The sequence below is a fragment of the Podarcis cretensis genome (assembly GCF_951804945.1).
Source record: "Podarcis cretensis genome assembly, chromosome: 6".
Classification (NCBI taxonomy): Eukaryota; Metazoa; Chordata; class Lepidosauria; order Squamata; family Lacertidae; genus Podarcis; species Podarcis cretensis.
The window spans coordinates 92,235,480-92,812,195 of record NC_137175.1 but is presented as its reverse complement, the minus strand read 5'-3'; the positions used below and the strand labels follow the sequence as shown (position 1 = coordinate 92,812,195).

Below are 576,716 nucleotides of genomic sequence, written 5' to 3'. Positions count from 1 at the left end.
CTTGCACAAGGCTAGGGCTTCCTCTTTTTGCCCATGCATTGGATTGCCCGTCCACCCCTCCCTAGAATAGGGTTGTTCGCTTTGACCTTCCTATGCCTGTCATGGGGTTGTCTGCTTTGGAGTGGGGGCCTGGTAGGAATTTTGTCCATCTGGCTGATTGGCTGGGGCCATTTGGTTTTTGCCTACTGCGTAGCAAATCGTCACAACTTGTAAGGTTCGCGGTTAGGCATTGGTTTATGGTTTGGTTGGTTGAGGGGCATGGATTGGCTGTGCCTGCCCCTCTAATGCTGCTGCTGCAAGGGATTCTGTTAAAGGAATTGGGAGCTAACTATTGCTTGTTCGCTCTGTCAAGGGGGCTCGGGCCATAGCAATGAGCTCCTGGTTGCGTTTGGGGTGAGGGCAGGTTCCCTGCTCCGCGTAACCCCCAAGTGTATTCCCCCATTCTGACTTTCGCATCGTGCGGAATGTCAGTCTGTCCCCCATGGTGGGGGCAGATAGTCGCAACCAATGCCTACGCAACCACTCACAAATTTGTATTTTAATAAAGTTGTGGCCAAAATTATGCCAAAAATCTTAAAAATTTCTGTGTGATGTGTGAGTTATTGGGGTGGACCTGGGGACCTCGACACACAACTCCTGGAGCCCACTGGTGCCAAGTGTATAGGCCTTCCTTCCTTTGGGCCACACATCAGTGAAGCTGAGAGGTGGGCTTTGTCATCTGGGCAGCCCACGATCTCCATACACACTGCCTAGGCTTGCACCTGGCACTTGAGTGCTGCTAAAGCAGTGGTTTGATTTTGTGGGAATGTTCAGGGATGCAGGAGAGGATATATTGTTTGATTATAGCCTTTCCAACTTGTGTTAACAAGTTCACAATTTTAGCAGAGTAACATTCCCCTTTTTAAACTCAGTGGATGCATTTGCTCAGGCTCGCTAAAGCCTTTATAATAGCTGTTCTGGTATTTTCCCCTTATTCCCTCATATAAAATAAGACACGACACAGTCTTCTATAAAAGTATAAATAAAGTTTACTCACATTCTGTTCACAATCGGATCCCAGAAGGCAGACTTAGCTTAGAAAAGTAACATCTACCTGGAAACTATCTCATAAGGAGACAGTCCCTTTGTCCTCTCTTGGCTTCCAGCATCTTTCGCTAAGCAGATGTTGCTTCTTCGATGCATGTAGTCAAAAAGAGAGAGATGGCTGCCCTGCCCTGTGCTTTTGGCATTACCTGCACAGGTGAGACCGCGCCCACCTCTAGTCACATGCAGAGAAAGTCTGTCCCAGCCCAGAAGGAAACAGGAAGTTTACCTTCTGGCTGGACAAACATTCCTCCCCATGTGTAAACATGTTCACTCTAGGAATGTTGTACTTGACTGCTCTTGTGTTTCACATCCCACAGACTTCAGCGCCAGAGGTGCACTCCATTGTCTCTCGAGACAGATGGATGCCACCAAAATAGATGAGAGATGTGAGGGATCCTTCTTTAGTTGGACTGAATGATCCTCAGAATGCTCCCAGCCTTTCTATTCTGCGGTCTGGATGTTCTCTGTGTCGGGTAGTGCTAATTACACACTAATGATTGCACTTGCACAGATGGAAAAAATGGAAAAATCAAAGCTTGGTATGTTAACAGAACTTTGGGACAGATCTGTGGCTTTTGCAGGGCTGAGGCTATTCAATCTGTCCCATACCAGTTAAGCAGCTCATTACTGTAGATTTATGTTCAGTTAATTGAGAAAATGACTGTAGCTACACAATCTGCTCCCTAATTCACATAAGCTTTAGTGCTTTAAATAACTTTTTAAAATATGATTTGTTTTATACCCTTTAACAAGTAGACTGCGAAATACAAAGAGGAGAACCAACAAGAATTACTCCAACGCCCCCCGCTAGGTGTATACGGTAAATAATGCCTCCCTTCTCTCTTTACAATCCCTCCCAAACTGTTTAGTTAGGGTGCTCTTGGGGAATAAATCAGAGGGGATATGCACTGAAAATCTGCAGCCAACTTGATGGAGTTAGAAGAACCCAATACTTAACAGTTCACTGAGGCACTTTAAAAGCCATTAGGCCAAGAAAGATGGCTACAAAATCCTTTCCTGGTTGGAGAGGCAGTGAGAAGGGTTGGGCAAGGCTCATAAACTTAGAAACTTCCTTAACATTATTTTTACTAAGTCAAGAGAAGAGTCCACATGGATCAGACCTTTTACCTAAAACTTGACAGTTGATGAAAGTCTGACCCAGCTGTTGTTCAGAATGAATTTTTTGATCACAGTTCATTTTTAGTTAAAGCTGTTCTCTGCGAAAGGGTGTGTGAGAATACGACAACAGAAAAGAGACACTGAGCAGAATGATTTTGCAAAGCAAACTCTTCTGTGGTTATTACTCAAAATAGGATTTGCAGTGAAATGTTTTCAGTTATTTTAAAGGGGGGGGGGGCTGCCAGCCCCAGTGGCTGAGGAGTCTGCACCTCTCTGCACAGTCTTTTCTGTCTTTTAATGGCCTAATTAAGCAGAAGGCCATAGCATGCTTAGCCAGTAGGAACTGTATCACCTAGCCTAGCTCCCCAAAAGCGAATAATGGAGAAGATTCCTATTTAAGTGCTAGGGCACATCGTTGCGTGGCGAGTTCCCGCCCCCCACCAGGATAAATAAAGACACGAGACACCATAATTAAGGTTAATTGGGCGAATTAGGCCACAACTTTATTGAATTCAGGAATGAGAGGCATTGGCGTAGGCATTGGTCCTATCGACTATCCGGCTCCAGCCCATTTGCTGGAGACACGGGGAAGGGTTAACACTTTATCGGGGGAGTCTCCTGCCGAGGCACGTCGACTAGGAGCTCCCCCGGGTCACCGCTCGGGGGCGTGCCTTGGGCCCACACCTCCATAGGCTTCGGACAGGGCCACGCCCCCCGGAGTCCTTTAACGGACCACCCTTCGCTCACTGGGGGGAGGTGATGGCGTTCCTCCCCCCCCCCCATCCTCTTAACCCCTTCTTACCAATGCCTACCGCCAATGCCGAAAAGTTGTGACGAGTTGCTACGAGGTAGGCGAAAAACCAAAAGGCTACAAATTGCCAATTGGGAAAAATTCCTACCATGCCCCTTGCGGCGACAGACCAAAGTCCATAGCAAAGTCAAAGAGCTACCTAAAGCATACCTAAAGGGAGGGAGGGTGGGAAAACGTGAAGGCTAGCCGGCGAAAAGAGGGCGAGCCCCCTCTGCGCCGGCCCTAAATAGGGCAGACCTGGCCGGGATTCCCCTGTTCTCGCGGGGGCTGAAAGCAGCCCCCGCTCACGTGGGGGTGGGCGTGAAGCCCGCAACCCCACCTCCTGGGCAGGCCGGAAGTGGCTTTCTCACACCAAAGGTACCAAACTCAATCCCCTGTTTGTCTAATGAAAACAAAAGCCCTCTGCTGACGCCCTTGGAGAGACCCCACTTGAGAGAATATACAATACTCTGCGATATAAACCAATGATCTAACTCAGCTATGTGGCAGCAGCATGTCTTCACAATTCACAGAATTCTCTCAGACACATTACATCAACGGTTGTGTAACACCATCACGAGTAAGTCAAGCAACACAGCCATTGGTAAAATAAATTAGCTGTAGCACCTTTTGCGATTAAGGGGATCATGAACCACACGGCGCTTGTTATATAACCTAACAGCTGTTAGGGACTCAAGTAAGTCAACTCACCCTTCCCATTTCAACCCATTTTATTTTCAAACACCAAAGCACCACAATTCAAGGAGGATATTGGCAAGCAGGAATGTGCAGAGGAGGGGGACCAAAATCATTAAGGGTCTGGAAACCAAGCCTTATGAGGAAAGGTTGAAGGAACTGGGTACGTTTAGCATGGAGAAGAGGAGACTCAGAGAAGATAGGGTAAAAAAGGTAAAGGTACCCCAACCGTTAGGTCCAGTCGTGGACGACTCTGGGGTTGTGGCGCTCATCTCGCTCTATAGGCCAAGGGAGCCAGCGTTTGTCCGCAGACAGCTTCTGGATCATGTGGCCAGCATGACTAAGCTGCTTCTGGCGAACCAGAGCAGTGCACAGAAACGCAGTTTACCTTCCCGCTGGAGCGGTACCTATTTATCTACTTTCACTGGCGTGCTTTCGAATTGCTAGGTGGGCAGTAAGATTGTCTTCTAAGAACACGGTTTTAACAGTGAGTCCATAAGTGACTGTGAGGGCCAATTCTGGATCCACATGTTCTTCCACAGTGGGAACATTGGTTTCCAAGTGGGAATTGATCACAGTGAGTGTTTGCCAAGCGTGCCTTCCTCCTAGCATGTTTCTCCCTTTCGTCCTGAGTTCGAGTATCTTCAAAGCCCACGACACCTTTGGTAAAGGCTGCTCTCCAATTGGAGCACTTGCAGGCCAGTGTTTCCCAGTCGTCGGTGTTCATACTACAGTTTTTTAGATTTGTCTTCAGACCTCTTTTGTTGACCACCAGCATTACGCTTTCCATTTTTAAGTTGGGAATAGAAGTAGTTGCTTTGGAAGACAATAACCAGGCATCCTCACAACATGACCAGTCCAACGAAGTCAGTGTTGAAGAATCATTGCTTTGACACTTTGCTTCTTCAAGTACACTGGCATTAGTTCACCTGTCTTCCCAAGTGATGTGTATAATTTTTCAGAGACACAGTTGATGGACCTAGAGATGATATCCCACCAAGGTTATCAGAGCAGAGCTACATATATGCTGTATTCTAAAGACTGATTTTTCATACGGTGACTACACTAGATATCCTACAGCACTTCTCACTGGGAAAACACATGTCTCAAGGTCTTTAAAGCCCCATACACTTCCCCCTACCAATAATTTTAGAACCTCCACCTCATTTATTAATTTATTTTCATCACTTGATTGTAAAACAAAACCGAACCTCAAAGCAGTTTGCAAAAAGATAAATCAAGAAAATCAAGAAGAAAATCACAAGCTTACGTTAAAACATACGCAGCACAGGGCAACTGAGCATAAGCAAACCGTCTTTGAGATATCAAAACCAGATTGATTTTGAGCATTTTTTAAAATAACTTTTTTATTCAAAATTAAAACAAAACATAGTATCCAGAAACATATCATCCTTATTCCCCCCCATTTTTCCTCCCTCCCCCCACAGAACCCACCCACCCCCATCCCCCGACTTCCATCAGTTCCAGTCTTTGCTTTCTCTAAAAATACTGTTTTCTGTATGTTACACAGTTGCATAGATCCTCAAACTATTTAGCTGATTATTATCAATAAAAAGTTTGTGAATGTTTATTCAAAGCCAGCCAAGGATTTTGAGCATTGATCCACTCTTTGAAACGGCCCATTCAAAAGCAATCACCTTTCCCATCTCAATACAGTGGTACCTCAGGTTACAGACGTTTCAGGTTACATACGCTTCAGGTTACAGACTCCGCTAACCCAGAAATAGTGCTTCAGGTTAAGAACTTTGCTTCAGGATGAGAACAGAAATCGTGCTCCGGCAGCGCAGCAGCAGCGGGAGGCCGCATTAGCTAAAGTGGTGCTTCAGGTTAAGAACAGTTTCAGGTTAAGTACGGACCTCCAGAACGAATTAAGTACGTTAACCCGAGGTAACACTGTAGAAGGATCTTCTGCCTTTTTTTCCTTTTTATAAATATTTATTGAGATTTTTTTTAAATACAAAATGCAAAAATGATAAACAATATAACATGTATCATAACACATTTTTCAAAACTTCTTTGGACTCCCTCACGTCTCCCACTCCCACTTACATCATTGTAAATTTTTTCCAGCAATTTATCATCTTATTTATATTCTTAAATCTTGTTCAATTAATTTAATCTAATCTCCAAAAGTTTTATGTTTTCCTCAATCTCACTTATCGTCAAATTCAAATCTAATTCAATGGTAGGCAATTATTTATGATCTAGCATCCTTCTTAGCATTCGACCAAATTACAATACTTTTGTAAATAAAGTAAATAAATCTTGAATTTCTTCCAGTCTTCTTCAACCCTCTCTTCTCCCAAGTCTCGAAGGATCTTCTGTAATATAGGGAATAGCGCTAGAAATAGGGAGCATCTGCACTAGACCAAGAAAGGAAAGGGGGGAAACCACTGGATTTTATTTATAAACAAACCCAATGCATTTCAGCCTCTGTGAATTTTAAGCCTTTATAAAGGTCTGTCAGCCCCCCGCCCCCGAGCTTAAAAACAACAATTTTATGTCCTTACATACTCAAAAAGCAAAGTTGAAACAAACAGGAGATATCTCTGATATCTCTGCGCTTTGTCCTCTCTCTCTTTTATATATATATATATATATATATATATATATATATATATATGTATATGTATATATATATATAATTGGTTTTCAATTTATGTAATAGCAACATATTGAGTTCTGTGAGTACAGTCCTCTTGTCACATAAAGTCAAGAAACGGCTGCCAAGTGTTGTAGAATTTAAATGGGTTTGATTTCCCTTTGGCTGCATGTATCTCGACACGTCAAGTTTTTCATTCAAGCCAATTGGCCATATTTGTGCCTACCGAGAGTCAATGTTCAACCCATCAGTCATGCGACAATGTGAGGCTTTCTCCAAATGCGCCACAGCTAAAGGGAAAGTCGGAAGCTCCTTGTGCGAAATCTGAGACACGGAAGCAGCAAAGATCAAGTTGAATTTAATGTTCGAGTGAACACGCAAACCTTTCTCTCCTTTTTATAGCCCATGAGGAAGGCCTAAAATGTACATAGGCTGAAATGTGTTTGGCTTTTAAGAAATAAAATCCTTTACAACCTTTTGACATTTTTATCTTTTCCCTCCCCCCGCCCCCCACTTATGCAATCATCAGACTCTGGAAGATGTTAAGAACACAGAAGTAGACCTGTCTGACTTGACTTGTACCGCTTTAAACTACAGGTGAGTAAATGCATGTATGAATAGTATTTCATACATAAGAATTCCTGGCTTGTAGAGATCCTTGCCTTCTCAGCATGCCTGTTTTTTTATCTTCAAGCAACTTCATTGTCTGGAAGAGCATTCATCCCTATGTGTCCCCACCTGTTGAAAATTTACTCGCTCAGTGAGGGCTCCGCCTAGGATATGCACTGTGTAATTGTGGGAAGACATTGATGTTATTAGCCAACAAGACTACCCAACATCATGTGCAAGCCCAAGTCTACCCACCAATATGTCATCGTGTGCCCTGCACTCATTTGATCTTTCCATCTGGAATAGCTTTGAAGGCATTGTTTTGGGTTCAGAGTGGGAACCAACCGCTCACGGAACGTAGAAGGCTGATATATGTCTTGCTTTACTGAAATATCCAAGTTGTACTACTATCCAATAGCTGAGCAGCGTGTAGAAGGCAGCGTATGTTTTAGAGCTGCAGTCTTTTAACTTTTATGCTTTTTAAAAAACAACATATTTTTATTAAAGATTTCTTAGTTTACAAAAGTTTGTGCGATGTCTCTTATTGCAAGTTACATTTTCTACCGATCAGTTTCATTTGTTGAGACATTAGTTTTACACAGTGGACGCTTGGGTTATGTTAACTTCTGGAGACGTAACTTTCGGGTCACGAACCTGGCAAACCCAGAAGTGTAATCTTTTGGGTTTCACCGCATACGCATGTGAAGAAACGCTCTATTGCGCCATGCGCATGTGCAGAAGCAGCACCTCTGCTTATGGAATTTTTGAGGTGCATACGGACCCCCCAGAATGAATTCCATTCATATCCAGAGGACTGTATTAGGAAGAAAAGGGGGGAAGAGGTGGAGGGGGGCATGGTGAGTGGGGTGGGGTCGGGTGGCAATGCTTCTATTCTGCTTAATGTATGTGTGGGGTTTTGTGTCAGCGTCGCTTGTGTTCCTTTCGTGGTGAGAGAGGTTGGGGTTGGCCTCAGGTGCAGTTGTTTGTTTGTGATTGGCTGTGGTGAACTTTGTTTTTGTGGGAATGTTCAGGGAAGCAGGAGAAGATATATTATTTATTAATATCCTTCCTAACTTGCCTTAGCAAGTCCCTTTACTTAGCAGAGTGCATTCCCCTTTTAACACACAGCGGCTAGCTGTTTGCAGGCTTGTTTAAGCCTCTCACTATCACTGTTGTTATTGTTTAGTCGTTTAGTCGTGTCCGACTCTTCGTGACCCCATGGACAAGAGCACACCAGGCACTCCTGTCTTCCACTGCCTCCCGCAGTTTGGTCAAACTCATGCTGGGAGCTTCGAGAACACTGTCCAACCATCTCGTCCTCTGTCATCCACTTATCCTTGTGCCCTCCATCTGACAGTTAAGTCCAATCGTGAATTACTCTGGGGTTGCAGCGCTCATCTCACTTTACTGGTCAAGGGAGCCGACATTTGTCCACAGACAGTTTCCCTGGGTCATGTGGCCAGCATGACTAAGCTACTTCTGGTGAAACCAGAGCAGCACACGGAAACGCCGTTTACCTTCCCACCGGAGTGGTACCTATTTATCTACTTGCACTTTGACATGCTTTTGAACTGCTAGGTTGGCAGGAGCTGGGACTGAGCAATGGGAGCTCACTCTGTCACGAGGATTTGAACTGCCGACCTTCCGATCGGCAAGCCCTAGGGTCAATGGTTTAGACCATAGCACCACCCGGGTCCCTATAGATTGTTTTAATCAGCTATAGATTGTTTAATCAGACAAATGCCTGGTTAAAAATGGACATTGTTGTGCAGTGCCTAAAGATATGTAATGAGGGCACCAGGCGAGCCTTCCTGGGGAGAGCATTACGCAAATGGGTAGCCACCACAAATGGCCCCATTCTCATGTTGCCCCCCCCCCCCTTCCGGAGAACGAAGCGCTGCTGCACTGTGCTTGTCCCAAAAGTTTTGCAGTGTGAAATGGATGCAGATCTCAAGCTGGCTTTGAACTTCAAATATGAGGATTATGCCATGTTATCATAAAAGCAGTTGCTGATCTGCGGCACAGGCTGGCAGGGATTACGAGACATTGGTGCACCAAGATGGCTGAAGTAGTTGACCCCTAGTTTCCCAGTTTGTAGCTTGCAGTCCCCTCATGGATTCAAAAGTACACACACAGCCAGTGAATCCCAGGACAGTGGGAAACTGGGAAGTCAAGGATGACCTGAAAAACAGTGCAAATCACTGCCACCACCAATATTAGATCATTTAAATACAGTGGTAGCCGTTCCGGAGCCCCGTTCGCATCCAGAAGCGAATGCAACCCACGTCTGTGGGTCGCGATTCGCCGCTTCTGCACATACATGTGACGTCATTTTGACCGTCTGCGCATGCGCGAGCGGTGAAACCCGGAAGTAACGCACTCAGTTACTTCCGGGTCGCCGCAGCGCGCAACCCGAAAATACTTATCCCAAAGCTACTTCACCCGAGGTATGACTATATAAAACAAATATTAAACTTCTCATTATGTTTAACTGAGGCTCACTAGAAAATAAAATAAAGACTGTAGAAAAGCCAAAGAGGTTGGTTTAAAACAGGGGTCAGCAAACTTTTTCAGCAGGGGGCCAGTCCACTGTCCCTCAGACCTTGTGGGGGGCCAGACTATATTTTGGGGAAAAAATATGAACAAATTCCTATGCCCCACAAATAGGAATCCCTGCGACGGGGTGAGCTCCCGTTGCTCAGTCTCAGCTCCTGCCAACCTAGCAGTTCGAAAGCACACCAGTACAAGTACATCAATAGGTACCTCTCCGGCGGGAAGGGCTTGCCGATCAGAAGGTCGGCGGTTCGAATCCCCGTGACAGGGTGAGCTCCCGTTGCTCGGTCCCAGCTCGTTCCAACCTAGCAGTTCGAAAGCACATCAAAGTGCAAGTAGATAAATAGGTACTGCTCCGGCGGAAAGGTAAACGGTGTTTCAGTGCGCTGCTCTGATTCGCCAGAAGCGGCTTAGTCATGCTGGCCACATGACCCGGAAGCTGTATGCCGGCTCCCTCGGCCAATAAAATGAGATATTATTATTATTATTATTATTATTATTATTATTAATACCCCACCCATCTGGCTGAGTTTCCCCAGCCACTCTGAGCGGCTTCCAATCAAGTGTTAAAAACAATACAGCATTAAATATTAAAAATTTCCCTAAAGGGCTGCCTTCAGATGTCTTTTAAAAAGAAGATAGCTGCTTATTTCCTTCACATCTGAAGGGAGGGCGTTCCACAGGGTGGGTGCCACCACCAAGAAGGTCCTTCTGGTTCCCTGTAAACTCACTTCTCGCAATGAGGGAACCGCCAGAAGGCCCTCAGCGCTGGATCTCAGTGTCCGGGCTGAACGATGGGGGTGGAGACGCTCCTTCAGGTATACAGGACCGAGGCCATTTAGGGCTTTAAAGCTCATGAGCGCCGCAACCCCAGAGTCGGCCACAACTGGACCTAAAGATCAGGGGTCCCTTTACCTTTAAAGGGTGGCATGCAAGATGTCGAAGGAACTGAGGCAGCTCTGAGACCATGTCAACAGCATCCTCTGCAGCCTCTGCGGAGGGGGGGAAACATGGAGTTTGCTCTGCAAGCTGAGCTTAGTTTCATTTTGGAAAACAAAAATGCCCAGATTTTGGCTCCACTGCTGGAAAGCTATTAGCAGGAAAGCGAGTGACAGCGGTTCAAGGTTAGAGAACTCCAGACGAGACCCTCAGGGCAGCGCAGCACCGAGGCGCCTCATAGACTTTTAACTGTTAATTTGCTGGACACTCACACAGCCCAGCCCTACAGCCTCCTTTAGATTGCAACTGAGTGGAACCCATTAGCATTTTAAAATACTTGCAGAAATCAGAAGGGGAAACCGGTATTTGTGGAGGCCCATTACTCAGTGTACTTTCATGTGTGCCAAAGTTTGCTGGCATGGCTCGGAGTTTGATAGGGAACATCTGGGCAGTTGCTACAACATGGAGATTGGCTCAGAGCAGCGAACAAAAGGAGCTTGTGCAGAGAATGTGTGATGGGGGAAATGAATCCAAAGAGGGAAAGATCCTTAGGAAGAGAGCCCAGTGCCATGCCTGTGCTTTTCCTCTCAAAGGAACACAACTAAAGCAGAGAGATTAGTCTCAAGGATATGCAGAAGTGTTCTCATTTATTTTGTGTTTTTTGTTTAGCGCTACGGCTTTGTAGGGGCGCGGGTGGCACTGTGAGTTAAACCACAGAGCCTAGGGCTTGCCGATCAGAAGGTCGGCGGTTCGAATCCCCGTGACGGGGTGAGCTCCCGTTGCTCGGTCCCAGCTCCTTCCAACCTAGCAGTTTGAAAGCACATCAAAGTGCAAGTAGATAAATACGGTAGGTACCACTCTGGCGGGAAGGTAAATGGTGTTTCCGTGCGCTGCTCTGGTTCACCAGAAGCGGCTTAGTCATGCTGGCCACATGACCCGGAAGCTGTACGCCGGCTCCCTCGGCCAATAAAGTGAGATGAGCGCCGCAACCCCAGAGTCGGTCATGACTGGACCTGATGGTCAGGGGTCCCTTTGCCTTTACCTTATAGCTTTGCAAAATGATTCAAAGGGTCTGTGCTAAGCAACAATTGCATATATTAAAGAAATAACCATTTCCCCAATGCAAGGAAAATGCTGGCAGAATTAATAATAATAATAATAATAATTTATTTGTACCCCACTCATCTGGCTCGGTCTCCCCAGCCACTCTGGGCGGCTTCCACAAAGACCAAAAATACACTAATATGTCATACATTAAAAACTTCCCTGAACAGGGCTACCTTAAGATGTCTTAAATTCAACAGTGTAAACAAGTTTTGATGGATGCAATAATGGAATATGGAATGGTATAGTTTTTGTAAAATATGCAGGGATTTATGATATGTAAAATGAACCATGGAAAGAGAAGAAGGGAAGCCACGGATATCTTAAGGATGTTTAAATGAGTATTTTAAATTGCAAAACAGAAAATTTAATAAAAATTATATATAAAAAAAACAAAAGAGGACAAGGCACCTGCCCCTCAGATGGTTGTGCAGAAGAGGGGATTTCAGCAGGTGTAGCTTGCAAGTCACTACTGAAACTTTGGGGTTCAGATACGGTTCACAGCGCCGTGGGGTGAGGAGGGAGTGACTATGCTGAAAGAGAGAGAGAGATTCCAGCTGTGCACACTCACTCTCCTCCTGTCGATGTGCAAATGGGCTTCCTGGACCATAGCCACTGGCCAAATAAAGATTAAGGAAGAGATTGAACGAAGGAAGAAATGAGTTTTGTTTTTGTTTTTTGTAAAAAAAGGAAAAGCTGTGAGGCCAAAAGAACAAGAAATGGGTTAGCAGGGGGGGATGTGATTTGGGGGTTGTGGCGAAATGGTCTCTTGGGAAGAGATGAGGCAACCTGAAGGACTAATTTAAAAGATGGCTATAAAGCTGAGGGAACACAACGAAAAGAACGGGTCGGGAGTGGGAAGACAAATAATGAGGAGTGTGTGCGGAGTGAGAAAGTCTGGGGGGAACGATAAAGGAAAGTCAGGAAAGGTAGGCTTGACGAGAACCAGTCCGTTCCATTCCAATCTGCCAAATGGTGGAGCGGATTCCACCATCTGCTCCAAACTTTGCACTGGTGAGTGTTTTTGTGCACTCTCTAAGACTTCTGCTGCACAAGGACCTGTGAAAGCAACGCAAAAGGTAGGAGGGATGCTCCTTAGTGCCAGTGTGGTGTAGTGGTTAAGAGCGGTGGACTCGTAATCTGGGGAACTGGGTTCACATCTCCGCTCCTCCACATGCAGCTGCTGGGTGACCTTGGGCTAGTCACACTTCTCTGAAGTCTCTCAGCCCCACTCACCTCACAGAGTGTTTGTGGGGGGGGGGGAGGGAAAGGAGAATGTTAGCCGCATTGAGACTCCTTCAGGTAGTGATAAAGCAGGATATCAAATCCAAACAACAACAACAACAACAACTCTTCTTCTTCTTCTTCCCAAACCAGCTCAACCTAAGAGGAGGTCTGCTGGGTCAGACCAAATGTCCGTCTTGTTCTGGGACAGGTCTACAATACCTCAAGGACCACCTCCTTCCATATGAACCTACCTGGACCCTGAGATCATCTTCGGCGGCCCTCCTTTGTGTTCCTCCTCCTCAAGAGGTCCAGAGGGTGGCAACATGAGAATGGGGCCTTCTCTGCAGTGGCTCCCCATCTGTGGAATGCTCTCACCTTTAGGCACCAGGCAAAAACATTCCTTTTAAACCAGGCCTTTGGTTGATCTGATTGACATCCTATACCCATATAAAATGTGGGTGGTTTTTTTTGGGGGGGGGGGTGTTACTGGGTTGTTGTTTTCATTTTGATTATATATATTGTGGTTTTTATGTTGATCTTGTTCTGTGAACTGCCTTGAGACCTCTGGGTATAGGGTAGTATATAAATTCAATAAAGAAATAATAATAATACTGTCAAACTAATGAAGCTTAAGCTTCACAGCCCCTAATCCTGAAGAGCCCCAGAAGTGATTTTAGTCCTCATTACTTATCAAAATGGGGACGCGGGTGGCGCTGTGGGTTAAACCACAGAGCCTAGGGCTTGCCGATCAGAAGGTCAGTGGTTCGAATCCCCGCGACGAGGTGAGCTCCCGTTGCTCAGCCCCAGCTCCTGCCAGCCTAGCAGTTTGAAAGCATGTGAAAGTGCAAGTAGTTAAATAGGTACCGCTCCGGCGGGAAGGTAAATGGCATTTCCGTGCACTGCTCTGGTTCGCCAGAAGCGGCTTAGTCATGCTGGCCACATGTCCTGGAAGCTGTACGCCAGCTCCCTCGGCCAATAAAGCAAGATGAGCGCCGCAATCCCAGAGTCGGCCACAACTGGACCTAATGGTCAGGGGTCCCTTTACCTTTACTTATCAAAATTGGGTCTAGTAGACCCAATTTGAGTCGCATGACTCAAACTGATTGTTGTTGTTGTCTATATTTCAACATTCCCAAAGTTTGAGAGTCAGTAGTACAGATGCTGTAAATTGGCTGTTCCGCTGAAGAGCGCTTAAATTCTTTATGCGTATTGTCTCTAGAAAATGAAATTGCAAGTGAGCTCTCATAGGATGAAACTGTACATGAAAGCTCTGAGTTTGATAAAATCCCTTCCAGGTCAGAATGGTTACAAAAATTAGTTGAATGTGCAAAGCTAGCCAGATTAACCGAAAAAAATGAAAGATAATTCAAAACAAGTATTTACTGCAAAATGGGAAGTTTTCAAAACATATCTTAAGAACATTTGTTGTAGCATGATCTCGGTCGCTGCCTTCAAATAACTTCTGTAGCTGTACTAAGTAGGAAACAAGGACACAGGAGAAATAATACTTTATTATAAAATGAATGGATAGGTTTTTGCAATAAGTTAGTAAATACTAAATGAAGTACAGTGGTGCCTCGCAAGATGAAAAGAATCCATTCCGCGATTCTCTTCGTCTAGCGGTTTTTTCATCTTGCGAAGCAAGCCCATTGACGGCTTAGCGGATTAGCGCTTTTAGCGGCTTTTAGCGGCTTTTAGCGGCTTATCAGCTTAGCGGATAAGCAGATAAGCGGCTTAGCGGCTTAGAAAAAGGGGGGGGGAGTCGGAAAAACTCACAAAACATTTTCGTCTTGCGAAGCAAGCCCATAGGAAATTCGTTTTGCGAAGCACCTCCAAAATGGAAAACCCTTTCGTCTAGCGGGTTTTTTGTCTTGCGAGGCATTCGTCTTGCGGGGCACCACTGTATAGAGACAGCGGGAAGTTAGATGTACTTTAAGAAGATTTATTGTCAGAACATATGAGTTTGTTTTTTTGCTAACTTCATATCTTTTGTAACAAATGATGTAAATGTATGGGGGTGCTTAAGCATAATAAAACATATTAAAAAATAAGTAGAAAAATAAAGCTCTGGGATTTCTAAATTGTTTTCTGTAGGCAGCAACCACTTTCCACCAGGGAAGACTAAAAGAAGAAGATTCAAAGTGAACCTTAGGCTACTCCATCAAATGTCAGTCACGCTTATGACTTCATTCACTAGCTAACAACACTGAAAGGTGGCAGTGGGCTTGTTTTTCACAAAACGATTGGGCAGAAAAGTGTTTGCACACTTGCCCTGTACAGTGACAGACCTGGCGGCATGGGCGTAGCCAGGGGGCAGGGAGGGGCAGCTGCCCCCCAATCAATAAAAATCAATAAAAACACATCGCTAACTGAGGTTCTGGTCCCCCTAACCAAAGGCTTGACCCCCCCCCAACAAAAATCCTGGCTACGCCCATGCCTGAGGGTCTCAAATTTCAGCGGCCCCCGTGCAGCGTGAAAAATCTGTGCCCCCCCCCATTTTTCGTGCTTCATTCTAAATCTAACATCCCCTGAGGTGCCCCCGAGGCTCAGCATCCATGGGACCAGAGCAGTTTCTTTTTAAAAAATAATAATTTTTTTTGCTTCACATTTCCACATAAATTATCAAACTATATAATCACCTACATAATTCCCCCCCCCCTTTTTATTCCCCCCTCCTCCCCACCAAGGACTTCCTCAGCTCCTCTCCCTGATTTCGCTGCACGTATTTTCTCTGCATATTATAAAATTGTGTATATCCTTGCATATCTGTCCATCATGTTATCAATCAATAAATTTGTGTATGTTTATTCAAAACCTGCCAAGGAGTCCAGTTCATTTTGTTGTGTTTTTAAATCATTTGTATAAAGTTCCCATTCCCCCTTGAAATCACAGTTGTTCTTGTCTCGCAGTTTGTATGTCAATTTAGCCAGTTCTGCATAGTTCATCAATTTCTCTTGCCCCTGTTCTTTTGTCGGGGTTTCCTCATTCTTCCATCCTCGTGCTATCAAGACTCTTGCCACTGTTGTAGCAAACATAAATAAGTTCCTTATTTTCCTTGGCCCCCTTCATGGATCACTGCCTTGCCGTGGCGAAGGGGCTTGAAGAACTCAGAGAAGCTATGAACTATGCCGAGCAGGGCACCCAAGATGAACAGGTCATAGTGGAGAGTTTTGACCAAACGTGATCCACCTGGAGGAGGAACCGGCAAGCCACTCCAGTATCCCTGCCAAGAAAACTCCATGGACAAAGACAACAGGCATATAAAAGTTATGACGCTGGAAGATGAGCCCCTCAGGTCGGAAGGCGTCCAACATGCTACTGGGGAAGAGCGGAGGGCAAGTACAAGTAGATCCAGAGCTGATGAAGCGGCTGGGCCAAAGCCGAAAGGACGCTCAGTTGCGGATATGCCTGGAAGCGAAAGGAAAGTCCAATGCTGTAAAGAAAAATATTGCATAGGAACCTGGAATGTAAGAACCATGAACATGGGTAAGTTGGAGGTGGTCAAAAATGAGATGGCAAGAATAAATATTGACATCCTGGGCATCAGTGAACTAAAATGGACGGGAATGGGTGAATTCAGTTCGGATGACCATCATATCTACTACTGTGGGCAAGAATCCCGTAAAAGAAATGGAGTGGCCCTCATAGTCAACAAAAGAGTGGCAAAAGCTGTACTGGGATGCAATCTCAAAAATGATAGAATGATCTTGATACGAATCCAAGGCAGACCTTTTAACATCACAGTAATCCAAGTTTATGCACCAACTACTGGTGCTGAAGAAACTGAAATTGACCAATTCTATGAAGACTTACAACACCTTATAGAAGTGACACCAAAGAAGGATGTTCTTCTCATTATAGGGGATTGGAATGCTAAAGTAGGGAGTCAAGAGATAAAAGGAACAACTGGCAAGTTTGGCCTTGGAGATCAAAACGAAGCAGGGCAAAGGCTAATAGAGTTCTGTCAAGAGAACAAGCTGGTCATCACAAACACGCTTTTCCAACAACACAAGAGACGACTCTACACATGGACATCACCAGATGGGCAGCATCGAAATCAGATTGATTATATTCTCTGCAGCCAAAGATGGAGAAGCTCTATACAGTCAGCAAAAACAAGACCTGGAGCTGACTGTGGCTCAGATCATCAGCTTCTTACAGCAAAATTCAAGCTTAAACTGAAGAAAGTAGGAAAAACCACTGGGCCGGTAAGATACAATCTAAGTCAAATCCCTTATGAATACACAGTGGAAGTGAGGAATAGGTTTAAGGATTTAGATTTGGTGGACAGAGTGCCTGAAGAACTATGGATGGAGGCTCGTAACATTATACAGGAGGCAGCAACGAAAACCATCCCAATGAAAAGGAAATGCAAGAAAGCAAAGTGGCTGTCCAATGAGGCCTTACAAATAGCGGGGGAGAGAAGGCAAGCAAAATGCAAGGGAGATCGTGAAACATACAGGAAATTGAATGCAGATTTCCAAAGAATAGCAAGGAGAGACAAGAAGACCTTCTTAAACAAGCAATGCAAAGAAATAGAGGAAAGCAATAGAATGGGAAGAACCAGAGATCTGTTCAAGAAAGTTGGAGATATGAAAGGAACATTTCGTACAAAGATTTCCATAATAAAGGACAAAAGTGGAAAGGACCTAACAGAAGCAGAAGACATCAAGAAGAGGTGGCAAGAATACACAGAGGAATTATACCAGAAAGAAACGGATGTCTCATATACCCCAGGTAGTGTGGTTGCTGACCTTGAGCCAGACATCCTGGAGAGTGAAGTCAAATGGGCCTTAGAAAGCACTGCAAATAACAAGGCCAGTGGAAGTGATGGTATTCCAGCTGAACTATTTAAAATTTTAAAAGATGATGCTGTTAAGGTGCTACACTCAATATGCCAGCAAGTTTGGAAAACTCAGCAGTGGCCAGAAGATTGGAGAAGATCAGTCTACATCCCAATCCCAAAGAAGGGCAGTGTCAAAGAATGCTCCAACTATCGCACAATTGCACTAATTTCTCACGCTAGCAAGGTTATGCTTAAAATTCTACAAGGAAGGATCAAGCAGTATGTGGACCGAGAACTCCCAGAAGTGCAAGCTGGATTTAGAAGAGGCAGAGGAACCAGAGACCAAATTGCAAACATGTGCTGGATTATGGAGAAAGCTAGAGAGTTCCAGAAAGACATTTACTTCTGCTTCATTGACTATGCAAAAGCCTTTGACTGTGTCGACCATGGCAAACTATGGCAAGTTCTTAAAGAAATGGGAGTGCCTGATCACCTCATCTGTCTCCTGAGAAATCTCTATGTGGGACAAGAAGCTACAGTTAGAACTGGATATGGAAGAACTGACTGGTTCAAAATTGGGAAAGGAGTACGACAAGGCTGCATTTTGTCTCCCTGCTTATTTAACTTATATGCAGAATTCATCATGCGAAAGGCTGGGCTGGATGAATCCCTAGCCGTAATTAAGATTGCCGGAAGAAATATCAACAACCTCAGATATGCAGATGACACAACCTTGATGTCAGAAAGTGAGGAGGAATTAAAGAACCTTTTATTGAGAGTGAAAGAGGAGAGTGCAAAATATGGTCTGAAGCTCAACATCAAAAAAACGAAGATCATGGCTACTGGTCCCATCACCTCCTGGCAAATAGAAGGGGAAGAAATGGAGGCAGTGAGAGATTTTACTTTCTTGGGCTCCATGATCACTGCAGATGGTGACAGCAGCCACGAAATTAAAAGACGCCTGCTTCTTGGGAGAACGGCAATGACAGGCCTAGACAGCATCTTGAGAAGTAGAGACATCACCTTGCCAACAAAGGTCCGTATAGTTAAAGCTATGGTTTTCCCAGTAGTGATGTATGGAAGTGAGAGCTGGACCATAAAGAAGGCTGATTGCCGAAGAATTGATGCTTTTGAATTATGGTGCTGGAGGAGACTCTTGAGAGTCCCATGGACTGCAAGAAGATCAAACCTCTCCATTCTGAAGGAAATCAGCCCTGAGTGCTCACTGGAAGGACAGATTGTGAAGCTGAGGCTCCAGTACTTTGGCCACCTCATGAGAAGAGAAGACTCCCTGGAGAAGACCCTGATATTGGGAAAGATGGAGGGCACAAGGAGAAGGAGGCGACAGAGGACGAGATGGTTGGATAGTGTTTTCGAGGTTACCAACATGAGTCTGACCAAGCTGCGGGGGGCAGTGGAGGACAGGAGTGCCTGGCGTTCTCTGGTCCATGGGGTCACGAAGAGTCGGACACGACTAAACGACTAAACAACAACAATTTTCCTTGGCAGGTCTTGTCCTACAATCCCTAGCAAAAATGCTTCTGTTTTTTTTTACAAATGTCATTTTAAACATTTTCTTCAATTCATTATATATCATTTCCCAAAAATTTATTTACATTCCCACAACATATGATAAAAAGTCCCTTCTTTTTCTTTACATTACCAACAAATGTTAGAGCCGGTTTTATACATTTTTGCTCTCTGTACTGGTGTTATATACATCATTTTCATATAATTTTTGGGACCAGAGCAGTTTCACTCCCCTAAATCTGCCTCTGCCTGTTACCTGTGTCCTATAAGGGCTACCTAAACCGTACTGAGGACGCGGGTGGCACTGTGGGTAAAAGCCTCAGCGCCTAGGGCTTGCCGATCGAAAGGTCGGCGGTTCGAATCCCTGCGGCGGGGTGCGCTCCCGCTGCTCGGTCCCAGCGCCTGCCAACCTAGCAGTTCGAAAGCACCTCCGGGTGCAAGTAGATAAATAGGGACCGCTTACCAGTGGGAAGGTAAACGGCGTTTCCGTGTGCGGCTCTGGCTCTGGCCAGAGCAGCGATGTCACGCTGGCCACGTGACCCGGAAGTGTCTCCGGACAGCGCTGGCCCCTGGCCTCTTAAGTGAGATGGGCGCACAACCCCAGAGTCTGTCAAGACTGGCCCGTACGGGCAGGGGTACCTTTACCTTTACCTTTTAAACCGTACTGACTCTCACATTGAATCCAGACCAGCTCATGGTTCCAAAGGACTACAATGTGGAAGGGAAGGAAAGGATCCAAATCACTTTGGATTCCTGCCCTATGTGGCCCTCAACCTATGACTTCCAAGAGAAAGAGGTTGTCTCTCAACAGAAACAGATTGCCCATCCCTGCCTCAGAATAATGGAGTCGAACTACAAGCCTTTCCCCCAAAAGACTGCAGCTGTGTCATGTTCCAAGCTGCAAGAGGCAGGAAATGTTCCTGTTACACTCAGAGTGCTTGAGGTTTTATGATATCATTATGCAAAAGTGTTTCTTTTTGTCCCTTTTACTTTCTCATAATTCAAAAGGGGGGCGAAAGTGGTCAAACTCCCCCCCCCTCCCCTGATGAACATTGGGCAGGGGCCAAGCATGCAAAGCAAATGTTTCAAAAAGTTATGGGCTTGTGAAAATGGCGGTTATAATGGAAACTGTTTTACAACATTCATTATATCAGCACGAAGCATGCACGTTGTAACACGTGACATCATCAAGAGCTTGTCATCTTTGAGCCGAGCTGTTAATTAACTACAGGGAACGCTGCAATCAATTCTTTGCAAGCAAGCTACACGCATGCTTTTAAAGAGCATTTCATAATAGCTGTTTCAAAGGGAGTTTTGAAGATGTTCTGGAATAAGATAAACACCAGGCAAAATAGTAATGCTTCCTGGCCTAGTTCACTGGCACAATCCACTTCTTGAAAAGAAGGAAAGGAATTTTGTGTAATCAGGCAACAGTGATAATATTTTATTTGGATCGAATCCAGCAAATTCGGAATCGGAGTTCATACCTTAAAAACTGAATGGGTGCATATAATCTGTGTACAGTATGTCATTCAGGCACAAAAAATAGAGAGAGCACAATTAACAGCGCTCTTCCTTTCCTAACTGTCCAGTCCAAACTCCTCTTGACACTACCAAGCACAACACTTTTCTGCAAAAGGTATATTTCATCTTTCTTTTCTTTTTAAAATAAAGCACATGCATCCTTGCACACCTGCCATCCAGCAAAACTCTACAAGTCATATGATTCTATGGTTCTTCGATTTGGGGTGAGGGGTGGATAGCAGTCAAGTACATAGATAGCAGTCAACTACAACATTCCTTGTTTTCCTAGAGTGGACATGCAAGGGGATGCTTGGTCCAGCCAGTTGGAACTTCCTGTTTCCTCCTGGGCTGGGACCATAGCTGTCAACTTTTTCCTTTTTTTAAAGGGACATTCACTTATTCCGAATAGGATTCCTTGCAAGAAAAGGGAAAAGTTGACAGCTATGGCTGGGACATACTTCCTTTTGCATGTGACTAAAGGTGGGCGTGACCTTATCTGTGCAGGTAACAAAAGCTCAAGGCATGCAGCCCTCCTCCCTCTCTCTTTGACTTCCTCCATTGTTGGACCAGCAACTTTTTAGCTAGAGAGGCTTTCAGCCAAAAGAGGACAAAGGGATTATCTCCATATGGGATAGACCCATATATATATACTTTGCAACTAAGTCTGCCTTTAGGGATCCAACTGTGAACTGATGATGTAAGTACAGTGGCACCTCAGGTTACATACGCTTCAGGTTACAGACTCCGCTAACCCAAAAATATTATCTCCCAAACTTGTACTTGATACAATGTATGTGGAGAGATGATTTCCAGAGCCCATGGGTAAAAAAATTACAGCTGAAAATTACGGCAATGGGAATCTCCCCATCCAAATTACTAGAGCAGGACATAGTCCCAGCTAAAAGAACAGTAACCTGTAAACTAGAGGAGATGGACTTGCAGCAGAAAATGGTCTTGGGCAATGGTACCTGCTCACCTCTAAATCTTGGTTTATTACCCCTCTTAAGGCTCCCAAACTATTTGAATTCCTTAACTTCTTCAGCTCATAGATATGCCTTTGTAAAGGCAAGATTCAACACCTTCCCATCGAACGTGCTGAGAAATAGATTCTCCAATGGACAGATATCACTCTTATGTGATTGTAATTGTGGGGCACCGGAATCATTGCATCACATAATTTTTGACTGTGCTTTTCACTTACCGGCCAGGAGCAAGTTTCTTGCTCAATATCTTAAGGGAATTGCCGATGATACGACTGAAGCCAAACTGAGATATCTACTAATTGATGATGACCCCCTAAGATCACTCATGGTTGCCAGATTCTTGATCAGCGTCCTATCCCTAAAGAAGAGAAATGGACTCCTGTGTGGCTCGGATAATCCCTTTAAACCATGATCTATGTTTTAGGATGTAATCAGGTGATATCACCATTGATATCCTTGATTAATTATGAGCAGAGGGCGATGTTTAGGTTACAAATTTATTGTAATGTATGATGGTGGTCCTTGTTTTTGTTTTGCTTTGGTTCCTGTTTGTCTTTTGTAAGTTTTGGCGATTCTAAATTTGGAGGTTTAAGTATATTATGTTGGTATGGGAAACTGTCGTGTGACGGGCCAATGGCCGTAATAAAGATCAATCCAATCCAATTACCTCGGGTTAAGTACTTTCCTTCAGGATGAGAACAGAAATCATGCTCTGGCGGCGCAGCAGCAGCAGCAGCAGGAGGCCCCATTAGCTAAAGTGGTGTTTCAGGTTAAGAATAGTTTCAGGTTAAGTACGGACCTCCGGAACAAATTAAGTACTTAACCTGAGGTACCACTGTAAACTTCTTTTATATACAGTGGTACCTTGGGATGCAAACGGGATCCGTTCTGGAAGCCCGTTCGCATCCTGAAGCGAACACAACCTGTGTCCGCGGATCATGTTTCTCCGCTTCAGTGTGTGCGCATGACGTCATTTTGATCGTCTGCGCATGCACGTGCGGCGAAACCCCGAAGTAACGCATTCCGTAACTTCCGGGTCACCACAGAGCGCAACCTGAAAATACTTAACTTGAAGCACATTTATCCCGAGGTATGACTGTACTTTGGTGGGGATGCAGGTGGCGCTGTGGGTTAAAGCCTCAGCGCCTAGGACTTGCCGATCGAAAGGTCGGCGGTTCGAATCCCTCGGTGGGGTGCGCTCCCGCTGCTCGGTCCCAGCGCCTGCCAACCTAGCAGTTCGAAAGCACCTCCGGGTGCAAGTAGATAAATAGGGACCGCTTACCAGCGGGAAGGTAAACGGCGTTTCCGTGTGCGGCTCTGGCTCGCCAGAGCAGCAATGTCACGCTGGCCACGTGACCCGGAAGTGTCTCCGGACAGCGCTGGCCCCTGGCCTCTTAAGTGAGATGGGCGCACAACCCCAGAGTCTGTCAAGACTGGCCCGTACGGGCAGGGGTACCTTTACCTTTACCTTTTATGACTGTACTTTAAACAAGATTGTGGCATGTTCATTCTTTTAAGAGGGATATAAGGGGACTTACCAGGAATCTAATAGTAAGAGGTTTAAACAAGCCTGCATCCAGCTTTCAGCTGTGCTTTTAAAAGGGGAATATAAAACTCCGCTAAGTTATAGAACTTGCTAGCACAAGTTAGGAAGGATATTAATAAACAATATATCTTCTCCTGCCTCCCTGAACATTCCAACAGGGGGTAGGGTAATCCTGATGTATATTTTGCTCTAGGAGTCTTAATTTGGTCAAAATTGAGTATACACTTGCAAAGTTAATGCTAAATACATTACTTCTGGTAAATGAGCCACCATAGCCGATAGAGGGCCATGAAAATTTGTGTCCTGGGCTTTTTAGACATGTCTACCCATGTGCTATCTGAAACCAAAATTGCACATTGGTTGCCAGATGTGAATTTTTTTTCAGCTCTCCCACCCCACTAATATGACTGAACAATCTCACGACTGGCACATTCCTACTAAAAAGGAGTTTATTTGGCAACATTCATGAAGATTTGGTAAAAATATGCACCTTATATTGCACGATGGAATATAATATATTTTACACCATTTGTTCTTCTTAAGCTTTCTATTATTGTGATTATAATTATTTTATTATCTTGTAATTTAATCAGGGCCGTCTTTAGCTGGGGGTGCAAGGGGTGCAGGGCACCCAGGTGCCAAATTCTAGGGGGCACCAAATATATTCTGGGGGGCATCTACTGTATACCGGCCCCTCTCGATCAGCGGCAGTGAAAAGCAATGGAGCGAAAGTCCCCACCCCCCCCCCCATCGCTCTGTTACTCCGTAGCGTCAAATATTCCTGACGAGTCAGTAAACAAAAGCAGCTATTTTCACTGCGTCGTTGTTACAGGTGAGCGATTCTCCTCCCCCAGAACTCAACAACCTTGAGTTCACCCCCCCTAAAAAAAATTGGGGCGGCTAAACTAAATTTGTTGGTGCTGGGCAGGTCTTTGTACCCAGGTGGCGCATATGCTAAAGACGGCCCTGAATTTAATTCTTTCTGTTTTATGGTCGTTTTTAAGTAAAGAGAGGGTGAACCTATGGAATCAGCAGCTTGCCACAATCAACCCCTTGGAACTTTATTCTCTATTAGGGCTGGTGCTGTGATATTTTTATTGCAACAATCAGTATGTAATCTTTTATATGTATCTCTTGTCTATGTATATGCATATATTAAAAGGGGGGAAATACAAACCCTTCATTACAATAAAATTATATGTGTGGGTGGATCTACACACAGGAAAAAACCGTTATAAATAAGTCAGAAATAAAATTGTTATAACAAAAGAAAAAAAGCCCTATTTAAAACTCAATAGAAAGGTTTTGATCTTTCTGGCGCCATCTGGTGTTGCATGTTTATAACACATTCAAATCACTCTTTTTTTTACTAATGTAGCTGAGTCCTGTGTGTCTGTAGGCAAGTAATGCCCTGTGGATTGTCCAGAAAATTGGCTGCCCAGATAAATTTGTGAACATCACTCGGCTCCTCCATGATAATATGACAGCAACAATCGCAAGTAACAATGGCTCTCACAGTGGGATCAGGTGTTAAACAGGGTTGCATTATCGCCCCAACTTTATTCATTATTTTCATCGCCATGATCCTACACTTTGTCAAAGGGAAACTTCCCTCCAGAGCAGATATCATATATCGAACAGATGGAAAGCTCTTTAATCTGAGCAGGCTGAAAGCAAAGAGTAAGGTTACCGTAACTTCCGTCTTAGAGCTTCAGTATGCTGGTGACAACGTAGTGTGTGCACGCTCAGAGGATGACCTCCAAACCATCCTAAATATCTTTGCAGAAGCTTATGGAAAGCTTGGCCTGTCACTCAACTTCCAAAAAACCAAACTGCTACACCAACAAGCACAAAACAAACCCTCTGCACTGCCACAAATCCAATTCAATGGTGTAACGCTGGAAAATGTTGGTCAGTTCTCCTTCCTGGGCAGTATATTTTCAACACTGGAAGAATGGCAGATGAAGATGATTGACTACATGGGATTGGCAGAAATGACCGGCAGAATCCGAGACCAGGAAAAAGAGTCGGCGGAAGAGGACTGGAGGAAATTTAAAGATTATTTCCAGAAATATTGCAAAATTAATGAATGCTAGAATGATGTTGGACTGAAATTAAATGGTTACCAGCTGTAATGTAAAGGTTGAGTAATAAGCTAAAATAATTTATATTAATATACAATAAGGATTTGCTGAAATAAGATCTGAACTGGAATACAAAAGGGGGAGGTGAGAGGAGGTCCGAGATATAAGGTAATGGAAATAAGTGATGGGAATTATATTTGTTTTGTTTTGTTTTGTTTTTAATTGTGTATTTTTGGTAATTTTTTGTGTGGTTTTTATGTCTGTATTAAACTGGAAACTTGAATAAATATTTATTTTAAAAAAAGGTATATTTTCAACAATGATGCCAAAATCCAACATCACCTTAGCTCTGCGAGTGCAGCTGTCTCCCGTTTGAAGTGCAGAGTGTTTGTGGACTGAGACATTCACAGGGAAACCAAAATGCTTGTTTACAAAGCTATTGTACTACCAACCTTACTGTATGGTTGTGAAATGTGGACCACTTATAAATGCCATCTCCAACTCCTCAAAAGATGCCATCAATGGTGTCTCCAAAAATTTCTACATATCACTTGGGAAGACAGGCGAACTCATGCCAGTGTACTGGGAGAAGCAAAGGTCACCAGTGATGAAACGATGATTCTTCAACATCAATTTCGTTGGACTGGTCACGTTGTTCGGATGCCTGATTATCATCTTCCAAAGCAACTACTCTATTCCAAACTTAAAAATGGAAAGCGTAATGATGATGGTCAACAAAAGAGGTTTGAAGACTCTCTCAAGGAAAAAAAAGTATAAACACCAACAACTGGGAAACACTGGCCTGTGAGCGCTCCAACTGGAGAACAGCCTTTACCAAAGGTATCATAGGCTTTGAAGACACTCGAACTCAGGACGCAAAGGACTAACGTGCTAAGGCACACTTGGCAAACCCTCACCGTGATCAACTCCTGCCCAGAAACCTATGTCCCCACTGTAGAAGGACATGTGGATCCAGAATTGGCCTCCACAGTCACTTACGGAAAAAGAAGAAGAAGAGTTTGGATTTGATATCCCACTTTATCACTACCCAAAGGAGTCTCAAAGCGGCTAACATTCTCCTTTTCCTTCCTCCCCCACAACAAACACTCTGTGAGGTGAGTGGGGCTGAGAGACTTCGAAGAAGTGTGACAAGCCCAAGGTCACCCAGCAGCTGCATGTGGAGGAGTGGAGACGCGAACCCAATTCACCAGATTACGAGTCTACCGCTCTTAACCACTACACCACACTGACTCACTGTTAAAATCATGTTCATGGAAGACAGTCTTACTTGGCTACGAGGGATCGCCAAAGAAGAAAAAGAACCAGTACAGACAGAACTTACTTGGAGGCACAAACCGTATTTTTCGTTCCATAAGACACACTTTTCCCCTCCTAAAAAGTAAGGGGAAATGTTTGTGCATCTTATGGAGAGAATGCAGGGGGGAGGCAGGCAGGAAAAGCTCCTGTGGGCTTTTGCAGGAGGTGGGGGAATTGCCATAGCTGTGTGCAGCTTCTTCCGGCCAGAGAGGCTGCACGCGACTAAAGAGGAAGCCAGGACAGCGAGCGGGATCCTGCTGGCTTTGCTCTTTGGGGCTGGCGGGGGGGTTAACCTGGGCTTCCCCCGGCAGCCCTGAGAAGCTTTGGGAGAAGCGGAAAGGCTAATATATTTTTTCTTGATTTCCCACTCTAAAAACTAGGTGCATGTTATGGTCAGGTGTGCCTTATGGAGCGAAAAATACGGTATATAGAAAAAGTGAAATACTTCCAGTGGGGTGGAAATCCAGTTACTCTTATCTTCCCCTCATTGCTTAGAGCTTGCGCTAGGATCCCACTTATCTGGAAGCAGACTCCGAGCCGATAGTTTAACGTTAAGCAACTTTTGTATATGACTTCAGGCGCTTGTTCTGCTGAATGCTCACTGTCCATGTTCACAGTCTTATTCAGCATTCTGAGCTAAATTTCCCTCTCTGGGAAATGACACTCTGTTTGAAATACAGCTGAGTAGCACAAGAGAATAGCTCTGCATTTGGAAGCTTCAGCTGAGATTCTTACCTTGTGAGGGGTTAAGTTAGATGGCCCTCAAGGATCCTTCCAACTCTAGATTTCTATAATTCGAGGTTTTGCATTCCCAACAAAGGAATTGTGAACTTTGATGAGGTCACTAATTTATGCAAGGTTACAGAATTTAGGTTCACTTCAGAATGTGGGTCCACTTAATTGTGTTTATATGCACCCAACCCTGGGGCATAGGTTTTTGGCTTACCTGGGGCATAGGTTTTTGGCTTACCACAGCCTCAGCTGTGACATAATCTGCTTTGACTCTCCCTTTATATTTGTATATTTGCTTCTGCAGTGTAAATTGCCTCTCAGCTGCCTTTTCTCTTCCTCTCTTCAGAGGTTAGTTTGTTTTCTTAGCACAATTATTGCCACGTGGCTTGCCTTTCTGCCTGGATCAAATCTGAAGAGAGAGAGGGAGATAAAGGACTGATAAAATCTAGCTGCGCTATGAAATAAAGAGCAGGCTCTCTTGGCTGCAGTGTAATCCCATCTGCTGCAAGAGAAGGTGGGTTGTACAGAATAATTTAGTATTTGAGCAAGCTTATTCGTTGCTTGGCTCTGCCTCTGAAAATATGTGCAGTTATCAATTAGAGCTTAAATTCTTACAAGGCAGAGAGACTGTGTCTCTGAACGTGTCCAGAGGAGGGCAACCAAAATGGTCAAAGGCCTGGAAACGATGCCTTATGAGGAACGGCTAAGGGAGCTGGGCATGTTTAGCCTGGAGAAGAGGAGGTTAAGGGGTGATATGATAGCCATGTTCAAATATATAAAAGGATGTCACATAGAGGAGGGAGAAAGGTTGTTTTCTGCTGCTCCAAAGAAGCGGACACGGAGCAATGGATCCAAACTACAAGAAAGAAGATTCCACCTAAACATTAGGAAGAACTTCCTGATAGTAAGAGCTGTTCGAGTGTGGTGGAGTCTCCTTCTTTGGAGGTCTTTAAGCAGAGGCTTGACAACCATATGTCAGGAGTGCTCTGATGGTGTTTCCTGCTTGGCAGGGGGTTGGACTCGATGGCCCTTGTGGTCTCTTCCAACTCTATGATTCTATGATTCTATGACTGCCAATCACTTAACAGGGTCTAGATTCCAAGCTCAAGTATAAAGCACGGCTCCAAACCCACATTTCCCAATATGAATGTATTAGGCAAATTAGGTGGGTTAGTCAAAATGTTGTGTTTGTTTTGGATTTCTGTGTTCCAGTTTGTCTGCTGCAGAGAAGGAAAGGTGGGACACAGAAGTGCTGGAGTACCTGTGGACCAAGGATTGGGACCAGAAAAGTATGGAGTGCAAATGTCCTGTTTCTTAAAAATGGTTTTTAAAAAAATGAATTTTGAAGAATTTTTAATGAATTTTTTTAAAAAAAACCAGAAACATTTTTACTTAGTATTATAGGTCAGGACATTAATAGGCAAGATGTTAATTTTTTTTTATATGCAACAACTGCGGCAAGAGTGTTGTTAGCCCAGAAATGGAAACAAGAAGAAATTCCGATGAAAGATGAATGGCAGACGAAATTAATGGACTATGCAGAACTGGACAAAATGACAGGAAGGATTTGAAACATGTGGGATCAGAGATTTACAGAAGACTGGAAGAAGTATATGAATTATTTGAAGAGCAACTGTAATCAACAAATTACGCTAGTAGAACGACAAGAAGTTTTGTATGGAGAAATGTACGAAGTGTTACAAAGTAGAAAAAGATAGAGATATTGGTTATGAGTTTGAAATGTAATAGGGAAGATAAGAAATGCATACTGAGAGATTAGACTGGAAAATTTTCAGACAGGATTGATGGAAGTCAAAAATTTGAATATGATGTAAAAGTATGTTTAATTACAGTTGAAAATGATATGTTAAAAAAACTAATAAAATGTTATATACAAGCAAATGTCCTGTTTCTTATTTTATGATCACTATTACTTAGATCACTTGTAGTTTTTCAAGCCATAGGTAGCAAATGCCCAGTTGCTTTCAAAGTTTCCACAAGACCATGAGGGCCAGAAACTTGCTTGGTTTTAAAAACAAAGTCTCAAATTGTCTGGACCAATTTTGTATTAGAACCATTATTCTTTACTTTCCAACAGGTTCACAGCCAGCCTTTCACTTTGGTACATGAGGTATTTACACTTTCTTCCAACATCTATAGTCCACAGCGGGTTTGAATTACAGGTAAGTTAGAATAATTCGGCTTTAATTGCATTATTTCTAGATTAATGTGCTCGGTGGGGTGTCAAGAAACATACTTGCTATCCAAAGGACTGCTTGTCACCAGGTGGAGTCCGGAATTCCTAGCTAAAGTGCACTTAACACTGTGAAGTAAAGTTATTTTTTAAAATGGGAATGAATTGTGCAAATGATTTTACACTCTACAAATTGAGTCAGGCACCCTCAAACTCGGCCCTCCAGATGTTTTGGGACTACAATTCCCATCATCCCTGACCACTGGTCCTGTTAGCTAGGGGTGATGGGAGTTGTAGTCCCAAAACATCTGGAAGGCCGAGTTTGGGGGTGCCTGAACTGAGTAGTTAACGAGAAGTAAGAAGCAAATTTTTCAGAATATGAATATCAAATTGTGCAGTGAATATCATGGAAATTAAAATATTATAGTAGAGAGAATCCTTCCCATGTTTTAAACTGCACATTAAAAAAACACCTCAGGATCAGTGTGGTTGAACACACTGAATGATTATTCTGATAAATAGTTCAGTGGCATTATAAACAAAATATGCATCCCAAAACCACAAATGTTTTGCTTAAGCATGACCTGACCTGTTTGCTACTTATCATATCATGAGATAGAACAAACAAACAAAAGTATCTGCTTTCTCGAGTACTAACCTGGATGAACTTCAAGATCAAGGCTAGAAAAGGCTGTTATCTCAGTTCCATCATTGGATGCTTAAGGTGAGATTCCTGCATTACAGGAGATTGGGCTTGATGACTTTCGCAGCTCCTCCCAACTCTACGATCTACGATTATAGGTCAGGTGGTTCCATGAGGCAGGGCCATCTCAGTCTCTTCTGGTTTGGGGGTTTCTTAAGAACCCCAGAAGAAGGGTTCTTAGAAGGGTTCTTAAGAAGGGACGTGAGTGGCGCTGTGGGTTAAACCACTGTGCTGTTTGGGCTTGCCGATCGCAAGGTCAGCAGTTCAAATCCCCGTTACCCACCCGGGAAGAATGGCAAATGAAAGTGATGGACTATATGGAACTGTCGGAAATGACTGGCAGAATCCGAGACCAAGGTGAAGAGTCGGTGGAAGAAGATTGGAAAAAATTTAAAGTTTATTTACAGAAACATTGCAAAATTAAGGAATGTTAGAAGGTTGTTGGAATGAAGTAATATGGTTTTAGCAGAAATGATATAAAGGATTAGGTTAAACTTGATTTATTAATTGGTGAAAGACGAGAATTACAGTATATTAAGATAAATTATTAGGATAAAAACAAACATGGAAAGGATTTGCTGAAACATCTAACTGAACTAGAATACAAAAAAGGGAGGTGTGAGGAGGTCAAGGAAATAAGTAAAGGAAAGAAAGCTATGTAAAGGTCTGATCTGGTTTTTTTTTAATTGTTTGTTTGTATTTCTTATGTCTTTTTTATTTTTATTTTTTATTGTTCCTTTTTGTAATCTCCAAAATTTGAATAAATATTATATTAAAAAAAAAAAGCAGTTCAAATCCCCGCGACAGGGTGAGCTCCCGTTGCTCGGTCCCATCTCCTGCCAGCCTAGCAGTTCGAAAGCACGCAGTGCAAGTAGATAAATAGGTACCGCTCCAGCGGGAAAGTAAATGGCGTTTCCATGCACTGCTCTGGTTCGCCAGAAGCGGCTTAGTCATGCTGGCCACATGACCCGGAAAAACTGTCTGTGGAAGCGGACAAATGCCGGCTCCCTCAGCCTATAAAGCGAGATGAGCGCCACAACCCCAGAGAACTTTTTATTTCAACAAGTTTTTAATGTTTATTTATCAGCCACTTTTAGCCAGTTTTGTGACTGGTACTTTTTTTAAAGTTCGTTTGTCTGTTTCGTCTTTTTTTTTACTTCTGCTACATTTAGCTTTTTCTCTATTTTGTTTTTATGTTGTGTCTTTCTTTAACGCACTTTGAATATTTCTAAGAAAAACAGGATATGAATAAATCAACAATAATGACAACAGGTACATGCATTTTGCAAAGGGCATTCCTCTTTCTGCAATGCAGAAAAACTTGCCCTTTTTCCAATGTAAAGTTGAGTACATCCAAAAGTAGTAAACCTCTAAATCTTGCTAAGAATCTTTTCCCAAACACCAATGTCATTTTACCACACCTGCGTTGGAATCTGAAAAGTTTGCCCTGGTTAGCCCAAAAATCTATCTTTCTTTCTTTTTTTTCCTGTGGGTGATTTGTGTGTATATATATATATATATATATATATATATATATATGAATGATAATATTTTATTAAGTTTTTGAAAAATTATATATATTTTAAAAAGCCATTTCAAACATTAAAATACAGAGTTATTTCAAACCTTTAGACCTCCTTCCCTCCCTCCATGGTTTTTTATCTTCTCTTGGAAAGTCTTCACCTGTTATACCTAGTAAAAGGGCTTCTGGTTTTTTGACAAATGTATTTTTAAATATTTTCTTTAACTCATTATATATCATTTCCCAGAAAGCCTTTACCAATGTGCATGTCCACCACATATGGTAGAAAGTGCCCTCTTTCTCTTTACATTTCCAACACATCTAAAAATTTGTTTTGTACATTTTAGCAATTTTGCTCGGTGTTACGTAGATACCAACGATACATCATTTTCATATAATTTTCTTTCAACAAACAGCATGCAGTATATTTTATTTCTTCTTTCCATAACTTTTCCCAAGACGAAAGTTGGATATTATACCCAAAATCTCTAGCCCAATGTTTTAACTTCTTCGTCTTTGGTATGCCATTCTATTTTTTTTTTTAAAGATTTTTATTAATTTTAACATGAAATGTACCACAAAACTTTTCACTTATACAATCTTTTTAGACTTCCATCAGCACCTCTGATGATCCACCGTTTTAACCACTTCTTATGCATTTCTTAACTTTATATTGCCTTTACATCTCTTAACAAATCATCCTCCCCCTTGTCCATTTTTACAATACTTCTAATAATACTCCTCACAAAACTTCTTGCAACCCTACAAACATCGTCTGTTCTTCACAATTACTTTTCAAATAGTCCGTAAATTTACTCCAGTCTTCCATGAATTTCTGGTCTTGCCGGTTTCAAATCCTTCCTGTTAGTTTATCTAATTCTGCATAGTCCATTAACTTCAGCCTCCATTCTTCAATCGACGGTAACTCTTCTTGCTTCCAGTTTGGGCCAATAATATTCTTGCAGCTGTTATTGCATATAAAAAGAGCTTACATTCCTTTCTATTTATGTCACTCCCCACAATGCCCAATAGAAATGCTTCTGGTTTCTCTATAAATGTATATTTCAACATTTTTTCCAACTCATTATATATCATCTCCCAGAAGCATTTCACCTTTTTACATTCCCACCACATGTGATAAAATGTTCCCTCTTTTTCTTTACATTTCCAACATTTATTACTGACTTTATACATTTTTGCTAACTTAACAGGTGTAATATACCATCTATACATCATTTTCATCACATTTTCTTTTAGGGCATTGCATGCAGTAAATTTTAAACCTTCCTTCCATAATTTCACCCAATCATTCAGCTGTATATTATACCCAAAATCTTTGGCCCAGTGAATCATAACCATTTGGTGTGCCATTCTAAAAGTAATTTTGTACATCTTTGATAACACTTTCACATTATTTTCCAGCAGATCTATTTCAAACCTCGATCTCATTGTATCAAACCCCTTCTTTTTGTCAACCTTAAAAACATCATTTAATTGGTGATACTGAAGCCCCTCTGTGCCCCCTGCCGCTACCGGACCAGCGCTGGTCTGCCAGGTGGGGATGGGATACACTGGCGGAGAAGGGTGTGCGATGGGGGCAGACCGCCCCAGATGTCATCCCTGAGGGGGGTGACATCACTGCACCACCCCCGGGATGCTTGCTGCAGGCGGCGCCCCCCTGGGACGCTCAACGCTTGATGCGGGCGGCGCCCCATGAGATGCTTGCCCCGCCCCCATGGGCAGCTAGCCCCGCCGCTGAGTGCACAGCATGTGTGCCAATCCGGGTGCCAGAGCAGCTAGCTCCACGTCTGGCAGGACAGGTCACATGACACCGGGTCCCCTCAATGAGGGTTTGTAGCACTGCCACTCAATGTTCTCCCGCCACAAGCCACCTAATTTCCCACACTTCAGCAGAGCCATTTCCCAAACTCCTGTCATGCCAGCTTTCAATCACTTTTCACAGGGCAAAGAGTGGGAATTCCATCTCGAAACAATTGGCATAGTCCCCAAACTAAGGCCCGCGGGCCGGATAAGACTTGAGGGACTCGTTTATCCGGCCTACGGGGACCCCCGCCACCCGCTGCCGCCGCCCGCTCTTACCGGCACTGTGCTGCGCAGCTTCCCGCTTCCAGGTTGGTGGAGCACCAGAAATAGCTTGCGCGCATGCGCAAGCGTTATTTGCACATGCGCAAGCATTATTTCCGGTGCACATCCGGGTCGGAGGAGGCCCATGCACATGCGCAAAAGCTATTTCTGGTGCTCCTCCGACCCGGAAGTGCTCCGGAAATAGTTTGTGCGCACGTGTATGTGCTCCCCTGCCCTCCGGCCCGCTGGAGACACCGGCCCGAGGCACGGTAAGTTTGCTGACCCCTGGCATAGAGGGACCCTCAGGAGGGCAACTGCTTTGCCTTTCAGATCCTTGCCAGCGTTCACCAAAACTGCTTCTCTCTTGTTCCGACTGTTCACAAAAGACCCCGTTTCCCCCAGCAAGAAACAGTCCCCACAAATCAGTCTGGGGGAAAGGGTTTGTGAGAACCTAGTTGTACAGACAGACAACAGCCGTCGCCAGATGTATCCCATAAAGCCGATGGTGCTTTGTTCTAATGCTAAGTTCTAGTGTATTAATAATTAAACCCCACCCCCCACCCCCTCAGTAATCTGGGATCTATTTCCTCTTTAATGGACGGGGCTGTGGGAATTTGGAAACTGCTGTGTTGCAGCTATTTAACTTTAATTTTACAAGAATCAAAAATAGACAACTGAAAAATACACAAGCTTGCTGTTTCCAATTAAGAAGGGATTTCTGTGAATTCTCTTGCCACTGGCAATCTTCGTTAGAGAAAGAGCAAATGGTGAGATGGACAAAAATCAGCTAGGAATAGGGGTAGTAAGCCCCCGCCCCTTTTTGTCCAAGATAGTGTATAGATATAGATGTATAGATAGTGTGTGTCTACACAATATAGTTAAATATATACACACACTCACACACACACACACATATATATAGTCTGCACAGTATAGTTAAAGCTATGGTTTTCCCAGTAGTGATGTATGGAAGTGAGAGCTAGACCATAAAGAAGGCTGATCACCGAAGAATTGATGCTTTGGAATTATGGTGTTGGAGGAGACTCTTGAGAGTCCCATGGACTGCAAGAAGATCAAACCTATCGATTCTGAAGGAAATCAGCCCTGAGTGCTCACTGGAAGGACAGATCCTGAAGCCGAGGCTCCAATACTTTGGCCACCTCATGAGAAGAGAAGACTCCCTGGAAAAGACCCTGATGTTGGGAAAGATGGAGGGCACAAGGAGAAGGGGATGACAGAGGACGAGATGGTTGGACAGTGCTCTCGAAGCTACCAGCATGAGTTTGACCAAATTGTGGGAGGCAGTGGAAGACAGGAGTGCCTGGCGTGCTCTGGTCCATGGGGTCATGAAGAGTCGGACATGACTAAACGGCTAGACAACAACACTTTTTGTACAGCAAAAAGGATATGTAGGTGAAAGGAACTGGGGGAAGAACCTACCTGCATCTTGGCTTCCCATGCTCTGAACTTTCGGCTCCTTTTTCCCCAATACATTTTCAGTGCTGAAAATGACCCAAGCCAGAGAGGAAAGTGCTTGTTAAAGTTTCTATGACACACTGGGCAATACAGTGGTACCTCGCAAGACGAATGCCTCGAAAGACGAAAAACTCGCAAAACGAAAGAGTTTTTCGTTTTTTGAGTTGCTTCGCAAGACGGATTTCCCTATGGGCTTGCTTCGCAAGACGAAAACGTCTTGCAAGTTTGTTTCCTTTGTCTTGCAAGTTTGTTTCCTTTTTCTTAAAACCGTGCATTCACTTCGAGGAGCAACTCATAGCACGCGGTGTGGTAGCCTTTTTTGAGGTTTTTGAAGACTTTGGTGATTTCTGAAGCTTTTCCAAAGTCCGTGCTTCGCAAGACGAAAAAATCGCAAGACGAAAAAACTCGTGGAACGAATTAATTTCGTCTTGCGAGGCACCACTGTAGATATAGGACATAATATAGATTTGGGCCTCTGTGGAAAACTTTGGAAGAGCTATCTGAAGTTCACAGCATGTTATTTTTTTGAAGGAGAACTATCTGAAAATGATTTATACGGTGGTACCTCTAGTTGTGGACACGATCCGTTCCGGGGTGCCGTTCGAACCCCGAAAAGTCTGCAACCAGAGCGGCGCTTCTGTGCCAGCGTGGAACACAATAGAGCACTTCTGTGCATGTGCAAAGCACGCAGAACACTTCTATGTGTGTGTGCATGGCGAAACTCGGAAGTATACACTTCCAGGTTTGCCGCGTTCGCAAGCCGAAAAGACGCAAAATGAACGTAACACAACCCGAGGTATGACTGTAGATGGTATTTAACTCCGAGGAGACTTGCTAAAATGTATAAGTCCGAATCAGATAAGTGCTGGAGATGTAATAAGGTTGAGGGTACGTTTTATCACATGTAGTGGACTTTTAAAAGGGTAAAAGAGTATTGGGAAATAATTTATAATGAATTGAAAAAAATGTTTAAAAGTACCTTTCAAAAAACAACAACCCCAGAGTCCTTTTTGTTGGGGATAATTCAGAGGGAAATTCCCAGGTGTCAAAAAAACTATTTATGTACGCGGACTGTGTTTTGTTAGCCCCAAAATGGAAAACAAAAGAGGTCCCAACCAAAGAAGAATGGCAACTTAAACTGATGGAATATGCGCAGCTTGCAGATTTAACATATAGAATAAGAGAACAAGAAGAGTGTACGTTGAAAGAAGACTGGAAAATGTTTACTGAATATATGGGTGAAAATTGTGTTCATTTAAAAACACTGGTAGCAAAAGGCGAAAGATTTACACGATCTGAGGTGAAAAACACTGGTAGCATTAAGATAAATTCAACAGTGTAAACAAGGTTTGACGGATGTAACAATGGATTAATGAATGGTTTCGTTCATGTAAAATACGCAGGGATGTATGCTGTGCAAAATGAACCATAGAAAGAGAAGAGGGAAGTCATTGATTTAAGGTTGTTTAAATGAACATTTTGGAAGGTGTCAGAGCTGCCTCCAGGTCCCAGCTCACAGAGGACCAACGCTAGGCTGTAGTTATGTACAAAAGTCTTTATTGAGATTCAGTTTCCATTTCAAAGCCGCAGCGTGCAGCTCTACGTCCCGACCTTAGACCGGCGAAGTCCTGTCTGAGTCTCCTCCCCCTCCACACCAGTTTAAGACTCTCGCTTTGCTCCACCTCTTCCTAAATTCCTTTCTCCTCTGGGCCCTCCTGCCCGCTAGGGTCTCATCCTTCCTCGACTCCTCTGACGCTGACCCTGACGATTCTTGCCCCTCCTTCCGGCGGGCTTTAGGACCTGGTTCCCTATCCGGGCTACCTTCTGTGCCGCTCGCCTGTACCTTTGAACTTGGCGCGCGCGCCCAGCCTGCAACTTTCCTCTTAACCGTTAACTCGCTCTCCGATGGAGGCGTGGTCCACCCTGACTCATCTTCTCTCGCTGGTGGTGCATATGTGGGCTCTGACACCTGGGACTCCTCCCCCCCACTACGCTCTGGTGGGGAAGCTGGTCCTGATTTGCAACTGGTGCTCTGGGAGTCCCCGCTGGCCCCTTGCTTCTGGGGTGTTCCCCTTGGGTCGCCCCTTGCCCTGCCCATCGGCGCCCCCTTCTGTGAATCTTCCGATTCGCTGGAGAGGCTCATGGAATCTATCGGGCTGCTGTCATATTCTCCTACGCTGCCCTCGGATTGCTCCCCCTCGCTTTCCATCTCCTCTCCTCCCTGCGCTCCCGCTGAGTCCCTGACATCCATCCCCCCCTCGAAGCCCCCCCTTCCCCCCTCCCCCTCCTCTGGCGTGGGTTCCGGGTGCTCCAATGCTGTGGGGGTGCATGCCGGATACCGGTCTTCCCCCCTGGCATGCTGCCAGTCCGTGACGGGTACATCGACGTCGCTCTCCTCCGCTTCCATCTCGTTGCCGGCGTGCTCGAAACCAGGATCCTCCCCCAACCCGTCCATGCCCCCTTGTTCCCCCATTTCCTCTGGGTAGTCTGCGTGCCAGGGCCCTCTGAGCAGTCTCCTGCGCCACTCCTCCTCGGGTTGAGTGTCCCACCAATAAGAGCGCTCCGCACCCAAGTCTGAGACCGACCCCTCCGGCGAGGTAGTCTCTGGAACCGTCTCCTCAACCGAGGAGAACCCCTGAAACGTACTGGCTGAGAGTGTGGGGGTGAAAAGATATTCGTCAAAATAATCCTCCGGCATGGGCCTGTGTGGGAAGAGTGCGTGGAACTCGTCTTTGAGGTAGTGCTCCTCCACCGCATAGTACGGCACCCAGCTGTTGGCGCTGGCCGGGGCACCTTCCCTTGCGATGAGATATTCGACTCCCTCTTCCCCCCATCTCGAGTCCAAAATCTCCGTCACCTCGTTGAGTGGCCCCGCCCTCGGCGACCCCCCTGTCATGGGTGCATCTCTAAGCGGACTGGGAGCTGTTCCTGGCTCCTGAAACCTGTGAGGTGCCTTGTAGGGCGTTAGCACCGATCTATGAAAGACCGGGTGCATTCTGGAACCCTCCGGTAGTGTCAAACGGAAGGCCACTGGGTTGATCTGTGCCTCGACTAGGTAAGGGCCCAACTGCTTGTGTCCTAGCTTCTTCTTAGCTAAGGACCTGGCCGGCACTGCCTGGGCCGCTAACCAGACCCAGTCCCCTACCCGTATGTCCTCCCCCACTCTTCTGTGTTTGTCTGCTTGCATCTTGTATACGTGTTTTGCTAGGTCTAACTGTCTACGGAGCTGTTCATGGACCTCCTGTAACTCCTCTGCCAATGCCTCTGCTCCCTGTGGCTCCCCCTCCCCCTCTTTCTCTAAGCCCGGGAAGGTCCTGGGATGTCGCCCGTGGTTGGCAAAAAACGGTGTCACCCCCGTGGACACGTGTTGTGTGTTGTTGTAGGCAAACTCGGCCAGGGGCAGATAGTCCACCCAGGTCGAGGGCTGCTGGTTGGCGTAACATCTCAGGTACTGCTGCATGACGGCGTTGACCCTCTCCGCTTGTCCGTTGGTCTGCGGGTGTCTTGCCGACGCTAGGTTGACCTTGACGTTTAGGATCCCCATCAGCTTCCGCCAGAAACTCGAGATGAACTGGCGCCCCCTGTCAGACAGGATAGACCGTGGCAGGCCGTGTACCTTGAACACGTGGTCTATGAACAGCTTGGCTGTCTGTTCCGCTGTGGCCACCTTCGCGCAAGGAATGAAGTGCGCCATCTTGGTGAACATGTCGACTACCACGAGTACTGCTGTTTTGCCCCTCGAGCTGGGCAGGTCAGTGACAAAGTCCAAGGCTACCCTCTCCCACGGTTCGGACGGGGTCTGTAGCGGTTCTAACAGTCCCGCCGGCGGTCTGTGTACTGGCTTGGCCCTTTGGCAGGTGTCGCACCTCGTGACGTATTCCGCGACTTCTCCCCGCATCTTGGGCCACCAAAAGTCTCTGGCTACTAATTCCACCGTCTTTTCCCTGCCGAAATGTCCGGCGCTGGGTGCGTCGTGTAGCTGTTGCAGTACTGTCGCGCGGAGTTCATCTCCCGGTACGTAGATGGCCCCCTTGCGGAGGAGCAGTCCGTCGCGTATCTGGAACTCGTCGTCCTTTGCCGTGCCGCTGCGCACCTCCTCCATCTTGGAGCGCGCGAAGGAATCTGTTCGCAGCTCGCGCCGTATCGCTTCCAGGTCTATTGTGGCAGAAGCGCATGCCCACGCCTTGGGAGCGAAAATGTGTTTGGCCGCTACCGGTGCTGCTTCCTCCAGATACTGCGGCTTCCTGGATAGCGCATCAGCCATGACGTTGTTGTCTCCGGGGATATATTCTATCCTGAAGTCGAAATCCGCAAAGAACTCCGCCCAGCGGATGTGTCTCTGGTTCAGGAACCGCGCCGTGCGCCAGTACTCCAGGTTCTTATGGTCCGTGCGAACTTGCACCGTGTGTTTGGCTCCGATGAGGAAGTGCCGCCACGCCTTGAATGCTGCATGAATGGCCAGCAACTCTCTGTCCCAGATGGTGTAGTTCTGCTCCGACTTGCTGAGCTTCCTGGAGTAGAAAGCACACGGCCTCCAATCCCCTTGCGGGTCTCTCTGCAACAGGACTGCCCCCACGGCTCTGTCGGAGGCATCCGTCTCCACCCTCATGGGCTTGCTGGGGTTCACATGCAGCAGTTGTTCCTCGGAAGCGAAAAGACGCTTGAGTTTCTGAAAGGACTGCTCCGCCTGGTCCGTCCAGATGAACTTCTTCTTCTTGGAGCTGAGGGTGTCCGTGATGGCCGCCGTCTGCATAGCGAAACCCTTGATGAACTTGCGATAAAAGTTAGCAAAGCCGACAAACCTCTGGACCTCCTTCCGATTGCGCGGGCTCTTCCAGTCCAGTACTGATCGTACCTTGGCGCTGTCCATGGCGATTCCCTTGTCGGACAGCTTGTAGCCCAGGAAATCCACCTCCGTCATGTCGAACTGGCATTTCTCCAGCTTGGCGTAAAGCCTGTGCTCCCGTAGTCTTTGCAGGACTTCCTTGACATCTCTCTCGTGAGTCTCTTGCGATTCCGAGAAGATCAGAATGTCGTCCAGGAAGCAGACGCACTTCTTGTATAGGAGCCCCGCTAACACGTGATGCATGAAGGCTTGGAAGCAGTGGGAGCCATTTTGTAAACCGAAAGGCATAACCCTATACTCATAGGTGCCCAAGGGCGTGAACATGGCCGTCTTCCACTCGTCGCCCTCCCGCATGCGTATAAGATTGTACGCCCCTCGTAGATCCAGCTTGGTGAAGATGCGTCCCTTTCTCACCGTCGCGAGCAAGTCATCGATCTTGGGCATCGGGAAAGCCGTGGGCTTGGTTTTCGAATTTAAAATTCTGAAATCAACTACAAGCCTCTTCTGGGGCGTGTCTTTTTTCTTCACAAAGAAAACAGGACTGCCCCCCACTGCTTTGGATTCTCGGATGAATCCCCGCTTCAAATTGTGATCTATGAACTCCCTGAGCTCTTGCAGTTCGTCTTCAGACATGGAGTACAGTTTTCCGGTCGGCAGCGTTGCCCCCGGCAGGAGGTCAATCTTGCAGTCGTAGGGTCTGTGGGGAGGCAGCTTGTCCGCTTCCTTCTCGCAGAAGACCTCCAAAAACGCCTTGTACTTGTCGGGTACAGCTTGCAGCATGCCCAGTTGTAGCTGTGGGTCATCCTCTTGCCCCTCGTCCTCCTGGTTAGTCATGATGCAATGTTCTGCGCAGTAGGAGGAGCAGAAGGTCAATTTACGCTGGTACCATGCCAATGCCGGGCTGTGCCTGTCCAACCAGCTCATGCCCAACACTATGGGCGTGTCTGACAGTTGGGTGACGTTGAAGCTGATGACTTCGCGGTGATTTCCAATGCGCATCACCATTGGCGGCGTTTGCTGTACCACCTGTCCCCCCAGCAATTCTCTTCCATCGACTGTCACTACTTTCAGGGGCATCGTGGCAGGCAGGAGCGCTATGCTATGTTGCTTGATGAAATCCACCCCCATAAAGTCTGCATTGCTACCAGAGTCAATGGTAATAGGCACTTCCATGGTGAGCCCATTGGGAAGCTGGAGTGTTGCGGTGAGCTGCACCACTGGTTTGGGCGGGAGGGGGTCTGTGGGCTGTAAGATTCCTGGGGACTGCTTCACTGATTCGTCTGGCTGGGCCCCAGCGGCTCTGCTTCCAGCCAGACTTCGTCGTTTCCCTGCTGCGGTTCCCTCTGCTGAGCTGCTTCTGTTACTTTTGCTGAGGCTGCATTGTGCTTGTGGAGCCTCTGGGGGCACTCTTTTGCCATATGCTGAGCACTTTCGCAGATGTAACACTTCCTGTTCCCTCTAGGAGGCTTCACCTTGGCTGCTCCTGGTGTGAGGGCTCTGGTCGCTGACTGAGCCTTGGCACCACCTATCTCCATCGGCTCCTCTCCCCCTCCCAGTGGAGGCGTGGATTGAGCGCGCGCTGAGTCTCTGGGGAAGAAAGGAGGTGCCCTTGCTGGCGTGCGTCCCCAACGCCCTTCATCTTTGCTCCAGGGACGTTCTTCCAGACGCACACCAATCGTCAGCGCTCTCTGGACCACTTCTTGAGTGCTCCGTGGCCTCTCCCCCCTTGCGATTTCGTCTTTCACAGCCCCGTTCAGCCCCTCCCAGAACAGGTCCCTGACGGACGCTGAGTCTTTTTCCCATCCCAGCGCGTTGACCAATGCAAAAAAGCGGGAATGATATTGCCTTACAGTGGCTCTGCCTTGTTTCAGACCGTGAATCTCTTTTCTAGCGACATCGACATCTATCTCCGATAAAAAACAATCGTCCATCGCCTTAATGAAGGCTTTTGCGTTTTGGAGGGCTGGATCATTATCTCTCCACAGATTGCGCAACCACGCTTTAGCTTCTCCATGGAGATGCGTTAGTATGAAGCCTACTTTCTCCTGCTCATCTCTAAAGTCCTTCTCCAGCAACTTTAGCGCAAAAACTACGTCTGCTCTGAAGTTAGGATATTGCTGCAGACTCCCATCGAAATGCGACACCAGGCTCCCCCCTCTCTTCCCGAGCCCGATCCCTTCTGATTTGGCTGCCGGTGGCCCCTGTTTAGTCAACATTTCCAACCTGTTTTGCAGATCCTTGCAGACAGCATCTGATTCCTCTTCTCTCCTCCTTGCCGCTCGTATTTCTGCGTTAAGTTGTACCACGGCTTCTTGCAAAGCTGCCAGTCGTTCTTCTGTAGTCATCTTGTGCTGCTTTTGTGAGCTCGCGAAGCACCAATCTTCGCCCCTCGCTGCGTCCTCTCACGTTGCGAGGTTCTTTGAAATCTGAGACAGGACTTACTGTCAGAGCTGCCTCCAGGTCCCAGCTCACAGAGGACCAACGCTAGGCTGTAGTTATGTACAAAAGTCTTTATTGAGATTCAGTTTCCATTTCAAAGCCGCAGCGTGCAGCTCTACGTCCCGACCTTAGACCGGCGAAGTCCTGTCTGAGTCTCCTCCCCCTCCACACCAGTTTAAGACTCTCGCTTTGCTCCACCTCTTCCTAAATTCCTTTCTCCTCTGGGCCCTCCTGCCCGCTAGGGTCTCATCCTTCCTCGACTCCTCTGACGCTGACCCTGACGATTCTTGCCCCTCCTTCCGGCGGGCTTTAGGACCTGGTTCCCTATCCGGGCTACCTTCTGTGCCGCTCGCCTGTACCTTTGAACTTGGCGCGCGCGCCCAGCCTGCAACTTTCCTCTTAACCGTTAACTCGCTCTCCGATGGAGGCGTGGTCCACCCTGACTCATCTTCTCTCGCTGGTGGTGCATATGTGGGCTCTGACACCTGGGACTCCTCCCCCCCACTACGCTCTGGTGGGGAAGCTGGTCCTGATTTGCAACTGGTGCTCTGGGAGTCCCCGCTGGCCCCTTGCTTCTGGGGTGTTCCCCTTGGGTCGCCTCTTGCCCTGCCCATCGGCGCCCCCTTCTGTGAATCTTCCGATTCGCTGGAGAGGCTCATGGAATCTATCGGGCTGCTGTCATATTCTCCTACGCTGCCCTCGGATTGCTCCCCCTCGCTTTCCATCTCCTCTCCTCCCTGCGCTCCCGCTGAGTCCCTGACAGAAGGTAAATTAGAAAATTTAATAAAAAATTATATATATACAGTGGTACCTTGGTTTGCATACGTCTTGGTTTGCATACATTTTGGATTACAAACATGTCAAACCTGGAAGTGCATGTCCCAGTTTGCAACATTTTTTGGATTACAATCCTTTTTTTTTTTTTTTTGGATTACAAACAAATTTTTTTGGAGGCCCCATTGGCGAAAGCATGACTTGGGTTACAACCTGTTTTGGTTTACAAACAGCCCTCCGGAACGGATTATGGTTGTAAACCAAGGTATCACTGTATATATAAAGGAAGTGCTTGAAGTAGTGGAGCATGGATAGGAAAGGGGCAGCAGAAGGCCTTCTCTGACTTTGCACATGCACACACACACACACACACACACACACACACACACACACCCTTTTTGGTGGACCTCCCTGCTTTACGCAAGAACAGGGCAGGTACAAGGATGTGACGTAGACAGGGTTAGCTGCAGCAGGGAGACCAGCTATGTGCTCTCTCAATCCCTGTCCATCTCAGCTGATAAAATCCAATAAGGGGGCGGACTGAGGGAGGTATGCATATCTCCTTGAAAGAGGCAGTGGTGTGGTTCCCTCTTGAAGAGGTGCTTCCTACATCCAGTAGTTTTAGGAAACTACCACCCAGATGTCAGCATCACCCTTGAGCCAGTGTCACCAACTGGACTCATGCACTTCAACCCCGACTGGGCTAGGCGAGCTGGGTAGCACTTCCAGAGACCACCTTCTAGACAGGAACAGGTCAAAGTGCTGTGGACTCACAGCTTAGAGTTGTGAGCACCGGATTCACTTCCACAAAAGACAGTCGTCGCACAGCAGAGTATAGCAGAGTCTAGCAATGTATACACGACTCGGAGAGCAGCTCTGTAGAATATCTTCTTTTATTCTATAACTACAACTATAATACAAAACTATATACAGAGCTAAATAGGTCTAAGCATAAATGAATGCTGCACTGAGTGTCTGCAGCTGCTCTTAGCAGCAACCTTATCTCTACACACGATCTCTAACACTCAGTCCCTCTCTCTCTCTCTCTGACACACTGACTGACTGACTGACTGACTGACTTGGTGCTGGAGCTGAATAAGTAGAAGGCAGAACACTGCTCCTCCTCTCTGGAGAATCAGCAGACTCGTCAGGAGATTCTTGGATATGGGAGGGGTAAAATCTCCTCAGTCTCTACTATTCCCTTCCAGGGCAACGTGATCAAGAAGGTGATCAGTCAGCCTCATGGTTTGGCAAGAAGAAGACCATCTAGATAGAACCACTGCGGTCTGGTTTCTAGCCCAGTTTTGGCACCGAAACAGCTTTGTTCACCCCAATTGATGACCTCCAATGGGAGGGGGGAGTGCAACCCTATTGCTTCATTATTACAGTACTTCTCAGTGGCTTTTGACACCACTGACTCCAGGATTCTTCTGTAGCTACCAGAAGGTGGTCAGTGGAGGTTCAGTATTACAGTGGTTGTGCTCCTACCTGTAGGGTCACTAAGAGATCATTGCTTGGGTCCATGGCCTTTTGGGTGTGGGATCCCACAAGTGTGCATTCTGTCTCCTACGCTACTGAACATCCATTATCCATCATATTTCCCAAGTTCTCTAGTAGTTGGGACATTGGAGGCAAGGCAAGTATAGCAATTTAGTTCACTGAAATTGTAAATGCTTGAATGTGTTACTATGTGTTTAAACTTGATTGGTTGGTAACTGAATTCTAGTAGTACTCATGTGATTGGCTAACATTGGTCACTTGGGAGGTATCGAGTGAAGGAAAGGCTCCATTTTAGGTAAAGCAAAATGCATTATGTAAAGCAATGACTGCATTTTGGAATCCACTGTGAACACTGCTAAGTCGAATAGAGTGTTGGAGTGTTTCTTCTCTACTTGAAAGAAAGAAAATCAAGTGGAAATCTCTCATAGGAGCTGCAAGGAATGGCCTAATTGAGATACAGAAGTCTCGAGTGCTGAGTTCTGGAGAGGGAGGAAAATATAGTTGTTTGAAAGTTAGACAAAGAGACCATAAGCCCATGCTTGGATAGGCATGTGACTGTAAATATTATGTTTTAATTCACCTATAAGTTTCTGCAAGTAAAGTTTTTGAATGTCAAAATCTGAACATTGGTTTAATTTCCAAAGAAGAGAGTCAGTCATATATATATATATGATTTGAGCTTCTAAACTTCAATTTCATTACTCTTAAACTATTGCTGCTGGCACCATCAACACCAGGTAAGTTGGAACAGGTGTGGAGTGACGCAGGTTCCGGGAGCGTGATGCTTTCTGAATTTCAGAATTAAGAGAAAATGTATATTTCGCAAGTTTGTGAAAAATACCTCAGTTTGCCAAGCTTAGCTCCATCTCTACACACCAACCCTGGTTCTGTTGTTTTTTAAAATGAAGGGGGGGTAGCAGAAAAGGGATGCACCGAGTAATGTATATAAGAGCAGTATATATAATGTATCTATGGTGTGGCATAGTGGTTAGAGTGGACCTGGGATACCAGGGTTTAAATCTGCACTCGGCCATGAAGCTCACTGGGTGACCTTGGACCAATCACTGACTCTCAGCCGAATCTGCCTCACAGGGCTGTCATCAAGGAGAGAGACAGAAAACCATATCTGCCCCCTTTGAGAAAAAGGAGGGCTATATAAATGGATTGGGGACGTGAAGGAGCTATACTGTTCATGTCCCATCGTGAAAAACACCTCTGATCTCTACATATCAGCTGCCCAGATGTGCTCAGAACCAGGAAGGCTATAGGAACTTGCTTTTTTTTTTTTTTAAGGAAACCTCAAATTCTCTGTACAGTGGTATCTCAGGTTACAGACGCTTCAGGTTACAGACTCCGCTAACCCGGACGTAGTACCTCAGGTTAAGAACTTTGCTTCTTGAGGAGAATAGAAATCGTGCTCCGGCGGCACGGCGGCAGCAGGAGGCCCCATTAGCTAAAGTAGTACCTCAGGTTAAGAAGAGTTTCAGGTTAAGAATGGACTTCTAGAACAAATTAAATTCTTAACCCGAGGTACTTTGCAGTAACCGTTAGTTTTGCTAAAATCAGTAGGATACCCAACACACCAGCAGGCTGCCTTTTGTATGCCCACCGATTCCAAAAGTTTTGCCAGGTTTTGCCTGATGTGAAGCCTCACACCAGGTCATGAAGCCTCACACCAGGTCATGAAGCCTCACACCAGGTCATATAAAATCTTTCAGGTCAGGACAAGAACTGGAGGAGGTAGGCTGAGATTTCTCTGGCTTGGCAGCTCTTCTGAAGATGCACCAGTCATGTCTATATCAACTTGAAGCCCATCACACTTGCACCGCCACATTTTGTGCAGCAATGACAGCACTAGCTGAGGGGATAACTCACCTTTTCTGCAGTTTTAAGTATTGCACTTAAATTATTAGAAAATGCAATGAATACCCCCCAGAAAGAAGTGAAGGATAGGTTGTGGGGGGTAACTATGAAAGCTGAGCCTAAGGCGATTTTGCAAATTTAAAGCGTGCAGTGCAAAACTGCGGATGATATCCAGGAACGTGAAAGGGATCCAACAGCAGAGGGAGCATGAGATTGAATGGGTATGGAAAGAATAACTAGCTCAGTGCTGGGTGACAGACAGAATAATTCTAACAACTAGGCAATGCCAGGACCATTTCAAACACATCAAGCTAAGCACTATCCTACCAGCTGCCAGACATAACTGGTGGCTTGCATTGGTTGGTTGGTTACTCACAAATTGTGTATCCCTGCCTTCAAGAGAAGAAGAGTTTGGATTTGATATCCCGCTTTATCACTACCCGAAGGAGTCTCAAAGCAGCTAACATTCTCCTTTTCCCTTCCTCCCTCACAACAAACACTCTGTGAGGTGAGTGAGGCTGAGAGACTTCAGAGAAGTGTGACTGGCCCAAGGACACCCAGCAGCTGCATGTGGAGGAGCGGAGATGCGAACCCGGTTCACCAGATTATGAGTCCACCGCTCTTAACCACTATACCACGTAGGTGAGATGATTCTATTGATGCCAAGGAGAACAGGTTTTAGCAAAAGTATCCTGAACTGACTCTGGAGATATGGCAGAAGACAATACCACTCAGAAAAGGGTTGTGGTAGCCAGGGCCATCTTAAACATATCTGGCGCCATGGTGCAAAGATGCCTCTTGCCCAGAGTTGACCTTTTTTTAGAGCTGGAGGAGGTGGCCAACGGCTGGAGGGCAGCTCCTCTGGCAGGGAAGAGGCGGAGGCTGGACGCGGAACCTCCTGGCTCAGCTGGCCGCTTCGTGCCGCGGCAGGCAGCACACCGAGCAAGCGGGCCTGCACCAAGCGAGCAAGGGCGCGTGCGCCGCTCCTGCCAAGTGTTGGCTTGGTTTTTTCCCTTTTAGCCTTCTGGCACCCCATCGCTCACTCAGCGCGCTCGTTCAGTGTTCCCCAGACTCTCGCCTGGCGCCCTCCAGAACTTGGCGCCCCGGCGCCCCATGCCACTAGCCTCAGTGGATAAGACGGGCTGGTGGTAGCCACAGTGGGAAATGACCGGTACATGGGTAAATATTTTAGAAGCAGCTGCAGAAGGCAAATGGGCTGGCAGTTCTCATCAGTCTCTGTCATATCTTTGTCACGGAAGAGACTTAGCATTAAATTGTGTGCATCACTCAAGAGGAGAGCTTCTGCTTTACGTTTACAGAAAACGGCAGAGGTCCCTGGTAGACTGAAAAAGACACCAAGGCAAGTGCATGGGAAGTACCGTGTTATGAGACTTTGGAGGAAAATTCAAAACACCTTATGCTTCTTGCTAATGCCCGAGACAGGGCTACTAGCTTTATGATTTGATGCCTCAGCCCAGGCTTTAAGGGGTGGTTATGCTGCATTAGTTCAGCATCCTTTCTTATTAGGGTTTGCTCAAAGCTGCCGACACCCTTATGTGTCACAAGTGAGTGTTAATTCTCCCAGTCACATCTGGATCCCATGTATGGCAACTTCGGCAAGCGGTGAGATTTATGTCCTGCTGAGGCATTCCGCAGCTTTTAGCCCAGAAATGTGATTGAACTGCAGATGTTAACAAGATGCAAGGGCTCCTTTCTACTATTAAAAATGTGATTTCTTGTTTTGCTCGTGACCAAAATGATCATACTAGAGCGTTAGGAATAGGACAGCAATTCTCCTTGTGGAAAGATGAGTCAGGGCTGTGTAACTGGGACACTGTGGGGATATCCTAATGACTAAAGACCCTCAGGATCCAGTTCTGAGCACTGACTAGAGGATCAAGGTAAAAGGGAAGAAAAGGTAATAAAAGACCCCTGGATGGTTATGTCCAGTCAAAGCTGACCATGGGGTTGCGGTGCTCATCTCACTTTCAGTCCAAGGGAGCCGGTGTTTGTCCACAGACAGCTTTCAAGGTCATGTGGGCAGCAGGACTAAACCGCTTCTGGAGCAACAGGACACCATGCCAGAAACCAGAGTGCACGGAAACACCGTTTACCTTCCCGCTGCAGCGATACCTATTTATCTACTTGCACTGGTGTGCTTTCAAACTGCTAGGTTGGCAGGAGCAGGGACCGAGCAACAGGAGCTCACCCCGTGGTGCAGATTTGAACTGCCAAGAAAAGAAGAAGAAGAGTTTGGATTTGATACCCCACTTTATCACTACCCTAAGGAGTCTCAAAGCGGCCAACAATCTCCTTTCCCTTCCTCCCCCACAAGAAGCACTCTGTGAGGTGAGTGAGGCTGAGAGACTTCAGAGAAGTGTGACTAGCCCAAGGTCACCCAGCAGCTGCATGTTCAGGAGCGGGGAATCAAACCCGGAACACCAGATTACGAGTCCACTGCTCTTAACCACTACACCAGACTGGCCAACCTTCTGATCGGCAAGCCCAAGAGTCTCAGTGGTTTAGACCAGTGTTTCCCAACCTTTGGTCTCTAGCTGTTTTCGGACTACATTTCCCACCATCCCTGACCACTGGTACTGCTAGCTAGGGATGATGGGAGTTGTAGTCCAAAAGCAGCTGGAGACCCAAGGTTGGGAAACACTGGTTTAGACCACAGTGCTACCTGCGTCCCATGCCTCAGTGGTTGCTGTGGTCAGTGGCCATAGTAATGAAATACACCAACCAACTTGCCATATGTTTAAGAAGGCCTCTGCCTGAAGCTGGCTGTGCAGACTTGCTGGCTGTCAGAGTAGAAAAGCCTTTCCCAGCTTGGTGCCCTCCATATGTTTAGGGCTCACAGCTCCCATCAGCCCCTGCACGAACTACGGTGCTGCTGTGAGACTGGAGATTGTTGTTGTTGATTAGTCATTTAGCCGTGTCCGACTCTTCGTAACCCCATGAACCAGAGCACGCCAGGCACTTCTGTCTTCCACTGCCTCCTACAATTTGGTCAAACTCATGATGGTTGCTTTGAGAACACTGTCCAACCATCTTGTCCTCTGCCGTCCCCTTCTCCTGGTGCCCTCCATCTTTCCCAACATCAGGGTCTTTTCTAGGGAGTCTTCTCTTCCCGTGAGGTGGCCAAAGTATTGGAGCCTCAGCTTCAAGATCTGTCCTTCCAGTGAGCACTCAAAGCTGATTTCCTTCAGAATGGATAGGTTTGATCTTCTTGCAGTCCATGGGACTCTCAAGAGTCTCCTCTAGCACCATAATTCAAAAGCATCAATTCTTCGGCGATCAGCCTTCTTCATGGTCCAGCTCTCACTTCCATACATCACACCCATACATCTGGAGATTAGGCTCCAGCAAATCTCAGAAGATAGGGACACGCTAGAAATATACATCCTGCCTCGTGATGTATAATTCAGCTTCAAATATATCCTTGTGGCAATAGGTTTACAGCTCAAAGTTTCTAGGAGCCCTGGTAAAGTTACCTGCTTCCAGCCAGTCTTAAGACCTGAGGGGATTCCCTACTAAGAAGCATCTGAATGCTGGAGACATATGTGTGGACTGGGGCCAATCACGTGAATTGCACTCATGCCTAATGCTATCTCTTGGGGAAACGAAATATTTTCCCACAGTCTATTGCAGCTGCAAGTGCTGTGAACGGAGAAGTCGTGGTAGAAATGAAGCCCGTGGTGCCACACCGCGGGTACAAAATGAAAGCTGTAATCCTGGAAATTGTAAACAGGCTGCAGGGGGACCGCCATGACTAGGGATATTGCCACTAGAAACTGGAGAGCTGGCTTTCATCTGTCATTTGCAGTGGCGTAGCGTGGGGGGCGCAGGGGGGGCCGGCCGCACCGGGCGCAATATCTGGGGGGGCGCGCTCGCACTCGCAGCTCTCTGCCCCCTGCTAAAATCCACGGGTTAGGGGGCGCAAATTACTTGCCTTGCCTCGGGTGCTGACAACCCACGCTACGCCTCTGGTCATTTGCCATTGATGTCAATGTTTTACTAGTGTGGTGTAGTGGTTAAGAGCATTGGACTCGTAATCTGGTGAACCGGGTTCGCTTCCCCGTTCCTCCACATGCAGCTGCTGGGTGACCTTGGGCCAGTCACACTTCTCTGAAGTCTCTCAGCCCCACTCACCTCACAGAGTGTTTGTTGTGGGGGAGGAAGTGAAAGGAGAATGTTAGCCGCTTTGAGACTCCTTCGGGTAGTGATAAAGCGGGATATCAAATCCAAACTCTTCTTCTTCTTCTTCTACGGTTCACTTCTACATGGAAAATGGTTGCTCTTCCATTAAATTGGGGCTGCCATCTGATCAAAGAAGTCCCAGTTGACTAATGGTATGAGTTTCCATCAGTTAAGTCATGCAGCTCTTGACTGAGGCCGAGATTTCCAACATTTTGTGCCCATTTCACAGAAGAAAAAGTGGTGGTGCTCAGATTCCTGCCCGCAAAAAAAAATTGGGCAAATCAGACCAATGAAGCAGGCCAGTATCCCCTCAAAAACCAGCTAAAAGATACTCTCCTTTAACCAAGCAACCGAAACATATATACCAGGCAAATCCTTCCACATGGAGCCCAGAGAGATTCTGCGCAAAATGGTCCAGCACCGAACATGGTTTTTCCCCTCAAACCTATGGCAATTGTCTGAGAGTAGTGTTACCCATAAGCAAAGCATTAACAACTCCAGGATTAAAGCTAAAAGCACTTTGCACTGATAACATGTTTCCATTTTCGATGATACCTGCATAGTATTAATACCAAGGCTTGCATTTTAGAAGTGGTATTCGTCCTATGAGAGAAAGGGGGAAATACCTATTTTAAGATGGATCTTGCTTTTTGCACTTCATATAAAGTAACAAACAAAAAATCCCATTGCCCAGTTTATCAGGGGACTCTTTTAGTCAATTAATTACAAAAAACTCTGACCAAGTAATAAGTTAAATGTTGCAGTCTAAGTTTAAGTGGTCCTTCCTTCCTTCCTTCCTTCCTTCCTTCCTTCCTTCTTTCTTTCTTTCTTTCTTTCTTTCTTTCTTTCTTTCTTTCTTTCTTTCTTTCTTTCTTTCTGACACCCCATGTTTCCAATAGAGTGCTCTCTGTGTTTGCCTTATCTTTAAAGAGGTTACGGAAGTATTTCATGCTCCCTCGTGTGCCACTGAGAGCGTGCTGCAAATTAATTTGCAGACATAATTTGCAGATACCATAGCGGGTGGTGCTGTGGTCTAAACCACAGAGCCTAAAAGAATATGCAAAAATGGATCTAAAAGGAAAAGAAAAATCGGAGACATAATGGGCTGAAATGTATGATATTGATTAAGAGTTGAAAGAGGGTAAGGAATTGCTGGATTTGATTGTGTAAAGGGGAACACAGAAAAGGGAGATGTGAGGAAGTCAGGAAAAAGGGTTATAAAGATAATAAGTAAAAAGTTAGATTTTCTTTGTTTTTTGTTCTTTTTTACTGTTTTCTTATGTTTTTTATTGTATTTTTTGGTTTACCGGATTGTGTTGTTGTATAAGGTTTCTTTCTATTGTTTTGTTGAATTGTTATTATATAAAATCTTAATAAATATCTTTAAAAAAAAAAAATAAACCACAGAGCCTAGCCCTTGCCGATCAGAAGGTTGGCAGTTCGAATCCCTGCGACGGGGTGAGCTCCCATTGCTCTGTCCCAGCTCCTGCCAACCTAGCAGTTCGAAAACACACCACTTTGTGCCATTCCCCCACATGTAAATCCCTCACACCCCTAAGCTGGCATGCGTCGTGAAAGCTGGAAGGGGTGCAGTGGCCAAGGGGGGACTGGTATAATATAGGTACCTCATGTTCCTCCCACCCAATAGCAGGCAGCTTCAGAGGCGATTTAAATCAGGAAAACAGCGCAAAGAGAAAACTTGATCCTCAACCAGGAACTAGGGTTGCCATATTCTCAAAACTAAAAATCAGGACAAATGTGCTGGTGATGATATCTTTATTTATATCCTACCTTTCCCATTATGGGCCTCAAGGAGGCTTGCATATAAACGTAAGAAGATAAAGGTAAAGGTAAAGGTACCCCTGCCCGTACGGGCCAGTCTTGACAGACTCTGGGGTTGTGCGCCCATCTCACTTAAGAGGCCAGGGGCCAGCGCTGTCCGGAGACACTTCCGGGTCACGTGGCCAGCGTGACATCGCTGCTCTGGCGAGCCAGAGCCGCACACGGAAACGCCGTTTACCTTCCCGCTGGTAAGCGGTCCCTATTTATCTACTTGCACCCGGAGGTGCTTTCGAACTGCTAGGTTGGCAGGCGCTGGGACCGAGCAGCGGGAGCGCACCCCGCCGCAGGGATTCGAACCGCCGACCTTTCGATCGGCAAGCCCTAGGCGCTGAGAAATAAACAATAATTTAAAAACTTTTACAGAATTAAAACTTAAAGGTTGATGTTGTTGTCACTATCACCTAGGCATATAGGGGATGTGGAGGTGTTGCATAGCAAAAAAAAAAAAAAAAAAGGTACAAGACCCCTGGATGGTTAGGTAAAGGTAAAGGGTAAAGGGACCCCTGACCATTAGGTCCAGTCACGGACGACTCTGGGGTTGCGGTGCTCATCTCACTTTATTGGCCGAGGGAGCCGGCGTACAGCTTCCGGGTCATGTGGCTAGCATGACTAAGCCGCTTCTGGCGAACCAGAGCAGCGCACGGAAACGCCGTTTACCTTCCCGCCGGAGCAGTACCTATTTATCTACTTGCACTTTGAGGTGCTTTCGAACTGCTAGGTTGGCAGAAGCAGGGACCGAGCAATGGGAGCTCACCCCTTTGCGGGGATTCGAACCGCCGACCCTCCGATTGGCAAGCCCTAGGCTCTGTGGTTAATTCCAATCAAAGGTGATTATAGGGTTGCGGCACTCATCTCACTTTCAGGCCAAGGGAGCCAGCATTTGTCCACAGACATCATGTGGCCAGCAAGGCTAAGCCACATCTGGCGCAACAGGACACTGTGACGGATACCACAGCGTACGAAAACGCCATTTACTTTCCCGCCACAGCGGAACCTGTTTATCTACTTGCACTGGCATGCTTTCAAACTGCTAGTTTAGCTGGAGCTGGGATTTCAAACTGCTAGGTTGGGCAGGAGCTTACCCTGTCACAGGGATTTGAACCACTGACCTTCCGATCGGCAAGCCCAAGAGGCTCAGTGGTTTAGACCACAGCGCCACCCACTGCATAGCAACCCATAAACATAGCATGATCTTTGCTGAGGTAGCACATGCTCTGATAGGCTGTGAGGGAGGTTTTGTGTGTGAATGTCTCTCTGCTCTCAACAAGGTACAAATGGCAAAGTCTCTCCCCCCCCCCCATTTCTTTCTGATGTAAAGTAAGCCCTCAACTTATACGAGGGTTATGTTCCATGGACTGCGCCTACAGTGGTACCTTGGGTTAAGTACTTAATTCATTCCGGAGGTCTGTATTTAACCTGAAACTGTTCTTAACCTGAAGCACCACTTTAGCTAATGGGGCCTCCTGCTGCTGCCGCGCCACCGGAGCACGATTTCCGTTCTCATCCTGAAGCAAAGTTCTTAACCTGAAGCACTATTTCTGGGTTAGCGGAGTCTGTAACCTGAAGCATATGTAACCTGAAGCGTATGTAACCTGAGGTACCACTGTATAGCCAAAATCGCATATAGTCAAAACACATTGGGAGCAATGGTCAAAGTTTTTTTTCCTGGACACACACCCCTTTAAAAAAAATTAAAGAAAAAATACAAAGCACATTAAGCTGAATGTGCACAAGTTAAATGTGTGTAACTTGGGTGATTATTGTATACTACTTAGTTCACCTTATTTGGAAAACATTTACCAGGATTTCCCTTCTGGATTCGATCTGCGTTATTCAGTCACAGCTCCAATAATAACTGGAGCTCCCCCAAAAAATGTCTAGAGATCCAGTCATAGATCTCCAATGATCCATTCTTGGGATCATGGGAAATCATGGGATCAAACATTGCAGGAGGCCGTTTGTCAGTGTTTAGCGTTCCTTTCAAGTGAATCGGACGACGTTGGGTTATTGGCGAAATCGTGACCCCGTGGGTTAGAGCGCTGAGGGCTCATTTTATGGCCTACTGTGAAACGTGGGGTCTGAACCACCAAATGTTGCAGGGGGCCATTTTCAAGTGTTTTGCACCGCTTTTAAGTGAATCAGACAATGGATTTTCTTTTATATATATATATATAAATTTTTATTGGGTTTTTACATTTTATAAAGACACACACACATAAAAAGACAAAGACAACACATATACATTTTCATACCCTTACTTTCTTTACCCTCTTTCCCGGACTTCCCCCCACCCCCTCTTCATACATCCCAATTCCAATAATTAGTTCAGCAAGTTCTTGTCTATCATCTTAAACATATTGTTATTATTTTTAAAACTTAGCTCTTTTTGGTTGTCCACATTTAACTTATCCAATTCTCTTATAAACATTAAATCCTTTTTCTAAGGTCGACCTAACTTCCCTTCCATGAATTTCTCCCATTCTTATACTAATTATAGATCACAATAGCCAAATACAAAAATCATAAAATTTTGAAATTCAATTCTCCCCTCCCTCCCTACCCCGGTCTCCGTCCCTTCCCAAGCAAATGTCCACAAAAACAGTTCCTAGCCCGGACTCCTCACATCCGAGGCCCTCAACTCTCTGTTAGTCTCTCTCTGCCGATTTTGTTGGTAATCCTTTTTGTTGGTCCTCAGGTCTCGAAGGAGTTCTGTCACAGTCACAACAAATTTTCTTCCACCCGAAATGTTTAGAAGCAGTTGCTGCAAAAGGTCAGCTGCTCTCCCATACTCAAAAAGGAAGTCCCAATCATGTTTCTTTATTCTTTTAAATTCCAGTGTTCCAAGTACTCCAGGGACTTCCTTCTTCATCTTTCTCATCTTTCGCAGATTTATAGTCCGAAGATCTTCTTCTTTCTTTTCTGACAATATAAATTTCTGGTTGGTATTTTCCGCCTGTACTTTCTCCGCTCCTTCTTTCCTCTCCATCGGTTCCAAAGATGTCATTTCTGGTTCAGCCGCAGATTCTTTATCAGTTAAATCCTTTATGCATTCAGCAGAGTTGTTTGTTTTAGAATTCAAGGTCAAAAGTTCTTTGTTCATAGCCGTGCTCTGCTCTTGCAAAATTCCCACGAGAAAAAACATTTTTTCTATCTCTGCCAGTAATTTTCCCTCTGCAGCCATTGTAATGTCTCTAGTTCCCCCTAGGGGGGTTCCAATTGCTTAATAGTCCTTTTCCAACAATCCGTCACTTTGTTGTTTATTACTACTTTGTTTCCAACCACCTCTATTCAAATGTAACACCTTTAGTTCAGAGAGTTATTAAGTAGCAAAGTTCTTAACTTTAACCACCCGTTTGACAGCTCCCTTGACAGCTGTCAAACTCCTTATTCTTTTTCCTCCGGCACCCGCTCAGGACGCTCCCGGGTTCGGGGGGGGGGGTTTACCCGAACACTTCCAAGAGTCCTCCCTTTCTCTCCAGCACAAAAACTTCTTCTGTCAAATTCATGGAAATATCTTTGTCTAACACCACAAAAACAATAATCTTTCCACCTTAGTTCTCCGGTTCTTGCTTTAAATCATTTGTAGGTAGGGGGGGTGCGGACTTCCCTTTAGCGCATCCCCCGGTCGTGCCAAATTCCAAGGTAAAAAAAATTTTTAAAGTCCAAATTCCATTTTACTCACGGGTTGTTTGTTTTCCAGTCCAAATTTTGGGAAAAAAGTCAGCGCTCTCCAGCCATGGCTCGCGGCTTCGCTCCACTGAAGTAGCGGTCAACTCCCAGCACCACGCCACTCTCCGTACCCTCTCCGTAGCCTTTAAAAAGGCTCTTCGTGGGTCGGGGAGGGCGCTTAAAGGTGCCCACCGAGTCACCAAGTCCGCAGGCTTCCGCGCCTGCGGTTTCTAAGGGTCCCCGCGTCGCCGGCGCGGTAAGACCCGTCTTCAGCAGAGCCGATTCCCTCCGGAGCTCGGAGGGAATCCGCCATTAACCGATCGCGCTAACCCGGAAGTCCAGACAATGGATTTTCTGCGGGTTAGAGCACCAAGGGCTCATTTTATGGCCTACCATGAAATGTGGGGTTTCTACCACCAAACGTTGCAGGGGGGCATTTGCAGATGTTTGGCACCACTTTCGAGTGAATCGGACGACATCAGGTTTTTGTTGAAACCATGACCCCACGACTTTGTAGTTTAGACTTGAGTGGACCTCACACTGACATAGCACCACAGCAAGGCTTCAACTGCACATCTCTATTGATGTGTGTGTGGATTTTAAACATGCATAGAAGTGCATAACTGCATAGCCTATCTATTTGCCAATAGTAAGATTTCATTGCATACCCCCAAAGCAGAAACTTAAAGACTTGGGGCTCTTGCTTCTGCAAAATTTGGGTTTGTAGAGGAAGATTTTGTTTGTTATTTTAGACTAATGAGTTTTTTTCAGAGAACCGAAGGCAATTGCCAAGAAGAATTATTGCACATGAAGGCTTAGCAAGTTATATTATTATTATTTCAAAAACCTACAAAACTTGTATGATTATAGGCAACAATTGGGGGGGGGGACATATGTACACCATGGGAAGAGATGTCTTTCTTGCAACAAATGACTTCTTAAAAACTATTTGTTCTGTCTTGGACAGAAGAACGTTCTGGTCTTGTGCTGTAAGACCATGAACTGACAACACCCAACTGATTGCCAAAGTTAAGCACTTTTAAATCCAGCTGATTTAAATAGGGAAGAGGGACTTGCTTAATTATCTCATTGACATAATGGGAACTAAACGGTGTTATAACTCTGAATGGGTGGCGCCCCATATTTTGGTATAGTTTCTGTTCTTTCTCTGAATCAATTAGGTGATTTTGGAATTCTTCTCTCTCTCTCTCTCTCTCCCGCCCCCTCTTTTAAATGGCAAATTCCTAGAACGGCAGATTGGTTTGCTAAAATATTAAATTCTTCAGTTTCACATCTCTTGGGGGAAAATGGTGCCAAACCCTTTCTGCTAAAAACAAAATTGCAATGCTGCATTGAAAACCCCGTCCAAATGATAGAACTCCAGCCAATCTAAATCATGAGTGTGGTCACGGCATTCCCTCTGAGAAATCTTTTCTGGGCATGCTCAACAACAGTGCGTGCCGGGATCTGGACCCCGGGGAAAGCACCAGAAAAACCAGTGGTCACTAGCAGTGCATGCTGGGATACGCATCTTCTGGGAAGAGCCAATGCTCTGCTTTGCTGACATTGTCCATTTCCCCCTCATTCTTGGCTGAGCTCAATTGCACACTTCAAAGAGGCCTCGGCACAGAAAGAATGTTTCAATTCTGTTAAATTTCCATCTGTTATTTCAGTATTGTGCGCTGTGGGACTTACTTCACAAACCCTTTGCTTTGATTCCATTTCAGTGAACAAATATTTGATTATGAAGCCCCACGGGAGCGTCTGCTAATCAAGTTGCTGTGCTGTGAGCATTCTGACCCTATAATTTTGTCTTATAGTGAGAAACCCACGCTGTGAAGAAAACTGATTTTTACTCAACACCTCCCACAACCCATCTGAGAAGGATATCAGAAATTTCCTAGCAGTGCTGACTATGCTGACCTCAACTGCAGAGGAACAAGAATTCATGGACGGTCCTATCACCCCAGAGGAAATGGAAACAGTCCTCAAAAACCTGAAACCACACAAAGCTCCAGGCCCGGATGGCTTTACAGCAGAATTCTACATGTAATTCAAAGAAATCTTGATACCCTACATGACCCGCCTATTTAATGACATCATAAAAACTTAGACCTCTTCTAAAATACAGTGGTGCCTCGCAAGACGAAAAGAATCCGTTCCGCAATTCTCTTCGTCTAGCGGTTTTTTCGTCTTGCGAAGCAAGCCCATTGATGGCTTAGCGGATTAGCGCTATTAGCGGCTTTTAGCGGCTTTTAGCGGCTTTTAGCGGCTTATCAGCTTAGCGGATCAGCTGATAAGCGGCTTAGCAGCTTAGAAAAAGGGGGGAGGGGGGAAAAGTCGGAAAAACTCGCAAGACATTTCGTCTTGCTGAGGCATCTAATCATAAGCCTGCATTTTTATCAAGCTTATATTTTGATCAGGGCCTGTATCTTAAAATGAGCTTAAAGATTTTCAAATGTTCATGCCAGGCAGAAGAGCAGCTGCCTAAGAACCTTGGCAAAATGTTTTTCCTCCTAGACAAGGGGGCCCCCTGATTTATAGCAGAAAACAATTCTCAAAGTCGTAAAAAGGGAATTACAGGCTGACAGCCAAGGTTACACTGACCCTACATATTACAGAAGATAAAAAAAGAGATAAACATAATTAAGAGTGGGTAAATAGTAAAATAAAACCATGTGCCTCCCATTAAACTTGAGCCATATTTTCCTAAGGTTGAAAGGTCAAGAGCAATGGAAAAGCATCTAGCTGGCAGAAAGGAAGAGAGTATTTTGGGAAGTCTTTTTCTAAAGTTGTTTCTTTCTTAAACTGAGATCCTTTTAAGATTTCTTTTCCTTTTAAAAGGTTATTTATGTTATGTATTAAATATATTGGCTTAAATGTAATTATGCAAAGGAATTAGAAGCTAAGAAATGTTAAATCCTTATGCTAGATTCTTATTTCATATAGTTGGAAGAGATCACAGGGGCCATCAGCCACCAGCCCAGCCCCCCTTGCCAAGCAGGAAACATCATTAGAGCATTTGTCAAGCTTTAGTTTAGAGACCTCCAAAGGAAGGAGATCTTTCAATGATGATCCTTGACATCTGTTTAAGATAAAAATTTAAGATTAACCATCTGTTTTGAAGGGCAATAGGGCGAGGTGAGCTGGTAATTAAGGTTCCTTGTTGAGACACATGTAAGATATATTACTACTTATTTGTCATTTATAGATAGAAGAATATATAGCTTTTTGATTCCCATAAAAGGACAGAAGGAAATGGGTGTATCTTTTGTGATTGGTTCTAGCAAACAGCCAATAGGAATTTCAACCAGGCTGATTGGACAGAGGCAGCCACAGGAGGAGCAAGGGGGCTGGATTAAGGAAATATAAGTGCTGGCCAGAATGGCAGGAGGCCAGGCCAGAGCTTGGTAACCATATACCACTGTGCCTCATATTTATTTGTCTGACAAATAAATTATTATTTTAATTTCTCTATTGCTGCGTTGAATATTTCATTCCAGCTAAGCGTTAACCACTAGCAGGGTGCTACATTGCAAAGCAAGCCCATAGGGAAATTCGTTTTGCGAAGCGCCTCCAAAACGGAAAACCCTATTGTCTAGCGGGTTTTCCGTCTTGCGAGGCGTTTGTCTTGCGGGGCACCACTGTAGTCTCTATCCCAAAACCACTCAAGGATAGTTTCAAAGTAGAATCATACCACCCAATTTCATTGATAAATCAAGACTTCAAAATAGTCACACAACCTTGGCCAACTGCCTAAATTTTTTCCTACGCCAATTAATAGCCCCAGACCAGACTGGCTTCATCCCTGGCCGCAATATAACAGATCCCGTTAAGAAATTACTGAATCTGATCAAACACAGCAAAACAACCAAACTCCCACTGACGATTATGTTGCTGGACATCCTCAAAGCCTTTGATTTTTTGGGAATGGAAATACCTAATAGCAGTGTTTACCAACATGTAATTTGACCCCAGCTTTCTCCAAATTAGGAAACAAATTTACCTCAGCAAAATGCAGAATTAATCGTATGGGCTCCAGCTCCAATACCATAGCAATCCAAAGAGGCACAAAACAAGGATGCCCACTGGCTCCCTTCCTATTCATCCTAGCCCTAGCAATCCGACTCCGAGCTGCCCCTGATATCAAGGGAATGGAAATGAAAGGTAAAACCTATAAACTAGGGCTCTTTGTCATGACACCAGATCTCATAAACACAGCAATCATCCTAATCAAAGAACTCAACATATTTGATATGGTGTGAGGCCTACAGGTGAGCTTTGCTAAATCCGAGGTTATGTGCTTCAACACACACACACACACACACACCACAGACCCAAAAGGAATTCACCAACATCCCAGATATGAAACTCTGCCACACCAAATTCAGATACCTAGGGGTGCAAATCAACAGAGACTTGAGGAAATGGAACGACATCAACTTCACCCTCTCAGACAAAATAACCATGGTCAAAATGATCACCCTCCCAAAATTAACCTACGCATTCCAAACCCTCCCAGTCTGGATTCTCTCAACCCAGCTCCATAAATGGCAGGGAAAAAATGACACTCATTTATTTTCTCACACAAAAAGCCAAGAATAAGCCCCAAATACCTACAACTCCCTGCCCCAGAAGGAAGATGGGGAATCTCCAACATAGAATTATAGTACCGTATTTTTCGCCCTATAGGATGCACCGGCCCATAGGACGCACCTAGTTTTTGGGGGGGAATAAAGGAAAAAAATTTATTCCCCCCCCCCAGCCGCGGCTTCAGCGCGCTCAGCGCTCCAGGCAGCAGGCTGCTATCCGCAGCCTAGGGAGCCCTGCAGGAACTCCCGCAGGGCTCCCTAGGCAGCGGGTGTCTGCCTGAAGTGTGGGGCGCTCTGCTTCAGCGCGCCCCGCGCTCCGGGCAGCAGGCTGCTATCCACAGCCTAGGGAGCCCTGTGGGAACTCCCACGGGCTCCCCAGGCTTGCTGATAGCTTCCTGAAGCCTGGAGAGCGAGAGGGGTCGGTGCGCACCGACCCCTCTCGCTCTCCAAGCTTCAGCGAAAGCCTGCATTCGCCCCATAGGACACACACAGATTTCCCCTTCGTTTTTGGAGGGGAAAAAGTGCGTCCTATAGGGCGAAAAATACGGTACATCACCAACCAAGTGCACCACGTAATCCCATGCATTCTAGAAGATGAGAAGACACAATGGGTACACTTGGAGAGAGTGACAATTGAAAACACTCCCACCGCAGCATGCTCATTCCTCCAAAACAAACAAAGGGAAATCTCCACAACATTAAACAGGTTCACACAATCCAAGAAAAAGTAGATAAACTGTCCCCAACCCCATCGCTTTGGCTCACCACCCACTATTCCATCGTGTGGCACAGAACTTCCAAATAAAGCCAAGCAGACTGTAGCAGACTTCTACAAAAATAACAAACCCATATCAACACAAGGAATACAATAATAATAATAATAATAATAATAATAATAATAATAATAATAATAAATTTTATTTATATCCCGCCCTCCCCAGCCGAAGCCGGGCTCAGGGCGGCTAACAACACTAAAACAGTACAACATTAAAAACATTATAAAAATTAATTAAAATCAAAATTGATGGTAACCATAAACTAAAGTTGTGTAAAGATTGCCAAAGGAGGGAGTCAGGCTGCGCCCTGACCAAAGGCCAGGTGGAACAGCTCTGTCTTGCAGGCCCTGCGGAAAGATGTTAAGTCCTGCAGGGCCCTAGTCTCTTGTGACAGAGCGTTCCACCAAGTCGGGGCCAGTACTACAAGACAAACTAGGGGACACACAAATACCCTGACTAACACACCACCAACTACACGCCTTCTTAAACAATCCAGCAGTAAAAGTAGCAGCCTCTAGGCCCTTGATCACCTTTGAAAACCTCCTCCTAACAGCAGAGGGACACAGTAAGGGAATGGTATCCACAATATATAAAATACTGCTCCAAAATCCCACAACCCCCCTCAACGCAATCAAAGAACAATGGGAGCACGACATAGGCTACAAAATAAACCCTACCCATCTCAGCCAAAAGAAAGGAACTCACCTTGAAATTTACCTACAGATGGTACCTAACACCACAGAAACTGGCACTGATACATCCCAGAACCTCACCAAAATGCTGGAGAGGCTGCACTTCCACAGGCACATACCTCCACATGTGGTGGGGATGCCCCCAAATCCAATCCTTCTGGACAGAAATCTTACAAGAAATATGCAAAATAACCAAACAGGTAATGGAACCCACCTCAGAACTGGCCCTACTGAATATTTTCCAAGAGAATAATGCACACTCACACTATAAGCAGCTCATATTTTTTAAAAAAATAATAATATTTATTCAAATTTTAAAGGTTACAAAAAGAAAAAGAAAAAAAAGAAAAAAGAAAGAAAAAATACAATCAGTTAAAAAAAAGAACAAATCGAACCTTTACATAGCTTTCTTTCCTTTACTTATTTCCTTGACCTCCTCACACCTCCCATTTTTGTATTCTAATTCAAATTATTGTTTCAGCAAATCCTTCCAACCTTGTTTTTATCTTAATAATTTGTCTTAATATACTATAATTTTACATTCTCTCTTTCACCAATTCATTTTTAGTTAATCCTTTATGTCATTTCTGCCAAAACCACATAATTTTCTTTTTCCAACATCTTTCTAACAATCCTTAATTTTACAATATTTTTGAAGGTAAACTTTAAATTTTCTCCAATCTTCTTCCACCGACTCTTCTCCTTGGTCCCGGATTCTGCCAGTCATCTCAGCCAGTTCCATGTATTCCATCACCTTCATCTGCCATTCTTCCCGGGTGGGTAGATCTTGTGTTTTCCAATACTTTGCAATGAGTATTCTTGCTGCTGTTGTGGCGTACATAAAAAAAGTTCTATCCTCCTTTCGCACCACTTGGCCGACCATGCCCAAGAGAAAGGCCTCTGGTTTCTTCTGGAAGGAATCTTTAAATACCTTTTTCATTTCATTATAGATCATCTCTCAGAAGGTCTTAATCTTTGGGCATGTCCACCAAAGGTGAAAGAATGTACCTTCAATCTCTTTACATTTCCAACATTTATTATCGGGCAAATGATAAATTTTTGCAAGCTTGACTGGTGTCAAGTACCACCTGTAAATCATTTTCATTATATTCTCTCTTAAGGCATTACATGCCGTAAACTTCATACCTGTGGTTCATAACTTTTCCCAGTCAGCCATCATAATATTATGTCCAACACTATAAGGAGCTCATAACCCACCTACTCTCAGCAGCCTGAAGCGTCATACTGGAGGGCATCATCCACTGAGAGACTTGTCAGGATTATTGGGATTACTGTAATAGCCTGCAGTTTTATAAGAGTATATATTTAAAGTAGATGAATAAATGAGCAAATTAAGTTAATTTGGATATGCAGAAAATATTAAAAATAAATTTAAGGAACCACAGAAAGAGGAGAAAGGAAGTCAAGTTTTGAAACGTTGAAATGATTATAAAATTATTGAAATGTATAAAATTGAAAATCATAAATTAAAAAAAAAACTAGACAGCCTAGAATCTTCCAGTAACCATGAATACTAATAAGAAAGTGCTTTTAAGGTATGCAGCCTTAGAACTGATCCTCTTCCTGTATGTATGTACATCACCTGATTTCTTATTCAAGACCATAGTTGTCAACTTACAGATTTGAAAATAAGGGACCAGCAGCCAAAATAAGGGATTTTGCTTAGCTTATGCACGTTGGGGCTGCCGTCGTCCTGGCGCGAGGAGTTCTATCGGCCCTTTCCCGCCCGAGAGAGAGGAAGGGAGGAAGAGAGACTCTGGCCCGCAAGCCCGGCATGCAGTGCCGCAGTGGCCGCAGTGGCCGCTGAAGCGCCGCCCTTCTGTGTCCCTCCCCATTCCCTCCTCTTCCTCCTCTCTCAGGCCGCCTCCTCAGCTGCCGCCACCACATCCGGCTTCCCCTGGCAGTGCGACGGAAGTCTCGCAAGAGAGGGGCTGCCTGCCCACCCACCACCACCCGTCTCCTCACGACGTGCCCCTGAGGGGGGAAAGGGAGAGACGGAGACGCGGCAGCTCATGCACGCTCTCTCTCGCGCGGCAGAGGACCCCAAGCCACTGCTTCCCTCCCGAGCCGGGCATGCATGAAACCTGGGAAATTTAAGGGACATCATGAATCCAGGACAGCAGCGGGACATGGCGCTGGGATAAGGGAGTTTCCCGTCAAATAAGGGACAGTTGACAGCTATGTTCAAGACTCGTAGCTGAAGCCTGGCCCACACATGTAATGGTTGAATCTCGAGGGGGACTGTGTCTGTTTTTTCTGCTGTTTCTCCTCTTCCTCCTCCAGCCTAACAGCAGTGCTAGTAGCAGTCCTGGCAGGGGGAAACTTGAAAAGCAGATTTTCCAGGTTTTCCTTTTAAACTTTCACAGAGGTGAAATGAAGGAACGTCTGTAAAGGGCGCACGTCAATACACACCATGTGATTACGTATTTAGTCCAGGTTGAATGGTAAATCTGAGCTATTTAGAGGGTGTGTCAAACTTTAAGAACATACCAATTGCCTTGCTGCATTTGACTAAAGAGCCATCTAGCCCCAGCTTTCTGTTTCCAGCAACGTCCGGCCAAATACCACTGAGAACAAGTTTATAGAAATACTTCATTACATCTGCCCTGAACCTATCACTGCCAGTCAAAGGCCAAATGGAATTTCCCATGCTGGCTTATGGAAGAGTGCAAAAGCACAGACATTGCAAAACTTCTCAACAACAGCAAAACAAGAATACAGTGCAGGATAAAATCCCAGCCAATGAATTCTTACAGGAGCTTAAAAAGAATTGTAATAGGGTTAACATATTTCAAAAAGTTAAAAAAAACCAGGATACCCCCAAAATTAGACAAACCCCAGAGTTGTTGACCTTTTTTTCCACATAAACACCAAACAAATGCGATGCCGCCTTCTGAAAATTCCCCCCTGGGCGTCACTTCCACCTTTGAAATCCCAGTAATGTCCAGGGAAATCCGGACATATGGTAGCCCTATGTTTGTTCCAATTCAGCGCTAAACCACAGGTTTTCCCCAATTGAAAGGAATCTGTTACTCTACCTGGCTCAAAATAAAATCATCTCACAGCCCACGCCTGCGCATGTTTATTGCATGTTCAACAGGGTTTGCTCCTAAGGACATGGGCACAGGATTGCAGCTTTCTCTTAACTTACACAGGGCCCAGGGCCTGTCCGTATTAGATGTGGGGCCTCATGCATGTTACAGAAACAAAATAAAGCTGCTGTGGAAAATAAATATGGCTTGCCACATAAAATCACCATTTAAGTAGAGTTGTTATAATAAAATGGAAATAGTATTCTGTGTGGTGAGTCAGCTAGAGCAGAGTTCGGCAGATTTTATCAATAACATTGTGCGACTCCTACAGCGCAGCTAAGTGGGTTGCCATGGGGATTATGACAGATTTATTATCACTGTTAACTTAAAGCACTATAGTAAGTTTCTGCACAGTTGTTATTGGTTTACAGTGATAACTGTAGTTCAGATTTATGACTAAATTTGTAATGTTACTGGGGTGTTTACATACAGCCAGAAAAAGCAAGGGAATTTTTTTAAATTAATTTGACTTGTTTCGGGATCCTTCATGTGGTGGGGAACCGAGCAAGTATTTTTGTCCCCTCCCAGGTCTAATATACAAAAGAAAGTTGCATATTATAAAATATGAAAGGGGACTGCATTCAGTTGCAGGTCATAAACTTGCAAGGGTTTGTAGCTTAATTTCCCATTATAACCACACAATTTACTAAAAAGGAATATAATGCACAACAGCTGTCTCATTATACAAAGATTTTCAAGGGGAGGGGCGGGACGGTGAACAGCACTGTAATCCTTTGCAAGTTAATGAAACATAAAAGATAGGCAGTCAATAAGGTATTAATGCGCACTTTCAGTGTGCCAGACCAGGAAAGGCTTGTCTGATCTCAGCGGCAGATTATGTCCCAGATGGAGTCCTGGCTCTTCAAAGTCAGAAGGGAGTGCTCTTGCCCAGGCCACAGATATTCCATGCGCCAATCACAAACCAAATACATCATAAGAAACTGTTACAAGAAAAACTGTTCCCTTTCCCTTATGGGGTATTCCGGAGCCTGTATAGAGTCCTTAAGTGGGTTTCCTATTGGTAGGAGAAAATAACAGAGGCCAACCAGAGTATATTGAGAAGCAAAGTGGCTAGTAAGAAGAAGAAGAAGAATTTGGATTTGATATCCCACTTTTTCACTACCCGAAGGAGTCTCAAAGCGGCTAACATTCTCCTTTCCCTTCCTCCCCCACAACAAACATTCTGTGAGGTGAGTGGGGCTGAGAGACTTCAAAGAAGTGTGACTGGCCCAAGGTCACCCAGCAGCTGCATGTGGAGGAGCGGGGAAGCGAACCCGGTTCACCAGATTACGAGTCCACCGCTCTTAACCACTACACCACACTGGCTCTCAGTAAGCCTGATCTTTATTCAAGGAGCTGTTGCAACAGGGTCCCCACTCCCCACACGCAGGAGGGAGGAGAGAACCCCAAACAATGATACACAAGCCTTTATATAGACCAGGGGTAGTCAAGCTTTTTATACCTACCGCCCACTAATGCATCTTTCTTGATGGTAAAATTTCCCTACTGCCCACCGGTGCTCAATGGAAGGAGGATTCAGCTTCTGCTGTAGAACCCCCTACTGCCCACCTAGAATCCTGAAACGCCCACTAGTGGGGACCAGGTTGACAACCCCTGATACGGACTCTTGAAATTGCCCACCCTGTAGTCCAAAATCACCACCCCACACAAAAAACACATCGTACATACATCACAGAAGGAGGCGGTCTACAGCAGAAATCCTGTCTGCCAGGATACCTGATAATGGTCACGGATTGCATTACCTGGGCAGCCTGGCCATTCTTTGGTGATGGTTAATACTTTAGTTGCTGAATCCAGGTCACAGGCTCACCCTATTCATACACAAATACGCCCTTAAGACAGGATTTGTAAGCAAAAAGACAATGGGAAGGCTTTCCCCATTTTCCTCCCTTACCGCAGAGGAATATCTGAGGTCATTGGGAGAGTCAAAATGGCTTCAGGATTGCTCTCCCATTCTATTTCAGACATGTGGTTCATATATTCAGATATGCGTGCATTTATGAAGACTTCTTCTATATTTGAGACCTAGAAATTCTTATAACGAAACACTGATGTTCTACAAGCATGCGCTCTTTGCATCTGATATGCCGCACTTGTACTTTGCACTTCACAAGTTTGAACCCACGTATTTGCAAGATGACTGCTTTGGTTGAGATTCATGCATTGCAGGGGGTTAGTCTACATGACCCTCAGGGCCCCTTCTAGCTATACAATTCTATGATTCCAGGTCTGTCTTGCTTGCCTGCCTCCTTCTGAACCATCTTAGAAAGAACAGAAAAGGTGCAATAATCTGCATGCTGAGAGAGAGGGTGACATGCTGCGTTTAGGGAACCTGCAACCTTTTACCTTGGAGCAAGCCTCCTAAATGTTCCTTTCCCCCTTAAGGTTTCTAGCTGTAATGCTTTAAGATAATATGAAAAAAGGGTTATAAACAGGTAAAAACTTAATGGTAAGGATTTGCTGAACCAACAATTTGAAGTGGAATACAAAAAAGGGAGGTATGAGGAGGTCCGGGAAATAAGCTAAAGGAAAATTAGCAATGGAAAATCTGTATGTTTTTAACTATTTTTATTTTGTATTTTTGTTATTTTCTTTTTTTATTTTCATTGTAATATTTTAAAAAACCTTAATAAATATTATATATATATATATATAATGTTCCTTTCCCCCTTAAATGGACCACATAAAGGATGCTATAGAAAAATAGGGGTGTTTGGCTTTTGCTTCCCAGCTCCCCAAGGGACTGAGTCCCTGAAGAAGGAGGAGGAGGAGGAGGAGGAGGAGGAGAGGAGGAGGAGTTTGGATTTGATATCCCGCTTTATCACTACCCTAAGGAGTCTCAAAGCGGCTAACAATCTCCTTTTCCCTTCCTCCCCCACAACAAACACTCTGTGAGGTGAGTGAGGCTGAGAGACTTCAGAGAAGTGTGACTGGCCCAAGGTCACCCAGCAGCTGCATGTGGAGGAGCGGGGAATCGAACCCGGTTCACTAGATCGCGAGTCCACCGCTCTTAACCACCACACCACACTCGGTCAGAGATGAATGGATGGAGACAGGATGCAGTGAAAGCAAGGCAGATCTTTGTTTTTCTGTTGCAGCAGAGTTCCCTCCCCTCCTTGCAAGGAGGCAAGAGAGACCCAGAACCAAGAAGAAACATCTCTTTGAAGGGTTTGCATCCCCTTTACAAACCGTCAGAAATTACATCACACATAAGGTGGGGTTACTGTGTCTCAGGCAGGCCGAGGTGTGATATTCCTGAGGATTTAGCAAGTTTCACTTAGTTCCAGACACAGTTTACACAGAACATTAGCATTTGATAGGACAATTAGGGTGCCCACCAGACATCCCTCAATGCAGAGCATTTGAGCAAACAATGATACCAAGGAGGTTCATAGATATAGGAGAGGAATCCCTTCAGGAACTCCTTCTGACTGCTATCTGACTGTTTTCTCAGGCGAGGGGGATTAAGGAGGCAGAGGAAATATTGAGAGTCTTTAGAAGAACCAAGACGTCTTTTGGGTTGCTCTCCTGTACTATTTTAGACATGTGGGTTATATACCTACGTATGTGTGTTTACCTTGTGCAGTTATCAACATTTATTCTAGATTTGAGACCAAAACAAGGGAAAGGACTTTATCTGCTTTAACTGTGCCATCCGTAGTCATTCCACCATGACCCATCCTCATCTCTGACAAAGTCTCTGAGACAAACGTGAGGACTAATGGGCTGACACCGTGGGATTATAATGTGACCCTTTTCCTTTGTGACATCAGTGGCCATGCAAACTTTCCTCTTCCTCTCCTTTCCCCTGCAGCCCTGCATTTGGTGAGCACCCCTGTGATTTTGAACACATCTCCGTTTCAGACCTACTCTCTGGCATTTGTTCTGCAAAGCCGGGTGAACATTCTTGTGGCTGCTCCAGCCGCCGTGAGTCACCAAGTCTCCAAGTGACTCATGGACAAAAGGATCCATAGCTCCGCTAAAGGCCAGAATCCCAGCGGGTGGGGAAATATTTTCGTCCTGTGAGGAAATGCCAATAATTTGGGCATTTGTTTCCCTCTGAGATTGGATGGAAATGCCGTGTTGCTCAAATACCACAGGAATAAAACATTGCAAAACACTTTTGATGTGAAAATGTGTAGTGGAAGCGTTTTCCCATTTCCATAGCAAAGCTTTCTCTTGGTGGTGTTGTGTCCAAGGACTTAAAGGTAAAGGTAAAGGTACCCCTGCCCGTACGGGCCAGTCTTGACAGACTCTGGGGTTGTGCACCCATCTCACTTAAGAGGCCAGGGGCCAGCGCTGTCCGGAGACACTTCCGGGTCACGTGGCCAGCGTGACATCGCTGCTCTGGCCAGAGCCAGAGCCGCACACGGAAACGCCGTTTACCTTCCCGCTGGTAAGCGGTCCCTATTTATCTACTTGCACCTGGAGGTGCTTTCGAACTGCTAGGTTGGCAGGCGCTGGGACCGAGCAGCGGGAGCGCACCCCGCCGCAGGGATTCGAACCGCCGACCTTTCGATCGGCAAGCCCTAGGCGCTGAGGCTTTAACCCACAGCGCCACCTGCGAATACAAACTGACTGTGCCCCTCTTGTCTGGAGCAGACGGTGGGCTTCCCTCGTATCCCCCCTTTGCCTATTTAAGCAGCTCGGCCTGTTTGTTCCTGTGTCAGGTTTCCCAGGCAACCCACCCTCAGTTTAAGCCAGGCTTCCTCAACCTCGGCCCTCCAGATGTTTTTGGCCTACAACTCCCATGATCCCTAGCTAGTAGGACCAGTGGTCAGGGATGATGGGAATTGTAGTCTCAAAACATCTGGAGGACTGAGGTTGAGGGAGTCTGGTTTAAGCTGATAGTCAATGACTTTGCTGTGGCTGCAGTGGTCACCGTCCTTCAAGCCCACTGGGCTTATTGGCACTGACCTGGTGGTTTTGCCTACCTCATAGCAATCGTCACAACTGGTTGGGCATTGGGGCAATCCTTTGTTTTGGATGGAGGGGAGGTTGTGGTCTCCACCTGCCCCTCCAAACTCTGGGGAATCCCATTAAAGGAATCCGAGGGGAGTGGCCATGTCCGCGTGACCTAGAGGGCCAGGACCGAAGGCACTCCCCCAGACGGTGGTCTCTGCGGGAGTCACCCTATTGGGTGTAAGTCTTAGGAACCCCCGCCTGGATTGGCCACACGTCACTTCCGGCGGTGGGCCAGAAGTATTTTGATTGCCCCATGCCCAAGCCAAACCTCTTTCATCTGTATTCAATAAAGTTGTGGCCTGTTTGGACCCAAAACCAGTCTCATTGGTATCTTCTTATTTGGGTTGGGGTAAGGGAGGTCCGATGCCTGGTCCTGCAAGAATAAAGTGTTGTAAACAAAAGTCTGCCCTTTCCCCCCTTATTGGGTATCCAAGAGCCCATATAGAGTCCTTACGTAAGTTCCCTATTTGTAGGAGAAAATAACAGAGGCCAACCAGAGAATATTGAGAAGCAAAGCAGCTAGTAAGCCTGATCTTTATTGCTCTGTTGCAACAGGGTGCTCCCCTCACACGAAGGAAAGGGGGAGGAACCCAGAACAAGGGTGTGCCTGCCCTTATATAGAAATTTTAAATCCCCTGCCCTGGAGCTCCAGACCACCCCTCCATACATCATACATACATCACAGAAAAGGCGGTCTACAGCAGAAATCTGAGTGTGTCTGACAGGTCACTTGATTGGATACCCTGGGGAGCCTTGCCAGTCTTTTGTAATGATAAATACTTAGTTCCTGAGCCAGGTCACAGGCTCAGCACAAAGGTGTGCCTGCCCTTATATAGAAATTTTAAATCCCCTGCCCTGGAACTCCAGACCACCCCTCCATACATCATACATACATCACAGTAAGGGTGTAAATCAAGACCCCCACCCCCAGATACATCATACCTACATCACAGAAAAGGCAGTCTACAGCCCAAATCTGAGTGCCTTGTTTATCTCGTCTGACAGGTTACCTGTTAATGCTCACTTGACTGGATACCCTGGGGAGCCTGGCCAGTCTTTTGTAATGATAAATACTTAGTTCCTGAGCCAGGTCACAGGCTCACCCTATTCAAACACAGACAGACATACCCTTAAGACAGGATTTGTGAAGGAAAAGACAATGGGGAGGCTTTTCCATTTTCCTTTGACCTTGCAGAGAAAACATTTGGTCAGTTTGGGAATCAAAAATGGTTTCAGGTCGGTCTTCCTGTGCTGATTTATGTACGTGCTTGGTTGGTACATTTATGATCATTTATTATATATCTAAGACTTTAAAATTCTTATCACAAAAGCAAATTCAAAATTGGAACTTTATGGATAGTGGATCTACAGTAGTCTTCAATTATTCATGCTGCTTCGTGTCTTTCACTTTCCTGGGAGAGACCTGGGCTCAGATTTGCCAGTTTCCCCCTTTTGGTGCTCGGATCCAAACTCACAGTTGCCTCATTGCTCTTTATGCTGAGTTCTCTAAAGCCCTCCTTGTCCAGACAGCCACTTCTCAACACGCTGTGCCTTGTGTCTTCTCAACACCCTGTGTTCATAAATGTACAAGGCAAACACATAAGGTAAAGGTAAAGGGACCCCTGACCATTAGGTCCAGTCGCGGACGACTCTGGGGTTGCGGCACTCATCTCGCTTTCTTGACCCAGGGAGCCAGCGTACAGCTTCCAGGTCATGTGGCCAGCATGACTAAGCCACTTCTGGTGAACCAGAGCAGCACACGGAAATGCCGTTTACCTTCCCGCCGGAGCGGTACCTATTTATCTACTTGCACTTTGTGCTTTCAAACTGCTAGGTTGGCAGGAGCTGGGACTGAGCAACAGGAGCTCGCCCTGTCACAGGGATTTGAACCGCCGACCTTCTGATCGGCAAGTCCTAGGCTCTGTGGTTTAACCCACAATGCCACATAGTTTAAATGTGGTGACTATCTCCTTATGAGAGAAAGCCCCCCTTTTCTTCTCTTGGCCTGGAGCCAAGTGTGAATCTTAGTAGTGCTGTTGTTAAGATGGCATTGCTAGAGGCAAGAGAGACAAGATGGTCACCAGCCTGTGGTTCTGGTCCTTTCTACTTCAGGAGAGGCCACACCCATCTCAAGTTACACATAGGAAGTTTCGTCTCAGTCCCGGAAAGCAGGAAGTTCTGGTGGGAGGACTGTGACAATCTCCGTGTCTACTCTTTTTATGTTGCGTTTGACTGCACCTGATTCTTCCATCGCACAGGCAGTAGCTGAGAAAGATGGACCTGATGCCACACACTGTGGCTTTTCTGAGACTAGTATTGCAATGGCCAGGAGTGCCTCATCATTGCGAAACAAGAGGGGGATCTCAGGAGGGCCAGGGATGCAGCCTTTTACACTGCAATATTTCCGGGCAAGCCTTGGGTATAAGACTATAAAGGCCTCTCCCCACATTTATTGGCCTTGATATGGGCCAGCATGTCAAACACCCAACCCTTCTTCCTTCAATGTCAGGTTTACCACAGGCATCTGCTGGCTGTACTTTTATAGAGCTGGGAAGGAATTTTTTTCATGTGCAGAATGTCTGGGGGTGGACATGGGTTGTTGTTGTTTTGCCTTCTTTGGTGTTTTTAAGGAGTTGGTATGGTTGTCACTTATTTATTGTTTCATTGCATGTTTATTATTTTAATCAGAACCAGTCAGGAGGGCAATAAAGTTTGCGTAAGTCCCCCAAACTGCAGATACACTCAGTGGCGTAGCGTGGGTTGTCAGCACCCGGGGCAAGGCAAGTAATTTGCGCCCCCTAACCCATGGATTTGCATCCCCTAACCCGTAGATTTGCGCCCCCTAACTCTAACCCCCAGAAGTTGCGCCCGGTGCGGCCGGCCCCCCCTGCACCCCCCACGCTATGCCACTGGATACACTCCTTTCTTAGTAATTGTAAGACAGTAATAGTTCCCTCAGGTATGGGGGAGAACATTTACCTGGCTTGTGGACATAGCAGCAGAGCAAGGGCCAGACAGCTGACCTTTCCAGATGTTGGCGAGGTGATGGTATCTGCTGCCAGTCTAACCATCACACAAGGCTTGAGGCACCTGCGGAACACATACAGCATGGGCAGACAGGCCAGTTCCTCAGGTCAGCGAGTATTCAAAGTGTGGTACCTCGGGTTACGAACTTAATTCGTTCTGGAAGTCTGTTCTTAACCTGAAATTGTGCTTACACTGAGGTACCACTTTAGCTAATGGGGCCTCCCACTGTGCCGCCACCACACGATTTCTGTTCTCATCCTGAAGCAAAGTTCGTAACCCAAGGTACTATTTCTGGGTTAGTGGAATCTGTAACCTGAAGCGCCTGTAAGTTGAAGCATCTGTAACCCGAGGTACCACTGTATAATGCATTTGCATGCATTATTTTCATGGATGTATTAATTTTTATACAAGCTTTCCCCAAATATATTTATTTTTGTAAACATTGGTTGGCTGGAAAATTGCGTTGGAAAATTCAGTTAAGTGCAAATTTTGAAGGATAGCTGGGTTTGCTTCTTCTTCTTCTGTGATCACTCATAGCCAAGTAAGATTGTCTTCCAAAAACACAGTTTTAACAATGAGTCTGTAAGTGACTGTGGAGGCCAATTCTGGATCCACACATCTTTCCACAGTGGGGACATTGGTTTCCAGGTGGGAGTTGATCATGGTGAGGGTTTGCCAAGCATGCCTTCCTCCTAGCACGTTTCTCCCTTTCGTCCTGAGTTCAAGCGTCTTCAGAGCCCATGACACCTTTGGTAAAGGCTGTTCTCCAATTGGGGCGCTCGCAGGCCAGTGTTTCCCAGTTGTCAGTGTTTATACTTCATTTTTTAAGATTTGCCTTGAGAGAGTCCTTAAAACCTCTTTTGTTGACCACCAGCATTACGTTTTCCATTTTTAAGTTCAGAATAGAGTAGTTGCTTTTGAAGACGATAATCAGGCATCCACACAAACATCCAGGGATCCAGGTACCTGCAACTAGGACTCAACGCTTTCTTTCACAGTTTTATTTTTTCATGCTGGTTTGGCTTTTAGTGTGAATTTGTATTCCTGTCATATCTTAAAAGTTGTCGTCATTAAACTTATCGCACATCATCTAGAGAATCTAAATTATGAGGTAGCTACTAAATACAATTAATTGATTGATTGACTTTACCAAAACCACGATATGTTCCACATGCCACTTAATGGGAGCATTTAAAAAAAAAACCTGCAATGGTAAATAGCATTACTCAACTGGCAACTGGTTTCCTTCAACAGGTCATTAAACGCTTCGTATAAATTGGTTTCTGCCTACAGTCCTCTGTTATTTTAAGAGCACATGTCTAGGATGTGAAGATACAAAAAGAAAAAGGTGACACCTAGCATAGCACCTTCTTTAACCTTAAAATTATTATTATTTATTATCCCTTCCAACACTAACATTGTTTTAAGAAACAGGTATAGAAGACACATTCTCTTTCCTTAACACCCTCAGTCTTGTGTATCAATCATCAGCAAAGACATGGCAGATGAATTTTTAATAAACAACAGCTACTATTTCTAGTACTGTGGCAGTTTATGATTCTTAGAGATGGGGCGGGAATTAAATTCATCCCAAAGTGAAGATTTTCCAACTTGAGGTCTGAATATAGCCTCTCGGGAGGAGCTTCTTATATTTTTTAAAGATTTATAAAACTGAATTAATTTTAAAATGTGCTCAGAGGTTGCACGTGGAGAAAACCACATTGTAGAATGAGGAATGATGGTTTGGGCCAACATAGTCTTTTAAGAAATGAAAAAGTTGTGCGCCCTGTATATACTCTTTGTACATTCTGTAGATATTGCCATTCAAAACACCTCTAACCGCATACCAGGAAACAGCTCTTACTGAGGCACCAGACCGGGATCTGGTTCACCAGGCAGCCAAACCGCCTGGTCACAAAGCCTTGACTGACGGCTACTGAGACACTTTGACGATGCTCTTTCAAATCACTCATGAGAACAGCCACAACAGCAACTGCAATGAAATTAGGGATCAGCATAAAAAGATAAAGGACCACTGACAGTTAAGTCCAGTCGCAAATGACTCTGCAGTTGCGGTGCTCATCTCATTTTACTGGCCGAGGGAACCAACGTTTGTCCACAGTTTTCCGGGTCATGTGGCCAGCATGACTAAACCGCTTCTGGAGAAACCAGAACCGCGCCCAGAAACGCCATTTGCCTTCCCGCCAGAGCGGTACCTATTTATCTACTTGCACTGATGTGCTTTCGAACTGCTAGGTTGGCAGGAGCAGGGACCGAGCAATGAGAACTCACCCTGTCCCGGGGATTCGAACTGCCGACCTTCCGATCGGCAAGCCCTAGGCTCTGTGGTTTAGACCACAGGACCACCCACGTCCCTAATTTGGCAATGTTATAATGAATCTATTATTGGACTGTGATTGAAAATGAATCAAAATATTATTTAAAAAAATTCCATATTTTCCTCTCACATGGACTGTATGCCTTTCAAAAGGTTCATGTTGGGCAGAAACTACTTGCATCTGGCGTTTCACAGCATCTTAAGAAGAGTTTGGATTTGATACCCCGCTTTATCACTACCCTAAGGAGTCTCAAAGCGACTAACAATCTCCTTTTCCCTTCCTCCCCCACAACAAACACTCTGTGAGGTGAGTGGGGCTGAGAGACTTCAATGAAGTGCGACTAGCCCAAGGTCACCCAGCAGCTGCATGTGGAGGAGCGGGGAAGCGAACCCGGTTCACCAGATTACGAGTTTACCAGTCTTAACCACTACACCATGCTGGCTCTCAATGCTAATAAACTGTACTTGTTGCATTTCTGCCTGTCATACAGCTGCTAAAGGAGCAGACACTTCCATGCCAAGCCATTCTCTATGACCATGGGAATTCCAGATAAAGCAAACTGTGGCCTCCCTGCCGCCTGCAAATGGGAATGGGCCCAGGCCAGTGACTCAGATGGCCTCAGGAATGCGTGTGCATCCGAGATGTTTTCCTTTGAACATCTGGAGAACATCCTCCTCCTGCCGTAACCATAGCTATACCTTCCCAGAGCATGTCAATTTTCACTGCGTGACGAAGAGGGGAGGCGAGGGAGACATGTGAACATCACACGTTTGAGATGAAAGAGGTCCTTTAGTGCAAGTATTTCTCTGGAAAATGCTGGTTATATAGAGCAGTTGGTTGGTGGAGCAATTCTGCCATAAACATGAGAGAAGATGGGCTTCTGATGCTTAAGGTCCACCTGAAGACCCTCCAAACAAAAGTTTCATCAGCAGTGGTCTACCACCAAGTTGCTGCTTCCAAGGAAGCAGTAGGTTCAGCAGAGGGTGAGTGGTCCATGGGAAGGGAGCCAGAATGAGCAACCACCTCCATAATACATTTCTACAAGTCTGAGCTGTTATCTCCATGAATGCCCACTTTCAAGGCCATTTACGATTGTTGTTGTTGTTTAGCTGTTTAGTTGTTTAGTTGTTTAGTCATGTCCGACTCTTCATAACCCCCTGGACCAGAGCATGCCAGGCACTCCTGTCTTCCACTGTCTCCCGCAGTTTGGCCAAACTCATGTTGGTAGCTTCGAGAACAGTGCCCAACCATCTCATCCTCTGTCGTCCCCTTCTCCTTGTGCCTTCAATCTTTCCCAACATCTGGGTCTTTTCCAGGGAGTCTTCTCTTCTCATGAGGTGGCCAAAGTATTGGAGCTTCAGCTTCACAATCTGTCCTTCCAGTGAGCACTCAGGGCTGAGTTCCTTCAGAATGGATAGGTTTGATCTTCTTGCAGTCCACGGGACTCTCAAGAGTCTCCTCCAGCACCATAATTCGAAACCATTAATTCTTCAGCGATCAGCCTTCTTTATGGTCCAGCTCTCACTTCCATACATCACTACTGGGAAAACCATAGCTTTAGCTTTATGGACCTTTGTTGGCAAGGTGATGTCTCTGCTTTTTAAGATGCTGTCTAGGTTTGTCATTGCTTTTCTTGGCCATTTAGGATTACATTTACCCAACTTTATCCAGACAGAATATAACCTATGGAGTAGAGAGCAGAGACAGTTGATTTTCCCTCCATCCCTTACTGCACTTCTTTCTTTTCAAGATCCCTTCTAGATACATTCGCAGATGGATATATTGTGATAATAGCATTTTCGCTTTAGTTCTGCTGGAAGGAACTGCTGTTGTTCTAGGCATCTCAAGGAAGCCGTTATTAAATGACATTTGTGTAAAGGAATTTTGTCACCCTTGGTGGAATGAATTGTCCTGTCCATTTGATTGTGGCCCAAACTGAAATAATCTCCTCATATGCACTGAAGAAAATTGAGCTGCTTTTTACCCAGAGGGTTTCTGATGCTTAAGATCCACCTGTCCGTAGATCAGATCCCAGTCTGGTAACTGTAAGCAAGGGGTTAGCTATAAAAATATGGGGAATACATGACTTTGTATTCCCTTAAGGTTATTGACTAATCCGAAAACAACAACAAAAATGGAAAAGATGCAAGTGGACAGGGTAGAGGAGGGTGGGCATTGGCTGGAGTTGAAGCAATTTCATAGAATCGTAAAATTGGAACGGAACCAAGGGTCATCCAGTCCAACCCCCTGCAGTAATTTCAGCTAAAGCATCTGTAATGGTTCTAGGGGTTGCTCGTGCATAAATCGGCGCCACGCTTGGCTGGGTTACCTGGGTGAACCCTTTCTGTCCGGACAGCCACTCACCCATGGCTGTCTCAATCGCTGGCGGAATCCGTCAGTGGGCGTTTCTTGAACTTCTTCCAGCAAAGAAGCTCTTTGACGCCAAGTCTCCGCCTACTCTCCCTGCGCGGAAGCCTTCTGCGCAGGGAGGGTGTGGGCAGCGGAGGACCCATGGTCTCCCCGCTGGTCTCCAGCGAGGAGTCATGGAGCCCCCTCGCCGATTCCCCCATCTGCCCCCCTTCTCCACTGGTGCTACGCTGATTTTCTTCCCCAGAAGATGGGCTGCCTCTCTCCCTCCTGGGACGCTCTCCGGAATCCCTCTGGAGCCCTCCCTCCTCCTCTGGCTCCGATGGCAGTTCCTTGACAGCATCCATGACAGATGGCCAATGTCTGCTGAAAAATCTCCAGGGGAGAATTTGTCCTTGAGGTCAAAGGGACTGGACAATGTGGTCCTTTGGGCAAATGCACTTAAAGACATGGCATAACTAAATAGTCGGTCTGTGAATCCTTAGAAAAGGATGCTGTTTTTATATGCAATAACAGTGGCAAAAGTATTGTTGGCCCAGAAATGGAAGCAAGAAGAATTACCGACAAAAGAAGAATGGCAGACAGAATTAATGGACTATGCAGAATTAGATAAGATGACAGGAAGGATTCAAAACCTGCAGGACCAGAGATTCACAGAAGATTGGAATAAATACATGAACTATTTGAAGAGCAGCTGTAATCAACAAGTTACGCTAGTAGGACTACAAGAAGTTTTGTAAGGAGGAATATATGAAATATTGCAAAGAAGATAAAGAAGAGAGACGTTAGTTATGATACTTAAAAGTAGTAGTGAAAGTAAGAAATGTAAACTAAGTGGAAAAGATTGGAAAATTTTCAGATGTGATTGACGGAAGTAAAATTGTATAAGATATAAAAGTATGTTTTATAATTGTTGAAAATTATATTTTTATATATATATATATATATATATATATATATATATATATATATATATGAATGAAAAGGATGCTGTGATTACTAAGACCTAGCATGGGTTTCTCAAAAACAAGCCATGCCACGTGAATCTCATTTCTTTTTTTGATAGAGTTACAAGTTAGGTGATCAGGGGAATGCTGTGGACGTAGTGTACCTTGATTTCAGTAAGGTTCCCCCATGATATTCTTGCAGAGAAGCTGGTAAAATATGGGCTGGAAGAGAAAATTGTTAGATGGATTTGTAGCTGGTTGACTGACAGAAACCAAGGAGTGCTCACTAACAGTTCCTTGTCATCCCGGAAAAAAGTGACAAGTGGTCTGCCGCAGGGGTCTGTCCTGGGCCCGTTGTTGTTCAACATCTTCCTAAATGACTTGGATAAAGGAATTGAGGGGATGCTCATCAAATTTGGAGATGACACCACACTGAAGACAGAATCGGGATTCAAAATGACCTTAACAGTTTGGAGAACTGGGCCTAAACTAACAGAATGAATTTCAATAAGGACAAGTGTAAGGTTCTACACTTAGGCAGAAAGAACAAACTGCACCCATCAGTGGAACCAACTCCAGGGGCCCCCGGGGGCCCAGGCACCCACATTTTTTTGCTGTTGGTGCCTGGGCTTTGCTCGTGACTGCTGCATACTGCCGCCACTGTCGGCCGCCTTATTTCTGGCGCTGAGGCGCTGTAGCGGCAACTGGCCTGGGCTGGCCTAGCCCAGTCGCTGCTGCAGCACAGGCCAGGCCTGCCACTGCAGGACCTCTGTTGGGGTTCGCTGCGGCCACAGACATGGACGAGTCAACCTGAACATGATAAAGTGGTTCTCTGACTGATAAACATGATAAAAGTGGTTCTCTACACAGGCACTGACTGTTTAGATATGTTCAAGCATACAAAGAATGAACAGTAACCATGCACAGTATTTACTTTCAATGCATTGGTTATGGAACACCTTACTGCAGGGGTAGGCAACCTAAGGCCCATGGGCCACAAGCAGCCCACGGGGGTCATTTAACTGGCCCACGAGCCACCCCTGAACTGAGCTGCCTGATCAGCAAGTCCCCACACACTGCACTAAACCAGCGCAGCACGGTGCGGAGACTCGCTTCCATGGTGCCGGAAATCGCGTCTGCGCATGCTCAGATGCCAAAAATCTTGTCTGCACAGACACAGACGCTGGAAATAGTGTCTGCGCAGATGCTGGAAATCGCGGCTATGCACGGAATCCAGCCCACGGAGAGATCTCCGCTGGAGTGAACTGGCCCAAGCGAGGTAAACCTTGCCGACTCCTGCTTTACTGTCTTGCAAACCAATTCAGTGGAAAACAGCTATGTGGATCTTGGGAAGGCAGGAGAAGTTTGGGATAGGTCAAAGAACAAGTTCCCAGCTGTGAATAGAGTTTTCTGAGAGTTCAGACCATCACATAGCTGTCAAGTGTCCCTTATTTGGAGGGACAGTCCCTTATTCCAGCGCCATGTCCCGCTGCTGTCTCTTATTGATGGATGTCCCTTAAATGTCACTTAAATGATGTCCCTTAAATTTCAAAGGAAGAAGCTCCTCTCCCTCCCTCCCTGCCGGCCAGGGAGGAGGGAGGCTCCAACTGTGTTGCTTGGCTGTGTTGCTCACCCAATAAGAAGTCTAAGAATGACTGGGGGTGGAGCTTGCATGCCTTGTGCTGATCAAATCGGCTGCGTTGCCTGGGGACTCGCCTTTGCTCAGCGCTTCCCAGCAGAGAGGTGACGGTGGTTTTCCTTGAGGCTTCGTTTGGCTGCTGGCTGGGCTTTCTGCCTTTGGCTCAGAGGGGCTCAGAAGTTGAACATACCTGTGCTGAGTGCTCGGATCGGAATCGGATGGATACGTCATCGATGGCCCACTCACCCTTGGCGGCGAAAAGGTCTGTCTGGAGCAGGGGCACATGGTGGGGGAAAAGGAAAGGAGATCTTGTGGAAGGGGGGCTTTTGAATTGGTTTTGGAGGCTCCTTTGATTGACTTATGGGGGAAAAGAAAGGAGCTGGTTGACTAAAATGGTGGGTGACTGACGATCTCATGGCGAGGGGGGGAGGCTCTGTGTGTGTGGCTAGTTAATGCAAGCTGAGGGGGTTTTTGAATGCTGGACGCCATTTTGTTGCACATGCTGCTGCAAACTTTGCAGTGCAAAGCCAGGCCGGGGAGCCATTTTAAGTTGAGGCTGCATAGGCCTTGTGGTGCATGTGATTCAGATTCTATTCAGTTGAACCTCTTGTTACAAAGTTGGTTAGACAGTGTTCTCGAAGCTACCAGCATGAGTTTGACCAGACTGCAGGAGGACAGGAAGACTGGAGTGCCTGGAACAGGTGAGGCTGCAGGTCCCTTATTTTGGCTGCTGGCCCCTTATTTTCAAATCTGTAAGTTGACAGCTATGGTCCATCACTACTAATTCTGAAGTAACTTCATTAACCCAACCCTGCAAATATACTGAGCTTTTCTCAACCCTAGAAGTACCTTTTGTTGCATTTCAGGAGAAGAGGTGGCTCTTCTGCAACCAGAGCAGACAAAAAGACGTGGTGAGGAATGTGTGGATGTGAACCATTTGAAAATACTTTTAGGGTATATTTGGGTCCCCTCTCTTTCACACAGTCTGTCCCTGAAAACAGTGTGAGGAACATGACTCACCCCTCCAAAATCAGTGCTCAGAAGTAATTCCAACTTTCTCAATATTAATCCAAAAATAAGAATTTTGCAAAGGCTCTCATCATACCCATTGCCTAGATCCTCCTTGTTCATTAAAAAAGTGCTCCATCACTCTGAAAACTAAACTGCTCTTGTGCAAATCCACCTACATGCTAACTAGCACAGCCCAGACAATCTCACAATTTTGGGAAGTCCATTAAGGTTTTCCTCCCCACTTTCTTCAACATCTCATCAAAATTACCAGTGCATTTGGTTGCTGAGAAGTTCAGTTGCAATTGGCACACATTTCAGCAACATATACACACACACACACACACACACCGGTATATTTAAATAAAAAGATCCTTCAGATACTGATGGAAGACTCTCGCCTCAAGGACGAAGACGGGACCATGGGGAGCAAACTGAAAGCAGGAGAAACGAGACAAGAGGAATTGAAGAAGATACTTTTGCTGTTTCCAAAACTGCCTGTGGAAGTCATCATTAGGTCCTTAACCCAGCAGGGCCTAGGACCAACACCCAAGCTGTTCTTGAGGTTTGAAGCAAACTCCAGTTGCACCCGAATGCATAGCAAAAGGCTTTTGCCAGCCTGTAGGAATCGCACAAAGGACCATTGAGAACCTGAATCCGACCTCTACCGCCCCTGCCCCTTCACTGCAGGTTCATTAAGGCTTTTTCCATAGAAAACAGGCTGCGTTTTGGGGGCCGCTGGAGCGTTTGATATTTTCCACTCCGAGAGTCAAGGGCATTTACAGTCGGCGTCAGAATGTTCTGTCAGTCTGAGGGAAGCACTTTGAAGTGTTTGTGGTCTGGGCCACATCTGCAGGCAACATGTGCCTCTCCAGCAGTTGCTCTCTGCTGCCCAAGGATCTTACTCAGCTCACATTCCCAGAGTCATGTGACAAGGAACAACACTGCTTAACCCTTTCCTACGGCCGCAGCCGGCTTCCTCCGAGAATGCTGGGACCGTTGATACATGCAAAGGAGACCCAGAAGCAAAGGAGCCTTCTTCTTATGCTGCTGTTTCCGTTCCTACCACTGTATTTCCAAAGCTATGGAAACCAAGACGACTTCATGGATGGATGGCGGCTAACAGATTGAGGTTGAATCCTGACAAGACAGAAGTACTGTTTTGGGGAAACAGGGGGCGGGCCGGTGTGGGGGATTCCCTGGTCCTGAATGGGGTAACTGTGCCCCTGAAGGACCAGGTGCGCGGCCTGGGAGTCATTTTGGACTCACAGCTGTCCATGGAGGTGCAGGTTAATTCTGTGTCCAGGGCAGCTGTTTATCAGCTCCATCTGGTACGCAGGCTGAGACCCTACCTGTCCACAGATTGTCTCACCAGAGTGGTGCATGCTCTAGTTATCTCCCACTTGGACTACTGCAACATGCTCTACGTGGGGCTACCTTTGAAGGTGACCCGGAAACTGCAATTAATCCAGAATGCGACAGCTAGACTGGTGACTGGGAGTGACCACCGGGACCACATCACACCGGTCCTGAGAGGTCTGCATTGGCTCCCAGTACGTTTCCGAGCACAATTCAAAGTGCTGGTGTTGACCTAAAGCCCTAAACGGCCTCGGTCCTGTATACCTGAAGGAGCGTCTCCACCCCCATCATTCAGCCCAGACACTGAGATCCAGCGCCGAGGGCCTTCTGGCAGTTCCCTCATTGCGAGAAGTAAGGGTACAGGGAACCAGACAGAGGGCCTTCTCGGTAGTGGCCCCCACCCTCTGGAACACCCTCCCTTCAGATGTGAAGGAAATAAGCAGCTATCCTATCTTTAAAAGACATCTGAAGGTAGCCCTGTTCAGGGAAGTTTTTAATATTTAACGCTGTATTGTTTTTAACACTTGATTGGGAGCCGCCCAGAGTGGCTGGGGAAACTCAGCCAGGTGGGCGGGGTATAAATAATTTATTATTATTATTATTATTATTATTATTATTATTCACAGATGGCCTTAGCTTAACTTTACTAGCCTGAACTGAAATTTATCCGGTTAGTCAGCAGCCAGAATTCAAGGGCAAATCCAGAGGAGATCCCTGCCCCAAACACAGCTTTGCAGTTACTGTGCATGTGTGTGCTATGCACATGGCCATTACATCACCACATGTTGTGGTGCATGACAGCATTTGTAGCTGAGTGCATGCATGTGAACTTAGAATGAAAATGCACCGATGCTGCTCTGCCACGTGAGGTCTGCCACGTCAAAGATGAGGCAGGCGCCTTTTAATGTTCCTTCCCCTTGCATGCTCAGAATTTCTGATGGGCTTTTGGCATGCGCTAACACATTTGGTGAAAGGGAACAGTCGCTAGGAAAATATATGGAGTTGGTGGAAGTACTTGTATGAGTAGTTGCTGCAGTAAAATGCTACTGTAAACACACCCAAATGGCCTCAGGTATAATAGTAGCAGTAGTAGTAGTAGTAATAATAATAATAATAATAATAATAATAATAATAATAATAATATAATATTCTTTATTCCTTATTCTTCATTCTTTATTATTTATACCCTGCCCATCTGGCTGGGTTTCCCCAGCCACTCTGGGCGGCTCCCAACCTTGGGTTAAGTACTTAATTTGTTCCGGAGGTCCGTTCTTCACCTGAAACTGTTCTTAACCTGAAGCACCACTTTAGCTAATGTGGCCTCCAAGCTGCTGCTGCGCCGCCACACAATTTCTGTTCTCATCCTGAAGCAAAGTTCTTAACCCGAGGTACTATTTCTGGGTTAGCAGAGTCTGTAACCTGAAGCGTATGTAACCCAAGGTACCACTGTAGTTGTTTATTTCCTTGACATCTGATGGGAGGGCGTTCCACAGGGCGGGCGCCACTACCGAGAAGGCCCTCTGCCTGGTTCCCTGTAACTTGGCTTCTTGCAGGGAGGGAACCACCAGAAGACCCTTGGAGCTGGACCTCAGTGTCCGGGCTGAACAGGTATGTTCACATCATCACTTTCTCTGCATCCACTGCAATATTACTGCTAGTTTAATGCATATTTCATTTCCTAAAACCAGTTCCAATTTGACTAGAAAGACACATTCTCTTTGTACTTGAAAATGGGCATGCGCAGACAACAGCTTCATGATAGTTGCTCAGAAGGGGGAGTCGCAGGCGCAGGAAAACCCAAAAGCTCTTGTGACCAGGTGATGACATCACCACCACCCCTGAGATACAAACAGCACCGTGCAAATGCAGCTTGAACCCCAGTGAAGCGGGGCAGGGGGACAGCCTCACTGCATTTTAAGCCACCAGTGTGAACATACCCTTTGACTGGAGGCAGCCCATTGTTTTCCAATACGTCTACAACAAAAGCATTGCTGCCTTTTAACGTGCACACTCATTTCTTCTTTTGCAACCCTCTAATCTTGGGAAGTTTACGAAGCTCTGTGAAAACATGTGAAGGGTGTTGCTTGTAGGATGGGCATTGTTATGTACTGAGTTGAATAGGATCCAAACTGCAGCAGTCTGATTGGTCCTAGAACAATAGGATCTAAAATGCAGCAGTCTGATTGGTCCTAGAACAATAGGATTCAGAGTGCAGCAGTCTGATTGGTCCTAGAACAATAGGATTCAGAATGCAGCAGTCTGATTGGTCCTAGAACAATGCAGCAGTATGATTGGTTGGCAGGAACCACCCAATCATGCTCCAGATAGAAGTGAATCCACAACCTGATTGGCTTACAGTAGAATTCCGGAATTAGCCAATCATGTGCAGCCCATTGTGTAAATAATGTATATAAAGCAGATACTTTGAGGGGACTTTCATTCATTCCTCCTCACCACTTGAGCTGAATTAAGAGCATGAAATCACTTTGCGACTCTGAGTATATTTCAGGCATCCACAGCACAGGCAAGAATACCATAAAGAAAAACCTGTTGTGTAGCTCTGGCTCTGGCTCTTGATAACCAGAAACACTCTTAGAGACACAGGAAAAGAAGCAGCCTCTTGCCCTCTGCGACACTGAGGCAGGTCATCTGGAGAGCAAATACCAGCAATTCTTCATTCTAGATGCCAGAGGGAAGGGAGAGCTCTGAAATTTACTTCTCTGTGGGGCACAACCCGCTAGGAACTGTGCCTTTCAGAGCACAGCTGGAGAGCCAAACAACGTGCAATGAAGTAACTTCATATCTCTATGTTACTGTATTTTAATATTTTGTTGGAAGCCACCCAGAGTGGCTGGGGAAGCCCAGCCAGATGGGCGGGGTTTAAATAATAATAATAATAATAATAATAATAATAATAATAATAATAATAATAATAATAATATATTTATACCCTGCCCATCTGGCTGAGTTTCCCCAAATGTTAAAAACAGTACAGCATTAAATATTAAAAACTTCCCTAAACAGGGCTGCCTTCAGATGTCTTCTAAAAGTAGGATAGCTGCTTATTTCATTCACATCTGGTAGGAGAGTGTTCCACAGGGTGGACAACACTACCGAGAAGGCCTTCTGTCTGGTTCCCTGTAACCTCACTTCTCGCAATGAGGGAACCGCCAGAAGGCCCTCGGTGCTGGATCTCAGCTGAACGATGGAGGTGGAGACGCTCCTTCAAGCATACAGGACCGAGGCCATTAAGGGCTTTAAAGGTCAGCACCAAGACCTCTTCTTCTTATTATTGTTATTGTTATTGTTATTGTTATTGTTATTGTTATTATGTTATAGTGGATACGGGGAATGGCAGTAGAACCATCACGCTCAGGACTGTGAAGAAGGAGGAGAACAATAGTCTGATCCTGCCTTAAACAACAACAAAAACAATTCAACATTATTAACAACAACAAAGGGGACGCAGGTGGCACTGTGGGTTAAACCACAGAGCCTAGGACTTGCTGATCAGAAGATCAGCGGTTCGAATCCCCGTGACGGGGTGAGCTCTCGTTGCTCGGTCCCTGCTCCTGCCAACCTAGCAGTTTGAAAGCACGCTCGGGCAGGAAGGTAAACAGTGTTTCCGTGCGCTGCTCTGGTTCGCCAGAAGCGGCTTAGTCATGCTGGCCACATGACCCTGAAGCTGTACGCCGGCTCCCTCGGCCAATAAAGCGAGATGAGCGCTGCAACCCCAGAATCGGTCACGACTGGGCCTAACGGTCAGGGGTCCCTTTACCCTTACCTTTTTAACAACAACAACAACAACAACTTTATTATTTATACCCCGCCCACCTGGCTGAGTTACCCAAGCCACTCTGGGTGGGGGCCCTAAGATGCACTGTGGTCTCATCCCATTACACTTTGACACCCCCTCCCCTTATTTTTATTGTTATTAACACAGCTGCCTGGCAACCCAGCAGCCTGGCCCCTGTCTCCCAGCTGATGTCACAATAGGCAGGTTTGCAAGCAAGCATCATATTGCCCTGAGAGAGGGATGTCTGTCAGACTGATGGTGATAAAATTGCCAAGCCCCGTGGTGCAGGATCTGTGAAGGTAAGAGGAGTTCAGATGCCAGATTATTGAGCTGGGGGTGGGACCCCATGCAATGGAAATGGAAAACCAGGAGGGTGCTGTGTGTCACAGGATTGTGCCTTGACTTCAAGGGGAACGCTGGGGAGATGGTTTTTGCTCATGCTCAAGTGCTAAGAGATTGCCACACTGCTTTTTTCACATACTGGAGGACAGGAAGGCTGTGCTGGTCCTGGGGGGGGGGAGGTACCGTGCGGCGTGGTCCGTGTCCGGTCCGAAGTTGAAGCAGGGAGTCAGGCGTGGTCAGGAACTCTGGCAGAAAGCAGGACAGGGTGCCGGCAGGAACAGGTTACCAACAATGTTGCTCCCGCAACCTGGGACTGGGCGGGCGGGCCTTTATCTCCTCTGAGGCATAGGGCGTCCCCGGTCCACAGGTGACTCACCTCTCCTGGCCTGGAGGTGAGCACTCCTCCTGCGGGAACTTACTTCTCTCCACCTCTCTGCCCTGAGCCTCTGCAGCTCAGGAGAGGCTGGAGGGTTACCGGACCCAGAGGCAACCTCAGCTTCCTCTAATGGGGCTGAGAGTGGAGCACCTGCAGGCAATGGGTCCTCCATCACCTCAGGGGCCAGAGCAGACTCAGCTGGAGCCTGCACCTGAGGACCCAGCACAGGTGAGGGCCCTTCAGGCTCAAGCCCCAGCCCCAGGCTCAGCTGGTTCTGGAGACGGGGACTCCTGTGCAGGCTGGGATTCCTCAGGTTCAGCCTCTGAATCAGATTCCCAGGCCATCACAAAGGCCTTGGGAAATGCATAAATGAATCCTGCTATTTCCTACCAACCAATCCCATTTTAACGAATATTAAACAAATCTCACACCCAACCATTTAATTAAGCCAGTGTTTTTCAGTGGAAATTTTAGGGCCAGATTCAACTGAATAGTCAGGCGAGTAGGAACCTGCACAATGATTCCTACTAGGATTCTCCTCTCCTTCCCACACCCAACTGCCATTTGCTCCAGTTGAGTGCTAAAGAGCAGCTTTCCCGGCAGATGGGGAGCAGCCAGCCAGGTGAAGTGGAAGTGCAGATAAGCTCCCCGCTACCTCATCCCCATTTTGAAGTGGGTGAAAAGAGCTCAGAAACGGTCCTTGCTAAGACACAAGAATTACCCACCCGAGAAGAATGGCAGATGAAAGTGATAGACTATATGGAAATGGCTGAGATGACCGGCAGAATCTGGGACCAGGGAGAAGAGTCAGTGGAAGAAGATTGGAAAAAATGTAAAGTATATCTTCAAAAATATTGTAAAATTAAGGACTGTTAGAAAGATGTTGGAAAAAGAAAACTAGATGGTTTTGGTTGAAATGACATAAAGGACTAAGTAAAGACGAGTTGATGAAATTGACGAAAAGAGAGGTTGTTAAATTGTAATAAGTTATGTTAAACTACTTAAATGAAAATAAGGTTGGAAGGATTTGCTGAAATAACGATCTGAACTAGAATACAAAATTGGGAGGTGAGAGGAGGTCAAGAAAATAAGTAAAGGAAGAAAGTTATGCAAAGGATTAATTAGTTTTTTCTATTTTTATTTTTCTCTTTTGGTGTTGTTATGTCTTTTTGTATTTTGTATTTTGTATTTTGTAATTTTCTTTTCTTCTCTTTGTTATTTCTAAATTTTGAATAAATATTATATTTATATATATATATATATATATATATATATAGGGGACGCAGGTGGCGCTGTGGGTTAAAGCCTCAGCGCCTAGGACTTGCCGATCGAAAGGTCGGCGGTTCGAATCCCTGCGGCGGGGTGCGCTCCCGCTGCTCGGTCCCAGCGCCTGCCAACCTAGCAGTTCGAAAGCACCCCCGGGTGCAAGTAGATAAATAGGGACCGCTTACCAGCGGGAAGGTAAACGGCGTTTCCGTGTGCGACTCTGGCTCGCCAGAGCAGCAATGTCACGCTGGCCACGTGACCCGGAAGTGTCTCCGGACAGCGCTGGCCCCCGGCCTCTTGAGTGAGATGGGCGCACAACCCCAGAGTCTGTCAAGACTGGCCCGTACGGGCAGGGGTACCTTTACCTTTACCTTTTATATATATATATATATATATATATATATATATATAGAAACGGTCCTTGCTAAATCAGTACAGTCCTAATAGTTTTTGAAAAATTGAACTTAAAAATGGAAAGCAAAAGAAGTTGAAAGACTCTCTCGAGGCATATCTAAAAAAAATGTAGTATGAACACCAACAACTGGGAAACACTGGCCTGCGAGCGCTCCAAGTGGAGAACAGCCTTTACCAAAAGTGTCATGGGCTTTGAAGACTAATAATAATAATAATAATAATAATAATAATAATAATTTATTTATTTATACCCCGCCCATCTGGCTGGGGTTCCGCAACCACTCTGGGTGGCTTCCAACCAAATATTAAAAACAATACAGCATCAGACATGAAAAACTTCCCTAACCAGTAGTCTTTTAAAAGTAAAATAGTTGTTTATTGCTTTGACATCTGCTGGGAGGGTGTTCCACAGGGCAGGCGCCACTACCGAGAAGGCCCTCTGCCTGGTTCCCTGTAACCTCACTTCTCACCAGAAGGCCCTCAGCGCTGGACCTCAGTGTCCGGGCTGGATGATGGGGGTGGAGACGCTCCTTCAGGTATACTGGACCGAGGCTGTTTAGGACTTTAAAGGTCAGCACCAACACTTTAAATTGTGTTCGGAAATGTACTGGGAGCCAATGAAGATCTTTCAGGACCAGTGTTATATGGTTTTGGTGGCCACTCCCAATCACCAGTCTAGCTGCCACATTCTGGACTCAAACTCAGGACAAAAGGGAGAAACATACTAAGAGGAAGGCACGCTTGGCAAACCCTCACTATGATCAACTCCAGCCCGGAAACCTATGTGCCCACTGTGCAAGGACATGTGGATCCAGAATTGGCCTCCTCAGTCACTTATGGACTCCAGACCATGTTCATGGAAGACCATCTTACTTGGCTATGAGTGATCGCCAAAGAAGAGTCGTTTAGGAATTTCATTCAAGTAACTGAATTTCAGGACTTAATTTGAGCCAAGTTTGCCAATACTGCTTTGTCCTAAAACATAGGAAGTAGCCAAACTTGAATGCTCCATGTCTTCACCACCGATTAAGCGCCACCACTGCTCACACATCTAAAAACATGTGTCAGAATCCATGGGTACGCAGACAGGCTTGGGCCTTTTGCAGTGTTTTCCTGTCCATTAAGTCTTTCATATTTGGTCTTTATGATTGCAGTTCCTCTGTTGGCCAATATCCCAAACCACAATACTCCACCAAACAAACAATCCTGTTTTCCTTTTCTCCTTTCTCTGACAGCCAGCAGAGTGTGTGACTCACAAACGGAACTAGATTTACCCCCTTTAATGATTCATTCCTTTTGGGGGAAGAATCTGTGTTTCTACGGAGGGCCTTGATCCAGCATCCCCTTTCTGGCGGTGTTAGTGTCAAGAAGGCACCCTCAGAGGTCAGACTGTTGGCAGCACAAATGGATCGAACTTACCGTTTGTTATGATTCATCCACCCCCTTAAACATACAATAAGGAGTTTTACTGGAAAGCTCAACACTGCTAAGAAAGGGCAGGTTTTCAAAATTCTAAAAATACTAACTGCACCATCCAGGGTCCTCTTCTTGCTGCTGGATTCTGGTCCTGGAAAACAGAATTGTTTTATTTGTTCTGTGCATTTCACTGGGATTTTTATTACAGATGTTGCACCTCTGGTGCCCTACAAACAGGTAAGCACAGTCTAGTCTTTATAGACAAGACAACGGCTACTTTCTCTCCTTGGAGCTTTCCAGTGCTTTTTCCACCACAGTGTGAACCCTCTGGCAGCATAAGAGAATGCCTTCCTGGCTTGGTCCATATACGGGTCACTCACTCGTTTAAGATTTTTTTATTTATGATGTAAAAATGGCATGCATGGGTGGTGGGGGAAGGATAAAATTGTGAAAACGGGAGGGAGGTGGTGGTAGAGCAGGAGAAAACAGGCAACAGCCCAAGAAGGGGGGAAGAAGAAGAAGAAGAAGAAGAAGAAGAAGAAGAAGAAGAAGAAGAAGAATAGGGTGCATAGAAGAAGAAGAAGAGGAGGAGGTGTTTGGATTTGATATCCCGCTTTATCACTACCCTAAGGACTCTCAAAGCGGCTAACATTCTCCTTTCCCTTCCTCCCCCACAACAAACACTCTGTGAGATGAGTGGGGCTGAGAGACTTCAAAGAAATGTAACTAGCCCAAGGTTACCCAGCAGCTGCATGTGGAAGAGCGGAGATGTGAACCCAGTTCACCAGATTACGAGTCTACCGCTCTTAACCACTGGCTCTCAAGCCTTCCTGAGAGTGTTTAGGTGAGGAAGAGGCAGTTGGTGAGGACGATTGGAGGAGGCAGAGAGATTTGCGGAGTGGAAGAGCTCATTGAGGGCCAACAGACTGTTGAAGCATTGGAGGGACTGGTTAGATCAGGTTCAGGATGCAAGGATTGACGGTGCTGGCATGAGCCAGCAAGCTAGAACAACTCCTCCAAGTCGCATAGCACGCAAACGATCCGTTTGCAGACTTTGAACCCCTCCATAGAACGCAGCCTCAAGATCATCGATGGGATTGCAGACACCCCGAGACCGTATCATGAAATATATAAGGAGCTCAAGAGGCAACAGCATCTGCCAACCACTGTATTCCTCACCAAGAAAACCACCAGCAGCAGGCATTAGTTGTTCCCCACCTCTGGATCTGAACCACAGCCAAGCACTTCTTCCAGCTACTGGTCAACCCCGCTAGTCCTTATATCATCTGAAGCATCATCCGGCAAGGGAGAGGAGGAGGAAGAGGAGGAAAACTAAGAGCCACATTCATCCACAATTTTCTACATGGTTTTTAAATGGTATTCTAGGGGTCAGTCCCCTACGCAATTTTGCTTATATGCATGGTGGCCAGAACCTAACCGCCACTGTCAGGGACTGGGCAGAAGAGGGATGGTGGAGACCACCTACCCAGCCTGACCCTTCCAGAGAAGAGGAAGACAGTTCAGAATTACAACAGGGGTTTGAGGGAGGTCACAGCTCAGGGGAAGATGCGGGGGGAAGTTGGGAAATAATGGAGGAGGAGGAGAAGGCAGAGCCGGAGCAGCTGGCTGACACTTTATCACTAGAAAGCCTTCCAGACCCTTCAACTCCCAGAACCTGGTGAGCCTTGAAAGTAGGAGAGCAAAGAGCTCAAAGACAGAGGACAACGCCGTTATCCAAGAGGCTGCTTTCTCAAGCCTCTCTCTGTAAATATTGAATAAAAAGCAGATGGTAAAGAGATGGTAAGAGAGCCAGTGTGGTGTAGTAGTTAAGAACGGTAGATTCGTACTCTCCACTCCTCCACATGCAGCTGCTGGGTGACCTTGGGCTAGTCACACTTCTCTGAAAGTCTCTCAGCCCCACTCACCTCACAGAGTGTTTGTTGTGGGGGAGGAAGGGAAAGGAGAATGTTAGCCGCTTTGAGACTCCTTCGGATAGTGATAAAGCGGGATATCAAATCCAAACTCTTCTTCTTCTTCTCCGTTCCTGGCAACCTGCTGTGGGGGTTGGTTCCTCTGCTGCCTGACATCCATATCAGATGCGAGTTACCTTTATTAGAACGGAATTAAATAAATCCATAGCTAAAACTATATAGACCTTTCCAGACAGACAAAGCCATTGTTGGCCTTTACCTGTAGCACCAGTCCCATTCTCATGGAATACCTAAAGGGGAATAGCCTTGCTGCAGTGGGTGGTTGCCTTGGCAAGGTACGTGTGCAAATATTGTTGCATACTCCAAGACTAGCTGGGAAACGGGCATATCAGATTGCAGCCTGAATCATATCCTGTTAGATCATCCCCGCTTCCCTTACTGGTGGAAAGTTCCAGGACAGTATTGCTGGGGTTCTTCCATTTGAAGCAATTTAAACTTAGGATGTCTTTGTAATGTTTGGCTTATTTGCAAATATACAAAGCAGAGCGAAAGTTGGGCCACATACACTCTGCAGTAGGTAGCAAATCGGTTGACCCATAATAATGAAATGTGTAAAGATGCTTGAGGAATTCAGCCTCTTTGAATTCAAACATGAACCATCCTCTCAGACTAATTTGTGGTTGAGAACTTAATTATCCGTTGGCATTCACACTTCCTTTGACAGTTCTTCCACTGACAGTTCCCAACTAAAAAAAACCACATGAAAAGGCACTTGCTTATTTCTTTTCAGCATAAATACTTTTAGAAGTGCATATTTTGAGAGAAAATACACTTAAAATACATATTCACATACATATTTAAATATACATTTTCATGTATGTGAAGATGGGCAGAAAGAGGGCGGGCAGACTTAAAAGCAACACGGATCAAAAATCCCCAAAACCGTGTTTCCTCCTTACAATGCAAACCTTCTGTGAATTCATGTTTAGGGCATACATCAACTTAAAATTTCCATGCTTTTTGCAGGTGGCGCTGTGGGTTAAAGCCTCAGCGCCTAGGGCTTGCCGATCGAAAAGTCGGCGGTTCGAATCCCTGCGGCGGGGTGCGCTCCCGCTGCTCGGTCCCAGCGCCTGCCAACCTAGCAGTTCGAAAGCACCTCCGGGTGCAAGTAGATAAATAGGGACCGCTTACCAGCGGGAAGGTAAACGGCGTTTCCGTGTGCGGCTCTGGCTCGCCAGAGCAGCGATGTCACGCTGGCCACGTGACCCGGAAGTGTCTCCGGACAGCGCTGGCCCCTGGCCTCTTAAGTGAGATGGGCGCACAACCCCAGAGTCTGTCAAGACTGGCCCGTACGGGCAGGGGTACCTTTACCTTTTTAAAGTCATGAGTGTCTTAATTTTTTTCCTGTTTAAAAAGTGCCCCCTCCCCCATCCTGGAATCTATTTTACACTCCTAAATACAGTACAGTTCAGAGCTAAGCTTGGTCAAATAGTGGTGGTGGTTCTCAGTTGGATCTAAATAGAAAAGGCACCCAACTTTTCATACATCAATGACAACTCCAGTTCTAGTTTTCTGATATTTGGGTGCACGGCATGCTGGCTTGTTGCCGTCAAAATGAGCTCACTTTGAAACCCCAGTTCCTTGTTTGATCTCTTATCGGTGTTGCTTGGCTACTGTCAGTCCTGGCAGAACTGTGTTTACCTAGGGGTGCAAGGGGTGTGAGGCACCCAGGTGCCAAATTCTGGGGGGCGCCAGGCACCCACCGCTGAAGCCACCTAAGCTCTTAACCAAGAGTAGGCAAACTGGCCCAAACACCTTCTAAATCCGGCCCGTGGACAGTCCAGGAATCAGCGTGTTTTTACATGAGTAGAATGTGTCCTTTTATTTAAAATGCATCTCTGGGTTATTTGTGGGGCATAGGAATTTGTTCATTCCCAACCCCCCATATAGTCCAGCCCTCCACAAGGTCTGAGGGACAGTGGACCGGCCCCCTGCTGAAAAAGTTTGCTGACCCCTGCTCTTAACTATCTACCTGTTATGAAATAAGAAATAGTTTTTATCAAGCTAGAAAAACAAAATACATATATACCTATGTATTACCGAAACGTATACCTACTGTTTCACTAAAGGACTTTCAACTTTGTGCGCTCATTTACCAAAGACGCGCTGTACCAGCGACGGCACTTGTCATTTACAACAGTGGCGCTTGTCATTCACAATGGCGCTGAGCATGCGAAATTAACTCTTACATCAAAATATTATATTACATATTGTATTGAGCTGCTATGCAACAGCGGGGTCAGTGACACCTTTGACACGACTGATGTTTCTCCTAAGTAGGTGCCTAAACAATACTTGTAAGTTTAAGTGTACTGGTGTTGTATACTTAAGTATAAGTGTATTGTAAATAAATGAGCAAATAAAAAAGTTTGATTCTTTTTCCTCCCTTCTTTCGTAGACAAGAGATAAGGCATAAGCGTGGTGTCTGACATAAGCTAATAAAAGTCAATTGGGGGGCGAAACTAAATTTGGGGGCGCTGGGTGGATCTTTGCACCCAGCGGCGCATATGCGAAAGACAGATGTTTGTGTGGATGCCTGATTATCGTCTTCCAAAGCAACTACTCTATTCCAAACTTAAAAATGGAAAGCGTAATGCTGGTGGTCAACAAAAGAGGTTCAAGGACTCTCTCAAGGCAGATCTTAAAAAATGTGGTATAAACACTGACAACTGGGAAGCACTGGTCTGCGAGCGCCCCAATTGGAGAACAGCCTTTACCAAAGGTGTCATGGGCTCTGAAGATGCTTGAACTCAGGACGAAAAGGAGAAACGTGCCAAGAGGAAGGCATGCTTGGCAAACCCCCACCATGATCAACTCCCGCTCGGAAACCAATGTCCCCACTGTGGAAGGATATGTGGATCCAGAATTGGCCTCCACAGTCACTTACAGACTCACTGTAAGTGAGTCATGGAAGACAATCTTACTCGACTACGAGGGATCGCCAATAAAGAAGACGACCTGGATCCCAATGGCAGCAATGCTTATACTATAGCAATGATTTGAGGGGGGCTTCTCTGAAGTTTCTCGTTTGAGAACTCGCTTGGCTGGTGTGGGAGAGAAGCAGAGGGAGAAAAATCACATCTGGCTGGCTCTTATCCCAGATAAATTCTCCCCCCTCCATTCATGTTTCCTGCGGCTTTGGGACAATCAAACTAAGGAATGTTTCCATGAACGTACCTTTCAGAAGGCACAGTATGTGAGCGATATGCCCCAAGAGCACCCCACTGCTTCTTCCTTTCCTCGGCTTCTACGCTCTGCACAGCTTTCTCCAGCAATTACGTAAAACACTGTCAACATCCTGGCAAGCCTCAGCCCCTGGCAGGATCAAAGGCCCTGATATGCCAGTCCTTGAAATGGAGGAAAAATAAGAAGCACGGTTATCTATCTAGGAGTGCCAGTCTTCACGTACAGCTCTGCAACTTAAAAGACTGAAAGGAGAGCCGTATTGTGAAGAAGAATATATTCTTAAGATGGCTGTTCAGTATTATTATTTGCTAATAATAATAATAATAATAATAATAATAATAATAATAATTTTATTATTTAGGCCCTGCCCATCTGGCTGGGTTTCCACAGTCTTACAACACATGAAAAAAATTGTAAAACATTAGACATTAAAAATTTCCCAGTACAGGGTTGCCTCCAGATGTCTTCTAAAAGTCAGGTAGTTGTTTATTTCCTTGAAATCTGATGGGAGGGTGTTCCATAGGGCGGGTGCCACTACTGAGAAGGCCTGGTTCTCTGTAACCTCACTTATCGCAGTGAGGGAACAGCCAGAAGGCCCTCAGAGCTGGACCTCAGTGTCCGGGCTGAATGATGGGGGTGGAGATGCTCCTTCAGGTATATTGGGCCAAGGCCATTTAGGGCTTTAAAGGTCAGCACCAACACTTTGAATTGTGCTCGGAAACATACTGGGAGCCAATGGAGGTCTTTCAGGACTGGTGTTATGTGGTCTCGGCGGTCGCTCCTAGTCACCAGTCTAGCTGCCGCATTCTGGATTAGTTGTACAAGGTAGCCCCATGTAGAGCCCATTGCAGTAGTCCAAGCGGGAGCTAACCAGAGCATGCACCACTCTGGCGAGACACTCTGCGGGCAGGTAGGGTCTCAGCCCGCGTACCTGATGGAGCTGGTAGACAGAAAAGCAGGGAGAGGAGTTAAATGTTCACATTTGATACCAGAAGGACAAATCATTGGAGTTTAAACCTTGTGGACAGCCTCATTCCCCCACTCCAAGGTGTAATGGGAAGGCAGATCACAGCTTGGGGAGCAGCTATAGCTGAGAGAGCACATACTTTGAATGCAGAAGATCCAGGTTACATGTACCTGACAGAATTAGGAGAGGCCAGGCATACAATATCTGTGGAGCATGCACATTGAACACCCCCTATTCAGTCCATCCAAGTGCCAAAACAGATCTGCCTACAGAACACTGTTTCTTTCCCTATTTTTGTACGACTGATTATTTGCTCATAAATGCCAGCAGGGTATAAAAATAACCATTGCCAACTAAGCCTACAAGGGCTGATTTTTTATTTATTTTTTGCACGTGCAGCCATGCTATATTTATTCCCCACAAAAAATATTATTTTACTCTAATTGGAACCCTGTTTCTCATCTGTGACTAAGCCCTTCTAATTTTTAGCACCGAATAGTTCAAATTCTGGCATAGGATAAAGGATACCGTTTCAGTGCATTATGCCTCCGGAAGAAAATGGGTTCCCTTTTTTGTTAATTTTAAATCAATGGTAAAACAATAACAACAGCAGCCAAGGCGACATTTTTCTACCTTCGCCGCATCAAGCTGTTGATCCCTTACCTTTCCCGCGCTGACCTGGCCACAGTGATCCATGCGACGGTCACCTCCAGGCTTGACTACTGTAATTCGCTCTATGCGGGGCTGCCCTTGAAGCTGTCCCAGAAACTCCAGCAGATGCAGAATGCTGCAGCGAGGCTCCTCACGGGGTCTCTGCCATGGGAGCATATTCACCCAGTGCTTTTCCAGCTGCATTGGCTCCCGGTGGAGTACAGGGTCAGATTTAAGGTGCTGGTTTTGACTTTTAAAGCCCTTCACGGCCTAGGACCCTCATACCTATGGGACCGCCTCTCCTGGTATGCCCCACAGAGGACCTTAAGGTCCATATATAGCAACACCCTAGAGGTCCCAGGCCCTAAGGAGGTTAGATTAGCCTCAACCAGAGCCAGGGCCTTCTCAACACTGGCTCCAGCCTGGTGGAATGCTCTGTCTCATGAGACCAGGGCCCTGCAGGATCTGATCTCTTTCCGCAGGGCCTGTAAGACAGAGGTGTTCCACCTGGCCTTTGACTCAGAATCAGTTTGATTCCCTCCCCCTCTTTCTTTTTCCTTTCTCCTCCTATGAAGAGATTGCTCCCTACTTGTTTTAATGTTGTATCTTAATTCTTTTAAATTGTATTTTAATCAACTTGTTTTTATTATTGGTTGTTAGCTGCCCTGAGCCCAGTCTTGGCTGGGGAGGGTGGGGTATAAATAAATTTTATTTTTATTATTATTATTATTAGGCAGAGGCATTAAGGTAAAACATTGTGGTGAAGTCAACTGACAAAGTCACCTTGGTGGGATATGGAGATATACGCCAAATTCACACACCAAAAGGCCCATTTACACATTTAGGGTTCATTGAATAGAACTTGGGGTCATCTAGACAGTGTAAAAAATGGAAGCACCACGGTAGCATAAGTAAAGGTAAAGGACCCCTGGACGGTTAAGTCCGGTCAAAGGCAACTATGGGATTGTGGCGCTCATCTTGCTTCAGGCCGAGGGAGTCAGCGTTTGTCCACAGACAGTTTTCTGGGTCATGTGGTCAGCATGACTGAAATTGCTTCTGACGCAACAGAACACCGTGATGGAAACCAGAGCGCACAGAAATGCTGTTTACCTTCCTGCCACAGTGGTACCTATTTATCTACTTGCACTGGCATGCTTTCGAACTGCTAGGTAGGCAGGAGCTGGGACAGAGCAACAGGAGCTCACTCTGTCGCGGGGATTCAAACCGCCAACCTTCTGATCGGCAAGCCCAAGAGGCTCTGTGATTTAACCCACAGCGCCACCCACGTCCCATAAGTGCATAAGTGGACAGTGCTGGACTTGGCTATCGGAAATCTGGATGACCTGGGCTAGTATCTCTCTGTCTTACCTCAAAGCGCTGTTATGATGCCAGAGTGGGACACCCCAAGTGTACTCCCTAATAATGTAGTTCTGCCAGTGCCACCAGACTGGTGAGCCCATCTAACTGGTTTTCACTTTCTGGTACCAGAAATCTCCTGGTTGTGGGGACAGCTACGTTTTCCATCACCCCAAGTTCACACTGCAGTTTGAACTGGGACCCCATGCGGTGCTACAGCCATTTTCACAAGACTGTGAACAACTATGGACCAAGACTGCCAGGAAATAGAGCTGAAATAGAATAGAAACAAGGAGGAGATTTTGCTCTGCTGATGAGGAAAATGGAAGGTTCCTAGCATTTATATCAGGTCCGCTCAATGCAGAGGTCTCATACTGCTCACGGTTCCAGGGGATGAGAATGGACATCTTTATTCACTTCTATGCCCAAAAAGAGGTCTCTCGGTATATTAGGGACTCAGCAACATTCGTCAAAAAATGACGTTTTGAATGTGTTATGAACATACAACACCAGATGGCGCCAGAGAGCAAAAAAGTTTTCTATGAGGTTTTTACATAGCGTTTTTTTCTCTCTTTTGTTATAACAATTTAATTTCTGGCTTATTTGTAGATTTTTTTGCCCTGTGTGTAGATCCACCCAAAGTCAAACAGATCGCTCGGGGAAGTCCCTACCTCAGACTATACAGATTCTGTTTCTAATCCTAGATCCCATGACACCTCGAGGTGAAACCGTACACCACAAACAGAGTTCAGTGTAATTTTTCCCTGCTCATTTTTTAAAAAAATGAAAAGCAGTCACTGCTAGGGTTGCCATATTCCCAAAAGTGAAAATCTAGACAAAGTGGTTGAGCTTGCTTTTTTTTGCTTTTACTTTTTTCTTTTTTAGTTGTTGAGCATTTTCTTTGGATTTTTCATTTTTTTAAAAATTACCTCCCCCCACCCCAATACCATACGTCCAGGTTTTCCCAGACATTTTGCCGATTTGGCAAAAATCTGCCCAGACATCATTCTGCTGCCCGAATCCCGGTTGTGTCTGGGAAAATCCGGATGTATGCAGCCCTAGTACTCAGAAATCAAAGAACAGTCAGTGAACTGCCCCGAGACCTCTGTGTATAGGATGGTATATAAATTCAATAAATAATAGTACAATTAAACTGCGCTCAACTTTTTTCCCCTGCCACCCTTTCCCCTCTCAAAACTGCTGTCCTCAAACTGCTTTTCTCCCCATGCAGGTAAATGCACAGAAACTGATAGGTTTTCCTCTCTGAGGGAAAACGCAGCTTTAAGTGACAGCTTTAAGAGATGCTCTTGGTTGTGAATCGTGGAAGACCTGATCCCTGCTTTGCTGGCCTAGAAGGCGAGGCCTTGACTGACTTCAGTCACAAAACCCGAGGCTGCTGTTTAGGGGTTTGTGTCGTTATTGTTATTAACTTTTTACATCTTTATTTTTATTATGATTTAATGCTCTAACGGTTAATTTGGTTGTGTATTTTTTTTAATGTGTTTTATTATTGTGTGTGACCATTTTTATTATATTTATTTGTAATTATGTGGTGTGTGTTTTCATGTTGTAAGCTGCCTCAAGTGTGGCATGAACTATGGAAAGGCGGCATACAGATAAAATGATTTATGATTTATGCATTCTGTGTAATGATACGTAAATGGTCAGTAGGGAAAGGATTAAGCACCCCCTCCCCACCCCCTCTTTTTTCCTTCCTGATTGCAACAGCTGTTTTTCATATTAAACAAGTAAACAAAAAAATATGACTTTTTTTGAAGAACATTTGTTGACAGCCTAATCAGCAAAAGTCCTCTGGGCAGTTGCAACAGAGTAAAAAAAATATACAATTAAAACATTACAATATTAAAACATTAATTAAAACGTTAAAACCCAATCTATTTAATCCCAAATATTAATACATCAAAATTCCATGCCTGCTAGCAAAAGTTATATAGAAATAGTAGAGCAAGGAGCTCCAACCTTTGGTGGAAATCCATCCACTACCAAAAAGTAACGCAAAACAACCAGCTGAAAAAACACACCCACCAATTGGTTCAAATATGACACACAGTAACATTACAATTCATTATAAAGTTTCCAGGGACACGAGAAGCTTGCTTTTGGCATTGTAGACCAAATACTGAAAGGCTAAGGTTAAAGCTTACTAGGAAATGATATATAATGAACTGAAAAAGATGTTTAAAATAATGTTTGTAAAAAAAACCAGAAGCCTTTCTCTTGAGAATTATAGGGATAGAACTACCGAACCTGTATAGAAACGTATTCTTGTAGGCTACTACAGTGGCAAGAATGTTACTTGCCCCAAAATGGAAAGAAACAGAAGTCCCAGCAAAGGAAGAATTAATAAAAAAACAAAGGAACATGCAGAAGTGGTGAAACTTACCAGAAATCAAGACAACAAGATTTTTTTTAATAAAAGAATGGAAATGGTTTATTGAATATTTACAAATAAATTGTAAACAGATGAGAACATTGGCAGGGTTATTGTAACAACCTGCAGTTTTATAAGAGTATATATTTAAAGGTGGCGCTGTGGTCTAAACCACTGAGCCTCTTGGGCTTGCTGATCAGAAGGTTGGCAGTTTGAATCCCTGCAACGGGGTGAGCTCCCATTGCTCAGTCCCAGCTCCTGCCAACCTAGCAGTTCGAAAGCACATCAAAATGCAAGTAGATAAATAGGTCCTGCTCCGATGGGAAGGTAAACGGCGTTTCCCTGCACTGCTCTGGTTTTGGTGTTCCGTTGCACCAGAAGCAGCTTAGTCATACTGGCCACATGATCCGGGAAAACTGTCTGTGGACAAATGTCGGCTCCCTTGGCCTGTAAAGTGAGATGAGCAGCGCAACCCTAGAGTCATCTGCGACTGGACTTAACTGTCAGGGGTCCTTTACCTTTACCTTTATTTAAAGTAGATAAATAAATGGGAGCAAATTAAGTTATTTTGGATCTGCAGAAGATATTAAAAATAAATTTAAGAAATCGCAGAAAGAGGGGGAAGGAAGTCGAGTTTTGAAATGTTAAAATGATTGTAAAATCAGGGAAATGTATAAACCTGAAAAGTATAAATTAAAAGTTTGAAATAAAATAAAAATAAAGAACACCTGTAGCACTGAATACAAAATGCTGATTTTTCTCTTTCTAAGGCTCTCATGGTGACATGATAGTATCCTTCACTGCGCCTGAGGCAGAAGACCAGACCAGAGGTCCCAGGACATACCATGGGACAAAACAGGACTAGCTAAGAACTGACTATCTGTGTCTAAACTATGTGAAAAGACTTCAGTCTCTCTCGGAGGAGAGGTTCCCTGCTATGGCCCACACAGAACGGGAACAGACCAAATGTTGGAAGGATGGCACCCAATGCCTCTTGACCCAAAATCAATTACAAGATCTTCAGGTGATCATGAAGATGGATAAGAGGCACTTAAGAGATTGTCTCTTCAGGTCCGATGCAGAAAGGGATTTAACCACGGTTGCCTCTACCAAAAGTTCACCATGGTTCCCACTTATCAAAACTGAGCACATCCGAGCTAGTTATTTGACAAAACTCCCACTTGCCATACTAAGAATCACTTTTACAGAATTACGATTCCAATTGATGCCCTCAGCGGTGGTGGATGGTCGGTACGGCAAAGTACAGTACAAGGAGAGACTTTGTCTGTGTGGGCAACCTTGCGTAGAGGACCTGTACCGCTATTTATTGCAATGCCCACTATATATAGAACCAAGAGACCGATTTATAAAACCCATGCTCACAAAAGGAACACACTTGAACAGGGCGGAAAGGGTGAAATGGCTGCTGAGTGATGGACTTCATAACTTATAAAGTAGCACTATATGCGTTGGCAGCTAAGAAGATCAGGAGAAAAGAACTACATGGCCTTTTGCTAGTGCAATAAATTTTATGATGAAAGAAAGACTAGCTAGGGAAGGTTTGGGAGGGACAGTGGCTGCCCCTCTGCATTTACCCCCTGAAACAGTCACCAAACTCTGCTAATGGGAAGGACGGACCTGTGGCTCCTCTTTCCTGAGTTTCAGGGTTGTGGCTTCCCACGGCCACCCAACTCATTCTCCTTCTTCTGAATACGGATACAAATTTCTCAAGAGCAGCTGGTGGCCATCTCAGCCTCTTCAGCTCCAGCAAGTGATTTGTTGTTGTTTAGTCATTTAGTTGTGTCCGACTCTTCGTGACCCCATGGACCAGAGCACGCCAGGCACTCCTGTCTTCCACTGCCTCCCGCAGCTTAGTCAAACTCATGTTCGTAGCTTCGAGAACACTGTCCAACCATCCCGTCCTCTGTCATCCCCTTCTCCTTGTGCCCTCCATCTTTCCCAACATCAGGGTCTTTTCCAGGGAAAATACTTTGGCCACCTCTTCTCATGAAGTGGCCAAAGTATTGGAGCCTCAGCTTCACGATCTGTCCTTCCAATGAGCAGTCAGGGCTGATTTCCTTCAGAATGGAGAGGTTTGATCTTCTTGCAGTCCATGGGACTCTCAAGAGTCTCCTCCAGCACCATAATTCAAAAGCATCAATTCTTGAGTGATCAGTCTTCTTTATGGTCCAGCTCTCACTTCCATACATCACTACTGGGAAAACCATAGCTTTGACTATATGGACCTTTATTGGCAAGGTGATTTCTCTGCTTTTTAAGATGCTGTCTAGGTTTGTCATTGCTTTTCTCCCAAGAAGCAGGCGTCTTTTAATTTTGTGACTGCTGTCACCATCTGCTGTGATCATGGAGCCCCAGAAAGTAAAATCTCTCACCGCCTCCATTTCTTCCCCTTCTATTTGCCAGGAGGTGATGGGACCAGTGGCCATGATCTTCGTTTTTTTGATGTTGAGCTTCAGACCATATTTTGCACTCTCCTCTTTCACCCTCATTAAAAGGTTCTTTAATTCCTCCTCACTTTCTGCCATCAAGGTTGTGTCATCTGCATATCTGGGGTTGTTGGTATTTCTTCCGGCAATCCTAATTCCGGTTTGGGATTCATCCAGCCCAGCCTTTCACATGATGAATTCTGCATATAAGTTAAATAAATAGGGAGACAATATACAGCCTTGTCATACTCCCTTCCCAATTTTGAACCAATCAGTTGTTCTATATCCAGATCTAACTATAGCTTCTTGTCACACATAGAGATTTCTCAGGAGACAGATGAGGTGATCAGACACTCCCATTTCTTTTAGAACTTGTCATAGTCCGGCAAGTGATATGGAAATCAAAAAAAAAAAAAAAAGCCATCCTATCTATTTCATGGAACTCTTAGAAACAGCATGGTGGGTTCGGCAAGCCTTAAGCTGTGAAGGAGAAGCTGAAAGCCTATCCGTAGATCATCTGTGGTATGCCTGAACTTCTGCCAAGGTGGATAAAAATAAAATAAGAGAAAATAAGGACATTTAAAAAAATAAAATAAAAAGTGGGGGTGGGGGTAACATTACATTTGAAAATAGGAGTAACTGTGTTCTGTATCTGAAATGGCATCTGAAAATGATTTAGCTGAACAATGTGGTTTCTGATTGGTATTTGAATTGGTTCCAGAACATTTTTAACAACCATCATAAAGATCCCAATTATCTGATCCTTCCCCCTCCCGATCCACCCCCCAGCCTGGTTAGAGAGTTAAGTTTCCCGGAGGGAGATATTTTTCCTCCTTTGCTTTCTGAACCTTGCACACAATTCCAGGACTACACATGCACATTCCTGTCTAAGTGAAAGCTGCTCATGTGCGCAGTAAACGCTCTTAATGTGTTTGAAATAGCAGGGTTTACAGAGGAGTGCATTTTGTACTCCAGTCTGGTGAATGAGGCCGCTAATTCTAGGCCCACTCGCCACTCCAAGGGCTATCCACGATTCATTTATAAAGCCCTGTAGATCTCAACATTCCTCAAATAATTCCTTACTTAAACAGCTCCGTAAAACCCAACAACAGCAAGAAATACGAACCAGAAACCTTTCCTACTTCAACGGTATCAGGTCTGAATGTCAGACCAATTTCTGATGTGCTTCCCCACAAACATCATCCCCTTTATGTCAGTAAAGAGTCCTTAGTACCGATAACAAACCTTGAACATAAATCTGGCCTGGCTGGGAGGTAGTTTTATTTTTCTGGAACAGTTGCCAGATTTTGTGTGTGTGTGCAGGCCAACGTTTGGGTCTGATTGCCATAATATGTTTGACTACAGCTGGAACTGGAAAAGTTGGCCGAATTGTGTTCGCATGCTTGAGTTATGTAGCTCACTAAGGCTGCAAGCCAAACTCCGCTTACCTGGCAGAAGACCTGCCCCCCGCCCCAAAAAATTCTGTAGGACTTACTCCTGAGTAGAAATGGCTAGGATTAAAGTGTAAGGAAGCTTACAGTGCTGCAACACACCATTGCATTGAATTTTGCTGCCCTCCCAGCTCCACCTAACAGAAGCCAGCTGAACTGGAGGTGGAATCTCATATGAATGCTGGTGACAGAATAACATCCTCTACCACATGGGAGGAAAAATGCAAGATTATGGTAGGAGACAGGCAAGCCCACCTTCCCTGGAGCTACTTAAGACCTGTGTGTCCTGGGAAACAAAAAAGAAGTCAGGAAATCCAGACCAAGTTCCATTAGCTCCTGCATTTGGCCTAATAATATTATGTATTTACAGCACTCTAGTACTGTGGTATTGCGGTTCTCAAACACCTTGGTACTCAAACAACTTGGAACCCAAACACTGCAAATCCGGAAGTAAGTGTTCCGGTTTGCAAACTTTTTTCAGAAGCCAAACATGCTCTGTTTTGAGTGTTACACTTATGATTTGAGTGTTACGCTTCCGATTTGAGTGCCACACTTCTGTTTGGAGTGTTACCCTGAAGTCTGTCTAATTTTGCTATTTATTCTGCATTTTTGTGGCTCTATTTTTTGTTTTTGTGACTGTGTGGAACCCAGTTAATTGACTGATTGTGTGACTGCAGTACATTGTTTATTGCTTTCATTTTACGGATCAATGGTCTTGTTAAATAGTAAAATTCATGCCAACTTGCTGTTTTAGGGGTTGTTGATTTTTTGTTAAATAATTTTTATTGATTTTCTTTTCTCATAACAGATATTCAATATGATCATTTAGCATTCATTCTCTAGTTTCCCCCCTCCCTGTTGACTTCCCCCAACTTCCATTTCTGGTTTATTACATCAAAAGTCTGGAACGGAATAATCCATTTTGCATTACTTTCTAAGGGAAAGCGTGCCTTGGTTTTGGAACGCTTTGGTTTTGGAACGGACTTAAGTTTGAGAACCAAGGTACCACTCTATTTTGAATTGGCAAGTGCCTAGGCACAGCAAGCAGCATATTAATGGGGGGGGGTAGCCAAGGTCTCCTACTGCTGTCCTTGCCTGACTCTGCCTAATAGTTGTAGGGCAGGGGTCAGCAACCTTTTTCAGCCGTGGGCCGGTCCACCATCCCTCAAGACCATGCGGTGGGCCGGACTATATTTTGGGGGGGGAATGATTGAATTCCTATGCCCCTCAAATAACCCAGAGGTGCATTTTAAATAAAAGCACACATTCTACTCATGTAAAAACACGCTGTTTCCCGGACCGTCCACAGGCCAGATTGAGAAGGCGATTGGGCCGGATCCGGCCCCAGGGCCTTAGGTTGCGTACCCCTGTTGTAGGGTAACCAGCCTCATATAACCAGCAAGCTTTAGTCTAATTAATGCATGAAGGGGTTAATGCCACGGACATGGAGTAATCTGTCCTACTAGGCATAGCCCATTTCACTTCCCCTCCACTTGGGAGGATATGTGCAACAAAGCCTTTGGTTGTACTCAGCCTACCTGTGAAATTGGCATTTGAGTAAATAAATTTTATTGTTTTTACAATTTCAACTTCAATAATTATTTTCCATCAAGTAGAATGAAAGATACAAAATATCCAACATTAAAAAGTGAAATAAAAGTAAAGAGAAAGAAAGAGAAAGGAAAAAAGAAAAGAAAAGATCTTTTCTGAGGCTCTCTTTAACCTCCTGACTTCCCTCCCATTTCCTTTCCTGGTTCATTGAATATATATATATATACCTTTTCTGCATCGGTAAGTAATTTGTATTCTATTCTTGGCTTTTTCCCTTTCCAGATAAATTTTGCAATGCCTTTTTGCCATTCTTTGAAGCACCTCGTGTTATTTATCACGAGGATTGATTGAAACAAAAATAGCATTTTTGACAATACGTAAATCTTAATTACTTAAATTCTTCCTATAAGTGATAAATTGGTGTTTGAGGACTGAGGAGCACTGAGTGGCTCCTCTTTTGCTTCAGACAAGAATGGAGTTTGAAACTATCATTTTCCTCTACAAATTGTTTCAGAACTTTTGCCATTCTGTAGCCAAGCGAAGCTTTACCGCATGTGCAACTTTTTCTGACTGCTGTATGGAAAAGCACATGAATTTTGTAAGAGTTTTGTAAGTAATATGAAAATGTTATATCAATGGTGCCTAACACCAAGTAAATTGGTAAAAATGTATAAATCCAAATCAAATAAGTGTTGGAAATGTAAAGAGAAAGAAGGTTCTTTTTATCATATGTGGTGGTCTTGTAGTAAGGTTAAAGCTTTCTGGGAAATGATATATAATGAATTGAAAAAGATGTTTAAAATAACATTTGTAAAAAAACAACAACCCGGAAGCTTTCCTTTTGAGAATTATAGGGACAGAACTACCCAAACTGTATAGAAATGTATTCATGTATGCGACTATAGTGGCAAGAATGTTACTTGCCCAAAAATGGAAAGAAAAAGTCCCAGCAAAAGAAGAATGGATACGTATGGAAAATGCAGAAATGGCAAAAGTTACCAGAAAAATAAGAAATCAAGACAACAAGCTTTCTTTTTTTGTAAAAGAATGGAAATGGTTTATTGAATATTTACAATAAATTGTAACAGTTAAGAACATTGGCAGGATTGTTGTAATAACCTGCAGACTTATAAGAATATATATTTAAAGTAGATGAATAAATGAGCAAATTAAGTTAATATGGAATATGCAGAAAATATTAAAAACAAATTTAAGGAACCGCAGAAAGAGGGGGAAGAAAGTTGAGTTTTGAAATATTAAAATGATTGTAAAATTATTGAAATGTGTGCAACTGAAAATCATAAATAAAATAATAAAAATGAAGTGTTTTGCAAGTAAACCATTTTATGACTTCCTAAGCGTGTGGTCTAGCTTTGTACTTTGGAGAGAAGCATTAAAAGTCGGATACTTTCAGAGTTCACCGGAAAGGGCACATTTCAAAGATCTAGCAGCCCATATTTCCATGCTTTTCTTTGCGGCAAGTTTTGCTGCATTAAATCTCTGGTGGGGTTTGTAATAATAAAATAATAATAATAATAATATATATATATATATATATATATATATATATATATCGTATTTTTCGCTCTGTAAGACGCATCAGACCACCTAGGTTTTGGTGGAACCTAGTTTTTGGAGGAGGAAAACAAGGGGAAAAAATATTCTGAATCTCAGAAGCCAGAACAGCAAGAGGGATCGCTGCCCTCTTGCTGTTCTGGCTTCTGGGATAGGTGTGCAGCCTGCATTTGCTCCATAAGACGCACACACATTTCCCCTTACTTTTTAGGAGGGAAAAAGTGAGTCTTATAGAGCAAAAAATACGGTATATATACAGTGGTGCCTCGCAAGACGAAAAACTCGCTAGACGAAAGAGTTTTCCGTCTTTTGAGGTGCTTCGCAAGACGAATTTCCCTATGGGCTTGCTTCGCAAGATGAAACGTTTTGTGAGTTCTTGCGAGCTTTTTCCCTCCCCCCCTTTTTCTAAGCCGCTAAGCCGCTAATAGCCGCTAAGCCGCTAAACCGCTAATAGCGCTAAGCCGCTAAGCCGCTAATAGCCGTGCTTCGCAAGACGAAAAAACCGCAAGACGAAGAGACTCGCGGAACGGATTAATTTCGTCTTGCGAGGCACCACTGTATTAAATTTTATTATATATTATATATATATAATGTTCATAAATGTACCAACCAAGCACGTACATAGATCAGCACAGGAAGACCGACCTGAAACCATTTTGACTCCCAAACTAACCAAATGTTTTCTCTGCAAGGAGGAAGCGGGTCAGGGAGCCTTCCCATTGTCTCGGGAATTGGGAAATCACCATCTCAAAAGAATGGCCAGACTACCAGGAAAGGCAATCAGATAAGGCATTATCAGATAACCTGGCAGACAGGAAAAACAACAACATTCAAATTTCTGTTGTAGACTTCCTTTTCTGTGGGGTAGGTATGATATTTGTGGGGGGTGGTCTTGGGTAACACCCCTTCTGTGATGTATGTATGATGTATGGAGGGGTGGTCTTGAGCTCCAGGGCAGTGAATTTAAAATGTCTATATAAGGGCAGGCACACCTTGGTTCTGGGTCCTCCTCCTTTCCTGCATGTGAGGGGAGCGTCCTGTTGCAACAGATCAATAAAGATCAGGCTTACTAGCTGCTTTGCTTCTCAGTATTCTCTGGTTGGCCTCTGTTATTTTCTCCTACCAATAGGGAACCCACATAAGGACTCCATACCGGCTCTTGGATACCCCATAAGGGGAAAAGGGCAGATTTTGTTTACAACAGGTTCTCTCACCAAAGAGCCCTTGCCCACATACTTACTTGGCTTCCAAGGATTTCAAACACTAGTAAGGTCAGCCCTGCAGTGTTGCAGGAGAGAATTGCAGGGTAGAATCAGAATCAGGTGGTTCCTTGATGGCTCTTCTTTTCAAAAATTCGTTTCTATTAAAGATTAAGAGTACATGCCAATGTCGGAAATCTAGATTTTGGATAACTTTTTGAAACATGGCAACCCTCAAATAGGAGCAACTCAATGAGGGCAGGTCGGTTTGTGGGAGCGTGGGGAGCGGTTCTATTATTATTATTATTATTACTACTACTATTATTACTACTTATTAAATTTCTATACCTTCAGCTGTCAAAAGTGACAGGATGGTTTACAGTGCCAGGCTTCCTCAACCTCGGCCCTCCAGATGTTTTGAGACTACAATTCCCATCATCCCTGACCACTGATCCTGCTAGCTGGGGATCATGGGAGTTGTAGGCCAAAAACATCTGGAGGGCCGAGGTTGAGGAAGCCTAGTTTACAATATAAAAATTGTTGTTGTTGTTGTTTAGTCGTTTAGTCGTGTCCGACTCTTCGTGACCCCATGGACCAGAGCATGCCGGGCACTTCTGTCTTCCACTGCCTCCGCAGTTTGGTCAAACTCATGCTGGTAGCTTCGAGAACACTATCCAACCATCTTGTCCTCTGTCGTCCCCTTCTCCTTGTGCCCTCCATCTTTCCCAACATCAGGGTCTTTTCCAGGGAGTCTTCTCTTCCCATGAGGTGGCCAAAGTATTGGAGCCTCAGCTTCACAATCTGTCCTTCGAGTGAGCACTCAGGGCTGATTTCCTTCAGAATGGATAGGTTTTATCTTCTTGCAGTCCATGGGACTCTCAAGAGTCTCCTCCAGCACCATAATTCAAAAGCATCAATTCTTCAGCGATCAGCCTTTTTTGTGGTCCAGCTCTCACTTCCATACATCGCTACTGGAAAAACCATAGCTTTAGCTATACGGACCTTTGTTGGCAAGGTGATGTCTCTGCTTTTTAAGATGCTGTCTAGGTTTGTCATTGCTTTTCTCCCATAATAGCAAAAGGGAATAGTACCCCCCCCCACACACACACACATACACAGATTTAAAAGGCCATCGTCACCAGTCATCTAAAATTTCTAAATTTCTCCCATCAGCAGGAGGGGGGCAGGAGGAGTTGAAGAGTCATTTTTTTGCTCCTGCTGTTCCCTTTTAGATGGTTTCCAAAGAACGGAAAAAGGCTCTGGGAGTGGAGAGATGGAAAAATGAATGCTGACCTCAGCATCCCATGTCACCCTCTTTTGTTTAGGGCTTTGCGTATAATTTATGAGGTGTCAGACCAAAATGGCTTTGGGCAGGGCCCATTTTTACACTTCAGTTGTGGTTTAATTCTGTTTCTTTCTCCCCGCATGGTCTGTCTCCTTAATCAGTGGAGCCTCACGCCTTCCAGAGATTATTTGTATAGTAAAGTAACTATACTAAGTCGCAGTTACACCAAGACATGTGTGATTCCCCTCCTTTTCCTTACTGGCCTTTTCATCCCTGATTAGATGGGAACTCCCTTTTCTTGGGGCTTGGCCATGGAAACGCTGGCTTTGACAAATTGCTTCGTGTGTGTTTTGAGAAGAGCTGGGAGGGAGAACGTTTATTAAGGATTCCTCCATATACTTGAAGAATCAGGAACTCGGGCAACCACCTTCATCAAACCGCAGCAACCCAGATGCCTCTGGATCCTAAGGTTTCTTTGCTGGGAATTTACGAAGGGAAGGGAAGGAAAGAGAAAAAGAGGCCCCAGATCAGCCGTCTCCTCCAAATCCGCTACACGTCTCTGTCTCTGTAAAAGCGTTCTTGGGACCGAAGCCCTGTTTCCTTTGGCTGGCATGCCCAGCCTCCTGGCTCCTCTTGACATGCAAAGCTGTAGACATTCTGCGGAGTATCTTGCAACCTTGCTTGCCAGGAAAAGCCAATGTCTCCGCGGAGAAATCTCAGTGGAGGCTCTTCGTATCAAACCTCGGGCAGGGAAGAAGGGAGTTTGTTCCTGCTTTTTGGATTTTGAGCCAAGAAAGAAAGAAAGAAAGAAAGAAAGAAAGAAAGAAAGAAAGGCAAAGCCATGTCAATGGGCTAGCTACTATATGAACCACCCAAGGCAATGGAGCGAAAGTGTCGTCATATTTGGCTAGAGATGGAGACAAACTGGAAGGTGCCTGAGGGATCCAAAATCCAGTGAAACCACTGGGATTCTGCCTTTTTAAAATAGCAACAAACTGTTGCAGTAGAAAGCTTCCTTTTCTTTGAAATAAAAATATTAAGGTCATATATATATATATATATATATATATATATATATATGATGTTCATAACTGCATATATAAACCACATGTCTGAAACCCCACAGAAAAAGTCCTGAGGCCATTTTGTGCCTCCCAAATTGACCTCAAGTATTTCTCTGCAAGGTCGAAGGAAAATGGAAAAACCCTCCCCGTTGTCTTTTTGTTCACAAATCCTGTCTTAAGGGTATGAATAGGGTGAGCCTGTGACCTGGCTCAGTTCCTCAGTATTTATCATTACAAAAGACTGGCCAGGCTCCCCAGGTAATCCAATGCAGTGACCATTAACAGGTAACCTGCCAGATAGAAGATAAACAACGCACTCAGATTTCTGTTGTAGACCGCCCTTTCTGTGATGTAGGTATGATGTATCTGTGGGGTGGTCTTGAGCTACACCCCTTCTGTGATGTATATATGATGTTTCTGGGGGTGGTCTTGAACTCCAGGGCAGGCAATTTTAAATGTCTATATAAGGGCGGGCACACCTTTGTTCTGGGTCCTCCTCGTCTCTCCTGCATGTGGGGGGAGCACTCTGTTGCAACAGTTCAATAAAGATCAGGCTTAGAAGCTGTTTTGCTTCTCAATATTGTCTGGGTGGCCTCTGTTATTTTCTCCGACCGATGGAGAACCTACAAAGGACTCTATGAGGGCTCTTGTGTCCCCCATAAGGGAATAAGGGCAGATTTTTGTTTATTACATCTTCATTTGTCTTTTAAAAAATCTTGCTTCCACCACTGCAACAGGGTAAGACCTTGGAGTGAATTCTGTTTCCCCAAAATCACAAATGTGCCATTCCCCTTCAGATGGAGGTATCTGGTATCAGAGACTATGAGTACCCTGGACTTTACCACAATTTCATTTGTAGGTGCATGTATTTAAAATGCAGGTAGGTAGCCGTGTTGGTCTGACGCAGTAGAAATATATATAAAAAAATTAAAAATTGTCTAGTAGCATCTTAGAGACCAGCTAAGTTTGTTCTTGGTATGAGCTTTTGTGTGCATGCACACCTCTTCAGATGTATTTAAAATGTTCCACCATGCTTTCCCATTAGGACAGCTTCCAAGGCATCTTAACTCCAAGAGCTAAAGCAATCAGTTTAAAACATGCAACAATCAAGCTCATATAAAACAGCAGCAAAAGACCAATGACAAAACATTAAATCAGCAGCAAAGACAGCACTTTTCACTCCCGTACCTCCAACTAAACCTGTGGCTCCAAGAAGCCACCAATCGGAATGGTTGGGCCTCTTTCCTCCTGAAAAGCCCCGTATCTATTCAGCCAGTGGCGCTGTGGGTTAAATCACAGAGCCTAGGACTTGCCGATCAGAAGGTCAGTGGTTCAAATCCCTGCGACGGGGTGAGCTCCCTTTGCTCGGTCCCTGCTCTTGCCAACCTAGCAGTTCTAAAACACGTCAAAGTGCAAGTAGATAAATAGGTACCACTCTGGCGGGAAGGTAAATGGCGTTTCTGTGTGCTGCTCTGGTTTGCCAGAAGTGCCATAGTCATGCTGGCCACATGAGCCAGAAGCCGTACACCGGCTCCCTCGGCCAATAAAGTGAGATGAGCACCGCAACCCCAGAGTTGGTCACAACTGGACCTAACGGTCAGGGGTCCCTTTACCTTATTCAGCCAGTTGGTTGCCTGCTACAGTACATATTTTTGAAATACTTCTAGATCACATGTTATTCCCAGCTGCCCTCTCAAATTGCAGTTGAAGTCCACAAGTCTGCATTACAACTGAGTCGGCCCTTAGGTTTGCCTCCCATCCAAATGGCAGTAAGCCTGCTGCCCAAATAACGTCTCAGTCAGTAGGTGGCACTGAGCACTGAAAAGCTGGGGAGTCAGGTTTCCCATCAGCAAAGATGGGATGGGATGGGATGGCAACAGAAAGCTTCTGGATGCTCTACAGATTTAAAGAATATGTAGTAAAGGTGAGACTCCAGGACGGAGAGAAAGTTCATAGACAGGATCACGTGATTCCTTTTTGTTTGTTTCTTTGGTTTCAGGTAGGGGCTTCCTTGCCTCTGGAAAGCAAATGTTGGGAGAGAGGAGAGGTTTCTCAATCCGAGCTCCCAAGCCAATAGAAGGATTAGTGGAATAAATAGCTCCTGGTGGATAAAGGCTTCGCATGGATTCCTCTTGGCTTTTCACCTTGGCAGTCTTGGCTGCGGATTCTGTGCTACTGAACGCCACACAATGCTGCCTCTGAAAAAGCCAGCCCAAGTGCCTGCTGGGAAGAGGTCCCTGACACACCAGTGCCAAAATGTTTAGGCAGGGAATTTGCCCTGGGTGAAGCTTCCAGAGGGCACCATGGATGCTCTCAGCATGCCAGCCAGTCCACAGTGAGCCCTGGCTGTTTCTCTCCATTTTACTGTCTGGGCTTCTTTCCAGGTCCCTTCTCTCTCTCCCAGACACCCTTCCCTGCAGCTCTGGGACACCACTTCATCCCTGTGATAAGAATTTTAAAGTCTTAGATATATAATAAATGTTCATAAATGTACCAACTAAGCACGTACATAAATCAGCACAGGAAGACCGACCTGAAACCATTTTTGATTCCCAAACTGACCCAATGTTTTCTCTGCAAGGTCAAAGGAAAATGGAAAACCCTCCCCATTGTCCTTTCCTTCACAAATCCCATCTTAAGGGTATGTATGTCTGTGTTTGAATAGGCTGAGCCTGTGACCTGGCTCAGGAACTAAGTATTTACCATTACAAAAGACTGGCAAGGCTCCCCAGGGTATCCAATCAAGTGAGCATTAACAGGTAACCTGTCAGACACACTCAGATTTCTGCTGTAGACCGCCTTTTCTGTGATGTATGTATGATGTATGGAGGGGTGGTCTGGAGCTCCAGGGCAGGGGATTTAAAATTTCTATATAAGGGCAGGCACACCTTTGTTCTGGGTTCCTCCCCCTTTCCTTCGTGTGAGGGAGCACCCTGTTGCAACAGAGCAATAAAGATCAGGCTTACTAGCTGCTTTGCTTCTCAATATTCTCTGGTTGGCCTCTGTTATTTTCTCCTACAAATAGGGAACTTACGTAAGGACTCTATATGGGCTCTTGGATACCTCATAAGGGGGCAACCCTTTGGAAAGAGAAGGCAACACAGGCACGCACAGCAGTGCAGGACAGACACCGTGGCTCGGGCACTGCAGGTCCAGCAACTCCCGTGGGGCCAGCGCATACCAGTTATGCCCATCTCAGCTGCCTTCTGGCAGCTGGGGGGGGCACAGCAGTTCGGTGTGCTGCGAGCCCAGCCTTGGCCTGTGCTGCTGTGATGACCTGGGAATCGGATTCAGATGCTGAACCTGAGGAATCCCAGCCTGCACAGGAGTCCCCGTCTCCAGAACCAGCTGAGCCTGGGGCTGGGGCTTGAGCCTGAAGGGCCCTCACCTGTGCTGGGTCCTCAGGTGCAGGCTCCAGCTGAGTCTGCTCTGGCCCCAGAGGTGATGGAGGACCCATTGCCTGCAGGTGCTCCACTCTCAGCCCCGTCAGGGGAAGCTGAGGTTGCCTCTGGGTCCGGTAACCCTCCAGCCTCTCCTGAGCTACAGAGGCTCAGGGCAGAGAGGCGGAGGGAACTAAGTTCCCGCAGGAGGAGTGCTCGCCTCCAGGCCAGGAGAGGTGAGTCACCTGTGGACCGGGGACACCCTATGCCTCAGAGGAGATAAAGGCCCGCCCGCCCAGTCCAAGGTTGCGGGAGCAACATTGTTGGTAACCTGTTCCTGCCTGCACCCTGTCCTGCTCTTCTGCCAGAGTTCCTGACCACACCCGACTCCCTGCCTTGGACCCCGCTTCAGCCTTGACGGACAGCCTCCATACCACACCCTTGACCTCGGACTAGACTTGGACCACGCCGCACAGTAACCCCCTAGGACCAGCACAGCTGCTTTGGGGAGCAGCACGCTGGGCTCTGGGGCGTGTGGGCTTGCATACCACCTTGGGCTCTGGCATGCTGCCCTCAAAAGTGTCGTCGGGCACCCCCCGCACTATGCTTACTGAAGCCACCCCCAGCCACAGCAGCAGCAACAACAGAAGGAAGAGCCACTGGCCAGCACACAAAGGTGTGCTGCACCTGGCTCCATATTTGCCCCCCCCCCCAGTTCACACACACCCCTGAACAATTCACACATACCCCAAAAATTGCATGGCCCAAACTGCCTTGGCCCCTAGGAGTTGGCACCTATACAGGTTTCTATGGAGGGCATCCTGTGTGTGTGTGTGTGTGTGTAAAGGTAAAGGTAAAGGGACCCCTGACCATTAGGTCCAGTCGTGACCGACTCTGGGGTTGCGGCGCTCATCTCACTTTATTGGTCGAGGGAGCTGGCGTATAGCTTCCGGGTCATGTGGCCATCATGACTAAGCCGCTTCTGGCGAACCAGAGCAGCGCATGGAAACGCTGTTTACCTTCCCGCCGGAGTGGTATCTATTTATCTACTTGCACTTTGATGTGCTTTTGAACTGCTAGGTTGGCAGGAGGAGGGACCGAGCAATGGGAGCTCACCCCGTCGCAGGGATTCAAACCGCCGACCTTCTGATCGGCAAGTCCTAGGCTCTGTGGTTTAACCCACAGCGCCACCTGTGTCCTTGTGTGTGTCTGTGTGCAAAACAAATCCCCCCCCCCATCCCGCAAATGCCCTTCCTCTCTAGGAACCTTGCTCAGTTTATCTTTAACCCTTTGAAATGAAGGCCAAGCAGCATTGCCATCTCCCTTGGGTGCTCAGAGAAGCTAAGGAGTAAAGAAGCCCAGTCTGAGATGCTCCTGCCCACCCTATGCCCAATGAGATGCACAAGCTTGTGCCCCTGCTGAGGGTCATCTCAGCCCATTCTGCTCATGGCAGCCCTGGAGCCTCAATGCCTCCTGGTCTCAATTGTGCGAGGCTCCCTCCAGTCAGGAGCATGGGTGGGTTGGGGTCTTGCCGCAAATGAATCCATGAAAGTTTTGTTTTTCTATATAATAATACGTCGCCTGCTTTTTATGCCCTTTAAGAACAAAAGTGTTGAGGTGTATGTGCCAGATTGAGTCTTTGACTGGGCGAAATCAAGGCTAGTTTTACCTCTGGCCACACACAGTCTGCAGTCCACCAGCATTTTGTGATCATGATCTATGTGCATTGATGTATTATTGGTGGCAGGTAAATTGTCCTCAATGAATAGTCCTTGAGGAGAGCAACTCCATCAATCCACTCAAAGGGGACTTGCTCTGGAGGTGCAATTTGACTACACAATGCTCTCTCCACCCCCACCCCCATAATTATCTCATGAAATGTGGATATGCTGTCACACAGTATCAAATCCTATGTTCTCAAGGTTAAGGAGATCAACGTAAATCTTTGCCAAGCGCCTCAACTCTTCTCTGTCCAATGATGGATGTAAACGGTTACAGTACTCAGTTTCAGCAGCTTTCATATGTGTCAGGATTGGGTCTGTAAAGATGGAAGCAGTTTGCAGGTGATTTGAGCTCTGAAAGAGACACCTGGAAAAAGCTGGAAATTATGTCTAGCCCATCAACACAGTTTTTTTGCTGTGATGATACTGTTTTTCCCTAGATGAAAAGAATTGCTTCAACCAGATATTCTATTTATTTACCAGGGTTATGATGACCTTCCAAAGGAAGACGGGAAGGTTTGTGAATAACTGCAGTAGCCTTTTTTTGAGCTTATCACACAATCATCAAAGGAAGAAAAGAAAAGGAGGGAATCAACACAACTGGTTTTAATCACACATAACAGTTAAACGCATTTGACCATTATCTGACAGAGCAACAGGAGATGCTTTATAAAGGAAACAGAAAATCAGGATACACTAGTCAGGATACACATATCATAGAGATGGCTTTATTACATTAAATGTGAGACTCTGGTTGTGCCCAATTTGTGTGACCAATAGGTAAAGGTAAAGGTAAAGGTACCCCTGCCCGTACGGGCCAGTCTTGACAGACTCTGGGGTTGTGCGCCCATCTCACTCTAGAGGCCAGGGGCCAGCGCTGTCCGGAGACACTTCCGGGTCACGTGGCCAGCGTGACATCGCTGCTCTGGCCAGAGCCAGAGCCAGAGCCAGAGCCAGAGCCGCACACGGAAACGCCGTTTACCTTCCCACTGGTAAAGGTAAAGGTAAAGGTAAAGGTACCCCTGCCCGTACGGGCCAGTCTTGACAGACTCTGGGGTTGTGCGCCCATCTCACTTAAGAGGCCAGGGGCCAGCGCTGTCCGGAGACACTTCCGGGTCACGTGGCCAGCGTGACATCGCTGCTCTGGCGAGCCAGAGCCGCACACGGAAACGCCGTTTACCTTCCCGCTGGTAAGCGGTCCCTATTTATCTACTTGCACCCGGAGGTGCTTTCAAACTGCTAGGTTGGCAGGCGCTGGGACCGAGCAGCGGGAGCGCACCCCGCCGCAGGGATTCAAACCGCCGACCTTTCGATCGGCAAGCCCTAGGCGCTGAGGCTTTAACCCACAGCGCCACCTGCGTCCCTTCCCACTGGTAAGCGGTCCCTATTTATCTACTTGCACCCGGAGGTGCTTTCGAACTGCTAGGTTGGCAGGCGCTGGGACCAAGCAGCGGGAGCGCACCCCACCGCAGGGATTCAAACCGCCGACCTTTCGATCGGCAAGCCCTAGGCGCTGAGGCTTTAACCCACAGCGCCACCTGCGTCCCTGTGTGACCAATACAAATAGCTAATTATTCCCATGGATACTTTACGTGTGTTGTTGCTATAGTCACATTGAAGGCTATTCAGTTTGCTTCATTTCTGTGTCCTGAGGAGCAACATGAGTTACATAAAATTTGATACAGCCAACTCAGGCAGCAGACAGGTTTGGCCCATGAGGCCCAGTTCATTATCTTCCACTTGGACTACTGCAATGCGCTCTACGTGGGGCTACCTTTGAAGGTGACTTGGAAACTATAACTAATCCAGAATGCTGCAGCTAGACTGGTGACTGGGAGTGGCCACGGGGACCATATAACACCGGCCCTAAAGGATCTTCACTGGCTCCCAGTGCGTTTCGAAGCACTGTATACCCGAAGAAGCGTCTGCACCCCCACTGCTCAGCCCAGACACTGAGGTCCAGCACCGAGGGTCTTCTGCTGGTTCCCTCACTGCGAGAAGCAAAGTTACAGGGGACCAAGCAGAGGGCCTTCTCGGTAGTGACGCCCTCCCTGTGGAACACCCACCCTTCAGATGTCAAGGAAATAAACAACTAACTAACTTTTAGAAGACTTCTATTGGAAAGTTTTTAATGTTTGACCTTGTACTATGTTTTTATATGTGCTGTAAGCTGCCCAGATGGACATGGTATTATGTCGTTGTTGTTGTTGTTGTTGTTTCCATTAGACAGTTCTCCTGCAAAAAGCCTACTGAAATGAAAAGTGTAAGAGATTAATATAAAATAAGCTTATTTTGGAGACTTTGTAAATAGATTGTGCCCTGTGCATGCTACTTAGTATGCAAGGTTTTTATAGTGAAGGTGCCAAAATTTTGTCAGCAAATCATAAGGTGTAAGAATTTGTTTATTAATTTTTCTGACAGTAACACAACATGTCCCTGTTGGAATTCTCCCTTGCCCTCTGACTTGACATTTCACATGTCATGAGGATTTCTCATGACACCTCCAAAATGCCATGTTTTGCTGGAGGGATTCAGATGCATACTTTAGATTTCCACATTTGAGGTGGGTTAAAGAAGCTGTGGTCTAAACCACAGAGCCTAGGGCTTGCTGATCAGAAGGTCGGCGGTTCGAATCCCCGCGATGGGATGAGCTCCCGTTGTTCGGTCCCAGCTCCTGTCCACCTAGCAGTTCGAAAGCACGTCAAAGTGCAAGTAGATAAATAGGTACCACTCCGGCAGGAAGGTGTTTCCGTGTGCTGCTCTGGTTCACCAAAAGCAGTTTAGTCATGCTGGCCACATGACCCGGAAAAACTGTCTGCAGACAAATGTCGGCTCCCTTGATCAGTAAAGCGAGATGAGCGCTGCAACCCCAGAGTCGTCTGTGACTGGACTTAACTGCCAGGGGTCCTTTACATTTACCTTTTTAAAGCACTCTAGCACAATAAATCAACATAGGAAACTTTTTTTTTTGTAGTGATGGGGAAATGCATTGAAAAATTTGGGATGGAGGAATGGATGAATGATTAACAGGAAGACATATAAACACCCTCAAGAAAATCTGGATGAATGCTCAATAAATCAATTATTGACAAACTAGAGCTACTTTAATTGCTGTACTAAAGATGTGAGCAAAAGATCTCTACTCTTATTCTACCAATAGCCATACATTTTGCTGTATGATCTTAGCGAGTTACTATAACTTGGGTTCGACCCACCTCATAGGACTGTTGTGAGAATAAAAGGGAGTGAACTACCCCAAGGTCTTTGGAGAAATAATGTGATTACATGGAATAATGAAATAAATTTTAGCTTTAAAAGTGGCTCCAAACTAAGGTTACCATATTTTTTGTCAATGAATCAGGGGACCCGTTTCAACTTCAGTTGAAGGGGATGGATTTTGTCAGCGGACAGATTTGTAAATCCAGGGACTGTCCCCGGGAAACGCGGACTTCTGGTAACCTTACTGCAACCACCTGCTTCCATTTATACAAAACCAGAGAAAGATGGGGAGGTTTTGCCTCCCTGGCTACCGCAGACTCATTGGGGAGGAATGGTGTGGTATAAATTCAATGAATAAATAAAAATAAATAAACCTACTCTGAATGCCTAGGCTCCTAGAAGTGCTTGGGTACTCCTATACAACCATAGCATGCAACCAAAACAGAATATTTTAATTGTCGTCGTCAAAGAAATAACTAAATTCCTCATCTATTGTCAGATAACCTTGTAGTCATTTGACTGAATCTTCCTGAATATGTAGCATATGGACCATTGTATCAAAGCCAGAGGGAGCTAATCTAAAACATTTTCATTCCACAAATTCTGTTTCTATTTCTTCTTCTTTAAAGTTTAAAGCTAAATCCACATAAAATGCTGTGTTTGAATACATTGCATTTAAAATGCTGTAAAGGGAAAAGGTTCTGCTATGGCAAAAGCTTCAGAGAACACCGGTATTTTACCGTTTCAATGAGCTAAAAACCAACTGAGGACTTATTGCCAGAAACAGGAGCTTACAGGAAACTGAAACTTGAGAGGTCTCTGTGTGTTCTTGTTGGGGGTGGCTAGCAGCAGCAGCCATGGCGGAACAACTGCACTTCTATGAACAAGCTTAGGATCATTTTGTGGTGGAGAGAATTTGTCTGAGGTGATAAAAAACTACGAACTCCCAGTTGCATGCATCCAGGTTTTCAAGCAACAATTGCCACTGGCATTTGATTTACTCATGCGCCCCCAAATCTCAAACTTTGTGGAAACACCGCAGAATGAATACCTTGAATACTATTCTAAATAATGCCCAGCAGAAAGGAGCAAGGAACAACCATAAGTTAGGAACAGAGCAGTGTGTGAAGGAGAACAAAACAAACCAACAAAAATAGCTGTACATTTTCTCTTGCAGGAAAAAAAAGCAGTTTAAAGGGGGGCAGTTTAGAGCTGAAAACAACCAAAGGGGAACAGATGAAGTAACTTATTAAGTAACCTCTTCTTCTTCTGCTCAGACGTGAAGACTACCCAAGCTGATTGAGATTAAAACCCAAACAAAACCCCAAAGGAAGTCATCACAAAGCTCCATGTAACTCTGCCTTGGCCCTTCTAGCCATAATGAGATATTTCAGGAAACATGATCTGTATACTTCCAATCACAATCACATGTACACACCAGCAGCTTAAAACTCAGCGAGATTGTTTCCCCTGCCATGCTTCAAGTCACTTTTCCGTGTTGCTGTACACACCTGAGTGGGGTGTCGGCATTGCTGTTTAGAAAGAGAAGGGTTAACGTGATAAGAGTTGATTCCAAGAGAAGAGAGGCAAATGGCAGAGAAGGAAATGGCTAGAGTAGATGGGTTTGATGGGTCCTCTACACCCATTGCATTAGAAAGTTTGATGGGTCCTCTACACCCATTGCATTAGAAAGAATGACAAACATTCTTCTGAGCTCCGAAAACCATGGAAATGGAAGAGGAAAAACATGGGAGTGCCGCTGCTGTTTTACAACGAGAAATCCAGCCTGGAAACACTACTTCAATTCCCCCCACTTTGATGCCCTGAATTCCAGCCCTATGTCAATGGCCCTTACAACATCCCATTTCTCATATGGGTGGGGTTCTTCTGCATGGCTATCATCCAGACTGGTACACACTGCTCAGGAAAGCCCTCTTGCTTTTCCCGTCTCACGATGGTGAGGCCGCTCTTTTCAATAAGACTACTGAGGATGTTCAGATCTCGGATGACACTGCTGTCCAACGGATCGAGGACACAGCCCTCCCGTGCCACGTTGTCCTTCAGAATAATAATGCCGTTCTCCTTCAAACCATCCTGGCAGCGAATGAAAAACCCCAGTAAATCCTTATCTGTCAGGTTTCCTGCAGGAGGTCAAAACAGAACAGGGCTATACTTTTCGTCGGAACGGTGACTTCAGCCTTGCGACAGTATGAAGTTCTTTAAGGTGTAGATGCAATATTTATTATTTCAAATTTTGTGCAATATTGCCACAAGAGACAGAATAGGGGCAAAGTAATTATTTTTTGGGGAGGGAGCACTGCCTTACATCTCTGATTTCTGAAATGAGAGCAGGGGGCAAGCTAGTTATCAGAGGAGTAGATTGCAACCCCCACCTTGCTTAGCATCATCCAGGAATGTCTAACAAATAACTATACTTAATATTCTGCAAACTCCACAACTGCTTCACTGTGGCACACTTTGGTTAGGGACACATGGACATGTAAATTCTGGTCCATCCCAGATCTCAGATGAAATGGGACTAAGAAATTATGAGGTGATTCAAGGTTTGCAGCTATTCTGTCATCGTCGTCCCCATTTTTCATTTAAAAACTTCTAAAATAGGATATCCAGTGACCCACATTCTAAGCGGCTGGTTTGCAGGGTTCCTTGCCGCTACATATTTTGAACGCTCAAAGAGCAAGTCCCCTTTGGAGCAATGGGGCCTGATGGCTTTCTGTTGTTCTCCAGAGGATCTGGACAGAAAAAGCAAGGCTATCCTCATGCAAACGACTGCTTTGCAGTTCAAGGATGCATTCCAAGGAGGCAAATACATTGGACGTGGGTCCAGAAAAGGGTTGTAAAGGGGTATGACTCAGAGAGAGATACATGGAGGGCAGTATTGGACAACATCCCTGTACTGTAAGCACTGACTACCCAGGGAGTTTTGTTAGGAAAATGGGAAGGTGCCTTATACCAAGTGCACTGAGTTGGATCTTCTAGATATAAACCCTTGTTCAGTAGACCTTCGTTCTGTACCTGCAGCCTGTGATGCAGTGTGTGGCCATGGTCTGTACAAGGTATGAGGAAAGATGGAGAGTGGTAGCCAGAGGACATTTGGTCCACTGACGCCTAGGGCTTATTGACACCTACGTTTGCACCACCGCTTGCCCAGTGAAACCTGCCCTTCCTCTCTTTTAAGAAGAAGAAGAAGAAGAGTTTGGATTTGATATCCCGCCTTTCACTCCCTTTAAGGAGTCTCAAAGCGGCTAACATTCTCCTTTCCCTTCCTCCCCCACAACAAACACTCTGTGAGGTGAGTGGGGCTGAGAGACTTCAAAGAAGTGTGACTGGCCCAAGGTTACCCAGCAGCTGCATGTGGAGGAGCGGAGACGCGAACCCGGTTCCCCAGATTACAAGTCCACCGCTTTTAACCACTATACCACACTGGCTCTCCTTTAAATCTGAACCAGTGAAGAATTATTATTATTATTATTATTATTATTATTATTGTTATTGTTATTGTTATTGTTATTGTTATTATTTATTATTTGTACCCTGCCCATCTGGCTGGGTTTCCCCAGCCACTCTGGGCGGCTTCCAACAAAGATTAAAAATACATTAGAATGTCACACATTAAAAACTTCCCTGAACAGGGCTGCCTTCAGATGTCTTCTAAATGTTAGGTAGTTGTTTATCTCTATGACATCTGATGGGAGGGCATTCCACAGGGCAGGCGCCACTACCAAGAAGGCCCACTGCCTGGTTCCCTGTAGCTTTGCTTCTTGCAATGAGGGAACCGCCAGAAGGCCCTTGGTGCTGGACCTCAGCATCCGGGCAGAACGATGGGGGTGGAGACGCTCCTTCAGGTATACCTGGCCGAGGCTGTTTAGGGTTTTAAAGGTCAGCACGAACACTTTGAATTGTGCCTGGAAACGTACTGGGAGCCAATGTAGGTCTTTCAAGACCGGTGTTATGTGGTCTCGACGGCGTGAAGTGAAGGCGGTGAAGGTCCTGTGTGAGTGCCTGGAGACGGTTGAAGGATGGATGGCAGCTAAAAGATTGAGGTTGAATCCTGACAAGACAGAAATACTGTTCTTGGGGAACAGGGGGCAGGCGGGTGGGGGGGACTCCCTGGTCCTGAATAGATAGATAGATTCTTTATTGTCATTACACAAGTGCAACATTGCACAAGTGCAACGAAATTGGATGCCATCCCTTAAAAACAACAAAAGCAAAACAACAACAACAACCAAACAAACCACATTCCAGCCACACCCACACCCACACCCATCAAACTCCCAGGGCAACTGTGCGCCTGAAGGAGCAGCTGCGCAGCCTGGGAGTCATTTTGGACTCACAGCTGTCCATGGAGGCAAAGGTCAATTCTGTGTCCAGGGCAGCTTTCTACCAGCTCCATCTGGTACACCGGTTGAGACCCTACCTGCCCGCAGACTGTCTCGCCAGAGTGGTGCATGCTTTAGTTATCTCCCGCTTGGACTACTGCAATGCGCTCTACATGGGGCTACCTTTGAAGGTGACCCGGAAACTACAACTAATCCAGAATGTGGCAGCTAGACTGGTGACTGGGGGCGGCAGCCGAGACCACATAACACAGGTCTTGAAAGACCTACATTGGCTCCCAGTACATTTCCGAGCACAATTCAAAGTGTTGGTGCTGATCTTTAAAGCCCTAAACAGCCTCGGCCCAGTATACCTGAAGGAGCGTCTCCACCTCCATCGTTCAACCTGAACACTGATGTCCAGTGCCGAGGGCCTTCTGGTGGTTCCCTCTCTGCGAGAAGTGAAGTTACAAGGAACCAGGCACAGGGCCTTCTTGGTAGTGGTGCCCGTCCTGTGGAATGCCCTCCCTTCAGATGTCAAAGAAATAAACAACTATATGACATTTAGAAGACATCTGAAGGCAGCCCTCTTTAGGGAAGTTTTTAATGACGGATGTTTTAATGTATTTTTAATCTTTGGTTGTAAGCTGCCCAGAGTGGCTGGGGAAACTAGGATAGAAATGAATTATTATTATTATTATTATTATTATTATTATTAGTTCTTATTTCAGAACAAATGGTGGCGGATTGCCATTTGTTCCAATTCAGCACTAAAGAACATGTTTTTAGGGGGAAAGCAGCGAAGCAGAGACAAAAGTGCTCCTACCCACGGTTAGAAAGCAGACAACGAGACAAGCAGAAAACCACTTTGACCCATGCTTCCTAGGTACAGGAAGAGCAGAAGCGTGGACAGCTCCTCGCTACTGCATATCCTGTGTCACTCACAAAGATGACCAGTTATGTGCCCTCCCCATAGCTTCTCTTGCTCACTCGTTTTTACATGGGGGACCAGATGGCAGAACTGACCTGAAACCCACTGGATCCAGATGACGTCGTATTTTCTAGGCGTTGGCGTGAATTCCTGGAGGCTGCAGCAATAGTACATGTCGACTTTTTCTCCCTGACCCTGCAAGTAGTTCTGAGCTTCTGTCAGAAAAACATCCATCATGTCTACCAGCTCCACGTGCTTGAATAAGGGAAGAAGGACATGTTTGCTCACCCTCCCTATTCCTGAGCCGCAGTCAAGAGCGAAGTCGGTGCCCGCTTTGCCAGGCCCCTGCGGAGAGCATGAAAAACAGCGCTTGAGTGCTCTGGCCTCTCACATTCATTACCTCAGTAAACCTCACGGACATCTTGCAAGGCCAGTATTGTCCTTCTGTTATTGTTGAAAGAGGCAAGGAAGAGAAACAGTGGATTGCCCAAAGCATTCACACCAGATTCAAAACCCTTTCCTTTTTTAAAAAATAAACAAATAAATTGCTTTTGCGTTTTCTATTTTACAAACAATAACCGAAAAGCAAAAAACAAAAGACAAAAAGAAACAGAATACAAACAACTTATCCCGGGGTCAGCAAACTTTTTCAGCAGGGGGCCGGTCCACTGTCCCTCAGACTTTGTTGGGGGCCGGACTATATTTTGATTTTTTTTTTAAAAAAAAATGAACACATTCCTATGCCCCACAAATAACCCAGAGATGCATTTTAAATAAAAGCACACATTCTACTCATGTAAAAACATGCTGATTCCAGGACCGTCCACGGGCCGGATTAGAAGGTGATTGGGCCAGATTTAGAAGGTGATTGGGCCGAATCCGGCCCCCGGGCCTTAGTTTGCCTACCCATGAGATATCCCCTTTGACTTCCCTCCCCCCCACCTTTTAAGGATTTGTATGTTATTATTTTCCCTCTGCTTCTTCTCAAAAATTCCAATTATTATAAAGCCTTAATCAATCCGTAATTCAGTTTTTTTACTACAAGGTTTCTGCCAATCCCACTAATGTGTGTAATTGTTTGCAATACATTATATACTTTCCCCATGCCTTATTCAAGGGGGCTGAAACCCTTTCCGCCCCCTATAGCTGCCCCCCCCCCGATTGACCCTGTGGGGATATATAGAATAACAACAGATTCACATGGAAATGACTTCCCTGTTGCTCCACGACACCCCAGGAGCGATGAAGTTAAAGTCCCCTCCGAACCATTGGCGCCACATATATAGGAGCTATCGTAGGGCAGAGTTTGGCTCTAAATAGTCTCGCTCTAACATTACTAATAGTTGTAAATCATGTCAGGTGCCCATATGCCATTTCTACTTGGGCTGTGCTTCAGTGTTTAATTCAGCAGATTATTAAGGTCAAACCAGGGGCAAACGGACAGTGTCATAGCTATAAATATCCCTGGTTGCAAAGAGTAATTGTAGAATGAGCTCAGGGGGCATTCTGCCCCTTCTCACTTTGCTCTGCCGATGGTGCTGTCCTCAACATAAGCAGGCAAAGCCACTCCCTATCTGGAGAGGGAGTGGGGTTGCGGGCTCACGACCCATCAGCAATCTCGCGGGGCTGGCGTCAGCCCCGTGAGTAGCAAGGATTCCCCTAAACTCATTAGTATTCACCGCCCTCAGCGGCAGCCAATCAGCTGCCGCTGGGGGCGGGACCCCAGGGATCACTTAAGGTCGGGGCAGCCCTGGCTCGCCCCTTTCCTCTCCACGGCAGCAGCGGTTTCCCGCCCACCCGCCCTTTAGGCCTGCATTTGGACTTTGCTATGGGCTTCGGCTGGTCGCCGCTTGGGGCCGGGTAGGAGTTTTTCCATTTGGCTTAATTGGCTGTATTTGATAGCCACTTGGTTTTTTCGCCTACCTTGTAGCAAAACGTCACAACTCCTGGTTTTGGCAGTTAGGCATTGGCAGGGTTATTGTTATGGAAATGAGGTTGGGGGGGAGGAATGCCATCACCTCCCCCAAAGCTTGAAGGGTAGTTCGTTAAAGGACTCCGGGGGGCATCGCCTCGTCCGAAACCTACGGAGGCTAGGGCCTAAAGCGCGCTCCCAAGCGGTAACCCCCTGGGGAGCGCCCAGGGATGTGCATCTCGGGGGCTTCCCCGGCTGGTGCTTAACCCTTCCCGGTTAGACCGGATAGTCTGGTAGGGCCAATGCCTAAAAGCCAATACCGCTCTTACCTGTAATCAATAAAGTTGTGGCCATTTTCGCCCATTAACCTTAAATTTGGTGTCCGGTGTCTTTATTTAGTTCTTCATGGGATGGGGAGGGAATCGCCACGCAGCACAATTTAATTTACTTTTTTTAGAAGGAGAAGAAGAGTCCTTTGTTCTCGCACAGATGTCATGGGAGCAGATGTCAAATCCTCAAGCAGGTATAAAAAAAGGTAAAGGACCCCTGACAGTTAAGTCCAGTTGCAGATGACTCTGGGGTTGCGGCGCTCATCTCGCTTTACAGGCCAAGGGAGCCGGTGTTTGTCTGCAGACAGTTTTTCCAGGTCATGTGGCCAGTATGACTAAGCTACTTGTGGTGAAACCAGAGCAGCGCACGGAAACGCTGTTTACCTTCCTGCCAGAGCGGTACCTATTTATCTACTTGCAATTTTTTGGCATGGTTTCAAACTTCTAGGTATAACAGGTGGTTTTCATGCCAGAGGCAGCAATTGTCGAAACGACCGGCTGTATTGAATGTCTACTATCACCTTTAGGACAAGATCCCATTTTAAAGGTAAAGGTAAAGGTACCCCTGCCCGTACGGGCCAGTCTTGACAGACTCTGGGGTTGTGCGCCCATCTCACTCAAGAGGCCGGGGGCCAGCGCTGTCCGGAGACACTTCCGGGTCACGTGGCCAGCGTGACATCGCTGCTCTGGCGAGCCAGAGCTGCACACGGAAACGCCGTTTACCTTCCCGCTGGTAAGCGGTCCCTATTTATCTACTTGCACCCGGAGGTGCTTTCGAACTGCTAGGTTGGCAGGCGCTGGGACCGAGCAGCGGGAGCGCACCCCGCCGCAGGGATTCGAACTGCCGACCTTTCGATCGGCAAGTCCTAGGTGCTGAGGCTTTAACCCACAGCGCCACCTGCGTCCCTGGAAGATCCCATTTTAGAAGTACACAAAGTCTCTAACTCAGGAGTGGCTAACCTATTAAATCTAAGAGCTGCACCCTAGCCGAAAGTGGGTGTACGCACTTTGCATGCACACACTTATGGAGAATACACCCAGACGCCACCTCCTTGGCTGTTCTGTGCTGCAAGCACAGCAGCGGGGATCATTTGGTGTGAATTCTACCAAATTCAAGTTGTTGCAGTACGATAAAACACCATATGAACAAATGGAAAGCAATTTTTAAAAACCAGTCAAAACTCACAGGGCATCTATCACATGACAATGGCTACGGCTACAAAGACCCTCAGCAATTTTCAAGGAGTCTATGCTGCGAGAGGGAGGCATTTTTTTAAACTCTGATTTTGCCTATTCCCACATGGTTCCACACTTCCAATTATATTCACAATGCAGAGCATTTTGTATAAAACATCCTATGATGAATTTCAGAGACACAAGAAATTTCAGGTGTTATGAATGCAACTGAATAGGCATGCAAATCCGTCTGAATAACAGAGCACGTGGAGTCATTTTAATTTACACTTAAGCACACTCACTGAATAGACAGTGTTGGGAACGGGAGTTCAGCCTTCACTTACATTTTTTCATTTTTTCATTTACATTTATGATAAGCAGTATAGAGTTGAGACTCTGGGAAACTGGGAAGGGATTTAAGGCAGGGCAGAAGCACCAGTTGCCATTGTTGTTTTAAATTCATAGAATCATAGATTTGTAGCCACCTATTTCAGCCATGAAATCTTCACCAGAAGTTTGCACTTCCTTGGTCCCCATTAATTTAGGGTAGCTCTCAGTCAGAATCTCCTTGAACCTTATGCCAAGCACCAAAAATACACACAACACCAATGCCAATAATGAATTCAGACTTAACTCATTCCTGGTGCTTATGGTTCATGTTACTGTGTGAGAGACCATCCATAGATTGCACCCATGCTTTATGTCACAGGTTTCAAAGAGAAACTGCTGGCAGTTTTGGAGACAGAACTTTATTAAAACTTAGAGTTAAACTCACATACAAACCTGGCCTGTAGGTTGTACACAGGAAAGGAAGGGAAGTCTGAACTGAGCACCCTCCCTTCTCTAACAGAGAATCGTGGTAATTATATTTCGTATTTATATGTTGTTGTTGTTTAGTCGTTTAGTCTTGCCCAACTCTTCGTGACCCCATGGACCAGAGCACGCCAGGCACTCCTGTCTTCCACTGCCTCCCGCAGTTTGGTCAGACTCATGTTTGTAGCTTCGAGAACACTATCCAACCATCTTGTCCTCTGTCGTTCCCTTCTCCTTGTGCCCTCCATCTTTCCCAACATCAGGGTCTTTTCCAGGGAGTCTTCTCTTCTCATGAGGTGGCCAAAGTATTGGAGTCTCAGCTTCAGGATCTGTCCCTCCAGTGAGCACTCAGGGCTGATTTCCTTCAGAATGGATAGGTTTGATCTTCTTGCAGTCCATGGGACTCTGAAGAGTCTCCTCCAGCACCATAATTCAAAAGCATCAATTCTTTGGCGATCAGCCTTCTTCATGGCCCAGCTCTCACTTCCATACATCACACCCATACATCTGGAGATTAGGCTCCAGCAAATCTCAGAAGATAGGGACACGCTGCATAGCTAGAAATATATGTCCTGCCTCAGCTTCAAATATATCCTTGTGGCAATAGGTTTACAGCTCAGACTTTCTCGGAGCCCTGGTAAAGTTACCTGCTTCCAGCCAGTCTTAAGACCTGAGGGGATTCCATACTAAGAAGCATCTGAATGCTGGAGACTACTGGGAAAACCATAGCTTTAACTATACGGACCTTTGTTGTCACATTCTAATTCACAAAGTTCTTCAAGTATGTTATCTTTTTGTAAACATGGCTGCAGTGTAGGTGAGGAATGGAGGAGAAATTTGATTTAGTTCTCATTTAAAGTCAAATTTACCTAATTTGCCCTTTCTGAAACAACGAGTGGGCCAAAACACAACCGTCCTTCAATATTTGCACTTCTCTGAATCTTTGTACAGTGGTACCTCGCAAGACGAATGCCTCGTAAAACGAAAAACTCGCAAAACGAAAGAGTTTTTCGTTTTTTGAGTTGCTTCGCAAGACGGATTTCCCTATGGGCTTGCTTCGCAAGATGAAAACGTCTTGCAAGTTTGTTTCCTTTGTCTTGCAAGTTAGTTTCCTTTTTCTTAAAACCATGCATTCACTTCGAGGAGCAACTCATAGCACGCGGTGTGGTAGCCTTTTTTGAGGTTTTTGAAGACTTTGGTATTTTTGAAGCTTTTCCAAAGTCCGTGCTTCGCAAGACGAAAAAATCGCAAGACGAAAAAACTCGCGGAACGAATTAATTTCGTCTTGCGAGGCACCACTGTAGTGCAGTTCTCTGGCCAAGCAATGTGTAAAACAAAAAATGCACAAGCTAGAGCAAAGTGTGTTAGTTAAAATAACATACAAGCATGCATATTAAGGAAAATTGCTTTGTGAAAATGTATATAGTAGACAAAATTGCACACAAATGTGTATATTGGAGAAATCTGCACAAAAATGCTAATGAATTCTCCCCATCCCCATAAACTGATGTGGGAATGTGGAGAACTGAACTGAAGACTGGAAAAATGAGAAACTCAGAGAAACAGAAATTGGTCAACACATCCTTCCATCCCTAAAGGTAAGTGTGACTTATTACCCCTATCTCACAGATTGGGGAGTTGAAGCTGAGTGTATGGCTTGCTTAAGGTCACATATCAAATTCCTGGCAGTGGCAAGATTAATAAAAACCATTGGCTTCCTGGCTTGGTCACTTGCTCCCTATGCTTGCTCTTACCTTGAGCAAGAACTGGAGTCTATGTGTGAGAAGGCTGCACTCATGAAAGCCATCCATATTTTATGGCTCTGCTGCATGTGCAGTCTTATGTGCTGGTGCCAGATGTGACTTGGCTCTAAGGAATCACGAAATGACAACACAGCATGAGAACAAAATCTAAATACGTAAATGAGTAGCTGTTTGGAATTTTGGGTTGATTAAATTCGTAACTTTTTGCTGTACAAGCAACCATATAAATGTGACTGCTTTCAAGTCAATGAACGAACAGTTTGATCATTGCTAAAAGTCGCAGTGAACACGGTGACTGAGTGAAAGGATTAAGTACCACTTGAGAGCTGTTTAAGATAACCAAACAGCCCTGAAGTGGAATTTATTACACTTAATCCTTGTTCTGGCTCCAGCGCCACTGAGGAGTTACAAACCTCTACAACTAAATTATTATTATTATTTCAGATATTTCTGATTGATATTGTAGATTAGGGCCTTTTGACATCTTCTCAGAAAAGTTTTGTTACTTTCAAGCGACTTTTTTATACAGTAGTACCTCGGGTTAAGTACTTAATTTGTTCCAGAGGTCTGTTCTTAACCTGAAACTGTTCTTAACCTGAAGCACCACTTTAGCTAATGGGGCCTCCTGCTGCCGCTGCACCGCCGGAGCACGATTTCTGTTCTCATCCTGAAGCAAAGTTCTTAACCCGAGGTACTCTTTCTGGGTTAGCGGAGTCTGTAACCTGAAGCATCTGTAACCCGAGGTACCACTGTATTGATACATGCCACCCCTGTCTCTGAGTGGTGTGAAATTTCAGGGGTTCCAGGCACTTACATAGGGTTTGTTTTTTGCTTTGGGAGTAAATCACAGCAGAGACTGCGGTGTGTGGCCCTCCAAATATTGCCGAGCATATTATGCATTCCTGGCTGAGGCTAATGCAAGTCGAGAGCCCATCAACATTGAGGGGGGCACATTTCCATGCTGCTCTGCCAGACAACTGGAGGATTTCAATACTGTCATCTGTGTGAATGTTTTCAGTTGTCATTTTAAAAATCGCCTTTATATTTAACATGGATTGATTTCTATTCTGCAGTGTATTTCTAATTGGTTTTAAATTTGGTTTGCTTAAATGTCTTTTATTGGTTTCGTACATTGCTTTGGGGGCTAATTTTTTGCAGAAAGGCAATTGAGAACTGTAATAAAATACATAAATAAATCAACTGGTTGTCTGAGATACATCTTTCCAGTCTGTTTAACTTTTCCTTAAATGAGTCCCAGGCTTAGTGGTGTGTTTTTTTCCAAAAGTTATTTTTCCTTCCTATAGGTCTATTCCTTCTTTTAAAATTAACCAAATACTGACAGTCAGGCATCTCAGGGCAGCCGAATTATATTATTGCATTGCCACACCTGGTGGAAGGCATGAGAAACGCACTGAAGGAACATAAAACTGCTACCCAGGAAAGTGTGCAACCAGTTCAAGTCTCTGAGATAAAGAGTTGCAGATTGTCATGGCTGACCGGAACAAATGTACAAAAGCCATCACTGCTTTCTTGCAAGGAGTCATTGAAATATCTTGTCACTGGAAAAATGTGATTTCCTGTCCTTACCCTCAGCAAATATGTATATAGCCAGTTAAGACTGACTTCTTCTCACTAGGGCTGACTGGATTTGTGCAACGCATTTCCAAATGCAAGTTTCAAATTTGTGGGCTATTTTCCCTCAAAGACGTTTACACACACACACCCCTCAAAAAGACAAGAGGAATGTGGTCTCCATATTTCTCTTGCACAAAATGGAGGCATCATCATAAAACCAAAGGGGTTTATAACAAGAGATGTGAACTTCAAAGACAGACACAACTCACCCCTACAAAATTCTTAAGAAATTCCCTGGAGGACTCAATATCTGTGTTGGACAACTCGATGAAATCCCCCATCATGCCTTCTTCCGATGCCGGCACCTCTTTGTAGAAATGTTTGGCTCTGGCGTAGAACTGCATCTCACCGTTGATGACTTCGCTTGTCAGAGCATAAAGTTTGACTGCAAAGAGACAAAAGCAGTAACTGCTTGTGGACTTTCCCAGTTGTATAAACTGATTTTTTAAAAAATATATATATAAAATTACTTCTTGTTAGAAGGCTGTAGAGCTGAGATTCGGTAGAAGAAGATTGGAAGAAATTTAAAGTCTATTTACAGAAACATTGTAAAATTAAGGAATGTTAGAGGGAGGTTGGAATGAAGCGAAGTGGCTTTAGCAATAATGTTATTAAGAGATATGTAAAAACGAATTGTTAACATGTAAAAAATGTAAAGTTATAATACATTATGATAAAGCATTAAGATAAATGCAAAAAGGGTAAGGACTTGCTGAAACAACTATTGAACTAGAATACAAAAGAGGGAGGTGTGAGGAGGTCAGGGAAATAAGTAAATGAAAGATAAGACACGGAAAGACTGAAATGTTTTTAATTGTTGTTTTATTTTATTTTATTGTATTTTGTATTTTTTGTTTTTTTTTCTTCCTTTTTTCATTTTTGTAATTTTCTTGAAACTTTAATAAAATATCATTAAAAAAAAAATAGAAGGCTGTAGAGCTGGCCCAACCATTAGCCTCAGTGAGTCAATTGCCTCAAGCGGAAGGTTGCAGAGAGCTGGGGCCGGGGGGAGGCAGATCTGGATAGACTGGGACGTCCTTGCATGCCTTTGCCACTTTTCTGGCGGCTGTGGTTGCAGAACCAAAAGAATCTTGCTGCCACCCACCTGAGCAGGGCTCCAGGTCTGGGTTAGTTCAGGTGAGGTGAGGCACTCCTTGAGGTATTGGTGTCATACCCTCCAATATATCTCTGATGAAAATAGAGATTAACAGCTAAATAATGTTCAGATAGGGACGCGGGTGCTGCTGTGGGTTGAACCACAGAGCCTAGGACTTGCCGATCAGAAGGTCGGCGGTTTGAATCCCCACGACAGGGTAAGCTCCCGTTGCTCGGTCCCTGCTCCTGCCAACTTAGCAGTTCGAAACATGTCAAAGTGCAAGTAGATAAAGAGGTACCACTCTGGCGGGAAGGTAAACGGCGTTTCCGTGCGCTGCTCTGGTTCGCCAGAAGCGGCTTAGTCATGCTGGCCACATGACCCGGAAGCTGTACGCCGGCATCCTCAGCCAATAAAGTGAGATGAGTGCCGCAACCCCGGAGTCGGCCACGACTGGACCTCATGGTCAGGGGTCCCTTTACCTTTTAATGTTCAGATGTGGGCAAACAAGGAGTCTCAGTGCATAAAGAAGTCTCCCTGATGCAGAAGCTCTCTTTTCATTCAGCTCCCTTTTAATCATGCTTGCCCTATTCAAATAACATATGCAGAAACTGCAGCTGCCCTTTTCTGTTTTGTAATTCTTTCTACATTGCCTGCACATACAACTGCATTATCTTCTGGATTTTCTCCTGCATTAACAAAAGTTGTCGTGATACAAATTGTTGGAAGTGCAAGAGCAGTTTTTACGTTACGTTACAGAAATATACTCGGAGTCGAGAGTGGATTTCATGCTCTTTATTCAGCTCATAGTGGTGAGGAGGAACGGAAGTTCGCCCAGAATGTCTGCTTTATATACATTATTTACACAATGGGCCCCACGTGATTGGCTAATTCCGGGATTCTCCTGTAGGCCAATCAGGTTGAGGATTCACTTCCACCTGGAGCTGGATTGGGTGGCTCCTGTGGACCACTGTGGCTGCGGACGTAGAAGTGGACGGTACCAGTGCGACTTCCAGCCATTTGGTGTAGGAGTCCACCACTATGAAGAATGTTTTCCCCTTAAAGGGGCCAGCAAAGTCCACATGCAGGCGTGACCATGGTGCTCGGGCGGACTCCCAGGACTGGACTGGGGCCCTTGGAGGATCTGGGTGGGATTCTTGGCAGGCCTGGCAGTGTTTGACCCAGGCCTCTATCTCTCCATCGATCCCCGGCCACCACACATAACTCCTGGAGAGGGCCTTTATTCTCACTACCCCTGGGTGTGTCTCGTGTGGGGCTGTGAGGACCCTTTTGCGGAGGGGATGGGGAACGACGACCCTGCTTCCCCATAACAGGCACCCCTTGTGGGCCGACAGTTCATGTTTGCGGGTTGTGTAGCCTGCGAATTCTGGCCCGGTGGCTCCTGTGGACCAATCAGACTGCTGCATTCTGAATCCTATTGTTCTAGGACTAATCAGACTGCTGCGTTTTGGATCCTATTCAACTCAGTACATAACAGTTACGTTATATTATATGGGTGAATTTCGTTGTTGGTGAGTCAGCTAACCGAAAAGAAAGGGTAGATGTGTTGTTTGGTAGAGTGGCAGAGTGGTCTGATCTTCACTGCAGTAGCATGCACCCTGATTGGCTATGTAGTTTTGAGGGAATTTCCCCTCTGTGTTTTGGCTGTATGTCTCCCTGCTTTGTACAAGGTTTAAAGTAAGAAAGAGAAAGCCTCTCTGTTCCTTTCTCCTCAAATTGCAATCTTTTGTGTTCAGTTTCCTCAGTAAAGTGTTATCAGGATTCCTTTTCTCTCTGGCCTCCCTCTGCATTATTCAAGTGATTTTGCTAACACATACATTGTGAGAAAGCCAACTTTACTCTTAATTGGTCATTTATAGTTTTATTTTCTTTAACGTTTGCTACTGACAGCAAATCCAGAAGTGTGGGACTGCACAGTTTAACAATGACGACGTCCCTTGCAGGCATCAAGAAAACGTAATGGGAATAATTCACAGCAAGGCAGACTGTGAGAATAGGGCTCTTAAGTTTCATCTAAACAACATGCCTGGGCTGTTGCTCCTTCCAACAAAAGCAATGTTCCCAGCCCTCCTTGTCATCACCTGCTTAAGACAACTGCTGAGCGGATACTATTAAACCTTTAATCCATTACACATTTATGTTATGCCTGAGAGATGTATGCTGCAAGTGAGTGCTGAACTCAGCACAGGTCAGACCTGGGGTTGTTTTTACACCCCCTGGTGATTTATTTTTGCATCCTCTGCCTCAAACAATTTTGCAAATGGAAACAAACAATGGCAGATGATTCCCCTGGTTGTGGTGACTGGGCTGTAACGGTTGCTGTGCAATTCTGGGAGCTTCTCTTTCTGTCTCTTGACACATATATAGCCATATATGACCTGCAGAAAGGAAATAGCATCTGATATATTTTATCTGTATCTTGAGTACCATTCCAGTGGAGTGGGTGTGGTAGCCTGCAGCACAGCTGTAAAACCCTCAAAGGCAGGCGGGAGAAAGTTGTGGAAGTGGTATGATAGAGACACGATTGCAACTCACTTATTTTCTGCCACCTTTGCCTCCACTCGAACAGGCTTCACGGGTTTGTAAGCACTACCAAAAAAACGCAAAACTTGTTTACAGAAATTGACGGTGGGATAGGTGCACAATGAACAGCAATCACACTGCGGGTGTAGATAGAGCATTGTAAAAGCAGTTGTGTCAGATTTTTGCCCATGGCATAGACCAGGGGTAGGCAACCTAAGGCCCATGGGCTGGGTGCGGCCCAATCGCCTTCTCAATCCGGCCTGCGGATGGTCCGGGAATCAATATGTTTTTACATAAGTAGAATGAGTCCTTTTCTTTAAAATGCATCTCTGGGTTATTTGTGGGGCATAGGAATTCGTTCATTTTTTCCCTTCAAAATATAGTCTGGCTGCCCACAAGGTCTGAGGGACAGTGGACTGGCCCCCTACTGAAAAAGTTTGCTGACCCCTGGCATAGACATAGCATCTCAACTTATGTTACACATGAACATACCATGATAATCAATTACTGGACCTGACCTGCTTCTGATAGGCAAGTCTAGACATGCCCCACATTCCCACATAGGCTGCTCATCTCATAAGGGATGTGGGTGGCGCTGTGGTCTAAACCACTGAGCCTCTTGGGCTTGCTGATCAGGAGGTTGGCGGTTTGAATCACTGCGACGGGGTGAGCTCCTGTTACTCTGCCCCAGCTCCTGCCTACCTAGCTGTTCGAAAGCACGCCAGTGCAAGTAGATAAATAGGTACCACTGTGGCGGGAATGTATTTCCATGCATTCTGGTTTCTGCCACGGTGTTCCATTGCACCAGAAGTGGTTCAGTCATGTTCTCCACATGACCCGGAAAGCTGTCTGTGGACAAACACTGGCTCCCTCGGCCTGAAAGCGAGATGAGCGCTGCAACACCATAGTCGCCTTTGACTGGACTTAGCCATCCTTTACCTTTTACCATCTTATAAAATTATTTTAAAAGCAACACATGCTCATTTATTTTGTATATATATGTTTATCTTTCAAACAAAAAAATAAACTTTTTTTTAAAAAAAAGGGTGCAAAACTACCCTGGAAGTTGGCGATATCGTAAGCCTCAGCCAATACTAGGATGCCCACGACATGCAGATTTCTGCTGACACAAAAAAGGTGTCATGCTGTAAACCTGCAGAACACACACTCACCCCCCCCCACCTGCTTCAAAGCTCATCCCAGAACAAAAGAAGTAAGTGGATTTGGAGGACAGTGACAAGGTTGTCTACCGTTTGCGAAGTGACATGTCTGCCTTCAAATTGAGATAACTACCCCTAGTCTCCATCGCAGCTGAATACAAATCTGGTGTTCTGTTGTTGTTTAGTCGTTTAGTTGTGTCCGACTCTTCGTGACCCCATGGACAGCGCACGCCAGGCACTTCTGTCTTCCACTGCCTCCCGCAGTTTGGTCACACTCATGCTGGTATCTTCGAGAACACTGTCCAACCATCTCGTCCTCTGTCGTCCCCTTCTCCTAGTGCCCTCCATCTTTCCCAACATCAGGGTCTTTTCCAGGGAGTCTTCTCTTCTCATGAGGTGGCCAAGGTATTGGCGCCTCAGCTTCAGGAACTGTCCTTCCAGTGAGCACTCAGGGCTGATTTCCTTCAGAATGGATAGGTTTGATCTTCTTGCAGTCCATGGGACTCTCAAGAGTCTCCTCCATCCAGCTCCATAATTCAAAATGTTCTAGTTATTGTTAAAAATTGTTTGGTATACAAAGTTTCTCCTTTGCTTGCTTCATGATTGCTGCATGAATGACACTTCTGTGCTGACTGTGCTTCAGATATTTAAGAGGTATGTGACAGCTATTGCAACCAAGCGTCTGGGTGTTTAGCTTCACAAGATCTTGCACCACAGGGGTCGCTCTGCAAATGTGTTAAGCATTTTTACTAGACAATGCATCTAGTCCTTCTCCCTGATGTAAGGAAAAGGAACTTTAATGCTGTTTGCAGAGCCAGGTACAGGATGTAGTAGGTACCACTAGAACAGTGGTGTGCGTCCATGCAAATTGGGGGTCCCAAATGGGATATAATAATAAATAATATTTTTTTATTTATACCCCGCCCTTCCTGGTTCAGGAAACCAGGCTCAGGGCGGCCAACAACAAATTTAAAACACTCAATTGATACAACAAAAAACAGCATAAAATACAGTATAAAATGCGAATAACAATAAATTCAGAATTCAAAAATCAATTTAGGGGGCAAATCCATCCAATAAACAAGTGAATTTCAAACGCAAGACACAGCAGAATCATAGAATTGTCAAGTGGGAAGAGACCCTGACGACTGCTTTCTGCAAATTCTATTTTCTTCCTGGCGTTACTCACTGACCTGGTCCATATGACACACTAAGGCAAATCATGGTTTAGCATGAATATGTGGGCAAGGAGGTCCCCAGGGAGGAAACAGAGGCTCTGCTTCTCCTGATGCTGCGCTGTTGCCAGGTAAGTCATGGTTTGGCATAGTGTTTTATCCAAACCTGGGTCTGTGGTCTGTCTTGCATGAGACAAGCCATGAGCTGTAACCAAAGTTTGTTCTGTTTGTCTGAAGGAGGCAAACTACAAGCCCCAGTGGCATAGCGTGGGTTGTCAGCACCTGGGGCAAGGCAAGTAATTTGCACCCCCTAACCCGTGGATTTGCGCCCCCTAACCCTAACCCCCAGATGTTGCGCCTGGTGTGGCCGGCCCCCCCTGCACCCCCCACGCTACGCCACTGACAAGCCCAGATTCAGATGACATTTGACGCCAAACCATGGCTTAGCTCATAGCACCATAAGGGCTGGAGAAGCTCAGCAACTGCAATCTCCTCTCTGGGGACCTGCAGACTTGTGGTATATTCACTCTAAGCCAAGAGTTTGACTTAGGGCTCGCATACACGTCCCATGCATAGAAAACATGGGTCTGAGCGATTTTCTGCTTGCCCCGGGCTTTCTAGACTTGTTTCCGATTAGTTTTTCCTTCGCCGTGCTGCTTTCCCATGGTAAAAAATGTTCTTTAGTGCTAAATCAGAACAAACGGCCATCTGCAGAAGACCCAGTTGCGGTTTGTTCTGATTCAGTGCTAAACTGCTGGCTTTCCTGGGGGAAAATAACAAGGCAAAGAAAAACATGGACGGGCCCTTAGTGTTATGTGTGAACCAACCCACTGACTCATAGTACTAGCTAAAGCTGACTGTACCCATACCTTTCTAACACAACCTGCAACTATAGGGTCATGCAAGAGACAGAAGCAGGCAGGCAGGCAGGCAGGCAGGGGAAAGGGAACCTGGTCAAACCTTGGTGATGGATTCTGGGGGTGTTCCAATATCAATTTTTCATCTGCAATTGGGCCATTAACAACTGGTCAGTGGCACTGATTAATGGAGCTCACAGATACTTCCTTCAGCAATAATTAAACATTTGGAGATGTACTGCCAAGATTTATTTTGCTAGTTGACTACCATCCGTACCGCATTTAAAGATGACTGCAAATCAGTATTTCAAGAGCAAATAAATTGATTAATTTCACATCTCTGAAAAATTTTCAACCAGAGGTCCAAAACCCTGCTCTTCTTTTCAGAAGCCAAGCATACCCTGGCAAGCCACTCAACACTGCTGCTGCTTTTCAGCTTACTCACCCAGAGGCAGCCGCTCCAGAAGGTAGAGGTAACTCTGGAAAAAATCGTTCCGAATTGCCTTGTGGAGGATGAAGGACATGCTGTGTCGACAGAGTTCCTCATCTGTCTTGTGCCAGCGTGATTTAAAGGCCAAATGGGCCCCCATATACTCCATGCTATTCAGGACTTTCTGGAGGAAGTTGCCTGGGTGCCAAGCGGGACCTCTCTGCTCTCTCGGAGGGCTCCGGTGGTGTCATTTAAACCACGTCCATCTCTGTCATTCTATATGTGGCTGTCTGTCTGTCTGTCTGTCTGCCTGCCTGAGTCTCCTGACACTTGCTCAGAATAATCCCTGAAGTGTCATGCTCTTGCACTAGCAGGTGTTGGGAAGTGATAAAAAGCCAGATTGCTTAGACAGGGGAAAAGTATATCTGCTCTTAGATAGGTCACTTTACCTCCCATCTTAAAACTCGTTAGCTTCCTCTTGGAAGGGACAGAAACATTGTCCCATGGCTACTCCTGCACCCCATAGGACTGTTTCCCAATACAAAGGCCATGACTTTAGGTTTATAACCCACCCGCAACCGCTAAGGGCTCAGAGCCAAACAAAGACAACATGATCATGCACTAGGGCAGTGTTTCCCAACCTTGGGTCTCCAGCTGTTTGAGGACTACAATTCCCATCATTCCTGACCACTGGTGTTGCTAGCTAGGGATGATGGGAGTTGTAGTCCAAAAACAGCTGGCGACCCAAGATTGGGAAACACTGCACTAGGGCATGTGAGAGGTCAGCTACATTAACGATAATGTATCTGTAGCATAAAAGAACTACAAGGACTTCTTCAGATTGTAGCTGCTTGCAATCCCTGAAACTTTTCCCCTGGAGGTTCGCCAAACCTGAATTTGCACTTTCATTCATTCTGAGCTGATGCAAGACCTTTTTTTTATTTTTTTAATGCAAGTGGCATTTAGTGGCCATGAATAAACATATGCTAAAGGTAAAGGTAAAGGTAAAGGGACCCCTGACAATTAGGTTCAGTCGTGGCCGACTCTGGGGTTGTGGCGCTTATCTCGCTTTACTGGTCGAGGGAGCCGGCGTACAGCTTCCGGGTCATGTGGCCAGCATGACTAAGCCGCTTCTGGCGAACCAGAGCAGCGCACGGAAACGCCGTTTACCTTCCTGCCGGAGCGGTACCTATTTATCTACTTGCACTTTGACATGCTTTCAAACTGCTAGGTTGGCAGGAGCAGGGACTGAGCAACAGGAGCTCACTCCGTTGCGGGGATTCGAACCGCCGACCTTCTGATTGGTAAGCCCTAGGCTCTGTGGTTTAACCCACAGCACCACCCACGTCCCAAACATATGCCAGCCACATCCTAAATATCTGTATGGGCATAACTGCCTGTTGCACTGCTACATTGTGAAAACGCTGGCAACGTCACATCATTTTGTCATGTTGTGCGGACACAGTTGTTGACATGCCATCTCTTCCACCCCCCTCCCTTTTGCATTTATGTTACACTATGAAGCACAAAGTAAATTGATGGCACCAAAACATGCCCCCCCCCGGTGCCTGTGTGATGCTGCAGCAAAACACAGGATGGGGCATTTAGCAATAAGTTCTATTTAATGTTTTAGGGTATTTGGGATGTGTCTGTATTTTTCAAAACACTGCAAACTGGTTTTCTTTTTTTTGGGGGGGGGGTTACACTTAAACTAGGAGTGGGCCATATTTCGGCCACATGGGGTCATGAGTGAGTACTCAGGGGCCACATAGCAGAGGTATGGCCATAACTGGTGGTGGACTTTGGGTGAACACACTCACACTCACAGATACAGTTAGTCCTTACATTCAAAGTCCTTCTCTGTTGTAGCCAAGAAAGGCAGACTCCATCAGTGAGAGAGAAACCACTTTGAAAACGGGGATTCTGTCAAAAATCTCCAACAGGAACTATTACCCGTCTTCTGATACTGTGTACTAATTGTTTGTCCTTCAACTTGTAACTAATACTGGATTACCCGCTATCCAACTATAGTTCTCCGGGCAATAGAAAACCAGCTGCTCATTATTGTACTGCTTTGGAAGGATACAGAGTTTGAGGTTCTGAAAAAGGTATGTGCTGTATCTAAGGGCAAAAATTTGTTTACTGGGTGGTGTATATTTAGAACATACATTTTATATTGAAAATCTCTCCCTTCCCCCCCAAAAAGGGAATGATTCAAAGTTAATATTGATCTCTTGCAGGAAGGGGGGATGGGTGATTGCTTGAGGTCACTATAATATTTTTGGCCATAAATTTCAAGGAGCAAGAACTATTTCATATGGGCATGTTGCCCTCTGTTGGTTAGTTGCTCTTCAAATGGGGGCCTGCTTGCTCCTCTAAGGTTGAAAACAGGTAATAATAGCTTTTAGGTGTTGTGTTAGAGCCATTATTGAGTTCAGTCCAATGATTTAGTCATACTTTCAGACCAACTGAAAACAATAGTCCACACGCCTCATTGATTTAAATATGCCTGCTCCAAGTCTGGATCCAAGGTTCCAAGGCTGCAGCAGGCATTCATCTCTTTTGCCCATTTTTTACTCTGGGCAAACAGCATTCAGCATGGCAGAATAAGTTTTTTAAATGGTTGTTTTAATAACTAAAAACAACCAATTAAGTCACAAATTCAATAATGGACACACAACAAAATAACCCAGCAGCAAACCATCATGCCAAATTATATGATATGCCACTTATTATTGTTGTTGTTGTTGTTGTTGTTATTGTTGTTGTTGTTTAGTCGTTTAGTCATGTCCGACTCTTCGTGACACCATGGACCAGAGTACGCCAGGCACTCCTGTCTTCCACTGCCTCCCGCAGTTTGATCAAACTCATGCTGGTAGCTTTGAGAACACTGTCCAACCATCTCGTCCTCTGTTGGCCCCTTCTCCTTGTGTCCTCAATCTTTCCCAGCATCAGGGTCTTTTCCAGGGAGTCGTCTCTTCTCATGAGGTGGCCAAAGTATTGGAGCCTCAGCTTCACGATCTGTCCTTCCAGTGAGCACTCAGGGCTGATTTCCTTCAGAATGGAGAGGTTTGATCTTCTTGCAGTCCATGGGACTCTCAAGAGTCTCCTCCAGCACCATAATTCAAAAGCATCAATTCTTCGGCAATCAGCCTTCTTTATGGTCCAGCTCTCACTTCCATACATCACTACTGGGAAAACCATAGCTTTAACTATACGGAACTTTGTTGGTAAGGTGGTCTCTGCTTTTTAAGATGCTGTCTAGGTTTCTCATTGTTTATCTCCCAAGAAGCAGGCATCTTTTAGTTTCATGGCTGCTTTCACCATCTGCAGCGATCATGGGGCCCAAGAAAGTAAAATCTCTCACTGCCTCCATTTCTTCCCCTTCTATTTGCCAGGAGATGATAGGACCAGTGGCCATGATCTTCAGTTTTTTTGATGTTGAGCTTCAGACCATATTTTGCGCTTTCTTCTTTCACCCTCATTAAAAGGTTCTTTAATTCCTCCTTACTTTCTGCCATCAATGTTGCGCCATCTGCGTATCTGAGGTTGTTGATATTTCTTTCGGCAATCTTAATACCGGCAAGGGATTCATCCAGCCCCGCCTTTCACATGATGAATTCTGCATATAAGTTAAATAAGCAGGGAGACAATATACAGCCTTGTCGTACTCCCTTCCCAATTTTGAACCAATCAGTTGTTCCATATCCAGTTCTAACTGTAGCTTCTTGTCCCACATAGAGATTTCTCAGGAGACAGGTGAGGTGATCAGGCACTCCCATTTCTTTAAGAACTTGCCGTAGTTTGCTGTGGTCGACACAGTCAAAGGCTGTAATAATAAATTATTACTTGACTGCTTTTTGTATATAATTCTTTCAGACTGTCAATCTTGATACTTGTGTTCATTCTTCCTTTACTTTCTGATGCCTTGCTATCTGCTTTCTTCCCTTGAATCCTTTTCCCCTCCCCTCTTTTATCAACAGACTTTTCTCCTTGCTCATTCCCAGCATTCAATCCTTCCTCTTATTAGGCTCACATTCTATGACCTTGCTGGAGTTGGCATCACAGAACTCCCTCCTCAGAGAGGCTCGCCAGATGTGTTCCACTGAGGCCATTTCACGTTTACTGCTGAATCAATTATATACAGAAATACCAGAAGGCCTTGTTTCTTCAGTCCCAGGTTTTCAAGGGAGGATTGCAGATATGAAACCTGGAGCACAGAGCCTTAGGTTCTATCAGAGTTGTGTAGGTGATCCTTTCACACAAAGCAATGCCCAATATAATAATAAATAATAATACATTTTCATTTATACCCCGCCCTTCCCGGTTCAGAAAACCGGGCTCAGGGCGGCTAACAACAAATTTAAAACACTTAATTGATGCAACAAAAAACAGCATAAAATACAGTATAAAACGTGAATAACAATAAGTTCAGAATTCAAAAATCAGTTTAGGGGGGAAATCCATCCAGTAAACATTAGATGATCACCAGGGCTAGCTGGCTAAGTTAGTCCTATTTGGGCCAGCGAGGAGACCAGGAAAGAATTAGCTGTGGGATCCCAGAGCGGGTAATCTTCATAAAAAGGGGAGGGGGAAGGAAGGAAGGGGAATAAAAGATCAGGCTAAGTTCAAATGGAAAGCCAGGTGGAATAGCTCTGTCTTAAAGGTCCTGCAGAAGGAAGTTAAATCCTGCAGGGCCCTGGTCTCATGGGACAGAGCATTCCACCAGGTCGGAGCCATCACTGAGAAGGCCCTGGCCCTGGGGAGGATAATCTGACTTCCTTAGGTCCCGAGACCTCTAAACTATTCATGGACCTTAAGGTCCTCTGCGGGGCAGACCAGGAGAGGCTGTCCCGTAAATATAAGAGCTTTCTTGAGAACCAGTCCAGTTCAGCTGCCATGTTCAATCCATGACTGCACAGCCTGTGACCAACAAAGTCAAATCCAGTCCATGGCCTGCAAAGGGCTTGACATCCCTTCCCAGTTTGTGCACTCCTAGACTGAGATTGAGAGCAAGACAATCACTGTGTTCCTGGCAGGCCATGTGATACAGCTAACCCGAAGGGCATTTAACTTGGTGGGTCAAAAGTTGTGCATACAGTTTTATAATTTGAGAACTTGCCTTGAGTTGTTTGGGATGCCTGTGTGTGTTTTTAAAGAAAAGTCAGCAAACTGTATACACCAATAGATAACTTGTGTTGGAAGACAGTGGTTTTTTAAAATGTTCTATCAAGTGGGAGGATAATTTTACTACTCATATGTATTCTATCAGACATTTATTTGGAGAGCCAGGTGGTGGTTAAAATAAATCCTCAAAACTTGATGGAATGTAGTAGAACACTACTGATGAACAGCTTTTGGTATAGCTACCTTCAGAGCTTGGGACGTTATCAGTTGGTAAGTGGTTATTTGGACTTATTCACTGACCTTAAAAAACATATTACAAACCATTTTATCTGCTTTTATTTTTAGTAGTTTACTATTACTGTGCTGTATAATCAATAATAATAATAATAATAATAATAATAATAATAACAACTATAAACTGCCCTTCATTTGAGGATCACAGAGCAGTTCAGAGTATAAAACCACAATAATACATAACGTAATTAAAAATACTTCTATCTGTTCTTTCCTTGCATTGACATGACTCTCTTCAGCTCTGTTTAACTCAGGACTAGTAGTTAAAATAACATTTGTATCAAGTTGTCCCCAGTAACTGTGAAACCATTGTGACATGAAAGGACTAAAGATTTCCTCCAGAGATTGGGGATAAGGAGTCTGATCAAGTAACAAATGTAAATTTAAGAAAAACGCTTGAAGTGACCTGACAAGGGAAGCATACATTGTATTTTTAATGGGTTGGGTTGTACAAAGCTGTCCCAGGAGAGCTATATCTCACTAAGAAAGCACCATGTTAAGTTTATCAAATATCCAACACCTAGATATTAAGCCTTGGGGGCTCATAGGACAGTATTTCCCCTGGATTAGTAAAATACATATTAGTAAATTTGGATGAAGACAATCTCAAGTGCCAGAGCTTTTAAGGTAAACATTAAAAGTGTTCTAGTTACAATGGAAAGCTCATTGACAATCCCTGCTTCTTAGGTTATACTGCTTTTCCTTGAGAATGTTTCCATAATTATGTTTTATTTTGAATCATTTCTTTGCAGGCCTTTTCCCACCCAGCCTAGGAGGGTGAGGCCCTGAATGACTACAACTACAAAAACTGAGGCTGAACAGAATGTTAGGGTTTTTTGTGGGAGGGGGGAGCTTGTTGCTACTATTGATTTTTTTTGCATATTTATTTGAGAACTTATTCTATGCTGAAATTGTTGAATTTTGTTGTGTACTTTTTGACTTTTTTTGTTTATGACATCTTTTAGTGTTTGTAATTATGTATTTTTTCATGTTGTAATCCACCATGAGCATGATTAGAACGCTCAAAAGATGGCGTACAAATTAAATGATATATGATGTATGATGATGTAAGTATTTAGGGCGGCATTCAACATTGCACTAATGAGATTTTTCTGTCATTGCAAACATTTCACCCTTCTCTTCCTGCAGGGTTCTCCTGACCCTCCTGAACAAATTTGGAAAAGGCACAGGGGGGGGGGGGGATAAGGAGGAAAGTCCCACTGCACTAGCAAGACTTTTGTGCTGGCTTCCGTAAGCACAACTTAGTTAAATCCAGCCCACTGTAATTAAAATGTTCCCTTAAAAATACATCCCACGTATAGGGAAGGAGAATTTCATCTGGTCACCATTTTTAAGCAAATGGACTCCATTTAGATGAATCAGAACATACCGTAATAATCATTTGGATTAAAATGTATCCCAATCTTACAAATTTGGCTCAAAAAAGGACTAAAATTTGCAAAAATAAATAAATGTTATTTTTAGGACAAAATATGTTTAGAGATACTTGGGACGCAGGTGGCGCTGTGGGTTAAAGCCTCAGCGCCTAGGACTTGCCGATCGAAAGGTCGGCGGTTCGAATCCCTGCGGCGGGGTGCGCTCCCGCTGCTCGGTCCCAGCGCCTGCCAACCTAGCAGTTCGAAAGCACCTCCGGGTGCAAGTAGATAAATAGGGACCGCTTACCAGCGGGAAGGTAAACGGCGTTTCCGTGTGCGGCTCTGGCTCGCCAGAGCAGCGATGTCACGCTGGCCACGTGACCCGGAAGTGTCTCCGGACAGCGCTGGCCCCTGGCCTCTTAAGTGAGATGGGCGCACAACCCCAGAGTCTGTCAAGACTGGCCCGTACGGGCAGGGGTACCTTTACCTTTACCTTATGTTTAGAGATGCATGAAAAACAAAACCCCAGAAAGACAAAGAGCACAAGTTAATGACCACTGTGACTTTCCTTTTCTTACCAGCAAGTAAGTCTGGAGTTATCATAGTGATGTCACAGTTCACAGGTCACTAAGATGCTGGGTTTCAGCAACACCAATGCCCTTTTCACCAGAGCTGCCTTTAAAGTATCAATTCAGTCACATGCTAAAAGAACATCACAGTCCATCATGATGGGCGATGTACCTGGCCAGCAAGAAGCCTCGGACCCATTTTTCAGCATCATAACTAGGTAGGACTGCAATAATTTCATTTTATGGGCAGAGATCCCTTTTATATCCATTTTTACCAACAACCATTTGTAGGTTGCCTTTTGCGTTAAATTAAAGACAATCAGTTAAAGTAAATTAAACAAACACTACAGACACAAAGTAAGGTTAAGGTATTATCTTGTATTAAACAAACTTGGACACTCTCCCATCACCTGCAATGCAGATAAATTCTGAGTTGAATTCTAATGCCATGCATTTTATAACTTCACACAGAAAGAGGTCCTATTTAAAAAATCATTCCTGTCATACAAGTATCTACAATACTCCATTGACTAGCAGTGAGATAATGGATTTTTTTTTTAATGGCCCACCCATCTTCATGGAGATCAATATTCTGGAAGCCATTCCCAGAATATTCCAGATTGCTTGCTTTTGTCTTTTTGCATATATGAACTCATATGGCCATTACTGGCATGTATAGGACAGCTGTTTCAGTTTCCCAGTATGTAAATGGAAATATTTCATTAGAATTGGTAGTGGCATTGTTCACTGGAAGGACACCACCATAACTTATCAGGATTACTTACCAAAGTCCCTCCAGTAATCCTTTACTCCTCTGTCTGCTAAGCTTCAGAGCTGTATAGAACATCCCAATCCCAAATTAAAGACTTGACTGAAAGCTATGATAGCCATTTGCAAATATCTCAAGGGCTGTCACATGGAAAAGCTTATTTTCTCCTTCTCCAGAGGGGAGAACCTGAACCAATAGCTTCAAATTGCAAGAAGGGACATTCCGACTAAAGATCAGGAAGAACTTTTTGAAAACAAGAGCTGTTCGGCAGTGGAAGGGGTTCCCATCGGATGTTGTAGACTCTCCTTCCTTGGAGATATTTAAGCAGACGTTGGGTGGCCATCTGTCAGGGATGCTTTAGCTGAGATTCCTGCATCGCCGGGGGGTTAGACTAGATGACCCTCAGGGTCTCTTCCAACTTCACAATTCTACGATTCTATGAACACAGCAGGACTTAACCCCATGCTATCAAATCTGAGAAAAGCAGCCTCCTTTTGCACAGAGGATATTTTGTAGTTACTTCTAACACCTGGAAACAACATCCCAGCATGGCCGTAGCCAGGATTTTTGTGGCTCCCCCCAAAAAGTTGTTTTTTGGGGAGATGCCCCCCAATAGTTGAGCTTTGTCCAAAAAGTTGTTGAGCATTTTTGGAAGACTGCCCCCCCCCCCAAGTTGTTAATTGAGTGTTTTCTAAGCTTATCCAAAACGTTGCTGAGCTTTGGGAGACCGCCCTGCCCAAAGTTGTTAACTGAATGTTTTCTAAGCTTTTCAGTATTTTTTTTTTAGGACGCCAGCCTACACATCCCCCCTGGAAAATTTCCTCTGTTATTAATATTATTATTTTAGATTTATTTATACCCCATCTTCCCCCCCACCTCCACGACATGGACTCAGGGCAGCTTACAGATTAAAAACAAGAAGATAGAGGTAAAAATTTAACTATAGAAAATACATTTTGGGGGTTTACATCAATAATCAAATAATAGATATTATTAATATTGATTGATTGCTACCCCGTCTCCCCCCCCCCGCCCCCACGACAGGGACTCAGGGCGGCTTACAGACTAAAAACAAGAAAAGTTAAAAACACAGAGGAATAGAAACCCTGTAGCAGGAACCCCCCCCCCCACCCCAATCATTCTGTTTGTACAAACTTCACACACACTCACACACTACATACGCTATGCTTCTGTTATAAATTCATAGAAAATCAACCATACATTGGATTTGCACTGTTCCACTTTTATTTTACTCCATGAAGGAAGGACTACAAAATGGGGCAGGTTTGATACAGGGCAGCCATAATCCCTTCAGCATCCCAGCACATACACAGGTGCCCTGCCCAGTTGCTATGCCAACCCTGATGGCCCCAGACAGAAGACAATCAAGATCACAAAGAACTTGCATATGGGAGTGGATTCAGCATGGACTTGAAACAAAGGACACTGATCAGATCTTCCCTCAGGGGGCAGGAAACTGCAAACTCCCCTTTGTCTCCTGGAAGTTCCTGGAAGTGACTCATGGGGAGGGGGAAAGGAGGAACCAGCCAGGTGACAAGACACTCAGGTTACCACCAACCCCTCCTTTCTGTAATGTATGCATGATGTTACCACCACAACTCCTCCCTCAACCCCTCCTTTCTGTAATGTATGCATGATGTTTCTGGGGGTGGGCTAGACCTAAAGGTAAAGGTAAAGGTACCCCTGCCCGTATGGGCCAGTCTTGACAGACTCTGGGGTTGTGCGCCCATCTCACTTAAGAGGCCGGGGGCCAGCGCTGTCCGGAGACACTTCCGGGTCACGTGGCCAGCGTGACATCGCTGCTCTGGCCAGAGCCAGAGCCGCACACGGAAACGCCGTTTACCTTCCCGCTGGTAAGCGGTCCCTATTTATCTACTTGCACCCGGAGGTGCTTTCGAACTGCTAGGTTGGCAGGCGCTGGGACCGAGCAGTGGGAGCGCACCCCGCCGCAGGGATTCGAACCGCCGACCTTTCGATCGGCAAGCCCTAGGCGCTGAGGCTTTTACCCACAGCGCCACCCGCGTCCCGGGCTAGACCTAGAGGAGGGGAATTTCAAAAGTTTTTATAAGGTCTTGCACACCATTATTCTGGGTCTTTCCTCTCTCCTGCAAGTGAGGGGAATACCCTGTTGCAACAGTTCAATAAAGACCAAGCCTACAGGCTGCTGTTTTGCTCCAAGTTATCTTGGTTGGTGTCTTTGTTTTGTCCAAGGGAGCCCTCGGATTTTTCCTGTAACAACCCCAACATTTAAAAAATATATATATTATTATGAGAATTAGAAAAATCTTTATTTGCATCAGCCACCAGCCATAGCAATAAAATAAAATGTATTGAAGATAGAGGTAAAAATTTAATTATAGAAAATAGATTTTGGGGGTTTACATCAATAATCAAATAATAGATATTATTAATATTGATTGCTTGATACCCCGTCTTCGCCCCCCGCCCCCACGACAGGGACTCACTCAGAGCGGCTTACAGACTAAAAACAAGAAAAGTTAAAAACACAGAGGAACCCCAACATTTAAAAATATATATTATTATTAGAATCAAAAATATCTTTATTTGCACCAGCCACCAGCCATAGCAATAAAATAAAATGGACTGAAGACAGAGGTAAAAATTTAACTATAGAAAATACATTTTGGGGGTTTACATCAATAATCAAATAATAGATATAATAATGATGATAATAATAATAATAATAATAATAATAATTTTTTATTTATACCCCGCCTCCCCACCCCACCCCCGTTGAGGAATAGAAACCCCAACATTAAAAGAAACATTAAAAAAGAAGCAACAACGAAGCACTAACACTGAATTAAAATTCAGTCTCTCACAGAGAGACATATAGAAACATATTCCAAAACTGACAGAGCTCAAACGCCTCAGAGCCCTTCGCCCCGCCCCCTCGTGACGCCACGCGCGCCTGCGCAGTTCGGAGGCCGCGCCTGCGCCTGCGCCTCTCTGCCCTCAGCCTCCGCCGGCCGCCTCTCCATCCCTCGCTCTCTCCGTCTCCCTGGCAACGGCGCCTTCCCCGCCCCCTCTGCCCCCCCCCGATGTCCGCCGGCGACGGGCGCCCCTCGCAGCCCCCCTCGCGCTTCAGCACCGCGGCCGCCGCCATGCAGGGGGAGGACGCCCGGTACCTCAAGAGGTAGAGCGCCTCAGGGCCTGGTGTGGAGGGAGCGGCAGCGAAACGGCCCCACCTCACTCCCCCCCCCGGCCGAGCATCCTCCCCTTCTCTCCCCTCACTCCCCCCTCAGGTGTCAACGAGTGGGGGGGGGCGGGAGGGGCGCCGGTGAGGGGGTCGCGGAGAGGTTTGGGGTGGGGGGGCTGTGGGTCGTGAGGTGGTGGGAGGTGGAGAAAAAGCCGGGGGGGGAAGGGGAGAGAAGATGGCGGTGGGTTTGGGGAGAAGGGGAGGGTCCTTGGGGTGGGGTGGGGGGAGAAGGTGAGGGTGGGTTTGGGGAGAAGGGGAGGATGCTCGGCCGGGGGGTGGGGGGAGAAGATGGCGGTGGGTTTGGGGAGAAGGGGAGGATGCTCGGCCAGGGGGTGGGGGGAGAAGGTGAGGGTGGGTTGGGGGGAGAAGTTGGTGGTGGGTTTGGGGAGAAGGTGAGGGTCCTTGGGGTGGGGTGGGGGGAGAAGGTGAGGGTGGGTTGGGGGGAGAAGTTGGTGGTGGGTTTGGGGAGAAGGTGAGGGTGGGTGGGGGAGAAAGTGAGGGTCCGCGGGGTGGGGTGGGGGGAGAAGTTGGTGGTGGGTTTGGGGAGAAGGGGAGGGTCCTTGGGGTGGGGTGGGGGGAGAAGGTGAGGGTGGGTTGGGGGGAGAAGTTGGTGGTGGGTTTGGGGAGAAGGTGAGGGTGGGGTGGGGGAGAAAGTGAGGGTCGGTGGGGTGGGGTGGGGGGAGAAGTTGGTGGTGGGTTTGGGGAGAAGGTGAGGGTGGGGTGGGGGAGAAAGTGAGGGTCGGTGGGGTGGGGTGGGGGGAGAAGTTGGTGGTGGGTTTGGGGAGAAGGTGAGGGTCCTTGGGGTGGGGTGGGGGGAGAAGGTGAGGGTGGGTTGGGGGGAGAAGTTGGTGGTGGGTTTGGGGAAAAGGTGAGGGTGGGGTGGGGGAGAAAGTGAGGGTCGGTGGGGTGGGGTGGGGGGAGAAGTTGGTGGTGGGTTTGGGGAGAAGGTGAGGGTGGGGTGGGGGAGAAAGTGAGGGTCGGTGGGGTGGGGTGGGGGGAGAAGTTGGTGGTGGGTTTGGGGAGAAGGTGAGGGTCCTTGGGGTGAGGTGGGGGGAGAAGGTGGTGGTGGGTTTGGGGAGAAGGTGAGGGTCCTTGAGGTGGGGGAGAGATCTTAGTGGGATGGAGGAAGCTGCCTCAGGTTGAGTCAGACCATTGGCTCATCATACTCCATATTGGGTCCCCTTCAGGTGTTGGATGGAATTTCCATCATTCTTAGCCAACTTATTTGGTGATCACTTGTAGCCGATTAAGATTGCCTTCCAGAAACATGGTCTTAACAGTGAGTCCGTAAGTGACTGTGGAGGCCAGTTCTGGATCCACACGTCCTTCCACAGTGAGGAGATAGGTTTCCGGGTGGGAGTCGATCCCACCAAGCATACCTTCCTCTTAGCATGTTTCTCCCTTTCATCCTGAGTTCGAGCATCTTCAAAGCCCATGACACCTTTGGTAAAGGCTGTTCTCCAGTTGGGGCGCTCACAGGATAGTGTTTCCCAGTTGTCAGTGTTTATACTACATTTTTAAAGATTTGCCTTGAGAGAGTCTTTAAACCTCTTCTGTTGACCACCAACATGACGCTTTCCATTTTTAAGTTCAGAATAGAACTTAATATCATCTTGCTTTGGAAGATGATAATCAGGCATCTGAACAAAGTGAACAATCCAGCAAAATACATGTTGAAGAATCATTGCTTCGACACTGGTGATCTTTGCTTCTTCCAGTACACTGGCATTAGTTCACCTGTCTTCCCAAGTGATGTGTAAAATTTTTCGGAGACACCGTTGATGGAATCTTACGAGGAGTTGGAGTTTATAAGTGGTCCATGTTTAGCCAGCACGGCCAGTGGTCAGAGATGATGGGGCTTGTACTTCAGGGACATCCAGGGTTTCAAGCGGGGATTTCTCCCAATCCTGTCTGGAGAGGCCAGCCCCAGCGTAAAAACTAGGTGCAAAAAATGGCTCTTTAAAACCAAGGTTGGCGTCGCCGAAACAGAGTGTGTGGTTGCTATTTTGGGGGCAAGACGACTCTAATGTCTTATTTTCCAAATGGTGGGCTGACTGCACAGTTCAATGTCTGGCTGGTCCTGATTACGACCTTGAGCTGGGTTAAGAACACTGAGAACTTGAAGAAAAAAAGTCCCTTTATCCAGTGACAGTCCACGTATATATTGGCCTATTCTGAGCTCTCTTTTTTTAACGCTGACTGCTCCTGCTCAGGGCTCAAGCTGCACAGAAAAGGCATTTTGATTCCAGAAATTCATTCTGATTGTGCAGATAAAAGATAATAGTAATAATTTTATTATTTCCCCAGCCACTCTGGGCAGCTTCCAGCACATATATAAAATCAGATGTCTTCTAAAAGTTGGGTGGTAACTAATAAGACTTCTACAGGATTGGCTAGTAACTGATAAGACTTCTACAGGATGGGGTATTAGTGTGTGAAAGGAGTCGGGATCCAATGATCCCCAGGCATACATCTCCAGATGGTGAGAGATCAAGAGCCATCCTGGCACCCAGACATCTTCACTTGGTCGCAAGTGGTCGAAAGCTAAGTGTAAAATGCACCTGGCACCTTGCTAATTTCGAACATTGGCTAGCGGGGGGATTGGACCTGAGGGGACCATCTGCTCACAAGGCACATATTCTCTTCCGCTGAGCGATAGGTGGGAGAGCTTGACAATGCCACAGGAAAGTGTTTTTGGAAGCTTTTGCACTGCTTCATGGCAAGAAGAAAGCAGACAGTGCAAGGGCATCTTTCTAAGGCATGATACTTAGCAGAATAAACTTTAAATGTGAGGGCACTTTTCAGTGGCTGCTAACGTTCATGTCTCTGAATATTAGTTCCTGGGGAACAAGCAACGGGAGGGCTGTGACCTTCATTCCCTGTTTGTGAGACTTCTTTCTGATCACTGTTGGGTTTTGCAGCAGTCCAGCAGTACTTTATATATTTTTATAATCTTGTGGCTTGATAGTACACCTGGTAGATGGAAGGCCAAGTAGTGTGCTCAGCTTTATTTCCTCATCCGTTACTGTGACAAATAATAGGTGCTGATTGCTATCTGAAGTGTCATCCATGGATACTCTGAGACAGCTGCTTGAAATAGCATCTCCTGTATCAGTGGTTCTCAAACAACAACCCCTCAGTGAAAATTGCTAAGGTTTTTGGTGGACCACAGTGCTTTTTCTGCCTGTTGTAGCAACTGAAATGTGTTGGGCTAGATGACACACTGGAGCACGTCAGTGGAGCTCAGGGATGATGAATGATGCAAATATGGCCTGGAACTGGTAGATACTGCTTTCCTAGAAAGATCTGCATTTGCTAGCTCTCCATTTGTCAAAATGGGAATAGTAGTAACCGCCTCAGCTGACTATTCCAAGAATAAACAAAACAGTCTAAAGTACATTTTGCACTAAAAGTTCTGTGTAGGTAACAAAAAATTCTATTTACCTGAAAAGGAGAATTGTATCTGCTTGTTTTGGTGATGGGAAGCGGTAATTGGCTCTGTCATTCTTATTGTTCTAGGATCAGATGTTTTTCCTTATGGCTTTTTCATTAGAAATGGTTTTAATAGTAGTTAGTTGTACCCCACATTTCAGGAGCAAAACATGACAGTAAGGCTTTGTACTGAGAGAGAAAGCCAAGAAGTATTATCCAAATGAAGAGAACAAAAAGGAACATATACTTTAGCCAAAGAAATACAAGCAAGTCAATAAGGGATGCTAAAAAGAAAAAAAAGGACTTTAGGAGCATATTGCTTAAAACATAAAAGACCAATAACAAACCAGTCTTTAAAAGAAATACAATAGTAGCAGGAGGGCGGTAGGACCTTTGGATATCAAGAGGGTCAAATATAAGTTGAACTTATTGTATCAAATATATGTTTTTCTTACTTAACAGGAAGGTAAAAGGGGGAAATATTGATGTACATCCATCAGAAAAGGCACTTATTGTTCACTATGAAGTGGAAGCTACCATTCTTGGGGAGATGGGAGATCCTATGCTGGGAGAGCGAAAGGAGTGTCAAAAAATGTAAGTTTATAGTATTCAGAAGTTCTTGTTAAAGTACCATTGATGTTTAGCTTTTTTCATTTTTAAAGTTTCAAAAAGTTTAAATCAGGAAATTTTTGATAACCTAAATCAGTTGAGACTTGATTGAGCATATAGTAAACTATATCAACTCTACATAATATATAAAAAATTGGGAGGAGCGTTATTGGTTTGGTTTGGCTTTTGTTCATTTTTATTATGTATTTTGTGTTCTCATTTTGTATTTTAATGTTGTGAACCACCCTGTGATCTTCGCATGAAGGGCGGTAGACAAATTTAATAATGATAATAATAATAATAATAATAATAATAATAATAGGTGTCAAAAAGATTTTCAAAAGCCAAATATTTCAGGAAAAAACAAAAAGCATAATATTCTAACCCAAAATGGTGGGGGAGAGCTGGAAAGTCCTTGTGGCTCGCTAGGAGACCCTCCCCTGAGCCCAAAGAGGATACCAATGAGCCAAAAGTCCAGAAAAAAGACTCCAAGGCCTCCAAAATGGCATGTGGGAGCTCTCGCTGCTGCTGTGCTACCCCGCTCAACAGCTGGGGGGGGGGACTGTATGTACTGCAGTGGGCTCCCCACAGAATGCAACCCCCACGTAAGTGGGGAGTCACCTGTATATGAGATCTGCATTAGCTAAGAGTGAAAAATCTTGGATTATATTTTACAGCATCCGACTGAAGAGTCTCAATGCAAACACAGACATTTCTTCCCTGGCTCGGAAGGTGGTGGAGGAATGCAAGCTTATTCACCCCTCCAAACTAGCAGAGGTAGAACAGTTGCTGTATTACCTGCAGAACCGCAGGGACACCTCATCGGCAAAAGGTGGGCAAAACAAGATTAAATGCAGACTTTGAAACAGTCTGTGGTGTAGGCACCTCTCACTTTTACCTGTTTATTGAGGGGAGAAGAGCAGTGGTGAAGGCCGCCTCTCTTTCCACCAGATAAACAACTTTCTGGGGAAAACATAACCAGCCAAGTAGAAGAACACAAAATATGAATACGTTTTCATTAATCAAGCAATATCGCTGGCATTTTTGTTGTTGAAAATTCTTTCCCAAATGTGCATTTAGTGAGATAGAGAAAGATGCCAGATGATGCTTTCAATCAACTCTGATCAGTGTTTTTTTTTGGGGGGGGGGAGAGGGAAGGTAGAAGGAAAGTCCTTCAGGTTGGGATCCTAAAAGGTTGCATTAAATTATAGCCCCCTGCAATGTCCTATTTACAGAGTATTTTACCCACGATTCCCAAGGTCAGCAATGGCCCCCACTAACAAAAATCCTGGCTACACCCATGCTGCCTTTCTAATGACAAATAATAGCAATTGTAAAGTTATTTACTAGAAACTACTTCTCAAAATTAAATACAGTTTCTCATAATGTCAAAAGCAACACCGTCACATAACATATTAAAATGTAGCTTATTCAGTTAACCAAGTCCAGTATGTACAATATGCAATTCCTATTTTGTCAGTCCCGTAGTATATTCATTTCTTCTCTTGTATATTTCTGTGTGATGGAGAGTACCATGGAATAGCCTTCTAAGTGTCTAATGATGGTGATAAGGTTGGTAGACATAAGAAACTGGCACTGGTAGATGCTGGCACAGGCAGACGAGACAAGAATTCCTGGATATTCCCCTGTTTCGCCCCAAGGGGCTTCATCATTCATTCATTTTCAATTGGTTTTGCATAATATAGGCGTTCTAGTGGTTTTGCCTTTCTAATGGCAGTTGCTCCTCTGGAATGACATTCGTTAGGTTGTAATGAGCTGCTGCTAGGAGGGATAGTGTCGCCTTAGGTGTGCCCAGAGAAGCAGTTTGTGTGCTCTTTTCTTTCGTGCGTAACCTAAGTGGCAATCTGTGATAATGGACTAGACTGATACCCTGACCTCAAAATACGTCTACCTAGAAATCAGTAAACTATGGATTTCAATGGAACTTCCCCAAGCATGCATAGGCCTTTGGCATGTATGAGTGCCACTGACCCAGCACTTTTCAGTTCTCCTCCAGATCCATTTTTGAGCTGAACATAAAGAGACGGTTTAAAATAAAGCAAGAATGTTAAAGGAGCCTTTATTGCTATGACCCTGTTTTCTTTCCATAGAAAAGAAGGAAAAATCCAATAAGCCAAAAGATCCACCACCTTTTGAAGGGATGGAGGTAGGCATTGTTAAAGTTAGTGGATTTTAAATACTGTATAGTTAAACTTTTCTGTCATCTCATTGACTTGTTTGGAATGAATTCATCTATTCTAGACAAAGTTTAGAAATTACTGAAAGATGCAGTAGTACATGATAATAATGTACTTCATAACCATTTTGTAAAATTGCAAAATGGTGAATTCCTTCCTTGAAGAGGTTTTAAGCTGAGGCTGGATGCCTATTTGTCATGGATGCTATACTTGGAGTTGGGCTTGATGACCCTCAGGGCCTCTTCCAATTCTACGATTCTGTGATTCTGTAGTGCACTTTGTTGTTGTTTTGTTAAAAAATTCAAACAATGTTTGATATCAAATCAAAATGTTTATTCGGCTTTACGCCCATCATGAAACACAACTCAACAAAACAAATCAAATAAAACAGCGGACTCGTACAAGCCACAAGTAGTATAACACAGTTCACAACTCACAAGGACAAATATTAGCCATTCATAAGAAAAGTTTAAGATTAAGATTAAAATTAAAAAAAAATTTGCACTACACTAAAATCAATATCTGATGTCGTTATAGAAAATTCTTATAACTATCAATAATCAGCCAACATTCCATTCCGTCTCTTGTACGAGAGGACGGCTGTTAGGAATTTAGCAACTTGTAGGCTAATATGAGGATCCACATCTTGAAGAACCCAGGCAAGCTGCAGGTCTACTGGTTTGTCAGCCATAGGCTGGATTATGGAGTTTAGTATGCTAGCACGGGCTGAACTGTACAAAGGGCAGATAAACATAACATGATGTAGAGATTCAGATGTTTTCATTTCACAAGCACACATTGAAGGGACTTGGCCCTTAGTGAATCTATGTCTCAGCACGTTTGTTGGAAAGACATTAAACCTAGCTCTAATGAAGGCATATCGGTGAGACGCGGCCATAAGCGATGTTAAGTAGGACGGAGTGCGGTAGATAGGGGTTATGCCGAAATTTAACGGTGAGCAGGCTCCACCACCAGCTACGAAATTTTGGTCTAGCTCCGCATCATCCAGCCTTTGATTTATACACAATGTTTGATATAATTTTATACTGCTTAACTACTGTGTTTAGTGATACGTAAACTGACACTTTACAAAATAAAATGATTAATTTGGGTAGCACATTCATGTTCATAATGGCTATCTTCCCCACCCCTGAAGTTTTCAATCATACTTATCTCTGTGTCTCATTTCAAACCTGTTTAGACAAGATTTCTTTCCTCACTAGCTACTTATACGAATTATCCTTTAAATGCAGTTGGACTACTTGTATGAAAAATAAGAAATGAATGTAAGTACTTGCAATTTGTTTCCTGGTGTGTCTGCAGTATTTTTCTTTTTCTCTACTTGATATTTTCAGATTGATGAAGTAGCCAATATCAATGACATGGACGAATACATTGAACTACTTTATGAAGATATTCCTGATAAAGTGCGTGGCTCTGCACTCATTCTGCAGCTGGCCAGAAATCCTGATAATCTGGAAGAACTTCTGCTTAATGGTAATTTTAGGCTTATTTCTAACTTTCAGCTTGTGAAGGGAATTTTGCCTCAGTAAATGGAGCAGGCTTAGTAGTCAGATTTTCATTTAAGCTTTTCAGATAAGTACCAGCCAAAGGCCCTGGCATCATCCAGAGAAGGAAAACAAAAACCAGAACAGCATACCTATGTAGTAAAACCATGATCAAATCCACCAAAACTTCTTATTGCACAGAATAAAAAGTAATTCTCAAAAAAATATGCAAATTAGTTCTCAGAGTCCCCTTTGCAATTGACCACTAGCCCATTCAGTTCTTTCTTCCTAATCTTCCTAGCCTGTGCTTTTTTCTGGGGGACGCAGGGGGACGCATACCCCTGAACATTTTGTGAATCTAAGTTTGGCCTCATTGAGGGGCAGTATTTCAATATGAGTAGGAAAATGAGAGTACCCCTAAACATTTTTTAAGAAAAACAGCACTGTTCCTAGCTGCTAGGGCATAGACAGACACCTTATAAGTCACAGAGTCCTCAGTATCACTCAGCAGCCATTTCATCCTCTCCGCCCTGGTTAGACTTAGTAGTCTTTATGCATGTTTGTTAGGTTTATCTTAATTACTTATTTTTTAATATGCATATGCATCACTCTGCCTCACAGTTACTTGAACCAGGAATTTTTCAGCCACTGGTTTGCTAAACTATGATCCCTTGAGACACAGAATTCTAACTTCTAGCAGTGAGAAGCTGAAGTGGAAGCTCTTTAGACACTGACTGTCTTGTTCTAGTGATGGCGTATTTTGCTTTGATTTCTGGCTCCTATTCTTTATACCTCTCCATCTTTGCTCCTTGCTATTTTTCATCTTTATCATTTTTAATTAAAAAAAAAATATTTATTAAATTTTTATTGCGCCCTAATACCCATAGATCTCAGGACAATTCACAACATAAAATTACACAAAATACATAAGAACAAAGACAACCCTGTAATGTCCCCTTCCACAACACATTTAAAAGGGCATTGGATGTCAGTCAGCCAAAGGCAGGGTTAAAGAGGAACGTCTTCACCTGGTACCTAAAGGTGTATAATGAAAGCGCCATGCTAACCTCCCTAGGGAGAGCATTCCACAGATGAGGAGCCATTGTGGAAAAGGCCTGTTTTTGTGTTGCCACCCTCCAGACCTCTTCTGGAGGAGGCACACAAAGAAGGGCCTCAGAGGATGATCTCAGGTTGCAGCTAGGTTCATATGGAGAGTGGCGGTCCTTGAGGTCCTGAGCCATTTCAGGCTTTATAGGTCAAAACTAGAACTTTGAATTGGGCCCAGAAACTAATTGGTAGCCAGTGCAGTCAGGCCTCAGGCCAGGATCGGTGCAATAGGCTCAAAGCACCTTGCCCAGCTGAGCAATCTGGCTGCTGAATTCTGCACTCACTGAAGTTTCTGAGCTGTCTTCAGAGGCAGCCTTGATGTATAACACATTGCAGCAATCTAAGTCAGAGGTTGGTTCTCATTCCTGCTTTCTGCACCTAACGCAAACTTGCTTGCCGTTTTTGTGTGCCTAGATAGCATATTGTAAAGCAAGTTCTAGAGGGATCATGAATTGAAGAGGCAACTCTAAAGTAACATGGCAGGATATATTTTGTGGCTAAGTGCATGTTTCAGATGGTCTTACGGGGCAAGAATGTTTGCTTCCTGATGCAATGTAATGCACGGCTGAGACTGATCATACTCTCCCCCTTCTTTAGAAACTGCACTGGGTGCTTTGGCCAGAGTTCTACGAGAGGACTGGAAACAAAGTGTAGAACTTGCTACTAATATCATTTATATTTTCTTCTGCTTCTCTAGGTATGTCACATAATTTATAATGTATATGAATGTATTCTGAAAATTTAATATATATATTTTAAATGAGGATGCTGAAGCACAGAGTAGAGCCTCTCTACGTTGCAACATCACTGATCTGTTTTTGTATGTGTTAGACTGGCAATAGAAGTTTTGTTTCAAAGCCAATCACCCTGGTCTGATTTTTTTTATTGGTATTTTTCATAATGTAGTTTTTCTCAGTTTCATGGACTTATCACACACTACAAGATTGGGGCTCTCTGCATGAACATCATTGATCATGAATTGAAGAGGCATGAGCTGTGGCAGGAAGAACTCACAAAGAAGAAGAAAGCCGATATCCTTTCTGTAATTCTATCTTAGCCTTCACCTTAGCTTTGTTATCTGTAGTAGACAAGTGGGACTGCAACACAATATTGTAGCATTTAGTGCTCCTGTTCAGAGTTCCAACCAACTTCCCTTAAAAAATCCAGTCACTACTGTGTGTTCACTAAGAATGCTCAGTCTCCATTGGAGTATTTTGGGGTCCCCTCTTAGGGTTCCTCCTCTAAAGTTCTGCAGGCCAGGTATTACTTCTCTTTAAGACTGGATAGTGTCATTTTGACTACATAAGGAAGCACACCGATGGGATGAGCTCACTGTTCATTATAGGGCTGAGACAGCAAATTGCCTTAGACTAATCTGATTGCTTTGGGACACGGGTGGCGCTGTGGGTTAAACCACAGAGCCTAGGACTTGCCGATCAGAAGGTCGGCGGTTCAAATCCCCGCGACGGGGTAAGCTCCCGTTGCTCGGTCCCTGCTCCTGCCAACCTAGCAGTTCGAAAGCACGTCAAAGTGCAAGTAGATAAATAGGTACCGCTCTGGCGGGAAGGTAAACGGCGTTTCCGTGCACTGCTCTGGTTCGCCAGAAGTGGCTTAGTCATGCTGGCCACATGACACGGAAGCTGTACGCTGGCTCCCTCGGCCAATAAAGCGAGATGAACGCCGCAACCCCAGAGTCGGTCACGACTGGACCTAATGAACAGGGGTCCCTTTACCTTTACCTTTAATCTGATTGCTTTACTTATAGAAGTTGTCAGATCCTAGCTTTGAATTGCATCAGACTGCTTGCACTCAAGACTGAAGAGTTTCTGTTCTTTCTTTTTTCCCTGATGTGTTGAGCATATTCTTAACTCCCAGTGTTCACTTGATGAAGATCCTGATAATCAGACCCTGAAAAAAGAATATGAAAAAACCTTTAAAAAGTACCAGGGGCTTGTTGTCAAGCAAGAGCAGCTACTTCGAGGTACAAATTCCTAATGTAGTAGTTACTTTCTCCATTCTTAAGGGAAATGGTTGACAAGGACTCCAAGGTTGTTCATGTCCTTTTAACACTGAAGTTATTTGGGCTACTCAGAACTGCTATTTCAGCGAAGCTTATTTTGGTTTTGCAGCTATTAATAGCAGGTGGGCACCTTTGCTGAACTGTGTTTTTTTTTTACACCTGTTAAAAACATTTTTATTTCAGCAAGCTTACCCAGACTTGTTACTTTGTTATTGGAGTGTCATTGGTTGTTCCTAGAGTTGGTGAGGCCCATGTGCTAACAACAAAAAACAGAGCTGTGTCATTGACCCAGTAGAGCAGGCGCCCCCAACCTGCGGCCCTCCAGATGTTTGGCCTACAACTCCCATGATCCCTAGCTAGGAGGAGCGGTGGTCAGGGATGATGGGAATTGTAGTCCAAAACATCTGGAGGGGCAAAGGTTGGGGATGCCTGCAGTAGAGGTTCCACAGGCACTTTTCATTGAAAATGTAAATGCCTGCTGAAAACCTTTCTATTCCACAGGCCTATGCAGGCAATTAAGGGCACATCTTTCTGCAATAGCTAGTTGATTTTTTAATAAATAAATAAATAAATGTATTTATTATAATGTAGTTGATTTTTTAAAAAATAAATAAATAAATGTATTATTATTATTATAAACCGCTTTGATTTTTTAAAAAAAGGAAATAGCAGTATGTAAATATTTGTTATAAATAAATCACATTTATTTATTTTTAAAGTTTGATTATTTTATTGATTTTTAAAATAAACATTTTATACTGTCTTATGTAAACTGCTTAATATACTTTTTCATTAAACAGTCTATGAATTTTGTTAAACAGCCAATCATTTCTACTTACAAATTCATCTGTTGAGAACGGCCCCCTGCTTTCAGGTTACATGAGGCCTGCACAGAGCTAAGGCCCTAGCGCACTACCAACATCAACTAGGTATCAGCTAGTGACCATGAGAAAATGAGAAATTTCCGGCGTTTGTTTAAGAATTTGTGTACAGCACTGGAAGTGAGAAGGTGCTGAATGGATAGAATATATTGAATAGATAAAACTTTCTGTGGAAATTTGATACTAGATCATGGATATTAATAGTACAGGAAAATGTGAACCCCAATATTCTTCTAAATATTGTTGGCACAGTCAATCCAATGTGTTAGCAATACCAAAGTGACCTTCCCTGGGCACAATGCCTAAATATGGTTGGATGTTATTACACAATTTGGAAGCATGTATAATCTTTTGTGGCACTTGGTTGAAGTATAGATAAGACTACAGATCAGTAGTGTAGGAAATCTCTTAACGCTTTGTTCATTCATATAATTCAACTGGAGAATAGAATTTGCCTTTCATTATGAGTTGTAGAGTCCATTGATTTCAGTGGGATGTGTAACAAATAATACTGCCTGGGTATAGCTTATTATTTATGCTTATGGTGGAATGAACTTAAACTTTCTCCTATAATTTATTTGAAATGTTTCCCTTTATTCAGAAGTCTTACTGTAGGTAGCAGGTATTGAAAGAGAGCCCATTTAACTTTAAGACTAGCCATCAAATTCCAGCTCAACTGAAAGGCGTTTCTCTGCCTCTGGAACCTCCAGGGAAACAGTTCTGAGCAACCACTCAAGAAATGTGCTAGTCCATCTTTGCTGCTTAAATATGGTCCACTGATGATTCTGTAAAGAGAGAGGTGGTGCCCCGGGGGGGGGGGGGTGTCAACAACTTTGTCCAGATTTTCACTTTTGGGAATATGGCAACCCTAGGTAGGAGCCAAGCCATGTTTAATATTGTTATGATAATTGGTGTAAATATTTGAGTTTATTTTTAAAAGAACAAGCTACATTTTCCCAGTAAACTAAAACACTTAAAATATATACAGTAGCTTACTTCTACCTTTTCGTTGCTGAAATCACTTAAGCATCAAAGAGGACACACTATGCTTAAGTGGCTCTCATTTCACTGAGCCACACACACGAGATGTTTGCAGTATTCAAAATCCTTGGAAATATTTCACATTCTTAGAAATGAATGAGCACTACATTTTTTGTTTCTCAGTATTGTGATTTCTCCCCCACCCCACCCCAAATGTGCCAGTTGCCCTTTACCTGCTGTTGAACCTTGCGGAGGATACTCGTACTGAGCTGAAGATGAGAAACAAAAACATTGTCCACATGTTGGTGAAAGCTCTGGACCGGGATAACTTTGAGCTGCTGATACTGGTTGTGTCATTTCTGAAGAAACTCAGCATCTTCATGGAAAACAAAAATGATATGGTAAATCTTCTAGCATTTTGCTGAAACCATGTTAGTTGTATATGGAAAGCTAATCAACAAAGGGCAATATCATTGTTTTCCTGTTCTCCATTTGTACCTAGGTCTGCATTTGCAGTTTGCTTGAATTGGTATGGCGTTAGATCAATTAGTTTGCAATGCCTAAGTATCTGGGAACTTGTACCTTCATGTACCTCACACAGGGAAAGATAAAAGCTCACTGGAAGTGTGCATGTCTTTCATGTAGAGGAATCCCTCACAACTCCAGGGCTTGGAAAGGTCTCTGTCTGATATGTTGAAATGCTATGGCCAATCACAGTAGATTTCTATGGGATCAACAGAAAATGGCTTGACGGTGTATGCAGGCATGCCTTTTAGCTGAATATATTAGGTTATTCAGAGGGTCGCGGGTGGCGCTGTGGGTTAAATCACAGAGCCTAGGACTTGCCGATCAGAAGGTTGGCGGTTCGAATCCCCGCGACGGGGTGAGCTCCCGTTGCTCGGTCCGTGCTCCTGCCAACCTAGCAGTTTGAAAGCACGTCGAAGTGCAAGTAGATAAACAGGGACCGCTCCGGCGGGAAGGTAAACGGCGTTTCTGTGTGCTGCTCTGGTTCGCCAGAAGTGGCTTAGTCATGCTGGCCACATGACCCGGAAGCTGCGGACAAATGCCAGCTCCCTCGGCCTATAGAGCGAGATGAGCGCTCAACCCCAGAGTCGGCCACGACTGGACCTAATGGTCAAGGGTCCCTTTACCTTTTTTTAGGTTATTCAAGACCAGCAATAGCGAGCCTATAGCCCTTCAGATGTTGTTTGACTGCAACTCCGATCATTTATTTCAGCAGTTAAATAAAGGCAACTCCCCTCTTTTATGGGGGTTAAGTTCCGGCGCCCCACACACCTAATGGGGAGCACTGTCTAGACACCCTTTCGACGCCCACCCTGCCACATTCTTTCCACCTAGATAAAAAATACTACACCAAAAATATCCACAACTGGAATTGAAGGAGACATTGTGCTTAAACTCTTTGGGTTTTTTGCATCACTCTGTTCTTGATATTACTATGTTTAAAATTCTGCAGCAGATGCCTTGAATTCAGTTACTGAGTTCTTGCCTGTACCCTTCTATGACTCCTGTTGATTTAAAAAGGGATGACAAAAACATTCTGATTGTTTTCTTTCTGTTTTGCTTCTTAGATTAAAGAAATAGGCATGCTTTTGCATAAAACTAGAGAGTCTTGACATGTATCAGAGAAATGTTGCTGAGGAGAGGAATCTTGTTTACTGCCAGTCATGATCAAATGTCTCTCTTTGCTCTGTCCTCTGTGCAGAAAACATGATATCGGGATATGATACTGCTCATAAGTCTTTGGAATATAGCTTTTAAAATGAATTAATTAAATCGTTCTGGCATTTAAAATGATATGCAGTTGAACATGACCTTCATACATCTGTTAAAGGGTAACATTTTGCTGCCTAGACTACACGCAGTGTCTTGGTAGTTATAGTTTCATATAGTTAATTGTTTCATCTCACTCCTCCACCCCAGTTTTTACTAATTCTTGAATTGCATTCCTAAAGTTCTGAGCCTGTAGTTTCACTTGAACAGGTTCTCTTTCCAGATGCTAAGCATTGCTGAACTTTGACTTAAGTATTGTTTATGTTTTGGTAACCTTCAGCCAGAAGCTATTCATGAGGAAACTTCAGCAGACCTCTTTTTAGAAAAATAAAAATTACTGTATTTGAGGAGAAAATGCTGTGGAAGCCTTAACCTTTTAACTGTTGTTCCATTTTATGAAATCTTTGCAAGAAGGCTTTCAGAATTCTTACTTTCCTATGCTTCTAACACAGGTTGAAATGGATATTGTTGACAAACTGGTCAAAATGGTACCTTGTGAACATGAAGACTTGCTGAACATTACTCTTCGACTTTTACTGAACCTTTCGTTTGACACAGGCTTGAGAAATAAAATGGTACAAGTTGGGCTTCTTCCCAAACTCACTGCATTGTTGGGTAGGTTTCAGTCTTTTTTCACTACTCACTTTAACCTTAGAGCTACTGAAAGCATTTTCTTAGTGAAATATTTTCTGGAAAAATACATATTTTTGCTACTGATCTCCTAATTATTACCAATTCTCTAACATGCCCCCTTAAATGAAGCTGTTTTAGAATATAGCAAGCATAGTTCAGGGTAATATTTGAGTTAAAGCTCTCAAGGTAGGGGGAAATGAAAATATGATGTGGGGAATGGGAAGAAATTTGGTTTGGTTTGCCTTTTAATGAGAAGCAATCTAAGATGCACTTTTTGAACACAGCTAGCCTCTAAAATTTGCACTTCTCTGATTTTTATATAATGTTTTTCAACCAAACAATCTGTACAAAAACACATTTATTATTATTGTTATTAAAAATTGTATACTGCCCTTCATCCAAAGATCGCAGAGAGGTTCACAGCATAAAAAAAATTAGAACACAAAATAATGTGTATAAAAATGCATACATTCATGAAAATGACAAACAAAAATGCATTAGGTTGGAGGAAATTGCTTGCAAAAATGTGTATATTGGTCAAACATGCATTCAAAAATGTATTTTTAAAGAGAAATTCACACTTCAATTTAGACAAGTATCTCTCTAAACTGTAGTTCATTCATATATCTCTGTAACAAGCCAGCTTGAATTAGGTCCACACTTGGAAATTATTTCTTCTATGTAATGATTAATAAATGAAGTTGAGCACCACTTCTAGATGTAGTATTAAACATGATATATCTGCAAAATTAGTTTCTGGATATTCTCAATCAGTGTTCAAAACTCCCATTGTTCTAGGTGCATTTTGCGACAGGGAATTTCATTAGCGCAAGCAGTTTCTGAGCTCTGGGCACAGTACTGCGCCTAAGATTTCAGATTAAAACTGAAGAGTGGAAGGAAAGGAGGACCTTTTTCTGCCTCCCCACTTCCAGCTACTCTCTGAAGCCTGGAGACGAGACCCTCTGAACAATATTAGGGGGATGGACAGGGGAAGGACTAGACCATGTGATAAATGAGCATAATATTTTAGCTGCAGTTCATTCTTTTTCAGCTTTGTATTCTTATTATTAAAAAATCATGCCTAGACATTCCATTGTTGCGCCCATAACCTCGGTTTAGGGTGCCATTTGGCTCCTAGCTTTCATATCTGTTTCTAACACTGTTCTCAATATGTATTTGTGTGTAGTTCTTTAGTACAGGAGTATAACAAGACTGCATATTTATTTCTCTGTCCAGATCATCACTTTACATAGTCATCCAGCTAAAAGATGTATTTTGGAGGGCCATCCAATCTGATGAAGTTCAAACAGGTCACTGCTTGTAGTAATATTGAATTAGCTGTTGGCAAGGGGATAATATTTATAATTTTGAACCCTCGCTTACATTCTGCTTTTGATATGATCATCATAACAGTTGCTTTAAGTGGCTGAAAGTCCTTTGGTATATTGACAAAGGCAGCACATATCACAGGTTCTCAAAAGACTTCTGCTGATATGCCCACACAGATATTTAGCATGTTGGCACTCCATGAACCTGTTTGTCTCCAGAACCCAGCTTGCTTTCCGTCAGTCAGTTCTGTCAAAAACTTCTAGCATGCATATCAGTTAGCTATACAGTGGTGCCTCGCAAGACAAAATTAATCCGTTCCGCGAGTCTCTTCGTCTAGCGGTTTTTTCGTCTTGCGAAGCAAGCCCATTGACGGCTTAGCGGATTAGCGCGCTTAGCGGATCAGCTGATAAGCGGCTTAGCGGCTTAGAAAAGGGGGGGGGGAAGGGGGAAAAAACCGCAGGAACTCGCAAGACATTTTCGTCTTGCGAAGCAAGCCCATAGGGAAATTCGTTTTGCGAAGCGCCTCCAAAACGGAAAACCCTTTCGTCTAGCGGGTTTTCTGTCTTGCGAGGCATTCGTCTTGCGGGGCACCACTCTACTTTTATTTTGTTGGCTGCAAATTTTGCGCAGGCTGTTCTGAAGCCGGGCAAGGCAAATCCTACAGAGATGGCTTTTTATTCCCTTAACAGCCGAAAACCCAAGCCTTGGGAGCCTGTTTCCATTTAGCCTTGTCCAGAGAGACGTGAGCAGCGAAATATTTCCACATAATTCTTTTGTAATCCTGGCATGACCCTGCTTTGTGTTGGTTTGAAAATAAGAGGAATAGCTGTCGGTCTGCCTGAAAAAAGTAGGTTGGGATCTCAGTGTGCTTGAAGCACGCTTGTGGATACTACAGAGACAGACACTTGGGGTGGATTTTTGCATTCTTGTTTCTTGATTTTTGCATGGTGCCTTTTTTATATAGAAAAATTGTGTCTGTATTCACCATGAAGTTGTTCTAGTAAGTGCCACACTTTTAACATTTGGGAAAGAAGGTGCCGGTACTGTGTACCTTTGAGTATCCCCAGGGGGAAGAAGCACTGGACCGTCAAGATAGTAGGGGGAGCTAATATGAATCGGGTGGCCTGATAGTCATCGGAAGCTTAAACAAAAGGAACTGTAGCAATCTAAGTGCACCAATCCATCTTTTGAAAGGACACGAAGGCCTTTCTTGACAACCTTTCAGAACATAAAGAAGATTGTGGCAGAATGAATTGATTCTTGTAAGTTAGTGCTGGGCCCAGATAAATTATGCTTGAGTGGTGTTATAGTCCAGGGTTAGGGAGCTGGCCAGTGGACTGGATCCTGATCTCCCCCAACCCCTGTGGGTCATTTTAACAGGTGAGTGAGGGTTGTCCATCTATCAGTCCCTGCTTCCTGCATCATTGCCTGCCTGTTGGGTTTAGGGCAGGTGGGTGGGGCTTGGAAGAAATGGCCTTTCCAGCCAAATTAGAATCCCTACGAGGCCCAATTAGGCCTACAAGCCCAAGTTTCCCCATTGCTTCTATGGTCCCTTAATTGGCAGGCATCCATTCTTTACCTTTGGACTCAGCTGCACTGGCAAAGAAAAAGTGCTTTATATGTGTCATTTATGCATTCTAACACTGTGACAACGGATGGTGCTGTGGAGTTCTCTTTGAGGTGCATTTAACTGACACACTTCTTTGATGTGTCAAGATCCAGCTTTTGTTTCCCTAGGAAATTATTTTCTTGACAAATATAGTGTAATAAGGCCTGTCTCTGAAGTCACTCGAGCCATCTGCCTATAAAGTGAATTGTTCATCAAAATTGGGGCATTGTAAAACGACGTTAACCAAGATGATTTTTTAAGTTAGTAAATATTTTTAAACCTTCTTTTGACTGCAATACCTTGTTCTTTCTCCTGAGGCAGTTCTATGAGGGGTGCTGCTGTTGGTAAAAAAAAAAAAAAAAAATGAAGGCGAAAATGTTTGTACAATCCCACTTCAAAATGATTCTCCACCTCACCTTCTTAGTTTCACATTTGTGGCATAATTGAATGGCCTTAACTTTGACTGTCTTGTTTTTTCTAAACCCCCTTCCGAAAAAGGCCTGGTCTTCAAAACCTGTTTGCTACTTCTGATTTCTCTGAAGGAAAGTATTGCAATTTCTTTCCTTAATAAATGGTGATTTAGAACCTCGAAACAGCTGATCATATTGAAATCTGGAGATAAACAGGTTCATGGAGTGCTGAAGTGCTAAATATCTGTTTGGGCATATCAGGTTGTGCTTATAATTTGTAACTGCTGCCTCCTGTGCTTTTGCTGTATTTGCAACACTGAAGTGACCTCTTAGATGCAGACCTGGGTAGTGTGTATAGAGGTCCTGGGCTGCCCAAAACATGCTCCTGCCTTGCTGTTGTGGTCCAAAGAAAAGGAAAGCAATACATTTGGCACCAGCTTGGCGGCAGGAGTTGCCTGAAAGAGGCATACAAGACACTATCCAACAGCCTTAGGGACTCCACTCCAGATTTGTGTAGGGTTTACTCCTGAGCCTTTTGTTCTTCCAAAGATGTATTGCAAGGCATTTTTCCGTGGGGTTTACAACCCAAGCCTTTCTCATGAATGAGTGTAGCCACAGGGCTGCGGTGGTTTAGGACCAGAGTTTTCCTTCTCCTAGTTGGGCTACTTTCCCAGGTTGCCCATCTGCCCTTCAAGCTTAACTTGTTCACAACGTTTAATTGAGAGTCAAAAACAACTGCAAATAAACTTTGTTTTTATGTCTTTACACATGTCTTGTGGTATTATATGCTGCTATTGTGTTCAGTTATATCTTCAGCTTTTAAAAAGTTGTATGCCTTCTTTGTCTACCAGAGCTATGGTCTTTTTTCTTTTTTTTTAATAAAGGTTCCATTATTTTTATGAACGTTTATTTCCAAGAAGTTTTAAACCAACTTTTCCTTTATGCCCTGGCTTGGCCTTTTCATAATGAATTTAATATGCAGTTTCACACATTTGTTTGAGAAAGGACCTTCTTATTGGCTACAGCAATGTTGTTCTAATTTTAATAAGCCTAATTTATCCTATAAAGAAACATACATTTTCCAACCCGATTAAGTGAGCAAACAATTGGGGTTAGATGTGGCAGATCGTAACAGAAAGCACATGTCCTGCCCTGAGAGCACAGCAAAGTCTCTTATCAGGATTGCTTGAAGTTATTCATGGTAGTAAAATGTTATGCTTCCTCCTGTTTTCCCAATTAAATGAGGAAACCTTTATTCCTATGGCAGTCTTACCACAGCTGGTTTCAATATTTTGTGTGTGAACATTGCCTAAGGTGTCCTTTTCTTTCTAGCAGTAACTAGCTGAATCATATTAAGAATGAAAGGGATTGGTCTTGGGAAAACAGTAATTATTCAGAGATTTATTCAGAAGGTGGGTTTTGTGCTATTTGCAGCATGCATGTCTTGGAAAAAATATGTTGCCTCCATAATCCATGTAGGTCTAGAGTTGTCTAGATAGAAGGCAATATGGAAGAAGAGATCCTAAGGCTCTAGGCTATGTTTGCACTGAAGTCTCAACAGTGCTAGATTACGTCATTCAAGGGTGGGTGGGATTACAAAGTGCAGATTTGCCTGTTTTTGAAGGGAATCTCACCCATATTGCAGGATTTGGTTCTAGTGCTACTTGGACGGTCATTTCCAAGAGGGTGATGCTTGGGGCCCCATGGAGCCTTCATTATGGGGGTTCCTCAGGGTTTAATTTTATTCCCTGTGCTGTATGAAACCACTGTGTGAGGTTATCTGGAGTGATGACACACAGCTCTACTTCTTTACAGCTGCAGGTGAGGCAGGGATGAACGGGACCATGGTCTTACCTCAGTAATGAGGACGAGAGCCAACAAACTGAAACTCAATCCAGGTAAGACCTAGGCCAGGCATAGGCACACTCGGCCCTCCAGATGTTTGTGAGACTACAGTTCCCATCATCCCTGACCACTGGTCCTGCTAGCTAGGGATCATGGGAGTTGTAGTCCCAAAACATCTGGAGGGCCGAGTTTGCCTATGCCTGACCTAGGCACTGTTAGTGGGGTGATGGATGAGAGATTGCCTCTCTTGATGGGGTTACAGTTGCCCCCAAAGGAGCAGGTATGCAGCTTGTGGGTACTCCTGGATCTCTTGGTGTCGCTTGAGGCTCAGGTGGCCTCAGTGTTGTGGAGTGCCTTCCATCAGCTTCCGCTGGTGGTCCAGCTGCGCCGCTTATTTGGACAGGGATAGCTTAACTTCTGTTTTCTTGGCTCTGGTAACCACTAGGCTGGATGATTGCAACACATTATACATAGGGCTACCTCTGAAGACGGTTCAGAAACTTCAGCTGATGCAGAATTCTGCTGGTTAATTCCACCATATCTTATGCTTTGTCATGCAGTTCCTTGTCTCAGTTTCAGGGCTGGTGTAAAGTTGCCCCATTGACAGGGATGTGCTCATGGTCTGGAGGGGTATAGCATATGTGTGTGCCTCCCTGTGTTGTTTCCCACCCTGTCCCACTTTTAGGTCTTTTCAATGGCATACTTTTGCCAGCAGAACTGCTACACTGATGAAGTTTTCCATTGACCTATCTGCCATGGGGCAGCATATTTTGTGTTCCATCGGCATAGTGGGACTTCCACCATATTGCCTCTTGGCCAGTGTGACTTTTTTTGCGGAATTCCTCTGTTAATCTAAAAATTATTACATGTGGGAAACAAAACAAAAAGTGGGAAAATAAGCTCAATAGGGTACAGGCGTTGTCTTGTTCTGTGCGGGAGCAGGCAAAGGTGATACGATGATATTGCAAAGGAAGGCATATATGTTGGGATTTCATGTACAGTGGTACCTCGGGTTACGTACGCTTCAGGTTACATACGCTTCAGGTTACAGACTCCGCTAACGCAGAAATAGTACCTCGGGTTAAGAACTTTGCTTCAGGATGAGAACAGAATTCGTGCTCCGGCAGCGGGAGGCCCCATTAGCCAAAGTGGTGCTTCAGGTTAAGAACAGTTTCAGGTTAAGAACGGACCTCTGGAATGAATTAAGTACGTAACTAGAGGTACCACTGTAGTGATGTGCACATATTCTTTAGCGCAGATGTGTCAGATTGGTTCTAATGAGTCACAAAATGTAGAGAGAGGATTAAACCTCAGTGTTGCATTGCAGCCATAGCATGGTTAGGGATTGTGTACTAATGAGCAGAGTAGAGTAGTTTTGGTCCATAATTGCTGCGACATGGCTTGCTTAATGTTCAAAAGCTTAAAATAATTTTGAACTTTGGATTCATCATATGTGTAGTTGGAGCTTTTAATTTGTTGAAAACTTGTTGTGAAAACAGCCCAAGGGACACAATATTTTTCCACCCCAGCTGTTCCAGATGAACTGCAGCTGCAAATTTAACGGTATTATTTCTATAAACCACTGAGTATATTTTATAATGGCAATAATTTCCACAGAAAAACCAGTTATTGCTGCTAATGACTGGGTTGTTGAGCATTAACAGCCTTCAGCTGGGAATGACCAAGTGTTCTGGAATGGTAGTATAAATGCAAAGGACAATTGAATAACACTTTGGAATAATGATTTGATTAATCAATGATAAATTCCTGTGGGAATAAATTCAAAGTATTTCTGACCACCCAGTTTATTAGCCAGTGAGCTCATCATTATTTAACCTTATTACCATAATACATAATGTCCAGGCTGTTAGTTGCTAGAGCTGTCCTTAAGCGTTTGGCCAACCCACCATTGGCTATTAAATGCTGTTGTTTTTAAACAGCTTGTCTCTCTGCAAGGCATCATATGACTATTTTTATCCTTGTCTTTTAAAATCCTTGCATAGAATTGGCATTTGTGTTTATATCTGAATTGTTGCCTTGTAACGACTTTCCCTATGAAACATCATGTAATCTTGCACTTAAATTGGGTCAATCTGGTGTGCTGTGCTTCTCCCTTCCCTTTGCCTATCTGCCTTCCAACTTTATCCACTCATAGGGCAAATAATTAGCAGATGCACAATGACATCAAAACTCCTTGTGATAGAAATTGCTGTGACAGTTATTCATAATCTCTGAACGTTGTTAGTACAAAATGAGTGCTGACCACCCATAATGTCTTGGTCTACTTGACCAACTGCATAACAAACCAGAGAGCTACCAGTCCCATAACCCCTTTCTTGCTCTTCCCATGCTAACATTGGACTGTTATATGGAACGTGCCCATGATTTATATTAGAGGACACAGACCTGCAACAGGAATGGCAGGGTGTGTGTATTCCTCAAGTTCTGGGACATGGTCTAGAGTGAGCAAAGATGTAGGCTGTACAACTGAAATAGCCTCCTTTTCACACTAGGTTTGCAGGAGTAATGTGTTGATGCTTATACTAAGCTATATTGCTATGTGCAATATCATCCCCCTGCTTTATTTTTTATTTTTTTACTGGGGGCAGAACAAGAGAAGGATTTGCCACATGATTGGGTGGAAGGAGTGAGTGTACATTTCTAAGCACTTTGAACTTAGATTGGACTTGCAATAGGATCTTTACAGATTCTCTTGCCAGTTCCCTCTTTCTCTTCACCACGGAACCGTTACAGTACTAAGGAAATGGTATGCATAAAAGGGGTATGCATATTGGTAAAAGGGGTGTGCATATTGTTAATTGCCCCTATAATAGAGCAATGCTCTCTTATCTTCAGAACACAGTGGGCATGATTAATCTAAAATTAAGTACTTTTCAATTCCATTGATTTCCATAGGAAAAATCCAGAACATATTGCAGCTAGACTGTGCTAAATCTATTTTTGATTAGATCTTTGATATGGAGCGAGCTGCCTACCTCTACTCTAAAAGCCTTCATCCCCCAGTTCTTTGTTGAATCTTCAAAATCAACTGTTAGAATTCCCATGATAAATGGCAGCTCCGTAACACTAAGCTTATCCTTAGCTTACTGAGTTGAAAGGGTTGGGATGGGCAGGAAATGGCAAAGACAGGGGAACAGTGGGAGTGAAGAGACCTGGTTGCCTGACTTCCTGAAGTATTAGAACCTAATACTAAGAGAGAAATACTTGGGGGCATGAAGAATAAATCAGGAGACACAATAATTGGCTCAGTGTTTATCAAGGTGTATCCAAAATGGCTCTTACTTTGATTCTGCCTGGTGTTGCATTTACTTCAAAATGTTTTCTTTGTTCCTTTTTTATTTTTAAAGGGCAGTAACAGTGGAATAGTACAAATGCTTGTCTCTGAAATGGCAAACTTTGAAAAGTCTTTAAAAACCTGGTTAAATGTGCATTAATGCCAATTCAAACATCATGAATTAATCTAGGTTATCCTTTTTGTCCATTTCTTTTTCCGTAGCCAATGAAAATTATAAGCAAGTGGCCATGTGTATTCTCTACCATATAAGCATGGATGATCGCTTTAAATCGATGTTTGCATACACAGACTGCATTCCTCAGGTAGGTGTGTCTTCTTTTCAAATGGCCTTGTCACCCATACTGGATTATTCCTCAGTTTCTTTGTAGCAGAATTCATAAGGACATTACAGTAAAAGTGACAATATTTTTCCCCTTGCTAATGCTCTTCAGTGGCTTGGGGGGGGGGTAACCACCCATTTTTCTTCTAGGTAATAGGATTTGCCCATTGTGTTGGCAGGCATATGCTTCACCTCTGTTTTGCTGCAGTGCTGCTCATGATCATTTGTAGAAATTGTAACTTCAGAAAGCTGCTGCTGCTTCAGAAAAATCTCAGTGAGCAGGAAGGTTTTGAAATTTATCTTTCTTGTATGGTCTTGGGATTTTCTGTTGTTCTCAGGCAATTTATGTAGTTTTGGATCTCTATGCTTTTGAGCTTTCACTGATCAATGGTAACAGGTTACTCTTCTTGGTTCAGTCCATTCATTAGTAACTTTACTGAAAAAGGAATATTTATGGTATTTCAAACTGGGTTCACCTAACTTAGCCTTCTTTTATCTCCTTCATAAGTTTACTTTGATATGTTAACTCTCCCAAAGTCCGCATCCTTTCCCCTATAAATTGGACCTAATGGTTTGGGTCCTGCTTTCTGGAGTGCCTTTTGTCTATTTTGAAATTGATATTAAACACCCCATAACCTACTTAGACTCCAGTTAAATCTAGGTCGGTTCTTGCTGCACTCGTCAGTGGTTTGACATGACAAATGATAAAGCTGGTAGCGAACAGCCTTGATGAGTTCCTGATGAGTCTTCAGTAGTCTGATTTTATACTGTTTGTCACTACAGAAATACTGCTTACCTTTAGTATTTATATTCCGAACTGGTTACGTTCAATTTTAAAAAATTAAGTCTGCATAATTTTTCTAGGGCAATAAAGAGTTGTGATTACTGTTCTATTTGTTTGTAATCCTGCTAGTCTTTTGGCATCCAAATACATATGCAGCTGTGAGAACTTACGTCTTAAAAGAATAAATTTGAATTCTCAGGCTTATAACTGGAGGTTATACAAAAGTGCTACATGGACTGCAAATCAACTCACTTTTGTGAGTTAGACGCTTCTGTGGGTTTTCGGTTTGCAACCTGTAGGTTCATTGGGTTGCTATCTTTTTAAAAACCATTTTTAGTGGCTGAAAGGAATGCAATATCACTGGAAGGCTCTCATGCCTTGCCCGAGTTAATGGGTGCTATTGTAGTAAGAGTTAAAAGTGAGCATTAACAGTCCATTCTTGTTTAGACCCCAGCAGTGCATGCTTTATTTAAATAGGTGCAAATGCCATCCAGATGTTTATGAAAGCATTTATAGGTAATAGCCTGGCCAATCAAAGGGCATGGTTGTACTGTGATGTCATCGTGATATTCAATATTCTTCCACAGAGCAGTATGCAAACCCCTCTGCAGCTTACTTATCCACATGTTTTTCCATCACAGTTGTCAGTTGGGCCTCTCTTTGATCTGCAAGCTTCTTTTTAGCTTAATGCTGGTAAACGTTCTCTCTTGACAGCCCCCTTTGCTTTTGTCCACCATTATCTGCTGAAGTTCAGAAACCAGAGCATTACTTCAAACATTAAGAGTGAGGGAGTAGCCAGTCAAGAGAGATTCTTGAGGCATGCAGTTCTGGCATAATCATTCAAAGATGTTTGAGCCGGGGAGAGGGAGAGGGCTGGACTGAGGTGTATGAACGGAAAGCTGTGGGGGTTGGCCTCTGGTCACTGGTAAATAAGTGAAGTCAGGTGCCAGAGAGTCTAGACACAGTGATTTTAGTCCTGGGCTGTGGTATCTGATACTCAATATGGGACTTGTCTGATTGAAAACTACTGCCTCTTCGTTGCACACGCTGCAGCCCTTTTACTGCTTTCCTGCTAAATGAAGAAAAGATGACAATGGACATAGTAAAAGCAGAACAAATTTAATTTTAATATTTCCTATTTGGCAGCAATTACACTCCCCTTTGAAGTGGCATGAGTAGCAATCAAATTAAATGAAGACATAATGGGAAACATGGAGCTCGTACCAAAGGATTATTCTAAAAACTTGAACTCGTTTAGATAAAATTACAGGACTTCCCTCCCTTTCTACAGGAATGCAGTTCAGCGCTGGCAGCACACTTTAACTTCAATTCATTTTTCATTTAATTAAGAGAGGACAATTTTATCTTCTAAATACAATAGATAATTTACCGACAAACTACAGGTGAAATCATTTAATTCAATGGGTCTGCACTGCGTATGACTTAGTTGGAGGATCCCCTTTCGCATTTTTAGATTAAGTCCTTTGCAGATTCAAGTAGGTCAAAATAAGTTAAAACAATTCTTTAAAAAGATAGTTAAAAAGACTTTTCTTAGAAACCTAATACCTCCCTTAAAAGAATCAAGTCTTCAAAAAAGTTATATGATCTAAGAAAGTCTTTAAAAGAATACTTCCAGAAAAAATTAAAAATTATAAAGTAGTACCTTAGAGACCAACTGAGTAGTTTTAGGTATAAGCTTTCAAGTGCATGCACACTTCTTCAGATACATCCTTTGCAGATGTTTAATTCCTGCTCTGTAGCATTCCCCATTCTTGATATAAAAACCAAGCATCAGGACAGGTAAAATGAAGTCCTCCTTCACACAGTACGTTGTTAAACTGTGAAATTTGCTGCTACAGAAAGGTTTTTCTGACTTCTTAAACTCTCTTCTGTTGCAGTTCTTTATTACATTATCTTTTTCTTCATTGCTGCAGTACGAGCTCACAATTATTAAACTGCTCTAGCAATTGTGTAGCTGAAAAGCAGTCTATAAATGCTTAAAATAAAATAAAATAAAAATCATAAGGTGTTGTACTCTAAGAGACTTCTAGGCATACTGAACATTAAAGGAGTATTCGAGGCATGTGGAATAGTAAGGAAGAAAAGACTTGAGGGCAGGTCTGCACCATACATTCAAAGCATGTGACACCCACCCCCAACCAAATCTTGGGAACTATATGTTAAGTTGTGGGTGAACATATCAGACAACACTGCGATTCTTCAGAGGACAGAACAGAACTGAACTGCAGGGCTCAGTCAGCCTGCTTATATAGAGCTCCAGTACAATGTTACTGTAGCAACTTTCTAAAACTAGCCAATCACTGAATGTCACTTTCGATCCTTCATTTGCATAACTATCTACAGTATCCCCATGCTGGCCCAGGGTGAGAACTTCAGTACATAACACTATACAGTGGTGCCCCGCAAGACGAACGCCTCGCAAGACGAAAAACCCGCTAGACGAAAGGGTTTTCCGTTTTGGAGGCGCTTCACAAAACGAATTTCCCTATGGGCTTGCTTCGCAAGGCGAAATGTCTTGCGAGTTTTTCCGACTTTTTTTCCCTCCCCTCCCCCTTTTTCTAAGCCGCTAAGCCGCTTATCTGCTTATCCGCTAAGCTGATAAGCCGCTAAAAGCCGCTAATAGCGCTAATCCGCTAAGCTGTCAATGGGCTTGCTTTGCAAGACGAAAAAACCGCTAGACGAAGAGAATCGCAGAACGGATTCTTTTCGTCTTGCGAGGCACCACTGTAGTTTCCCCGCCCAGAGCTGCAATTCCCATCCCATAAAAACTACATTGTTGGGTGGGGGGAGCTATGTGTGCATTTCAGTGTGCATTGAATGTGCCTTAATATATGGTTTGGATCTGTTCCCATGGGTGTTCCAAAGTCCTACCAGCAGTTGAGGATGGCAGACCTGCAGGGGCAAAATGGGGGGGGGGGGGAACAGGGCTACTGAGGATGCCAGAAGTAAAAACAAAAGATATGTGTTGAATCTGATATAAAAAAATAGGGGTGGTTGGCCTTTGCTGCCCAGCTGAGTCCCCTAAGTCCATGTTCCGTCAGAGATGAATGGATGGAGGCAGGATGCAGTGAAAGCAAGGCTGATCTTTGTTTTTCTGTTGCAACAGAGTTCCCTCCCCTCCTTGCAAGGAGGCAAGAGAGACCCAGAACCAATAAAAAACATCTCTTTTAAGGGTTTTTCATCCCCTCTATGAACCGTCAGAAATTACATCACACATAAGGTGGGGTTACTGTGTCTCAGGCAGGCCAAAGTGCGATATTCCTGAGGATTTAGCAAGTTTTACATAGTTCCAGATTCTTAAGGAAATCAGCCTTGAGTGCTCACTGAAAGGACATATCCTGAATCTGAGGCTCCAATACTTTGGCCACCTCATGAGAAGAGAAGACTCCCTGGAAAAGACCCTGATGTTGGGAAAGATTGAGGGCACAAGGAGAAGGGGACGACAGAGGACGAGAAGGTTGAACAGTGTTCTCGAAGCTACAAACATGAGTCTGACCAAGCTGCCTGGCGTGCTCTGGTCCATGGGGTCACGAAGAGTCGGACACGACTAAACAACAACAAAACAACATAGTTCCAGACACAGTTTATACAAAACATTAGCATTTGATAAGACAATTGGGATGCCAGTCAGACATCCCTCAGTGCAGAGCATCTGGGCAAACAGTGATAATCAATAACAGGAAGGTTCATTGATATAGGAGAGGAATCCCTTCAGGAACTCCCCCTGACTGCTATCTGCCTGCATTTTCTCAGGCAAGGGGGATTAAAGAGGCAGAGGAAATATTGAGAGTCTTTAGAAGAAGCAAGATGGCTTTTGGACTCCTCTCCTGTACTATTTTAGACATGTGGGTTATAAAGTATATGTTTGTGTGTTTACCCTGTGCAATTATCAATGTTTATTCTATATATGATTATTCTATATTTGAGACCTTAGAATTCCTATAACAGATAGGAGACTGGATTGAAGCTAGCGTAGAAATCTTAAAGAGTGTCACACAATGTGAACTCTTGAGAGATGTGAATGTTTCTTGTGGTAAAATTCTGGATCAAGGTAAGAGGGCAGAGATGTGACAATGAAAGGCCAGAGTAGAGAAAGTTGCAGTAGAATGAGAACATGAACCAAAGGTTTCACCAAGGAGATGGAGAGGTAGGGTGGTATAGTGTTGACTAGGACCTGGAAGATCAGGGTTCAAACCCTGCTCAGCCATGAAGCTCATTGGTTGCCAGTCGGCTTAACTATCTCACAGAGTTGTTATAAGCATACAATAGAGTAATGTACAAGTTTGTACATTGCCTGAGCTCCTTGGAGGGCAGGTGGGAGATAAATAAATAATTTTTCTCACTTTGTACAGAAAGAAACAACAGTATTTGGCAGCAGACGGAAGGTCAGTTAAATTTTAGAGAGTGGGTTATCTTTAAGGCATTTTGATAAAGATAAAATCAGTCATTTGGCTGGGAAGATTAAAAACCCTCCTTTTATGTATCTTTGCAAAAGCCCTTAATTATCCATATTAATCAATGAGTCGCAGCCTCAGTGATCTCATTAGGAGCGTATTAATGATGACAATTTATCTTGTAAAATATATGTGTTAGTTAAACCAGGTTTAACCTCATCACCGAGAGGCCATAATATAATTACGGAGCCAGAACCCACTTTAGCAATCTAACTAATGGCATTTTACAGAACTGTGCTGTTTCCATTTCTTCCTGGAGGGAAAAATACTCTCGCCCTCAGACTGGAAGACAAAAGGGCAAATACATTTTTGATCCCTTAGGATTGGGAAGCAGAAAGGATCTGAGCACTGGAACTCCTAAAGGAAATATTTATGTAAACTGGAATTGTAACGCTGCTAAAATGCCGCTTGTGCTGATTGGGCACAGAGTGTGTCCATGTTACAAAGGACATAGGGCAGGGGGGAAATCGGTTGGGAATTATTTCACTGCATTCTAGTGCAGTGCTGTATTGTTGGAGGAGGAGATGGGTACCCTTTTAAGAGCGTGTAACTGCCACTGTACACCTAAGTCCTAAGAGATAAGGAATGAGGCCAAATTGTATGTCTTAATTGAGGATGTTTATGTGAACCTACTTCCCTGTATTTATATGGGGTGTCCAAATCTTGCGAGATTTCCTGGGTCAAATCAGAAGCAGATAAAAAGTCTTACAATCACATATTCATTGTCTCGAAACAATAATTCATGGTTCTGTTTGAGACCATTTCTCTCTTGCAAGTGACAGCTGCCTCAAATAGAGAAATGCAACATTTTAGCATAACTGCGATTGGGCAGCGGTTTTTCTTCTTGCAAACCAAGTATGGCAAAGAACAGATACTCATCATGTTCTTTCTGACCCCAGCCTTTTTGCAAATGAAACATGTGGCGTTAATTTTGTTAAGGGTGAAATGCTTTAAAAACTGCCTTGCAAAGAAGGTCTATCATTGTGATTCCCAGATCTCAGGTCGAGGGAACTGTGGCTGGGAGAGCATGGCTTGTTCCTCTGTAGTCGATTTAGAAAAGCTAATAATAAACGCAAACATAAAATTCTGCATATTGAAACACAATAAAATAATTCCATTCTGATGAACATATCCGTCAAATATCTTTCTAATGATGAAATACTACACATTTACTAGGGAGTATGCCCCATTGAATATAGTGGGACTTCTGAGTAATCATGCGTAGGATTATACTGTGTAAGGCATTTAAGAGTAATTCACATATATATGTCCACACGACCCTGTCTCGCAATGAATACATAAGGAGCCTGTTATAGAAAAATAGCGGGGCTGGCTTTTGCTGCCCAACCCTCCATGGAAGTAAGTCCCCTAAGTCCATGATTGGTCCATGATTGGTCAGAGAATAATGGATAGAGGCAGGATCCAGTGAAAGCAAGGCAGATCTTTATTTTTCTGTTGCAACAGAGTCTCCCCACTGTTGGACTTTCTTCGCCAACCGAGTTTGCGCAGCGACTGGGGCGATTGAATAAAAACTTGCCCGCAATATCTTTGCTTACTTTATTTTTAAATAATATTCAAACAGCTGCAACTCACCACCACTCTACACCAGCCAGTACCATACAAAGCATTTGGTCAACTTAAATAGTTTTCAAAATAATCAATTACCCTATCACATCGCTGCATCACATAACTCCACCTCTAATTAGTTGCATTGTTAAGATACAGGTGTGCTGAAGCATCGATTGTTCACAGGTGTGCTGCCATGCAAATCATTATTACAAACAAACACATACCACTGAGTAGCACCGTTGACCACATCAATACTGTATTAAGAAAACCCAACACCCACCCACCCCCTCTCAAGGAGGTAAGAGAAACCCAAAACGAGGTGTGCAGGAACCTTTATGGACTTTTGACATTGCCCAATCCCATAGCCAAAGACCACCCTAAAAACATCATACATACACCACACATTTCTGCTTCCTGTACTGATTGTGTTTGATCATTTATATTGGCCTGTTACACTGTCTATCTTCCATATACTTTTTTGCTCTAGGACTAACTTACTGCCTTTTTTTCCCTGCCTAAAAGTTGTCCAAGAACACCATCCACAAAGAGCTGCTGCACGACTTCCACTCACATTTTCATTGGTGACCTAAGTTGTTTCACCAAGGTCTGCCACCATATTTGAGCAACGCATGGGTCAGATAAGTTGAGATGATGTGGCTGGCTTCTTCTTTGGCGATCACTCGTAGCCGAGTAAGATTGTCTTCCATGAACGTGGTCTTAACAGTGACTGTGGAGGCCAATTCCTGATCCACATGTCCTTACACAGTGGGGACATAGGTTTCCAGGCGGGAGTTGATGACAGTGAGAGTTTGCCAAGTGTGCCTTCCTCTTGGTACGTTTCTCCCTTTTGTCCTGAGCTCGAGCATCTTCCAAGCCCATGACACCTTTGGTAAAGGCTGTTCTCCAGTTGGAGCGCTCTCAGGCCAGTGTTTCCCAGTTGTCAGTGTTTATACTACTTTTTTTTTTTTTTTTTTAGATTTGCCTTGAGTGTCTTTAAATCATTTTTGTTGATCACCAGCATTACGCTTTCCATTTTTAAGTCCAAACAACATGACCATCGAACAAAGTTGATGTTGGAGAATCACTTCTTCAACACTGGTGATCTTTGCTTCTTCCAGTACACTGGCATTAGTTCGCCTGTCATGTGGGTTTCATGTAAGAGATGGGTTCATTTTTATTGCTGCTAATGCAGTTGCTTGACATTTATGTGTTGATAGTTAATGAAGATGTTGTTTGAGTGCCCTGATGAACGTGTCGACCTCGAGCTCATTTCCTTTTGCATTAACCTGGCAGCTAACAAGAGAAATGTACAACTCATTTGTGAAGGTGAGTATTCCACTATGGCTGAGGAACTGCTTAACTATGAATAATGTCATGAATGAGGATTGGCTCAACCCTGACTTGATTTAGAAACTAAACCAGTTCCAATACAGATCTTTAAAGGACCTTACTTCGCTTAGTTGAAGGAGCAGCCAGCTTATGTCTACCTTCTTGTTCCATGTTTCAGATATGCAACAGAACCTGTTCTCATACCCCATGACTGCTAAGTTTATTCAACAGCTTTAGTTAGTAGATTCTGTCAAAAGTATTTTGGAAGTCCGGGTATACAATGTCTACCAGATTAGCCCTGTCTGCATACTTTTTGACACTTGAAAATCTCAAAAGACTGGCCAAATAAGACTTTGCTATGCAAAATTCATGATAAGTCTTCCTTAGAAAGGTGTAGTATTCCGTATATATACATATGTAGTTTATAAGATTATAAAAAATGTATAATATATTTTGTATATAAGATGATTGTTGTTGTCATCTGCCCTGCAACTCTAGGAAGAAGGAAGAGATAAATCTCAATAAAGAATGAATGAAGGGAAGTTTTCTAGCAAATTACTAAGCCAGTCTTTTTTCTTTCTTTTTTAAAAGTCTCTCCCGCCCCCCATTAAAAAAATAAACAACAAAACATGCTATCACTGATAGCAGCTTACAGGAGAGCAATCTAATCAAGACCACTACCTTTGACATAAATAGACAGCTCAGTAGGTCTACTCTGTGTAGGACTAGCATTGCATACCACCCTTTGTTGACTACTTATAGCAAGCCCCTACCAGGATGTGATATTGTTTGTTGTTTGTCCTACATAACCGGTAGGCATCATGTACAATGTAAATAGATTGGATGGTCTCTTTGTTAATGTTGTATACAAAATGTTATAATCAATTGGTTCATACATTTCTCCCTCCCCTTTCATTTGGGTTGTTTCTTTTCAGGAAATGGACTGAAAATGCTGATGAAGAGAGCACTGAAATTCAAGGACCCATTATTGATGAAGATGATTAGGAACATCTCTCAGCATGATGGGCCAACCAAAATTTTGTTTATTGTAAGCATGCCTTATAAGTAATTTCTACCCGTCATAAGGTGGGGGACTTGTTTCATTTTAATGAAATTGAATAATGGATAAAATAACTTCACGTTGAACACTGCACTTGATCGTTTGCAGCTTTGCAAATGCTTTCACTTCACATGACATAATTATGTTGGAATACTATAGTAAACAGTGTAAACTCCGACTTCTCTAGTTTGTATTACTGCATGCCAGTATTTTTTTTTAAAAAAAAGATAATTTCTTCTGTCTTCCCTGTTGCTGTGCAGTAGCTGATTACTGAGCGTTCAGACATCGGCATCCCTGCCATCATCTGTCTTATAAGAATATCTGACTTGCCTTTATAAAGCTGTTACCATGTGTATGGAGTGCTTTGAATCCTGAGAATGTATTTGAAAGTAGTTTTGAAAGTGTAGTTGGCATTCGTATAGCACTTCTTTCTAAATTTAGATTTTAATACGTAAAAAGTGTTTGTTGGACTGGATAATGAGTCTGGAACTGAAAAAGTATTCATTAGCTTGACAAAGGAAGAGCAGTTAAAAGTTTCTGTTGCCAAAGTACACTCTTGATGTTGGATCCACAATATTGCGTGTGTGTTATCTTTCTAATATAACCAGCAGTTTAGTAACCACCTAGGCACACCTGCTCATTCCAGTTCACCAGCATTATAACAGCCAGTGCCTTTTCCTTTATGCATGCAGTCTATTTGTTAAATGCTTGCTTTATTTGCTTGTTTAGGATTATGTTGGTGACCTAGCTGCCCAGGTATCAAATGATGAAGATGAGGAATTTGTGATCGAATGCTTGGGAACACTGGCCAATTTGACATTGCCTGATTTGGACTGGGAACTTGTCTTGAAAGAATACAAAATGGTACCATACCTCAAAGATAAATTAAAGCCAGGTATGTATTATGAATGCCTAGTAATTCAAGATACTTTCTTTTGCTGTGTGGCATGGTTGTAGGTTCATTAATTTGCATGGGTTTTACTTTGAATTTTGGGAAGTTGAAGAACATAAAGTAACACTTCAGCAAACTTTCATAGTTGGGCTAAAATCCCAAATGACAATCCAGGCACGGTCTATTTCTCAGTCAGATGAAAACATCAGATATCCTAGTCAGGTTTTTGAAACGATATAGGGGGCTTTTCCCCATATCCAGAAAGCAAGTTTTCTAGAGGTATAAACCAATAATCATATGTTTTCATTTACTACCCAGATATGCTTTCACATCTGTACAAGCATTGAAATATAGTTTTCCTATAAATAGCCAGCGGCTTCTATGCTCAAACTCTTTCTGACCAGAAATCCAAAGAAGAGTCTGGTGGTGTGTGTTTTATGACACGTGTGTGCTGATTTTCTTTGCTGGTGGCAGCTGTTTGCACATTATGGACCACCATTCCAGATGGTCTCCTGACATTTAGGGGCAGCCTTTTAGAGGTTACAGGGGCTGAAATAGAAAGGGTACAACTCTTTAAATCCTGATTTCTCTGTTTGGCTAAATAAACCAAGAAAGCTGACTTTACTTTGCCAAATGATTAACAAATACAGGAACAGATCAGACAGTGTTATAACACCTGTGGGTTATCTAGGCTTCCGTCCCTTTCTCCACTAATAATAATTGTGACACATTACAGTAATGCACTTGACCATGCATGTGCCCTCTCAAGCTCTGTCCGTCTTGGCTAATCAAATCTAGCTGGCAAGGTTTAACCAGCTGGGTCCAGGAGGTGGTAATTGTGTCTTTACCTAAGGCAGTGATGGCCAAACTTGGCCCTCCAGCTGTTTTGGGACTACAATTCCCATCATCCCTGATCACTGGTCCTGCTAGCTAGGGATGATGGGAGTTGTAGTCCCAAAACAGCTGGAGGGCCAAGTTTGATTATCACTGGCCTAAGGGGATCGTCCCCACTGCCCATAAAGAGGAAGTAGTACAGCCACTCCTAAAGAAGCCCACCCTGAACCCAATGCTTTGTGACAGCTTTCGACCAACCACAAATACCCTGTTTGGGGGGAAGGTGATCAAGGCGGGGTTGGTGGTGCAACTGCAGACATTCTTGAAATATACCAGTTATCTAGACCTATTGCAATCTGTTTTTTTTTTATATATATAATATTTATTGAAATTTTCCATATAATAACAAAACAGAAAGCAAAAATTAAAAAACACAAAAAATATCCAAAAAAGAAAAACAATTAAAAAACACATAAAATTTAAAGAACCTTATCTTCTTTCACCTTATTTCTCAGCCCTCCTTCCCCCTCCCCTTCTTGCATTCCAATTTATGTTGTCTGCTCAACAAGTTCTTATCATTTTTTCTTCTTTCCTCCATTTCTCAATTAGTTTTAAAAGCCTTATTTCTAATTAATTTAAAAAACCCAATTTTAACTTAATTTTAAACCTTTTTCCTAAAGTCGACCCAAATTTCCCTTCTACAATTTCCCCATATTCCATAAAAATCGCAAAAGTTATAAAAAGAAAAAAGAACTTAACAAACTATATTTTAACTCCCTTTGGATTCCCAAATCCCACACTCCCTTTCCCGGTTTGATCCCCAAATCAGTGTCCATCAGTCCATCAATTCTCAGCCTGGATCCCAAACTTCCGAGTCTCCTAAAACTCTTTCCATTTCCCTCTGCCGGATTTTTTGACCATCCTTTGTGTTCAACACCAACTCTCGGGGAAGATCTGTCCCAATAATGACCATTTTTCTTCCAAGCCAGGCCTCTAAATTTAAAAGTGGAGCTCAAATTTTGTTCCTTAAATTTTTTAAAACTGTATGTCCCAAAAGCTCCAACTTCCATCTTGATCTCACTTGTGCTAACAGGCCTCTGATCTGCCTTGATCTTCCACAACATTATAGCTTCACCTTCATTTTCCACCAAATTTTCCACCAAATCCTCATATGTCTCTTTTTCCACTTTCTCAAATTTATCAGATTTCTTTTGCCCAGCTGCAGCCACTTCTGTTCCAACTTCAAGGGCTTTTGGTTCCACGACAAAGGCTTGTATCAAGTCTCTTCCTGTTCTAGCAAGTTTATTTACTACTTCATTCAATGTTGTCACCCTTGTAGTCAAAATATTACCCTGGTCCTGGATCTCTCCCTGTAATTCCTGGAGCTTTCCCAGGAGATGAAATGTCCTATTCAGCTCAGTCAGTATTTTTCCACTTACAGCCATTTCTTGCAGTGTTCCAAAACTCCCCTCTAGGGGGATTTTGTTTACTTAGTATCTTTCCAGTTCCAATCCAAAAGTCCAATGTAACTTATTTTTCTTTATTCCCAGCAATTTGTATCCAAATTACAGAAAATCTAACCGGCAGAGTCACCAGAAACAACGTTTCCTTTTATTTCCCAGCTTTGACAGCTAGTTTGACAGCTGTCAAAGTCCGTATCTTTTCAGCAGGCTCTCTCACAGATCACTCCCGGGGTCCCGGGGGGTTGCACTTTAACTTTCCAAACCGACTCTTGTCCTCCAGCAAAATTAATTGTAGTGTCCAATCATGAAATTAATAGTTTTTCTCCACAAGTGACAAAGATGTTTCTCTCAACTTTAGCTCTCTAGTCCTTGCTTTAGGTTGTCTGCAAGGCGGGGGGGGGGGGCGGACTTCCTTTTTACACCTCCCCCGGTCGTACCGAATTTAAAGACAAAAGTTCCTTTTTAAATCCAATTTCCGTATTACTCATGGGTTGTTGCTTTTAGTCCGAATGTTCAAGGGAAAAAGTCAGCGCTCTCCGTCCATGGCTTGCGGCTTCACTCAGCAGGGGAAGCAGAGGGCTCTCAGCACTGCGCCGCTCCCCCTTCCCCGTTCCATAGCCTTTAAAAAGGCTCCTTCGCAGGTCGGGAGGGCGCTAATGGTGCCCACCGAGTCACCATGTCCACAGGCATCCGCGCCTGTGGTTTTTAGGGGTCCCCGCGTCACCGCGATGGCGCTAACCCGGAAGTCTAGACCTATTGCAATCTGGTTCAGCGCTGACTTTGGGATGGAATCAGTCAACGTTGCCCTGATTAATGACCTTTATAGAGAACAAGACAAGTAAAGCATGACCTTACTCCTTCTCCTCAGTGTCTCTGCAGCTTTTGATATCTTTGATGATGGCGTTCTCCTGGACCCAACTTTGTAGGGTGGGTACTGGGGGCATGTTTTACAGAGGTTCCACTCCTACTTCCAGGGTCAGCCTAGTATTGAGGAAGTGCTCTTCTGCTCTGTGGCAGTTAGGCTATGGCGTTCTGCAGAGCACAGTTTTGTCCCCAGTGCTATTTTATATATGAGGTCATTGAGAGAGGTCATTGGGAGATTTGGAACATACTGTCATCAGTACACCGATGGCACTCAGCTCTATTTCTCCATAATATCTGGATCATGTGTAGTGGTGCAGGAACTGGACTGGAGCCTGGCTGCAGTGCTGGGCTGAAGGAGGACCAATAAACTGAGCTTGACTTCTGGTAAGATGGGTGCAGGGCTGGTGAAAATGCTTCGAAGGACCCATGAATCTGACCAGTGCTTTTTTTCTGGGGGGACCCCGGGGTACACATACCCCTAAACATTTTGTGAATCTTTGTACTTTTGTCCGTTTACTGAATTTATTTCCCCCGATTTAAACTATAAAATGATGATTTTCTTGAGTCAAAATGAGAGTACCCCATAACATTTGTTTAGGGGAAAAAGCACTGGATCTAACAATCCCATACCAGATATTGTAACTCCCAAAGCAATGGCTGTCTCAAAGAACCTGTGACATAGGTGCTGTCCTAAAGTCTTCCTGGCCATTAGCCCATCAGGTTTTTTTTTTAAAAAAGAGAGTTTAGAATGGGGCAGAGGAGTAATGATCAGCAACCCTGTGGTACTTTGTTGGGGCTGAAGGCTAAACAAGGGTGTTGCATCAGTATAGCAGACACCTCAAATTCTTGCTTGCTGCTAAAAAAGTAGTTTTGCTGGGCATATTGAAAGACTCTCCCTGAGTGTAGCTTTCTTCCAGCATAAAGCTTGGTGTGTGTCTCTGGGATTCAGCAATACCCTCTCTCTGTTAAATTTATCAGGTTCTGCAGAAGATGACCTGGTTTTGGAAGTGGTGATAATGATTGGCACAGTGTCCATGGATGATTCTTGCGCAGCGCTGCTAGCTAAATCTGGGATTATTCCAGCACTCATTGAACTACTAAACGGTATGTTATTAAGAATCTCCTATGGATTTTGGGGGGGGGGGTATGCGCACAGTTCCCAGTTCCACAAGTCTGTAAGCACCTGAGTATTAAACCTATGTTGTGAAACCTTATTTAATGTTAGATTGTTTATTGCCCTCTGATGCTCATCCAAGACAAATACTTTCAGTGGATATACCACTTAAATAAACACACAAACATTGTACAAAAATTACTGTAGAATTTTTTTTGGCGAGAGCAATTTACTTCAGCTTAGCAACTCCTCTGATTAGACCTCTCATTAAAAACAATAATATTCAAGAGGTTGGGACTTGAAATGCTAACTCTTCTCTGCCCCTTCTTCAAGAAGGCTGGCTATTATTCATGTTTGGATCCATCTTCTTTTGACATTGGACGAGCTAGAAATTAGGCTTGTACCTTCCCTCTACTATGCCCCATCTCTTTATTCTTCCCAACCCTTGCCTTTCCCCAAGCTAAAGAAGTTTTCCGTTGGCAAAGGAGAAGGGGTAATGATCTACAGAAGACTCCTTTCAGCTGTAACGAAAGGATGCATTGGTGAAAAGCAGCAGCTCACATGCGGGGCATGGCTTAGAGCTGAGAAAAGGGACACATGCTCTCTGGAGAGCTGTTCTCAGTTCAGCTCAAAGGAAAGCGGAAACACATCACTAACCCAGAACTGAGCTTCAGATGGTTTCGACTTGGGAATTCAGTGTGACTTTCGACAAAGGACCAGCCCCTCTTGAGTCAGCAGGGTCCTGGGAACCACATATTTCAGGGGAGTGGCTACTACCAAGGCTGACCAGAATTTGAGGACCCCACCCTTCCACAAGTTAAGGATTATTATTATTTTTTTACTTGAGGAAGGGGGGGTGTCTAGTAGTGAAGAGGGTGTGGTGAATAAATTGGGCTTTTCAAGTCTTCCAGATGAACACTCAAAAATCCCTTGAGATTTTTTGAGTTTTGAATTGGAACACTTTAAAAGCCCAATTTATCTTCAGGCCAATCTGGCACCGGTTCACACATTCCTGACTTTCCAGATGTGAGATGGACATGTAGATTAAGCCTGAAAACTGCACATTCTGTCTACTTCACATCTTGAAACTTGCGACTGCTACTTTCCCTGGTATCAGGGCATGAGTGATTAGCAGGAGAGGAGAAATTTAGGAGGTGGGGGGGTGTCTAACCTTTCCCTTGCCTGCCATTTTCCATAATTCTCTTCCTAGTGGTTTTTATTCAACCTGTGCCTCTGTCACAAACACAGATCTGAGATGCCAACTGGAAAATAAGTGGCAGGGGTGTGGAAGGTTTGCAGGAGCATGATTAAATTCCTTTCTCCAAACTGCCACTTCTGCCTATACATTGCTTCTTCTTGGTGCTGCTTTGCTCAGGAAAAGTGGTGCCCAGATTTCCTGGATGTGGAGTCGGAGTGCACTGGGTAGTTCTGTCCTAAAGGCAAGGAGAGTTGTTCTCCAAAGCCCTGCCTTCTGTCCTTAATGCAGGCAACCACCTCCATTGTCCACCTCTTCCTCCTTCAGAACTAGTTTAAAAAACAAACAAGGAGTCACTTTTGCTTCCATTTCTGAACGCGCTTCGGAATTCAAACAGCTTTCTCCATTTTTTCAATGGATTTTGCTGGCCACCCTTTGATCTTCAGTTTTCAAACTTTTCGGAAGCCGAATGGTCTTTCAGAATGGATTATGTTCAAAAACTGAGGTTCCACTGTACAGTGGTATCTCGGGTTACATACGCTTCAGGTTACATACGCTTCAGGTTACAGACTCCACTAACCCAGAAATATTACCTCGGGTTAAGAGCTTTGCTTCAGGATGAGAACAGAAATCGGGCTCCTGCGGCACAGCGGCAGCAGGAGGCCCCATCAGCTAAAGTGGTGCTTCAGGTTAAGAACAGTTTCAGGTTAAGAATGGACCTCCGGAATGAATTAAGTACTTAACCCGAGGTACCACTATATTTGCTTTGAGCTAGACCAGGTAGCAGAGCTATTTGGATTTAGAGGGTGGGATTTTCACTTTTTTTTTATGGAGGTGGCCTGAGCAAAGATAATTCTTGGGGTTAAGTGGGTGGAGCAAAGCAGTGTGCTAACTCAGAGTGCATATCTTCCAAATCTCCAAAAGTAAAATAGGGTGGAAAGACTGGTAGCATATTCTGCCCTCCCCCCACCCCCCAAAGCGAGAAGAATATGTAGAAAGCTGTAGAAAGTAGTGGCATTGAGTTCCTTCCAATGCAGCATGTCCCTTGGAATTATAAGCGCATGCTTCTCCCCTCCTGTAAGTAACTCTGGAGAACCTTCAGACAAACGCCACTCCTGAACTTTGGTTAAAACTGGTGTGTTTTTAGTGTATATGTTCATGTGGATTATGATCTAGAAAATTTAATGCATCATCTTCATGATTAAATGCTAGTAATTGGGGATTTAAAGTTTGACGGGGCAATTCTTTTTCCTTTTGTATAGCTCAGCAAGAAGATGACGAGTTTGTGTGCCAAATCATTTATGTGTTTTACCAGATGGTCTTCCATCAAGCCACGAGAGATGTCATAATCAAGGAGACTCGTATCCTTCTTTTATAGTTCAAATAGTACTGCTGCAGTGCTTTTATTGGTTCTACAGAATATGCAGAAGCTCATATGTCAAGGTAGCTTCACTATAGGTTCACCACAGACCATGCATTTCTATATGAAATTGAATTGCTTTGTATTTTAAAGGTAAAGGTACCCCTGACCGTTAGGTCCAGTTGCGGATGACTCTGGGGTTGCACGCTCATCTTGCTCTCTAGGCTGAGGGAGCCGGCGTTTGTCCGCAGACAGCTTCTGGGTCATGTGGTCAGCATGACTACGCCGCTTCTGGCGAACCAGAACAGCGCACGGAAACGCCGTTTACCTTCCCGCTGTAAAGCGGTACCTATTTATCTACTTGCACTTTGACGTGCTTTCAAACTGCTAGATGGGCAGGAGCTGGGACCAAACAATGGGAGCTCACCCCCTTGCGGGGATTCGAACCGCTGACCTTCTGATCGGCAAGCCCAAGAGACTCAGGGGTTTAGACCACAGCGCCACCCGTGTCCGCTTTGTATTTTAGGATCATTTTTTTAAAAAAAATAACCAACTATTTTCTAGAGATGCAGTGAAGCAATTGAAGCTAATATTGGTGTTGTATCTTAAGCTGCTATTTATTGAGGAGGAGTAACTCCTTTGTGGGGTTACTAGTTTGGTCCTCCCAGGATTCCTGTGCCTTCCCAGGGGCAATGTAATGACTGCAGCCATGCCTACCACGGAGATGCAGTGACGGTGAAAGTGTATTTGTTACTCTTCTGTGTGTCATGCAGCTTTCTTAACAACGGGAACTCTGCAAAAGCTAAAGGGCTGGCAATCCAATTATTCTGTGTTGCCTTCAGAAATGGCCCCACTTCACAGCTGTGTTTCTGTTCTTATAGGGGATAGCAAACAAAAGAACATGCCTTCTCCTCTTCTGTCCACCCCCATCCCTGTCACTAATCTTGGGTGTCTTCATTCACAACAGGAGGAGAGGCAGTAGGTGGTCAGTTTCAAAGGATGGTGGCAGGAATAGCTGTGGTTTTTGATCTGTAGTTTTTGTTTCCAAAGCTGCTGCTGCTGCTCTTCTGTGAGCTCTGCTGCTGACGCTGCATGGGACCATAGCTATGGGTGGTATTCCGTTCAGTTTTACTCAGAGTAGACCAATTGAAATTACTGGACCTTAGTAATGTACATTTCATTGAGTCTGTTCTGAGTAAATCTTAGTTGAATGTCACAATATGTTATAACACTCATTTTTGCTCTGCAATAGAAGTTGTTTAGTGTAGTCAGGTCATAGAATGAGCTTATTAGCATATGTGCTAAACCATATCCATAACAACTGTATTTTTTTGTATCCATAAACATTTACATGACTTTTTAGTAAGGCTGCAAGCTTTAATAAAATGTTCATATGATCTTAGCTTAATGGGTGGCGCTGGGAACATGTACATATGCAAAACAAATGGCTGTTCTTTCCGTTTTGCATGTGATTCTAGCATATCTTTATGCTTTCAAAATCAGTTACTGTGGGTGGTGATGTAATAGGGGATTAGGGAATGATCTGTATTCCTGCTTTCCAAATGTAATGAAAAGAAACACCTGATGGTTGTTTTCCCTTCTAGCATTGTTAATAGCAAGTCTATCTCCCACTTAAAAAGCACACTCCCTTTTCTTTAGAGTTCTCAGTAAAGGTAAAGGTAAAGGGACCCCTGACCATTAGGTCCAGTCGTGGCCGACTCTGGGGTTGCGGCGCTCATCTCGCTTTATTGGCCAAGGGAGCTGGCGTACAGCTTCCAGGTCATGTGGCCAGCATGACTAAGCCGCTTCTGGAGAAACAGAGCAGCGCACGGAAACGCTGTTTACCTTCCCACTGGAGCAGTACCTATTTATCTACTTGCACTTTGACATGCTTTCGAAGCAGGAGCAGGGACCGAGCAATGGGACCCCCCCCCCCCCCGTCGCGGGGATTCAAACCGCCAACCTTCTAATCAGCAAGTCCTAGGCTCTGTGGTTTAACCCACAGCGCCACCCGCGTCTCAGTAATTTAATGTTAACAGATAGAATCATAGAATCATAGAGTTGGAAGAGACCACAAGGGCCATCGAGTCCAACCTCCTGCCAAGCAGGAAACACCATCAGAGCACTCCTGACATATGGTTGTCAAGCCTCTGCTTAAAGACCTCCAAAGAAGGAGACTCCACCACACTCCTTGGCAGCAAATTCCACTGTCGAACAGCTCTTACTGTCAGGAAGTTCTTCCTAATGTTTAGGTGGAGTCTTCTTTCTTGTAGTTTGGAACCATTGCTCCGTGTCAGCTTCTCTGGAGCAGCAGAAAACAACCTTTCTCCCTCCTCTATGTGACATCCTTTTATATATTTGAACATGGCTATCATATCACCCCTTAACCTCCTCTTCTCCAGGCTAAACATGCCCAGCTCCCTTAGCCGTTCCTCATAAGGCATCGTTTCCAGGCCTTGGACCATTTTGCTTGCCCTCCTCTGGACACGTTCCAGTTTGTCAGTGTCCTTCTTGAAGTGTGGTGCCCAGAACTAGACACAGTACTCCAGATGAGGTCTGACCAGAGCAGAATACAGTGGCACTATTACTTCCCTTGATCTAGATGCTATACTCCTATTGATGCAGCCCAGAATTGCATTGGCTTTTTTAGCTGCCGCGTCACACTGTTGGCTCATGTCAAGTTTGTGGTCAACCAAGACTCCTAGATCCTTTTCACATGTACTGCTCTCAAGCCAGGTGTGTGTTTTTTCCAAGCCTTATGAAGATGGTTGAAGGAGCTGGAGATGTTTAGCCTGGAAAAGAGGACCAAGGGGGAGAAAGGTTCAAATACCTTAAGAGCTGTCACATGGAGTAAGCTTGTTTACCCCTGCTCTGACAGGAAGGACCAATGGCTTCAAGTTACAAGAAAGGAGATTCTGACTCAATATTAGGAAGAACTTTCTGACAGTGAGAGCTGTTAGACGGTGGAACTGTCTCTCTCAGGAGGTGATGGACACTCCTTCCTTGGAGATTTTAAGCAGATGCTTGATGGCCATCTGTCATGGATGCTTTAGTTGAGATTCCTGCATTGCAGGGGGCTGGACTAGATGATGCTTGAGGTCCCTTCCAACTCTGCAGTTCTGCGATTTATTTAAATTATTTCTTACCTACCCTTCACCACAAAGGTCCAGGATGAATTAAAAATGCTATGTTAAAATAAGTTTGAAACAGTTACTTCACCCCGGCATACACTGTTCACACCAAAATTGTATAGAATTGTTTGGAGGAATCCATAATTGCTTTACTTCCTTAACTTTATCTTTGTAGAGGCTCCAGCATATCTTATAGACCTGATGCATGATAAAAATGCTGAGATCCGTAAAGTCTGTGACAATACACTGGATATAATAGCAGTAAGTGACTTTTTACTTTCTTCCTTCTGAGTATTAATGAAAATGACAAGCACCTTTTTTTCTGAAAAGCAGTAGTATTTTCTGACGTGGGACTGAAAATTATGTCAATTGTGTTGCAAATACGTTTCAGTAAAATTTGTTCCTCATATTTTACTCAGTTATTTTTGCTTCCGAAATTATAAGCGCATTCAGAAAACACAGGATTGGTGGGGTCCTTTATTATGTGTTGCCTTATGAAGCTTCTTTGCTAGGTTATATGATTTTAAAAAACAATTCAGTGTGTTTATTTTAAGGTGCATTCTCCAGGCTTATATGGTGAATATTTTCTTATAAAAGAATAATTGTTATACCATGTGGATCAGATCAAATTGAAATATTAGGCAGAAACAGCAACTCCTGTGCACTGAAACAGTGCCCTGAATGTCTGTGTGCATAAAAACGAGTAAACTCTGTTTTTTTCAGATTATTTTTTTTAGATGCAAGTGCGTACTTCAAATGACAGTTTACAGTATTTTAAGACTTGGAGATTTTAATGGATGCAAAATCATATTTATAGTCTTCAAAAATCCTTAATTTACCCTTGTTAGGAAGTGGTGATCAGTGGTGTTTTATAACATTTTTGCATGTATGCAGTTCTCCACACCTGGATTATTTCACCTATTTAGTACTGTGATATATTTCATGAAAATAAATGCTTCATATTTAGTAAGGCAGAGCTGTTTCTCCTAGACTTCGGGTTATTTCTGTAGGTCATTCCTGTATAAGTATTTGCACATAGCATGGTTGCGTCCATCGTTCTGCCCGGACACTGAGGTCCAGTGCCGAGGGCCTTCTGGCGGTTCCCCCGCTGCGAGAAGCCAAGTTACAGGGAACCAGGCAGAGGGCCTTCTCGGTAGTGGCACCCGCCCTGTGGAACGCCCTCCCAAAAGATGTCAAAGAGAAAAATAACTACCAAACTTTTAGAAGACATCTGAAGGCAGCCCTGTTTAGGGAAGCTTATAATGTTTAATAGGTTATTGTATTTTAGTGTTTTATTGGAAGCCGCCCAGAGTGGCTGGGGAAATCCATCCAGATGGGCGGGGTATTATTATTATTATTATTATTATTATTATTATTATTATTATTATTATTTCCCCTCTGTGGCTCTTCCGGGGCCTCCTGGGTCCCCCATTCTCTGGCTCCGGTAGCAGCTTACTGAGCCTGTGGCGATTGCCATCTTGCCGGCATTTTCTCTCTTCAGAACCTGGATGTTCTACTCAAATCCGCTCTGCGGCAATTAATGCGGTGAAAGCTTTGGAACTGATTTTAGGGCTGGAGAAAAATGGTGTGTGACTATTATGCGGTGGCAACGATTATGCGATGAAATACGGTAGTTTCAGAATGTAACGTACCATCTCCACTGTGTGTCTTCACAATATATTTACAAGTCCAACTTGTCTCTCTGTTTCAACTGTACTTTATTGCCACAGGGCAGATAATAATACTACATCAGCCTAAATTGTTGGACAAATTGTGGTTAGAAGCTATGTGTTGGCACCGTTTAAGATAAATAACCCCAAGAAGTAAAATTCAAGGTGGCAGTTTTGTGATACAATCCTGGTGGTTTCAGGCATATTGTGTTTTACCACAGTAGCTGTGAGCTTATGTAATGTGCAAAGATATGTATGGCTGTATAACATTTCAAGTGGTTTTTTTTTTTTTTTTTTTTTTTTTGCTGTGCTTCCAACTTACTGCATTGCAGCTTTAATTTAGTTGAGCAGTTGTCTTTAATGAACCTTATTACTGACCAGATTAAGGACCTGCCACGTTAAAGAAAAAAGGGGAATCTGTTTTCCATCAGACACAGCGAAACACAGAACAGATTTATATAGTTCTCTCTTAGCACCGAGTATTTTAATTAGATAAAAGGTGTGACGGAAACCGGTGACAAAGAGGACCCCAATGGATAGCACCCAGATTTTGAGAGGCTACTTAATGCTTCATAAAGTGTCAGTGGTTTAGTACTCTAGGGAAAGGTTTAGTCGTTCAAAAAGGATGGCACATACCCTGCAGAAATAATTTGTGTATTTTCCACGATGAAGGTCCTAATAAAGGTAGAGGACAATAACAAGAACTGACTAAATCTGCAGCAGGGGGAAGAACAGTATTTTCACTATACATGCTCAAACAATGGTCTTGCCACCCATGTTCTTATCTTCTGTTTTGGCTATTTGTCAGAAATCCTCACTCATCTGATTCAGAAGGCTTGAAGTCACCCCCCACTTCAACCCTGCTTTCTGTGGGAATGATCTATGTCAGAGGTTCCCAAACTTATTTCACCTACTGTCCCCTTTTCAAAAAAAATTACTCTGCATCCTGCCCCATAAATCTACCTTTTTTAGGCAAACAAACAGAAATATGCAGTGACAAATTTGCATTATTTTATGTATTTCTTCCTATGTCGTACCACACTAGGTCCTAGGTCCTCCATACCTGATTTGCACCCACCCCACCCACCAGACCTCTGTGACTGCTCCTTTCCTTATCCCCATGACTGATCTCCAGTTTCAGACATCATGATATATGAGAATATCACAATGTTTAACTGCTGATGTATCACAATGTTGAAAACCAGATATCGCTCAGCCCTAGTCTGGTTGTTGTTTTTCAGTATGCCTAAAATCCTTTGCTTATAAGGGGCTACCCCACATTTTGTCCATAAAATTCCTTTGCAGAGGTAACTACCAAAGAGTTATCAAAATTTACAAAAGTAGGGGGTCCGTGGCTTGGGTTTTGAAAAATAGGGGTCTTCAATAATTGGGTAATTGGGAACCACTGTCCTACAACATCGGACGTGCAGATGAAACATGTACGAACAGATTTTCAAAACTTGGTGAGGAGGTGGACTAGGCCCCAGGACCAGAGTCAAACCTGCCTGTTCAGTCCAATTTGCCCCAGGGGTGGGGCCGGCGCTGCAGCTCACCTGCCATTGGCCAAAAAGGCAGGCAAGCTGTGACCCACTCCTTGGGCCTGGGTGAAGCCAAAAAGTGTTCACCCAAACCCAGGAAAATCCCTCCCTCCAGCACAACCATCAGGTCCAGGGGGGAACATTGTTGCCATCTTGCAACAGCGCCCGACCTGGCGGTGTCATTACACAACAGGCAAAACATGTATGAACAGTTACAGATAGGTAGCCGTGTTGGTCTGCCATAGTCAAAACAAAATAAAAAAATTCCTTCCAGTAGCACCTTAAAGACCAACTAAGTGAGTTCTTGGTATGAGCTTTCGTGTGCATGCACACTTCTTCAGATACACGAAAGCTCATACCAAGAACTAACTTAGTTGGTCTTTAAGGTGCTACTGGAAGGAATTTTTTTATTTTGTTTTGACTATGGCAGACCAACACGGCTACCTATCTGTAACTGGAACTATGGAAGGCACCACATTGAGCCGCATGAAATGTATAAACAGTTTATCAAAATTCTATTCTTTATGCTTCCGCCACCTCCTTATTTTTATTTAATGCCCCCCAATTGCACTTGAGGCTTCTACTGCTCCCCTGGATTGTTCCAGGGCCCCCCAGGAGGCGTTATTGCCAACTTTGGGAAACACTGATTTTTGTGATCAAGTTTCCCATGGGGTACTCAGCTGCGCAGACAATCCAGCCACTTCTGTACCTGTTCCAAACTGGACCGCAAGTTAGGGAGAAATGGCCTCATGGCACAAATTTGGCCTAGGGGCTGGAGGTTCTCCCCACACTTTAAACAAACTGCAAGCAGCAAGCTGAGAACAAAACATTGACTTTTGCTCATGATTTGTTGGCAGAAAAGTAAAACCTGAGCCTGGGTTCACACAAAATTACAAGCCAGTCTCTTGTGGGAAGCATATTGATTTTTTGCTTTTAAGGTGCCTTTTTTAATTACCTATCCAAAAAGTTTAATAGCAAAAGTGAAGAACTAATAACAGTTTTTACTTTAAGGCCAGCTACTATTAAAGCCTTTAAATCTCGCTAACAGGAATATGATGAGGAATGGGCCAAGAAGATCCAGAGTGAGAAGTTTCGATGGCACAACTCTCAGTGGCTGGAAATGGTGGAAAGTCGGCAGATGGATGAAAATGAACAGTACTTGTATGGGGATGACCGCATTGAGCCGTATATTCATGAAGGGGACATTCTTGAAAGACCTGATCTTTACTACAATGCTGGTAAGGCTGATACTGTACAGATAACATAAACTTCCCCACTGCACAGGCTCCCTGCAAGCATTTCGTGGAGTTGATTCCCAGTACAGTGGTGCCCCACAAGACGAACGCCTCGCAAGATGGAAAACCCGCTAGACGAAAGGGTTTTCCATTTTGGAGGCGCTTCGCAAAACGAATTTTCCTATGGGCTTGCTTCGCAAGACAAAAATGTCTTGCGAGTTCCTGCGGGGTTTTTTCCCTTTTTCCCCCCTTTTCCTAAGCCGCTTATCAGCTGATCCACTGATAAGCCGCTTAACAGCTGATCGCTAAAAGCCGCTAAACCGCTAATAGCGCTAATCCGCTAAGCTGTCAATGGGCTTGCTTCGCAAGATGAAAAAACCGCTATACGAAGAGCCTCACGGAACGGATTAATTTCGTCTTGCGAGGCACCACTGTATACCCAATCTTACAGAGAGGTTCAGCTAAAGTTAAGATATTTTGCTGGGAAAGAAAAAAATGTTGGCTTACTTTAAGTTTGATATTATAGGTAGCTGAATGCATGTTTAGCAACGCATAACTTCAGAATTCACATGGTTTTTACAGTGAGAAAGTTAAATTACCATATTTTTCGCTCTATAGGACGCACCGGACCATAGGAGGGGGAGAACAGGGAGGAAAAAATTCTCCCCCTCTCTGCTCAGCATCCCTTCAGTGAAGCGGCAGGAAAAACGGAGCCCCTTCCATTTCTCCTCCCGCTTGGCTGAAGGGGCGCTGCGCAGAGAGGGAAAACTGTGCAGCACCTCTCCAGCGAAGCGTAGCCTGGAGAGCAAGAGGGATGGGTGTGCACTGACCCTTCTCACTCTCCAGGCTTCAGGCGGCTATCCGCAAGCCTTTGGAGCGCAGTGGGAACTCCTGCTGCGCTCCGAAAGCTTGTGGATAGCTGCCTGAAGCCAATGGAGTGCAGCCTTTGAAGCCTCAGCAGAGCAGCTGAGGCTTTGCACAGCCATCCCCAGCACAGCAGAGCAGCTGATGGCTTTGCACAGCCATCCCCAAGCTAGAACAGGGAGACGGAGCGCTGCGCAGCGCTCCAACTCGCTGTTCTGGCTTCGGGGACGGCCTTTGAAGCCTCTGCAGGGCAGCAGGGTGCCTTCACCCAGCTGCCCTGCGGAGGCTTTGCGCAGCTAACCCCAAGCTAGAACAGTGAGAAGGAGCACTGTGCAGCGCTTCTTCTCCCTGTTCTGGCTTTGGGCTTAGCTGCGCAGCCTGCATTCACTCTATAGGACGCACACACATTTCCCCTTAATTTTTGGAGGGGAAAAAGTGCGTCCTATAGAGCGAAAAATACGGTAATACATGCACCATTATTTTACGATGCAATCATGTTGCTTTTGATATGTATATTAATGTATTATGGGTGGCACTCGACTGTGCTTTACTTTGAGTAGACCCACTGAAATTAATCACATTGGGTCTGCTCTGCATAAAACTTAGTTGAATACCACCCTGTATCTCTAATACTACACATTAAAATGATTAATTTTTAAGAGTGATCAGTTTGATAGGCAATGTTTTTCTTTCAAAATGTATTTTAGTACAGTGGTACAGTAATACCTCCACGAACGTTCACATCGTCTAGTGTCCATTCCAGCGAATGTCTGCGGCAAACCCCGAAGTACCAGAACAGGTTACTTCCAGGTTTGCTGCTCGCGCATGTGCAGAAGCGCAAACCGCTCCGCACGCTTGCGCAGACGCGGCACTTTGCCCTGTATCCTTTTCGGCTAGCGGTCGGGGCTCCGGAATGGATCCCAGCCACAAAACAAGGTACGACTGTACCTCGGTTTAAGAACAGCCCTGTTTAAGAACTATTCAGTTTACGAACTCTGCAAAACTGGAAGTAGTGTCCCGGTTTGCGAACTTTACCTCGGTCTAAGAACGGAATCTGAATGGTGGAAGGGCACCAGCAGTGGGAGGCCTCATTAGGGAAACTGCGCCTCTGTTTAAGAACGGTTTTGGTTTTAGAACGGACTTCCGGAATGGATTAAGTACGTAAACCGAGGTACCACTGTATATAAAAGAGGCATTGGATTTTCAATACATTCTCAAAAGCCTGTGGAAGGAGATCTTGATTCCCCCCCCCCCCAAGGAGTGGTATAATAATAGTTTTGTCAGCTGCCCCCTGCAAAAAACGCTTGCCAGGAATGGGTTCACAAAGCTGCCCTATTGACAGTGGAGTTGTGTCACTTAACTAGGATGGGGCAGAGCACGGTGGCAGTGACGTTGGGGTGGTATGACTGCAGCAGTGGGAGCACTGGATTGGCTGTTCCAGTGTGCCCTTGCCACCTCAACTGCACCTCTGCCCTACCCCCCCCCCATCATGTTGGTAAGCATGTTGGGTATGCCCCCCCCCCCCATGCTTGCTTTGATTCTGAGTCTTAGTTGTGAAATAATGCAGTGGTAGGATATTGGACTTGCAGGTAACTGATACGCAAAAGGAACTGAGACTCACAGAGAGCAAAACTGAGCTGTGAAGACTCCCACCTGCTACACACTAAAGGCCCCAACTATAGCATTGGTCAGTTCAGTTGAAATGAGATGGTATTGCTGCGAACAAAATCTTGCCTCTCGGTCGCTCACTCTTACTCACCACCTTCTTTGTCACACCTTGTTTATGCTGAAAGCTTTCTTAGGGATCTGCATTGCAAGGGAATTTGCGTTTATTTACTACAGCGTCCATTTGTGCTTAATTTAGGGTAGAAACCATGTGGATCTGTTTATCTACCGCTTAGTAATGAAATTGTAACCATCCCCTGTTGGCCTGTTCTTTATTTTTTTTTTTTATAATGATTTTTATTAATTTTCCACACATAAAATGAAGAACAATGTAACACAGTATTACTTCATAATCATCGGTTCGTAGCCTTTTTTCTTTGACTTCCCCATACCTCCCTATCCCTGCATCCTTGTTTAAAATTCTTTAGCAACCCTTAAGTCCATTGTCTTAATTCTTTTTCATAAATATTTCTTAAGTTTTTTTGTTTACTGCTGCAATTCTTTACTTCTTACCCCCTGACATCTTAACATTCCTCAATTTTACAATTATTTTTAAGATATATCTTGAAGTTCTTCCAGTCCTCTTCCACTGTCTCTTTCCCCTGGTCCCGGATTCTGCCCGTCATCTCAGCCAGTCCCATAAAGTCAATCACCTTTGTTTGCCATTCTTCCAGAGTAGGTAGTTCTTGCGTCTTCCAATACTTTGCCAGTAGAATTCTTGCTGCTGTAGTGGCATACATAAAGAATGTCCTATCCTTCCTTAACACCACTTGGCCCACCATACCCAAGAGGAAAGCCTCTGGTTTCTTAGGAAAAGTCCACTTAAGAACCTTCTTAATTTCATTATAGATCATTTCCCAGAAAGCTTTAACCTTTGGGCAGGTCCACCAAAGGTGGTAGAAAGTGCCTTCAGTCTCATTACATTTCCAACACTTATTATTAGGCAAATGGTAAATTTTTGCAAGCTTGACTGGGGTCATGTACCACCGGTAGATCATTTTCATAATATTTTCTTTTAAAGCATTACATGCAGTAAATTTAATACCGGTGGTCCATAACTGTTCCCAGTCAGCGAACATAATATCATGACCTATGTCTTGTGCCCATTTAATCATAGCTGATTTCACCGTTTCATCCTGTGTATTCCATTTTAACAGCAAGTTATACATTCTTGATAAATTCTTAGTATTGGGTTCCAACAATTCTGTTTCTAATTTTGACTTCTCTTTCTGAAATCCTATTTTCCTGTCCTGTTTAAACGTCTCATTTATCTGATGGTAATGCAACCAGTCTCGAACCTTAGGTTTTAGTTTCTCATAACTCTGAAGTTTCACCCTTTCACCATCGTATTCTATAATCTCATAATATTTTGGCCATTTAGAATCCATATTAAGCTTTTTTACTTCCCTAGCTTCCATTGGTGACACCCACCTAGGGGTTTTGCTTTCCAACAAATCTTTGTATCTAATCCAAACGTTATACAATGCTTTCCTTACAATATGGTTTTTAAAACTTTTATACACCTTTACCTTGTCGTACCATAAATATGCATGCCAACCAAAACTATTGTCATACCCTTCCAAATCCAAAATGTCAGTATTCTCAAGAAGTAGCCAGTGTTTCAACCAGCAGAAAGCTGCTGATTCATAGTAGAGTCTTAAGTCCGGCAGGGCAAACCCCCCTCTATCCTTTGCATCCGTTAAAATCTTAAATTTAATTCTGGGCTTTTTGCCCTGCCAGACAAATTTTGATATATCTTTCTGCCACTTCTTGAAACAATCCATCTTGTCCACAATCTGCAGCGTCTGGAATAAAAACAGCATTCTAGGCAATACATTCATCTTAATAGTAGCGATTCGGCCTAACAAGGAAAGTTTCAGCCTTGACCATATTTCCAGATCCTTTTTAACTTCTGACCAACATTTTTCATAATTATCCTTAAATAAATTCACATTCTTAGATGTTAAGTTTACCCCTAGGTATTTTACCCTTTTTGTTATTTCCAAGCCTGTTTCATTCTGAAAACTCTCTCTTTCTTCCATTGTTAAATTTTTTTCCAACACTTTCGTTTTTTGTCTGTTCAATTTAAAACCTGCTACTCGACCAAATATTTCAATTAGTTCTAAAACTCTTTTAGTGCTAGTGTCTGGCTGTTGCAAGGTCAATACTAAATCATCTGCAAATGCTCTTAATTTATAATGTCTAACTCCGACCTGAACTCCTTTAACCAACTGGTCCTTTCTGATCATGTTTAACAAAACCTCCAGGACTGATATAAAAAGTAAAGGGGATATTGGGCAACCTTGTCGTGTACCTTTTTCTATAGGTATTTCTTCTGTTACCACGTTATTTACAATTAATTTGGCTTTTTGTTGAGAATATATTGCACCTATACCGTTTTCAAAACCTTGACCTACCCCCATCCCTTGGAGATTCTTTTTCATAAATGTCCAACAAATGTTGTCAAAGGCTTTCTCCGCATCCACAAAAATCAAAACTGCTTTCCTATTAATGTCAACGTCCAGCAGCTCCAAAATGTCTATAATGTTCCTCACATTGTCTGACATATGTCTACCTGGGAGAAAGCCTGTTTGGTCCTTATGAATCTCTTCTGCCAACACTCTTTTCAATCTTTTTGCCAAAATGTCTGCAAAAATTTTATAATCCACATTAAGTAAAGATATGGGGCGGTAGTTTTTAACTTGGTTCTTCTCAGTCTCTGTTTTCGGTATAAGTGAGATGAAAGCCTCTTTCCACGATTCAGGAGCCTTTTTCCCCTTCAAAATTTCATTGCAAACTTCCTTCAATGGTTGTATCAGCCATTCTTTCAGCATTTTGTAATATTTGGCCGTCAGGCCATCTGGTCCTGGTGATTTTCCCAGTTTCATATTATGAATGGCACCCTCTATTTCTTGTTCTGTTATTTCCTCGTTTAAGATCCCTTTACTTTGTTCTGAGATTTTTGGTAAACCGTATTTTCTGATGAATTCTTCTATTTCTTGCTCGTTGGTTGGCCCTTGTGCATACAATTTCTTAAAAAAGCTTTGAAAACAATTGTTGATCTCGTTGGGTTTGTGGATAATCTTTCCATCCATTTCTAAACTTGTTACCGTATTCATTTTCTGCCTTTTTTTCAATTGCCATGACAGAAGTTTCCCACATTTATCCGCTGATTCAAAAGTTTTTTGTCTCATTTGCTTTATCTTCCATTCTATTTGTTGGTTCATGAGTTCCATATATTGCATCTGGTGGAATTTTATTTCTCTCAAAATCTCATGAGACTTTGGTTTGGACCTCAACTTCTTCTCTCCTTCTTTTATTTTTTCTAAAATTTTTTCCTTCTTTTCATTTTGTTGCTTCCTCTTAATAGAGTTTTGTTGAATTAGGAAACCTCGCATCACGGCTTTGCTTGCGTCCCAAATTATTCTTTTTTCCACATCTGTTTTCCTATTGATCTCAAAATAATCTTTTAATGTTTTAAGGGCCTTCTTGTGGATCTCTTCGTCCTTAAATAGGGTGTCATTCATTCTCCATCTAAAGGAACCAGTAGTTGTTAGTTTCATCTCCATCTTGACCGCGTTGTGGTCGGAGCACGTTTTTGGGCAGATTTCTACTTTTTTTGTTCTTGACGCCAGACTACTAGAAATCCAAATTTGGTCTATTCTTGTCCATGTCATTTTTGCTTCTGAGAAGAAAGTTCCCTCTCTCTCTAAAGGATTCTTTGTTCTCCAAATGTCAATCAAGTCCATTGTTTCAGTCATTTCAAAAAAGATCCTTGGTAGTCTCCCTTCTTTCGAGATCACTTGTCTCTGTGCTTTATCCATGTTTGTTGAGACAACTCCGTTCATATCTCCCATCATTAGGATTTTATAATCTAGAAAGTCAACTAATGTCTCATGCAACTTCCTAAAGAATTCAGCCTTCCCTTCATTTGGGGCATAAACTCCCACAATTAGTATCTTTTCTCCTTGAATTTGTATTTCAATTGCCAGGTATCTTCCTTGTTCATCTTTAAATATCAATTTTGGAGCCAACTTTTCCTTTGCATAGATCACCACACCTCTTTTCTTTACTTTGTCTGATGAGATGAATTCTTGACCGAGTCTCTTATTTATTAATAATTTCCTGTGTATCCTGGCAATATGGGTTTCTTGCAAACATATTATGTCTAATTGTTCTTTCTTCAAAATGTGAAAAACCTGTCTTCTTTTCCGAGGAAGGTTCAAACCATTACAGTTCCAACTAAGGAGTTGCAGAGACATTTTGTATTTAAGTAGCTGTTCCTCCAACTGCTCCAAGCTTCTGCTCTTCCTCCGATGGTGGTAATGAAAGTCCAAATGACAAATTTGCTATATCGGGTGGTTCCCTCTCCTCCACGGTTCCTTTCTGCAAATCCTCCAGATACTTCTCTAGAAATAGTTCTTTGTCCTGAATTGTTTTTATTTTAATCTTCCTTCCATTGAAGTTGAAGGACAATCCTTGTGGAAATTCCCATCTGAATGGTATGGTATTTTTCTTCAGCAGGTCTACTAAACTCTTGTAGTATGTTCTCACCTCTAAAATGTATTTAGGAATGTCCTTAAAAATCTGTATCTGACAATTTTGGATCACCAGTGCCTTTTGGTAATGCAAATTCAGTATTCTATCTCTTTCTTCTTTTGATCTCAATGTAATTAGGCAATCCCTTGGTTTTTTGTCCTGCCTTCTACCCAGTCGAAAGGCTGAAATTATCTCAAGTTCCTCATCTTCCTCCCATTCCTCCCGCCAAAAAGTTATGATGTTCTCTGTGAGAAATTTCACAAGGTTGTCCCCTTCCACTTCAGGCACCAATCTAAATTTTAAATTCTTCTCTTTACGTTGAAGTTCCAGTAAGGAGAGGGCTGCATCATGCTCATTCACTTTTTTAATAATAGGCCCAAATTTTTCCCTTGTCTCTTCAGCTGTTATTTTTGCACTTTCTGCAATCTTTCGTGTTTCTGAATTTTCCTGAATTAATCTATTTATAGAATCTGTGTTCGATGCGACACTAGCCGTATTCACATCCAACCTTGTTGTCAACTCTGTTAATTTTTTAGAGTTCTCTGTCGAAAGTTTTGTCAATGCTTCCAGGGATTGATTTATTTTAAGTAGAGCCTGAGTCATAGGATCCATAGAAGCTGTTGGCCTGTTCTTTAGATGCAAATTGCAATTGTGGGAAATAACAGTCTAATAATGCCCGTGGGCTGGATGCGGCCCAATCGCCTTCTCAATCCGGCCTGCAGACTTTCCGGGAATCAGCATGTTTTTACATGAGTAGAATGTGTCCTTTTATTTAAAATGCATCTCTGGGTTATTTGTGGGGCATAGGAATTTGTTCATTTTTCTTTTTTCAAAATATAGTCTGGCCCACCACATGGTCTGAGGGATGGTGGACCAGCCCATGGCTGAAAAAGGTTGCTGACCCCTGGACTAATAGGAATTGGTTTAAATTGTTTATATTGAGAAATGCTGGGACTGAATTTTCACAAGTTTGCCAAGACTTCCTAGGGTAGGGTAGGCTAATGGTCAAAGGGTCAGACTAGGTTCTGGGAGACTAAATCCCCTCTCAGGCTTGAAGGTGACCTCAGGACAGTCCCTATGTCCCAACTTAACCTACCTCACAGGGTTGTTATGAGGATGAAATGAAGAAGCATATACACCACCTTGAGCTCTTTGGAGGAATGGTGGAATGTAAATATAATAGTAAATAAAAATGAATAAACAGCACACTCAGCCTCTACCTCTTCTCTTTATATAGAGGGACTGATAGCACATGATGGAGCAGTGAGTCCTGATTTCTTCGGTGATTACCACCTTCAGAATGGAGACCTTGTGGGTCAGCATCATTTCTCCAGCAGGTAAATTGATTCTGCAAAAGGCTAAGCTTATCTTAATTCAAACGTTATCAATGTCACATCTTAAGCTTTGGATTTGTACATTATCAAACACGTGTTTCAGGGTAGGTGCGATTCTGTACTCCATCTCTGCTGCCTGAGGGGCTGTAGGATTTGGTGGAAGCCTATGTCAGGAGAGGACGCAGGTGGCGCTGTGGGTTAAAGCCTCAGCGCCTAGGGCTTGCCGATCGAAAGGTCGGCGGTTCGAATCCCTGCGGCGGGGTGCGCTCCCACTGCTCGGTCCCAGCGCCTGCCAACCTAGCAGTTCGAAAGCACCTCCGGGTGCAAGTAGATAAATAGGGACCGCTTACCAGCGGGAAGGTAAACGGCGTTTCCGTGTGCGGCTCTGGCTCGCCAGAGCAGCGATGTCACGCTGGCCACATGACCCGGAAGTGTCTCCGGACAGCGCTGGCCCCTGGCCTCTTAAGTGAGATGGGCGCACAACCCCAGAGTCTGTCAAGACTGGCCCGTACGGGCAGGGGTACCTTTACCTTTACCTTTATGTCAGGAGAATATGGCAGACATTCTCTTTCTGTATCTCTCCAGCCACCCAGTGCATGACGGAGTATAACTGTCAAGTCAAGCCACTTTTAAAAAGCATAATATGGGAACAAAGCTGCAAAGTAGAAACCATTCACCAAACTTTACCATTTTGTTATGTTGGAAGCCCCAGCTGTCATTTGAATCCTGGGTTTCTTCTAACAGATTGGTATAACAAAGTATTTCTGATAGCTTCCCAAAATCAATAAAACAGAACACAAAACCAGACCACAGAATTATTTCCATGTTGTGACAGGCATTGTTATTTGAAAACTGGTCTGTATTTGGAGTTTTGATTTACTTAACAGAGATGGTTTCAGTAATTTTAAATGAGTTGTTAAATATAAATTTCTCTACTGCTGTTATTATTTTTTAACTAAAATCTTTTTACCTAACGGACAGCATTATTGCTGATGCCCTGGGCTCCAAAAAGCTACTCGGAGTAATTTTAAGCATTGTGCTGAAATGAGCAGTAGTGGCACGTTTTGGAACACATTGTTCTACAAAACGACCCTCCCTTTAGTGATTTTCCACATCCTTTTAAGAGAGGCTCTTTGCAAGAGTGTGTCAAGGAAGAGAGGATGGGCTTTGTCATTGATGGTGTGCTCTCCCGTCCAGCCACACACCTGATTAAGTTAGGTGAGATGTGAATGAGAAGACACATTCAGAAGTGCATCTCTCTGTGTATATCTGAGCTCGTGTAGCCATGTGTGTTATATGCTTCTAGATCAAGGCAGATGCTGTTGAGTACAATAAAACGGCAACTGCAATGTAGCAAAACAAAATGTTTCCCACATGGCTTTGCAATCAGTGGGAGGGCTTTTTTGCCCTTAGTTGAGTTATTGCAATATTAGATCTGGCTGGCTGTGTACTGCCAGGAAAAGTGAACCTTGATCACAAGAAGCAACATTTAAATGATAGAAAAGCAACCATATACATCACTGAAAAGGGATGCAAAAGATCACTAAGCTAGGGCTATTTTCCCTAGGGCTTCTAAAATCACTCAAAAGCACACTTTTCATCTTGAAAATTTAATATCATAAAAATCCATTGCTGCACTAGTTTTTCAGAAATGTGTGTCTGCACCTCTCCCATCTCTTCCATTCTGATCATGTGCCAACTTTTCTGCAAAGACCAAGTAGGTGAACTTTGATTTTGCAACAGATTTGGCATTGCTTCTTTGCTGGAATTATGGAACACCTTTTATTTAGCAGACATGTTTGTGAAATAAAGAGATGGGTTTGGAAGGTATCCCTTTGAACAGTGCATAAACAAACTGTAGTATATTCTTCAGTAAGACAAGTCTGGGAGAAGTGCATTGTATGTGAATATTTCCTAACAAGAGAATCACACAAAGGAAGAATGTAGATGGTAAGAAATGGCACTGAAACTTTTTCCGGGAATACTACAACCTGGAGCTGCTTTAAAATTTTGGTATATAAATGTGAAAGCCCTGAGAGCTTGAACTGCCTTTACGTGCTTTGTTTTAGACACGTAAATTGCCAACCAAATAAATGTTACTATTTACTAGAGGAATTTGAGCATGGAAGTATGCAAACTAGCTTATGGAGTCTTGAAAGTGAGGTTCACAGATCTGTATTTTTATTTATGACCCATTGAGATGACAGATTTCAGCAGGCAATAATCCATCATGATCACTAAGGTCCCTCTTGGCTGTATATTCTTATGAAAGATGATGATGGCTGCAATCTGGCTGTGTGTGTGTGTGTGTGTGTGTGTGTGTGTGTAAAACATCTTGTCTGTTTGCCAAATGAGGCCCTTTTCTTCAGCTGTGAAAAAGCAAGTTGTCCTCACACAAAAGTTACAGTTGCTTTCAGGACCTTGAATGCAAACGTATATATAAAAAGACATCCTGAAAACGGATGCATTTTGGTCCCATGCACTGTAGAGACCAAGTAGCATTAGTGCTGAGGGCCCTTTTCACCAAACCTTTTACATTCTACAAAAGTGCCTCACTGTTTTGGTAGATTTAAGGAGATGCGTGAGAAAAGGCAAAACGTTTCTCTCCTTCCCAGTGGCCGCTTAGAGCTGTGATACACACTTAGGCCCCTCCCCTTCTCTTGCCTGCCAGGTGGAAGAGAGATCGTGATGTGCATCGTTCAGCATGAAAAGCTGGCATCTTTTGGCAGAATCTCCCCCCCCCCTCCACTCTTAAAAAAAAAATAATCCCATGGCAGCATTTGCACTGTAAAACGAACCCTGTGAAAATTCAGTGCAGTGCTAAATTCACATAGCTAACATTTTGTGTACTTAATTTGCTTTTTTCAGAGATCTGGATTGATTTAGAGTAAAATCAAACATAAAAATCAAGAGTTGACACTCCCTTTTCAAATGTAGCTGGGGGGCACTTCCTGCACTGTTAATTTTTCATAGGATTGAGCACAATGTGAGGGGCGATTGCAGGACCAGAACTTTGGGTGCTGCCTGCCAAGCAAATGTTTATTCATTTTATGGTGGTGGGTATTGCTTTAAACTGCTTTAGGTGCTAATTTTGCAAGTGTCACATGGACACCTACCTTAGAGGCATTCACACAGATTGCTGCAAATATTTAAAAGGGGGTTTTAGGTACAGTGGTGCCCCGCAAGACGAACGCCTCGCAAGACGGAAAACCCGCTAGACGAAAGGGCTTTCCGTTTTGGAGGCGCTTCGCAAAACGAATTTCCCTATGGGCTTCCTTCGCAAGACGAAAATGTCTTGCGAGTTCCTGCGGGTTTTTTCCCCCCTTTTCCTAAGCCCTAAGCCGCTTATCAGCTGATCCGCTAAAAGCCGCTAAACCGCTAATAGCGCTAATCCGCTAAGCTGTCAATGGGCTTGCTTCGCAAGACGAAGAAACCGCTATACGAAGAGCCTCACGGAACGGATTAATTTCGTCTTGCGAGGCACCACTGTATCTGATACATAATTATACTGTGCTATACGGAGGCCTCTCAGATGCAGAAAATAGTAATGCAAGAAGCCCACCCAACTCAAGTCAAAACCAGCCAAATACTTGCAAAACATCAAGGATTTTTGCAAGTGTTCAACAGCAATGCTCACAAAAGTACCAGTCATTCTTGTGGGTCTCTTCCTTACCCTGCCAAATCTTTCTCCCTTCCTCACCTCCAGAAAATACAACATTGTTCTGTGTATATCCAGGCATCATTTCCTGCTTGGAAATTATTATCATTAAATTGATTTACCAACCTTCATTCGAGGATCACCTGGATCACTGAATTTGCAATACAGTTTGTACTATAGGAATGACAATAAATTTCCCTCTTGGGCATTCTCCAAAGCACCATTTCAAGCTCAGAAACTGAATAGGTAACCCCATCAGTGAGCCCTTGCTGCTGCTGGTTTCCCCTTCTCACAATGTATCAGCACACAAATGCTTCAAATGGGACTGGCAAGTTGTTGCATAGGCACATCTGTGATGTTATGATAATTATGCTGCAATATTGCTAATGTTCAATAATATATGACTTACTGATAAAATTGTAGCTTTTCTGCCAAATATTAGAATTGGGGCAGCATAGTAGGATATATGCACAAAACCTGTGTTATGATTTTCCAGTGCATTCCTTCTTTCTGGGAATACTTCTTATATGGTTATCTGCAGAGCTATTCGTAAGACAAAAACTACCTAATTGAAAACATGTTCTGCTGCAAAAACTCCGTTTCACATAGCAAAGGAGGGGGAGACAGTGATTTGCTTGAAAGAATAGACAGCAGCATTTGGGTAGTGGATCCCAGTTTTCAGACATGTGTCATTACAGTTTTGAACTTCTTGGCGCCAGAAGCCAGGATTTCCTGATGTTTGAGCTTGATGTAAAATGCATTAGTGCTCTGGGGCATGAACAGCAGAATTGCTATTCCCCAGCGTTCGGAGTTCAACTGCCCATCTCTTCAAATCTGACTTGGTGTTGGAAGTTAAAATCATACTTAATAGGAAGGCTAATTAAAAATAATTGCAGAAAGGCGGAATTCTCTTATATAGTGTGCATTTCATTCATTCCATAATATCATTCTAGGGCATTTTAATGCTTAACTGTTTACAACCTAATAAGAATCGTATGTTTCTGTGCTTGAGGCTTCCCCGTCTCAATTTGAGAAACACTTTCAGCATTTCATCAGCTGTTACTGCATTTAACACAGTACTACCACACACATGTTTCTCGCTGTCTTTTGGTTCTTTATTAGATAACTTCCATAAAATAACTTTACCCAGGGGTTTGTAACTTTGGGCTGCCCTTGTATCCAAGCCAAATATTTTAGCCACCACCCCTTAACACAGTAGTGTAGTGGCAAATTCAGAAGTGCAGGGTTCTTCAGTGTCTTACTTTGTTTGGAGTTCTGTTGAACTCCAATGCTGGATGAGGGTAGTATTGCTTTCTGAGGTTCAGCAAGAAGACGACGATGATGAACAGAAAAAAATGTGGGGTTTTTGCACAAAATAAAGCACAACTCAAAAGCGCAAGTCTCACAGACACACTCAGAACAAAAGTGTGTTTTGCTTTATTTTGCAGAGCAGAGTAATGCAGTTTTCAAAAGTTTGACTAATGCAGCGCCCAAGTGAAAAATACAAGGTAGTGATATAAATGTGCATAAATGAAAAGCCCTGCAATTTCAGAATAACAGGGTCCTTGCCAAAGTAATAGCAATTTTGCTTTCAAATGAATCCAGTTTCAAACACTTCTCAGGAGAATGGAGGGGGAAGGAGAAAACGGAGAAAATAATTTTCAGATAGCCAAGGAAAATCATAGCCAGAGTAGTCCCTTGTTCTAACTAAGTCATTGGTTGATGCTTCACACAGCTAAAACAGGCTAACCATGTACAGTGGAACCTCGGGTTGCGAACTTTGCCCCGGGATGCGAGTGGAAGTCACACGGCGGCAGCGGGAGGCCCCAATAGGTGAAAGTGTGCCTCATGTTAAGAATGGTTTTGGGTTAAGAATGGACCTCCAGAACGAATTAAGTTCATAACCGGAGGTACCACTGTAGAAGGGTAGAAGGAAAAATGTAGGAGCCACAGCCACCCCAGTGGTAGGTGAAAAAGCAAATAAAATAAATTTGCTCAACCCAGGCCTTTCAGCACAAATGGGCTAGAAGATCCATTTGAGAACCAGTGTAGTGTAGAGAGACTTGCTAATCAAAAGGTTGGTGGTTCGAATCCCTGCAAAGGGGTGAGCTCCCATTGCTCGGTCCCTGCTCCTGCCAACCTAGCAGTTCGAAAGTACATCAAGTGCAAGTAGATAAATAGGTACCACTCTGGCAGGTAGGTAAATGACATTTCCGTGCGCTGTCTGGTTTCGCCAGAAGCGGCTTAGTCATGCTGGCCACATGACCCAGAAAAACTGTCTGTGGACAAACGTCGGCTCCCTCGGCCAGTAAAGCAAGATGAGCGCTGCAACCCCAGAGTCATTCGCGACTGGATTTAAAAGTCAGGGATCCCTTTACCTTTATAGTGTAGTATTTAGTGTTGGACTGGGACCTGGGTGGTATTTAGTTTAAATTTGAAATGCTCATTGCAAAGGCATTGTGTTCCATTTGTGAATGGAGGTTTTAAAGTAAAGTTAGTGATTTTTGGGGTGGGGGTAGAGTATTACAGTTTCAAGATGGTAGGTGTGCCGTAAAAATGTAAGACTGTCACGAAGCTGGTTCTGTATGTACAATTTATAAGCTGGTAGGTTAAGACATTCTAATAAGGAAAGCTCGTATGTCTTAAAAACAACACAGGACATAGAGTAAAAAAGTGAAGACTTTGCCACACATCCTTTATTATATATTTGTCACACTTCTATCTTTCCTCAGCTAATGACAAGTCGTTTGTGGTTTGTAAAAGCTGCTACTACCATGGTAGTGTTTCCTTACCTTTTCTGGCCATAGTAGAGCAAGATATGTCACAGTCTATAAAATTACTGCAGTTGCTTTTGTTTCAAAATTCTTTAATATTTGTAGATGGTGGGAACCTAATCCCAGTATACAGTGGTACCTTAGTAGTCAAATGGCTTGGCTCCCAAACAAATCAGCTCCCAAATGCCACAAACCTGGAAGTGAGTTTTCCGGTTAGGTAACATTTTTCGGAAGCTGAATGTCTGACACGGCTTCCAGTTGAAGCTCCTGTAGCCAATCGGAAGACGCGCCTTGTTTTTCCAACAGTTTCGGGAGTTGAACGGACTCCTGGAACGGATTAAGTTTGAGAACCAAGGTACCATTGTCCTGTATTTGCAGTGAAGAGTTGTCATGCAGGTGGGCAGCCCAGGTGGGCAAGCAGATGGGCAGGTGACCCAGGTGAGCCACATAGGAACTGTCAGGACAGACTACCTTCCCATCAACTGGCTTGCTCTGCCACTACCTATCTCAGACTGATGCTGCTATTTCAGCCTCTACAGTGGCAGTGGCCAAGGAGGCCCATGCAAGCCACAGAGGAACAGGCAGAACAGAATAACGCCTCAGCACCTCTCCTCTTCCGCTACTGTCATTGGCCACTTTCCCCTTCCTCATCCTCCACTGCTGAGGATGAAATGATAATTGTTTGAGGCAAGCAGTAAGGAGGGAAGGATGAACTGTTTTGGGGTGCCATTATTGCCCAGTGATGTAACATGGGAGCTTAGCATGGTGCATGGAGGCAGGAGCTTTGAATTGGCTCCACCACTATGCACTGAGGTCCCTGCCGCTTTTGCTAAGTGGTGGTGACCCGCAGTGTTGGCAAGCTGGGAGAGTAACTGAACCCCACCCATGCCAGCTCACCAGCCACTATCAGGATTGGGCAGTGGTTTGGGCAAACTGTAAGAGGATGGGGGGCTTTGGAATGAGCTATAGGGGCAGGGTTGGCAAGGTCTAAGGGAAGAGAGTTTGGTGATGGCAGGAACAGCCCCTAGTATGCATATACTAGTACTATATCATTATACAGAACCATGTATGTGCCTTTATTCGGATAAGGAGAACTTTATGGGGAAGTAGGCTCATGTTTGCAGGTCAGCAAACATAGAGGTATATCAGATGCATGTTTTCATGTGCATTTGAAGATGGATGATACAATCCACACTGCGGTGCTTTTAGCTGGTTGCAGATTTTGATGCTTATCTGGAGTTGCTAGCCATCATAACTTCACATAGCCAGAGTTGGATCCTGGCATTAGTGGCTACGTTGGCAGCGACTCTTAATCATTACATATAACTTGCACTTTTGTTGAATGTTCTTAAGACACTTCTGAGTTCCCTTTAAGTCCAGTGAAATGAAGTGATATTCGACTTTTAGCACTTGGACATCATTCATTTGCCTACCCTCTCCAGGAAGAACTGAATTAGATTTTATTAGCAGATTGGGCCTATAAACCAGTAGTAACGTTTTATTAGTTTATCACACATCAGCATTAGCAAACTGTAAATCTACTTCAGTGAACAAGAAAAGGTCTCTAGAGGCTTTGAAAAACTGGTGTTTCCAGAGGAAAGAATGTTCTAATCCGAAAAAAGGTATGACCTTAACAGGCAAATATCTTCCTTCCCTCCATTTCCAATGCCCAGCTTGGGAGTCCTGTTGCATTCAAAATGCAACCCCCACATGCAAGGAGGTGGTATTGGAGGTTTTGAGGGAACCCAAAGTCAGCTAAAATCCCCCAAAAAATATTTAGACAAAAGTACTATAAGGATAGGGACGCGGGTGGCACTGTGGGTTAAACCACAGAGCCTAGGACTTGCCAGTCTGAAGGTTGGCGGTTTGAATCCCCGCAACGAGGTGAGCTCCCGTTGCTCAGTCCCTGCTCCTGCCAACCTAGCAGTTTGAAAGCACATCAATGTGCAAGTAGATAAATAGGTATCGCTCTGGCGGGAAGGTAAACGGCGTTTCCGTGCGCTGCTCTGGTTCGCCAGAAGCGGCTTAGTCATGCTGGCCACATGAGCCGGAAGCTGTACGCCGGCTCCCTCGGCCAATAAAGCGAGATGAGCGCCGCAACCCCAGAGTCGGTCACGACTGGACCTAATGGTCAGGGGTCCCTTTACCCTTTAACTTTACCATAAGGATATGAACCCCCAAAACAGCCCAACGAGGATTGAATCATAGAATTGTAGAGTTGGAAGGGACCCAAGGGTCATTTAGTCCAACCCCCTGCAATGCAGAATCTCAACTAAAGCATCAGTGACCAATGGCCATCCAGCCTCTGCTTAAAAACCTCCAACGAAGGAAAGTCCACCACCCCCTGAGATGGTCCAGTTTACTGTTGAACAGCTTTTACCATCAGAAAGTTCTTCCTGATGTTGAATCAGACTCTCCTTCCTTGTAACTTGTATCCATTGGTTTGGGCCTTGCCCTTCAGAGCAGGAGAAAACAAGCTTTGAATATATTAGATATTCCTTTCATGTTTCCCCCTTCAATTCTGGGCAGAGCCGCCGGGGGCTCTTTCTCCACCTTTATCAGTGGGTCCCAAGCAACACCGGCTTCCCATCTCCCTTTCACTGCTGAGGAAGAGCTGTAGCTTCTCAGGAAAGCATCCAAACACATTTGCAACTCAACTTTCAAGTACTGCCCATGCCAGTGGCAACAACATCAGCTTGCCTGCTTTATGCCCAGGTATTGCTGACTATGGTGTTACAGTGGTGCCCCGCAAGACGAACGCCTCAGAAGACGAAAAACTCGCTAGACGAAGGAGTTTTTCGTTTTCTTAGCCACTTCGCAAGACGCATCTCCCTATGGGCTTGCTTCGCAAAATGAAGCTTGCCCCGCAAGCTCCGGGGATAGCAGGGAAGCGTAGCGCGTCTTCCCCGCTGTCCCCGGACCTCTTTTGAAGCAAGGGGCAGCGGGGAGAAGATCGCTTCTCCCCGTTGCCAGCCCCACAATCTCCGGGGACAGAGGGGAAGGCGCGCGCCTTCCTCTCTGTCCCCGGACCTGTTTAAAGCAAGGGGCGGCGGGGAGAAGATTGCTCCTCTCCGTTGCCTGCCCCGCAATCTCCGGGGACAGAGGGGGAGCAATCTTCTCCCCGCCGCCCCTTGCTTTTACCAGGTCCGGGGACAGAGGGGAAGGCGCGCGCCTTCCCCTCTGTCCCCGGACGGTCTCCATAGGAACGCATTGATTGATTTTCATTGCATTCCTATGGGAAACCATGCTTCGCAAGACGAAAAACGCGCAAGAAGAAAAAACTTGCGGAACGAATTAATTTCGTCTTGCGAGGCACCACTGTACTTAGTACCTTGGTTTGCATACATCTTGGTTTGCATATGTTTTGGATTATAAACACGTCAAACCCAGAAGTGCAACCTTTTTTTGGATTACGAACAAAAAGATTTTGGGGACGCCATTGGCAAAAGCGCGCCTTGGGTTACAACCTGTTTTGGTTTACAAACGGACCTCCAGAATGGATTATGGTTGTAAACCAAGGTACCACTGTATAACTAAGACAGTTTTATTCCCGTGCTGCTTTTTAACATGTCACATTTCACCAAGGATCTTAATCCTTTGTACCTACTTAATCCATATTACAAAACACCTTGGATTGTGTCCATTGTTAGTTATACTTTGTGCAGACCCGTTGAAATTAAAGGATCCACTAACTTGGATCCATCATTACCAGTGGTTCTTCTCTGAGTAGAATTTAGTTGGATACAGCCCCTTTCTTGAAAGTGGAGGTACCTGTCAGTTAGAGCAGGGAGCCCTGCCTCATACCACAAGAAAAGACAACACAGTGGGTTGGGGTCAACTGATGCGCTGCTTGGCTGTAGGAGTAGGAGTTTAATTAATAATAATGAAAAGAAGTTCAAAATTATATTCACTGTCTGAAATGCTTGCAAAAAATAGGACCCTTCTCCATGATTCCAAATTGAAAAATAAATGTTGGGACCTTATTATTTAGTGAAACCTGTTTGATCATCATCAGAACATTTACTTATTAATGGTATTAAGCCTATTAGTCAAAATTGCGGCCAGGGTTTTATATCACGGATGGCGTAAGATAGTCTTGGCATTCTCCAGGAGTTCTGGGGTTGGGGGAGTCTTTACTTCCAGGTCTTCTGGCCTCTTGGCTGATGGGCAGGGCCTCTAGCAAGAAGGGCACATAAAAGTGTCCAGCATAATACTGTTCGGTTAGCAGTCAGCAGGGCTTTGACCATACACCTATCTAAGCCATTGTAACTCCACTCCAACCACTTATTCCTTTTGCAGGAAAGAGGCACTTTCCTGGACATGGAGTTGGGTCATGGTTTACTTGCATTCTGACCTCAAAACTTGAAGAAACACTGTTTCTAGGGAGATATGGTCTTTCGTATCTCAGCTTTTCTCCTTCCTTTGAAAAACTACACTTTTCCAGATTCAGCAGTGCAATGTACAGGTGTGCTCAGGGATCTTCACTACAGAATCAGGCAGAAACAGAATGCTGCTAAACTCTGAGAAGTTACTGCTATTATCATTGGTCAATGATGCTGGCAACCAAGAGGGCTGGGAGCAGCTAAGCTCTTGGGAGAGTTCAGCCTAGGACAGTTCATTTATAAATCCTCCCATTTCTGAAACACTTCTCTAGCCTTAGTCTCAGTTTTTCCATTGTGTCTACGGTTGTCCAAAGACTGTGAAACCAGAGATCTGTCTGGAGAGTTCTCGTTTAGATGTTGTTTCTCCACAGACTCTCCCTCGGCTTACCGTACTTTTTCCATCTATAAGACGCCCCCATGTATAAGACACCCCCTATTTTTGGGTACTCATATTTATGAAAATGGGGGGGGGGAGAGAGAGATGGCCCAGAGTATAAGACACCCCCTAATTTTTGACATTATTTTTTAGGGGGGAAACCTAGTCTTATACACAGAAAAATACAGTATTTGGTGGTGCCTCTGCGCTTCTAATAACTTTTTTTTACTGCTCAAGTATATTTTCTACACTTCAGTCATGTTGGGGTGTGTGTGTGTGTTTCTGTTTGTAGGTGGGAGACAAACATAGTCCTGGAGTGGTCACATCATAGGTCTGTTCCCATTAAATTGTGCTTTTAGTATTGAACTGTAGTGAAAAAACGGGGAGGTGGCTGTGCAACACTGAATGAAACCTGCCAGGTTTTGGTTAACCCGTTTCCAGTTACATGCATGTTTAGGGAAGCTTTTAATGTTTGATGCATTACAGTATTTTAATATTTTGTTGGAAGCAGCCCAGAGTGGCTGGGGAAGCCCAGCCAAATGGGCGGGGTATAAATAATAATAATAATAATAATAATAATAATAATAATAATAATAATAATGCAGGTCCTGCTATTCCGATGCTCATTATACAAAGATCCACTTATCCAAACACAAGGAGCTAGTACCCAAACTGTGCTGTATACAATACAGATTTAGTACCGTAAGCAAATAACCAGCCTTAAAGACTTACTTTGGGTGTTTTGCTGATCCACATCAGCCATTTTACCAGAAACCATGGTGGGAGGTAGGGAGGAAATGGGAGAGTTCAGACCAATAAGAATTTCTTCCCCTTGTTTGCCTTTTGCAAGGTTTCAAGAAGGTTTTCCCAGTTATTTTTTCATCATATGGGAGTCAAAATTCTATGGTTGGGAACACATTAGAAATGTTCTCATAGGAAACAATGGAAATGGTCAACTCATTATGTGAATGCTTGTCTAACAATTTCCTGAGAACGCATTGTGTTTGGATAGCAGGACCTGCACTTTAGGCCTTGAAGAAGTGTGTCAGTGAGTGAATGAGTGACAGATAGCTCTGACAATGAATTTTGCTAAGCAACTTGCAGTTTGTAGAAGTTTTATGATTGCTTCAGCAATTAGTTTTTAATTATTTCATGAAATATCTGTGAATTGTAGTGAGTGGTGATAATTCGGAGCAGAACATTTATCTGGTGCTTTTTTCAAGGAGACTGTGTTTTCAGCTGTTAATCTAGCTCAAGTATTTAGCTGCATTGTTTTCTCATATGTGGCTCTTTAACTCACTTACACCTGCAGTCTGGTCAGCATTAATACATACTGAAACTGGGTCTTGAATGTTGGTGCAGTAATTTCAGGTTCCTCCATGTCCTACGAGAGAACAAAAAAATTGTCCATTTCTGAAACTTAGTATTAATTAATTCCCATGTTCTTGCTGCTCCCTGAACTTCCTCCAGATGTGATGCTTGGAATGGACCAGCTCCTGGGTTACAAGCCATCTGGGCTGTGTAAACTGATTTGTGCCTATATTAAACAATAATTGAACAGAATGCGGAAGACTTAATAAAGAAAATGTACATTGCCTGTAAATCCCAAAAATAAAATATTAAAATGTAGTAAATGGGCATGGAATGTGCAAATGAAGACCTGCTCATTTTAATGTGTTTAGCTGTGACCTTCTCAATTTCAGCCCAGAGGAGGGGGGGAATCTATTTTTCTCTTTTTAAAATAAAACTCCCCTATAAAACTGCTTACAGAAGTATGTGAGACAGAAACAAGGAAATATAATGTTCTGAACTTGACTGGTCCAAACCACTTGAGCTGCTGTGACAGCTCATAAAACAGAACAGTTTTTAGGTGGACTCTGTTTTAGTTGCCAGAGTGAATTTTCTTGCAGGAAGTAGCCTGAAGGTTTATTTTAGTTTCCAGACTGCAGCTTTGATCTCTCTGTTCTGTCGCTTCTCAGGTTACATAGCCCTTTTTCACTGCAGTAAATCTGCAACAGTTAAATGGAATAAAATTTCCTCCTCCTCACTGATCACATGCTGTTAAATGCCAAGCCACAGCCAGCAGAATGTTTGCAGAGCTCCACTGCATGGTACAAAAGCAGTACAAAAGGTTTAATCACCTTGTCTTTCTACTCTTCCTTCACTACGAGTTCACAAATTCACTTCACAATAGAGATGCACACAGTGGAACTCGGATTTGCTGTCTGTCTGATGAAAGGGCAGCTATGTGCATGCTTTACTCATGCGTAAGAGCAGCTTTGACAGTGATCCAAACCACAAGGACGGCAAAATGTCTCACCAGGGGCCCAACTCAACATAAAGGCTTAAAAAGAGGATTGGACAAGTTCATGGAGGCAAAGTCTAGGGATGGCTACAAGTCATGGTGACTCTGGTGTGCCTCCACTGTTGGAGACTGTGTCTTCTGAATATCAGTTCCTGGAAACCACAGGACAGGAAACTGTTCTCATGCTTGGGTTCTGCTTATGCGCTTCCCATACATATCTGGTTGGTCACTGTGAGAACGGGATGCTTTACTAGATGGGCCATTGGCCTGATCCAGTAGGCTCTTCTAATATGTTTTTTAATAATGCAACTCCATGTTTTCATGCCTAGTTAGCGCTTTCCCAGCTTTTCCGGGCTTTGGGAAGGCAGTGCGAGCACTGCCTTCTGAGTAGACATGGTTTGTTGTTTAGTCATTTAGTCCTGTCCGACTCTTCGTAACCCCATGGACCAGAGCACGCCAGGCACTCCTGTCTTCCACTGCCTCCCGCAGTTTGGTCAAACTCATGCCGGTAGCTTTGAGAACACTGTCCAACCATCTCGTCCCCTTCTCCTTGTGCCCTCCATCTTTCCCAACATCAGGGTCTTTTCCAGGGAGTCTTCTCTTCTCATGAGAAGAGTATTGAAGCCTCAGCTTCAGGATCTGTCCTCCCAGTGATCACTCACTGGGCTGATTTCCTTAAGAATGGATAGGTGAGGATTGCACTATTAAATCAGGGATGGGAAATGTGTGGCCCCCCCCCCAGAGGTTGTTCGTGCCTGTTTACTGACCCTGCTGGTTGGGGAGAGTTGTAGACCTGGAGGGTCAAAGGTTCCCCATTCCTGAGCTAAATAAATTAGGTGAATTGAGGTTCTTTAAAAAAAAAATTGGAGGAAAGAAAAACCATTATTTCTAGAGCTTACTAGAAAGGCTTGTCATAGCTCTGTTACCTTAAAGACCTTATAGACATCTGAGGCCCTTTTCAATGTTGTGAAATTATTGGGTTTCTGCTTTTGTTTTTATTACGTATTTTGTGTTTTTTATATTGTAGTTTTGTGTTGTGATCAACCCTGAGATCTACAGATATAGGGTGGTATAGAAATTTAATTAACAATAATCCTTAACAGTGTTGAAACTTAGCATGTTTTGATAACTAAGGGATGCAGGGAGGATGATGTTATTGTGACACCTATCAGTAGTTGCAAGAATTCAGCCCATTACAAAATTTAGCAGGAGTCTTAAGATGTATGTTGATGAAAAATAACATTGAAAGCAGCTGAGAAATAGGCTCAAGTTTGGTGTGTATTTAGTATTGCATAATGTATCAAACAGTGTAGAGACCAAATTCAGTACTTTAGGAAGGATTCAAACACTAGTTGTATTTATCTGTAGCAGCAGCTACAAAACTAATGATGATTGATCCTTCCTTCCTCTTGTGGATTGTTTTGTTGGTGTGCCGGTTATTTATTTATTTACTTTTACTGTTGCTGGCTACTTTACTTCTTTTTATTTATTTATTTAGAAATTTTCTGGAACACATCTTCATCCAAACATGAATTCCAGTGTAGTGTATGAACTGTAATAGTGTTTTGATGATTTGATTTTAAAAACCAAAACCGACAATCGTAGCAGTGAAATAAGATTTGAGAAGCACTAAGCCAAAAACCATTAAGTTAGCTAAATTAATGTGGTGAATTCTAAAAAGCCTAGACAAATAAAAATGTATTAACCTGGCAGTGTCAGCGCCTCCCTTTACTTCCTCTGGGAGGATATACCAAAGAAGGCCCCCTCTCCTTCCTGGATGTATAAAATATAGCTCTCCTACAGAAGGAACTCAAAGAAGAGCCTTGTCTGAAGATCTTAATGCATGGGTAAGCAAACTAAGGCTCGCGGGCCGGATCCGGCCCAGTCGTCTCCTAAATCCGGCCCACGGACAGTCCAAGAATCAGTGTGTTTTTACATGAGTAGAATGTGTCCTTTTATTTAAAATGCATCTCTGGGTTATTTGTGGGGCATAGGAATTCGTTAAAAAAAATATATAGTCCGGCCCCCCAGAAGGTCTGAGGGACAGTGGACCGGCCCCCTGCTGAAAAAGTTTGCTGACTCCTGTCTTAATGCATGGGCAGGTTGGTATGGGAGCAGGTTCTCCATCAGGATTTGGATCCAAAGCTGTTTAGTGCTTGAAATAACAGCATCAGTACCCCAAAATGGGCTTGGTTGCTTTAGAAAAATTCAGGCTTGAGTGGCTGCGGCTGTGCAGAAACACAGCCCATCCACGATCCACTTTGCAGCTTGTTGGGCATTGCTTTCATTCCTGTTTTTGACTCTGGTTCTTTTAGGCCTCAGCATCAGTCTGCTTTCAAACTGAGCAGGATGATGCCTGTCCCAGCTCACTTGCGTATGTGCCCCGTGGTGCTAAGCCAGGCCTTTGCACCATGAATGTTGTTCTGTGCCAGGTACGGAACCAATATGTGTGACTGTACAGGTGAGCACTCACATAGCTGCAGTCTCAGGTAAACAAGCTGCCTTTCTCCTACCCTCTTGAGGACTGTGCTTATGAAAGAAATTAGGTTTTGTGGGCCACAACGAATTATTGCAATTTATTGGTGTAATACTTTTCATTTTAACAGAATCATAAGAGTTGGAAGGGTAGTTTAGCAGGAATCTCAACTAAACATCCCTGGTGGGTAGCCATCCAACCTCTGCTTTAAAATCTCCAATGAAGGAGAGTCCACCAGTCCTTGTGGGAGTCTGTTCCACTGCCAAACAGCTCTTGCTGTCAGAAAGTTACTCCTTTTTTGTAACTTGAATCTCCTTTTTTGTGACTTGAAGCCATTGGTTCAAGTCCTTCTCTCCAGAGCAGGAGAAAACAAGCATGTTTCCGCCTCCATGTGACAGCCCTTTAGATATTTGAAGATGCCTAGAGTATCTCCTCTCAGACTCCTCTTTGCTACTTTGACATGTCTCAGCTGATTCAGGGATCCTGAATATATGTGGTATTTTTATTTGCTCTGAAGCAGTGCAAGTCCCAAGGACTTTATAAAATGCATCATGTATTTTTGGAACATTTCCTCTTTTGACAAGTTCTCACGAGCAAATTAGAAAGCTCAGCTGCCATTCTGAAGAGGTCCTAGATCATGCTAGCAGCCTGAGTTATCCGAGAGGTTAAGTATTGGCATTTAGTTTACAGTGCAATTTTCTCTTGACAAGGCTGCCAGACCAATAGGAAAAAGAAATATTTGTGCTCAAGAGAAGTGCATATGTAGAGACCACAAGCTTAACTGATGGCTGGAAATGATTTCAGACTAAAAAAACAAATCATTAAGAGTGCAGAGGGGGGTAAAATATACAGTCCTATTTTAACGGATCTCAAAATGATCTAGCAACTGAAGTTAGTATTACACAGTAATTAGCTAAGCTAAGCTGTTCACTACTTTAACTCCATGTCTCCCAGTCACTGCAAAGGTTCCAGGGTGCAACTAGACCTGAACCTGTTTTGCATGTCAGTATATTCCACCAGTGGCAAGAAGCTTGTGAAACCTAAACCCATTGATACATAGTCTAAAGGAGGATGATAAATGACTGTTTCCCCCTCTACTTATAGCTTTTTGTTGGATTTCACAGAAGTGCAACTGCTGTTCTGAACAGCAGGAATTCTTACGTCCAAGACCTGTAATTTATCCAAGCACACTTTGGCAGCTATATAAAAATTTGCATATCTGAAAGGTGGTGATTGTTGAATATTAACTTTGAATTAGATTGCTAGCTTGTTAACACAGTGCGGAAGAGGGTGGGGCTTGAGTAGCTATGGTTTTGAACTATGAGCATGATATTCATTCTCATGTGCACGTTTTGTTAGCAAAATTAATGTGTACTAGTGTGGGTCCATTGCTTGTTGGTGCATTGTCTTGTCCCCATATACAAAATGGGGATTATGGTGTCACTTCTATCGGCAGCTTTAGAAAAGGAACCGTTAGCTGAACAGCTTTTATAATTATATTTTCTATTCCTGTAACATACCATGGGACCTTAGCTGAAGGACAGGCAAGAAATATTATTTATAAATCAATCAATCAAACCTTCAAGTAATTCTGGGATTTATTTATTTTTTAAAGAAAATTAAGGAGATCTATGAAATGGTAGGGCATTGGTACAGAGACAAGGAGTGATTTCTTGCTGATTTCTTTGTGCCACTTCTTTGTAGTTGCTAAAGCGTTACTTGAATATTCATTCTGGAGTTCCAGCTGCAGAACACATTTTTATGTTCATATAAACTTTTTTTTTAAAAAACAATCAAACCAAAGCTTAAATTCTACCACATCGTGGAGGCCTCAGAATCTGATTTTATGACCCTGGGTCATGCTATGATATAACCAAATTTGCAACTACTCTGAGCACATTAGTTGGTAGGGAGAGTAGAAACATTGAACTTTCATTGTATAAATTCTACCATCAATTTTAGAAGTCAGAATTTGTGCTAATAGGCGTGAAGTGATGAGACCTTCATTAGTTTGTATAATAACTTTTAAGGCCTCACTGGTACTTATTTATTAACTGCACAAAGTCTTGTTCTCTGCATGGAATAGTTTAGGGGTTTCTCCTAGTCTGTTGCCTGGAATGTGTATTATTCATAGTTTTCTGCTTCCATCTGAAGCTTAAAGGTTCTCTTGTGTGGGGAAGAAAGGCAATGAAGAGCAAAGCCAACACATTTTTAGACAAGCAACTCCTAGGAGTATTATAGATCTGGGCTGATTATCAGGGTGTCCTGCAAATTGGTGACAGTCTTTACTATGCTTGTCCCATACCAGCCACAAAGTTATCTATGAGTTACCCGTTTGTGAGGGTCCCCTTATTTATATGTTAGTGTTTGGGTATGATTGCTCCTCTCTCGTTGTTGTTTGCCACACTGACTAAGAAATGCCTAAAAAGTTCTGTACCAGCACCATGTCTCCATTGGACTTCTGACACTGGCATTAAAACTATCCTTACATTTAAAACTTTAGACACCAGCATTTCAATGTGGGAACTGACCATAAGGGAGCAGCAATTATGCCACAAAAGTAACATGTAAATTGGGCCAGATTCACAGCCTTCCCAGTGATCTTTCCAGTGATCTGAATGTTTTAATATTATGTTGGTTTAATGTCTTAAATTGTCATAGCGGAGCCATCACATACGCAAACCATTTGGAAATAACCAAAATGTCTCAAGCTCTGAACTGTAAGGCTCTGCACCTAATTACTTTCATGTTTATTGAACTAAAGGAGTTGATTTGATCGGAATGTAATTGAAACCATGATTCCCCTCCCCTACCTAATTAAAAATATGTTCAGGAGTAGTTTTGAGTAGGTTGAAGTAAATTGAAAGTGACTGGAAGCAGCTAACAACATCCAGAGATGAGGAGAGAGTGCCATCTACCGGTTCAAAAAGGCTTCTGGCTTGGCAGCTTGCTCCTCTGCCCCCTTGTACCCAGAAAAGAAATGCATGGAATTGGGCACAAAAGGTTTTGCCAGCAGGGCAGCTTCTGTTCAGTCTACGGAGGATGCTTCCAGATGGGTGCTCAGTTTGCAGAAGGGCTGTCACAATATCACCAATAGGCCATTGGCTATCAGGTTTTCCTCCAGAAGGGTAAATCCAGATTAAAAGGAATGTGTGGAAGTATGGGCTGGCCTTTTGATGATAACGACATGTGGATGCTGCAAAAACTTGCACGCGTGAGAAGCACCAATTACACAGAGGGCCATCCTTTAGTGGAACCAACATTAAAGATTTTTGAAGCCAAGATTATGTCTCACCTCTTATATGGGGTTACCGTTGTAGGGAGGAACTTGATGTAGTACTTCAAAATAGATTCCTGTGTACAATATTGGCAGTGCCACATTAATACACCTGGAACACTACACTCTATAAGGCCTTAACTCTATAATAAAGTTCGTATACACAAATCCATGTTTCTGTATTGGGCGAAAATATCATTGCAGCCAGAACAACACTTAGCCAAAAGATGCTTTTTGGATTTGCAGAAAAGAGAAGGCTGGGTAAAATCTCATAGAGGTCTGATGCAGAGTTACTTGATCTCCCCAACAGTGATATTGGTAGTTGCTGCTGGTCACAAGAGTCGAAATACCGTGTTTAGCAAAGATGCAAAAAAAGATATTGAATATATAAAGAATTGCCACCCTGCTACTTGGTACAGTGGTGCCTCGCAAGACGAAAAGAATCCGTTCCGCGATTCTCTTCGTCTAGCGGTTTTTTCATCTTGCGAAGCAAGCCCATTGACAGGTTAGCGGATTAGCGCTATTAGCGCTATTATCACTGCCTTAGAAGGTCACCCAGATGATTTGAAAATTAAATGGCTGCGGGCAGATGTTGATAATTGCATCAGCTCTAAGGAGGCACCATTTACACTAGTGGCAAGAAAGATAAGGTCAACATTTCTGGATAGTGGAAGTGCCAAACCCCAGGGATGCTGACCAGAAGGGATGCTTTTACATTTTGGACATTGTAGATTTGTCCTGGTCTGGTGCATGAAATGTCTTTTGCTTTGCAGCTGTGCGATTTGTGCTCATACTGCTTTGGCTATTGGCTATAAACAATAAAATAAGATGATGATGATGATGATGAATACTTGGGTATGATGGACCAACGATTTGATTGAGTGTAAGGCAACATTTTCCATGCAAAGCACTTCTGGCTACCTCTGTGTTAATTGCTGCTTCCATGTTACTCTGGTCACCCAAGTAGCCTTAATTTCATGGAGAGACAGCTGATTTGAACATAAGAACCAGGTCTCTAAGACAGGGCAGAGACTTCAACCCCCAGCAAATGGTTGATACCAAATAGGTACATTTCAATATATTTTTGCATTCTGGAAAAAGTCAGAGGGGACCTTGCACTGCATGATGTCTGTTTGCAAGGGTCAGTTTTCAAATGTCAACTCAGGTGTTTTTCTTTTCTGCATAGCGTTGCTGTGGATGGATTTGGCCAGCCCATGGGTATCCCAAGCCGCCCTACCACTGCTTACGGATATCGGCCGGATGAACCATACTACTACACCTTTGGGGCCCGATAAAACATCCTGATGTATTAAACTATTGCCTTCCCGTATTCTTGAACTGTAGTTAAATTAAGACTTATCTCCGTCTTCTTAGTGCATGGTTATACAGTTTACGGGTCTTTATGGTGCATTTTCTTCTATATGTGTTGCAAAGAAATGTTAGTCGTTCTGTGACTCCCTTTTTGTACAGTTTGTGCTGTATGTTGAAATCTATTAACTGGAATGTCAACACTTGTTATGTATATTAAGCAACTAATTTAATTGCTATTAAATGCAGGTCCTGTAGACCGTGGTACTGAATACTAAGGCTCTGTGAGTTTTTAACTAAGCTTACTACTGTTGATAGTAATAATAATAATAATAATAATAATAATAATAATAATAATAATAAAATTTATTTATATCCCGCCCTCCCCAGCCGAAGCCGGGCTCAGGGTGGCTAACAACAATCAAACAATCAAACAATCAGATAATCGCACATTCTAAAAATATTTCATTATAAAAATCAATTAAAATCAAATTAATGGCAACTGATTAAGCAAGATTCTGTGCAGGTTGCCAGAGGAGGGAGTCAGGCTGCGCCCTGACCAAAGGCCTGGTGGAACAACTCTGTCTTGCAGGTCCTGCAGAAATATGTCAAGTCCCGCAGGGCCCTAGTCTCTTGTGACAGAGCGTTCCACCAGATTGGAGCCGCAGCCGAGAAGGCCCTGGCTCTAGTTGAGGCCAGCCTAACCTCTCTGAGGCCTGGGACCTTGAGGATGTTATTATTTGCAGACCGTAGGTTTCTCTGTGGGGCATACCAGGAGAGGCGGTCCCGTAGGTACGAGGGTCCTAGGCCGTATAGGGCTTTAAAGGTTAAAACCAGCACCTTAAACCTGATCCTGTACTCTACCGGGAGCCAGTGCAGCTGGTATAGTACCGGATGAATGTGATCTCGCAGCGAAGACCCCATAAGGAGTCTCGCCGCAGCATTCTGCACCCACTGGAGTTTCTGGGTCAGTCTCAAGGGCAGCCCCACGTAGAGCGAGTTACAATAATCCAGTCTGGAGGTGACCGTCGTGTGGATCACAGTGGCTAGGTCAGGGCGAGAGATCCAACTGCTTAGCTTGGCGGAGATGAAAAAATGCCGCCTTTGTTATAGCTGTAATCTGCGCCTCCATAGAGAGGGAGGTATCGAAGATTACACCCAAACTCTTAACGGACGCTGCTGGCACTAATTGCACCCCCGCAAGAGATGGGAGTTGCCCCCTCAGTCCCATGTCGTCCCGTCCCAGCCAGAGGACCTCTGTCTTCGAAGGATTTAACTTCAACCGGCTCCCACGTAACCATCCAGCCACAGCCTCCAAGCATCTGATCAGTGTGTCTGGGGCCGAGTCAGGGTGGCCGTCCATCAACAGATAGAGTTGGGTGTCATCAGCATACTGATGGCAGCCCAGCCCAAAACTCCGGACAAGCTGGGCGAGGGGGCGCATAAAGATGATGATGAGCAATCATTTTAACTGGCTTCTGAAAAAGTAATTGATTTATCCTTTTTAATGTCCTTGAAGACGGCTGAATAACACCCTTAAATCCAGGGTTGGCCACCTTCTATGAGACTTTACGAACAGAGACATACTTCGTACACCTGCTACAAGTGATATGTTGCATTAGTGTCATTGAATAGTTCTAACACAGGTGTGCATATACTTTTGTGACCATGCTGCTTGCAAACTGCAAGAGACATCCTATGCACATGGTGCTCTGTGTTGTTTGAATACAGGGTGTGGTGTCAAAATGGTGAAAACCAATAGGGCAAACTTGGAAAAGGTGCATATATCTGAATGCCAAATGTTGACTTTACTCTTCTTTGGCGCAACTGCCCTTAATTTACCTCTACGTACAAGGTGTGTTTCCTGAGGAACTTGTATTTACGTGTGTACAAGCATAGGTGGGGGATCCAGACCATAGTGACATTCTTAATTAACTGAGACGTAAAAGTACAATTCCACATTTTCCATATTCATATTCTAGAGCAGTGATGGCCAAATTTGGCTCTCCAGCTGTTTTGGGACTACAATTCCCATCATCCCTGGCCACTGGTCCGTTAGCTAGGGATGATGGGAGTTGTAGTCCCAAAACAGCTGGAGGGCCAAGTTTGGCCATCACTGTTCTAGAGGAAAACCGTTGCTGTAGACCAGAGCTTTCCAAACTTTTCACGTTGGTGACACACTTTTTCGACATGCATCATTTCGCGACACAGTAATTCAGTTTTGCATCATTTCGCGACATAGTAATGCAGTTTTACTAGCAAACTGGAGGTTAAACGAACCCCTTCCAGCCCCAGGAGAGAGTTCGTGCAACACACCTACACACTGCAGCCAACACACTTAACATGTTGCGACACACGGTTTGGAAAGCTCTGCTCTAGACAGAATGTGCCTTTCAAAGTACAGGTGTATCTTTCTGCTTAATTATATAGCAGTGCCACTCCAGGAGAACACTTAGGTTGCAAGGAGCTTCTTTGCCAAGAAGCCCAGCCTATGCTGCATGGAATAATGGTGTGTGAATCAGGACTGACTATATAGTAGACATTAACAGAAAGATTCATCTTTGAAACACAGACCCTCCACCTTCATTTGTGCCAGGTCTCTCTTAACTATGCTGCACTTTGTATATCACTAATATGGCAAAACGATACTAATCCTGAACTACATTTTATAAACTGCAATGGACGTTTTGACTTCTCCCGTATTTGAGCTTCAAAATGACTTGGCAAACCACATCCTAATGTCTCCATATCGTATGGAGCAAGGATCATACTTGGTGAAATGAAAAATGTGTGCTGGGGGAAAAAACCCCAGACCTCCCACTCTGGTAATTTCTTTCCATGTTCATTTTGCTATCCAAAATACTCCCAGGAAATATCTCCCCAGAGTCCTTTTACTACATTTAATGGAGAACTATTTGTTTTAATGACTGTAGAAGCTGTCTGTTTGTGTTGCTTTTTTGTTAAAATGCTGAAGCAATTGAGTTGGGGGGCCTTAGACATACGCAGACCACCTGCCTTGAGTGTTTGGTTCTCACCTCAACGACTCACACTTCAGACCCCTTGAGTGGTTACTAGCAGGTTTCCCAGTGTGCTTTGGGGCTAAACACACAAATCCCACAGAAAGGAACTATGGAAATAAATTTTAATAGCAGCTAGACTGGTTTAATCTGATCCTGGATGCAGTCCCATAATATATGAAGCAGGAGGGTTTATTAATTTCTGTAGTATTTTGGCACTATATTAAAATGCCCCGGCTCATGCTAGCTTTCTCCAGATGCTGGTGGCGTTATTAATGTTACTGACCCTTACACGTTGCCCCACTACACAGAATACATCCTTCACCTGGGCTTGTGTCTGATACTAAAATGAAAGATTGATTGTCCATAAATTACTAATATGCAATGCGACAAGCACACAGAGTTTATGTGTACAGAGTTAGGCCAGCATCTCCTACAATCTAGGGGCTGGATTATGACTTTCAAATACTGGCTAAAAATTCATTTTAATACAGACACGGAAAGCTTACTAACTTCTTTATTGAGAGATACTCATAATTCTACATGGTTTTCTGATACTACTACTACTACTACTACTAATAATAATAATAATAATATCTTTATTGTCATTGCCCCCTCTCGGGAACAATGAAATTTACTTGGCTGCTCCATCCACCCAGGTAGGGCACTCCACACAAAATCAGAACAACTATAAAAGCACTAATTAAAATACAGTATAATACAGCAAGGAAGATTAGATGACTTTCAAAGTCCAGGTTTCCCATTCAGGGCCGAGATCGCTCTGAAGAAGAAGCTGTTCTTGAGACGGCTCGTTCTTGTCTTCATCGTCCTGTATCTCCGTCCCGACGGCAGGAGCTCGAAGAGACAGTGACCAGGATGCGATGGATCTTTTACTATGTCCAGTGCCTTCTTATGGCACCTTGTGGCATAAATCTGCTCTAAGGTGGAGAGTGGGCAGCCAACAATGCTCTCTGCTGCCTTCACAACTCTGCACAACCCCATCCTGTCCTGGGTAGTACAGCTTCCGTAATAAGCCGTAAGTGAGCACGCTCTCAATGGCACAATGATAGAAGGCAAGCAGCAGTTTCTGTGGAAGATGGTTTTTCCTTAGGATTCTCAAAAAGTACAGTCTCTGCTGCGCCTTCTTCACAAGCCCCCTTGTGTTGACACTCCAGGACAGATCCTCTTGTAATTCAATACCCAAAAATCTGAATCTCAAACTCAGGCAAATAGGGATTGCAATAGGTTCCCTTCTTCTAGTGGATGACTCACAAATCTCTCTCATCAAGCAGAGGCTGCTAGATCATGAAACCCAAAAATTCTACCCCTCCCAGCCTTTTTATGCACATCTGCTTATTTAGGATTGCAGCCCCACCATGGTGTCATGCCTAATAATTTAGAAACTTCATTGCAGAGCTTTTATGCTAGCTCGTCTAAATGCATTCCCCTATCATCTGTATTGTTTGGAAGGTTTCAAAAAATCCCCTTCCAGAACAGATTCTGTCCCTGTAATAAGAAAACACCAGATACATCACATAATTTTGGATTGCCCACTTCTCTACACCCATCACAGAGATCTCCTGGTGACTCCCTTACAGCTCAAAATGTTGTTTTGCAAAGAGTCTGTAATCTAATATTTGCTGAGAGGTGCTACTCCCGAAACCAAGATTCTTTCTGGGTACTTAGCCGAGATCTTTAAAGCTAAATCTAAAGTTGCCTGATTTATTCAGTGGTGGATATCTAGTCTTCAATGGCTTCAAATTGCAAGAAATGAGATTCCGACTAAACATCAGGAAGAACTTTCTGACAGCAAGAGCTGTTCCGCCTCTTGGAGGTTTTTAAGCAGAGGTTGGGTGTGTTAGGATATTGATGTTCTGTTCCACCTTAAAACAGATGTGTGGATTGTTGTATGTCACATGTCTGTTTACACTCCAGCACAGCTTGCTGGGAATTTTTGTGTGGATAGCTTTTGCTTTTGCTGCTTGCTCTTGGACACGAAAGGGAGAAGACATGTTTTTCCTTTATCCTGACATACGCTGAATAAACTGCCTGTAAATATACTTTCACAGCTGTCTCCTGCCACTTCTGTTTGTGCAGTGTTCTTTTCTCTGCAGATTGGAGCGTGCTCCAGCTTCTGAAGGCTTCTGAAACTGCGGGTCGCTGTTTCATGCTGAGCCAAGGACCAGAGATCGCCCGGCTACCGGCCAGTGGGCTGGAGCTAGCTGGGGCTGGCAAATTGCCCCTGTTTCCTTGGAAGCATCAGTCATGGATGCTTTAGTTGAGATTCCTGCATTGTACGGGGTTGGACTAGATGACCCTTGGGTCCCTTCCAACTCTAAGATTCTATGATTGTCCCTTTGGGAAAGAGAACTTGCAAGTCAGTGCTTCCAAATATGTCTGGTAAGTTTACATTCTTCGTAATACACCCCGTCTCCATTTTTCTTGACATAATTCTAATCCTACAGGTGACCTTCCATTGAAGAGCTTTCTTGATCCCTGAAGGCGTTCAGGAAATATACTGAATTCCTCTTACCTCTGTAAAGATGACTTTATTTAAATCTTCCAGCCTTTAAAATTTGAATAATCCCCTGAACAGATGCCATCAAGTTATTTGAATAATTGTTGTTACAGATAATTGTCAGAGAGGCAGGAATTCTTCTTTTTATCCATTTATCTATTAATTTAGTTATTTTCCTCTGTTCTTTTTTCTCTTTCTCTTTTTTATATAATTGCATTTTGCAAGGATCATGAGAATTACATTTTATATTTTCTTTCTCTTTATTCTTCTTTTTGATATATAGCTTTCTATTCTCTTTTTATAAATGAGTTTGGATTTCAGTGCTCAATATCTTTAAAACCTTCAATAAAATTGTCAACCACCCCCCCCAAAAAAAAACCCGCAGCAAAATAACTGCAAAACTTTGGCACTGGTTTCCAGGGGATCCCAAATGTTGGGGTTCATAGTTGTTAAGTACGAACCCCATGTTTTATATATCAATTATTCCTTTTGTGGGGTGCTGCAAAACACAGGGTTTTCCACTGCAAAAAAACTGGAAAACTTTGGCACAGGTTTCCACCCTTCTTCCTAAGAACCGTTGCTCCAAGCAGCAACCTGCCATCTTGTCCCCCTTTATCCAAACCTGTTTCCCTCCCCCAAAAGGGCACATTTTTTCTTGTGGGACGTCATGCCTCATGTGACCTCCCCTTCCCAACGCATTTCTTCTGCTAACACGCATCTGGGGAAGGAAAAGACAGCACCTGCATAGCCAATTGTTGTTTATTATTATTATTATTATTATTATTATTATTATTATTATTATTAATTTATACCCCGCCCATCTGGCTGGGCTTCCCCAGCCAACAAAATATTAAAACACAGTAATCCATCAAACATTAAAAGCTTCCCTAAACAGGGCTGCCTTCAGATGGCCCTGCACTGGAGTTTTATTTCCTTGTGTCCTTAACTGCATCGCTATCAGTCACCTTCTGAACAGGAGAACTGGTCCAGCCTGTGTGTTTTAAATCTAACGCCTGCCACCTTCCCTTCAATACTCCAAACTGTACCATTTATTCAATTGCAACATCCCCTCACTCTAGCACAGGCTTCCTCAACCTCGGCCCCCCAGGTGTATTTGGCCTACAACTCCCATGATCCCAAGCTAGCAGGACCAGTAGTCAGGGATGATGGGAACTGTAGTCTCAAAACATCTGGAGGGCCGAGGTTGAGGAAGCCTGCTCTAGCCGTTATGGGTGCGCCCTTGCAACCCCCCCCCCAAAAAAAAAACTAACTGTAGATCTGTAACAATCTAAATAATTGTAATAAAAATATACACGGTCATGGGGACAGAGATGCCCTGTCTGAGAATTGCAGAACATTCAATGAGAGTCTTTTGGGGGCTGTCAGTAGATTGAGGACAGGCTTCTTATATATTCATTTGTAAGAATATTAATTTTTATATCCCCCCCAACTGATGGGACTTGTGCTCAGGGCAGGATTACAGATTGAAAACAAGAAGGTGTATGTTGGAAGTGTAATGAAATTGAGGGGTTTTTATTCACGTGGCAGTCCTGTAAAATAATTAAGGAATATTGGGAAACTATATATAATGAATTGAAAAAGATACTTTAAAAAATCTCCCCAAAATGTGAGATTTTCCTCTTGGGGATGGTAACAACAGAGGTCCCTCCAAAACAAAAGTGTTTACTACTATACACCACCGCTGCAGCTAGAATCTTATTGGCACAAAGGTGGAGAACAAGTCTAGTCCCCACTAAAGAAGAATGGCAGTGTAAAATGTTCGAATATGCTGAACTGGCTGGTCTGAGGAACAGGATAAGAGAAAACAAAGGTAAGGAATATATGGAGGAATGGACAATGTTTATTGAATATTTCAAGAACCAGTATAGACAGATACATAGCAGGTCTTATGTAAATCCAGCAGAGTTGAAATAGATTAAGAGTATTTAATAGATAATTAATTGAATGATTAAAAAGATGTGGATTACGCAGAGCAGTAGAAAAACAAAAGGAACCAGAAAAAGGGTGGAAGGGAAGTCATATGGTATTTGTATATATGCTGTTCAAGATGCTCTCTGTTCCTGCTTTTGAAAATGCAAATAAAAATTAAAAGAAAACAAGACTCACGGAAAACACCTGTGAAAAAACAAACATGAGTAGAATCAAAACCATCCACATATTAAACCCGTTTGCAACGGGGAATGTTATTTTTATACATACATACATACATACATACATACAAATATAAATATAAATATATAGTGGTTTTATGTTGATCTTGTTCTGCAAACCGTCCTGAGACCTCTGGGTATAGGGCAGTATAGAAACCCAACAGCGTAAATAAATAAGAAACCAATAATAATAAAAGATATTAATAATAATACAATAAAATAAAAAATATAACAACAACATGCAGAGTACTGCAATGAAAAGAGCACGGCACCAGTTATTTCATTTAAAGCCACCCCTGTTCCTAAAAACCCGCTCTCCTTTTTCTTTTAGGATAACGGACAGACGGATGAGCGGGGGGGGGGGATAATAATAAATTAATTAAAAAACCCGAAATTGGCCTAGGGAAGGGGGTTGGCCGGAACCAATCAGCCCAGGTTATGTGTTGCTACCGGACGCAATCAGCCCGTGCTACATGTCGCCGTGCCCTCTTGCTACCGGACAGGATGTACGTCACCTCCGCAACATGGCGGCCCCCTTGGCGGCCGCTTTCCGCGGAAGGGCTTCTGCGCGGCTGCTGCTGTGGTGTAGACTCTATGGTGCTCCTCGGGCCGGAAGTCCGCCTCCCGGCCTCGAAGTGGGAAGCGCATCTGTGCGGCTGCTGCTGTGGTGTAGACTCTATAGTGCTCCTCGGGCCGGAAGTCCGTCTCCCGGCCTCGAAGTAGGAAGCGCCTCTGCGCGGGTGCTGTGGTGTAGACTCTATGGTGCTCCTCGGGCCGGAAGTCCGTCTCCCCGCCTCGAAGTAGGAAGCGCCTCTGCACGGCTGCTGTGGTATAGACTCTATGGTGCTCCTCGGGCCGGAAGTCCGCCTCCCGGCCTCGAAGTGGGAAGCGCCTCTGTGCGGCTGCTGTGGTGTAGACTCTATGGTGCTCCTCGGGCCGGAAGTCCGCCTCCGAACTCGCCTTGACGGGAGAAGCGGCGGTGCGGGAGCGGCGAAGGGAAGGGCGGCACGGGGGGCGCCCCCCGCCCTCGGGGCAGCAGGTGAGCGGGGCGGGAAGGGGGGTCGCCCCTCCGGGCCTAGTCCGACGAGGGGGCAGCTCCTTCTAGCTCCGCTCTCAGGAGAAAGGGGGGGGGGAATTGGGGTCCCCCCCCAAAAAATTAACCCTTTCGATCACTGTTTGTGGGGAGTCCATTGGAGGAGCTTGTGTTGCTTGTTACATTGCACGTGTGTATGTGTGTGTGAGAGAGTGGTGGGGTCTTTCCCCCGTCATTGAAAGGTGGTTGTTTTTGTTTTGGTTATGTATGTCGTGGTTTTGGTTTTATTCAGTGGACCGCCGTGAGACCTCCGGGTAGAGGGCGGTACAGTGGTACCTCGGGTTACAGACGCTTCAGGTTACAGACGCTTCAGGTTACAGACTCCGCTAACCCAGAAATATTACCTCGAGTTAAGAACTTTGCTTCAGGGCGAGAACAGAAATCGTGCGCCGGCAGCGCCGCAGCAGCAGGAGGCCCCATTAGCTAAAGTGGCACCTCAGGTTAAGAACAGTTTCAGGTTAAGTATGAATTAAGTACTTAAAACCGAAGTACCACTGTACAATGGTACCTCGGGATGCGAACGGGATCCGTTCCAGAGCCCCGTTCGCATCCAGAAACAAACCTAACTAGCGACGGCACGTCTGCGCATGCGCACGTCGCTTTTCGCCGCTTCTGCGCATGTGCATGACGTAATTTTGAGGACATGTGCAGGCGGTGAAACCCGGAAGTAACGCACTCCGTTACTTCTGTGTTGCTGCGGAGCGCAACTCGAACATGCTCAAACTGAAGCGCATTCAACCCGAGGTATGACTATACAAATTCAATAAACGATGATGATAAAAAGGTAAAGAAAAGGTAAGAATGATAGTAATAATGGTAAAGATGATGATGATGATACACATCAGTTGATGGCGCTGCCTGTCAGTGTTGGGGCTCTCCTTAAGGCCTGGTGGAATGCAAATTAGATATTTCCCTTCAAACACATTGGTTCACATTCGTTTGCTCCAGGGAAGAGCTGTGATTGGACATGGAAGCAAAACACCAAAGTCTTGGAAGACCCCTTAAACCCGGACAGCTTCATTATGGGAGAACCCCTTGCAGGACGGAGCCCAGTCGGACACATAGTGCACCCTGAACTAGATGCGCAAAAATCGTGTGCATACCACGTTGCTATTGGTGGTGGGAGTTAAGAGTGCATCTGACAAAAGTAGCTATTGTCCTTTTAAACTTTTATTACAGAAGGCCTGTTGGTTTTGAAAGTGTTGCAAGACTTGTGTGTGTGTGTGTGTGCATGTTAACGGAAGACTTTCCCTGATGACACAGTTTGGCCAGAGAACAAACACTCTCCTATCAGATGTCAAGGAAATAAACAACTATCTGACTTTTAGAAGACATCTGAAGGCAGCCCTGTTTAGGGAAGTTTTTAATGTTTGATTCTATTTTTAATATTCCGTTGGGAGCCGCCCAGAGTGGCTAGGGAAACCCAGCCAGATGGGTGGGGTATAAATAAATATATTATAATTAATACTACTACTACAAAGCAAAGAGTTGGGAAAAGCAAGGGCTGTCAAGGAGGTGGGTTTTTTTGTCGGGCAAGGTAAGCAAAAAAACTCAAATGGTGGTAAAACCTTTGCAGTGTGTCGGCATGAGTGGCAGATTTTCTTATCTGGGTCTGATATAAAGCAACACATAATTACTGACGCTGAATTCCAGGTGCCCATCAAACTTTGCTTAAATAACACACACGAAAATATTAATGGCTTAACGTAGTACTATTCTGTCTGATTTTGTCAACACAAAAAACAGGTGGGGGTGGTGTTGTGTAGCAAACACATTTTTCCAGAGTATTAAAAAAATCTCGGTTTTACAAGCTTAAGGCTGCAGAGGAAAACCAGAAAATTCATACCTGAAGTACACAAAAGTGCTTAGAAGACAAGAGGCCGTCACTAGAAGTAGGCTTTTTCTGTATCCTTCAGAGCCAAGGACAAAAGAAAAATTTGTGCATCCTATAGGGATGCTTAGAGGTTTCAACATCAGACTCAAGGGGCAAATTCACAAGTGATTTACATAGCCTGTTGCGGATGAACACAACTGAGTTCTTTATTTCTTAATACAGTGTGTAAACCAGTTTCTTATTGATTTACTTTTCTGGTCCTCTTCCTCTCTCATTGGCATAGGTTTTTGAAAGGATCCCAATTTCAAAATTTTAAATTTTTCAAGGTGTCTGTGGATAGCTCAGTCTGTAGAGCATGAGACTCTTAATCTCATGGATTTGAGTTCCACGTTGGGCAAAGGTTTCCAACTCTATAATCCTATGATTCTGTGTAATTCTTGGATTCATTTATAAACCCTGAGTACGTCATGTTCGTGGATAAGTTTAAAGTGGACTTCTCGCCTTTGCTGCTTTTGACAACAAAATTTGGGCTTGGGCAGTGAGCACAGCTACTTTGCTGCTTCCAGAGAATGCAGATTCTGGTGCTTTCCTGTGTACATTCCTACTTCTGGCTTTATGTTTTAGCATTAACTGATAGAAATAGTGTGGCTGTTTCTTTAACGCAAAGAACTGTTAAAAGTTGATGTTGTCTTTTGAACCTTGGAATCTCTGTGTTTAACACACTGATTGGAATTCGAACCCTTTGTCCCAAGACTGATTCAAGGCAATCCTATGCATGTTTTTCGTGTGTGAGAAAAGCCAAAACAATATCTAAAATTATTTATTGTGTCTTTCATCTTTGTGCAGAGAATGCTATGAGGAATTTACAGTAACATCTCTTGGGACTAATTTGTCTGGAATCGCTTCTCTTTAAAGTTGCTTTGACACTAGAAAACCCCCGCTGCAAAACAGCTTGAGTTTACAAGGTAATGGGCTCAGAGAACAGCGCTTTAAAGCGTGATGCGTTGCAGGAGCCTCCATTTATCTTACCCTCTGGAGTCAATATTTACCCAGCAGTACTGCAGCATGGCAAACTTGCTTCTGTCTTTGTGTACAAGAGAGAAAATGAAGACAATGTTAACAAAGCTGCCAAGGTATTGTATTATATTTGGCATATTATTTTGTTGCAGGCTTTCCCTCTCCCCTACTCACCCAACTTAGAGCAGGAGCCAAACCAAACTAACAGGAATTCTAGTTAATTCACAGCGCCTTGAGCTTATATGACTCAGCTTCTTCCAGATTTGGCTAACCAACACAGCTCAAACTCACCAGCGCAAAACATGAGCAGAAACTGGTGAAAACTAGAAATACGTTATTGAGCTGTCAGCATTGAACAAGGGTATACAGAGCAAGAAAATAAAGTGGCAAATGAAGGAAGAGCTGAGAGTTGAGAAAGACCCTTTCCCCATCTTCTGGATCCCAGGGAAAACTCAGCCAATGTGCTGCACCTGGAACTGGGTGTGGAGAATGGGGCACAGCTGTAGGCAGCCTGAGAATCACCCACCTTGGGCCTGCACATGAAAAGCAAATCCAGAGTGATAGGCCTATGGTGATGTCTGCTGTTTCCAGAAATTCTTCTCGTTGTGAGGATTTTGTGGGTGGGGAGTTTGTTCGAACCCAGGGTGAGAACCAGGAGGCTGAGAGGGAGGGTATGTCAGAAGGAAAAATGAATTGATACCAATTTACATAAGTAACTCTATATTAATGCAACTTTTTAATATGTAACTGTATTTTTGTAATATTTTATTTGACTACTGTTGCTTCGGGGGTTTTTTTTCCTACACTTCCTGGATATATTTTAAATATATTAAGCAGCGTAGAAATTAAATAATCAAATCGTATCATGTGAAAATCAAGCTGTGCCAAAAAAAAAGCAATGTAGACTACTGTTCATTTTCCCATTTTTAATGTGTGATGTATAATGTGTGATGCCCCATACTGAGTGGCTTTATCTTGTGTTTTGAAAGCACCTGAAAACTTTACGCCACCCTTGCCTCCTGCGCTTCCTTTCTTGTACTGTGGAAACAGATGGAATCCACCTGGTTACAGAGCGTGTTCAGCCACTGGAGAAAGTACTGGAGACCCTCTCTTCTCCAGAGATATGCGCTGGTATCTATGATGTTTTGCAGGCTCTTGTCTTCCTCCATGATAGGGTGAGTTTTTGGTTTGGTTTTCTCTCTACTTCTAGGAATAGAGGTGAATGTTTAGGATAGAAAAACATTGGTGCCCTCTAGGTAGTTTGACCACAATTCTCATCTGCCCATGGTTAGGTATAAGAGTTGGAGTCCACAACATGTGGAGAACACCACATTGATTGGCATGGCCTAAACTAATTGTAATGTATGGAGGGAGCTTTGCTGGTCATTGTCCTACTTTGAATGCAAGATATTGGACATGTTAAATCATATGTCTTCAGTCTGCTTGTTTTTTTTCCAAATGAGCAGTTTCAGAGCTAAATTAATTTACTTAATGCTAACTGATAGCAAAGCTACTGGGCTGCTTTCAGATGGCAAGAAGGATTGATGAGTTCTTCAGAGGCCTCATTCAGTCTTCCAGGGTAATATATTGATGACTGGCACTGTCTGGTTTTGAAATGGCATATTAGGAAGACCCCTTGGATATGCATGTTGCGTAATATGTTCCAAAAGTAAAACAAATTCTTTATTGCAAGACCTCCTTTGAGCACTTTTTTGCAGATATATTAAGCTAATACTTTTGCATAAACTCGTTATTTGTATGCTTTGTTTTGAACTAGAAATTTGATTTTTAAAATAATGCATTAAATTTTGGCTGGTGTGGGAGAACAGCAAGAAGAGGAGGTTTATATGTGTGTGACATGCGAAATGCTGCTAGTTGAAATTAGTAGCATAAAGAATAGTGATCTTCCTATGCTCCTGGAGTTGGGAGTTGTGGGTTTTGCAGTGAAAGGCAATTCATTTCTGCTGGGAAGTTGGCAGTATTACCAATTGGCCATAGGTGTTGGAATAAAGGAAAATGCCTTTTGAAATACACAACAGATCACGTGCCTTCTGAGGCTGGCTTTGTATTTTTCCAGTCTTTTACATGATTCATTGCAATGTCTCCCATCTGGTTTGTTCAGCAGTTGTTTTGTGCTTCTTCTGCAGATTTGAAAGGAGCACACCCTGAGGCAGCATAAATTTCTCTCCTTGCCCAGATATGGTGTGCTGGGAGTAAACTGAGTTATGCTAGTTAAATTTGGCCTGGCATACAGCTCCTCTCCTTGCAAGAGCTCTCTGGTGGCATATAAAACTCCTCTGTGGTTTTGGCAGCGCTCCTCTGGAGTCTCGTGACACCCAATTAGTACTAACGAGCGCTTTATGCCTACAATTATTCCCAGTCTTATTGTATGTTTTCCCTTCCTTTCAAAATGTATTCTAGGGACACCTGACACACAACAATGTTTGCTTATCTTCTGTATTTGTGAGTGAAGATGGGCACTGGAAGCTAGGAGGCATGGAAACTGTCTGCAACCAGAATGAAGCAACAGCAGAGGTAGAGTCACATAGGCCACTCCTTCGCCATGCCCAAGGAGGGCATTTCCTGGCTTCTGGGTGGTCTTTGCTATTGAACTCCCTGCGTCGGGTAATTTAAAGTTTGTTAGGTTGAAATGTGTGTGGGCTCATTAGCAAGCCTTGTTGCCTTGAAATAAAGGTGAAGCCAGCTTGCAGATTCTCTAAACCAGGAGTGGCAAACATGGACCCCACAGATGTCGTTGGACTGTATCTTCCAGCAGCCCTGACTAGCTGGACTAGAACATTGCCTGGAGGGCATTTAATGCTGCCTTAAATGATGGCGTTCAGCAAGACTGGCAGCTAATTACAGTGGTGCCTCGCAAGACGAAAAGAATCCGTTCCGCGAGTCTCTTCGTCTTGCGGTTTTTTCGTCTTGCGAAGCAAGCCCATTAGCGGATTAGCGCTATTAGCGGTTTAGCGGCTTTTAGCGATCAGCTGTTAAGCGGCTTATCAGCGGATCAGCTGATAAGCGGCTTAGCGGCTTAGAAAAAGGGGGGGAAAGGAAAGAAACCCCGCAGGAACTCGCAAGACATTTTCGTCTTGCGAAGCAAGCCCATAGGAAATTCGTTTTGCGAAGCACCTCCAAAACGGAAAACCCTTTCATCTAGCGGGTTTTCCGTCTTGCGAGGCATTCGTCTTGCGGGGCACCACTGTATCTTTTAGCCAAAAGTTCACTAGCTCCTGTAGGCTGCTATGAACAAGCAAGTTATTGACTTATTTGGGCATTTTATATCCTGCTTATATTTGAACAAAGCAGGTGGTTAACAACAACGTAGGTTATACCAGGCATAGGCAAACTCGGCCCTCCAGATGTTTTGGGACTACAACTCCCATCATCCCTAGCTAACAGGACCAGGGGTCAGGGATGATGGGAATTGTAGTCTCAAAATGTCTGGATGGCCGAGTTTGCTTATGCCTGGGTTATACAAACAATACCAGGGAATTTCTACATTCTGTAAAAGCACGACTAAATAGAGCATCTGCTTTAGTACCAACATAAACATTACATTACCAAGGACAAAAAATACAAGAAGAAATTGACCATAAACATAGCAAAGAAGTATACAAAATATTTCCTAAACGTGAAGTAAAATATCACAAATGAAATCAACTCAACCTTTTTTTAATAACATGGCAAACCTGAGAGTAACGCTATTGCCACTTGGGTTTTGTGGGTTTATTCTTGGCTGCAGCTCATGGTTATTGATAACAGAGCTTAATCAGTAATCCTAGTTTGGTCCACCCAATAAGGCAAATGTTGGTTTAGCTCAGCACAGCACGAGAGCACAAAGGACTGTAGAGGAGCGAAGCGGCTGTGAGCTCCTCTCCAGGAGCCTGCACATTTTCAGTTTCCCGGCAAGCCGGGTTTACTGTGCCATGTGAGTCAGGCTATTCTTAGGTGCATCTTTCAAATAAGAATTTTAGAAGTGCTGTTATAAGAATTTTAAGGTCTTAGATATATAATAAATGTTCATAAATGTACCAAGCAAACACGTACATAAATATATAAGATGTCTGAAGCAGCACAGAAAGACTGTCCTGAAACCATTTGGACTCCCAAGCTGACCAAATGTTTCTCTGCAAGGAGGGAGGAGGTGAAAAAACCTTCCTTGTTACAGAAATTTAGTAATCACCATTTCAAAGGGATGGGCAGACTACCAGGAAAGGCAATCAGATAAGGCATTTTCAGATAACCTGGCAGACAGAAAAAACAACAACATTCAAATTTCTGTTGTAGACCGCCTTTTCTGTGATGTAGGTATGATGTTTGTGGGGTGGTGGTCTTGGGTTACACCCCTTCTGTGATGTATGTATGATGTATGGAGGGGTGGTCTTGGGTTACCTCTTCTGTGATGTATGTATGATGTATGGTCTTGAGCTCCAGGGCAAGGAATTTAAAATGTCTATATAAGGGCAGGCACACCTTTCCTGCATGTGGGGGAGCACCCTGTTGCAACAGATCAATAAAGATCAGGCTTACTAGCTGCTTTGCTTCTCAATATTCTCTGGTTGGCCTCTCTTATTTTCTCCTACCAATAGGGAACCCACGTAAGGACTCTATATGGGCTCCTGGATACCCCATAAGGGAAAAAGATCAAATTTTGTTTACAACATGCCTATCATCAGCAGCACCTCCTGTTCCTTTTGGCTGGCACAGTACTATGCAATTTTCCTCTATGATGGAGCCGTAAAAGGAAACTAACTCCACAAAATAGAGGCATCCTGTGTAGTGGTTTTATTCCCACTTTAATATATCCTGTTGAGGAGTCCATGCTTCTACAGAGCACTGTGTTGAGCAAGGCATTCTGGATAGCTGCTACTTCCGGGGTGAAACAGAGAGGAAAGACGCAGCTTCTTGAATATTTGATCAATGTATGGCCAAGATTATAAGGATGACAGCTAACATGTGAAGACTTCTGTAGTATATGCTTTTCATAATTTGTCATGTTTCAATCCTCCTGAGATCTACCGATGAAGTGTGGTGTGCAAATTTAATAAGCAATAGTCTTGCCCAGTGCTAAAATCGCCATTCCTTGGCTCAAAGGCTTCTTCTCTCTTTATAGTTCCTGCATAGTATCAAGTCAATACGGGAGAAGGCTGGCATTCCACCTGAAGAACTGGTAAGTTTTCTCCATTGTTTATGTGGGAGATCTGAAAAATAAGCTCAGAAAACTATCCATTTTTAATTTGATGGGTGGAGCCAATAAGCAGCTAACTTAACGTTATTTTCTGTGGGGAAGATACTTTAAAAGATGCTAAGATGAAGTTGCTGTTAAATTTCTATTTTGGAATTGCGTGGGGAAACCCTCAAGAACGTTGTCTCTGGATTTTCTGTCTGTAAACATTTTTAACCAGAGTCCAAATTTGGCTCCACAAAATCCCTGCTTGCCTTTTCAAGACGTATTTTAACATGTAAAGTGTACAGTGGTGCCTCGCAAGGCGAAAAGAATCCGTTCCGCGATTCTCTTCGTCTAGCGGTTTTTTCGTCTTGCAAAGCAAGCCCATTGACAGCTTAGCGGATTAGCGCTATTAGCGGCTTTTAGCATCTTATCAGCTTAGCGGATAAGCAGATAAGCGGCTTAGCGGATAAGCAGATAAGCGGGGGGAAAGGAAAAACTCGCAAGACATTTCGTCTTGCGAAGCAAGCCCATAGGGAAATTCGTTTTGCGAAGCGCCTCCAAAACGGAAAACCCTTTCGTCTAGCGGGTTTTTCGTCTTGCGAGGCATTCGTCTTGCGGGGCACCACTGTATTTAAAATTCAGTATCCTGTTTTTTCCCCCAATTTGTGACTAGACTTTTAAGCTTTTGTGTTTTTTAGACTCCTTGCTACTATATGGTCTGTTGTTTTCCATTGTTTTTGTATTTTGTTATGGTATTGTTCTTAATTTTTGTAATTTGCGTTGAACACTTTAATGGAAAGGCAGGGCTATAAAATAAATTTTGTACAAACTGTCTGGAGTCAGAGGTGGGAAGTATTTTCAAAGGGACTAAGTCAGTTTCTGCTGTGTGATCCTCTTTCTATTACTCTAGTCTGACGACTTCCAACTTCTTCCTGACGGCCAAGGGCATTCTCGTGATGCCTACTCATTTGGTGTAATGGTTGAAAACCTGCTGACTTTTTTAAATGAAGAGGGTAAGAGTTCTTGGAATTCAAATGGCATCATTGCAAATAAGTAATCCCAAGTTCCCTTTGTGACTGACTCTTCTAAGGAGCTGCTTTTGGTATGGAAAATATGTCCTTGCAGTTAAAATTGTTGCCTTAGCAGAACATTCACTCCGGAGGAATTGAGTTGTCTGTTATTTCCCCGATAGTTCAGAATTTGGTGGTGTTGTTGAACAAATGTCCTGGTTTCAAATATACCCCACGTAGGAAATGACTTCTTAAGTGGTGTGATGGTTTTGTTTGCAATTTCAGGGACAACATGTCGCCTCTTAAAGATTGTAATGAATGGTATTAAGGGACTTTAATACACAGGGTTCCTCCATGAGAGATTCTACTGTATTGAGTCTGAGCAACAGCTGTCCTAAATGCAAGCGCTGTGCAGTAGCTAACAGTGGTTTGCTATTTAAAATGGTTTCTCAGCGCTCTAGAGTATATGCAGAATGTAAAGGTAAAGGGACCCCTGACCATTAGGTCCAGTCGTGACTGACTCTGGGATTGCGGCGCTCATCTCGTTTTATAGGCTGAGGGAGCCAGCGTACAGCTTCCATGTCATGTGGCCAACATTACTAAGCCGCTTCTGGCAAACCAGAGCAGCGCACAGAAACGCCGTTTTCCTTCCCGCTGGAGCGGCACCTATTTATCTACTTGCACTTTGACGTGCTTTTGAACTGCTAGGTTGGCAGGAGCAGGGACCGAGCAATGGGAGCTCACCCCGTTGCAGGGATTAGAACCGCTGACCTGATCGGCAAGTCCTAGGCTCTGTGGTTTAACCCACAGCGCCACCCGCGTCCCAGTGCAAACATAGCAATGGCTTAATTGTCCCACCTGCATATATTAGCTAAGGGTTTAGCATGGTAATCTGCATTGAGGTCATTCTGGCATATTTTATATTATTGGCCCACTTGGTGGAAGAGAATCTGCCCTAAATATTCCCAGGCATTCGTGCCACATACCTGTGGAAGCTCCACAGGTAAACGGCACAAGGAATGACTTCCTTGAGAGTACTTTCCTGTAATTTATCAAGTAGGACTAAGTCCTAAAGTAGAAGCTATTATTTTTAAGGCTGTTCTCTCCTTGTGTTGGTTTGGAAGGATATTTCTTGGTACTTAGTGCTTCCATTGCCATCTGGCCAAACCTTGTTTTCTGCATTCTTAAACAACTGCAGGAAAAGTCATTTCTGTTGTTGAAAGTGTTGCTGTTAAGCTTATGGTGCAGAAGAATGAACCTTAATTGCCCCCACTGTTGCTTGAGGCTGTCTTTTTGCTCTGAGTTTCTAACATAGATTTGATTGCTAAACTGTCTTTCAGTTTCAGAGGACGTTATATCCAGCTTTCACCACACCTTACGGTCTTCTTTGCTAAACCCAGATTTTATGGGCCGCTCTCCACTGTCCAGTTTATTGCTGCATGAATTCTTCAGGTGAGCATACTCTTAGAATGTGTGCCGATGCCTTAAAAGATTACCTAAGTATGAAATTCAGAGGTCATCATCAGAGGTTTCTTGAGTGTAGGTGAAAGGAGCCGTACGACTAGGGATATGTAACAAGCGTCCTCCTTAAAAGAATTTAATTACAGATTAGGAGCGGGGGATTAAAGGGACCATCATATGCTACAAGTACAATCACTCCAATTTTAGTGGTGTGATGGGAAATGACGCTCTTAGAAATCCCGATTTTCTAGGTTACATTTGCCGACATCTCTCACACCCAGTGGTCGAAATTGCCTAAATTCTGGCCTCTGGTAAACAAAATATACTTCCCTACCATAATTGCAAGAAGTTATGATTAAGAGAAATGTCACGGTATCCTCTTATTTGAATTGTTGCGTAATTCAGTTCTGTCAAGTTAATATACATACTGAAGTTGAAGTATTCATCTGAAGACTTAAGTAGGCTAAGGCTAGGTCCTATAATTTCCTTCTAAAGTTGAAAGAGTTGTATCCACTGTGGTTGTACTTTCACTAGACCCAGTTGAAGTTAATGGGCATGACTAACATAGGTCCATTGTGCTGAGCAGAACATGGTTGGATACAACCCCAAATTTTAATTCTAGTGCTACCTTGGTTGTCAAACTTAATCCATTCTGGGAGTCCATTCAACTCCCGGGAAGGTTCGAAAAACAAGGTGGCGCTTCTGATTGGCTGCAGGAGCTTCCTGCACTCAAGCAGAAGCTGCGTCGGACGTTCGGCTTCCGAAAAACGTTTGCAAACCGGGACACTCACTTCCAGGTTTGCAGTGTTCGGGAGTCAAAATGTCCGAGTACCAAGGCATTTGACAACCAAGATACGACTACTAAGACTGTAAGAAAAGCCCTGCTAGATCAAGCCATACACCCTTCTAGATTAGCGTATTCAGAGGTATACTGTCAGTGGGAGTACAATGTAGGCATCATGACTAGTAGCCTTTAATAATAATAATAATAATTTTATTATTTATCCCCCCCCCCAATCTGGCTGAGTTTCCCCAGCCACTCTGGGCGGCTTCCAACAAAACACTAAAATATAATAACCTATTAAACATTAAAAGCTTCCCTAAACAGGGCTGCCTTTAGATGTCTTCTAAAAGTTTGGTAGTTATTTTTCTCTTTGACATCTGGTGGAGGATGTTCCACAGGGTGGGTGCCACTACCGAGAAGGCTCTCTGCCTTCGGTTTCCTGTAACTTGGCTTCTTACAGCGAGGGAACCGCCAGAAGGCCCTCAGAGGTGGACCTCAGCGTCCGGGCAGAACGATGGGGGTGGAGATGCTCCTTCAGGTATACTGGGCCAAGGCCATTTAGGGCTTTAAAAGTCAACGCCAACACTTTGAATTGTGCTCGGAAACGTACTGGGAGCCAGTAGTTCTTTCAAGACCGGTGTTATATGGTCTTGGTGGCCGCTCCCAGTCACCAGTCTAGCTGCCGCATTCTGGATTAGTTGTAGTTTCTGGGTCACCTTCAAAGGTAGCTCCACATAGAGCGCATTGCAGTAATCAGCTGCTCCTCCATGAATGTCTCACCCCCTTTTAAAGCCGTCAGGGATGGTGGGGGCCATCAATCGCTACATCATGTAGATGTGAATCCCATACAGAGGCGCCAACTCACCAGTTACATGGGGGGGGGGTTCATCACATGACGCATCGGCTCTAGTGGGACATGCTGCGGGAAGGAGGAGCGCAGTCCTGGGCTCCGCTGCTTGCCCTTGCTCATCCCATCCCGCTTTCAGCTTTTGGGTGTAGGCTGGGGTGCCTAGCGGTGACGGGGATGTCGCCCCCCTCAATATTGAGGGGGCTGGACCTCCTGATTCTAAATATTGAGGGGCCTGGAGCCCCTAGCACCCCCTATACCTGGCGCCAGTGATCTCATACCACCATGTAAATAAGTACTTTTGTCTTTCCTGATTCTTCCAGCATTCAGTTTCATTAGATAACCCCTTGATTTCCAGCAGCATGAAATGAGAGGGAAAAGCTTACCGTACTTTCTCTATCTCTACTTTACTTAAGCGTTTTTGTTCTTTTGTGGATACCAAATTCCTTTTGCTTCTGCTTCTCAATTCTTGATGCATAGTGACTTTTTTTTTCATTATCAGAAATGATTTTCTGGAAGTTGTGAGTTTTCTGAACAGTCTAACACTGAAAACGGAAGAGGAGAAAACTGAATTTTTCAAGTAAGTGAAAAATGTCAGTAGCTAATAGATTACTTAGGTTAGCTTGCCACTATTTATAAAAAATCTTCTTTTCTATAGTATTTTTATTAGTATTTTCTCTGGTAACTGTGGGCATCAACTGTGTGATTTGGTTTTAATGCAGATTGAAAAGGGGTCCTTTTAACTCCAAAAAACCCGTGGTAACATTCTTGAAAAATGTTGTTTTGGGTCTGTCAGAAAAGTGGCACGTTGCAGAAAAATATCTTCCTTTTGCAATGACTGCAAGTGACGTCCTGTCTAATTACTAGTTCTCATGTATATGAGGGTGCAAATGAGAATCACGGTCTCAACTAGTTCATTTTAGGACCGTAACTTAGTGGCAACAGAGCCCCCACTTTAGACAGTTGGGTATTAGTTCAGTTGTGAAGCAAGCAGTGAACATTTCTCTTCCCCATGCCCATTCCATATTTTCAACATAAACAATAAGCACCATTTTGTTGCAAAAAAAAAAAAAGGGGATACTACATTTTAAAAGTAAAAATAACCAAAGCCATTATACATAGGGTTGGGGAAGTTAGCTGGTTGAGCGCTAACTGTTTCCTAGTTCTGCTGGATCTCTCAGCGGCGTTTGATACCTCTCCTTCTCGCTTGATACCATCGACCATGACATCCTTCTGGACCGTCTTGAGGGGCTGGGAGCTGGGGGCACTGTCATACAGTGGTTCCGCTCCTTCCTCCTGGGCCGTGTTCAGAAAGTGGTGATGGGGGATGAGTGTTCAGACCCCTGGGCTCTCACTTGTGGGGTGCCTCAGGGTTCTGTCCTCTCCCCCATGCTTTTCAACATCTACATGCAGCCGCTGGGAGGGATCATCAGGAGGTTTGGGCTGGGTGTTCATCAGTATGCAGATGATACCCAGCTCTACCTCTCTTTTAAATCAGAACCAGTGAAGGCGGTAAAGGTCCTGTGTGAGTGTCTGGAAGCGGTTGGAGGATGGATGGCGGCTAACAGATTGAGGTTGAATCCTGACAAGACAGAAGTACTGTTTTTGGGGGACAGGAGGCGGGCAGGTGTGGAGGATTCCCTGGTCCTGAATGGGGTAACTGTGCCCCTGAAGGACCAGGTGCGCAGCCTGGGAGTCATTTTGGACTCACAGCTGTCCATGGAGGCACAGGTCAAATCTGTATCCAGGGCAGCTGTTTACCAGCTCCATCTGGTACGTAGGCTGAGACCCTATCTGCCTGCAGACTGTCTCGCCAGAGTGGTACATGCTCTGGTTATCTCCCGCTTGGACTACTGCAATGCTCTCTACGTGGGGCTACCTTTGAAGGTGACCCGGAAACTACAACTAATCCAGAATGCGGCAGCTAGACTGGTGACTGGGAGCGGCCGCCGAGACCATATAACACCGGTCTTGAAAGACCTACATTGGCTCCCAGTACGTTTCCGAGCACAATTCAAAGTGTTGGTGCTGACCTTTAAAGCCCTAAATGGCCTCGGTCCAGTATATCTGAAGGAGCGTCTCCTCCCCCATCGGTCTGCCCGGACACTGAGGTCCAGCTCCGAGGGCCTTCTGGCGGTTCCCTCACTGCGAGAGGCCAAGTTGCAGGGAACCAGGCAGAGGGCCTTCTCGGCGGTGGCGCCCGCCCTGTGGAATGCCCTCCCATCGGATGTCAAGGCGATGGACAACTACCTGACATTCAGAAAACATCTGAAGGCAGCCCTGTTCAGGGAAGTTTTTAATATGTGACATTTTAGTGTATTTTTCATCTCTGTTGGAAGCCGCCCAGAGTGGCTGGGGAAACCCAGCCAGATGGGCGGGGTACAAATAATAAATTATTATTATTATTATTATTATTATTATTATTATTATTATTACTGGTCTGAATGGTGGTCTGATCATGCAAATAATTGTGTAGGACTGAGCTATGATATGCAGGACTGAAAGAATTGCACTCTGTAGATGTTTAGAGACACTTGACGTTCCTCACTTCAAGCACACCAGTACTCTAATGTATAGGCATACACAGCAAGGGCATAGAAATCTTTTGCTTTCAAGGGCTCCATTCCTTCTGGAGAAATCACTCGGGGCCAGCATGGGTGAGACTTAAGCAGTCTTCAAAAATGCAGATAAATCAGAACATCTAGCCGCTATACATGTGACCAAATAACACTGTGATACAAGCTTCAGTGTAACAAAAAATGAAAATTATCTCTTCAAATGAATAAATCTTTACTGCATTCAGTGGGACTTACTCCAGGTGTGTCTTGGATCTGGAAATACCAGAAATAGATTTGCCATTCCCGAAAGGATTGTGTCCACTGCTCTATTGCCATAGCCCTGGGCTCCCAAGTCACTGGGCATTTATACAACTGATACACTCCGCCAGTGTTTGGGTTGTAAATGGGTGAGCGAGAAAGGAGAGGGGAGGAAATTGGTGCAGCAATTGCATTGTGAGGCAATAATGGCAAAGGCTGAGCAATTTCTCTCTCAACACAGATTCCTGCTGGACAGAGTGGCTGGCTTGTCAGAAAAGTTGATCGCTTTGCGGTTGGTACCTCTGTTGCTCAATCCACTTGTGTTTGCTGAGCCAGTAGCTGTCAAGAGTTTCCTTCCCCATCTCCTTGGTCCAAGAAAAGGTGAAATTTTCATTATCTCTTCAGATTAAGCGCAACACATTAAAAGTGTGAGTAGATGAAGAATTTCAAGCTGTGCTGAAGGTGACAGCTGTACCATTATACACCTGCCCACAATACGGCCATTCTTTCCTGTTGCTGCCTCTCCTTCTCGCTTGATGCTCTAACTCCCTTGTAGAGATTAGCTTGTCCTCTGGCCTAAACGTACCAGGCAGAAGAAAGGTACAGTGGTGCCCCGCAAGACGAACGCCTTGCAAGACGGAAAACCCGCTAGATGAAAGGGTTTTCCGTTTTGGAGGCGCTTCGCAAAACGAATTTCCCTATGGGCTTGCTTCGCAAGACGAAATGTCTTGCGAGTTTTTCCGACTTCCCCCCCCTTTTTCTAAGCCGCTAAGCCGCTTATTAGCTGATCCGCTAAGCCGCTTATCAGCTGATCCGCTAAGCCGCTAAAAGCTGCTAAGCCGCTAATCCGCTAAGCCGTCAATGGGCTTGCTTCGCAAGACGAAAAAACCGCTAGACGAAGAGAATCGCGGAACGGATTCTTTTCGTCTTGCGAGACACCACTGTACTCTGCTTCTCACCCACTGATGCCATTCCTTTTCCCGTAAAGCTCCAGGCTGCTTTTCCTATAGTGCCTGCCCACCTACAACCACGAGAAGTCAATAGGTCAATGCATTGGACTTGCTGCTGCTTCGTCGTTTATTTGTGTCCCATCTTTAGACCACGATTCTCAAGGTGGCTTGCTGTAACTCTCGCAGAGCCACACAACCCAGCAGTCCTTAGTGCCCTGAACAATGTATGAGACCTGTGCATGCTTTCCTTTAGTTTTACAATCCCAGGCCAACTGGGAGTTTGGGGACAGAGAAGAAGCATTCCCTGCAGCAGCTGCTTCTCTGGCTCATGGAATTGCTAAGCTTCTGCTCCCAGCTGCAGCATCGCTAGAGAAAAGCTGCCACACATTACTGTAAGACTGAAGGCTTTGTGTGGTGGTAGAGACATTTTCCTGTCCGCGCTGGCTGTTTCAAATCGCCAACTTCAGCAGACACCCCGTTGACCCTTCCAACCCTTTTTGCTTTAGATAAAGTGGGCGAGAGCCAAATCAATGGCCTGCTCTCTCCGGCCGTGTTCCAGGCACACATCAGCCCCGTGCTGCTGAAACTGTTTGAGGTGCATGAAGAGCACGTTCGGATGGTATTGCTGTCTCACCTAGATGCCTACGCAGAGCTGTTCACTCAGAAAGAGCTGAAAAATGTAATATTGCCACAGGTGAATATGACAAGGCAGAAATCTGGGACTAACGTATCAAGAAAGCACTTGTTTCCCGACAAAATAAAGGCTGTCCAGCACTGGCACAAGTCAATCTTATTGCCCATATCTGTAAAGTATATCCACATGTCCTATCTCCCCCCTTCTTCAGCTTTGCTGCTGTGTGTAACTGCAGAAACAAATGTGCCCTTCTCCTAAAGCAGGGCCAGGAAACGGGGGCCTCCATCCCTGGGAACTGGATTCGAATCACACGGATTTCCCATCCCTGTCGTACAGCCCGTGCTGTGCAATCATAGCCCTATTTCCCATTTAGTCAACAAATCCTGTTTTTTGGCATGACTCACACTGAACCTCCTTCTTCAAACCCTTATGTCTGTGTTCAGGGTTAGACTCCACCATAAGCAGATGCTACCTAGTGTCTCATTATTACTGGTTTTGTGAAGAAGCCAGGGTGTTGAAGGGAGGTGGGGCTTGCTCACTTACCCACATTGGTTTCAGAAGGAAGTTGGCTAGAGGAATGAGGCATGTCACAGGGACTTCCCCCCAGATGGTTGGGCTGTCAAGAGAGGATTAAGAACCTGCAGCAAATGGTTCCCCAGTTGAACGGGCTTGTGCTTGATCTTATTCTAGGTTTTACTGGGGCTGCGAGATACCAGCGACTCTCTGGTGGCTGCAACACTGCAAAGCTTAGGGGTGCTGGTTTCACTGCTCGGACCAGAAGTTGTTGTGGGAGGCGACAGGACAAAGATCTTCAAAAGCTCAGCTCCAAGCTTCACGAAAACCACAGACCTTTCCCCAGAAGGTAAGTAAATAACAGCAGGTTTCAAGCTCTCCTACAAACCAGTTGAGCTGCACATAGGTCTGCTCTTCTCCTCAAACCAGAGCAGAGATTGTAACTGGAGCAACAGACTATAATTAGTGAACTATTTTCTGAAAGACACGGCATTGATGCTCTAATTAGGAAAGCACCAGGGCTTATGGTTAGCTCTCAGCTGAACCCACTAATTTTTTCTTCAGGGTTGGGATGTTTAGGCAACCAGTTCTAAACAGAAAATTTACTTGTGGCATGTGAGTCAAATGTGCACTGGGTGACTAGTGGTTAGTAGAGGTCATTGCTCCCATCGATGGAACAAGCCTAATAAAAAATACTATGCGCCAATTGTAATAGGCTCAGCTGTTCATATTTTGTGTGCACGCTGAGCAGCTGGTTGTCCTCTCACCCCCCCCCCCCCGAGCTCCTGAATCTATTTTAAATGGAATATAGTTCGGCCCACCACAAGGTCTGAGGGACAGTGGACCGGCCCCCTGCTGGAAAGGTTTGCTGACCCCTGACTTAGGATTCTAACCAGCTATAAATCCTCCAAGGGCAAGGCTCATCCACAGAACGGCCCCCAATAATACTTCAGTACTGGGGACATACTCTTGTCCTCCCTGACTAAAACGCCCATGCCGATACTGAGATAAAGTAAGGAATCAATGAGGCATCTCTATGAGGAAGTGCTGTAGCCATGGGCTTCCCCCTAATTCCCAGAGTGGAAGTGGGTCAGAAAGGAGGATGCTCTCCAGAGACACCTTGCCAACAAGCCCTTCAGTCCCAGAGCCAGTCCAGGCTCTGATCTTCGGACAACCAAAATTAAGCAGAGCAAGGCCATTAACTTACTTGTTTAGCGATGCTGTATACCTTCCAGAGAGGAAATATTCCACCAGCGGGGAAACGCTGCAGAGGCACTGTATGACAGCATTCATGTAGCAGGTGTTGCCCAAGTTCCGCAGACCAGTTACTTAAAATTTAAGTATGTATGGGTAGAATCTCTCTTGGGTGGAGGGGGAACAAGCTCTCATTTAAAGTCTTCCAGAATCTTGAAATTGTCTCTGCAATGATTCTCCTTTCTATAAAGTTGTGGTGTTCAAGTCTATGCAAAAGGTTTGGTGCCTACCTTCCTAAATGTATGTTTGTGTTGTCAAAACAGTTTTTAATGGGTTTATGACAACACCACAGTGCCTAAAAGCCCAGCTTAGGTATTTTTCATTCCACCGAGGGCACATGGACCTCTGGCAACAATGATTAACAGCTTTCATTCCTTTCCAGCTCTCACTTCCGTTGGTTTGGAGAATGTAAGTGACAGCAGGAGTCTCCCATGCTGTTATATATCTTCCCCCAAACTACAACACAAAGGAAATAAAATCTGCTCCTGCTCCCCCAGCTAGGCTTGCAGTGTTTGAAGTTTCTTTTTAAAAAAAAAAAAAAGCAAGCACATCAGACTCTGCTGTTTCTTACTGTCTTCATAGCCTAACAAGTGAGAGAAACCCCTGTCTTTACCCAAGACCTGTTTGTGGGAAATCAGGGCAGAGTGATCAAATGCGCTTGGTATGCTAAAAAGTGCAACTGACAAAAATAAATTCCAGTTAAGTGCAAATACTAATTGTATTCGGCTTGGTTGGCTTCATTAAAGCATGCCAGAATTCAAAATAAATTTAGCTATACTTTAAACTGCTTAGAATGAAACCTTTGCGTATGAATAAGTGGAAGTTTTGAAAAGCAAATATTGTTGTTAGATGATTTTTCCATATTTTTTTGGTTTGTGTATCCTTGTAGACTCTCCTAATCATGTAGCAAGTTGCCAGAGAAGGCTGATTTATCAGCCCCTGCAGAAGAATAACTCCATGTTTCTCAAGTGCCCCAGCTCTGGGAATCTTTCCTTCAGCAGCAGGAACCATGTGCCAAGGCAAGATTCTAATGTCGCCTTAAGGGAAGGTAATCCTGCCTTTTTCTTTTTCATTGCCACAGTCCTTGCTTCTAAAAAGGCTCTGAAGATTCTGCAATGCCTTCTGCTCTATGGGAAAAAATCTAGCATTTATAGCTCTTACCCACTTTAGACTGCAGACCTTTCATATCATTGAACTTACTATTTTTAACTGGTTAGGTTGATAGATGCAAGAGATGTCAGGCTAGGTTAATATGTTCTGATCTGGTGGACTGTGCTTCAGCTTGCCTTTTATGTCTCTTGAGTGCAAGCAGTCATTCATGTTGGTGTGTTTAAATTTTTATAATGCATCTGTCAGAGCTGCCTCCAGGCCCCAGCTCACAGAGGACCAACGCTAGGCTGTAGTTATGTACAAAAGTCTTTATTGAGATTCAGTTTCCATTTTAAAGCCGCAGCGTGCAGCTCTACGTCCCGACCTTAGACCGGCGAAGTCCCGTCTGAGTCTCCTCCCCTTCCACACCAGTTTAAGACTCTCGCTTTGCTCCACCTCTTTCTAAGTTCCTTTCTCCTCTGGGCCCTCCTGCCCGCTAGGGTCTCATCCTTCCTGGACTCCTCTGACGCTGACCCTGACGATTCTTGCCCCTCCTTCCGGCGGGCTTTAGGACCTGGTTCCCTATCCGGGCTACCTTCTGTGCCGCTCGCCTGTACCTTTGAACTTGGCGCGCGCGCCCAGCCTGCAACTTTCCTCTTGACCGTTAACTCGCTCTCCGATGGAGGCGTGGTCAACCCTGACTCATCTTCTCTCGCTGGTGGTGCATATGTGGGCTCTGACACCTGGAACTCCTCCCCCCCACTGCGCTCTGGTGGGGAAGCTGGTCCTGATTTCCAACTGCTGCTCTGGGAGTCCCCGCTGGCCCCTTGCTTCTGGGGTGTCCCCCTTGGGTCGCCCCTTGTCCTGCCCATCGGCGCCCCCTTCTGTGAATCTTCCGATTTGCTGGAGAGGCTCATGGAATCTTTCGGGCTGCTGTCATATTCTCCTACGCTGCCCTCGGATTGCTCCCCCTCGCTCTCCATCTCTTCTCCTCCCTGCGCTCCCACTGAGTCCCTGGCAGCATCCCTCCTCAAAACAGACATATGCTCTTTGTCTTTCACAGGAGAACAAGACTCTCTGCACTTAAGCAGTGTTCCTGGTGGACTAAATATATTGAGGAATGGTGGAAGTTATCAGCATGCAGTTGAGAAGATAGGAGAGGAATGGCCAGACTGGAGCGAGTGTGAAAAGCCAGAGGCTGACAAAAGTGTAGAGAGCCAAAGGAAAGAGTTTTGTGTGAACAGCAGTCCCTGTCTTGCTGGTCACGATGTAGACGGCAAATCTTGGGACGGTGCAGCTGACAGCCCTAACTTGAAACTCTCCTCAGGAAACAGCCTCACTGCTGTAGGGTTAAATGACGTCGCAGAGCTGCAGCTGCCTCCAACGATGTTTGAGCTCAGAAAAGAATTCAGAACTCTCAAATGTAATCCATCTCCGGGACCCAGCATCAATAGTGGCAGCCACGGCCACAGGGACCAACAGCAAGACGAAATTGGTTTGCCCAAAGCGGCGCTTTTAGAGAAGCCTCCCAAGTTGGAATGTGGTTTAGGGGAGGAGTATATGATCCAGGTGAAGAGGAAAGAGTTGCATGACACAGAGCTGGACTGGTTTGCTGACATGGTCCCGGAGATCAAACCTCCGTCAGCACTACTGATTCTGCCAGAGCTGGGGGCCCATCCTGTCATTCAGAACAACTTTAACACAGTCTCCGGCAGCGAATGCGATGCACAGTTCTCTTCTAAATTTGCAGCAGCTGAAATTACAGAGGTGAGAATTTGGAACTTGGATACCTCTCTTTGTTCAACATGTTGTATCAGTTTAAAAAAATAAAATATTATAGCTGGTTTAGGACACAGTCCATGGTCTTTCTCAAAGTAATGCTAGAAAAAAGAAATCGTGAGGTTTGTGAGCAACACTGTGTTGGCCACCAGGACTTTAGAGGGATGGAGTCTCTGCCTCCCTTTTGTACTACTCTTCTACGTAAAGATACACTACGTAAAGTGTATCAACACTGATAGCCGATAAAAACTAATGGCTCTTAGCAGCTTAGCTGTGCAACATTTGTTTATTACAGAGCTTGTTGGTATGATTAATGCATTTTATCTTTATTCTAGGTGGATGTTGGCTGGGAACAAGATGAGCTGAACTGGGAAGATGATGCCAACTGGTGACAGATAAAAGACCTTGAGCTATGTTTTGAGTTAGATAGCTGCTTCTGCAATGCCCTGGACAAGTCTTGCCCCTCCACAGGCACCAAGGCCTCAAAGGTATCTTCAGAGTCTGTTCAGGTGCTTGCCTTTTTCACCTGCAGCATTTAGGCCACATGACAACTCATGCATCCAGCCCTGTGTGCTTGGAAAGAGGGATAGGCTGTGTGGTCTGATTTTTTTCCACCAACCGTTACTGTTTATGGGAAACTAGGAAAAATAAATAGACAATTCACTGGTTAAATGTTTGTGTAATCTATTTCTTATGAGAATTGATTCAACAGGTGCAAGAAATTCTAGGCTTTCTTTTACAAAGCTATGTTTTTGTACAGTGTGAGAAGCTGTGAACTTAACTTAGGGGAGAATAGCATCACAGCAAAAATCTTCGTTCTCAGTTTAGTTTCCATTACATGTTTGTAATGCTCTTGGTAATCAAAGGAGGCAGGCTGAAGTCGAAGGAAATGGCATAGAAAAAATGTATTTTAATTCTGTGTTCAATAACTTACTTTAAGCTTCACTCAATATCTTCATTCTTCGAAACAATAAGACCCTGTAAACTTTACAAACCGACTATACAACATGCTTACTCTAAAATTACCACTGGGCTGCACTTTGTTTCTTTGGCTTTGAGCTGTGAATCTCTGGTGGGACTGCAGTCTGCAGTACTGAAGTCATTCAAAAGGTTGCATTAAATCTATCAACTTATGCTGTTCTTCAAACTGTTCAGTGTCATCTGTAAAGTTTCCAGTTTCTTTGCGAACCAAATAGGGGGTGGGCCCTTTTGTAGTAGAGCTTTCAAAACCTCCAGTGTCCTTCCGGCAGCGTTGATTGCTGACTTATATTGCTCTTCACTGGCTGAGTAGCAAGTTCTTTTCGGGGAGGGCTATAAATGGAAAACAGTAGTTTTATAATCCGACACTTCTGTAACCCAGTCACTGCTCGACACACAAGATGGAATCTGATTTTCAAGATTTTGATTCATAGCCATTACGCATGCTAAGTAGTGCTGCTTAGTCAAAAATCAAAATGATCCACTTTCAAATTGTATGGAGACTGTCGGGCACTATCTTCTTGGCCTGTAATTGCAAACTCCAAAGAAAAAGGTTGCAATACCAAGAGGGGACACTTCTCACGACAGTGTTTATTTTTAAAAGCAGCTCTCAGACTACTAGTTACTTGTCATTCCAACAAACAAAAAGCCCCGACATGGGCTATTATATACATGCAGGTTGTGTTTACTGAATATAATGCATTCCTGGAAATCAATAATTAAACAAGCTTTTGCATAACGTGTCAACAATTACTATGGGGAAATTTCTAATGCATTCTCAAGCATGGAGTTTTGACCCCCAAACGACAGGAAACCCCTCTGAATAATTGCAAAAGGCAAACAAGGAAACAAATGCTCTCTTATTTGTCCAGTCTCTCCCCCTCCCTCTCATCATGGTTTCCGGCAAAACGGCTATTGCAGATCAGCAAAATGCAACAAGTAAGGCTTGTTTAAGCCTGCTTATTTGTTTACTGTACCACACACAGATCCAGCTGTTTGACTATCTGAATCTCTGGCATATACAGCATGGTTTGGGCGCTAATTCCTCCTATTCAGATAAGTGAAGTTTTGTATAACAAGCATCTGTAGAGCAAGAGCTGTGTGTACCAGCAAGACTATAAAAGCAGCTGTGGCCCCGTCACTTACAAACTCAATTATAATAATATGATTGAAGTTCAGTAGTCAAAAGAATGGGTCTTAAAACCTCATGCCCTGCCTTAAAAAGGCTCTGCCTAACATGGCCCTTTAAAGCTTGCAATCCAAGCCACACTGAATTCAGTGGCACCTATGTCAGAGTAGACCTGGTATGGTTAGGCAGCTATTGTTAGAGAAAAATTCTGAAGTTAATTATTCTATCCCTTCCCTGTTCTGGGGGGTAGGACAGACTGAGAGACCCTTTCTCCCCATGAATTGCAAGGGTTAGAAATGTTTACAGTTTGTATCTTAATAATAAAAAGCAGGGCTTGAAGGTAAGAATATACTGCAATGCAGAACTATCCTCACTTCCTAATATCAGGATAAAGTGTCACTGCCTGAACTGGGGGCCCATATGTTCCATAATGCCTTTCCTCAACTGATGAGAATGATTACCAGGTGCTATCTTCCCTCCTTCAGCCAGGAGTCCATCCCTTTCTTCCTTATAGCAAAAGCTACATAAAGGTAAAGGGACCCCTGACCATTAGGTCCAGTTGTGACCGACTGGGGCTGCGGCGCTCATCTCACTTTATTGGCCAAGGGAGCCGGCGTACAGCTTCCGGGTCATGTGGCCAGCATGACTAAGCCGCTGAGCAGCCGAACCAAAGCAGCGCACGGAAACGTCGTTTACCTTCCCGCCGGAGCGGTACCTATTTATCTACTTGCACTTTGACATGCTTTCAAACTGCTAGGTGGGCAGTAGCTGGGACCGAGCAACCGGAGCTCACCCCATCGCAGGGATTCGAACCGCCGACCTTCTGATCGGCAAGTCCTAGTCTCTATGGTTTAACCCACAGCGCCACGCGCGTCCCTTAAAAGCTACAGACCGGGATATAAAATGAGGACTAATAGACCCCAAACTAGTATTTTTGTTTGCCTGACTAGTGACTGCCTCTAGGTAAACATTCACATGCAAATTGTATGAACTGGAAAAATACAGATAGGAAGCAGCAATTCCTATAAACTGCTGTGATCATGTGACACGACTGTCACATGATATAGTTCATACAATAAAGGTATTCTCATGAGCGCACAGACTTGCTCAGGTTAACAACAAAAATGTGTGTCTTAGCCCTAAATTTGCTGGCACAAATTTAGCACCATCTTGAACTGTGTGAAAATGATAGCAGGAATCACTACGACATGCATTCCCAATTCCGCAACATACCTCCGAGGTCAGACTCCTTTGTCTGTCTGCTGTGGCTTCTCGCAAATGGCATTTAAGACGAACATTTTCCTCTTTCATTCGTTCTGCTCTTGCTTCCGCTGTCTCCTCTACAAGGCGGGTCTGAGAGAAAAGAGAGCAGAAATAACCTAACTATGCAGTTAAATTCATAGTTGTTGCTGCTGCTACTACTGTCAAGAGTTTGGAAGAAAACTGTTTCTAACATTACAAGTGCAGTTTTCCCTTAGTTAGAGATTACTGGCTGCATTAAAGAAGGCCCGTTAGGCTGAAAGATGTGATCTAAATATTTCAAATAAATAAGCACAGGTATGACTGCAGAGACCACAAAGAAGTGATTTAGAGTCCTTACTTGTGTAAATAAACAAAAGTCCATCTTTTGGTACATGTACAAGGTTATGTTGTCTGCATATCTTCGTTTCAGGTTATGCCTTTTGGTTCGATAAAGGCTCAATACAGTGGACCCTCCAGATACGAACTTAATTCGTTCCGGGCGTCTGTACGTACCCCCAAAAGTCCACAACGTGAGGAGCCGCTTCTGCGCATGCATGCGGCGCGATAGATTACTTCTGTGCATGTGGCGAAACCCGAAAGTATACACTGCCGGGGTTGCCGTGTTCACAACCCCAAAGTTACGTTACCCAATGGTAACGTAACACAAGGTTCCACTGTATAACTCTGTATTATCAATGTGCATAATTTGTTCAGGAAACATTACATTTCAAAATGGAAAATCTGGCACCAGCAGTATATCATCCATTTTATATTTTAAGAAATACCTTTGATAGGAAGGCAACAACTTTGCTTTTAATTTCTTCAGAATTAAGGCACTGGGAAAGTATGGCTTCATGGCTCGTCTCCTTAATACAAAAAACAACAACACAAAAACAAATAGGGGAGTAAAGGGTTCATGCCCACCACAGCCTGGTTATGTTAACACAAGAATCAAGCAGATTTGAGGAATTTCTGCTAAACAACTGGAAATGTTCAGCACTATTAAAACTAACAACAAAAGAGCAGGCAGTTTATTATTCAAAGTCAGGTGCTCCCAAATCTTTCTGTCCTGTTTGTCATCCCTTATATTTTATTTACTGTTACTGTTATTTTAAAATTCTAAGCCCTAGTCTTTCCCTGTACCCAAGTATTTTATGAAAGCAGAGCTAAAATTACAACAAAAATACCAATCAGTAGAATTTACGCAATTCCTTCTTCAGCTGCTTTTCTCTTCTCTTTAATAACACAAACATCTACAGATCCAGAAAAAGCTACAGTGGTGCCCCGCAAGACGAATGCCTCGCAAGACGAAAAACCCGCTAGACGAAAGGGTTTTCCGTTTTTCGAGGCGCTTCGCAAGACGAATTTCCCTATGGGCTTGCTTCGCAAGACAAAAACGTCTTGCGAGTCTTTCCCCTCCCCCCCCCTTTTTCTAAGCCGCTAATAGCACTAAGCCGCTAATAGGGATGCTTCGCAAGATGAAAAAACCGCAAAACGAAGAGACTCGCGGAACGAATTATTTTCGTCTTGCGAGGCACCACTGTAATCTGTAATATGCCATTGTGACTTAACACTACTTATATTATCCAGCCAAAGAGAAGCAACCAATCTAAGTACCACTGAATGTGATGGGAGTTAAGCAGTGGTCTGCAAACCCTAGCTTTGCTTACTAGAGGTTGTTTCTCAATTTGCCCTGGAACATGGAGAAAGCAAAGGGATAGAAAGTGGAAGAGACTTGAGTTTCTTTTGGGATTGTTTTTTTTTTAACGACTTCACCAAACCTCAGGAGAACGAAATAAATCCCTGCATTTTCTCTTTCAAGCTCTCCTACTGTGTCTCATTTTCTCCAAACTCCAGAAGGCAGTGCATCTTCCTGAAACCATGTGGCAAGGTTTTGGAAGATGGTGGACTCTTCTCTCGCTACACTGCAGTTTCGACATGATAAAAGTCAGAGAGACTTTTGCTGCTTCTCATTTCTCAAAACTGCAGTGCAAATGAGAACTTGGGGGAGGGGATGTGCTACTGGCAGTTCTTTCCACCAGAGGGCCTGCACACTTTCCTCTGGAATCTCTGGATGCCAGGAGCTCAGTTACCTGTAACCAAACTTAGCTGGATCGAGCCCTTTACAGAAATCAAGAGTGTTAAGAGTGAGCTTAAAACTGATTAATTTTAGTGGAATCATGTGCATTTCTCCCCCAAACTGGAAAGCACAGCTGGATTTCATCTTACCTGTGCAAACTGTGTGAATGCCTCTATGGCATGTTGATGAATCAACCAGTTACTGCTGGCCAGCAAAGAAGAAAACAGGTAGGACAGCTTGGATAAAATCTGCTCCTAACAAGTGAATAATGAAGTTATTTGTATTTTAAGCCTATATATTCGCCTCCACTCATAATTTCCTGGGAATCATAATTAAATACAACCCAGATACCCCACTGAGAATGACAATAATGAAAAGCTCATGGCAGCCTTTACTGACCAAACGTATCTTAAGAATCTTGCAGCAATTTACAGACTGACAATTTTATTACAGCATATGCATCAGATAGAAGACAAGCACTTAAGCCATAATACATGTGTCAGTCTCTTAAGGTACCAAAATATTTTTTGTTGGTTTTGACTATTCGTCTGGACTCTGCCGACAAATAGACATGCCCAGCCCTCCAAATCAAACTAGCAAAACGTCCCACAACATGCCAAGTCCTGTTGTCACACTGACCCACTGCCATTCAACAAGAGTCAAGAAAGTGTCTTTAAAATGGAAAAATTCCAAGTAAAAATGCATTTCCAAGCTAAAATAAACTCAGGGGCAAGAACACCACCAAGTCCAGGGATAATGTAATAGTGATATATTTCTACCCCTAGGTAACTATCGAGGAGTCCCCGTACCTTTCATTACCCATGTAGGCTTCCCACACAGGGTTTCTAAAAAGTAATAGGAACTTGACATTCTTATGATTAATGTACTTTTGGGCCTTAGCTACTTAGTGGCCACTACTGAAAAACAGTGTCTCAATGCTCTGGTACTACAGCCATTATTTTCACCCGTAAACGACACCTGCAGAAGGTTAATGAAAGAACAGAATCTTGTTCTAGTGAATTTACCTGGAATTCTGGTGGAATGATGGGAACCCCCATCGAAGAGAGAAAATCTAAGATTGCAGTGAGAACATGATCTGGGGGATTATGTTGAAGGAGGGAAGTTTGCAGTGTAAGTATCTGCAGGAAGAAAAAACAATGAATAGTGTTGTCACATTTGAAGATTATGTTATAAAGTATTTTAGTCCATTTCATCCAGTGCATGCACATGCAGCTATACACACATTGGTGGAGTAAGGTTTAGAGGGGTTTAAAATGCAAGAACACGAAGTGACAATTCACATAATCTGGCCTTCATGCAAAAGAAGCACAGCAACCTTTTATAACAGATGTCAAGCCTGGTCGTTGTCCTCTTCAGATCAGCACACAAACACTTCTTGTTCTTTTATAAAAACTTTTTATTGCGTATTAACAAAACAATCTTATAAACGGTTCTTAACTATTATTCCTCAGAGTCACTTCTTTCAGATACCTTCTGAGCTCTGCTTCTCCATGACCAGCCACCCTCAAAATGTCGAACGCGCCCTTCCCTTTGTTTTCCCGCTCTTTTTTCTAACCTCCTGGCTAGAACTGGCCTGTATCTCCCCTCCTCCGAATCTGAGCTAGAACTGAACCCTTGCCTTTCCTGGGAACAGCCGGTCCCTCCCTGTTGCTCCTCCTGTTCTCTTCTATTAGATTCACTGCTCCCCTCCCCCCCTTGGGGAATGCTTTCTCCCTCTGAGAAACTGGAAACTTCTAACTCTTCCCTGACAACAGAAATAATAGAGTAAACAATCAGTGTAGTAGTGGGACAGGAAAGCTTGTGATTTTAAATATGATCAGGAAATTCTATTCCACTGACCAACCCTGAAGGCTCCTGGCACCGTTTGCTTCTCCCAAATCCGTCAACCCACACCAGAGTAGCATTGTGTATGCAGTTGCTAAATACAGTGGACGCTCGGGTTGCAAACGTGATCCATGCGGGAGGCACGTTCGCAACCCGCAGCGCTGCATCTGCACACGTGCGGGTCGCAATTCGGTGCATGTGCAAAGCGCAATTTAGTGCTTCTGCACATGCGCCAAAACCCGGAAGTAACCTGTTCCGGTACTTCCAGGTTTGGTGCGGTGCACAACCTGGTAACACACAACCTGAAGCGTCTGCAACCCGGTTTATGACTGTATGCTCAACCTCAACTAGATTGGCAAATACACTTCAAATTCTGGTTGCTAGCAGTCATGACTAGCCTTGACAATGGACAGGCCAATAAAGGATGGAAGTGGGGAACATTCAGGCCAGTGGTGTTGTGGCTGCATTGGCCTGGGCAAGAGGTGTGCGCCTCCAAATATAATACACTCTGTTTGAAGGCCCTTAAAATGGTGTAGGGGGGCAAAACACACTTCCTCCCTCTCACCGTACTGTGAACATCTGTGAGTGAAGATGCAGGAGGTTGTTTTGTGAATATGTTGCAAACCAGCTGTAACTTAATAATTACACCCTATGAAGCAACCTGTAGCACAGCTTCTTGAGGGCTAGGGTTTCTAAATAGCCAGGAACTAGGATCATGACATTCTTGTACTACTGTGGCTTATGCTTACCAGGATCATTCTCTGGTAGAAAAATGATGATGGATACACCTGTCATAACTAGCAGCAATCAGCTTTGAAAACTACCTTGCTAGACATCCATCTGTGTATGCCAGGCAAGTCTGCTCATCACACTATTTCTTACCTGAATTAGCAGTTGAGGCTCTAATATTTGGATGAAGAACTGCATGAGTCGCAGCACCAAGCTATAGGTCTGCTGCAGAGAAGGCAGACTGGAGACCTTCATTGGACAAAAAGAGCATATTATAGCCTCACAGCGTCCTCCATTTCTGGCTAGCTAAACTAGCTAAACTGCAAAGTGAATGGTACAAGGGTATATGGTACAAGGCTCATACCAAGAACTAACTTAGTTGGTCTTTAAGGCGCTACTGGAAGGAATTTTTTTATTTTGTTTTGACTATGGCAGACCAACACGGCTACCTATCTGTAACTGCAAAGTGAATGTTTAATGATTCTGCTATGCCCTGCCTCTGTGACAGCAGCATGAAAGGCTGTCTGGCTAAGGAAGGAAGCGTTGTTGATCTACTCAAACTCAAACTGACAGAAGGTGCACTCTTCTCACAGACGGAAAGTGTGAAGTCAGCTTCATCTAAATAAGAGGACTGATACAAACTACCACAAACTGCTGCCTCCTAGTCCAGTTCCCTTTTGGGGTCCTTGCCAGATGAGAGTAGAGCACAATGTTTGGTGATTGTAGGTACCAAAAGTCTCACATATGATTCGCAAGTGTTAACTGCAATTCATATTGCACTGACGTATTATTAAATTCACCCTGTATATTAAAGTGGAAACACTTCTTTGCCTGTTTCTATGGCTATATGGTACAAGGCAAAAATAGAGCACCCCTCCCTCTTTTGGCATATAATGGAACTAGTACTATTGCAAGAGTCAGCCAACACCTTAAATGCTGTCATTTGTATGGCAAGAAAGATGCATATTGGGATGCAACTGCATGCTCCTGTAACGAAACAAGGTCTTCATCTTCTCTCTCTCTCCTGGAATTCTGCTTTCTCCTCCTATAGCCCTCCCACAAGAGCAGGAAAACTGCAGCTATCTCTGTTCTGACATATTATTGGACTTGTGGAGAAGGGAGAACTAGATGCAGCAGCAGGAAGTGGGAAATGAGAGAATTTACTCACCTGTGTGGCAGGAAGAACTACCAAGAACTGACCAACAATTCCAACAAGTGCTGTTTGCTGTCCCATCTCTAGTGACTTCCCCACAGTTTGGCACAAGGACAACAAGGCAGAGAGAGCAGTGTTCTAACAGAGAAGAAAGAGCTTTGAGGAGCTAGGAACACTTCTAGTTGTATCTCTGATCACTAGAAACACCACCCAGATCTGCAAGCATTTAGGCACAGGGACAACTACCCTGTGTCTCTCCAGAAGTGCCTGTCAACCTCAATTAACCAGTAGTTTGCAGTGGTGGGAGCTTTAGTCCAGCAACATCTAGAGAGCCACAGGTTAATCACCCTTGTTTTAACAGAAAAAGTGTGTCCACTTTCAGGCTTCCGTCTGCAACTACAAAGGCAAGAAAAAAATACATGCATTCTCTCTTTAAAGTGCAAGTCCTGAAGCTCAGGAATCTGAAGTCCTGCATCCTTTGCACCAACACTTGATCCCAGTCATGCAAACTATTGATAGACCCGGTACAAAAAGTTATTATCGCTCTGAAATCATACTATTAGCACAACAAAGCAAAAAGTTGGGCTTACTTGTGGGTATCCCCATAACAGAACAATAGAACCAAAGAGGACAAGAAAATCCTCACCAGAGTTTTTCATCCGCAAGTACCGTATTTTTTGCTCTATAAGACTCACTTTTTCCCTCCTAAAAAGCAAGGGGAAATGTGTGTGCGTCTTATGGAACGAATGCAGGCTGCGCAGCTATCCCAGAAGCCAGAACAGCAAGAGGGATTGCTGCTTTCACTGCGCAGCGATCCCTCTTGCTGTTCTGGCATCTGAGATTCAGAATATTTTTTTTCTTGTTTTCCTCCTCCAAAAACTAGGTGCGTCTTGTGGTCTGGTGCGTCTTATAGAGCGAAAAATACGGTAATCATTCAAGCCTTTCCTTACCACTTGTGGAAGTTCCTCCAGAGGCCTTTTGCTGCTCAGCCACTCTTGACATTGTGCAAATCCGGCCACAAAGAGCTCAAGAGCAACTTGCTGCCTGAGGGGAGGGATCAGGGCCTGGAGAGAAAAATGCTGCCACAATATCAGGTTCTCTGTTTCTCTTGAAGGAAATTGTTGGGTGAACCTCACCTGCAAGGAGGTGAAGGCAACATTAGAAAGAGCACAGGAGAGCTCAATAAACTATTTCACAAATATAGGAAAATAATAAACTAAACAGAATATCCTTTCTGTCCAATGACAGAGTAAGATGGCAGGCTAGAGGAAAGGATTTCTCCCTCTCAAAGGCAAGGCTTAGACTCTGAAACTATCCCAGCAGCTTTTCCAGTCCCCAACCCAGAATGTGACTAAAGCCACTCTCTTTCCAAGACAGATATTTATTATCATTATTATTATTTATTGAATTTTTTATACCGCCCTATATCCAAAGGTCTCTGGGTGGTTCACAGAAACCTTAACAATACCCATAAAATAACCCATAACAGAACAGACAGACAGGTGCACAACTTCAGTTAGTACTGAGGGAGATTCCTGAGAGATTTAATTGCAAAAAGACTCCACACAATGATTCCTTTGGGCTAAATTCAGATAGTACGGCTCTCACCGAGATGCAGCCAAAATGTTTTCACAGAACACCAGTGTCATACTCTGGCTGTTAAAGCCTGTGTAAGCCTTTTACCATGAGGGAAAACTCTCAATGCCTGGGCTGCACATTCAGTGGAGTAGTTGAAAGGGAGACTTTCTGGATGGTAAGACTAATCTAATCGTACAATAACATCTTTGACCACCTTCCTATGGTGAGTGTAATATTTGAATGAACCCTCAAAATTTGTTCTGCTTGTAACAAAGCAGGTTGAAACATATGTCTCTTCCCCCACTAAACAAAAAGTGCTTACCACCTTGAGTTCCTTGAAGGAAAGATGGGATACAAATGGAATCAATAAATAACATTTTTGGCAGTACTTGCCTGGTGATCAGCAGTCATCAGGAATAGCAGACGCCTTAACAGGACTCCAAGCAGAGAAACTTGAAAATGCTCTGCAGGACAAGCTTTTATCTGAATAAGGTAAGAAATTATTAGCTCACAAAATTCTAACAATCTAGCAACACCTAAGCATGTTTGTTTTTTTAAAAAGAAAACAGTTTTGATGCAGAACCTATAGCTACACATACACTGGGTCCTATTTTAGGTAACAGCAAGTCCAACGTTACTTACATATTCCTTTTTAACATTACTGATTCTCCACTTGACCACAGGCAGATGTCTGTATTATACCATTGGCACCCATCTGTGTGTCCCTCCTAAACTATTTCACAGAGTAGTCTGTACCACACAAATTATTCTGTTACAACAAGCCTAAAATGAGGCTCCATGTTAGACTGGCCTATCAAGGCCAGCATTTGTTTGTTAAAACCATCCAGATAACTCAAACAAATGAGCCAAACCACATACTAAAGAGGAAGGTAAAAATAAATGAAAAATTAATCCCCCATCACTAGGTAATCAGACCTAGAGAAAAATGCTTTTCAAAATGAAGCAAAGCTGAACAACCAAGCATCTCCTGAAGAAAGCACCATGAACATATTTAGGCTTGTTTAAAATGATTGAATATGACATGATTCCCAGATTTTATTGTGCTACTGTTTATTTTAAAATAGTGTTGATGATTAATTTTGTATGTAAATTTCCTTGGAATCCATGTTTGGCTGAAGATATAGGGTGGAGTTTTTTCAAAATATATAATGAGAGAATCAAGGTGGCAAAAGAAAGAAAGAAAGAAAGAAAGAGAAAGAAGAAAGAAAGAAAGAAAGAAAGAAAGAGAGAGAGAGAGAGACAGACTATATAATCATCCCCTAACTTCACTGCATTTTGACTAAATTCAAACTAAATTTGACTAAATACTGCTATATTACAAAACTAATATTTAGCCCTTATTATACAAACATATCAGGAAATCAAGGGGGGACTGAGCATTTCCCATTTTCTACAACAGACTTTCCCATAGTCTTCAAGAGGCCTGGGATAATCATCGACAGCTATGTAAACTTCATGTTGTGCTATGTTACATTTTCTGCTCTGCTCAAATACCTCTCCTTATAAACAAACCATGTTCTGCTTACCAAATGTGCTATTATAAATGCATGATGAGCACACAGGTCCGCTCTTCCATACCTGGGAGAAGAAAAAAGAGCAAGATGAACAAGTGAGGCAGCAGATCTCTCATTGGGGTGCTGGTCTGTGTTGATCTTGAACTGGGAAGGCCTGCGTTCAAATCCCTGTTTAGTCATGGCACCTATTAGCATAGCTCTTGCAAGTCATTCTCTCTCAGCTTAACAAGTTTACTGTGAGGAGAAAAAAATGCCATGTATGATATTCTACCTTTCTTGAAGAAAAAGTGGTATCTGTACGTAACAATTTTTTTTCTTGTCCTATTGCTGAAGGTGCGAGTGTGAAGGCCACTCCCCGCAAGGCCCTTTCCACCTGGCCTAGGGGGCGGGGCCCAGATTCACCCAGCCCTACTAAAGAGGCTCCTCATGAGGCTGGGGAAACATTGCCCGGCTGTTGTTTTATTGATTTAATATGCTGTAAACCGCTTTGAGATTTTTATTAAAAATATAAAGCGGGATCGAAAATAAATAAATAAATAAATATGGGAAAACTTAGCAGTTTAGGTTACATCTGCCTGTGTTTCAGGATATCCTTTTTCTTACCGGGCAAGGAAGCACCAAACGTCCATAGCCAGGAGAGCAGTAGTTGTGTTGGAACCAAGTACAGCCTCCAGCAGGGAGCATTCCTGAAAGAAAACAGAAACACGTATACACAGGCAAAAAGTTGCTTAGAAAGAAGTTACGGCTGCTGTTTATTGACATCCCACCAACTAGCAAGAAAAAACAAAGCTGTCAATGGAGGCAAAGGACAGCTCCATCTGGTATACCTGCACTCTGTCTCAAGATAAGATCGCCAAGGCAACTATCTGTAAATAAACAATAAGCACCCATAAAAACGGCAAAAGTAGTTTCTTTCCAAAATAGGTTTTATCTTAAACAATTGCGAACGCAGTAAAAAAGAAGCCACTTGTGATATACCAGTGGTTCAGTGCTCAAACGTTATTCCGGTAATCAAGACGTTTCATTGCTAAAGAGTTCAGTCATCGAGCTGTCAAAATCTATCGTAACATTACTGTGCTTACACTTGTTTTAAGATAAAACGTATTTTGGAAAGAAAGTACATTCGCCATTTTTATGGGCATTTATTGTTTGTTTACAGATAGTTGCCTTTGCCCCTCAACAAACTCCCTTCCCACTCCCTGTGCAACCACCAACACACCCCTTCCCACAGCTCGAACTTCCAGAAGTGGAGAGGACAAACCCTCATTCTCTTATTTCCAGGGTAGAGACTCTTAAGGCAGTGGTGTGGAAGAATGAATGGACAAAGGGAGACTTTCTCCCCCTCTCCATGGCAGTGGCAGCAAAGATGGAAAGGCAGGAGGACCACCCTGGACTGATCCTCTATAGTTAGCCTGTGGCAGCTACACAAATCGAGATCATCTTAAGATTTGATTATATGGTAAGACATGCAGTGGAGAAGAATGACTTATATTGGAAAGCTTGGTTGTAAAATCCACCAGCTGCTCCAAGTCAGCAGATGGAGTTCGTCGTACAATACTTCTCCTTACCAGTAGACGGAAATGCGAAACCGAGAGGGATGTGATAAAGGCACACAAATGGACACAGACATAGTGGTAAAAGGTGACAAGATCCTCAGCTTGCCCTGTCCCCATTGCTGCGGGCAAACTAACAGGAAGAAAAAGCTCTCCAGGACACTGCTGAAGGCTGAGAAAGAGGGCTGCAAACAAGGAGACTCTGCAGAGAAATGGAGAACATCAGGATTACTCCTACCTAAGGCTAACTCTTTGCAGCAATCCAACATGCATCACTAAAACGAATAATATAGAGACAGTGCAGCCCTAAATTGTGCTGGGTGGATTTTATGCTACCGACTGCTAGATTTCCAGATGCTGCAAAAGTCTACAATCAATGAAACAGAAATAAGCATCTTAAATCTAGCGAGAGCTATCCAAAATCTTTGTACAGTCAACTGACATTACTGACGAAATTATATTTAGAATTAATCATGCTAACCTTCACTAAACCCTTCATTCAGTACAACACATCTTTTTATAAAACATGTTCAAAACAACCTGGGGATGCAGCTTGGCAACATCAAGTACAGTGGTGCCTCGCAAGACGAAAGAATCCGTTCCGCGATTCTCTTCGTCTAGCAGTTTTTTTGTCTTGCGAAGCAAGCCCATTGACGGCTTAGCGGATTAGCACTATTAGCGGCTTTTAGCGGCTTAGTGGATAAGCCGATAAGCGGCTTAGAAAAAGGGGGGGGGGAAGGGGGAAAAAGGTCGGAAAAACTCGCAAGACATTTTCGTCTTGCGAAGCAAGCCCATAGGAAATTCGTTTTGCGAAGCACCTCCAAAACGGAAAACCCTTTCGTCTAGCGGGTTTTTCGTCTTGCGAGGCATTCGTCTTGCGGGGCACCACTGTATGCCAATCACAAAAACGCTTATCTATTAATATAAATCTACTACAGCAGCAATGAATTACCTGGGAATCTCCTCTGGTAACTGACTTCCAGTGTTCCAAAGAGCCTGCACATCTTGGGGCTGGGATGGCAACTTGTCCATTACAGAAAGCAGAAGACGACATTGTGGAAAATGCAGCTCAGGAGAGAGATCTGTAGTCATATTTTTTTTTAAAGAAAAAACTTTTTTTAAGTTAAAACTTTTAAAGCAAGCTTTATATGGAGCTCTCATGTCTGAATAAATCTAGAAATCAACAACCATGTACTTAAAACTCATTTGTCTTTGTAATTTTTATCTATTTTATTTATTTAACGTTTATATATTGCTTATATACTGCTTGATTGTAACCAAACCTCAAAGCAGTTTGCAAAAAGCATTAAACAATAACATTATCAGTAAATGTTACAGATAGGTAGCCGTGTTGGTCTGCCATAGTCAAAACAAAATAAAAGAAAAAAATTCCTTCCAGTAGCACCTTAAAGACCAACTAAGTTAGTTCTAGGTATGAGCTTTCGTGTGCAGATACCAATCTGAAGAAGTGTGCATGCACACGAAAGCTCATACCTAGAACTAACTTAGTTGGTCTTTAAGGTGCTACTGGAAGGAATTTTTTTCTTTTATTTTGTTTTGATTATCAGTAAAAATAGTTAAAAACAACTGTTCAAAACGAATGAAAACCAATAAGCTAAAATGAATTATAACATATGAAACACTGCACATGTTTGGAAAGATTTGCCTAAACAAAAATGTCTTTATCAGGTGCCAAAGAAGAATACAGTGAAGGCAGCTGCCTGAGGTTAACAGGCAGGGAGTTCCAAAGTGAGTGCTGCCACACTAAAAGATCAATCTCTTACAAGTGCCAAACAAGTATTACGGGGCACCTGCAAAAAGTTAATGGCTTATAACTAAACAAATAAAAATGCTACTAAGAGAAATTAAGCCTTTAAGAAGAATACAAAATTTTACACATGAAAAAGAAATATAAGCTTTAAAAATTAGAGTGGTAAGAATATTCTAAAGCCATGAAATGAATATAATAATAATAATAATAATAATAATAATGATGATGATGATGTTTATGACCTGAACAAAGCTGAGTTACTAATAAGTAACTTTGGTCTGATTGTGCATTTTCAAAACTAATTGATATACTGTATAGTATTGCTACTGTGGAATTTTATTATTCTTGCAGCCGACTAGTGGGAAGAAATGCCTGGTTTGCAGGGCCCATCAGAATCCTCCACCCAGTTCTCTACTGCGAGAGTACTAACATCGTCAGGGCCTTTAAGCTTACCTGAAATTTTACTTAATGCCACTTCTAGGAAAGGCCTAAAAGAGAGCAGGTGGGGTAGGAGAGAGTCCAGCGTCACGAGGAATTCCCTCGCTATTTCATCCTGATGAGACTTAGAAATCGCTGGAGCATAAAGACTTGGAGGAAATTTGCTGTCAGGAAAGAATACAGAATGCCTCATGTATCACTTGTACTCTGAAGAGCACTAAACATGGATTTCTAAGGTTCAATAGAATACAGAAACTCTGTGGAGCCAAGACAAGGCACACTTTAATTATGCTCATATAGTATTGGAGTGACATTCATTTAAGAGCTGTTCAACAGTGGGAATAGCATCCCTTAGGTTGGAGGTTGTGGACTCTACTTCCTTGGAGGTTTTAAAGCAGAGGTTGGATGGCCACAAGTGGATGGCCACTTGTCACAAATGCTTTAGCGGAGATCCCTGAACTGCAGGGGGTTGGACTAGATGACCCTCGGGGTCCCTTCCAACACTACGATTCTATGACACTGTGTGGCACATACCTTGATACAGAAGGAAATGGGGCTATTGCAGATACATGCTAGGACATCAGTCTTCAGTCATCACGATTTTGGAACCCACTTTTTGCAAACTGCCATACCAGGAAGGCAGCTTTCAAATTACTTCCAAGCTCAGGCACAGAAAACACTATTGACATAATAATTATGCAAAAATAAAAATTAAAAAAATTAAAATTAATTATTGGGTACCACTTACCTGTATATTTGAAGGTACGTCTGATGTAGCTGACAGCAGGAATCCGCCAGGAAAGGAGTGAACTCCTGTACAGCCAACAATTTAGAATATTTTTAAAATTTAAAATTCACTTATAATTATATCTCCATTGCTTTTTATTCCCTTGTTATAAGCTGAAACTTTGCATCATTCTGGATAGATGAGATAATATATTATTATACTTTAGTAATTTTATCTGTATCGTTATTGTAGGTTCAGACCTTTTGTGGAATTAATGTTGCAATTTTTTAAATATACTTTTTAGCCGCACTTTACATACAATTCTTGCAAGTAAGTACAGCCTTTAAACAATATAGGGGTATAATTCTATTTTTTTATCACAATAGTACAAGACTTACTGTACTGTATAGGCTACAATTCTGTACTCACTTTTGGGGTGTAAACACTTTTGAATTCAATTGGATTTACTTCTGAATGGACATTTATAGGATGCACTGTTGTGCTTAACCCCAGAAGTGATATACAGTACCCCTCTTTTGGTTGTTTTTTACCTGGAAAAGCACTTAATTCAGTCTCATAGATACTCATTGCTCAGCTTTAAGACACTAGTGTGGACTAATGTGTTTGTATGAAATACAGATCTCCTTTTAAGTTAATACATTTTTAAAAGAGATGTTTGCTTTAATTAAAAAATCAAAATAAATTAATTTAAGAATTAAAAATCTGTTTTACGAAGTTTAAAATCAAATTTTATCCACTCTTCTAAGTAGGGTGGGTCAGGTTAAAGTTACTAAACCTTAAACAAAACAAAACATTTATTCAGGAAAAAAGGAAGCATAGCCTGGAATATAACACAAAAATACTATGCTGACTTAATTAAACTCTTAACAACTACAGATGGACAATGCAATCACAGCAAATACTTGTGATTTAAGAACCAAATAAATTCCTAAAGCGTTTCAGATAAATGTTAAAACTTTCTGCAAAACACCAAAAACAAACTGCTCTTCCAGCAGATGCCTCTAAGGAAGAAACACAACCTAAGAAAATTTGTTTGTTTGTTTTTTTAAATATATTTATTAGGCTTTTATAGAAGAAAAAACACATAACAACCAAAAGAGTAAAAAAAAAAAGAGCAAAAAAACCCAAACGTTAATCAAAAATACACATAAAACAAATCAGAAAAACAAAATAAAATTCCACCCAACAAAAGGAAAAATAAAAACTCCAGCTTTTAAATTCATACTTAATTAACTTTCTTTCTTGACTTCCTCACGCCTCCCTTTTTTGTATTCCTCTTTACCCAATCAGATACAGCAAATCCTTACCCCACAACCTAAGAAAATTTGGTTCAGATATCGTTAGTGAACCATTTTATTTGTCTGTGGTACAAGGGCTGTTACAAAATATGGGAACAGTACAAGTACCTACAATAAAAAATGGGTAGCAAATCAAAATTCCCTCTGGGAAAAACACCATTTGTGATTCTCTACGTCAAGTGATGTTCTTCTCAAAGCATTTGCAAATTGACACAAAGGATGTAGGGGTGAAAAAGGAAGATGTTCACTGACTTATTGGCAATAGACTTCTATAACTGCAGACTTGAAGAGTTGTGCAATTTGTAGAATACAAAGAGGACAGATATGACAAACTAGAAAGGTATCCTTATTTAGACACAGCTTTGAGCACAAACTTCATGGCTAAGTAGAGTCTGTAGTTAACAATATCGAATGCAGTGTATAGACAGCACAAATCAAGCCCTACATGACAAGTAATGATTCTGATGAATACGGATGGAATATTGCCAATTACTTTTTATATAAGCTACCACATTTTCCAAGTTAGACAGAATATTTTATAGCAAAGCAATTAGGGCATATTCAAGTCAAACACATATTTTGCATCAGAGTGAACCCAGTTTCTATCTCTCACCTTGGTGTAGTGCACCAGGGAATTGGCCAAGAATCTACACAGCTTGACTGTCCTTTGGAACAACTTGCAATCAATGCTCTCCTATTTGAAAGGGAAGAAATCAAAGCTCAAATGGACAGCATTCAACAGTGTTTTAGAAAACTTATACCAGAAATGCCTCACCTCCCTGCCCTATCCTCCTCCCCAGCACTGAAAGGCCAGTCCAGTGAGGTAACGTTCTGGCTATTTTATTCCCTGGCCTATGCACATACTGTAATGGAAGTTCAACATACTCAAGAGAGAGGAGGGGAAATATGTTTATACATAGAAGCTATGGTACAATTGCCAATAAATTTATTTTAGCTGCATGCATAAATTGAGATGTATCCTTGGGAATTCTGAAAAACAGTTAATTTGGCTTTTTTGATGTTTTACTCACCTTCCATTTTCAGGCCTGCACAACAGATCCTATACCAGTGCTTACTCAACACAATTAGCTTCCATCCAGGAATCCCCCCAGCTATGACTATAATAATAATAATAATAATAATAATAATAAATTTTATTTATATCCCGCCCTCCCCAGCTGAAGCCGGGCTCAGGGTGGCTAACAACAATAAAACAGTACAAAAGTACAGCACAAACACTCTAAAATCAAATTTTCTCATCAAACTCAGGATAAATTAGTGCACTGGAGAACAGCAACAAGATGTGCGTAGCCCATTAAAGTGACAGTCTACATGATGCTCACCATTAGGGGAGCAAGTGTTCCTTAGCTCCTGAGATAGAGATGTCTGAAGAGGTTTTTGTCCATCCCCGCCATTTACTAAAAAGTGGTCAAAAGGAAAGCTAGGATTCTATGGTTCTAAATAGTTTGTGTGCTGCCCAAACATAAGCTACGCTTGTGGCCTGTCTATAGCTCTCAGACGTTCACGTCCTTGCAACTTTAATTACAATACTATGGAAGTCAATTTCATCCCAAGGTCAGTATGCCTAAAAGTCATATTCACCTCTGTTCCAGACCGCTTCATCTGCTCAGCCAGCTGCAAACAAGACTGGAAAGAAAACAGGATATCCTCACAAAGGCCACTGAGTATATCGGAATGCTTCAAGCTGTTCTTTATCAGAGATTTGTGCTTGAGACTTTGCCTGAAAGGGACAAACTTGTGACAATTCTCAAATTGTCAACAGGCTATTAGAACCATCACACACCCCCCCCCCCAAATTACTCTCATTAACTCAGATGGTGAGTACCAACTGAAACAGAGTCAACACAGGACCTCAGAGAAACAAAAGGGAGCACCCCCACCCCTAAATCAGTAGCCAAGAAGGTTGAGAATCCGTTGGGGGGAAATCAGAACGGAAATGTGCTGTGGAGGAGGTTGTGGCTGGCTGGAGGTGGCGGGCCCTACTTCTGTTGCAAGCACTCCTGTTATAAGTTACAAATGGGGAATGGGTAACATGTGGCACCTGCTACAGTGCCACCTCCACAGGTAAACAGGTGCAATCTTCACAGGTAAACTTGTCCCAAGTTGTTAAGGGCTTTACAGTCATACCTCAGGTTGCGAACGTGATCCGTGCAGGAGGCACGTTCGCAACCCGCGTCTGCACACATGTGTGACGCAATTCGGCACTTCTGCACATGACGTCATTTTGCGCTTCTGAACATGCACCAAATCCCGGAAGTAACCTGTTCCGGCACTTCCGGGTTCAGCGCGGTCCATAACCCGAAAACGTGCAACCCACAGCGTTTGCAACCCGAGGTATGGCTGTATATACTTGGCCCAGCAGCAAATCAGCAACCAGCACAGACATCTGAGCCCAGGTGTTACATACTAACAGGTCTGACTCCTGTCAGCAATCGTGCTGCAGCATTCTGTACTAACTGCAGCTTCCAGCTCAAGTGTTTTATAATGTCACACTGTTGTTTTATAATGTCACACTGTTTTAATGTTGTTAGCCGCCCTGAGCCCGGCTTCGGCTGGGGAGGGCGGGATATAAATAAAATTTATTATTATTATTATTATTAAGTGCAAGGGAAGCCCCACACCAGTACATTGATGTAATCTAGCCTTGAAGCAACCAACGCATGAACTACCATGGCAAGGCTTTACCAGTCCAAGAATGGCTGTAGCTGTCAAACCAATTGCAGTTGTTAAGAGGCACTTCCAGCCACTGAGGCTACCTGAGCCACCAGTGACAGAGCTGGATCCAGAAACAACCCCTGACTGCAAATCTGCTCCTTTGCAGGAGGAGTGCCATGCCATCCAGGGTAGGCAATTCACTAATTTCTCAGACATGGGAACTACAGATAACATTAATAGAATAAAAACATACCTGATTATGAACTTCCATGTGTTTGCATGAAGTGCATGATCTATGCTGGAAATAGCAGAACAGATCTCCAGCAAGGTATGAACAGCTGTAGAGCAAAGGACAAAAAGTAAATGCAAGGTAAGTTCAGCATATAACATAGTTAACCGTTCAATACAATGAAGATCATTCAATACAACGAAGACCACCATTTCCCTATGTTCACAACAGGCTGCACTTTTAATTGCTTTCATCTCACATTTAGCCCTGAATTTGAGAAGCAGATCATCCTGGACTTATGAGGAACACCAACTTTAACAGAAGGGAATAGGTATGTGGTAGGAGTTTATACATTTGGGAGAGTTGTCTGCTTTAAAGTGCATAGTTTGCATACACACCTGATGCTATAATCGCTATACTGTCTTCAGCAGCACAAGAGTTCACAGATACCATCTCTAGCAGTTCCATAAACTGCTTTTGCAAAGCATAGGCCTCCTTAAACAGAGACTGGAGTAAATCCGAAAACAAGTGGAGACACTCACTGTACAACGACTCACTATTCTGTAGCAAAATAAAAAAAAACGGAAAGAAAGTAAACACATTGTATAGATCAGTGGTGGAAGTAACTAATTCATGACCCAGAGCATTTCCCTATTCATATTATCTATAGCTGCTAAGCACTAAATACAAGATCTCATTACATGCTATACAAGATGTACTCCAGAATTTATTCCAGAGTTTCTTGTGACACCTTACAGACAAACAAATGTATTACTATGGCATACTATACATTGGGGGGGGGGGGTTGCTGCAGCATACTAACACCAGAGGTTCTCCCCTCTGAAAATTATCCTTAAAAAGTACGAGTGCCTATCAGGATAGTATTTATTGAACAAAACTGTATTCAGGCTTTCTCAATAACGATTTCAATGGAAATAATAATAATAATAATAATAATAATAATAATAATAATAATAATAAATTTTATTTATATTCCGCCCTCCCCAGCCGAAGCTGGGCTCAGGGCGGCTAACAACACTAAAACAGTACAACATTATAAAAACATTATAAAAATTAATTAAAATCAAAATTGATGGCAACCATAAACTAAAGTTTTGTAAAGATTGCCAAAGGAGGGAGTCAGGCTGCGCCCTGACCAAAGGCCAGGTGGAACAGCTCTGTCTTGCAGGCCCTGCGGAAAGATGTCAGGTCCCGCAGGGCCCTAGTCTCTTGTGACAGAGCGTTCCACCAGGTTGGAGCCGCAGCTGAAAAAGCCCTGGCTCTAGTTGAGGCCAGCCTAACCTCTCTGTGGCCTGGGACCTTCAAGGTGTTTTTATTTGAAGACCGTAAGTTCCTCTGTGGGGCATACCAGGAGAGGCGGTCCCGTAGGTACGAGGGCCCTAGGCCGTATAGGGCTTTGAAGGTTAAAACCAGCACCTTAAACCTGATCCTGTACTCCACCGGGAGCCAGTGCAGCTGGTACAGCACCGGATGAATGTGATCTCTAAGCGAAGACCCCGTAAGGAGTCTCGCTGCGGCATTCTGCACCCGCTGGAGTTTCTGGGTCAGTCTCAAGGGCAGCCCCACGTAGAGCGAGTTACAATAATCCAGTCTGGAGGTGACCGTCGCGTGGATCACAGTGGCTAGGTCAGGGCGAGAGAGGTAGGGAGCCAACTGCTTAGCTTGGCGGAGATGAAAAAATGCCGCCTTTGTTATAGCTGCAATCTGCGCCTCCATGGAGAGGGAGGTATCGAAGATTACACCCAAACTCTTAACGGACGGTGCTGGCACTAATTGCACCCCCGCAAGAGATGGGAGTTGCCCCCTCAGTCCCATGTCGTCCCGTCCCAGCCAGAGGACCTCTGTCTTCGAAGGATTTAACTTCAACCGGCTCCCACGTAACCATCCAGCCACAGCCTCCAAGCATCTGATCAGTGTGTCTGGGGCCGAGTCAGGGTGGCCGTCCATCAACAGATAGAGTTGGGTGTCATCAGCATACTGATGGCAGCCCAGCCCAAAACTCCGGACAAGCTGGGCGAGGGGGCGCATAAAGATGTTAAAAAAACAAGCACTGGAAAATAGTTTGCGCCAAGTTACTAATTCTCTAATATCCTTGTGATACCCTGTGAGAATACAGTTGGCAGTTATCTAAAGGGTTGTTTTCCACTGGTAGCACAAGGCTATCCGGTTATGTTATGGCTCCTCCACCTGGTGGCAGAAGGCAGGGCAAACATTTTGGGAAGCAGACAGCTCCCCAAATCTAGTTTGCAGACTTGCCAAGCTCTAACAGGTGACAGGACTGAACTTCATACTTACAGAACAAGCAAAAGTGAAAAAAGCAAGCTTTGGAAAGGCCTATTTAAGAAGGTTCAGATTTGCAGATACTAGAAACAGGAGTATCAAGCTGTAATTTAGGCTTCACTTGTTCAGTCTCAATCTTGAAAGGACTCCAATTTATCTTTCCAAAACTGAAAATTACCTAGTTATCCTTTCAAATTAAATCTTCCCTCGTCTAACGTAGAGGCCAATCGTCAGGTTTTATATGATAAAATCTGTTTGTATTGGTCTCATGTTTCCAAGCAAATATCTATTAACTCAGTTGGTTATAGTGTGGTGCTGACAATGTCAAGGTTGCAGGTTCGATCCCCATATAGGACAGCTGTATATTCCTGTATTGTTGGGGTTGAACTACATGATCCTCAGGGTCCTTTCTACCTCTACAATTCTATGATTCTGTTATGTGAGACACACAATATTTCTGTCTCTTCCACTTACCGATAGTAGGCTTCTAATATCGGTTTTGACAAAATATTCCTGTGATGGCCTGTTATAGCTCTCCTTCGGCTTGTCCCATTGCATTAACCATACTAATTGTCCTGCATCATCAAAATATTGACTTATTTAAGAAATACCCAACCCCCTTCATTTTTATCTACTTTCCCAACTTTTCTGGCTACTTTGGGTTTTTTTGTCTTTCCATATAAACTTATCTTTTGCCATTCTTTTTTATAACTGAATTCAATCTAGAGACAAGCAGGTTTTGTAATAGAAATAGGATGGTGGGAAGGTATGTTCATTTTTATTATGTTAATTCTTCCTAATAATGAATGATTTGCCTTTTCCCAATTTTTCAGATCTTTCTGAACCAAGTTTCGGCAGAGTGTGATAGTTAAATTACAAATATTTCAGACTTATTGAACTATTTATATTGTAAACCACCCTGTGATCTTCAGATGAAGAGCGGTATAGAAATTTAATTAATAGTACTAACTATGAAGTTCACCAACCTTGCAGTGTACAAATGTGTTCTTGATTACATGAAGAATGGAAGAGGGAAGACTGTAGACGTGTTCTAAGGGCACAACATCCTGTACAGTACAGATGTGGCGCACAGACCCTGTTAATGCTTCCAACACATGCACCAAAGTCTGTATGACAAAAATATTACTGTAAGCATCAATGGAGGTTATATAAACAACAATTCAACACAAATCAGAAGTGTTAGAGATGTTCAACCTTTGTACAATAGAATCAAACATCCTCAAATGATTTGCCATGCATATGCTGGTATACTCCCTCCCAAAATACCGCCAACAGTGTGGAATATATATATATATATATATATATATATATATATATATATATATATATCAGGTATCATTCCTGTTGTTAGTTCTAATTCCAGTAGATTTACCTGCAGATGGTTTCTTAATGTTTCACGTAACTCTACATTGTGGCTTGTTACACTTGTGGCTTGGTGGGATAATTCATATATCAAAAGATCAAATAATTGTACGGTCTGTTAGGAAAAAAAGCAGATTTCAATTAAAATAATATCCACAGAAAACCCAGTATTGGTATTCTATATATTAAATGCAACCAAATTGCACAGCATTGTCATATGTTGGGATGGTTATTATTAACTTTGATGGCTTTTAAGAAGTACAAGAGAAAATCTGGGAGTACAGTGTGATTAGCCATGGCAGTCAAATACAGAACCTCCATTTAAAGAGATAACAGACAATCCTGGAAAAATCCAAATTCACAATGCCTTGCAAATCTTCTGAGATAATCTTGCTTAATTCTTCTTCTTCCATAATCTAACCACCCAGAGAAGCATTGAAAAATCAATTATGTTTATAATGACACCATCCTATGAGCAGTGACTAAATAAATAACCATAGAATGGAGGTTTTGTAATTATTTTGACATTTTGTCCAAACCAGAAGTGCAACAATTTTTGGATCTGGCAATCATACCCTTTTTCTTCATTAGTTAACAAAAACCCCAGATTCTGAAGTTTATTTTTATAGATAGCTAAGGTAAACTCAGAATGCAGATTGAGGCCTTTTTGTTAACTTAAACAAGCCAATGCTAAACTGTTACCTAAGTGCCAAATCATTTATCAACCATTTTATAGACCCATTTTCTCAACTAAAATGGGGGAAACAGTGGTAAAAGCTACTATCTGTTAGCACCGCTCTTCAAAGCAAACTGCTCACTGACACAAGCCAAGCTCCCATTAAAAAAAGTAAATAAAAAATGTAACTTAAAAAATGACATGCTTCTGGAAGACGAGCTCAAGCATATAAATAACAGTACGCAAGTGTGAATACTCAGCAGTCCTTAACACACACACTTGCTGGTTCAAAATAGTGTCATACCTTTGGTAATATTTTAGAGAAAAATGCTTGCTCCAGCTCAGAAAGATTGATGCGGGGTAGAAACTGCTCTGTCAAGATCCTTAAGACACCTGGGAATGAAAAAAAATAAGAAAGTAAACCCACAATACTAAAAGGGGGAAGTCATTCTCTTTTCTTTCTTTTTCAAAAAAAGACCCATTAAAAAAACACATTTATTTAATATTAAAACAAATCGTTAATTCCCCACAAAATCAAGAGTTACATTACAGTTTTATCAACTGCCATAATACTCCATTCTCATTATTTTGCAGCATTTGTTTGCACAAAGCCTTGTCTGTACATACTCAACATTGTGAGAACTGAAACTATAGCCATATATCTTTATAGCTTGTAAAAAGAGAGTAAAGGTATCAAAGATGGACCCAAGTATCAAGCAGTTTCCGAACACCTACAAGCAATAACTGCTGGTTTCTGGTGCAGAAGGATTGTGGTGGGAAACTAGGAAAAAAGTTGTAGGTGCCAAACCAAGTCCGTTACCCTGCTCCCCAGCATGACATAACAAAACTGTGTCATGCAACTTTAGTGGGGCTTCTTCATTGGGGCAAAACTCCTAACTAACCAAGAGGCACAATTTCAGTGCATTTTGCCAACCAAGGTGGATGTGACTAAGCCGCATCCCATGTTCATGTCTGAAGGAAACATTTCCTGTACAATCACCACCAAAACAGGGAAGTAAATCCAATGCTTTTCCCCCTAAAACAAATATTTAGGGGTACTCTTTTTGACTCAAGAAAATCACCATTTTATAGTGCAAATCGGGGAAAATAAATACAGTAAATGGACAAAAGTACAAAGATTCACAAAATGTTTAGGGGTATGCATACCCCAGAAAAAAAGGACTGAGTAAATCTAACTGAAGTTTGCACAGCATTTACTTACCGATACGTTGGGTCCAGCTATCAGATGTCTGATACATAGAGTACAAATACTAAGGAAAAACTGCATACTTATGCTGGCAGATAAAAGGCTGGCTCAAACTACAGTCTTTTATCAACTTTCGCTCTGCTGCGAGGGAACAAAGGTACTTGTTGAATTCACACAGCACACCAATGGCTGTTTCCTATTGCGTTCCAACTGTACAGAATGGCACTATACTCTAAAGTTGTTGCTGTTACTAACTAAATTTATATAGAGAGATGAGATATATATTAGTAGTAGTCAAAAAATAATTTATTATTTATACCCCACTCCTCTGACTATATAGATATGGAGAGAGAGATATTGCCCTTCATCCCGAAAAACACAGGGCAGCTTTGTAGTATTAAAAAAAACACACAAGGTAACAAAACACGGCTGCCCCAGGATGATGTTGGGTCTGAAAGGGTGCAGTTTCCTTGAGCATTTTCCTTGGAGTCATATTTTGGATTTTTTAAATTATTATTTTTAAGTGATTGCCTCCCCCCACCCCTTTACGTTTTCAAGCTGCTCTTATTTCTAACCTGAGTCTCAAAAGTAGTGACTTTGAGCATTTTCCTTGGGGTCATAGTTTGGATTTTTTAAATTATTATTTTTAAGCGATTGCCTTCCCCCCTCCCCCTTTACATTTTCAAGCTGCTCTTATTTCTAACCTGAGTCTTAAAAGGGTGCGCGCAGTAGCGACCTTGAGCATTCTCCTTGGGGGTCATATTTTAGATTTATTTTTTTAAAACGATTGCCTTCCAATCCCCCCCTCCCCCTTTACGTTTTCAAGCCATTTAGGGAAGCTTTTAATGTTTAACAGACTATTATATTTTAATATATTGTTGCAAGCCGCCCAGAGCGGAAACCCAGCCAGATGGACGGGGTATAAATAATAAAGTATATTATTATTATTATTATAACTAACCTGAGTCGCGGGGGGGGGGACGGGGACTGTGGGGTAGAAATACATTAAATATATTAAAAAAGGGTGAGGAGTCCCGGGCCATTTAGGGAAGCTTTTAATGTTTAACAGACTATTATATTTTAATATATTGTTGCAAGCCGCCCAGAACGGCTGGGGAAACCCAGCCAGATGGGTGGGGTATAAATAATAAAGTATATTATTATTATTATTATTATTATTATTATTACTAACCTGAGTCGCGGGGGGGGGGCGGGGACTGGGGGGTAGAAATACATTAAATATATTTAAAAAGGGTGAGGAGTCCCGGGCCATTTAGGGAAGCTTTTAATGTTTAACAGACTATTATATTTTAATATATTGTTGCAAGCCGCCCAGAGCGGAAACCCAGCCAGATGGACGGGGTATAAATAATAAAGTATATTATTATTATTATTATTATTACTAACCTGAGTCGCGGGGGGGGGACGGGGACTGCGGGGTAGAAATATATTAAATATATTAAAAAAGGGTGAGGAGTCCCGGGCCATTTAGGGAAGCTTTTAATGTTTAACAGACTATTATATTTTAATATATTGTTGCAAGCCGCCCAGAACGGCTGGGGAAACCCAGCCAGATGGGTGGGGTATAAATAATAAAGTATATTATTATTATTATTATTATTATTACTAACCTGAGTCGCGGGGACTGGGACGGGGACTGCGGGGTAGAAATACATTAAATATATTAAAAAAGGGTGAGGAGTCCCGGGCCACGAGGAGGGATGGAAGGACCCCACAGATTATGGTGGGTGGGATGAGGGGCGTTTATGAGGGGGGGGGTCTTTCACAAACAGAGAGACGCGCTCTCCGCTTCTTCCCCGCCAAGAAAGGATATGATGAGGCGGGGCAAGGCCGTGGGGAGTTGGCCGAGGCCCAGCTCCTCGGCCCGGCCCTCCACCTCCGACAGCGGCGGCGGCGGCGGCAGCGTCTCGGGCTCCACTTGCGACATGATGGCGGCGGCGGCGGCGACGGCGGCCTGGGATTCCCCTCAGGCGGCGGCTTCGAAGAATCCCCTCAGGCGGCAGCGACGGCGCCGCTCGAATCCGGCGCCCTGGAAGGTGAGGCCCAGCCCCTTTCTCGGCATCCCGTCAGGCCTCGCGAGGAAGGAAGGAAGGAAGGCGGGGACGACGACGACGGAGAGGGCCGCGCGGGCGAGTTGCTGAGGCGGCAGCGGAGCCACGCGAGGCCGGCGGGGAAAGAGGCCTTGCGGGAGAAATTCCGGCGGGGCAGGCCTCGCCCCAAAGCCCGCTTTCCCGGCGCTGCGAGTCATCCTCTTCCCTTTTCAAAATAAAAGTCCCAACTTGCGCGGGGGGGGGGGGGGCAGGCTGTGAACGACGAATTGGCAAGCCCACCCAATTGCTAAAACGGTGAGGGGTGGAAAATGAACAACGCGAAACCTTGAAACGCCTCCGTTTCGCCTCCTTGCCTTTCGGTTGCTTTCTGTGGCCGCCCCAGAAAAGGTTATTTCGCCCCTGTGTTTCCCAACCTTGGGCCTCCAACTGTTTTTGGACTACAACTCCCATCATCCCTAGCTAGCAAGACCAGTGGTCAGGGATGATGGGAATTGTAGTTCAAAAACAGCTGGAGGCCCAAGGTTGGGAAACACTGGCTTAGAGCTTTTCCTAGAAAAGAGCTCGCTAGAAAGAGGTATACTGCATGCATTTTCTAAATAAGGTGCAGCTGTGGCTGTAAGATATATCTATATCCATCTAGAGATGTAATTTTGTATTTATGATTTTCACTTATGTGCATTTCAGTAATTTTACAGTCGTAACATTTCGACCCTCTTTCTGCGGTTCCTGAAATTTATTTATTTTTTTACATTTCTGGCGCACTCCAAATTAACTTGTTCATTTATTCCTCCGCTTTAAATATATGTTCTTAGGAAACTGCAGGTCATTACAACATGTGAGATATAAATGTTATATACATTTCAATAATACAATCCTAACATTTTGACCATTGACTTCCTCTTTCTGCGGTTCCTGAAATTTATTTATTTTTACATTTCCGGCGTATTCCAAATTAACTTGTTCATTTATTCCTCTGCTTTATTCCTCTTAGGAAACTGCAGGTCATTTCGACATGTGAGATATAAATGTAAGTGTGTTTTCACATGCATGGCATGTATCTATAGTCTATTTCATATTCACGTCATAATAATTCTAACGTATGGATTTGCTCCAAAAATGGAAGCTCTTCAAAATATAGAAGATAATTGATCCGCCTTGCGTATTATTCTGTATCTCAACTTTTGCAGGGGCTTTCCTGGATTTCAGACAAAGGTGTATTAACAGTATTAACACCTTGGGATGTCTGAGATTTGAACTTGAGACCTTCTGCATGCAAAGCCTGTGCTAAAACCCCTGAGCTACACTCATCCCTCTACCCCCCCCCCCTTAAGTTCAAAGTCAAGAGGTGCTGCGTTATAGCTGGCCCAGCTTTCGAACTCGCACCACTCCTTAGTTGGCAAGAAATAATACAGTGGTGCCCCGCAAGACGAACGCCTTGCAAGACAGAAAACCCACTAGATGAAAGGGTTTTCCGTTTTGGAGGCGCTTCGCAAAACGAATTTCCCTATGGGCTTGCTTCGCAAGCTACAGGGAACCAGGCAGAGGGCCTTCTCGGTAGTGGCGCCCGCCCTGTGGAACGCCCTCCCATCAGATATCAAAGCGATAAATAACTACCTGACATTCAGAAGACATCTTAAGGCAGCCTGTTCAGGGAAGTTTTTAACGTGTGATATTTTACTGTATTTTTGCTTTCTATGGAAGCCACCCAGAGTGGCTGGGGAGGCCCAGCCAGATGGGCGGGGTATAAATAATAAATTATTATTATTATTATTGCGAGTTCCTGCGGGGTTTTTCCCCTTTTCCCCCCCTTTTCCTAAGCCCTAAGCCGCTTATCAGCTGATCCGCTGATGAGCCGCTTATCAGCTGATCCGCTAAAAACCGCTAATAGCGCTAATCCGCTAAGCTGTCAATGGGCTTGCTTCGCAAGACGAAAAAACCACTATACGAAGAGCCTCACAGAACGGATTAATTTCGTCTTGCGAGGCACCACTGTAGCTTCATCAACTCTGAATCGCAAAAATTGGAAAAAGGATTTCCAGATAGGGATTCTAGGTTGACTCAGGCCCTGAAATGCAGGGGGCATATCTGGAATTAAGAAGGTGGTGCCTTGCAGATAAGAATCTGGCTGAACCTTAAAAGGTTTGGGCAGAGTCTCAGTCAACAAGTGAGTGAAGCCACAAACATATTTCTTCTCAGACTTGGAGTGTTAGGGGAACCAAGAGCTGCTCCCAGTTCTTTTCCACCTCACTGATGAAACAAACAAGTTAGACAAACAGAAGCCAGAAACGCTTGTGGGGTTTGTGGGGTTTTTTTGTAATTGGGGTGTATGTAAGAGTATTTTCACATAGTTTTAAAGATGCTGGTGAAGAATGTGGTCACAAACTGATGCCAAATGGGTTAACAGCATACTTAATATAGCTCTTTGCTGTCCCCATAAGCTGAAGCGTAATACAGTCATAAAGGTAAACGTAAAGGTACCCCTGCCCGTACGGGCCAGTCTTGACAGACTCTGGGGTTGTGCGCCCATCTCACCTAAGAGGCCAGGGGCCAGCGCTGTCCGCAGACACTTCCGGGTCACGTGGCCAGCGTGACATCGCTGCTCTGGCGAGCCAGAGCCGCACACGGAAACGCCGTTTACCTTCCCGCTGGTAAGCGGTCCCTATTTATCTACTTGCACCCGGAGGTGCTTTCGAACTGCTAGGTTGGCAGGTGCTGGGACCGAGCAGCGGGAGCGCACCCCGCCGCAGGGATTCGAACCGCCGACCTTTCGATCGGCAAGTCCTAGGCGCTGAGGCTTTAACCCACAGCGCCACCTGCGTCCCTAATACAGTCATACCTCGAGTTGAATGTGCTTCAGGTTGAGCGCTTTCGGGTTGCGCTCCGCGGCAACTCAGAAGTAACAGAGCACGTCGTTTCTGGGTTTTGCCACATGTGCAGATGCTCAAAATGATGTCACGTGCGGAAGCGGCAAAACGCAACATGCGCAGATGCTCCGTCGCATCTTACGTTCCATTCAGGATGCGAACGGGGATCCAGAACAGATCCCCGTTCGCATCCCGAGGTACCCCTTTACTTCTGAAAGCAAAGGCAGCGGATTGAAGTTGGTTTGGACAAACCTGTCCTCACAAAATAAAAGCACATATTCTGTCTATAATAGTTTGTTTACTTTGAACAGGGCTTCATAAATTTCCTCCCAGCTGGAGGGAGAGCAGCAAAGAGCAGTGTTGGGGACTTTAGGGTACATTTTAACCATCCTCAGCTATCCCACCTCAACATTGTGGCAAACAGTAGTAGCATTTTTATATATAGTAATTGTTTATTAATTTAATTTAGACCTCGCCTTTCTGAGAGCCCAGTGCACCAAAAAGGATACACAATTTAAAAAAGAAAGCATTCTAAAACTCCTAACAATATTTTTTTAAAAAATGCTATTATCTCTTTACTCTGTCAAATATATTTCTTTTTTCTTTTTAAAGGAGGCTTTTATTCAAAGAAGTAGTGGAGTCTTCATAGTAGATGATCTCACAGTGAAGACTAGACTGGATCGGAAAACTACTTATCAGCACAGCACAGCCTTTGGAGTGTCTTCATGCTTTGGATATAAACTCTTAATTTTACCTGCTTTACAGGAAAATGGCATTTCAGTTCAACTTCTCTATTGACAGCGCAGCAGAAAACGGAATAGAGGCAGTTGGGAATGGAATGCAGGAATTGGTACAGGAGTCTTTAATCTTTTTGGACAAGCAAGAGAACACTACAGGAAAGAGTAAGGAGATTTCCTCAGAAGAAACCAAATTAAACCAGGAGGATTTATCAGAAATCCCTGCTAATGTGGCAGGCAACAGCTTTTTGAGTAAAAGCAGCATTATGCCTAAAGAAGGCTTGTGCCTTAAATGTGCCAAAGAACATAATCTCCCTGAAGATTTCCAGAAATTGTTTAAAAACAAAGTTGTGGGGACCCTCCTTCCAGGAACACGCTATGCAAATATTTCTGTGGTGGAGACAGCACCCTCTGAAAACACTGTCGGGGAAGACATTGTGTCACAAAGTGTTTCTTCTCGTTCTGACCTAATCACAGGTGTCTATGAAGGAGGTCTGAAGATCTGGGAGTGCACCTTTGATCTCATGGATTATTTGTCAGAAGCTGAAATTCAGTTTGCACACAAGTTGGTTTTGGACCTTGGCTGTGGGGCCGGGTTGCTGGGAATAGTTGCATTAAAAAGAAATGCTGAACAGGTCCATTTTCAGGACTATAACAGCACTGTGATTGAGGAACTAACCATGCCTAATGTATTGGTCAACTGTGCTAATCAGGGTGATGTTGAAGAAAATACTGAGCTTTCTCTAAAACAATGTCCAAAGAAGGACTTTACCCAAGACTTGTTTTCTAAATGCAAATTCTTTTCAGGGGAATGGTCAGAGTTTAGTAATCTTCTATTAAATGGCAGTAAGCCTTTAGCAAAATATGATCTCATACTCACCTCTGAGACTATTTATAATCCAGATTACTATGAGGCTTTTCATGAAACACTTTTAAAATTACTGAGAATAAATGGGTGTGTTTATTTAGCTAGCAAAGCACATTACTTTGGCTGTGGAGGTGGGGTCCACCTTTTTACAAAATTTATTGAGAAGAAAAATGTATTTAAGTCTAGAATTGTTAAAGTTATTGACAAAGGGCTAAAGCGTTTCATTATTGAGCTGGTCTTTAAGAAATCCTGTTAATGTGCTCAGTGTGTTAGTAAATACTTCTTTATTGTTGTTTTGCTTTCATGTAGCTCTTACAGTAAATTGCTAGCACATTTTTCTTGATTTATGGTTGTGAATTTGTTCCCTGATCCTATTCTGCATCTACAGAGTCTTTGCTAGAAATTATCATATTCTTTTTTTAAAAAAAAAACCAAAAACAGTTTTGAGATCATTTGTTCTGAATACACAATGCTATTTTGATGTCTGCAAGATCTCTTTTGTTGACTGAACCTGGTCCAACAATTTTTTTGTTTATTTATTTATTGATTTATATCTCACTACATATACTGTACAAAATGTTTACATCTCATTACATAAACATTATACTTGTAAATTCACATTTTTCATTTCATTATGTATCAACATTTAGACATTTATTATTTCTTGTCTTTACCCTATGTCTTCCCTCTACCTATGCGTGACTTCCTAATTTTTATTTTATAACTTTATTATTGTGATTGTATTCTTGTATCTTAATAATTAAACATACATTCTTTTATATCTATTTAAATTCACTTTGTGAGATCAGTCTATACATATCAATTAATTTTTGTTGGAGCATCTTTTAATCATGTATTCGTCTACACACTTCCATTCCTGTTTGAGATTTTGGTTAGATTGCATTCTCATTGTTGCCGTCATTTTTGCTAATTCAATCATTTCAAAAAAATTATGTTGCCAATCTGCCACTGATGGTACATCTTCTGATTTCCAATTTTTAGCAACCAATAACCTAGCAGCAGTGGCTGCATATAGAAAAATTCTCTTCATGTATTTGGGGATGTCATTTGTTATGATTCCTAAAAGGAATGCTTACAGCTTTTTACCAATTGTTATTCTGAATATTCTTTTCAATTCCTCATGTATATTCCCCCCTCCCAAAAAATTTAATTTTATCACATCCCTACCAGACATGATACAAAGATCCCTCTGATACCTTACATTTCTAACACAAATTCAAAGTTAATGTATAAATTTTGGCTAGTTTTACAGGGTTTAAATACCACCTGTAAAACATCTTCATAATATTCCCTTTGATAGTAATACATGTGGTGAAATTAATATTTGATTTCCAAAGTTTTTCCCATTGACCTAATGGAATTGCATATCCGAAATCCTGTCCCCACTTGATCATCTTTGAGTTCCCATTCAAGTAGTAAATTATACATTTTTGATAGATTCTTTTTGCAATTATTCAAAAGTTCTAGCTGGAATTTTGATTCTTCTTTTTGGAAACCAATTTTCTTATCAGAGTTAAATTTATCATATAATTGATATTGTAGCCAAGTGGTACAAAACTGTTTAAGTTATTCATAGGGTTTCAGTTTTAGTTGTCCTTGCTCTACCTTTAAGAGTTGCTTGTACGTAACTCCTAATTTTCCCATATATTTTTTTTATTGATATCATTTCAAGTGGATATCATTTCATATCATTTTTTGATATCATTGATATGTGTTGTTGTTCATCCGAGGTTGTATTTACCTAATTTTAAGACCTGGCAAGGAACAGGCGATTGTTATTATGTCCTCATATGTAAAACCACAGAATTCAAAGGGGGTGTGCTTTCTTTTTCCCATGACTGTAGTTTTTACTTCGTACTGTGTGAAGAAGTACAGTGGTACCTCGGGTTAAGTACTTAATTCGTTCCAGAGGTCCGTACTTAACTTGAAACTGTTCTTAACCTGAAGCACCACTTTAGCTAATGGGGCCTCCCGCTGCCGCCGCACCGCAGGAGCCCAATTTCTGTTCTCATCCTGAAGCAAAGTTATTAACCCAAGGTACTACTTCCAGGTTAGCGGAGTCTGCAACCTGAAGCATATGTAACCTGAAGTGTATGTAACCTGAGGTACCACTGTATTAGGATAGTATTTATTGAACAAAACTGTATTCAGGCTTTCTCAATATCGATTTCAATGGAAACAGACAAACACTGGAAAATTGTCTGCATCAAGTATGTAACCCGAGGTACCACTGTACAGTGGTACCTAGGGTTACATACGCTTCAGGTTACAGACTCCACTAACCCAGAAATATTACCTCGGGTTAAGAACTTTGCTTCAGGATGAGAACAGAAATCATGCTCTGGCAGTGCGGCGGCAGCAGGAAGCCCCATTAGCTAAAGTGGTGCTTCAGGTTAAGAACAGATTCAGGTTAAGTACAGACCTCCGGAACGAATTAAATATTTAACCTGAGGTACCACGTACTTTATTTGGTCTGTTCCAATACAGTCAGTTTGCACCCTACATCTGGCTCAGAGATGCACATTTCTTGGAAGAAAGCCAGCCTGGTTTCATTTTATTTCCAGTAACCAAACAGGACACTGAAGAGGTATAAGCCTTGTTGGAAATTAGCACAGGAAGGAAGAGGGGCATAGTTCAAATTGGACAAGCATTTGCCTAGTTTAGTCACCTGGGCTGGGGTGTGTTAAGTGTTGATTTGCTGATGGCAGGAACTGAATCTAAATTTAGATTGAAGCAACCACTGAGGCAGTTTAACAGCTACTTTTACAGTTGTCCCAGATAAAGTACTGGAAGTAACAGTAGGTAGTTGGAAATGCATTTAGTGCTATTATCCTAGAAAAACTTTTTAGAATCCGGTGTGAATGCCTAATCCTACTTTAATTATCACATGAAGAATATATCCAGAATTCAGACTGTTGAAGGATTTTGCATTTATGCATTTATATTTGTTTTTTGCAATTATATTTGTTTTAAATATTTGGATGCCACTTTCTTGTTCCATTGTTGATGTTCCTTTGAACTGCGCTTCAGATGATGTGGATCTTCTGGGCACTCTCAATTTTGCAATTGGGCAGAACAGTCCACTGTTTGCCAAACAGGTATCAAGACATAACAAGCATCTCACATAGCATATAAAACATGGGGAAGCCTATATTGAAACAGCCCCAATAAGATACCGGTAGTATCTTCAAGCCCAATTCAGGGAGAAGAAATAATTGTTGAAGAAGCTAAATTAAAAGCACATTCAGACAGGAGCCTCGTAAACTCTGAATCGAAAGTGTTTCAGGAGAAAAGCCAAATCCCACCCAGTCATTTTCTACCTTCTTTTCTATCCACGCTACAAGATCCCAGGTGACTGCACAGTCTGCAGTAGTTTCTGCCAAGTCATGGGAGTTTGGTAACTGGTTTGATGTGATCAACTCAGCTGGGATAAAGTCATTTCCCAGGGCCTTACTGCTCTTCAGGTTCCCAATTAATACACAGGCTTCTTCTACCATAACCGGAGTAAAATGGAAGTTTTGTCAGCTCTGCAGAGTAATCATCACAAAGAGGGGAAATTGTCAGTAAATACTGTTTTAAAATGGTTGTCCCATACTTGGGCTGGGAAAATGCAGCTAGGGTTCCAGGCAAAGTTCCTTTGGTCCCTACTTCAGGTTCCAAACTGTGTTCCTAATTCAATTCTATTTCTGAACACATGTGAATGCCCACTTTCCATCAAAGTGTGGTGGGCTCCCTTGAAATACTGATTAAAGATTTTGGTATTTGGCCTGGAAAGGGATTACTGTGGCGGGAAGGTAAGCAGTGTTTCTGTACACTCTGGCTTCCATCACAGTGTTTTGTTTGCCAGAAGTAGTTTGGTCCTGCTGGCCACGACCAGGAAAGCTGTCTGTGGACAAACGCTGGCTCCCTCGGCCTGAAAGTGAGATGCGCACTGCAACCCCATAGTTGCCTGTGTCTGGACTTAACTGTCCAGGGGTCCTTTACCTTTTACATTTAACCAATGGAGTCAATCAGCTCATGGTCAAAAACAATGGTCTGAAAAGCCTTATCAGCTGAAAAGCCTTATCAAAATAGACTGCTTATGTTCTACTACACTGTGGGCTGTATGAACAAGGCAGGGATCAGTTAATTAAATCCTTATTGGTAAATTTACCTAGAAATTCTGATACCTTCTGTCTCAAGTATCTTCTCAAAGGTAAGTCAAATATTACCCTGGCCGCGGCAAAATTTCTCTCGGAGGTAGTAAGAAAAAGAAACCAACATGCTCTGGATAAAACAGTGACTGCCTTAGAATCTTTTCCCTGTATCTGCTGCATTTTGCTTTCAAAGCTGTTTTTGTGGGGTTTTGGACCATAATATAGAATGTTCATGCGGTATATGTTTTCTCCTTTAGCGGCGGAAGGCAAAATTGACAAGGAAGTTCAGTAGCAGTACCACCCCAAGGGGGGACCTTTGCCTGTGCCAGACAGAAGACAAATTGGGGGGGGGGGGGACACCCTTTCCCAAAGAGGTGTGCTTCAACAAAGTTGAGGCAGCAATGTGTCTAAATACTAGTAACTATCAGGGGTCCTTTACCTTTTTTACCAGTTGTTGGAAACCACAGGAGGGGAGAGTGCTCTTATGGTCAAATCTTGCTTGCTGGTTTCCCATGTGCAACTGGTCAGCAGCTGTGAGAACAGGATACAGGCCTAGATGGGCCATTGGCCTGATCCAGCAGGCTCTTCTTAGTTCAGTCCGTACTACAGAACTAAGGTACAGCTTTGGAAAATGCTTTTCTATGTGGCTGCTCAACATATGTCTGTGTGGAATGCTGCGAGGCTACTAAAGTAGTTGCACCACGTTTTCAATCAACAGTGATGTTCTGACATGCCCTGGGAGTTGAGAGAATGACATACAGTCCCTAATCTACCTAGATTGCATGGATTTAGATGAAGGACCTGTGGTCCTTCAGATGCTGATTGATGGACTGCAACACCCATAATCTCTGATCAGTGGCAATGCTGGCTGGGACTGGTAGGAGCTGCAAGTACAATAACTTCTGGAAGTCACAGGTTCCCCACCTCTGCTTTAGACTGGAGTAAATTAACCAGTACTCCCTTGTGTACTTGAGGCACAAGAGCTGTGCAATGTCTACCTTGTGCCACTCCTTCAGGTTCTGAAATGCAGATGAAAAGGGGAAAAGATCAGCTGATTCTATAGGTAGAAATCGACTGCCTGGATTTGGGGGACTTCACCTTGACTGCCAGCATGGAATGCATCTTCAAGACATTATTTTTGGAACACATCCCCTTTTACAGTGAATTTTGAAACATATTTTCTGCAATCCATAAAGTGGCAAAGCATTTGCTCAGACCCATTTTTATTTACATGGACTTTAAAAAAAAAATCTTGTTCAGCTTTTTACCTTTGAAATGCTTAGATTATTTTAATAAATTATCTTTACTGCTACAAGAGGTTAATTCCACATTCTATCCCTACCCAAACTAGTTCTGGTTCACGTTACTAGGGATTGAACCTATCATAAGTTTTTTAAAAACCGTTTTAGACTTAATAATTATTGGGATACTATCTGAACCTAATTATTGGGATACTATCTGGACCTGGTAGCCCTAAGGCCTAAACTAACAAGTAGTGGCAGCCTGTTGAGTTAGATGTGTTTTGTGTCCTTTTAAGATGGATTGGTGATCCCTGAATTTAAGGATTCACACTTGCCTCAAGGCCTCTCACCATCAATTTGCAAATCCATGAATAGAATTCTTAGGCTTTGACCTAATATGTCCACCATGCCCACTGTAGTCCTTATGCCATTAGAAGTCAGAAACTGAGCAAGCTTTGCTCCTTGGCTCTTAGTGCCCAGGGTATGTTCTCCCATCCATGATCCTTCTCCCCTCAGTAAACGCAGGGTGAAGTTGGATTCTCGTTCTCTGTCCAAGAAGCATTAAGAATTGTTGATATTGCAGCCACTTGAGCCACAGCCTTCCCCCTCTCCCTATCTAATCAAGCAGATAAGGAAAAGTTGATCTCCGCTCTATGATTAATAAAGTTCCACCAACTAGAAAGGGCTTCCACAGGAAAGATGTAGACAGAACTCAAGAATCTATTTCACGCCATGAAAGTACTGTACTGTATTCCCATTCACTAAGAGCAGACTAAGCTCTACAGTACATTGTTTTTAAACTGATCCCACCACTTTGGATTAGGTTGTGGGTAGGAATTGCCTCTTACAATATTTAAAATGCTTATAGTGGAATTTCACAAGATCAGGTATTTTGAAAACGTTTTTTGAATCAAGCACCAACAAATTCACAGTCAAAGTTTTTATTCAGCATTAAGCTAAATACATTACACATTTTGGTGGAAGCTTAGAATTATGTTGAAAAGAACCAAGAACAATCTGACTTTAAATTTTAGACTGCAAAGCAACGGTTCACTAGTCATCTGAACAACTAATGTCATAATCCTTAAACGTTTTCTTCAGTATTGCCACAGTCATGGAATGATCAGCTTTACCATATGCCTGTAGGAAAGAAAAATGCACAAATTACTCCTAAAGAGAAAATGTGTGTGCTAAAGATTATTGCTAGAATTTCTTCAAATAATAATAATAATAATAATAATTTATTATTTATACCCCGCCCATCTGGCTGGCTTCCCCAGCCACTCTGGGCGGCTTCCAAAAAATGTATTAAAATACTCTAATACATCAAACATTAAAAGCTTCCCTAAACAGGGCTGCCTTCAGATGTCTTCTAAAAGTCTGGTAGTTGTTGGTCTCTTTGACATCTGGTGGGAGGGCAGACAACATATTATTACCAATTTCATTTTTCATTTGTTTAATAAGTACCTAAGTGCACCACATAGTTTTTATCAGTTGGGATCTTTTCTCTCTGTTCTCTACCCAAAAGGCCTGATTATTCCCCCCTATGATAGTAAGACATGCTTGGGAAACGAAAAGGAAAATGAGGGCGGAAAATCTCTCCTGTGCTTTCTCCAAGAGTAGTGGGGAAAACAAGTGCAGTAAGAATATATAACAGTTCCTACACCATCCTAAATCCGTATTAGGGCAATCAAAATTTAACAAAACCGCTTTTAAGATCTCCAGAACTCTTCCTCATGCTAGATATTAAAGAGAGAAGGGGGTTTTTTTTGAAGCTCATTTAAAATTGTAGTAAGAATGGCTCTCCCTTGCATGTGCGAAGTCTGGACCTCTTATTAGCAACCTTTAAATAGCCAATACAGTTGTAGATGCTGGACTTCAGCAAACCAGTCTTGATTGATTCTGTGGCTCTTCTCACAGGTCATTTTACTAGCTTGTTTTAGGATGCTGTCACATGCCCTGAGCTTTTGTAGCAACCTGATTAAAAAATTATATTTTCATAGGGATTTATTTTGAAGAATTTGGTATTTTATTCATAAAGCTTTAAAATAATACAAGTAATTTCTTGTTTCCTGTGAAAGTATATTTCTTAGTGGATTATGCAGTGACTGACATTCACATACTAAACAAATATTCAAGTTCTGTCAGTATTATGCAATTCATAAAATTGTCTGCTTCTTCTCAGAGACCAATATGAAACACATTTTTGTGACATTATCATTAATTACTAGCATATTTGCAAAGTGAATCATCATATTTAGAAACTGGATGTATACAACACTTACTGGAGAAACACCAGATACATGGATTTTTTTGTCTCTGCTATTGTGCTCAATTTTTCCTCCTCCAAGACACTTGCACATACAGCCCATCTTTTCAATTTCAGAACATATCTTTTCATATAAGTGATCTACAAAACAATAATAGTACTAAGAATACCTTATAAAAATAAAGGTGGAAATACCTGAAGTACAAAAATAATTATGCCTCATTTGAACGTTAGCATTTAATACGTTACAGCTGTACAGATTTGGAGCATTTTTAACATGAGTGGTTCAGGCCTAAAGACGTCAGGAATTATTACAAAGGTTGGTGCTCCTCATCTTTTCTTATTTATCAATTGAGGGGGAAACCCCCACTAAAATAGAGAAATTCAGTGACTAGTTGTACTTGAGCCTGGGAGAACCGCATTTATTATTGGATTTCACTGAATGGCCATGGGCAAGCGTACAGTATTTTCTTCTCAGTCCATCTTCTGTAAAATGGCATTAGCAGTGGCTTACTTCCTAGGATTATCAGAAGAATAAGGTATGGTTGTAAAGGTATGGTTTTGAGTGATTCAAGATGTGTGTTCAATATGGGATTAGTGCTACTCATGCTTTAAGATTTCCACAGTATCTCACTGTCAATACCATCAAAATCCCAGTCTGTATCTCCCTCCCTCCCCCCCAATTTCGTCCAAATCTACCCTTTCTAGGGGAAGGTTCAGTACATTAAACAAAACCTTTTATTTATGACCCATTTGTGATATCTCGCTGACCCATTTTTACAGTATTACACCCCTATCTAAAAGCACCTTTTCACTAAAAGCACCTTTTTATTGAACGTCCTGGAAGATTGAAATGTTCTACTGGTTTCTCTGTCTTGTGATTCCTGATGTCAGATTGGAATCACAAGACAGAGAAACCAGTAGAACACTTCAATCTCCCAGGACATTCAATACAAGATCACAGAGCAGCTGTCTTATTACAAAAGAATTTCAGAAACAGACGAGAGAAGTTGCTGAATTACAACTTATTACTAAACTGAAAACTATGGAGACCAGGTCTAAATAGAGATATTGGATTCTTGTCTCATATGCTAAAGGTATTTTTTGTCATCTGCATACTACCCCTTGCTTTTTCCTATACCCATTGAGTCAATCACCCATCTCCTACTACCCTTCTGAGAAATACTCCACCCCACCATCCCACTATATAGAAGGGTCTGGTGACTTCTGTTTCAGTGTATCTGAAGAAGTGTGCATGCACACAAAAGCTTATACCCAGAACAAACTTAGTTGGTCTCTAAGGTGCTACTGGACAATTTTTTTATTTATTTCTACTGCTATATGTTAATACTCCGGGCAGCGAAACAGGTATATTCAGGCTGCCTCAAAATAAGGAAAAATATTAGGTGGTTCGGATGGTTCCCCACTGCCCCTTAAAAAAAAACATGTTAGGAACATATAGGGGATTGTGAAGGCATCTTAACACTTTCCTTTAGGGCAGGATTTTCAAACTTTAATAATAATTTATTATTTAAACCCCACCCATCTGGCTGGGTTTCCCTAACTTTATACCTGCACTAGTTCATACTCTTGTACGTGAACCATACATATGGCCTAGTATTTAAGTCTTCTAACTGGGACTACAAAGTTTATATTTCAATTTATTTTGGGATCTCTCCCCCACCCTTATAAAAAAAACAACTATCATACTTCCATTTTCTAGTGTTTGTAGTACCCCACTGGACTCGTGTATCAAATTTCATTTTTCTAGGTGTCGCAGAAGTCCCAAACAAGCTGCTGACAAGTGTGTTTATGAGAAGCCCAGCCAGGTTCCTTCTTCCCACAAGCAAGACAAAGCAACAGAACAAAAATTGCTGGTGGCAATGCAGACACACATTCACATTCTTCTTCCAACAGGCTTTGGGAAACTAAAACTTTTATTTAAAGGGTGGGCACCATGCCGTTTTTATTGTAATTATGTTTTTGGGGTGGGGCAAAATAAAAGTTGTTGATCTTTCTGGGGGGAAATGTCACCAAATGCCACTTGAGTTCTCAGGTTTAGAAAAAAATAATTGAGGACAATTAAGGGGCATAGGCTAACCAGGATTTTTGCTAGCTGGGGGCAGGCCTTTTATTGGGGGGCCCAAACCTGTTGGCTGTGTATTTTTATTGATATAAAAATCATTGGCTATGCCCATGTTACACGGGGGGGGGGGGTGTGGGTCCTCACGCTTTCATTTGGGGGTCAGGCTTCTGCTGGGGCAGTGGTGGTGCAAAGCCTCAACTTAATTATTTTTTAGCACCCTTCAGTAATTTTTGAGGCTCCGGGGTGGGGGGGGGCTCTTGGCTATGCCCATATTCGCATGGTTTAAATCAGCCTTTCTCAACCTGTGGGTCCCCAGATGTTGATGAACTACAACTCCCATCACCCCTAGCTAGCAAGGTGAGCTCAAGGATGATGGGAGTTGTCCAACATCTTGAGACCCACAGGTTGAGAACCACTGGTTTAAATGGATATATCTGTATCTGTGGGTGTTTTGTTTTTTTTAAATGATTGTCCCCACCTTCACCCTACCAAATGTTTCTGTATCTATGTGGCTTTTTTAACACACCCCCCCCCCCCCCAATTTCTAGCTATTTTTATGGTGGTTTTTAGAAATCAGGCAGGTAACCTTCAGCCCTCCAGATTTTTGGCCTACAACTCCCATGATCCCTAGCTAACAGGAGCAGTGGTCAGGGATGGTGGGAGTTGTAGTCCAAAACATCTGGCGGGCCAAAGGTTGCCTATGCCTATTTTAAATGATTGCCCCCCACCTCTCCCTCCCTGCCCAGTGTTTCTGTTGTTACTTTTTTGCTTTAAAAAATGGCTCCCTCCCCCCCCCAATGTTTCTAGCAATTATTTTTATCTGTGCGGTTTTTTTAATCATTTCCCCTCCCCCGACCTCTTCCCCGCCCCGCCAAAGTTTCTAGATACTATTTTTATCTGTGGGTTTTTTATGATTTCCCCTTCCCGACCCCCGCCAAATGTTTCTAGCTGTTATTCTTTTATCTGTTAAAGAGTCCCTAATAACAATTCCCAAAGTGGCGGATTGAGCGAGAGACGTTTATGTCTTATTTTCCAATTTGTGAGCCGCCTGGCCGGGGGTGGGGGGTGGGGTGCGAAGCGAAGGCTTTCGTGTAAAATCTCATCTCTCACTGTGCAACTCGGCGGAAGCGCTCCCCCTCACGATGTCTCTGCACTCGCCGCCACGGCTTGGGCTGCCGCCGCCGCGGCTTGGGCTGCCAATACGGCCTGGACTGCAGCCCTGTTGGCCACCACTTTGGCCCCCGCCTTGGCCGCTGCCTCCGCGCTGCACCCGCACCAGGATGTACTTGAAACAGCCGTCGGAGTCGATCTCCACCTCGGCCAACTCGCCCGCAAAGCAGCCTGATTTAGGCGGCGACGACGACGCCATGGCCCAAGCTTTGCCCAAAGGGAGAGTAGCGCAGGATACCTCCCGCCCCCCCACTAGCCCCGCTTGCGCGCAGAGAGAAAATGACGAGCGAGGTGAAAACGGCGCCTCTCTTTCCCTCACTCCCCTCAGGAATAGCCTCGCTCGGAACGGAGACAAACGGCCCTCGCAGAACAGCGAGCGCTCATTGGCTCGCGCCTTACCGCGCGAGGCCCTGGTTGGACAGAAAGCGCGCGAAGGGCGGTTAGAAAGACTCGAATAACGGTCGGCGTCTCTGTGGCGGTTTTTTTTGGCGGGCTCGCGCGTGTGGTTGCCGTTGGCGCGTTGGTTTTCTTTAGCTTTTTTGTCATTTTTGAAAAAAATTCTCTATTTTTTAAAAAAATATTATTTAGTTTTTACAGATTTTGACAGTTCACAAACAATTATCAAACAACCAAAATAAAAAGAGAATCCCGAAGATTTTCCTGAACTTCCCTCCTGCCCTTTGTGGGTCTTTATATTAACCTTTCCCTCATGCATCTTGTCTGTTCATCCAAATCTTTTAAAAGTCCGTACGCAAAAAAATCAACATTAAACTACAAGTGTCATTAGAATCCTACTAATAATTTCAAGAATCAGAAGAAAGATTCTTCTCACTCTTCTTCAACATTATGCTACAAGTGTAATTCCATTTCAACTAATAATTTCAGTTGTTTGCAATGGTTTTTAAGGTAAATTATATATTTTCCCCATTACTTACTGAAATTTTGGTCTTTAAAAAAAATTATACTTTTCAAGTTTATACATTTCACTACTTTTACAATCATTTTCGCATTTCAAAACTTGACTTCCCCCTCTTTCTGTGGTTCCTTAAATTTATTTTAAATATCTTCTGCATATCCAAATTAACTTAATTTGTTCATTTATTAGTCTTCTTTAACTATATACCCTTAGGAAACTGCAGGTTATTACAATAATTCTGCCAATGTATTTATCTGCTTACAGTTTATCTGTAAATAGTCAATAAACCATTTCCATTTTATTAAAAAAAAAAGTTGATTTCTTATTCTTCCAGTAAGTTTCACAGTTTCTGCATATCCCATAAGTTTTTGTATCCATTCTTCCTTTGCTGGGACTTTTTTTCCATTTTTTTGTCTTCCTGGTTTCTGATCCTTCTGGTCATTTTTTTCCAAATTGGCATAGCCCATCAACTTTGAATCTGCCGTTTTGTTTTGCTTTTGCTTTTGTTTTGGTTTTGTTTTGTTTTGCTTTGCTTTGTTTTTTGACACTGCAAGCTGCCTTGTGGTCTTTGGGTGAAGGGTGGTGTATAAGACAAATAAATAAATGCATAAATGGATGAATGAATAAGCAAGCTCACAGAACACGTTACCTATCTTGTATCCTATTCAGTGTGGCGCATTTATTTACCTCAAATAGTGCTTAGGGCTTAAAATAAATAAATGAAGGAATGGCTTCCTTCCCCAAAATTTTGAAAGTTTTGCACCATTATGTTACAGAGACCGTAAATACCATTAAAAACACACACACACAAACACAAAAAATGACCTGAGGTTTGATGAAATTCTGAAGTTGGTTCCTAGTTCACAGATCCTTTTCAGCAAAAAAATCCTGAATATCAAACTGAAGTTTCCACACTTTTGCTCCCCAAAACAGACCCTCCAAGTGTCCCTATTTCCCAGGGACAGCCCTGGATTTAGAGAAGCCATCCCGGTTTCTGATTTGACCCCGGAATGTCCCACTTTTCCTTAGGATATCCTTATTTTCATCAGATAAATGTGGTGGTGGTGTTACCTGCCTCTCAAGCCATCTGAAGGCAATCCTGTATTGGGAAGTTTTTTTAAAAAAAATGTTTCATGTTTTATTATGTTTTTATATATGCTGGAAGCTGCCCAGAGTGGCTGGGGCAACCCAGTAAGATGTGTGGGGTATAAACAGTAAAATTATCATGATGGAATGGGATGTTCCTATTTCCAAGAGAGAAATGTTGGAGGGTATACCAAGATAACTTTGAGGACATCCCAAATCATACATCCCTACCATTAGAAAAACTCTCCTTTGAAATGCCCATAGCATTTTGTCAAGTCCTTATGGTAGGTTGAAAGGGGAAGCCTTTTTCTATGAAGGGCCATAAACCCATAAGGAAAGTTACCCAAGGGCCAGAGTCATGGTGGGTGGAATTGCAGTGAGAGAGAGAAAGAGGTGGGAGATCCTGAGAAGACTGGTCTGGTCATTAATGCTCATAGAGCACATTCTTCTATGGGGCAGTGTTTTATGGTTTTGGGTGGCCCAAGACTGAAGTGCAAGGCTTCTGTTCTCGTTTTATTAGGTGCCTTATGTCCGAGGATGATGGAACATAAAAACAAAACTTTGAACCGGACACAATGCTACAGCACCCGGAAAATAGTCTTCCAGAAGGAGCGGTATAGGATTTGGGTGGTCCAGAATTTATGCTTCAGTATAGTAATGTGTAGGGACGCGGGTGGCACTGTGGTGTAAACCACTGAGCCTAGGGCTTGCTGATCGGAAGGTCGGCGGTTCGAATCCCCACGACGGGGTGAGCTCCTGTTGCTCGGTCCCAGCTCCTGCCAACCTAGCAGTTCGAAAGCACGTCAAACTGCAAGTAGATAAATAGGTACCGCTGCAGCGGGAAGGTAAACGGTGTTTCTGTACGCTGCTCTGGTTTCGCCAGAAGCAGCTTAGTCATGCTGGCCACATGATCCAGAAAAACTGTCTGCGGACAAACGCCGGCTCCCTTGGCCAGTAAAATGAGATGAGCGCCACAACCCCAGAGTCATTCGCAACTGGACTTAACTGTCAGGGGTCCTTTACATTTTTATAGTAATCTGTAAACAGTTACTTTCTTGCTTAAAGGTAAAGGTAAAGGTACCCCTGCCCGTACGGGCCAGTCTTGACAGACTCTGGGGTTGTGCGCCCATCTCACTTAAGAGGCCAGGGGCCAGCGCTGTCTGGAGACACTTCCGGGTCACGTGGCCAGCGTGACATCGCTGCTCTGGCCAGAGCCAGAGCCGCACACGGAAACGCCGTTTACCTTCCCACTGGTAAGCGGTCCCTATTTATCTACTTGCACCCGGAGGTGCTTTCGAACTGCTAGGTTGGCAGGCGCTGGGACCGAGCAGCGGGAGTGCACCCCGCCGCAGGGATTCGAACCACCAACCTTTCGATCGGCAAGCCCTAGGCGCTGAGGCTTTAACCCACAGCGCCACCTGCGTCCCTACTTCCTTGCTTAGGTTGCTTCTAAACCTCTGGCTTGATGGCTAGTCTCATAACCAATGACAAAGTGGATAGATGGAGGCATTTCAAATGATAGCTGGCTTTGCACCAATGAATAATTCCCCTCTTCAAGAAAAATTATGAGCAAACCATTTGTGGGCAATTTTATATCTCTGTTCTGTTGCCCAAGTAGTCTGAAATATATGCGGATATGGGTATGGGAAGTACATCTGGTACCAGAAAGATAAGATGGTTTTAGAAATCAGCATTCCAAGCATGCAAACTCTATAGATAGTTAATATTTAGTCACTGGCTTGCATTTCTAGAGGCATTGTTCTTTTGTTCATTACGCCCAAGAGACTTCTTATTTGCTCAACAGGACATCTAATGGAACGTTTCTTCAAAGAAAAGGAAGTGCTAATGGCTCATATACGGGACAGCACTTCAGCTGATTGTTCAGGGCCAATTTGCAGAGAAACTTCTCAAAGGTGCCCACTTATGGCTCACAAGGCATGTACACACACAGAGAGAGGAGTTGTAAAATTGAAATTCTACTTTTAGTTATTTCACTGCCTAAGTGAAATGTGCATTTAAACAGCATTGGGTTTCTTTGCTCTGGGGTCCAAGTGCTTTTTCTACTGAACTGTGTCAGTAGTGTCCCACATGGTGAGCAAGGTGGGAGACATCAAAATGATAATAAAATACATCGCAGGAGAAGGCCAGCCGTTCTCTGACATTTATTTTTCTATGTCCAAAAGATTTGCTTTGTATGGAGGAAAGATCCCCTAGGTGTGCTCTTTTTACTCACAAGAAACAATCCTCGCTTGAGCCCAAGTATGGTGTGGCAAACAGAGGGTTCACTCAAGGGAGAGGTAGGTACTTCTGAGGAATCTGGTCACTCACTGCTGCCACCATCAAGATCTCCCTGCCTTTGAAGTCCAAGAAGCTTCGTTCAAAGCTTTGCATTGCACTTTTCAAGGCTGCATTGCACTTTTCCAGCCTGTCAGTCACCACCAGCATTTTTTTTTAAAGACGCCAGACAAATGCACAGAAATGGTAAGTTGCATTAAAAAGAAAAAAGATAGCCAAGGAAACTTAAGTAATCCTTGATCTAGATTCTAAAGTTAGTTTCAGTAACTCACATACCAGCAAAACATCCTTCTTTACGTCAAGACAGGGAAATATTTCACTTTCCCCAGGCAGTGAACATAGAGAAATAAGTACGTTCAAAACGAGCTACTTTTATGTTTTGTCTTGGATGGGAAGAGCTGGCATGGGGGAAAGTCAGTCATAAAGGATTCTGAACTTTTCCTGTTTTGCACATATGCGGGAGATGGGTGCACTGAAGTCGTTAAGGGCTTTGTATGCTAATAATAGTAGCACCTTGAACTTGGCCCGGTAGCAAACTGAAGGGGGGGTCTCATGTCTGCCAATAATCGTGCCACAGCCTTCTGCACTACCTGCAGTTTTCAGATCGCGCACAAACAAAATAAAAATGTCCCCCCATTTGTGAAGGGAGGGGGGCAGTCACACTGGTTTGTTAGTTTGAAAAAGGTACATCGCGAACACATGAGCATAATATGAGGTGCTTATCCTCATACTGTATTCCTATTGGCTTGGGCAAGAGGCAGGGGCCACTAACATAACTAAACACCATGGGAAATTTTAAATGTGAGTCCTTTCATCCTAGGGGTTACAACAGCAGAGGCTGCAGCGAAAGGACAAGGAGTACAATAAGGACTTTTTATATTGTAAACCACACTGTGATATTCTGATGCAGGGCGGTATAGAAATTTAATTAATAATAATAAAACACATTCCTTAGAATCTGGGGCTGAGAGGACAGGCTTACACTCCCAAAACAAACATTTCTGGCGCCAGGGCCCTCTTGGAGCTACACCGTTGGTTGGAGGGACTCAAAACCAACTACAGTATGTATATGGGCTACACAATACCCTCAAACTAACTTTAAGAAAATTAATATAAGAATTTCATTAAATGTATTTGGTTTTATACACTCAAAATCCAGATTCCAATTAATAGGTGTTATTATTGTTAAGAAAAAGGGATGAGAGAGAAAGGTGGGTATAGATGAAAAATAAATCCGATAGTTTACTTGTCTAGATAACCTGTACTAGACACTCTTGCAGAGAGATTCAAAATCTTATGTGCAAAATGCATGGATCACCCATTGACAAAGCTGATAGAAAGGATGATTAAAAAAAAATACATAGGGAAGGCCGATCTTTTATCTTGTAAGGTCAAAGGAGGAGGGGTTGACAGGCAGAAGAGAATCCCATCAGTCAGGTGTAGCCATAGGCCTTGACAGTATCTTTGGAAGTAAATTGGTATGGGGTTGTGTGGAAATGAGATATTAGCACTTTCTCAGCACTTCCCATAAATACATCAGAGGTGGCCTACTTAGACCTGGGGGGAAACTGGGCAGCTAAGATGAGCCATGGGGGGAAATTCCTCTTTACACCTGGTAGACAAGACACATCAAAAGGGAAGAATTCCATCATATGTGTTTGAGCAGTGCTTCAATATTTAGAGCACTTCCATATATATGGGGGGTTTAATATTTCAAATAGGCTATTGACAACAGTTAAAAAATGATAATCGGGTATTTTTATTTTCAAGCTCTTCTCCACAGTGGACAACCTTTGAAAAATCAGTGCCTGGAGGGCAAGTCGTGGTTTGATCCAGTCTAACCAAAACAATACCACATTAGTTCTAAATATATATTTATATATAAATCTGACGTACAATTTAAACTTTAAAAATGATGCCTTTCTGGAATCTGTCACAGAAGCAGAGTAAGAATGCTGGCTTAGCATTTACAGTCATAAACGAAGCACAACTAAATACCCTTTCAAGTGTTTACTGGACGCTTTGCAACACTTACCAATAACTTTGAAGAACTGGGATTCAAACAATGGATTTGTGGCCTTGAGTTTATCTTGAAATGTCATTAAACACATTTTAGACATGTGAATGTAAACTTTGTAAGGAAGTGCAGCATTACACCATTGTCTGCAGCAGTGCAAGTTTATAGCCCTGGTAGCAAAAGATCTCCACTGGTGCCATTTTCATTGTTTTTGTTGAGATTTATTTCTGCAGAGTGATGGCCCACTTTTTATAGTGCAGTTGTGTATTGTAGGGTAGAGGTATGAAATGCTGTTCCACAATTAAAAAAACCTGTACGGTGTGCAACTTTTGGACCACCCATTGGAAGTAACATTATCCTGTTTGCAATTGGTGATGAGTCCAGATTTGTTTGTCCTGAGCCCTGGATTCCCTCTCTCTATATTTGCCACTCTCATTTATTCCTTCGTCTACAGTTCCATTCAGATATTCAGTACGTATTGGTACTGAACATGTGAAAAAAATCTGTGGTAAGATGTGCTTTGATGCCACCCTGCATCAAAATACCATTTATGATTTGATTTTACAACACCTGCAGTCCAGTCCTATACAGGTCTGCTCAAAGTTGCATCAAGTTCAATGTGGCTTGCTTACTCCCATTTAGGAAGGGACAGAGTGACAGCTTTATGATTGTAATTGTTTCTGTTGAAAAGTAAAATTCTGTCTCGTTGGCCTAAGTTTAGAGTTCTCTTGCATCCATATTTAAACAAAAGGTATCAAAGAGAGCTAGCTGCTCGTGATGTGTGAACACATTTCTTCCACTTGCCTCATGTAAACACATTTTGTACTGTTTCAAACCTATTTGAGTAGAGACAACAGAGAGACAAGAAGAAAGTGTGTAGATACAGCACAGGAAGTGACACTTCTTTCAAATCAGTGTGTCTCCAGCCATATCAAAAAACATTGTTCTTTCCCTCGAACTGAATGAGGCAGCCTGTATGATTCAAGCACAGAATTCCAAGTTATGACAATAGAGAGTGGCAGACAGATTGGAGACTTGAGTCAAACAAACAAAATTTCCCAGCCTCTTGGGGCTGGCAGGATCCAGGGCTTCCTCACTTTCCACTAAACGTAAAACCCGGGCAAGAACAAAAAGATGTTTCAGCATCTTCTTATTTCCATACCCAAAGGACTTTTTCCTAGTAGAAATGTCGTGCCAAACTTAGATTTCAATTCTTCTTTTCTACACACAAAGGAGTCATTTAACTTAATACCAAAAGATTAAAGCAACACTCTCTCATACGAGCGCCACAAAACAGGAAACATCTTATGTTGGCTGCTGCCACCTCTTCCCACTTTTCCATTGCTAATCATTTCTACCTTGAAACAGTAAAGATTTCTATTATTTCTCCATGTTTCTGAGCTTTGTTCAGATCAGGAAAAGTTTTGTTTCTGGGGTCTTCAGGATATATATTTGAGCCCATACCTAAATCATAAGAAAGAATGACATACTTTTCTGATGAAAAGTAGGTTTTTTCTCCCTACCAAAATGACTTCAACAGTCATTTTAGGAAAAAATGGTGTAAATAAAGTCCTAGTAGATCCTTTGGTCTGTGCATACTCCCCCCCCCCCCGCCAAACATGCCCCTCGATGGTCTCCCTTCTAGGGTTGCCATATCTTGAAGATCACAAAAGTCGGCATCACGAGCCGCTGCCATCCCAGATGGGCATGTTGGCCCCCAAAAGGAGAACATGTCTGGGTTTTCCTGGACCTATGACAACCCTACTCCCTTCTCTTCAAAATAACTCACATGTAGGGCTTATATTGTTGTTATGTTATGTTGTTACGTTATGTTTTATGTTGGTATGCATGTGTGCAAAATTTTGTCCTCACTCACAGCACCATATTACCCAACTCAGCCCCTGCTAATACTATATAAAACGATTTCTCCAAATGCTTTTTTTTTGGTAGAAATATACGTACTATATTTTAAAACAATCACATAACAATGCTCCTCTAACACTCCTCCCTCAACATGCCCCTACCAAAGACTGAGAGCGACTTTCAAAGAAATATCAGTAGAAAGTCCCTGCTTACAATCTAAGATACACAACACAAAAAGAAAAAGGAATGAAAGAGAGAAGGAAAATATCATAGGGGAGAAAAGGGGTTTAATGGAAAGGATCAAATCTGAACAATAAGATTATTGCTAATAATCTTAATTACCCACTTTCCAGTGAAGCTGGGTAAGCAGCCAAAACAAGCAACTTGGTGGAAGTTTTACAGTGACCTTTTTCCTTGTTTGGACACTCGACAGGAAAGGTATTTCATAACCAACAAGCTTACAACCTGGTGGAGTTTCCTTCCTTTCTGGAACTTTACTAATGATGTATTATTCCAGTAAAGTTCCAACATGGCATTTAGAAAACTTCAATCAATAAAAGTAGGTTTCAGTGTTAGTGATGCCTAGTAGGAAGCTCATAAAATCCACTAAGGGGAAAATATCAAATCATAATAAAGCACACATTTCAAATCACAAATGAATTTTCAGACTTGGGGGGGGGGTATAATTGAAAAGGGTTGCATCATTAAACATGTCAAAGATTATTATGCTACATGATTTCCAATTGCAAACTACAAAGGGAAACTTATATTGGTATTCCTATAGAAATGATGTCTACCACAGGAACAAACTCCTGGGGGCCAAGGTCCCTTTGGCCCCCCACCAATAAAATATTTGAGGGGGCTGGGCCTCTCCAAAGTTGATGGGCATTGCCATTCAAATGGTGTGTGTGTATGTGTGCCACATCTTGTGATTGATTGTGCAGGGTGGGGTTTATCTGGGCCCCTCTAATACAGGTGTGCAGCCTGGGAGTCATTTTGGACTCACAGCTGTCTATGGAGGTGCAGGTCAATTCTGTGTCCAGGGCAGCTGTTTATCAGCTCCATCTAGTACGCAGGCTGAGACCCTACCTCCCCACAGACTGCCTCGCCAGAGTGGTGCATGCTCTAGTTATCTCTTGCTTGGACTACGGCAATGCGCTCTATGTGGGGCTACCTTTGAAGGTGACCCGGAAACTACAACTAATCCAGAATGCGGCAGCTAGACTGGTGACTGGGAGTGGCTGCCAAGACCACATAACACCGGTCTTGAAAGACCTACATTGGTTCCCAGTACGTTTCTGAGCACAATTCAAAGTGTTGGTGCTGACCTTTCAAGCCCTAAAAAGCTTCAGCCCAGTATACCTGAAGGAGCATCTCCACCCCCATCGTTTAGCCCAGACACTGAGGTCCAGCGCTGAGGGCCTTCTGGCGGTTCCCTCACTGCGAGAAGCCAACTTACAGGGAACCAGACAGAGGGCCTTCTCGGTAGTGGCACCCGCCCTGTGGAACGCCCTCCCACCAGATGTCAAAGAGAAAAACAACTACCTGACTTTTAGAAGACATCTGAAGGCAGCCTTGTTTAGGGAAGTTTTTAATATTTAATAGACTATTATATTTCAATATTTTGTTGGAAGCTGCCCAGAGTGGCTGAGGAAACCCAGCCAGATGGGCAGGGTATAAATAAATAAATAGTTGTTGTTATCATTATTTATTCAAGTTGGCACCCCGATGCCTGCATTCAGTATATATAGGGCCCCTTTTCAGGGCCAGCCTAAACAGCATATGCAAACATGTACATAGGATGATGGTATCTTACATGCAGTTAACTTGCACGATTTAACTGCCCACGGTTGAAATTGCGCAAGTTAAGTCGAAGCAAGGTGGAGAGCTTAGAAGCTCTTTACACACTGGGTCTACTTCTGGCCCAGAAATGTATTTCAAAATCGCCTCCTTTATTGCTGGCCAAGGCCCGCTTGGCACTTGCTGGCCAAGGCCCTCCAAGTACCCCATCTTTCAAAGGACAGTCCTGGAATTACAAAAAGCCATCCTGGCTTCTGATTTGATCTCAGAATGTCCATATTTCCTCCAGCAGCACTGCCGCCACTGAGCTCGGGGAGGAGATGCTTGTCCCGAGTGACGCTGGCTGTGAGGCAGCATCCCATTGCCTCTCCGTGGCTGCATCCGCTGGCCTCCTCTGTTGAGCGGCTCGTAGCGGCAGCTGGAGGGCAGGCAAGGAGGAGGAGAGGCTGCCACTGCCGAGGGGCAGGGAGAGGGCAGGGCCACCCTGGGCAGGAACAAATGGGGAGTGGAGCAGAGCACAAGGTGTCTCGATTTTTTGTGCGTCTGTGTAATCCTGCCCCTTTCTAAAATCGATTTATTTCTGTATGCTTTTCTTTTTGTAACTCTGCCAAAAAAATATCTAAAAATCCAGATTAAGGGATTTTCTCCATGGCCAGGAAAGGAGGGGCAGGGGGCTTGATTCCGCACATGTAAAAACATTGGCAATTACTGAAGTCCTGGGTGTGGCTAGGGGTTATCAGACATTGCCTTGTCAATGTAGATAATCACAGTGGCGTACTTGAGGGGGAGTGTGGTCTGGCAGGGCTGTGGCCCCGGGCATACTTTTTTCAGGGGGCGCGCAACCAGGTGCCCCCACGACAGGTTCACTCGTTGAGGCCGGAGCTGCGGGCCTTTGGGATCTGGCTAAAGCACGCAAGGGAGCTCCCGAGTTAGCTTTCTCACGCAATAGCCCAATGTTGCCAGCCGACTCCACTTGACCCCGGGGCGGAAGCGGTGGAGAGGGTTGCAGCAGCAGTATTGGGCGTGCGAGTGTGCCCTCTCTCCCTGTGCCACTTTCCGAGGCTGGAATTGGACCGTCCAGCTGTAATCATGTGTTGATTTACATTTTCCTTTCTTACAATTTTATAATTGTAAACTTCTTAGAAGCCATTTGGGCATGTAAGTGGTAAAAGGTAAAGGGACCCCTGACCATTAGGTCCAGTCGTGATCGACTCGGGTTGTGGCGCTCATCTTGCTTTATTGGCCGAGGGAGCCGGCGTGCAGCGTCCAGGTCATGTGGCCAGCATGTCTAAGCCGCTTCTGGCGAACCAGAGCAGGGCATGGAAATGCCGTTTACCTTCCCACCGGAGCGGTACCTATTTATCTACTTGCACTTTGATGTGCTTTCGAACTGCTAGGTTGGCAGGAGCCGGGACCGAGCAATAGGAGCTCACCCCGTTGTGAAGATTCGAACCGCCGACCTTCTGATCGGCAAGTCCTAGGCTCTGTGGTTTAACCCGCAGCGCCACCCGCGTCCCATTCATGTAAGTGGTATACAAATGTAATAACAACAACAACACAACTCAGCCCAAACCTGAGCAATCTACATAAACCCTTTCCCCTCTGAAACCTATTTATAAAAAAAAGTTTGAAAATTTGGATTTGGAAGAAAATAACACAAAGAGCAATTTGTAAATTTGATTCACTGAAATAGCAGATTTTGATTCCACCATGTGAATTTCCCTAGTTTAGAATACAGAACTTGCTTATGAAACAAACACAATTCCATTTGCAGCTACAGCAGCAAAGAAACTTGAATGCTTTTTTTTTTTTTTTTTTTACTGTTAGGACAGATTTCTATGTCCAGGAATTTAAAAAATAGCACAGATGCTCACCAGTGTTTTGAGAAGGAAGAGGCAGGGAGGCTGTCTGACTAATTTAGAAACACGGATATTCCTGGCAAATCATTTTTTTTCCTACCCAGGGAAATTCTCACTCCCCGCCTCCTCAGTAACATTTTGCTGGACACAGTATAAAAGACCCAGGGCTCATGGCTCACTGTTAAGTATCAGCAAGTGAAAGCTGTAAGACGGGTCATCGGCCAAAACCTAGAATACTGACCTCACCAAGGACACAGACTCTACATCTAGGCAGCTACACCAGCATACTTCTGAGAATCAGGATTCTGCAGCTATTGTTGGTAAGTAAGCAAGACTCTGTGTGCATGTTTATGTATTTTTATTGCATATTAATAAACAGATAGTAAGCCATGTATGTATTGTACCATTGCTGAAATGCAAAAATGCATAAGGGGCCGAACTCAAAATGATGATTCTTGTCCATAACGAAACAATACCACTTGGAAAAGAATTCCATGTGTGTGATTTGTCCATTTCTTCTAAGAACCTAGATTCAGGTAGGTAGCTGTGTTGGTCTGATGCAATCGAAATAAAAATAAAAAATTGTCCAGTAGCACCTTATAGACCAACTAAGTTTTTTCTGGTATAAGCATACACACAAAATCTTATACCAGAACAAACTTAGTACTAAAGTACTACTGGACAATTTTCTATTTTTTAAATTTTTATTTCTAAGAACCTGTTACTGTGTTCATGCGTGCCTCTTTCCAATACCCATTCTGTAATAGCTGGGATTGCCCATTTTTCCAGTATTGAGCATGTACTATCCTAACTGCTAAGAAGAGATTGACTGTCAAGTGTTCACCTTCATTGTTAGGTACATTCATTATGTTATTTGCGGTGTAATCCTCCTATGCCCATCTCCTCAGGGCTTGCTGCTCTCAGGATTTTCATCTATTCAATTTAAAGCTAAAAAGCAGGTTTTCCCTGGGAAAGGAGTGGGGCAAGGGGAAAACCACTCAGGCCTGTGTTTTCTAGGCACGGGTCAAGCTGAAGTGTGGGCAAGCCCTCAGAAGTAAATCCTATTTAATTCAATTACTACCAAGTAATTATGGATACATAGGATTGTAGTCGCAGAAAAGTACATCAAACCTCACAGCCTAAAACCATGTCCCAGTGTTCAACCTCAACATATTTTTCCTCTGTTTTAAAACCCATTCCTTACCATAAATGTGCTGTGCTTCCTTTTTTCTTTATACAGCAAATTCTGCAAAGTCAACTCAAGGGAGGAGAAAAAAAGCTGTATAGTCAGTTCCTGCCATAATGAATGCCCTTTGGTTCCTGTCTGCTCTCACCTATGGTAAGTAATGTCTTTCAGAATGGGAAATCCTCTAGAAAAGGGATGGGTACAGTTCAGCTTTCTGGGAACTCCTCTGGTTTTTAATAGAGCCCCAAACGGGGCTCTATTTGATTAAAAAAGGAATACAGAGTGTAGCCTCTCCTTCTTGACTGCCCTGACCAGTTGTCCGAAGTCATGTTATTTCTTCTCTTTGTCTTCCATCTAGCCTAGAGAGTTCAGGAGACCTTTCCTCCTTGACTTCTCACTGGTTTTTTTTGGTACTAATAGGCCAGTTTCCAAGCTCATTTGCTTTCCTCCACCACCCATCTTCATAGCTATGAATTTTCCCTTGTTTGCAAGTAGGCTCTTTACTTCCAAAGGGCCTCAAACTTCTATTCCTGCGTCTCAGGTCAATCACTGGGAATGACATGGTCGTTCACCACTTATAGAGCCATGATGCTGCTCCTTCCACCATTTACCACTTGATTTGGCCGTCTGTCTATTTTGTCTTCTTACTCCAGCATAAACCTTGTTTCTGAACCCTCAAGGCTTGGAGAGCTCTCTGAGCAACATTTTCTAAAAAAATAGACATACATAGCAACTTGATGACGTGTTCTTTTTCCAGGACTTTTGTTGCTTAAGGAAAGCACCTGCTGGACATATCATTATTCACTTGAAACCATGAATTATACAGAAGCTGAGAAATGGTGTAAAACCCACTTTACCCACCTGGTTGCGATTCAAAATAAGGAGGAAAACGAGTACTTAAACAAAGAGATCCCTTATAATGGATCGTACTACTGGATTGGGATCAGAAAAATTGGCAATGTGTGGAGGTGGGTGGGAACGAACAAGGCATTGACTGAAGAAGCTAAAAACTGGGCAAAAGGTGAACCAAACAACAAAGGGAAAAACCAGGACTGCGTGGAAATCTACATCAACCGAATACAAGATGCAGGAAAGTGGAATGATGAACGTTGCAGCAATAAGAAAAGGGCTTTGTGCTATACAGGTATGGGATGGGATCCTTCTGACTAAAATATTTGCCTCTAAAACAGCTAGAAACTTGTTTAGCAGATCCTACTGGCTTCTTGTATTGTGTGGCATGCAGACTTCTGAATGTTCAGGGATCGTCCACACTTTTTAAAATTTACTTCACTTGTTCCGTGCCCTGATTGCATGGGTCTGAGTGGTTTCCTGCTTGTCCCGTTCTTTCTAGGCACAGGTCCAAGAGGTTTTCCGTTTGCATCACTGCTTTCCCTAGGAAAACCCACTTTACTGCTGCATTGGAGTAAACGTTAGTCGCTGGGAAACCCAGCTGATACTTGCTCTGATTCAATGATAAAGAGGGATGAACCCTAAACAGTCGCAGGCTTGCACCACAGTTCCACTGTTCTCTATTCAGTCTATTCACTCTTCAGTATCAGCACTATAATAATACTACCTGCCTATGGGGTATAAATGTATTATGGGTTAGGGACAGAATGTCAGTAAACGCCTTTTGATCGTCAGTGAAGTCTTTCAGTTTGTTTATCAATAAATTAATAAACCGATAAAGTAATAAAAAATAATAGTATGTTTCTTGCTCAAACTGTTGCTGGTGTCTGTAAGCCTGAGATGACTTCAAGAGGGCCAGTTAGTTAAGCTGTCCATTTTACTCATTTGCACAAAGTTTGCAAGGGGGTTGTGCAAAGTCAGCTGTTCCTTGTTCTGATTTGTTCACAAGGAGGTCTTAACTAAGGTTACCAGATTTCCCCGTTTCCCAGGGATAGTCCCTGGATTTTCAAATCAGTCCCCATACAAAATCCATTGAAGTTGAAAAGTGTCCCCGGATTCATTGAAAAAAATCTGGTACCTTAGTCTTAACAGCTGTTAATCCCACACAGCTGTTAATTCCCTTATTGCAAAAAGTATGATGTTTATTTTTATCGGGTGGTGGGAGCAGGTTTGCTGCACAAGAGCATATACATCCACCTTAATTTTGGATATATCCATCTGATTTTGCCAGTGTGTGATTGAATCCCATCTGCAAAACAGCAACCGTGTGGAAGTGGCCTAAGCTGGGAAAATAAGCACAGGACAACTGTGCCGATGACACCTTGTGATAGCCAAGTGATATGCAGTGGTGCAGTGCTCTACAGGGAAACCATATCAAAGACTGGTGAAAATAAAACTTTTGCATAAAAGGAAGAGAATGGAGAACCCTCCAGTAACTCCAATTTGTGGACTTCTCTGTTGTTTGCTGCCTTGTGGATCATGTTCCCCCTTGGATCCACAAAGGAGAAAAAGATGGGCAGCACCGAAAGGGCACGAGGCCAAGAAAGAGGATGTGAAGCCTGAGAATGTGGCCTACATATGATGCGATATTAAACTCAAAGTGGTTTAATGCATCAATGTCTTCAGGGCCAAGACCCTGTTCCACTCACTCTTTGTAATACTGTAGTTCATTTAAAGCATGTTACATATGATGGGGTGATTTATAGCCTGTTAATTGTCTTGCAGCCTCCTGTAATCTGCATTCCTGCAGCGGCCATGGCAAATGTGTGGAGACTATTAATAATTACACCTGCCAGTGTGATACAGGATTCTACGGGCGCAATTGTGAACATGGTAGGATTAATCGTATAGTTCTTTTTCAAACCAGGCAATTCATCTCTAACCCTGTAGCTTTAATGCACATTGCTTGAAACAACGGCCTTGCCTGACTCCTTGCTCGTTGTGTTCCTTCTCTATAGTAATTACCTGTGACACACTGAAAAAACCAGATCATGGTACCTTAGAATGCAGCCACCCAGTGAAGGATTTTAGCTACAACTCGTCTTGTCATGTTCAATGCACCGAAGGCTACAAATCCACTGGACTGGAACCCGTATTGTGCACCGATTCTGGAAACTGGTCTGCACCCACCCCTTTGTGTAAAGGTCAGTGAACTGAGCGAGTCCTAAATGAATGAAAACTAATGCAGAACCTCTTAGCTTAACCCTAGAAGTGATGAGGGAAGTGAGTCTTCATTAGCCATACAGCATCAAAATCTTTGATAAGTTGGCAAAGGACATTGTTTTGTGCTAGATTCTGTGGGAGTTGTGACAATACAGTCATACCTTGGATCCCAAACGCCTTGGTACTCAGACGTTTTGGCCCCCCAAACACCGCAAAACCCGGAAGTGAGTGTTCCAGTTTGTGAACATTCTTTGGAACCCAAATTCCAAGAAGCTTCCACAGCTTCTGATTGGCTGCAGGAGCTTCCTGTGAACATTCTTTGGAACCCAAATTCCAAGAAGCTTCCACAGCTTCTGATTGGCTGCAGGAGCTTCCTGCAGCCAATCAGAAGCTGTGCTTTGGTTTCTGAACATTTTTTTCCCCTGAACATTTTGGAAGTCAAACGGACTTCTGGAACGGATTCTGTTCGACTTCCAAGGTACAACCCAATAGGATAGCCCAAACCACCTTCAAATCCCAAGTTCTCTTTCTCTGGGGGGTGTTCCCTGAGACAGCCAAAATGGCACCACCCATACTTAAGAGGTGAGGAATCAAGCAGGCTTGGGAGAGCCCTAAGGTTTGCAGCAGTACAAACAAAAGAAAACAACCCACATTTTAAAAAATTAAGGGAATACACTTCCTCAAAGCTGGCCCAGAGTATGTTCAAAAGCCACAGAATGATGACTAACTGTAGGAAGGGAAGAAATGCAAGCAGTGAAGATGGAATGGAGTATCTGAAAACTGTGTGGGTGGGTGTGTTTCTGTAATGGAGTAACCTAGAAAAGTGCTTGGCCAGCTGGAACCCTGAACAGGAGCACTCCACACGGCAACAATTTGTTTCAGGTCCCACTTTTAAATTTGTAATAGTCATCAAACTGGAAAAAATTGTCACGTCTTTGGTAGTTAGGTGAGGAATCCATGTTCGGCTTCAGGTACCGTGTATCTTATGGATTGGAGAACAAAGACAAACCTAAAGCATTTTGATTGTATTTCTAGTTGCGGAATGCCATGCGCTCCAGACACCTGCTCACGGGTTCCTCAACTGCTCCCACCCCTCTGGGAATTTTGCCTGGAATTCGTCGTGTGAGTTTGGCTGTAAAGATGGCTTCGCCTTAAGTGGCTCCAGCAGGCTGCAGTGTCAGGCATCTGGAGAGTGGGACGGAAAACAGCCAGCCTGTGAAGGTACTAGTTTTGCTTACTTTCACGGAGCTCATTATGTTTCTCTGTGCGCACACCCCGTCCCCCCTCCCGGCACTCTCCTGTAATGTATCTGGATTAACCAAGGTCACGATCTGTGTCTGTTTCAGCGGTGAAATGTGAAGCAGTACCTTCGCCTGAAAATGGCTCTGTGAGTTGCTCCCATGTGGACGTAGAACTGACCTACAACTCAACCTGTGATTTCGTGTGTGAGCAAGGCTACGCCTTAAGAGGATCGCCTCAAATTCAGTGTTCATCCGAGGGACGCTGGTCACAGCCAATCCCTGCATGTGAAGGTAGGATTTCCTATCCACAGGAAAGAAAATGTTCTGAAAAATCTGCAGTTATGATTTTTATTCCCTTGGTTTAAATTGAGCTGAATCCCACTCATCTCTCTTAACTTGTTAATCTGTTAAAATGGTTTGTAATGAAAGCTTTCAACACATCTCTGGAAATACCGTATTTGTTGCTCTATAAGATGCACCAGACCATGACGCACCTAGTTTTTGGAGGAGGAAAACAAGAAAAAATATTCTGAATCTCAGAAGCCAGAACAACAAGAGGGATCGCTGCGCAGCGAAAGCAGCGATCCCTTGTGCTGTTCTGGCTTCTGGGATAGCTGCGCAGCCTGCACTCACTCCATAAGACGCACACACATTTCTCCTTACTTTTTAGGAGGGAAAAAGTGAGTCTTATAGAGCAAAAAATACGGTAGTTGTTTTGAAAGAGCTGGAAACAGGCTGGCTGGCCTGCTTCTGTTCCTACTAACTGATTCTGGCCCCTGGTGTTTTCAGAAACCAAATCAGAAAAAGAAAGAAAGCATTGTGAACCACAGTTCCTTTACGCTTCTTTCAAATAGCAGTCATGGGAGGGGCAATCCAGATCAGAACCACAAGGTGAGGCTTTTTTACCTTTGGGGAGCCTTCCTCCCCAAAGCTGCTATTTGTCCCAGGTCAGAAGTCCCACTTACACATCTAAAGGCTTATCAAGACTTTCTACTGCTACATTTTAGCTCTAACTATTATCAAAACAGGGGGACGCAGGTGGCGCTGTGGGTTAAAGCCTCAGCGCCTAGGACTTGCCGATCGAAAGGTCGGCGGTTCGAATCCCTGCGGCGGGGTGCGCTCCCGCTGCTCGGTCCCAGCGCCTGCCAACCTAGCAGTTCGAAAGCACCTCCAGGTGCAAGTAGATAAATAGGGACCGCTTACCAGCGGGAAGGTAAACGGCATTTCCGTGTGCGGCTCTGGCTCGCCAGAGCAGCGATGTCACGCTGGCCACGTGACCCGGAAGTGTCTCCGGACAGCGCTGGCCCCTGGCCTCTTAAGTGAGATGGGCACACAACCCCAGAGTCTGTCAAGACTGGCCCGTACGGGCAGGGGTACCTTTACCTTTACCTATTATCAAAACAGGTATTGCCTTTCACGTGGCAAGATATATTCAAGCATGGAAGTGTTAATGTGTAGTTCAGCCCAAAGAAACATGGGAATACAGTGGTACCTCAGGTTAAGTGCTTAATTCGTTCCGGAGGTCCGTTCTTAACCTGAAACTGTTCTTAACCTGAAGCACCACTTTAACTAATGGGGCCTGCTGCTGCTGCTGCCCTGCCGGAGCCCGATTTCTGTTCTTATCCTGAAGCAAAGTTCTTAACCTGAAGCACTATTTCTGGGTTAGCAGAGTGTGTAACCTGAAGCGTATGTAACCTGAAGCGTATGTAACCTGAAGCGTATGTAACCCAAGGTACCACTGTATGTTTTCCCATAGCATGCAGGCCCTTCACACTCCCTGCCCATAGTAGTGACAACTGACCCTTCATTAATGTAACCTTACAATTATGAGCTTCCCCCGCCCAACTGAATTTCAGAGTGAGGGAATCTTGCTGCTCTTTAGCATCTTGGTAGAGTCTAACACTTTGAAACCTTCAAGCCTCCCAGTCCATTCACCTGCAGCCCCCTTTCCCATCCACAAAAAGCCTAAGCCCATCTTGTCGCCAGGTGTATTTTTTCTTGTTACCTCCAAGACAGAACTAATGCAGATGAATATGTCATTTAACAGCTGTGGAGTGTAGTGAACTGAAACCTCCGGCTCATGGATTCTTGAACTGCTCTCACGCTTCTGGGAATTTCCCCTGGAATTCAACCTGCAAGTTTGCTTGTGCAGAAGGGTTTGTTCTGAGAGGGTCCAGTGAGCTCCAGTGCGGTGCCTATGGAGAATGGGATGGACAAAAACCAGAGTGTGAAGGTACTATCTCATTTGGGCCATTGCCTTTGTCTGCATTACAGGATTATAGATAGGTAGCCGTGTTGGTCTGCCATAGTTAAAACAAAATACAGTGGTGCCCCGCAAGACGAACGCCTCGCAAGACGGAAAACCCGCTAGACGAAAGGGTTTTCCGTTTTGGAGGCACTTCGCAAAACGAATTTCCCTATGGGCTTGCTTCGCAAGACGAAATGTCTTGAGAGTTCCTGCGGGTTTATTTCCCTTCCCTCCCCCTTTTCCTAAGCCCTAAGCCGCTTATCAGCTGATCCGCTGATAAGCCACTTAACAGCTGATCCGCTAAAAGCCGCTAAACCGCTAATAGCGCTAATCCGCTAAGCCGTCAATGGGCTTGCTTAGCAAGACGAAAAAACCGCTATACGAAGAGCCTCACGTAACAGATTAATTTCGTCTTGCGAGGCACCACTGTAAAAAAATTCCTTCCAGTAGCACCTTAAAGACCAACTAAGTTAGTTCTTGGTATGAGCTTTCTGAAGAAGCATACGATGCACACTTCTTCAGATACCGATGTTCTGAAGAAGTGTGCATGCACACGAAAGCTCATACCAAGAACTAACTTAGTTGGTCTTTAAGGTGCTACTGGAAGGAATTTTTTTATTTTGTTTTAATTACAGGATTATGTTTTTCTTATTTCTGGTGTCCCTGTGACATGCAAACTAACCCTAAGTTTCAACGGTCTCTTACAGCAGTGAAATGTGAGGTGGTGCATCAGCCTGAAAGGGGCTTTGTGAACTGCTCCCACCTGGATTCAGAACCAAGCTACAATTCAGTCTGCGAATTTAGTTGTGAGGAGGGCTACACCTTGAGAGGATCATCCAAAATTCAATGCACATTCAAGGGACACTGGTCAGAGCCAATTCCTGTTTGTGAAGGTGAGACTTAAGCCCATCTCAACACATTTCCAAATCAGTTTGCAGATACTTTGAAATAAAAAGCCCTCAGGAAAATTCATCAGCATTGTAGTATGCATTTCTCCTAACGTACACATTTTTGTGTACAATTTTGCACAATATATACAAGAACTAATATATGCAAGAGCCAATAAATGCATAGATATTTTAACTAATATATGTTTTTATCAAATTTTTTGTTGATAGGAGAATTGAATCACAAAATATAGAGGAGGGGAAATTTTGAAGGATAGCTTTGTTTCAGTTTGTGTCTTGTTTTGGGAAATGCAAATGATGTAGGATTGCATTTAAATCAAAACCAAACCAAATTTATCCCCTGTCTGTAGTAGAGTTGTATCTCAGGCCTATTATTAGTTTTGCTATATTTATAGTCTGCTCTTTAATTATATTCCAAGTGGCTGGTTCATACAAGTAGCAAGATGAGCAGGCGATCCTCTTTCTAGACTACACTACTTTATTTTGCTGTTACATGAAAACTAGATCAATGTTCACAGAAACTCGCAGTTTACTAAACTTGGGTGGAATCTGCACACATATAAAAAAAAGCTGTGAAAATGCTTTTTATAAAAACATTTTGGAAAAATGTATTGAATTTGCCATAGCTCGCTGTCACCATCTAGTGACACATTTGTATATTGCACTTTAAAACCCACTTAAAACGTTTTATTTGCAGCTGTATAGCTGAGTCCTTAGGTTAATATCTGCATCATTGTATTTCAGCAATACAGTGTGAAATACTGACACCCCCTGAGAACGGCTTCTTAAATTGTTCGGACCCTGGTAGACATTTTGTCTACGGCACAATTTGTGAGGTCAGCTGTGCAGAGGGATGGGTGCTGAATGGTTCCCACAGACTCCATTGCTTGGCTGCAGGAAACTGGACGTCAAGTCTTCCCACATGTGGAGGTATCCGCTCATCTCATTGCTATCCTTTCTTGTAATGCCAGCGGTGTAGAAGAGACCTTTGAGTGATCTTGAAAATCAGGGTGGGAAAAGGAAGCATTTTTAGAAACACATAATGGAGGGTCTAGGGACGCGGGTGGCGCTGTGGGTTAAACCACAGAGCCTAGGACTTGCCGATCAGAAGGTCGGTGGTTCGAATCCCCGCAATGGGGTGAGCTCCCATTGCTCGGTCCCTGCTCCTGCCAACCTAGCAGTTCAAAAGCATGTCAAACTGCAAGTAGATAAATAGGTACCGCTCCGGCGGGAGGGTAAACGGCGTTTCCGTGCGCTGCTCTGGTTTGCCAGAAGCGGCTTAGTCATGCTGGCCACATGACCTGGAAGCTGTACACCGGCTCCCTTGGCCAATAAAGCGAGATGAGCGCCACAACCCCAGAGTCGGTCACGAATGGACCTAATGGTCAGGGGTCCCTTTACCTTTTAATGGAGGGTCTCTTGTGATGCAGCTCTCTGAAGATGGTTGGAAAGGGGAAACACTTATATGAATTATGGGAGATAAGGAATCAGTTGTAAGCAGGAGTTTATCCATGAGGGGGAATAGTGGTAACATGGTCCCAGGCAAAGCGCTGCTATGGAGAGATTACCAATGAGAGATTACAGAGGAACAGAAGTGCTGATTTGAAGCCTCCTGTGCTATAACCTCTGACAGCTATAAAGTATTATAATAAATGTGATTTACCACTGATTTCATTCATACTCCTTTTTCCAACTTCAGCTCCTTCAGCATCTTCAAGAAACGTGACAATTGCAGCCACAGTCACTTCGGCCTCGTTGTTTTCAATAGGATCGTTCCTTATTTGGCTCATGAAGCGTTTTCGGAGGAAAGGTGAGATATTTCCCTCATCTGTTTGTTACCAAGCTACACCTAGGACTAAGGTACACAGTTTTAAATGCGTAGCAAAGTGCAATATACAAAATGTGACACCGGATGGCGACAGTGAGCTATGGCAAATTCAATATCGTTTTCAAAACGATTTTTTTTAAGCACCTTCACAGCGTTTTTTTATATGTGTGTAGATTCCACCCTAGTTGCACTCAAAGGGTTGAGGCAGAAATATGGAGTATCATAGAATCACAAACTGTAAAGTTGGAAAATACCCTGAGGGTCATCTAGTTCAACCCCCCCCCCCATGCAAGAATCTCAACTAAAGGCATTAACGCTTACCTAAATCAGAGGTTGCCAGTGCACTTGCTGGTCTCTCCTATGACACCCTGAAAGGTCTCAGTTAATATCCCCTCAGTAATCCACACTGCACAAGAGCCTAGGACTTGCCAATCAGAAGGTCGGCGGTTCGAATCCCCATGACGGGGTGAGCTCCCATTGCTCAGTCCCAGCTCCTGCCGACCTAGCAGTTCGAAAGCATGTCAAAGTGCAAGTAGATAAATAGGTACCGCTCCGGCAGGAAGGTAAACGGCGTTTCCATGCGCTGCTCTGGTTCGCCAGAAGTGGCTTAGTCATGCTGGCCACATGACCCGGAAGCTGTACGCCAGCTCCCTCGGCCAATAAAGCGAGATGAGCGCCGCAACCCCAGAGTTGGTCACGACTGGACCTAATGGTCAGGGTTCCCTTTACCTTTACCTTTAGGCATCCTTGTATTAAACACTCTTCCTTAAACTTGCCCACATTTCATGGGATGCCAGGAGTGGATACCCTCCGTTCTATTCTGCACAGAGGAGAGGTGCAAAAAGTGTGATGTAAGCAATGTGATGGCAGATGTAGGGACCAGTTTTCCCCATTGATGGGGGAGCCTGGTGGTGGGGCAGGCCTGCATAATATTGTCATCCTCTCGTTTCTGTGACTGGTGCCTTACAGCACTTTCTCAGAATTCCATGTGTTCACTGACCCAAAAAGTCTAGCAACCCCCGGTTCACACAGAATTCCACATAGAGCCCTAGTGTGTAAAAGAGTGCAAGAGGCCGGGTCGAATGTGTCCATCTTAGTACAGCTAAGAAAGTGGAATATTAGCAAAATAACGTGGAGGCAGCTCCTGGGAATGTAGAACCTTTTCCCTAGGTACTTGTGCATGGAACTGCATCCTTGGTGTCCAAATACTAATAATAATTATTCTTCTTTTGCAGCGAAGAAATTTTCTCCTGCCAGGTACGTTGCGTTTCAAAACTTATGTAGAAAATTCAAAGTAATATTTCGTTGACATAGCACTGTTTTATGGCGGAGTGATTTATTAATACATGCATTTTTAATTTCTGTTTCGCAGCAGTTGCTACAGCGTGAATTCTGAAGCTACTTTTGGTCACCTGATTTAATTCACTCAGGTAAGCCATGAGAAAGTTCATTTGGAAAAGACATATAAAGCTGAGAGTAAGGGTCTTTTTATTTTTTATTTTAAATCTTTTTTTATTGATTTTTAAGTTTTTACAGATTGGTCACTAATTTAAGCAAATTAAATTAAATTAAGACAAATTTAACATTTTTCCAAATCTGACTTCTCGCACACCTTCCTAGATGTGTCAGTGGTTCTCCTTAGTGCTGCATCATATTCCCCAATTAATTCTAGTTTAACTTCAAACACTACAGATAACCTCACATTACAATATACTTGTGTTTTTGACTTAATTCCTTTTGAGATAACTATCCATCAATCAATTCCTGCAGTTTCAACAAGTGAGGTCACTTATCAGATTATCAGATTGTCAATCCCTACTAAATCATTGATTAAACATAGAATAAAACTTCCTCTCCAGCCCTCTGTGTGTCTAGAAACATAGCAATTTTCTTATTGCTCAGCTTCTTTGTCCAACATTGGATGTAGTCTGTATTCGTTCTCTCTCTCTCTCTCTTTTTAAGATAGGAACTCCAAGGTCGATCATCTCACTCAGTATATTTTCCCACCAGTGACATCATAGCAACCAGCCCATGATATCCAGGGATGCTAACCACATTCTCCTAGATAATTCAAGTTCTTGTTTCAGCCTCTTCCCCTTGGCTGAAATAAGAATTTGTGGTTGCAATCCTTATCCACACTTACCGTATGTTTCGTTGTCTAAGATGCACCAGACCACAAGATGCACCTAGTTTTTGGAGGAGGAAAACAAGAAAAAAAATATTCTGAATCTCAGAAGCCAGAACAGCAAGAGGGATCACTGCGCAGTGAAAGCAGCAATCCCTCTTGCTGTTCTGGCTTCTGGGATAGCTGCGCAGCCTGCATTCGCTCCATAAGACGCACACACATTTCCCCTTACTTTTTAGGAGGGAAAAAGTGAGTCTTATAGAGCAAAAAATACAGTACTTGGGAGCAAGTGCCACTGATTTTCAGTGGGACGGAAAGGTGTAAATATGCATAGGATTGTACGGTGTACGAGGTTTTTCCTGGACGCACCTCTTTTAAATTTCAAACATTGTTATTTTTGTAGGATTTCAAGCCGTCTCCTCTGGAGTATGTGAGGAAGGAGAATGAAGAATGGCCGTAAGTCAGGCGTCAGAAGTTCTTGTGTTTTATCAGTAAGAACAGTCTGAGCTAAACATTTGCCTTCTGCAAGAGAATATGGCAGTGCCAGTGTCCACCAGGCTTCTCAGAGCATGGACAGAAATCAAATGCGGTGCCTCTGGCGGAGAGATCTGTCATCCTGGAACTGAAGAGAAGGTACCACAGTAACCTGAGAAAAATCTTCCTGCTACACCAAAGCCATCTGCCACCCACTGGACATCTCAATTGATGAAGCTGCATCAGATGAGGAAGAGCACTGAATAGCAATTGTGGAAGATATTTGAACAGCTAGTTCCCTTTCATTTCAATGAGTCTAGCAGGGAGAAATTTTCCGGTGGATAATTACCCACATTTCGTGGGATAAAATAATTCTTTGTATAATGCTTAGAGTTCAAATGCAGTAGTGGAAAAATTCACATTCCGATTCTTAACTTTTAAATGCATATGTTGAAATCCTCGCCCAGAATTTTGCATTTTGATTGCCATACAAAATAGTTGATCTATACCAAAATCCAAATATATATATAAAAAGACCAACTATGAAAATGTGCTGTTTTGATTTTAGATTCTGCTTGGAGATGGGTTTTAGATTTGCACCTTTGAATAGGAAACATTTTGTTTCACATCCTAAAAGTGTTTTTTGAAACCCAGACTTCAAGTTCTTATAGTCACAAATATTTGCCAAAAAATAAATGTGGATGAGTTTCACATCTTCCTCCTGGTGTGGAAGATATTATTTTGTTTTAAGTGAGCTCTATTTATTTATTTATATTTATTAAACTTATTAGTTGCTTGTAACCTGAAGATCTCCAAGTGACTTACAGCAATATTTATAGATATATTATCTAGCTAGCCCTGAAATTAATTTTAGGATAGTAGCGTCTACTTAATTTCTTAAATGCTGACTTTGAAACATTTATCAAAGCTACCGTAACCTTAATTCAGTTATAACAATGTAGATTTTTTTTCCTTTTTGGCTGCTATGTTTTACAGAGTGTTTTCCCTACCAGAGCCTTCTTTGTGAAAGCAAAAGTGTAATTAAATCCAAGGCGTTAGAAATGTTTCATCCCTATGGGATTTGGTACTGTAATTTCAATTATATTGATTATATTTATTGCTTGGGCATTTTCATTTCAGTACAAAAAAAAAAGATTATCTACAGAAAAAAGTAGTAGAATTAATTATATTTACTAAAAATCCTCCTAATAAATAGCACAGCTAAAAACCGTTGAAACAAATGGAAGCATATTTTCCTTATTGTGGCTTATATCCACAGTCTTGGAATACCTCAATTTTACTTAATTTGTTCCAATTCAATGTTGTTTAAATAGTTTATATTCTTGTATATCAGGCCAACAGCACAAAGGGTGCAGACGGTTACGTCCATTCCCTGAAATTCTGTCTCTTAATTCTGAATTTTCCTTTGAAGAGTTGTTACATATTTTAAATTGGGGTTGGGGGGGGGGTGTTTCGATTTTATCAAATACAGTTAAAAGGCACTGCTAATTTCTGAAAATGATGCCCATGTCCTGTCCCGGGCTTGCCTGATCTTATTTTCCTCTTATAACCATTCCATTATATATTCGTTCAGAATGAATATATCAGTTGCATCTAAGGAGTACTTTGAACTACCGGTACCTTATAACTGCACCTGCACAAGCTCTCTAGCTCTCTACTAGAAATGATATCCTGTTATATATGAAGTACAAAAATATACAAAATCTGAGTACCTGAAATGTAGAGACTGAAAATTTAACAGTTATTTGGTATATGTTCAGACAATTGGGATATAATTTCAGTAGCATGTTGATGGATAGCTTCCAGTAAGATCCTGGCAGTAACCCTAAGCATGTTTCCCTTAAAATCAGTGACACAATGTATTGTATTTCCTAGTAAACATGGTTAAATCTAGCTTCCCGGTCATCCGAATCTTTTAAATCCTGATCTAAGTATAGGCCATGAATGAATGAGTGAGATTGTCTACCAAGCAATGTGTTTCAGATCAGGGTATTAGTGGTTTACCCCTTCAAACAGTGGCGTGGGGTTTCCTTATATTTCAAATCCCCCCTAGAAGCACACAAACAGTTTAAATCTAAAACATAATAAAATATGGTATGTATTTAATTTATTTAATGTATTTAATTTGGCCATTGCCAGAAGTTTACTGTGCTTTTTTGTTTACGTGCATTCCCAATAAAACAGTTCTGAATTCAAAGCCTGTTGAAACTTTGCATTATTAAGTCTGAACTGCCTGAGTCTGAACTCACAACTTTTGGTGGCAGCAGCTGCCTGGATTATTATCTTGTTTTGCTCATCCACCACAAGGGCGCAGTTCACAGAAGGAGTGCTCTCCTGCCGCCACAGAGCTTCCATGGAATGAAACTCTTGCAGAGATTGTTCCCTTGACATATTAAGAGTGAGAAAACACTGTGACCAGCAGATGGAGCCATTTGCACAGGACTCCGTGTCTGACGGATGGAGAGGGTGCTTCAGTCACAGTAGAGCTGAACACCCCAAATTCTCTCTTTTTTTTAAAAAAATGATTTTTATTGAATTATTTTATGTTACAAAGCACATTACAACCATACTACCAAACATTCCATACAAAACACACATATGTACAGACACACACACAAAAATGAAAATAAGTTTCCCCCCTTTTATCTTAGAAAATATTTTCTTCAATTTTGACTTCCTGTCAAGTCCCTTCGCATATGTTTTATCTTACAATCGAATGCACACAAAACAATAAACCTTTCTATATAAATTTTCCAATACATTCTGAAAACATAATAAATCCTTAATTGTTACCCACCTCCTTTTACTTCCTTTGTCACTCGAATGCTAGCACAGAGTCAAAACTATTGTATTTTTGAACATAATCTTCTATAACCATCCCATTTCCCCGCAAATTTTTGCTTTGAGTTTCCTCTGAGTTTGCTAGTCAACTGAGCCATCTCCACCAATTCCTGTAATTTGATTTGCTAATCTCTTATTCTCAAACAAGAGCAATGAGGGGCCAGGCCATAGCCAGCCGCTGAACCCTTCCTAGGTGGGGCCTGCCCCTTTTCCAGGAGGGTCTTGAAAGAAGCAGATTCGTTATAGAAATTGCTTCTGCATACATTTTAGCGTTTATGAATTGTTAGCCTCCGGAAATTATTTTAAAATATGTCTATGCCACTATAGTTCCATGCAGGTTTACAAGGATTGAAATAACACACACAACCAAAACAACAACAACTAAGCAATTGAAATAGAACAGAACATAGATGCTGAATAAGAATAAAAATCTTTTATGTTCAGAAGCATTAACATACAGCCTCCTTAAATAAGCTATAGTTTTCTCAAGCAATCTTACACCTGCGCTTCACCATGCTCACAATCCTAGGAGTGAATTCCTTCCCTTTTTTTGGCTCAAGAGCTGCCTTCACTTTGGGGGGGGGGTTTAAATAATTTTTATTAATTTTCAATTCCAAAAATCCAATATGTGCCATATTATATCAACACCAAATAGCAACAACAGTTCAAATACAAATCAGTTACATAGCCAACTATAAATTTTGTGTGGCTTCCCACATGCTGTACTTCAAGGTCTTATTCCCTTTAATTCTGCCTCCAGACTATTGCTCAAATCAAATACAATCCATTCTTGATAAAAACCCTTATACCACAGCTACATTAAAAGGTAAAGGTAAAGGTACCCCTGCCCGTACGGGCCAGTCTTGACAGACTCTGGGGTTGTGCGCCCATCTCACTTAAGAGGCCAGGGGCCAGCGCTGTCCGGAGACACTTCCGGGTCACGTGGCCAGCGTGACGAAGCTGCTCTGGCAAGCCAGAGCCGCACACGGAAACGCCGTTTACCTTCCCGCTGGTAAGCGGTCCCTATTTATCTACTTGCACCCGGAGGTGCTTTCGAACTGCTAGGTTGGCAGGCGCTGGGACCGAGCAGCGGGAGCGCACCCCGCCGCAGGGATTCGAACCGCCGACCTTTCGATCGGCAAGTCCTAGGCGCTGAGGCTTTAACCCACAGCGCCACCTGCGTCCCACAGCTACATTAATTAACTTCAATTCGTATAGTAATTTGTAAATTCGCAAGTGAAGTTCTCCTTTCTTCCTGTGTGAGGTATTAATTTCCATCAATTGTTCCTTTAACTCTTTATCAAATATTATGTCCACGTTAGTTATTCCTGATCCCTTTGTGCCTTTTGGCTTTGTTGACTCGAAGTTACTCTGGAGAGATCTCTCTCTTTGTTCTCAACTCTTCTGATTGCAGCTGAAAAATTCCACCTTCGCTCTTGACTGTGCACAAGAGTCACACACAGCCCAGCAGCCCCTTCCTCAGTTGATCCACACACTTCAGGTATGAAGGGGTATCATTGTCGTCTCTGATCATCAAATGACTGACCTGAAGGCCAGGGAGGGAAGTTCATATCAGAGCATTGCCAAAATTGGCAGGGTCTTAACAGGGAGTAGGACGGGGGCGTGGGGGAATGTCTGGGTGGTTGGGTCAGGCTCCCAAAGTAGGGATTCGCCACTCCTGAGGCAGAAGCAAGTTTCCCCCCCAAAAAAATAACTTAAGCATGGCAATATTGGTAAAGGTCTTGGAAAAAAATGCACTTTGAACCATTGGGAGCCTTCTTTGATAGGATACCACCCGCTGAACGGAAAGCCCCATATTGTTTAAATGGAAGCTAAGGTAAAGGTGGGGATGCGGGTGGCGCTGTGGGTTAAACCACAGAGCCTAGGACTTGCAGATCAGAAGGTGGGTGGTTCGAATCCCTGTGACAGGGTGAGCTCCCGTTGCTCGATCCCTGCTCCTGCCAACCTAGCATTTCGAAAGCACATCAAAGTGCAAGTAGATAAATAGGTACCACTGCTGCGGGAAGGTAAACGGCGTTTCCGTGCGCTGCTCTGGTTCGCCAGAAGTGGCTTAGTCATGCTGGTCACATGACCCGGAAGCTGTACGCCGGCTCCCTCAGCCAATAAAGCGAGATGAGCGCCGCAACCCCAGAGTCAGCCATGACTGGACCTAATGGTCAGGGGTCCCTTTACCTTTACCTAAAGCTATCATGCCACAAATTGAAATGCCTGGTTGTTGTTTTTAAAACAGCGGTGGCGGTGGCAGCAAAAACAAGCTCCCCCCTGCAGAATTAGTGCTTCAGACGGGGAGGAATACCCTGCCTTTGTGAAACATCTCCAATTAAAACAGTGAAGGGGACTGTGGGCCTAGGGCAAGAAGGTTCTGCGCTAGAAAGTTACTTAGCTGAAGGGCCGGCCCACCCATGAGGCAAGGTGAGGCAACTGCCTCAGGTGGCAGGATCTACGGAGCAGCAGATTACAATGCAGATCTGTATTGCCCAACCTGTTCCTGCTGTAGATCATCACTCACCCAGAGGTGGCCTTTTGTGGTTTGCCTCAGGTGCCCAAATGTCTTGGGCTGGACCTGCTTAGCTGATACTTAGCACTCCTTGAATTCCTGCCTATACAAAGCCAGAGGACTCCAAAAATCCTTTGTACAGTCATAGCTCGCGTTAAAGTTGCTTCAGGTGGAGCGTTTTCAGGTTGCACTCAGAGGTGACCCGGAAGTAACGGAACACGTTACTTCCTGGTTTCGCCGCTGGCACATGTGCAGATGCTCAAAATGACATCACGCACATGCGCAGAAGCGGCAAATCGCGACCCGCGCACACGCAGACGCGATTTGCGTTCTCTTCAGGATGTGAACAGGGCTCTGGAATGGATCCCGTTCGCATCCAGAGGTACCACAGTAATAAGTTGCAGATTTTATTTATTTAATTTTATATCGAGGTTTGTTGTTTGTATTGTTGTCTTTTAATGTTATATCTTGCCTTTCCTTCCAAAGGAGCCCAAAGTGACAAACAAGAAGAGATAGAAAAGGCATAGGCAAACTCGGCTCTCCAGATGTTTTGGGACTACATTTCCCATCATCCCTGACCACTGGTCCTGTTAGCTAGGGATGATGGGAGTTGTAGTCCCAAAACATCTGGAGGGCCGAGTTTGCCTATGCCTGAGACAGAACAATAAAAACAGCTTTTAAAAAACAAAAATTCCTTGAAATAATTCTAATACAGATGGGGACAGGGGGAGATCTCATCTTAATCAGCTTGTCCCAAGAACACGATTAAACGCAGGCATGGAAAATAACACCTGGCTCTAAACAAAATGATTGTCTGCCTCTACACCTCCTTAAAGGTCCACAAAATAAACCGCTTTGTAAACACTGTGAAACCTCAAGGTATTATTGGTGTGCTATTCCATCCTGATGGGGCTTTCTGCTTAAAATAGGGAGGCAGACAGGGAGCCAGGGCAGGGGCAAGGATGGTCACAGCATGTCTAATGGGAGCACCATAACAAGGACTGACCTCTGGGTCAGAGATCTAAGTAGGTAATGCTTATGACTTAGTGATTATCAACTAAAGAGTAAGCAATAAATGGCCATTCCCCACCACCCCACCCTCAGGCAGGATGGAGCCCCCAGAGGATGATCAGATGGAACATGTTAATCCCCCCCGGTTCCCTGAGGTGCCCTGTAGATTAGCCCTACATGCCCGATGAAAAATCCCCACTGAATCTGTTCTCAAGACTAAAGTCCCTCCAGAGCTTACAGTTCCTGTCTCTTCATCAATTTTACGAATTATTCGAATACCGAAAGCTCCGTGGACAATACGGAGGAGATAACAGGATGCATGGGAGTCCGTCCATTTTTGCGTTTGAAGGCAGAATCCAAACTTTCGGTGCATCAAAAGGATGCGAAGAGAGACTTCTGGAGACAGCAAAGAGCGATACCAAACATCGTTCAAAGCAAAAGGTAAATTGTTTTGCAGCAGCACAAATCATGGTTGCAATTTCATTTGCCCCCCACACTCTGAAAACTGAGGTTTTGCTGTATATTATAAAATGTTTGGCTAGGCGAGGAGAATCTTGCCGTTATATGCTTTACTAGTCCATTTTCCAGCTCTGTATTTAATAGTTAAGATAATTAAAACCACCCAAGATTGTATGGTGGTGTAATAATCCACTGAAGCTATGAATGTCTAGACTGTCTATAGCTTGCCAGATTAAAAGGTGGCAACCCTACATGAGCTACCCATCAGCTTTGTTGCCAGTGCTGCTACTTTTATGTCTCCACAGCTGTAGAAACATCTGGCGGAGAAGAGGAAAAGAGCAAGACAGAAGCTTTATGCTGAGAAAAATGACCTCACTGACATGTCTCTGTTTATGAGATCGGCCGTGCCATTTTAACAAACCTTGCATGCGCAGGTGCCAAGTTTTCTGATCATGTAATAATTTCACAAACGTCTTATCCTAAGTGGTTATTTCCTGCAAATAGTTACAGCCGACCTTTCCTCTGTGTAGATACCAGGGTGGTGTATAATGCAAAAGAGGACTGGGCTCAGGCAGCTTTTTAACAGTTCTCTAGAAGAGGGACTTTCCGTTGGCACAGCTTTCTGCAAGTTATACCTGCTGAAATTCCCTCTTCATTCCCTCTTCTGCAAGGTATGGAAATCAGCCCGACTAGAAAAACCGACATATAAACTGAGAGCCTCTAGAGGTCAAAAAAGTAAGGACAAATTTATTTCTATTTGGCATGACTTTATTGTTTGGATCAGGGGTCAGCAAACTTTTTCAGCAGGGGGCTGGTCCACTGTCCCTCAGACCTTCTGGGGGGGCAGACTATATTTTGGAGGGGGGGAAATGAACAAATTCCAATGCCCCACAAATAACTCAGAGGTGCATTTTAAATAAAAGCACACATTCTACTCATGTAAAAACATGCTGATTCCCAGACCGTCCGTGGGCTGGATTTAGAAGGCAATTGGGCCGGATCTGGCCCTTAGTTTGCCTACCCATGGTTTAGATCAGTAATGGAGAACAGAACCATTCTCTCTCTCTCTCTCTCTCTCTCTCTCTCTGTCTCTGCCCAATAAATGGCTGGGGATGATACAACAAATAGGAATATATATTTTTGTATAGATTTTGTATATTTTTTTGCAGAAGGCCTTCTCGGTAGTGGCACCCGCCCTGTGGAATGCCCTTCCATCAGATGTCAAGGAAATAAACAACTACCTGACTTTTAGAAGACATCTGAAGGCAACCCTGTATCGGGAAACTTTTAATGTCTGACAGTTTTTTACGTGTTGTAAGCCGCCCAGAGTGGCTCGGGAAACCTAGCCAGATTTGGGGGGGGGGGAGGATAAATAATAAAAGTGTTATTGTTATTGTTATTAGAGCTTTACAAACTAAGGTTCACTGGAAATGCAGCTCGCCCCACTGCAAAATAAGAGATATCCATTGTGTTTTTATTTTTATAGACTTGTTATCAGGGGCACCAATTGCTGGGGACCCAACTCTTTTGCCCCGCTCCCCAATATTTTGGGGGGCACTCTCCAATGTTCCTAAAAATCAGGGCCAAGCATGGAGTGCTTCAGTGATTGGCTCCTCTTCTTCCTGGGAATGAGGGGGATGCACAAACACACCCCTCCCACGAACCATGTTCTCTTTGTGGTTCTGTCATCACATGGAGGCCCGGCTTATGCAATTTCCTCATCCCTTATTTGGAGGCAGAGAGATCATTCCAACCAGGCCTTGATGTGATCAGCTCCCAGAGTCATACCAGGTTTAATGACCAACATGCCCTCTGGTGAGACTCTTCCTCTATACCAGTGGGCTTACTTGGTTGCAGTGGTAGTGCTGTAAGTGGAGATGCGGGTGGCGCTGTGGTCGAAACCGCTGAGCCCCTTGGGCTTGCTGATCAGAAGGTTGGCGGTTCGAATCCCAGCAATGGAGTGAGCTCCCATTGCTGTGTCCCAGCTCCTGCCAACCTAGCAGTTCAAAAGCACGCCAGCACAAGTAGATAAATAGCTACTGCTGCAGCGGGAAGGTAAACAGCGTTTCCGTGCGCTCTGGTTTCCGTCACGGTGTCCCGTTGTACCAGAAGTGGTTTAGTCCTGCTGACCACATGACCCAGAAAGCTATCTGTAGACAAACACTGGCTCCCTCTACCTGAAAGTGAGAAGAGCGCTGCATAGTTGTCTTTGACTGGACTTAATCGTCCAGGGTTCCTTAACCTTGACCCCTTTTATGTGCTCTAAGTGGGGGCTGTGTGTAGCCTTCTTTTGGATAGTCCACAATATCCCAGAGTGATGCTAGTTAAGGTGATTGTGGGAAATTTAAAGGGTGGCCATATCCAGTTGCCTTGTGTTGCTTGGAATGGTGCGCCAGGAAAACATGTGGGGTGGGCCTTGCTGCGCCCCCCAAGGGTATCTGGTACTGGTGCCAGCTCATGCTAGGAATTCTGTTCATACCTGAGGTGAGCTGGATGGTGAAGAGCAGAGGTTTGCCCCATTTTACCATGCTATCCTCCCCTTCTTCTGCCCCAGCTGAACGTGTGAGCCAGGCCCAGTTTCCCACCCTCCCCATATTCTTTTGGCATGGTGTAGAGAAGAGCTAGTGCTCTTTGACAGGTGTCGCACGGCGTGCTTGAGAGGTGAGCATGCACTGCTTGATGCTGTGACCTCTGCAAGCTGTGAGTGACATTAACTGGGAGGCATGTTTGCCCTTTCACACAGCCAGTCACCTGCAAGCAGAAGATGAGATTTCTGCAATGCTTTCTCACATAGCCCAGAATGTATTTTGGTTATCGTGACCTAGTAAGAGATTTGCCTTTCTCCTTCTTGATGTCCCTACAGTGGGAATTCCCATTGCATCTACAGTGGTACTTCGGGTTAAGAACTTAATTCGTTCTGGAGGTCCGTTCTTAACCTGAAACTGTTGTTAACCTGAGGTACCACTTTAGCTAATGGGGCCTCCCGCTGCTGCCGTGCCACTGCCACACGATTGCTGTTCTCGTCCCGAAGCAAAGTTCTTAACCTGAGGTATTATTTCTGGGTTAGCAGAGTCTGTAACCTGAAGCGTCTGTAATCTGAAGCGTCTGTACCCCAAGGTACCACTGTATATCTACACTACTAATTGTCACTGCCTTTCTTGCTGGGTAAATCGGGTGAGACCTGGAAAACCGACACCAAGTGTTGTGGGTGGGTACAATTGGTAAGCCATAACACCTGATTGGTAGGTCCCTCGTAGCTGCGTGCAATCTGGCCAACGGGACACAGTCCAGATGGTTTGAGGGACCTATTTATGCCCATGCACGTGACCCAGAGCTTCCTCTTTCGGCGCGTGCATTTGGAACACCCGCCCACCTCTCCCTACTTTTAGGGCTTTGCGCTTGACCTTGCTATGCCATCATGTGTCATCTGTCATTGGTACAGGGGCACAGAAGGAATTTTCCCCACTTGGTTGATTGGCTGTTGCCATTTGGGTTTGCCTGCCGTGTAGCAAATCGTCACAACTTGTAAGGTTGCGGATAGGTTCTGGTTCAGGTGATAGGGATGGGAGAATGCTCTCGCCTTCCCTATGTGAAGAGTATTTCGTTAAAGGAATCCAGGGACTCGATGGTTTGGTCAACCCCTGAGAGGGGGTTGTGCCTGTGCCTGAGTCGAGGGGGACATTTGGGTGGCGGAGTTAGCCTGTTCCCGGCTTTCCGCTTATCCAGGTGTTCACCCTTAGCTGACCTATGCTGGAACCCTGGGTCAGCGCCACCTGCATGGCAGGGAGCTAGTCGAACCAGAGCCTATGCAACCAGTCACTTTCTGTAATCAATAAAGTTGTGGCCTAAATTCTGCCAAAAACCAAAATTTGAGTCAAGTGTGGATTTATTTAGGGGGGAGGTTTCTGGGTCTGAACACGCAAATGGGGAGCTGCCTGTTCTTTTCCCTCGTGGGACACGAGCTGGGATTAGGAAGTCTGGGTACTAGAAACTGGTGCGCTGCCTCCACCTGAGGGCCCTTGGATTGGGAGTTAACAGTATATTAAAAGGGAACCTCAGAACCTTTGGCTTTTTCCTAGTGTGCCCCTTTACAATGTGCCTTCAATACACATTGGCTGAGATGGCCAAGTTCGTAAATTATGCAAAATTCATCAGGAAGGTGAAAAAGAAAGCTGGGGTGCCTTTCCAATCTGGATAAATAAGTGTACACACACAAGAGTCTGAACTGGTGGTAATGCAATGGGAAGGATCTTGAGATCATTGTGGGTAGTGATCTAGAAAAATAGGGGTGGTTGTCTTTTGCTGCCCAACTCCCCAAGGGACTGAGTCCATGACTGGTCAGAGATGAATGGATGGAGGCAGGATGCAGTGAAAGCAAGGCTGATCTTTATTTTTCTGTTGCAACAGAGTTCCCTCCCCTCCTTGCAAGGAGGCAAGAGAGACCCAGAACCAAGAAGAAACATCACTTTTAAGGGTTTGCATTTTGGCGTGGAGGAGGACATCCCTTCTACAAACAGTCATAAATTACATCACATATAAGGTGGGGTTGCTGTGGCTCAGGCAGGCCGAGGTGTGATATTTCTGAGGATTTAGCAAGTTTCACAAAGATCCACACACAGTTTACACAGAACACTAGCTTTTGATAAGACAATTGGGATGCCTGTCAGACATCCCTCAGTGCAGAGTATCTGAGCAAACAATGACAATACCAAGGAAGTTCAAAGATATAGGAGAGGAATCCCTTCAGGAACTTCCCCTGACTACGTGTTGTCAGGCAAGGGAAATTAAGGAGGCAGAGGAAATATTGAGAGTCTTTAGGAGAGCGTACTACAGTGGACGCTCGGGTTGAGAACGTGATCTGTGCAGGAGGCACGTTCACAACCCGCAGCGTTTGCAACTCGCAGCGCTGCATCTGCGCATGCGTGGGTTGCAATTTGGCACTTCTGCGCATGCGTGACTGCTGAAACCCGGAAGTAACCCGTTCCGGTACTTCTGGGTTTTGGCGTGTCTGTAACCCAAAAAAACGCAATGAAGCGTCTGTAACCCGAGGTATGACTGTATTTCAGACATGTGGTTTATATACTTACATATGTGTGCAATTATCTTGTGTGCAATTATCTTACCTGGTGTAATTATCAAGATTGATTCTACATTTGAGACCTTAGAATTCCTATAACAGTAGCTTCAGGGAAACGTTAACCCTGCGTGCCACAGCAGTGAAAAAGCAAATCCATTGCCAGGGAATGAAAAAGGAAGAGGAATAAAAAAAGAAAACTGGTTTGCCACAGTCGCAGGGAATAGGGTCCTGGGCCAGATGGATCTTTAGCCTTTTCCAGCAAGATCCTTCTTCTGTTCTTACAACAAGGAAAGAGAGAAGCCTGAAGAATCGGTCAGCTGGAGATATATATAGAAAACAAATTGCCCAAGGTTAGCCGTGCTACAGATTCCACTTGTTAAAAGATTCATGCATCTTGCTGGCCACATTACCTGCGGGAAGAGCGTCTTGTTCCTGCAGCCTTGGTTGGTTCCCATTGGAGCATTTAAATGCACAGCCACCATCTCCAGAGGGGCCTAGTCATCCTATAGTATTTCCAAACAATGGGTGGAATAGCAGTGGTCTCTTCTGAGAAACAAAACCACTGCCCCCATTTCCACCAGCTCTTTGCTGCGTTTTCCCAGAGCGGGATTCGCGTTTTGGTGAGAAGTTACTGGATGTTCAAGTCCTTTGGTTCCCATAGCAACCCATTTCCTCCCTGCTCCTCCACCCTTCATCCTGCCGAATTGACCTTTTGGAATGTGCTGCTTTCAAACTCTCCCATCTCAGATGAAAACATCGGGGGGGTTTTTTCCTCTGAAACCAGAGCTACTTGACATATGAATGCTTTTAACAGTGCAGCTCCAATTGCCGCTCCGTAGAAGAGAAACTATTAGAGAGAGACTGCAAGGGCGAAGCAAAACCACCGCGGGCTTGGCTAGGAAATGATGATTACTAAGAATGGAGGGAGCTTGCTATTATTGCTGGGGGTCTCTCTGGTTTCATAATAAAGTTCTGAACCAGGCAGGTTTCTGCTCTCCAAAGGATACTCCATGTATATAGCTCATTCATTCACAGACTAATATATAAGCTCCAACCAGTGTTGCCGTCTCCTCCAGAACAAGGTGGTGTCGGGTTTGTTTTTGTTTTGTTACATAAGGAAATGAAACGAACAGTGGAGTTTGGACATCAGCAGCCATAGCTTCTCCAACGGCATTTGCACAAGAGATTTTGTTCTTGTTTAGTTGTTTAGCCATGTCCAACCCTTTGTGACCCCCCTGGACCAGAGCACGCCAGGCACTCCTGTCTTCCACTGCCTCCCGCAGTTTGGTCAAACTTATGTTTGTAGCTTCGAGAACACTGTCCAACCATCTTGTCCTCTGTCGTCCCCTTCTCCTTGTGCCCTCCATCTTTCCCAACATCAGGGTCTTTTCCAGGGATTCTTCTCTTCTCATGAGGTGGCCAAAGTATTGGAGCCTCAGCTTCAGGATCTGCCCTTCCAGTGAGCACTCAGGGCTGATTTCCTTCAGAATGGATAGGTTTGATCTTCTTGCAGTCCATGGGACTCTCAAGAGTCTCCTCCAGCACCATAATTCAAAAGCATCAATTCTTCGGCGATCAGCCTTCTTTATGGTCCAGCTCTCACTTCCATACATCACTACTGGGAAAACCATAGCTTTTACTATACAGACCTTTGTTGGCAAGGTGATGTCTCTGTTTTTTAAGATGCTGTCTAGGTTTGTCATTGCTTTTCTCCCAAGCAGGAGGCGTCTTTTAATTTTGTGACTGCTGACACCATCTGCAGTGATCATGGAGCCCCAGAAAGTAAAATCTCTCACCGCCTCCCTTTCTTCCCCTTCTATTTGCCAGGAGGTGATGGGACCAGTGGCCATGATCTTCGTTTTTTTGATGTTGAGCTTCAGACCATATTTTGCGCTCTCCTCTTTCACCCTCAATAAAAGGTTCTTTAATTCCTCCTCACTTTCTGCCATCAAGGTTGTGTCGTCTGCATATCTGAGGTTGCTGATATTATATTAGACTTGGTTTTTCCAAAGATCATTTTATTGGCTCTCTGAAGAATCTAGTGGCTGTCTGAAAAATCCAGTGCCTATTTATTTCAGAGGTAGAAACAGCGGCGGCCTGCCCCGTCTTACAACTTGGGGTGAAAGGGAATTGCCGTTTCCTGCGCTACCCCCCCCCCATACTACTGATCTCAGTCTCCCCTCCTCTCAGTCCCCTCTTGTTTAGTGTGGAAGTCACTGCTGATTGAGATCAAGCACTGTACTCTTTTGGTGCCTGCTAAAAACATTATTATTTAGACAAGCCTACTCAGGTGCTTGGAAACTTGAAGTATCTTTAATCTGTTTTAGTATTTTAACTTAAAATAGTAAAAATAAATAAAGAAAAAGTAACTATAACAATAATTTTATTTATTTTTTAAACCCAACCCAGGAAATGAAACATAATTTTAAGGGATATCATAGAGGCTGAATCTCCACATGTGTGTTTTTTGTTGTTTTTTTAAAAAAACCGTTTAAAAAGTATATACGGAATTTACCAGTAGCTGACCAGCGCCATCTAGTGTCACATTTGTATGATGCACTTAAAACGTTACATTTGCAGCTGTATAGGTGAGTCATGGGATGTGGGTGGCGCTGTGGGTTAAACCACAGAGCCTAGGGCTTGCAGATCAGAAGGTCGGCGGTTCGAATCCCCACGACAGGGTGAGCTCCCGTTGCTCAGTCCCTACTCCTGCCAACCTAGCAGTTTGAAAGCACACCAGTGCAAGAAGATAAATAGGTACCACTCTGGCGGGAAGGTTAATGGCGTTTCCATGCGCTGCTCTGGTTCGCCAGAAGCGGCTTAGTCATGTTGGCCACATGACCCGGAAGCTGTACGCCAGCTCCCTTGGCCAGTAAAGCAAGATGAGCGCTGCAACCCCAGAGTCGTCTGCAACTGGACCTAATGGTCAGGGGTCCCTTTACCTTTACCTAGGTGAGTCCAGAGATTCTAATTAACTGTTTGCCAAAATAATAATATACCTTGCATAGGAGACACTGCGTTTGTCAGACGCTGTCTTTCTTGTGTTAGCGTCGAGAGAGGGAGAGAGAAAGAAAGACCCCAACGCAGGTATATCCACAAACTATTCCAGGCAGGTCAAGGTCTGAAAGATAAATTTGTAACTTGGATGAGACTGCTGGGATGTGTAAACATGCCATCATACTCTTTGCCCTTCCGTCAGCGTTGTCTGTCAGAGTTGTTCTGGTCCAACACAACTCTAAAGAAGGAGTAGATTGAAGATGGAGACACAGCAGCAATATACCTGGATGAGCCACTCCACGAGAGTTGATCGGTTTCCTTGTTTCTGTAAGTTCTTCTAACAGTCTTTGAGTTTATGAAAGGTTATGATTACTTCCCCTTTGTGCTGAAGTTTTTGGCAGAGAGATGTGTTTGCAAGGTGAATCAGGGAAAAAGCAGTCAGAATTAATTCATGGGGGAATTTCTTTCTCTTTCTTTTTATTGAATTTTGCTTCTTACATACACCCACGAGAAAAAAAAACAGCCCAATATTCGAACCACAAATAAAGATAAGCAAAAACATAAAACACATATTAACTAAATATTTTTTACTCCGCCAGTTACCAATAATTGATATTCTAACTTATCGATCATTAACATTCTATTATTTTGAGATGACTTCCGTCCACCTCAATGTGAGTCATACTTTTCTGAAATTAACTGGCTTCTTATATGTTTCTTATTTCTTGGTACTATATGATTTAATTATAGTAACTGTTTTGTATTTTTCAAAAATCAGTCAAAGCATAATACAGGTTTTACTTGCGAACAATGTTTTTTTAAGTAGATTTTATAACACTCCCATTCCTTACTGAACTTTTGGTTTGTTCAATTCCTAATTAATTCTGTCATTTTAGCAAGCTCAATGTATTCAAATAATTTTATCTGCAACTCTTCCTTTGTTGGAATCTCCTCTCCCTTCCATTTTCTGGCAATAAGTATTTTATTTTATTTTATTTTATTTTATTTTATTTTATTTTATTTTATTATTTTATTTTATTTTATTTTATTTTATTTTATTTTATTATTTATTTACGTTCTTATGTTACATTGGTAAAGATTATCATATTGCATCGCAATGCTTATTATCATATAATTTTCAACATGAATACAAAATTTATATATAAAGTTTATACACCTAAAGATAACAAGAAAAGAAAAAAAAACAAGGACAAAAAAATCTATTCCAAAGTCATATCTGTACCAACACTTTGGACTTCCTGTCTATCCCATTGTATATTCCTTTTTTACAATTGAATGTACTACTATTATTGTATATTTCTTTACATTTTGTCTAATACATTCCTATAAGTATTCTTGCCACTGTTGTGGCATATAAAAATATCCTTCTTTTATCGCTTGGGATATCTGGTGCTAGAGAAATGCTTCTGGCTTTTAAACAAATGTTTGTTTAAACTTTTTTTAAAAAAATTCTTCATAGATACTATCCCCAAAGTTTCTGATTTTCTTACATTCCCACCACTTATGCAACATTGTCATGGGGAAAATTTCAACCAAATCTTCCCAGTTTGAATTTGTCTGCAAAAAATTCTAATTCTCATTTGATTTTGTACCAGCTGTTTGTTGGATTTAGTAATAGCAGGTAGGAAATAGGATATAAAAGTTCCAAGTTTGGCCATCTGATGTGTACAAATTTTTCTTTAGGGTAAGTCGTCAACGAGAATGGAAAATTAGGCTTTCAAAAAAGTACCTCTCAAAACATAAACGGAAAAGTGTCAACTTTTTCCAAAACTGAAATACTGTATTTTTCCGTCTATAGGACGGAATTAATTTGGGAGACTCAGATTTAAGAAAATGGGGGAAAGACACTATCCGTGTATAAGATGCACCCTAATTTTTGACATTATTTTTAGGGGGGGGGGACCTAGTCTTATACACGGAAAAATACAGTACTTTAATTTTGCTGGATCTCAAAATCAAACCCTTTGCAGATTTAAGGTGAATTGCTACATTATTGTGGGATCGTCATCAGGGAAACATCTAGAAAAATACGGTAGGTTATATGGACCAGCAGTTCTCTGCTCATTTAACCAGGGAAATTCAAGATTCCAAGCCTGCCCACCCCCCATTCAAAATCATGCTGGAGCGAGACTTCTGTTTTTGTTCCTTATTATCAGTATTATGTTAGTATCCAGTCCACCTTTTTCGAAGGAGCCCAAGGCAGCACCCATGAGTCTCTTTTCCCCCATGTTATCCTCCTAACCACCTGGATGAGGTAGGTTAGGGAGATGTATAATAATTATTTATTTATTTATACCCTGCCCATCTGGCTGGGTTTCCCCAGCCACACTGGACAGTTTCCAGCAAAAGATTAAAGGTAAAGGTAAAGGTACCCCTGCCCGTACGGGCCAGTCTTGACAGACTCTGGGGTTGTGCGCCCATCTCACTTAAGAGGCCAGGGGCCAGCGCTGTCCGGAGACACTTCCGGGTCACGTGGCCAGCGTGACATCGCTGCTCTGGCCAGAGCCAGAGCCAGAGCCGCACACAGAAACGCCGTTTACCTTCCCGCTGGTAAGCGGTCCCTATTTATCTACTTGCACCCAAAGGTGCTTTCGAACTGCTAGGTTGGCAGGCGCTGGGACCGAGCAGCGGGAGCGCACCCCGCCGCAGGGATTCGAACCGCCGACCTTTCGATCGGCAAGCCCTAGGCGCTGAGGCTTTAACCCACAGCGCCACCTGCGTCCCTATTTATTATTTGAAGAAATACAGTAATTCTTCAAATATTAAAAGCTTCCCTAAACAGGTCTGCCTTCAGATGTCTTCTAAAAGTCAGATAGTTGTTTATTTCTTTGACACCTGATGGGAGGGCATTCCACAAGGAGGGCGCCACTACCGAGAAGGCCCTCTGCCTGGTTCCCTGTAACTTTGCTTCTTGCAGTGAGGGAACTGCCAGAAGGCCCTCAGAGCTGGACCTCAGTGTCCGGGCAGAACGATGGGGGTGGAGATGCTTCTTCAGGTATACTGGGCCGAGGCCGTTTAGGGCTTTCAAGGTCAGCACCAACACTTTGAATTGTGCTCAGAAATGTACTGGGAGCCAATGTAGGTCTTTCAAGAATGATGTTATGTGGTCTTGGCAGCTGCTCTCAGTCACCAGTCCAGCTGCCGCATTCTGGATTAGTTGTAGTTTCCAGGTCACCTTCAAAGGTAGCCCCACGTAGAGCGCATTGCAGTAGTCTAAGACCCATACTGATGGGTCCAAGGTGGCAAAGTGAGCTTCAACCCAAATTTACAGGGGGAAAGCATGAAGACTGGTGCTGTTTGAGGGTAATGGCATGTAGACAAATGCAATTTAAATGGGAATGCTAACATAATGGAATCAAAGTATGCTCCAGTGTGGCTGAGCTCCAAAGCACTGGGGATCATCTGTGTAGATGAAAAAGCAGTCATAGAGTGCTCAGCTTGAACATTTTTATATGCTGGTCCACACAGTTGCTAAGTGTGAGACCATCCCAGCCCGTAATGTTGTCCTGTCACGACCAGATTCTCACCCTGTGTTCATGGAGCACGTTGTTGTTCTTTAAGCTGCTGTTTGGGCAAAGCCTAAAAAACACTACATAGCCCAAACGAACAACAGAGAGTTAACCTGACATTTAGATCTGCAGCACAAATCCCCCTTTGTCAATAAAACCGTGTCTTTTCAAGACTGACTTTTATCAGATAACCTTTCTCCATAATTTTAAGTTGTGCTCACTTCGCCATCTGCAGGTCTAAAGATTGGTTTAACTCATGGGTAGGCAAACTAATGCCCGGGGGCCGGATCCGGCCCAATTGCCTTCTAAATCCAGCCCGTGGACGGTCCGGGAATCAGCGTGTTTTTACATGAGTAGAATGTGTCCTTTTATTCAAAAGGCATCTCTGGGTTATTTGTGGGGTCTGCGTGGTGTTTTTACATGAGTAGAATGTGTGCTTTTATTTAAAATGGATCTTTGGGTTATTTGTGGGGTATAGGAATTCATTCATTTTTTTCTTTTCAAAATATAGTCTGCCCCCCCCATAAGGTCTGAGGGACAGTGGACTGGCCCCCTGCTGAACAAATTTGCTGACCCCTGGTTTAATTGGTATATATTTATTTGTGTTTCTGTGGGGTTGTTTTTTTTTGTTTTTTTTTACTGCTGTATTTGGAGTGGAATTGGATATACCCTGTTGAGACTGACAGATATGCCTTGTTTATTGTCCGAGAGCCCAGTCATGTTTAAAAACACTGCAGGGACAAAACCAAACTAAGTGGCTTAACCAAGAGATGAGAAGGAACCAGTGGCGTAGCGTGGGGGGTGCAGGGGGGCCGGCCGCACCGGGCGCAATATCTGGGGTTTAGGGTTAGGGGGCGCAAATCCACGGTTTAGGGGGCGCAAATTACTTGCCTTGCCCTGGGTGCTGACAACCCACGCTACGCCACTGGAAGGAACATAGATCAGATGTGCTCCGGAGGAAATGGAGCATTTGAGGTTCTTTACAGGTGTGCTAAAGGAGGAAAGGAGACTGCAGAGATGCTGAATGAAGGCTTTGTAACTGGATCACTGGAATTAGGCTGTGTATGAGGGACACAGAACAGAGGGGATCCATCTGCTCAGGCAAGGCATGTTCTGGAGGAGGTTGTCATAGAGGACCAGGTTCGTAGTTTGGATTTGCTCATTGATCTTTTTCGCTCAAGACTCATACAACCTCGGTGGCATGGAACATCTTCTATCAGCTTTTCAGCTGTTTGTTATCTTAGCTGGCTCCCAGTCCATTTCTGTGCCCAGTTCAAAGTGCTGGTTCTGACCTTTAATGCCCTTTACAACTTGGGCCCTCTGATGTATCTGATCGAACACATTTTCTCTCCTGTACCTCCCTGACCCTTGAGACTGTCATCTGACAATCTTCTCTAAGTGCCCCTGCCAAGTGGGGTACAAATCATGAGAGAAAGGGTCTTTTCAGTAGTGGCCCCTCCATTGTTGAATGTTCTCCTATGAAAGACCCAACTGACACCATGGGGAAAGATGCTGGCAAGTTCAACTTGGAAGGAAGGAAGGAAGGAAGGAAGGAAGGGGCTAAGATGGCAGACATTTCAATCCATCAATCCCCGGAAATGTTGGCTTCAAACCATTCCAGAGATAATGATTAATGATCTCATGTATCCCCCAATTACTATGACTCTAATAGCAGCCACACAGGGATCGTGAAAGGGTAAATGATAAAAAGAAAATATTATTATCTACCTAATTATACAACTATATTTTAATCAAAAAATTTCAAGACGGCTATTTTGCCTGCAGCTTGATGTTCTCTCTGTAAACGGTGCATCTCCAGCAGCAGCAAAAGAGTTAAATCCAGATTCAAGTGGCCAGATAAATCAATACGACTGCCATGCAAAAATTAATTAACACAGAGACAATTGTGTAAATTCCTTCCAGTAACAAACTGTTAAATAAATGAAGCTATTTCTGAATCTAGATTAACTCTCCTGCCACCATCCATGATTTTATCATCCAGGAAAACTGTCCACAAAAGAAACAGTAGTTAATAAATCTTTGCTTAGGAAGCAACTAAGGGGATGAGTGGGTGCAAAGGTCCAAATGCAGATTGAAATAGCTCTTAAGTCCAGCTCTTTCTTAGTACTTGTTTTCTGCTGTGCTTGGCATTTAGCTTTCTTTCTGAACCGGGTGCATGGCTGATTTAGCTCTGTTCTGCCACTTCTCTTCTTCCCGATTATCCATTCATCTCTTCCTTCACTTCTAATTACAGTATACTGCTGCATTTGTTCCTCCTCCTTTTGTTGCTCTTGTTAGTTTAGCTGGGCAATGTAGTTCAGCAAATTGTTAAACCCATCCATGAGGCCACAGCGAAGGGCGCATGCACAGAAGCTGGTGAGCTGTGGACACACTGGCTGAAATCAGACCGTAGTGTTCGAAGCTGTGCGGCACAGTACAGCGATTGTGGCTTCGGTGGGTACAACTCTGTTGTTGTTGTTGTTGTTGTTGTTGTCCCACTATCATCTCTGGTCAGGCAGGTTTATGCAATCCTCCCCACGCTTGTGGATTGCTGTTTGGTCCAATTCAGTGCTATAGAGGGGGTTTGGGGCAAGAAAAGTGCCAAGGCGAAAGAAGGAAAGAAGGAACGAAAGAAAGAAAGAAAGAAAGAAAGAAAGAAAGAAAGAAAGAAGCTCGCTCGGACATGAACCTGCCTAGAAATGCAGAGGGAAGGCAAATGTGGATGAGCGCTCTAAGTTGGTTCAAAGTCTTTGCTCTGCCTTGTTTCCTGCTGTGGAAGGTCATCATACTTCAGCTAGCATTTTATGAATGTTGGCTGAGTTTGTCTAAAACAGGAGTCTCTTAGATTTGTGCCTTGCTGAAAGCACCTGTAGCAAATCCAACTGGAGCCTGCATAAGAGACACCAGAGTTCACATGAGGTTTCGCTGTCTTTCTTTGGTGACCTTTCTCGGTGACATTCTGAGTTGTTCTTGGAGCCCAGGCAGGATGACTGAGTGCTGCTTCTGCAGCAAGAGAGGCCAGCTTCCTTTCCTTTGCGTAACAGAGGGTGATATGATGGCAGTGTCATTTCTGCCAATAACCATCTCCGCAGACGTCTCTAATGCTGGGCACTTCCTTACCTGTGTGTCTTCATTCAGTCACGGTCCAACTCACAGCCACTTGCATATTGATTGCAGCAATTGACCTTTCCTTACTTATTGCTCCCTGCAGAAACTGGAAGAATGGGCACTCAACAGAAATATCTCTGCATTATTTTCTATTAGGAGAAGAGTATAAAAATTATCTGGAATCACTGGCCCTGTTCAGATATAGCGGCAAACAATGGTTCTCCGGGAGGTGAATGAGCTGCAGGCACCGGGTTCCCTTACCCCAACCCATGCAAATAAGAGACCAATGAGGCTGGTTTGGGGGTCAAAACAGGCCACAACTTTATTGAATACAGATGAAAGAGGTTTGGCTTCGGCATGGGGCAATCGGAATAGTTCTGGCCCACCCGCCGGAAGTGATGTGTGGTCAATCCAGATGGGGGTTCCTAAGACTTAAAGGTAAAGGTAAAGGGACCCCTGACCATTAGGTCCAGTCGTGACCAACTCTAGGGTTGTGGCGCTCATCTCACTTTTTTGGCCAAGGGAGCTGGCATACAGCTTCCGGGCCATGTGGCCAGCATGACTAAGCCGCTTCTGGCGAACCAGAGCAGTGCACAGAAAGGCCATTTACCTTCCCGCCAGAGCGGTACCTATTTATCTACTTGCACTTTGACGTGCTTTCAAACTGCTAGGTTGGCAGAAGCAGGGACCGAGCAACAGGAGCTCACCCCGTCATGGGGATTCGAACTGCCGACCTTCTGATTGGCAAGTCCTAGGCTCTGTGGTTTAACCCACAGCGCCACCTGCGTCCCAAAACCTACAGCACCCGGTATTCCCAGGCGGTCTTGCATCCATGTACTAACCAGGCCTGACCCAGCTTAGCTTCTGAGATTAGACGAGATTGGGCATGCTCAGGGTAGTATGGCCGTAGACTTACATCAAATAATAGGGTGACCCCCTCAGGGACCACCGTCTGGGGAAGTGCCTTTGGCCCGGTGCCCCCCAGGGCACACGGACATGGCCACTCTCCCCGGGTCCCTTTAATGGGATATCCCAGAGTTTGGAAGGGCAGGCGGAGACTACAATCTCCCCTCCATCCAAAACAAAGGATTGCCTGAATGCCCAATCAGTTGTGACGATTGCTATGAGGCAGGCAAAACCACCGGGTCACAGTGCCAATTAGCCCAATTCCTACCTGGATCCCTTAAAGAATGGTGACCACCGTAGCCAGAGCAAAGTCATTGACTATCAGCTTAAACCAAGGGTGGGTGGGCAAGGGGAAAAACCCAGCGAAGGAACAAACAGGTAGTGCCCCAGGTGTGGGCTGCTTAAATGGGCAAGGGGTGGATCCGAGGGTAGCCTACCTGCTCTGTCGGCGCCACCTCCTGGCATAGGTCAAGTCCCCAGCTTGCATCCCCATTAGCCAAAGCTGGGTGCAGGCCCGGATCCAGCTCCTGATAGATGGAGGGGGCTTAAGCCACCACCGCCTATCAGGAAGGGCACCGCAGTTCCAGTTCCCTCAGTAGGGCCCCAGTGAAGCCTTTGCCATCCTACAATGCCATGGCACCAAAAGGGGTGAGCGGACTTGGGCTTAAATCCTTCCCAGTTCCTCTCCTCTTGGGTATACTAGAGCAGGGTATCAGAAGCACCCACTTCCAGTTTTTAAGCTAACCACAGTTCTCAAGCCATAGTTTGCAAAGCTATTTCAAAGAGGGTTCCTGATTCTAGTTTGCCTGTAAATTGGAAACCATGGTTTGTCAGTCCAAATACCATGCTGAACGACCTTGGTGTGACATCTGAACTGAGCCACTAGTGCACATATTATGATCAAATCTGCAAACAATGCAGAAAATAACTCCCCCAAATCCTATTAAATGGAAGAGCACCAAAGTTCCAATACGATGTTGGCCAACTTCAGGTTTATGCATTTGCCTTTTAGGATGCGGGTGGCGCTGTGGTCTAAACCACAGAGCCTAGGGCCTGCCAATCAGAAGGTTGGCGGTTCAAATCCCCGTGATGGGGTGAGCTCCCGTTGCTCGGTCCCTGCTCCTGCCCACCTAGCTGTTTGGAAGCACATCAAGTGCAAGTAGATAAGTAGGTACTGCTCCGGCGGGAAGGTAAATGGCGTTTCCGTGCGCTGCTCTGGTTTGCCAGAAGCGGCTTAGTCATGCTGGCCACATGACCCGGAAGCTGTACGTCGGCTCCCTCGGCCTATAGAGCGAGATGAGTGCTGCAACTCCAGAGTCGTCTGTGACTGGACCTAATGGTCAGGGGTACCTTTCCCTTTACTTGAGTGGGTGGTAATGGACCAGTTCCAGGTGCTCTAGGAGGAACCTGATTTTTTATCTATTTCAATTGTGGTTTAGGCCTGGTTTTGGTAAGGAAACTGCTTTGGTTACCCTGTATGATGACCCCTGTTGGGAGAAAGACAGGGGAAATGGGTCCCAGCTAATTCTCCTCAACTTCTCAGTGGCTTTTGAGACCATTAACCATGGTATCCTTCTGGAGCATCTGTCCAAGTTGGGTGTGGGTGGCACTGCTTTGCAGTGATTCTGGTCCTACCTGGATGAGGGAGTTCCCAGAGGGAGTGTTTTTCAGCCCTGTGGAGCTTTCAATGTGGGTTCAATTCTATCCCCTGCGCTGTTTAACAGGGACACTGGTGGTGCTGTGGGTTAAACCACAGAGCCTAGGACTTGCCGATCAGAAGGTCAGCAGTTCGAATCCCCATGATGGGGTGAGCTCCCGTTGCTCGGTCCCTGCTCCTGCCAACCTAGCAGTTCGAAAGCACGTCAAAGTGCAAGTAGATAAATAGGTACCACTCTGCTGCTCTGGTTCGCCAGAAGCGGCTTAGTCATGCTGGCCACATGACCCGGAAGCTGTATGCCGGCTCCCTCAGCCAATAAAGCAAGATGAGCGCCGCAACCCCAGAGTCGTCACGACTGGACCTAATGGTCAGGGGTCCCTTTACCTTTATGCTGTTTAACATCTACATGAAATCACCTGGGGGGATGTTCTCAGAGGGTGATGCTTGGAGAGTGCTATTCAACCCCGTGGAGCCTTCACTGTCTAATGTTATCTCCTATGCCAGAGCTTTCCAAACTTTCCTTGTTGGCGACACACGTTTTTAGACATGCATCATTTCACGACGCATTAATTCAGTTTTACTAGCAAACCGGAGGTTAAACTGATTGCTTTCCAGGAAGTGCAGGGAGCGTTTGCACAACACACTTACGCACTGCAGCCAACACACTAACATGTCACAACACACAGTTTCAGGAAGCTCTGCCCTAGGCTGTTTAACATCTACATGAAAGCACTGAGTGGGGTTTTCTGGAGGCTTGGAGTACGTTGTCAGCAGAATGCTGACGACACGCAGCTCTACTTCTCCTTTACACCTTCAGGTGAGGCAGTGGATGAGCTGCACTGTTGTCTTGCTTGCGTAATGGACTGGATGAGAGCCAACAAACTGAAGCTCAATCCAGTTAAAACTGAGGTGCTGTTAGTGGTTGAATGGATGAGAGGTTGTCTGCTCTCCCCAAGCCTCACTGTCTTGACACTTCCCTCCAAGCAGGACTGGAACCAGTGCAAAGTGGTGCCACCCACACCCAACTTGGACTTCATTTTCTGAAGGATACTGTTAGGAGAATTTTAAGTTCTCAGATATAGAATAAATATTCATAAATGCACACATATCTAAATACATAAACTGTGTGTCTGAAATAGTATGGAAGAGCAAACCTGAAGCCATTTTGACTCTCCCAATGACCTCAAATATTCCTCAAATAAGAGAGGCAAATGGGGAAAGCCTTCCCATTGTCCTTTTGCTTACAAATTCTGTCATAAGGGCATCTTTGTGTAGGAATAAGGTGAGCCTGTGACCTGGATTCAGGAACTAAAGTATGAACCATCACCAAAGAATGGCCAGGCTGCCCAGGTATTGCAATCAGTAGCCATTATGAGGTATCCTGGCAAACAGGATTTCTGCTGTGGACCCCTGTGGTCTTTGGCTAAGGGGGTTGGGCAATGTCCAAAGTCTTTAGAGGTTCCTGCACACTTTTGTTTGGGGTCTCTCCCTCCTTGCAAGGAGGGGAGGGAACTCTGTTGCAACCGGAATAGGAAGATCTGCCTTGCTTTCCACCGGATCCTGCCTCTATCCATTCTTCTCTGACCGATCATGGACTTAGGGGACTCAGAGCCCCATGGAGAGTTGGGCAGCGAAAGCCAAACCCCAAATTTTACATCAATACCATGGTTGATGGTATCAAAAGCCACTGAGAGGTCAAGGAGAACGAACAGGGACACATTTCCCCTGTCTCTCTGTACTGCTGTTTAGAACAGTTTATGGCAGCTCCATGGTTGAACATTGTCCAAAACCTTGCTCTGGCCTTGATACATATCTGGCCAAAGGACCCTGCCTTTTACGCCTGGGTTGTGATATTTCCCATGCCCATGCCTGGAAGAGGTTCACCCAACCCATGACCCCCTCCGAAAGCCAGGAAGTGGAGGCCTCCCCCCCCCCCCCAGTTGGCTATTTTCTCCTCTTCTTCCACCCGCCCCCCTTCCCAGGGAAAGTTTGCCACACGCTTTTCCATTACATGCCTGTTCATGACCTTTCCGCTCCAACAAGAAAGAGTTAGCGAAGCACATAGGCTCCGATTCTTCTGCTAGCACAAAAGATGGGATTGTTGGCAGCCCTGTGGCACAGAAAACATCTAATTGACTCAACTTTCCCTGCTTGGGCTCTGAATGTGTTTTCTGCCCGAGGATATATCTCAGCATTATAGTGGCCCTCTATGAGGATGGGAAATGCCTTGTTCTGTCACAGGCTAGGGCTATGTCCATGTGCAGGGCTGTCTCTGGAATAGCTCGGATCATTTTCGGAACAAGCGCCCCTCACACGGGGCTGGAGAGCAAAACAGTGAGTGGGTGAAGGGAACGACAAGCCTGGCACGAAGGAGTCAGAGAAAACCAAGATGGCCACTAACTTTCCTCAGTGCCAGTTACAGATAGGTAGCCGTGTTGGTCTGCCATAGTCAAAACAACAAAAAAAAAATTCCTTCCAGTAGCACCTTAAAGACCAACTAAGTTAGTTCTTGGTATGAGCTTTCGTGTGCATGCACACTTCTTCAGATACCTTATCTGAAGAAGTGTGCATGCACACGAAAGCTCATACCAAGAACTAACTTAGTTGGTCTTTAAGGTGCTACTGGAAGGAATTTTTTTTTTTGTTGTTTTTCCTCAGTGCATGAGCCGAAAGAATGGAAAGGGGGCACACCAGTCTGAAAGAGCTTTCAGATGTCAAGGAAATAAAGGATTACACAACTTTTAGAAGACATCTGAAGGCAGCCCTGTATTGGGAAGTTATTATTGCTTGAATTTTAAAATGTTTTTAGATGCAATGTGGACCCTGCAGGGTGGCTGGGGAGACCTGGCCAGATAGGCAGGGTATAAATGGTACTATTATTATTATTATTATTATTATTTCAGATAAATTTGGGATAAATGGTGAAAACTACCAGACTACCTATCCTTTCATTTCACATTGCTACCTGCATTTTGTGACAATGTCCCTCTAGACCAGGGGTCGACAAATTTTTTTAGCCACGGGCTGGTCCACTGACCCTCAGACCTTGTGGTGGGTTGGAGAAGGGGCACCAGGGGGGAGCTGGAAGAAGAGGCAAGGGGGGGCAAGTAGTCTTCCTCCCCACACCCCAGCCCCAGCTTACCTTCCCTGGGGCTGCCACCACCACCACCACCAAAACTGCTTCTTTTCTTGGGTAGATAGAGCAAGCTCATCCGCTCTGCTATCTGGCCTGCAGGGTAGTGGCAGCAGTGGAGGGAAATTGAGCAGCGCAAAAGGGCTGGCTCTGGAGAGGGGCTGCTTAAAATGGCGCTCAGCCAGCTCAGCCCAGCCCCCTTCCTCCTTTAGGCAGGGCAGGGAGAAGCCAGGAGGAGGGAGGGAGGAGACGTCGCCATGGTGTGTTTGAGGGAGAGGAGGGGAAATGGAATGGCGCAGTAGGGGAAATGGCGCAGCTCAAATGAACAGAATCCCCACGCCAATCCACAGACAGTCCGCGGGCCAGATCCTGAAGGCAATTGGGCCTGATCCGGCCCGCGGACCTTAGGCTGCCGACCCCTGATCTAGACAGCTGCCATTCTTTTGCCCAGATGCACAACACAAACATCCCATAGAGGAGGACCTTTGGGGTGTGGGTGTGGAATGGCAACTGCTAACTGGTGACCACTGAGAAAAGTGTGGGCGCTGCCACCACCGTGCCCCAATTTGGACCCCTCCCTCCTTTAAAAATCACAAATGAAATCACTTCTGTTTTCATTGCCTGTGGATGAGTCAGTTAAAATGGGGAGGAGCGCTTTGATCCCGAGCAGTTTCAGTTTTGTAAATTGATTATTGTTCAGTCTGCTCCCATTGTTTTAACCGCTTGCATTTCTTTGATTATTTTAGTACACTTAGTAGATTTATTCCCTGATCTGGTTAGCTTGAGCTGTCCAGGGTTGGACTGCCTACAAGGTGGATTGAGGCAGCTGCCTCAGGCGGCAGAATCTGCTGCCCATGTGTTCCCCACCTGCCCAATCACAGCAGAGAACTGAGAAGAAGCGGAAGCGTCTTTCAACAAAATTTTGTGAGAGCCCTGTGAGATATCACAAGAGCAGTTCGACAGCGGAAAAGGCTCCTTCTGGAGGTGGTGGACTCTCCTCCCTTGGAGGTTTTTAAGCAGAAGTTGGGTGGCCATATGTCTTGGTTGCTTTCGCTGAAATTCCAGCATTGCAGGGTGCTGGACTAGATCAGTGTTTTTCAACCACTGTTCCGCGGCACACTAGTGTGCCACGAGATGTTGCCTGGTGTGCCGTGGGGAAAATTGAAAAATTCGAAAGATTTAAAAATAAAGTATTTTACGATTTGCCCACCTTGGAAGAATGGCAGATGCAAGTAATGGACTATATGGAATTGGCAGAAATGACTGGCAGAATCCGAGACCTGGGAGAAGAAGCAGTGGAAGAGGATTGGAAGAAGTTTAAGAACTATCTGCAGAAACACTGTAAAGTGTATGAATGCTAAAATGATGTCGGATATGAAATAATATGGCATTAGCGGTACAGTGTTAAAAAATATGCAAAAAATGTAATAGAAAAAGGGTGGAAAAATAAGGTTATATTATGTCAAAGTAAACATTATGATAAAAGTGTTTAATTGTAAGGAGGAAAGATTGGAGACATAATAGAAGTGATCATAATAACTTGAAATGAGTTTTGAAGAAGGGTAAGGATTTGCTGTGGGACGCAGGTGGCGCTGTGGGTTAAAGCCTCAGCGCCTAGGACTTGCCGATCGAAAGGTCGGTGGTTCGAATCCCTGCGGTGGGGTGCGCTCCCGCTGCTCGGTCCCAGCGCCTGCCAACCTAGCAGTTCGAAAGCACCTCCGGGTGCAAGTAGATAAATAGGGACCGCTTACCAGCGGGAAGGTAAACGGCGTTTCCGTGTGCGGCTCTGGCTCTGGCTCTGGCTCTGGCCAGAGCAGCGATGTCACGCTGGCCACGTGACCCGGAAGTGTCTCCGGACAGCGCTGGCCCCTGGCCTCTTAAGTGAGATGGGCGCACAACCCCAGAGTCTGTCAAGACTGGCCCATACGGGCAGGGGTACCTTTACCTTTACCTTTTTAAGGATTTGCTGTATTTGATTGGACAAAGAGGAACACAAAAAAGGGAGGTGTGAGGAAGTCAAGAAAGAAGGCTATGCAAACATGAATTTAAAAATTGGAGTTTTTATTCTTAATTCGTATTTTTTCCTTTTTTTAAATTGATTTATGTCTGTGATTGTTTTTGCAAATTTGTACTTTTCTGATGTTTTTTCCTTTTTTTCTTTCTGTTAAAATAAATAAATATTTAATAAAAAAAATAAAAAATAAAGTATTTTATAATTTTCCATATTTCTGTTTACCTACTATTTCATAATAAAGTAATTATAAAATACTTTCTTTGTGTTTATTTGATTCCTATTCAAGAGAATTACTTTATATATAGTCAATATAGACACAGAGTTAAATTTTTTAACATTTTCTAATGGTGGTGTGCCTCGTGATTTTTTTCATGAAACAAGTGTGCCTTTTCCCAAAAAAGGTTGAAAAACACCGGACTAGATGACCCTTGGGTACCTCATAATCGTAATCATTATTATTTATTATTTATACCCCGCCCATCTGGCTGGGTTTCCCCAGCCACTCTGGGCGGCTTCCAATAGAATATTAAAATACAATAGTCTATTAAACATTAAAAGCTTCCCTAAACAGGGCTGCCTTCAGGTGTCTTCTAAAAGTCTGACAGTTATATTTCTCTTTGACATCTTCCAACTCTACGATTCTATGATTCTATGCAGGATTATGTGGCATCTGTAGAAGTGCCAGATATACTCAGGGCCAGATTTAGGTTTGATGAGGCTCTAAGCTACTGAAGGTAATGGGGCCCTTTATATGTCCAGCTGTCCTTTGTCAACAACAAATTGTCACTGTTTTTTGTGTTGAATATATGCTATGGACCTAATAGGTATTCAAAGCCATTTGCACATGCAGAATGTAGGCACCCTATATATAAAAATGAGCAAACCAGTGATATTTTAAGGAGCAGGCTAGCAGGCGGGGCCCATGACTTACACCATAGGAACCTACACAACACAAAACACTGTTGCTGTATGTAGGTTTTGTTTTATTTGTTTTTTATCTTATATTTTGGAAATGTACATCCAGTTGTTTTTTTCCTTTAAATTTTTTCAGGGCCCCCAAGAGAGTGGGGCCCTAAGCTATAGTTTGTTTAGCTTATGCGTAAATCCGGCACTGGATATACTGGTCCCAAACCATTTAAGGCTTTACAGGCAGCAAACAACAAATTTCCAAGCAAACTGGTAACCAGTGCCTATTGAACAAGATTAAAATCTAGATTTTAAATTTTTCATTTAAAGGCATTGTCTTACCATCTTTTGCTTTAAGTTTGTGTGTCTCTGTGTGTATAATTTTCAGTAAAGATTTTATTTGGTTACTGTCAGCTAATAAAGAGAGATGAACGCCGCAACCCCAGAGTCGGCCACAACTGGACCTAATGGTCAGGGGTCCTTTTACCTTAATAAATATACAGTGGTACCTTGGGTTACATACGCTTCAGGTTACATACGCTTCAGGTTACAGACTCCGCTAACCCAGAAATAGTACCTCGGGTTAAGAACTTTGCTTCAGGATGAGAACAGAAATCACGCAGCGGCAATGGGAGGCCCCATTAACTAAAGTGGTGCTTCAGGTTAAGAACAGTTTCAAGTTAAGAACGGACCTCCAGAACGAATTAAGTACCTGAGGCACCACTGTAATAGTAAGATACCTATAAGGACTGCAGGGAGACTGTAGACTACAATTTTTAAAAAAATTATGAAGGGAAAAGGTATCTTTTCTAGTTGTTTCAAATACCTGTGGAGCTTCAAGTAAAAAGTTGGCTAGCACAGATAAACCTTGCAGTTGTGGCTTCGGAGTCGGTGTCCGAAATAACCTTATAGCACCACCTGTGTCATTTATCATGGAGATAATTTGCTGGGAATAATAGGCAGCTGCACACACACAATGGGGCAAATCTGCTGGAGGTTCTTAGGCAAGTATAAGACGACTCAGTGACACAACTCATTAGCGCCCTGAGGATTCATTAGGGAGTTAGTATTCTAGCCAAAGGTCCCCTAAGGTATAAAGAACCTCTGAATTATCCGGCTGTCTTCCTTGATGGAATGGGTGCATTTTCCAAGGTAGGAATTTCCCTACATCTTTGTGGAATCTTGCTTTGTTGATGTGCTTGGAGAAAGGAAGGGACTTTGCTCTGAACGGTGGCGGGGAGTCAAGCAGATATTATTTTCTGAAAATAATGTGCTTCAGCAGATGGGGACTCTGGGGGAAGCGGACTCCTCCGTTTACAGGTACTCTCAGGATGCCCTTGGTTTAACATGCAGCACTTGGTAATTGAATTAGCTCCTGGGGTTTCTGGTGCTAATTTCATTAATGGGTTTCGAGCAGGTATCTCTTTAACACCCATGTCCTAAACACAGAAGCAAGTAGGCTTCCTGGAAATCAAACTCGGAAGCAAAAATAAACGCCAGACCCTGCTTACTACTGCAGCAGGTCCTGTACCATATGGGCATCTAGAATATCTCTGCTCTTTTCTGTAGGTTCCAGGATATATTTATTTAACGCATCCCCCCCTCCACATACCTAGGACTTGGAATGAGTGATATAGGGCCAGTGGTGTAGCGTGGGGGGTGCAGGGGGGGCCGGCCGCACCGGGCGCAACATCTGGGGGCGCGCGCTCGCCGCCTCCGGAGTCGCCGAAGAGCCTCGGGCGCAGGCTGTAGCAGAGCCCCATGTCTCACGGAACCGGCGAGCTGTGCGCGCGTCCGGGCTGAAGGCGTCCGGCAGGCAGCGGCTCTCAGCGCTGGCCGCGGTCCCCACGCGTCAGGGCCGCGGAGGGCACGCCAGGCAGCCCCTCCTCACAGCCCCGCCGCTGCCGCCGCCGCTACAGCTGCTGGGCCATGTTGCATTTTCCTCGCCTCTCTGCCCTCCTCCGCCTCAGGGCAAGCGGCGTCGTTTGGGCGGCAGCGCCAGCGGCAACTCGCCTCAGATCACCTGACACGGACCCACCGCCGCCGTGGCTACCTTACCGTAAATACCCCAGCCCAGGCAGCAGCAAGAAGAAGCTGGCAGCAGCGGCAGGTTAGGGGTTAGGGGCGCAAATTACTTGCCTTGCCCCGGGTTAGGGGGCGCAAATTACTTGCTTTGCCCCGGGTGCTGACAACCCACGCTACGCCGCTGTATAGGGCGTCTACTGTATTATCGGCTTAAAATGCAGCTAGGTCATTCTTTTCCTCAATTCTGATCGAAGCTGTTTTTGAGAGAAATGTATCAGAACACAGTACAGGCAGCAAGTGATTTGCATGGGGGTTACCTTCCGGCCCCCTGCACACATTGGTGGGGTACATGTAAGGCCCCTTTCCGCTCCCACTCTTGCCCGATTCCACCCCTTTTGTGACATTTTTGGGTGACGTTTTCAGGTCACGTCTGGGTTCCATATGATGGTTGTGTGTGTGGTTCTGCACATATCAGATGTGCCTTATATGGTCGCTGCCTGTATTTCGTAAGAAATGACAGGATAGAATCAGGATAGCTATGGATTGTGGCTAACCATATAACACCGGCCCTGGAAGACCTACACTGGTTCCCAGTACGTTTCTGAGCACAAGTCAAAGTGTTGGTGCTGACCTTTAAAGGTCTAAATGGCCTTGGCCCAGTACAGTGGTACCTCGGGTTACAGACGCTTCAGGTTACTCCGCTAACCCAGAAATAGTACCTTGGGTTAAGAACTTTGCTTCAGGATGAGAACTGAAATCATGCGGTGGTCGCACGGCAGCAGCAGGAGGCCCCATTAGCTAAAGTGGTATCTCAGGTTAAGAACAGTTTCAGGTTAAGAACTGACCTCCAGAACGAATTAAGTTCTTAACTCAAGGTACCACTGTATACCTGAAGGAGCGTCTCCACCCCACTGAGGTCCAGCTCTGAGGGCCTTCTGGCAGTTCCCTCATTGTGAGAAGTGAGGTTACAGGGAACCAAGCAGAGGGCCTTCTCGGTAGTGGCACCTGCCCTGTGGAACGCCCTCCCATCCGATGTCAAGGAAATAAACAACTATCTGGCTTTTAGAAGACATCTGAAGGCAGCCCTTTTTAAGGAGGTTTTTAATGTTTGATGTTTCATTGAGCTTTTAATATTCTGTTGGGAGCCGCCCAGAGTGGGCAGGGTATAAACAACAACAACAACAACAACAACAACAACAACAATAACAACAACAACAACCCAAACAGTGGTGGGCATTCACTAGATATGAAGTAAATGGGAGTGTGTGGGGTTAGAGGCATTCTCTACAACCCCAAATAACATCTACTTGACCCATTTTCTTCATTGGACTCTTACACTGCATACTAGATTTGAAATCTGTGTTCCAGATTTCCTCTAGATCCCTTACTCCTCACTGGGAGACCTCTGGGGCTTCATTATGTCCACCAAGCTGCCTTTATTACTTTGAGTTATCACCAGTTCCTAGCTGCCATGCATTTATGCTCAGACACTTAAAAGTCGTGTGAGGGCAGGACAATGGTCCATGGTAGCAGGTCAGATGGCGGCGATGGAAGAAGTAGCCTCTCAAAGCTGTAGTTTTGATAACTCTGTAGAAGTTATTTATGATTTGCTAATCATTTTAGAATATGGTCAAGGAACACATCTGAAATGCAAAGAGCCTGATGCCATGGACTGGCTGGTGGAAGGCACCAGCTGGGGAACCCCCAAAGGAGGAAGGGAAGATTGACCAAACCCAAAGATGGTTTCTCATCATTCTGGAAAAAGTGACAAGTAGGGTGCTGCAGGGTTCTGTCCTGGGCCCGTTGTTGGATGAAGGAATTGAGGGGATGCTCATCAAATTTGCAGATGACGCCAAATTGGGAGCTGTAGCTAATGTTGCAGCAGACAGTATCGGGACTCGAGATGACCTTAATGGATTGAAGAACTGGGCCAAAACTAACAAAATGAATTTCAGTAGGGACAAATGTAAGGTTCTGCACTTAGGCAGGAAAAACCAGATGCACAAATATAAGATGGAGGACACCTGGCATACTAGCAGTACACGTAAAAAAATTCCTTCCAGTAGCACCTTAAAGACCAACTAAGTTAGTTCTTGGTATGAGCTTTCGTGTGCATGTACACTTCTTCAGATACACTGAAACAGAAGTCACCAGACCCTTCTATATAGTGAGAAGGTGGGGAGGGGTATTACTCAGAAGGGTGGTGGGAATGGGTGATTGGCAGATAGCTGTGATGAGCCTGTTGACGACTCTTAACGACTGCAATAGGTCTTACAGGAAAAAGCAAGGGGTGAGAAGGTGAAAAATGGCTTTGTCATGTATAATGAGATAAGAATCCAATGTCTTTGTTCAGACCAGGTCTCTCCATGGTTTTAAGTTTGGTGATAAGTTGCAATTCAGCAGCTTCTCTTTCCAGTCTATTTCTGAAATTCCTTTGTAATAGAACAGCTACTTTGAGATCTTGTATAGAATGTCCTGGGAGATTGAAGTGTTCTCCTACTGGTTTCTCTGTCTTGTGGTTCCTGATGTCGGATTTATGTCCGTTTATTCTTTGGCGTAAGGTTTGGCCTGTTTGTCCAATATAGAGAGCTGAAGGACACTGTTGGCATTTGATGGCATACACAATGTTAGTCTGGTGACTTCTGTTTCAGTGTACCTGAAGAAGTGTGCATGCACACGAAAGCTCATACCAAGAACTAACTTAGTTGGTCTTTAAGGTGCTACTGGAAGGAATTTTTTTATTTTGTTTTGACTATGGCAGACCAACACGGCTACCTATCTGTAACTAGCAGTACACGTGAAAGGGATGTTTGGGTCTTAGTGAACCAGAAGCTCAACAGCAAAAAAGGTAATACTATTTTTTTTAAATAATATTTATTACTTTTCCAACAATTTAAACACTACAAAAAAAGAACAATACAATACAATACACAAACACTACATAACACTAACACATTAAACTAACAAAACAAAACAAAAACAGTTTAAAACACATCAAATAATTTCAATATCTTATGTTTCATTCACTTATTTCCACGACCTCCTCACACCTCCCTTTTTGTATTCCACTTCTGTTAATTGTTTCAGCAATTCCTTTCCATCTTCCTCTGTTTTCTATCCTATAATTATCTTAGCACATTCTAACCTTATTTTCCCTTTAATACTCTATTAATCTGTTTATACTTAATTCCTTATAACATTTCTACTAAAGCCGTATAACTTCATTCCAACAGCAAAAAAGGTAATACTATCCTAGGCTGTCTCAACAGAAGTACAGTGGTCCCTCGCAAGACGAAATTAATTCGTTCTGCGAGTCTCTTCGTCTTGCGGTTTTTTCGTCTTGCGAAGCACCCCTGTTAGCGGCTTAGCGGCTTAGAAAAAGGGGGGGAGGGGAAAACTTGCAAGCCCATTGGGAAATTCGTCTTGTGAAGCACCTCAAAAGACGGAAAACCCTTTCGTCTAGCGAGTTTTTCGTCTTGCGAGGCATTCGTCTTGCGGGGCACCACTGTATAGTGCCCAGCCAATGTAAGGAATAGAACTTGGTCAGACCATATCTGGAACATTGGTTCAGTTCTGTGTGCCACAATTTAAGGAGGATATTGACAAGCTGGAACATGTTCAGAGGAGGGCGACCAAGATGATCAAAGGTCTGGAAACCAAGCCTTATGAGGAACAGTTGAGGGACTTGGGCATATTTTGCCTGGAAAAGAGGAGACTGAGAGGAGATCTGATAGCCATCTACAAATATCTTAAGGGCTGTCACATGGAAGATGGAGCAAGCTTGTTTTCTCCTGCTCTGGAGGGTCGGACCAACGGTTTCAAGTTACAAGAAAGGAGATTTCATGTAAACGTCAGGAAGAACTTTCAGCCAGTAAGAGCTGTTGGATAGTGGAATGGTCTCCCTTGGAAAGTGGTGGACACTCCTTCCTTGGAGATTTTAAGCAGAGGTTGGACGGCCATCTGTCATGGATGCTTTAGTTGAGATTCCTGCATTCCAGGGGGTTGGACTAGATGGCCCTCAGGGTCCCTTCCAACCCTACAGCTCTATGATTCTGTTCTATGAGATAATGTACAAAAGGCGTCCTATTTGTTAAAATGCGAATATTGGACAATATTGCATACAGAGATGTGTAAGCACTAAAATGCTGATTAACTTTTCAGGCTGACAACAAGGAGCAAACTGAGGCAGAAATGGGGCAAACTGAATGGAAAATTGAAAAATGGAGAGAAACCAAAAGCAACAAATTTATTCATCCCAGTGGAGAGATAGGGAGAGGGAGAGGGAGAGAGGGAGAGAGGGAGAGAGAGAGAGAGAGAGAGAGAGAGAGAGAGAGAGAGAGAGAGAGAGAATTAATAGAAATAGATTCTTCATTGGACATAGAAGCCCGCAAATAGTGGACCTAGTTCATTTTAGGTGACCAGTTTTTAGTCAGGTGAATAAAACTGAATGGTTTTGACTTGAAATGTAATAAGTGCCTGATTTCTGCAGCATTTGTGATGTCGTGGAGTTGGAGTAACTTAATGGAGAGGAGTGTGTTGAATCATTATCAATCATATTTGATCTGGTGCAGCCAGCCTTTCTGGATGCAGAGCAAATCCGAACGCCTTAAAGAGGCTGATGTGTCAAGGAAGTAAGTGGATTACACTGGGCTGCTTTTTGTTTTTTTGTAAATGAATCTAGGTTAGCATCTGCTTAGTGACCTGCACACTCACACACACAGCGAACAAGACATTGTTGATCTAGGTTGGACTGCCCAATTTATATAAGCTCTATGCAGCTGACCCCTCCCCCCCCCACAATAAATTTAGCAAACAAGTGGTGAGGACGTAGGAAGATGCAGCTATGCATTTGGTGCTCGGGCACAGGCAAACTCGGTCCTTCGGGTGTTTTGGGACTACAGTTCCCATCATCCCTGACCACTGGTCCTGTTAGCTAGGGATGATGGGAGTTGTAGTCCCAAAACACCCGAAGGACCGAGTTTGCCTATAATAAATAATCATAATAAATTTTTATTTATACCCCGCCCTCCCCGGTTCAGAAACCGGGCTCAGGGCGGCTAACAAATTTAAAACACTTAATCGTAATACAACATAGAAGCAGCATAAAATACAGTATAAAAACATGAATAACAATAAAATTCAAAAATCGGTTTGGGGAAAATCCATCCAATAAGCATTAGATAGTCACCAGGGCTAGCTGGCTGAATTAGTCCTACTTGGGCCAGCGAGGAGGCCAGGGGAGAATTAGCGGTGGGGTCTCAGAGCAGGTAATCTTCATAAAAGGGGAGGGGGAGGGGAAGGGAAGGGAAGGCAAATAAAAGATCAGGCTGAATTCAAATTAAAGGCCCGGCGGAATAGCTCTGTCTTACAGGCCCGACAGAAGGAGGTTAAATCCTGCAGGGTCCTAGTCTCATGGGACAGAGCATTCCACCAGGTCGGAGCCATCACTGAGAAGGCCCTGGCCCTGGTGGAGGATAGTCTGACTTCCTTAGGGCCCGGGACCTCTAAACTATGGTTATTCATGGACCTTAAGGTCCTCTGCGGGGCAGACCAGGAGAGGCGGCCCCATAAATATGAGGGTCCTAAGCCACAAAGGGCTTTAAAGGTCAAAACCAGCACCTTGAACCTGACCCTATCTTCCACTGGGAGCCAGTACAACTGGTAACGCACTGGGTGAATATGCTCCCATGGCAGAGACCCTGTGAGGAGCTTCGCTGCAGCATTCTGCACCCGCTGGAGTTTGTGGGACAGTTTCAAGGGCAGCCCCGCGTAGAGTGAATTACAGTAGTCAAGCCTGGAGGTGACCATCACATGGCTCACTGTGGCCAGATCAGGGCAGGAAAGGTAAGGGACTAACTGCTTAATGTGGCGAAGATGGAAAAATGTTGCCTTAGTTGTTGCTGTAACCTGTGCCTCCATGGAAAGGGAGGCATCAAGGATTACACCCAAACTCTTAACGGAAGGCACTGGCACTAACTGGGCCCCCGCAAGAGAAGGGAGTTGGTCCCTCATCCCCATGCCGTCCCAACCCAGCCATAGGACCTCTGTCTTCGAAGGATTTAGTTTCAATTGGCTCCCATGAAACCATCCAGCCACAGCCTCCAAGCATCTGGTCAGTGTGTCCGGGGCTGAATCAGTGTGGCCATCCATCAGTGATAGAGCTGAGCGTCATCAGCATATTGGTGACAACCCAGCCCAAAGCTCTGGACAATCTGGGCAAGGGGGCGCATAAAGTTGTTAAAAAGCATCGGGGAAAGGATTGCGCCTTGTGGCACTCCACACACCAAGGAGTGGCGTGACGACATTTCCCTCCCTAGTGCCACTTTCTGTCCCCGACCAGAGATAAAAGTGCACAGCCATTGTTGAGCTGTGCCCTGTATCCCCACGTCGACAAGGCTATATATGCATGCAGAGTTCTTGCATGTGAGCAAGGACTCTGTACATTCTATGTATTTAGAGTCTGCAGGTCAAGGAATAAACTCTCTTCTCAGCAAGAGGCAAGCTGTTTTTCTTGAGAGCCCATCCCCTTTGCAGCACCACACTCCCAAAGAGGTGAACCAAAAGAGCATTCGAATCATGCAATACTGTTGGACTTCGGCTTGTGCTCTTGGTTCCACCTCCTCCAGGCTCAGTGCCTGTCTAAATTGTACCCACTCACTGCCCGCCCAAACACTATCCCTCAGGTCCTGTACTAAAGTCCTTGTCTAATGGTCTTAACACCTGGAAACCCAGTTGGATGAACATGGGTCACATGCTGCAGAGCACTCACGCAGTTAAATTAAGGGTGAAATGTAAAAAGTCCAAATGCTCACCAGGCTTCCTTTAAAAAAAATTAGTCATAAGAAACGACATGAAGCAATGCCTTACTGATGCCAAAACGATTTTGGGGAGTCTATATGCTTATAGGTCAAAAGAGCGGTTTCAACCATTTTTTCTCTCATTTTCCTGTTCTCTCTCTCTCTCTCTCTCTCTCTCTCTCTCTGGGACTACTGTAAGATATACCATAGGTAAAGGGACCCCTGACCATTAGGTCCAGTCGTGGCCGACTCTGGGGTTCCGGCGCTCATCTCGCTGAGGTAGCTGGCATGCAGCTTCCGGGTCATGTGGCTAGCATGACTAAGCCGCTTCTGGTGAACCAGAGCAGCACACAGAAACACTGTTTACCTTCCCGCCGGAGTGGTACCTATTTATCTACTTGCACTTTGACGTGCTTTTGAACTGCTAGGTGGGCAGGAGCTGGGACCGAGCAATGGGAGCTCATCCCGTTGTGGGGATTCGAACTGCCAACCTTCTGATCGGCAAGTCCTAGGCTCTGTGGTTTAACCCACAGCACCACCCACATCCCAAGATATAGCATAGTTTATGCCAATTAACAACTGACAGTAAAGCAAGATGGGATGGCTGTGCCAGGTTTATGAGATTATAATGAATAATTTGTTTTGACACAAATAAGTAAATGGGAAGACGATGACCATAGGAAACTGATGTTCACTGGTCCATCTAGTTCAGCATTGGCTATGCTCACTGGGTGAGCATAAAACCACTGAGCCTCTTGGGCTTGCCGATCAGAAGGTCAGCGGTTCGAATCCCCACAATGGGGTTAGCTCCCGTTCAGTGCCAGATTTACATATAAGCTAAACAAGCTATAGCTTAGGGCCCCACTCTCTTGGAGGTCCACAAAAAATTTAAAGGAAAAAAAACCTGGATGTACATTTCCAAAATATAAGATAAAAAACAAATAAAACAAAACCTACATACAGCAACAGTGTTTTGTGTTGTGTATGCTCCTATGATGCAGGCTGCTATCCGCAAGCCTGGGGAGCCCGCGGGAACTCCCGCCAGGCTCCCAGGGCTTGCGGATAGCTTCCTGAAGCCTGGAGAGCGAGAGGGGTCGGTGCACAGCGAAAGCCTGCATTTGCCCCATAGGACGCACACACATTTCCCCTTCATTTTTGGAGGGGAAAAAGTGCGTCCTATAGGGCGAAAAATACGGTAAGTAATGGGCCCTGCCTGCTAGTCTGCTCCCTAAAATATCATTGGTTTGCTCAACAAACAGTGACAATTTGTTGTTGACAAAGGACAGCTGGACATATAAAGGGCTCCATTACCTTCAGTAGCTTAGGGCCTCATCAAACCTAAATCCTGCCCTGCTCCCGTTGCTCTCTCCCGGCTCCTGACAACCCAGCAGTTCAAAAGCACGCGAGTACAAGTAGATAAATAGGCACACTGTGGCAGGAAGGTAAACAGCGTTTCCATGCTCTCTGGTTTCCGGCATGGTGTTTCTGTTGCGCCAGAAGTGGTTTAGTCCTGCTGGCCACATGACCCGGAAAGCTGTCTGTGGACAAACACCACTCCCTTGACCTGAAAGTGAGATGTGTGTTGCCGCCCCATAGTCACCTTTGACTGGACTTAACTGCCCAGGAGTCCTTTACCTTTTACCTTAAATGAGAGACTTTAACAGGGATTGAACCTGCAACCTTTCACTTGCAAAGCCTGTGCACTACATGCCCCCACCATCATCTTAAAGAAAAAGGGCCCTTAGCTCCAACAATTGAGGCTGAAAGGGACATATGAATACAGGCAGGAATGGGATATAGGTATTTTCCTAATTATGATCCTTTATGAAAATTGTGAGACGCACCCTATTTTTAAAGCACAATCTGCTCCCATAAAGAATCTTGGCAACTGTAGTTTATCCTTCACAGAGCTACAATTCCCAGCACCCTTTCCAGGTTCTTGGGTATGGGTGGATGTGCTTTAAATGTATGGCGTATATGCAGACTTTAGTTGGAAACATATATCTTTGATTTGGGATACAATCTTTGAAGGATATGAGTGATAATGGCACTATCTTGGCAACTTTTACGTTTTGGCAGATGGGGTTCTTTCTCATATCAGGAAAAATGGCATTACTCGCAAGTTTTTATTATAGTATTTGCTTATTTCAACAATTTATTCAACACGTAACTTAGTTTCTAAGTGGCTTACAATGAGGTTACAAAAGAGATAGAAAAGATAAAATCAGTCAAAGATGTAAGTTTAATATGCATAAAGTGCTATGCTTGAATGCACTGTATTTAAAAAAAAACGCTTTGCAGAGAGGTTTGCATTGTCACTGGAATCCTGAGGGATCTCTCACAGCAGGAAGGTGAAACCTGAGAACTCAGCCCCTTTGTCAGTCAATTGAGCTCAGCTCAGTGCTTTAACAAGCAAGTTACTTAGGATCTCTGTCTGGTACCAGAGAGAGAAAACAATATTGAACTGTATTAAGGACTAAAAAGAAGCCTGAACTGCATTGGTTGATTGTTTAAGAGCAATGTGCTACTTTGTATTTTGGAACATTTGTTTGTAACTATTTTAAGACTGTTTCCAGCAAAGCTTTGAAACTCATTCTTGTGGTGGGGAGGAAATTCACATCTACTCTGCAAAAGGTCTAGATAAAGGACTCCACCTGCAGCAACTGTAACAATCTGCAATCCTTTGGTATCCTACACCAAAGTTGTTAAGGGACATCAATCCAAGAATTTTGAACTTGGCCTGGTGGCAGTAGGGATCTGCTGATAACAAAATGTGGACTGCACAGTTTTGGAGACTCCATCAGCACCTATTGTTGCAGGAAGCTACTTCTCCCAATAAATTTCTGATAGGTGGTAGCATGAAACCTCTAGGGAAGAATATAGAGATTTGGAATAAGGACTTTAATAAGGTCATTCATCCTAATCAATGGAGGTAAATATTACTGCTGCTGATGAAAGTCTTGATATAAGACTGCAATGAATATAGTTTGAAATTATTCACCGAGTTTATTGGAGGCCTCAGAAATGTACACAGTGGTACCTCAGGTTACATACGCTTCAGGTTACATATGCTTCAGGTTACAGACTCCGCTAACCCAGAAATAGTGCTTCAGGTTAAGAACTTTGCTTCAGGACGAGAACAGAAATCGTGTTCTGGTGGTGCGGTGGCAGCAGGAGGCCCCATTAGCTAAAGTGGTGCTTCAGGTTGAGAACAGTTTCAGGTTAAGTACGGACCTCCGGAACAAATTACCGCATTTTTCGCTCTATAAGACGCACCAGACCACAAGACGCGCCTAGTTTTTGGAGGAGGAAAACAAGAAAAAAATATTCTGAATCTCAGAAGCCAGAACAGCAAGAGGGATCGCTGTGCAGTGAAAGCAGCAATCTCTCTTGCTGTTCTGGCTTTTGGGATAGCTGCGCAGCCTGCACTCACTCCATAAGACGCACACACATTTCCCCTTACTTTTTAGGAGGGAAAAAGTGAGTCTTATAGAGCAAAAAATACTGAGGTACCACTGTACAGTTGAAATTACTACAGTTGAAATTAGAAGTATATTTTTGGATTATTAGACAATTTCTTGGTTATTTTGGCAAAGAAGTGCCATTTCCCTTTTTTTTATAATTTTCCATTCATGTCATTATTATTTATTTTATGTTTGTTATAGTATATCATTAATAATAATTTATCTTTGTAACATGTTTAGGTTTTATTTTTATTTTTAAAAAGTTTTTATCTCAATAGGGTTTTTTGTGGGAGGGATTGAGATGGAGTATATTGGCTAGATCATAAAGAAGGCTGATCACCGAAGAATTGATGCTTTGGAATTATGGTGTTGGAGGAGACTCTTGAGAGTCCCATGGACTGCAAGAAGATCAAACCCATCCATTCTTAAGGAAATCAGGCCTGAGTGCTCACTGGAAGGACAGATCCTGAAGCTGAGGCTCCAATACTTTGGCCACCTCGTGAGAAGAGAAGACTCCCTGGAAAAGACCCTGATGTTGGGAAAGATGGAGGGACCAAGGAGAAGGGGACAACAGAGTATGAGATGGCTGGACAGTGTTCTTGAAGCTACGAACATGAGTTTGACCAAACTGCAGGAGGCAGTGGAAGAGAGGAGTGCCTGGCGTGCTCTGGTCCATGGGGTCACGAAGAGTCGGACACGACTAAATGACTAAACAACAACAACATATTGGCATAAACTGCCTAGATGTTAGCCAGAATATATTGCTTGATAGATAACCATTTGAAAGTTATTTCTGTAAACTTGTTATTAACTTGTTCTGTACACTTGTCACCCTTCAACTGTTTGACTTCACTCCTGAAGGTGTTAATCTTCTGTGGTCTCCCAAAACAGATGGATGTCAACCAACCAGACAATAGCACTGTTAATAGAAAAAAAAGTTAGGGGGAAGATAAGGGAAGGAGCCAATGGGAGAGCTAGCCAGGAGTTGCAGATGTTATGTTGTGTCCTTTCACCTGGGACATTTGCAAGGAATAAGCATGTGATCGCCCTGGTCTTCAGTAGCAGTCAGGTCAACTGACTCAGAAGAGGAAGAACCACAGAGTGCTGGCGGTTTCTCTTGTCCTGCAGGATAACTGGGCAAGTCCTTTTTTTCACAGCATGAGAGATGACATCATTTGTTGAAGTGATATTTGTTTGCTGTTGTAACCTTTAGATGATGGAGGACAAGTTTGGTGTGACAAATGATCCTTGTGTTATGCTTTTGAAGCAACAGGTTAGGGTATGGCACCGGCATTTCTTGACCCATTATTTCACCAGTTCCTTATGCAGCCCGGTCCTCTCCTGTCTCCCATGGGGCAAAACTGTAGCCCTAGAGCAGGGGTCAGCAAACTTTTTCAGCAGGGGGCCGGTCCACCATCCCTCAGACCATGTGGTGGGCCGGACTATATTTTGAAAAAAAAATATGAACGAATTCCTATGCCCCACAAATAACTCAGAGATGTGTTTTAAATAAAAGGACACATTCTACTCATGTAAAAACACGCTGATTTCCGGACCATCCGCGGGCCGGATTTAGAAGGCGATTGGGCCGGATCCGCCCCTGGGCCTTAGTTTGCCTACCCATGAGTTAAACCAATCTTTAGACCTGCAGATGGCGAAGTGAGCACAACTTAAAATTAGAGCAGTGGTGTCCAAACTTTTTTTCCAAAGAGGGCCAGATTTGATGAAGTGAAGGGCCGTGAGGGCCGACCAAAGGGCCAATCAAAGTTGTTGAGCTTTTTTATTTTTTTATGATTTTACCCCAGAAAATAAACTGCCACAGGGGCCAGATTAGGTCCCCGGACCAGGCTTTGAACATGCCTGCCCTAGAGGATGAGCCAGAACAACCATCGCATTCTGCCCTGGTGCCTGAGATGTTTAAAACATAGGTAGAGATCTCCTGGTTGAGAATTTTAATGTTACTGACATCTCTGCCACATGGCGGAAGGTATGGTAACTTTCTAAATGCAAATGTTTTTAAATCACTTCAAGCATAGATCATTAATACAGTGGTACCTCGGGTTACATACGCTTCAGGTTACAGACTCCGCTAACCCAGAAATATTACCTCAGGTTAAGAACTTTGCTTCAGGATAAGAACAGAAATTGTGCTCCGGCGGCGCGGCGGCAGCGGGAGGCCTCATTAGCTAAAGTGGTGCTTCAGGTTAAGAACAGTTTCAGGTTAAGAACGGACCTCCAGAATGAATTAAGTTCTTAACCTGAGGTACCACTGTACTACAAATATTTACAATACATCAGCCAGCAGTTTTACTGATTTCTAAATATTAGCAGCTAATATTGTACTCTTTCTTTAGATGAAAATGAGTTGCATTTCCATTTTGCCCAATTTAGAATAGTAACATAAATACATGAACAACTGGCCAATAAAATCTATTTTCCTTGTTTGCATTCTACCAAATTACAGATTTCTGTGTAACACTTTTTAATGTAAATGCACAGAAGCACTTTAATCTCCACTTTTTATATATATATGGACAGGATTCCTGCACTTTTAACACCTGAACAGTATATTAACACCTCCAACAGGTCTGCCTTTCCCAAAAAATGGAGATAGCACAGGAAAGGCTTCTCTTGTTCAATTTGTGCCTTTCAGGCATGTGTTAAGGACATGGAAAACATGCCAAAATAAAGGTGGCAGCCCTTATGTAGGTGGAACTCACACAATGCATTACATCAAGAAAAGTTTGGTTTAATCATAACTGATAAATATTGCCAATTTTGTATGACAGTTGTTCTCTGACATCAACACAGAAACAGCTGCCTGTAAGTGTAGCCATATGTCGCCCCCTCAATTAATTACTCCACACAGCATTGATTTTTTTTTTATTAGTACATACTTCAAATAATACCCCCACCCTCCCCTTCCCCATTTAATTCCCCCAGCTTTTGATTTGTGACCTATACCAGTGCTGTGATGCATTGATTGGTCTTGTCGCTGATGGATTAAGCTACCAATATAACACACTGCAAGTTTGCAGAGAACACACACACACACACACACACACAGAGAAGCCCTGCCCATAACAGAATGGAAAAGGAACAGCAGCTGAAAACTGCCTGATTCTTCCAGCCACTGTCTTCAGGGTAAGCAGAGCTTCTCTCCACGATTTCTTCTCCACTTGAAGAGGCAGCAAGCCTGGAATCGCTGGAGAGAGTTTCAGGTTTGCTAAGCAAAACGGAACACTTTAAGGATCTTGGAGGCACCGTTTGCCATTGCAATGAAGAGATGAACTGAAGATTAAAGATGTACGGGAATTATCCACACTTCATTAAGTTTCCCACAGGCTTTGGGAGTAAGTATTTCACGAATGGTTTCAGATTTCTGGTTTTGGATGCAAATAGCAATTGAACAACCTAGGCACAGGGGAAAAATGCAGAAGTGGCGGGAGGAGGAGCAGAAGAGAAGAGAATTAAATTTATGCATTGTTAAATCAGAAGCTGCTTTCTAACTGGGAAGGCAATGCCTTCCTAGAGGGTGGAGTGTTTCTGTGGGGCTTCTTTAAAGTTTGACGAGAGCCTTTGGCTTGTATATGGTGAGTTTGTTATCCAAATAGTGTGATAGAGTGATGAGGCAGCATCTGACAGCAATTTTACCAAATACTTGCTTGTCAGAAACAGGTGAATGAAAGCCATCTCTTAGCTTATTTCGTGCTAAACAAATTCAGACTGGGGGGTGGGCACCCGCAAGAACCACAAACGTCTGGTGGAAATAGTGAACCAGCATACCACCTCAGATTGTATACGGGAGCCCTCAAAAACTTATCTTCACAAAGAAAACTAGCATGTGGCAAGAGAAGGGCAAAAAGCCTGGTTTTCTATGCACAGAGCTGCTGTTATTGTTAAATGGAGCAGCCCATAATCTTGCGAGCGCCAAACCTTCAGCCTGGCTGGCCTAAGGACACATTTATCCCTTACTGAGGACTAGACCCGAGACTTTGGGCAAAGTAAGAGAGCATACCATGGATTTGTTGCATTTAGATTTAGTGAGGTAAGTAAAGGTGCTATATTTGTATGTGACCTACTTGCCACATGAAGTACATAGTGGAGTGGAGCACTAAATATAATATGGAGAGAGAGACAGAGAGCGCCAAAGTATTTTTGGACTGAGAGCAGCCAAGTCCTGTGTTTGGATGCTGCCCAGTCTTCTTTCTATGGGCTTACTCAGACAATAGGAGAGATGTGGGCTTGCATAATAATAATAATAATAATAATAATAATAATAATAATAATAATAATTTATTCCCCGCCCATCTGGCTGGGCTTCCCCAGCCACTCTGGGCGGCTTCCAAATTAAAATACTGTAATACATCAAACATTAAAAGCTTCCCTAAACAGGGCTGCCTTCAGATGTCTTCTAAAAGCCTGGTAGTTGTTGTTCTCTTTGACATCTGGTGGGAGGGTGTTCCACAGGGAGGGCACCACTACCGAGAAGGCCCTCTGTCTGGTTCCCTGTAACTTGGCTTCTCACAGTGAGGGAACCACCAGAAGGCCCTCGGTGCTGGCCCTCAGTGTCCGGGTAGAACAATGGGGTTGGAGATGCTCCTTCAGCTATACTGGGCCGAGGCCGTTTAGGGCTTTCAAGGTCAGCACCAACACTTTGAATTGTGCTCAGAAACGTACTGGGAGCCAATGTAGGTCTTTCAAGACCGATGTGATATGGTCTTGGCGGCCGCTCCCAGTCACCAGCCTAGCTGCCGTGTTCTGGATTAGTTGTAGTTTCCGGGTCACCTTCAAAGGTAGCCCCACGTAGAGCGCATAGCTGTAGTCCAAGCCATCTCCGCCATGTGTCTCTGCCTCTCTTTCCTCTTAAAATGCGATCAAGCTTACTAGGCGATATCCAGCTAACACATTCTGTCCTGCATAGGGTTGTATCCAAATCGTCCTGTCCGTGAGAGGATTCCTGCATGAGCAACAGAACTTTCCCACCTCTCACATCCCCTTGCACTCCCAAAATACGCTCCAGAGGATTGTGGGAAACCCCAGAACAGATTTATGTGGTGTGCAGGGAGAGGGAAATTGAAATCCTTGCGCTGACAGAGTGCGTTACGTAGCGCTGCCTTGGATACAGCCCAATGCATGGCAAGGCGTCATTGCGCTGTGTGTTTCCCCCAGTCAACAAATGAGGCAAAAAAGCACAGTGATGTCACATACCGCTCATTGCATTTACATTTGGGTTTTATGGGGACCAGGGGGCAGAGAGGCCTGGAGCAGTGGCAGGAGTGCCTTTCATGGGATCCTTAAGCAGCTTAGTAAGGTGACTTTTGGCTCATCTCCATCCTGTCCTGGGGCCCTGATGATGTCTCCATTGAGAATGCTAATGACCTGCCTCAGATGACTGTTTGGAGGAGCATGTGCTTCATAAAATGTTAGATACTCGGTGTTTTCCTTCCAGAAAAAACTGTGCTGGCACTGCATACCAGGCAGAGGGCCTTCTCTGTAGTGGTACCCGCCCTGTGGAACATCCTCCCACCAGAAGTCAAGGAAATAAACAAGTACAGCCATACCTTGGGTTACAGATGCTTCCAGTTGTGCATTTTTGGGTTGTGCACCATGCCGAACTCGAAAGTACCGGAACAGATTACTTCTGGGTTTTTGCACTAGCACATGCGCAGAACTGCTAAATCATGCTTTGCGCATGCGCAGAAGCACTGAATCATGATCCGCGCGTGTGCAGATGAGGCACTGCGGGTTGCGAACGTGCCTCCTGCATGGATCACGTTCGCAACCCGAGCCTCCGCTGTATCTGACTTTAAGAAGACATCTGAAGGCAGCCTTGTTTAGGGAAGTTTTTAATGTTTGATGTTTTATTGTGTTTTTAATATCCTGTTGGAAGCCACCCAGAGTGGCTGGGGAGGCCCGGTCAGATGGGCGGGGTATACTGTAAGTAATAAATTATTATTATTATTATTACCATTGAGTACCTCCAGGGGGAAAAACACTGTAAGATACTCATTAAATGGCTGTTCTCAGTTAACAAGAGTTGGGGATATTGTGCGAGGCACAGAGAAGGCAGTTATTGGAATCAGTACTGCAGGTGATGGCAGAGTCAGGCAATAGATTTCAGCTGAAGTCTTCTATCCTGAAGCTTACGCATATTATTGGCTGTAGGGTGATAATGGGGGGGATTAATCTGATCACGGGGTGGCTAAAAGGTAAAAGAGGTAGAATAATACAGGACCAGCAACTGTTCAGTAGTAATTCCGTGCCCCCACACCACTCAAAAAATATATTTGTGTATCCCGTGATGGATAATATTGGTCTAATAGAGTTGCCAGACTTTTCTCCTTGTCGGGGTTTCCTGTAATGTTAGCAGTTACAGGAAATTCTGCATGTAAAACTCCTCTTGGCATGTAAATACAGTGACAGGGTTTGCTAAATTCCTGCTTCTCGTTCAGTTTTGAAATGCATGGGTGCCCTGCTTGAAAGAGAGCGGGTAAGTTGCATGCGGCGTTTGGTTCTGGCTGGGTGAAACCCAGCTGCCACGATGTCTTCAGAAATGAAATTAAAATATGGGTCATTTGACACTCAAATAGTCTGGTGATTGGGAGTTTTGGAAAGTAAATGTCTGGTAGCTTCAGATAGCTGCTGGCTGTTTGGCTATTATTATTATTATTATTATTATTATTATTATTATTATTATTATTTTATTTATACCCTGTCCTCCCCAGCCAAGACCAGGCTCAGAGCAGCTAACAACCAATAAAACAAGTTGATTGAAATACAGCTTAAAAAAACAAGATTAAAATACAACATTAAAACATTAAAAAAGATTCATTCATTCATATTGGCATGGAGGCAGGTAGTATGCTGAGCTATACCTCCTGCCCTGTCCCTCCTTTTTTCATCACCTTCCTCCAAGTTTGACCCTCAGCTGGTGGGAGGTACAGCCATTGTGCCCTGTCCTTCTGGGTACAATAGATGCACGTTCCCTAATTCTTTTTACACACGTGGGCATGTTTGTTAGAGGCACAGAAGTGCTGGATGGAGCATTCTGCTATTTGCTTAAATGCAAATAAAACATTTTGCAAGGCTGCTTGCTCCCAATGTTACTCTGGGACATGCATTGCGATTGAGAAATGTTGTTCAGCTCGTGCAACGCTTCAAGATTTCATCGAGCTCTTCCCTCGGCCTCAAAAACTTGCTGCCGTCAACCCTGGGAAATAAGTCCCATCGACCCCGCCATGTCTTTGTACTGTTCCTGTACTCTTATCAGCAGACCGGCATGCGTAGAGATTCAACAGGTAAAGTTTTTCTATGCCTAAAATGGCAAGGAAAGCTACGCTTGCTGAATTTCTGCGTGTCAGGTTTCCGTTCAAGGCACAAGAACAGAACCAGTACATAGAAGTTGCCGGTCCTAAAACTGGGTAGGTTGCATCCAGTTCTGTTGTTGAACGTGCAGAATAGGCTTCTGCTTGCAGAACAGGATCTCACCTTTCTCTCTCAGGCAATGTTGGATTCTGCCCTAGGTGTTTTTGCATGATGACGACTTGTTTAGTGTTTTCCTTTAAGGCCTTTTCTCCTTACTTAGCAGCTATAGGGGTGAGCAAACATTTTCAGCAGGGGGCCAGTCCACTGTCCCTAGACGAAAGGGTTTTCCGTTTTGGAGGCGCTTCGCAAAACGAATTTCCCTATGGGCTTGCTTCGCAAGACGAAAATGTCTTGCGAGTTCCTGCGGGTTTCCCCCCCTTCCCCCCCCTTTCCTAAGGCGCCAAGCTGCTTATCAGCTGATCTGCTGATAAGCCGCTTAACAGCTGATCGCTAAAAGCCGCTAAACCGCTAATAGCGCTAATCCGCTAAGCTGTCAATGGGCTTGCTTTGCAAGACGAAAAAACCACTATACGAAGAGCCTCATGGAACGGATTAATTTCGTCTTGCGAGGTACCACTGTATATATTTCCATAGGGAAATTCGTTTTGCGAAGCGCCTCCAAAACGGAAAACCCTTTCGTCTAGGGGGTTTTCCGTCTTGCGAGGCGTTCGTCTTGCGGGGCACCACTGTATTTTTTTTTGGGGGGGGGATGAACGAATTCCTATGCCCCACAAATAACCCAGAGATGCATTTTAAATAAAAGGACACATTCTACTCATGTAAAAAATGCTGATTCCCAGACAGTCTGTGGGCCAGATTTAGAAGGCGATTGGGCCGGATCCGGCCCCCGGGCCTTAGTTTGCCTACCCATGAGCTAGATCATAGAATTGTCGAGTTGGAAGGGATCCTGAGGGCCATTGCAGTCCACCCCCTGCCATGCCCAATGTGATTGTGGAAGTGCTTGAAAAAATATCTCTCTGGTTGCCTTTTTCAAAAAAACAACAACAATATTCCAACACCAGCACGGCTACTTTACTTTATTAGATATATTCCTTATAGAATGAATAATCATCACCCTCTCTAATAGCAAACTCCAGCGCCTATCAGCTTAGAGGCCAAATGGGGCCAATAACAAAAGAGTGTTTTCTTCATTCTTAGGGGGTCTCCTTAGACAAGAGAAGTCTATCTGTTTGTAAATTAATTAAAAAACAAACAAACCCCGGATGGTGTGACAAGTGTCTGCTTCTAGTGACTTGCCAGATTAATGGAACTCTGGGGGTGTCCATTGTGGGGGTGGGGAGGATGGGGGGGCAGGTGGCTGCCATTCTTGAGCCCCTAACACCTTAAAGTGTTTTTCTGGGGGCATGGCTGATGTGGCTGTTTACTCTCCCCCATGCTATACAGGGCTATTTCAGGAGGAGTGGGTAGGATGGGAAAGAGGCGTCATTTTCCCTCTCTCATCCTACATCCCCACTCCCCACAAGTACAGTGGTATCTCGGGTTACAGACGCTTCAGGTTACAGACTCCACTAACCCAGAAATAGTACCTCAGGTTAAGAACTTTGCTTCAGGATGAGAACAGTAATCGCACGGCCGCAGCGGGAGGCCCCATTAGCTAAAGTGGTACTCAAGTTAAGAACAGTTTCAGGTTAAGAACAGACCTCCGGAACGAATTAAGTATGTAACCCGAGGTACCACTGTACGGTTGTGAGTCTAGACCAGGGGTCAGCAAACGTTTTCAGCAGGGGGCCAGTCCACTGTCCCTCAGACCTTGCTGGGGGCCGGACTATATTTTGAGGGGAAAAATATGAACGAATTCCTATGCCCCACAAATAACCCAGAGATGCATTTTAAATAAAAGCACACATTCTATTTTTGTAAAAACATGCTGATTCCTGGACTGTCTGCGGGCTGGATTGAGAAGGCGATTGGGCCGGATCAGCCCCCCGGGCCTTAGGTTGCCTACACATGGTCTAGACTGAAGCCAATGGGCAGGTCTGAAATGAAGCCCAAACTCCATCTGTGTGATGGTTGAAAGACCCACCACCGTTCCCAATGAAACCAAAAGAAATGGGGGACTCGGAGGATGCTTTCAGAGCCTAAGCAGTGGCAGCCTGTGAATGAGCCGGCTTTTTCAGTTCCCCAAATCAGGTCAGTATAATTTGCATGTTATTATTCGAGTAGTTTGCTAGTTACGAAAAAAGAAGTGGTGGGTTGGAAGAGTTAAGCGATTGCCCTGCCCCTTGCTTTCCCTCTCCAAATTGTCCCTTCCCAACGCTGCTTTGCAGCAAGTAAATGGGTCACTGGGCTTTCCTTACACACTCTTGCATGTGATGTGTAGTTGAAACATCGAAGCTTGGATAAAAATTGAGGCAATTGTGGACTATGAGAAACCGGAGTCATTTATCAGCCTTACATAGGCTTAGAGAGGCTGTGGTAGCCTTCATCACCTGCTCTTCCTCTTCTTATGTGCAAACATTCCTTATTGTGTCTCCCTCCCTCCCAACACTTTTTGTCAGTCTTCACACTTTTATAGATGGGTTTATAGCTCCGATTCTGACATTTAGCAGATAAAAATAAGGACATCACTTGGCCTCTACCTGTTTACGTGTTGCTGAAGGCTCTCTACTGCTTGGTTGTAAGCTGTGTTCATCATTTAACCCCTGAACTAAAAGTTAAGAGGGTGGTGGTTCTTTTGGCTAAAAAAAAAAATTAGAGCAATACGGCTGCCCTACAAAAAAAGGTGTTTTATTTAAATTTCAATACAGTGGTACCTCGCAAGACAAAATTAATTCGTTCTGCGAGTTTTTCCGTCTTGCGAAGCACGGATTTTGGAAAAGCTTCAAAAATCACCAAAGTCTTCAAAAACCTCAAAAAAAGGCTACCACACCGCGTGCTATGAGTTGCTCCTCGAAGTCAAGTCGCAACTGCACCCCCTGAATGCACGGTTTTAAGAAAAAGGAAACAAACTTGCAAGACAAAGGAAACAAACTTGCAAGATGTTTTCGTCTTGCGAAGCAAGCCCATAGGGAAATTCGTCTTGCGAAGCAACTCAAAAAACGAAAAACTCTTTCGTCTTGCGAGTTTTTCGTCTTACGAGGCATTCGTCTTGCGAGGTACCACTGTATACATATTGGCAGCTGCGACGTGAGATCCGGCAAGCTCCATAAAGCTTTGGTATTAATCTGCATATACCTGCATGTGAACTATTATTAATTTTATTTCTAGACCACCCTGTGATGATCACAGGGTGGTATATAACACTGCATAAAATCCTATATGGAATAATAAAAAAATATAAATGCCATGCAAGCCATCTTTAAAGTTCATAAAACCACTTACGCAACAGGCTCCCAACAGTCCTCTCAATAAGTTTTGAGTGTCACTTTTGGCCTTGAATGAATAAATTTGCCTTCAGGAGGTGACTTATGAGGGGAGGCACTATTGCCTCCAACAAAAATAGTTCCACCACTGGGGTGCCATTACAGATAAGGCCCTGCTCCATATCACCACACTCTACAAAATTGCAAACACAACACGCTGACTAATAACTGTTAGTAAATAGATAATTGGTATGATGTCATTGAACTATTCCGGATGCATTGTCCTTTGGAGAGATGTCTTCCTTTGAGACTTTTGTGAGATGTCTTCCTTTGAGAGACGGTTTGGCGTTCCTCGCTATTCATAGGTTGTTTGAATCTTTGCATGACTCTGATACATATAACAACTTGCAGTTACTTGTATATTTTGTGAGATGTGTTGTATGATATATATATTGTTTTGAAGTGGCTTATTTGTATATATTGAATGACATCATACCGAATATATATTTACTAACAGTTATTAGCCAGCGTATTGCGTTTGCATTTTTGTAGATTGTCACATTTTGCACCACAGAGGTTTGTGTTTGTCAGGCAACCCCTGATCCTGTGAGAAATCCGCTCCACTTCCCAATGGGGAGGAGTTGCAGTGCACCACTTGGAGGTTCCCAGCCATGTCATTCGCCTGCCAGCCAATCCGCTGCCTGGGGGGGTCGTGGCCGGGCCCCATTTAAACTGAGGCACGAGCCGCAGAGCTTCCTCTTGGCTCGCTTCCTCGATCTCCCTCCCTCCCTCCCTATTTTCAAGTTTTGAATTTGGCCTTGCTGTGGACCTCGGTCCGTATAGTTAAAGCCATGGTTTTCCCAGTATTGATGTATGGAAGTGAGAGCGGGACCATAAAGAAGGCTGATCGCCGAATAATTGATGCTTTTGAATTATGGTGCTGGAGGAGACTCTTGAGAGTCCCATGGACTGCAAGAAGATCAAACCTCTCCATTCTGAAGGAAATCAGCCCTGAGTGCTCACTGGAAGGACAGATTGTGAAGCTGAGGCTCCAGTACTTTGGCCACCTCATGAGAAGAGAAGACTCCCTGGAAAAGACCCTGATGTTGGGAAAGATAGAGGGCACAAGGAGAAGGGGACGGCAAAGGACAAGATGGTTGGACAGTGTTCTCGAAGCTACAAACATGAGTCTGACCAAACTGCGGGAGGCAGTGGAAGACAGAAGTGCCTGGCGTGCTCTGGTCCAGGGGGTCATGAAGAGTCAGACAGGACTAAACGACTAAACAACAAGGGACCTCGGTTGGTCCCCGTTGAGGGGCCTGGTAGGAATTTTTCCACTTGGCAACTTGGCATGGGCCAATTGGTTTTCACCTACCTCGTAGCTATCGTCACAACTTTGTAAGGTTTGGCAGTTAGGCATTGGTTGATCTTATGATGGGGGAGGGGAGGTGTGGCTGTCACCTGCCACTCCAAGCTTAAGGGTATCCCATTAAAGGAATCCAGGGGTATGGATCTTGTCCAAAGTCCGGGGCTGGGCTAGGGCCATGCCACAACCCCGTCGGGAACCCTGGGGGAGCTCGCGTTGGTTTGCACTGATGGGGCTCCTCCTACCAGTGGTTGACTCTTATTGGACTCCCTGCATGATGGGCAGGAGTCAGATCCAGTTGGGTCAATTCCAGTGCCTAAGCCAATACCGCTCACCTTCTGTAACCAATAAAGTTGTGGCCTAAATTTGCCCAATAACATTAACCTAATATCTGTGTCCTTGTGTCTTATTCATCAGTGAGGGGGTGGTCTCAGGGTCTCGACACGCAACTTCATACACTGGAGCCAAAACCTTAAATCAGATTCAGTAGCAGATAACTAACCAGTGCAGCTCCTAAACGATCAGTACTCCACCTTAGAACCAACGTTCTGCAATAGCTGCAGCTTCTAGAACTGATTTTATTTTATTGAAATAATTTTTATTTGATTTTACAAATATAAAATCATAACAATACAACCATACACAACAACAGTTAAAAGATTTTCTGAATCTCCGGACTTCCTACCTTCCCCTCCATGAATCTTATTGTCAAACCTTTCCTGCTGCATCTTTTTCAATAGTCCATGTTTTATATAACTCCGTTATCTCCAAAGGACTTGCTACATTACAAGTGTTATTGCAATCCTGCTAGTGTTTTCATCTGTTTGCGTGTTCAGACCCAGAGACCTCCCCCCTAAATAAACACACAATTGACTCAAATTTTAGTTTTGGTTTTTGGCAGAATTTAGGCCACAACTTTATTGATTACAGAAAAGTGAGTGGTTGCATAGGCTCTGGTTCGACTAGCTCCCTGCACCCTTGCAGGTAGCAGTGACTCAGAGCTCTATCATAGGTCAGCCAAGGGTGAACACCTGAGGCAGGTGAAAAGCTCGGGAACAGACTCTGTTCACTCCCCAGATGCTCCCTTGGACTCAGGCACTGGCACAACCCCCTCTCGGGGGTTGACCAAACCAAGTTGAGTCCCTGGATTCCTTTAATGGAATACCCCTCACAAGTTGTGACGATTTGCTAAGTGGCAGGCGAAACTCAAATGGCAACAGCCAATCAGCCAAGTGGGGAAATTCCAGGAAGCTTGTACCAAGAATGATCTTTGGTTTTTTTGGGGTTTTTTAATGATATTTATTAGAAGTTTCAAAAATTACAGAAAAAAGCAAAAGAGAGAACAACAAAAAATTAACAAAACATACATAACAGTACATCAAAAAAGAAAACACACACACACATAAAAACCAATACACCAATAACAATGAAGAAAAAAACAACAACACATCCAATATTCCATATCTCCATCCTTCATTTACTTGTTTCATCGACCTCCTCACACCTCCCTTTTTGTATTCTAGTTTAGTTATTTGTTACAGCAAATTCTTTCCATCTTTCTCAATTTTTATTGAGTAATTTGTCTTAACAGTCTAACCTATTAGTTAACTCAGCAAATCCTTTCCATCTTTCACTATATTCTGTCATTCAATTTACCTTAATTTATTTTAACCTTATCTTACTATAAAATACCTTAAAGCTTAAAACTTAATATTTATTTGTACATAATTCCTTATATCATTTCTACTAAAGCCAAATATTTTCATTCCAACATTTTTCCTAATGCTCATTAATTTTACACTAATTCCCAAAATAAGTTTTTTTTTTTAAAAAAAAATTCTTCCAATCTTCCTCCAGCGTCTCTTCTTCCTGGTCTCGGGTTATGTCAGTCCTTACTGTCCATTCCATCTATTCCATCAACCTGGTAATCTTATGTCCGAGGCTCTTAAGTCTTTTCCATGTCCCTTCTGCAGATCTTCTTCTTGTTTGTACTTGCACTTTACCTTATCTTTTGTTGATCTCTTTCTTAATTTCTTTCCTTTCTCATTGAGGAGTAGGTCTTGGGGATGTTCCAACTCAAAAATATCTCCGTCTCTCCTCAGCAGATCGGCCCATTCCCCACAATCCCATTCCCCACAGTCAACAGTGTAGTCCAGAAAATATTTAAAGGCATGTTTCAAAGTCCCTCCAAACTTAAGGGCCCCCACAACTCCAGACCCCCCCTGGCCCACTCCAGATTCAACCTTCAACAACAACGGCTTATGCTCCTGTAGGGCCTCGGGCTTCTCTATTTGTATTGCTTGAGGTTCAACAGCAGCCTCCTCCATTATCTTCTGCGTTTGCACTTGCTCTATCAGAACAGGTTCTTGAGTTGGCTCCTGGGTGGTTTCTGTATAAGTATTCACTGTTTGTCCAAAATTTTTAACTGCAACAGTCATCAAATCCATCTTCTCATGCATCTGCTCCAACAAAGCGCTTGACTTGCAAAAAGCAAGCACCAAAACTTCTTCCAAACACATGATCTTTGGACTCTGCCCCACCTTCTTCTCTGAGTGAGGTGATATTGGTGCTTCTCTTAACTTCTTCAACCTTGCCTGTTCCTGCCTGTTTCCAAGTTTAGTCTCGTTTACCAAATTCCTCTCCTTACACAAACTGAGTTTTGCTCGCTTATCTTATATTTTTCATTGCCCTTTTCCCTCCATATTTGGGAAGTGGCCATGGGGGCAGCCAGAACTTTTGTTGCGGGGAGGGGGGGACTTGGTTGAGGAAGCAGGACTTTTGTTGTGGGGGGGGCAGAACCGATGTGATTGGCCAGTTATTTAAGTACAGTGGTACCTCGGTTCTCAAACGTCTCCATTGACGAACATTTTGGAACCCAAACGCCGAAAACCCGGGAATAAATGCTTCCATTTTTGAATGCTCCTCGGAAGTTGTACGGCTTCCGCTGCGTGTTTTTCAATTTTCTCAATAGATTTTGCAGGCCGCCCTTTGCGCCTTGGTTTTCAAATGTTTTGGAAGTCGAATGGTCTTCCGGAATGAAAGTAGCTCAGCCTATCTCACACTGCCTCAGGTATAACCAAGCTGCCATTCTGACTTGGGTGCTGTTTATGTAACCAACCCTTTTTCATTCTATAACAACCAGTGTATAAAAACAGACAGACAGCAACCTGTATGTTCTTTTGTTCCAAGCTCTGGTCTATTGCCTTTAGTAAAGGTAAAGGGACCCCTGACCATTAGGTCCAGTCATGGCCGACTCTGGGGTTGCAGCACTCATCTCGCTTTATTGGCCGAGGGAGCCGGCGTACAGCTTCCGGGTCATGTGGCTAGCATGACTAAGCCGCTTCTGGTGAACCAGAGCAGTGCACAGAAACGCCGTTTACCTTCCTGCCGGAGTGGTACCTATTTATCTACTTGCACTTTGACGTGCTTTTGAACTGCTTGGTTGGCAGGAACAGGGACCGAGCAATGGGAGCTCACCCTGTCACGGGGATTCGAACCGCCGACCTTCTGATTGGCAAGTCCTACGCTCTGTGGTTTAACCCACAGTGCCACCCAGTTACCCCCATATATATGCAGGATTTAGGTTTGATGAGGCCCTAAGCTACTGAAGGTAGTGGGGCCCTCTATATGTCCAGCTGTCCTTTGTCAACAACAAATTGTCACTGTTTTTTGTGTTGAATATGGTAATTTATGGACCTAATAGTTATCTGAAACCATTTGCACATAACAAATAGGAGCCTACACAACACAAAACACTATTGCTGTATGTAGATTTTATTTTATTTGTTTTTTATCTTATATTTTGGAAATGTACATCCAGTTTTTTTCTTTTAATTTTTTTTGGGGCCCCCGAGAGAGTGAGGCCCTAAGATATAGCTTGTTTAGCTTATATGTAAATCCGGCACTGTATGTGTGGAATCTCCGTGTGATACCCTTTAGGTAAATGTAAAGAGACCCCTGACCATTAGGTCCAGTCGCGGACGACTCTGGGGTTGCAGCGCTCATCTCGCTTTATTGGCCGAGGGAGCCGGCGTACAGCTTCCGGGTCATGTGGCCAGCATGACTAAGCCGCTGCTAGCGAACCAGAGCAGTGCACAGAAACGCTGTTTACCTTCCCGCTGGAGTGGTACCTATTGATCTACTTGCGCTTTGATGTGCTTTTGAACTGCTAGGTTGGCAGGAGCAGGGCCTGAGCAACGGGAGCTCACCCCGTTGCAGGGATTCGAACCGCTGACCTTCTGATTGGCAAGTCCTACACTCTGTGGTTTAACCCACAGCGCCACCCGCGTCCCTGTGATACCCTTTGACTCTGAGCTAGATATATTATTACATGCGTCTGTACAGTGGAATGCATGTGCGTGTTTTCGTGCAACTTGTGATTAAGGGTGTGCAATAGCACAGTGCTGAGATCAAGCCTCTCTAGAGCCCATTAGAAAGCATTGTTAGGAACAAATGAGAATTTAAAAGTTTGTCCCCAAGACAGGAAGTGCAACAAATCTGGATTTAGTGGGAGAAACTCTTCCCCTTTTTGCGCTGGTGCAGTGCACCAGGAACCGGATTCATCTGTCACGTTGCATTACTTGACAGGTACTAAGAATGTGATAGCCCATTTTTAAATGTCATGTGTGCTGGAGCCTTCTGCAAAGACTGGATTTCAGTTCCTCTGGGCCGCTGCTGTGGATTCTGAAGACGGCTTCTGTTCACTCTCAGGATAACAACATCATTATCTGCCAAGCAAACATTCCAAAAGAATTCTTATTTAATAGAAAGGTCTTTCTCTTTACATTGCAGTAACTGCAAGGAGCACGTTGACATTGCAAGGCATGCAGTTAAAATGTAACGCAAGCAGTAATATACTGTATTTTTTGCCCTATAGGACGCACTTTTCCCCCTCCAAAAATGAAGGGGAAATGTGTGTGCGTCCTATGGGGCGAATGCAGGCTTCAGGAAGCTATCCGCAAGCCTGGGGAGCCTGCGGGAGTTCCCGCAGGGCTCCCCAGGCTTGCGGATAGCAGTCTGTTCTGGGGGCTGGGGTCGGGGGAAGCTCGGGCTTCCCCCGCCCCAGCCCCTCGCCTGAGGGGGAAATAACATTTTTTTTCTTTATTCCCCCCCAAAAAAACCTAGGTGCACCCTATGGGCCGGTGCGCCCTATAGGGTGAAAAATACGGTAGTCACATTACAGTCTCTTTTCTTTTGAGAACTATAGGTCTTTGAAGTGGGGTTGGTGAGCTCCAACATAATTTTCACTAATGGTTACTATCCCACTCCCAGAACAATGGTTCCCAAGAGAAGTGTAATAGTTAAATATTCTGACCAGGCAATTGGGTCAGCACCTGAACCTTCCACTGCCTTGGCTGCTACAACTATTTTCATTGGGTTGATTGATCGCCATTAATCTTGGTGCACTTCCTCCGCAGATTAGTTTGCTGTTGGGTGCAGGCTCAATCTGCCTGCCCACCGCTACACTTGTACTAGCATGATAAGGGATGCTGGTGGTGCTGTGGTCTAAATCACTGAGCCTCTTGGGCTTGCTGATTGGAAGGTCAGCGGTTCGAATCCCCGCAACGGAGTAAGCTCCCGTTGCTCTGTCCTGGCTCCTGCCAACCTAGCAGTTCAAAAGCACACCAGTGCAAGTAGATAAATAGGTACCGCTGTGGCAGGATGGTAAACGGTGTTTCTATGCGCTCTGGTCTCTATCACAGTGTCCCTTTCTGCTAGAAGTGGTTTAGTCATGACCCAGAAAGCTATCTGTTGACAAACACCAGCTCCCTTGGTGAAAGCTAGATGAGCGCTGCAACCCCATAGCCCCTTTTGACTGGACTTAACCGTCCAGGGGTCCTTTAAAATGGTAAAGGACCCCTGAAAGTTAAGTCCAGTCACAAAATACTCTGGGGTTGTGGTGCTCATCTCGCTTTACTGGCCGAGGGAGCCGGCATTTGTCCACAGACAGTTTTTCCAGGTCATGTGGCCAGCATGACTAAGCCCCTTCTGGCAAAAGCAGAGCAGTGCATGGAAACGCCGTTTACCTTCCTGCTGGAGCGATACCTATTTTTCTACCTGCACTTTGACGTGCTTTCGAACTGCTAGGTGGGCAGGTGCAGGGACCGAGCAACGGGAGCTCACCCCGTTGCGGGGATTCGAACCACCGAGCTTCTGATCGGCAAGTCCTAGGCTCTGTGGTTTAGACAACAGCACCACCCCCTTTTTTAAAAACTACCATGATACTGGTCCAGGTTTGTAACACATGCCAAGTGAAGCTCCTTTCTCCAACAAGGTTTCCAAAGCTCACCTCCGTTAATCCTTAGAGTAGCACTATGGTTGTCTTCTCTATGGCTGCTTACATGCCACTCTGAGTAGCTTCACCTTTCATTTCCATCAATTGAATCCGCCCTTAGTTGCACCCTATGCTTGAAACTGCCTCCCAAATACCCACACAATGCTAGGCCCTTCAAATCCTTCCTCAAAACCCATCTTTTCTAAGAAGGTTTTGTTCAGCACATGTAACTGAAACAATAGCATATTCCCGTACGCACAAATGGTGAATCTTACCAGAAAAACAAGAAATCAAGATAACAAACTTTTTATAAAAGGATGGAAATGGTTCCTAGAATATTTACAGATAAACTGTAAATAGATAAGAACATTGGCAGGAATATTGTAATAACCTGCAGTTTTATAAGAGTATATATTTCAAGTAGATGAATCAATGAGCAAATTAAGTTGATTTGGAAATGCAGAAGATATTAAAGATAAATTTAAGGAACTGCAGAAAGAGGGGGGAAGGAAGTCAAGTTCTGAAAAGGTAAAATGATTGTAAAGTTAGTGAATTGTATAAAATTGAAAAATCATTGAAATGAAACAATAGCATATTCCCTGTTTACCCTTGTTTCAGCGCCTTCCTCTGTTGCTTTTTCTGTGTTGAATCTGTGAAGCCTTTGTGCATGCATATAATTGCAGTTCAACATATCTCATTGCTCATCATATAAGACACACAGAACATCATAAACATAGCATAACCTATTGTTATGAGTTGTGGGTGGCAGATTTCCCTAAATTCCTGGGTCTGAAAGCTGTTAGAATTTAATCAATTCTTGGAGTGTTAATAAGGCTGCCAGACACTGGATTTAGCAAAACATTAAAATACCAGCCAAACTGACTTCCCGTGTTCAGGAAATCGCCTGGGAGGCCAGCCATTACTCAAAGGGAAAGGGAAGCTAATGGGCAATCAGGCAAGACTCTGTGCTCCCCACTCTGCTTTAGGATGATTAGCAGAGAAAAAGCTGATTGGAGAGTTTAGAGTTGCAATTGGGGATGCTGTGAGCTGGAGGAAAACAGCTGCAGTCTGTGAAACTCGGCAAGCTGGAGGGAGGCTGAGCCATGGCTGGTGTCTTTGTGGCTCCAATACTGCTGTGGCTAGGGGAGAAACAAGAACATACTGGGGTGTCAGTGCTGTAAGCCCCTCCATCACAGGGTCAGGCTGCATGTTGTTGTTGTTGTTTAGTCATTTATTCATGTCTGAATCTTCGTGACCCCATGGACCAGAGCACGCCAGGCACTCCTGTCTTCCACTGCCTCCCGCACTTTGGTCAAACTCATGCTGGTAGCTTCGAGAACACTGTCAAACCATCTCGTCCTCTGTCGTCCCCCTCTCCTTGTGCCCTCCATCTTTCCCAACATCAGGGTCTTCTCTTCTCATGAGGTGGCCAAAGTATTGGAGTCTCAGCTTCAGGATCTGTCCTTCCAGTGAGCACTCAGGCCTGATTTCCTTAAGAATGGATGGGTTTGATCTTCTTGCAGTCCATGGGACTCTCAAGAGTCTCCTCCAGCACCATAATTCAAAAGCATCCATTCTTCGGTGATCAGCCTTCTTTATGGTCCAGCTCTCGCTTCCATACATCGCTACTGGGAAAACCATAGCTTTAACTATACGGACCTTTGTCGGCAAGGTGATGTCTCTGCTTTTTAAGATGCTGTCTATATATGTGTAAATAAACCATATATCATAAAGGAACTACAGTCTCCAATCGCAAACCCTGGGTAACTGCCTGGACCCCTGGAATCCTTGCTGCTTAGAGAATGGGGTGCTGTGCAACAATATTTATAAAGAGAATTGATTCTTCTAAGAGGGATGGGAAGCTGGTGACCCATGGGCTGGATCTGGACCTTGAATCCTTCCTAATCGGCCCAGTAGTTTCTCTGCCCTCTTCGCAGTCCCATTCCCTTCCCCCCGGTTTTTCAGAGCAATCTTGTGGCAGCAGTGATAGGAAACCCAAGATGCTGCTTGCTGCTGCACCCACAGTTCCCACCCCTCTGTCTTGGTCACCCCCCCCCCCGTGCCCTTCTGCAGAGCTTGGCAAAGACGACTAGGCTAAGCTTTTGGGGTACACCATGTTCATCGACAGCGCTTGGGCAGGATAAAAGGGGACCTGAAAAAGAAGAAGCAGAAAGAAGAAGAAGAAGAAGAAGAAGAAGAAGAAGAAGAAGAAGAAGAAGAAGAAGAAGAGTTTGCATTTGATATCCCGCTTTATCACTACCCTAAGGAATCTCAAAGCGGCTAACAATCTCCTTTCCCTTCCTCCCCCACAACAAACACTCTGTGAGGTGAGTGGGGCTGAGAGACTTCAGAGAAGTGTGACTGGCCCAAGGTCACCCAGCAGCTGCATGTGGAGGAGCGGGGAAGCGAACCCGGTTCACCAGATTACGAGTCTATCGCTCTAACCACTACACCACACTGGCTCTCCCTGCAGCCCTGAAGAAAAGGGATCTTTGGGGAAGGTAGATTATGGAGATATTTCTGCATGGAGGGTACAGTATTTTCCTTGTTGTTGTTGGGGCTAGATGTAGAGTTGTCACATTTGCCTGTATTCACATGACAAGTACGTATCCAGGCTGGGGAGTGTCTGGGTGGAAAATGGAGAACTGAATATATTGTGGGTGGGTTTCACTGCATTTGGGGCAAAAGGCTAGGGAACATGGGACAGCGAATGTCTGGATGCAGAAGTGAAAAATTAATGGGGAAAAGTGTCTTGGGGTTGTGGGGAAGACGACAGGTATCAGTTTTGTTTTTGTCTGGCCAGTGGCCAGTTAATAATAATAAATAATAAATTTTCATTTATACCCCGCCCTTCCCGGTTCAGAAAACAACAAATTTAAAACACTTAATTGATGCAACAAAAAACAGCATAAAATACAGTCATACCTCGGGTTGAATACGCTTTGAGTTGAGCGCGTTCGAGTTGCGCTCCTCGGCAACCTGGAAGTAACAGAGTGCCTTACTTCTGGGTTTCACCTCTTGCACATGCGCAGACGCAGCGAAAAGCGACGCGTGCGTGCACAGACGTGCCATTGCTACTTACGTTTACTTCTAGATGCGAACGGGGCTCTGGAACAGATCCCGTTCGTATCTAGAGGTACCATTGTACAGTATAAACATGAATAACAATAAATTCAAAAATCAAAAATCAATTTAGGGGGGAAATCCATCCAATAAACATTGGATGATCTCACCAGGGCTTGCTGGCTAAATGAGTCCTGTTTGGGCCAGCAAGGAGACCAGGGAAGAATTAGCTGTGGGATCCCAGTGCGGGTAATCTTCATAAAAAGGGGAGGGGGAGGGAAGGAAGGGGAATAAAAGATCAGGATAAGTTCAAATGGAAAGCCAGGTGGAATAGCTCTGTCTTTCAGGCCCTGTGGAAGGAAGTTAAATCCTGCAGGGCCCTGGTCTCATGGGACAGAGCATTCCACCAGGTCAGTGCCATCACTGAGAAGGCCCTGGCCCTTCTGACTTCCTTAGGGCCCGGGACCTCTAAACTATGATTATTCACAGACCTTAAGGTCCTCTGCAGGGCATAGTTAGATGGATGTGTATGTGTGTGTGTGAGTGTTTGTATCGCTGGATGTATGAATGGATTGTGACCAACCCTCATCCATCAGAGTACATTTCAGTTGCTTTTAACTTGGAAGGGGGAAATGTGGAGGGTGGCTCTCCTGGTATAAAGTCTAGTCATTCTTAAACAAAAGGCTTCCATAAGAATAGAAAATTTCCTCAGAGTTCTGCACATTGATGTATTGCTGCATTTTGCATAAGGAGAAATTTGAAGGAAAGTTTGGGTTTCCTTCTTAGGCAAAACATCTGAGGAATTCAGAAGGACCCTAGCTTTTTATTGAGACCACGCAACATCTTTTCTGAGGAGAGAGTGCTGTTTCCAAAATTGCTCCTCGTCTCAGTGCAAACCGCTTGAAAGCTAATAGAATCATAGAATTGTAGAGCTGGAAGGGACCCCACTCTGCAGTTTGGGAATCTCAGCTAAAGCATCCATGACAGATGTCTATCCAACCTCTGCTTAAAAACCTCCATGGAAGGAGAGTCCACAACATCTCCAGGGAGTCTACTCTGCTGTCAAACAGCTGTTACTGGCTGAAAGTTCTTCCTGATGTTTAGTTGGAATCTCCTTTCTTGAAACTTGAATCCATTGGTTTGTGTCCTACCCTCCAGAGCAGGAGAAAACAAGCTTGCTCCATCTTCCATGTGACAGCCTTTGAGATATGTGAAGATGGCTGTCATATCCACTCTCAGTCTCCTCTTTTCCCTCAATCGTTTCCAGAACCTTGGTCATTCTGGTTGCCCTCCTCTGTGCATGTTCTAGCTTGCCAACATCCTTCTTAAATTGTGGTACCCAGAACTGCACACAGTTTTCCAGGTGTGGTCTGACCAAGACAGAATAGAGTGGTACTATTACTTCCCTTGATCTTGACACTATACTTCGGTAAAGGTAAAGGTAAAGGGACCCCTGACCATTAGGTCCAGTTGTGGCTGACTCTGGGGTTGCTGCGCTCATCTCGCTTTATTGGCCGAGGGAGCTGACGTACAGCTTCTGGGTCATGTGGCCAGCATGACTAAGCCGCTTCTGGCAAACCAGAGCAGCGCATGGAAACACCATTTACCTTCCCGCCGGAGCGGTCCCTATTTATCTACTTGCAATTTGATGTGCTTTCGAACTGCTAGGTTGGCAGGAGCTGGGACAGAGCAACGGAAGCTCACCCCACCGCGGGGATTCGAACCGCCGACCTTCTGATTGGCAAGTCCTACGCTCTGTGGTTTAACCCACAGCACCACCCGCAACCCATACTTCTGTAGTGTTAGCTTTTTTTGCTGCTGCATCACACTGTTGGCTCATGTTAAACGTGTGGCCTACTTAAGACCCCTAGATCATTTTCACATGTGCCACTGGGAATCCAGGTGTCCCATGTCTTATATTTGTGCCACTGGTTCTTCCTGCCTAAGTGCAGAACCTTACATTCCTCCCTATTGAAATTCAACCCCCCCCCCCATATAGGCCTTTGTCCTGCCCTGGCAATTTCCATCAAGCAGTATTTCCGTCGCTTGATTTTATGAGTGAAGAATGCCATCATGGCCTTGTCTTGTGGCCTCGCTCTTGAGTCAAATAGCAGCTTCAGAGAGAGGGAGATGGTTTCAGGGTGGAAAAGATTCTGCAGATGCTCCTCCCTATCCTCATGTTGTTGTTGTTTAGTCGTGCCCGACTCTTTGTGGCCCCATGGACCAGAGCACACCAGGCACTCCTGTCTTCCACTGCCTCCCGCAGTTTGGTCACACTCATGCTGGTAGCTTCGAGAACACTGTCCAACCATCTCGTCCTCTGTTGTCCCCTTCTCCTTGTGCCCTCCATCTTTCACAACATCAGGGTCTTTTCCAGGGAGTCTTCTCTTCTCATGAGGTGGCCAAGGTATTGGAGCCTCAGCTTCAGGATCTGTCCTTCCAGTATCCTCATAGCTGTTCTTAAAAGGAGGGGAGGGGAACTAGGCATATTAAATACAATTACACATCTAGCATATTGTCTAGTTCGGTCTGCAGAGGAGAAGGTCACCACTTGCTCTCTGTAGCTGCTGCGAAGTTGCTGCGACGGCACGCCAGTCCGATTTGCCTCTCCCCCTCCCTCTCCCCCACAACTTCAATATTTATTTATTGCAAAGATGGTTCCTGTGACAGTGTTTGTTATTTTACCTGAAGTAACAGTCAAATCTGATTCAAAGGGAAGATGCACAATAAAAGATAACAAAAGGTCAGCTTCTTGAATAACGTTAAAGACATTTGTCAGAGTCAATGGAGTCCGGATTCTCCTGCGATCAACCCATTTCAGGTTTAATTCTGTGCATGGAATGGAAAAGGTCCTCGTCTGTCTGTCTTTCTCCCTTTGAATCAGCTCTCCCACTAGGCATGGAATGGCAAAGGAATCGAACCACAATGGCCTTTCAGAGAGCCCTGTTATTTTCACCATTTGGGCTGTTATATGAAGCATGTGCATCGGATAAATGCTTCTTTGTAATAAACTGATGTTCACAGGGTTCTGCAAACTTCAGTCAGTGCCCTTTAACTTGGTGACTCCAATTAAGATGCTTGTTTTAAACCTTTGAAGCCATAGGCACCATTGAGATTGAGATTGGATTGGGGGGCAGAGGTGGACAGAAGCCTTTCCTCTCTCATTGTTTTCTAGTTGACAATCGTCCCCTCTAGTTTGCAGATATCCGGCAACAGTGAACGATAGAAAACGGATCAAATCCTCCTTATCTGATAAACTTGTTTAACGGTGACTGGTTTTTAGGGGTAGTTGCTGCTGTTTGGGAATCGGTTGCAGGATTAGTAGTTGCACTGCCTGCTGTGGGATTATGTTTGCACGGACAGGCAGAGACCCCCCAACCCCGGGCGACACCCAAGTGGAATAATGACTCAAGACAATGTCTTATAGGATTAAAATTTGGCCACAACTTTATTAAAGCTTCAGATGTAGGGAGACCTTGGCTCAGGCATTGGGCGTTTATCCCTCCCAGTCCCTAGCCAGGGATCTGGGGAACATCAGGGTTATCCAGAATGTGTGGGGATTGGGCTGGCTCTGGAGAATGTCTGTTCAAGCAGAGAGCCCGCCTCCCATTTTGCCACCATCCCAGGGGAGAACAATGACAACCTATTGGCGTATGACCAATGCCTGCCCTCAAAACAACCCCTTTGACGGGGGAACCCTGGGATTGCCGCTGCAGGGGGTGCGTGGGTCACCGCTTCACGCCCCCAATTTAGAGAACGCCCCCCCCCAATTTAGAGAAGATATACTAAAGGGTTCCGCCCAAGGCCTGAAACCGCCAAAGTTGTGATGTTTTGCTACGGGAAAGGCAAACCTTTCAATGCAGGAAAATTCCTTTCCGGCCCTTCAACAGCGACCCTGACGTAGCAGCGCCCGCATACCTGTGGAGAAGAGGTTAACCTGCAAAAGAAGGCTTAACTGAGGGGGTGGGCAGAGTGGGAGAACTGGCCAACTCCTGGCAACGCCTTCTCAGCTGGGATTGGTTAACTGGCAGAGGTAGGCAGTTACCTCCAGGTGTCCAGCTGGGGGGGGGGGCAAATCCAGGCTGTACTGCTGGGAGCTGCATGGGATGGGGGGGGGCTGCACGCGCCACGCAAAAGGCGCTCCCCATTTGATGGGGGCCATTACCTCCAAAGTGCTCTGCATTTACCTTTTTGTCGCCCGCCTTCATGGAGTCTCTCTTTTTATTTCAGATTCTCCAGTTCACAGCAATTCTGCACCTGCAAATCTGGGATCGGGCCTTCCCACAGGGAGTTCCTTAGATGGCACGCCCAACTACCTTGAGTCTCCCCTCAGTGCTTCAAGGACTCTCTCGTCGTCTATGAGCTCAGCAGCATCTGTTAATACAATGAGCTCTCCGTACAGAGTGCTCACGTCCTCTATGGGAGCGCATTCCGTTCCTTTGTCTTCACCAGCGGGCGTGAATTTTGCTGCACACACTAGCCCCCAGGTCGGTATCAACTGATATTCTTTTTTTATGCAGTTTGGTAAACTGGAGTTTTCATGAATATGCCGTATGTTAGGCCCAGTTCTCAATTATTTGTGGAATTTCTTGCATGTGGCAGGAGGTTTTTCTGCAATAGATGAATAAAGCAGTTGACGTCCCTATTGTGTTCCAGACAGACAGATATTCTGCTCCAGATATTCCAGAACACTTCTGCTGTGTTCTAGAGACTTGTGGCCCTCCAGATGTGGTTAAATTCAAATGCATCAGATACAGACAGCATGATGGAGAAGCAGGAGTGACTGGAGCTGTGATCCAATAAGATCTGAAGGACTATAGATTCCACATTGCTGTTCTACAGATTGCCCCAGTTTGAAATTCGGAAATAAAAGCTAAAGAAGTTCAGCTAGCTTCAGGAGTGCACTAAGTAAATCTCTTCTAGAAAGTCAGGGGGAAATGCTGGAACAGATTTAGAAGTTGTTTGGGGAAAGGAGAGGGAGGAGAAGTTCTAACAGACAACTAAAACTCCTTGCACTTGCAAAAAGAATGCAATAATAATAATAATAATTTATACCCCACCCATCTGGCTGGGTTTCCCCAGCCGCTCTGGATGGCTCCCAACAGAATATTACAAACACGATAAAAAATCAAACATTAAAAACTTCCCTAAACAGGGTTGTCTTCAGATGTCTTCTAAAAGTCAGGTAGTTGCTTATTGCCTTGACATCTGATGGGAGGGCGTTCCAACAGGGTGGGTGCCACCACTGAGAAGGCCCTCTGCCTGGTTCCCTGTAACCTCGCTTCTCGCAGTAAGGGAACCGCCAGAAGGCCCTCGGGGCTGGACCTCAGTGCTGAACGATGGGGGTGGAGATGCTCCTTCAGGTATCCTGGGCCGAGGTTGTTTAGTTCTTTAAAGGTAAGCACTAACACTATGAATTGTGCTCGGAAACGTACTGGGAGCCTATGTAAGTCTTTCAGGACCAGTATTATATGGTCTTGGCGGCCACTCCCATTCCTGCAAGGAACTGTTTGGTTGGATGCCTCCCTAAGAGATTTGATTCCCCCTCTCAACACTGTTTAGCAGCTCCCACTCAACTTCATCTCTGTGTATGGTGCACCCTTTGCAAACCAGGTGCCCCCGCCTTCAGCCCCAGCCGGCACACTCGGAGGCAGAGGAGCTGCATGCCACGAATGTACATGGGCAGTGAGGGATGGGCGCACAGTGAAACAATTCATTGCAGGTCTCACCAAGCATTTATTTATAAGGCTGTAACAGATTACGCTGCCTTCTTGCTAACCACAGATGTAACAAATCCAAACCCAGCCTTGGAAATTTTGTTCTCTCCTTTTGCAACCGTTCTCTGTCCTCTGTGAAGCATATTCCACCCCCCTTAAGCCAAGATTAGGCAGTTTGCTGTTGGCTGTGAGTCCTGTAAGAACAACTTCCCTGTCTCTCAATCTGGCAACTGGCCGTTTCTACCTAGCCTGGAAGAACTGGGTTCCTTTTACAAAGAGTGCTGCTGCTGCTTAAGATGGGCTTTGCACCAGGGTGGTCTGAAGGAATATTAAAATCTTTGCATCCCCAGGTGTGAAAGGGAAGAAGTGCCTACCTGCCTTTCAACAGGCCCCCATGATATATCCCAAGTGTTGACTGAATTATTAGAGCTCATCCACACTTCCACTTCTCCCAGGGCCAGAGAGCTTTCCCTGGGAAAACCTGCCCTTTCTCACTGAATCAGAGCAAAGAATGATACGCAGAAAACCAGATGGATGTTTGATGCTATTCAGCAGCGAAGAGTGATTTTTTTTTCCCTTGGAAAAAGCGGCTGGAACAAGCAGAAGTGTGAACAAGCCCTTGTTCTCACATTCTTTGTGTGGCTTGCGACGTGAGATTTAGAAGAGGTGTTCAAATGTTGCTTTTGCTGCCCCGGTATCTCTTGGCTGGGGCAGATCATCTGGTTAAATGTGAACAAATCCCCCCCCCTCCAAACCAGTTTGCAAAACATGGACTCTGAACAGGGGCGGCAGTTCCAAGCTGTCGTGCTGAGTAGCTCGAAGGAGTGCGGTTCACTTGCTTTCCTGCTAATGGGATGAGGCAGCTGGTCTTTGGGGATTAGCAAGCAGTCAGCTAATGGATTTGGGTTCAAGCAGCTGTCCCAAGTATCATACATCACTGAGCTTAATGTGCAGGAACCAAACTCCAAAGACTTTTAAGGAGACACTGATTCCCCCTGCCCTGTACTTTGGCTGGGGAATATGGGAGGGGAAGGTGCTAGACCTGCTTACCAAATTCTGCTTTTGTTTTTAAAGGAAGCCCTGTCTGAATTATGTGGCCCTTATTCCCCCAACTTGCAAGTGGGTGGCAAGATTGCAGGCCAACTCTCATAGCGTGGAGGTGCTGTTCCAGAAGTCCCTGGAGCTAAAAGAGTGGTTGGCTGGGTTTTCACATTTGCTTTTACAACTCTGAGCTCTTGGAGACAATGTTTGCTCTTCTTCCTCTTCCTCCTCCTCCTCCCGGAACAACGAACTGCTTCCCAGAAACTGTGCAGCAAGAGAACAGCAACCCAAACTCCACAAAAATTGACCGGGTTTCAGTGCTAACCAAGTGAGCATTTCCTTAAGGCAATGCTCAGAAGCATAGCTGCCAACTGTCCCTTATTTGGCGGGAAAGTCCCTTATCCCAGCGCTGTGTCCCGCTGCTGTCCGTTATTGATGATGTCCCTTAAACTTCCGGGTTTCAAAGGAAGCAGCTCCTCTCCCTCCCTCCCTGCCGGCCAGGGAGGAGGGAGGCTCCAACTGTGTTGCTTGGCTACGTTGCTCACCCAATAAGGAGTCTAAGAACGACTGGGGGGTGGAGCTTGCATGCCTTGTGCCGATCAAATCGGCCGCGTTGCCTGGGGACTTGCCTTTGCTCAGCGCTTCCCAGCGGAGAGGTGACGGTGGTTTTCCTTGCTGCATCCCCTTTGCCGGGTTGCTGCGCTGTGGGAACCACCGCTTGAGGCTTCGTTTGGCTGCTGGCTGGGCTTTCTGCCTTTGGCTAGGAGGGGCTCAGAAGTTGAACCTACCTGTGCTCTGAAAATCCCTTACTTTGGCTGCTGGTTCCTTATTTTCGAGGCTTTTGGTCCCTTATTTTCAAATCTGTAAGTTGACAGCTATGCTCAGAAGGTTAAAGTGCCTCATGGCACTGAGCTGCCTCGGGTAGAAGGGTTATCCTTCAGTGGCTGCCGATTCTGTATCCTGCTCTGGAAACTGGAATGGGTGGTGGACTCGTGAGGCAACTGCTGGTCACTAGAGCGCTCCTGGTAAGAAGCTGTGGTGCAAAACCCCCCCCCAACTTCTGACTGTTGTTGCTCTTCAGCGTGACCTGTCTCAGATTCCCCATCCCCTCCAAACAACAGCCCTTAATGAGTGCAATTGCATTGTCCAAATTCAATGGCAATGCGCTCTACGTGGGGCTAATTTTGAAGGTGACCCAGAAACTACAACTAATCCAGAATGCGGCAGCTAGACTGGTGATTGGGGGCGGTCGCCAAGACCACATAACACCGGTACTGAAAGACCTACATTGGCTCCCAGTACGTTTCCGAGCTCAATTCAAAGTGTTGGTGCTGACCTTGAAAGCCCTAAACGGCCTCGGCCCAGTATACCTGAAGGAGCGTCTCCACCCCCATCGTTCAGCCCAGACACTGAGGTCCAGCTCCAAGGACTTTCTGGCAGTTCCTTCACTGTGAGAATTGAGATTACAGGGAACCAAGCAGAGGGCCTTCTCGGTGGTGGTGCCCGCCCTGTGGAAGTTGGAGTAGCCATGTGTTGGTGATGGGGGCTTCATCTTTCCTTGCCTGCTGTTTTTCTAGCATCACTTGTCCCCTTCACCAGATTTTCTTTTAGATGGGCTGCAATTGCATCCTCAGACACGGGACATTTTTGAGCCCTGCTGAGCGAGGGGAATTTCTTTGGGTGGGCCATCTTGAGCAGAGACGATGGGCAGGAAGAGGAACGAACACCCATTCTCCTAGGACACTTCACCTGCTTAAAATCTCTTGCAAGGTTCTTTTAATAATAATAATAATAATAATAATAATAATAATAATAATAATAATAATTTTATTTATACCCTGCCCTCCCCGGCCAGAGCTGGGCTCAGGGCAGCTAACACCAGTAAAATTACAATAAAAACATAACAGGGGGGGAAAACCCAATTTAAAATACAGGTTAAAATACAATTTAAAATGCAGCCTCATTTTAAAAGTAGCCCATAGATCAAAACCATAAGGGGAGGGTCAGACTGAGTCCAAACCAAAGGCCAGGCGGAACAGTTCTGTTTTGCAGGCCCTGCAGAAAGATGTCGAGTTCCGCAGGGCCTTAGTCTCTTGTGACAGAGCATTCCACCAAGTCGGGGCCAGTACTGAAAAGGCCCTGGCCCTAGTTGAGAACAATCTAACCACCTTGCGACTTGGGACCTCCAAAGTGTTGTCATTTGTGGACCTTAAGGTCCTCCGCGGGACATACCAGGAGAGGCGGTACATGGATCCTAGGCTGCATAGGGCTTTAAAGGTCAAAGCCAGCACCTTAAACCTGACCCTGTACTCCACCGGGAGCCAGTGCAGTTGGTAAAGCACTGGATGAATGTGATCCTTTAGCAAGGACCCTGTAAGGAGCCTCGCGGCGGCATTCTGCACCCGCTGGAGTTTCTGGGTCAGCTTCAAAGGCAGCCCCACGTAGAGTGAGTTACAATAATCAAGCCTGGAGGTGTCCGTCACATGGATCACTGTGGCCAGATCTGGGCGAGAAAGGTAAGGGACCAACTGCTTAATACGGTGGAGATGGAAAAATGCCACCTTTGCTGTTGCTGCAACCTGCGCCTCCATGGAAAGGGAGTCCAGAGCCAAACTAGATGTACCTTTAGTTCCTTGACTTGCAACCACTTCCTAGGCAAGAGGAGTCCAATCTTCATTAGGACTGTAACATGCAGGAAGGGGAGGTTTAACCCTTCCCTTCCCAGTCACTCCACCCCCTCCTTGCTTCAATTAGTCTCAGAATCAAAGCTCCCATAGGTGTCAGAAGAATTCTCTCTGGCCAATCACAGGACATGGGGTGTGGTTTTTCTTGGGATTGTGGCTGTGTGCTGAAGTCCAGATAAAAACAAGGGCCACACACCTGCCCAGGAATGAAATGTTAAAACCTCTATCTGGCTGCTAGCCAAGCTATCAACATAACAAGTAGTTTGCCCCCTGCAAACTATCCCTCCCAGGAATAGGAAATGAAAATGGAAGAGTGGAAAGAACTCTCAAGAAAATGAAACTCACTGCTGCTTGGGAGACAATGGGATAGTATTCCTTACAGGGGTGAAGTCAAATGTACAGGAAAGGATTTATTTTAGAATTGGTGTTGAGATTCTAGATCTTTTCCAAAGGGTCAATAAAACTTTCTTGATGAGCTTCTACATGCTTGGATGTAGGTTTTGCTGTTTCATGGGTTTGGCTTTTTAAAAATACATGAAAAACACCAAAATATTGCTGTCCTTTGTTCTTGAGAGGTGTGTGTGTAAGTCTACAAGAGCAGTTTATAGAGCTGAAATAATATTAGGAAACCAGCTGAAAGGCAAATGTCACAAGATGACGCTTGCCCCAAACCAGCAAAGTGCAACAGTTTTGGCTAGACTTCTTGACTTCCCTGGTGCTTTTCAGTTAAAACCCCCACATCACACTTTTCTGAGCCCAAAGGAATACACTAGTAAAAATGGGATATGCACCATTTGAAGACATTCACGGTCATACATTTGAGTGCTGAAAACTTTCAGATTGAGCTTTCTGGAGCTGACCAAAGTCCCTAGAAGCCTTGGGAACTTCCTTTGGCTTACTTGCACTGAACTAATGGTTTTCATACCTTGATCATTGTTGTTCCCTTTTGTGCTTCACGACCTATGGATTGATTAATGGGTTAATTGGTGCATGAAGGATCTTGCATTAAAGCAGTAGATTGATCTTAATACCACTTCCAGCAGTATAATTGGATATCAGTCAGGAGCTTTTCTAAAGTTGCATCTGGCCCCAATATGGAAACTTATTAGGTTGGAGCAGTTCCAGGGAACGCTGGGGTTCCTTGTAAGCATGTCAAAAGTTCTCTCAATTCTTGTCCAAAGTGAAAGCTCTTAGGTTCAGCAAAACTACCAAGGAATTCTAGTGGATGTGTTTGGAGATTTCACATTAAGGATATTTTGCAGGACGCTTCAGCAGACCCCTATAGGAAACATGTGTATGAGTTTTTGAACATCACATGGTTATTATACATCACTAAGTATTTGGTTGGGAACGCGGGTGGCGCTGTGGGTTAAACCACAGAGCCTAGGACTTGGCGATCAGAACGTTGGCGGTTCGGATCCCCGCGACGGGGTGAGCTCCCATTGCTCAGTCCCTGCTCCTGCCAACCTAGCAGTTTGAAAGCATGTCAAAGTGCAAGTAGATAAATAGGTACCACTCCAGCGGGAAGGCAACCCCAGAGTCGGTCACGACTGGGGTCCCTTTACCTTTAAGTATTTGGATGATCAAATTCTCTACTGGCATATACATACAAAATCAAACATAGAAGGCTGGTGCTTTTACTACCATATAAGGCTATTTGAAGGATGCACAAATCACTACCACACATAGCAAATGAAGAAGTATAATTGGAAAGTGTGCAGAAATGTCAGAAGTAAAGCAAATACGATCAGCAGAAGATGCATGGCCTTGCAGAGAGATAATTGCAAAGGTGCATAGGCAGAATCTGAAGAAATTTCACTTCCCGGAGTCCCTAGATATCAAGGTTTGTAAATGAAAGTTTTGGAAATGGTGGGTACCACAAGAGGGAAGGATGCTTATCATTTTCTTTTTTTTGGGGGGGGGAATGATTCTAAGACACAGCTTAGTTGGTTGCAACTCAGAAGGCCAGAATTTCAGGAGGCACTCAACCTTCTGCCAAGAAGCACTTTCCCCAAGAGTCTTATGGAGAAGTGAGTTGTGCTGTGTCCCCTCCCCCCACTTGTTGTTATGCATTGGATCTGTGGCAGCAGCTTGACAACTTAGCTTAGAAATGCCTGGTTGCGCTGCCTCAAATAGTCACTCAGGTGCCTTGAGTAAGTTCTGGCAGGCTCGCAGCCAGATCCTGCTTCTACGATCTTGCTAGTGAACAGACAGGCGCTTACACAGAACTTGCTGCAACAGCTTCAGAACTTGCCACCCGATCATGGAAATCAGGGTGGTCATTCGTACAGCTCAAATGTGGAAGAGATGCTGGCTGAATACTTTCCATGAGAACTGTTAACGTGAATGTTGGGTCATAGCATCAACCCAAAGAAGCATCTCTCTTTCTTTCTCTCTGTGTGTCCACCTTCTCTGTTTAGCTTAATGTCATGAATAGTGTCAGCAACTCTGAAGACGTCAAGCCTCTGCCGGGACTGCAAGGGATGGGAGCCATGAATTACGCATCCACAAGCCCAGGATCGCTGACCAAGCACATCTGTGCGATTTGTGGGGACAGGTCATCAGGTACCAAACCTATTTTAAGCTCTTGACAGCAGCTTGTATATGAAGATACTTGGCATCTTCAAGGTGTCCACCCCTGCAAAATAAGATTGTATTGATTGGTGTTTGTTTTTTAAAAAATAATATTTATTAAAATTTCAATTAAAAAAGGTTACAGAAATGATAAAAAGAAAAAAGAAAAAATACAAATTACAGAAAAAATAAAAACAGTTAAAAATAAATCCCTCTTTCTATATCTTACAATTCATTTACTTATTTTCATGACTTCCTCACACCTCCCTTTTTTGTATTCCAGTTCAGATAATTAATTCAGCAAATCCTTACCCTCTTTGTTTTATCTTATTTCTTAATCCATTTTTTACATGTTCCTATTTAACCTTATTGCGGGACGCAGGTGGCGCTGTGGGTTAAAGCCTCAGCGCCTAGGGCTTGCCGATCGAAAGGTCGGCGGTTCGAATCCCTGCGGCGGGGTGCGCTCCCGCTGCTCGGTCCCAGCGCCTGCCAACCTAGCAGTTCGAAAGCACCTCCGGGTGCAAGTAGATAAATAGGGACCGCTTACCAGCGGGAAGGTAAACGGCGTTTCCGTGTGCGGCTCTGGCTCGCCAGAGCAGCGATGTCACGCTGGCCACGTGACCCGGAAGTGTCTCCCGACAGCGCTGGCCCCTGGCCTCTTAAGTGAGATGGGCGCACAACCCCAGAGTCTGTCAAGACTGGCCCGTACAGGCAGGGGTACCTTTACCTTTACCTTTATTTAACCTTATTAATAAAACCACTTCGTTTCATTCCAACGTCATTTTAACATTCAATAATTTTACAGTGTTTCTGTAAATAATCTTTAAACTTCTTCCAGTCTTCTTCCACCAACTCTTCTCCCTGGTCTCGGATTCTGCCAGTAAGTATTGATTGGTTTGGTGCGGGTGGCGCTGTGGTCTAAACCACTGAGCCTCTTGGGCTTGCCAATCAGAAGGTCAGCAGTTCAAATCCCCGTGATGGGGTGAGCTCCCGTTGCTCTGTCCCAGCTCCTGCCAACCTAGTACTCCGAAAGCACACCTGTGCAAGTAGATAAATAGGTACCACTGTGGCTGGAAGGTAAATGGCGTTTCTATGCACTCTGGTTTCCATCACGGTGTTCCGTTGCACCAGAAGCGGTTCAGTCCTGCTAGCCACATGACCTAGAAAGCTGTCTGTGGACAAACGCCGGCTCCCTCGGTCTGAAGCGAGATGAGCACTGCAACCCCATAGTCGCCTTTGACTGGACTTAACCATCCAGGAGTCCTTTACCTTTTACCTTAAATGAGGTTGAACCTGGGATTGAACCTGCAGCCTTTCGCTTGCAAAGCCTGTGCACTACCTGCCCCTGCCATCATCTTAAAGAAAAAGGGCCCTTAGGTCCAACAACTGAGGCTGGAAGGGGTCCTTTACCAGGGGTCCTTTACCTTTTTTTACTTTTATGCCTAATCTGTAGTCAGATATTCCAGGGTATTACAGTTCTGAGCACTGTCGTTCTTTATGGAATTGGGTGTTAACATGGGAACTTGAGAATCTCACACTTAAATTTTTGTCAAGGCAAATTTCAGGCTCCCTTGAGCTGTATGATATATGGAAGCAGCCAGAAGCCATGGCTATTTCATGCTACATGACCTTGCCTCATTGATTTTCTAGTTGAGGTCAGTAATTCATGCTCCTGGCCTTTTAAAAAATCCTCTCCCCAAAGACCAAACTCTTTGAAAGCACAGTATACTGCAATGCATATTCGGCATGTTACACACAAACTTTCTGATTGATGGATTGAGGACAGACAAGCATCTCCCCCACCAAACCACAAACAATTAATTTATTGAATTCACTGCCACAAGGCAAGGTGATAGATATGGGTGTAGCCAGGATTTATGTTGGGGAGTGGGGCAAAACTGAGCTGTGATGCATTTGGTCAGTTAGTTAAATATTTTTATTTATTTACTTGATTTAGGGTGGCAGCTGTCCCCCTGCCCCCTGGCTACACCCATGGTGACAGGCACCATCTTAGATGACTTTATAGCAGAGTCCTATACGTTTCCTCTGAGAATCAAGTCCCCTTGAGTTCCATGGGGCCTTCTCCTTAAAAGGTGATTTAACAAACCCATTGCCAAATGGAGCCAACATGTTCAGGGGCTATGGCCTCCAGGCCTTGCTTTTAGTGGGCTAGTTGGAGGCATCTGTTTGATCTTATTTTGGGAAACTGGACTGGACGGATCTTTTTGCTTAATCCAGCAAGGGGAGGGAGGGTGGTCTCTAATGTTCTTAAGTCCCTTAAAAATTACTTTCTGTCTCCAACCTTAGTCTGGCTCGGCAGAGAGGTTGAATGTTGCCAGGAACTGGGGTTTCTCAAGATGAGAAATTTACTATGAGGCGTCCTGTTTCTGCTGGTTAAAGGATTGGATACTTTAGGACAATACAGATGTATTGGATTTAGAAGGATATGATAACAGATTCGGATGGCACGCCTATTTGTGGTATGATAAGGTTAAAATTCATAGAGGCTTCTTAACCCATAAGGAAATCAATTTATGAGGTATGGAATAGATATAAAACGTTGCTAGAACACAAAGCTCCATGGTGGCTTTCACATTGTTGAGTCATTTAGTCATGTCCGACTCTTAGTGACCCCATGGACAGGGGTCGCTAAATCAACACTGTAGAACGGAGCGAGAGAGGCGAATTTTAGCGTTGCCCAGGGCGCCACTGAACTTTGAGAGCCCAAAGTCCACCACTGCCTCTCTGCACCTCCCTCGAACCGCTTGCTCTCGTCTCCCGACCGGGACGTGCATTGACATGTGCTTCTGCCTTCTTGCCAGGGAAGCACTATGGGGTATACAGCTGTGAAGGCTGCAAAGGCTTCTTCAAGCGGACCATCAGGAAGGATCTCATCTACACCTGCCGCGATAACAAGGACTGCCTGATTGACAAGCGCCAACGGAATCGCTGTCAGTACTGCCGCTACCAGAAATGTCTAGCGATGGGGATGAAGAGGGAAGGTACGTCCGTTTGGGGAGGCACAACACACATGCTCCATCCTTGGTTGCGCTGGCCGGAATAATCTGGACAATTGGTAGCCCAGAATTCCTGCGCTATCACTGCACTGGATGAACCAGTCCCACAGTAGTTGGGAGTGAATTCACTGCAGGGCAAACATATTTATATTTATATTTATATTTATATTTATATTTATATTTATATTTATATTTATATTTATATTTATATATTTATTTATATTTATATTTATATTTATATTTATATATTTATTTATATTTATATCATTTAGTGCTTTTTTCTTTAAAAATGTTTAGGGGTACTCTCATTTTGACTTAAGAAAATCACCATTTTTTAGTTCAAATTGGGAAAAATAAACACAGTACAAAGTACAAAAGTACAAAGATTCACAAAATGTTTAGGGGTATGTATACCCCTGCATCCCCCCAGAAAAAAGCACAGTTTTATATTATTTTATATTTTATATTTTATATTTTATATTTTATATTTTATATTTTATATTTTATATTTTATATTTTATATTTTATATTTTATATTTTATATTTTATATTTTATATTTTATATTTTATTTATTTGGTTTTTCAGATTAAAATTTTACAGTCACATATCAAACATACAACATTCCAAAGAATCTCCTGGACTTCCCTTCTCCCCTTTGTGGGTCCTACTGTTAATCATTTCCTCCTGCATCTTTTATAATAATCCAAAAAGGAGGGCTTTATGTGTTCAAAATAGCACAAAAACGACAGATACGCAGCACTAGAGTGAGGGGGAGCAGAGGGGTGGACATCCATGGGGAACTCCTAGGAGGCAGTGGCGTAGCGTGGGTTGTCAGCACCCGGGGCAAGGCAAGTAATTTGCGCCCCCTAACCCGGGGCAAGGCAAGTAATTTGCACCCCCTAACCTGGGGCAAGGCAAGTAATTTGCGCCCCTAACCCCTAACCTGCCACCGCTGCCAGCTTCTTCTTGCTGCTGCCTGGGCTGGTCGGGTGTGGTTCTCTCCCGCGCTCAGCGCTGCTCTGGGCGGCCGCTGCACTGTCCCTCCCCCAGATAGTCCCTCCCTCGCTCTCTCTCCGCTCCGCACCGCAACGCACGCCTGGCACCCTCCCCCTCCACAATGGGCGGCGATCCGGCAGCTCGGATCGGATTCGCACAGCCAGCACTGCAGTGAGAGAGAGTGAGTGAGCCAGGTAGGGGCAGAGAGCTGCGAGTGCGAGCGCCCCCCCCCAAATGTTGCGCCCGGTGCGGCTGGCCCCCCCTGCACCCCCACGCTACGCCACTGCAAGTTGGTGAGGAAGGGGGTCTGCTCCTGGGTTTGTTTGCTATTTTTGGGAGGGGGTCTTCTTTACCTGCCAAATCTCTTTGACAATGGAGAGGTAGGATATAGCAGTCAGTGCAGCTGTTTGCTTTTCATTTTATAGCCTATTCCCCACCATCTCTGAAGAATAAGCCCTGACTGGTCTTCTCCCTTCCCCTCTGTGGAATGTCCAGAGAGGCAGCGAGTGGAGGGGGTGTACATATTTCTCTGGAGTGGGAAGGGGACCTAGATCCCTGCCCCAGCCAGAGGGAAAGCTGTACTTCAACAGGCAAAAGTATTGTCCCACAGTCTTGTTCCTAGCTTATCACCCTGACCTTGTGGGGTCAGGCTCCATCCCTCCAAAATGTCTCCCCCTCCCCCCTAAAAAAGGTTATATATAAAACGATGGAGAGGAATGGCAAGGCATTTTTGCCTTGTGGTCTGGAGAGGGAAAAATCAGCTTGTGCTGTTAGAGGAATTGCTGCATGTGTAGAGAAGAGGGGCTGGGTTGAAGCCACAAGCAGCGGCGTAGCGTGGGTTGTCAGCACCTGGGGCAAGGCAAGTAATTTGCGCCCCCTAACTCAGGGCAAGGCAAGTAATTTGTGCCCCCTAACCCGGGGCAAGGGACGCAGGTGGCGCTGTGGGTTAAAGCCTCAGCGCCTAGGGCTTGCCGATCGAAAGGTCGGCGGTTCGAATCCCTGCGGCAGGGTGCGCTCCCGCTGCTCGGTCCCAGCGCCTGCCAACCTAGCAGTTCGAAAGCACCTCCGGGTGCAAGTAGATAAATAGGGACCGCTTACCAGCGGGAAGGTAAACGGCGTTTCCGTGTGCGGCTCTGGCTCGCCAGAGCAGCGATGTCACGCTGGCCACGTGACCCGGAAGTGTCTCCGGACAGCGCTGGCCCCTGGCCTCTTAAGTGAGATGGGCGCACAACCCCAGAGTCTGTCAAGACTGGCCCGTACGGGCAGGGGTACCTTTACCTTTACCTTTTAACCCGGGGCAAGGCAATTAATTTGCGCCCCTAACCCCTAGCCTGCTGCCAGCTTCTTCTTGCTGCTGCCTGGGCTGGGGTATTTACGGTAAGGTAGCCACGGCGGCGGCGGCGGGTCCATGTCAGGTGATCTGAGGCGAGTTGCTGCTGGCGCTGCCGCCCAAACGGCGCCGCTTGCCCGGAGGAGGAGGAAGGCAGAGAGGCGAGGAAAATGCAACATGGCCCAGCAGCTGCAGCAGCAGCAGCGGCGGCGGCGGGGCTGTGAGGAGGGGCTGCCTGGTGCGCCCTCCGTGGCCCTGACGCGCGGGGACCGCGGCGAGCGCTGAGAGCCGCTGCCTGCCGGACGCCTTCAGCCCGGACACACACACAGCTCGTCGGTTCCGCGAGACATGGGGCTCTGCTACAGCCTGCGCCAGAGGCTCTTCGGCGACTCCGGAGGCGGCGAGCGCCCCCCCCAGATGTTGCGCTCGGTGCGGCCGGGCCCCCCTGCACCCCCCACGCTACGCCACTGGCCACAAGCGCCCTGGGCTGAGCATTTGAACAGCTGTTGTAGAATGAGCTGCATCCCCCCACCCACCCCCAAAAGTAGCTGCATTGGAGGTCCAAGCACCTCCCGCCCCTCCCTCCCCAAACAGCAGAGACTCCTCTCTCTCCATTACCAATGCAGACACTAAAAACTAAACTGAGGGAGAGGGTCTGTACAGAGGCAAGAAATGGAGGCAGGGAGAATAACCCTCCCACCCGCAAGACACAGGATGCTGGGGTATACAAAAGGAACTTCATTCCTGTAACTGCAACTTGTAAAAAACCCAACAGCCCCCCTCCCCCCATAACAATTTCCCCCTCCAAACCCACCCCTAACATCAGCGTCCATGTTAAACGGTTCAGCAGCAGGGGGTAGGGGAGGAACTCCAGTCCTTCTTCCCCCTCCCTAGGCTGGGGCATGGCATGGCATGGCATGGCATAGCATGGCATGGCACAGCGATGGCCCCTGCTTGGGGCTCCCTCACTTGAGCCTCTGCGTCCTCCACCCCAAGAGTCCAGCCCCGTGGTGTATGAAATGTGCTTTCAGCGGTTCCATCTTCCTCCACGCAAAGGGGCGGCTGACTGGATGGGGGTTCAAGTGGAGGCTGTGGAGCAGGCAGGAAGAGGGGACAGCAGGGAATGCCCTTCACTGCCCATCTGCTTTGGGCTTCTTTGGAGCGGTTTTCAGGTCGGGAGAGGACAGCGGCCGCTTGTCGGCTGGTTTTCTCATGGAGCCATCCTTACTGGATTCTTGCAGCTACCGGACTTGTGTGGCAGGGCTGTAGCCCTTCTCGCTGCTGGCAGCAATGCGGAAGATGATGGCAGGCTTGGTTGTGTAGTCTATACTGTATGGGCATTGGAGAGACTAGCTGATTGCACCAGGCAATATTCTAAACAAAATGCTTGATTAACCTGGAGGTAGGCTGTATGGGACGCAGGTGGCGCTGTGGGTTAAAGCCTCAGCGCCTAGGACTTGCCGATCGAAAGGTCGGCGGTTCGAATCCCTGCGGCGGGGTGCGCTCCCGCTGCTCGGTCCCAGCGCCTGCCAACCTAGCAGTTCGAAAGCACCTCCAGGTGCAAGTAGATAAATAGGGACTGCTTACCAGCGGGAAGGTAAATGGCGTTTCCGTGTGCGACTCTGGCTCGCCAGAGCAGCGATGTCACGCTGGCCACGTGACCCGGAAGTGTCTCCGGACAGCGCTGGCCCCTGGCCTCTTAAGTGAGATGGGCGCACAACCCCAGAGTCTGTCAAGACTGGCCCGTATGGGCAGGGGTACCTTTACCTTTACCTAGGCTGTATGAATTGCGTATTGATTTGTAATGATTTGTTGGGTCTCTGGACTGTAATAAAGATTGATTGATTGATTGATATAATAATCCAAATATTTTACCTCTCCATTGTGTCCAAAATTCACCATTAAACTACAAATGTTATTCCAATCCTACTAACAGTTTTAACTTTATAAATTATAAATTTTACAAATTATAAATTTCCCCCATTCCTTACTAAAATCTGTGCGTCTGCGCATGCACGGGTTGCAATTCAGCGCTTCTGCACATGCGCAAAGCACAATTTAGTGCTTCTGCGCATGCGTGACCCCCGAAACCTGGAAGTAACTCGTTCTGGTACTTCCGGGTTTCAGCAGTCCACAACCCAAAGAAACACAACCTGAAGCGGCTGTAACCCAAGGTATGACTGTATTTATATCCTACCTTTCCCCCCGACAGGGACTCAAGGTGGCGTACAGCTAAAATAGAAAGAAACAGACACTTCAGTCCTCAATGCTGTCTGTACAGAAGAGAACAGGAAAGCTAATGGATGTGCCATCTTAGGCTGCCTCTGCTAGTAGCAGGAAACAAAATGCAAATTGCAAACCAAAAATCTCATTCCAGCCAGAGCACTCATTTCTTGCAGAGTGCAAAGTGAATTGCCAGTTGTTAAACCGATGCTGGTTTCTTCCAAAAAAAAAACAAAAACGCAGTTCCGCTCTGGGTTTCCATGAGGATCCAGGATGGAGCCCAAATAATAATAATAATAATAATAATAATAATAATAATAATAATAATAATAATTTATTTATACCCCACTCATCTGGCTGGGTTTCCCTAGCCACTCTGGGTGGCTCCCAACAAAATATTATTATTATAAAAGTGATAAAAGATCAAACACTAAAAACTTCCATAATCAGGGCTGCCTTCAGATATCTTCTAAAAGTCAAATAGTTGTTTATTTCCTTGACATCTGATGGGAGGGCGTCGATGTTGAAGCCGCAGTAACATTTGGTGCTTCTTGAGTTGTGTATGTGAATAGAAAGGGAGAATGTATTGTACAAGCTGCCAGGCTGTCACACACACACCCCACCACCCTTTCTAATTGGGTTGGCTTAATTCCTCCCGAGGTTTTGACATGGAGAAGAGCCTGAGATTTCCTTTGAGTTTTAGCTTCGGTACGAACCTCATGGCAGCATTGCTGCACTCGCATGGTGGCGACGGCGGCCGAGCCTTGCAATCTCCAAGCCTACTAGTAGACAAGGAGGTTGCATTGCTATTTCTGCCTTGTCTTTTGCCTACTCTCTACTTTCAAGTGTCAAACTAGACATCGGCAGGCTTGTTGGTGAGTTTTACCTATACGTCAACACAGATTTCCTCCTCCTCTCCCCACGACTAGCAAAGAGGAAGAAATCGTGTGAAATAAACAAGCTAATGTGAATTAGCTTGATTTACCTAACTCAGGAAGGGACGCGGGTGGCGCTGTGGGTTAAACCACAGAGCCTAGGACTTGCCGATCAGAAGGTCGGCGGTTCGAATCCCCGTGACGGGGTGAGCTCCCATTGCTCAGTCCCTGCTCCTGCCCACCTAGCAGTTCAAAAGCACGTCAAAGTGCAAGTAGGTAAATAGGTACCACTCCAGCAGGAAGGTAAATGGCATTTCCGTGCGCTGCTCTGGTTCACCAGAAGCGGCTTAGACATGCTGGCCACATGGCCCGGAAGCTGTACGCCGGCTCTCTCGGCCAATAAAGCAAGATGAGCGCCGCAACCCCAGAGTCGGTCACGACTGGACCTAATGGTCAGGGATCCCTTTACCCTTTACCTTTACCTCACTCAGGGGTCAGCAACTTAAGGCCCATGGGCTGGAAGTGGCCCACAGAGGTCGTTTGACCAGCACACGAGCCGCCTCCGAACTGAGTTGTCCGCTCTCACGCTGTGCTAAACCGGTGCGGAGACTCACTTCTGCGGCACCGAAAATCGCGTCCGCGCACGCGCAGACGCTGGAAATTGTGGGCATGCATGCTCATACACAAGAGAGATCTGGCCCACAAAGGGATTTCTGTGGGACCGATCCAGCCCAGGCAAGATAAACCTTGTTGACCCCTGACCTAACTGATGTGGGTTTTTAGAAATCTACTTTTCTCTGTGTCAAAATAATATGTCCTGAACTTAGTGCACATTGTCCTGGTCCAGGAAAGGCTTTTTAGAAGACATGTTTGAAGATGGAAAGGGAAGAAACATGGTGGACAGAGGAAGGCTGTTCATGGCACAAGCTGAAAGGGAGGAGGAAAAAGGAGTGGATGTATTTAGGGGCACAGTTATGTACTGAAGTTCTCACCCTGGGCCAGCAGGGGGTTACTGTAGATAGTTTTCACCCAGGTCCGCATATGCAAATAAGGAATTGAAAGTGACGTTCAGTGATTGGATAGTTACAGAAAGTTGTTACAGTTGCATTGTAGTTGAGTTCTATATAAGCAGGCAGGCTGAACCCTTCAGTTCAGTTATGTTCTGGCCTGTGAATAAACAAGAGCTGTCTGAAGAATCGCTGTGTTGTCTGATATGTTCACCCACAAACTTAACATGCCTGAAATGTTTGGACTGGGGCAAAACCTGGTTTTTTTTTTTTAATATATATTTTTTCCTACTCAGCGGTTCAAGAGGAGAGGCAGAGAAGCAGAGAGCGGAGTGAGAATGAAGCTGAGTCTACAAGCAGCTGTGGCAGCAGCAATGAAGACATGCCTGTGGAAAGGATTTTAGAGGCTGAAATGGCTGTTGAGCCCAAAACCGAATCTTACAGTGATGTGAACGCTGACAAATCGGTAGGTGGCTGCTTGGGACTTGGCTGTTACTTGGACAACTTATTATTACTATTAGTAGTAGTAGTAGTAGTAGTAGTAGTAGTAGTAATTAAATTTCTGTTTATTAAATTTAAGAGTGAAGAATAATGAGAGTAATTCATACATGCATGCCCAGAGGGCCAAACTACCGTATTTTTCGCTCCATAAGGCACACCTGAGGGATGCGCCTGGCACTGTGGGTTAAACCACAGAGCCTAGGACTTGCCAATCAGAAGGTCGGCAGTTCAAATCCCCATGACTGGGTGAGCTCCCGTTGCTCAGTCCCGTCTGCTGCCAACCTAGCAGTTTGAAAGCACGTCAAAGTGCAAGTAGATAAATAGGTACCACTCCAGCGGGAAGGCAACCCCAGAGTCGGTCACGACTGGGGTCCCTTTACCTTTAAGTATTTGGATGATCAAATTCTCTACTGGCATATACATACAAAATCAAACATAGAAGGCTGGTGCTTTTACTACCATATAATGCTATTTGAAGGATGCACAAATCACTACCACACATAGCAAATGAAGAAGTATAATTGGAAAGTGTGCAGAAATGTCAGAAGTAAAGCAAATACGATCAGCAGAAGATGCATGGCCTTGCAGAGAGATAATTGCAAAGGTGCATAGGCAGAATCTGAAGAAATTTCACTTCCCGGAGTCCCTAGATATCAAGGTTTGTAAATGAAAGTTTTGCCAGCAATTGAGGTAGCCATGCATCCATGGCTCCGCAGACTGGGAGAGTTTAGAAACTGATTGCATGAGTTGAGAACTCAACCATTTACGCACAAGCAGCCCCTTAACCCATTACAGGCACCAATGCCTGATTCAAAATCATTTTTGCCTGCGAGCATTTTTATGGGTTCAGCATTTGGAGTGCTTTCAGTAACAGGGAGCAGGATGGCTATGACGACGAGGTGGCGGCGGTTGAATTTACTCACCCACATGCCTGCTTCTCACTTAGACCAATGATCCTGTCACCAACATATGCCACGCGGCTGACAAGCAACTCTTCACGCTGGTGGAATGGGCCAAGCGAATCCCACACTTCTCAGACTTAACGCTGGAAGACCAAGTTATTCTCCTCCGAGCAGGTATGGATCTTGGCCCCCTCACCTTGCCACTGTTGTACTTCCTTCAATCACTTGAGGCAAGTTTTTATTAAGAGCAGAAACCCAACATCTGGAGCGCTCATGTAATGCCGATTTTACCGCTTTGCACATTTCAGACTGCAGGTGACGATGAGATTGCACTTTAACCATTCCCTCGTTTGAAAATAAGTAAATAGGGATGTGTCGAAAACGAAGAGGGCATTCTGTGGACACCTTTGCCCCCGTTAAATAAGCCACTCTGTTTTGGCAATGGGGTTTTGATTATTTTTGAGAGGGGGAGGGACAGGGCAGGGGATCCTGGTGAGGGGAGAGACTCCATCAGGCAAGGCCTCCTTCCACCTGCCTTGCTCCACCCTCTGCTTCTCAATGTGTATTGTACAGTGGTGCCCCGCAAGACGAACGCCTCGCAAGATGGAAAACTCGCTAGACGAAAGAGTTTTCCGTTTTGGAGGTGCTTCGCAAAACGAATTTCCTATGGGCTTGCTTCGCAAGACGAAAATGACTTGCAAGTTCCTGCGGGTTTTTTCCCCCTCCCCCCTTTTTCTAAGCTGCTAAGCCGCTAAGCCGCTAAAAGCCGCTAAAAAGCCGCTAATAGCGCTAATCCGCTAAGCCGTCAATGGGCTTGCTTCGCAAGACGAAGAAACCGCTAGACGAAGAGAATCGCGGAACGGATTCTTTTCGTCTTGCGAGGCACCACTGTATTGCATTGTTTTATGTCCTGTGGCTTGCCGTTGTTTTATTGATTATAGTTTAGATATTATTGTAACTGTTGAGTGGATTTCTGTTTAACCTTTATATGTTGATATTATTATTTTATACTATTCTAATTGATTGTTGAATGCTACTTTTTAATGAAGGCTGCCTATTTTAAAGATATTTTTTATTGTATTAGATTGTTATAAGATGTAAAAAAAATTTAATTTATTTTTCGTTTCTTCAACTTGTAAACTGCCTTGAGTATTGTAAGATAGAAAGGCAGTATACACATTAAAGATGATGATGATGATGATCCTGGTTGCAAAGTGGGGGGAAAAATGCTGACTCATTCCATTGGCGGCCAGTTAGCATTCCTCTGACTGATTTGGCTTTTAAGCATCATCACGTAGCTGTGACAAATCTGCTGCATGAATCTTCTGATACAGTGGTGCCCCGCAAGACGAACGCCTCGCAAGACGGAAAACCCGCTAGACGAAAGGGTTTTCTGTTTTGGAGGCGCTTCGCAAAACGAATTTCCCTATGGGCTTGCTTCGCAAGACGAAAATGTCTTGCGAGTTCCTGCGGGTTTTTTCCCCTTCCCCCCCCTTTCCCTAAGCCGCTAAGCCGCTTATCAGCTGATCCGCTGATAAGCCGCTAAACCGCTAATAGCGCTAATCCGCTAAGCTGTCAATGTGCTTGCTTCGCAAGACGAAAAAACCGCTAGACGAAGAGCCTCGCGGAACGGATTAATTTCGTCTTGCGAGGCACCACTGTACATGGCTTTGTTGGGGGCAAGTTACATGTGGATTTAGCTTGGTTAGAAAAACATCAGTTTCATATATATTTTTGTAAGACAGCAACTTCAATCTTCACATGGATCATGGGATCAAACAGGTTTACTACTAGAGTGTGAGCAATTTGGGAGAAAATCCCCCCAGCCTCTATGCAGCAAAGCAAAAAAATCTAGGTGTAGATGCCCACAAATACGTTTTTGTCTCCTGTTTCCTTGCCTGGCAGTGCTCCTAAACTGCCTTGCTGATGCTTCCTAATCACACTTTTCCCACTTCCACTTTCCGCCTCCTACTCCATTGCCATTTCTTTATGGAGAAAGTTTAATAATCTGGCAACAGAGTTCTTTATGGCAATATTTTATTTTTCCATTTCTAATGCACCCAGAGGCATCCATTTCTAAAAACCTGTACCAAGAGTATTTTATTTTATTTTATAACTCATAGAGCTAATTTGGAGAGAGAAGTTTTGACACACTGATTAAGAATTCCGTATTGCTTCAAAGCCTGCTCTTGATGGGGTTACACCCCTTTTGAAGAAGGAGGTATTGGTACTTTCGGGTACTTCTGCATCCTTTGCTGTCACTTGAGACGTAGGTGCAGGGCCAGATTTAGGTTTGATGAGGCCCTCAAGCTACTGAAGGTAATGGGGCCCTTTATATGTCCAGCTGCCCTTTGTCAACAACAAATTGTCACTGTTTTTTTGTTGAATATATGCTATATGGTAATTTATGGACCAACACAACACAAAACACTGTTGCTGTATGTAGGTTTTATTTTATTTGTTTTTTATCTTATATTTTGGAAATGTACATCCATTATTTTTCCCTTTAAATTTTTTGGGGGGCCTCCAAGAGAGTGGGGCCCTAAGCTATAGCTTGCTTAGCTTACATGTAATTCCGGCACTGCTCAGTGCCTTCCATCAGCTTCAGCTGGTGGTCCAGTTGCGCCCCTATCTGGACAGGGATAGCCTAACATCTGTTGTCTATGCTCTGGTAACTTCAAGGTTAGATTACTGCAATGCATTATACATTAAAGGTAAAGGTAAAGGACCCCTGACAGTTAAGTCCAGTCGCGAACGACTCTGGGGTTGCAGTGCTCATCTCGCTCTATAGGCCAAGGGAGCCGACATTTGTCTACAGACAGTTTTCCTGAATCATGTGGCCAGCATGACTAAGCCGCTTCTGGCAAAACCACGGAAATGCCATTTACCTTCCCGCTGGAGCGGTACCTATTTATCTACTTGCACTTTGACGTGCTTTTGAACTGCTAGGTTGGCAGGAGCTAGGACCGAGCAACGGGCGCTCACCCCGTCGCGGGGATTCGAACCGCCGACCTTTTGATCAGCAAGCCCTAGGCTCAGTGGTAGGCTGTCTCTAAAGACAGTTTGGAAACTTCAGCTGGTGCAGAATTTAGCATCCAGGTTGCTCACTGGGGCAAGATGGTTTGAGAATATTACACTGATCCTGGTCCGACTGCACCGGCCGCCAATTAGCTTCCGGATAGAATTCAAAGTGTTGATTTAGATCTATAAATATATAATAATAATAATAATAATAATAATAATAATAATAATAATAATAAAAAATTATACCCCGCCCACCTGGCTGGGTTTCCCCAGCCACTCTGGGCAGCTTCCAGCAAAACATTAAAATACAATAATTCATCAAATATTAAAAGCTTCCCTAAACAGGACTGCCCTCAGATGTCTTCTAAATGGCTCAGGACAGCAATACCTGCAGGACCATCTCTCCCCATATTAACCAATCTGGACCCTGCGATCGTAATCTGAGGCTCTTCTTTGTGTGCCTCTTCTGTGCGAGGTCCAGAGGGTGGCAACATGAGAACGGGCCTTTTCCACAGTGGCCCCGCTGCTCTCCCTGGGATGGTCTCCCCTGGGAGTCTTGCCTGGTGCCTTCATTACATATCTTTAGGCGCCAGGCAAAAACATTTCTCTGCAAGCAGTCCTTTGGCTGATTGGAAATTCTATAGTCTTTTATTTACAGTCATCCCTCGGGTTAAAGTCGCTGCGGGTTAAATCTTTTCAGGTTGCTTCCTGCAGGGACCCGGAAGTAACAGAACGGGTTACTTCCGGGTTTCGCCGCTTGCGCATGCGCAGATGCTCAAAATGACGTCACGCACATGTGCAGAAGCGGCGAATCACGACGCGCGCATGCGCAGACACGGGGTGCCTTCTGCTCAGGATGCGAATGGGGCTCCGAAATGGATCCTGTTCGCATCCAGAGGTACCACTGTATTTATTTTTTTATTAACAAAAAATTATTAACAATTTGAACATAACAAAATATCAAAACATATCATATTCATTATTTTTCCCTCCCCCCCACCTCCCCATCAAACCTTCTCCCCCCAGAGACTTCCCTAGCTCCTCTCTATGATTTCTCAACACATGTTATTCTCTGCATACCGTAAAATTGTATAAATCCTTAAATTGTCTTTTAAACATATTTGTGGGAAGTGAATTATTGGTTTGCTTTTGTTTTATTATCTATTTTGTGCTGCTATTTTGTGTTTTTATGTTGTGAACCACCCTGTGATTTTCAGATGAAGGGCATGTGGCGATCACACAGGGTCCCCGGACGTTTCACCGTCTATTGATCTCTGTGCCACCACTTTATTTCTTGCTGCCACCACCCAGGCCCTACCTGGTACAATACTGTGTCCAGTCAGGTTTAAATTGGAACATAAACTTCTGTTTATTTATTGCAGTTTAACAAGCGTGTGGTTTCATAAACGGTATTGGTCAATTACAATCACGGGGTGCCTATCCAGACCTATAACTTCCGCTACCTGCTCTCACTCACTAAACCACCTCTCAGATATTTACTTGTCTTCCTAGCTCCTAACTGTTCCTGACTCAGCTCATTTCGCTACACTAGCTCAAGCTACCCACAGACTCTATCCCAATTCACTCCCACTTCAACCAACCACCCACCTCCCAACAAACTCTCCTTTCACACCTTCCAGAGCTGGTTTTATAGTCCCTCTGACTCCACCCCCTGGGTTCTGATTGGGTAACCTGTTTAACTAATTCACCTCCAGCACTCTCATATGTTTTTCCCCCAAAATTTTTTTATTGGTTTTCACAATATTATAATCAAACAAACAAACAAACAAACAAGACAAACAAACAAACAAACAAGACAAACATAAATCATAGCCTTATTGAAAATTACAGTTATTAAATTTGTTAAGTAAATTCTTGGTTGAATTTCATTGCATGTCCTTTCAACGGTTTTCCAAATCCCAATTTTTATGAAATTTAACTTAAACATTAACACCCTTAAATCTTCACCTTCTAGAATTAAACATATTAATTCATCACTTAACATAAATAAAACCCTAAGCCCATTAAGTATCTGCAAGCTATTTCCAGTTAGTTTAACTGATTTGTTAAGTTAAACTAACAGCACTCTCATATGTTAACGTCACAGGGCAGTATAAAATTTAAGAATTGAATTATAAACAAGCAAGCAAGCAAGCTCACATTAACCAGCTCACATTAAGGGCTTGTAAGAGGCAAGTCCCATAATATGCATCTGTTTCACTCCTGTCTTCTCTTCTAGGTTGGAATGAGCTGCTCATTGCCTCTTTTTCCCACCGCTCTGTCTCCGTGCAGGACGGCATTCTGCTGGCCACAGGCTTACATGTGCAGCGGAGCAGTGCGCACAGCGCCGGAGTGGGCTCCATTTTCGACAGGCATGTTTCTGAACTCTTGTTCTGACGTTTGCACTTTTCTACGTTCACGGCTTCTTTGAGTTGATTTGGTGGAATAAAAAGCTTGGTTAGGAGATAGCAGAAATCACGGGGTTAAAGCTGGCCAAAAGTCCAGAGGTAGCATTTTTATCCATTTATGATGATGGGGTGGAAGGTTCACAGGCGACGAAAGACTTGCTCACAAATTTATTGACAGCTGCACGAATTATTATAGCCAGGAAGTGGAAAAGGCAAGCAGAATATAACATGGAAGAATCGTACAAAGAGGTTTGGAAATATAGCTATTAATGATAAATTAACATGTGCCATTAAGGTAAGACGGGGAATATGTAGGGGAAATGATTTTAAAGAGATATGATGGGTGTTTGTAGAATGTGTATTGCTAAAACGGAAAGGGGTTAAACCAACGCAAGAGGTGTTGAAATTTTGGGAGGTTGGAGAGTTATAATGGTATGGTCTCAGTGGTGGGGTGCACATTTTTGTGCTTATTTATGTATGATTAATTATTAATTTAATAACGAGCAAAAAAGGGGGGGACTTTAAACTACCGGGGGTGCCTAGGGAAAATCCACTTCTTGAGCCTTTCAGGAAGAGAAAAAAGCTCTCTGGGTAGTGGTGTGCACCCAACATTAACCACAACCCATATCTATCCTGCCTTTTCTTATGAAATACTGTGTTTCGCTGCATTTTCTCCCAGACCACCTTCAACCCAAGTCCATAAAAAGAGCAACCTAGGCGCGTTTTAAGCTGGTAATGTGTGCCCAGCCCACATAGCTGCTTCCAGGCAGGCGTCTCTTAGCACTATAAATGAATAACCATTTACTATAAACCATAAGCAGAATTGCAGTTGACTTTCCACACTATTGGGGTGTTCCATATCTTCTGCCCATTCATGCCAATATGAGCTGCTCAAACATATCTACTGGTGGGGAAGGGAAACAGAAGGTCCTGTTCACCTGAGTTGGCATTTGAAACAAAATACACCTTCACTATAAACTTGGTGGTGGTGGATGCTATTTTATCACCCATATTTTTTTTTTAAATCATTCTTTTTATTACTGCTAAAATGGTTTTATGGTTATATCATTCAATTAAAAAAAAAAGATGAGAAAACAAATTTTAACAATATGGTGGGCAAGGATTTCTTCCATCATTTTTTTGTAAAGGAATGTTATAACTTTATTTCATTAAAGCAATTATAGCAAAAAAAAAAAAAATGCTATATGCAGTTCACTGCAGATGGTGACAGCAGTCATAAAATTAAAAGATGCCTGCTTCTTGGGAGAAAAGCAATGACAAACCTAGACAGCATCTTCAAAAGCAGAGACATTACCTTGCCAACAAAGGTCCGTATAGTAAAAGCTATGGTTTTCCCAGTAGTGATGTATGGAAGTGAGAGCTGGACCATAAAGAAGGCTGATCGCCAAAGAATTGATGCTTTTGAATTAAGGTGCTGGAGGAGACTCTTGAGAGTCCTATGGACTGCAAGAAGGTCAAACCTGTCCATTCTGAAGGAAATCAGCCCTGAGTGCTCACTGGAAGGACCCTGATGCTGGGAAAGATGGAGGGCACAAGGAGAAGGGGACGACAGAGGACGAGATGGTTGGACAGTGTTCTCGAAGCTACCAGCATGAGTTTGACTAAACTGCGGGAGGCAGTGGAAGACAGGAGTGCCTGGTGTGTTCTGGTCCATGGGGTCACGAAGAGTCGGACACGACTACAAGACTAAACAACAACAAAGCAAAAAATAATATATATATTTTTAGTGTTAATCAGAAGACTAATTTAAAAATGAGCAGAATGTAAAATGATACCTGCAGAAATGGACCTGATTAATGTGTGCTGAGCTGTGAGAGTTCATTTTCCTGCTAAGTCACTGCCTTTTGAAAGGAAGATGGGTGGTGCTTAGGAAAAGTCACTGAGTGCCTTCGTGCCTATGGGGTTGAACAACACCTCCCCATTTGCCCTGTTCAGCATGGCCCATGGTCAGGAATGATGGGATAAGCCACCTGCGCATGGAGAGATGGTGCCACTCTTTAACTCTGAAGAAAGTGAGCTTTCTGTGCTCTGAGAAAAGGTGGAAAAACAAGATGGAAAACAGAGGATAATGATGACTGGACTATACGTGTCAAGGCTCAGGGAATACTATCCCTCCCCCCAAGTGGCACCCAGCCCCCCACAAGCAGATAACATGAAGAGTCCTTACCACATAATTTATTCAGTATTCACAGAGTGACAAAGGGATGTAGTCTCTATGCCATGATGGGGTTGCTCCAAGTAAAGTCCCACCCCCCTTCGTCTCCCCTACTCAGGGCCGGATTTAGGTTTGATGAGGCCCTAAGCTACTGAAGGTAATGGGGCCCTTTATATGTCCAGCTGTCCTTTGTCAACAACAAATTGTCCCTGTTTTTTGTGTTGAATATATGCTATATGGTAATTTATGGACCTAATAGGTATCTAAAGCCATTTGCACATAATGAATAGGAGCCTACACAACACAAAACACTGTTACTGTTTGTCGGTTTTATTTTATTTGTTTATTATCTTATATTTTGGAAATGTGCATCTATTCTTTTCCTTTAATTTTTTTGGGCCCCCCCAAAGGCCTGGAAACGATGCCTTATGAGGAACGGCTAAGGGAGCTGGGCATGTTTAGCCTGGTGAAGAGGAGGTTAAGGGGTGATATGATAGCCATGTTCAAATATATAAAAGGATGTCACATAGAGGAGGGAGAAAGGTTGTTTTCTGCTGCTCCAGAGAAGCGGACACGGAGCAATGGTTCCAAACTACAAGAAAGAAGATTCCACCTAAACATTAGGAAGAACTTCCTGACAGTAAGAGCTGTTCGACAGTGGAATTTGCTGCCAAGGAGTGTGGTGGAGTCTCCTTCTTTGGAGGTCTTTAAGCAGAGGCATGACAACCATATGTCAGGAGTGCTCTGATGGTGTTTCCTGCTTGGCAGGGGGTTGGACTCGATGGCCCTTGTGGTCTCTTCCAACTCTATGATTCTATGATTCTATGAAGAGAGTGGGGGCCCTAAGCTAAAGCATGTTTAGCTTATACATAAATCCGGCTCTGTCCCTATTCTACGTTAGACCTGCGCCTTTGAGCTTTCTGTTCTACTACTCTCAATGCACGCCGGGTCCTGGGAGAGGGGGGTCAGGAATGCTTTCCAAGGACACTGAATCTCTCAGCTGTCTCTCCCCTTGTGCTTATTCTTCTTCTTGCTGCTCCTCCTCTTCCAATATTTCCCAGCTTCTCCCCTCTGCAGCCTCTGAATTATGCCCTTCTGCAAACCACTGATCTAAATCTATACTGTCTTCCTGTTCTCAGAAAGGGTCAGGAGAAGGGGGGTGGTCCTCACCATTCCTCCTCAGTCCAGCCCCTGACAATACGGATGCCCCTTGAAAAGTGAATGAATGAAACCTGGCAATTCTACACTGTGGTGTGAAGGGACCTCGGACTGCTATTTGCACACTGAGTGCATCAAAGCAGACTTTGACTCTTCAATTCCCTCTCTTGTCTCTAATACAGGGTCCTTACTGAGCTGGTATCCAAAATGAAAGACATGCAGATGGACAAATCTGAGCTGGGGTGCCTACGAGCCATTGTCCTGTTCAACCCAGGTACGTGTGGATGCCTGGGGAAGCTGGTCCAGGGTCAAATCAACTCGTGAATAAATCTAGTCCTGGGTTCTGAGCAGCGGCTCGTGGGCAGGCCTGTTCTTGCTGGTTCTAGGGAAAGGCCTTCTTGGTGACTTCTTCTCTCAACTGCCCAGCTTTGCCATCACTCCCTCATTCATCCATGTGGCACTGAGGTAGCCAAGTTAGTCCAGTGGCAGGAAAATACAGAAGAAAAATGGTGCTTAAAGAGAATGGAAATGGAGCAATGCATGGAGAGAAACGACTGAACAGCAATGGGGATGGCAGTAGAAAAGATGAATAAAATGTGTAGTCCTCATATTTTAAGGAAGGGGATACCACTTTAAGCCTGCCTAAGGCCATCCTAAGGGACGCGGGTGGCGCTGTGGGTTAAACCACAGAGCCCAGGGCTTGCCGATCAGAAGGTCGGTGGTTTGAATCCCCACGACGGGGTGAGCTCCCATTGCTCGGTCCCTGCTCCTGCCAACCTAGCAGTTCGAAAGTACGTCAAAGTGCAAGTAGATAAATAGGTACCACTCCGGCGGGAAGGTAAATGGCGTCTCCATGCGCTGCTCTAGTTCGTCAGAAGCGGCTTAGTCATGCTGGCCACATGACCCAGAAGCTGTACACCAGCTCCCTCGGCCAATGAAGCAAGATGAGCGCCGCAACCCCAGAGTCGGTCACGACTGGACCTAATGGTCATAGGTCCCTTTACTTTTTTAAGGCCATCCTGTTGCCATGTAATGCCCATGAGGCAGTCTTTTTTGGTTTCTGGCCGGTACCACATAGTAAAGTAAAAAAGGTAAAGGACCCCTGGACGGTTAAGTCCAGTCAAAGGTGACTATGGGGTGTGGCACTTATCTCACTTTAGGCCAAGGGAGCTGGTGTTTGTCCACAGCTTTCTGGGCCATGCAGCCAGCATGACTAAACCGCTTCTGGTGCAATGGAACACTGTGACGGAAACCACAGTGCATGGAAATGCCTTTTACCTTCCCGCCACAGTGGTACCTTTTTATCTACTTGCATGGGCATGCTTTTGAACTGCTAGGTTGGCAGGAGCTGGGACAGAGCGACGGGAGCTCACCTCATTGCGGGGATTCGAACTGCCGACCTTCTGATCTGCAAGCCCAAGAGCAGGCTTCCTCAACCTTGGCCCTCCAGATGTTTTGAGACTACAATTCCTATCATCCCTGACCACTGGTTCTGCTAGCTAGGGATCATGGGAGTTGTAGGCCAAAAACATCTGGAGGGCCGAGTTTGAGGAAGCCTGCCCAAGAGGCTCAGTGGTTTAGACCACAGCGCCACCCGTGTCCACCTTTACCTTTACCACATAGTATATATTAGGGACAGCAGTGTGTCTTCTCAGAGGTCTGTTTCAGGTAGATGGGTAATATTATTGCTCTGCCTGTTTTTCCAGTTAATTACGGTTTCACAGCTAACATACACCATGGAGTACGATGCTATTACAGTTCACTTGGCCATTCTGCAACCTACAGATAAGGAGTGGGCAATAGCTGTGCTGTTTTTTAATCATGATTCCCCTCCCCTCCTTGCTCTCTCACCCCATCAGATGCCAAGGGTCTGTCTAGTCCTGCAGAGGTGGAATCGCTACGTGAGAAAGTTTATGCAGCTCTGGAGGCATACACAAAACAAAAGTATCCTGATCAACCGGGAAGGTAAATAGAAAGAGGCTCAGCACCATTCTTAACACAGAATGCTGTTGGAAAGTGCAGAATACCAATGATGGTACTTCTGTGTGTTTGGTTGGCTCGGAAACATTCAGAGGACAAGAGATCCAAAAGAGATCAAAAATCAGTACTGGGCAACAACCTTTATAGATTTAGATCTGGAGATGACCTGTACTTGGATCAGTAACAACCTAAAACCTCTTGAACATCACATTGAATTCCCTAGAGCAGTGTTTCCCAACCTTGTGCCTCCAGCTGTTTTTGAACTACAACTCCCATCATCCCTGACTAGCAAGACCAGTGGCAAGGGATGATGGGAATTGTAGTCCAAAAACAGCTGGAGGCACAAGGTTGGGACACACTGCCCTGGAGGAAAAACGAGATCTAAATTTATTAAACAAATAAAAAGTCTATATTTCTTAGATCCAGAATTGACCGCCAATCCCAAATAGGGATGTGAGAAGGCAGCTTTTTCTGTTCCAACCTGTATCCATCACAATCACCGCTGCTTACTTTCTGCTGCGGTTTGGTTTCCACCAAATATGACATTCACTGGGCTCATTTCCAGGCACAGGTCTGGACTTTAAAGCTCCATGTCTGAGCACTCTACACCCCCCTCCCCGCTGTTTTCCCTAGGAAAACCTGTGTTTTACCACTGATCACAGCAAACAACCATCGGGTTTTCCCAGGGAAAGTGTCAGGATGAAAAAGGAACTGTTCAGACGCAGACCTTTAAAGCCCAGATCTGTGCCTGGAAAGAACAGTGCGAAAGGAAGTCTGAGTGAGCCCTGAGTCTTGCACTCCTCTCTTTAAGGTAACTTACATTCATCTCATTGGAAAGGAAGCTAATGTCAAAACAACATAAAAACAGTCACTTTTGAACTGAAAAAGCCAACAGCAATGTGAACAAACACTGGTTGTTTTTCTGTTTTTGTTGCAATTATCCAACATCGCATTCGTTTATTTACTCCAGAGCAACAAGTTAGAAATGAACGAGGGAGCTGGGCATGGGTTTCTGTCAGGGAACTGCCATCGGAGCCAGAGGCGGAGGGAAGGCTCCAGAGCGATGCCGGAGAGGGTCCCAGCAGGGAGAGAGGCAGCCCATCTGCTGGGGAAGGAAATCAGCGCAACACCAGGGGTGAAGGGGGGCAGATGGGGGAATCGGAGAGAAGGCTCCAGGACTCTTCACTGGAGACAAGTGGGGAGAGCACGGGTACTCCACTGCCCACACCCTCCCTGCGCAGAAGACTTCCACGCAGGGAGAGTAGGAGGAGACTTGGCGTCAAAGAACTTCTTTGCTGGAAGAAGTTTAAGAAACGCCCACTGACGGATTCTGCCAGCGATTGAGACAGCCACGGATGGGTGGCTGTCTGGACAGAAAGGGTTCACCCAGGTAACTCAGCCAGGTGTGGCGAGGACTTACGCACGAGCAACCCCCTAGAACCATTACAGTTTCAGCAGGGAAATGAGAAGTTAGATGGAGCAACTTTCTGTTCTGGTGGCCTGAGATCATGTTGCGTTCTGAGGCCAAAGGAAGGACTGGACCCTGATAAAAATGAGACACGAGGCTTTGACCGGCAAGGCTCTCGGAGGGAGTGCGTATAATCGTCTCTCTGTGCTTGTCCATGTGTAGCCCCCGGCCCAGGCCGTTTTATTCACAAAAGAACTTTTTACAGAGTGTTTGTAAGAACCAATCAGATTTCCTCTGAGCATTTAAACAAACCTCAAGTGGGGACAAAGTTAAACTATAAACACTAGTTAGGCATGCATACTCTGGAGTAAATGAATGAAAAACTACAAAGGAGCGAATACAGCAACCCCAAAGGTCATAAACAATCAGTACACATGATAAGAAGGATGGCCAGGAGGACAGTGACCATTATCACCTTAATGTGAAACCTGTTTCCTGGCCCTAAGATTAACATCCTAAGATTAATATATAAGAAAGCTACATCGACGAAACTGCCCATTATCTTTGAGGACCCAGGACGCCTGCCTGTCTAAGTGTGTACGTGACTTGTTAAGAGAGAGAAATGAAACAGGGATGCAGGGGTGTAGATTGATCAAGAATCATATCAAAATACTGTATTTTTTGCTCTATAAGACTCACTTTTTCCCTCCTAAAAAGTAAGGGGAAATGTGTGTGCGTCTTATGGAGCGAATGCAGGCTGCACAGCTATCCCAGAAGCCAGAACAGCAAGAGGGATTGCTGTTTTCGCTGCGCAGCAATCCCTCTTGTTCTGGCTTCTGAGATTCAGAATATTTCCCCCCTTGTTTTCCTCCTCCAAAAACTAGGTGCGTCTTGTGGTCTGGTGTGTCTTATAGAGCGAAAAATACGGTAGTTTAAACCCAGTCAACGCAACGCTTTCATTGCTGACACAGATGGCTTACTCTATATTTGTTATAATTCCTCATAGCAATCCCACCTGATCACTACAAGATCAGAGCCTTTGCCTCCTGATCTCAGCCACTCCAAAATTGGCAATCTCTCTTTAAGAAGACTGCAGTCCCCACCTGTCTCTGCCAAACCTCTACATAAGAAAATGACAGAGGGGGGAGGAAGTACAGGCTGACACAGTGGAGAGCCAGCTTGAGGTGACTTTTCTTCTGGATCTCAGCTTCTCTTTCCTTCCAGTAGCCTTTAGAATAACTACATTATCCAATTCTGCCATCTGCTGGTTAACACGCAAATGGGAAGTCTTTAAAAGTTATCTTCTGTCTATTTCTCCTACATCTTCTTCTCTCCTCCTCTGCCACCCCTTTTTGGGTGATTTTGGTATTGAATAGACAGGAATTGGGGCAAATGTGGAACGGTGGTTATTTATATTGCGTATGCTGTTTAATGGCTTTAATGTTTTGTGAGCTGCCTCTAGGCTGGAAGGGATGAAGTAAAATATTTTAAATTAATGGTGTAAAGCCCAACAGCACATCAAAACCAACAGCACACAACAGAGGCCACAAGATGTCTCTAAATGGTCACCCAAATATTTTTTGGGAAAGGTGAATTTTATACCCTCCAAGACGTCATAAGTGGGACAACTCTCCACCTCGTGGGTACCATTTTGCCATTCTATTAAAAAGCAACTCCAGTCAAGGTTCCAGCATATGTTGGCAGGGCCTGGCCCTCAGGTTGTAAATGCCAATGGGATTCATATGGAGAAAAATGGAGTTTATAAATAATGTGCATCCAAGGTGTGAAAACCTTTCAGGAGGGGATTCAGTGCCTTGGATTTGGGCCTGAAAGCAAACTCTGGTAGCTAGTGTGGTGGGATACATTCAGTGAGGCCCAGCGCTGAGGGCCTTCTGGCAGCTCTCTCACTGCGAGAAGTGAGGTTACAGAGAACCAGGCAGAGAGCCTTCTCGATAGTGGCACCCGCCCTGTGGAACGTCCTCCGGTCAGATGTCAAGGAAATAAACGACTCTCTGACTTTTAGAAGACATCTGAAGGCAGCCCTGTTTAGGGATGTTTTTAATGTTTGAAATTTTATTCTGTTTTTAGTGTTCTGCTGGGAACCGCTCAGAGTGGCTGGGGAAACCCAGCCAGATGGGCTGGGTATTATTATAATAATTATTATTATTACCAATATCCAAAAGAAAGTCAGGAAGCACTCGAGTTCTCTTTAAGTCCAACCCCATCTTAGGTACATTATGCAGTTGTCAGTCTAAGAAGGCTGACCCATTTTAAGCTCTAAAATACAGATAAATGTTTTGGTGAAAGCAGGGGGGGTGTCGTTTCTGAGTGAAATGAAGTTTAGTTTCTTTTTCTACGTCTTCCTGCCATCTGCAGTGGATTTAAAGCTAAAATGAAAAACCTAGACTAGAGACCATCACACAACCTGCTTCCTCCCTATTTCATTTTATTGATATGGTGCCTTTCTATATACCGTATTTTTTGCTCTATAAGACTCACTTTTTCCCTCCTAAAAAATAAGGGGAAATGTGTGTGCGTCTTATGGAGTGAATGCAGGCCGCACAGCTATCCCAGAAGCCAGAACAGTAAGAGGGATCGCTGTGCAGCGATCTCTCTTGCTGTTCTGGCTTCTGAGATTCAGAATATTTTTTGCCTTGTTTTCCTCCTCCAAAAACTAGGTGCGTCTTGTGGTCTGGTGCATCTTATAGAGCGAGAAATACGGTATATCCTGCTCAGAGCTGTTTACACACACCCACACACCCAGAGAGAGCAACAAGTCACATATCACAATATCAAGACATTTTCGAAAGTGCGTAGTAATAATAATCAGCATTAAACAATTCAAAAACCAAATTTAATTCCACCAGAGTGTAGCTATATCTTGTTCTGTGGCTGCTTGAGGCGCACAGAGGAAACAGCCAGTATCTGGTGCAGTTGGGTCGCCGTAGTCAAGGTCACATCAAACAGATAAAGCCTGGTCAAGCTCTCTTAGGCAGCGGGTGTGGAAGACCAGGACCTTGGATAGCTCAAAATGAGGCCTGCTAGCTAAAGCTCTCTCCTGTTGTAGTTGCAAGAAGCTGTGGTCTTGGCAGAGAAATGCAGCCAATTGTAGGCTGACAAGACCTGTCCTGCGGTTGGTTCCACATCCCCAGAGGAGTTGGCTGGGTTGTTAAAAGGTTCCTGCCTGGTTTTACAGTTTGTGTGCCCTGAAAGGCTGGGGAACTGGAGATATGGCGATTGGTGCACCCTAGAAGTCTGAGGATACTGCTAAAGCTGTGTCTGGAAGGCCCCAGACTAGCAGAAGATCCAGGATTGTGAATCTTGGCAAGCTAATGCAATAATTAATCCATAATCACAGCATGTATATAAAACCAGGGGGCAGTTTCCAGCTAGTGTTCTGTCAGTGCAAGGAGTTCTGCTTGTGCAATGATTCTCCCCCCCCCCTCCTCTCCCCACCCTGTCCCCAAATCTGCTCCAGGAAACTCAGGCGGAACGTGTTGTTGTGCAAGCTGAACCCCTTGCGCCGGCAGAGCACATTGCTTAGCACAACAGTGGACGCTGCAGCACAGAACGTAATTCGTAATAACAATGAAATGGCGACAATCCATACAAACAGTTCACAATCGCAGGCGCGGTTTTCAGCATCTGGGCATGCGCAGATGTGATTTCTGGCATCTGGGAATGCACAGAAGTGATTTCTAGAGCTGCGGAAGTGAGTCCCTGCACCGCACGGGGTTTAGCACAGTGCACGGGGGCTTGCCAAGCAGGCGGCTTGGTTCGGGGGGGGGGGGCTTGTGGGCCAGTTAAGCAGCCTTCATGGGCCGCTTCTGGCCCATGGGCCTTAGGTTGCCAGCTCCTGCATTAGAGCAACTGACAGACTTGCTGTTAATGGCAAAGCATCTCTACTATAGCAATGTCAGGCTGGAAAGGTGCTGGCTTTAACCACCTGCCCTGTGTATGGATCACTTCTGCGCATAGCAAGGGGAAGAGGGAGGCAGCACTCCAAATCTTACCGAGCTTCCAAGAAGGGCTGCGATGTGGACAGGCTCTTTCCTGCATGTGTGTAGTCAATGTGTGGATTGGAACATTAGATTCCACCGGCTGCATTAACCTGCACCATGGGTGGCACTGAGAGTAATAGCCAGCAGAGGTCATGGAAGGAGCTTCCATTTCCATGAATTTGTGCCTACACGAAATACTCACTTGAAGAGTATTGGTAAAGTGAATCATAGATGAAACAGGGCAACAAGCAGGAAAGCCCCTTTGGGCAAAAGAAATTCCTGCAGGCAGGAGTTTGGGCTGGATAACCCCTGGGGTCCCCGCCAACTTTACAATTCGATGATTCTTACCCACCCATGGCAGAAGACAAAGCCCTGGTCTTTGGGACTGAACCAAACAGCCCTGAAAAGGCCTTAATGTGAATTGCATTAGCGTGTCTTTGGCAGGACAACACGAATCCTTGCTGATCCTTATATTTGAATGATGCCATATTTGCAGCCAGCAACAGGCCTGCAGATACTGGCAGCTACTTATTCCTAATGTGGGCTATAATTTAACGGATCTAACTGTTTGGCTGATACTTTCTAGCTTTCCTGTAATTAGCCAACATTATAATGTAGTAATGTAGTTCAAGGTAAAGGTAAAGGGACCCCTGACCATTAGGTCCAGTCGTGACCGACTCTGGGATTGTGGTGCTCATCTCGCTTTATTGGCCAAGGGAACCGGCGTACAGCTTCCGGGTCATGTGGCCAGCATGACTAAGCAGCTTCTGGCAAACCAGAGCAGCGCACGGAAACGGTGTTTACCTTCCCGCCAGAGTGGTACCTATTTATCTACTTGCACTTTGACGTGCTTTCGAACTGCTAGGTTGGCAGGAGCAGGGACCGAGCAACGGGAGCTCACCCCGTCGCGGGGATTCGAACCGCCGACCTTCCGATCGGCAAGCCCTTAGCTCTGTGGTTTAACTCACATAGCCACCCGCGTCCCAATGTAGTTCAAAGGGAAGCCTAAAATGCTGAAGCAGCTGTTTCTGTCCACAATTTTAATCATGTATGCTGGCTCTATGTGTGTGTGTTGTGGGTAACAAAACTCGTGGCATCCAAAGTTCCAAGCAACACATTTGACTTCGGCTGATGTGGGCCCAGGTGCAGGAAGAGCCTTGCGCGAGGCCCTACTTCAGATCCAGCGAATGAGGTGGAGCTCTTTCTTTTGTCTCTCAACAGAACACACCCCTTGGCATTCCCCGATTGTCATTAACTTCAGGTTTTCTACATCTCTGGTTCCTTCAGGTTTGCCAAGCTCCTCCTGAGGCTGCCGGCCTTGCGATCTATCGGCCTGAAATGCCTGGAGCACCTCTTCTTCTTCAAGCTGATTGGTGACACCCCCATCGACACTTTCCTCATGGAAATGTTGGAGACACCGCTGCAGATTACTTGACCCTGAAAATGGATTGAGGAGGTGTGGAAACGAAGGATGGGACAGAGAGGTTGAAGGCTAATGATGGTTTCCACTTAGGATGGTGTGGTCCTGGTCTACTTGTGCCCATTCCCATTCAGGGTGGGGGGAGTGATAAGGGGATGGTGGCATCTCCGCGAGCATTTAGTCTCCAAAACACAGGATCCTTTGTGGCTGTGGCTGTGTTGCTTTTACCCCTGGCTGTCAGCAAGGTGAGCCAGGACATCCTACAGCTTGTCAGTAACAAAACTGGTGCCACCTGTACAAATAAATGAGTTTAAATTATTTTTTCACTTCCAATAAAAATGAGAAATAAAATAATATATGAGGAACTGGTGTGGAAATTGCTGATGTTGCTTGCAGTTCCTTCTTACCTGAGGATGGAAGGAGGAAGGTAAAAAGGTAAAGGTGAAGGACCCCTGGACGGTTAAGTCCAGTCAAATGAGACTCTGGGGTTGTTGTGCTCATCTCACTTCCAGGCCGAGGGAGCTGGCGTTTGTCCGCAGACAGCTTTCCGGGTCATGTGGCCAGCAGGACTAAACTGTTTCTGGTGCAATGGAACACCATGACGGAAACCAGAGCACACGGAAACACTCTTTACCTTCCTGCCACAGCGATAAACCTATTTATCTACTTGAGCAGGTGTGCTTTCGAACTGCTAGGTTGGCAGACGTTGGTGGAAGACGCTCCTCTCAACACAGAAAGGCCAAGGATGTGGGTCTGGGTCTGGTAGGCATGGCCCAAGTTGGCTTCCACAGATATTTTTTAATGTGCCTGAAAGAAAGTGGCTTGCGAATCAAGGACTTGATTTAGCAAGGGGGAGACAGGCACTCCTTTCCAGGAAGCAAGATCATTACAATCAATATATCTGAAGATCAGTATATCTGAAGGAGCGTCTCCACCCCCATCGTTCTACCCGGACACTGAGCTCCAGCGCCAAGGGCCTTCTGGCGGTTCCCTCACTGCGACAAGTCAAGTTACAGGGAAGCAGGCAGAGGGCCTTCTTGATAGTGACACCCGCCCTGTGGAACACCCTCCCACCAGATGTCAAAGAGAAAAACAACTACCAGACTTTTAGAAGACAGCTGAAGGCAGCCTTGTTTAGGAAAGCTTTTAATATTTGATGCATTACTGTATTTTAATATTTTGTTGGAAGTGGCTGGGGAAACCCAGCCAGATGGGCGGGGTATAAATTATTATTATTATTATTATTATTATTATTATTATTATTATTATTATGCTCCAGTTGAAGAACAGCCTTTACCAAAGGTGTCATGAGCTTTGAAGATGCTCGAACTCAGGATGCAAGGGAGAAACACGCTAGGAGGAAGGCACGCTTGGCAAATCCACACCGTGATCAACTCCCGCCTGGGAACCAATGTCCCCACTGTGGAAGGATGTGTGGATCCAGAATTGGCCTCCACAGTCACTTACGGACTCATTGTTCAAAGCGTATTTATGGAAAACAATCTTACTCAGCTACAAATGATCACCAAAGAGAATTCACTCACCCCTTCTTTCCTTAGCGGTAGGCGGGCACCATTTTGTGGTTCGCCTCAGATACCCAAATGTCTTGAGCCAGATCTGGCTGGTAAGCAGCCTGGGATCCATAAAGTTGTGTCTGTGGACACTATGGCACCCACCCTTATTTATTTTCAAAATGGAGCTTCTTCTCTTTTTTTGCTTTAGGCTGTGTGTGCTTGATTGGGGTTGTTTTGTTCTTTGCACATCCGGTGCCGGATTTATGTATAAGCTAAACAAGCTATAGCTTAGGGCCCCACTCTCTTGGAGGCCCCCCCAAAAAAATTAAAGGGAAAAAACCTGGATGTCCATTTCCAAAATATAAGATAAAAAACAACTAAAATAAAACCTTCATACAGCAACAGTGTTTTGTGTTGTGTAGGCTCCTATGATGTAAGTAATGGGCCCCGCCTGCTAGCCTGCTCCCTAAAATACCACTGGTTTGCTCATTTCTATATCAATTACAGTGGTACCTTGGTTTGCAACCATTTCGGGTTACAACCACGTCAAACCCTGAAGTGTGTGTCCCTTTTTTTGGATTACAACCTTTTTTTTTTTTTTTTGGGATTACAAACAAAAATTTTTGGGGAGGCCCCATTGGCAAAAGCGCGCCATGGGTTACAGCCTATTTTGGTTTACAACCGGACCTCCGGAACAGATTCTGGTTGTAAACCAAGGTATCACTGTACTTTGATAAAATACATCTTTTGTTATGTGCAAATGGCTTTAGATACCTATTAGGTCCATAAATAGCCACATAGCATATATTCAGCACACAAAACAGTGACAATTTGTTGTTGACAAAGGACAGCTGAACATATAAAGGGCCCCATTACCTCAGTAGCTCAGGGCCTCATCAAAGCTAAATCTGGCCCTGTTCACATCCCACAAATGCATAATGCAAACATGTAAGAGTGTTGTGTTGTAAGCTCTCCAGCAGGCGGCAAGAGTGAATTTGGGTGTTTTATTTCTCAAGGCACCCCAGTAGTGATTTCAGCCAGGAACTCTGGCGCTGCACATGGACAATTTCAGTCAGTAGGGACTGACTCTGCTGAAAGTACCATACTACATACAGTGGTACCTCGGGTTACATACGCTTCAGGTTACATGCGCTTCAGGTTACAGACTCGGCTAACCCAGAAATAGTGCTTCAGGTTAAGAACTTTGCTTCAGGATGAGAACAGAAATCGTGCTCTGGCGGCACGGCAGCAGCAGGAGGCCCCATTAGCTAAAGTGGTGCTTCAGGTTAAGAACAGTTTCAGGTTAAGAACAGACCTCCAGAACGAATTAAGTACTTAACCTGAGGTACCACTGTAGTTGCAAATAAGTCTAACAGCAGCCATTCAGTGCTTCACTCCACAAAGGGGAAGAAAGTTTCAGTCTTAACCTTAAAATATTAATCTCCATTTCTGACTGCACCTCTGAGCTCCCAGTATTGCTTGTGCTCAAGGTGAAACAGGCTCTTTTCTTTTTTTTTCTTCTTTTTTTTTTAAAATATATTTTATTAAGGGTTTTCTTGTTTTACAGTGTAAGTGTAATGCCTTGTATTTTTTTTTTTCCCGTGTAACATTTTTACAAATCCATTTCATTTGTTGAGGCATTAGGGGGAGAAGAAAAAAGAAAAGAAAAAAAAGAAGAAGAAAGGAGGGTGGAAGGAGGGGAGATGGATGGGGGTGGGGTGGGGTAGCGGTGTTTCTATTATGCTTAATGTATGTAGTTTGGTGTCAGCGTGCTTGTGTTGTTCACTTGTGTTCCTTTGGTGGTGAGAGAGGTTGGGGTTGGCCTAGGATGTGATTGTTTGTTTGTGATTGGCTGTGGTGATCTTTGTTTTCGTGTGTGAGTGAGGTGGGTGGGTGTTTTGGATCAAGTTAGCCATATTGATTTGTATGCTGTTGGTGGATTATTGTCATTGTCCTGTTGGGCTGTGTATGTGATAAAGGGGAGCCATACCGGGGTGAAGGTGTCTTCTTCTGTTTGTCCCCGAAACAGGCTCTTTTCTTACTCAGTGGGGTTTCAGGGGAGGAGGCGCAATTGTTGCAGCAGCCATTTGTTGGCCAACATATTATAACTGTTACAGCTTGGACTACTGCAATGCGCTCTATGTGGGGCTACCTTTGAAGGTGACCCGGAAACTACAACTAATCCAGAATGCGGCAGCTAGACTGGTGACTGGGAGCGGCCGCCGAGACCATATCACACCGGTCTTGAAAGACCTACATAGGCTCCCAGTCCATTTCCGAGCACAACTCAAAGTGTTGGTGCTGACCTTTAAAGCCCTAAACGGCCTCGGCCCAGGATACCTGAAGGAGCATCTCCACCCCCATCATTCTGCCCGGACACTGAGGTCCAGCTCCGAGGGCCTTCTGGCGGTTCCCTCCCTGCAAGAAGTGACGTTACAGGGAACCAGGCAGATGGCCTTCTCAGTTGTGGCACCTTCGCATCAGATGTCAAGGAAATAAACAACTTTCTGACTTTTAGAAGACATCTGAAGGCAGCCCTGTTTAGGGAAGTTTGTAGTGTTTGATGTTTTATCGTGTTTTAAATATTTTGTTGGAAGCCGCCCAGAGTGGCTGGGGAAACCCAGCCAGATGGGCAGGATATTAATAAAATAATAATAATAATAATAATAATAATAATAATAATAATAATATGCAAACATTCTGGCTCTGTCTTGGCGATGCTTCTTTGGTCACTTACAATGAGTGCACTACCAACCTCCACCACTTGGTGGCTTGTGTTTTTCTCCACAGCTTTACACTGGGAATCCAGTCTTTACCTGTTTTTCAAATGTCCACGGGCCTTATTCTCTGCTAAGTTTGTTTAGGATTGCAGCCTAAGGTACGTCACAACAGCGGCATGAAAGCGGCCCTCCCATATTTTACCCCATGCAAGATTTAAAGGACAGGCACCATACAGGTTGGGTCCTTAACATGCACAGTTGTCACCTGTCTGGGGTTGCAGACAACCATCTGATCACACCAGTGATATGGGATGAAAGCGCAGCAGGAAGATACAATTAATACAAAAGAAGTGATTGAAAAAGAGTTGGGGGGGGGAGGAACCTTTGGAATTTACTTTCAAGCACTAATTTCTAAGAAGCACAATTTTAAATTGATGTCCCAGTTGGTATATTGTGATATTGGGAATACAAAACAGAATCCCTGTGGTATATTCCCCTAATGTGGAAAACGTTGTGGTCAAGTAGTTTCATATTGTCATGAATGCCCATGAGTGCAAGATAATTTGGATGACAGAGCTTGCAAGAGGTGAGGAAAATATTGCAGACTGCAGTGTCCTTCCAAAACATCATACTTATGACAAAAAATTAAAATGTGCAAACAAGTTTCCACACGAGAGGGGACTGCAGATGTATAACAGGCTATTTTTCACTCCATAGACTTCCTGCAGGAAGAGGAAAATCCAGATTAAAATTTTTAAGGTACAGGATGGCATTTTGAGGGACACGGGTGGCGCTGTGGGTTAAACCACAGAGACTAGAGCTTGCAGATCAGAAGGTCGGCAGTTCGAAGCCCCGCAATGGGGTGAGCTCCTGTTGCTCGGTCCCTGCTCCTGCCAACCTCGCAGTTCGAAAGCACGTCAAAGTGCAAGTAGGTAAATAGGTACCGCTCCGGCGGGAAGGTAAACGGCGTTTCCGTGCGCTGCTCTGTTTCTCCAGAAGCGGCTTAGTCATGCTGGCCACATCACCCGGAAGCTGTACGCCGGCTCCCTCGGCCAATAAAGCGAGATGAGCGCCACAACCCCAGAGTTGGTCATGACTGGACCTAATGTTCAGGGATCCCTTTACCTTTACCTATGGCATTTTGACAGTGAGGGTTTTATGTGAAACAAAATAAGAAAATTCCTTCCAGTAGCACCTTAGAGATCAGTGCAAAAAACTTGTGCATGTGACCAGCATGAATTCCACAAAAATGCCTACATGGAAACACCCTAAAGGTAAAGGTAAAGGTACCCCTGCCCGTACGGGCCAGTCTTGACAGACTCTGGGGTTGTGCGCCCATCTCACTTAAGAGGCCAGGGGCCAGCGCTGTCCGGAGACACTTCCGGGTCACGTGGCCAGCGTGACATCGCTGCTCTGGCCAGAGCCAGAGCCAGAGCCAGAGCCGCACACGGAAACGCCGTTTACCTTCCCGCTGGTAAGCGGTCCCTATTTATCTACTTGCACCCGGAGGTGCTTTCGAACTGCTAGGTTGGCAGGCGCTGGGACCGAGCAGCGGGAGCGCACCCCGCCGCAGGGATTCGAACCGCCGACCTTTCGATCGGCAAGCCCTAGGCGCTGAGGCTTTAAGCCACAGCGCCACCTGCGTCCCGAAAACACCCTAGAACTCCAAAATTTGGGGATCGGTGGCTTACACATCTTGAAACCACATCTTACACTGTAGGCTGTGTACACAATAACATGTATGTAGCACAAAATGTAGTTTTTCTCAATAAAGAAATGTCTGTGTTCATCTAGATTGAGTCTAGACCTTCCCTAGGTCATCCATGGACACACTGCAGTGAGCTTTTGTTTTTGGAATGAAACCAATTTCCTGTTGTTCAGGAGCAAAAAATATACAATAAATCTAAAATGTGTGAGAACCATGTAGGGGGGGAAAGTGCCCAGTCTCCATGGATTCTAGAACAAAATGTCTTGTGTTCACAGCCATATTCTCAAAAAGTTTTGCAGTGTTTCTCCCAGCCAAAACTGTATGGTCAAGCACACTGTAGACCTTGGTTACACCCTCTTACAGGGACTGAATTAGTAAAGTTTGAAAAATTATAACCATGGCTAAACTCCTCCATTCTGAAGGAAATCAGCCCTGAGTGCTCACTGGAAGGACAGATCGTGAAGCTGAGGCTCCAATACTTTGGCCACCTCATGAGAAGAGAAGACTCCCTGGAAAAGCCCCTGATATTGGGAAGGATTGAGGGCACAAGGAGAAGGAGATAGTTGGATAGCGTTCTCAAAGCTACCAGCATGAGTTTGACCAAACTGCGGGAGGCAGTGGAAGACAGGAGTGCCTGGCGTGCTCTGGTCCATGGGGTCACAAAGAGTCGGACACGACTAAACGACTAAACAACAACAACATGGCCAAACTCCATTATTATTATTATTACTCATTTCAGTTCTATACTGCTTTACATTTTTAAGAAAGAAATCTCAAATTGGTTTGCAATCTACATGAAAACACAAAATAAAACAACCCAACATAAAACATTACAAGAAGAAAGCCAGATATAAAGTTCAATTCAATTCAAAGCAGTACAATTAGCAAGAAACTAAAATATTATCTTAAAGATTTCAAAATAAAACATTACCAAGGCCAACTGCAGAATGCACATTTAATGCAGCAAAGTGAATTTTAAAGTATCTCAAACAGTTCAAAATGAAACATTTCACCAAAGGAAGTCAAATATAAAATGTACATTTAAAACAGCATCATTAGCAAGAAAATGAAATATTATCTCAGGCACAGAACATATCTGCTGCACTTACTCCCAATTGTGGTTCGAGCTTGGTGGGGCCTGTGGAAACACAGGCTGATGACCTGGGTCTTGCCTAAGTTCAGGCAACTTTCTCAAAGTCCGGGTTCCCTTTTTTCCCAGTCTAGAAACAGCTGAGGAGAGAAAAAGGAACCTGTTGCATTGCAATACAGTGGTACCTCAAGTTACATACGCTTCAGGTTACAGAATCCGCTAACCCAGAAATAGTGCTTCAGGTTAAGAACTTTGCTTCAGGATGAGAACAGAAATCGTGCAGTGGCAGCGGAAGGCCCCATTAGCTAAAGTGGTGCTTCAGGTTAAGAACAGTTTCAATTTAAGAATGGACCTCGGGAACGAATTATGTACTTAACCAGAGGTACCACTGTATAGGAATGTGTCTTTTGATGACTACCCAATTATATGCATTTCCCGCCCTTGTTGGCTTTCTTTTAATATCTGTATGTTGTTGTTTTACCTCGACCCTTTTTGGTAAATGTCCAGTTGTTGAATGGGACACGGGTGTCACTGTGGGTTAAACCACAGAGCCTAGAGCTTGCCGATCAGAAGGTCGGCGGTTCAAATCCCCACAATGGGGTGAGCTCCCCTTGCTCGGTCCCTGCTCCTGCCAACCTAGCACTTCGAAAGTGCAAGTAGATAAATAGGTACCGCTCTGGCAGGAAGGTAAACGGCGTTTCCGTGTGCTGCTCTGGTTTGCCAGAAGGGGCTTAGTCATGCTGGCCACATGACCCTGAAGCTGTATGCCGGCTTCCTCGGCCAGTAAAGCGAGATGAGCGCCGCAACCTCAGAGTCATCTGCGACTGGACCTAATGGTCAGGGGTCCCTTGACCTTTACCTGCTGCTGGTGGCGCAATTGCCCGGAGCCGGTTCTTCCTTTCCCAAGTTCTATCATTGCCCACAAGGAGGCACCCAAAGACTCCTCTGATGAGTCAGCAAGCGAATTGCGGACATTCCTCAAGATGTTGAGGAGGGGCAGCCCAGCCCAAGCAGCGGCTCGAGCGCCTCTTCCTTCTCAAAAGCTCTAAAAGCTACCCCTGAAGCCACCTTGCGCCTTGGTCCTTCTCGCCCGGTATTGCCTGGCGTGGCAGAGGCTCCCGTGGAGCTACCCTAGACTTGGTGCCTGAGATGCTTCAGCTGGGGTTGCCAGAGCCCGAACTCTCTGCGCGCAAAGCGCTGCTCTGCTTCTTAGTTCCCACGTTCCCCCAGAATCTCTCCCCCCCCCCCCGCCCGCTTCCCCGTTGCAACAATGCTTTGTGGATGCTTGGCGCCATGCATGGCGAAGGGGAGGCGTCGCTTTCCCTAGAGCTGCGCCGCCCTGCTGCGTAAACGGAGTGGCTTGGTTGTGGTCCACGCGCCACGCAACTAAGGCGGCGCAGGGACTGGCTGCATACCCACGGGCAGCCGATAACTGAACTCTGCTCTTTAAATTACTTTTGCCAGTTGGTATACCGCCTCGTGCTCTGGAGATGGCAGGATGTGGAAGCAGAGAAGGAAAGAGCGAGGATTGGGTTGGTTGTCTGGAAGGATCCTTGGAGGTTTTGCGCGCAATATCCAAGAGGAGGAGGTTCCCGAGGTCTCTCGCGCCATCGCGCAATTCTTCCTGGAGAGCTCTTCTCAACTCCCCTGCTTTCCCCTTCCCCTTCCGTGGAATCAGCTATAACGCAAAAGGCGAGGCCAGAGGTAAACAGTAATGTCTCCCTGCCCCAGGTTGCTGGACTCCAAGCGCCAGCCAGCGTGGCCATATCCCTGCTCCAAGGCCACACGAGAGGAAACAAGGCTCCTCCAGTCCCAACCCCGCTCCGGCACACACCCCTCTTTCTTATATTGGGCCAAACCTGCTGTTGAAACGCCCTCATCAGAGCGCGTTGGAGTCTATTGCCCTGCACACTTCACAAGGGAATACATCCCATTGCAGTCAGTGGGAACTTAATTCTGAGTAAGCGTCTATATTGTTCAGGGGCGCCAGCTTGAACAAAATATAGGGTGGGGGCAGGTAAGCCCCGCCTCCCGTTATGGATCACACGACTTGGCCCACGCGCACCACTGGAATGGCTTTTATTGCGAGGGCCGAAGTGACCTCGGGCCCTAGGAGTTGGCTCCTGTGAGATTGTTGGTCAAGAACAATCAAAGCGGGAAATGATGGAGCAGGAGAGAGGATGGGAGCTGAAGAAGCAATGCATTTCAAGTCTCAGTCAGTCACTTATCGTGGCAAGCTGCGATGGCAGTGGGGGTGCAGTGGTTAAAGTGTGGGATTCGGCCCTGGGAGGCCACGGTTGGAATCCTCACTGGCATTGGGCCAGTCAATGCCGCAGCCTAACCTACCTCACTGCTGGCCAGTGGCATAGTGGGGGGTGCAGGGGGGGCCAGCCGCACTGGGCGCAACATCTGGGGGTTAGGGTTAGGGGGCGCAAATCCACAGGTTAGGGGGCACAAATCCACGGGTTAGGGGGCGCAAATTACTTGCCTTGCCCCGGGTGCTGACAACCCACGCTACGCCACTGCTGCTGGCCACATTACCCGGAAAAGCTGCAGACAAACGTCAGCTCCCTCGGCCAGTAAAGCGAGATGAGAGCCGCAAGCCCAGAGTCCTTCGCGACTAGACTTAACTGTCAGGGGTCCTTTACCTTTACGTACCTCACAGGTTTGTTGTGGGGATTAAATGAAGAGGGGGAGAAAGGTGTGTGCCACCTTGGTCATGGGCGTAGCCAGGGTTTTTGTTAGGGGCAGCAGAACCTCAGATTTGTATTGATTTGATTTTGATGGACTTTGGAGGGCAGCTGCCCCCTTGGCTACGCCCATGCTCCTGGTGCGGAGAAGACAGGATATAAATGCAAGAAATAAACAAAAACAACAACATAATGGTTTTATCACGCAATCATCATGATCATGCACTTTTCTTAGCATCTCACTGTTTGGCGTTTCCAGTTGCGCACTTAGATTCCCTGCTCTTATTTGGAACGAAGGAAGCCCTGTGGAATGAATGGGACTTCCTTCTGAGTCGACATGAAAGCGCCTGGCGCGCATCCACACGTGATTGCATTTAAAGGTAGAACTTGATCGCGTGCATGAGCCCTCATAAAGGCTTGTGTGAGTTCCTGGGCTGACGCGAAGCCCGGTTGCGTCGACGTTCCTGCAGCAACTGCCCAACAACTTTGATTTAAAAGAGAGAAAGGGAAAAAAGCTCAACCACTTTGGCTGCCCCCCACAACAAAATTCCTCGCTACGCCCATGGTGGCGTCTACGGGCATCATACCAACTTCGGGCACACTTGGTGCTTGCCAAAACCCCGTTTTATCTGTTAAAAAGATATAGGGGTGCTAAACTTTTTTCCACTGTTAGTTTGAGGCGGAGTTTCTTGATTTTTCGGTGGGCTGCGGACGTTGCCTGCTTTCTTTGTCTTTATTTGGGTGTGTTTAGCTTGCTTTGGGAGGGAAGGATGGATTCTGAGCATCCCCGGTTTCTTCTTCTCCTACGAAATGCGTATATTAGGGTGCCTGGGGCTGGGTCTCCCCTGAACCAGGAATCCCTGGTGCAGAGGTATTCGCATACCGGTTCCTTCGCACGTGGATCGGGGTCGAAGCCAATGTAGCCTTAACTGGGCTGTGGGTCCCAGTCACAGCGAAACTAAGGCTCCCATTCGATGCATCCTGAAATCAGCGGCATTTACTCCTGAGTAAAAGTGCCTCGGGCGTAAAGACTTCGCACAGCGAAGAACTCTTGCCTTTCCCGGCGGCTCAGCGCCGCCCCACCCGGTCGCGTCTCTGGATCTAGTGGGAAGAACGGATGAGAATCGTCCCAGGAGCGGCAGCAACAGCAGTAACAACAAAGCAAATATAGCGCTAACCCTGTTGAGCCAAAGTGTGCGTTTTTCTAAACAATACGTCGTCTTGCGACGTCGGTCTCAGAAATACTTCGGCTTCTGCAAGTTACAGATCGCCCTTGCCCGCCTCCCTCCGTCACTCCCTCATCTCAACTTGGGGGCCTCTGTCGATCTTTTTGGCCGGCTAAGGACAACCCCTCCCCGCCCTGACGTGTGAACGCGTCTCCTCCAAGCGGCACGGGCTCCTGTCCTGCTCCAGCGCCGGGTTTGCCGGCTTGAGGTGAGGTGGGGGGCAGGGATGAGCCTCGCACCGGGGGGAGGAAACCTCCGTCCTCCGATTGCGGGGCTCGCCCAGCGGGGAGGGGGCAGAGCCCAGTCCGAGCCGAGCCGAGCCCACCTGCAGGAGACCCGCGCGCCTGGCCCGGCTTCCGCAAGCCGGGGATGGCACCGCGGCTACCTCGGGCCGAGCTTAGGGCCGCTGGGGGCGGCCCGCCGCCCCTTGCTGGCGGCGCCCACCTCCCGCCTCGGAGCGCAGCGAAGGACGTGGCGCCCTTGTGAAGGCTGGGCGCAGGGGGCTTCCCAGCCCGGGCTCCGACGGCAGCCTCGGCCCGCTGCAGCAGCCAGGTAAGCGCTTTCTGCCGCGTGCGCCCCGCGCGCACGGAGAAGGCGGGAGGCACGCCAAGCCAGGAGGCACCCGGAACCCGGCCCCTCTCCGCGGCTTGCCGGGTTGCGGGGTCCGCGAGTTGCCGCAGGCGCCTTCGGGGCGTCCAGCAACCGCTAGAGGGGAAAAGCTGCGCGCGGCGGGAGGGAGCTGCAGGCCCAGCTTGCCGGGAGGCGTGGAGGGGGAGATGCCAAGCGCCCTGGCCCTGACTTTCCCCCCTCCGGCCCTTTTTAAAGCGGAGTCGCGGGCGCACCTGCCCACCCTGCCTCTGTGGGCCATGTTGGACGGCCTGAAAATGGAGCAGACTCTGCACGACGCGCTTGAGCCGCCTCCGCCGCAGCCGACCTCCCTCTCTTCGGTGCTGGGTGAGTGCCAAAGTTCCCCGCGCGCCGCCGCCGAGGCAGCCCCTTCCCAAAGCGAGCCTTGCTTCCGTGCCGGATCCCTTCGGGTGCCGGAGTTGCTCCGCCTGCCTTTCTGTCCCGCGGGAGCTGCCCATTTGATCCCGATCCCGAAGGAAGAAACGGAGGACAGGCGGCGCCTGCAGTCTCGCCAGCCCGGCGGGGTTCAAACGACCAGCTCTAGGGTGCGTCTTAGGAGGAAAAGAGGGCGGGGGGAGCGGTTTTCTCCGTAGTGGGAAGAAAATAAGCGTCCCAAGTGCCTTCGCAAGGAAGGAGAGAGAGAAGGGATCCCTTGCAATCTTCACCATCACCCACAGAATTTAAGAAAGAACCTGCCCAAATAGCAATATCTATGTCTTTATTAGTTTACTTACCCAAGCCCACAAACATAGAGAGATCTATGAGGGTAATAACTAGTACAGAAATCTTGTTCTGTACACGCTGCATGGAGCTGGAGCGGATAATCATCGCGCCAGGGCTAATAACGTTTCTTGGAAAGGAATAGCGGAGAACCTCTTTCCTCCGCTTCTGTGTGCCCGCACCCTGCACGGCAGTTGTTCCTCTGCCGTCGTTGTCGGCGCATCTTCTCCGTCGGCTCACTCAGCAGCGCCGTGCAATGAAAGCCTCTTTGTCCTGGACGTTGCGCGTTTCAAGTTTCGAGGGTCGCGCAGTGGGCAGATGGAGAACATCGCGACCACAGGTGGCGCGGGATGCGGTTGTCCCACCCGAGGACAAAAAGCAACTTTTGTCTCGACGAATCATCTCTAAATGGTAATATAACAGGACCGCAAATTCTAGGCAGGAAAGATCGATTCTGTATCTAAGAAAACATGGATAAATTTTGAAATATTTCGCCCCTTCCAGGGAGCAAAATCTTGGTTCTGTCTTTGCCCATCCCCTAGTGCCCAATATTTTCCAGCCTGGAAGGGGCGGAAGGGGACTTCGGGGAGCAGCGCGCCTTTGAATCGTTTGTTCAAGTCACCAAATGACCGAGTCTCAGAAGTATATTTCACATTATATTTCGAAAGAGAAGCAGATATGAATAAGACACCTTATTTTAAAAGAATTTTTCGTTTAGAATTCGAGGCCTTTTTCGTTTTCGCTTCCCCTTGGGCCAGGGGCAGCAAACATTCGCTCAGCCTGAATCTTGCCTCCTTTCTTCAAGTGTAATAGGATTTTATTAGTCACAGCCTTAGAAAAAAGAAAATCAAACGAACAAAAAAGAAAACCACAGAGCCCCGTTTTTGTTGTCTAAAATCCAACTGCATTTTTTTTAAAAAAAAATAAGCTTTCTTTTCTTAACGCCACGATGGCGGGCGGGATGCTTTGCATCTAAACCAAAGAGCGTTTCGACAGCGGCTCAGGATCCCGCGCCTTCGTTTTGAAAGGACATTAAAGATCAGCTCGCTCCTTACTGAAAACAGACATCTTTAGGGAGAGAGAAATCCCCGTCGGGGTTTGCAAGGCACGCGATTAGTTTGGGAGATGTAGGGAAAGGAGATAAAGTTTGTGGACTGAGAGGGATCCGGGTGCGAAGGCGCCCCATCGCAAGTCCATTTGGGGCTGCGCAGATTCCCACCTCAAAGTCATAGCCTTGTTTTCTCCGACTGGCCTCAGGCCGGTGTTTACTTCCGAGCCACAGCCCGATTCTAACGCACGTTCCTAGCCGGGAGTCCCGTCCGGCTCCATGGAACCAGTGGCATAGCGTGGGGGGTGCAGGGGGGGTCGGCCGCACCGGGCGCAACATCTGGGGGTTAGGGTTAGGGGGCACAAATCCACGGGTTAGGGGGCGCAAATCCATGGGTTAGGGGGCGCAAATTACTTGCCTTGCCCCGGGTGCTGACAACCCACGCTACGCCACTGCATGGAACTAAGGCCGGGGCGCACGGGAGGTGGGGAGGAGGCGCGTCCAAGCAACCAGAAGCGCCTCCGCCCCGTCGGAGAAAACGGGTTTGAGCCTCCGAATGGCGGCTGCCAAGGGCTGGCCCTTCCGCAGGCTGGAGTAGTTCGTTCTCGCGGAGCCTGTCGAAGCGGCCCTCCGCGGCCGCCCCGCGCCGAGAGAGCGCCGCGCGCCTTGTTCTCCAGTCCGCAGCGCGCAGGGAAAGCGGGCAGCAGAGGGGCGGGCGCCACTTTTCAGCTCCCTTGCGCCGGGGGCAAGCAAATGGTGCTTGCCGCGAGGGGATGGGGACGGCAGCGGGAGCAGGGGGCCTTCTTGGCCGTCGGGCTGAGTTGCGCCTTAGATGGCGAGGCTGAGGGGATGGGGAGTTCCCGGGATGGCTCCTCACGGCCCTCCTGTTCGTTGCAGGGGGAGCCCCGGCGCGGGCGCGCTCCGTGTGCGAGGGCTGCGGCGGCATCATCGCGGAGAGGTTCCTGCTGCGCCTCAACGAGCGCCTGTGGCACGAGCGCTGCGTGCGCTGCGCTGCCTGCCAGGATCCCCTGCGAGGCACCTGCTTCTTCCGCAACCAGAAGCTCTACTGCCGCCTCGACTACGAGAAGTAAGTGGCGCGCCGGCGGGGCGGGCAGCGGGGCCCCGCGCTCACCTTAACCCAAGACCCGCCAGCGGAAGGCGCGTCGGAGCCAGAAGGCGCCTCGGAGCCTGTTCCCACGAGCAAAGCGCAGAGAAGGCGCGGGGCTGCAGTCGAGGAAACCCGGGCGGCCAGTGGGGTCCAGGCGCCCAGACCCGACGGGACCTGTGCGCCCGGAGCGCTCGCGTTTCCTCTCCATGCTGCAGTCCTAGGAGACTTGGCGAGCCAAAGCAGCGGGAGGACTTGGATATGAATAGGTTAGGGCAGCCAGGAGACACGGGATTGCAGTTTTAGACTTGGGGCACAGCTTGGTCTGCCAGTTGCAAGACCAGTTGCAAACCCCACGGTTTGAGTGAGCGGCTGGTGAATGAATGCTGCCCTTTCATATTAAGGGCAATTTGAGAATAAACAGGAGTCACAATTTGGCTCATGGCTTCACACTGCAGACATGTGAACTTGCTGCATATATATATTGCGGCATTCTTTCCTGTTTCCTTCAAAGTGCTACTGGGCAGATGGCCCTCACTTCAGTGTTGAACTGACTCTCATTGCAACCCATAATAGAGCCCTGTTGGGTCATGTGGGTCCAGCATCCTGCTACATCCAAAGGCCTCCAGGAAACCCACAAGCAGAGGATGGGGGCAACCATCCTCACACATTCCCCCCTCCCCCAGAACTGCCTCCAAAATGGATGTTCCGGTTACCTATAGTGACTTATTTCTATAGCAGTTCTCTATTAATCTGTCGAATTACCTTACACCTTAGCTAAGTGCTTTAAATGGAAAGCCCCTATCCACCCATCCATTAGTGGAGTTTTACAGGGTGGGATAATGGAGGCACCCAGTTTCAAACTATGCCAAGGCTGACTGTTGTCCTCCCAAGGCCCATGGTTCTAGGACGGATTTAAGAACAGTGGTGCTTGTGTCAAAACTGGTACCATATTCTGTAGTCCTGAATTGGAAAGCGTTTATGTTAGAATTTCCTTAACTGGTTTCATTCAGTGATTTGTGGAAGTGTTTTGCTCATATCATAGTGTTGAGACATCTGGTGGTACTGAATGCCCAGACACACCTACAAGAATCCTGGGTTTTCTCCCATGGCTTTACAGAGTTAATGTGGATTGGCAAGAATGGGTAGTATTCAACTAAGTTTTACTTGCCTGGGTGAACTTATTTCAATGGGTCTACTCTGACTAAAACCACGTGCACAACGGTTGTAATAATAAGAGATTTAGGACTTCTCCAGATTACCAGTTTGCTGGGTATTCATCCTGATTTACTTGCACAAAGCTTACACTGAGGTTATATGATGTCTGCTATTTACTGAGCATACATTCTTATTTGTTTGCGGGGAGGTTATATGACAGTGAGTATTCATCCTGATTTTTTTTTGGGGGGGGGAGGAATATGCATTTCCATCAAATTGCTGCTACCCCACACTTTTTAATGCACTCCCTTGCTACTTTCTTAATCACAAAATGCACTTTCTAAAAAAAGTGGACGTGTTCTGCCAGAGCACTTGAATCCACTTTAATTGCGCAACCTAAATTTTCTGGTATGCAATTGAATCGCTCCTGCAAAACATTGACAGCCTAGAGGCAACCTGAAATTGTCCTTTTAAAGCACTTAAAGGTAAAGGTAAAGGACACCTGACAGTTAAGTCCAGTTGTGAATGACTCTGGGGTTTCGGCGTTCATCTTGCTTTACTGGCCGAGGGAGCCGGTGTTTGTCCGCAGACAGCTTCTGGGTCATAATAATAATAATAATAATAATAATTTATTATTTGTACCCCGCCCATCTGGCTGGGTTTCCCCAGCCACTCTGGGCGGCTTCCAACAGAGATGAAAAATACACTAAAATATCACATATTAAAAACTTCCCTGAACAGGGCTGCCTTCAGATGTTTTCTGAATGTCAGGTAGTTGTCCATCGCCTTGACATCCGATGGGAGGGCATTCCACAGGGCGGGCGCCACCACCGAGAAGGCCCTCTGCCTGGTTCCCTGTAGCTTTGCTTCTCGCAGGGAGGGAACCGCCAGAAGGCCCTCGGAGCTGGACCTCAGTGTCCGGGCAGACCGATGGGGGAGGAGACGCTCCTTCAGATATACTGGACCGAGGCCATTTAGGGCTTTAAAGGTCAGCACCAACACTTTGAATTGTGCTCGGAAACGTACTGGGAGCCAATGTAGGTCTTTCAAGACCGGTGTTATATGGTCTCGGCGGCTGCTCCCAGTCACCAGTCTAGCTGCCGCATTCTGGATTAGTTGTAGTTTCCGGGTCACCTTCAAAGGTAGCCCCACGTAGAGCGCATTGCAGTAGTCCAAGCGGGAGATAACCAGAGCATGTACCACTCTGGCGAGACAGTCTGCAGGCAGATAGGGTCTCAGCCTACGTACCAGATGGAGCTGGTAAACAGCTGCCCTGGATACAGATTTGACCTGTGCCTCCATGGACAGCTGTGAGTCCAAAATGACTCCCAGGCTGCGCACCTGGTCCTTCAGGGGCACAGTTACCCCATTCAGGACCAGGGAATCCTCCACACCTGCCCGCCTCCTGTCCCCCAAAAACAGTACTTCTGTCTTGTCAGGATTCAACCTCAATCTGTTAGCCGCCATCCATCCTCCAACCGCCTCCAGGCACTCACACAGGACCTTCACCGCCTTCACTGGTTCTGATTTAAAAGAGAGGTAGAGCTGGGTATCATCTGCATACTGATGAACACCCAGCCCAAACCTCCTGATGATCCCTCCCAGCGGCTGCATGTAGATGTTGAAAAGCATGGGGGAGAGGACAGAACCCTGAGGCACCCCACAAGTGAGAGCCCAGGGGTCTGAACACTCATCCCCCACCACCACTTTCTGAACACGGCCCAGGAGGAAGGAGCGGAACCACTGTATGACAGTGCCCCCAGCTCCCAGTCCCTCAAGACGGTCCAGAAGGATGTCATGGTCGATGGTATCAAACGCCGCTGAGAGATCCAGCAGAACTAGGAAACAGCTCTCACCTTTGTCCCTAGCCCGCCGGAGGTCATCAACCAGTGCGACCAAGGCAGTTTCAGTCCCATGATGAGGCCTGAATCCCGACTGGAAGGGATCCAAATGGTCCGCTTCTTCCAGGCGTGCCTGGAGTTGTTCAGCAACCACTCGCTCAATCACCTTGCCCAAGAATGGAAGGTTTGAGACTGGGCGATAATTGGCCATCGTGGCCGCATCTAGAGATGGTTTTTTAAGAAGCGGTTTAATAACCGCCTCTTTCAGCGGGTCTGGGAAGGCTCCCTCACGGAGGGAAGCATTCACCACCCCACGAAGCCCATCGCCCAGTCCTTCCCGGCTAGCTTTTATAAGCCAGGATGGGCAAGGATCCAGGAGACAGGTGGTTGACTTCACTCGTCCGAGCAGCCTGTCCACATCCTCGGAGGTAACAGCTTGGAATTGATCCCACACAACTTGACCAGACAGGACTCTAGCACTCTCCCGCCCCGGCCCTGCTCCCACGGTGGAGTCTACTTCTTCCCGAATCTGAGCGATTTTATCTGCAAAAAACTTTGCAAAATCATTGCAGGAGAACATGTGGCCCGTACTGGGCCCCGATGTTACAGGTGGTTCCGCTAAATTGTGAACCACCTGAAAGAGTCTCCTGCTGCTGTTTTCTGCAGATGCAATAGAGGCGGTGAAGAAAGTCTTCTTCGCCGTCGCTATCGCCACTTGGTAGGCTCGACGTTGAGCTCTAACCTGTGTCCGGTCAGATTCAGAATGGGTTATCCGCCACCGGCGCTCTAGCCGTCTCAACGATTGTTTCATTGCCCTCAGATCCGTGGAAAACCACGGGGCTCTCCGGGCTCCATGCAATCGGAGAGGGCGCTTCGGAGCCAAACAGTCAATAGCCCTGGTTAATTCCGCATTCCAGCGGGCCACCAGGGAATCGGCTGAAAGGCCATCAACATGGGATAAAGCATCCCCTACCACTCTCTGGAAACCATTTGGATCCATTAAGTGGCGGGGGCGGACCATCCGAATCGGTCCCACCTCCCTGCAGAGGGGATGGGTCGCAGAGAAGTCCAGTTGCACCAGGAAGTGATCTGACCATGGCACTTCTTTCGTTTCACTTTTACTTAGTGTCAGATCACTAACATCCGTAGAGGTAAACACCAGGTCCAAGGCATGTCCGCGGCTATGGGTTGGGCCAGACTTATTCAGGGACAGCCCCATGGAGGCCATGCTTTCCACGAAGTCCCGAGCGGCCCCTTGTAAGGTCGTGTCGGCATGGATGTTAAAATCCCCTAGGACGACCAAGCTAGGTGTCTCCAGGAGAACATCCGCCACGACCTGAAGCAGCTCGGGCAGGGAATCCTTGGTGCAGCGGGGAGGTCGGTACACCAAAAGGAATCCTGTACTGCCCCTATTGCCCAACTTCCAGAACATGCACTCAGAAAACTGGGTCTTCCCAATAGGACGCCTGGTGCAAACTAATGACTTCCTAAAAATCACTGCAACCCCCCCTCCCCGCCCACATGACCTGGGTTGCTGTGCGTAAGAGAAACCTGGTGGACAAGCAGCGGCAAGGACAGGCCCATCTGCTTCATCCAACCAAGTCTCTGTTACACATGCCAGGTCAAGTCCTCCATCCATGATCAAGTCATGGATGGCAGTGGTCTTATGAATCATTGACCTGGCATTGCACAGCAACACTTTCAGGTCATGTGGGTATCCCTTGCTGATTCTAGTATTCATCCGGTCAGGACCAGACCCGGAGGCAGGGATAGTCCTCAGACAACGACTAAACCTGGCTCCTCTGTAATGACATGGTCTGGTCTTAGCGTAACTCCTCCTCCTACCCGTGATCACTGAGATCGGTTGTCCCAGTGCATCCCCCCCTGTGGAACATGCCCCAGCCATTTTGTGGGCTGGGGCCCACTCCCCGGCAGCCCTGACCCCTCCCCTTAAGAACAAAATAACCCCTTTAAAAAACAACAACAAAAAAGCAACAACACAAATAAAACAATACAAACAAAAAACAATAAAAATTATAAAAATTACAAAAACATAAAATCAAACAAATTCCCAGGCCCAATAAACATCCACCCCACCCCACCCCACCCCACATACAAAAAATTCAAAATAAATTTTTTAAAAACATTTTAAAAGCACTCTGCACCCCTCCAGCAGTAACAGCAAGTGTCCTAGTGAGGCCCGTCAGGCCCCGCCCCAGGCCAGATGGTGAGTGGCAGGAAGGAGCAGGGCCCTCAGACACTCACATACAGGAGAGTCCTCCTGGGCAGCAGAGCGCAGCAGTCCCTGTGAGGCTTCAGGCCCCGCCCCAGGCCAGATGGTGAGTGGCAAGAAGGAGCAGGGCCAGCATGACTAAGCCACTTCTGGCAAAATCAGTGGAGTGCATGGAAACACCGTTTTTATCTACTATTTACTTTGACGTGCTTTTGAATTGCTAGATTGGCAAGAGCTGGGACTGAGCAATGGCAGCTCACTCCGTCACGGGGATTTGAACCGCTGACCTTCTGATCAGCAATCCAAGAGGCTCAGTGGTTTAGACTGAGGACACTGTGGCGGTTGTGGTGGTGCTGAGCAGATGCAATTGCAGGCAGCTGGATAAGAAGGAGGGGGTAGCACCAGTAATCCTTTGTGTTTCCATACTAAGAAAATGATAGTTGTTGTTTTTTTAAAGGAGTAACAACCCATTTTAACCCAGAAGACACTTTTGTGGCAGAATACTTTCTTTACAGAGAGAAAGTAATGCCTGGGAAGGCCTCTAAATCTTAGCCAGAGGGCTTGTCATTAAGCTCTGCGCCATACACTGAATTTAACCCTGGTATAGTCTCCCAAAAGAATCTGAGGGAAATGTAGGGATTGCTAACAGAAAATGTTCAGCACCTTGCCAAACTACAACCCTCAGCATTCTTTGCAGGAGGTCACTACCATTAAAGTGACATAAAACTGATATAAATATGTAATGTCGATTTGCGTTTAATTGTAATGGAATTACAGCTATTAATAACATCTTTGTCAACATGAATGTTGTGGTTTTTTTAAAGTAAATATTTTGTTCCTGCTTTGGGTTTCTTCCCCTCTCCTGACATAGCGCAACCCAGCCTATACCTTTTTGTTGTTGTTGTTGTTTAGTCATTTAGTCGTGTCTGACTCTTCGTGAACCCATGGACCAGAGCACGCCAGTCACTCCTGTCTTCCACTGCCTCCCGCAGTTTGGTCAGACTCATGCTGGTAGCTTTGAGAACACTGTTCAACCATCTCGTCCTCTGTCGTCCCCTTCTTTTTTTTTGTAGACTTATCCAAATGGCAGTTCCTCTGGTTAGATTAAGGGCTGGATTTGCAGTGGGCATGGCAGAGGGAGAACCTATCACTCATAATTTGTGGGTGCTTGCCTCCATTAAAGGCCTGCTGTTCTGTGTGAGTTTATGTCCATTGCTATTTCGCATAGGAAAGCTTGGTGCCTACAATACTCTTATGTTGTGTTTGCTGCAATGGTGTAACATGACTACTCCTTTGGAAGTATTAGAATGGATGAACGTTTCATGAATACCTGGTCGTTGTTGTTGTTCAAAATAGCATTTGTCAATATCTTTGCTGTGTGTGCAGCAGGAGATTTAGTTCCGTTTGGCTTGCGAATGAGCTCCGCGTAGCTGGGAAATTGGCATGTTCTTGGGTCAGAGTTATACTGTTACTCGCTCTGTTCTCTCTCGACCTGAGTTTCTTTGCAGGGCCAGATTGCAAAGAGACCTTGAGCAGGTGCTGGGAAATGTAGACAGTGAATTGAGAGTGCAGGGAAAGTTCACTCATTTGAAGGGCCACTGCAACAGACAGTTGTTGCTCAAGGACATTCTCTGCCCATGAGGCATTGCCTTCAAATGTCACATGGCAGGTATATATGTTTGCAAGTGATAATTAAAGCATAATGCTTGTGAGGAAAAGAGAGGCAGCGTGCCTTCTGTATGAACCAAATAACCAAATAATTAGACAAAAGGGTAATGTTGTTAAGATGTACTATTGCACTTTTGGCCTGTTTCCCATGGTCTGAAAAGTTCACTTTGATTGCAGGATCAACTTTCTGTGCTGTATGATAAAACAGAATAATTTTCTCTTCTCCTGCTTCTGGCTAAACTCTCACTATTTATTTATTTTGATTTATGGTGACTAGCTGCAGAACAAACCTATCATAATAATAAATAATAATTTTATTATTTGCACCCCACCTATCTGACTGGGTTGTCCCGGCCACTCTGGGTGGCTTCCAGAATAAAAAAATAAATTAAAAAACCCCTAACCTATCTCATATCTGTAATTATACCACTATGATTACTTCCATCGACTGGCCTGGGACATTTTGGTATCTGATACAGAAAATCTAGATGGCACTTTTGCTTCCACTAACTGGCATGCTGGGGAACGATCTACAAACAGAAAGTTTTCCTGTGGAAACTTCATTGAAATGAGCAACTGCTCTGCGAAAGCGCTGCCATGTCTACAGGGCTTGTGCAAAAAAAACCAACCAAACAAACAAATTACAGCTTCCTAGTGGTGTCAGATCTGCCTCTTCCATTCTGCCACCCTCAAAGGTGCCCCAAATCTGCTAGCTGAGGTGTCTGCCTCAGCAGGGGTGTAGGAAAGGGGGTGTGTGGGGGGGGCGGGCTGCCCCAAGTGCCATCATGGAGGGGGGTGACAAATTATCAAGGAACAATTACTAAAAAACTAAAAAATTACATTAAAAACTTTTTTTTTTAAAAAAAAATGTCTGCTCCAAAGGTGTCTTACTACACTAGAGATTATATAGCTACATGTGAAATTTCATGCATATCAGTTAATATCTTGACCTTCCTCCACGAAAATAGCTGTTTACTTGGCCGTTTTCCTATGTCATGAAGGCTGAAATTTCAACAAAGCACGTGCCTTTGCTAGACTCTTTTCGGACACCTGCTAAAAGCATCCTTTTTAAGGCAAGCATACCTAGATGCTTAGGAAGTTGAAGTAATTTTAATCTTAACATTTTAGCTTTTGTATGTTTTAAAGTAGGATTGTTCATTTTTCTTGATTTTACTGCTGTGGTATTTTTTGTTTTGTTTTGGTAAACCGCTTTGCAGGTTTTTAAAAATAAATTTTGTTAAATAAATAAACGATAAATATAAATAAAATAACACAAGCCAAAACACAATCCATCCTGTAGATTTAAGTATCTGTTCATAGTTGCCTACTCTTGTTATCAGAGGCTCAGAATCCACATTCCTTTGTAAGAAAATATGAAATAATGTAAAACCATTTTTGCAGGCAAAAAATAAAAATAAAAAATCAATGGGGGGGGGGTGACAAGAAATTTCGCACACTGGGTACCACCTGACCTTCCTACGCCTCTGTGCCTCAGATAATCTTATTGTCTGGTAGAACTGCCTCTGATTCCCAAAACCTTATAGTTTTCCAGTTGCAGGGTTTATGCTGTGCTCCCTATACCCACACTGCCCCATGATATGTTGTTAATTATATGCTATTGGTTATTAGAGTGAAGGAAAGAGTATTCCTCTTTTCTTTCTTTATGTCTTCTTTTACTCATATATATATATATTTACAGTAAGATACAACCTAGCCCTCAAGCAATTGGAAAAACGTTCTGTTCCTACGCGTTCAGCGGGACGTGAGAATTAAACAGGTTGACGATTGTGACCGTGAAGCTGTTTTGGGACCCCTCTTCTCGGATTTTTCTTTCAAGGCAGCCTTGTTCAGGGAAGTTTTTAATGTGTGACATTTTAATGTATTTTTAATCTTTGTTGGAAGCCGCCCAGAGTAGCTGGGGAGACCCAGCCAGTTGGGCGGGGTACAAATAATAAATACTACTACTACTACTACTACTACTAATGTGCCCATTTACCACCCATTAAGCAAAGGGGTGTGTGGGATGTGATAAGAATGGGAACTACTTCACAAAAACGCAAGCAATAATCTGATGAATGAAGTTTATTCAGGGTGAAACCATGTTGATATTCTGCTGGCTTCTTGGCTCTCTTAACAGTGGCAAGATTCGACTTGGCGTCTTCTAAAGTTTGAACCACTTTTCTGCCTTCCCAGCAGTATTGCAAACAGATTAGATTTAACTGCTGTTGTGAATATCCTGTTTGTTGTAATTACTGTGTTATTTTACATGGTCATGGTTGAAACAGCAAAGGCTGGCTAAGGGGCTGGAGGATGCAGCCTTCGTGTCTTCTTAAGATAGGAAAAATGAAAATTAAGTTCTGTTGGTGGGGATTAAGATTGCGTGTCGTTTGAGTCGCAGAGGCCGCCCAAGGGACTTTGATTTCTGTCACCTTTGGTTTCTTTGCTAATGACTCAGGTGTATAGTTTCGATAACTAGTTCATAGCAACTTTCAGATTTTAGTTTTGGTTCCTTCCACGAGACAGATTTGGTTACAATGGTTTAGACGATATGGGACATAAACAGTGCAAAGGTAATAGAAGACAGCATATTCATTTGCTCAAGAGTTAGATAAAGGCTACATGCCAGATTGAACGAAGCAGTTGAGCTGAAATTAATTACACAGGCCACAGAATGAAATATTAAAGCAACTATTGTAGGGATGCTCAAAATATTGGTTCTTGCCAAATTCCACTTTGAGCTGGCCTCCTGGTTGGAAACATAGGTATCCTTCAGATTTCAAACTTCTCCATATTGTGCAATGCAGTTCTTCACTCAGAAAGCAGCTTGGATTGCGGGCATAACAGGGTTTGGTTTACTGCCCTCCTTGAAAAAACACCTCATATACTAAAAGTATCTAAAGGGCAGAGCTCAAATGACCTATACTGCATGATTTTATTTCTCATATATCGAGGCACATGGTCACACCGGTATATGCAAATGGCTGGCTTATTTAAGACTATATAGAACCTTTATTCTCAATAAAGGCAGGGCGTACATTTATTTTTATATATCTGTATCATTTGTAAAGGGAATATTTGCTATTATCCCTTTGGAACTGTGCTGTATCTTTGTATTTTTGTCCTTCCAAGCAGTGTCACTTCATGGTCTGAATTTCAGCTTTTTTTTTGGTTACTTTCTTTTTGTTATGTTTGTACATTTTTTTTGCTAACAAATCAATAAAATGTTAACTTTTTAAAAAGCTGCTTTTAAAAATGTATATTTTAGGATAAAGTGCCTTTAAAAATGCAGACAGAGAGAAATTACATGGCAAATTTAGGGCAATATAAGTTGAATGGCATTTAAACTGATCTCTTTTTTAAAAACAAACAAACAGAAAACCTTGCAGATTAATGCAAAAAGAGAATGAAACGGGCTTAGCCATGAACACACACAAGAATAGCACAGACCAGAAATAAACAACGCTAAGCATTAACTAATAAAAAAATACAAATTCTCCTGAAGTTAAGCTTTTTTTTTTTTTTAAAAAAAAAGTCCCACCAATTTAAATGCAGCATATTAAAAGGCATGTTTGGCATGCCCATTGAAATCAATGTTATTTGAAAGTCCTCAGCTTTGGCTGGATCATGTTTCATAGTACAGTACATTGATTATTGCTTTCATTTTATGGATCAGTGGTCTCGTTAGATAGTAAAATTCATGTTAAATTGCTGTTTTAGGCGTTGTTTTTAAAAGTCTTAAAGGATAAATCTGTTTTGCATTACTTTCTATGGGAAAATGCGCCTTGGTTTTGGAATGCTTTGGTTTTGGAATGGACTTCCAGAATGGATAAAGTTTGAGAACCAAGGTAAAAAGGTAAAGGCAAAGGGACCCCTGACCATTAGGTCCAGTCGTGGCCGACTCTGGGGTTGCGGTGCTCATCTCGCTTTATTGGCCAAGGGAGCCGGTGTACAGCTTCCGGGTCATGTGGCCAGCATAACTAAGCCGCTTCTGGCGAACCACAGCAGCACACGGAAATGCCGTTTACCTTCCCGCCGGAGCAGTACCTATTTATCTACTTGCACTTTGACGTGCTTTCAAACTGCTAGATTGGCAGGAGCAGGGACTGAGCAACAGGAGCTCACCCCGTTGCGGGGATTCGAACTGCCAACCTTCTGATCGGCAAGTCCTAGGCTCTGTGGTTTAACTCACAGCGCCACCTGCATCGCCTAGAACCAAGGTACCACTGTGTGTGTGTGTATATATATATATATATATATATATATATATATATATATAGACTGCTATGAACCCTTTGGGTCATCAGCTTTGGTGGGGAGCTGCCACTTTGTTAATGGTGGCCAACATTGAGCACTTGAAACAGCTGCCTCTTCGCCTGTCGTTGGACTGGCACTGTCTGCAGTTCTTGCACCAAATACTTGGGAGCTGCTCTATTGTTGAATTCAGCTGGCTGACTGCCAAAGAAGTGGTTTGGGAAATGTAATATGTTGTTTCATGATAAACGAATGATTCCATTGCAGTGCAGTGTGACTTTGCCAACATTGTTCGATCAAACCCTCCACTGGCAACGCTTACGTTTTGCAGCAGAAGAAACGAAGATGGAACAGGGCTGTGTTTCATCGCGGTCGGTTTTTGTGTGAGCGGGAATGAAGTTTGGGTACCAACTTGGAGATCAAAAATGACAGCTGTGACTGCTTTTCCGAGAACTGCTTTTACAAAACCGCAATCACAATCATTTACTCAGGCTTCCATTTTACTGGGGTGGGGGGGGGATAAAATAAAAACCACATTTGTAAGTTTTAGTCACTTGTAGCTAAGGTTCCAGATGATATGAAGCATGCTGTCCCAGAGCCCTTGTGACGGTAGAGAGCAGGATCTGAGTTCCGGTTTAGTCAATTGTTGGTTCAGTTCTGAATGCTCTTTGGATCATAGCTGTCAACTTACAGATTTGAAAATAAGGGACCAGCAGCCTTGAAAATAAGGGATCAGCAGCCAAAATAAGGGATTTTAGTCAACCAGCAGCCAAATGAAGCCTCAAGCGGTGGTTCCCACAGCGCAGCAACCCGGCAAAGGGGATGCAGCAAGGAAAACCACCGTCACCTCTCCGCTGGGAAGCGCTGAGCAAAGACGAGTCCCCAGGCAACATGGCCGATTTGATCGGCACAAGGCATGCAAGCTCCACACCCCAGTCGTTCTTAGACTCCTTATTGTGTGAGCAACGCAGCTAGGGAACACGGTTGGAGCCTGCCTCCTCCCTGGCCGGCAGGGAGGGAGGGAGAGGAGCTGCTTCCTTTGAAACTCGGGAAATTTAAGGGACATCATTAATAAGGGACAGCAGCGGGACACAGCGCTGGGATAAGGGACTGTCCCGCCAAATAAGGGACGGTTGACAGCTTGCTTTGGATGAATGATTGACCAAGTTTTTTTTTTTAACTCAGTGCCTGCACAGAATACAATGAATTAAAACAGAACAAGTAAACCAGAAGATTGAAGGCATCCATGTCCCAACACCATTCTTTCACTGAAGGACACTGCATCTTCTTTCTGGCTTTAATCTAATAAACCAAGGATGTGAGCAGTTCATCACAAACCCATATGGAAAAGCACTTTACAAAACTGCAAGGACTTCATACAAACACCCACCCACCCATAAACTTCACGCCAACACATGGGAACACTTCGCACAAGCTCACGAATACAAAAGCACACACCCAAGGGATTCACAAGTAAACAAGAACTCATAATCAGGGCTATTTTTCTAGGAAAAGAGGTACTGGAACTCACCATGAACGCCTCCCTCGTTCTCGTAGAGTGGCAATGGCGCCCACTTGAGTGGTGCCGGAACTGAGTTCTCGAGAGTTCTAGCCGAAAAAAAGCCCTGCACCTCATACTCATAGAAATGCACAAGCCCTCACAGATTCATACATCCAGGACCTTTTCCCAACCTTTCATTCAATCATTCCTATCTATATCAAGATTTGTTGAGAAATAAATGAAATATACCGTATTTTTCTGTCTGCAAGATGCCCCCATGTATAAGATGCACCCCTTGCTCGCGGCAACAACCAATCACCAGTCCACCCTCGGCAGTATCTGTGTATAAGATGCCCCCTGATTTTTGACCTTATTTTTTAGGGGGGAAAACCTAGTCTTATAAATGGAAAAATACGGTATTTCATGTATGCAATTACGGCAGCTAGAATACTCATGGCGAGAAACTGGAAAAGTGAAACAACACCAACAATAACAGAGTGGCAGACACTTACAATAGAGTATTTGCAACTAGCAAAACTGATGGGAAGAGTTAGAGGAGCTTTAAATCAGAAAGTATATGGAGAATGGAGAATATTTAAGAAATATTTAAGACTATACTGTACAAATAATACCATACTAGCAGAACTTGAATGATACCTGTAAGTAAAAAAAGTAATAAATATTTTGTTGGATTATATGAAAAAAAATATGATATAAAGTAAAGCTGTGCGAGAAAACAATGACAGTATAAACAGTATAATGAGAACAACTGGAAGTTTTATATCCAATTTTTTTATTTGATTGTTATTTGAGAAGTTGCAGTTTCTTTTTGTATATAGTTTTTTCTTTTCTGTCTTTATCTTGACTCTTTTTTTCTTTCCTTTTTCTTCTTTGTTTCTGCTGTAAATGATATTTTATGTCTGTATTTTAAACCAATAAAGATTATTAAAAAAGAAAAATACGGTATTTCCGCTCTTTGCCTTTCCTAGGAACCTACCGTATTTTTCACTCTACAAGATGCACCAGACCACAAGACGCACCTAGTTTTTGGAGGAGGAAAACAAGAAAAAAAATATTCTGAATCTCAGAAGCCAGAACAGCAAGAGGGATCGCTGCACAGTGAAAGCAGCAATCCCTCTTGCTGTTCTGGCTTCTGTGATAGCTGCGCAGCCTGCATTCGCTCCATAAGACGCACACACATTTCCCCTTACTTTTTAGGAGGGAAAAAGTGTGTCATATAGAGCAAAAAATACGGTACATGTTTAAGGCTTGGAATAGATATAGGTTACCAACCAGACTTTAATATGTCAGAGCATCCATTACTTCTTGATCTCAGGATCTTAGGTATGTAACCTGATATTTGTAGCAATTTTGTATATTTTACTTTTGTGTGTGTGCGCAAATTATCTTTTAACGTCAAATTTTCAAATTCTGCTGTTCCCCAAAGAGGGGTGTGTTTTGTGATCAGAGTATGGGCTATGTTCTTCATCTTTAACACTGAAAGTTGTGGGAAAGCCTGTTGCGTTTCATTGTTAAATGAAATGTTTTAGAGATGCCGTCTCTGAACAGCTTTCTTAGTCCCATTAGTCCATGATTAGAGAGAAGTTAAAGATTACCCATTAAATTTCCTTGTTCCATTTCCTTATTTTTTTTTTAACAGTTAGATTCTTTTTAATTTCATTCCAAATACTGAACAATGTTTCAGTGCAGGGATTAGATTTAATTATTTCTTTGTCTGATTGTGTTCAATGCCAGTGCTGAGGATCTGTCTGTCTGGAATCAGTTTTTCAAAATCATCAACATGGCAGCCTGATCATTCACATTTATACATGGGAAGGCCAGTCCACAATCCTCAATTGTACTGGATAATACAGTGGTGCCTCGCAAGACAAAAATAATCCGTTCCGCGAGTCTCTTCGTCTAGCGGTTTTTTCGTCTTGCGAAGCATCCCTATTAGCGGATTAGCGGATTAGCGCTATTAGCGGCTTAGCGGCTATTAGCGGCTTAGCGGCTACGCGGCTATTAGCGGCTTAGCAGCTTAGAAAAAGGGGGGGAAAGGGAAAAGACTCGCAAGACTCGCAAGACGTTTTCGTCTTGCGAAGCAAGCCCATAGGGAAATTCGTCTTGCAAAGCGCCTCGAAAAACGGAAAACCCTTTTGTCTAGTGGGTTTTTCGTCTTGCGAGGCATTTGTCTTGCGGGGCACCACTGTACTTTCCTAGCCACTTTTAGTTCTTTTCTTATTCTAGAAAAAACACACCAAACTTCCATTTTTGCCAGTTGTCAGTTATCCTGAATGCCTGCGGTTGATTTGTGCATTTCCCACTTAATATCTTTTTACAAAACATTGCAAAGAGCAGCCAGCAAAGTCTAAATGCTCATATTGTTTTTATTTGGCAATAAGGAGCAGTTGTGCTGGGCAAGACTTGTGTATAATTCAAGGTGGGAAAGATTTGGTGGCTATAGAGGAGAAGGGGAGGGGCTAAAGAGAGAAGAGGCGGGGTTAGAAAGAAGTGGGAGGCGTCAAGTAGGGAAAGAGCTTAGTCAGCAGAAAAAGGGGCACTGCCTTAAGAGGCTCAGTGAAGTTCTGTCCCTCAAGGCCGTCCAAAAATCTGGATGGAGTTAAAGGTAAAGGTAAAGGGACCCCTGACCATTAGGTCCAGTCATGGCCGACTCTGAGGTTCTGGCGCTCATCTCACCGAGGGAGCCGGCATACAGCTTCCAGGTCATGTGACCAGCATGACTAAGCATGACTAAGCTGCTTCTGGCGAACCACAGCAGCGCATGGAAACGCCGTTTACCTTCCCGCTGGAGCGTTACCTATTTATCTACTTGCACTTTTGCTTTCAAACTGCTAGGTTGGCAGGAGCAGGGACCGAGCAACGGGAGCTCACCTCGTCACGGGGATTCGAACCACCGACCTTCTGATCGGCAAGCCCAAGGCTCTGTGGTTTAACTCACAGCGCAACCCGCGTCACTTCTGGATGGAGTTACAGGCTTCTAAATCATTTGGTTGAAGGGCATACGGAATGCGAGCTGCTCTCACCCAGTTGAAGAATTCTATTTTAGAAAGAGCAAAGAATAGACCTGGATTCCCGCCATTCAGTTCATCCCTGATTAGATTTGTGTCTAGCAATTATCATTGTATAGGAAGGAGCAGAGATGATGGATATTTGGCAGCCTCAGTGTTTGGCTTACTCCCATGGATGAGGCAGACAGGCCAGGCAAACACCTCAGCTGTGTCCCATGTTGACAGGCATAGGACTCAGCTAGGACTTAAGCTGAGAGTGGTTTTGGATGGTATAGTTTTGACGTACTAAACTACAGCTAGGTTGTGGGGGGGGGGGGGAATCAATAGGTTCTTTCTCTCCCTTTTTTCTTTTGAAGAGTGTTGAAGAAGTTACAACAAGCTGCCTATTTATCCCAGTACATTAGAACCTCGGTTTTCAAACATAATCTGTTCCGGAAGACCATTCGACTTCCAAAACGTTCGGAAACATTTACGTCCAGAAAACTCAATACGGAAGTCGCGTGGCACATTCGGCTTCTGAAAAGTGTTTGAAAACCGAAGCAATTACTTCCGGGTTTTCTGCGTTCGAAAGCCAAAACTTTCGATTTCTGAGACGTTCAAAAACCGAGGTTCCACTGTAGATGCACTGCAGATGCTCAAAATGATGTCACGCGCATTTGCAGAAGTGGTGAAACTCGACCCGCGCACACGCAGAGGCACAGTCGCGTCTTACGTTTACTTCAGGATGCGAACGGGGCTCTGGAACGGATCCTGTTTGTATCTAGAGGTACCACTGTATCACCTCAGGTCAAACAGCTTTTGTTTAACCAGAGACAAAAGGAAGGAGTTTATGCACCACAGGCGATGATGACTCAATCATACCATCTACAGCTCTCTGAAGGATAATTGTCTGTTGCTACCTAGAGTCATTTTATTGCTTCAAGTATTGCTGAGTTCTACGGAAAAGTCCAGTGGCATCTGGTGGCGGCTGGACCAGCAACAGGACTGCTAGGAGGTTATGGTGGCAACACCAGGTTCTGATCATCTCCCCATCCTCCTCCTTTGCAAATATACGGTGGGCACCTAAGTATTGGAGTTAGCAACTGCCTAGTTGATATCGCATATATAGCACTTAACTAAACTGAAAGTTTAGTTCTTTGTTTCAGAAGTGGTCCCTTGCTTCTTTGCTGGGAGAAATGTTGTGTGGCTGCCCCCGCCCCCGCCTGTTGGGGTTCTTTGCCTTCACTCCTCCTTTGCAAAGAAGCTGCAGGTCCTTAAACACTGCCATTAATAAAATGTTAATAAAACATTCAACCGTGTCTTGCCTTGGTTCAGGACTGCCTGCTGTCACAATTGCTAGTGCAAGTTCATACCACAATAACTGTTCATTAAAGGTAAAGAACCCCTGATAGTTAAGTCCAGCCACGAATGACTCTGGGGTTGCGGCACTCATCTCACTTTACTGGCCGAGGGAGCCGATGTTTGTCTGCAGAAAGTTTTTCCGGGTCATGTGGCCAACATGACTTACTTATAAAACAAGAAGGGAAATAATTTTTAAAAGGCAGTCCATGGAAGAGACCTACCACCCACCTGCCAGTGTGTGGAACTGAGGGACAAGGATGTTCTGATGTACATGATATTCCAGGAGAGGCAGATCAGGTGAATTCATACCTGAATACGAACTGACCAAATTCCTCATGCGTTTCTAGGTGACTCTTGAGATCTTTTTGCGCCAGACACAGATGATCCAGTTTTAGGAATTCAGCAAAAACCCTCCTCCCATTTTAAGATTGATATAGACTGAAAACGAAGGTTTTCATCACGCCAAGAAAGAGTTTCTTTTTTCTCTCCTCCCTTCCTTTTTGCTCTTTGGTTTGTTTAACCTCCTCCCTGAAGAAGGGATGTGGTGAACTGAGAGCTTACTCACCACTTTGTGAATTTTAGTTGCTCAGGAAAACTTCTATTATAATATTATATGGTGATATTAAGTCATATCATATGGGTAGCATTACAAAATCATTCTACAGCCAGTTGATGTTTTGAATATATGCCACGGTTCCTTCTCCCACTCTCTCCGTTTCTTCTCTTTTGTTACTGGAGTTGAAAAAGCAGATTGCTACTAGTTTGATGGGGAAAGAACAGCGTTTGCTTGAACTGTTCAGTATGCTAATCGATCCTCCTTCGTGCTCTTCTGAGAAGGGTTTGCTGGGTTCCTCTGTCGGTTGTCACTGTGCAACTTTTAAGGCACAAATTCCTAGATGAGCTTATCGTGTTTGCTGACTGTCCCCAAGACACTAATTGTACTCTTGCAGTCCTTCAGGGCCCTGTATTGATTCTGCCCAGCTGCTGACCTGTCATGGTTGACTATACACTGTCTGTCCCAGTCTTCCCCCTGTGGGCTCTGTCTCCTAATGCTACTCTTAGGGAGAGCTTTCTCTTGTTGACAGCGGAACAAATCACTTTGAACAGAGCCATCATTCCTCTTCCCACTGTCCCTAACCCTTCTCCCTCACCCTCAGTGATAGCCATGAAAATCAAGCCTGTCTGTCTGTTTCCTCCCATGGGAGAAGCTCGCTCCAGAGTGCTACATCCACATTTACTGAAGAAGCACGACCACAAATCCTCTCAGCTGAGCAATAGGTAAAGGTAAAGGTACCCCTGACCATTAGGTCCAGTCGTGGACGACTCTGGGGTTGAGCACTCATCTCTATAGGCCGAGGGAGCCAGCGTATGTCCGCAGACAGCTTCCGGGTCATGTGGCCAGCATGACTAAACCACTTCTGGCGGACCAGAGCCGCACACAGAAATGCCGTTTACCTTCCTGCCGGAGCGTTTTCTATTTATCTACTTGCACTTTGATGTGCTTTCAAACTGCTAGGTGGGCAGGAGCTGGGACCAAGCAATGGGAGCTCACCCCGTCATGGGGATTTGAACTGCTAACCTTCCGATCAGCAAGCCCTAGGCTCTGTGGTTTAGACCACACCGCCACCCGCGTCCCCCAGCTGAGCAATACTTGTCTCCAAAAGCAGCCAGACCCCTCTGATCAAAACCAGCCACTGTTGCCTGATGAAGGTAAAGAGGTAAAGGACCCCTGAACGGTTAAGTCCAGTCAAAGGCAACTAAGGGATTAGGGCACTCATCTTGCTTTCAGGCTGAGGGAGCCGGCGTTTGTCCACAGACAGCTTTCCGGGTCATGTGGCCAGCAGGACTAAACCGCTTCTGGTACAACGGAACACTATGATGGAAACCAGAGCGCACAGAAACACCATTTACATTCCCACTGCAGCGGTACCTATTTATCTACTTGCACTGGCATGCTTTCAAACTGTTAGATTGGCAGGAGCTGGGACGGAGCAAAGGAAGCTCACTCCGTTGCAGGGATTCGAACTGCTGACCTTGCGATTGGCAAGCCCAAGAGACTCAGTGGTTTAGATGCATCGCAGGGGGGTGGACTCCTGGGCCTCTTTCCAGCTCTACAATTCCATGATTGTATGGCCACTTTTTATCTCCTAAATTTCAAATACCGTAATTTTGAAGAACGTTGGGCTTCTTTTTTTTATGGCTGGTTGATCATGGGATTGCCTTGGGTGTGGGCTGTTAGCTGTTCACTGTGCACAAAGTGTAGGCAAGTACAATAAGGGTTAGCTGATTTTCCTCTCAAGTAGCACTGATCGAAGCTTTGGGGGTATGGGTTTGTTCCAGGGAATTTTGTGTGTGTGCGTGTGGTTTAAAGGTTCCGTTGTTCTGGGACTGCTGCCATGATCCAAATTGCACTCCTTCCACCCACCTCCAATAGTTTTGTGCATTACTTGCTTTCTTTTCTCTCTCTGAAGACCCTTTGTGTGGGTGAGGGTTCCCTGATTCTTTTTATCTGAATAAATGCATATGTTGAAACAATTGCTATAATTTAACTAAAAATGCAATACATCTCATCCTACTGGGGAAAGCTGTGGTCAGCTGACCTGCTCGCCTGCTGCCATCCTTTGGTGCTTTAGGCTTAAATCTGTCTTGGAACAGATACAGGACTTTGTCAAACAGAGGGCCGTCTTCTACAAAGCAGGGCGTGTGATCACCCTGCCTAGAACGCGAGTCTTTTTTCTTACCTTCTCGCAGAGTTGCATGTCTGTAAAGCTCCCCAACACCTCACAGATGCAACTTAACTTCTTTATTTTACTCTGCAGTGCAAAGCTGTTCGGCTGATAGGAATACTAAGAATACTCACCGCTTGGGGGAAGAGAGAAAAGATTTAATTATTTATATCTTTTGAATTCTCCGCTGACAGTTAAAGAGCTTGGGGGGGCGGGCGGGCGGGCATATGAAATGGAGACGTCCTTTTAAGCAGCAACATGGACACGGTGCAATGGTATGAAAACCATTAGGGGGCAAATCTACTTAAGACAAGCGCAGGTAAAAGCTCTCTTTCCCCGCTTCCATCCATAATAATTAGAAGCTTACGGGACGATCTCGACGGACCGGCTTAAAAGTTTAATGACGCTTTAAAATGCTTATACGTTGGACGATTAGGACTGGGCTTGTTTCTGATCTGGCCCTGAGAACGCTGGTTAACCAGAAAGAAAGGAAAGAGTTTTTATCGTACACCCACACATTACCTGCAGGGAAGCCACAAATGGTTGCTCGATGAGGGCTTGTATCATAGAGACAGATGGATGGAGGAAGTAATGGGAGAGAGGTTGGCCGGCAGAGTTAGGGACCTCTAAAGAAAGTGCAGTTCACTTCGAAAGTGCAGTTCACTTCAAGGAATGTCTGACGGCACAATGATATTCTACGTGCAATTGCATGCACACATGCAGGCGTTATTTGGTGAGCCGTGGTCCCTTCTGTCAAAAATACTTGTGATAGTGACAGTATTCTCTAACATCTCATGGTTGAAAACACCCAGCTTTATATGCCATTTACTACACCCTTGAGGGACGCGGGTAGCACTGTGGGTTAAACCAAAGAGCCTCTTGGCTTGCTGATCAGAAGGTTGGCGGTTCGAATCCCCGCGACTGGGTGAGCTTCCATTGCTCAGTCCCTGCTCCTGCCAACCTAGCAGTTCGAAAGCACGTCAAAGTGCAAGTAGATAAATAGGTACCACTCCAGCAGGAAGGTAAACGGCGTTTTCGTACATTGCTGTGGTTTGCGAAAAGTTGCTTAGTCATGCTGGCCACATGACCTGGAAGCTGTACGCCGGCTCCCTCGGCCAATAAAGCGAGATGAGTGCTGCAACCCCAGAGTCGGTCACGATTGGACCTAATGGTCAGGGGTCCCTTTACCCTTTACCTGTACTACACCCTTAGGAGAAATCTGAGTTCTAAACCCAAATTGTGCGGGCCTCAATCAAATAGATGAGTCTGAACAGGCCGGATCTGAATCCTGAAAAGATGGAAGGGGCAGGGCCAGTCAGGACATTTCTGCTCTCCCTCATGTTATGTGGGTGTTGAACACCAGAATAGGACCTCAGTCAATTCTGGATTCAGATTCAGCCTATTTAACTTAATCTACCGTATTTTTCGCCCTATAGGATGCACTTTTCCCCCTCCAAAAATGAAGGGGAAATGTGTGTGCGTCCTATGGGGCGAATGCAGGCTTTCGCTGAAGCCTGGAGAGCGAGGGGGGTCGGTGCGCACAGACCCCTCTCACTCTCCAGGCTTCAGGAAGCTATCCGCTAGACGTGGGAGATGCGGCTCTCCCATGGCTAGCAGAGAGCTTGGCTGCACCCAGAAGCTTGGGGCGCGCTGAGCTCAGCACGCCCCAAGCTCCGGGCTTTGTGCAGTCCTCCGCTAGCCGTGGGAGAGCTGCGTGACTTCGCGCAGCTCTCCCACGGCTTGCGGATAGCAGCCTGTTCTGGGGGCTGGGGTCGGGGGAAGCTCGGGCTTCCCCCGCCCCAGCCCCGCACCTGGGGGGGGGGAAATAATTTTTTTTCTTTATTCCCCCCCCCAAAAAAAAAACTAGGTGCGTCCTATGGGCCGGTGCGTCCTAATGGGGTGAAAAATAAGGTACAGTGGTGCCCCGCAAGACGAACGCCTCGCAAGACGGAAAACCCGCTAGACGAAAGGGTTTTCTGCTTTGGAGGCGCTTCGCAAAACGAATTTCCCTATGGGCTTGCTTCGCAAGACGAAAATGTCTTGCGAGTTCCTGCGGGTTTTCCCCCCCTTTCTCCCCCTTTTCTTAAGCCCTAAGCCGTTTATCAGCTGATCCGCTGATAAGCCGCTTATCAGCTGATCAGCTAAAAGCCGCTAAACCGCTAATAGCGCTAATCCACTAAGCTGTCAATGGGCTTGCTTCGCAAGACGAAAAAACCGCTATACGAAGAGCCTCACGGAACGGATTAATTTCGTCTTGCGAGGCACCACTGTACTTCAGTCACCCTGGGTATTTTATGATGAAGGTCATCCATCAATATATTAGCTGTGATTTTCCACTTGTTGATATATTTCCAATGTGATACACACTTCAGGTTGCTCATTGCTAGCACACAGTGTGTTGAATGCACTCTTAAGAAGGGGCACGGGTGGTGCTATGGTCTAAACCACTGAGCCTCTTGGGCATGCCGATCAGAAGGTCGGCAGTTCGAATCCCCACGACGGGCTGAGCTCCCGTTGCTCTGTCCCAGCTCCTGCCCACCTAGCAGTTCGAAAGCACACCAGGGCAATTAGATAAATAGGTATCGCTGCAGTGGGAAGGTAAACGGCGTTTCTGTGCGCTCTGGTTTCGTTCTGTTGCACCAGAAGAGGTTTAGTCATGCTGTCTGTGGACAAATGCCGGCTCCCTCGGCCTGAAGTGAGATGAGGGCCGCAACCCCATAGTTGCCTTTGACTGGACTTAACCATCCAGGGGTCGTTTACCTTTTTACCTAAGAAGGCCTGCTTTCAAGTTCTCCTTCCACAATTGTAGCTGAGTAGGGTCTGCCCCTTGTATGAGGTGACAAGTCGCATCCTCTCATTTTCTTAATTTGTTTAATTGGAGAAACACAACCTGTGGGCTGGGGTGATAAAAGGTAAAGGCTAATGAGATAAACAATTGTCATAACCTTTGAACAGATGCCAACTTGCTTCTACATCCTGGTTGCAATCCTATGCACCTTCATTTCAGAGTAAGTGCTACCTTCGTGGCAATGATTAATTGCTTCCTGAAGTTAAAACACATGAATAAAATAGTTTGCTTGGGAACAAGTTAGCCAGTCACTGAATACTTTGCTGTTGTTAATGCATTGTTGACCCTGAACCTTGAGGATGCAACAGAGCTCTCTCAACAGATTTACCAGAAAGCTTTTCAGCAAGAGGTGCCCACTGTAAATCTTTAAGTAATTTGATGCATGAAAGTGGATTAGATAATAGTTTGCAGTAAACCTTCTGGGCACAAGTCCTTTCTGAAAACCTTTCAACTGCTATAAATGTGGCATTGTGATACTGTGTTTTTTTGCCTGTGGTGTTCACCAGAAACTCACAGTGGATTTTATGCACTAAGTGATGCACACTGTATAAACATTACAAGAATAAACCTCAAAGCACTTTCCTTTCTTCGGAATGGAAAATCTTTAATGGGCAGTACTTCTCTGCTTTCCAGACTGATGGCTACATCAATCCTGCAACAGTTTTATCACCTTTCCACCCCCAATTCTTTTCTTCATTAATTTTAGGTATAGTGAATTCACCAAAGAGTGAATTATGTAGTGAGTTTTGGTGCTTAGCTTGTGGGTAGCGCTGTGGTCTAAACTACTGAGCCTCTTAGGCTTGCCGATCAGAAGGTCGGCAGTTCGAATCCCCGCAACGGGGTGAGCTCCAGTTGCTCTGTCCCAGCTCCTGCCAACCTAGCAGTTCAAAAGCAAACCAGTGGAAGTAGATAAATACCGTATTGGCCTGAATAAGCCTCACTTTCCTTCCAAATTCTGACCATGAAAAATTAAAGTGCAGCTTAAATTCGCGACCTTACAAAAACTGGCTTTTACGATATCGCTGCTGCAACAGACATACGGTAAAACGAAATGGGTGTGAGTGCCTGCAGAATTTTAAGGGAGCGGCTTATATTCAGGTATAGTCTTTTCTCCCCCCCCCCATGAATTTTAAAGGTATGGCTTATATTTAGGTGTGGCTTATATTCGGGCCAATACAGTAGGTACCTCTGTGGCGGGAAGGTAAATGGTGTTTCAGTGCACTCTGGCTTCCGTCATGGTGTCCCATTATGCCAGAAGCAGTTTATGCAGGCCTACCTGCCCATGGACTGTCTCGCCAGAGGTGTGCATGCTCTAGTTATCTCCCGCTTGGACTACTGCAATGCACTCTATGTGGGGCTACCTTTGAAGGTGATCCGGAAACTACAATTAATCCAGAATGCGGGAGCTAGACTGGTGACTGGGGGCGGCCGTCAAGACCACATAACACCGGTCTTGAAAGACCTACATTGGCTCCCAATACATTTCCGAGCACAATTCAAAGTTTTAGTGTTGACCTTTAAAGCCCTAAACGGCCTCGGCCCAGTATACCTGAAGGAGCGTCTCCACCCCCATCATTCTGCCCGGACGCTGAGGTCTAGCGCTGAGGGCCTTCTGGCGGTTCCCTCATTGCGAGAAGCAAAGCTACAGGGAACCAGGCAGAGGGCCTTCTCGGTAGTGGCACCCGCCCTGTGGAACGCCCTCCCATCAGATGTCAAAGTGATAAACAACTACCTGACATTCAGAAGACATCTTAAGGCAGCCCTGTTCAGGGAAGTTTTTAATGTGTGACATTTTAGTGTACTTTTGGTCTCTGTGGAAGCCGCCCAGAGTGGCTGGGGAAACCCAGCCAGATGGGCGGGGTACAAATAATAACTTATTATTATTATTATTATTATTATTATTATTATTATTTAGTCATGCTGGCCACATGACCCAGAAAGCTGACTTCCTTCCAAGCATATAGCTGGGGTGACTAACCTTTGGCCTGTCCCGATTTTTCTTGACCACATCTCTCCCCATCTCTGACTTGTGGCCATGCTGGACTGATGGGAGTTGGGTCCAACAACATCTGAAGGGTTATGCTTTAGTTTTGGTGGAATATTGAATCGTAGAATTTTAGAATTGGAGGTGACTCCAAAGATTATCTAGTTCGATCCCCTGCAATACAGGAATCACAGCATATCGTAGCTGGCATGCAACAGCATTTAGTACCAGATTGTATCTGAAAGCTGAAATGGAACGTATTGGTAAATGGTAGATTTCATTCATTTTAATCCAGCACCCCTCCAATAAGCTTCTTGGATGCTGTACATAGTTTATCCATGACAGCTGTTTGAAGTGGGTTTCTCTGAGTGAGCATGTCTGGCCCAAGGTCATTGAGTGAGCTACATGGCTGAGTAACAATTTGAAAGCTGTCCATGTCCAACATTCTACCTACTATTCCCCATGGTGGTTCAGTGTATATTTGCAAAAACAACCAAGAATGCCAACAACTCTAAAACATCAGCATTTTGATTTATTTATTTTTAAAGCAAACATTCACATACAAGGTGTGAATTCAGATTTTGATTTTGAAATGGTCACAATCACAATCTAAGCCATGAAACTGGAATGTTAGTTCATATTTCAATATTTGCGATTATTTGTTTCAGCTGTAGTGAATTCACTTTCCTGATATCTATACTGTGGGTTTTTGTTCCTGGGAATATCCAGCAAGCTCAGTTGATTGTGATCTTGAAGACTGCTGTAAATATGCTTTTATTCCATTAAAAGCAACTTTTAAAAACTGCTACTGTAGAATCGGGACGCGGGTGGCGCTGTGGTCTAAACCAATGAGCCTAGGGCTTGCCGATCGGAAGGTTGGCGGTTCAAATCCCCTGTTGTTTGGTCCCAGCTCCTGCCAACCTAGCGGTTCGAAAGCACGTCAAAGTGCAAGTAGAGAAATAGGTACTGCTCCTGCGGGAAGGTAAACGGTGTTTCCGTGCACTGCTCTGGTTTTGCCAGAAGCGGCTTAGTCATGCCTCAGCCCAGTATACCTGAAGGAGCGTCTCCACCCCCATCGTTCTGCCCGGACACTGAGGTCCAGTGCTGAGGGCCTTCTGGCAGTTCCTTCACTGCGAAAAGCCAAGTTACAGGGAACCAGGCAAAGGGCTTTCTCGGTAGTGGCACCTGCCCTGTGGAACACCCTTCCACCAGATGTCAAAGAGAACAACAACTACCAGACTTTTAGAACACATCTGAAGTCAGCCCTGTTTAGGAAAGCTTTTAATGTTTAACAGACTACTGTATTTTAATATTTTGTTGGAAGCCACCCAGAGTGGCTGGGGAAACCCAGCCAGATGGGTGGGGTATAAATGATAAATGATTATTATTATTACTACTATGCTGACCACATGACCCGGAAAAACTGCCTGTGGACAAACGTCAGCTCCCTCGGCTAGTAAAGTGAGATGAGGGCCACAACCCCAGAGTTGTTCGCGACTGGACTTAACTGTTGGGCGTCCTTTACCTTTACCTTTTGACTGTATAACAGTATTATATTATAACTGCTATTACAACACAATTTTATTGTAAGCTACTTTGAGGAACTTACAGCTGAAAAGCGGCTTTAGTCAGATCCCGCCTTAAAATAGTAAATTTAACATCTGATGCCTTTGGGTCCTGTGATTCAGTTAACTTGGAGCATGGCTATTTTGCCCTTTCATCTGTTACCTAAAAAGTCTTTAGGAAGTCTGAAGTATATGCTCTTATTTCATTGCTATCTCTGGCACCCACTACCACCGCCAACTTGCTACAGAGTTATTTCACAGGTGGGTGGCGGCGTGTGGTTCTGTTTGCTGCCAGCAGAAAGCTCCTTGTGCTTGCTCACCAAATCTGATGGTTTGCTGCTACCCCTTTCTCCTTCTGGTTCAAAAGAGCAGTTACCAAACCCCTGCTATCTGCATGCTCCCAATAACTTTTGGCTACCATTTCCCAGGGAGGTTGACACACAAAAACACTGTAACCTAACTGAATCCATCATAGGGCTTAACATGTACATCAGTGCAACTGATAGATTAAACAGCTAAACATTGATTGATTGGTGGGAACAATTTTTAATTGATAGACGGCCTCGGTCCAGTATACCTGAAGGAGTGTCTCCAGCCCCATCGTTCTACCCAGACACTGAGGTCCAGCGCCGAGGGCCTTCTGGTGGTTCCATCACTGTGAGAAGCCAAGTTACAGGGAACCAGGCAGAGGGCCTTCTCGGTAGTGGCACCCGCCCTGTGGAACACCCTCCCGTCAGATGTCAAAAAGAAAAACAACTACCAGACTTTTAGAAGACATCGGAAGGCAGCCCTGTTTAGGGAAGCTTTTAATGTTTGATGCATTACTGTATTTTAATACTTTGTTGGAAGCTGCCCAGAGTGGCTGGGGAAACCCAGCCAGATGGGTGGGTATAAATAATAAATTATTATTATTATTATTATTATTATTATTATTATTAGATTTGATAGAGCTGAGGCCTATTTACTATTTGAAGCCAAGGTATGTTAATTTAATACCACAATGAAAAGCAAACAGGAGCCTGCAATAACTTGAGTAGGGCACCTGTGCCTTTCGTTGCAGTGTGGCGAAATCATAGAATTGAAGAGTTGGAGGGGACTCCAAAGGACATCTAGTCGAACCCCCTGCAATTCATCCCTGACAGATGGCCACCCAACCTCTGCTTAAAAACCTCCAGTGAAAGATAGCCCACAACCTTTTCAAGGGAGTCCCTTCCACTGTCAAACAGCTCCTTCCGACAGAAAGTTCTCCATGATATTTAGTTAAAATCTCCTTTGCGTGTCAAGGCCCCCAAGCCACCCCCAGCAGAATAAAGATACAGGGACACAGAATTTTAGGTTAAGTGTTAATGGGCAAAATTTAGGCCACAGCTTTATTGGTTACAGAATGTGAGCGGTATTGGCTTAGGCACTGGCATCAACAGACTATATCTGACTCCTGCCCACCTTGCAGAAAGTCTGGTAAGGGCAAACCGCCAGTAGGGGGAGCCCCGACGATGTGGATCGACTCAAGCACCCCCTGGGTTCTGATGGGGTCGTGGCATGACCCTAGCCCTTTCCCAGGCTTCGGACGAGATCCACACACCCGGATTCCTTTAACACAGCCTTTCTCAACCTGTGGTTCCCCAGATGTTGTTGAACTACAACTCCCATCATCCCTATCTAACAGGACCAGTGGTCAGGGATGATGGGAATAGTAGTCCCAAAACAGCTGGAGGGTCAAGTTTGGCCATCACTGATCTAGACACTTCTGATATGTTGCTCCTCTTGTTGCTGCAGAGTTGTGCTGGAAGTAGCCATAGCCTTTACAGAATTCCTACCTAAAAGGAAAACCTCCAACAACCCCCTCCCTTTGGTCCTTCTTCTTTGGCGATCCTTCGTAGCCGAATAAGATTGTCTTCCATGAGCACAGTCGTGAGTCCGTAAGTGACTGTGGAGGCCAATTCTGGATCCACACGTCCTTCCACAGTGGGGATGTAGGTTTCTGGGCGGGAGTTGATCATGGTGAGTGTTTGCCAAGCGTGTCTTCCTCTTAGCACATGTCTCCCTTTTGTCCTGAGTCTGAGCGTCTTCAAAGCCCATGACACCTCTGGAAAAGGCTGTTCTCCAATTGGAGCGCTCACAGGCCAGTGTTTCCCAGTTGTCGGTGTTTCTACTACATTTTTTAGATTTGCCTTGGGAGAGTCTTTAAACCTCTTTTGTTGGCCACCAGCATTACGCTTTCCATTTTTAAGTTCGGAATGGAGTAGCTGCTTTGGGAGACAATAATCAGGCATCCGAACAATGAAGTTGTCATTGCTTCGACACTGATGATCTTAATGTTGTGCCCACAGACGTTTGGGTGTTTTATTTATATGTCCTATAGAACAGGGAGTATATGGAAAGGAATTGCATGTCAGGGATACAGCTAGGTTGTGAGTCAAGGACCCGCCACCCGCATAGGATTATAATAAGACAAAAAGACACATTATTTTAGGCCACAACTTTTATTGGTTACAACATGTGAGTAGTATTGGCTTAGGCATTGGAGGAAACAGCAATACCAGACTCCACCCCGCTCAGCCGGGAGTCATATCAGGGTTAACAACCAATGCAAATACAAATGATGTCACCGGGGGTCGTGCCATGGCCCTTGTCAGACGGAGCCGATTGGCAATGTGGCCCCTTTTGGAACACGTCCGACAGATGACGTCTCTGAATCAACACTTGGCACGGGAATGGTTGCCTCCGCAACCGGCACATTCCGGTTGGCCCTTGGACTTCTGTTGGAACTTCCTGCGCTCCTGCTTTGTCTGGTGCATGTCATTGTCTTCACTGGAGGATGCCTCATCACTGCTGGCCTCTTCGTGATGCACTGGAACTGGCTTCCTAGCAAGACGCGGGCTGCTGGACTTGCGGATCTCCTGGGCAGAGCGTTCAGCAGCTTCTGAGGCCACATCCTCCTCAATGGCTTTCTGTAGCGTGAGGTCTGGCTTGGCGAGGAGACGCCGTTGCAGATGGATGTCCCGGACCCCGCAAACGATTCGATCCATCAGGGCATCGTCTAAGTCTCGGAACTCGCAGTGCATTGCAGCCTGTCGCAAGGCGGTGGTGTAGTTGTTGATTGACTCCCCCTCTGCCTGGTTCTGGTGGTAGAACGCATGGCGGGCAGCAATCTTGGACAGCTTTGGCGTGTAGTGGTTGCGGAGCTTCTCTTGGATCGTGTCCCATGGTGTTGCCTGGACTGCTTCAGGCGCAACCAATGCTCGGGCCGTCTCAAACACCTCAGGCCCACAGAGGCTGAGGAATAGGCTTCTGTTCCATTGATACTGCTGTCAGCTCGTTGGCTTGGAGGTAGCAGTCAAACCGAGCGAGGTAGGACTCCCATGATTCAGAGGCTGGTGCAAACGGCGGTAGAGGCACAAGTGAAGCCATGATTCTGATGCCGGCGTGGAGGGCGATGGATGGAACACCGTGCTCTAGCCAGAACAGTCAGCTCTGAATTGGTTCTGTCCAGTGATTCAGCTCAGTGATTCAGCTCAGTTCATAGGATAGCCGCATCTGGCTGTGCTCTGATGTCCATCGATTCCATCCTCGTCGCCAGTGTTAAGTTGTGGGTGAACATATCAGACGACACAGCAATTCTTCCAAAGCAGCTCTTTATTTGTAAGCTGTAATAGAACTGAGCTGAGGAGCTCAGTCAGCCTGCTTATATAGAGCTCCAGAACAATGTAACTTTTGCCATTTTCTAAAACTATCCAATCACTGAACATCACTTTTCGATCCTTCATTTGCATACAAAAACTATCCAATCACTGAACGTCACTTTTCGATCCTTCATTTGCATAACTATCTACAGTATCCCCCTGCTGGCCCAGGGTGAGAACTTCAGTACATAACAGCCCTAGCCACTAGCAAGGCATCGGACAGGATCCACAACCGCCAGATTCCTTTACTGGAATACCCAAAAGAGGAGGGGTAGATGATGGCGCATACCCAATCCTCCAACACAGCACACCCATTCCAATGCCTAACCGCCAATACCAGAAAGTTGTGACGAATTGCTACGAGGTAGGCAAAAAACCCCAAGAGGCTAGTGCCAATTTGTTAAATGGATAAAAAAAAGTCCTACCAGGCCCCTTGGGCAACCAAGGCAACCAACCGAAGTCCATAGTAAGGTCAATATGCAAAGGAAGCTGACCTAAAAGGGAGGGAGGGCAGGCGGGCGAGAGATCTGATGCAAGCAGGAACCGACTGGGAACTGAGCGCTGCCATGGCTGTTTAAATGTGGCTAGCCCCGCCCACCAGCTGGCCCTATTGGTTGGCTGGAAGGCTTGGCCGCAGCAGCAGAGGCAATCGCCTAATACGCCTCCCTTCCAGGCTAGTTGAAACTCCCTTCCGCCTCACTTCCAGGCTAGTTGAAACTGGGGGACAATTTGAGGATGATGTGGTAAAAGATGTTCAGAGGCGCACTGGAGAATGTTGAGCAGCTTTTCAAATCACAAGGAGCTGAGAACATTGACATGAAGGTGTGCAGAGTAACAAGGGTTTGGGGTGTTTGGGAAGATACATGGCAGGTAGCTATGAATTTCAAACCAGGCAGAGATCAGAACAGTATGTTTCCAGCCGTTTGTAAGGATCTACAGCTTGGAATGATTGGCGGGGAGACACAAACACTGCTTGCCTTAAAATCACAGTCTGCAATTTTTTGTGGGAGTATCATTTAGGGACGTACCAGACTCATCCATGGAAGAAAAAGGGAACTTTGACCCCAGCATCATGAAGGCCATCTCGGAGGGGGAAATGCAGGATGAAGTGACTAAACCCAAAAGTATCTTGGATAATGCTTCTTTCACATTGTCAAATGTATCTCCAAAGAAGACCAAGAAGTTTAGTTTCCAAGAAAAAAATATGTATCGGCCAGTTCATACATTCTACCACAACGATTTTCAACCATGTTCCAAAAAAACTCAGCGCTCCCTTTAAAGAATATTTTTTCTTGCATTCCACCTCTTATGCGTCTTATGGAATGAAAAATACGGTAACTTGGAAGCTTCTTCCTCAAGGTAGAACATTTAAAAATGGCTGGTTTACAACACGAAAGAGCTTGGTCTTACAAACTTCTGTATCTTGATTCTGATTTTGACCTTGATTATTTTTTTTTTAACCCACTCCCACAAGCTGGATAACACCACTTTCTGGTTTCCCCTCTTTCTCATAACTTACTTCATTTTTATTTCTTTTCTATCCTTTCTCTCCAGTTTCTTGCTTTGTCTTCATCCTACTGAGCAACTATTTGAGTCAGACAACATAAACACCCAGGAAAAACCTTGCAACTGCACATGGTCAGAGATAACTACTGAATGGATGCAGTATTATAAATTCAAAAACTTAGTCAGATTCCCCATATGTGTGCCATTGCTGAATACAATAGGAAAAATGCAAACAGATCAGTTGTGAAAGCGTGGGCTGTGTGGGTATATGTTGAGTCTTGTGATCACTCGTCATTATCCAGATTAATATTTTCCCATCAGTCTTTAGTTATAGTGTAGCACTAATCATTTCCAAATGGTTCCACTGCTCCTAGAAATCTGAGCAAGTGCTATATTTGGCCGGGCTGCTCAGTAGTTAAAGAGAATTTACAGTTCCAAGCCGGATTTGGGAATAGCGTACAGGATATCGGGGAGCATCAGTTAATGTCATGCATAATATCACAACCTTACCTAATCAAGTTACAGATTAAAAGGAGATTGCCAGACAGGGCCAACAGCAGCCTAAAGTATCCTTGGTATCCCTATTTCTTCCCTTTTACTTCATATTTTTTTAAAAAAATCACTTTAGGATTAATACAGAATCTAGCTAAACTTTGGAAAAAATAATACAAAAAATAGAATCACATTCAGGTTTGTTTTAGACTGAAACATCACTGATTTATTGTGGGTGTGCTATGCGTTGAGGGTCTACATATTACATACAGTGGTGCCTCGCAAGACGAAATTAATCCGTTCCGTGAGGCTCTTCGTATAGCGGTTTTTTCATCTTGCGAAGCAAGCCCACTGACAACTTAGCGGATTAGCGCTATTAGCGGTTTAGCAGCTTTTAGCGGATCAGCTGATAAGCGGCTTAGGGCTTAGGAAAAGGGGGGGGAGGGAAAAAACCCCACAGGAACTCGCAAGACATTTTCGTCTTGCGAAGCAAGCGCATAGGGAAATTCGTTTTGTGAAGCGCCTCCAAAACGGAAAACCCTTTCGTCTAGCGGGTTTTCTGTCTTGCGAGGCGTTCGTCTTGCGGGGCACCACTGTATTGCAATGGGCATCGAGATGCCTTGCAGACTTACACCCCATGAGACAGGCATACATGGCCATCTACTGGTTGCATTTCTGTTTCATATTTTTGAACCCCCAAACCAGGATCAGGAATGAGACCCCCGTTTGTTACTTCCCTCCTTCCGCATCCCTTTCCTGCTTCCCCCACTTGCGTCGCTTACAGAAATTCTTCCCAATTTGATCATACCAAAGTTTGCTATCATGTCCAAGCAAATCCTCTGAACTAGGATTGCAAATCTCAGTTTGGACAACTCGCTCAAACTGCAGTTTGCAAGCTCCGATGCAAGAGTAAACTGTGGTTTGAGCAAACTGGAAGTGTTCCATGAAGCTAAAATAAAACCGATTATGATAAGCTGGTGAAATTGAAAAAAATATTTTTGTTGCTTGTTTACCTTATGATAGAATTGTTAAGATGTTTATTAGACCCGTTTACATGATTTTGTAATTTTTGTATACAGTATTGTCTTTCTGTCTTTAATTTTATTACTTTGTTCTGCATTCCGGGACTGAAAACATTCCATGAAGAGTGGCCTATCAACACTGCAAATAAATAAAATAATAAGTGGATAAATATGTGAGGGCACAAGGGAAGAGGCGAGGGTGAAGGAGCTAGGAAAACTCAGGTCTTGTTTCTGATCCTGCAAACCATGGTTTGGATTGGAGGGCTAGAAATGTGTTGTCTGAATGAAGTCACAAAGGGTGTATTTTGGCTTCAACTCTTGTAATCAGCTGTTCTTGCAAGGTCAACCCACATAGGATATCTGCCCAAGCTGTCTGTTCACTGGCATTGTGGCTGGAGAGACTCCTTACTTTCCACTGGGAGTCGACATCATTGAGTTATCATTTTGTGACTGAGTCTGGCAAAGGGAAAAATACTCTGCAGTGATCTTGTGACAGGTATAATAGTGTTTAACATTTTGATTTTCACCTCCTCTGCTTCTGGAGATAAATTTAGTGGAGGATTTTTAAAACCTTCCAAGGATACCTTTGAATTATGCTGTGAGTTTTGACACTACTAGTACATATTTAGCAGTGTATTCCTATTCTTTGTTTCATTTTTCTTCTTCTAAATTCCAGCTAGATAATTTCAAACCTGGCATATTTTATGTCAAAGCACCCCTTTAGTGGATGGAGAACCATTTCATATTGGTAGTTCTATTTAATAATAATAATAATAATAATTATTATTATTATTATTATTATTATTATTATTATTTATTATTTATACCCCGCAGCCACTCTGGGCGGCTTCCAACAAAATATTAAAATACAGTAGCAGCAAGTAGGTTTGACTTCCAAATGCAAAATCCCAAATGCACGCCTCATTCTATCTTGGCTCTTTCCCTTGTGATTCTTGTGTTTTTAGACATAATATTGGTTGGTTTTATAGTTTAAATAGCAGCATTAAAAAGCTTGGAACCTGGACCAGGCTCACCACTGCTTGCTTGAAAAGGTAAATAAAAGACATATATGTCCTTTAAAAAAAAAGGGGGCTCTATCCTTGCAGTTTCTTAATATTTACAAGGATGGCTTTGGATTCTAAGCCTACATGGTAGAGCAAGCTTGGGGGTTATCTGTTAGTCTCAACTCTGCCCTCTACTAAATGGAAACATGCAAGATTGTTTACACCCAACAGTGAGCACACTGTTATATGGTCCATGCAGACTGCCATTTGTGATGCGTTTTTAGCCACAGGCCTGTGCTTTATAGGGCCATGTGTCCCGCCCCCCCCCCCCAAATGCTTTCGCTATGAAAACCCACTCTTCACAACTCAACTAGAGCTAATGGCAAATGGGAGCAAATGTGAGGAAAACACCAATTGCTGTTTGTTCCAATTTGGCATTAAAGAGCAGGGGGAAAGCTCTGTGGCAAAAAAACAAAAAACAAAAAAAACAATAACCCAACAGTGTTCAGACACAGCGCTTTAAAACATGGACCTGTGCCTAGGAAGTGCAGAGGAAAATGTGAGTGTGGATGAGATAGATTATAAGCAAGGTTATACACTTAGGCAGGAATAATGAGCGGCACAAAAATAAGATGGGGAACACCTGGTTTACCAGTAGTACATGTGAAAAGGATCTAGGGGTCTTGATGGACCACAAACTTCACATGAGTCAATAGTGTGATGCAGCATCAAAAAAGGCTATTCTAGGCTGCATCAACAGAAGTAAAAGGTAAAGCTAAAGGACCCCTGGATGGTTAAGTCCAGTCAAAGGTGACTATGGGGTTGCGGCGCTCATCTTGCTTTCAGGCTAAGGGAGCCAGCATTTGTCCGCAGAAAGTTTTCTAGGTCATGTGGCCAGCATGGCTAAACCGCATCTGGAGCAACGGGACACCGTGACGGAAACTAGAGTGCACCGAAACACTGTTTACGTTTCCACCACAGCGGTACCTATTTATCTACTTTCACTTTGATGTGCTTTCGAACTGCTAGGTTGGCAGGAGCTGGGACAAAGCAACAGGAGCTCACCCTGTTGCATGGATTCAAACTGACGACCTTCTGATTGGCAAGCCCAAGAGGTGCGGTGGTTTAGACTACAGTACCACCTACGTCCCTATCAACAGAAGTATAGTGTCCAGTTCAAGGGAAGTAATGGTGCCACTCTATTCTGCCTTGATCAGACCCCTCCAGGAATACTGTGTCCAATTCTGGGCACCACATTCTAAGAAGGATGTTGACCAGCAGGAACATGGGCAGAGGGGGGAACCAAAATGCTCAAGATCCTGGAAACAATTCAAGGAGGAATTGGGTATGACTCAAACCAATGGGGGACGCAGGTGGCACTATGGGTTAAACCACAGATCCTAGGGCTTGCTGATCAGAAGGTCGGCGGTTCGAATCCCCGTGATGGGGTGAGCTCCCATTGCTTGGTCTCAGCTCCTGCCCACCTAGCAGTTCGAAAGCATGTCAAAGTGCAAGTAGATAAATAGGTACTGCTCCAGCGGGAAGGTAAACAGCATTTCTGTGCGCTGCTCTGGTTTGCCAGAAGCAGCTTAGTCATGCTGGCCACATGACCCGGAAGCTGTACGCCGGCTCTCTCAGCCAATAAAGCGAGATGAGCGCCGCAACCCCAGAGTCGGCCACAACTGGACCTAATGGTCAGGGGTCCCTTTACCTTTACCAAACCAATGGCTTCAAGTTCAAATCCAGGGAAGGAGATTATTTGTAAATAACATGCCTGCACTTGTGTGGTTCACAATTATAAAACACTACTAGATGGCATCAGTTTCATAACAGAGTCTTGACCTTGGTGGATCTGTGAGCCTCACAAACCGGGGTTTCCTACCTAGATAATACTGCGGCTTTTGAGAATCCAGAAGTTGCTCTTGCTCTTTGAGAAGCTGTGCTCAACTGAAGTATAGTAGGCCCAGTTTTTCCCTGCATGCAGTTACACGAGTGAAAGAATGGAAGAAGACGTTTGCCTTTGTCAGAGATTGCAAGATAAACTCTTCCTGGTCTTGGGCAGGAAATGGTTGCTTGGCATCTTCTAAGGGCATCTTTTCCTGAAGTGAACAAGGCAGGCCTTCGTTGGACCAGGTGTGTTTGTGAGGCTACTTTTTGGTGTCGTGCCCAACGTTCATGTTGCCATCCATGCAGAATGGAAAACATTACGCAACTTTACATTATTTAGCTAGCAGTTAATTGGTATGATCAATATTTGCCTTGTAAGCTGAAATTATGGGAAAGAAAGATTTAGGAGAATCAGAAATTAATGGGGCCTGTTTTGACACAGATACCATAGAAAGAAACCTTTCCTTTGCTGAGCAAATATTTGCAGAGCAGAAGCAATAAAACGAATAGGTTTAAAGGTAATATCCTCTCTCTGAGTTGCTTGTATGAATAGTCTTTACATCTCACACAACAATAAAAGGACCAGATTCTTCATCCTGGTGGCATAGACAAACTCACACTGTTCATCACTGGTGCAAGTTGCTCTCCTCTGGCTTTGAACGGCTATAAAATAGGGCTGTCCATATTCTGTACACACAATCACAGATCCCAAATTTTCAATAAAAAAATAGTGAAGAGTTGTGCTACTTCAAAGATTAAGAGATCTGTTCTGTGATAAACTTCCATGGATTACACTCCATTTCATGAGATACATGAAGTGTTATTCTGAATTTCAGCATAACCCATGATCGGTGGGAATTATAAACAGCAAGGTTGGGGGAAATGAAATACAAAAAGTACATGCCGGAATAATTATATTATTAGCAGTCATTCACAGAACAGTTTTCAATGACATCCAGGCATTGGTTAGCTAATTTACACACATAGAGTGTGATTGAATTAAAAAACTCATCTTTTTCTCATTCAAGCTACAGATGATAGAAATGAATTAAGTGATTTCCTATTGAATCCTCCCTTTGAATTATATGACATCATGATCAGGCGATCAGTCATTTTATTTGCATGCAGCCTTTCCAGAGTTAAAACCTTATTCAAGGCGGCTTACAACATATTAAGGAAAGACAAACATAACAAACGTCCGAGAGGGCACAACCAACTGAAACAATTTCTACATAAGTCATAAGATCCAAAATAAAGGTACAAAAAATTAGCAGCAGCAGCAGCAGCAGCAATCAGCTGCCCCCCACAACAAAACCACCTAAACTGTACACCAGGGGTCAGCAAACTTTTTCAGCAGGGGGCCGGTCCACTGTCCCTCAGACCTTGTGGGGGGCCGGACTATATGTTGAAGAAAAAAAAATATGACGAATTCCTATGCCCCACAAATAACCCAGAGATAAATTTTAAATAAAAGCACACTGATTCCCGGACCGTCCACGAGCCGGATTGAGAAGGCAATTTGGCTGGATCTGGCCCCAGGGTCTTAGTTTGCCTACCAGGCTGTACAGTACACTATGCCCTGTTCAGTTCTGTTACATGTGGATTGAAGCAGGACAAAGTGTTTATAAAGAAAACAGGGGAAAAGAAATCATATTATTGGTGTCTCCCCCTGCCCCCCAACACAGAACACACTTTCCTAGGTAACTCTGCTTCCTGGACTATTTTGATTTGACTAATTTGGCTAACTGTCTTGGTTTTTTTTTTTTTAACTTTTTTAAAAAAACAGTTCCTAAGCTGTTATAATTTAAGAAATATAACCTCTTTTGATGACACTTCTTGCACCTCTAGTCTTCGTTATGGGCACGAGGCAATGCCAGCACATCTGAGTCATAACCAACAACTATTCTGCGAATGATATGTGACACCATTACATTATTTGGTCACCTTTGAGTTTTGTGCAGTATGTACCACTAGCAACTCTTGCATCATTAACCCCACGAAGAATACAGCCAAGTAGCATAGGTAGACAACAATAGTAATATTATGTGGAAATCTTTTCGCTCCATAACTAAGCGTGGTGCTCACTCAGTTCAGTGGGGCTTACTCCTGAGTAAAAATACAAAGCCCGTTTCCTTTTGGCTTAGCATTTCCTGTTCGTTCAAGATACATTTCTTCAGCAAATCCTGAGCAGGATAGAGAAAGCGCATGCATATAGATGAGGGAGCAAAGGGTTGTATGAATGAGGAATGCCTCTTTTGAGACACTTAGATCCACTGTCCAGTTGGGGTTTGGGAGATTCTCATCTGGCTTGTAACTGATACCACAACAGCTGTTTTTCATTTTATAAATTAAATTTTGAAAACCAGTGGATTGCACGTTTCGGCTATAGAGCTTTAAAAAAAAAGGAGGAGGAGGATCAACAAAAATAATTTCCCACCTGCCACAGGGGAGTGAGCTGATAAATGAAAAGATGAAAGATTAGATCATGAAGTCAGAGTCTAACTGGAAACGGATAACTCCATTTTACAATCTCAGGCTCCCCCCCCCCCCCCCGCAATTCTGTTTGTCAGCCGCTTTGTTCATTGAATATAGTTTACTCTGATTCAGTGCTATATTGCCCACTGATTTTACGGCAGCTAATTCCTGCGGAAATATAACAAACCATGCCTCGTCCTGAAAGGATATTGCCTTTGAGCTACTTAGATATATCAGTGATGGGAGACTAGGCTTGACAAGGAACCTGCACCTTGAATGCACCTGACAGCTTCTTTACTGGCACACCTGTACACAGACTGAGCATCTGTAAAGTGCTATGTCCTTTTCCAGCTCTCCCCAACTGGCTTCCGGTCATAAGGAAGGGAAATGAGAGTCCTTGACTGCAGCTGAGGAGACAAAGAATCGCTTAGACCCCAGTTGGAGGACTGATCTGCTCCAATATATCTGTTTCCTACTAGCCACTTGCTCAAGTTATCTCCGCCTAATCCCTCGAACAATATACCCAGCAAATAATACAGTTTGCATTGCTTAATCAAAAAAGGATACAGCCATCTGCCACCTCTGTGGGGGCTTGCAGATGGGGTTTTCTTGAGGAATCAGTGCTGCTCACATGACATCGTTGTCACCAAAATGTCAGGCCGCTTTTTAAAAACATTTAATTCAACCGCATCGTCTTACGTCGAACGTAACCAAAAGACTTTATAATCTGAACAACAACAGAAAGAGACATTGTACAGTGGTACCTCAGGTTAAGTACTTAATTCATTCCGGAGGTCCGTACTTAACCTGAAACTGTTCTTAACCTGAAGCACCACTTTAGCTAATGGGGCCTCCCGCTGCCACTGTGCAATTTCTGTTCTCATCCTGAAGCAAAGTTCTTAACCCGAGGTAATATTTCTGGGTTAGCGGAGTCTGTAACCTGAAGCGTATGTAACCTGAAACGTATGTAACTCGAGGTACCACTGTACGCTCTTTTGTAATTCATGAAAATCTTTAATAATTAAAAGAACAACAACACTTAATTCAGATTTCCGCTTAACTCAGAAAAGCTGCTAAGAAAAAACAGTCAGTTATACATCTTCAGTCACCACTGGTGTGGCAGATCATTAGAACATTTTTCTTTTTGCCGTGTGTGGTGGTGATTCTAGTGGGTAGTCCCTATTTCCACACCCTTGATTCCCTTTGCTCCTCACTGGAGCACAACCTCGGTGCTTTGTGGCAGCCCAAACAACGTGAATGTGCCAATTTCCGCTGGCTGCATGCTGGAGGTATGTTTGAACCCAGTGAAGCTATTCTTTCAAGATGTCCACATTTGTGGAGGGTTACCTCGGAGATATTGGGACGCGGGTGGCGTTGTGGGTAAAAAATCAGCGCCTAGGGCTTGCCGATCGTATGGTTGGTGGTTCGAATCCCCGCGGTAGAGTGAGCTCCCGTCTTTCGGTCCCAGCTCCTGCCCACCTAGCAGTTCAAAAACACCCCTAAGAGCAAGTAGATAAATAGGTACCGCTTTATAGCGGGAAGGTAAAAGGCGTTTCCGTGTGCTGCGTTGGTGCTGGCTCGCCAGAGCAGCTTCGTCACACTGGCCACGTGACCCGGAAGTGTCTCCAGACAGCGCTGGCCCCCGGCCTCTTAAGTGAGATGGGCGCACAACCCTACAGTGGGACACGACTGGCCCATACAGGCAGGGGTACCTTTACCTTTACCTCGGAGATTCTGGTTTGCCAGAAGTGGCTTAGTCATGCTGGCCACATGACCTGGAAGCTGTACGCCGGCTCCCTCAGCCAATAAAGCGAGATGAGCGCTGCAACCCCAGAGTCGTCCGCGACTGGACCTAATGGTCAGGGGTCCCTTTACCTTTACCTCGGAGATAGGAATCGCAGTACAACCATTTGGACTTTAAAAAATTATAAAGCAAAGGTCCCGTGCAATACTTCTGTATTAGAATTTCAGTACAGTGGTACCTCGGGTTACATACGCTTCAGGTTACATATGTTTCAGCTTACAGACTCCGCTAATCCAGAACTGGTACCTCAGGTTAAGAACATTGCTTCAGGATGAGAACAGAAATCACGCAGCGGCAGTGGGAGGTCCCATTAGCTAAAGTGGTGCTTCAGGTTAAGAACAGTTTCAGGTTAAGAACGGACCTCTGGAATGAATTAAGTACTTAACCCGAGGTACCACTGTACAATGGAACCTCTACTCATGACCACAATCCGTTCCGGTGGCCTGTTCGGACGTCGAAATGGGTCACTGGGAGAGGTGTCTTTCTGCGCAGGCGCGGGTGGCGATTGCCCGCTTCTGCGCATGCATGAACGGTGGCAACCCCCCACCCCACCCCGGTTACTTCCCCGATGTCCTTTTATTTAAAATGCATTTCTGGGTTATTTGTGGGGCATAGGAATTTGTTCATTTTTTCTTCTTCAAAATACAGTCTGGCCCACCACATGGTCTGAGGGACAGTGGACCAGCCCCCTGCTGAAAAAGTTTGCTGACCCCTGCTTTAGATCTTAAGGAAGGCTAAGCTCCTGTTCATTTAATAACTAAGTAAAAGAAGAAATTTTGGCATGTGTAAACCCCCACGGCAGCATACCCTTTCCCCAACCTCACACTACCTCTTATATTTTTGCGTGCCATCCAGCTGTTAATGTTTTTATTAAATTTGCCTTGTTCAGCTGGTAAATGAATGTTCCTCCTTTATCAAATGTGCATATTTTGATGCAGAAATAGAAATTTTAATAGTTGGCTCTCTTCTAGTGGTACTGGAATAGTAGTAATACTGGTAATGGAAGGTGGTACTGGTGTGGTTTTGCACCCTGCACTATGTTCAGGATTAACATTCCAAATAAATGAAATAAACACACCAAAGCATATCTCTCAAGAATTCTGAGCCCAGCAATTTACTTTGTGTACCAGAACTGAACTGCCAGCCCTTCCGTACGTGAATCTACTCTTGGTTACCCCAAGCTTTCTTTATTTTAGCACTATAATTTAGTCGGAAAGGTAGCTGTTTTGCTGCTGCTATTATCAGAAATCCTGGCTGAACTACTGCAAATCACCCAATTTTCCACTAGGATCCAGGTCTACTGACTCAAACCATGTGCTACACAAAGTGATTTCGATGAGGTTTTGCTTGGTCTCATATATATACAGTGGTACCTCAGGATGCGAACAGGATCCGTTCCAGAGCCCCGTTCGCATCCTGAACAGAATGTTAGATGCGATGGTGCGTCTGCGCGTGCGCGGGTTGCGTTTTGCCGTTTCCGCGCATGCGTGTGACGTCGTTTTGAGCATCTGCGCATGCGCAAGCAGCGAAACCCGGAAGTAACGCGCCCTGTTACTTCCAGGTTGCTGCAGAGTGCAACCCAAAAGTGCTCAACCTGAAGCACATTCAAAGCGAGGTATGACTGTATATATTTATAAAAAAATAGCTATCAAAACACTTTCACTCAAATTCCTCACAAAGGTTATTTATTCCAGTTATTTGTAATCTGTTAAAGGCTGTAATGTCAAGGCTGCTCTCAACACAGTTCTGTGTGTAACTCTTGTGTGCCTTCTTTGCCCCCCCCCCAGCAACTCCCCCCTCACTTTGGAGGTTATGGGATTCTCCTTCCTTTAAGGTTTTTAAGCAGAGGTTGGGTGACCATCTGTCATGGATGCTTTAGCTGAGATTCCTGCATCGCAGGGGGCTGGACCAAAGGACTCTTAGGGTCTCCTCAAAGTCTACCCTTCTGTGATTCTATGATCCAACTGAAGGGACACTCAGCCTCCTAAATGGGCCACTGTGATTATATCTTCTGCCTAATCATAAATCTCAGCAGAAGCAGAAGCTCTGAGAAGAGCATTCAAAAGCTTCTGGAGATACATTTAAACTAGGACTTAATAATTAGCAAGGTCTGTTGGACTCCCTTTGTAGGCTCTTGGACACACCCCCCCCATGCCACCCTGGAGGGGCATGTTTATGCTGTGCTATGCTGCAAATTGCCTGGGAGTAATTAATTCTGACCGCTAGCTTCTTCCCTGTTTTTTGATAATAAATTTGACTAGCGGTGTTATATTTTCCAGTTATCTTTGTTTTCTTGGCAACAGATTGCCCCCCCCCCCCCAATTAAATTAAGGGGGCATGAAACTTACCTCCTGCTTACTGTAGCAGGGATGGTGGGGGTGGGGGAAGTTAGGAATATTAGGGAATGAAATTAAAAAGAAGGATGTGAAGTTATTTAGGTATGCAGTGACAGCAGCTAGAATTTTGATGGCCCAGAAATGGAAACAGGAAGAAATGCCGATGAGGGAAGAATGGAGATTGAAACTGATGTAATATGCAGAAATGGACAAATTAACGGGGAAAATTCAGAACCAACGCGATCAGAGATTCACCGAGGACTGGAATAAATTTACAGAGTATATCAAAAATGTATGTGAGGAGCAATTAACCCTTGTTGGCTTTCAAGAAGCTCTGTGAAAATGACTGATAGAAATGCTGCTTAAAAGATATGATAAGATTAAGATTGTTAAAGCGCAATATAAATTTAAGAAATGTGAGTAATTGTGATATTATGGAAAATTGTCAGACAGGCTGAGGGAAGTCTAAAAGATGTATATGTTAGAAGTGGATGTTAAACATGGATGGAATGCATATTGGAAAATGAATAAAAATTAATTATTTAAAAAAAAATTAAGGGAGCATGAAACTTACCTCCTGCTTACTGTAGCAGGGATGGTGGGGATGGGGGAAAGTTTGGATACTACAGTGGTACCTCAGGTTACAGATGCTTCAGGTTACAGACTCCGCTAACCCAGAAATAGTTCCTCGGGTTAAGAACTTTGCTTCAGGGTGAGAACAGAAATCATGCTCCGGCGGCGTGGCAGCAGCGGGAGGCCCCATTAGCTAAAGTGGTGCTTCAGGTTAAGAACAGTTTCAAGTTAAGAACGGACCTCCAGAACAAATTAAGTTCTTAACCCGAGGTACCACTGTATTTAGGGGGAGGCCAGGACTTCAGTCTGAACTAAACGAGAACAGCTTAATCACCGTGCATGCAAATGAAGAACCATAATCTTTCTAGGAAGTTGTCCTCAGTGTTTATTTTGCCTTACTATGGTTTCAATAGCTTCTTTAGGTTTCCCTATTATTGTACAAACCTGCATGACTTGTTTTTACTAGAGAGGCTCATAGGACATGGGCATACACACATAAATACCCCACCCAAATGAGTAGGTATAACCCAGGCAATGGCGGCTTTATTGTAACATTGTCCTCTCCCTTAAAATCTATTTTCTGTCTTCAGCTGGTGTGCATTTTATGTCTTTGATTTGGGGATGGGAGGCTTCAATACCTGCCCTCCCACAAACACCTCATGCATATAATCTGTTTATTTTCCAGTGGGGTTAGAGCAGGAGTTCTTCCCAGTGCAACATGGCCTAACAGTGGCAATTGTGCTATTTGCCTTCTAATATTTCTTCATGCGTCATTTCAAGCCACAAGTAGGGTTTTTTACACGGACATTATTTCTTGTCTTCTTTGCAGTGCATCCATGTGCTAGGGCATTAGCTGAAATTACCCGATATACCTAATTTCCCGATATACCTAATTTTTGCCCTGGTAGCTAAACCTCTGGGAGCCTTAAATGTTGCACTGTTGGCATGAATGGGCATGAATTTAGTCAAGGAACGGATGCAGAGAAAAGGGTGGGTGGACCACAAAATTCTCCAATAAACCTGATTCTGCTGAGAATACATTTTACAAACATGCAGCTAAGTTGGCTCCTTTTGTTGAAGGGTTTGTTAAGCGTTAGCTAAAGAATGCCATGGTCCAGCCTTCACGGTATGAAACCTAATTCTTCCCCTTTCTGGAGCCATGGCATGGGGTGTTTAATTTTTCTCTCTCGGTAGGGCTGCAGGCCCTCCGGTACTCCAGCCAAAAAACACTCATATTTTTGCAGGCTTAGCCCCTAACCCGTTGCCAGGCAGTAAAATGGACGTTTGTCCACCACGGGGGGGGGGGGGAGGTAGGAGAGGCAAAGGGAGACAAGGGTTGTGCTAACAACCTCAGAAATTGTCCCTCTTCAATCTGTTTACTTGACAATGGCGATATTTTATTTACAGAAAGAGCACACTACAAAGGTTTAAAGGAATGACTATGGCAAGCCTCAGATATCTAAATCTCGAAATGTTCCATTGATGGTTCAAGACTGAGACTATTTGCCTCATGACCATGGTTGGAGAGGTTAAAGAGGGACCTTTCAATTTTGCTGTACTTTCGTTCTGTAAAAGAAGAAGAACAAAACAAAACAGGGAGACCTCACCAGCAATGACAGAGCCTCTCTGTCTAAGCTTGGGTCCACCCTTCTTAAAGTAGAAAGGCTTTTTTCAAATGTGTAGTTGTGAACCAGGGCTTTTTCCCCCAGCCAGAACTCAGTTCTGGCACCTCTCAGGTGGGCACCCTTGCCATTATAAGAGAACAAGGGAGGCGTTCATGGTGAGTTCCATCACCTCTTTTATTATTATAGAAAAATAACACTGGTGTGAACACATGCAAGCAAGCAAGAGGGAGCAGGATTGTGATGGCAGCATCGCCCCCTCTGACGTACTGTCTGCACAAATCCACAGCGTATACAAGTGGGACATATATAAACTCTGTACAGTCATACCTCGGGTTACAGCCGCTTCAGGTTCTGTTTTTTCGGGGTACCCACCCGCCGAAACCCGGAAGTACGGGAACGAGTTACTTCTGGGTTTCGGCGGTTGCGCATGTGTAGAAGTGCTAAATCGCGCTTTGCGCATGCACAGAAGCACCACTGCGGGGTGCAAATGTGCATCCTGCACGGATCACGTTCGCAACCCGAGCGTCCACTGTACTCTTGGCCAAGACCTCTGTAAAAGCAGAAAGCAAAAAGCACTCAGTGAGTTCTCAACCATGCATACAGAGCCTAAACACATACAGTTAGTATCCTTGCAGTGTCTGTGCACACAGTCTAATGCAGGCTTCCTCAACCTCAGCCCTCTGGATGTTTTGAGACTACAATTCCCATCATCCCTGACCACTGGTCCTGGTAGCTAGGGCTCATGGGAATTGTAGGCCAAAAAACATCTGGAGGGCCGAGGTTGAGGAAGCCTGGTCTAGTGAATGTATTGGGGGAGGGGGCTGGACTTTAATTTCTGCTGGACTTTAATTTCTCATAATATGTTTCATTTATATGATAAGTTGGTCTATAGAACCATATATTTTGATATGATATGTTGAATCGCATTTGAAAAGAATTTATATAGTTGCATACAGCCTGTTACGTTGTTTGTGTTGTTATCAGCTTTGCAAGGAAGGCTGGCCACACGTTTGGTGACCTGCTGTTGGCAGAATAAACATGCTTTTATTTAGACAGGACTTTGGTCTGTAGGCTGACTTGAAAAAGATGTTGCAATTGATTTTTAAATTGGTTTTTAGTGGTGTTTTGCCTCCTTTGGTTTTATCGTGTTTGTTAGCTGCCTTGAGCACCATTTGGTGGAAAGGCGGGGTACAGAAACATAAAATAATAAATAGTATTCATAAGGTCACAGCATTAGGCATGAAGTGCAAAAAAGGGGCAGAGTGATGTTCTCTCCCCTTTCTTAATACAGTGGTACCTCGGATTACAGACGCTTCAGGTTACAGACGCTTCAAGTTACAGATGCTTCAGGTTACAGACTCCACTAACCCAGAAATAGTACCTCGGGTTAAGAACTTTGCTTCAGGATGAGAACAGAAATCGCACGGCGGCAGTGGGAGGCCCATTAGCTAAAGTGGTACCTCAGGTTAAGAACAGTTTCAGGTTAAGAACAGACCCCCAGAATGAATTAAGTTCTTAACCCGAGGTACCACTGTACTGGAACTCGCAGTCACCAAATGAAGTAAATTCCAGATGGGCGAGGTAATATGCTTCTTCACACGGTGCATAATTAACTTTCAGAATTAATTGCCAAAAAGACATTGTGGTGATCCTGACTTAGAATGTTTAAAAGAGGATTTGACAAATTTGTGGAACAGGAGTGGTTTTCTAAACTAACAGCACTCCCAGATTGCACTCCTTATTATTCAAGGAAAGGCCCTTCCAGAGTTGGTTGCATATCACATCTCTGGCCAGACAAGCCACCAACCAACAGAACCTTGTCAAGATTGAGTTTCAGTATTTTTTCACTCTCATCTGGGGCATTATGGCTTCCAAATGAGCCACACTTGGCTCTGCTTGGGAAAACAGATAGAGATAGGTGCTATCAGTGTATCACTGACACCATCGCCATACTCTCTGACTTCATTTGAAAGTTGAACACAATGGATACTTGAGGGATCCCATAATGTCAATATCAAGGGGCAGAACCGAAGTTGCCTAATATCACCCTCTGCAATCAATCCTCCAGACGCTTCAGGTTACAGACTCTGCTAAGCCAGAAATAGTACCTCAGGTTAAGAACTTTGCTTCAGGATGAGAACAGAAATCGCACGACAGCTGCGCAGCAGCAGCAGCAGCAGGAGGAGGCCCCATTAGCTAAAGTGGTGCTTAAGGTTAAGAACAGTTTTGGGTTAAGAACGGACCTCCAGAACAAATTAAGTTCTTAACCCGAGGTACCGCTGTACCTCCGATCCACAACCCAGAAAACCAACCAGGGTATTACCAACGCAAGCTGTTATTATCTCAAACTCAGATTCACCTCCAGACTTAGCAAATATCAGAAAGAAAGCTTGGCGGCATTGTTTACGGTATGTCCACATCGTTGATCGTTCCAACATGGTAAAAGAAGCATAAACGAACCAAAGTTTTATCATCGTTTTAATGTATTATTTCATTTCCTTTTAATTGTGCATTTGTGGTTAAAAAAAAATTAGATGGGGAAGTGAAACTACTGTAGAAGAAACTTTGTGTTTTGAAAGAAACTTAAGAGAATAAGCACAGCAAGGACAGAATAGGGTGTGGATGGAATTTATTGTTTTCTCTTTGCCCGTCTTTGTTTCCTTAAGCCTTCAAACTTAATAAATGGTGAGTCCTTTGGAGACAGCAATGGATTCTGATGCAATTGCTATCAGCTGCCCAGAGCCCACAGGATAGGATCACCCACCAACTGCCTCTTTCTCAGCCTGGGTTTCTGTGTTTTTCTAAGCACTGCACTGGGGGGGGGGGCGGGCAGGGGGACCACCCTCCAAGCAACCTGATTTGGGGGGAGCAGTTTGTTTCTCCTCTCTCCTCCCCCCCCCCCCCCGTTTCCATTTCCTTTTAGATGGGGAAAACACATTATGCACATTAATGGCAGCTAAACTGTGGAATAAGGAGATGGAGGGAGTTCGTGAATTGTGTCCGTCCAGTATTTATCATGGAATCCCTGACTCTCCACGGCCTGTTCTGGAGGGATTTGAAGGTCATACTTCAAATGCGTCACATGCAACTATCATGGTAACAAACAACAATCTAGAAGCCCCTGTCAATCACGTTCCTTTCTGTTCTGTCATGTCAGAAAAATGTTGTTCGTTGGGAGGGGCAGCCTTGCAAATCCCATCTATTTCCACACCCCCCCTTCCATCTGTGATAGCCTCACAATTAACGCTCTGTGCCAAGGAAAGTCAGTTAAAGAAGGCAAATGTCTCATCAGCCGCACCTGATTGCAACTCCTTCAGTTGCTCTGGATAGTTTTATATCAGGTGTTAGATTTGGTGATAGCCTGTGGCCTCTATCCTATCAAGTAATGAAATAATGAAATGAAAACGAGGCCTGGGGGGCAGAGAGGAATAGGCTAGTTGACTCCTCATCTCACCCTCATGTAATCTGTGAAGTCACTGTTAGTGGAGATTCTGTAGCAGCACTCGTCCATCTGGGGTTTGAGAGGGTCAGGGAGGGAGAGGAGATACATTTTGTCCTTGCGAACCATTCGGAGCGCTGATCTTTTGTCTCCAGTGTGGCAGGGCCCCGGCTGCATGAGCACGCATGTTTGCTGGATGCTCTCACTGCTGCTGTTGCCGGATCTCAGCAGACCTTTGAAAAATAGGACCCTTAGTAAGAGCAGCAAGTGTTTGCAATTAGCTTCCCCATATGGTGGGTTTTGTTTTCTGCATCTTCTCGGCAGAATAAGAGCCAAATATCTGGCATAGCACAATATCCAGTGTGGTGTTAGCTCATCTTACAAAAACCACAGGCTTGTCAGAGTTAAGTGGTGCTTCAGAAAGTCAGCGAAGGAATCTCCCATCCGTCAGTGGGTCAAGCTCATTCTCATGTCTCCTGTTACCAGGCAGCTCAGTGCTGCGTCTACCACAGGATCGTACCTCCTCCTGCTGCTATCCCTGGCCAGGACTGGAAGATTATCTTTTCTTCCTCCCTGGGCTGAATTTGAGATATGATGTGGTGCAGCGCCTTGCGGCTGTCTGTCTGCATTTTCATTGTTCTTTTCTTCCAGCAACAACCACTGGTGGTCCATTTTGCAGGGAGAAGAAGCCCCCTTTCTTAATCAGCCCGGCTTCTTGTTGTTGTTTCAGTCAGTAATATATTTCAATATTTCATTATTGGGAACAATAAATAATAGACGAAATGAAGGTCTGGGGGGGGCGCACTTTAAAAATGAAAAAGCAGATACAGTGGTACCTTGTTTTGAGAACAGCTTTGTTTATGAACAACTTGGATTAAGAACGCTGCAAACCCGGAAGTAGGTGTTTTGGTTTGTGAACTTTGCCTTGGAATAAGAACATGTTTTTCTTCCTGTTGAGTGTGTTCCATTTGTAAATTGAGTCCCCCACTGCTATGGGAAAAGCACGCCTTGGTTTAAGAATGCTTTGGTTTAAGAACAGACTTTGGGAACAGATTAAGTTCGTAAACCAAGGTACCACTGTACATACCTTGGGGTAAGGCTGGAGTATTTGGGCTAGGCTGTTTTGGTGGGTAAGCTGAAAATGCACCCTGAGACTGGAATGATTTAGGAGAGCTTGGTGAATTTGAATACTTTTCAGGGGTGGGTGGCATTATTGACAAGGCAGCCGTAGTTTTCGATTTGCTATTCCACAATGAAAACATTACCGTCTAATGTCTGCTCTTCTCCCCCTTGGACATTGCCATCAAAACGAAGGGCAGTCTGCCGTGCTGCTCTGCCACAGTTTGAAGGAGGAGGAAAGCATTTTTACTGGATGGGGGGGGGCCTTCTGCTGCCTCAGTCATGGTAAGGCGCCCACCTAATAGAAAAGTATACGTATTTGCCCAAGTTGCTGGAAATGGCTCCACAAAGGTTTGTGCATGCTATGTTCAGTTCAACACTAATAATCATTAGGAAGAAAAGAGACTACAATAATTACAATAAATTATGCTCCCGTTACAACAGTTTTGGACATCTGCAGAATTATTACATATTTGGTCTTTCATCTTCAGTGAGATAAATAGAAAGATAAGCAAGACCAGGGACGGCAAGGGCGGTTGTAAGTTTTTGTGTGCCACTGAGCAAAGAAGGTCATCACAATTGTTGTGATGACCTGCAATTAGATTTATGTATGTGTCAGGGAACTGCCATCAGAGCTGGAGACGGAGGGAAGGCTCCAGAGGGATGCCGGAGAGAGTCCCAGTAGGGAGAGAGGCAGCCCATCTGCTGGGGAAGGAAATCAGCGTAACACCAGTGGAGAAGGGGGGCAGAGAGGGGATTTGGAGAGGAGGCTCCAAGACTCTTCGCCAGAAACCAGCAGGGAGAGCACGGGTACTCCGCTGCCCACTCCCTCCCTGAGCAGAAGACTTCCACGCAGGGAGAGTAGGAGGAGACTTGGCATCAAAGAACTTCTTTGCTGGAAGAGGTTCAAAAAACGCCCACTGACGGATTCTGCCTGCGACTGAGACAGCCACGAAGTGAAGGGCTGTCCAGACAGAAAGGGTTCAACCAGGCAACCAAGCCAAGAGTGGCAGCAACTTACGCACAAGCAACCCCTAGAACCATTACAGTATGGCATTCCATGTTGGATCCCTGCCTTTCATATAATGTAGCCCCTGTGGTGTAAGCTTAACATAGGGTTACCAGACGTCCCCGTTTCCCGGGGACAGCCCATGGATTTTCAAATAAGTCCCCGGACAAATTCCATCCCCGGAATGTCCCTGGATTTCATCTAATGTCCCCGGGAAATGCAGCGGCGACAGTCTCAGCAGCCCGGAGCAGTTGGCGCTGGCTGGCTTCAGGAGCTGCTTGGAAGTCCCCATACGATAGTGGTGCAGGGGCTTGAAGATGCAGCTACCGGGCTGCCTACACCTTCCCTGACCCCAGCAACTAAGCTGTGAAAGGAGGCTTCATGCTGCCTATCAGAGCTTGTGTGCAAGCGGGAGGGGGCAGGGATCTCTCAGTTAGGCAACAGGAAGCCTCCCTTCCCAGCTGAGGGATCCCGCCCCCTCCTGCTTGCACGCAAGTAGGAATGGGATTGGGGCTGCTCCGATGGGAAGGGAGGCATCGCGCTGCCCGAGCCTCGCCTCCGCAGCTGCTCTCAGCCCTCCTTCTCCGCCTTCCATGCCTGATCCACTGCACACTGCTCCCCCCCCCAAAAAGAACCAACAACTCAGGGGCTGCCCAGGCTCACGGAGAAAGGAGATATAAGCCTCGGAGGAAGGGGAAAGATCGCGGTTGAGGTCAAGGCAGCAATTGCCCCTCTGCCACCGCCATCGCTGCAGCATCAATGTCTCGAACGTGTAGTATTTATTTATTTTTTTAAAGTGTCCCCGGATTCATTGAAAAAAAAATCTGGTAACCTTAGCTTAACAACCCATCTGGAAACCTGATACAGTGGTGCCTCGCAAGACGAAATTAATCCGTTCCGCGAGTCTCTTCGTCTAGCGGTTTTTTCGTCTTGTGAAGCAAGCCCATTGACAGCTTAGCGGATTAGCGCTATTAGTGCTATTAGTGGCTTTTAGCAGCTTTTGGCGGCTTATTGGCTTAGCGGCTAAGCAGATAAGCGGCTTAGCGGCTTAGAAAAAAGGGGGGGAGGGGAAAAAACTCGCAGGAACTCGCAAGACATTTTCGTCTTGCGAAGCAAGCCCATAGGAAATTCGCACCTCCAAAACGGAAAACCCTTTCGTCTAGCGGGTTTTCCGTCTTGCGAGGCATTCGTCTTGCGGGGCACCACTGTACTGTTTGGCATTTGGAGACAGAGATACCACGATTGGAGCCATGAGACCTTGGAATTGAGGTACCTTGCTTTGTCATTAAGGTTTAGCAAAGCTCACATTTACTCTCACAAGAGCTGAGCACTTGGAAGCAGCTTTAGTTTGATGGGCATCTCATGTCCAGGAATAGAGCAAGCATGTTCAACAGGTAGATTGTGATCTCCTGTTAGATCACTGGACGTCTCTGGTAAAAAAAGCTTGACCCGAACCCCCCAAAACAGGGTTTTCCTTCCTAAAAAAAGCTTAACAACTGTGACCTGAACCCCCCAAAAGGGGGTAGATCACTGCCAGTTTTTAACTCTGTGAGTAGATCACAGTCTCTTGGAAGTTGGCCACCCCTGGCATACAGTAAAGTTGTCATATCTCTAGCTAAACAAGCCTAGCTCTTGCAGAGTTTTGCCGTAATGGCCACTAATAGGAAATCTCAAAAGAGATCCAAATGATTGAGATAAAGAGACATGAATTGACCTTTAAAATGGGCATCTTGGGTGCATAGAAGAAGAAGAAGAGGAGGAGGTGTTTGGATTTGATATCCCTCTTTATCACTACCCGAAGGAGTCTCAAAGTGGCTAACAATCTCCTTTCCCTTCCTCCCCCACAACAAACACTCTGTGAGGTGAGTGGGGCTGAGAGACTTCAGAGAAGTGTGACTGGCCCAATGTAACCCAGCAGCTGCATGTGGAGGAGTGGGGAAGTGAATCCGGTTCACCAGATTACGAGTCTACTGCTCTTAACCACTACACCACACTGGCTCCCAGTGTGAAGATTTGTCACAGCAGCTTCTGCGTTCTGGAGCAAAACCCTTAGGGCTAGGCCTAGTTCATTCAAACAACACATGAGGTAGTAAACTTCCTCCCTGGACAACAGGGATGCCAGCAAGATGGGACGTGGGTGGCGCTGTGGTGTAAACCACTGAGTCTCTTGGGCTTGCCGATTGGAAGGTTGGCGGTTTGAACCCCCATGACGGGGTGAGCTCCCGTTGCTCTGTCCCAGCTTCTGCCAACCTAGTAGTTCAAAAGCACGCCAGTGAAGGTAAATAGCATTTTCATGCGCTCTGGTTTCTGTCACAGTGTCCCATTGTGCCAGAAGTGGTTTAGTCATGCTGTCCACATGACCAGAAAACTGTCTGTGGACAAACGCCGGCTCCCTCGGCTTGAAAGCAAGATGAACGCTGCAACCCCATAGATGCCTTTGACTGGACTTAACCGTCCAGGGGTCCTTTACCTTTTACTTTTTTCTGTGCATGTTCACTGTATGTGGATTGGATCCACAAAAGAGGGCACAATTTGCATGAAAATTTGTATATACTTATTTATACTGTGTTTATAGATGCAAAATTAGGAATAATTTATTAAAAGAAAAATATACACCTCACCATAGTGGAGGAGGCCATAACCAGGTGTAAAAGGTAAAGGAACCCCTGACCATTAGGTCCAGTCATGACTGACTCTGGGGTTGCGGCGCTCATCTCGCTTTATTGGCCGAGGGAGCCAGCGTACAGCTTCCAGGTCATGTGGCCAGCATGACTAAGCCGCTTCTGGCGAACCAGAGCAGCACACGGAAACGCCGTTTATCTTCCCACCAGAGCGATACCTATTTATCTACTTGCACTTTGACCTGCTTTCAAACTGCTAAGTTGACAGGAGCAGGGACCGAGCAACGGGAGCTCACCCCGTTGTGGGGATTCGAACTGCGACCTTCTGATCAAGTCCTAGGCTCTGTGGTTTAACCCACAGCACCACCCACATCCCATAACCAGGTGAGATCCCCTCTAATCCCCATTTGGACCCTCTTGGTTTCAGTAAGCATATGGCAGGGATAGGAAGCCGTCCCCACTGCCCACCCCATAAAAGGTCCCCATAAAGTGTCGTTGACTCATGGGCTGGAGGGATCAACCAGGAGCTGAACATGAGCAATATGACTGATAGGCACAGAATGTCTACAGGCGAACCCATAAACGAAATCTAGAAAAAAGGCCAGCCAGTTGAATTTCTGCCAGCCACACAGCTGTTAAAGAAACAAGAGCCCTGCTCTCTCGCCATGGCAACCTTAAACCATGTCAAGAATTCAAGTTTCTTGAGTCTTAAACTAGTTGCAGGTCTTTCATCACTTGATCTTAGACTAGCAATCCAATACAAGATCATGTGCGATATTTCAGGTGGCAGGGAAGTGTTTTAAGTCAACAGAGATTTACGGCAACCAGTGTTTAGGTGACCAGGTCTGGATAAATTCAAGATCTAACTGGAAGGTAAGCAGTGTATTCTAAGAACCCTTGCTGTGCTCTTTATTTATTTATTTATTTATATTATACATAATAATTTCTGCAATGTGATCAGTACATGTACAACAGCCAGTCATGAACTCCATTCTTTGCTGCAACCTTTTGCTTCTGGGTAGACATGTTACGGCCCTCTTCAGGTTTCTGAGCTCAGCCACTGTGACACTTTCACACATTGCTGCATGTGAGACTGAAGTCTGCAGGTTTGTGATTCCCCCCCCCCCTTGGCTCTCGTGAGCTGCCAAATACATGCACTGTATGTGTGTTTGTTGTGCTGGGAGGGCAAAGCTAGATGGTGATCGGGCAGCAGTAGATCACAGAGATTACTCTCACACCTGTTTCTCCATTTTGCCTCAACCCTCAACCTGTCACAGATGCAGCCCACTTGCCAGAATGTTCAAAATCAAAAGTTTGCAATGGCAACCCTATCTCTGCAAGACGAGCCCTTCTCTTCTCTGTGGCCTGCTTGCCTTTTATGAGAAAGCAGTGTGTCGTTTAAAGTGGAGAAACTTTGGGTCATTCCCCACCCCTTCTGCCCCCGCCACAATCTGGAGCAGCACACAGTCCAGGAAATATTTTAACGCCTTAGTTCAGACTAGTTCAGGGCTTTGCCACCTTGCACCATGGCTATTGCAAGGTTCAAGAAGCTCAAAGGTTGATATTCCCTCCAACCCATGACATAAGGGCTACAAACTGGTGGGTGTTTGGCTAGTTGTGTTCTAGAGTGAGATTTTCCTCAGAAAGCCAGAGGGCACCCTAGTTGCCCTGAACTGAAATTCAGTGACACAAAAAATTGTCAGTAAAAGCAAGATTAAAGCACAAGCTTGGGGCAATGTCATCGCAGAGAAAGAAAAACAAGCAATTTCTGCCTTGCGTTTCCAGCACAAGATAGCCTTAACTTTTGGGGGGAGTAATGGGGTCTGTTCCAAAACCCACTGCTGAGCTGACCACCCCAATCAAGGCCTAAACCTAACACTCTGCTTTGGGCCTTTTGCATGGCAGGCTCTTTGCAGTGAAGTGCAGCAGCTGCTTTGGAGCTATTGCCCCCAGCGAGTTCGTCATGCGAGCCCAAAAAAGTGTCTACCACGTAGGCTGCTTCTGCTGTTGCGTCTGTGAGAAGCAGCTTCAGAAGGGGGACGAATTTGTCCTGAAGGAGGACCAGCTGCTTTGCAAGAGCGACTATGAGAAGGAGCGGGAACTACTCAGCCTAGTGAGCCCAACTGCGTCTGATTCTGGTAAGGGGGTCTTAAGGGTGCTGCTAGTTACTGTGTGCCACAGAAGGGCTCTTGTTGTGATATTTGGGGGTCAGGATATCAAATGTTCCCCGGTGACATTCCCCAATCTGCTCTTAGTTTTATAATTCGAAATCCTCTGGGCTGCAAAATATCTGTTCTTTATTTCTGATTCACACCAACCCCAGGGGAAGGGAGCAATGTTGTTGTTGTTGTTCAGTCGTTTAGTCGTGTCCGACTCTTCGTGACCCCATGGACCAGAGCACGCCAGGCTCTCCTGTCTTCCACTGCCTCCCGCAGCTTGGTCAAACTCATGCTGGTAGCTTTGAGAACACTATCCAACCATCTCCTCCTCTGTCACCCCCTTCTCCTTGTGCCCTCCATCTTTCCCAACATCAGGGTCTTTTCCAGGGAGTCTTCTCTTCTCATGAGGTGGCCAACATATTGGAGCCTCAGCTTCAGGATCTGTCCTTCCAGTGAGCACTCAGGGCTGATTTCCTTCAGAATGGATAGGTTTGATCTTCTTGCAGTCCATGGGACTCTCAAGAGTCTCCTCCAGACCATAATTCAAAAGCATCAATCGTTTCAGCGATCAGCCTCCTTTATGGTCCAGCTCTCACTTCCATACATCACTACTGGGAAAACCATAGCTTTAACTATACGGACCTTTGTTGGCAAGATGATGTCTCTGCTTTTTAAGATGCTGTCTAGGTTTGTCATTGCTTTTCTCCCAAGAAGCAGGCGTCTTTTAATTTCGTGACTGCTGTCACCATCTGCAGTGATCATGGAGCCCAAGAAAGTAAAATCTCTCACTGCCTCCATTTCTTCCCCTTCTATTTGCCAGGAGGTGATAGGACCAGTGGTCATGATCTTCAGCTGAAGCTCAAGGGAGCAATATTTAAAAGCAATAGAATAAAACACACCTAACTTTAAAACAAGCAAGCAAGCAAGCAAGGAAACAATAAAACAAACAAACAAACCTGTATCTGATTAAAATAACTCCATATCTGCTTAATCCATCAAAAAACTCTGTGGAGAATGTTCCCTCACAAACCTGTTTCTGGATTGTGTCTGAGTTCTGACTTAGCCTTCTCCCCAACATGTTAGTGTTCCATGCACAGCGAATTGTTTTGCAAGGAGGAGTGATAAATATTGTGGCCCAACAGCCACAAACTGAAGGAGCCCAGCCTCAGCCCAAAGGTAATTTTGTAAACTCAGTTAAAACTAGGTTTCGGACTCTGTCAAGTCTCGTGCATTGTCTTGAACTGCCCAATTATCCCCCCCCCCCGCCCCACTTATCATTGTGAATAAATCTTGAAGCAGTTTATAAAGAAGTAAATAAAAATGCATTCAAAACCATTTCAGTTTCAAAAATAGTACAGGTATCTCATACCATTCAAGGCAGTAGGATCAGTGCTACAAATCAGGGGAACAAACAAGCGAGCTTTTAATAAATGCCAGATGCACTCAAAGGTTGATGGCTCCTGAGTGCAAGAGGGCAGGCACAACTATGGAGAACGCTCACTTTTATAGGGTGACCAGATGATGTTCCACAAGTTCCGGCACAAAACTTCTTGGGAAGATCTCAGGGATCTACTGGGTCTGCACCCTTTCAGTCCCTTGTTATCTAATGTCCCAATGGTCTCCTTGACCTCTTTCTTACTTCTCATGTATTTAAATTTTTTCCCAGAAAACTATTGCTCTTAGTGTTTTTATCAATATCCTCCTCATTTTTTTTATTTGCTTGCCTTATTTTCAGCTGATATATGTTTTCCTTGAGTTTGTACCCTTTTTTTTGGTTCTCATTTGGTCAAGACTCGCATTTTCCGAAGGAAGCCTTATTGCCTCTTATGATTTCCTTTGTTTCTTTGTCATGACTCAAGCATGCATCTGTCCTTTCAGTGTGAGATTCGTTGTTACAACACATTATCCTTTAGTCGTCTCCTTGATTTCTTCCTCCATCTCAAGATCACCTTCCAAATCTTTGGTCGGGGTCAGGGGCGGGCAGTGCTGAGCAGTGGGCAGGGACCGCACGTCCAATCAGAAACCAAGAAACGTTGAAACAAAGTTAGCAACTGGGCCTTCAGTACCCTGGACAGATCACAAGGAACAGACAATTTCAGCAGGTTCTTGGCATCTCCTGAGCTTTTCCATACCCCCTGTGGTTCTGAGGGTGCCAATCCCTTGGGAGAATCTGATTCAGTGGGTGCTGCCTTCAGAGATACCAGTCTATGGCTTGAAAGACTGTTTGCTTGGGTGCTGGGGCCTTAACACTTGTGCAGTTTCTGCCATTGGCCCTCCTGGCATTCTTCTCCCTCCATGTCAGAGTCTTGGCTCTGGTTGGAGCAACGAGAGAGATAAGAGGCAGAGAGCAGGATTGAGTACGAGTGTACATAGGAAAAGTTTTCTTCTTTTGCCAGCTGTAAATCCAAGAGTGGGGATGAGACCTTTTTCAGAGAAAGGTTAGGATTGTAGGACGGACCGGACTCTCTCACACACTCACCCACATCACAAACAGCACCATGATGGCTTTGATAATGACAGTTTTGACAGAGAGGTGACATTAGAAAATACAGCTGCCACGTAGAACAAAACCAGCAAAATGCTGCCATCTTCTGGCAGACAGGCGGTAAATAGAGTGAAGTAACTAGATACGCAATGAGAAAAAGCCAGGTTTGATTGAAAAGACTCAGATAGTTGCTCTGCCCAGATAGTTCTCAGAAGTGAGAGCAGTTGCATCACGTTCTTCGCGAAGGAGACTGGGCTCAGTGGAGCAGAAGACCGAGACTGCCAGACTTGGCCTATTGAGCCTCAGGCCCATTCCACGGCTTGCTGCCAGGTTGTCATGCGTCTCTGATTGCCCCTTAGAGGTACCATTCACAGGTTTCTTCCAGGAATATTTCCTGAAATTGAACACAATGCCCCAACTCTGATATCACGCCGAGCACTGAGTAGAATGAGGCAAAAGCAATAAAGAGTCTTGTGGCAGAAATGGATTATGGCAGAAACTTTTGAGGACCACAGTCCATTTCATCAGATGCATGTATTGTAATTCTAAATTGGAAAGATATGGTGGTTGAAAAAGTAACGGAGGGAAGCCAAATGGAAATGAAATGCAAAAACAATAGACATTAAGGACTCCTCCAGACGACCTGTTCAGGGAGCATTTGTCCTGATTTGCTTGCCCAAAGCTTCATGTCGAGGTTATGTGGTGTCTCCTCATTACAGAGCATTGCTTCTGATTTGTTAGTGAGGAGATCATGTGACAACAGGCATTTATTTTGATTTATCTGCCTGGTGGTGTCATTATCGCACATTTTTTTGTCTGTGTCCCTTTCCTTTTTCTTTTACTTTTGCTTGCAGTTTTATTTATTTATTTAAGTTCTTATGTTACATCGGTAAACATTATCATATTACATCACAAGGCTTATTATACTGTAATTTTCAGCATGTATACCAAGTTTATATACTTAAAGGAAAAAAAACAAAAACAAAACACAAGGACAAAAAACTATTCCAAAATCATATATATACCAACACTTTGGACTTCCTGTCTATCCCGTTGTATATTCCTTTTTTACAAATGAATGTACTCTTATTATTGTATATTTCTTTACATTTTATCGAATACATTCCTATATCAATATGTACCCTTGGTCTTATTTCTCAACTCAGTCTCTCTCCAACGTCAATCGAATGCTAGCACAGATAGTGAACCTTTACCGTATTTTTGAACATATATCTTATATCTATCCCATCCGTGTCCCTTTCCTAATCTGACCTTTCTTTCCCCCCTAAAGAAAGAAAATGTGCTTTAATCCACTTTCCTTGCGCAAACCTAGATCTCTGCTACAATGGAGTACAACTTGATGTCATCTACAGCTCAAAGCCGAAGTTGCTCCAACATACTTCCAGTGGTCTATAGCCAATACTTGCCAATGACACTTCCCTCTTGCAGGTCTTGGGTAGTTGACCTGTACTTGGTTGCAGACAGCTAGTCTCCCTTGAGCCTCAGACTCTTTCCATCGCTGCTGATCATTGGCACTTAAAAGCACTGCACAGTGTTCTTTGAAAGTCTTGTATGGTGCTTTAAAGCCATCCCCCCCCCAGCCCCATGGACTACTTTTGGCAGGTGAGTGACCTACCTGTGAATCACCTGACACCCTTAAGACTTCAGTCGGTTGAGAGCTGGGTGGCCCTGCCCGCCTGTCAAAGTTGGCTTGAGGTGGTGTGGGGTGTCCCATCGGAACAGAAAGGTTCACTACCTCTGGAATAAACGAACACAAATCTGACAGGACAAATGGCAGCATCCAGAAACCAGAGCACTCTTTGTGGGAATGTTCAGGGAGGCAGGAGAGGATATATTGTTTAATTATATCCTTCCCAACTTGTGTTAACAAGTTCTACAGTTTAGCAGAGTAACAGTCACCTTTAAACTTACACAGCGGATAGGTTTGCCAGGCTTGCTTAAGCCACTAAAATAAGTTTCCTGGCAATTCCCCTTTTATTCCCTCTTAAAAAAGAATAGATGAGATACAGTTTGTATAAAAGTATAAAATAGTTTACTCGCTCATTCTGTTCACAGATGGATCCCAGAAGGCAGACTTAAGTTACAAAATATAGACACCTGGAATCTATCCCATAGGGAGATAGTTCCTTTGTCCTTTGTTCCTTGGCTGGAAGCCAAGAGAGTATCTCAGGCTGATGCTTCTTTGACGAAAGCAAAATGGAAGAAACAGAAATGTGGTGGTCAGTCCTGTGCTTTTGTTACCTGCACAGGTAAAGTCACGCCCACCTCTGGTCACATGCAGAGGAAGTTTGTCCCAGCACAGGAGGAAACAGGAAGTTTATCTACTGTCTGGACAAACATTCCTCTTCATGTCTAAACATGTCCACTCTAGGAATGTTGTATTTGACTGTCCTGTGTTTCACACCCCACACTCTTAAGGTAGTCATACTTGAACAAATACATTTTAAAGGTTTCTCTGGTGTGAAGCTGCTGAATTACAATTAATCAAGGAGTCCAGTTCTGTTTATTTGGGCCTGAATAGAGATTGGGGTTGTTGTTTCTTACGTAGATGCTGATGATAAACAACAAAGTTGTGTAATCCAACCCTAAACCACATTTACTCAAATATAAGTCTCACTATCTTCAGTACCGTCTAGTCATAAGTAGGATTGGGCCATTAAGCTCTCACATGTAAACTAAAAGCACCAGTATATTTTCTATACTGCAGTCTGATCCTCTCAGCTTAACTTCTCAAAGGGCTGTCCTGATTTGCTACAAGCTGGCCTGAGAACCTGTTTGGTTGACTGGCAGGATGTAAGTTTTCTAAAAAGCAATATAAATGTGGAGCACTCCATAGCTCAGTCAGTAGAGCATTAGACTCTTAATCTCGGGGCTGTGGGTTCGAGCCCCATTGCAGGGGGTTGGACTAGATGACCCTCGTGGGCCCTTCCAACTCTACAATTCTTTGATTCTATCATTCTCTGTCTAAGAGAAAGGACAGACTTTCCCCTGTGACATTTAATTGTGAGGCTATGAGATTATGGCATCTACTTGACCAGTCATCATATATGTATCTTTAAAGACCCAGTCAGAAACATAAGGGAACAAGGAGCACAATGCAAACTTAGGACCACTTTATGAGAAAATGAAAATAAAGAGCAAATCACTGGAAGCCATATGCTGCCCATAATCTGCAAAGCCCTCAGTTCAATGACTCCTTCCCTTGAGCCCCAGTGTCCAAGCCTAAGTAAACAGCCGCCTGTGAAAGAGGAGCCCCCTTTCCAATTAAAAGTGTACTAACATCCCTCCTTTTCCTAATTCCCTCTAACCAAAGAATTTCTTCATCTTCATACACGAAGCCGGTTCTTCATCATTCCCCCAGTGAGCCTTGGGGTTGCGCAGAGGTCACGGCAGACAATATAAACCGCCTGTAGTCCTTTCCCATGTGACACCAGGAGGAGTCTTAAAGATTAATTAATTCCTACCCTGTTCGAGGAAGGCTTGAAAGGCAGAGTTAATTAAAAGCATTGCCACGTTAAAGCAGAATCAACTTTCCATCATTTGGAGGGATTTGGCGAGCAGGTGTCTGGGGTGGCGGGGGAACACGGCCACTCTTCTTTCATGGGATGGGATTCCCCCAGACTTCTCTGCACTGTTCCCCCCCCCTTCCCCATCCATTTCAAAGCATTTCCCTGTTTCATTCTCCTATATGGACAGACGTGGGAAATATTTGATCAGCCCGTTTCTCTCTCTTTTTCACTTATATAATTTTTAAATTAATTTTCAACATATCATTTTCAACAATAATTAAACGTACTTTAACATCTTATACAACTTTTTTGACTTCCATCAATCACATCTGAAAATTTTCCAATCTATTTATTTGATTTACATTTCTTATTTTCACTATTACATTTAAATCTCATAACTAGTATCTCTCTTCTTTCTCTTTTTTGCAATATTTCACATATTTCTCCTTACAAAACTTCTTGTAGTCCTACTAGTGTAATTTGTTGATTGCTCTTCAAATAGTTTGTATATTTCTTCCAATCTTCTGTAAATCTCTGGTCCCACAGGTTTCGAATCCTTCCTGGCATTTTATCCAATTCTGCGTAATCCATTAATTTTGTCTGCCATTCTTCTTTTGTCGGTATTTCTTCTTGTTTCCATTTCTGAGCCAACAATACTCTTGCCGCTGTTGTTGGATATAAAAACAATTTTACATCCTTTCTATTAATATCCTCTCCTATAATGCCAAGTAAAAATGCTTCTAGTTTTTTATAGAAATGTATATTTTAACATCTTTTTCATCTCATTATATATCATTTCCCATTTACTTTGTTACATTCCCACCACATGTGATAAAATGTTCCTTCTGATCAGCCCGTTTCTCTAGCCATCCTGCGAAAGAGAAACAGGAATGCCTCCTATCAATAATGCACTGAGGGGCAAACGCAGCATCAGGGAGGTGTTTTGCTCTAGTTAAGAATCTGGCAGCATTGTAGACACTGAACTACAAGCCCAGACAGGAGTCCACACAGGCGCATGGAGACAGTGCTGAGTTCTGGAATATCATGCTTACCCAAATGATTGGCCCCCAAACACAAACCAACCAATCGTCACTTCTCCAATGCGATTGATTTCAGAGTGGCCAACATAATAATTTGAAGTCCAACGTGGGGTATCAGAATTTGAAAAATTCAGTAGGCATTTTCTTGAATCATAAATTCATTGCAAATTTAGCAGTTGAGGAACCTGTTGTTGTAAAGTGCCAGAAGGCTCAGAAAACATCTTAAGCACCTTTGTCTAGGAACAGTGTCACACTACATACGGCAATCAGATGTGTTTATCGAGCACTTGTGCTGTTTCCTGCAGCAAACATAGGGACAAGATACATTCACTGTTGCCCACTTGGAGTTCTAAGTTCAAGAGACTCTGTGGAGGGAACAAAATCCTGAACAATAACAATATTCACACTATATTTGACCAAAACATCATCCACTGGTAAAAATGAGACTGTGATTTGCCAGCTACTAGCAAATGGGTTCAGTTGGCATATATTCTGAATAGACTCCAAGTCTTGGGACTTGTTGCCCTTTCAATTAAAAGTTGCAAAATACAGAGCATTTTCAGAAGTTGGTCCAAACTAGGATTTCTGAAACATGTGGGAATGCACAACATGTGTTTGCACAATGCAAACTTGACTCCTTTTTCTCTCATTGCCTCCAGTTTCCCATATTCTGCACTGTACAGTAAATGGTTGAATGTCTGAAAACATACGTGCAACACAGTGTGAGGTGCCTTTTAAAAAGGTTATTCAGAATCAGGAGCATACACTGGCTTTATTAGAGCAATCAACTCATTGTTTTAAAATACTATTCATTAGTAAAATGCTACTATTTTGAACTCTACTCAGGCCTATTCCATACATGCAACACATCATGAGATGGGACAAGTGAGGATTTGTTGTTTTTATTTTATTTTTTTTAATAAAAAAAATATTGGTTTTACATACTTTTATACATTTTAACTTTAACCATATGAAAACATTAAAGTAAAAGGTTCTTTCAAACCTTCAGACCCTCTTCCCTCCCTCCCTCCAAAAGTTCCATATTAAAAAAATATATATTCTGTATCTTTTACTGTTATCTATCTGTTATATATCCATAGTTACCGTAGTTCATTTCACATTACAAGTGTCATTGTATCCCTGCCAATGATTTTAACTGTTTACAGTGGTCTTTTAAATACATTAAAATTTTATTCCAGTCTTTTAGAAATACTTGGTCTTCCTGGTTTCTGATATTTCCCGTCAGTCTCGCCATCTCTGCATACTCCATCAATTTAGTCTACCATTCTTCTCTAGTCAGCCCTTTCCCTCCTTCCATCTCTGGTCTAGTAGTATTCTTGCTGCCGTCGTTGCGTACATAAAAAGTATTATGTCTTCTTTTGGTATCTCTTCACCTTTTACAGTGGTACCTTGAGTTACAAACACCTCAAGTTACAAATGCTTCAGGTTACACACTCCACTAACTGGGAAGAGTTACCTCGAGTTGAGAACTTTGCCCCAGGATAGAATGGAAATTGTGTGCCGGCGGCAGCAAGAGGCCCCATTAGCGAAAGCACGCCTCTAGTTAAGAACAGTTTCAGGTTAAGAATGGACCTCCAGAACGAATTAAGTTCGTAACTAGAGGTACCACTGTATACCTAACAAAAAAACCTTCTGGTCTTTTTAACAAAAGTTTTCTTAAACAGTTTCTTTAACTCATTATATATCATGTCCCAGAAAGCTTTTACCGCTCCACAGATTTGTTGTCATTTTTAAATGCACCGTGCAAGTTGAAAATTATCACAGCTGGGTCTTGGTTTAGGGCCAGAACCATTCTCCACTCTTGTGCTCATTTTCTGTTTGCAAGGAACTGTTAATATGAGGGAACATTTTTTAAAAATGGCACATCCCCCTCCATGTGCAACCTGAAGCGGCATAGTATTGAAGGCACACACTCTAGTGCCAAACATTTTACTGGAATGCTAACCTTGCCAAATTAGGACTACCTTATTCCAGACATTTACTTAGAGTAATGGAGGCTGATGGCTTAAGAGCTTCCACACCTCCCAGGCAAAGTGTCCTGGCGTCTCACACATATCCTAATTGAAAAGCCTGCTTAATTACTCTTCAGTGGAGTTCCGGCTGCCGTGATGCATGCTTTGAGAGCCTTGAGGTGAGATTTCTCCCCTGCAATGGGGACATTTTTAAAGATCATTTGGAGTTGAGCTATAGGTTGGGTGTTAGCTAAAAACACCATATGATACCTGTACGTATAATCTCTGGGCTTAATTCCATGTGTTACTGTTGACTTTAAAAGTTTGAAATGGTCTGAATCTAGGGTTAGGGTTAGGCTGTCTGAGGTTCCATTAGTGGCAACTGGAGCAAGGCTAATTCCTGCTTTGAAACCTTTGCCCAGAGAAGCCTGTCTGGCCATCTTGTTTCTAGTTTGCAGAAGGATGTTTAAATATCCTTCTTTAGGAAGAAGAAGAAGAAGAGTTTGGATTTGATATCCCGCTTTATCACTACCCGAAGGAGTCTCAAAGCGGCTAACGTTCTCCTTTCCCTTCCTCCCCCACAACAAACACTCTGTGAGGTGAGTGGGGCTGAGAGACTTCAGAGAAGTGTGACTAGCCCATGGTTACCCAGCAGCTGCATGTGGAGGAGCGGAGACGCGAACCCGGTTCACCAGATTACGAGTTCACCGCTCTTAACCACTACACCACATTGGCATTTAGGCCCCTGGGAGATGGCTGCTGGCTTGTTGTGTAACCAGATTTGAATTGATTTTATAATCCTCTTTTGACTGCTTTTTTTGACTGTTATTTCCTTACAACCACCCCAGCCACACCCCTGTAAAAGTTGCAAAACAGGACCCCTGGCTTCTCTCCACTGTCTTTACTTTCCTTACCAAATGCTTCTGAATGCTTTGTAGCCCTACTTGTGCAAATTCTGAAAGGATTCTTGAGCATCTTGCTGTTAGTATGGAGCTTTTCCATGCGGCTTCTCAATTTGGGGTGATTTCGTTTTAAGCAAAGGCTGGCTTGTGAATCGCGCTGTGTGGGATTTTATCCCCTTCCCCAATCTTTTAAGGTAAAAGTGATGATGAAGGGAGCCTGTGCAAAATGGGAGATGGCACTGGGAAAACAGCCGAGGAAAGCAAGGACCACAAGCGGCCGAAACGACCCCGGACCATCTTGACGACCCAGCAGCGCCGGGCATTCAAGGCATCGTTTGAAGTGTCTTCTAAACCATGCAGGAAGGTACAGTTTGATCATAAGAAGGAACTGGCACCATGAACACTGGAATCACCAGAGGCAGCCAGTTTACACCACCTAAGATGTTGTTGAATCCCATGGCCGTAGAATCCCATGGCCTGTCTTAAGAATTCCTAGACATTGTGCTCTGTCGGTGGCAGTCAGATTCAGGCGTGTGGTCCGCTAAACAGAATGCGGCCCAACAGGCAGGTGTTGTGATTTCCCAGACACTTGACCATCACTCCTGAGCAGTCAGCAAAAGGACCCAGGCGTGAGCCACTGTATGTAGATGACGTGCTGATGGACTGCAAGTTGTGCAGCCCTACTCAAGCCTGAGAGCCCCTTACCTGCAGGGAAATCTAAAGAGTTGTGGGTTGTTTAGTTTAGAAAAAAGATTCCCTGCTGGATCAAACCAAAGGCCCAACTATTCCCACATCCTGTTCTCACAATGACCAGTGAGGTGCCCTGTGGGAATGTTCAGGGAGGCAGGAGAGGATATATTGTTTAATAATATCCTTCCTAACCAGTTCTATGATTTAGCAGAGTAACATTCCCTCTTTAAACTTACTCAGCGGATCGGTTTGCCAAGCTTGCATAAGCCTCTAAAATAAGTTTCCTGGTAATACCCCTTTTATGCTCTCCTAAAAAGAATAGACACAGCACAGTCTTGTAGAAAAGTATAAAAAGAGTTTACTCACACGTTCTGTTCACAAATGGATCCCAGAAGGCAGACTTAAGTTACAAAATATATACACGTTATCTATCCCATAAGGAGATATTATCTATCCCATAAGGAGATAGTTCCTTTGTTCTCTCTTGGCAAGAGAGCATCTCAGGCTAAGGAGATGTTGCTTCTTTGAGGAATGGAGTCAGAGAGAGAGAGATGGCCGCCTGCCCTGTGCTATTTTGTTACCTGCACAGGTAAGGTCACGCCCACCTCTGGTCACATGTAGAGGAAGTTTGTCCCAGCACAGGAGGAAACAGGAAGTTTATCTACTGTCTGGACAAACATCCCTCATTATGTCTAAATATGTCCACTCTAGGAATGTTGTATTTGACTGCTCTGTGTTTCACACCCCACATGCCCGTGGAAAGCCCCAAACAGGATTTGAGCAGCACAGCACACTCCCCCACTTCAGTTCCCCAGCGGCTATTGTTCAGAGGATGTGGGTGGCACTGTGGTCTAAACCACTGAGCCTCTTGGGCTTGCCAATCGAAACCGCATGACAGGGTGGGCTCCCATTGCTCTGTCCCAGCTCCTGCCAACCTAGCAGTTCAAAAGCACACCAGCGCAAGTAGATAAATAGGTGCTGCTGTGGCGGGAAGGTAAACGGCATTTCTGTGTGCTCTGGTTTCCGTCATGGTGTCCCGTTGTGCCAGAAGCGGTTTAGTCATGCTAGCCACATGACCCAGAAAGCTGGCAAACGCCGGCTCCCTCGGCCTGAAAGCGAGATGAGCACTGCAACCCCCTAGTCGCCTTTGACTGGACTTAACAGTCCAGGGGTCCTTTACCTTTTTTACCTTCCTTCCAGTAGCACCTTAAAGACCAACTAAGTTAGTTCTTGGTATGAGCTTTCGTGTGCATGCACACTTCTTCAGATACACACATGCACACGAAAGCTCATACCAAGAACTAACTTAGTTGGTCTTTAAGGTGCTACTGGAAGGAATTTTTTTATTTTGTTTTGACTATGGCAGACCAACACGGCTACCTATCTGTAACTTTTTTACCTTTACAGCGAAAAACTAAAGAGTTGTGGGTTGTTTAGAAAAATAATAATCCCACATTAAACCATAAGATCCCTGCTGGATCAAACCAAAGGTCCAGCCATTCCTGCATCTTTTTCTCACAATGGCCAGTGAGGAGCCTGTGGAAAGCCCTCGCCCACTTCCGTTCCCCAGCCGCTACTCTTCAGAGGCATATTGCCCCTGGATAGGACATAGTCATTGTAGCTAATAGCCATCCAAGTTGGTGTCCATTGCTACCACTTGTGGGATAAAATTCCATAGTTTACGCACTGAGCGAAGAAGCACTTTCTTTTGACTGTCCTGCATCTTCCAACATTCAGTGTTATGAGACAGTAAGGAAAACCTTTCTTCACCCGCTTTCTCCATGCCATGCATAATTTTTAAAACTTCTATCCTGTCACCTGCTACTAGCCTTTGCTCTAAACCAAAAAGTCCCGAATGCTGCAACTTTCCTCCCTAGGGGAGTTGCTTCATCCCCGTGATCACTTTTGATACGCACTGATCAGTATTCTGTGGGTTTTCACAGCTCCTCTGTTTGGAGACACATGTTTGAAATCTGACTGCCGAACTCCAAAAACTTCCAGTTCTGGTGGTTTTGGATTTGGGTGAGAAATCTAGGGAGCAACTGCAAACGCTGAGATTTTGTGCCGAAAAATGAAAAAAACCCTTTTATGAAAATGTTGAAATTTGTGTTGAGAGTCCTACACATTTAGTATTTTTCTGATCCTTTTGCCTCTGTTTTAAACGAATAATCATGTCTGCTGTTCTGACATTTCATGAAGATAAGGGAAACGTTAGCAGCCGAGACGGGTCTGAGTGTCCGAGTTGTTCAGGTCTGGTTCCAGAATCAAAGAGCTAAGGTAACAACATTTCTCCTTGAATCACTTACTACATAATGACGCTGGGGCCTTTCATCCATTTTTAGATAGGAGGGCTACCTATCTAAACAGGAGATGTAGTCCTAGTTTGGAGTCGGAATAGGCAATTTGCAGACGGCATTTTTGGATTTGGGAAGCTGTCTAACAGACCATTGGTCCGTCTAGCATAGTTGCACTGAGCTGCACAGGCTGGCAGAAGTTGCATGGTAAGTTCCCGACCCCCACCCCCCAGGGGGAAATAATGACACATGACACAATTATTAAGGTTAATGGGCTAAAAAAGGCCACAACTTTATTGGTTACAGGTGATGAGCGGTATTGGCTTAGGCATTGGTCCTAACTGACTATATCCGACTATACCCGTCCGCTCGAAGTCCGGGAAGGGTTAACCACCAAGAGGGGGAGTCCTGCTGATGCACATCAACTAGGAGCTCCCCCAGGGTCACCGATAGGGGACGTGCCTTAGGCCCTCACCTCCCTAGGCTACAGACAGGGCCACGCCCCCCCGGAATGCTTTAATGGACTACCCTTCAATATGCGAGGCAGGTGATGGCGCTATCTCCCCTCTTCCATCTACAGAACTATACCAATGCCTAACCGCCAATACCCAGAAAGTTGTGACGATTTGTATGAGGTGGGCGAAAACCAAGTGGCTGGTGCCAATTTGCCAAGTGGAAAAATTCCTACCAGGCCCCTCAACGGCGACCAACCAAGGTCCATAGCAAGGTCAAAGAATGAAATCTTATAGGGCGGGAGGGTGGGAAAAGCAGGAACAGCTGGCGAGCGGCAAAGAGGGAGACCCCCGGCCACATCCTGCCTTTATAGGCCCCCTGAACCAGCCAATTGGTCAGCCAGGGGGTGAGGTGGCTGGGAATCCCCCCAATCGCGCAGGGGCTGGCCTCCACCCACCACGCGTGTGGAGGGGCCGTGAAGCCCGCAACCCCACCTCCTCCTTAGGGCGGAAGTGGCTCTCTCAGACAGGGCTTTCTCTCAGCCCATCTTAATAACTATCAGAGTGTAACAACAGCATTGTGCTTTTGCTAACCCTGTGGATGCTTTCCCACCATTTAGGAAAAGAAGAGGAGGGGATATTGGCTTGTTCTAACCTTTCCTCCTTTTCTGTAACAGATGAAGAAATTAGCAAGACGACAACAGCAGCAACAGCAAGATCAGCAAACAACACAGAGGCTCACTTCTGGTAAGCCTGTCTCCTAACCCCCTTTTGTCACAGGACCTGCCTGTTCCCTTTTCCTTGAAACTCCACCACCTACAGCCAGGATTCTGAAAATGGAAAGTGGATTCTTTTTCCATGGAGGCACCAGGAGTTGCTGGACAGGAGGACCGAATAATTTCCTAGCTCCCCTCCTTTCAAATGCAGGTGCTTCCTACTTGAGCCAGAAGGCAGAATATGCCACGTTGAAGGAGGGAGGGCATCAACAATATATGGCGGCCAGTGAACCAGTCCTCTGCAATGGGCAAGATTTCATTTCCTCAGAGACTTTAATAGCATGCCATGAACAGCTATGGTCCTCCCCACAATATCGATTTGACTTATCCCATGGTTTCGTCAACACTCAGTTCTTGGGGGTTACCTTGATAAACTAGAATTTGTTGATACGGAGAAGTTATGATTCACTTCTCCTTTGCTCCTAGGACATCTCGGCTGCCATGTCCTACCTGGGAACTCTCCTCAGATTGTTGTGGGTTTTCCACTGTAATCATAGTTTTTTCAGTCCTTAGCTTTGCTTCCCGGTTTCCCCTTACTATACAAGGCTGAACATGCTTCCGATCTCAACTCTTCTTTCCATGCTTGGGTCACTCTTCTAGCACAACGGCCCCTCTTTTGCATGATGCTACTCAACTCCCACCCTGAGCACTGAACACATCTAGTTTAATGATAAGAGGAATTAAGGGCCAATGAAAACAAGGCACTGGGAGATCCATGGCAGGGTCTTCTGAAGATTCTCTCTCCCTCTCTTTTACTTCAAAGCAGCCACAGAGGCAGTGAGGGGACATGGATTGGAAAAGAACTTGTAGGAAACCCTTCCTGTGTTCTTTTCCTGATCTCAGGTAAAGGTAAAGGAACCCCTGACCATTAGGTCCAGTCATGACCAACTCTGGGGTTGTGGCACTCATCTCGCTTTACTGGCTGCGGGAGCCGGCATACAGCTTCCAGGTCACGGGGCCAGCATGACGAATCCGCTTCTGGCGAACCAGAGCAGTGCACTGAAACGCCTTTTACCTTCCCGTCGGAGCAGTACCTATTTATCTACTTGCACTTTGACATGCTTTTGAACTGCTAGGTTGGCAGGAGCAGGGACCGAGCAACGGGAGCTCATCCCGTCGTGGAGATTCGAACCGCCAACCTTCTGATCGGCAAGTCCTGATGTTAGTCACCCCCTTTAAAGTGTGTACACTTCCCTCTGTGAGACAAAAAGCAGAGGAGTTTCTTGATCGAATGTCTCCAAATCCCCTCAGATGTATTGAACTAAAAAACCCAAAAAAACCACAAGTCTGAGATTCATACATTTATCTTTCAGCATCTTTTCTGGATTGACTCTAAGACTGAACATGTTGAGGGTTCTTTTGCATGTCAAAGAATGAGAGAAAGAGAGAAAGAGAGAGGGGAGAGAAGGGGGTTGAACATGGGGGGGGGATTTCCATTCTGCGCAACAGAGGGCCTTCTCAGAGTGGCACCCACCCTGTGGAATGCCCTCCCATCAGATGTCAAGGAAATAAACAGCTATCTAACTTTTAGAAGACATCTGAAGGCAGCCCTGTTTATGGAAGTTTTCAATATCTAATGGTTTACAATTTTTTATGTGCTGTAAGCCGCCCAGAGTGGCTGGGGAAACCCAGCCGGATGAGCAGGGTATAAACATCATCATCATCATCATCATCATCATCATCATCATCATCATCATCACAGGAGTCCTGTCTTACAGTGAACTTGGCATCCCAGTTCCAAAGGAGCATATAGTTATATTTTTCATGAACTTGATAATATGTAGGTCTGTCTGTCTGTGACCCTTAAAGCAGCTCATATATTTGAGTTGACTGATGGTTTAATTCATTTATGAGAAGTCGTATATGGGTTGGTTGGGTATGGCTTTGAAAATAGGGGATCTGGGAAAGAGTTCACACCTCCTGGGACTAGAAATTCAAGAAAAAAGTTCTTTAAGAAAAAAGGCACCAGTATAGAAGACAGATAAGAGCCAGGTCTTGCTGACATAAGTGAAATAATAAGGTACTGGGAGACTGATCTTATGAACTCATGCATTTTATTTGCCATTGTCTTCCAGCTCAGACAAACGGTGGCAACCACACAGGCATCGAAGGAATCATGAACTCTTATACCACCTTGCAACCCCCTCCACAACAAGTATTGGTCATTGATCAAAGTGTTTACAGCTCAGACCCCTTCCGGCAAGGGCTCACTCCACCACAAATGCCAGGAGACCACATGCACCCTTATGGTAAGAATGGAAACCCTGCATATTGCACATTTTGAGGGAGCTGTAAATTGAGTCAGAGTTTGAAACGGCTTCTTTCTTTATGTCCCATTGCAACGTCTCATACGGACTAAGAGGAACCCCTTAACAATGTGAATTTAGGATGTCAAGAGCCCATAGCCCTCTAAGACAATATCCGTGCTGGGTTTGGGCTTCCAGGCTTAAGCTAGTGGAGCTTGAGATTTTTAATGAGTCTGGTTTCCATCTAAATCAGGCATAGACAAACTCCGGCCCTCCAGATGTTTGGGACTACAATTCCCATCATCCCTGACCACTGGTCCTGTTAGCTAGGGATGATGGGAATTGTAGTCCCAAACATCTGGAGGGCTGGAGTTTGCCTATGCCTGGTCTAGATCCCTGATTCAGGTTGTATGTCTGTTTAGCTACCTCAAACACATGAGAGATACAGTGGTACCTCGGGTTAAGTACTTAATTCGTTCCGGAAGTCCGTACTTAACCTTAAACTGTTCTTAACCTGAAGCACCACTTTAGCTAATGGGGCCTCCTGCTGCTGCCATGCCACCGGAGCACGATTTCTGTTCTCATCCTGAAGCAAAGTTCTTAACCTGAAGCACTATTTCTGGATTAGCGGAGTCTGTAACCTGAAGCGTATATAACCTGAACCGTATGTAACCCAAGGTACCACTGTATCATCATCATCATCATCATCATCATTAGAGTTGCTTAGTCAAAATTCTGATGAGGCTTCTGAAAGAAGTTCTCACGTGCAAGCGCCAATAAAAATAATTGCGCAAGAGCCCGACTCTGCACCCAAGCAGCTCCCTTTCATTTCAGTGTTGTGTGAGTGGATTGTGCCTGAGTGGAACGAATCTTTCTCTCTGTTCTGAAGGTTCTGAGCACCTTTTGTGTGAGATGGACAGTGATGACACCTCCCTCAGCAACCTGGGCGACTGTTTCTTAACAACTGTGGAAGCTGGGCCCTTGCAGTCCAGAGTGGGGAACCCCATTGACCACCTGTATTCCATGCAAAGCTCCTACTTCACATCTTGAGGCATTTGAGGCTCTGAGCAGACCACGGCTGGGCTCACTGCAGGTGCCACCTGGAGAGAAGGAGAGGAAAGGATTTTGAAGTTGCTAGCTTCGTTTCCCATTTGAAAAATTCAGCGGAAATCAGGAACATTTGTGAAGGAAGAATTCAAAACTCCGTTCTCCTTTCGCTAATCCATTTATGGAACGACTTTTTGAAACTGAGTTTTAAATTTTGAAGTGTCAAGGAATGCATGAAAGAAGACAAAAACTTATCCCCCCCCCCTTGTTTTATTTAAGGCTGTCTTGAAGGCAAGTTGCAAAAAATCAGTACTTTAGGCTTAGACTAGATAGGCAAGCAATATTTCCCACTTTGAACTTTGGGGCTGAAACAAAAGTTCCTCATTTGGGTGGACTACCCTTCTGGGGGGGGGGAAACACACAGATCATTTTCAATAATTTGCGCGTTTTGCAATCCTTTTTGGCAACGTGGTTCCTCCTGGTGGCTTCTGCGATTTCTGCATCGCTATCATTTCTTCCTTGGTTGCTATTTCTTTCTTCTTCCTGGATTAATCACGTAAGTGAACCCACCTTATCAGAATCACACAGTGAACAGGATGATATCAGAATGAAGTCAATTAGATCTGGGCATGTGAGAGTGAGAGCAATTTAAACTAATAAATGAACATTATTATTATTATTATTATTATTATTATTATTATTATTATTATTATTATTTTGTAATGAGTGACAGAAAATAATTGACATGGGAGGCATTTTTGACACTGCCAAAAATGTATGGGGGGGGGTGGGAAGGTTCATGGTTTCTTCACATAGTTATCAATTTAGAAAGCTGTAAGCTCTTGGTGCCTGGCAAACATGTGTGTCAAGGTGTTTGAGTGTGTTCATGAAAGGGCGTGTGCATTTATATACAAGATACAAGCGCACCTAATATTGCATCAGGTTTATCTCTTATGATAGAAAAGTTCTGCACAGCAAAAAATAACTTTATTTTCTGAGTGAACTATATTGAAGAAATTGCTCAATGCACTTAAGTTATGAAACGAAAGAATTGGGTTTTCTAAAATATCACATTTGGTTTGCAAAGACGGAAAAGCAGAATTAGAGCAGCAGTCTCAGCTGGAGGCAATTTGATGCTTTCCATTTCTTCATTGGTTTTCAAATGAAAATCCATGTCTGAAAATATCAGGGTTTCCCATCCTCCCTTCTGCATGCAATCTAGTTCCATTAGAATAAAGGAAAACTCTGCTATTGACTTCAGTGCAATTCGGGTTGCAGCCAACATTAGTTCTATACAAGAGAATTGTCATCCCAAGAAAGAGACACATCATGCTTCGTGTCCCATCAGCAGCACAGAGGTTAGCCTTATACATACATGCAGAGGAAGCCCTTATTCTAAATGAAGGCATCTTTCAAAGCAATGGAAAAGCTGCCTTTGGAGTTTCTAACAGTTCCAGAGTACATTCATGGGCTGTGGAGAGTTTAAGAATCCCACTATCAAGATTCGCAAGGGCACGATGTAGGAACACTTAAGAAACTAAATGGTTGACTCCTTTCAGAAACCAGAACCTCCACTGCTGTTGGTGATTATGCAGTGAAGAATAGAATAGATGGATCTACAAAACACCACAAAGAATTTGACAAAATAACATTGACAATTGTCATGGGTATCCATTCTAAAGTCCTTTGTTGCAATAGAAAGGACTCCCAGTGAACTCCATAGGCAATGGACATTGGTCTTCATGTGCCTTCCAGATGAGCTTAGACCAGCTCATTTTTCTGCCACTTAAATAATGGAATCTGCCAGTGTAACCAATAAATCTTCTGTTGAACTGGCCGTAGTGAAGGATCGCTACATATTTGTCTTTAAGATGCTGAGTTCCACCTCTCATTTAGAGAAGACTCATAGTGGGCTGCCTGAGAGGGAACTGAAGAGGACCCAGGCAGATTCAAGTTCCTCTGACATGGAGCTGTAGGAATCCAGCTCCCTGCTCTTCTTCCCTGTCTCTGTTGGTGGGCCTGACGTCCTTCTGCGCTGATGGTGCTAACTTGACCATGCTCCTCTGTGTAGTAGGAGGAAGCATGTAACATTTCTCTCCCAGCTTCCCTAAAACATGGTGATCAGTAATATTCAGTTTGTCTAAAACTGGAGACAGACAATATTTCAGAGCTGATCATGTTAAGAGGGAGCACTGCCCATAATATGTGTCCTGACCCTTCTTTTTTCTCTACTGAAACATGTCTTGCAAGTTTAGGTATTGCTTCAAAAACCTGCTTGATCCATGTCAACAATAGAACAAAAGTAATACTAGAAGAAATAAAGCTTCTCTCATATCACTTTCAGCTCTTGAAAAATAACGGTCTATCTCCAATCTAAAAGAACGTAATAATAATAATAATAATAATAATAATAATAATAATAAAAAATTTTATTTATATCCCGCCCTCCCCAGCCGAAGCTGGGCTCAGGGCGGCTAACAACAATCAAATAATCAAACAATCAAATAATCCAACATTCTAAAAACATTTCATTATAAAAATTAATTAAAATCAAATTAATGGCAACCGTTAAGCAAAATTCTGTGCAGGTTGCCAGAGGAGGGAGTCAGGCTGCGCCCTGACCAAAGGCCTGGTGGAACAGCTCTGTCTTGCAGGCCCTGCGGAAAGATGTCAGGTCCCGCAGGGCCCTAGTCTCTTGTGACAGAGACGTAGTACTTCACAAGCAATCTACCATAAGATGCTATGATGCAAATGAGTATAAAGGTTACCCCACCCCCAACAGATTGGGTGAACATGTGGAGACAGGTCTGTCAATGACTACCAGGTGTCAGGTTCCAGCTACAAGAAATGATATCTCCACTGTGATTCTGAGGCCACTGGTGGTCCACTGGAATGACCAAGAATGGCAAAGAGGTATATGGATAGTTGAGTTAGCAACTCTCAACTTTGACACTTTGGGATAATAAAAGGTACAAAGACCTAGTATGGGTTCTCATCATCATGTTTTCCAAGTAATGATTGCAGCACTCACATGGTAAGTCCATTTTCAGAATGACAAGGCAGGCTATCTTGGAAGATGCTAAGGCACCCCATAAAAACAGTATAGCTCTCCCTTCCTCACCAGATTACTTCTCTGCTGGCCACCGCACTGTTAGGCATGCAGTATTGCAACCTCCTTGCACTCTCTAAGGTGAGGTCTTGTATCCGGCAGCTTTTTCTTCCTCAGAGCCCTGGTACAAAGATGTGTCTCCTGGTGGAAGCAAAAGAGGAGTTGGACACAGCATCTGAGGAAGAATGAGCCACTGAACACAGTTCGGAGGAAGTTAGAAATGAATGCACTGGTTCACTGTCAAGCCCAGCTGCATGTGTTTGGCCTGGTAGGAGACCAAAGGACTCTACTACTTTGGTGTGGGGTACCTCTCTTTACTTTTCTACCCATGTAGGGACAACAGGGTTGCAGCCCTTACTGTCAGGATGCTGTCAGCAACTTCCGGCTCATTGCCCAGGAAAGTATAAAGACAATGAAAAGTATCTTACCATTATTTTTTTATTTCAATCTTCACAGACAGAGGCTATTGAACCCAGCCTCTTGGTTAATGGCATTGTCCCGAGTGAATCTCCACCCCCGTCTCTCCCACTTCCTCATTCATCACTTCTACGGGTGCTGCTACGTGCCCTCTGTCTTTGAGCTCTTTGCTCTCCTACTTTCAAGGCTTGCCAGGTTCTGGGAGATGGGAGGTCTGGGATGCTTTCTAATGACAACGTGTCAGCCAGCTGCTAACCTGTTTCTGCCTCCTCCTCTCCCATGATTTCCCAGCTTTCCCCCTCATCTGCCTCTGAGCTGCTACCTCCCTCAAACCCCTGTTGGAAATCTATACTGTCTACCTCTTCCTCCTCTTCCCTGGAAGGGTGAGGATTGAGAGGCGATTTCCACTATTCCTCCTCTGCCCAGTCCCTGACACTAACTTAGGGAAATTACTGTGAACACTGTGAAAGCATACATGAAAAATCTATTATTGCTCAGTAGCAGTGGCGTAGCGTGGGGGGTGCAGGGGGTGCCGGCCGCACCGGGCGCAACATCTGGGGGTTAGGGTTAGGGATAGGGTTAGGGGGCGCAAATTACTTGCCTTGCCCCGGGTGCTGACAACCCACGCTACGCCACTGCTCAGTAGTGGTAATTTTTTGGAACCACACAGAATGAACTTGCAAACATTTGTCCACGCAAAGCCATACATACAAGGAAATTGTCTTCTCTTAAAACAGAAATTTCTTATGGAACTCATGAGTCTTGTCCCTTTAAAGCCTTTGCCGAGGTTAGTTGCACACACAGCCTCGTTGTCCCTATCATAGTTTGTGTTGTATAAAAATATTATGCTCTTCATTAATAAATTATGTAAAGAAAAGAAACTGAATGAAAAGTAGTTGTGATGCGATAGGTTTTGGCCATGCTGAAGATTATACACTGAATGTAACAGAATGTGACAAGTTGTTGGAACTGCTGCATCAATGGAAGTAAGATTATGAGAATAAATGAGGGGTTTGAGAATAAACAATATGAAAAAAGACTGATCTGTCATGAAAGTTTGTAGAATAGCTGATGTAGAATAGTAGCTAAGACTCTGAGCCCAGAGGTCCCCGGTTCAAAGTTCACTTCAGAATGAATTATCTAGGTGGTTTCTGTGTCAGTTTGCACATCACATCAGCTGTGTTACAGCATCTAATGCAACTATAGTTATACACAAAAATGGCTACTCAGTACTCAGTGGTGAAACAAAGGCATTTTGCACATGGCCAGACCTACATGTCTCTCTAGGCAAGCCTGCAGCTGCGAGGCGGAAGTCTCAGTGAATGCTGATATTACATAGGAAACATGAATATTTGTGCTGCTGAAAACAGTTTCTGGAGAATCTCTTGTTGCTACTTGTTGCTAAAGGATAATCCACAGACCGGGGAAAACTGACCACACCCCAGGAGTGTTGTAGCTTTGCTCTCAATCGCTCAAACCTCAATGGAACAGAGTGCCTTTTCAATTTTATTTGATTTTTGATTTTTTTATTAACATATAAAACACATACATTTACATTTATACAATGCACATACACAACACACTACCTTATCTTCATAACATAAAACATACCTAAAGGTAAAGGTAAAGGGACCCCTGACCATTAGGTCCAGTCGTGACCGACTCTGGGGTTGCGGCGCTCATCTCGCTTTATGGGCCGAGAGAGCTGGCGTACAGCTTCCAGGTCCTGTGGCCAGCATGACTAAACCGCTTCTGGTGAATCAGAGCAGCACACGGAAACGCCGTTTACCTTCCCGCCAGAGCAGTACCTATTTATCTACTTGCACTTTGATGTGATTTTGAACTACTAGGTTGGCAGGAGCTAGGACCGAGCAATGGGAGTTCACCCTGTTGCGGGGATTCAAACCGCCGACCTTCTGATTGGCAAGTCCTAGGCACTGTGGTTTAACCCACAATGCCACCCGCGTCCCATAGGGGTTGTCTTTAAAACATGGGGGGCGTCTTATACATGGAAAATACGGTATCTCTCGGGGGGACAAAGCTTCCAGGAAACTGGGCTGCCAGTACCAATACTTTCTGTTCATCTGGTCTATGTAGCCTTATCTCCTCATCAGGACAGTTCGAAAGCATGTCAAAGTGCAAGTAGATAAATAGGTACTGCTCCGGTAGGAAGGTAAACGGCGTTTCCGTGTGCTGCTCTAGTTCACCAGACATGGCTTAGTCATGCTGGCCACATGACCCGGAAGCTGTACGCCGGCTCCCTCGTCCAATAAAGCGAGATGAGCACCGCAATCCCGGAGTCGGCCACGACTGGACCTAATGGTCAGGGGTCCCTTTACCTTTAATAGAGCTCAGGGAGCCATTTACCAGGCTCTGAGCAGCAGGGCCCAAAGGAAAACAAATAATAGATTCAGGAAAGCTCATGCCCCTCTCCTGTTCCACAAGACGCTGGAAAAATGGGCTCTGCAACAGATGCCTCAGTAACAGGAGTGACATTATTTTGGAAACCTGGTGCTTTCTTCTGTGATGTACATCATCAGCTCTCATTTTCCCTGCAAGGGTATCGTCCATGGGTCCGTACTGGGAACTGGGGGGGGGGGCATTGGCCGTATCTTTGCAGATACCTGGACATTGCTTGCTTTGCTGCTGCAGCCAAGGACAAGGAAGGGGGGGGGGCCTGAGGGATCTGACCTTCCTGTATCAGCTGTAACATTGAATAAACAAAGCATCCATTATTCCTGGAAGCTGTGTGATGGCCAAGGGGAGATCAGCAGAGATTACCTTTCAGGTAAGGATGCTGATTAGATGCTATTGATAGGGAGGAACAAGCTTGCTCTAACTAATATTATGTTAATTTTAAGTTGCTTCCAGCAAAAGAGATTATGCCACATCTTGGCAAGAGGGAGAAGAGAAAGAACCTGGAAATCGAGACTGGGCCAAAGTCAACCACTGACATGGGCTGACATTAGGATAGTTAATGATGAAAAGACTTATGGAAAGAGAGGAATGGTCGGAAGAAAGGCTTCCCAACCCCCCTTTTTTAAAAAAAATATCATTGCTGGGAAGATTATAAATCAAATTTAGCTAGGCAGAGCTAAACCAGAGACCTTCCTGCTTACCTGGACTCCTTGGACTGGGTTTGGCAGAGATCTTGTAAAATCAGCCCCTTCACTGTATATTTAAAGGATAATAATAATAATAATAATAATAATTTATTTATATCCTGCCCTCCCCAGCTGAAGCCGGGCTCAGATAAAGGCATCGCACAAAGAATCATGGGAACTGTAGTTTACCTCTCATGAAGCTACAATTCCCAATACACTTAACATACTACACTATGATGTGGATGTGCCAAAACTCTGGGAAAAAATGTAAAACTATATATGTATGTTCAAGTAATTTTAGGCCAAAGCTTTGTATTTCAAGCCTCCATTTGGAGGTGTGAAACCTCAGAAAAGGAGCACCGGACCTTCTAAGGCGCCTCACCTTTGCCAGGACACCTGCAGATTCCTTGCAAACCATAGCTGCATTGTCATTGCCTTTCCTATCCTATCTAAATACTTTTGCCCAAGTATGTAGCAGGAAAGGCAAAACAAGGCCAAGAGCTAAGCTACCTGCCCCCTGGGTCAGTTCCCTGCTTTGGGACTCCTTGAAGTGCAGAAACTGCTTGATTTGAAACATCTGGCTGCCCTTACCTGGACATATGTCAACACAGGGGCAGTCTTGCCATTACAGAGAGTGAGGCAAACATCCCAGGTGGCAGCACCCCACTTCCAGTCACCCCCCCCCCGAGTCATGTGGCCATTCACCTCTGATGGAGATCAGAGCTCTGGGTGCCATAAACCTGTCGTGAATCCCCATCATTACTCTGCTCCTCTCAAGTGCGCTTGGAGACACTATCACGTTGCTGGTATTGAGGTAAGATTTGACTGTGTGCACACATCTTCTTTTGGGCTGGGCCCTCTGCTTCACTGTCTCTCCAACCTCTCGGCAGTTCATCATTCTGTAACCTGGAAGACGCGAATGGCACTAGTCTGTCTTTGTTTACACATGCATTGGTAACATACGAACCTATGCCTTAGGTTACTGCAACATGCTTTAAGCACGGCTGTATTTAAAACATGCTCAGAAACTACAGCTGGTCCAGGACTCACCTGGAAGTTCCAGTTTCGCAGCAACATCACCTCACTAGTTACTGGGGACAATTTAAGGTGGGGGCCTTGATCTTTAAACCTTGTCTTCTAGGGTACCTAGTCACACAGGGAGCTGCCATGGATTCAGAAGGCAACTTGCTACAGAAGTTCACACTCATCACAAGAGGGGCTCAAATTGTTGAGTGACCTTGGGGTCGGGGATAAATGCGCCTCTTCCCTCCAGGTATATATGAATACAGTGGTACCTCGGGTTAAGTACTTAATTCGTTCCGGAGGTCTGTTCTTAACATGAAACTGTTCTTAACCTGAAACACCACTTTAGCTAATGGGGCCTCCTGCTGCCACCGCACCGCCAGAGCATGATTTCTGTTCTTATCCTGAAGCAAAGTTCTTAACCTGAAGCATTATTTCTGGGTTAGCAGAGTCTGTAACCTAAAGCGTATGTAACCTGAAGCGTATGTAACCCGAGGTACCACTGTAAAGTTTGCATCTTTTTACTATAGCCGAGCTCCACCTCCTAGAAAGGCTCTCTTCACCATTAACTTTTAGTTTCCAACTCTAATAGTGATTTTTCACTTTTAAGTTTGTTTGTTTGTTTAATCAGGTAAAGGGCATGCATGCCCACACAAATACACAGGGCTGTTGTAGTGGTTAAAATGGATGAGAACACATAAATACAGAATCAGGTAAGTCACTTCAGTTGCATTCACCACAAAGAGAGGTGAGGATACATATTGTTTGCATTATATATCATTACATAACATTATGAGAATTTCAAACTGCAGCTCATTTTATTGTTTTTAGGCATTAGCCAGAACACACGCACAGATAGATTTTTACAGTTAAGCCAAAGAAAACACAAAGAAAACACACACATGACAATTTTTTTTACAGTTAAGCAATAAAATAATAACCCCATCAAATATTTGTGATACTATCATTACACTCTGTTTAGCCAAGCTCACTCCAGTGCCAGTAAACTTGTAGCAACTCTGTTTAGTACCCTTAAAATAATGAGTAAAAACAATAAAATAATAAAATCTGTCTTTTGAAGGACAGACCAGGTGTCACATTCCCTAAAAATGTCCACAAAGTATTTTCCTGCTTATAGCTGGCATCAATGGCCTATCAGCTGATAAGGAAGAATCTCCAAGTTTGGTATCTGCCATGATAATATAAATGCACATTGTACAGGTCTTAAGATAGCCTATTCTCTCACACAGTGTAAGGCATCCTTTGAAATTCGGCTAGGCTTAAAATGCCTTCTCAAATAGAATCTTTCACACATACTATTGATTGATTGATTGATTGATTGATTTGATTTCTTACCCGATTTCTGGCCTCTTGAAGATCATATGAGGTCATGTGTAGCATCCTATTACATCAGAGTATCTTTCTCTTTTATTCCTGTGCCAATGTTCTATGGCACTCTTTTCCCTCAGTGCTTTTGTAGCTACTTTGGACATTTTTTTAAAAAAAATTGTAACGACAGCTAATAAGCCCAGATAAATAACATAATGTGCATGATAGCCATAGCTCAGGCTGGCAACCATTTACTTAGCTGATATTCTTCAGGGTACCATATCCTAGCATCCCTTAGCAGGAGAAATTACCATCAATCAAGTAATTATCTCTTATTCCAGAATGCTTTTAAACGCAAACAGGCCTATTAAAGAAGATGGGGCTATCACTTAATTAATTGCTCCTGCAGTTTCACATCTGTTTCTCTTGAGTACCAGCTCTCATACAGCCCCACTCACCTCAGGCCAGTACTTGCAAGGAGCTAGAAAAGGCTTATTTTGATGCCTGATTGATGTGGGATGGGTGGTTGAAGGGAAAGGTTGTACATAGGGAGACAGGGAGGGGGGTACATGTCTACCAGGCACACCAAGCTGTGCCCAACATTTTTGGGGAAGTAACATCCCATGTCAGGACGCGGGTGGCGCTGTGGGTTAAACCACAGAGCCTAGGACTTGCCAATCAGAAGGTCGGCGGTTCGAATCCCCGTGACGGGCTGAGCTCTCATTGCTCGGTCCCTGCTCCTGCCAACCTAGCAGTTCGAAAGCACATCAAAGTGCAAGTAGATAAATAGGTACCACTCCGGCAGGAAGGTAAACGGCGTTTCCGTGCACTGCTCTGGTTCGCCAGAAGCGGCTTAGTCATGCTGGCCACATGACCCGGAAGCTGTACGCCGGCTCCCTCGGCCAATAAAGCAAGATGAGTGCCACAACCCCAGAGTCGGCCACAATTGAACCTAATAGTCAGGGGTCCCTTTACCTTTTTAACATCCCATGTGCATGATGTCGTACGTATAAGGCCCCCCCCCCAGTCCGGTCAGGCCAACTCTGCCCACCATCCCCCACCCAGCCACTGCCGACCCCCTTACCTTGTGAAATGGATGCGCGGGGGGAAGATGTTTTGCCCTGCCTCATGCCTGGCAATCCTCAAAAGGATCTTCATCATGGCCCGTCATTTTAAGTACCACTGCAGATCTTGGGGTGTGACCCCCTTCTTTAAAATATCAGGGGGCGGCCCCCAACCCCCCTGATGTCTACATCGTTGCCTAGGGACTCCCCTGGCAAGCAAGCAGTGTGTCTCACACCCCTTTGCTCAGCTTTTGAACACCTTCCTTTCCACGGTGTTTACAGATCCTTGCACAAGCTTGAAGCACAAGTCACAATTCATAGGAGCCAACTCCTAGGGTCTCTCTCTCTCTCCCCCCCCCCCATAAAATAATTGAGGGGCATTGCCATTCAAATGGTGCATCATGTCTTGTGATCGATTATGTGGGGCGTCCCTTACCTGCCCCTCCCCCTGATATTTTATTTGAATCGATTCACATGCACGATTCATTCCCATTGTTTAAGAGCACTTTACATGCAGTATCTGATCATGATCGCTCGTATGCGTTACTGTTTGTTGGATGACGTTGCCTGTTCCCCTGTGAATAATTTTATTCTTTTAATGGCCAGTTTTTCTAGTGCTGGCCATAAGGGTCAGGGCTGCCGGCTTTTGAGGCAAGACTAACTGTTTGTACTGTTCGTTTCAGCTGTTGGATGGATAGTCAATAGCCTTTGGCAGGTGCAGCCACTTCATCCGGTTCTTTAGAGGCTTGGTCCAGATGTAATAGGAAACCATGAACACAGAAGGCTGCCAGGGTTTGGGGCATGCCTTCATCATGGAAAACCACAGATTCCCGTTATATCTGCACCAGGCCAGGGAGATGGTCTAGATCAGGGCTTCTCAAACTTCTGAGTTCATTGACCCTTGATGAGCTTATACATCATAATTGATTCCAAATTCTTAGAAATAATAATAATAATAATAATAATAATAATAATAATTTTTATTATTTATATCCCGCCCATCTAACTGGGCTTCCCCAACCACTCTGGGCAGCTTACAGCAAGAGTAGTTCATTTTCAAAACAGGTAAAATTCAGTCTTCAGTTATGAATGGGATCAACAATTCCGAATTAACATATCTGTTGTGATATGTGTGTGATTGTTTCCTTGCCCATAATTCAATACACAATTCCATAAAGCTAAGGTGGCAATCCTAAACACTAATCTCTGATGCAGAGAGGCAATTATTCCAGAAATTTTACTTTTGGGGGAAATGCATTACGTTTGCTTTTGCATTCAATTATAATGTCAGCCGTATTAAAAGTACAGGTTATTCAGTCAATAATTAAATTTATTATTTAAAGTTTTTGCTACAAATGGAGCTACTAGCTAGCATCGCTTTGATTTTGCCAAAGGAGGAGACAAACAAAACTGAGTAGCCTTTAAAATGAAATAGTAAAATGGTCAAGAAAAATCCATGTACTATCAACATTTATTAATCATCAATTACCATAACTAGGAATCATAAAAAATAAGGATACTGTTGTACTGTGGAATCTTCTTATTAAATACAGATGTTGTTCATTGGCAAAGGAGGTGCGTTCAGTACCTGTGAATGCCCTTTATTTATGAAGATCATAGTACCTAATTACATTTTTTCACGCTGTACCACATAAACTTTTTTACCTCCAGACTGTTTTCAACCCCCTTTCAGTCCCTAGGTCTTTATTCACTCCCTGCACAGTCCCATAGACCTCAGGGGGTCAATATTGAGCACTAGAAACAGGGGGGGGGGAGCACCAAATATTCCACAGTCCTAACAGCTCTTATCCTTACTTCTCATGTACAAAGGAGGGGAATGAGAAGTCTTGGCTTCCCTTTATATCTGAGCCAGGGCAACGAGAAACAGAAAACGCAGAGGACTGAGATGGTGTAAACAGAAGTAATTGCATTTATCAAGCATGTGTAGTAGGAGAGCAAAAAGACAGATTGAACGTTTCTCTGGCGATGGGTGATAAAATGCAGTACTTGTAACACAAACAGATGGGGGGGGGTCTAGAACAAAAGAGCTTTAAAGGCAGGGCTCTGTCAGACTAAACGAAATTGACTAACGTTATATTAATCTCGTTAACGGTTTATTTTTTCCAGTGGAGTGTGTGGAGTAGTTTGATTTGCGGGCAGTGGCGCAGTTCCATGTGCAAAGGCTTAAATGGATCAACATGTGCAGTGCAGCCATTGGTTATCACCATAGCTGTCAACTTTTCAATTTGAAAATAAGGGATCAGCAGCCTCGAAAATAAGGGCTCAGCAGTCTCACCTGTCCCGGGGACAGTCTACGGGATATCTAACAATCTGGGACAGGAGCGGGAAACGGAGCTGGAATAAGGGAATTTCCTGCAAAAAAAGGGAAGGTTGACAGCTACGGTTATCACACATGTATGTATACATGTGTGTGTGCGCGTGCACACACACACACACACACACACACACCCAACAAAAAAACATTTTACTCTCTTGGGCGAGTTGGTGACCCTAAATACCAACAACACACAAGCAGAAATGTGTTTGGCTCCCAAAAGGCCTCACAAAGCCCAGAGTGTATTAGACGGAGGATCAGGAGTCATGTTTCAGTCTCTCAGCCTTGGCCACCCCAGCTTAGCGGCTGTCTGACTGTGTGCTCCAGGCCAAGCTCGCTCCGATAACATCGTCCCCGGTACAGAAGAAGCATTGTATGTCTGCAAGGATCCTGTTTCTTGGGAAAATGTCAGCGGAGGCAGAGTGCAAAATGGCAAGAACAAAGCAAGGGGTAAGTAAAGACCGCATTAAATAAGAATGGACTCGAAATCTTAGCTGCCTCTTTCGTCACTTGTCCTTAGGGTGATTCCTAGCCATCGTGCCCAGTCCTTAGCCTGTGTCCTAGTGCCCAGTTGATTTCAAAGTATCTCTCCTGGGTGGTTCAAGGCTTCTGTCCGCAGAAGGTTGACACACCAGGCGTGGAACTTTGTTCCTTTCTCTTAAGTGTACTCTCTCAGTCCCTGGCCACAGGGGTCAACTGCAGCCCAAGTAGAGTCCAACCAAACTGGAGGGTTTGTTCTGCAGATTACCCGTGGTCTGACAACAATTTTATAAAATTTATTTAAGATGCAATAGAATCAACAGGCAAACGCTCTTTACTATTTTTTTAAGTGACGACCTTGAATTTCACTGCACCACCAGGTGATAAGATTTTATATTTATTGGGGTTATTAACAGAGGGTTGTATCTGCTTTCCAACTAATCAATTAAATTTAGCCCTCGGAGTCATACTGCAACCAATTTGCTAAACCAGGGGTCAGCAACCTTTTTCAGCCATGGGCTGGTCCACTGTCCCTCAGACCATGTGGTGGGCCGGACTATATTTTTTTTGGGGGGGGGGATGAATGAATTCCTATGCCCCCAAAATAACCCAGAGATGCAATTTAAATAAAAGCACATATTCTACTCATGTAAAAGCACCAGGCAGGCCCCACAAATAACCCAGAGATGCATTTTTTTAAAAAGGACACATTCTACTCATGTAAAAACATGGTGATTCCCGGACCGTCCGCAGACTGAATTGAGAAGGCGATTGGGCCACATCCTGCCCCCGGGCCTTAGGTTGCCTACCCCTGTGCTAAACCTTTCCCAGATAAAATCAGTTAAATCTGTTCCGACTTGGGCACAACATTGAGTGTGGAATAAAATGCTACTCCTTACAGCTGGCACATAGGTAAAAAGGTAAAGGACCCCTGGATGGTTAAAAGTCCAGTCAAAGGTGACTATGGGGTGCTGTGCTCATCTCGCTTTCAGGCCGAGGGAGCCAGTGTTTGTCCACAGACAGCTTTCCGGGTCATGTGGTCAGCAGGACTAAACTGCTTCTGACGCAACAGAACACCGTGATGGAAGCCAGAGCGCACGGAAATGCTGTTTACCTTCCCGCCACAAAGGTACCTATTTATCTACTTGCACTGGCATACTTTCGAACTGCTAGGCTGGCAGGAGCTGGGACAGAGCAATGGGAGCTCACCCCATCACTGGGATTCTGATTGGCAACACCAAGAGACTCAGTGGTTTAGATCACAGTGCCACCCATGTCCCTGCACATGCAGCCGCACCAAACCAATCACATAGGTTCCTTCCTTGCAGAAAACCACCACACTTAGGCATATCTAGCATTGAGGGCAGAGCCAGTATCTCCCCAGTCACTTCTGAATTCCAGTGCAAACAGACCTGATCTGCGCCTCCCAAATTATCCTTCGGTTTTCGCACTTCTCTGGATTTTATTTATTTATGTATTTAATATTTGTTTTTATTTATTAAATTTCTAAACTGCCCTTCATCCGAGGATCATAGGGTGGTTGAGATATACTCAGAGTCGAGAGTGGATTTCATGCTCTTTATTCAGCTCATAGTGGTGAGGAGGAATGGAAGTTCCCCCAGGATGTCTGCTTTATATACATTATTTACACAATGGGCCCCATGTGATTGGCTAATTCCGGGATTCTCCTGTAGGCCAATCAGGCTGCAGATTCACTTCCACCTGGAGCTGGATTGGGTGGCTCTTGTGGACCAATCAGACTGCTGCATTCTGGATCCTATTGTTCTAGGACCAATCAGACTGCTGCATTTTGGATCCTATTCAACTCAGTACATAACAGTGGTTTACAATATAAAGACACAAAAATACACAGCATAGTAACAAGCAAAAAGCGATAACCTCCCCGCACACCATTTAAAAGACCATAGTTTGTTTAATTGGCCAAAGGCCTGGGAGAAGAAGAATGAATCATAGAATCATAGAATCATAGAGTTGGAAGAGACCACAAGGGCCATCGAGTCCAACCCCCTGCCAAGCAGGAAACACCATCAGAGCACTTCTGACATATGGTTGTCAAGCCTCTGCTTAAAGACCTCCAAAGAAGGAGACTCCACCACACTCCTTGGCAGCAAATTCCACTGTCGAACAGCTCTTACTGTCAGGAAGTTCTTCCTAATGTTTAGGTGGAATCTTCTTTCTTGTAGTTTGGAACCATTGCTCCATGTCCGCTTCTCTGGAGCAGCAGAAAACAACCTTTCTCCCTCCTCTATGTGACATCCTTTTATATATTTGAACATGGCTATCATATCACCCCTTAACCTCCTCTTCTCCAGGCTAAACATGCCCAGCTCCCTTAGCCGTTCCTCATAAGGCATCGTTTCCAGGCCTTTTACCATTTTGGTTGCCCTCCTCTGGACACGTTCCAGTTTGTCAGTGTCCTTCTTGAACTGTGGTGCCCAGAACTGGACACAGTACTCCAGGTGAGGTCTGACCAGAGCATTAGAAAGCATTCCAGACCACCAACACCCCTTCTCCCAAAACCCGGTGAGCACTGAAAGTAGGAGAGAAAAGAGGCAAGCCACCGTAATAGGAGTGGTGCTGTTGACGATTGAGAAGCGAAGGGGGTGGAGATTACTCTGAGCAATGCCATTACTCCAAGTGGCTCCCTTTCTAAGCCTCTCTCTGTGAATATTGAATAAATGACTTTGGTAAGAGTTTTTCGGTTTTGCCTGCTGCCTAAAGTTATGTAACGAAGGTACCAGGTGAGCCTTTCTGGGGAGAGCGTTCCACAAACGAGGAGCCACTGCAGAAATGTCCCACTCTCATTTTGCTGCCACCCTCCACATTTCAAATCAAAATAATAACAAATAAAGTGAGGGGGAAGAATTTGTAAGAGAAAAACAATGAAACAATATTTTACATACTATTACTAATAATACTTTATTATTTATACCCCGCCCATCTGGCTGGGTTTCCCCAACCACTCTGGGCGGCTTCCAACCGAATATTAAAAACAATACAGCGTCAGACATTAAAAACTTTCCTAAACAGGGCCGCCTTCAGTTGTCTTTTAAAAGTAAAATAGTTGTTTATTGCCTTGACATCTGCTGGGAGGGCGTCCCACAGGGCAGGCGCCACTACCGAGAAGGCCCTCTGCCTGGTTCCCTGTAACCTCACTTCTTGCAGTGAGAGAACCACCAGAAGGCCCTCGGCGCTGGACCTCAGCATCCGGGCTGAACGATGGCATGTAGATGCTCCTTCAAGTATACTGGACTGAGGCCATTTAGGCCTTTAAAGGTCAGCACCAACACTTTGAATTGTGCTCGGAAACATACTGGGAGCCAATGAAGATCTTTCAGGACCGGTGTAATATGGTCTCGGCGGCCACTTCCAGTCACCAGTCTAGCTGCCACGTTCTGGATTAATTGCAGTTTCCTGGTCACCTTCAAAGGTAGCCCCACAAAGAGCGCATTGCAGTAGTCCATTTATATACTCTCTCTCTCTCTCTCTCTCTCTCTATATATATATATATACACACATATACATATATAGTTTACTGAGATTCAGTAAATTCATCAAAATTGAATATAGTCAGTTTGATACATAAAGCACTCTCAATGACACACACAAAGAAAAGGGAGTCCAAGATGGATGAAAGTTTCTTAAAGGAGAAATATTGAAGGCCCAAATGCAGACAATTCCAACAGGAAATAACAGGCATATAAGGAAACTGGTATGGCTGCATAAGGAGCTTGCAGATGAGCTGAGATTTTTAAAAAGGGCATGTATAAGAAATGGAAGAAAAGGGAAATCACAAAAGAGGAGTATACACGAGTAGCCAGCAGTTGCAGGGTGAAAGTCAGGCTGGCTAAAGCTCAGAATGAGCTCAGGCTTGCAAGAGAGGTTAAAAATAATAGTAATACTAAAATGTTTGTTTGGTTATGTTTGAAGCAAGAGGAAGAACAAGCAAGTGGTAGGTCCTCTATGTGGAGAAGACAGAGAAATGCTATTGGGTGGCAGAGAGATGGCGGAACTACTTAACACTTAGTATGCCTCTGTCCTCACCCAAAAGGAAAGTGATGCCCAACCTGGTGATAACAAAATAAATGATGTAAGGAGAGAGCTACAGCCCAAGATACGGAAAGAGGTCATAAGGGAACATCTAGCTACTTTATTTATTTATTTTTAAATAAATTTTTATTAAGATTTTAAAGGTTACAGGAAAAAAGGAAAAGAAAAAAATATATATGTATATATACATAACAATCAAAGAAGAAAGAGAAAAAACAGTACATAAAAAAAATCATCAAAAAACGGAACACAAAAAAAGAAATAAAAAGCAAGTCAAACCTTTAAATCACTTACTTACATTCACTTATTTCCTTGACTTCCTCAGGCCTCCCATTTTTGTATTCTTATTCAATTAGATATTCCAGCAAATCCTTCCAACTTTGTTTTTATCCTAGTAATTTATCTTAACATACTATAATTTTACATTCTCTCTTTCACCAATTCATTTTTACTTAATCCTTTATATCCTTTCTGCTAAAACCACATAATTTTTTTTCCCCAACGTCTTTCTAACATTCCTTAATTTTACAATATTTCTGAAGATGAACTTTAAATTTCTTCCACTCTTCCTCCGCCGACTCTTCTCCTTGGTCTCGGATTCTGCCAGTCATCTCCGCCAGTTCCATATAGTCCATCACCTTCATCTACATCTAGCTACTTTAAATGAGTTCAAATCTCCAGGGCCTGATGAGATGCACCCAAGGGGCTTGTGGATGGAATCTCAGAGTCTTTGTCTATGATCTTTGAAAATTCTTGGGGAACATGTGAGGTCCCTTCAGAGTGGAGGTGGGCAAATGTTGTCCCCATCTTCAAAATGGGGAAAAAGAAGAAGAATCAGGTAACTACCGACCAATGAGCTTCACATCAATACCTAGAAAGGTCCTAGAACATATAATTCAACAATCCTTAAATAATTTAACAAGACTTAAACAAGACCCAGCATGGGTTTCTCAAAAACAAGTCGTGGCAGAAAAATCTCATTTCTTTTTTTGATGGTGTTTTTTCCCCTTTCAGTAAGGCTTTTGACAAAGTTTTCCATGATATTGTTGTGAGGAAGCTGATAAAATGTGGGCTGCATGAGTAACTGTTACATGGATTTGTAGCTGGTTGACTGACCAAATTCAAAGAGTGCTCATTAATGGTTCCTCATCATCCTGGAAAAAGGTGACAGGGTTCTGTCCTGGGCCCGTTGTTGTTCAACGTCTTTATAAATGACTTGGGTGAAGGAATTGAGGAGATGCTCGTCAAATGTGCAGATGTCACCACACTGGAAAGAGTAGCGTTTACCGCAGAAGACAGAATCAGGATTTTCTTCAATTTCAGCCGCTCCTTGTTTTCTTCCTCGTTCAGGGGTGACAAAATACTGGGCCAAGACGACCTCTCTTTATCCCATGCAGGGCCACTGCAGTTTTTGATGAAGCTTTGATGCCATGCTTCTGCTGTAAATCAAGAAGCTCGGCGTCTACCCACAATAGGGCGTCTAATCTCCACTCCTGCTGAGCTGGAGCTAATTAGGGCCTTCTCCGGTGCTTTCCAGACTTTCTGTAACTCAGGCCCTTGACCTACGCTTTGTGAATTGATAGCTGCCAACTAGCACAGATAATACTGAGGCTGGTAAAAACTAATAAAAACTGATAAGAAGCTAATGAAAAACTAATAAAAATAATAAAAACAGCATCAACTGCTACGGAGCTCAAGTCGACGCTACTACTAACGCCGCCGCCATTTTTTCCCTCCCCGAAGACAGAATCAGGATTTAAAATGACCTTAACAGAGAACTGTTAAGGAGAACTGGCCCAAACTCGCAAAATAAATTTCAGTTAGGGACAAATGTGAGGACCTGCACTTCGACTGGAAGAACCAGCTGCACAAATATAAGATTTGGGTGGGGGAGCACCTGGAGAGTTGGACTTGAACCAATGGCTTTAAGTTACAAGAAAGGAGATTCTGACAACATCAGGACTAACTTTCTGACAGTAGACAGAATTGGGATTCAAGATGACTGTAATAGATTGGAGAAGTGGCCAAAACTAGCAAAATTCCAATAGGGAGATATGTACACTGGAAGAACCAACTGCATAAATATAAGATGGGGAACACCTGGCTCGCCAGTAGTACATGCGAAAAGGATCTAGGGGTCTCAGTAGATCACAAACTGCATCAATAGTGTGCAGATCAAGGGAAGTAATAGTACTACTCTATTCTGCAATCACACCTGGAATACTGTGTCCTGTTCTGGGTGCCACAATTCAAGCAGGATGTTGATAAGCTGGAATGTTTGGAGCCAAGATGATGAAGGGTCTGGAAACCAAGCCTTATGAGGAACGGTTGAAGGAGGTGGGTATGTTTAACCTGGAAGAAAGGGAAGTGAGAGGAGATATGATAGCCACCTTCAAATATCTCAAGGGCTGTCATAAGGAAGATCGAGCAAGATTTTTTTCTCCTGCTCTGGAGGGTAGTCTTGAACCAAGGCTTCAAGTTACAAGCTGGGAAGCAGCAAGTTTGAATGAAGACATTCTTGTTAGTGTTGTTAGTCTAGGTACAAATAGGAGGAATTCATGCTTAATGCAGCCCACGGTGTGCTGTATAGAAATAGAAAATTCATCTAACTAGTTGTAGTGGATGTGTTTAGATTACAGAGGCTTGTGGTTGACAAGTTTCTATGGGAACTAGCTAACAAAACTCAAATTATTGTACAGAAGGATAAGGAAAAAATTCTGCATCAAAGCCGTATCGCCTCAACCTCTTTCATCACTAGTGGACTACTACTGGAAAATGCAGAACATTTTTACCTCTGCTCAAGCGAGCACAGGTGCACTGAGTTGGTTCCCCTTTAAACTCTGGTCCACCTTTTGGAAAAGACTGACAGGCAGGCAGACAGATGCACTTTTATAAAGCTTGGAGCAGCATTTCAATTGCACCTTAATCAAATGTGTGTTTGTGCCACAAATGCTCATGTGAAATGTATGCAGACATGGAAATTAAGAAGTCTGGTATCTGCTTTCTTTGGGGGAAAACACTTTTAAGGAACCAGATCAATGCAGATCAGAGGAATGCTGTGGACATAGAATATCGTGATATCAGCAAGGCTTTTGACAATTTCCCATGTGATATTCTTGTTAGCAAGCTAGTAAAATGTGGTCTAGATGATGCTTCTGTTCGGTGAACGTGTAGCTGGTTGATGGTCCATTCAGCTAAAGAGTAACAACAACAACAACAAAACAACCTTTATACCCCACCCATCTGGTTGGGTTTACCCAGCCACTCTGGGTGGCTCCCAACAGAATATTAAAAACACAATAAAACATCAAACATTAAAAACTTCCCTAAACAGGGCTGCCTTCAGATGTCTTTTAAAAGTCAGATAGTTGTTTATTTCCTTAACATCTGATGGGAGGGTGTTCCACAGGGCGGGTGCCACTACCGAGAAGGCCCTCTGCCTGGTTCTCAGTCTGGAGAAGAATGTCCTGGGGATATTGTCCTGGGGCTGCCATTGTTTGACATATTTATACATGACTTTGATTAAGGATGCCCATCAACTATGCAGATGATTCCAAATTGGGTGGGGTAGCTAATACCTTAGAAGACAGCAACAGGATTCAATATGACCTCGACAGGGAGGAGTGCTTGGCAGAACACTAACAAAATAAATTTCAGCAGAGGTAAAGCTCTGCATTTAGGCAGGAAGAATCAGATGCACAAATAAAGTATGGGGGACACCTGACTTGACAGTAGTACATGTAGAAAAGTATCTACACCAGAAGCTAAACAAGAATCAGCAACATGATGTGGTGGTAGAATATTTTTGCATGCTATTTTAAGTAATACATGCATTTTTGTAAACGTGGTGTGGTTGGAGAATCGCGCCACAAAATTCAGATAAGTGCAGATTTCAAAGGATGGGTGTGTTGTAGTCCTCTTTTGTTTCAGAAAGTGCACCTTTAAATCAAATTTCTCCTCCCTCCCTGGTCACCATCTTGCAGCCTAATGAGCGCTACACAGAGAGAAGTTTTTACCCCATGGCTCCCCTGCAGATTTGCCTCCAAATCTCCCTCCTGGCTTCCCTTGTAAATCGGCTTTGCTGGAACAGGGTCAGCCCTCCCTGCTGCATTTAAACATATTTGATTTTATTGCGCAGCAAAATGTTTCTGAAAAGCTTTGCTATTATCCTCCAACTTAAAAAAAAATCAAGCCCCACCAAAGTGTCTTTGAAGTGAGCTACCTGAACGAAACCTGTGACCTCAGTGAGATGGCAGATAGACAGCAGAAACAAGCCTGCCTTTCACCTGCGCACCAGGCCATCGAGAACACCCTTTACATGCCACCAATATAAGTCCGAGATGAAAGACGCCCTGGGCAGCCTGCCTGACCCCATTGCCTCCACTATCTCTACTTGATTGCACAGTGTTTTGCTTTGAACAATTCCTCACTGTCTGCCCCACGCAGGTGAATCTCTTGCCTTGGCACAGGTTTGAAAATACCATGCATACTCCAAGTGCTTTGCTATGGACTCCTGCCCACTGAAAGCTCTGGCCAACTCATGCCTTGCATTTTTCTGCAGCGCATGAGGGAAGAGAGCTGGGCACACACTGAAAGGAACAGATATCTCTGGATAGAGAGAGGGATTTGCAAGAATCACAAAACAGAGAGAGGCCTTGTCTGTGCGAGGAATTTAATGCACACCAATCTCTCTCTCTCTCTCTCTCTCTCTCTCTCTCTCTCTCTCTCTCTGTGTGTGTGTGTGTGTGTGTGTATGTTTCCTTGCTTTACCATAAGATTCTTCTGCATAAGCTGCATTGACGGTTATATATTTATTCAAGAATTGTATACACTACTAAACGTTATCAAATATCCTAGCCAGGTACAACATAAAAATACAATAAGACAGATAAAGCCACTTTTCTGAAATGAATGGGAAGCTTACAACCCCTCTGCTATAGGAAGGAGACGACATACTCACTGCCCCCCACTGCTTCCCGTGTGAAAATAGAGACAACAGAGGCACAATTTTTGCACCCAGGGGTGCCAATTTGAATAAAATAGTGAGGATCACAGATTTGGATATCCTGCAAAATTGAAGAGTACCGTATTTTTCGCTCCATAAGACGCACCTAGTTTTTAGAGGAGGAAAACAAGTAAAAAAATATTCTGAAAGAAACAGTGGATGTATGATTTTTGTGGTTCATGCTGTGGCCACAGACATGATATGTGATTTGATGGTGAATTTGGGGTGACCCAATGCAAAAACCCTTAGGATCCATGTGGATCCGTGCTTTGTAACCACGTTTTTGCGCCTGTTTGCACTGTGGAAATGAGTCTGCAGATCTATAAGCTAAATAGCAGCAGCACTTATATTGACCGGATATGGCAGGGGTCAGCAAACTTTTTCAGCAGGGGGCTGGTCCACTGTCCCTCAGACCTTGTGGGGGATGGACTATATTTTTTTGGGGGGGGGAATGAACGAATTCCTATGCCCCCCAAATAACCCAGAGATGTGTTTTCAATAAAAGCACACATTCTACTCATGTAAAAACACCAGTCAGGACCCACAAATAACCCAGAGATGCATTTTAAATAAAAGGACATATTCCACTCATGTAAAAACACACTGATTTCCGGACCGTCCGAGGGCTGCATTTAGAAGGCGATTGGGCCAGATCCAGCCCCCGGGCCTTAGGTTAGCTACCCATGGGATATGGGATTCCCAAAGAAAGAAGACTCAAAGGGACTTGTTTCCTTGTGCATTAAGTAGTTTCAAAGAAATGACTTAAATGAACTATTTATTAAGATAATTTATATATATTGCCTTTTGCACAGCCCACAGGGTAGTGCACAACAGGCAGGTAAATTAAAAAAATCCATAAAATAACATAATCCTTAAAAACACATAACAAATCGCTTAAAGGGAAACAAAAATAACTCACCCAGTTACTAATAGTAGCAGTAGCCAGGTCCCCACTCCCTCAGACACCTGTAGAAAAATATTACGGGATGAGGCCGGACATACCTCAGTAGGGAGGGAATTCAACACGTGAGGGAATACCATCCTTTCCTGGGGCCCCAAACCATGTGAAGAGGAATCACCAGGAGGGCATTGTCTGCTGTTCTTACAATTGGTGTCCTTATTTTTGTTGTTGAGTTCAGTTCAATTCTTTCTTTTTCTTTCTTTCTTTTTTACTCAGCAAGCCACACCCAAACCAGTTTTGAATGTCTCCCTCTCACCACCCTGGAAAATATACTGGACTATGTCCCATATGCAGGTGGCGCTGTGGGTTAAAACACAGAGCCTAGGACTTGCCGATCAGAAGGTCGGCGGTTCAAATCCCCACGACGGGGTGAGCTCCCGTTGCTTGGTCCCTGCTCCTGCCAATCTAGCAGTTTGAAAGCACATCAAAGTGCAAGTAGATTAATAGGTACCGCTCCGGCGGGAAGGTAAATGGCATTTCCGTGCGCTGCTCTGGTTCACCAGAAGCGGCTTAGTCATGCTGGCCACATGACCCGAAAGCTGTACGCCGGCTCCCTTGGCCAATAAAGCGAGATGAGCGCCGCAACCCCAGAGTCAGCCACGACTGGACCTAATGGTCAGGGGTCCCTTTACCTTATGTCCCATACAGTGGTACCTCGGGTTACATATGCATCAGCTTACAGACGCTTCAGGTTACAGACTCCACTAACCCAGAAATAGTACCTCAGGTTAAGAACTTTGCTTCAGGATGAGAACAGAAATCGTGCTCCAGCAGTGTGGCAGCAGCGGGAGGCCTCATTAGCTAAAGTGGTGCTTCTGGTTAAGAACAGTTTCAGGTTAAGAACGGACCTCTGGAATGAATTAAGTTCTTAACCCGACGTACTACTGTAGTTGGCTTCCATCTCTCCACCCCAACCACCACTCGTCTTTCTCACCAAGGGAAGGTTTTGTGTGGTTTGTTTTTTTTAGGTTTGGGGATAACAAAGCAGTTGAAACTCCACAGAACCTGCCAATGAGGCATTCTGGCTGGGTATAATCCAGGCACTTGAACAGATGACAGGACTGCAGGCAGCCCAACCCTTTCAAGGGAATATGCTGAGGATTCCTTTAACACAATGTGACAACTAATATCTGAGTGAACAATTTTAATTACTGAGGCTATACATATGCACGCTATGCTATATACTCCCATGCTGAAGAGTGTTAAAATGTTTAAAAATTCCCAAAGCGCATAGGCATACATTCCTGAAAATATGGGATATATGTTCTCATGTTGTTGCAACATTTTATTTAAAGAAATCCATTCCTCTTTGTCACATGCAAAGCCTCCAGCCGGGAATTATTTTTAAAGTAAAGCTCTGTCTCTTACACGCTACCTCTCAAAGCTCATCATCTGCTGACTTCTCCTCCTCTGGAGGCTGTGACATAAACAGGAAACAAATGCCATAGTTGTTATAGGACTTTTGGGTGTTTCCACAAGCATATAAACTCTGCTAAATTATGGAAGAGGGATGCGGGTGGCACTGTGGGTTAAACCACAGAGCCTAGGACTTGCCGATCAGAAGGTCAGTGGTTCGAATCTCCGCGATGGGGGGAACTCCCATTGCTCGGTCCCTGCTCCTGCCAACCTAGCAGTTCTAAAGCACGTCAAAGTGCAAGTAGATAAATAGGTACCGCTCCAGCAGGGGAAGGTAAACAGCGTTTCCGTGCGCTGCTCTGGTTCGCCAGAAGTGGCTTAGTCATGCTGGCCACATGACCTGAAAGCTGTACACCGGCTCCCTCGGCCAATAAAGTGAAATGAGCGCCGCAACCCCAGAGTCGGTCACGACTGGACCTAATGGTCAGGGGTCCCTTTACCTTTACCTTTAATGTACTTTCACTTTTGCTTGTTCTTTTTGTTCTCTCGGAGCTAGAGCATGATGCTTTTGTCTGTACCTGGTGTGTAAACAAATAGTAGATTAGCTCTATGATGTCTCACGCTTCTTGCTGTGTTACGCCAGAAGAATAGCGTGCATATATCAATGTGATGCATGTCGCTAGAAGCAAAGGGAGATGCCTTTTCCAGAGCTGCACATACTGGAGGATGCTCAGAATTCTGGGGGCTGGCAGGCACCCCAGGGCATTTTCAAACACTGACTTGTAGGGTCTCCAAACCACTGGATTCTCAATATACCAGGGGGCAGCCAACTGCCCCTGTGCTGCAGAAAACAGAGATAAAAACTCCTGAAGACTTTTTGGGAGGAAAAAAATGTGGAACTAAATAGTGAAGACCTAAATAGAGGTCTTCAGCCACGGGTCTTGCTCTATGGAAAAAGCTCTTGGTTTGTCACCACCTTCGTGGCTTGTTATTTTACCTGCTGACAAGCTTTCTGATTTTGTAGGTCACACAATGACATCTTCCTTGACATTTAACTAATGACCATTCATCATGTACAGGAGCAGGTTAGAAGCACATTCCGCACAACCACCTCCTGAACTTGGTAAAACATTAAGAAGAATCAGGATCCTGTCCTGAGTCAACTTAGCAGACATCAGGTAACAGGGCAGGCCTTCTTGTGGAGCAGTAACTGATTAAAGAATAAAACGCAGAAAATAGGAAGAAAATAGTGAAAGTTAAAAATTAGTGAATTCTTCAAGGAGCTGCATCAGGATTGGTGCATTTCAATTAATATGATCTGCAGCTATGGCTGAGAATTGAGGTGGCCAAGTTTGCAGATGACAATCAGGGTAAAAATAAATTATTATTATTATTATTATTATTATTAGAATAACAGCATGAAGGGGCAACAAAATGGCAAACAGGGTTCAATGTATGTAAACAACAACCATCTTAATATTTTCACTTATGGGCTCTCGTTTGGCAGCAGGGGTGCCAACTTGGAAAAATATACCGTATTGGCCTGAATATAAGCCTCACTCTATTCCCAAATTCCGACTGTGAAAAGTTGAAGTGCGGCTTATATTCGCGACCTTACAGTATGCAGCCAGGAGCGTGGGGCAAACAGCACCCACCTCACATGTAATCCCCATCCTCTCCCTCAAGGCCAGGAAGGGAGAGAGTGAGGAAGGGGAAAGGCTGCCGGCAACGCAGTGAAGCTTCCGCTGCCGCCCAGCATGCAGCCAGGAGCAGCAAGGAATAGAGTGGCTTATATTCAGGTATTTTTTTCTTTTTTCTCCCTCCCCCCCTCCAATTTTAAAGGTGCGGCTTATATTCAGGTGCAGCTTATATTTGGACCAATACGGTATAGGGGAGGGGGCAGGTAAGCCACACTCTGTGTAATGGATCACATGATGGCAAGGCCTATCAACATGGGGGGGGGGGGCTGGTCCCTTCAAATATTTTATTGTGGGGCAAAGGGACCTTGGTCCCCTAGGAATTGGCTCCTATTCCTGGCAGTGATTAGCTAGAAAAGAAGTTTTATACTTGTGGTTGATAGATCTGTAAAAAGTTGACACTGTGTAGAAAGGCAAACTCCTAGAGATCAGTAGGAAACAAATTAAAAACAAGATTGCAACATTGCAGCAGTCTCGTGCAAGTCTATAGCGTGGCTACATTTGGAACAACATGTACTGTACTGTATTGGTTGCCACATCTCAAAAGGGATGTTGTATCACTGGAAAGAGGGTGGAAAAAGGACAACAGGGATACGTCCCTTATGAGGAAAGCCTTAGTTGCAGCAGGAGGAAACCAAGGTAGGTGCTGTTTGAGGTTAATAGAAATTATGCACAGTGCTGAGGTGTGGATAGAGAAATATTTTCTCCCTCCCTCATAATATTAGAATTTGGGTTCCTCTGATTAAACTGATTGGCGGTAGACCTGGCATAGACAATGAAAGCACAAAAGGTAAAGGGGACCCCTGACCATTAGGTCCAGTCGTGGCCGACTCTGGAGTTGCGGTGCTCATCTTGCTTTATTGGCCGAGGGAGCTGGCGTACAGCTTCCGGGTCATGTGGCCAGCATGACTAAGCCACTTCTGGCGAACCAGAGCAGCACACGGAAACGCCGTTTACCTTCCCGCTGGAGCGGTACCTATTTATCTACTTGCACTTTGAGGTGCTTTTGAACTGCTAAGTGGGCAGGAGCAGGGACCGAGCAACGGGAGCTCACCCCCCGTCGCGGGGATTCGAACCGCCGACCTTCTGATCGGCAAGTCCTAGGCTCTGTGGTTTAACCCACAGTGCCACCCGCGTCCCATATGGAAGCACATAGCATGTAGTTAAACTATGCTCAGAAACTCAGGGCTCTGAAACCAGCCAATCTATTGGCTACAGGAAGTCAACGCACTGGAAATAGTGCTGCTTATTTCTGAGCCAATCTCACATGAACTGGAAAGATCTTGCTCATTTCTATCCATTTTAGAAATGTAATCCATGCTTAACTGCCATGGCTAGTGGCTAAGGAACTCTGAGAGGTCTAGAAACATCTAAGTAGCCTTTATAGTCTAACTGGACTGCAATTACAAGGATTCTTTGAGGAAAGCCTTGACATTCAAGGTCGCGTCCAGAATGTATTTTATTTTATTATATTTTTCTTCTCACCTTTTCCCTCCAAGGAGCTCAAGGTTGCATATATTGTTCATGTTTAATCCTCAAAACAATGCTCCAAGGCAGGTTATGTTGAGAAGCAGTGACTGGGCCAAGATCACCTGATGAGGGCTTTGCGGTCAAGTGGACATTCGAACCCTGGTCTTCCAGATCCTAGTCTGACGATACACCACACTGGCTCCCAGGAAGGGTTCAAGCACGAACTAGAAATTTAAGTTTGGGCAATTAAACTGGGGGCACTGTTACCCTGCCTTCAAATCTGCCTTAAAACAACAAACACCACAACAACAATAACAAGAGGCTTTTGCTGTTAGGGAAGTGATTGGGAAATGCATTGTAAAGTGCAGGATGAAAGCATAATTAATGGGAATGTGTATAAACACATCCCCTTCATGGATCACTGCCTTGCTGTGGCGAAGGGGCTTGAATAACTCAGAGAAGCTATGAACTATGCCGAGCAGGGCACCCAAGATGAACAGGTCATAGTGGAGAGTTTTGATCAAATGTGATCTACCTGGAGGAGGAACCAGCAAGCCACTCCAGTATCCCTGCCAAGAAAACTCCATGGACAAAGACAACAGGCATACAGATTGTGAAGCTGAGGCTCCAGTACTTTGGCCACCTCATGAGAAGAGAAGACTCCCTGGAAAAGACCCTGATGTTGGGAAGATGGAGGGCACAAGGAGAAGGGGACGACAGAGGACGAGATGGTGGGACAATGTTCTCGAAGCTACCAGCATGAGTTTGACCAAACTGCAGGGAGGCAGTGGAAGACAGGAGTGCCTGGCGTGCTCTGGTCCATGGGGTCACGAAGAGTCGAAAACAACTAAACGACTAAACAACAACAACAACAACGTGTGAACACATACAAGTAAATCAGGATGTATGCTCTTTATTGAATAACCTCCTCACAAATGTGTCGGAACCACTACTTCATAAAGAAGTAGCCTAAACTCTGGGCAAGCTATGTGCAAACAAATCAGAATGCATGCTCAATAAGCAGGGTGTTTGAATCAGTTCTAAATTTGTGTTGTAAATACGTCTCCAGCGCAGTAACAATTGCCTTTCCACCGTTTCCCATGTCCCTGTGGTCCTGGCTCAAACAGTTCATATCTTTGTCCAGGAGAGGGAGCAATTTTTTCTCCCAGAGAAACTGTTTCAGGCCAGGTGCAATAGAGGGAATTCCTGTTTTGCCTTCAAAACACGAAATGAAATGTTTTCACATGGCTACCAATCATAGAATCGTAGAGTTGGAAGGGAACCTGAGGGTAATCTAGTCCAACCCTCTGCAACAGAAGAATCTTGCCCACAGCTGTCCCTGAGTGGGCTTGAACCACCAACTTTCTGGTTAACAGCCAGCCATATTAACACATTCCGCCCTAAGTGGTGACTTGGTCATTTTTTAAGATCCAGCCACATGGGGTGAACAAAGTAGGATTATGCCCTGAGCCAAACAAGGCTTGTTGCTACATCCCCATAATTTTCACGGGCAATATATCAGGAGCTCTGTCCTTAATAAGTATATAAAACAGAGAAACCTTTTTAATCTACCGTATTTTTCACTCTATAAGACGCACTAGACCACAAGACGCACCTAGTTTTTGAAGGAGGAAAACAAGAAAAAAAAATACAGTGGTGCCTCGCAAGACGAAAGCAAGCCAATTGACAGCTTAGCGGATTAGCGCTATTAGCAGTTTAGCGGCTTTTAGCGGATCAGCTGATAAGTGGCTTGTCAGCGGATCAGCTGATAAGCGGCTTAGGGCTTAGGAAAAGGGGGGGGGAGGGAAAAAACCCCGCAGGAACTCGCAAGACATTTTCGTCTTGTGAAGCAAGCCCATAGGGAAATTCGTTTTGCGAAGCGCCCCCAAAACGGAAAACCCTTTCGTCTAGTGGGTTTTCTGTCTTGCGAGGCGTTCGTCTTGTGGGGCACCACTGTATTCTGAATCTCAGAAGCCAGAACAGCAAGAGAGATAGCAGCGCAGTGAAAGCAGCAGTCCTTCTTGCTGTTCTGGCTTCTGGGATAGCTGCGCAGCCTGCATTCGCTCCATAAGACGCACACACATTTCCCCATACTTTTTAGGAGGGAAAAAGTGAGTCTTATAGAGCAAAAAATATGGTACTCTGGAAACAGAACATGCTGTGCTATAAAATGAGGGCCTGCTATTCCATCAGATACATGTACATATAAATTATAGTTGTAATTATTATTGGGTTTTGCAAAACGAATACTATCACTTTTTCATCATTAAAGAGACATCATAAAGATAGCAATTATTATACAGTTCCAACAAGGAGCGCTACCGTTTTTGCCCCACTAATTAGCCATAATTTTTGAGTTAAAATGTGAAAGTACACGTTAATACAGGTAGGACATTATCAGGGCAACCTCCACACGCATAGCTTCTAAGCCATGGGTAAGCAAACTAAGGCCCGGGGGCTGGATCCGGCCTAATCGCCTTCTCAATCTGGCCCATCGACAGTCCAGGAATCAGCGTGTTTTCACATGAGTAGAATGTGTCCTTTTATTTAAAATACATCTCTGGGTTATTTGTGGGGCCTGCCTGGTGTTTTTACATGAGCAGAATGTGTGCTTTTATTTAAAATGCATCTCTGGGTTATTTGTGGGGCATAGGAATTCGTTCATATTTTTTCCCAAAAAATATAGTCCGGCCCCCCACAAGGTCTGAGGGACAGTGGACCGGCCCCCTGCTGGAAAAGTTTGCTGACCCCTGTTCTAAGCCAAGGTAATATATAATAAACTGAGAGGTGCTTTTGCTTGTAATGGCACCAGGCTTTAGAGACAAACACAGAAGATACACATTAAACTGAGCAAAAAGCCTCGTGGCACCTTAAAGGCTGACAAATACAAACTTATGAACATAAGTCCACTATGGTCCATCATCCTGTTCTCACATGATGTCCATGAGAAGCCTACGCAGTCCAGCACTCTCCCCTCTTGCCATTTGCAGCAACTGGTAAATCATAAAAATTACATTATAAATAAGCCTTCCAGGTGCCACAAGATCCTTTGTTATCTTTACTGCTAGGAACTAGCATGGCTACCAATCTGGGCATTGCATGGAGGTTCACCGTCTTGCTTGTCTTGGACCAGTTCTCAGCACTGTGTTGGGGGGGGGGAGGGATGTGGGGTGGGGGGGGCAGGGGCTCAACAAGCCCTCCTCCTCCTCATCTGCCCATGTGGCAGAGCAGCAGGGAGCTAATGAGAGGCAAGGTGTGAAGCAGGAGCCTCTCTTGCAATTACGGGCATTGCAAACTGTCAAGCAGCCGAGTGTGGTCAGCAGAAGGGCTGCTGCGTCGGCAGCTCTGGCATCTCTGAGGTAATAATGAGGATATTACTACCCTGCTGTTTGACAGCCCGCACCAGCCTCTGCTAGCTCCGTTTCCCAGTTCCCACACAGAGATGGGGTGGCAGAAACCTCCTCTCTCTCTCTCTGAAAGTCCTCTTGACTTTGGTGGAAAAGTCTCTCGGTACATGTCTCTTACATGCTTCCTACTTCCAAGTGCTGGTTGAGGCATTCCAGGGCTCTTTGCCACTGGAGTCAAATTCTTGAATTTAAAGAATTAAATACAAGAGAACCTAAGTGGAGGAAGACACAAGAATTACCCACCCGAGAAGAATGGCAGACGAAAGTGATGGACTATATGGAATTGGCTGAGATGACTGGCAGAATCCGGGACCAAGGAGAAGAGTCGGTGGAAGAAGATTGGAAAAAAATTAAAGTATATCTTCAAAAATATTGTAAAATTAAGGACTGTTAGAAAGATGTTGAAAAAAGAAAATTAGGTGGTTTTGGTAGAAATGATATAAAGGATTAAGTAAAAATGAGTTGATGAAATTGACGAAAGAGAGGACGTTAAATTATAATATATTAAATTAAATTACTTAAATGAAAATAAGGTTGGAAGGATTTGCTGAAATAACAATTTGAACTAGAATACAAAATTGGGAGATGTGAGGAGATCAAGGAAATAAGTAAAGGAAGAAAGTTATGTAAAGGTTTAATCTGTTCTTTTTCTTTTTTAAGTGAATGTATTTTTATATTTTTTTTCTGTTGCTGCTGTATTCTTTTTTTTGTATTTTGAATTGTTCTTTTTTCTTTTTGTAACTTTTAAACTCCGAATAAATATTATTTTTTTTAAAAAAAGAGAGAACCTAAGTGGAGGCAAACAGGGCAACAGCCCCTCGCCAGAGCAATTTAGGCTTCCCTCCAGCAGGAATGGCTCTCCTTTGGCAGCAAACACCTAGAAGCTAGAAGCTTTCTGTTTCGGTCTATCTCAATTCAGACAGCTTTTTCCTGTTTTCTCTGCTTCTTCCCTTTAGCTGGATGTTGTCACCTTCTCCAGTCTGATTCCAAAAGCTGGGGAATTATTCTGAACTATCTGGAGACTTGGTCGTTGACTGATGAGGCAATCAGCCAAACGTTCTGGACTACAAGTAAGGAATCAACTCTACAAAGGATGGTCTGCCAACAGCTGTCACAGGGTGCTGTTTAATGGAAGCAGGCACATTGCTTTGTTTTCAAGAAGGAAGGGTCATGTATTCTACTCAACATTGATCCAGAGTAGATTCCAATGTATAGTTAGCAGAGAAAATACTTGAACATGTTGCAGGGTTCCCCAAAAATAGACCAGAGGCAATGGTATTTCATCCAGCAGAGCTTGACTGCTCCTGAAGGCAAATGAGCATCATGGTCACAAATCTAATACATTCAGGATTGGCACTGTCCCTAAGAAATCCAGTTGCAGCAGACTTCACTTAAACTTACAATCACTTATAATGCAGTAAGTCAAAACCTTAACACTAAGCAAACTTTATACAGAACACCACACAGCTGGAAAGAGAGAAAGAAAAGAGTGAAACCCAGGCTCCTTCTGGCCTTACTATTAGTATAGTCAGCATGACCTTGACAGAAAGAGATAACAGTGTAAGCCGGCTGTATTCAGCTTCTCTGAAAGTATAACCCAAACATCATGAACCTTCTGCTTGTTTCTTTCACACAGAGAAGCTTCTCTTGAATTAATTAGAATAGGAAAGATCTGTACACATCAGATCAGTACTTTCGGTACCAAGAAATGCAAACTAACAGGAAGGTACTGTACAATGCCCGTGTTGGAGACCATATGTAACTTAGAAATGCTCCTAACTGTTAAACGCGGGTGGCGCTGTGGGTTAAACCACAGAGCCTAAGGCTTGCCGATCAGAAGGTCGGCGGTTCGAATCCCCGCGACGGGGTGAGCTCCCGTTGCTTGGTCCCTGCTCCTGCCAACCTAGCAGTTTGAAAGCACGTCAAAGTGCAAGTAGATAAATAGGAATCGCTCCGGCAGGAACATAAATGGTGTTTCTTTGCCCTGCTCTGGTTTGCCAGAAGTGGCTTCGTCATGCTGGCCACATGACCCAGAATTTGTACGCCGGCTCCCTCGGCCAATAAAGCGAGATGAGCGCCGCTACCTCAGAGTCGGTCATGACTGGACCTAATGGTCAGGGGTCCCTTTACCTTTTATTAAACTTCAGGATCAATGTTATATCCAACTCCATTCCCTTGAGCTGGAAAGGCACATGCCCTGTAACGTGTAGAGTGGCTTATGAAATAGCCCCCATTGTTCTGAAACTGTCCACACTGCTGCCAGTCATCCCTGCCTTTGAACAGAAAGTTGGCTCTTTCAAAGAGATTTGAATGTAGGGGAAGATGAAGTGAGCTTCTGGCGCAACGGGGACACCGTGATGAGTGCCAGAGCACATGGAAATGCTGTTTACTTCCCGCTGCAACGGTACAGTGGTACCTCGAGTTACAAACACTTCAGGTTACAAACTCCGCTAACCTGGAAGAGTTACCTTGAGTTGAGAACTTTGCCCCATGATGAGAACAGAAATCATGTGCCAGCGGCAGCAAGAGGCCCCATTAGCGCAAGCACGCCTCTGGTTAAGAACAGTTTCAGGTTAAGAACGGATCTCCAGAACGAATTAAGTTCATAACTAGAGGTACCACTGTATTTATTTATCTACTTGCACTGGCGTGCTTTCAAACTGCTAGGTTGGCAGGAGCTGGGACAGAGCAATGGGAGCTCAACCCATCACGAGGATTTGAATCACTGACCTTCCAATCGGCAAGCCCAAGAGGCTCAGTGGGTTAGACCACAGTGCGACCTGTGTCCCAAAAATGAATATATATTAACCTTTCCCTATTAAAAGATGACTAACCAATTTGGTGGGGGTTTTTGGTTTTGGTTTTACTGTTAGGTGTATATAATATCCCTCAGTGGGTGACGCTGTGGTCTAAACCACATGACCCAGAAAGCTATCTGTGGACAAACGCAGTCTCCCTCAGCTTGAAAAGCAAGATGGACTGGACTTAACCATCCAGGGGTCCTTTACCTTTTTTACCTTTACCTATAATATCCCCAGGGTTTGAGAGTAGTTAGAAAAGGAGGAAGTGGGGGGGGGGAGAAGTTAGTTTAAGCCTAAGAGTACTTAAGAGAAGAAAAACTACCCATGACTAGTCAGCAACCATCACCACTGAATAGAAGCAAGTACAGTGGTACCTCGGGTTCCAGACGCTTCAGGTTACAGACTCCACTAACCCAGAAATAGTACCTCTGGTTAAGAACTTTGCTTCAGGATGAGAACAGAAATCGTGTGCTTGCAGCGCAGCAGCAGCAGGAGGCCCCATTAGCTAAAGTGGTACCTCAGGTTAAGAACAGTTTCAGGTTAAGAACGGACCTCCAGAACAAATTAAGTTCTTAACCCGAGGTACCGCTGTACCCTTTATTGAGGCAAATGATTTGTCAAGACCAGCATTTTCTACAGAGGCTGCAACTCTCCAAAGAAATCTCCCCCAACTTGCAGAGGCCAGGGACTGAACTAATGACCTGACAAATGCAAATTATGTGCGGCACACCCTCCTCGCAATCGCATTGTTTAAGTCTGAATTCCAATATACAATCGATGGCCATATAACTATAGATATTAATGCTGCTCTCCAAATCCATTACTCCCATGGCACCCAGGTCTGAAGGGAATGAGAGGTGTTTTAAATGAACATTATTGACCCTGTGATGACAGCCCAACACAGGGTACATCTACCCTAGGAGCTGTTACAACCTCTGGACTAAGGTCTCCTGTGACAGGAAGTCTCTTTGCAGCTTCTGAAGCTCTGGTGGTGAAGGTCTTCTCCTCCATGCCAGTCTCTGTTGTCACTCTTCTTCGTCTCCCTCTTTCATAGGCTGGGAAAGCAGAGTTTCCCCTCTAAATCAAGTAGAACCCCTGGCTCCATCTTTCAGGCAGGGTCTTCTCAGCTTTCTGACCAACAGAAACCTCAGGTTACTAAGAGAACTCACCTCAGCTCAGTTTTCCTTGGTCTTAGCATCAACTCATTATTGTCGTGGGCCACATTTTAGACAGTTACTCCTCCTCACATGTAAGTTCACAAAGTTGTTCAGAGGTTGAAGCTCTCCCCCCCCCCCATAAGAGCCAATAAAACACTGAACAGGAGCAATCGAAGCTGCATTATCAGCACGGTTTTTTACTGAGGAGCTAATAAAATCCCTCCAGCCCTGTGCACCAAGCTCGAAGTATTTGTGCTCTACAACAAAAAAATAAATAACAGAATATCATCCGAAGATATTTAGGTTCTCAACCCCCAATAAGGATACAGTGGTACCTCGGGTTAAGAACTTAATTCATTCTGGAGGTCCATTCTTAACCTGAAACTGTTCTTAACCTGAGGTACCACTTTAGCTAATGGGGCCTCCCGCTGCCGCCTGCTGGTTCTCATCCTGAGGTAAAGTTCTTAACCCAAGGTACTATTTCTGGGTTAACGGAGTCTGTAACCCGAAGTGTCTGTAACCCGAGGTACCACTGTGTAGATATATCTCCTCATGTTGCATAAACTAAGCAGATTTATGCAACTTATTTATTTATTTGCAAGGGACAATAGGTAAACCAAGGCTGCAGGCTCAAATGCCCTTATTTCACGGAGTGTGCCCCTATGCGTTCCATTTGATCTTTCAGGCCTTGTTGGTGTGATGGCAATATCTTATGTCCATATTTTGGCATGGCCCCATCTTCCCCTCTCTGGAACAGTTTTGGGAACAGGGGAGGGGGGGTTGTATCTCTGAACAGCTGGTCTATGTGTCACAGCTGATTAGAGTGGCAAAGTGGAGAGTAGGAGAATATGACACTTCACTTATTGAGCCCTGCTGTCGTGGGGCAGATGTGGAGTCCGACACATGTTCCCCAACCCTATGATGCCTCTAATTAATCACCTCAGCCACAAAGTCGTGGCAATATCTCACCTAAAGTGAGGAGCGTCACCACGCAAAGGAGCAGAAGGCAAGTCAGAGACTTGGACAGGAAAGTAGATCTGAGCTGGCTTTTGTCTCTCTCAACATGGAGCGCCGTCCCTCCATCTGCCTGTACGTTGAAGTAGCCGTAGCTTCCTCTAGTCGGTAAGGTTATTGCTCCCCATCTCTTTCTATGTGGTCTGACTAAGCTGGGGCTCTGAAATGACTGACTAAGCTGCTCTGAAATGGCTGCGGTTATCTGGGACCAAGGTGAATCCAAGAAAGGACAAAGCTCAACCAGAGAAGGAGGTTGCGCCGTGAAATGTCAGAGTGCAAATTCTTGCCATGTGCCATCAAAAACAGCAAGATAGTATAGCACCATGCAAGACTAAAGTCCTTCTTGCCATTATTTCTGTTTTAGGATGGGCTTTCTATTGACCAAGCTTGTTAGGCAACCTGTGCCCAGCAGAGACATAGAACTACTGACCTCAGACAGTAGGATCTGGATTCAATTTGAACACGGTACAGTGGTACCTCGGGTTCAGTACTTCATTCGTTCCGTAGGTCTGTACTTAACCTGAAACTGTTCTTAACCTGGAGCACCACATTAGCTAATGGGTCCCTCTGCTGCTGCCGCGCTGCCGGAGCACGATTTCTGTTCTCATCCTGAAGCAAAGTTCTTAACCTGAAGCACTATTTCTGGGTTAGCAGAGTCTGTAACCTGAAGCGTATGTAACCTGAAGCGTATGTAACCCGAGGTACCACTGTATTACAAATCCCCCAGGGTTGTGTGGGGCAGATCCACACGTACATATTTGTAACTAAATGTGACTTCAGGAATCCAACTGTGAACTGATGTGAGTAAAGTTATTTTATTGACTTTGAATAAGATTGCTGCGTCTTTATTCTTTTAAGAGGGATTCAAGGGAACTTACCAGGAACAATTCAATCTGAGGCAGATTGAATTGTATAATAGTGAGAGGCTCACACAAGCCTGCAACCAGCTATCTGCTGTGCATATAAAAAGGGGAAATGTCACTTTGCTACATAAAGGAACTTGCTAGGACAATTTAGGAAGGATATTAATAAACAATATATCCTCTTCTGCTACCCTGAACATTCCAACAGGGACTCTGCTCCAGATTTGTGTAGGGTTTACTCCTGAGCCTGTTCTCTCTCTTAGAGATATATTCAAGTCTGGGCTGACCCAGGGAAGATTTTTCAGATGTTTTGGGAATAGGGTTGCCGCTGAATCTATTGGGATACTAGGAATTGCAGAAAGTTAGGAAGCTGTGGGGGAAACCTCACAGTCCCAGGAATGCCTGGGGATCAATGCTGAACAATGTGACGAGGCATCACTCCTAAGGCACTTCAGGAAGTTGCGAGCAGTGAGAAGCTGTGGAGAGAGTCTTGAGCCATTGTGAGTGGTGTGGGCTCATCCATCCTGTCCCCAGAAGTTAAAAAGGCAAGGGGGGGAAAGGGAGATTCTATTGGCCACTTCATAAGGTTGAGTTACCGTATTTTTCGCCCCATAGGACGCACCTAGTTTTTTGGGGGGGAAATAAAGGGGGAAAAAATATTCCCCCCCAGGTGCTCTGCACTAATCCCGAAGCTTGGGGCGTGCGGAGCTCAGTGCGCCCCAAGCTTCTGGGTGCCGGCAAGGTCTCTGCTAGCCGTGGGAGAGCCGCCCAAGGTCTCTGCTAGCCGTGGGAGAGCGAGAGGGGTCGGTGCGCACTGCATTCGCCCCATAGGACACACACACATTTCCCCTTCATTTTTGGAGGGGAAAAAGTGCGTCCTATAGGGCGAAAAATACGGTAAGTAAGCAGCAACAACTGCTTTAAAATTTCCCTCTAATGCAGTGGTGTCCAAACTTTTTTCAAAGAGGGCCAGATTTGGTGAAGTGAAGGGCTGTGACCTTTTTGTTTGTTGACCATTTTTTAGGTTTGAAGTTGTTGAGCTTTTTTTATGATTTTACCCCAAAGTTGTTGAGCTTTTGCAAATATATAGTAAAATAAATTTCCCAGATATATCCAGGGTTCGCCCATCGCAAACAGCATCCAGGTGGAAATTTCTAAAATCGGTCAAAATGGAGAGGAAAACCCAGACGTATAGCAGCCCAGGCGAATCTCCTAAAAAATAACTCAAGATTTTGCAACAACCTTTGTGTCCGGATTTTCACTTTTTGAAATATGGCAACACTATGAGAGATGAAAGAGACATTTTTCACACAGCTCTCTTTCACATTAGAGAAAGCTGTGAAACTTAAGTGTGGTTTCCTTAACCTATAGAAACTACAGCAATGGTGTCAGCAGCTATTTTCATGGGCATTTGTTGTCCACATTTCCCAAGAAATTCAAACCCCCCTCCTCACCAAAAAAATATTTTGTGCAAATATTATGAGAATTTGATAAGGAGATGCTAACCTGCCTTCAGAAAATTATGGCAAAATCCCATCCAAATACGGTCCTTTTGTAGCCTTGCAGGGGGAGAAGTGATGGATGGTTGCATGCATTTTTGCTGGAATACACACTGGTACCTTTCCTCATAGCAAAAGTCACCTTCAGAAGCAGAAACTATTTCCCCTCCCAGAATAGAGTGAGCTTTCTGACTTCAATGGAGAAGCTTCCATCTTAAGGCCAATCCATGAACAGCAGCTCCAGTATTTAATTGTGGACCGAATTTCATCTGCTAGGTAAGTGGTTCCCAAATTCCCCCTCCCCAGGTTGCAGACAGCTTGAAAATTGCTGAGGATCTCGGCAGGCCACTTTATCATGATTGGAACGCAACGTGCTAGATTGTTGCATGAGTCTGAATCCAATTTGCTGCTTCTTTTAGTTCCTTTACATTGCTCTTTATTGTTTTGCAGTTTTAACTCCACAGAATTCGAATTGCAATACAGTGGTACCTCTGGTTAGGTACTTAATTCGTTGCAGAGGTCCGTTCTTAACCTGAAACTGTTCTTAACCTGAAGCACCACTTTAGCTAATGGGACCTCCCGCTGCTGCCGCGCCGACACCACACAATTTCTGTTCTCATCCTGAAGCAACGTTCTTAACCCGAGGTACTATTTCTGAGTTAGCGGAGTCTGTAACCTGAAGCGTATGTAACCTGAAGTGCATATAACCTGAGGTACCACTGTACAATAAAATATAACCAATGAAAGAAGTAATAAAGTACAAATAATGAATTAATTCAATGGAAGTGCTATTTCCTGTCTTTAACTACAAATCTGCAGACATAGTGCAGACCTCCTGAATGAAGTTTGTGGACTGCTGGTGGTCCACGGACCGGAGTTTGGGGCTAGCTGTCACACAGTTTGGGACCCCCTGTACTATATTACATTTTGGAAAGTTGTTTTTGCTATCTATTCACTATGCATTGGAACACAACAGGTGTTCAAAGATAGCCAAATATTGCATGGTGGTTCTAGAATTATTATTTTTTTAAAGTATCATCATTCATGCTTCATGAAGATAGCATACAGGACAGGAGGCAGATTTCATTCTGTATTAGGTACCAGCAGCAGAAATGAAAAGTAGTGGGAAACACAGGGGTAAGGATTTTTGCCTATGTCTGGGTAGAATCGAAGAGCCTTTTAAAAGAAGCGGGTGGACTGAATCTTTCAAAACTGCACAAATTTTAACAACATTGTATGATGGTTCCTGAGATTAAGGGACATATTTTTATCTATGTTTGGATGCCATTTTGAATCAAAGTGGTGGACTGGACCTTACAAAACCTGCACTGATCTTTTTTTTAAAAAAATAGTAATTCCTAGGCAATGATGGATAGGAGGCAGCTCGTTAATTTTAAATATAGAAGGCATGTACCGTATTTTTCGCTCTATAACACACACCAGACCATAACACGCACGTAGTTTTTAGAGGAGGAAAACAAGAAAAAAAATATCCTAAACGAAATAGTGGATATATGATTTTTGTGGTTCATGCTGTGGCCACAGACATGTGATCTGATAGTGAGTTTGGAGTAGCCCAATGCAAAAATCCTGAGGATCCATGTGGATCCATGCTTTGTAACCATGGAGGAGGGAAGGAAGGGGAACCATGGATCCTCTGCTCACGACCGCCGCAGATCCCCCCCGCCACCCACAGGCATTCGCTCCATAACACGCACAGACATTTCCCCTTACTTTCTAGGAGGAAAAAAGTGAGTGTTGTGATGCAAAAAATACGGTAGCTTCTATTTGTCAATGAAATACGCACATATATTAATTCTACAGATTAAAGTTCTTCACAATGCCATAGTTCAGTCAAAAGCAGGATTGAGCTTTAATTATTCCAGTCTCACAAACATCTTAAGCAGCTACAATTTCCTATACATTTTTCCACGGTTTGTGAAAATGCTTGCACATTTGTTTGAGTAAGACCTCTGTTGTCCTCCTAATGGTCCTCAGCGATGTCATCACAAAGCCAACTCTAATTGGCTATGCAGCTGTTTCAGCCTTTCATCCCATTCATTACATGATCCTTGATTGCGTAAGCTCACCAATGGGAAAATAATGGGAGTTAACAAAATAAAAAAGGTGAATAATTGCACACATTGAGTTTTTTGGGGGGGCTCAGATCTCCCCACAATGGCATGACTCTACCCAAAAATGAAAACTGGAGACTAGTCAATATAGTTGGAACAAAACAGCCAAATAAAATGGAATCATAGAACTGGAAGGGACCTTGAGGGTCATCTAGTCCAATCCCCTACAATGCAGGAATCTCAACTAAAGCATGCAGGACAGATGGCCATCCAACCTCTGCTTAAAAGCCTCCAAGGAAGGAGAGTCTACCACATTCCGAAAGAGTCTGTTCCACTGCTCTTACCATCAGAAAGTTCTTCCTGGTGTTTAATTGGAATATCCTTTCTTGTAACCTGAAGCTGTTGGTTCAAGTCAAGTTCAAGAGCCAGTGTGGTGTAGTGGTTAAGAGCAGTAGTCTCGTAATCTGGTGAACCGGGTTCGCATCCCCGCTCCTCCACATGCAGCTGCTGGGTGACCTTGTGCTAGTCACACTTCTTTGAAGTCTCTCAGCCCCACTCACCTCACAGAGTGTTTGTTGTGGGGGAGGAAGGGAAAGGAGAATGTTAGCTGCTTTGAGACTCCTGAAGGGGAGTGAAAGGCGGGATATCAAATCCAAACTCTTCTTCTTCTTCTTCAAGTCCTACCCTGTGGAGCAGGAGAAAACAAGTTTGCTCCAACTCCCATGAGACAGTCCTTTAGATACAGTATTTGAAGATGGCTATCACATCTCTTCTCGGTCACCACTTTTCCAGGCTAAACATCCCCAACTCCCTCAACCATTCCTCATCAGGCTTGTTTTCCAGACTCTTGATCATCTTCCTTACCCTCCCCTACAGACATTCCAGCTAGTCAATATCCTTCTTAAATTATGGTACCCAGAATTGGACACAGGACTCCAGGTATGGTCTGACCAAGGCGGAATAGAGCAGTACTATGATTTCCCTTGATCGTTGGAACACTAGACTTTGATGCAGCCTAGAATAGCATTAGCTCTTCTTCCTCTCCTCCTCCTCCTCCTCCTCCTCCTCCTTCACTACTGCATTACACTGTTGACTCAAGTGACGCTTATGGTCTACTGGCTGCCCGGCTATTGTTAGCCCAAAGATGGAAAGAGGAAGCAGTCCCGACCAAAGAAGAACGGCAAACCAAGTTAATGGACTATGCGGAAATGGTGAAATTAACTGGAAAGCTCAGAAACCAAGACGATGAGAAATTTAAAAAAGAATAGGAAATGTTTATTATATTTTTACAAAAGTATTGTAAACATCTTAATACACTGGCAGGACTTTAAAAACACTTGTAATTTTAGAGATGGTACAGGAAACTTGAGGTTAAAATACAAATTTGGAGTAGAAATGATATGTAGTTAAAAAATAATTTTAAAGAACTTTATTTTCCAGTTTTTTGTTGTAGTATTTGTTAGTGTTTGTTCTTTCTTGTTTATTTGTGATGTTTGTTACACTTGAAGAAAAACCCAATAAAAATATTTGAAGAAGAAGAAGAAGAAGCTTATAGTCTACTAAGACCCCTAGATCCTTTTCACTACTGGCAAGCCAAGTGTCCCCTTCCTTCTGGTTATTCCTGGATAAGTGCAGAATCTTACATTTGTCTCAATTGAAATTCAAACGAACAAAGAAGATCTCCAGCCTGTCTGACTCTGATTCTGAAGGGTGGGGAAAACTGGGTCTGGAATAATACAAAGCCCCCCCCCCAAAAAAAAAACCAACAACAACAACAAAGAAGAAAAGAATATGGGACGAAACCAGGATATTCTGGCCCATGCACACTGGACTTTAAATGTAGGTCCTTGGTGAATCCAATGTGTGTATGTCTTAATTAATTAAACTTCTGAATGCTTTCACCACATTCTACAAATGCAACAGGATGGTAAAAGATTTGTGCAGCCCAAAGTAGGAAAAGAGGTAGTAAGGGAACATCTGGCTACTTTAAATGAATTCAAATCTCCAGGGCCTGATGAGATGCACCCAAGGGGCTTGTGGATGGAATCTCAGAGTCTTTGTCTATGATCTTTGAGAATTCTTGGAGAACACTTGAGGTCCCTGCAGACTGGAGGTGGGCAAATGTTGTCCTCATCTTCAGAAAGAGGGGAAAGCAGACCCAGGTAACTACTGACCGGTGATCTTGACATCAATACCAGGAAAGGTCCTTGAACAGATAATTCAACAGTTGGTCTGCAAGCACTTAGAAAAGGATGCTGCGACTACTAAAACCCAAGATGGGTTTCTCAAAAGCAAGTCATGCCAGCCAGATCTCATTTCTTTTTTGGATAGAGTTACAAGCTTGGTGGATCAGGGGAATGTTGTGGATGTAGTGTATCTTGATTTCCGTAAGGCTTTTGACAAAGTCCACCATGATATTGTTGTGAGGAAGCTGATGAAATGTGGGCTGCATGAGCAACTGTTAGGTGGATTTGTAGCTGGTTGACTGATGCAACCCAAAGAGTGCTCATTAATGGTTCCTCAACATCCTGGAAAAGGATGGCACAAGTGGGGGGCCACAGGGTTCTGTCCTGGGCCCGTTGTTGTTCAATGTCTTTATACATGATTTGGATTAAGGAATTGAGGGGATGCTCATCAAATCTGCAGATGTCACCACACTGGGAGGGGTAGCTAATGCCACAGAAGACAGAATCGGGATTCAATATGACCTTAACAGATGGAGAACTGGCCCAAACTAGCAAAATAAATTTCAACAGGGACAAATGTGAGGTCCTGCACTTAGACTGGAAAAACCAGCTGCACAAATATAAGATGGGTGGAAGAATGGCAGACGAAAGTGATTGACTTTATGGGACTGGCAGAAATGACCGGCAGAATCCGCGACCAAGAGAAAGAGACAGTGGAGGAAGATTGGAAGAAGTTTAAAGTATATCTTAAGAACTGTTGTAAAATAGAGGAGTGATAAAATGTCAAGGGGAAGGGAGATGCAGAATTGCAGCTAAAACTGTTTGATGATTTAAGGTAAAATTGAGAATGATAATGAGCTTAAATTTAATTGGCAAAAAGAGTTGTTGAAAAACTGTAAAATAAGGATGCAAAAAGGGTGAGGTATGGGGAAGTCCGAGAAAAGAGGCTTATGAAAATGAGGTTAAGAAATGATATCTTTGTATGTGTTTGTATTTGTTGATGTTTGTGTGTTGTTGTTGTTGTTTTTTGTTAAAAATTGGAAAATTAATAAAAATTATTATAAAAAAACAAAAACAAATATAAGATGGGGATGATGACACCTGGAGAGTAGGACTCGAACCAATGGCTTCAAGTTACAAGAAAGGAGATTCTGCCTGAACATCAGGAATAACTTTCAGACAGTAAGAGCTGTTTGACAGTAGAATGGTCTCCCTTAGGAGCTGGTGGACTCTCCTCCATTGGAGGTTTCCAGGCAAAGGTTGGATGGCCATCTGTCATGGATGCTTTCGTTGAGTTTCCTGTGTTGCACGGGGCTGATGACATTTGGAGTCCCTTCCATCATATGATTCTATAAAGAGATTCTATGAGGTTCTGTGAGTGTGGTTCTGTGAAGCTCATTCGGTGACTTTGGGCCAGTCACTGCCTCTCAGCCTAAGCAAGAAATGCAAGAAATTAATCATATAAACAATAGCACCTTTCTAATAGGTCTGTGCCACAGATTGCTGATCTCCCATTCTGACATTATATTTACTGCCAACTTGCCCAGTTGGCACAGATTTCTGGTGCAGCTGGTGACTGCTATTTGTGTGTCTCCGAGCAACTAAGGATAAGCACTGATCAGTATATAAAGCCATGGTATATTTCTGGGCACCCTCACCACAGCCATTATCCTATTGTTTGCCATGTTATCCAATTTTCTGTTTGTCTGCATATTGGACACCAGTGATCACTTTGTATCAGCCTTGTTAAGAAGCGTATCCAGAAAGCTTATGCTTAATGACTGCACTGATGCTGGGTGTCATGTCATAAAAGAGATAGCTCACAAAAGCTTTGGCCATCGGAAGAGTGGTCCAGCGACTGCCAGTGGATGTCATTGCGCTAGTGGAGAGGTGAAAGGGACAGAGGAGGGGAAGTCTCCTTGGATAAAGGCAAGATCCAAAGCGGAAACAAGCAAGGTGACTGACAAAAGGCATTGCGAGCAGAAGCGCAATGATCTGTCGGGGGGGATAATGCACAAAGCTATGCCGAGGTAGCTGAGATTCTCTCTGCAGCACAAACAAGATCTCGTTTGCCAGCAAAGTGGAAAGAAGAAAGAGACTGCCTGCGAGGCATCACAGACAACCAAAGAGCCCTGATACTAAGACATAGACAAGACAAGTAGATTCAGCCGTGGGTGGGAGGGATACCCACGGACTGTTTCATACATTCCTTGTCAAATCGAACAAATTTAAGATTTGTGGGCCAAATTTTTGTAGAGCACAGAAGCATCACTGTTCTCCTGCAACAATATTTTCATTGATATCCAAAACAATACGGTGGTACCTTGGGTTGCACACGCTTCAGGTTACATACGCTTCAGGTTACAGACTCCGCTAACCCAGAAATAGTGCTTCAGGTTAAGAACTTTGCTTCAGGATAAGAACAGACCTCCAGAAAGAATTAAATACTTAACCCGAGGTACCACTGTACAAACATATCTGTCCCCTAACTTGTCTTCCCAAAACAGCTCAGGACAGAAAGTGTCTTCTTCTCTTATTCCAAAGTGTTGTTGTTGTTTAGTCGTTTAGTCATGTCCAACTCTTCGTGACCCCATGGACCAGAGCACGCCAGGCACTCCTGTCTTCCACTGCCTCCCGCAGTTTGGTCAAACTCATATTCCAAAACACTTTTCCATAGATTTCCATGATTGGCAGTTGGTCAAAAGCCACGTTCCGCTGACATTGTGTGTGAAATAAAGTCCTCCCTAACTTTGTAAAAGCCATTTGCTGTGTTGTTTTGTCCTTCTTGCTCGAATTTCCTGAATCCATTTTTCCACCAGTGTGAGATGCTGAATTTGAGATGTCCATTCCACTGGCATATCACCAGAGAGAGTTCTCCAATGTTTCACTGCTGTCGGCCTTGCAACAATGATTGAATTTGATTTACTTATGCATTATATTTCTATATTTCTATTCATTCAAATGACTTCCCCAGTGGCTTACAAACAATAAATAATAATAACATGCATGCAACATGTAGATTGAAGCTAAATAGTGAATTTATACTTTTGTGCTAAATTTTGCCTGTATCTACCCTTGGCTGTAGTCACTGAATAGTTATTGGCAGTATGTTCCTAGATGCCTTCAGTTAATGTACTAGACAAAACCTGAAATGGTTTGTTGATTAAACAGGCACTTGTAAGGAGGAGGACAAAGTAAGGTGAAAGCTCTTGAGTTGATACTTCAGGTCATTCCATCATGACCGTCAGCAGCCAGCAGGGGATGTGAATGAATCAGCTCTGATTTGCCCATCTCAGACCCTTCATAGCAGGGTCAGCACAAGGGATTGTTGCACCTGAGGCAGAAAACCCAATTGATTTGTACCATTGTCTCCATGGTACAATTTGTCAAACTTTAATTTGTTGTTTAGTCGTTTAGTCGTGTCCGACTCTTTGTGACCCCATGGACCAGAGCACGCCAGGCACTCCTGTCTTCCACTGCCTCCCACAATTTGGTCAAACTCATGCTGGTAGCTTCGAGAACACTGTCCAACCATCTCGTCCTCTGTAGTCCCTTTCTCCTTGTGCCCTCCATCTTTCCCAACATCAGGGTCTTTTCCAGGGAGTCTTCTTTTCTCATGAGGTGGCCAAAGTATTGTAGCCTCAGCTTCAGGATCCGTCCTTCCAGTGAGCACTCAGGGCTGATTTCCTTAAGAATGGATGTGTTTGATCTTCTTGCAGTCCATGGGACTCTCAAGAGTCTCCTCCAGCACCATAATTCAAAAGCATCAATTTTTTGGCGATCAGCCTTCTTTATGGTCCAGCTCTCACTTTCTTTAATGGAGCCCACAAATACCGCCTTACCTGGCACAACTTTATAAATTTAATTCAAATCACTGGATTACCTTTGCTCTTGCATGTGTGTTTCAGGAGTGTGTCATGCCAACCCAGAGGCCGGAGAATTTTAGAAGTGGATTGATGTGCTTTCCATTATTTTACCTGGCACGTCTAGATTATGTGACTTAATTCAAATAAAATTAATTAGGGAAGCTTGTTGCCGCCGCAAGAGTTTTGTGAAACATGAAAGCCTGCATGCCATTTTCATACTGATCTTGTTGTCTCTATTTTTGTCATTTGAAATTGTGCAAAAGCACCCCCATGTGGCAAAAACATCAATTGCAGGGACTGATGCTCTCACAACTTTGCTAGGGCACACTTTGATATTCCGGACGGTCATATTTAAATTCTGAGGTGTAAATTTCTTACAGAACAAGCCTATGAAGATGGCTGGTGGGGAGAGCAGTTCATGGTGGGAGAATCAGTGGCAGAACTACTGCCATTTCTTATGCCCTGCTGGCTAGTTGCAGTAGGCCAGGAGGTGAGGGTAGATTTCCTTCCTTCCACCCTTTCCATTTTTATTTTTATTTTTTAAAATAATATTTATTCCAGTTTTAAAAATTACAAAAAGAAAACACTAAATTAAGCAAGAAAAAACAAGACAATACATCACCATGAATACAGACAAGCAAAAAATAAAAAACCCCAGAAAAATACAAACAATTAAGAAAAAAAAGAAAAAAGAAAAAGAAAAAAAATCAAACCTTCCCATAACTTTTTTTTCATTTGCTTGTTTCCTTGACCTCCTCACACCTCCCTTTTTTGTATTCTAGTCCAATTAGATATTTCAGCAAATCCTTTCCATCTTTGTTTTTATCCTAATCATTTATCTTAACATACTGTAATTTTACACTCTCTTCTTTCACCAATTAACTATCCATTTTTACTTAATCTTTTATATCATTTCTGCTAAAACCACATAACCCACCCTTTCCATTTTTAAAGATCTTCCCTCCCATTGACACTAATGGGCTGGAGAATTAACTTCATGAGCTCCAGGGCTAGCATGGTTTTCAGGACTTTTTTTTGGGGGGGGGGCGGTTTGTCAGTATAACATGGAGTCCTAAGACCCTTCACATGCCCCTTTCCAGAAAACTGCTAGTGGAGCAACAGAGATAGCAATGAAGACTTTTCTGCCCCACTGAGGAGACCTCCTATGGTGGCCCCCACATTCTGACAGAGGAGCAGGAGGTCCACACCATCCACTGATCCCTCCCCCACCCTCCCCAAAGAGCATAGGATCACTCCTTAAGGCTACAATCGCCTACCTAAGTCCCACAGAACTCAACCTGTACACTGACCACAAATAATGAAACATATGTTGTAGATATTTTCCCACATTTATTATGCTATTTTTGTGGTATACAAATGACATGAGAAAACTTGGTATGCTTGTTTGTATCACATTATTCTTGTTTATAAAACCCAATTAAAAAAAACAACTTTAAAATAAAAGAGGGTGAACTTCTGAGTATACAGTATTGTGCTGTTAACGTGTGTTCTAGATTGCACCAAAATGTATGTTTTGAACTGAGTATCACAAAAATTGTTTGAGAGAGAGGGATACCATCATCAGGACCTAGGGTGGCTCATTCCTTTGCCTTGTTCACCACTCTTCTAAAAAAACCTCACTGCCACTTAATTGTACTTAAGTCCAGTGGCGTAGCGTGGGTTGTCAGCACCCGGGGCAAGGTAAGTAATTTGCACCCCCTAACCCGTGGATTTGCGCCCCTAACCCTAACCCCCAGATGTTGTGCCCGGTGCGGCCGGGCCCCCCTGCACCCCCCACGCTACGTCACTGCTTAAGTCCTGCCCCCCATAAAACAAAAAACCTGTTAGGGGCTATGCACATTTGTATCCCTGGAATGTTCATCTTCCTGGAAGAAAAGGTGTTCTGCTTCCTTCAGTTACTCAATCTTTCCCAACATCAGGCTCTTTTCCAGGGAGTCTTCTCTTCTCATGAGGTGGCCAAAGTATTGTAGCCTCAGCTTCAGGATCTGTCCTTCCAGTGAGCACTCAGGGCTGATTTCCTTCAGAATGGAGAGGTTTGATCTTCTTGCAGTCTGTGGGACTCTCAAGAGTCTCCTCCAGCACCATAATTCAAAAGCATCAATTTTTTGGCGATCAGCCTTCTTTATGGTCCAGCTCTCACTTTCTTTAATGGAGCCCACAAATACCGCCTTACCTGGCACAACTTTATAAATTTAATTCAAATCACTGGATTACCTTTGCTCTTGCATGTGTGTTTCAGGAGTGTGTCATGCCAACCCAGAGGCCGGAGAATTTTAGAAGTGGATTGATGTGCTTTCCATTATTTTACCTGGCACGTCTAGATTATGTGACTTAATTCAAATAAAATTAATTAGGGAAGCTTGTTGCCGCCGCAAGAGTTTTGTGAAACATGAAAGCCTGCATGCCATTTTCATACTGATCTTGTTGTCTCTATTTTTGTCATTTGAAATTGTGCAAAAGCACCCCCATGTGGCAAAAACATCAATTGCAGGGACTGATGCTCTCACAACTTTGCTAGGGCACACTTTGATATTCCGGACGGTCATATTTAAATTCTGAGGTGTAAATTTCTTACAGAACAAGCCTATGAAGATGGCTGGTGGGGAGAGCAGTTCATGGTGGGAGAATCAGTGGCAGAACTACTGCCATTTCTTATGCCCTGCTGGCTAGTTGCAGTAGGCCAGGAGGTGAGGGTAGATTTCCTTCCTTCCACCCTTTCCATTTTTATTTTTATTTTTTAAAATAATATTTATTCCAGTTTTAAAAATTACAAAAAGAAAACACTAAATTAAGCAAGAAAAAACAAGACAATACATCACCATGAATACAGACAAGCAAAAAATAAAAAACCCCAGAAAAATACAAACAATTAAGAAAAAAAAGAAAAAAGAAAAAGAAAAAAAATCAAACCTTCCCATAACTTTTTTTTCATTTGCTTGTTTCCTTGACCTCCTCACACCTCCCTTTTTTGTATTCTAGTCCAATTAGATATTTCAGCAAATCCTTTCCATCTTTGTTTTTATCCTAATCATTTATCTTAACATACTGTAATTTTACACTCTCTTCTTTCACCAATTAACTATCCATTTTTACTTAATCTTTTATATCATTTCTGCTAAAACCACATAACCCACCCTTTCCATTTTTAAAGATCTTCCCTCCCATTGACACTAATGGGCTGGAGAATTAACTTCATGAGCTCCAGGGCTAGCATGGTTTTCAGGACTTTTTTTTGGGGGGGGGGCGGTTTGTCAGTATAACATGGAGTCCTAAGACCCTTCACATGCCCCTTTCCAGAAAACTGCTAGTGGAGCAACAGAGATAGCAATGAAGACTTTTCTGCCCCACTGAGGAGACCTCCTATGGTGGCCCCCACATTCTGACAGAGGAGCAGGAGGTCCACACCATCCACTGATCCCTCCCCCACCCTCCCCAAAGAGCATAGGATCACTCCTTAAGGCTACAATCGCCTACCTAAGTCCCACAGAACTCAACCTGTACACTGACCACAAATAATGAAACATATGTTGTAGATATTTTCCCACATTTATTATGCTATTTTTGTGGTATACAAATGACATGAGAAAACTTGGTATGCTTGTTTGTATCACATTATTCTTGTTTATAAAACCCAATTAAAAAAAACAACTTTAAAATAAAAGAGGGTGAACTTCTGAGTATACAGTATTGTGCTGTTAACGTGTGTTCTAGATTGCACCAAAATGTATGTTTTGAACTGAGTATCACAAAAATTGTTTGAGAGAGAGGGATACCATCATCAGGACCTAGGGTGGCTCATTCCTTTGCCTTGTTCACCACTCTTCTAAAAAAACCTCACTGCCACTTAATTGTACTTAAGTCCAGTGGCGTAGCGTGGGTTGTCAGCACCCGGGGCAAGGTAAGTAATTTGCACCCCCTAACCCGTGGATTTGCGCCCCTAACCCTAACCCCCAGATGTTGTGCCCGGTGCGGCCGGGCCCCCCTGCACCCCCCACGCTACGTCACTGCTTAAGTCCTGCCCCCCATAAAACAAAAAACCTGTTAGGGGCTATGCACATTTGTATCCCTGGAATGTTCATCTTCCTGGAAGAAAAGGTGTTCTGCTTCCTTCAGTTACTCAATCTTTCCCAACATCAGGCTCTTTTCCAGGGAGTCTTCTCTTCTCATGAGGTGGCCAAAGTATTGTAGCCTCAGCTTCAGGATCTGTCCTTCCAGTGAGCACTCAGGGCTGATTTCCTTCAGAATGGAGAGGTTTGATCTTCTTGCAGTCTGTGGGACTCTCAAGAGTCTCCTCCAGCACCATAATTCAAAAGCATCAGTTCTTTGGCAGTGTCAGGGGCTCAGGAGCAGAAGCACAGGGAAGAGGGGAGATGGAGAGTGAAGGGAAAGAATCTGAGGGCAGCGTAGGGGAAGATGACAGTGGCCCGAGAGATTCCATGAGCCTCTCCAGCGAATCGGAAGATTCACAGAAGGGGGCTCCGATGGCCAGGGCAAGGGGGGTCCCGGGAGGGACGCACCAGAAGCTAGGGGCCAGCAGTGACTCCCAAAGCAGCAGCTGGAGATCGGGACCAGTTTCCCCACCAGAGCGTAGCGGGGGGGAAGAGTCCCATGTGTCAGGGCAGGCTTCCCCTCCAGTGGGGAGAGAAGATGAGTCAGGGCTGACCACGCCCCTATCGCTGAGTGAGGGAACGGAGGGGAAGTCAGATCCAGCTAGCCCCCCCGAAGGGGGAAGCAGTGACAGGAGCAGTGTAACGGTCTTTATTGAACTTCAATAAAGACTTTTGTATATAACCACGACCTGGCGTTGGTCCTCTGTGAGCTGGGACCTTGGGCAGCTCTGACAGGCAGCAAACCGTAACCCTCTGAAAATGCAAAACCCATCAGTGAGGCTCTCAGAAGGGCATATTTGTCTAAGTCACTCTCTTGTGAATGCTTCTCGCTGCCTTGAAGCGGCACTCGCAGCAGACTGGAAGGATCATGATCTGTTCTGTCTCCAAACAGCACCAAGTGAGAGTCCAGTTTGGGCACAGATCAGAAAAGATTCCATGGGTACTTCCAGTTGCCAGCTTTCCCAGTGATGGCGACACCAAAGCATGGAATGCCCCAGGGGTTTAGCATTGCTTTCACTGGGTTAGACCCATGGTTCCTCTGTCCCCTGTGCTGACCTGGCCGGGTCAGTGGGAACAAAAACAATCATCTGGAGGACCAGCTGATGACATATGCAAACACTTCCACTAGGAAGCACTTGTGGCCTAATTCTGAATGTGCCCGGTGTGTTGAAGATTTGGACAGAGTGCAATAGAACGGTGTCAATTCTACTCTTGGGCCACTAGAGGAAGCTAGAATTACATCCAAATGCACAATTATATTATTCTTGGTATTCTATGTCCCGAAATCTGAACCGATACCTGTGTATCATCTTGCTATTAAAGACATCTTGCTATTAAAGGCAAATTGCTTTTCAGTGCAAGAGAGTATTCATGTACCCCCTCTTTTGTTTGTTCACTTATTTTGTATGTGTGCGCATTTGTGTAATTTCTTTAGACCACATACCGTGTAAAGATTGCATGGCAAGGTATGGGTCCTCTACTATCAAGCTAAGAGAATGATAAAAGATGCTTCTCTTCCTGTTTTCCCACTGTGCAAGAAGATCCTGGCTTTACCTAGGGAGTTCATTTTGTCTTTCTGGATGCTACGAAACTTGGAACAACAGAGGTTGAAGATTACTACCTGACCTTAAGATTTATTTTCTTTTCCTGTGAGCATTCATTTTGAGGAGCCTTCAGCAATGGGGCACATTCTTTGTTGTTTTCTTTGATAGGACAACTTAGAGATTTAGGGGACGTATCTCAGTGTAGAGATGAGCAGAGATGAGATGAGTTAGCTCCACGTAGTATGCCGGTTGAGACCCTATCTGCCCACAGACTGTCTCACCAGAGTGATGCATGCTATGGTTATCTCCCGCTTAGACTACTGCAATGCACTCTTTGTGGGGCTGCCTTTGAAGGGGACCCAGAAACTACAACTAATCCAGAATGTGGCAGCTAGACTGGTGACTGGAAGTGGCCGCCAAGACCATATAAAACAGGTCCTAAAGGATCTTCATTGGCTCCCAGTACATTTCCGAGCACAACTCAAAGTGTTGGTGCTGACCTTTAAAGCCCTCAATAGCCTGGGCCCAGTATACCTGAAGGAGCGTCTCCACCCCCATTGTTCAGCCTGGACACCGAGGTCCAGCTCCGTGGGCCTTCTGGCAGTTCCCTCCCTGCGAGAAGTGAGGTTACAGGGAACCAGGCACAGGGCCTTTTCGGTAGTGGCACCCGCCCTGTGGAACACCCTCCCATCAGATGTCAAGGAAATAAACAACTATCTGACTTTTAGAAGACATCTGAAGGCAGCCCTGTATCGGGAAGTTTTTGATGTTTGAAGCTTTAGTATGTTCTGATATATGCTATGAGCCACCCAGAGTGGCTGGGGAAACCCAGCCAGATGGTCAGGGAATAATAATAATAATAATAATAATAATAATAATAATTTCTAATCCATGTCACTTTTATATGCATTCCCTCATGGATCCCTTTCATCCGAATTCCACATTAATCTGCATTTTTAATCTGCATGTAACACATAATCTTAAAATGTGTTTCTGAATTCATTTTCTCTCATAATATGAATTCCTAATGGTGCAGTCCTATGGGATCCGGGAGAAAGAGCTCCAGCACTGGAGAGGTAGATTTGGTGTCAGAATTCCCCTTCCCACCACCGCTGAAGCCTCCCTTGCCAGGATCCAACAGGTGTCAGTGTTTTGACATCAGTAGCTCAAAAGGGGTGCGTCAAGGGTGGTTTGCCGACATGGTACAGGAGGAACGCAGTTTCCACAGTGACCTGACACTCCTCCCTCTAAAAAGGATGGGGAGGAATTGAGACGTGTCCTCAATGTGCCTAAATCTCTCTCTCTCATTTCCCTACCATAGTCTTGAATGGGAAGGAAAATAATGTAAATTAACTATCTGTGGCCTTGTAGGAGTGGGTGGGACGTTTTTAAATGCACAATTCTTTCTTCTTGGTTGTACCTATGTAGGGTTTATTGTCAATCTGGTTGCAAGTTGCTTTGGGTTGCTCTATGCACAACCAAGCAAATAAAAAGATTAATAAATAATAATACTAATCACAAAATAAATTAAAGCAACAGCTGGATGAAGGAATGCAAGGCTGACTTTGGGTATGACAGCTGAGCCACATTCAGTCCCTCCACCTCCACACAATTGCGCCCTCCTTGCCTTTTCTTTCATATTATTTAACTGCATCTTCTCTCGAGGTACACATATCTTCCAGTGTATTTTGAATCACGAACTACGCCACAACCTCCCAAGAAGTGAAAAATTCAATGGATGGGTATGTTTTGATTCACACACACACCTCTGGTCTGTGAGATGTGGGTCAGGTCAGGTCAGGACCAGGTGTGTTGGAATTCACAGAGATCACATCCCTCAAGCACCCCTTGTTCAGTGCTGTGAAGATTCTTTTGACATCTCCTACCCATGGGAAATGATATATAATGAACTGGGGGGGGGGGGGTTGAAAATAACTTTTCCTAAGAAACCAGAAACTTTTCTTTAAAGTATTCTGGGACCAGAGATCCCGAAGAACCAGACGAAACTATTTATGCATGTGACCTATGACTGCGCGGACTCTGTTAGCCCAGAAATGGAAAGATGGTACAACTCTGACCACAGAAGAGTAGCAGACAAAATCGATAAACTATGCTGATATGGCAAAACGTACAGGAAGAATTAGAAACCAGGAAGAGGAGGGTTTTAAGAAAGAATGGGGAAAGTTTATCATTTATTTGAAAAGCTATTGTAAACAATTACATACATTGGTCGGATTGACGGAAAACTTGCAGTAAAAATTTGAACTATGGATTGACAAAGGATTTATAAAAAATGGAGTTATGAAAGAGACGCAGAGGGAGAAATCGTTATATTAAGATTCACAATGGGGGGAGGGAGGGAGGTAAAAAGGGATTATATGTTTATGTATTTAATTCATTTGTTTATGTAAAATAGAAAATGCAAAAAATATAATTTGTTTATTTTTTAAAAATAGACTGTTATCCAGGGCTGCCCTTTGCTTCTCTCAGAGTGCCTGGCAACAGATGCCTAAGACTCTAGGAATACTGTTGATGGCAGCTGCAAAGCAACCGTGATACTTTTGCCCGTCTCCACAGACTGCCCATGTCTTGAGAAAGGCGCCGTGGGCAAGATGGCTTGGGCAGTGCCTGCTGCGGCAAATACCGTTTAAAATAGTCAGCTGTGGAACTTTGAAGAATATTTTGACATCACTCCAAAGCAGCCATGGCACTCATACTATCGGAGGCCTCCTGACTCCCAGTTCCTTGCTCTAGGTGCCTGGAAGGCCCTGGAGAGCTGGTTTGCAGCTGCTAACACAGCAGGAAAAGCTGGGCAGGAGGCAGCAGCAGAGGTCTGTCTGTGGAGGAGGGAAGAGGCAGTACTATGCCTTGTGCCAACCCGGACAAAATCTTTTTCATACTTTCTAGTAAGAAATAAGGCTGCATCTGAAGTGTCTGTAACCCGAGGTACCACTGTATTCTTGTTTGCGTGGCAAGTCCCCTCCCCCATGAGAAATGAAGACACTGGACACATTATTTAAGGTTAATGGGCATAAAAAGGCCACAACTTTATTGATTACAGAATTGAAAGGTATTGGCCTTAGGCATTGGCTCCTATCGTCTACCCGGCATGGAGACCGGGAAGGGTTATCCACAAGCCGTGGGAGTCCTGTTGAAGTACGCCAACTAGGATCCCACGGGTGTCACCGCTCGGGGGCGTGCTGGGGGCCCTTACCTCCCTAGGTTTCGGACAAGGCAACGCCCCCCGGAGTCCTCTACCGGACTACCCTTTTCCTTGGGGGAAGGTGATGGCGCTTCCTTCCCCCCTTCATTTGCATAGCAATTACCCCTGCCAATGGCTAACCGTCAATACCGTGGAAGTTGTGACGTTTGCTACGAGGTAGGCGAAAAAAACAAAAGGCTTGAAGTGTGCCAACTTGGAAAAATTCCTACCAGGTCCCTTGCGGCGACCAACTGAAGTCCATAGCAAGGTCATGGCTAGCTAAACCTAAAGGGTGGGTAGGATGGGAAAACCGCTCGGCTGGGAAAGGGAAAAGAGGGCAGTCCCCGGTCGTGCCTGGCCTTAAATGGGCTAGGCCCTGCCTCCCCGGCCCACCGATTGGCGGACGGGGAGGAAGGCATGCCCGGGGATTCCCTGACCACACGGGGGCAAGATCCCTCCCCCGCGTGTGTGGGTGGAGGGTTTAGCCCGCAACACCCTCTCCTCCCATGTCGGAAATGGCTTTATAAAACCCAATTTAAAAAAACAACATTAAAATAAAATAGGGTCAACTTCTGAGTATACAGTATTGTGCTGTTGACAAGTATTCTAAAGGTAAAGGTAAAGGGACCCCTGACCATTAGGTCCAGTTGTGACCGACTCTGGGGTTGCGGCGCTCATCTCGCTTTATTGGCCAAAGGAGCCGGCGTACAGCTTCCAGGTCATGTGACCAGCATGACTAAGCTGCTTCTGGGGAACCAGAGCAGTGCACAGAAATGCTGTTTACCTTCCCGCCGGAGCGGTACGTATTTATCTACTTGCACTTTGACGTGCTTTCAAACTGCTAGGTTGGCAGGAGCAGGGACCGAGCAACGGGAGCTCATCCCGTCACGGGGATTCAAACTGCTGACCTTCTGATCAGCGAGTCCTAGGCTCTGTGGTTTAACCCACAGAGCCACCCGTGTTTATAAAACCCAATTAAAAAAACAACTTTAAAATAAAATAGGGTCAACTTCTGAGTAGACGTATACAGTATTGTGCTGTTAATGCGTATTCTAGATTGCACTACAATGAATGTTTTGAACTGAGTATTGCAAAAATTGTTTGAGGGAGAGGGTACCATCAGGACCTAGGGTGGCACATTCCTTTGCCTTGTTCACCACTCTTCTAAAAAAAAACCCACTGCCACTTAATTGTACTTAAGTCCTGCCCCCCCCATAAAACAAACAACCCGTTAGGGGCTATGTATCCCTGGAATGTTCATCTTCCTGGAAGAAAAGGTGTTCTGCTTCCTTCAGTTTCTTTCAGTCTTCAGATGAAGCTCTTACACCAGATGGGTGTTTATTGTGAGATGGGTGCTCTTCATGCATGCAGGTCAATGGCATCCAATTGTTGCCCATTTACTTCAAATCTGCCCATTTTCAGGGAGGATCCAATAAGGAAAAAACAAAACCTGTTGCCAACATCCCATTTGTGGCATCGCAATGATCCAATTGTGAATTACGCCCTGCCCCGTCTGAAACACCCTAATCAAAGGAGAATGTGTGCATTGTGAAAGCGATCTATTAACAAAGAAATCAGAGCAGCAAACCCTTCTTGTTGTTTAGTCGTTTAGTCGTGTCCGACTCTTCGTGACCCCATGGACCAGAGCACGCCAGGCACTCCTGTCTTCCACTGCCTCCCGCAGTTTGGTCGACAAAATCTTTTTCATACTTTCTAGCAAGAACATGGTTGGGCAGGAGGGTTAACATACTTTTCTGTTTATAAGACAAGGGTTTTTTTTACTAAAAAATTATGAGGAAAAAATGGGGGGCGTCTTATACACGGGTAGTACATGTTGAAGACTCTGGATTGGTTGCTGCAGCGAGCTGGAGATTTGCTCCCCATCTTGCTGAGCTGCTGTGATTTCTTGAAGGAAAGACAGTTTTATAACGGATGCACAAACCTCAAATTAAAATAAGGCTGCAGTCCCAAACAGTCTTACTTTAAAGTTAATTCTGCGTCAGTTGCATAGCTGTCAACTTTTCCTTTTTCTTGCGAGGAATCCTATTTGGAATAAAGGAATTTCCCTTTAAAAAAGGGGAAACGTTGACAGCTATGGTCAGTTGGGAGGGCAATTGGCGACTTCTGCTGGTGAGGGGACAAATGGTGGGTGGATTTTGTGATCCGGTGAGTGAGCGATTTTCATCAATTACCCCTAAAAAATGCTCAACAGCTATGGGCAACCCTCTCCCCAAAAAGCTCAACAACTCTGGGAAATCTCCTCCCATTTTCCTAATTTAGAGTCCCCCAAAATAGGGGGCGTCTTTTACACAGAGGCGTGTTATACA

At 44.5% G+C, this 576,716-nt stretch overlaps 9 protein-coding genes and 1 long non-coding RNA gene across 16 annotated transcripts; 6 read left to right on the top strand and 4 right to left on the bottom strand.

The window, feature by feature from the left end:
- Positions 1 to 122,102: 122,102 nt before the first annotated feature.
- Positions 122,103 to 140,643, bottom strand: NTMT2 (N-terminal Xaa-Pro-Lys N-methyltransferase 2; the record flags this gene model as incomplete). Its single annotated transcript, XM_079981703.1, has 4 exons — positions 140,425 to 140,643; positions 133,360 to 133,535; positions 125,618 to 125,867; positions 122,103 to 122,392 (listed from the first exon to the last, which is right to left on the bottom strand). The coding sequence occupies exons 1-4, from the start codon at positions 140,576 to 140,578 to the stop codon at positions 122,103 to 122,105; spliced, it is 870 nt and encodes a 289-aa protein (XP_079837829.1). The 5' UTR covers positions 140,579 to 140,643.
- A 7,211-nt stretch (positions 140,644 to 147,854) lies between these two features.
- KIFAP3 (kinesin associated protein 3) lies at positions 147,855 to 229,519 on the top strand. 2 transcript variants are annotated; one of them, XM_079981319.1, is made up of 20 exons: positions 147,855 to 147,993; positions 155,680 to 155,811; positions 156,504 to 156,658; positions 157,938 to 157,993; positions 159,380 to 159,521; positions 161,237 to 161,336; positions 161,546 to 161,670; positions 162,522 to 162,620; positions 164,744 to 164,922; positions 166,768 to 166,930; positions 175,659 to 175,759; positions 183,822 to 183,930; positions 184,869 to 184,981; positions 185,723 to 185,888; positions 190,025 to 190,150; positions 192,618 to 192,716; positions 196,022 to 196,107; positions 200,103 to 200,292; positions 208,595 to 208,694; positions 229,126 to 229,519. In XM_079981319.1, the coding sequence occupies exons 1-20, from the start codon at positions 147,932 to 147,934 to the stop codon at positions 229,232 to 229,234; spliced, it is 2,412 nt and encodes an 803-aa protein (XP_079837445.1). In that variant the 5' UTR covers positions 147,855 to 147,931; the 3' UTR covers positions 229,235 to 229,519. The 2 variants fall into 2 exon arrangements, with proteins under 2 accessions (XP_079837445.1, XP_079837444.1); XM_079981318.1 differs by lacking the exon at positions 147,855 to 147,993 and adding an exon at positions 151,531 to 151,722.
- An 8,327-nt stretch (positions 229,520 to 237,846) lies between these two features.
- Positions 237,847 to 260,350, top strand: SCYL3 (SCY1 like pseudokinase 3). 3 transcript variants are annotated; one of them, XM_079981349.1, is made up of 15 exons: positions 237,870 to 237,992; positions 238,995 to 239,139; positions 240,727 to 241,013; positions 241,887 to 242,072; positions 243,319 to 243,432; positions 246,017 to 246,073; positions 246,984 to 247,086; positions 248,424 to 248,535; positions 250,678 to 250,755; positions 253,233 to 253,372; positions 254,448 to 254,635; positions 255,266 to 255,437; positions 257,232 to 257,390; positions 258,495 to 259,198; positions 259,546 to 260,350. In XM_079981349.1, the coding sequence occupies exons 3-15, from the start codon at positions 240,849 to 240,851 to the stop codon at positions 259,600 to 259,602; spliced, it is 2,235 nt and encodes a 744-aa protein (XP_079837475.1). In that variant the 5' UTR covers positions 237,870 to 237,992; positions 238,995 to 239,139; positions 240,727 to 240,848; the 3' UTR covers positions 259,603 to 260,350. The 3 variants fall into 3 exon arrangements, with proteins under 3 accessions (XP_079837476.1, XP_079837474.1, XP_079837475.1); XM_079981350.1 differs by lacking the exon at positions 238,995 to 239,139 and having other exon boundaries at positions 237,847 to 237,992; positions 240,727 to 240,845; XM_079981348.1 differs by lacking the exon at positions 238,995 to 239,139 and having other exon boundaries at positions 237,847 to 237,992.
- On the bottom strand, positions 250,922 to 253,226 carry LOC307218975. Its single transcript, XR_013840215.1, has 2 exons — positions 252,612 to 253,226; positions 250,922 to 251,327 (listed from the first exon to the last, which is right to left on the bottom strand). It is a non-coding gene; the product is annotated as an uncharacterized lncRNA (long non-coding RNA).
- FIRRM (FIGNL1 interacting regulator of recombination and mitosis) lies at positions 260,101 to 287,803 on the bottom strand. The gene is made up of 24 exons (XM_079981263.1): positions 287,595 to 287,803; positions 285,775 to 285,815; positions 284,857 to 284,945; positions 283,887 to 283,991; positions 283,480 to 283,620; positions 280,591 to 280,753; positions 280,217 to 280,301; positions 278,890 to 279,028; positions 277,901 to 277,981; positions 275,990 to 276,054; positions 275,257 to 275,405; positions 273,985 to 274,114; positions 273,048 to 273,234; positions 272,083 to 272,165; positions 271,492 to 271,543; positions 270,338 to 270,427; positions 269,317 to 269,502; positions 268,382 to 268,504; positions 267,367 to 267,462; positions 265,665 to 265,778; positions 264,789 to 264,893; positions 263,345 to 263,425; positions 262,551 to 262,670; positions 260,101 to 260,521 (listed from the first exon to the last, which is right to left on the bottom strand). Exons 1-24 carry the CDS (start codon positions 287,705 to 287,707, stop codon positions 260,336 to 260,338), a joined length of 2,724 nt encoding a protein of 907 aa, XP_079837389.1. The 5' UTR covers positions 287,708 to 287,803; the 3' UTR covers positions 260,101 to 260,335.
- Positions 287,804 to 287,859: 56 nt separating this feature from the next.
- Positions 287,860 to 292,643, top strand: METTL18 (methyltransferase 18, RPL3 N3(tau)-histidine). Of its 2 annotated transcripts, none has more exons than XM_079981655.1 (3): positions 287,860 to 287,876; positions 288,823 to 288,858; positions 291,308 to 292,643. In XM_079981655.1, exon 3 carries the CDS (start codon positions 291,465 to 291,467, stop codon positions 292,554 to 292,556), a length of 1,092 nt encoding a protein of 363 aa, XP_079837781.1. In that variant the 5' UTR covers positions 287,860 to 287,876; positions 288,823 to 288,858; positions 291,308 to 291,464; the 3' UTR covers positions 292,557 to 292,643. The 2 variants fall into 2 exon arrangements, with proteins under 2 accessions (XP_079837781.1, XP_079837780.1); XM_079981654.1 differs by lacking the exon at positions 287,860 to 287,876 and adding an exon at positions 287,891 to 288,218.
- Positions 292,644 to 298,623: 5,980 nt separating this feature from the next.
- LOC307218860 (14 kDa phosphohistidine phosphatase-like) lies at positions 298,624 to 303,571 on the bottom strand. The gene is made up of 3 exons (XM_079981802.1): positions 303,164 to 303,571; positions 299,984 to 300,108; positions 298,624 to 298,838 (listed from the first exon to the last, which is right to left on the bottom strand). The coding sequence occupies exons 1-3, from the start codon at positions 303,420 to 303,422 to the stop codon at positions 298,752 to 298,754; spliced, it is 471 nt and encodes a 156-aa protein (XP_079837928.1). The 5' UTR covers positions 303,423 to 303,571; the 3' UTR covers positions 298,624 to 298,751.
- Positions 303,572 to 314,652: 11,081 nt separating this feature from the next.
- Positions 314,653 to 330,359, top strand: SELE (selectin E). The gene is made up of 14 exons (XM_079981412.1): positions 314,653 to 315,379; positions 316,300 to 316,398; positions 317,003 to 317,389; positions 318,880 to 318,987; positions 319,113 to 319,298; positions 320,353 to 320,538; positions 320,664 to 320,849; positions 322,606 to 322,791; positions 323,514 to 323,699; positions 324,459 to 324,644; positions 325,414 to 325,524; positions 326,778 to 326,799; positions 326,915 to 326,972; positions 328,071 to 330,359. The coding sequence occupies exons 2-13, from the start codon at positions 316,362 to 316,364 to the stop codon at positions 326,961 to 326,963; spliced, it is 1,830 nt and encodes a 609-aa protein (XP_079837538.1). The 5' UTR covers positions 314,653 to 315,379; positions 316,300 to 316,361; the 3' UTR covers positions 326,964 to 326,972; positions 328,071 to 330,359.
- A 12,907-nt stretch (positions 330,360 to 343,266) lies between these two features.
- On the top strand, positions 343,267 to 432,807 carry RXRG (retinoid X receptor gamma). 2 transcript variants are annotated; one of them, XM_079981557.1, is made up of 10 exons: positions 343,267 to 343,392; positions 396,230 to 396,486; positions 403,862 to 404,006; positions 406,838 to 407,017; positions 413,761 to 413,930; positions 414,912 to 415,041; positions 420,131 to 420,263; positions 423,816 to 423,907; positions 425,493 to 425,598; positions 432,310 to 432,807. In XM_079981557.1, the coding sequence occupies exons 1-10, from the start codon at positions 343,326 to 343,328 to the stop codon at positions 432,455 to 432,457; spliced, it is 1,428 nt and encodes a 475-aa protein (XP_079837683.1). In that variant the 5' UTR covers positions 343,267 to 343,325; the 3' UTR covers positions 432,458 to 432,807. The 2 variants fall into 2 exon arrangements, with proteins under 2 accessions (XP_079837683.1, XP_079837684.1); XM_079981558.1 differs by lacking the exon at positions 343,267 to 343,392 and adding an exon at positions 373,685 to 373,958.
- Positions 432,808 to 443,725: 10,918 nt separating this feature from the next.
- On the top strand, positions 443,726 to 519,903 carry LMX1A (LIM homeobox transcription factor 1 alpha). 2 transcript variants are annotated; one of them, XM_079981635.1, is made up of 9 exons: positions 443,726 to 443,942; positions 444,216 to 444,344; positions 446,683 to 446,872; positions 501,536 to 501,768; positions 511,914 to 512,083; positions 514,609 to 514,686; positions 515,833 to 515,902; positions 518,007 to 518,180; positions 519,067 to 519,903. In XM_079981635.1, exons 2-9 carry the CDS (start codon positions 444,257 to 444,259, stop codon positions 519,225 to 519,227), a joined length of 1,164 nt encoding a protein of 387 aa, XP_079837761.1. In that variant the 5' UTR covers positions 443,726 to 443,942; positions 444,216 to 444,256; the 3' UTR covers positions 519,228 to 519,903. The 2 variants fall into 2 exon arrangements, with proteins under 2 accessions (XP_079837761.1, XP_079837762.1); XM_079981636.1 differs by lacking the exons at positions 443,726 to 443,942; positions 444,216 to 444,344 and adding an exon at positions 444,942 to 445,148.
- Positions 519,904 to 576,716: the final 56,813 nt, after the last annotated feature.

What these genes read in the sequence shown, in the direction of transcription:
- KIFAP3 (XM_079981318.1), top strand. Translation starts at nt 151,628, where the DNA reads ATGTCCGCCGGCGACGGGCGCCCCTCGCAGCCCCCCTCGCGCTTCAGC. An exon ending in CACCTTTTGAAGGGATGGAG is followed by an intron (nt 157,994 to 159,379) that starts GTAGGCATTGTT and finishes TGATATTTTCAG; the next exon opens with ATTGATGAAGTAGCCAATAT. An exon ending in TGGAAAACAAAAATGATATG is followed by an intron (nt 164,923 to 166,767) that starts GTAAATCTTCTA and finishes CTTCTAACACAG; the next exon opens with GTTGAAATGGATATTGTTGA.
- SCYL3 (XM_079981348.1), top strand. Translation starts at nt 240,849, where the DNA reads ATGGGCTCAGAGAACAGCGCTTTAAAGCGTGATGCGTTGCAGGAGCCT. An exon ending in GAGAAAACTGAATTTTTCAA is followed by an intron (nt 250,756 to 253,232) that starts GTAAGTGAAAAA and finishes CTCTCAACACAG; the next exon opens with ATTCCTGCTGGACAGAGTGG. An exon ending in AAAATGTAATATTGCCACAG is followed by an intron (nt 254,636 to 255,265) that starts GTGAATATGACA and finishes ATCTTATTCTAG; the next exon opens with GTTTTACTGGGGCTGCGAGA.
- FIRRM (XM_079981263.1), bottom strand. Translation starts at nt 287,707, where the DNA reads ATGTCGCAAGTGGAGCCCGAGACGCTGCCGCCGCCGCCGCCGCTGTCG. An exon ending in ACACATTTGTACACTGCAAG is followed by an intron (nt 280,754 to 283,479) that starts GTTGGTGAACTT and finishes ATTTTGCTACAG; the next exon opens with AATAGTGAGTCGTTGTACAG. An exon ending in TTACCAGAGGAGATTCCCAG is followed by an intron (nt 273,235 to 273,984) that starts GTAATTCATTGC and finishes ATTTCTCTGCAG; the next exon opens with AGTCTCCTTGTTTGCAGCCC.
- METTL18 (XM_079981655.1), top strand. Translation starts at nt 291,465, where the DNA reads ATGGCATTTCAGTTCAACTTCTCTATTGACAGCGCAGCAGAAAACGGA.
- LOC307218860 (XM_079981802.1), bottom strand. Translation starts at nt 303,422, where the DNA reads ATGGCGTCGTCGTCGCCGCCTAAATCAGGCTGCTTTGCGGGCGAGTTG. An exon ending in CGCTTCCGCCGAGTTGCACA is followed by an intron (nt 300,109 to 303,163) that starts GTGAGAGATGAG and finishes ATTGTTTTGTAG; the next exon opens with ATCACTTATATGAAAAGATA. An exon ending in ATGTATCTGGTGTTTCTCCA is followed by an intron (nt 298,839 to 299,983) that starts GTAAGTGTTGTA and finishes TCTTTCCTACAG; the next exon opens with GCATATGGTAAAGCTGATCA.
- SELE (XM_079981412.1), top strand. Translation starts at nt 316,362, where the DNA reads ATGAATGCCCTTTGGTTCCTGTCTGCTCTCACCTATG. An exon ending in GCCAATCCCTGCATGTGAAG is followed by an intron (nt 320,850 to 322,605) that starts GTAGGATTTCCT and finishes GTCATTTAACAG; the next exon opens with CTGTGGAGTGTAGTGAACTG. An exon ending in ACAAAAACCAGAGTGTGAAG is followed by an intron (nt 322,792 to 323,513) that starts GTACTATCTCAT and finishes GGTCTCTTACAG; the next exon opens with CAGTGAAATGTGAGGTGGTG.
- RXRG (XM_079981557.1), top strand. Translation starts at nt 343,326, where the DNA reads ATGGAGACACAGCAGCAATATACCTGGATGAGCCACTCCACGAGAGTT. An exon ending in TGATCGGTTTCCTTGTTTCT is followed by an intron (nt 343,393 to 396,229) that starts GTAAGTTCTTCT and finishes TTTTTATTTCAG; the next exon opens with ATTCTCCAGTTCACAGCAAT. An exon ending in TATCCTGATCAACCGGGAAG is followed by an intron (nt 425,599 to 432,309) that starts GTAAATAGAAAG and finishes TGGTTCCTTCAG; the next exon opens with GTTTGCCAAGCTCCTCCTGA.
- LMX1A (XM_079981635.1), top strand. Translation starts at nt 444,257, where the DNA reads ATGTTGGACGGCCTGAAAATGGAGCAGACTCTGCACGACGCGCTTGAG. An exon ending in TGCCGCCTCGACTACGAGAA is followed by an intron (nt 446,873 to 501,535) that starts GTAAGTGGCGCG and finishes TTTGCATGGCAG; the next exon opens with GCTCTTTGCAGTGAAGTGCA. An exon ending in CTTCTAAACCATGCAGGAAG is followed by an intron (nt 512,084 to 514,608) that starts GTACAGTTTGAT and finishes CATTTCATGAAG; the next exon opens with ATAAGGGAAACGTTAGCAGC.